This window comes from Sorex araneus, chromosome 2 (assembly GCF_027595985.1).
Source record: "Sorex araneus isolate mSorAra2 chromosome 2, mSorAra2.pri, whole genome shotgun sequence".
NCBI classification, from domain to species: domain Eukaryota; kingdom Metazoa; phylum Chordata; class Mammalia; order Eulipotyphla; family Soricidae; genus Sorex; species Sorex araneus.
In genome coordinates, this window is record NC_073303.1 from 41,001,338 (window position 1) to 41,578,053 (window position 576,716).

Below are 576,716 nucleotides of genomic sequence, written 5' to 3' on the forward strand. Positions count from 1 at the left end.
CCGGCACGTGGCTGTTGGGCTGTCAGAGCTGCTGATAGGACAAGACGTGGGGGAAAGGTAAAGGAATTAAAAAGAAAAACAAGTAATTCCAGGGGGATATGTCTTGTTTTTCCTGAAAACTGGGGAAAGCACATGAACTGGGATCTTCTCAGGATGCTAAAGTGATCTTTCTCCACAAGGGTTTCACTGGACTGGCTTTGCCCCCTGCAGGAAGGAGGGTAATTGTTAGTGGCTTAGTGTCAGGTGTGGTCCAGCCACTCCAAAGGGCAGGTTTGCAGACTTGCATTTTTCTTCAGTGCTTGAAACACCTCATCAGATGAAGAAATAAAATAAAGATATGAGACTAGCTGACTCGGGCTTGACTCTGGCACCACACTTGGTCCCCCAAGCACCACCAGGCATAATCTCTAAGCGCAGAGTCAGGTGTGGCCCAAAAAACAAATAAAAATATGGCATTAGCAATCACATTCAGTGCTCCAGCCATGTGGCAGGCTGTTTGCGGAGAATTAGGGATGATGAAGGGTGGTGGGACCTGACCTGGGGAGGGCTCATAGTCTGATGGGGGAGGCCCACAAGCCTGTCCTTGATCCCAATCCAGACTCACCTGTGTTCAGTGTGGAGTGCCAAGGTTGGAGATGTACATGACAACAGAGTGGAGATTGGGAGTCAGTGGCATATGGCAAGATCGTCACAACGATCTAGAAGAAGATGAATATGAGAACAGGGTATAAAGCTGGAAACAGACAACTTTGATTTGTTATAATGATGGCGAGCTAGTCTGTCTTTTTCTCTTTGTTTGGGATCACACCTGGCAGTACTGCTAGTGATCCTAGGGGCTACCTGCATCGTCCCAGTGGTGCCAGGGCCCCCAGGGCTGTCCCTGACAATGCTTGAAGGGGAATCTTATGTGGTGCCAGGGATCAAACCAGGGTCGGCTGCGTGCAAGGCAAGTGTCTTGACCCTTGAACTCTCTCTCTGACCTTTGTCTTCTTTTTTTTTTTCTTTTCTTCCTTTGCTTTTTGAGTTACACCTGGCAATGCACAGGGGTTTCTTCTGGCTTTACACACAGGAATTACTCCTGGTGGTAGTCGGGGGACCATATGGGATGCTGGGAATCAAACCTGGGTGATCCGCGTGCAAAGGCTATACCAGCTGTACTATTGCTCCACCCCCTCCTTGTCTCCTTTTGATAACTACTCAGAAGCCCTTTCAGAAATTTTTACCCTCCTAATAAAAAGGGTAACACCCAAACACCCCAATTCTTCATACTTTTCTGATTCCATGTGGCGCTTAGTATGGAGTAAGTAGGGACATTTGATATGTAAATTAATATGTAAGCAGTTATTGTGGGAAGTGTCTTTTATACATAAGCATTTATTATGGGAACTTAGTCTAGGTTAAATTAGATAATTGATTATTTCTCTTAGGAGAAAAGGCAAATAATTAATATAAACTGCTTGCAGTTGAGAATACTTAATAGAGGACCAATTATAGAACCGCTGATAATTCAGGTCAGCATGGAGAAAAATGTGAAAAACCATCTTCTATCAAAGGATGCAAAGAGATTAAGGCAATTGTATCTGTGAAAGTAGTTTTTAATAATTTGAGTTTTTACAGTTTTTAGAAATAAAAGGTAGACCTGGAAGCTATACATGATCAGGCACTGCGATCATTGTCTCAAAAATAATTATTTCGTGAAAGAAGATGGACTGGGAATAATTATAAATTTGTATTTTTTTAACATTTAACTCAAAGGTTTGTTTCTGTAGTAATTTTAATTATGTTCTTTTTCTCTTTTAATAAATAAAGTAGCAATCATTTATTGACAAAATATATATCGGCCATAACCCAGAATAAAGTGGAAACCCTTTAACATAAATAAATGTGAAAATCATCTCTTTTAACCACCTCCCATTACATTAGTTCATATTATATCAATTTAAAAATCTATTTATGGGGCCAAAGTGATAGTACAGCAGGTAGGGTACTAGCCTTGCACACCACAGACCCTGGTTTGATCCATGAACCCCATAAAGTCCCCAGAACCTGCCAAGAGTGAACCCTGAGTGTACCTCCAGTTTTGATCCCCAAACCAGTCAAAAGCAAAACTATTCAGCATTTGCTTAAAGGACAGGCGTTTACTGGAATTAATATATATATATATGTATATATATATGTATATAGTTGCACTGCAGCACTGTAGTCCCATTGTTCATTGATTTGCTCAAGCGGGCACCAGTAACATCTCCATTGTGAGACTTATTACTGTTTTTGGCCTATCGAATATGCCACGGGGAGCTTGCCAGGCTCTGCGTGTGGGCGGGATACTCTCGATAATTTGCTGGGCTCTCTGAGAGAGATGGAGGAATCGACCCCGGGTCAGCCATGTGCAAGGCAAACACCCTACCCATGTGCTATCGCTTCGTTCCTGGCCAACATGCTACCACTTGAAAACACCCAACCAGTGCATTCTTGACTACAAGAAAAACTGCAGGGGGCAGTTTCAGAAACACAATTTCAAATCCAGAGTATGGGGCAAGAGGGGTAGTATAGTAGGTTGGGCATTTGCCTTGCATAGGTTCAATCTGGGCTCAATTCTCAGAATTCCAAATGGTCCCCTGAGCACCATTGAAGTGCAATATATATATATATATATGTATATATATATATAGTATCTATTCATATTAGGATTGTTTATAATTAAAATCTCTCAAATTTACTTATATTTATTTTTTTGTTATAGTTAAGGTACTATGGCTACAATAGTGTTAAACTATAATATTGATTACAAAGTTTCTGCATCCCTATTACCAAAGTGCCCATGACCCTTCATCACTGTCTCTGTGTCACCTCTGGTCCCATCTTCATTCCCCTGACTCCTGTCTTCTCTGTTTGATCATCAGTTTTGTAATCCAAGGCCAAGGATTATCACTGTTGTTCCAAATTGTCTTTTCCTTTTTTTCCTTTTTATTTTTCTCCACACTTGTCTCTCTTCAGGGCTTACTCCTGCTCTGAGCTCAGGAATCACTCCTGGCAGAGCTCATATGGATGCAGGGACCACACGGGATGCTGGGATCCAATGCAGTTTGGCTGCGTGCAACACCCGACCCACTGTACTATCTCTCCTCTTTTCCTTTGCTTAATCCCTCTTTGTTCCACAGATGAGTGAGATCATTGTATATTTATCCTTCTTCTGCTAACTTAATTTATCTCAAGTTTATTGCAGAGCAACATTTAATTCATTATGGCATTCAACTTTGGCTGTTTTATACTATAATATTGTTGAAGTAATATAATTTCAATAATTAAAAAGTAATCTCTTTAGAAATAGCTCAATATTGTGATTTTTAACGAAAAACACTTTAGAAACGAACCTACAGGTGAATTACATACAGGCCATAAGAACAATTCCACCAACTTGGCAATAGGCCATTGTTCTGAAATTTGGTGATGCCAACAGAGCAGTAAGGCCTGCTGATACAGCTGTCTTAAGTAGACACATTGAAAATACTACCTAGCAAAAATGTAAAAGTATGGTGCTTTGGCAGAAAAATGAAAATTCTGTGGAAACAGCAACATTCAAACCCTTGAGCATTTTGGTAGTTTGGGCGCTTTTATAAATACCCGTTGAACCTCATAAGGAACTCAGGTTCTGAGCTGCTTTGAAGCAAGTCAAATACTATGTGCCTACCATTTCTCACATGAGTGTAAGGTCCAAATATGTCCTCTGCTAGATTGCTTAGTAATTATTTTGAATGTGCACCGAGTTTGCATTGTATTATTCTGAATTCTAAATTCTAATTTTTTTTTTCTTTTTGGGTCATAGCCGGTGATGCTCAGGAGTTACTCTTGGCTCTACACTCAGGAATTATTCCTGGCAGTGTTGGGGGACCATAATGGGATACAGGCCCCGTGCAAGGCAAACGCCCTACCCACTGTACTATTGCTCCAGCCCCCAAATTCTAAACTATTTTAATCCCAGTGTTTTGCTTCTAATGGACTTAAGTCACATCATACTTATTTAGTTATCTCATTGTATAGATGGAGAAATTACGGAAACAGCAGAGTTCATGAGGTATATAATAGTACTTACATAGTGCTTGCAATATTAGAGGGGTTAGGAGAGAATTGTATGTTGTAACACATTGAACTATTTAAGGACTCATAAATGTGTAAATTAAAGCAAGTTTGAGTACTATTAGTTGCCTTAACTTTAAGCCTTCTTCAGCAGTGTCGTCTCTCTTTAAGCTGAGTATGAAACACTGACTCCATCTTTTGAAGAACTTCAATGGAGAAAACATACTAGAACTATGACTGAGAATTGCTACTGCTCTCCTGTGCTATTTTACCAAGTAAAAGTTAAATGATGTGGCTAGAGTGATAGTACAGCAGGTAGGGCACTTTCCTTGCACATGACCAACTCGTGTTTAACCACATCAGAGTTATTGCAGTCTCTTGGGGGACTGTTGGAAAATTCTTTGGACCCATAAGACTGATTCCTTCTCTAGTGCCTTCCCCTACAAACAATTGTGGAGTCCTTTTTTTTTTAATTTTTGGGTCACACCCAGAAATGATCAGGGGTTGCTCCTGGCTTTGCACTCAGGAATTACTCCTGGCAGTGCTGGGGGACCATATGGGATGCTGGGGATTGAACCTGGGTTGGCCGAGTGCAAGGCAAATGCCCTATCCGCTGTGCTATCACTCCAGCCCCTACTGTGGAGTTCTTAAGCAGGTAACTGGGTGCCCTGGAATGAGTGTGTCTGAATACTGGCTTCAGTTGTAACTCAGCATGTCTGGAAGAACAAGCAGGGACCAAACATTGAGTTGCCCCTTTGTTGTGGGGGACCTTGTTTCCTTCCCCTGATTATCATCAGACCAGATCACTGCTTTTCCATCATACTCAGTGACATGTCCCATAATCCTTGAAGAGAAAGAGCAGCTTCTTGTCTAGGACTCTTTGAATCAAATTATTTATATGAAGGGCAACTAAAATGTTTAGCTTCTGTTTGTGTGGTGGTTAGTTTTGTGTACTCATTTGACTGGGTCTAGAGCTTCCCTGATGAAGCCTAATTTCTGGGTGTGTCTATGATGATATTTCCAGAAAAGATTAACAATTGAGTTTGATAGATGCTTCTGAAATAGGTAGTAATCAACAAAGTGGTAAACGTCATTCAATCTTTCTAGTGCCAGAAGAGAATGGAAGACTGGAGAGGAAGGAAGTAGCCTTTTTTTTTTGCTTCATAACTGAGCTAACTTGAACTAGGACATGGGCCTTCTGCATTTGGTCTGGGATTTACACCATCTACATGCTTGGGTCTGAGACCTTTGAATGTGGGCTAAGATTACAGCACCAGCTTTTCTGGGTCTAGGGTTTATTCAGTGCAGTTTGTAGAACCTCCCAGATTCCATAATCATATGAACCAATTCTTCACAACCAATCTCTCTCTCATCTCTTCCATCTCTTCACTCCTCTGCCTTTTCCCTCTCTCTCCTTTCCCCTCTTTTTTCTTTCTTCTCTCTCCCCTCTCCTATCTTCCCTGCCCTCCACTGAGTTTGTTTCTCTGGAGTGCCAATTAATATAGTTTAAGAATTTATGGAATTTATGGTATTTGGGGATCAGAATGGTAGTACAGCAGTTAGGATTTTTGCCTTGTACACAGCGGACCAGGGTTTGATCCCCAGCATCCCATATGGTCCCCGAGCACTGCCAGGAGTAATTCCTGAGTGCAGGAGCCAGGAGCATCACCAAAATGTTTTTGGTGTGTCTCCAAAAATAAATTATGGGATTGGCCGCTTCATTAGTATGATTTTATCTGCGATTTAATAACTTCCTACCATCTAAACAGACAGGTCTTTGTGTATCTAACTTATTTGGCATAAAAGGAATCATTAGAGTATACACCAATATTTGCTTAGCCAGAAGAACTGATAGCTGTTAAGATTTTCATTTATTTGCTTTCTTTGGTTTTCTTGTTTACTTTATTAAGTCTTCAGGTAGATATTCTGTAACCCCCTTCACCCCAAAAGCAGATTATATAGATACTATTTACATAATGTACATATTAATCCTTACTCTTGATGGTGTACATGTTATCTTTTTTCCTAAGAAACAAAGTCAGAGACTCTTGAAACTTTTAGTGTCTGTTGTTAGATGCGTGACTTACTTGTAAGCAATAGCAAACATTGAGACATGTGAGACCAGAGAGATATTCCAGTGGCTGGTGTGTTTGCCTTGCACGTGGCCAACCCACATTTGATTCCTGGATCCCCAGATGGTTCCAGGAGCCCCTTCTGGACTGATCTCTGAGTGCAGAGCCAGGGGTAAGCTTGTGAGCACAGCTGGGTATAAAGCAAGACAAAACAAAACACAAACCAAAAAATCCTATTGAAATATACAACTAAACCAGAAGTCAAAGTGTGTACAGATTCTAAGAAGGTATAATATACAGAAAAAAGAAAAGTCTTTTACTCTTACATCTAAACTATAGCTGAACCAAACTGCCGCTTCACAGTGTAGGCCTACCTATAAAAATATGAGAGGAGGCCTGGGAGATAGTATAGTTGGTAAGGCACTTGCCTTGCACGCAGCTGATCCTGGTCTGATCCCGGGTACCACATTTGGTCTCCTGAGCACCACCGGGGGTTACTCCTGAGCACAGATCCAGTAATAGCTCTAGTGTACTGCAGGGTATAGCCCTCAAACCAAATCCCCCCTCCTGCACCATCTATATCTATATCTATATCTATATCTATATCTATATCTATATCTATATCTCTCTAATCTATAGATACATGTATATGTGTACACACACACATATATATGAATGAGAGGAGTCTGCACTGCATAACGACCACCATTGTTGGCACCAGTGAGCATAACTGGAAGGTCTGTGTGACTCCACAGCTTCCTGAGAGAAAGCCAGCCCTCACAGGGTAGAGCTGGAGCTGTGTGACACATGGGGCTTTCATTTCCTGAGAATGAGTAAATGCTGAGGTATTTTCTCAGTTCACAGGCAATAAAACCTTAAATGAAACTAACATGAGTGTCTATTTAGACTAGATGGAGTTTGGGTTTCTGAGTCACAGCAAAGTAGCCCCTAGAGAGAGTGTCTGAATAGTGTGTCCATTGCCACGGGACTCTGCCTCACCCCTCACCCGGCCCTGGTTTGCTGACGTCTCTCTGCCTCTCCGACCGAGGTCCAATCTGTTGTGCTCCAGAAACAAAATGATGAATGAGATCATCAACATTAGAGCCTTTACTGCCACCGAGAGGGGAATTGGAAGGCAACATCATTCATTTTATACTTTCATTCATTCATTCAATTGTTGAATGAATGCATTCAATAATTACTGAGTACTGGTTGATTGAAACAGGCAATATTCATGTTGGAAAAAGCCTTTTGCACATTGAGTTGTATATTTGGAGAAGCTGAGTTCCAGACAGTGGCTAGAACTTGCTGGTGGTTTCGGAGTGTGTAAATGGAGTTGCCTGGACCTGACTCAGGTCTCTGGGTGCCTGGTGAGTCTGTCATCTCATCATGGGTGCCATGGGTGCAGCCTTCATCTTCTCTCAGGACACTCTGTAGATTGTTCTGTCTCAACCACAGCTGCTTTATTCTGAGCCTTAGCAATCTGATTCTTTTATATATATATTCATGCATATATATACAAATGTGGTTTATCTTTAAGAACTGAATTGCAACAAAGAGGTATTTCTGAGGAATACAAATATGCTATTTTATGAACATATAATTTGGGGGGAAATTGTACTTTTTCTGCCTGAGATTAACTGATGTCCCAAGCAGAGGCCACAGCACAGAGAATTTCCTGTTTACCAGGGAAATAGTGCCCTGAAATCTGTTGGGTTAGCTGATTAGGTTACTTTTTGAGCCAATTAGATGGAATTTTGGAAAATATCCCAGTAAAACAAAATTTTCCCTTTTAGGCTACCAAAAATAAATGCTGGATAAGGGTTGTGTTTTAGTTTAGCCCCTCCCTGTGTGTCTTGTGCCATCCCAGGGCCAAGCAGGTGACTGGAAGCCTGTAGGACTCAGGCGTTTCCTGACTACAAGGAGCTTTGTGCTTGCCATGTGAAGAATGGAGTGTGTGGAAATAATTATAAAGTATTAAAGACACTGTTTAATTATAAAGTATTAAAGACACTGTTTTTATTGGTTCATTAATGCTTTCAAAGTGTTGATACACAATACCAATACAATAACCACAACAATGTTAAGGGCCCCATGATGTGGTAATCTGTGAGTAGGCCGCTGACATCATTCCCATGTGTGTTTATGTGCATATTTGTGATTCTGTGGCCTATGTTCTGTTCCTGTGGCTTTCATCCACTAGTTCAGGTGATCATGTGGTTTGTGATAACTGTAAGTCACAGAAACTTGAGTTCTCGAATCTGTGTAGCATCAACATTAGCTATACTCTAGTTTATAGACTTTGGGAAGCATTTCACAATATCAAGGGAATTATTGCCCGTACAATTTTTCTGTTGTTGTTGTGTGTGTGGGGGGTGAAGCACACCTGGTAGTGCTCAGTGCAGGGCTCTCTGTGTAAGCATTCCTAGCAGTGCTAGAGGGACCACATGTGATGCCGGGATCCAATCCAGGGTGACAAGGCAAATGCCTTCATCCTGTACTATCTCTCTGCCCCCTCATACATTTTAAAAAAGGAGAGAGGTTCATTTTGTGTAAGTTTTCTTATGCTCAGTTCTGTTACAAGATGTGTAACGGAAATGTTAAACACCTTTAAAAATCATTACTTAAGGTGAAGAAATTGGGACATAAAAGAACCACACAATTGATCGTCTCTCATGAAGTGTGGAAGGTGGAAATGTTTTGGTTTTGTTTTCTTCACTTGATTTAACAGCACATTGTTCTTGGGTTATTACATGGAGGATTTATTTCACAATAAATGAGGCAGTAATAATCTGACTTCTACTTTGTTGGGAAATCAATAGTCCTGGTACAAGTTTTTTTATTTGCTACTTCTTTATTAGTTCTTTGATAATTTGGGGGTACAGAAGACACTAGAGACAGACATGGGCCCCTCAGATTGGGGTGTCACTTAGCAGTCGGATGATGACTTCGGCTGTATAGTTTAAGAATCAGTGAGAAAATTTTTGAGGGCGGTATGTTTGATTCTGGGGCTTGGAGCCCCAACATAAAAATACTGTGACATTAACTGAAAGTGGGCAAATCAGGAACACATAAACTTAAAATCCCTGGTTTAGATTTTGGCAACAGTTCTGAATTGTTGACAGTTGATGAAGTATGGGAGCGCAAATTGTCATTCCTTGTAATTTAGTTTTATAGTCTTCCTGCAGCCTCTGTAGTATTATCTTGATTACATTTTATGGAAAATCTTTCTGTGAGCATATTAATATAGTGGAGGACGAGGTAAAGGGAAAGGAGATATTATATCTGGATTGTTACTGAGACATTTTTGCCATCTTGACAAACGATAAACCAATCTCATGTTAGTAAGTGCACTTATGTATTTTCTTTACATTAGCCATAGTTTGATGATGGTTATTTAATGACTTCTGTTTCCTTTTGGCCATCTCTCAACAAATACTGAAATTACTAAAAAAAAATTACTACTAAAGAGAACTCCTACTCGTGTAGAAGCAATGCATTTCAAGCAATTTATATCCAAATGAGTTGGCTTGACTGGACTAGAATATTATATTAAAGCAGCTCTTCATTGCCATGGCAGAGAAGAAATATGGGAATATAGTTGTCTGTGGGTTCCCTTTTAGAGAATTTGTAACTTCTTTTTTTTTAAAGTTATTTATTTTATTGAATCACCATGTGGAAACTTACAAAGTTCTCAGCTTATGTCTCAGTTATACAATACTCAAACACCCATCCCTTCACCAGTGTCCATATTCCACCACCAAAAACCCCAGTATACCTCCCACCCCCCAGCCCCCCCAACCCCCGCCTGCGTAACTGATAAATTTCACTTCATTTTCTCTTTACCTTGATTACATTCCATATTTCAACACAAAACTCACTATTGTTGTTGGAGTTTCCCCCCCAAAAAGACAGCCCTACTGCCAAGGAAGCATTTGATAATTAGCTTTCCGTTGCTGAGAATGAAGAGATATGAAGTCCCGCTGTTCCAAGTACATAACTTTTTTTTTCTCCTTCCTGCGGCACCAAGTTTGTGCCTGCTTAATAGTCCTCATAATATGGCAGACGCCACGCCGCTTCTCCCCGAAAAGGGAAAAAAAACCGAGAAAGAAGGATATTTTCCCTCCTCAGCTGACATGGGGCTATGGCTTAGTTCACAGTCTAGAGACATGGCTACAAGTAGTTTCTGGGACCAAAAGTAGTCTAGTTGGCCTCTGGATCCTGGTCGATCAGCAGCAAAGCGGCCACACAAAAGTGTGGCCACCCGGGTCGAATCTCAGTGGAGCATGCGCCGGTATTGGCCCCGGCCCAAGACTGCCCAAGCGTCCCGCTGTTCCAAGTACATATTTTTTTTCTTTTTTTTTTCTCCTTCCCGTGCCACCAAGTTCGTACCTGCTTAATAGACCTCATAATATGGCGGACGCCATGCTGCTTCTCCCCAAAAAGGGATAAAAAAATGAGAAAGAAGGATATTTCTTTTCCTCGGCCGGCGTGGGGCTATGGCTTAGTTCACAGTCTAGAGACATGGCTGATACTTAGATTACCCTCAATATTTCAACAAAAAACTGAACTCACTATTATTGTTTGGAGTTTTCCCCCAAAGTCAGACCTGCTAAAAAGGAACCGTTTCACATTGCTGACAGTTAAGAGATATTAGGTCGCGTGGCTGCTGTCGCGGTTTTGGATTTCTGTATAAAGTCCAGGGAAAATTCTGCCAGAAATTGCATCACTGCAAGCTTTTTCTTCCCTTTTGTGGTGCTCATAAGATGGAAAAGCCTGGAGAGAGAAACCCTTCCCCCCTGGCGCCGCATGGGGTAGTGGCTCAGTTCAGAGTCTAGAGGCATTTCTGCGAGATGCTGGTGTCCAAAGTAGTTTAGTTGGCCTCCGGGATCATGCTCGTGCAGCAGTGGAAAGGCCACACACGTGTGGCCACTGCGCTTAAATCTCGACAGAGGGCAAGGCCGGTATCCCCTGCCCCTCGGGATCTCCCGCGCGCCTTGCAGCAGCCGGCTGGTACCTCCATTTTGTGCTCAAAAAGCAGTGATCGCCATGCTGTGCCCGGAAAGGAAGGGTTGAGAGAGAGAAAAACCCTTTCCCACTGGCGCTGCATGGGGCAGTGGCTCAGTCTAGAGACATTTCTGTGAGCTGCTGGTGTCCAAAGTAGTTCAGTTGGCCTCCAGGATCATACTCGTGCAGCAGCGGAAAAAAGCGAGAATTTGTAATTTCAGTATACCTTTACTTTCAAGAATTCTACTCCACTAGGTCAGTCTTGGGTGAGCACCATCCTGCTCTTGTTTTACCACATTGTATGTGACTCTCCATCTGTCAATATTGCTTCTTTTGTCATCCTCATCTTCCTGTTCATCTTTTTTTGAAGCAGCTTTCAAAAAAATTTTTTTTGGTTCTTTATTTTTGGTTCACAACCAGATTGTGCTGAGGGCTTACTTCTGACTCTGCACTCAGGGATCACTTCTGATGGTACTTGGGGGATGTATGGGGTGCCCGAGATCAAATCCAAGTTGGGCACATTCAAGGAAAACACCCTACATGTTGTACTGTCTCTACAGTCCCTAAATCTATTTTTTTTTGGTTTAAATTATATTTACCTTGTTTTAAGATTGAGGAAACCATGGTGTGTGTGTGTGTGTGTGTGTGTGTGTGTGTGTATTTTAATTACAATTTACCTTGTCTTAAGTTCCAGGAAATCATGTTGATGGTACCATCTGGAGCTCAGTCTGTCCTCTCAGAGATCTCCTAGGAGTCAGGCTCAAAGGCTTGTGTGGGCTAGAGGAGCCTGTTGGTGCAAGGACAGTGCTGGCTCGCTCCCCATTGATGCTGAATTATTTTTGAGGTTGGAATGACAGATTTGTCTCCTTTTAACCTTTGGCTATTTAAGTTCAATTCTGTAAGGCAAATTGAAAAATACACATGATAAAGACTAGTTTCTGCCCCTGATGATGGCCAAGGTGACTGTCACTTTTCAGGCTGGAAGTCACTCATTAGGACCTACCAGTAATGGCTAAAATAGGTCATTGTGATAAATCATCTCTTCTTAGAAAGTCTTAGTCACTCAACTGAATTTTTTGGTTATAAAAAAGATGAAATCTATGATAATTAAAGCTTTCATTTATCTATTTATTTATTTTTATTGAATCACCGTGAGATGCATTTGCAAAGCTTTCATGTTTGAGTTTCAGTCAGACAATGATCGAACACCCATCCCTCCACCAGTGCACATTTTCCACCACCAATGTCCCCCCATCCCTCTTCCCATTCCAACCCTCCTGCTGCCTCTTTGCAGACAGTTTCCCCTCTCTACTTTTGGGCATTATGGTTTGCAATATACTGAGAGGTTATCACGTTTGGTACTTTATCTACTTTCAGCACACATCTTCCATCCCGAGCGATCCCTCCAACCATCATTGACTTAGTGATCTCTTCTCTATTCCAGCTGCCTTCTCCCCCAGTTCATGAGGCAGGCTTCCAACTGTGGAGCAATCTTCCTTGCCCTGTCTCTACTTTCCTTGGTTGTCAGTCTCATATTATGTTATTTTATGTTCCACAAATGAGTGCAATCATTCTATGTTTGTCCCTCTCTTTCTGACTCATTTCACTTAGCATGATACACTCCATGTCCATCAACTTATACGCAAGTTTCATGACTTCATCTTTCCTAATAGGTGCATAGTATTCCATTGTGTAGATGTACCAAAATTTCTTTAACCAGTTGTCTGTTCTCAGGCACTCAGGTTGTTTTCAGACTCTAGCTATTGTGAACAGTGTTGCAATGAACAGACAGGTGCAGATGTCATTTCTACTGTGCTTGTTTTGCACCCTTGGGATATATTTCCAGAAGTGGTATTGCAGGGTCATATGGAAGCTGAATTTCTAGTTTTTGAGGAATGCCCATGTTGTTTTCCAAAAAGGTTGGACCAGTTAGCATTCCCACCAACAGTGAAGGAGCGTCTTTTTCGCCCCACATCAGTGCCAGCACTGATTGTTCTTGTTGTTTTTGACATGTACCAGTCTCTGTGGTGTGAGATGGTATCTCATTGTTGTTTTTATTTGCATCTCCCTCATGATTAGCAGTGTAGAGCATTTTTTCATGTGCCTTTTTGCCATTTGTATCTCTTTTTTGAGGAGCTTCTGTTCATTTCTTCCCCCATTTTTTGTTTAGGTTGGAGGTTTTTTCTTGTACAATTTTACTAGTGTCTTGTACATCCTGAGTATTAACCCCTTATCAGATGGGTATTGGGTAAATATTCTTTTCCATTCTTCCCATTCTCTGTGTTTTGGTCACTTTCTTTTGTGGTGCTGAAGCTTCTTAGTTTAATGTAGTCCCATTTGTTTATGTTTGTTTCCACTTGCTTGGTCAGTGGTTAAAGCATTTATTAAAAGGAGAGAAAATTATGTCTTTTACTTTAGAACTGAAAAGAACTATAACTGTCATACACATGTGTATATATATGTATATACACATATGTATTAAAAAACCTTAATTGCAAGTGAGAAATTAAGGAATTTTCCTCAGACATTAGTTAGTGGGGCATGATTTTGAAGTAAGAACTCCAATATAATGTCTGTGCCCTTCTGGACCTTATTCTGTACCAGTGAATGAGGGATTTATGAGGCTGGTTGGAAATGGTTGTTTTCATGATTTCCGGGGAAACTCAGATTGCACATGTTTCACATCATAACTGGATATTAGAATTAACTTCCCTTGCTGAGTGCAATTCCATTGCACAGACTAGTAACAAATGTTTATCTTTTTAGTTAGATTCTAAAAAATAGCTGATTTTATTGATAGAAGAGCAAAAAAACTATCAGTATTCTCAATGGATAGAAAAATAAGTTTTATTCCATCAGTCACTGGAGTCTGCTCAGGAACTAAGGCCACTGTCGAGTCAGATTTTAGGGTATTACAGAAATGTCTTTCAATAGTCAAGCATAATGAAAGGCAGGTTGGTTTCATATGCCTTGAAAGAAATATTATGAGATCTTTGTTTGAGCCCAAGGAATTAGATCAATAATTTTTTCAAGAGCGGTTGCTTAAGCATAAACATCCGTACTCGTGAGGCCTCCTTTTGGCATCTGGAGTTTGTAGACGCTTGAGATGTTTTCTTATTTTCATGCCTGAAATTTTCCCTCACACAAGGGCTTGCCCAGACACACAAATGTAACACACAAATACATATGTGACCTCAGATCAAGTGTCCAACATCCCTGAAGGCTGTAATGAACCTTGAGGTGCTGAAACCCGGAAGTTGACTCTTCTATAGGATTCATCCCATATAGTTATTCCGCTACCAAGCCACACTCGTGGACCTCAGGCTGTACTCAAGCCAGGAAAAACCCAAGGCCCCTGCAATTAAATGTGGCACAGATTCCCCTGTATAGCCCTCTTCCCAAGCCTTTATTGTGTTATCGTCCAGGGCTGCTTCTAACATTGAAGATACCTTCAGATATCCACATGGCTTATACACAAACACTAAAAGTTGAATGGGTTTTATAGCATCAGCTGGCTCCTTGATATACTTACCATCATATACTTAGATATATGACTGAAGCTATAGCATAGCGGGTAGGGCTTTTGCCTTGAATGAGGCCGACCCAGGTTTGATTCCTCCGTCTCTCTAGGAGAGCCCGGCAAGCTACCGAGAGTATCCCGCCCGCATGGCAGAGCCTGGCAAGCTACCCGTGGCGTATTCAATATACCAAAAATGGTAACAAGTCTCACAATGGAGACATTACGAGTGCCCGCTCGAGCAAATCAATGAACAACAGGACGACAGTGCTACAGACTTAGATATGGTTGTGGTGTTTTTCTAACTTTCAAGATACTAAACAGCTAGGGATCATTCAGACCCTCTAATTTCAGCTCTTGAAGCCATTGGGAGGAATTAGCCTTGCACGTGGTCAGCCCAGGTTCCATCTGCAGCACCACATATGGTTCCTTGAGTCCTGCCATGAGCACAGAGACAGGAGTAAGTCCTGAGCACCACAGGATGTCCCCTCACCCACTTCCCTCCACAAAATTGTGGCGGGTGGGGGAAGAGTTCTGTTAAAGACAGTGGAAATGCCTGGCGTTTGTCAACAGGATGTTGACAGACTGTAGAACCTGGTAGACATTTACTGACTGAAGGAGGCCTTGTAGCCAGGGAATCTGGATTCAAATGGCACATTGATTAGAACGGGTCTAGGTGGGCTTCTGGGCTCTGGTTGCAGTGATAGTACTTGTTGCCTTGGTCTGGTTAAATTTGTCTGCCTCAGCTTGAGATTGTTCAGAGGCCTAATCAGGTGGATACCAATGGACCTGGTTATTATACACTGGGAAAGCTGAAGTTGGTGAGTCACGTATACTTTGAACATAGGAGCTGGCTGCAAATTATCCCCTTTTTTGAAATTTCAAGGGGAAACATCCATGGCTACCTCTACTATTCCCTCTGAAATTTTAAGTGAAGAAATTATTTTTATGCATTGGTCTGGGTTCTGTAGTAAACAAAGCCTAGTATTGTTTAACCCAGAATTTCTTTTTTTTTTTTTTGCTTTTGTTTTGGGTCACACCCAGCGGTGCACAGGGGTTACTCCTGGCTCTGGACTCAGGAATTACTCCTGGCGGTGTTCAGGGGACCATATGGGATGCTGGGAATCGAACCAGGGTTGGCCTTGTGCAAGGCAAATGCCCTACCCGCTGTGCTATCACTCCAGCCCCCAGACCCAGAATTTCTTAGACTTCTCTGACCCACGATCACTTTTCCTACAGCTCCATTTAGCCGGGGGGGGGGGGGGGGTGGGGATGGAGGGATCTTTGGCTGAAACCATTGACCTTGAAGGAGATCTCCTGCCAGGATATTCTACAATTTTGTTTTTGTTTTCTTGTTTGTGGAGCCACCCCCAATGGTGCATAGGGGCTATTCCTGGCTTGTTTGGTACTTGAGGATCAGTATTGGTTGTGCTTGGGGGGACATACAGGGCTGGGGATTGGACCTCCTGCATGCAAAGAATATGCTCTTGATGCTCTCCCCCCCCCGCTCTCTCTTTGTCTCTGTCTCTGTTTCTCTCTGTCTCTCTCTCTCCCCACCCCCCCCCCCCCAAGCCCCAGAACAGTCTAGAATTTGTGAGCAGGGAGGAGAGGGTGGGGCATATTTGAGAGTTTACTAACTAAAGATTAGGGTCTGGAGTATAGGGCTTAGGTCTCAAACAGGACACAGATGCTGTTTTGTTCTGACATTGTTCCTTGTAGGTCACAGTCAAGAGCATTAGGTGAAGTTATTTCTATGGGTTTGAATATGCACTTGCAGAAAGGTGCTTATCTTCCTGCAGGGACCGACGGCAGGGGTCCCTGATGGCTTGTGTTTCTGTAGTGTTCATGAACTTTTATTTTATTTCTCTCTTTAGACTGTAAGTTTCCTGCAGACAGGATTCTAAATGCTATCCACCACTCTGTGACTGGGTGTCCACCTCGTGGAGGGGCTTGTTTTCTTTGTCCCTTTCTTTGGAGGGTCTCAGTTGGGCACTTTTGAGAGGGCAGGGAGGAGAGGCCTCTTGCATGAGTCACATTTGCCTTGAGTTGGTGAGCCAGTGGACATGCCCAGCCACAGATCGTCCACTCTCCCAGACCACCCACGACCCATGCCCGTCCCCAGTTTTTCTGTCCACCCGCTCCCCTTCCCAGATAAGTACATATCCATGTGATTATGTTTAGAAGCTGAAGCATTTGAATAAATCAGATGCTTTTGCCCAGCCCTAGAATAAAGACTGCAGTTATTTTAACAACAACAACCACAAAAATCCTGCCTTCTTCAGCTATTTCTGGATGGGGACTGGTAATTAGCATGCCATTTGTAATTCATTGCTGTCTCAGGCTGTTTGCTTCCTTGTTCCGAGCAGAGTCGGTGGGCGAGACGGGGGTTTATTTCCCTTGGAAATGTAATTTTGGGGGGAGACCTCTAAACTGGCATTGTGAGATTAATGGTTTTCCATATATGAAGTTTGCCCAACCTGGTATTTGCGGCTCCATTTATTAGTTTTCCGTGGCTCGGTGGAGAGGAGTCACAGCTTGCCGGGATGGAATTCGGTTTCCAGAAAACTGTTCAGAACAATTGCTTCTAGAAGGATCGAGGGAACCCGAGGAAAGCCTTCTGCAGGACAAGAACAGGTAATCTGGGGGGGGGGTCGGGTCAAGGAGACCCCCGTTGTTTTACCTGTTTGTGACTTACTCATGGGAAAGGTTTTGCGTTTCCGGTTTCTACATTGACGGAGGTGCAGGGGGGCTGAGTGCAGATCTTGAACACCTTTCAGGAATGTATACTTTGGAATGGGAGGTGAGTTTGGTGCAGGGCTTCCCAGGAAGAGGCACTGGGGCAGGGGGCTTCCTGGAGGCTCCTGGGGGCCCTGCTCAGCCTTCAAGCTCACTCTCCAGCTGCAGAGGGAAGAAGGAAAATATGCAGCGACTGTTTCTGTTTTGGAGTGCTGAGACTTGCTGCTGACTGGAAAACGAGAGCTTGGCCGTGGTCCAAAAGGAAAGCCTTTGGTTCCTTCTTTTTAGAAAGATTTATGGGGGTGCTGGGGGTGGGACAGTCTTTAGTGAAAAGACTAATTCTCTAGATTCCTCCAGCATGAGGGGCTGTTGCACCCTGGCTGCCGAGTTCCCCCTAAAGTCCTAAGTAGCACAGGCGTGTGGCCTGAGAGAGTGTGCCAGACGCCGGCCCGGCCTCAGGCTCTGGCGGACTGACTGGGGCTTACCCTTCTGTCTTCTGGTATCCACCGAGGGGGGAGAGGATTAACGTTGCCCTCTGAGGATTGAGCTCATGATGAATGAAATAGGGAGTTATTTTATGTCTGAACTAAATCTTCCTCAACTAATCCTGCAGCCCTTCACTTCCTGAGAGGCTCTAGAAGAGGAAGGAAGGTAAACACACACACACACACACACACACACACACACACACACACACACACACAAAGCTCTAAGTGGGAAGCATATGCATTGTACTTGACAAAAGGATGGCTGAATGCAAGGCCCTGAGAGTCCAACAGTGCATGTGGTCTTCATTACTCCGCGAGATATGGTGAGTGAAGGGCAGGCTTAGTTGGTAAAGAGGGTGGTGCCAACATTTGGATTCGAGTGTTGTTCCACATGCGAGTTTGTCATCCGAGAAAGTCATTTCTGGAAAGTGTTTAGGCGAAAGGAAACAGCTGGAAGGATTGAGTAAAGTCTGGTTCTGCTCAGGGGTGGACTCAGGGCCTCTCTCCTGGTGGATCATTGGCACAGAGGCTCATTCCAACACCTGTAGGTGGCTTGGAGGCTTCCATGCTCAGCTGTGGTCTTGGTTGATGTTGTTCAAGGCACTGGACAGGGGTTATGCCAGCGAGGCTGGCACAGGGCAGGCTGTGGGAGGGTGCTAGAGGGCGAAGGAGCTGGAGAAGGTGAGTGTCTTTCTGATTCACTCCGAGCAAGGAGAGCAGCTAGATGTCACTCTTTTTTCATTCTCTCAAGGGAGTTTGGCCCTTTCAGATTTAACTATTGTAGTTTTAGGCACATGGGTATCCTCTGTCTTAGTTTCAAATGGTGTAGTCAAGAGTAATTTCCTTTTTTTATGTAATTATTGGCCATCAAAACGGACTTGGTTATAGAACCAGGAGACAGGTAGGCTGAGTACTGTGAGGAAGGTTAAGGCTCCTTTAAGACTGGGGAGCGATAAATAGTGAAAGTGAGGAATCATTTGAGGAAGGTGGCCACATTGGCTTACTTTTTTGTGTGTGTTTGTTTTGTTTTATCGAGCCACACCCAGCGATGCTCAGGGATTTCTCCTGGCTCTGCACTCAGAAATTACTCCTGGTGGTGCTCAGAGGACCATATGGGAGGAATGCTGGGAATCGAACCTGTGTCAGCCATGTGTGAGGCAATCATCCTCCCTGCTCTGTTATGGATCCAGCCTTCAAGTCATTGGCTTCTTATGCCTCAGCTGGCTGAAAAGGAGACCTCTGTGCAAGCTAACTATTATTGTATTGTACTTTAAAAAAGATTGCTATTATTCCAATTGTTGGATAAAAAATACAATCAATTATCAAAAAATTTCATTCAAAGGTCTGTTCATTCTGTCCCTACCCATTCCACATTCACTCTTAGTAATTTCTTACACATCTTTCTACAGTTTCCGTATGCATTCAAACACTAATTAAAAATATATTATATTGGTCAACCCAAAAGTTGTCACACCCATTTTTCTCCACATTTCCTTTTATCCTTGTCTTGAGATCCTTCTATATCAGCAAATGGAAGGGTTCCTTACTCTTCCTTCTCCTCCTATTTGCAGTAACCTGGGGTCCCCTATATTAGATGCAATCTGCTTTAGAAGCACTCCTCTACCGACGAACTTTTCACTTATTTTGAAATTTTATATAAACAAATGAATGACAATTTCAGTTTATTTAATTTCAACAAACATACAAGTGTTAACTCCAGGATAAAAATCCCAGAATTAGGATTTCATTTCAATGAGTATTTGAATTTGTCTTTGGGTGGTTGTCCAGTTGCCCATCCTAGGGTTGTATTTGTAGATGCCCTGTCCACAAGGTGAGGGTGCGTGTTTGATTAGCAACAGGCCTTATTGCCATGTTTTTGGAGTTTACCAACCTGCTAGAGGGCAAATGAAATTTGAATTCACATTTCTGTTGTGAGTGAGGTTGTGCGTCTTTTGTGGAATTACAGGGGCATTTGTTTATTATTTTTCCTCTTGTGAATTCTTAGGAGTATTTTTATATTAGGGAAGTAGATTTAGTGATCAAACCTGGCAATGTGAAGTCCAAGACTTTGTCATTTGTCTTTTCACTTTGTTTTTTCATCAGCCTGAAAAAAAAAATCTGACGTTTATATTTACCAGTATATATTTTTTTTTGTGGCTTCTGGGTTTTGAGTCATAGGAATACAATTCCTACACGGCAATAGTTTCACACTGCTGTTTGGAAGACCTGGTTTTGGAGATTCCTGTTGGTTTCTGTTTCCTAGCTATGGGATCCCACTAAAGGAGGAAAGCTCTGAAGGACACAGATCGTTTGAACTCTACGTGCTTCTTGTTTCATAATCCTTTGCTTTTGTTCTCTCTTCTTGACTTTATGAATAAAATGCACTTAGTAAGTACATTTTTCCATTTCCCATCATTGGAGAGAGAGTGTAATTGCCACCCAAAGTGGAAAAACTCAGCCGTCTCTCAGTGGGGCAGCCGAGGCTTGTTAGAAGGCTGTGTTTCGCCCTGGGGCCTGTGACTCAGCCCTGCAGCACAGCCTGGCCTAGTCTGCGGATCGTCCTTAAGGAGTTAGTTGGCAGTTTTAGGAGGTCAGGGTATGGCTCATAGTGTCGCTCCTGAAGACCTCAGCCGTATACTGATAAAAGGACCCACCAAGTGATCTGGGGAGCTCATCAGATGGGAGAGGAAAACGAAGCCAATAAGCATCAAATTCCATTTGGGTGGTTTTCTAAGTCTTCCTTTTTTTTTTTTATTTTTTGCAGATCAATTATTAGATGTGCCTAACCTTTTCAGAGTATTGCTTTCAGTTCTACTTTTCTCTGGGTAAGTGTCCCAGGGGCTGAAAGAGTCCCATGGGACACAGTAACCTGTCTCCTATGGACTTGACAATACCCTTAATAATAATGGTGAAAGCATGTGAAAGACCTTAAAAGAAATAGCCCTTGGGGACAGAGCTATAGTACAGCGGGTGGGCTGTTTGCCTTGCAGGAGCCAACCTGGGTTTGATCCCTGGCATCCCATATGGTCCCGTGAGCACCACCAGAAGGGAAGTCCTGAGTGTAGAGCCAGGAGTAAGCCCTGAGCACTGCCGGGTGTGGCCCAAAAACCAAAAAGGAAAGAAAAAAAGAACCTCCTAGGGCCTGAGTGATAGTATAGCAGGTAGGGTACTTGCCTTGCAGATGGTTGGCCAGGTTTGATCTCTGCCACCCCATATGGCCCCCCAAGCCCTACCAGGAGTGAGCCCTGAGTGCAGAGCCAGAAGCCACTGGGTGTAGCTCCAAGACAAAAAAACCCAAAAAATAAATAACCTTTCAAAAATAAATAACAAATTAAGATGAGTCAGAATACTGTTTGCTTAGCTCTTGATCATTTAAAATAAGGTATTACTTATGGTGCATTTTTGTGGAGTTAGTGTTTTCTAGGGGGAGGAATTTTGGGATGACCAAGAAACACTGGTGGTTCATGCCCATTTTTCTAAGAAAATGATTTGCTAAGGACTCAGCCTATTCTTGAAGTAGCTATTATCTGCTTCTGGCTGGGCATTGTGTTTGTCATCTGCAGTAAAGCTCCCTTTACTACGGTGTACTTGTCTGCTAGCAGGCAGCTATTTTAATGGTATGTCATTGAAGCAAATGTAATGACAAAGCAAATGAATGTGATTTTTTTAGAGTTTGGCCTAGAATTCCTGCCTTAAGATGGCTGAAGTTAAGTTTGGTGCAAAGTTGAGACATGACTATTGCATTGTCACTCATACAGGTGTAGATGAACTAGCCAAAATGTATCTTCTCCTCCTTCTCCTCTTCTATCCATCTTCCTGTTTACAGCCATGGGTGCCACAATTCCCCAGGATCCACCTTTCTTAGCAATTTTCATCACTAAACTTGAAACTGTTGATTGAACGAGCATTTGATCACTTTTAAGCTGGTTATATGATATAATACAATAGATTATATAAAATTATAACATATAATATGATGCGTGATATATGATATATGATGTGATATATAATATATAATAGAGGAAGATAATGCCACAGTGACAATATCTTTAATCTTCAGATCTGTGCTGCCCACTTTTGCTGGTAGTAGAACCAAAAAGGGACGTGTTGGTAGGATGGCATGGTCAGGTCAAAGGAAAGAGTCTAATAACACCCCACTGAAGCTGAAGCCCTTTCATTGCTAGGAAACATTTTACTTTGTTGTTATTACTTTATTTGATTTGCTTACACAGTTCATCGTTCATTTGTTTCTTCATTATTGAATTAATGTTATCTACAATGTAGTGATAGATGTTATTGTAGAAAAGAAAAAAAAAATTCTAGGTCGAAAGCACAGCCCTTGCCTTGAAAGATTTTAAAGCCTGGTCTGATCAGAGAGGCCCCCAGGACTGGTGTGGGTGCCGGGTAAATTGCCCCCGCGGGGCTGGGTGGAGGAGCAGTCGCTGCTGGCCTCCACTCCTTTCCTGTCAGACCTGACCTGAGTTACTCTCCACTGGGTCTGAGCTTTCTGGGCTTTATGGGATGTTTCCATTTGAGTAACATCTTCCAGATGGGTTTTGATCTGAGTTTTGTGTTTTGGTATGTTTGGTTTCTATTATCTAACAGCAGACCGCCTGAGAAATATTTTTTAATACTCAAACTGAGATTTTTTTGCTATTGCGTCTATTAAAAAAATGTCACTGGGAAACAGTGCAGAGTCAAACTTCTTAAGAAATTAAGAAGATGATTCAGTGTATTGGAAAGATGCAGGTTTTAGAAGAAGAGTGATATGAGTTCCTGTTTCATCGCCTTGGATTGACCGTGGGCTTTGGCAAGTCACGTAAGCCACTTCTACTCAGTCATGTGAGCTCCCTGGTTTGGCAATGGGGTGGAGGGAATAGTATCTACCTGCAAAACCCTTGTCACTGTCACTGTCATCCTGTTATCGATATGCTCGAACGGTACCAGTAGCATCTCCATTGTGAGACTTGTTACTGTTTTTGGCATATCGAATATGCCACTCTTGGTAGCTTGCCAGGCTCTCTGAGAGGGATGGAGGAATTGAACCTGGGTCGGCTGCATGCAAGGCAAACTCCCTCTCACTGTGCTATTGCTCTAGTCCAGGACTCTTGTAGGGAGGAACAAATGAAAAGCCACTGTTGTTATTGATTAAGGCAGAATGAGAGATTCACATGACTTTTCCTTTTTGTTTGTTTGTTTCTTTTGGGCGCTACACTTTACTCAGGGCTTGCTCTTGGCTTTGTGCTCAGAGGTCAGTCCTAAGGGTGCTCAAGATTAACCCAGGATTGGTTGCAGGACAGGCAAGCACTGTAACCCCTGGACTGTCTATTCAATCCCAAACTTTTACTATTTTATATTTCAAATTCCTGCGTCTATCCATCCATGTACTGTTCATTTATCCATTTATTATTGTTAATTAGAGTTTATTAGATGCTTCCTCTATGTCAGGACATGTTTTTCGGTGTCCTGATTCTAAGATATCACACCGCAGGAGCCACTCATGGGAGGAATTTCATGTTCGAATGGAGCAACAGCCCCCACCTCCCGCCTCCTGACACTCTGCCTCTAGTTCCACTTTTCCTGTGAAAGCTCTCATGTGCGCTGGTGGTGGGGCCAGGGGTGGGATGACAGAAAGCTCTGATGACCACCAAGTCCCAGCTTTCACTGGATCATCAGGGATGGTCACTGCTGACACTGCCCAATGGAGGTTACTTCTCCTGTGTATCTTCAGGGATGCAAATCTCACTTAGTGACATTTTTAGTAAGTTCTCAGGGAGATTTCAGTGTGACCTTATGAAGGTGTTCACAAGGTGAACACTGGATGGGGTGGGGCTGGGGGTGACTTCATGTTTTTTAGTCGTTATCTTTGAGGAAGGTGGTAGAGGAGGCTGGATGGACAGCAATTGTTCATGGGTGTGTTCAGAAGGAATCCTACATTTTCAGGTGGCTTTGGGCAAATCCTCTGAAGTGAAAGGAGCCTTAGGAAAGCAAAGAACCAGAGATAATACAGTATAACTTTCCTCTTTCGGTTATATGAATGAAATGCCTTCAAGAATCATAATTGATGACTGGGAGATAGCTCAGAGGGTTGGAGCATTTTTCTCAACTGCAGGGGTTCTGGGTTCAATCCCAGCCACCACATGGTCCCCGAAGCACTGATGAGAGCACCCCTTGAGCAGAGAGCTAGAAGGGAGGGCCTCACTAGGTGTAGTCCAAAATCCACTCCCAGGGGCTGGAGTGATAGCACAGCAGGTAGGGTGTTTGCCTTGCACGCGGCCGACCCGGGTTCGATTCCCAGCATCCCATATGGTCCCCTGAGCACCGCCAGGGAGTGATTCCTGAGTGCAGAGCCAGGAGTAACCCCTGTGCACCGCCAGGTGTGACCCAAAAAGCAAAAAAACAAAACAAAACAAAATCCACTCCCAGTATAAGAAATAAAAAATAATCATAACTGAAGCTCTTTTTAAGTCTCATTCTATTATATGTCTTAGCAGATATATTCTGGCTATTTCATTCTAGAGCTTTAGAAAGATGAATAAAATAATATCAAATTAACATGAGGTCCTACTTGCATGTATTTTTTAAATGCATATTTTATAAATGTGATTTATCCATTTTTCCCCCTTACCTTGAATTGTTATATTGATTTCATCAACAACAGGAGGGTTTTGGTCTGCTTCGGATTTAGCTGTGGGACATGATGCGTGAACGGATTTCTGGGGATCAAGTGCCACATGCTACCTAGAACCTGGGACTCCAGAACATCTGACACTTACATTTCCCACTATCTGTTCCTTGGCTTCTGAGATTAGATGAGATCGGGTATGTTCAGGGTGGCATGGCCGTAGTTTGCTCTCTGGAAAGAAGAACGCCCTTGCAAGACTTGTGTCCCAGAGAGCTGTGTGAGCTGACACCCAACTCTTTTGGGTCAGGACACTATTCTCGCTCTTCCTGTCTGCCCTCCCTCCAGAATCTGGAGCCAGTTATCTCTCAGCTGAGCCTTTGCCACAGAAGGGCTCCAGCCCACAGCACGCCAGCAGCCAGCTATCGGTGGGGCACCAGAATGCGCTGCAAGTGCTGTCCAGCCGGGCTCTGGAACCAGTTTTCCTTCAACAACAAAAGTGTGCAAATTCAGGTTGTTTTTATTTCTGTACTGAACCCTATTTCCCCATGGTAAATAGTTGTTTCAAAGGCTCCTTCCCCGACCGACAGCTTTCCCCACAACGAGAACATGAAGCTGGTCTCCTTGGCACCTGTGTGCATGGCAGTTGAGCGAGAACATTCTACACCTGTTGATGTACCGCTTTTTAATTGTTCACAACTCTTTTATTTATTTGTTTGTTATTTCTACTAGTGGGCTGGAGCAATAGCACAGCGGATAGGGCGTTTGCATTGTACGCAGCCAACTGGGGTTCGATTCCTCTGCCCCTCTCGGAGAGCCCGGCAAGTTACCGAGAGTATCCTGCCTGCATGGCAGAGCCTTGCAAGCTACCCGTGGCATATTCGATATGCCAAAAACAGTAACAACAAGTCTCACAATGGAGATGTTACTGGTGCCCGCTCGAGCAAATCGACGAGCAACAGGATGACAGTGATACAGTGATACCACCTAATTATTTCTATTGTACATCTTTTTTTTTGGCTTTTTGGGTCACACCTGGCAATGCACAGGGGTTACTCCTGGCTCTGTACTCAGGAACCACTCCTGGTGGTGCTCAGGGGACCATATGGGATGCTGGAAATTGAACCCGGGTTGGCCGCGTGCAAGGCAAATGCCGTACCCGCTGTGCTATAGCTCCAGCCCCTATTGTACATCTTAAGGACTTTGAGGACAAGGGCTTTTTGGGGGAAGGTGCAGATCTGTGATGCCTTTGTTCCCTTTTGCTCCATCAGGCTCACCCATGTCGGTGTTTCCAGTTCAGCCATGTGCCAGGGGCAGGAGGGTGGGGCCTCACAGTTCATCCCTGAGTGGTGTGTTTTAATGTTGGAATTAGGGAAATATTTTCTATTTTGAAGTTTTCATGTTTTGAAGTCGAAGAAGGAGGGGAGCAGGAGAAAACACTATGCTTTTTTTCTTGTGAAGCTGATGCGACCAGAAATTACCTTTCCTTCCCACTGATCTCAACTCATGTTAGGCAGTCAGTGTTTGATGCCAGTTTTTACATGGTTTTAGGATCAGATGAGAAGATATCTTCAAGTCATCCTGGTTGGGAATCAAAGGGACCTGAAGGAAAATGTCTTTGTGAAATTTATTGGATGTACTTCCTTGTGGCTTGGGATTTCTCAGTACCAAATGGTAAATCAGAAAGGAGACTTTAGGAGGTTGTTTTCACCAGACTTAGGGGAGCTTCTTTCTCCTCCCACATCTGGCAGTGCTCAGGACTTACTCCTGGCTCCGCATTCAGGGATCACTTCTTGTGGGCTTGAACAACCATCAGTGCTGCTAGGGATCGAACCTCCTCAGCCACGGGCAAGACAAGTGCCCAGCCTGCTATACTACCAGTATGACCCATCAATGGAATTTTGTTTTGTTTTGTTTTGTTTTTTGCTTTTTGGGTCACACCTGGCAATGCACAGGGGTTACTCCTGGCTCTGCACTCAGGAATCACTCCTGGCAGTGCTCAGGGGACCATATGGGATGCTGGGATTTGAACCCGGGTCGGCTGCGTGCAAGGCAAATGCCCTACCCGCTGTGCTATTGCTCCAGCCCCAATGGAATATTTTTTGAATTAGGGATAGCCAAGTGATAGGAGTTCTGTTCTGAAAAAATTATAAATAATGTCAGGTAACTTATTTTTAATTTATTTCTTGGTGGGGGGTTTTGGGTCACAGCTGGTGGTGCAAGGGGGCTTGCTCTGTGCTCAGGAGTGCCCCTTGCAGTGCTCAGAGGATCCTGTGTGGTCCTAGGGATCGAATCAGGGTTAGCTACATTCAAGGCAAAAGCTTTACTTTCTGTGCTGTCTTTCTGGCATTTCCTATTTTATTTGTTTATTATTTGGTTTTCTGGTTCACACCAGAAGCTCAGGATGAAATGGGATTGGCTTTAGGCATGACAAGCATTTTAGCCCATGTACTATTCTCTAAACCCTCAAGTAGGTGGCCTCTGAATTTTAACACTTTTTGTGACATGACTTTTTTTTTTGGCCTGCAAGACTCAGGGCGTACTCTTGGCTCTGTAGTCAGGGTTGCTTTGAGGACCACACAGAATGCTGAGGATTGAACTAGAATCTGTTGCACGCAAGGCAAGCACCTAAGTCCCTGTCTCATCTCCCTTTCTCTCCGGCCCATGGCTTTCACTCCTAAAAGTGAAGAAAGAACTTAACCGTTAATAGTTATTATTTAAAAAAAAGACTACATTTGTTGACAAGATGTCATCTACTAGAGTTAGATGGTAGTGTCTGCCACCTAAGGAATATGAGAACTGCCCTAGTGATAGCTCAGCATGGCAGGTGAGTTCTCCATGTGTGGAGGCGAACAGGAAATCAGTTGTTGAACTACCTGTTGGCAGATTTTGGCCTCTGTATTGATACACTTCAGAGAGAACATCGGTTTGATTCCAACCCCCCACAATAAGCAAGTATCATAATAAAAAGATGTCCCATGCACCTTATGATGTTCTAGCGCATGCTCATTATGTTGACCTTTAGCTGTAGTCTGCTACCTTTACAGGAACTTTATTTTGGGCCAGGGACATAAGCTCAAGGGGCTGGAGTACATGCTTTACATGTGGAGGCTCAGAGCTCAATGTTCAGTACTCTAGAGTCCCCTGGGAATGAGCACTGAGCTCTGAGTATCCTCCACGCACTGGGTTGGGGGTGGTACCAAAAAAAAAAAGCATTTTGACAAATCTGTCCCTATGTCCTTTAATTCAAACCATTATCAGTTTGCTAAAAAAGTTCTAACTACCTTTTGAATTTTCAGTGAATCAGGTTTCTTTCTTGTGGAGGGTTTGCATGACTGCTGATATGGATGGTGACTGCTGAAGGTTGGGGTTACTGTAGCAACTTTTACATATAAGATGGTAGGGGTCAAAGACATAGGACATGGGTTAAGGGGCTGGTTTGATCCCTGTCACTGCACATGGTCCCTGAGCTCTATTGGGTATGGCCCAAACCACAAACAAAATGAGAATAAAGATGTTCACTACATTGATGGAGTCTTCCCTTTTGCAGGGGATGCTGTGTGGTAACGTTTGACCCACAGTAGTGCTTCTTCATGATGGTCTTTACAGTGACACCTGCAGAGCATCTTCATCAGCTGCAGATCGAATCTCAGGAATCACAGGAAATCTCAGGAAATCAGATCGTATCTCAGAGGAAGAATCAGGCCAGAGAGATAGTGCAGGAAGTAAGGCACTTGTCTGGCTTGTGTCTGCAATGGCTGTGACCTTGGTTCAAATCTTCCCCAGCAACAGATATGGCCCCCTGAGTACAGAGAGAGAGTAGTCTCTGAGCTTTGAAGGGTATGGGTCACTGCTTCCAAGACAGGAGTCTTAACCCTTGTACTGTCTCACTAGTCCTTAGCATAACTCTTAAGGGCCCTAGGATTCACAAAATGGTAAGAGAGCATTGGTTTTTACTTAAAATCTTCAGCTATCCTTGCCACTTATGAGAGAACAAGCTTGTCCTTTGAAGCTTTGAGGCCAGGTATTGATTTCTCTCTGGCTATGGAAGTTCTAGACAGCAACTTATTCCAATAGCAGGCTGTTTTGTCTGCATTAAAGCTATGTCGTTTCATGTACCACCTACCCCGATGATCTTGGCTAGGTCTTCTGCATACTTGGCTGCAATTTCTACCTCAGCACCTGCTGCGTCACCTTGCACTCTGATGCTGTGGAGACACTGTCTGCCCTTGAATCTCACAGATTGACATCTGCTAGCTTTGAACGTTTCTTTCTTATTTTTTAACATTTCTTTTGTTGCTTCTTCTCTTCTCTCAACCTTCACACAGCAGAAGAGAGTTTGCACCTTGTTCTGGTTTAGACTTTGGCTTCAGGGAATGTTGTGGCTGGGTTGATCTGTTCTGATCATGAAAACTTTGTCCCTATCAGCAGTGTGGCCATTTCACTTTCTTATCATGTGTGTTCACCAGAGAAGCACTTTTCATTTCCTTTAAGAATGTTTCCTTTGCATTCGCAGCTTGGTTAACTATCAACAGAGACCTAGCTACAAGTGTTGTTGACTTTTGACATGTCTTCTTCTTTTTTTATTTTCTCTTTGGGTCACACCCCACAATGCTCAGGGGGTACTCATGGCTCTGTACTTAGGAATTACTCCTGGCAGTGCTTGGGGGACCATAATGGATGCTGGGGATCAAAACTGGTTGGCGGCATGCAAGGCAAATCCCCTACCCGCTGTACTGTCTCTCCAGCCCCTTGACATGTCTTCTTCTCTAGCTTAATCTGTTGCTTCTGATTTAAAGTCAGAGACATGCTACTCTCCTTTCTCTTGAACACTCAGAGACTAGGGTAGTATAGTTAGTTAATTGCTATCACTTCGATGTCCTGGTGTCTTAGAAAGTAGGGAGACTCAAGGAGAGGGAGAGAGACAGAGAGAACTGTTCAGAACATATGCATTTACTGATTAAGCTAGCTGTCTCAGATGGACTTGGTTTCTTGGACTCCAAAACAATTATGACAGCAGCATCAGAGACCACTGATTACAAATCAGAGGTAATAATAATGGAAATGTTTGAAAGTTGGTGGGAATTATCCTGAATGTGACACAGAGATAGGATGCGACCATGTGGGATTGGAATAATGCCACAAGTAGACTTGCTTGAGGCAGTGTTGCCACAAGCCTGCAATTTGTAAGAAATATAATATTTGTAAGAAATGCTATAAGGGCTGCAGTTATGTTCACTAATTTATAGAACAGAAATCTGGATAGTCCAGTGAAGCAGAGTGCACTGAAGTGAGGTGTGGCCATTTCTATCCAGCTGGTCCCTCTGCGGGCTGATGGGCACAGGCTGATTGTCTCCCTTGGTTTTCTCAGTGGGGTTCAGGTCTCATTACCTGGGCTTGGAGACATGAAGCTCCTTCTATTCCCTTTCTCTCTTTCTCTCTCTCTCTCTACATATATATATGTAGAGAGAGAGAGTGTATATATATATATATACATATATATATATATGTATACCCAGCTTTGTGTCAGGCACATGCATGTACAGCAATTTATTTCCAGGAAAATGAGCATTAAAAAAATTCAGACTACAGTCCATCAGTGTGCACCCTGAGCTTATGGGGAAGAGGCACATGAACAGTGCACTTGTGACTCTAATGTTCTGTACACACGAACATGCTTGCTCTTGCCTTAGGGTGGATAAGATGCAGGTAGCTGGAGTCCAGGCTCACCAGATTTCTCACAGTGACAGAAGGGACTTGAGTTCATATTTCGTTTAATCCCTTTCCATTTATTCCCTTTGTCATATGTTAAATAAGAATTGGGAGCAGAGGAATACATTTAGAAAGCTCATACGTCCCACAGATCTTCCTTTAGGACTCTAATCAGTCACTTCTTTAAGAACTTCAGGACTGGGGCTGGAGACATAGTACAGTGGGTCGGGCACTTGCCTTGCTCACGGCTGACACAAGTTCAATTCCTGGCACCCAATATGGTCCCCTGAGCCTGCCAGGAGTGATCCCAGAGTGCAGAGCTGAGTGTAAGCCCTGAACACCTGTGGGTGTGGTCCCAAAACGAAATGAAACAAAACAAACAAAAAAAGGAACTTCAGGATTGGGGCTATTGTCCTCTTTCCTGCCATGTCTTTGGGGTTGATATTAATTTAATGATACAATGGTTATGAGGCTTTAAAGAACTGTGAGCCTATGTTTATGTGACTTTCCAATTTAGCCTCAAATGATCTGGGCCTTATATTTGCCCAAGAACTTCCTCCTTCTAATTTTTATCCTACATCTTAACCCATCAATAGGAGATTCTGCTTTTCTGCTGAATCCAATGTACACTTCCCACTTTGATGGAGAGCAATTGACACCAACCACATACTCGGTTACTTCAAGGCTATAAGGGCTGCAGTTATGTTCACTAATTTATAGAATGAAAGTTGTTAAGGTCTTAGTGATAATTTTGTTTGTTTCTTTTTGCACGACACCTGGTGATGCTCAGGAGTTGCTCCTGGCTCTGCACTCAGGAGTCACTCCTTGAGGTGCTTGGGGGACCATATGGGGTGCTGAGTATTAAACCTGGTCTGCTGTGTGCAAGGCAAGTGCCCTATCTTCTATATTATTTTTCTGGTCTCAATATAACTCTTTAAAACTATGATTTTGCTGATGAATAGTGTGCTTATGTGACAAGAATGGTGGCAACTGCTGAGTTTGGATGTTAAGTAAGACATATTCTTTATAATATTCTTTAGAACATTCTATATAATATGATATAGAATAATATAATATAATGATGTTAATAATAATAATATTCTATACGATATGATATAGAAAGATACCTTTCAAGGTATCTTCTGGGATCTGAGTTATACTGCGGTGGGTAGGGTGCTGGTCTTGCACACAATTGAACACAGTGTGATCCTTGGCACCACATATGGTCCTCTGAGCCTGTTAGGAGTGAGATCACTGAGCACAGAGCCAGGAGTAAGTCCTGAGCACTGCTAGGTGTGGCCCCTCAAAAACAAAGTGAGAGAGTGTGTGTAAGGGAAAGAAAGAGGAAGGAAGGAAGGAAGGGAGGAAGGGAGGAAGGAAGGAAAGAAGGAAGGAAGGAAGGAAGGAAGGAAGGAAGGAAGGAAGGAAGAGAAAGAAGGAAGGAAGAGAAAGAAGGAAAGGAAGGAAAGAAAGAAAGAAAGAAAGAAAGAAAGAAAGAAAGAAAGAAAGAAAGAAAGAAAGAAAGAAAGAAAGAAAGAAAGAGGCAGGCATATGTTGGAACTTTCTGAATTCAGATGCATTTCTTCCCATTTCATTGACTAAATCTTTTCAGCATATGTCTGACCATCAGTTGCCATTGTGTTAGGAAGGGAAATAGGACATATCACAGTGTATTGTTTGTCATGGTCTTTCTTATAACTCCAGAGAGTATAGTCTTTGGAGAAAGATAATCACATTTTCTCTTATTTTACCTAAACTTCAACTTAGAGAGGTAGACTAAATAAGCTTGGGAGCCTCTGTCCGAAAAAAGAGTCTTGGGAGTGGCCGGGAATGGGTAGATTCTAGGAATCTGCACCTAAGATGGGCCACAGAGAGCTTATTTCACCCTATTTCCTTTGACCTCTACTGGCACATCTAGTAATCCTAGAAGGACTTTTGCTTGATGGTCTTCTTGGCTTATTGGGTCTCAGGTCCCGGGCATCCAGCTCTGTTAACCCAAGATAGCCTTCCCCGAGCTGCCCTAGGGACGAAGTGCCCTGTGGACCTGCAGTCAGTATTGTCTTGTTGCTAGTGTGTAGGGAGGAAGAGACAGACTTTGAGAACTCAATAGCAACTTGAACTCCTGGACCTTAGGGATGAAAAGCACCCTATCATATTCCTGTGTCTGTGTGGGTCTTTCTGTCAGAGCTGAGGAAGGATAGGATTCAAAGGACATCATTAATAAGACCTCCACTGCCTCAACTCCCTGAATCATTTATGAGAAGAGCCCTGGGTGGAATGTATTAGAAAAGTCTGTCACTGTCACTGTCATCCTGTTGCTCATTGATTTGCTTGAGTGGGCACCAGTAACATCTCCATTGTGAGACTTGTTACTGGTTTTGGCATATCAAATATGACACGGGTAGCTTGCCAGGCTCTGCTATGTGGGCTAGATACTCTCAGTAGCTTGCCGGGCTCTTTGAGAGGGACAGAGGAATCAAACCCGGGTCGGCCACATGCAAGGCAAATACCCTACCCACTGTGCTATCGCTCCAGCCCTAGAAAAGTCTAGTCTTGGAAAACCAAAGAAAATAGGAGTTAACTTTCTGCATTTGTTAGAACATGGCATAATGCCTGCTAGATATAAATGGAGAAAATTTGGCAAATCTTAGGTCCCAGTTGCTATATAATATGTGGATTAACTATTTTTGTGTGTTAAATGAAAATGGTGTTAAAATATTATTTAATAAGCATTAACTATATGCCATGAAATCACATTTTATGGGATTTTTAAAGATGAAACATAAATATATTTTTATATTACATATAATGAAGGGACATATAAGATAATCTTATCTGATTTTGGAATACATTATGATTTTTTTGAAGGGTAAGATTTAATGATTTTTTTCATTTTAAAATTAGTATAAAATTATTTTTTTAATACTCTAGTTATTTGAATTTTTTTCCCTTGGGGAGTGACAGATAAGAAGCACAATAAACCCAAACTGAAAGGGGTCCAGAGAAATCATTTATAAAATAAGCACTGTCTGTAGCACTGTCGTCCCGTTGTTCATCGATTTGCTCGAGTGGGCACCAGTAACACCTCCATTGTGAGACTTGTTACTGTTTTTGGCATATCGAATACGCCACGTGTAGCTTGCCAGACTCTGCCGTGAGGGTGGGATACTCTCGGTAGCTTGCTGGGCTCTCTAAGAGGGATGGAGGAATCAAGGCAAGGGCCCTACCTTCTGTGCTGTCGCTCCAGTTCGTAAAATAAAGCCTTAATTTGGAAATTCTGAAAAATCTTAATTTGGAAAAAACCCACATCGTTTTGCAGAGAACAGTCTATTTTGTTATATCTTCCCAAAAGCTTAACCGCTTAGCTACTGAGAGACACTGGTTTATTTGTAGGAGTTGAGCTTGTTAAGTGCTTAACACTTTTTGTTTGCTGAGGCATCCTTTTCATGTTGCCCAACTTTGAATATGCCACCCTCCCCTTTTGTTTTTGTTTTTGTGCTACACCTGGCAGTGCTCAAGGCTTACCCCTGGCTCTATGCTCAGAGATCACGCCTGGTGGACTCAGGGGACCATGTGGGCTTCCAGGGATTGAACTCAGGTCAACTGTGTGCCAGGCAAGCACCAACCTACTGTAGTGTTGCTCCCTCCAAAAGTGTGTGCTCCTCTGATCACACACATGCTGGCACAGGCAAGAACCAGGCCCTGAGATGCATTTCTGAAATTGCTTGCTCCCCATTCCCAGCACGTCTGGTGACCCCAACACCCTGGTGGACCTCGGATCTATTGGGCAGATCAACAACTGGACAATCAGGCCCCTTGTGGCTGGGAGGGTGCCCTTTCTGTCCCCCTCTGCACTATCTTGTTAACTGAGGCAATTGATCCTTGAATAATGTGCTTTTCCTTTTTATGCATTCATTCTCATCCTATAATTTTATTTATTTATTATTATTATTATTGTTATTATTATTATTATTATTGTTATTGGGCTGGAGTGATAGCACAGCGGTGGGCGTTTGCCTTTCATGCGGCTGACCTGTGTTCGATTCTTCCACCCCTCTTGGAGAGCCTGGCAAGCTAACGAGAGTATCGTGCTTGCACGGAAGAGCCTGGCAAGCTACCCGTGTATGCCAGAAACAGTAACAATAAGTCTCACAATGAGAAACGTTACTGGTGCCCGCTCAAACAAATTGATGAGCAATGGGATGACAGTGACAGTGATTATTATTATTATTATTATTATAATTATTATTATTATTTTGCTATTTGGGTCACATCCAGTATTGCATAGGGGTCACTCCTGGCTCTGCACTCAGGAATTACTCCTGGCGGTGCTCAGGGGACCATATGGGATTCTGGGAATTGAACCCGGGTCGGCCACATGCAAGGCAAATGCCCTACCCACTGTGCTATCGCTCCAGCCCCTCATTCTATAATGTCAGTTCACTGCTCATAAACCCACAAAATTGTAGACATCCCGAGTCTTGACCCTAGTAAACGCGAAACCCCAAATTCTTGCTTTCTCCCTCTCTCTACCCGTAACCTCCCTGTGTGGTTCTAGGTATGCTAGCTACTCCCTTGTCATCTTTTATTCTGTGGTATTTATTGTTAAGGTGCCTCTTGTCATCATAATAGCCACCATGCAAGGTTGACCCACAACCTTCACTGAGGTTGGGGGACAGTCTGTGGGGCTAGCCACAGGAAGTATGAGTTCTGGAAAGTGCCTCAGGTGTTCGTGGTAAGTAGAGTCACAGTGAGTAGGCTGCGAGCACCATCCCTGAGCTCTGAGGTGAAAGGCCTGCTTGCTAGGAGAGTTCACAGATGGGACTGGATAAGCCGGAGGGGCTTGACTCAGAACACAAACCCTGAATGCAGCTTGGCCTGGCTGGAGAAATACAGGCAGATTTGTAGAAGCACTGAAACTGAATTTCAGTCTGAGAACTTGGTAGAGTGGGTGGGACTATGGAACAGATGGTCTCGGAAGAAAGAAGTCTCCTGTCAGACAAACTAGGTTGGACCAGGTGTTGGTTTCATGCGTAGGTATGGATCCAGCGCTGGGGGTTGGCGAATACAAGTTGGCCGAAGCCCAGGACATGTTCAGAATTTTAACAGGACTTGGGGAATGTGTCTATGGACACCAGAAGTCTGATGGATATTTGGGATGATTGGATTTGGCTTATAAATCAGCTGCTTTTTAGCTAAATACCTCTAGGGGCTTTTAGAGCAGCTTCCCAAAGAGGAGAGAATTTATCTGGGCAGGGCCTAAGCTCCGATGATGAACACAGTAGTTAAGTTTACCATAGAAAGATTTCTTCTTTTAGTGGAAGTAAGTAAGATCAACTTACCTGCAGAAAAGCTAGACCAAGTACAAAGAGGATGACCAGGACTTGAGGGACTGGGTGCTGAAAAGAGGTACACTTGTCCCTTTCTTTTTGAGGTATTTACTGGTTGACAAGGGGTCAGGTAGAAACCAAATAGATCTTTTTCTGCTATAAATAAGAAAGTTGGATGAAGAGACCAGGATTTCAGGGAGAAAGGAAGGATATTAAAATGAGCCCAACAATCTATACTGTTATTTTCTTCCAAGTATTTGCTGATGTGTTAGCAGCTGTGAGGCAAAGCAACGAAGGAAAAGCTATTCTGAAAGGCTGGGAGGCTAAGATTATAGTGTCTGAGTCTGGGGGAAAATTGATGTTGAGGATTTGCCAAGAAGGAAGGTGAACTCTGGTCAGCACCCAGCACTTTCTGTTTGGGCTGTCCCACCAGTAAGAGTAAGCCTGGAGTACAACAGGCTTCACAGAATGCTGGAACTCAGCTTTGGACTACTCTAACAGTGGATTACAGTGATTTACCCTTACTCTGCCAGAAAACACAAATAGCCCCTTTTTGGAGGATGATGATACCAGCCAGAACATCAGATTATCTTGTTAGATTTTTTATATACGGCATTTAGAAGTCAATGAAAAATGGATATATGCTTGGAATTAGGGCCAACAGATTAAAAGAAAACAAAGTGTGAAGTAAAAAAGTTGATGTTGAAATAGCAATAGGGTATTAGAATTATTGGATAGAGGTTTTAAAAGAACTGTCATCAATATTTTCAAGAAAATATATAAGAACTTCCCAAGTAAAATGGAATATATATGTATATATAAATATTTCATCAGCATTTCAAATGGAAATACAAATAATGAAACCTGTTCTTAATGAAATGAAGAATTAAATAGACAAAATTTTATTGGACACTAGACGCAGAAGATTAGTGAACTTTGCTCTATGGTTGAATGAAAACTATCAAGACTAAAATGTAAAGAAATAAAAGAATGTTGAGAAAAGAACCGAAGAATCATATGAGACATTGTTGAAATGACCCAATATGTGTATAGTAAGTAAAGGGAAATATGAGAAGAGAGAGAGTAGGCGAGGTAATATTTGCTATTACCAGTGATGTGGATTAAGAATGATCCCAAACTGAAGATGTTAAGTCAGAGATTCAAGATCTACAAACAAGGTAAATATAAGGGGGATAAAAAAAAAATCTGATGTGTAGTAAAACAAAAATACAAAGGGGTTACAAAATAAAAACAGAGGGAAGGCCAGGATGTGGTTTAGTGGTAGAACATTTACCCCACTTGGGTGTAGCCCCAAATTTAGTCTCCGGCACTGAAAAACAGACACACAGGTATACAGAGGAGGAAAGCGCGTTTCTTTAAGACTGATAGCTGATTTTCAAAAAAATAATGGAAATCAGAAGGTAATGAAATGACTGATCTTTATTTTTTATTTATTTATTTATTTATTTATTTTTTTTTGCTTTTTGGGTCACACCTGGCGATGCACAGGGGTTACTCCTGGCTCTGCACTCAGGAACCACCCCTGGCGGTGCTCAGCGGACCATATGGGATGCTGGGATTTGAACCCGGGTCGGCCGCGTGCAAGGCAAACGCCCTACCCGCTGTGCTATCACTCCAGCCCCAAAATGACTGATCTTTAAAGTGATGAAGAAAGAAGTTGTAAACTTAGAATTCACGCTGTGGTGAAAAATATGTCAAAATTAAGTTAAAGGACATTTTCAAATAATAAAAGCAGAAAGAATTTGTCATAAGAAGATCTATGGTCAAAGTAACACCAAAAATCATTTCAGGCAAAATGAAAAGCTATTCCAGTTGGAAGCAAGGAAATGCCGGAAGAGAGGAACAGAATCCAAGTATGTGGATAATTCTACATGAAAGTTGTCTATAGAATAACAATAGCAACAATATTTTGTGAGTGTATTACATCTTTTATTTTGAAATCAAAATTTTTGATAACAGAGCATAAGATGTGTAAGTAGATTAAAGTTACTTTCACTGGTAGCTGAACAGTTGAAGTACTAATTTTCGTTACTCTCTAATAAGAGTATGTTATGTTTCAGGGGTGTGGCTCGGTGATAGAGCATGTGCTGCACAAAAAAACAAAGTAAAGTAAAAGCAAGAGTGTATGTCATAAAGTCTTATTGTCTATTAAAATAATAAGAATAATGTATAATAAAAGGTGAGTAACAAAGTATTTGGTGAATCCAATGAAAGTAAGAAGAGAGAGAAACAACAGAAAACAGATAGCAATATGTTAAAATTTCACAAAATAAGTAAAATAAAACTAAACTAGATATTAATTTGTAAAGATTGTTCATCTAGATATTAAAACAGTCATTACTTATACTTGATGTTCCTCTAGGGGCTAAAGGAGAGTTGAAAGGAAAATGTTAGAAAATACTTGGGTAAAATACTAGTTGGAAGTAAAATACTAGGGTAACATGCAAACCAAAGTAAAGCTGATGAAGCTATACAGAAGTATCAGATAAAGTGAAACTTAAGTCTCGGAGTATTGTTCAAGATAATGACATAATGATAAAGGGTCCATTCTCAAGGATGATAACATACCATTAATCTAAATATTTTTTTTGGCTTTTTGGGTCACACCTGGTAAAGCTCAGGCTTCGTACTCAGGAATCACTCCTGGCAGTGCTTGGGGGGGGGAACCATATGGGATGCTGGGGATCGAACCAGTCACGTGCAAGGCAAACGCCCTACTTGCTGCACTATCACTCTGGCCCAACTGTTAATCTAGAGGCTGGTTCTGCAGCCAAAATAGGATAGTCCTTAGATTATCCCAGATGCACCCCAAAGCTTGCAGGGACAGTAGACTTGCACCTTCTTCAGTCTGCAAGCATAATGCACACATTTCTCCTCAGAAATAGGATTTTGCTGCCTTCCCATGTTCTCATTTCTCTGATACTGGAAGAGTTCAAGCTACAGGTCCACTTGTCGAGAGCATGAATGTGTCCTCAGGAAACGAATTGACTCTAGCAGGGCCCGGGGTGCAGGGGCTGCTGTCTGCTGTACTGGTGGACTGGCCATGCGGTTGCCACTGGCCCGGAAAGTCCTCTTACTTCACACTACACGGTGTTTCCTCCCCACCACTGACAGACGCATCCGCACTGCTCTTTCTACTTAGCCTCCCTGCACTTTCCATGGGGTCAGGCAAGCTAGCTCTTCTGGGCTCTGGCTGGCTTTGGGTTCAGCTCTGGAACTGCATCTCCTGGGACAGCCTTCTTTTTCCCTTTAGAGCTCTGCTTTGCATGCAGATAGCACAGGTATCCTCTGGGCCGAGACAGGAATAAGTCCTGAGCACCGCTGGGTGTGTTCCCTCACCCCAACCCCCAAATGAAAAAATAAATAGTCACTACCGTCCCCTGCTTTATTGTTTTCCCAGTGTAGTCAGGTCCTGTCCCACCTGGCTTAGAGATGGAGAACTTGTCTATTGCACAAAAGCATTCAGACTTTAAAATGATGAAAGCCCAAGAATTCATAGGGAAAAATCAATACTTACAGTAGTGGCTTGTGAAGTCTGGGCGTGCTGAGTCTGTAGCAGGTTATACTGTGTCGTGTATGAGGCCATTCTCTGATGAGGCTGCCGATGTCCTTATTCTTCCTAAACACTTCATATTGGTTAAATACATGTATTGATTAATTGGCTGATATTCCTCTCTGTGGTGCCGTCTTTTATTTGCATGGACTTTACCATTTATAGAAGCACAGATTGATCCTTGTCCTGGTCAGTGGTCCTGTGAAATCAGTCCCAGTGTACTGACTGGACACAGTTGCTGAGATGTGCAATGGCTCACCCACTGTCTTGCCCTGCAGCTGTCACTTTCCCCATGTCTGCCCTGATAGCCACCACTTTACAGACCCCATGCAAAGGGCAGGAGGAGCCCTGACATGTTCTCCTGGTTCTCCTGATATTTGTTTCCTGGTATCAGTCTAACCTCAGATAGAGCAAGAAAGCTATAATCTTAGAAGCTGGTGGAAGCAGGATTTGAACTCTCCCTGTGGATCAGTGAATTTGTTATTCATTTGAGACACGTGTAGCATTCATTTTCTGTGTTTCTTCCTCATACTATTACTGATTATTATTCTCACTGGTGTTTGGGTTTAGATTTGCTTTTCATTTATGATCAGAGAAACTTTTTTATTTATGACATTGATTAAAAAGTCCCCTTTTGAATAAACTTAATTTTCAGCACCACTACTACTTGACTAACAGAAGAATAATAAATCTCCAGAGTTGGTCTGGAGATGACAGAAGCAGAGAAGAAAGCAGAGTGACTGAAATTTTAGGAACCTTGAATGAGATACCTCGAAATATGTGCATCAGGTCAGAGACAAATAACTAGACTGACTTCTAGCTCTAAAACTGGAGAAATTATTCAAGAAGTTATTCTAGGGGCTGGAGCAATAGCACAGCGGGTAGGGCGTTTGCCTTGCATGTGGCTGACCTGAGTTCGATTCCCAGCATCCCGTATGGTTCCCTGAGCACCGCCAGGAATAATTCCTGAGTGCAGAGCCAGGAGTAATTCTTGAGCATCGCTGGGTGTCACCCAAAAAGAAAAAAAATATTCCAAGTGGGTTAGTGTTTCAGGTGAAGTTGTTTTACTCAGGATCAGTCTGTTGACATTTTATTATTCCCAGCAATAATTTCATAATTTTTAATAAAATTTCATAAATTGAAATATTTAAAAAATTAACAATACTTTTAATTAATGGAAGAAAGGATTAAAAAAGAAAAAAGAGAACTGCAAACTATGTTAGGCTGGTTCATAAGCCATAATAACATTTTCTCTTTGCCTTGGAAATAATGGTGTCCAGATATTATAGAATCATAGTTTTCTCTTATTTAGCCTGAAATTTCAACTTTCTGATGAGAGAATGAATTATATTGCCTATTCATTAGAAACTAGTCAGTAGTTTTTCATTTTTAAGTCTCAGCTGCAATTCTTATTCTTTCTAACTTCCTGTTCTTTCAAATTTGTGTTAATCTATTTGGGTGGAAAATTTTATGTGGGCATAATTTGTTAACTCTTTATTTTTCTCACCTCTAGCTTAGGAGGGAGAATTTCAAATGAAAAGACTTAAACAGCTTCCTCTAACCTAGGCAAGTGACAGTAGTTTTAGGGTCAGGAACGGAAAACAATTGAGGGAATAAATAAAGATGAGATAAATCCAAACTACCGGTCAACAACACTAAAAACGTGAGATCCAGACTACAAACCACCAAACTTTAAAATGTGCGTGTCAAAATGCCAGGTTCGGGGTCGGGGGAGGGAGGGCGGTGGGCGAGAGGGCCCCTGGTGGAGGGAAGTTGACACTGGTGGTGGGATTTGTGCTAGAATATTATATATCAGTAACTTTAAAAAAGTCACAGTTCTTTAATAAATAACAAAACAAAACAAATAAACAGAAATATCACCTGGGTCTGCTGCCTTTTTTCTGGACGTTAGTGGAGTCTCTAGAATGTAGGTAGTTTCCTGTGGACAAGTGAATTCCCTCCCACAGTGGATCCTGCCATGCTTGAGCTCTTCCAATCCCAGAGAAGGTGCCACTTGAGGAGGTGCTCTTAGGTGGCCGAGATCTGTTTCCTGGGCAGATCTCCTTTCGGAAACCTCTTTTTCTTAGGGAGGTGAAAAATTTGTCCTTGTCCATTGTTCTCACCAGTTCATTTTGGTGAGGGTTTGAGGAAGAGCACTGCCATTTGGCAAGGTAGCCTGGAGAGGATTGCGGGTTGGCCCTGGTGACCCAGGGTGAAAAGCACAGTCATTTTGAGATGGAGGATGTTTCTTGACCTCAGGATTTCCGTTTCTGAGCGGTGAAAGCTTAGCCGGAAGTGGATGAAACTCAAGGAATTCAATGAAAAATTATATGGAAAATGGAAAAAAAAACTCAGGAATACAGTGGAAAACCCTATGAGAAAGGTTCTGGGTTCCTACTTTTACAGGATTCTCCAGGAAAGGAACCATCTCTGTTGGGTTTTCTTTTCTTTTCCTTCTCTCTCTTTTTTTTTTTTTTTTTTTTGATTTTGGGATCACATCAAGTGCTTTGGAGTTACTCCTGGCTCGGTGCTGTGGGTTGCCTGGGGTGATACTTGGGGTACCATGCAGTGCAGGGATTGAACCTCAGCCTCCTGAGTGCAAAGCATTTGCTATTCAGAGCATTTACAGCCCAGGCCCTCTCTGCTCGTGGACAAGTCATGTCTGTCAGTGGGTGAAATGATTTCTAACAAATTAGCAGAAATGAGTAAATTGGAGGTCGTGAACACGGAGTATTTTAGTGAGTCAAAAGGAACATTGTAAAGAAAGCATCATTGGAGCTATTTGATTTTTTAGCTTTTTTCTCTAGCATATTTTTCCTAGCAATCTTTTGTCCCCTGCTCTCCTTTATGTTTATAAAGTCAGCAGCAAAGGGTAGTAGTTAATGTTCTTCCAGAGCATCCTTAGGGTTGAAAGAGATTTAGCTCCTTCTTTCTTATCTGGCACAGCAGACAGGCTGTTCATTCAAGAACAGGTTTATTTTCTACCACATGCACCTCTGAGCCTGTGTACTTAGGAACTGCTTCTCACTGCAGAGATCTGCTCATTATTTCCTCCCTTTCTTGCTTCCTTTGGAAAATTATTACTCTGTGATTTTCGATACAGAAGCAGACATTTCCAAAACATGTTTCTAGGCTTATGACCGGGGGATTTTTAGAAACCATAGTTTGTTTGGCTTTTAGTAGCTATTTAATTATTCTCTTTTGTATTCTATTAATCTTTCTCAAATTCTAAGCAGTTGCTAACAGCTCTAAATTAGTTTCTTTATTTCTTCTGTTTTCTAGTCTTTTGCATGCAATTTTTACAGCTGTCAGAGTTGGATAATTTCAATGGTGGCTCTTCTTCCAAAAATAATGTATTAAGAATAAACAGAAAAACTTAAAATCTTCATATGTGAGGAAGGCAGTGAAAGCCAGTATAATTATATTTAGAAATTAAAAAAAAATCTCGCTGTGCTTGTTCTTTTTAGTGAAACACAGACGATATTAATTTACATAGAAAATTGTATCCTAATACAACTCAGCCTTGAGAAAAGATGAAATCATGTAGTTCACTGCAGCTTGGATGGAATGGGGATTATCATACTAAGTGAAGTAAGCCACAGAGTAAAAGACAAACACCAGATGATCTTACTCACATGTGGAGTATAAAGAAATGTAGCAAGGGATTAGATAGTCCCTACTGGAAACAAACCCTGATACATGATCAATAAAACTGGGAACTGAGACTGATAAATGGAAAGGTGGAGAAAGGATTAGGGGTTAGGGTAGGGTTAGGGTTAGAAGGTTAGGGCTTATGCCCTCTCTTGGGATAATGGTGGGGATTTTGACACTGGTGGTCAGCATGGTGTAATAACACTGCAGATCACTGTCACTGTCATCCCGTTACTCATCGATTTGTTCCAGTGGGCACCAGTAACATCTCTCACTGTGAGACTTATTGTTACTGTTTTTGGCATATCCAATACGCCACGGGTAGCTTGCCAGGCTCTGCCGTGCGGGCTCGATACTCTTGGTAGCTTGCTGGGCTCTCCGAGAGGGGCCGAGGAATCGAACACGGGTTGGTCACGTGAAAGGTGAATGCCCTACCGCTGTGCTATAGCTCCAGCCCAACACTGCAAATATAAAACAATAATATAAGTACTACTGTAAAAAAAACTGATGAAATAAAAAGCAATTAAAAAGAAAAGAGAAAACATTATCCTATGAAGAAAATTGAGGCTCTGGTGAGATTCTGTCTTGTATTGTTACACATTACCATCACTTGTATCACTTGTACCACTTGTCATCCCGTTGTTCATCGATTTGCTCAAGTGGGCACCAGTAACATCTCCATTCGTCCCTGTCTCGTGCTAGTGTTGCCCAATGGTGTCTGCTTGCTCCAGGAACATGAAGAGCCTAAAACCGTTCATTGAGGATCTTGACAAAGAAGTCTGACCATCTCATAGGTGGGCGGCCACATGTTCTTTTGATGTCCTATGGAATCCACATTACCACAATCTGACAATTTCTCTCCATGAAAAAAAATTATTCTCTTTGATCTTTTTTCCATAAAGGCCATTTTACTTTTACCCTCTTTTCAAAGATGGCTCTCATTATCTTTTAATCTTTTTTCTCTTTTTGTGTTTTATACTTTTCAGATTGGTTTACGGAGAAGGTCAGTTTGTAAAGATTCCAACTCAGAGTTTTTTTTTTCCTTTACAAATAGTAAAGAAATCAACACTGATTGTTCTGGGCTAGTTTTTCTGGGAAGCTTGGTCAAAGGGAAGTAGTTGGAAATTTCAGGGAAGAGTAGGAAGAGAACTGCTTTTCTTCAGACTACTCAGAAAAAGCTCTGCTTTTGTTCTTTAGGAAGTGTTCTTCTCAAAACATATCTTAGTACATTTAATTCTTCTGCCTACAAGTTCTTTTTGTGTTTGCTTTCACCAGTGATGTTTCCTTTTTTATCATAAGCTCCTAAAAGTGAGAACTTGTGCTATGTAAATGGTAGGATTAGCATTAGAAGAGGAGTGGTTTTAAAGGAATGATCATTTAATGCAAGGGCTGTATAAGCTAGCCGATTTGCACATCTTAAGAAGATAGAGAGTAAATATGTTTGCACTCTTCCCACATCACTTTTCATAGCTGGAACAAGAGGGAGCAGCCAAATTTTAGTAGACACACCCAAATCTCTCAATCATCAAACTACAGTATATTTTGCAGATCAAGATTATGACTAAAGTCTATGATGAATAGAAGGTTATATTTAAAAATAAAGACAGAATCAGCATTGCTGATTTCCTTTTACTTTCGACTTTAATATGACTTACTAATCAAATACCTTGTTTGTTGTGGTGCCTTTGATAAGTTGGCTTCATCACAGTCTTCTGTCCCTCCTCAGTGTTGTATAATTGGTGGATGCTTTCTAAAGGGCCTGAATTGCATGTCTTTGCTTTTATTTGGGTTGGAGAAATAATATGGTGAGGTGATTTTACCATTGACTTAAGCTTCCTTGGTATGTTATAATAAAACTTCATAAAATGATCATAATATGTCACCATCAGCATAAGCTTCTGGTAATGAACATTCTATTATGTAATTGTGGCATATTTATACATTAATGGGCATATTAAAATGAATATGTGATTTTTATTTTAGTTGTATGAATGTAGTTCATTCTTGATTGTATATAAGCAAAAAAGGAGGATCTTGTTTCTGAGGAAATGTGAATATTCAGTACTTGGGATCATGTTTCTTGGGGATGTCAAACACACATAGGGCATAGGAGTTTCCAGTGACTATTTTGGAAAACTTTATCCTTATTCCTTGAAGAATAATCATATCGGTATTTTATTCCTTAGTGAATTGTCATATAAAAAAGGAAAACAGAATCAAGGTCCTTTAATAAGGTAGTTTTTTTTTTTTCTTTTTGGGTCACACCCAGGGGTTACTTCTGGCTCTGCACTCAGGAATTACTCCTGGCACTGCTGGGGGACCATGTAGGGTGCTGGGGATTGAACCTGGGTCTGCTGTATGCAACAAATGCCCTACCACCTGTACTATTGCTCGGGCCCCTCATGAGGAAGTTTTGTAAACATCATCAGCATTAGTATACTGGAGCTGTATCTTTTCTGGAGCGTGAGGGGTGTTTGGGTCACAGTTGAGTGTGCTTGGGACTACTGCAACCTCTGTGTTCTGGGTTGTTCCAGCGGTCCCGGGTTTACCACATGCAAGGCCGTGACTCTGTACTCTCTGGCCCAGTACACCAGATCTTCAAATAGAATCATATACACAGAGCTCTGTGAACCACATTGAATACAAATGTCTGTATTTTTGAATAAAATTCTGGTATGGTGGTAAATAATTGTCGAGTATCTACTACATGTAAATGACAGTCACAGAAATGGGGAAGAGGGACAAAGAGCAGACTTTAAGCTCCAGGGTTGATGTTTGAGTTTTGAGGTGATGCTGGGACAGTCAGTTGGACATCCCTTTCTAGGCCAGGGGTGGGACAGCTTCTTCCTGACAGGGTTATTTGGATATTTTTAACATCATTCACAGGCCATACAATACAGGCAGACAGACTGCAGGCAGGTGGTGAGAGGCGTTAATTGTGTGACCCGTCACGTACAGGACCAGACCGCACATTTTGTGGACCAACCATTCCCTACCAGTTCTTTGCATGGAAGGATTGTCCTGGAACATATCCATGAGTCTAAAACCTTTTCTGTGAAGTGAGATTTGAAGTCATGGGTAGGGATAGGGATGTTAGTGGGAGTTAATGGCAGAGCTTTAAGCCAGCAAAGAGTGAACCTCAATTTCCTCATCTGTAGAGTGGACTTCTATAATTTCAGGAGAGTAGATGAGTTACAAGAGACAGCTTGTTCAACTGACAAATAGCAAGTGAATTAGATAGAAAAAGAAAGTACTATTATCATTATAATTAATAAATAATTCCTTTGCTGTTTCTTCCTTTATTTAAGTATCCTCTTGTAAGTATTTATTTATTAAAGTTTTATTTGTTAAATAAAAAATATTTATTTGTAAAAATAAATTCCCAGAGTTGAATTGCTGGGTTAAGTGTATATACATTTAGAATTTTCAGTGTTTTTTGTCAGTTTTTTCTCTTAGATTTGCACTAACTTGCATCACTATCTGCAATATAATAGATCTTCTAATGGAATAGAATCTAATGGAATAATAGAGTCCTGTTTTTTCTCCACATCTTGCCAGTAGAGTATGTTATCAAAATTTTTTTTTTCTTTTTGGGTCACACCCAGTGATGCTCAGGGGTTACTTCTGGCTCTGCATTCAGGAATTATTCCTGGTAGTGCTTGAGGGACCATATGGAATGTTGGGGATTGAACTCAGGTCGGCCGCGTGCTAGGCAAATGCCCTACCCGCTGTGCTATCGCTCCAGCCTGGTTATCAAGTTTTAAAGAAGTTTTGTCACTTCTTAAAATTGAAAATGATCATTTGTACTTTGTATTTTGAGTGCATGTCTTTTCATGTGCTTAGTATCATTTGTGTTTCATTTCCATGGACTGTTTGTCCTTTTCTTGTTGGGTCATCTTTCTCATTAATCTCTAGAAATTATTTAATAGGATGATTACCTTTTTCTATGTTTTGATTTTTTTTGTTTGTTTGTTTGTGTTGGGGCCACACCCAAGGATGTTCAGTGGTTACTTCTGGCTTGTCACTCCGGAATTACTTCTGGCAGTGCTCAGGGCACTAAATGGGAGGCCGGGATCAAACCTAGGTCAGCTGCACTCAGGACAAATGCTCTATCTGCTGAACTATTGCTCTGTCCCTTACTTTTGTCTGTGTTTTTTAATTTTACTTTTACTAAATTCTGTTTTTTTCCATACTTTAAGTTTTGTATTTCATGTGTTGATATCTTACCAAATCTTTCCTTTTGTGACTTTTGCATTTAGATTCAGTTAGAATTCTAAAGTCATAAAATTTTTTTCCTTTGTGTTCTGTTACTTCTATTACTTTTAGGGCTTCCTTTTTGTTTTTGACATCTAAATCTTTTACCCATTTTAACTTTATACTGTCGTAGTATGTTATTGACTCAGGGTTTTTGTCTAGATATTTATGCAATTTCAATATAATTTATTGCCTTTTTTTATTTTTACCCACTCATTTCATGCACCACCCTTATCAGTTGATCTACTCTCATTAGTATTTGTGCCCAATTTTGAATGCCCTATTATATTTCACTGGTCCATTTCTATTGTTTAAATTATTCATTTAATTAATATATTAAAGTTTTAAAATAGCATATTAATATTTAAATTGATCCCTGGATCTAATGCTAATGTTATTAAGTGTGGTGCCTTTCCCACACTGACAAGCAATTTTTAGACACCAGCAGGGAATCCAAGAGTTCAACTTTATTCACTTCATTCCTGACACTGTCTACTGGTCACATCTTAAGATTCTACAGATAAGGGACTCAGACTTCCAAGGAGGCTGCCCACCTTAGATGCCAGTCACAGGCCCAGGCTGTTCCATGTGCTTTAGACCAACTGGCCGGCAGATCCTCCTCACACTGATTAGTTCTCTGGCTCATCTCACAGAACTCAGAAACACATTTGACTCAATAGGTGTGGTTTTATTATTGAAGAATAAGTCCTCTGAAACAGCCAGACATTGAGCGAAACCTACAGTAAAAGTGCAGGTGTGGCCTCTTCAGATGGCCCATTCTCCCAAACCTTATGCTTACTAAGGCAGAAGTTCTCAGAACCCTAACCTTTGGAGTTTTCTTAAAGACGTTTATTCACTCAACCATTTGCCATTGAACTCAATGTACTTTTTTCTTCTTTCCCTGATGTCTAGTTGTGGGTCTGGAAATTCCAACTCTCTAATCCCATGGTTGATTTTTCTGGTCACTGACCTCCATGTTTAGGTGTAACAATTACCTCGTAGATATAATAAAAAGCAGTTCCGCCTTCCATCACTTAGTGAATTCCATGGGTATTAGGAACCATGAATAAGGTACTATGGACACATTGAACATATGTAGGCCATATATTTTGATTATATGATGAGTAAATAGATATAGTTTTCTTATAAGTGACATTATCACCATATCTTGACTTCAGTTTCTTCAGTTATGTGTTTCTGTTAGTTTTTATTATGTGAGTTTTAGAATTCTAGTTTATATAATTTTAAAAAGGTACAGTTTGGGGTTATTAAATTGAATTGTTAGATTCAATTTAATAGTTCAATTATTAAAATGAATATTAACAAATTATTAAATAATTATTAAAGTGAATGTTAACATATTGTTGGCATTGAATCTTCTGTCCTAAATAATGATATATTTTTTACATTTGTTAGGTCTTCTTTTGTGACTATTTGTTGTGTCTTAAAGTTTTCTTTATAAAATTTTATTGATGTTTAATCTTCTAAATGCAATCTTTTTCTATTGTTACTGTAATGGTCACTAATATTTTTCAGCATATTTTTAAATGATATACTTGGAAGTTGCAATTATGCTGGTATTATTGTAAAATGTCATCTTTTATCTCCTTGTTTCCATTCAAAAATATTCAACTCCTTTATAGAGAATATTTTTGTTTGTTTGTTTTTCTTTTTGGGGGGGGGAAGGTGCCACACCCGGTGATGCAAGGAATTACTCCTGGCTCATGCACTCAGGAATTACTCCTGGCAGTGCTCAGGGGACCATATGGGATGCTGGGAATCAAACCCGGGTCGGCCATGTGCAAGGCAAATGCCCTACCTGCTGTGCTATCGCTCCAGCCCCTTTGGTTATTGGTTTTTGGGCAACAGCCCCAGTGTTGCTTCATGCTTACTCTTGGCTCTCCATTCAGGAATCATTCCTGTTGGGGCTTGGAGGGCCATATGGGGTTCTGGGGATTGAACCAAGGTCATCCATGTGCAAGGCAAATGCCCTACCTGCTGTACTATTGTTCCAGATCCTCTAGAGAATTATCATAAAATCACATTAACTAGTATCTCTAACACAGTGTTAAATTGCGTTGGTAGAAAATATTCTTGTTTCATTCCTAGTCTCAATCTGGTGTTTCTCTGTTAAGCATGACCATTATAATAAACTATAATAATATATCTGTGATATTGGATATGCCAAAAACAGTAACAATAAGTTTCACAATGAGAGACGTTACTGGTGCCCAATCGAACAAATCGATGAGCAACGGGATGACAGTGACAGTGACAGTGATATTGAACAATATTTTTGTTTCCTGAATAAACTATATTGGGTCATAATATACTCTTCCTGATGCTGGAAATACTTCATGATTTTTTCATTAAGTGGTCAAGAAAAGAGCTTTTTACTTGGTTGTCAAGCTTTGGTATCAAATGCTATCTTTGCTTCTTTTGTGGGTATCAGGTGTTTTTCCCACAATGCCTGGGGCAACTTCTAACAATACTCAGAGACCAGGCTGGATGGTTTCAGTACTGGTGTTCTATATTGTGATAGTGATTGGGCCTAGTACTTCCAAGGTATATTGCTTCTTAAAAATACAAAAAATTTCATCTTTTTTTCTTTTGAAACAGTATAAATAGTGTTGAAATTATATGGAGTAATTGACTACTCTAGTGAAACTAACCTAGTAGCCTTGGGGTAACTTTTTGACAATGTCTATTTTTAAATGTGAAAGCCAGTCAATTTATATAGATTTGGTATGATGAATTTTGGTCAGTTATATTCGCCTAGAAACTTTTCATTTAATCCATCTGTTTCTATCAAGTTGAATAAAAGTCATGAATTTTTGAGTTGAATTTTTTCTTCTTTTAAATATATTTTCATCTTTTTGGCTTGTTCTTCAAGTCCATGTTCTCCCTTGAACATGCATCCTGCTTGTGTGTCTCTGTGTCTCTTGGCTTTTTCTACTCTGGAGAAGCTCGTGTTCTCTCTCTTGAACACGTGCTTTCTCTCTCCTTACGTTTTTTTCCTAAGGAAATTTTAATAAAAGCTATCTTGCTTCATAAAAAAGTAAATGAATATACTTTATCTTTTTTTAAAAAGAATTGTCTTAGGTCCACAGCTGAATTGAATGGAAGGTACAGAGATTTCATATCTGCCTCTTGCCCTCAGATAGCACAGCTTCGTGGTTAACATCCCACACGGGAGTGATATACTTATTACCAACTGTTAACTTACATTGATACATAGTTCTCAAAGCCCATAGTCTGCATTGTAGGCTTGCTTTAATTTTGCAGGTTCTTTGGGCTTTAACAAATGGCTAAGGACTTGTATCCACTTCTACAGGATTATATAGAACCGTTTCACTGTCCTAACGGTTCTTTGTGCTCTGCCCAGCCATCTCTCCCCCTATTCCCCAACACTTTGCCAACTCTGATCTTTTACTGTCTCTGTAGCTTTATCTTTTCCTAAAAGTCATAGCATTAGAATTATAGAATATGTGGCTTCTGCAGATTCATTTCTTTTGCTTAGTCCAATAACATTTATTTGAGTTCTTTCACGCATGTTAGCTCATTTCTTCTTAGTGCTGAATTATCTGCATGTATCGCAGTTTTGTTTTCCCTCTTCTAGTCACCCTTTGATAGTCATCTTGGCTTTTTTCATGTTAGTAGCATTGGAAGCTGCTACAAATCCCCATATGCAGGTTTTTGTGTGGACATAGTGCCACATCCTCAAGTTCTAGCATTGAATGTGGGGCTACTCAGGGCCTGTGGTACCAGGGATCACCGGGCTGTTTTGGGTGCCACTTGGTTCTTCTTGCACTCTGTCTGATGATTTTCTGGCAACCAGGTGGTACTGGGGATTCAGCCAGCATGGATCAGCCACATGCAAGGGATGTACCTTAACCCTAATTCTCTCTCTCTCTCTGGCCCCTTCCATTTTATCTTTCTATTAGTAAATTTTGAAAAATGATCCCAAATAAGCAAGATTATTTATGTATTGCTCAGGAAGCCTGGGATTTCTTGATCAACTGGGCCAGTGGCTCAATGTGAGTACCCAAATATGTGGTGCTGTTTGGGCCCTGAATGCTGGAGATGATCCGGGTCACCGTAGCAGTGCTCAGGGGTGCCAAGGTTGCACCTCTAGGGATGCTCAGGAAATCATATGGTCCAGGGAGTTAATTGACCTGGGCTTGACTCCATACAAGGTATGTGCCTTTACCCCTGGATTTGCTCTCTGCCCCTCTCTCTCCCATCTTGTACTTGAGGATTGTTCGTTATTATCTTGTTAGTGTTTATCTGCATACAGTTATATATACTTGATATGTTTAGGACTTTTCCTCACATTTGAATGATCTGATTCTTAGTCACTAGGCAACCAGCGGGCTTCTCTGCCATCTTTTCCTGCCAAAAATGTTGCATGTCATATCATTTTTACATGGTCCTCATTATATAATTTACATGGGATTTATCGTAATTATTTTATTTTTCAAAATCTTAGTTCTGTAGTTATAGGAACCAAATTGTGATTTCTTTTGTTTCCCTACTTATTGCTTGGATTAACAGGGTGAGAAGGCCCTACATTCCAGTATATTTAAAACCATTATTCTGTGTTCTTTCTACTTGGAAGAATGCCTGACAATATGAAGCCCTTAGCTTCTTTTTAGATACTTTTTTGCCTAAGCAGTTTCAGGATCTGGAAGGTGTACACAGCTGATTTGTGGCATTGGTTATTGCTGTGATGAAATATAAGGTCAGCTTAATGTGTTTACCGCTGATAGGTGACTTGATTTTTTTTTTCCTGTTTGTCCAGCTACTTAAAGGAGTGGTTCTCCACTTTACAAGTTGAAATTTATTAAGCTCAAATTTGGTTGGATAGTCACTGTCATTGATTGTTCAGAATTGGTTTTCTTCCTTTGTGTATCCTTCCATTATATAGAAGTAAACAGCAAAAACGTTTGTATTATCTTTAAATATATTTCACTGTATTGTTTTTCAATTTTAGAGATTCTGGTGATAAATATGTTGAGGCTTATTTATTACTCTTCAAAATTGGTCGTCCTGTCCCCCACACTCCTAAATCCTTTCTAGGTCTTTATTTTTTTTTTCTTTCATGTTCTTGCCTTTATGCCTCTTCCTTTATTTTCTGAGTATTTTATTTCATACTCATATTTTTTTCCTGCAACTTTCCTATCCTCTAGGATTATATATTTTAATTTTGGAAGCATATATGTTATTTATAGCTTCTAGTTTTTTTTTTTACTTTTACCTTGGGCTCTTAATTTTGAAGTTGTATTCTGCGTTCCCTCCATCTTTCCTTAGAGGTGATGGCCTCTTTAAATTTCAAAAATTTGTGGCAGAGTATTTGGTCAAACTCTCATCTGTCCAAAAACAACATTCTAGAATACTGTTTTCAACTCTTTTCCAACTGTGATCTTCTGACCTTGATTCCTTCCTGTGTTCTCCTGTCTTACTGGTTGGCTCCTGCCATGACCCCTGATATATGTGATTTTTTTCACTTGTTACATCTTTTATAATATCCCAGGGACCAATAGGGGTGCATAATAGCATTGAGAAATGCTATTCTAGGGAGCATTCTGTCTCTTGGTGATTTTTGTTCTTTTTCTTCCATTTCTCTATAGAGTGACATTTTACTGTTTGTTTTTTTTTCAGAAGTGTGCAAGGCAAGTCCCTACCTGCTGTACTATCTTTCCCTTCTCAGTTCTTATTTTACTACTCATTGTTGAATGAATTTTCCAAGAGCAGCTTTTTGCAAAGGCCTGAGGCATGGGAAAACTTCAAGATAGTTGTCCAGACTTCACAACCCAGAGCTTCCCTCCACCTTAGCTATGATATTTTGGAGGGAATCATTTTTAATCTCTTTGGGTCTGTGTGTATAGGTCTGTGGAGTGTTTGGTCTTGGGCTTAGGACACGCTTTGCCTAAGTCCCTTTGTGAAGCCATTGTTGCAATCGTAGACAGTGGACGTGTCCTTAAAGATATTTGCATCTTCAATGATGCTTTAGCTTATGATATTTGAGCTCTTCCAACACTCAATCCTTTCAGTCTCTCTACTTTTCTTCTTCCTGCCTAGGGACTTTCTGCCCAATCTCAGCTGTCTTTGGCAGGACTTAAAGGAATTTAAAAGTCTGTAGATTGTGTCAGACTTCTTGTTTCATAGAAAATGCAGTTTGGCTGTTTCATTCATTTTTTTTTCATTGTATTTTTGTGTTTGTGGACTATCCAAGGAGAAGAGGAAAATTATACTGTTTTCATTATGCAGATAAAGATAATAGTTTCACAAAAGTTTAAATACCTTGATCACTGCTCTCTGCAATAGGCCTGGTGAGGATTCAAACAAGAATTTAAAAGTTTAAAAGTTTAAGCTCTGTCACTCTATTGTTTTATTTTTCAGCAGTGGAAATACAGTCTCAGCAGAGAATCAAAGAAATCTAAGATTTGTTGGATATTTGTCACCAGTAGATATACCTAAACATCAAATGGTGGGCTAAGAAATTTGTTAGTTTGGATTGGTTTTTGGGCCACACCTGGTGGTGCTTAGGACTCGTTCTAGCTCTGTAGTCAAGGATCATTCCCAGCAGTGCTCAGAAACCAGAAGAGGTACTGGGGAACAAACCTGGGTTAGCCACATGCTAGGCAAGCGTCTTACCTGCTATACTATCTCTCTGGTCCCCAAACCTGGATGTTTTTTTTAAAATTTTGCTTTAATTTTTGGGGGCTAGAGCGATAGCACAGCGGGTAGGGCATTTGCCTTACGTGCAGCCGACCCGGGTTTGAATCCTAGCATCCCATATGGTCCCCTGAGCACTGCCAGGAGTAATTCCTGAGTGCAGAGCCAGGAGTAACCCCTGTGCATTGCCGGGTATGATCCAAAAAGCAAAAAAAAAATCTTTTGTATTTATAAAGCAGTTCACAAAATTTTATTACATTCAATATTTGAACACCATTCCCACCACCATATTTTAGATGTTTCCATCCTGAATCCCAACCCAAAGCAGAACCAAAATAATTCATTTTGTATTGTTTGTTATGAATAAACTGCTGAACATGGTCCAAAAAAGTTTCCTTAGAGGAAAGAGTGTGAAGATCATTGTATTTCACCCAGGGGCCATTAAGCCCTTCTATAAGAGATCACTAACATGTTGTTAAAGGTTGAGCCATGTGTGTGTGTGTGTGTGTGTGTGTGTGTGTGTGTGTGTGTGTGTGTGTGTGTATCTGTAAAAATATATTTCCCTCTAAGATTGGTTGCCTTCTACTTTAAACGCCACTAAATGTGGTGCTCTATGCTTGGAATTTTAGTAGTGTAAGGTATGAGATGATTCGGGGCCAGCCACGTGGGTCAGGAACAGGTGAGATTCACTCATGGGTGAGGCTTGGCTGAGCATGTGGAGAGTGACTATGAGGATGGTGGCAGTTGAGTTCTGGAGGTTTTCGGCTGCCAGGGCTGGCTCCGTTGTGGGGTGAGGAGAGGGGCCTCACCAGTGCCTCCTCTGGGGTTCCCCAAATGAAACAGCCCGGCGTGGGGTCTGGCGGCATGGCTATGGCAAGTCATTTCTCTTCCGAGAGATTTATAATGAGTCTCTGGATCATGGCCTTTGATGAGATTATCTGGCACCAGCCAGAGCAGGCTTGTGGACATGACTGCCAAATTGCCAGAACCAGGGAGAGGAGGAAAGGTCACCCATTCCCAGTTGCATTGGACCTGGAATTTTCAGCCTGAACATTTTTTAACCTAATTCACTGATAGACCAAGAACTTCATAATCTGCATTAGCTTGCAATTTCCCCTCACACTTTCATCTTCAATTCTTTCCTCTCTTCTGTGACCCAGACAAATGGGTATGGGTGGAATCATATCTGTTGTGTTTCCTGCCTTTCTCTAAGTGCAGTGGTGTTTCTTCCACCCCTCTTCCCCTTTCCCCCCATTTTTGGTTATTCTCCATCACTTTTCATTTTGAGAGTTAAACTTACTGGTAGAACATGTGTCCTTCCTTTGTTTAAGGAGCTCTGGAGGCAGACTTCCGGGGAGGTCATGGATGAGTAAGTGAAATCAGTTTTCTTTTGCTTTTTTAAAAAAATCGTGTCTCGTTTCACATGCATAGAGTGTGTCTTTGCTTCCTGAAACAGATCTAAAAACAGTAACTGCTGCTATTGACTCTGACAGGCTCCTCAGCCCTGAACATTGCTGCGTCCTTCTCAAACTCAGCGTTGGTGGATTTGTTTGTGGATGTTGCTGAGAGTGTAAAGGTTGCTCTCACACATATGTTTACTCTTTAAAGATAAGGTTCTGGTGAAAATAGAATTGAACTGTGCCATGTTCTCCTTCTTTGCATTTTTCTGTAGAACACAGTCTAGTTACCAGAGATTTTTTGTGGTGTTCTGCAAGAAAAAAAGTAATAAGGCTCAATTACTAGTACTTCAGATCATTTGAGGATCAAATAAAATTGATCATTGATGTTTATATACACATGATGGTCTGTGGTGTGCATGCGTGTGTGTGTGTGTGTGTGTGTGTGTGTGTGTGTATGTGTGCACGTGCACATGTGTGCTGGGCAGGTTTGTGAGAAACTAAGGTAGAGACAAGACAGGGAGATGATGGTGTTTATAAAATGATACTTCCAGTTGCTAGAGAGACACAACAGCAGGTAGGCATGCAGCCAACTAGGGTTTGATCCCTAGCATGATATATGAGCCCCCAAGCCTCGCCAGGAGTGCTCCCTGAGCACAGAGCCAGGAGTAAGCAGTGAGCACACACAGAGTCATAATTCCTGTGAACATTAGTGTACACATATCTATTCAAGTCCTTGCTTTCAGTTCTTTAACATTTATGTCTAGAAGTTAAATTTCTGATCTCTCTGTTAATTCTCTTTTTTATGTTGTTTTTTTTTGGGGGGGGGGAGCCACCATTCTGTTTTTGCATAGTATCTGTACTTTAGTTCTTTCCACCAGCAATGCATAGGGTTTCTGGTTTTCCATGACCTTGCCAACATTTGTTATTTCTATTTTCTTTTCCACTTTTTCCTTCTTTACAAAAAAATGGCTTAGTGTATGTAAATTGATATCTTAAAAAAAAACTTGTTTGTTTGCGTTCTGATGACACCAGGCAGTGCTCAAAGCTTACTGGATCTGTGCTCAGCTGTCACTCTTGGTGGAGCTTGGGGACAATATGGTGTGCAGGGATTGAGCCTAGGTCAGTGTGTGCAAGGCAAGTGCCCTACTTGCTCTACTGTCTCTCTGGCCTGGTGAAGTGATATTTTACTTGTTCTTTTGTTACCTTATTTTGGTGTCATACCTAAGAAGTTGTTTCCGGTTATAGTGTTACAAGGTTTTCCCTCTAAGAGTTTCATAGTTTTAGCTCCTATGTTTAGGCTTCATCCATTTTGAGCTACTTTTTGTGTATTGAATGAATAGTTAACTTTACTGTTGTGTATGTGGCTATTTAACCATTTTTTCATTGAACGGATCTGGGATAACTGATTCATCAGTCTATTTATCTGTTTTTATACCATACCATACTACTGTGGCTTTCCAGAAAATTTGAAATTAGGATGTATGAGACTTCTAAGTTTGTTCTTTCTCAAGATTGTTATATTTTTTCAGGCTATATTCATATTTCATAGGAATTTCAGGATCGATTTTCCTACCTTTGTAGAAAACAGTATGATTTAAGACAAAATTTATTTTTATTATTCTAATATGGTTAATAACTCTGTTCATGTTTATGCTTTGGGCGTGCAAATTTACTGCATCTTCACCATCTCTGAAGTGCCAAAAACTCTCCACCCCTACCCTTGGGTCTAGCCATTCCCTCCTCTTTAGCCCTTCTCACTTGGTGACCTCAGTTCTGTTGTCAGAATTCAAAAGATGCTTTTTTTTTCTTTTTGGGTCACACCCAGCGATGCTCAGGGGTTACTCCTGGCTCTGTGCTCAGGAATTACTCCTGGCAGAGCTCGGGGGACCATATGGGATGCTGGGAATCGAACCCCAGGTCAGCCGAGTGCAAGGCAAACGCCCTCCCCGCTGTGCTTTCACTCTACCCCCAAAGATGCTTTTTATAGGCCATTTGTACATTCTCTTTTTGTTTCTTGCCTTACGTATAAGTAAGTATGATCATCCAGCACTTGTCCTCCTTCTGACTTCTTTCGCTTAGCATGACAGCCCTCTAGTTCCATCCAAGTTGAAACAAAGGGCAAGATTTCATCTTTTCTTATACCCAAATAGTTTATTTATATATGTATATGCATATATATAAGCAGTTTTTATCTACTCATCTCTTGTTGGTTGTTTCCAGGTCCTCAGTATTGTGAATAGTGCTAAAATAGACATAGGAACACATGCACACATGTATCTTTTCAGAGTAATGTTATTGTATTCTTTGGGACAGATGCCAAGGAGTGAAATCATTGGGTCATAATAGTAGTTATTTTTCAGAGTCTTTACACTGTTTTCAATAGAGGTTGAACCAGACAACATCCCACAAACAAAGAATGAGGGTTCCTTTTTCACTGTATCCCCACCCAAACTGGTTGTTTTGGGAATTTTAAACACTAGAAAAACATTTATATTATAGTTTAGGTGTTGGGGTTACAATAGTGTGCAAGTTTCTGTTATTGATGTACAAATATAAATAGGCCATTCTCACTAGTGTGAGACAATGGCTCAATGTCGGTTTGTTTTGCATTTTCATGATAAGCAGTGATGATGAACCCTTTCTCATATATGTCTGTTGGCTAACTCTGTGTCTTTTTGAACAAGTATCTGTTCAGCTCTTTGTTTTCTGATGAGACTGTTTTTATGTTGTTGGGTTCTGTGAGCACTTTATCTATCTTGGATATTAGCCTTGTGTGCGTGGTGTGCATATATTTTTTCCCATTTAGTAGAGTGGAAACTTTTATTTTAGCCATTGTTTCTTTCATAGTTCTGAATTTTTTAAATATAGTCACATTTATATTTGTTTTCTTTACCAATGAACTTGAATCATTAAAGACACATCTGAAGTCAGTATTATGGATGATTTTTTGTTTTCATTAATTTTTCTGTGTGTGTGAATTTGAGTTTAACTTCAATATCTTTAAACCATCTTGAATTGATTTTCATGTATGTTGTGACATATGGATCTAATTTTATTTTCATCTCTTTTATTTTGCATGCGGTCTTTCCATTTTCCAGCACCATTTGTTGAAAAGACGTTTCTGGGCAGGATCGATAGTACAACGGGTAGTGCATTTGCCTTGCACACGACCAACCCAGATTTGATCCCGGTCATCCCATATGGTCCCCCAAGCACTTCCAAGAGTATTCCTGAGTACAGAGCAAGGAGTAACTCCTGAGCATTTCTGGGTGTGACCCAAAAAGCAAAAAAAAAAAAAAGCGCTTCTTCTTCCTTCCTTTACTGTGACTAGTTTACTTTCCATAAATTAACTGTCCATCCATCTAAGGTTATACTTGTTGGCCTCTCAGTTCTATTCCATTGTCTACTTTTATTCCAGTATCATACTGTTTTGTATAATACAGCTTTTTAACATAATTTAAACTTGGCAAATACAATGTCTACCTCCTCCCACCCCCCTTTCCCTCCACCTCAAAATTGCTTTGACTATTTGGGGGATGGGGTGGTCACACATGCACATATGCTGCTGCAGTAAGGCTCTTGGGTAGTGGTGGCCCAAGTTTGCTACCGAAGCTCTATCTTTAATCAGACAGACCAATGCTATGTCCCACAGTTCACAGTTGCTGCTGAGTGACAGTTACACATGGTTTTAATGGCCACCAACCTTGCAGTAATTGGGGGCTCCTGGTCAGGAGCACCAATAGCATTGGAAACACAAAGCCCTGTGGTATTGATTAGTTAGGGAATTTGCATTTTCTGGCACCTGGCAGTTTGTGCTCCGTAGTTCCTGGGAATATACTATAATGTAACTTCAGATATGCAGTTGTTCAGACCTGAGCACTGCAGGCAAAAGTGGCTTAGTCTACAGGTTTCAAAGTTTATGCAGAAAGTTTTCATTTTTGACTCCAGACAAGCATTTCTCAAAGTGGGTGATGCACCGCCTAGGGGATGCTCGAAGAATCCACGGGAGTGGTAGCAACCTTGGATGCAGGGTGGGGGAGGGAATTCTTTGTTGGATTGGAGAAGGTAGGTTTCTAGGGATTTTAGAATTTGGAAGAGGAACTAAGGAATTTTAGAATTTGGAAAGAGGTCAGTGTGCCAGATAAATTTGGGAAGTTCAGCTTTAGGCTTTTATCCCACTGCTTACAGTCAGAGGTGCATCAGGGCGGGCTGGTGTTGCTGGCCTGGTCAACGCAGGTGTCACTCAGCCCGCAGCTGCCGTGCCCACACGGCATGGGGTGGTGGGATTTGCTCTTAGGGTTTCCCTGTGGGCAGGCGGGCCCTGCTGTGAAAGGTGGGTAGTTTGTACTTCTTGAAATCTTGCCTTTCACTCAGGTTTTGTAAAGGTGGAATTTTAAGAGTGGGGTGCTGCTGTTTGTATCATCTGTCATTTTTTTGGGGGGGGTCAAAGTTCCCAGCCTTCACTATCTCTACTGTCTCTGACCCCCCCACCTTCACCCCACTCTGTGCTCAGGCCTCTCCTGGGTTTGATGGCAGCCACAGCCAGTGCCGCACACGGTGACTCCTCTTTCGTGGTCTGCTTCCCCAGTGACTGTTCTCAGTGGAGCCCACGCAGATTTTTTTTTTTTTTTTTTGCTTTTTGGGTCACACCTGGCGATGCACAAGGGTCACTCCTGGCTCTGCACTCAGGAATTACCCCTGGCGGTGCTCAGGGGACCATATGGGATGCTGGGAATCGAACCCGGGTCGGCCGCGTGCAAGGCAAACGCCCTACCCGCTGTGCTATCACTCCAGCCCCCCACGCAGATTTTGTGTTTGATTCAGATCTGATGCCTTTTCTGTTTTTGTGTCATGGGAGTGCTCAGATTGTTCCCATTTTGGTCACCTTGTCTCTCTTCTCCCAACAGTAAGATTTTGATAAGGGATTATATTGGATTGATAGGCCATTTGGGTATTATTGACATTTTAGCAATATCAGGTTTCCCTAATCATATTAAATCCTCTATGGACATATAATATTTTTTTCACTCACTGTTTTTTTTTCCATTCCTCTCTGCATTTTGGTTGGGACTCTCAAAAGATGCTCAGAAGGTCTGGGGGCCCCACTGACAAGTCTTGCCCAGCTGAGCTTGCGGTTCAATGCAAGGACCCAAGGATGTGATGCTGGGGATACGTAGGCCAACTTGGTGGTTCTGGTGACCTCCAGGGCACACCCAAGTATGATCAGAAACTTTAGGGCTGCATGCAGCAATGCTGGTGTGGGGGGTGTCATCTGGTGCCAAGAACTGAACCTGGGCTGGGCATGTGCTAGATATGTGCTATAATCACTGTGCTATATCCTAACCCAGTTGTGTGTTCATAATCACTGTCACTGTCATCTTGTTGCTCATCGATTTGTTCGAGCGGGCACCTGTAACGTCTTTCATTGTGAGACTTGTTATTACTGTTTTTAGCATATCGAATACGCCACAAGTATTGCTTGCCAGGCTCTGCCGTGCGGGCAAGATACTCTTAGTAGCTTGCCGGGCTCTCTGAGAGGGGTGGAGGAATTGAACACGGGTCGGCTGCGTGAAAGGCGAATGCTCTACTGCTGTGCTATTGCTCCAACCATAATAATAACTGTTATTGTTATTTTGGTTTTGGGGCCATACCTGGCAGTTCACAAGGCTCTACACTTAGGGATTATTCCTGGTAGTCTCAGGGTGCTAGAGATTGAACCCAGGTCAGTCGAATGCAAGGGAAGTGCCCTACCTGCTGTACTCTCTCTGGTCCCTTGGATGTTTACATTTTTTTTTTTTTTTTTGCTTTTTGGGTCACACCTGGCTCTGCACTCAGGAATTACCCCTGGCGGTGCTCAGGGGATCATATGGGATGCTGGGATTCGAACCCGGGTCGGCCGCGTGCAAGGCAAACGCCCTACCCGCCCTACTCCAGCCCCAAGGATGTTTACATTTTAGTGTGAACAGTTTTCATCTGCTTGGTAAATTTTACTTCTAATTATGTTTATTATTTCAGATGCTATTGTAAGTGGAGTTTACTACTTTCCACTTCATATCTCCCATTGTTATGTATAGCAACTGATTTTTGCATGCTGATTTTGCATCCTACAACTTTCCTGTATTTGTTTTAACTGTTTTTTCCCCTGTTTTTTTTATATGTGCAAAGTTTAGAATTTTTTATGTATAGGATTATATCCTTTATGAAGAGAGATAATTTTGCTTCTTCCTTTCCAATTTGGATGTCTTTCATTTCTTTTCGTTGATGAACTGCTCTACAAGAACCTCTGCTACTGTGGGGAAGTACAAATGGAGAAAGCAGGCGTCCTTGTCTGGTCGGCAATGTTAGAGAAAAAGCATTCTGGGGGCTGGAGTGATAGCACAGCGGGTAGGGCATCTGCCTTGCACGCGGTCGACCCGGGTTCGATTCCCAGCATCCGATATGGTCCCCTGAGCACTGCCAGGGGTGGTTCCTGAGTGCAAAGCCAGGAGTAAGCCCTGTGCATTGCCGGGTGTGACCCAAAAAGCAAAAAAAAAAAAAAAAAAAAAGCATTCTGTCTTTCACTGTTGGTTATGGTGTTAGCGGAGAGTTTGTTTTAATTGGCCTTTATAACATTGCAGTAATTTCCTTCTTTTTCTGCTGTAAGTGTTGTTTGCTGTTTATTTTAAATCATGAACAGGTGTTGAATTTTGTCACATGCTTTTTCCTGCATCAATTGAGATGACCTTGTGGTCTTAAAAAAATTAATTTTGTTAATGAGATGCATTACATTATTCCTATGTGTTAAATTATCCTCGTGTTTAAGAAATGAACCCTGCTTCATTCTTAATGAATGTTCATTCAAATATAATCTTTCTAATATGCTGTTGAATTCATTGAGGATTTTTGCATTAGTGTTTATGCTCTAATTATATATATTTGATATATTATAAATATTTATATTGATATATATTGAGCTCTATTTTTATATTTTTATATTCATTTATTTAATATTTGTTTTCATCATATGGAGCTCTAATATTATTTTCTTATAGTTTCTCTGTCAGGTTTTGGAGTCAGCCATATGAGTTAGGGCGTTCTCACCTCTTGGAAAGTACTTGGAAAGTGTTTAAGAGAAGTTGGTGTTCTTTAAACACTTGCTAGGTTTTACCAGTGAAGAGATCTGTTTCTGGAATTTTCTTTCACATTCAAAAAATTTTATAATTATTGCCATGGGACAGTTCTATTCAGAGTTTATATTTTTTAAATAATTTGTCTTGGGTAAGTTGTATGTTTGTAGAAATTTTTCTACTCATTCTATGTATCAAGTTTGTTGAGTAGAATAGTTCACATAACTTTTATAATTTTTTAATTTCTGTAAATTTAGTAATTCTGTTCCTGCTTGCCTTTTCTTCAAATTTTGGTTATTTGATGTTATTTTTTTGGCTAGTGTAGGTAAACAAATATTTAACAATTTTGTTCATCTTTTCAAAGAACAGTTGTTTGCTCATTGTTTGCTCATTGATTTTTTTTTTTTTGGTGGAGGGTCATACTGGCGATGCTCAGGGTTTACTCCTGTCTCTGCACTCAGGAATTACTCTGGTGGTGCTGGGGGGGACCATATAGAATATTGGGGATTGAACCCGAGTTAGTTGCATGCAAGGCAAACCTGCTGTAATATCGCTCTGACCCCTCTCACTGATTTTTAAATTTTTTTAAATTCTATATTTTATTCTTCTCTAATTTTTTACTGTTTCCTCTGGCCCTTAGGTCTGAGTTTGTTTTTGTTGAAACCAAATGGGAATTACATATAATATCCCAAAGCTATAATAATATATTTTAATTTATATCAATTTGGCATCAATTACATGTGAATATTCTATCCCTTTATATCTCCACTCCCCAATTTGTTACAGATGACACAAATTACATCTATGGATAAAATGTACCTATTTTTCTTTTAAGCCTCCATAGAAAAGTAAACATGGAGCTAAGAAAACAAAATTTCAGTCTTATTGTGTTTTTATACTTGTTCATGTATTTAACAGAGACATAATTTCTTTTGTGTGGCTTCGAGATATTGAGTGTCTTTCGTTTCAGTTCAGTATTTTCTGTTGTTGTTTATTGTAGAGTGTGTCTAGTAATAAATACTTTAGCTTTAATTTATCTGGAAATGTCTTAATTTTAATTAATTTTTAAATTAATTGATTTAATTAAAATAAACCTGATTTTAATAAGCCAGTTTTGCCAAAACTAAGATTCTTAGTTGCTAACCCACTCCCTACCCCTTCACTCTTATTGTTGCACTCTCTTATGGAGTGCCAGGTTTTTGCTGAGAAATTCAAGATAATCTCATTGAGGGCTTGTTGTTTCATATGCATTGCTCTCTTCTTTATGCTTATACGACTTTCTTCTTGTACTTTAATAATTTTGATTATAATATATCTTATTGAAGATCTCTTTGTTCCTATCATAATTTAAACTTGATTTTGTAAATCAAATTTTCCTCTAATTTGGAAGCATTTGGAATTATTTGAACTCAAGTAATAATTATCCTTTCTTAACTTCTGGGGCTTCCTTCTATAATACATTGGTTGGTCTACTTACTTGTGTCACTTAGTCTGTAAGCTCTATTCACTGTCTTTCTTCTCTTTCTCCTTTTCCTTCTTTCCCCTCCTAAACCTCCTGCTCTCTCAGATCCAATAATTTTAGATGATTTGTCTTTGAGCTTCTCTCTGTTGGAGTTGGCTATTAAATCCTTCTAGTAAATTTTTCTATCTTGTATTTACAGCTCCAATTTTCTATTTTTAGTTTCCATTTTATAATGTTTGCATTTTTTGTTTTTATTTTATTTTTTGTTTTCATTTTGTTGGTGTATTATTTTCCTGGTTTTCTTGATTTCTTTTATATCTTTGGTCATATGTAATATATTACGTAAAATTCTTTGTCTAGTATGTCTACTTGTTTCTTCAGTAATAATTCTTATTACTTTAGCTTTTTCTTTTGGATGAACCACGATTTTCTACTTTTAGTGTGTGTGCCTTGTATGTATATGTTTGTATGTATGTTTAATTAAGAAAGAAAACACAGTTACTTCTTCCGGTCTTTTCAGAGGTAATACTTGCTAGGAAGACTGTCATTGAGGTAGGAGCACGTGAATGTTTAGTAGAAAAATTGAAAATGTTTAATATGTTGTTGAGTTTCATGAGTCTTCTGGTGAGCCTTCTGCCCTGAAACCATTTCCAATGCTACCAGTATCCATCTTCATGGAGGCTTTTCTTTGGAACCAACTGTTAACACGCACAAGTTTTCTATTTAACCAGACACCTGAAAGGAAATGAATAGGCAGACATCTTTGTTTCCACCTCACTTTCACATCTTTCTGACATGTTGATAATAAATATAATCGATGAGTAGATTAGAGTTGTCAGATTGTCACATGGTGGCAAAGAGCATTTGGCACAGAGTCACAAGGGACCTTCCAGAGGCTGTGGATGCTCCTTCTCCTCGATCTACATTGAGGATATTTAAACATTTTATTTAATCAAACCTTATCTATTCTTTTAATCTAAAGTTGTATAGAAAATTATGCACTCAACTTTGCTTAAAACTTAGGAAGATTTGATCACTGTGGAGAGTTACTGAGATGCCATGCTGATCTTTCCATCTGCAGAAGCCGGGTGATTGAGATGCTGTTGAGCAGAAGCTTTGATAATCTACTTGCCAGAGAGATTAGGATCCCTGCTCTTCGTTCTTCCTTAGGAGTTGTTATTAAAAGTAAATTAGAGATTTAAATCTTAAGAGGGAGTTTCTGGCTCATACATGTAAACTAATAAAATTTGTTAGACCTGAATGATGATGGCATTTACGTTTCCATGATGGTAAAATACTTTCCTGTTATAACTTTCCGATACCTTTGGTTTTTATCAATATTTTGCTTCTCTTATGCAGATGTCATTTTGGTCACTAGCAAAGAAATTTTAATAATTCTTTGTTGGTTTTCTAGAATCAGAGCCCAACACAACAATATGATGGCAAATAATTTAGGGTACGAGATTTTGAAGAGCAGGGTGACTGGTTAGTTTTATAAATATTTTTAATTTAGGGACTTAAAAATAGGTTTTCATCTGTTAAATTTTTAATTGTTATTATAGTCCAAGTAATCTCTTTTGTGACTAATAAAGACTCTCAGTTGCTTTTTTGGATTTCTTTGACATGCCTCTTGTCATTATTGATGGTTTCCTTGCTATCTGATGTGACAGGATATTCTAAGTTCATCCTGTTCATTTTCTGAATGACATGTGGAAACAATCATTTATCACCAAAGTCCCGATTTCTTACAGTGGGAAATTATATTCTCAGACCATAGTGTGAGTCCTAGGGTTGTTTACTGATACTAAGTTATTTTTTTAGAACTTTGCATTGGGCAGAGCTGGGCATACTAGAAGCAATGGCTCTTGTGAGCTCATCAATATATTCAATTTTAAAAGTAGGATTTAGGATTAATGAATTTTTATCTAAAGTTTTCTGTATTATATTTATTTCTTCCTGCCTAGACTAATAGTACTGCTTCTCAAAGGGTGAAATTAGAATAGCACATGATTACTCATTTGACTTTTTTTCTTTCTCATATGCAACAGAGTTAGAAAAAGTATTGGTGCTATCACCATCAATTATGAGCATTGAAAACAGTTTGTTGCAGACAAAGGAGAATTCTAACGCTGTCATCTTTGGAGCTTACTGTAATTTAAGTTTAAAATGATGGTGTAGGACTCAAGAGATAGTACATCTGGTAAGGTCTTGTACTGGGTTCAACCCCCAGCACCACGTACAGCCCCCTGAGCACTGCCAGGAGTGAACCTTGATCAGGGAGCCTCAAGCATCACTGGATGTGGCCCCTAACACAAAATAAAAACAAAATGATGATCTGAATCTTTGCAAACTCATTTACTGAAGTCCAAACTCCCAAGGTGATAGTAATAGGAAGCAGAATTTGGGGAATTTATTAGATTTTGAGAGCAGAGTAACCATTAAGTACCCTCATAAAAGTATTCCCCAGAGAATTGACTTTCCTTTTCTAGTATGTAAAGCTGTATTGGTTACATGGTTGTTAGTAAGGAAGCAGACTCTCAACAGATCCCAAACACTTTATCTGCCAGCACCATGATCTTCAACTTTCCAGTCTTCAGAACTGTGAGGCATATAATCTGTGTCTTTTATTTATTTTTTTTTTTAAAGAAATATTTTATTGAACCACCGTGAAAACAAAAAAAAATACAAAGCTTTCAGGTTTAAGTCACAGTCAAATACTGATTAAACTACCATCCCTTCACCAGTGCACCCGTTCCACCACCAAGAACCCCAATACACCCCCCTCCCACCCCACCCCCATCTAAGTAGTTGATGATATTCCCATTATTCTCTCTATATATTGAGTACATTTCATATTTCCATACAGAACTCACTATTGTTGATTGGAAATTTTCCCCAACAATCAGGCCTGCTGAATAAGCATCATCTAATAATTTCTCTTCCTTGGTAAAAGTGAAGACTTTGAGCCCGCGCGGCCGCAATAGCGGCCGCGCGGTTTTGGGTTTCTAATACTTTAGCTCAGTTCACAGTCAAAATGGATGGCTGCAAGAATCTGCTCTGGTGCCAAAATGGGTTAGGAGACCTCAGGATCACAGTCAGTAGGCGGGAGGCTCTGCTTCTCGTGCCGCGGCTCTTGGTTCATCTCTGGGCGGAAGGCGCGCCGGGAACACCTCCCCTCCCAGGATCACCTACAGGCTACGTCACTAAAGAAAGTCCTACCTCCTGGTGGAGGGGTCTTAGAGGGTGGCTCTCACCGCGTGGCTGCTGCCGCTGCCGCCATTTTCGCTCAGAAAAATGGGGTGGAGAGGAAAAAAATCCCTCCCCGGGCTTCACGAGGTTGTAGTTCAATCTGTGTCTTTTATAGAATAACCAGTTCATGATTTTTTTTCCTTTGGTTATGGTAACCTGGATGAACTAAGACATGAGAATTATCATGTTTCCAGCCAGAAAAATACGTATTAAAGATTCATACATTATTAAAGAATCATATTAAAGAGCAGGGGATCCTAATCTCTCTGGCAAGTAGATTATCAAAACTTCTGTTCAACAGCATCTCAATCACTCACTAGAAAAATCATCTAAAATATGATAAAATTTAACAGGGGTGAAAAGTAAAGCTCAATTATATCATTTTAGGATAAGAAAATAAGACTAGATGGGAAAAGGGTAAGTGATAAAGAAAAATTCCATAAAATAAAAGGCTGTGATGGACATGCAGAATTGAAGTAGCTGAAAATGAAATTTCAACCTTGTCATCTCAGGTTTTATTCATACATTTATCCAATATATTCAATGTCTATATTGGTTCATGAAAATGGAAGACTCACAGTGGGAAGATCCCTTCTGGGTTTTAGTTTCAGGCTTTGTCTTAAAGCATGAACAGTGATACACTAGAGGTAATTCAAGACCAGGGCTCTGGTGGCCCAGAATTTGGGCATCATGTTATACAAAAAGCAACTGAAGAGTCCAAGGGTGAAGAGGACCCTATAGCTGTATGAGGAAGGACTTCAGATCAGTGAAGTGGCATTTCAGTAGAGAAAGGAGTGGAGTGTGGGCACTGTTTGAGATGGTCAGCCTAGGGTCTGTGGTACTGAGTGTGGAAGTTCTTCATATTTGAAAGTCATGTCTCACAGTTGGAAATGTTTAGCCCTGGAATGGATTTGGTCTTTTTGGAAGAGGGCATCTCTTTTGCTCAGGGGGCTGCACATCACTCACAGCAATACTCAACCCTGTGTCGTGAGGCCCAGCAATGTTAGGGGCCACTAGGGTCACTCTGGGTGATGCTAGGGTGACTATGGAAAGGGACTTCTTGTCCACTATTATCCTTACAATTTTTAAGTTAGCCGAAACCAGTCATATTTTAACAGCCAACTCTAATACTCTGGTGTTCCATTTACTATGTGATAATAGCAAGGGAGGGATTGAATTTTTTTTGGCAATAAACATAATGATCAACTAACTGGAGGGAATTTCATTACCTGGAAATAACTTATGGGCACCTAGTCAGGAGGCATTGTCAGTTGAATTCCATTTTATAATCACATAGATGATGAGTGTTTGTACTGTCTCAGACATCTAGCCTCTAAGAGTTTAAATGTATCATAATAACTATATTAAACTTACCTTGGTGCAACAGCTGCAGAGGGTTTGGGGTCCTCCAGCCTCTTTCCCTCTCAGACCACACTGTTATTGACATAGCTTTATATGTTTTAAAGATTTCCTTCCAGCTGTCGGGTATATGACTAAGTCAGCGTTGGAAATGAATTCTTTTTATTGCTGATTGGTTTTGACCTTTGATATCAATGTGACCAAGACGTTGTTTTTACTTCTGATGGAGTGAGAGTAGGTGTGCTATAGGTAGGTTGTGGTGTGTCTTGTAGTATTTTTTTAATTAAATGTTTTTTGAGTGATTGGTGAGAATTGGATAACCAGGATCTCAGCCAAACTTGTCTTCCTCATGAGCTAGCCTTTTGTTTTTCTAACTTAATCATTTTTCTTTTTGGTGGAGAAAAGAATTGCATCTTTGAGCCAATTTGGAAACAGGTTCATTTTAGGGTTACAGTAAGGTAGAATACTTTGTAGAGTTTTCTACTCAGAAAGCTGTGATTTCTGCTCACAGTAAGGTTGTAATTGTATTGGATATGTTGTCAAGTAAATACATGTAAAGTGTGTGTGTGTGTGTGTGTGTGTGTGTATAAGGGAATATATAACATTGGACCATGCACAGAGATGTCAGCTCCTAATATTTATCAATGATAACATTGCTCCCAATTTATCATGGGTTTTGTCTGCTTAGACTTTGGGTTTCTAAGTCTGATAAATGTCAGTATGATAAAAGATCTCTGCACTTTAAGTCATGAAATTCATACATATAAAATAGCACTGTAGCACTGTAGCACTGTTGTCCTGTTGTTCATTGATTTGCTCGAGTGGCCACCAGTAACGTCTCCATTGTGAGACTTGTTGTTACTGGTTTTGGCATATCGAATATGCCACGGGTAGCTTACCAGGCTCTGCCCTGTGGGCAGGATACTCTTGGAAGCTTGCTGGGCTCTCTGATAGGGACAGAGGAATCGAACCCAGTTGGCCGAGAGGGACAGAGGAACCGAACTCAGATGGGCAATGTGCAAGGCAAACACCCTACCCACTGGGCTATCGCTCCAGCCCCTGGTGTGTACTTTGTTCACTATGCAAGTTAAAGGGGACATGAAAGTGTTTATTCCTGGCTGCAGTCAGAGTTTCTGCCATCTTTCTGTTCTACCTGTTTCTCTCCTTTCTCCCCAGTGAATTTGATCTTTTTCTCTGGAGGTGGAGGTAAATGGGTAGAAGATGAGTGCCACAACCCCACCAAGCATTTAGCATGGGATTGCCTTTAGTTGCCAGATATTTGAATGAGCTTTGCAGACATTGGTTCATAGAGGAACGACATGGATATAGCAGCACAGGCTTGAAATTCTGACCACCAGAGCATCTACCACAAAAGAAACTTATAGTTCATTAAGATCTTCAGCTGAGCACAAGACTTCCTTACCAAGTTGTCCACTCTAAACATGCTTGTGAATGGAAATCCCCCCTTTTGAAGTCAATTTTGCGCACCCAACATACCAACTTTCCCGATGATGATTTCTGGTGGTGGGATGAGACTGAACTTGCAAGACAATGCATACGCTTCTTATGTTCTTCATGCTATTGCACTGTACTTCAGGGTACTGGTTATACAGCAAGCTATAGCACACAGATGAGTTTGTCAGCTTTGTCATGGCCTCAAGTTGGATTTATGTTGTTTCATCTGCTAGACGATGAGGCCCTCACTTTACTGGGTTTCTCCGTGTGGGTTCTTCTCATTGGCACCTGTGTGTGCAGTCTCATCGGTTGTCAGCCTGACATCATCAATGCCTTCATCCATGTCAGTTTTATCACTGTAGTAAAAACCAGGCTGACAGCTGAGAAGGGCCTGTTACGACAGTATGATGGGCGAGAAATAATGAGCTGTGCATTTCTCAGTCAGGACCTTTCTTCTAGCATGATGTCAACTACTCACGGTGTTGCCTGTTGTGGGGATTTGGCTCCTGGCTGTTGGAAGAAGGTCATGGCAGCGCCGGGCCTGCCTTCTCTGATTTTTGTCAGCAAGGCTTTGGCCTCGTCAGTGCAGCTTGACTCTCCTTGAATGGGAAGGAAAGCATATACCATCTGGGAATGTTACCCACAGAGGGAGGTCGATGGGCAAGTGTGTGTGTGTGTGTATTGGGGGGTACATTGGGAGCAGACATGTAAGAGAGGAGAGACATGTTGTTGCACCATATTGTTTGACATTTCGTTTTTTGTTGTTTGGGGCACACCTGGTGGTGCTCAGGGATTACTCCTGGCTCTGTGCTCAGGGATCACTCTTGATGGGCTTGGGAGACTGTATGGAGTTCTGGAGATAGAACCTGGGTCAGCTATGTGTAAGGCAAATGCCCTACGCGCTGTACTATCGCTACAGCCCCAAGGACACTTTCTGTCCAGGTTGTTTGTGTATTGCTGTTCTGTAGGATGGGCAGGCGAGGTTCTAGCCTGATTATCACCAGGTCTAACAGGGATTTTTCTTGTTGTTGTTCAGCCTGTGAGTCACAGTTGCCCATTCATACATACATTTTCACATATATGTGTTCATTTAGTGTTCTGGTGACCTTTTCACTTGAATATCTTCATAGTCCAAATCAACCTGGTGTGTAGGGCTCTGGATTCTGCCTCTCTGTGGGGAGAGAGGACAGATGCTTAGGAGGTCAATGCAGGAGCTGAAGCAGCTCTTTATGAATATGGACTCTCCAGGTTACTCTGAGACTTGTGCTCTGTTCTAACATTTCTACCCAGCATACAGCCCAAGTGACCTCCAGAGCTTAATCGGCTTCCTTCAGGTACACATCCAGATGTTTCCAGCTGGACTTCAGGAGAAAGAGAAATGCAGCTTAAAAAGGAAATTGAGTTGAAAATGAAAAGGATAGAAATAAAAATCAAAAGCTGCAAGTGGTAGAAATATCTTGAAAGCGCTAACGGTATGGAAACCAATTTACTAGAAATGAAAGAGGGGATGCAAAGATGATAAACATCATAAATTATTCTTGAGTGAGAGTATTTATTTGTGTTAAGGGCAGGGTGGTTTTTCTCGCTCCCATTATGAAAATTACATGAGCAGTAGGTGAATCACTGGTCTGAACCTGTTGGTTACTTTTATGTCTTCAGAGAAGAGGGTAATTGGAAAACTACTATTTTTTCCCCCCTCTTCTTGAGATTTGAGAGTCTGACTCATCTTTGGGGGAAAAACTAATCATGTTTCCAGCCAGTTCTCTATGCTGTAGTTATCAGGTTCATCATAAAAATGCCAACTGGCAGAAGGGCTTGTGAATAGTAACAGTAGAGAATGGGGGCGTGGAGGGAAGACAGACTGCAGGTTGCTTCTTTTAATGAAAGTCTTTAGCACTGCACCAGAGGAAAATGATACAGAAATTAAAATGCAGACTTCTCAAGTGCGCCCATGTGGTTTAATTATTCCAGCACCAAAAAGAGCTTTGTCTAAACAGAACAAAACCTGTTATGCATCATGTCAGAGGAGTCTAGGAGTCAGCTGTGAGGACAGTTTTGCATTTTTAACGATCATGTTGTCTTTGAATTAGTGTTGGCTTATGACCTGGGCTTTAAGGAAGTGTTTTGACAGCTGACAATGATAATTGTAGTTCTCATTTCCATGATAAAATATGTAGTGTCAGGAGAGGTACTGTAATAAAAATAAAATAAATATTGGTTGTGGTCTCATATATGCCTTAAGTCTTTATAATTATAATTAGGTCTCATTTTTTTAAATGTGAAACATTTTAATTGCTAAATTAACAACACTAGAGCACTCTTTTAAGGTGGAATCATGATATGCCTTGACACTTTCTTTTTTGCAATGCCAGTTAGTATTAAATTTCTCCAAATAATTTGATGTACTGTGCATGTTCTTTGCTGCCTTGTCTTACCAGACTATAATCAGTAAGGAGTGAAGATGAGCTTTACTTTGAATTTTAAAAGATCAGCTTCAAATGTACTGAGATCATACAAACATCCTGTTAAAAAGAGTTTTGTATATATTCAATGGAAACATTATACAGGAGTCTCAGAATATTATACTATTTTTGTTTGCACACACATCTCTTGTTTTGAGGGGAGGGTGGGAAGTTGTGGCACACCTGGTGATGCTTAAGGGTTATTCCTGGCTCTGTCTGTACTCAGGAGTTATTCTTGGTGGTACTCGACGACATGGGGTCCCAAGGATTGAACAGGGGTCAGCTGCATACAAAGCAAGAGCCTTAGTCTCTGTACTCTCTCTGGGCCCCACACACAATTATCTGAAGTTTACATGCAAATTTTTAAAACTTGTTTGATCTGGTGATGTAATTATAGGTAGTTAAAAGTTTACTTACATCTCTGTTTTTTTATTCTTTTATATGGTGAATAGTATTGCTTTCTTTTTAAGGGCTTTAATGAGTGATAGATTTTTCTTTTGGGTGCAAGGGCAAGGGCTATGCAAATAACAATCTAAAATTCTCAGGGAAGCCAGTTTATTTTTTTTCTTGCATATCCAATGTTAAGGATGCTTTGGAGAGTCTTACATGCTCAGGCGTCCCTTACTAATCCCTTGTTGAAGAAAGTAAGCAAGCAGGCAGCCTCGCAGGCAGTTAGTCTTAAGTGGGTGTTTGCTATTGTGCCAGCCGGATGTCTGAGAAGTGCCCCAAGCTCTGTGGGAGGGAGTGTGTGTTGCTTATGACAGGGCCTTTGTCCATAAGCAGCTTACAGTGCTTGACGCGAACAAGGCGCTCACGTGAAGCTTGAGTGAATGGCACAGGGTGTCATGTGCTGCTGTGAGGCTGGGTTGAGTTGTGCATCGGAGGAGAAGCCCTGCTCTTGGGTGACGCAGACAGTGGGTAAAAGGGAGCCAAGAAGGGAAAGGTGATGGAGAGAGGAAACGGTGGGAACTAACTATCTTAGTGTTGTTTTATTTGTTCTTCTGGAAGAGCAGTCTCCTGTGGAGCTGCACTTTTTTTTTTCCTTTGGGTCACACCCAGCTATGCTCAGGGGTTACTCCTGGCTCTGCACTTAGGAATTACCTCTGGCAGTGCTTGGGGGACCATATGGGATGCCGGGCTTTGAACCCGGGTTAGCCGCATTTAAGGCAAATGCCCTGACCACTGTGCTGTCGCTCCAGAGCTGCATTCTTGACTACAGTGTCAGTCACTTCATCTTTCCCTCACGTGTTGCCTCTACAAGAGTCACTAACACAGAACCTTCTAAATCTAGGTGCCTTCTTTTTGTAGGTAAACTTCGTATCCCTCACTCATCTTTATTAATTCCACCTGGGAATGCAAGGTGGCCAGTAGGACTCCAATTTGAACTCAAAGTCAGACTGCTTTTAGTTTTGTAATCATGGTTCTGGAAATGATATTTCTCAGTATTCATATGCTCTGTGGAGAGTGGGGAAATTCATTATGAAGAATCTTCTCCACCTTTTGCTCACGAGAAAAAAATTAGCTATATGTACTTATGAAGCCTCTCCCCTGACAGTGACCCTTTCAGACGAGACCCATCATGTCAGAGAGATGTGGGGAAATGCAAGTAACTTGATTTAATACGGAGATGGACTTCTGGTAAAATCCCAGTAGATTGAAATGTTTTCATTCAGAGAACTACCTGGCTCATAGTCACAAAGATTTTCTTACTGAAATTTATTATCATTTTGACTAGAAGGACAAATGGATTATTTGAAATCCAAAGTGAATATGTATTTCTGTAAGTCCTGAACTCACTGAAATTAAATGCTTATCTCAAAGCCAATGAGTATTCTATAAAAAAGACTCTTGAAAAGAAAGAAACCTTGAAAAGGTTACTTGTCAAGAGAAGGGAAGACTAATTCAGAGAATAGTTTTTTTTTCCTCACATTGTCTCTCAAAAGACAATTTGAAGTTATTTACAAATTTTCACACGGAAATCTCAGGCTTGTTGGGCATTAAGCTAAAGTTAAATACATAATGCACTCAGGAATTACTCCTGGCGGTGCTTGGGGGACCATATGGGATGCTGGGAATCAAAACCCGGTCGACCACATGCAAGGCAAACACCCTACCCACTGTGCTATCACTCCAGCCCCTAAATACATGAGTTTTGAAGCTGGATGGCTATTTTATTTTATTTTATTTATTTATTTATTTTTTGCTTTTTGGGTCACACCCAGCAATGCTCAGGGGCTACTCCTGGCTGTGCACCCAGGAATCACTCCTGGCAGTGCTTGGGGGACCACATGGGATGCCGGGGATCGAACCCAGGTCGGCCGCGTGCAAGGCAAACGCCCTACCCGCTGTGCTATCGCTCCGGCCCCTGGATGCCTATTTTATTTACTATTTATTGTATTTTAGAATATACTCCTTTAGAAATTTGAGTCTGTAATCTAGTTGTTTGCAGTTGAAAAAGTTACATGTGTATATATGGATTACTAGGCAAGGAAGAATTGAATGGTGTCAGACTCAGGCCTTAGAGGAGAAAGGAGCTTGGTGAGTTTAGTGTAGACAGAAAGTTTGGCGTGTCTGACTATAGGGGCCCAGGTCAAGGGCAGCCCAAATAGCGTGGAAAGTTCAGGCTCCCTTGGTCACACTCAGCAATTATGGGTTACACCACAGACATTGAAGAACCACTATAAGTTTCCATCCCAAAGAGCCCAGAGTAAGCTTCCTCTTCAAGCCTGTGTTCCCCCTTGAGTACATATCTCATGTGCTTACCCGTCTCCATCCTGGAGAAGCCTATGATCTCTCTAGAACATGTCCTTCTCCGTCTCTCCCCTCTCGTCTTTCTAAATAAGTTTCAGTTAAAAGCTACTTTGGTGCAAAAACTCTAGCACAGGGTGATGTTCTTGAGAGATGCTGAGGCAGGGCAGAGTGGGGGAAAGAGTGCCAGTCCTGTGAGTGACTGGGAGTCCTTAAGGAGCAGAGAGGGTCCGGAAATGACAGAGCATCGTGAATCATTGAGCATAGGAAGGGTAGGAATAGGTTTGGGAGGAATCTTTTGTTTTAGTGTGTTAGAATTGGGTTGGTGTACAGGGAAAGGCAGCTCAGGAAATGCTTTCTGTTCCAAAGCTGTAGATTTGAGGTTTACATAGATGATTTATTGCACAGAGATGGTTGTGGAAATGATTCTCCAGGCTTTTTGCACCTGTGGACCAGTGTATCTCTGCAGGCCTGTTCATGACCTGGCTGTTATAACAAAGGTAGCCAGGCAGTGGCTTTCCTGTATAATTGAAGAACACTGCTCTCTGAAGTGGCCATTCCAAAAAATATCAGTCATCACCCTCCAGAAATTATTTCTTCTTCTCCTTCTTCTTTCTTCCTTCTTTCTCCTCTTCCTCCTCCTCCTTTCCCTCCTCTTCTCCTTCTCCTCATTCTCTTCCTCCTCTTTCTCCTCCTTCTCCTCCTCCACCTCCCCTCCATATTTGGAAGGTTCTGGTAATTGAGGGGCTTGGGGGTAGAAACTCATAATAAGTGGTTTCTTTGCATTATCTATGAGTTTCTTCTTTCAGAAATTTTGGGGTGGGAAATGGACTCTACTGGACATTTAGTTTTGTCTCTCCCTTTAACTCTGATGGAAGTTGAGACTAGAGAAGTTGCATTTGTCATTCAGGATCATGAGGAGAAGGCCAAGGGTGGAAGCCTTGGCTTCATGAGTGGAGTCATCTGTGCCGCTAATGTGCCAGGGTTCTCATGGGAAGGCTTGGTGTAGGGGCCATATCCAGCAAAGCTCAAGGGGCTATTCCTGACTGAACAAGAGTGTTTGGGAACATGTGTGGCGCCAAAGATCAAACTAGGGTCAGTAGTATGCAAGGCCAGTGCCTTAACTCCTGTTTTTAAAACGTACACCTGTTTCCTAGTGAAGTGTTTGGACACAGTTGTGTGCGTGCATGTGTGTGTATGTTTGTGTGTGTGTATGTGTGTGTGGTGTGTTCCTACCTATGCTCTCAATCTTTCTGAACCTCTTTCTTTGGGAAAGGGAGAGAACTCTCTAGCTTTTCTTGGGTTTTCTTTTTCTGGAGGATGGGAGAGGTTGGAGGACACCCAGTGGTGTTCAGAGTTCATGTCTGGCTCTGTCATCAGGGGATCACTCTTGGTGGGGATGGGGGGGGGTCCGTCTGGAATGCCAGGATCAAACTAATGTCCATAGAGTGCAAGGCAAGTACAATCTCTCCAGCCCAGTTTTTCCTCTTTTCACTTGTTATCAGAGTCTGGGTCCTGCTGCACAGTTTCTGGGTAGACATGGTCATGTGGAGCATGAACGATCATATACCATGTCTTCTGTAAGAGGTTTTTGCTACTTGAAGTTCTGATTTTCAGAATCCAAGGTGAAAATGCCTGAAGGTTGATGGCAAGAGGTACCACTGGAAGACAGGGCTGGACAGGAGTTCGAGTGGAGCATTTCCTGGGGCAGGTGTATGCTATGGGGTTATGGGGTCCTCTTGTACCTCCATCAGGAGGCAGAGATTCACTTGCCAGCAAGTTTGGCAGGATGTCAGCTGTGCCAGGGCACAGGTGTGGGCTCAGTTGGGTGGGTGGACACTCTGAGAAGCCACTGATCCTGCTGATGTGTGTCACTGGGGGTGTGTGAAATGAAACAGGTGTTCCTTGGGGGATAGTACATGTTTGGTTCCAGACCACTGAAATAAAGCAGATATGACAACAAAGTGAGTCTCATGATTTAAATTTTTTTCAGTGCATTTAAAAATTATGTTTTGGCCGAGAGAGAAGTACTAAAGGTTTTAAAGCACTTGCCTTGCTTGCAGCCAACTCTGATGAGGTCCCCAGTATTACATAGAGTCCTTAAGCCCCACCAAGAGTGATTCCTGAGCACAGAGCCAGGTACAGAGCCTGAGTACCTCTGAGTATGGCCCCCAGACAAGCAAACAAGTTAGGTTTCTATAACGAAATAGTCTATTAAGTATCAATAGCACTATGTACAAGGCTTAATTGAATTGCAGTCTTTTTTTTATAGCTGGTGGTGGGTGGTAATGAGGTAGGTGGGGGTACCTTAGTCCATGTTGGTGACTGCTGACAGATCAGGGTGGCGTTTGCTGAATGCTGGAGTGACTCTGGTTTTCTCCCTCCCTCCCTCCCTCCCTCCCTCCCTCCCTCCCTCCCTCCCTCCCTCCCTCCCTCCTTCCTTCCTTCCTTCCTTCCTTCCTTCCTTCCTTCCTTCCTTCCTTCCTTCCTTCCTTCCTTCCTTCCTTCCTTCCTTCCTTCCTTCCTTCCTCTTATACTCAGTGGTGCTCAGGGCTCATTCCTGGCTCTGGTCTCAGGAATCATTACCAACAGTGCTCATTCTGGGGGCCAGCCATGTGGAAATCAAGTGCCTTAAACTCTCTGCTCTCTGTCTCTGGCCTAGGAATTTGTTAGAATAAGAAAGCAATGAAGTCTGCAGCTTCCTTAGACCCTTGCAGCTTCATGGACTCTTGCATACTACAAGGAAATTGGAAAACCCATTGGAAAACCAAGCTGGCTATGGCAGCATTTTATCCATTGTAGAAATTCTTACAAAATTGAGTCAAAATCTCTCAAACCCGGCTTCTGCCTTCTTAGTTAAGCTTATGTCATTTTGTCTGTTTCTAGGTCCATTTTTTTCAGTTCAAAACGGGTCCACAGACTCTTTTCGAGGAGTAGATTGCATCTCAAGAGATCGCTTGCTTTACTCACTCATGAGAAACAACCCCTTGACCATTCCAAGGGAATCATGAGATCTCCAGTAATGCCTTCACAACTTCAGGCTCCACTTTTTGTTTTATTTCCATTGTGTTTGTAGTTATTTTCCCCATTTTCAGTCTTGGAAAGTTTGTAATTTCCAAGTTATCCATGAGGGTTTGAGTTAGCTTCTTCCAAGCTCCTCTTCATGCCAATCTGTGACCTCCTTCCGTGAACCACTGATGTTCTTACATGTACGAAGAATCAAGAACCCATTCCTCAAGGGTTGCAAGATCTACATAGGAATCAATGTGTGGCAGCAATAGACTTAGACAACTTTTGAGGGGTGGTGGTTCCCCAGGGGTGTTCAGAGGGCCTAGGGGAAACCTCCTGGTGATTCTTGGCCAATCAGGATGATAGTTCAGTGTAAGGACTTGAGAATGTGGTGCTGTTTAGGGCCCCTGCAATGTCAGAATTTACACGGGTCACCCTGATGGTGCTCAGGGGTGATACTTGGGGAACTATGGGATAGGGAGAATCAGTCAGGGTCAGCTGCATGTAAGGCATGTGCCTATTCATTGTACTATTTCTCAGGCCTCCTAGATGTGTTTCTTACATACTAAGACTTGGCAGCTGAAATGACTCCTTAATCCATGAATGGATATGGACTGGATGTCGTGTTAATAGGCATGAAAGCATTCATCCTGTAGATCTTCTTGAGCTCTTGAGTAGCCAGGTGCATTGTCAATGAGCAGCAACATTTTTGAAAGGAAAAAAAAATAACTAGTCGGTCTCAACAATGGGCTTAAAATAGTCACCAGACCATGCTTTCAAGGCTATTCCATAGGCTTGATTGTTCCATTTACAAAGCACAGGCAGAATGTATTTAGCATAATTGAAATGGCATGTGAATTTTCCATATGGTAAATGAGCGCTGGCTTCAACGTTAAGTCATCCACTGTCTGCGTTCCTTTTAAGGGAATCAGCCTGTGCTTTTAAGGTTTGATCCTGGACATTGACTTCAGTTATGAAAATCCTTGATGACATCTTCCAGAAGAAGGTGGCTTCATCTTCATTGAAAATCCACAGCCACCTTCATCCATGATTTCAGCTAGATCCACGGGATCTTTTGTTGCAGTACCTACCTTAGCACTTGTGGCTTCACTTTGCAACTTAGTGTTATGAAAACAGTTCCATCCTTAAACCTGATCAATTCTTCTTGCTTTAAGCTTTTCTTCTATAGAGAGTTTGCCCCTTGCTCTGGATTAGACTTTGGCTTCAGGGAATGTTGTGGCTGGCTTGAACTATAAGTTCCAATCATAAAAACTTTGTCCCTATCAGTCTGAGACAGTTTCACTTTCTTATCATTTGTGTGTTCACTGGAGAAGCACTTTTCACTTCCTTTTTTTTAAAAAAAAATTAATATTTTACTAGTGCGAACTTCAAGACTTTTTTTCTTTTTGGGTCACACCTGGCAATGCTCAGGGGTTACTCCTGGCTCTGCACTCAGGAATTACTCCTGGCGGTGCTCAGTGGACCATGAGATGCTGGGAATTGAACCCGGGTCATCCTCGTGCAAGGCAAATGCCCTACCGCTGTGCTATCACTCCAGCCCCTCATTTTCTTTAAGAACATATCTTTTACATTTGTAGCTTGGTTAACTCTCTAGAAGACCCAGATGTTAGCTTGTCTTGGCTTTTGACATGTCTTCTCTGACTTAATCATCTCTTGCTTCTGATTTAAAGTTAGATGCATGCTACTCCTCTCTCTTGGACGCTCAGAGTCCAGAGTAGGGTTTTTAATTGGTCTCATCTCAATGTTTTTGTGTCTCACAGGAAGGCCTGAGGAATGGGTGAGAGACAGGTGTAGAGTAGCAAGAGCACATTCAACATTCATTGATCAAGTTTGCTATTTTCTATGGGTTTGCTGTTTCTACGGCACCCTGCAATAATCTGAACAGCAACTGAGATTACTGTGCACAGTTAACCATAGCGGATCTAACAGGAATGACAAAGTTTGAAGTGTTATACAGAGACATGAAATAACCACATGTGGGTATATAAATGGCACCAATAGACTTGTCTGAAGCAGAGTTGCCATGAACCTTGAATTTGTAGAAAAAAATCATATCTGTGAAGTAAAATAAAATGAAGCACAATAATAAAGTGAGTCATGCCTGTGTGTGACCTATGCTATCTTTGCTCACCCCCTCTTTCTTCTCACCTGAAGTACTGTGACTCATGAAAGCTGGCTAATGTTCATCAGTTTTCCTAAGTGCTGTGTATCTCAGTGGGTAGATCTGTTAACACTTGACACTGATTCCAGGAGAATTTATGCATACAGTTAGGAACTTTGGAAGTTTTACCTGTTCTACGAGTGTGAGTATCAACTACTCAGGCAGCATGCATTCTGTCTTATCTACTTAGGTGGAAGAGCGTATCCCCTTGGTCCTTAGAAATTAAGAGGTGGGATTTCCTCTGTGTGGGGGAACTGGGACGGTAGGACAGGCAAGTCTTATCATGGGCTGAGGTGAGATTTATTCTCTTGCTCAAAAGTTCTTCAGTATCAGAGGCAAGGGCCAAGGGGCAGGATTTTCTCTCTTGTATCTCCATCGAATCACTTCAAAAACAACATCCCCTTCACCATCTTGTCAAGGACCCATGCAAGTGAGTGAAAACCATTGTCAAACAGGTGATGAGTTTCTGTTACTCCACAGATACGCGCATAGTACAGACATAAGCAGGCCCAGCCTGGGAAGAAAATACTGCAGGTGTGATGGCCGGGCAGTCACTGCATTGATATTAGTTGCTTATCTAACCAGAACGGGACTTTAGAAAATAATAATAATGTTTTGTTTTGTTTGATTTGTTTTTGGTCTTTGGGCTATACTCAGTTGTGTTCAGGCTTACTCTTGGCTCTGTGCTCAGAGATCATTTCTCGTGGTATTTAGAGGACACATACAGTGCCAGGAATCTGACCAGGGTTGGCTGCATGTAAGGCAATCACCTAACCTGCTGTACTATTGCTGTGGTTTTGTGATTTGAAATAGCTGCTATTCCCAGCATTTATTATAATTTGTATGCAGAGTGATATGTCTGTTGGATTTGATGAGGGGTTGTCTGTCATCTTACTGAAATGAACCTAACCTGGTGTGTGACCGGACATCACCCTAATGCCACGTGTCAATTTATCTTTCCTTGTAGTTATAAGCTGTATATTTACACACATATCACATAAGTAACATATACATGACATATACAATTAATATCATTTGTATATAAATGTTCCATTTGTATTTGTCTCGATGATGCCTGCTCTTTGTAACAATTGTTATCAGCTCAGACTCATCATCTCTTAGTAGTTCTCTTTTTCCCATCCTGCTGGATATTGTTACTTTCTATTCATATGACATGGGGGCCGATGGAAAAGGAGGGAAATGTGATAAACAAAAGTTATTTTTGCTACAGGAATCTCAGTCAGCGATTATCCAAAGTTGACTGTTGAGATGAAGAAGGGAGAGCCAAGGCTAACTGTGGTAGACAGTGTGGTTTAAGCAGATAGAGCTGAGACCAGGCTCTCGCGGGCAGGGAATGTGCTGGCCAAAGAACAGTGGTCACTCCTCCTTATTCTAGGGCTAGGGTTATTTTCCTTTGATGGATCATCTTTTTTTTTTTCTGAGACCCTTTGCTTGATGGTGCAAGTTCAGGAATGAGTTTCATTTTGGTCCTAGGGAGCTAATCGAATTGGTAGAGATAGAAAGCGAAAACTGTGTTGGTAGACCTGGTTGCTTGGAGGTGGGGGTGTTTGTGATGGAACTTCTAAGGAACCTGAGACTATCTGATTGTACAGTAGTAGAGGCCAACATTCTGGAGAGGGCGTTGTGGAGGGGGCACTGCAGGCATATGCCTGACTGAGATGCTGTGTGGGCATCCTTTGGAAGGCTGGAGCAGGGGGTTTGCTCTGGGAGTTGAAAGATAGGGATGTGAAGGGAGGCAGTGACAGGACCACCAAATGCCACAGATACTTCTGCTTAGCAGGAAAGCGATTTATATTTTGGAGGGCTGCTACCATGCTTCCAAACCTTAGATCATGTGCTCTGGTGACCTCTTAGTAAAGATTGAAAATGCAGGTCACATTCTATGTGTCCTTTCTTTGAGTTGTGTTTTCCTCTGATGCCAAGCATCTTTTCACACTGACTGGCTTATGCAGTCAGATGATCTCCTTCTGTGTTTTTGGCCGCTGCTTTTAATCAGGCAACCTTTCCATCTAGCTTTGGGGGTCTGACCACCTGAGAGCAGAGCTCAGACTCGGAACTCTGGGCGTTTCTGGGATGTTTCTGAGCTCTTATCACAACACTATGTTTCCATTACTTGGAAATAGTGCTTGGACATACTTCATACTCAGCCAACACACTGATTGAATTTCTGATTACAAGTGGCCCTTCACAGAGGAAGCTGTGCTGATAATCTGTGTTAATAGTATAGTGTTTCTCAGTTAGATGGGATTTTTTTTTATCCTGACTATGATCTACTGTAGGAGATAAATGTTACATTGTGACACAGTGCATGTTTACATACCAGTGTCTGCAGACATATATCCATATATAGAATTTTGTTGAGCAAAGTACTGTCCTCTCTACTAAAAGAAATGCTGGCTATGATATACTATACATTAATTCCACAGGCAATTAGTGGGTCACAACCCAGAGTTTGAAAAACTGACCTGAAGAAACTTAAGAGTCCAGGTTTCAGAGGTGTGGTGTATGGGCTTTACTGAACTGCTGGTGAGCCCAAGGGGAAAAACAAAGAGTGTATAGGTAGAACTGTGTTCTGTGTCACAGACACACTTGGTAGGTTTTAAATGCTGTCATCATTGAGTTCCTGTGGATTTGTTTTGGAAAGTTGCTTTGCACATAGTCTTTATTTACTCAAGTTGACTATACTGATATTTTCTTAGTGGTTCTTTCGACAGTGCTTACATCTAATACAAAATACAGTGGACCATGGGTGTTTGATCATTGCGAGATTGTAACCTAAACAAAACATGAAAGCTTGTAACTATCTCATGGTAGTTCAATAAAATTAAAAACAAAACAAAACAAAAAACAGCAACAAAACCCCAAATAGAAATAAATGAAAGTGACAAATATAAGCCATGTGTGCAATTTAAAATATTTTTGTTGTCACATTAATATAATAAAACAATAGGGATACTTAAAATACAGTGGACCAGGCCACTTTCCTTGGTCCCTGTGTAGTTTAGTACTCAGATGATTATTAAGGTAAATTTCATTATTTAAAAAAATAAAGATTCAAGAGATTATGCTCTTTCCACTTCCTGTTCTGCTAGGGTGACTGAGAGGGACGACTGGGAATGGTTCTTTTCTGTGACCTCCCTCGGGCTTGTTTGTAGGTGGGGGCAGTGTTTCCTTCACAGTTTGGGGTCGGCTACATTTTCTCTGAAGGGAGAAAATGCTGCTAAAAGTTTTAAATTTAGCTCATGGTCCAGGAAGATCTTCCTGTCTCTGAGAGAGCCGGTGATAGACACGGAAGGTGCTTCAGGCTGGGCTCCTGTCCGCTGGTCTGAGACAGATCTCAGTGCTCCTCTGACGCTTCATGGGCAGGGGTGTGTGCAGAGAAGGTGGGCTGGGCCCGTGACCCCTGCAGAGACTCAGACAGTCTCTGTTGTAGGGCTGGAGCTGCCCCAGAGGCATGATTTTGCACATCCGACTCTTGGGTACCAGATGCCACAACTTTGCACCATCTCTGCTGCTCTGCTCCAGGCGCTCCTAATCTTCAGGAAGGCCACTGAGAAGTTACCGGAGCACTTTCCATAATGAATCCATCTGAATCCGGAACCCAAGAAACTGCTCAGTCAGAGAACAAACTTCCCCTCACTAATGCATAGGATTTAAGATTTTGTGAGTTTTTTTTTTTAAATTCATTGTACTCACAGCTGATTCTCCCGGAAGAGAGCATAAAATGAGGCCCCCATAACCATGCCACCAGACTCCATGCCAGGGACACCCCAGATAGGGGGCCGGTAAGAGCCCTCACTGCCCCAAGGGACCCAGCCCCAGCAGCCGACCTCCACTACCCAATCTCTGCCATGCTCCAGGTCACACTCTTGGGCCAAGCCTCACACATGAGTGAACATATTTCTGGACTGGGTGACCACGAAGCGGCTGTGTGACACATCATCATGAAGAAAAGGAAAAATATATATATTTTATCTATATAAAATAAATATATGTGCCTCTTGGAGAGCCTGGCAAACTACCAAGAGTATCCAGCCCACACAAAAGAGCCTGGCAAGCTCCCCATGGCGTATTCGATATGCCAAATAAAGTAATGATAACAGTCTCATTTCCCTGGCCCTGAAAAGAGCCTCCAGTTGTTGGGAAAGATGAGTAAGAAGAGGCTGCTAAAATCTCAGGGCTAGGACTGAGACATTACTGGGGCCCGCTCAAGTAAATTGATGAACAACGGGATGACAGTGATACAGTGATACAGAATTCATTGTAAAAGTCCTAAAAATAACAATTCCTATTTCCTCTTTTAAGAGCATTAATTTAGCTCAATTTTATGCTCTGTTTTAAGTCTAGCTCTTCTTACCTTGTGATGTCCAGGCTACAATTCCTCTCTCTATGGGACAGGTTACAATTCCTCTCTGTGTGGGACAGTGAGCTGAACTAGATGATATCTGAAAAGTACTTATTTCCAAATTTCACAATCTTGTTGCAGTGTGAAAAATATAGTTTGCCACACTTCCACGTATTCTTTTAGTTGTTGTTGTTTTTGCTTTTTGGGGGGTCACACCAGCGATGCACAGGAATCACTCCTGGCTCTGCACTCAGGAATTATCCCTGGCAGTGCTCAGGGGACCATATGGGGTGCTGGGAACTGAACCCAGGTCGGCCGTGTGTAAGGCAAACGCCCTACCCACTGTGCTGTCGCTCCAGACCCAACACTTCCACATATTCTTGAGTTCACTATTGCCCTGTGTGGCCAGTCTCTAGGGACATGATTGGGGGATGTCAAACCCTAGCCCTTAAGAACTTCTAGAACATATAAGGATATGTTCAAAGACCACATACTTGGTCTTTGTGGGGTTGACTCGTATGTCATCAGCTAGTGTGTATTGGGGAGATAAGAAAAAGATGGCAAGAGACATAAGTCAGCCAGAAGTGAGAAGGTGGAGAAGAGATATCCTGAAAAGAGATCAGAAGTGAAGGTGACTGCCATGGTCCTCTGCCACAGCCAGTGGGCTGAGAAACTAGAGCTGGGAGTGCAGCTCTCATTCCTGTTCCTCAAACTCCTTCTCTCCTCAGTGTTTATCTCCCAGGTCCTTGCCTCTGCCATCTCCCCTGGCACGTTCAGCTCTTTCCCCAGAGTACAAGGAAAATGTCCTCTGGCGGATGATTCAAAGAAAAAAAAAGATGGCTATATCTACCCCTCACCCCCATTTACACACACACACAGAGTTATTGGGTCACACCTGGCAAGGCTCAGGGGTAGCCTGAGTTGGGTGCTCTAGGGTTGCTCCTGCCCAGGGAAACATATGGTGCCAAGTATAGAACCCAGGGCTTCCCCATGCAAAGTATGGGTTTCAGCACTTCAAGTTATCTACACCCCCAGCTATCAGCCATATATTTAAAATTTTTTTTATATTTAATATTTTAAAAAAATTTATCTTAATGCCAAAAAAATGCTATGATTGTTGATACAATTCTAGAATTAAAATTGATTGGATGGCAAAGCTCCAATATAAAATCAATAAGTATTAAAAATCAATTATTAACCTTTCAGTATTAATATTGTAAATCACAATGCCCAAAAGGAATGTCTGTGTGTGTGTGTGTGTGTGTGTGTGTGTGTGAGAGAGAGAGAGAGAGAGAGGATAAAAGCGCCTGCCATGGAATGGGTGGGGGGTGATGGGAGGGAACCTGGGGACACTGGTGCTGGGAAATGTACACTGGTGGAGGGATGGGTGTTGGAATACCCTGTGACTGAAATCCAATCATGGACAGCTTTGTAGTCCTTTAAAAAATAACAAAAATTTAAAGAAATCAATTGTTGTAAAAATGGTTATAACAGATTGTGGGGTTGTTAAGTTCTTGTCTAAGAATTTACTAACCTGTTTGTTGCTTGTTGATCCTTCTGTGTTATTGTTTTTGTTTGTTGCGTCTAGTTGGCTTCATAGTTACTTTCCCATCTAATTTGGTGTGCTCCTACCGGGATGTCAGTAGAGAGGAATGGGAAGGTATTGCACAGTCCGCAGACTTCAGAATCAGGGTCTGGACGTCAGTGAGTTGACATGGCGGTGGCTTTGGGAAATGGGCTTACCTTGTGAAAAGAAGCAAATTTGTTAGTAGTATCCTTTGCAGAACTATAGAAAAAATACAAGCAAGTTTTTTGTTTATTTAGTTGTTTGTTTTGGGGGCCAACCCCATAATGCTCTTGGCTTACTCCTGCCCCTGCACTCAGGGATCACTCCTGGCAGGGTTGGGGATACCAAGGATCAAATCTAGGTTGGTTGCCTGCAAGGCAAGTGCCCCACCCACTGTACTGTCGCTCCACAAATACAAACATTTTGCCCTTAAGACTATTAGAATATAATGAAGGCAAAATAAATGCAAGAAAAATACATAAAACATGAAAAGCATATATAAATAATTGCTTTATATTAATTGGAGCAACTGTACAGAATAGTATATTAGTGTTGGGAAATGGAGGAACTTTGGAAGCCTGGAGAGTTTCCGGATTCATTAGATGAGGCTGAACAATATGAGACAGATCCTGCTGTCTCCTCTTTCTCCCGCCCCGAACACCTTTCCCTAAAGATAGAGAGGAAGTTGAGTAAAATGGAGAATTTATAGTCTAGTCCGGTCATTGTTAAATCATGGCTCAGAGGCCACATCCTGGGCAGTGTTTGTTTGTATAAATATAGTTGTTATTGGAACGTATCATATTCATTCATTCATTCATGTTGTTTGTGGTGGCTGTTTCATTCTACCGTGACAGTTGAGGAGCAGACTTGTAAAGCCATTTGCCATCTGGCCTGTTGTGGAAGTTTGCTGACCCCATTCAGCTTGCTTCTCCATGTAAATACAGAGTAAATACATGTAGATAATAAATATTCACAACTGCATCCCTGACTTGGGTCTCCCAGACTAACACATTTTAGTGGAGCTGGCTGTAAGCATATCTCTGTATTTATTCCCAATTATTTTTATCCCATTAAAGGCACACTTAACAGTTCACACCCCTTTGGCATCCCCTATCACAGCTGTTTAATTTGTGTATGTGTGGACCTCTGTGTGTGTGTGTGTGTGTGTGTGTGTGTGTGTGTGTGTTTGGTGTCTTGAGCAAAGACAAACAGCCTTCGTTTTGACACTAGTTTCTTGTTGTAGCACTCTGGGTTTTTGTGCCTTGGAAACCTAAAATGGGACCAAGTCTCAAAATGAACTCATGACAGTTTTTTGGTAAGTTTGTATGTGACATTACCCACATGTATAAATAAATACATGTATTTTTTTGCTTCGTTGCAATGAAAATATCTGCTGCAGACTCTATGTGCGAAGTTTTCTTTGGATGCCTGCAGTTATGGGACTGTAAACGCAGAGCTTTCTTTGTTCGTGTGCTGACTAACCAAAGAATCAATTTTTCCCCCTTTCACGTTTTTGAAATCAGAGATTTTTTTTTATTTGCAAGTATGCTTATTACACAATTCAGTGGTTTGTAGTTGAGGTTTTTGCTTATTTTTTAAGTTTTCAAGATACGTTACACTTTTTGAAGGAGATCTAAGATGTACTGAATAAAACAAACTGAAATAGTTTGCATTTTCTATATAAGCAAAATAGAGATTTCTTAAATAGGAAAACCAGTGACTGGCTCTTGAATAACGCACTGGCATTTCATGGGGTTTGCAACTATTTTGTGGTTCAGTACAATAAACATTGCTTTCATTTACTCTGCATAGTTGCAGCTGAAACATGCAACTATTTTAACCTTGTAGGCTATCCTTAGAGTAGGGATGCAAGGTTAGCTAACTTACCTGTTTATAATAATTGTGGAGTTTTGCAAAATTCTCTAACTGGGCCAGGGAGATGATACAGGGGTTAGCACATGCACCCAATCCGGTTTCTAGCCCTGGTACCACATGACTTCCAGGGCCCCTCCAGATGTAGCTCAAGTGGTTCCCAGCATCGGAGTCCGAGCAGAACCACATCCTCGGGCCCTGCACTAGCCCACTGTCCTGGCTGGCTGAGTGTGACTGGAAAAGTGGTCCCCAAGCCTCCTAAACACTGCTGGGGAAAACCCCTCCCAACAAAAACATAATTCCAATTTCTTTTAAAATGACTGTAGGCTGTTTTCACTCTTCTTTGATAATACATCTATATATTTTCTAAATATTTCATGTATTTCCCAAGTAGAAACTAGATTTTTCCTCATTTAGGTAGGATTTGCTCTTATCTTTCCTAGATAGGTCAGTGAGAATCAGTCAGTATTTGTGATGATTATATAAAATTTGGCTATTGTTTTGGCAGTATTTGTGCAGGGTGGGACCAGAGTTGGCCATACCTGGCGGTGCTCAGGCTTACACCTGGCTATATGCTCAGGGGTCACTCTGGTAGTAATTAGAGAATCAGAGTCAGCCATATACTAAGCAAGTTCCTTAACCCCAGTACTATCTCCTGGCCCCTCTGTTACCTTCTTATCCACATGGACTTGTCTCTGGAGGCAGAGAAAATGGTAGAGTTAAGAGAGAGAAGCTGCAGGTAGGGCATTTGCCTTGCATGCGGCCGAACCAGGTTCGATTTCTCTATCCCTCCCGGAGAGCCCAGCAAGCTACCGAAAGTATCCCGCCCGCACAGCAGAGCCTGGCAAGCTCCCGGTGGTGTATTCGGTATGCCAAAAACAGTAACAAGTCTCACAATGGAGACGTTATTGGTGCCTGCTCAAGCAAATCGATGAGCAATAGGATGGCAGTGATACAGTGATACAGAAGAGAGAGAGGCTAACAGGAAGGGCTTGATTCCTTCAGCCCACGCCCCGTTGGCTTCTCAGACCCGGTCCTTGTGTCGCCTAATGACTGAAAATAGGTTTAAGTTAATGCAGCAGGAATGGCTGAATCTCTTTGTGGAGTCAAATGCACTAGCCTTTAGATCCCTACTGTTCAGAAATGGTCCAAGTTCAGCAATATTAGCAGCCCCGAGGAGTTAGTTCCAAGTGCAGACTTTGAGGGCCCCACTCCAGCCTCGCTGAGTGTGGACCTGTATTTCACCAGGCTCTCACTGATTAACTTAAACTTTAGAAAGTGAAAGATTCTTTGTTCAAGATCAGGGCTTCTAAAACTTTTCTACTCCTTTCATCCCAGAAATTTTTACATGACCCCAGGACTATACAATAGGCATATAAATCAAACATTCACTGATAATAAGTCATAAACCTGTTTTAAAACCATTTTTTTATGAACCGCAACCCCCCACATGCACTCACATGAGACTCCATATGGAGTCATGACCCAGAGCTTGAGGAAATGGGGTCTCGAGCAGTGGCCTTCAACCATGGTCCCTCAGACCCGTAATGGTCCACAGGTGTAGAAAGGTTGAAAGCAATTGGCCTACCACCTCAGTTGTAACTGCTGGTCCATGAACCAATATTCAGGTCCATGGCTGGCCTGCAGGTATATAAAAGTTGGAGACTGCTGGTCTAGAGTATTGGCTTCCCCAAATGGCTATTTGTCAGAAGAATCAATCAATCACCGTTGGAATTGATTAATATGTAGAGTCTAGTCCCAGTCCCCTAGTAGGTCTAGGATGATGCTGCTGTCCATCTAGGTATGGAAACCACCGAGCTTCCATAGATCACCCTTGGTCGATGCAGGAACCTTTGAGAAGGTAAGCCACCACGGGCCTAGAGGTGACCGTGAGCTGGGAGGTCCATAGTTGGCGTTGCTCCTGCAGGCTGGCCTGCTCTGAGCTTCCTTGGCTGAGATTTCTTCCCTGAGTACACATGCCATTTCTTTAAGAGCCCGTGGAGATTTGCAGGCTATTGGACCAGTGTGCCAGCGCCGGCTGCATCTTCAGCTGACAAGAACAGAGATTTGCAGGCAGTCTAGCTCCCCAACCTCCATTTCCTCCTCTTCCAGTTCCCATGGAAACAGATTGCAGGAATACTGGGCATGGTGCTATCTTTACCCTGTTTTTGGCGATCTGAGGTCTGTTTCCATGGGAACTAGAAAGGAAAGGGATGGTAGTAGAGTAGCTAGACTGCTTTTAATGTTCAATGGCAGCCTCCGTCTTCATTATAAAATCCTCTTTGCCCAAGTTTACCTCTAGACCAGGGGCCTGTGCAGCTCTGAACAAGGCCGTGACTCATCTGTCGGGAGGTGGGGGTGGGGGGGAGCAGGAGAAAAGGAGACTCTTAAAATATTCTTCAAAATGCCAATCATCTCCTTTTCCTTCAGGAAGCCATTTTTAGGTGTTGGTATAAGTTATTTAAATGTCATCTTTAGCTATTATTTCTTGTATGGTTTTATTGAACATAATAACATGTTTTTATTCAAAGGAAGTGAAGAGATGAATCATTTCAATAGGAGTGATTTCTCTAATGTGGAGAATCCCTATGGTTGGTGGGTGTGCGATAAATATTGACTGGCTCTGTGTGTTTGGGTGGGAATGAGGGCCTGGTGGGAGTGGTGCGGGGTGGGGTGGGGGGAGCAAATGAATAAGGGCAGGGTGGATGAGTTAGATGGGGAACTTTTGGCTTGTGGTAAGGAAAAAGTGAAACTAACCTGATATTGACCTATTTAAGTAATTATTTGCAGATGAGAACATAAAAATCTAATTTTAACAGGTCCTAGATTTTAACTCTTTGAGTGTCAACCAGAGTGAAGTCTAGTATATCACATTGCAATGCACTATTTTCCCTCCCTTCTTTTTGCCAACTTGCCTAGAGCTTTGGCGTCTGGGCAGATGACTGCCACCTCCCCCTCTGTTCTCATCACCACACACAGTCTCGTTCCTGCACCTCCCTTGTTGCTTCAATGGTTTTATTTCAATATTTTTGCTGAATTATAATTGGTGTATACCATTGCATTATTTCAGGTGTACAACATAATGATTCAACATTTATGTAAATGGCAAAATAGTCATCACTAGAAGTCTACTTATCATACTTTTTTTTAACCACACAAGAAAATTTTTCCTTGTAATGATAAATATGAAAATTTAATCTGTTGGCAACTGTAGAAGATGCAATAGAGAACTATTTGCTTTTGTCAGTATACTGTGCAAGACATACCGAAGACATTTTGTCCATACCTCCTGCCCCCTTCCACACAGCTCTTGCCGCTGGCAAACATCAGTCTGATCTCTCTGTCTATCAATCTCAGTTGTTTTGCGTTTGTTTCTGTTTTGGATCCCATCTCTGAAGAGGGTCATATGGTATTTGGTTTTCCCTGTCTGACTTATTTCATTTCACATAATGCCCTCACATCCCATCAATGGAGCAAATGGCAAAATTACCTTTTTTTATTTGGCTGAGTAATATTCCATTGTATGCAAATATTTTACCACATAGGGCTGGAGCGATAGCACAGCAGGTAGGGTGTTTGCCTTTCACTCGGCACCCCATATGGTCCCCCACGTATTGCCAGGAGTAATCCCTGAGTGCAGAGCCAGGAGTAGCCCCTGAGCATTGCTGGGTGTGACCCAAAAAGCAAAAAAAAAAACAACACCAACTTACCACATATATTATCATTCTCAGTCCAGTCAGTTGGACCCTGAATCCACACTTGTTCCTCTGAATATGGGCTTCTAGGGAGTGAGGGGCTATGTGAGGGTCATAGGGGATACCAGAGCCCTTGACTGCAAGAATTTGTCACCCGGTTACAACTGTTCTTAGTACCACCCTGATCCTCTCTTTGTTATTTCCTCCAGCCAACTCACTCAAGTAGGTCACCTCTTGCTCTTTGGCATGAGTGTTGTAAATTTACAGATGGGAATACTATTTTGGAGTCCTTATATATTAAACAATTCAACATGAACAAAATTTTATTGGGACGATTGCATTCTTCCTCCTGGAATATTTGGGGAATGACACGCAGTATTTGGTTGAAAGGCAGCACCAACTTGTTTTCTGATAAGGAGCAAAATGAAATTCTCATTCTTGCTATCTGATGCACCGAGGTGGCTTTGGGCAGGTTGGGAAATGGGGTAATGTTATATGCTGTGGTGAGGTCTCCTCCTGTCTTCCCTTTCTTCCTGCCTGGCCTCCAGCCTGTCCCAGCTGCCTGCAGGCAGAGGAATAAGCTTTTCCTGTGAAGAATTGCTCAGGGGCTCCTACAGGGCAGAGGTTAGAATGAGTCAGTCCCAGGGCTGGAGAGGTAGTACAGCTGGGAGGGCACTTGCTTTGCATGCAGCTGTCTTGGGTTTGATTCCTGGCATCCCATATATTTCCCCCAAGCACTACTAGGAGTAATTCCTGAGTGCAGAGCCAGGAGGAAACCCTGAGCATTGCTGGGTATGGCCCACAAAGCAAGCAAGCAAACAAAAATGTCAGTCCCTCTTGTACGTGAGACTTAAAGATACACAGTGATATAGCAACAAAGATCCAAGGCTACATAATGGGGCAACTGGTCCACACAATTGAGTTGGTGGGGTGGTGAGAGGAAGGGGGACTGGGCTTCTTGGCAAACAGAGATCCGTACACGGGTGACAGGTGTAGTGTTGGAATTCTGTCCATTAGAAACCATGATTAAAAGTAGCACTGTGGCACTGTCATCTCATTGTTCATCGATTTGCTCGAGCGGGCACCAGTAACGTCTCCATTGTGATATTTGTTGTTACTATTTTTGGCATATCGACTACACCACTGGTAGCTTGCCAAAGTATTCTAAACCAAAAACTAGAAAATAAAAAGAATGAGTCTGTCTCTGCTTGTCAATTCCAGAGGGAAGGGGATAGATGAGGCCTCAATTCTGAGAGGCAGAACAAGAGAAGAACTGAAAGAAGATGCTATTTGAAATGCAGAGAAAGTCTCCTGTCAGGCTGGCAAGGGCTGTAGCATACTGAAATCATGGAAGGCTCCCTGGCAGACACCATCACTAGCTCTGGCAAGTGATGAGGACGTGAATAGTAATGCAGGTTCTGAATTTGATGCTTAGTTCCCTCAGCTGCCAGGAGCCTGAAGTTTTCTTTGGTGGCATCCCAGGAATTCTCTCATCCACGTCTGCTGATGGACATGGGAGACAGACAACCTCACTCAGCATCATATGCATGAATGCTGGGTTGGGCACATTATTCTGAATGAGATTGTTTCTATAGCTGCTGATTAGTGTTTCAGAAGCCCAGCAAACTCAGCAAACTTGCAGTCACGTGTCCCCAGGTGCTGTACAAGATGACTCCAACCACAGTGAGTTCCTGGAGGGGCCAGTTCTATGACAAAAGGCATATCTGCACTGCCCCCTTCTCTCCAGGCTGCTTGGCTGGGCCCACAGTACCTGTCTGAGTGCTTTCTGCCATGAATAACACTCATTTACTTACTGTGTAAGTGCACACGCATAGGCCTTTGTTACCACGGCAGCGGAAATTGGTCTAATGAACTCTTTCTGCTTGGCTGGCGGCCTCCAGAACACAGAGGGATATAGTTGTGTAGTCCCATTAGTTAAATACCAGGCAGCCTTTTCCCTGAATTCTCTGCCCCCTCCAGCAGCTGCTCTGTAGGACAGATGTACTTTCATGGCCCTGCCTCATGCGGCCTTTCAGGAAGACGTGAAATTCTATCAGTGTTTCCTTAATATATGTGGAGTCAGGCACTGCTCGTCAAATGGCTTGGTGTGCTGGAACCTCTCACAGATGTAGCGTTCATTACTATGTGTAACTGTACCACCGAGAGCTTGTTTGTCATACTCTGACCCTTCGCTGCTGGTGACATCAGCTCCAGGGGCCAACCTCAGACAGTGCTATTTTGTGTTACATCCTTCAGACATCTGCTGAAATATTCATCTCCTTGGATTTCGTCAATCAGACTTAGTTGTTGCACCGACACTCATGCGTTGGGCTAAGTGATGCCTCAAGTGACCGCTTTCCCGGTTTAATTCCAAGTCTTCCTGGAGAGGCTGATCTAGCGATGACCTTTTAGCTTTTCCATGAGACCTTTTCCTAAGGTCATTGTAAAGAATTAGATATCCCAGGATGGTATGGGAAACCTTGCACAGTCTGATGATTGTTTGTTGTAAGATCTTTAGATTCCCTTAAATGAGAGAAACAGCACGGTGGTTGAGTGAATGGAATGTTTTAAGTTCTTAGAGGATATGGGTTGCATCTGTATCTGTATGGGCAGACAGTCTGAACCTCCTTCTATCACTGCGGATAAGAAATTTGTTCTAAGGACTCTTTCTGCAGGGGCACCAATATCTGAAACAAGTTCCAGAGTTGTGTATATATATGTGACCGTGGTTGCACCTACATAAAATTGAGTGCCTGGCCACTGGCCAGAGCCACACAGACCCCTGGTGTTTGTTGGAAGGTGCCACGATGAGGCTCTCACTGCACCTCCTCTGTCTGTTCCAGACCATTCGAACTTTTCCTTGGCAGTAGCTAAGGAAAACGTTATCAGATTGTTTCTGACCACCAGTTTTGGCCTGCTATAGAGTTGTGAAAATTATAAAGTGCAAGTTGTTGTTTTTCCTGAAGGAATGCATTTTTGAGAATATTGAGTTGGACAAACAAGACAAAACAATGTAATGAGAGTTTAGGCATTCCTTGTGTGTTTTGATTAAAGAATTACTGTGGAGCCAGTCTGGAGTTTTGTAATCAGGCAACATTTTGGAAACCTTTGCTCATGCACATGACTGAAATTATGCAAATCCTTTATTTCTGTAGGAAACATCGGCTGTGTTATTATTGATAAATTTTTATTAGCTTTGAGAGTGTTGGTTGTTCTGTTCTAACATCTGTTGTGGAGAGGAGTGCTAGATTTATTGAACTGCTGGGAGAAGATGGTAGTAGTTCTTTCTGTACAGAATTTTGTTCTTGTGGTCTTGTGAAAATGTGAGAAGTTACATAAAGATACTTAAACAGCCAGCACCCTTCCAGAGGAATAAAGCAAACACGAAAGAATGGTCGATGCTTTTTATTTTGGTTTATTTTTGGGCCACACCTAGCAGTGCTCAGGGGTACTCCCTACTCTTCATTCAGGAATCATTCCTGACAAGCTTAGGGGACCATATGGGATGCTGGGGATGGAACCCAGGCCAACTCTGTGCAAGGCAAACAACTTACACACCTTACTGTCACTCTGGCCCCACGGGTGGATACATTTTTGCATCTTTATTTTCTGACAGTATGGTGTAAAACTTTCATTCAATTTATTTATTACACTCTTGCTGTTTTTAAAATTTGACATTTCAATACAAAGCATAAAAAGGAATATCTAGAGGCTCGTTTTCCTTTTAAAGGCAAATGTCTTTTTTGTCATTTTCTTCTTCTACCGTTCTGCCACATTTTATAACAAATATCTCACCCACACATTTTCTCTAATTTTGTATCCTTTCCTCTGTTTCTGTTATTAATTTTAGTTGACAGAGAATGATTTTGAACTTAGATTTTTTTCTATCAAGAATTGTAAAATAATCAAGACAAATCAAGGCACTATGACATAAAATGCCATTTGGTGTCCAATTAGTCGGATTAGAGCTGGAAGCATGTGGGTTAGGGCATTTTCTCGTTGACATCATAGAGTTGTTATCATTGTGTCAGCTGTTATATATTTGACATTTATCAGAGACCAATGTTTTGTAGATGTTTTCTCATTTACGTACGACTGAGGTAGATGGCATCATTACTTCCATGAGACAGATATAGACTCAAGAGGTTAAGTAATTACCAAAATCACACAGAGCCTAGAAAATCGTGGCCCCTAGAGAGTCTGACTCAGAGTTTGGCCGTTTTTGCTCTGCCCTGTTCATGTGTAAAGCTCTCCTTTGGGTTTCTTTTCTTTTCTTTTTTAAAAAATTTAGGAGTACTTCTATTTATTCAACCATTGATTAGCACTGTAGCACTGTAGTCCCGTTATTCATTGATTTGCTCGAGCGGGCACCAGTATTGTCTCCATTGTGAGACTTGTTACTGTTTTTTTTTTTTGTTACTGTTTTTGGCATATCGAATATGTCATGGATAGCTTGCCAGGCTTTGCCGTGCGGGTGGGATACTCTCAGTAGCTTGCCAGGCTCTCCGAGAGGGATGGAGGAACCAAACCCGGGTAGGCCACATGCAAGGCAAACGCCCTATCTGCTGTGCTATCTCCAATAGCTCCAATCATTGATTAAGCTGATTGAATTGGGCATGAACTCCACATTATTTAAGATTTTTTAAAAATTTAATATCCATGAGCTAAACCATTACAAAGCTGTTCATCATTGGGTTTCAGTCATACAATGATTCAGCACCTATCCCTCCACCAGTGTACATTTTCCACCACAAATGTCTCCTGTTTCCCTACCACCATCCCCCAAAACTCCACCCCCAGGCGCCAGCCTCCCTCTATGGGAGGCACTTTCCTTCTTGTTCTCTCTCTCTCTCTCTCCTTTTCTTTTTATGTGTTATGGTTTGCAATACAGGTGCTAAGAGGTCATGGTGTTGTTCAGTATTTTTATTGGGACAGTAGGGCTGGAGTAGCTTTTCAATTGGGTGGCCGCTTTTGAGGTGTGGATGTGACTGCCAAGGCTTCCAGAAGTACAGGGAAGTGGGGGGACGTAGCCCATCCTGACCCAAGAAAGCCTAGAGATTTCGGTCACAAAACCCACATACCAGAATTGTCAGCAGATTATGACTCAGTGAGATCCATCCTGCAGTGGCAGAGTCAGGCCAGGGCCATGGTGGCGATTTTAGGTTGTGGAAGCAAGCAGCTGCTGGGGACTCTGCTTGGGCAGGCACCAGCTGACCTGCCCTTCTCCAATTTACCCTCGTTTGCTCAGCCTTGTGCAGGTCCGAGATGAACTGAGGCTTTTGATTTCTTTCGAGATTTATTTGTGAGTCTCTGAAACAAGGCTGATAGTAGAGCTTACATAGTGGCACTGGAGTTGGTTCCTGGGGGTGACTGCCAGTGCTTCCAGGAGTATTGGGAAGTGAGGGGACGTTTAGTTGGCGGCAGGATTAATAGCATCTGTGCTTTAGACCCCCAGTAGCAATTCCAGGTGTGGAGTACCCCTTGACCAGCTGCTTCCTTGACATTTTGCATAGCGGAATGGGACGGAGCTAGGAGGTTGGAGAGTGAAAAGGAGACATTCTAGCTGAGCCTTATCCATGATTCTGTGCAGTTTAACTGGCCTTAACTGGGCACGTATTGTAATTCCTTTGGGCACAGCTAAGGATACAAAGATCAGTAAGAAAGTTTCACTGGTCAGGAAACACCTTCTTAAGAATATAGACCTAAGACTTGACCTTATAAATATAAAGCCAGAGATATAGCCCAGGGGTTCAGGTACATGCCCTGCCTGTGGTTGATCCCAGTCCAATCCCTGGTCCCCTGAGCATTGCCAGATGAAACCCTAGAGGTCTCCAAGTACTCTTAATGTGGTCTCAGAGGCTCTGGGACCATTCTCTCCTAGAATGGCCCAGGTAGCCCCTAGAATGATATCATACCCTAAAGTCCTCACATTGAGTCACTAGCCTGGTTGTCCAAACCAAGTGGTTGCTTCTCCTGAAACACATTTGTCCCGAGGGTTCTACAACCCTCTCCTCATTCTAATTAGGAGTAGAGGAAACAAGGAGGACCCATCTTTCTCATTCCTTTGGGTTATGGAGGAGACTATAGCTCAACGAAAAGGAGTGCATTGAAGGTGACTGTGGGATGATTTCAAATAAGACTGCAGCATGAAGGCCAGCACTCAGAATTAAGGTGATTGGGGTTTGTTCAGATTACATGACAATACCTTGAATGGCTCTGGACCCAAGGACCTCTCTGACCTGCTGGCAGTTCCCTGCCCCTTCCTTGCCCTTTGGACATGTGGCATTATGGACATGGCCCAATTTGAACTTGGGAAAGTGAAAATGCTCTCAGTATTCCCTCGTACCCATTGGCAGCTGTTAAGACTGTGTACTAGTCCAGTTTTCAGGTATGGCAGACCTTAAGGCTTGGGCCTGGCCTTCCTGCTGCAGTCTTATTTGAAATCATCCCACAGTCACCTTCAGTGCACTCCTTCTTTTCGCTGAGCTGTAGTCTCCTCCATAACCCGCAGGAATGAGAGAGACGGGTCCTCCTTGCTTCCTCTGCTCCTAACTAGAAAGAGGAGAGGGTTGTAGAACTCCGCTTCATGGAGGACAGTTACTCAACTTCATCACGATGGGAGAAATATCATCAAACTTGGCTTGAGTAGAGCCTCAACTACAGAAGGAACCTCCAGTCTTTAGCAAGTATTGTGGTTGTCAAGGTGGCAGTTAAACGTATGTTCTAATATAGTTGCCACTTCGCCTGTTGGGACCGTGTGTGGGTGTTGGGATGAACTGTAGATTTCATCCTTGTTCCTGAAAGGGTGACCTGCAGAATCAGGGCCCCGGGGGAAGCTCATGACTCACGATGGCTTTGGGGTTGGAGGTGCCTAGACATGAAGGTTCTGGAATGCTCAGCTCTGCCGGCGCTTGCTGAAGGCAGCCTGTTCTCATGAGCTGCTCTCGAATCTTTGAATTTATGTGCAGTTTTTCTCTACTCTCTCCCTGGTGTCTTTTTTCATGCACACTCATCCTTCCTGTCGGAGACTGGGGCATATTCCTATGTGAAGAAACCTCCAGCTCCTCTTCCTCCCTTTACAGATGAGGGGAGCCTGCTGTGCTGAGGAACTGAAGAAATTCTTTGAAGTGAGCCCAGAATTTGGGGTGTCTGTCCAGTGCCCTCTGCCCCATTGTTACCTGAGGGCAAAGGAGTCAGGTTTTCTCCAAAGGACTCAAGTTTTCCTTCTTTTAATTTTTTTTTTCAGGGATGGCTGTTATACAATTTTGGGAACCAAGGCTGGAGTGATAGCACAGCGGGTAGGGCGTTTGCCTTGCATGCGGCCGACCTGGGTTTGATTCCCAGCATCCCATATGGTCTCCCAGCACTGCCAGGAGTAATCCCTGAGTGTATGAGCCAGAAGTAACCCCTGTACATCACTGGGTGTGGCCCAAAAAGAAAAAAAAATTTTTTTTTTTGAGAACCACATCACCCTTGCCAAGGTCTAAACTGTCTGTTCCTGAGTTAGCTAATGTGGAGAAGTGTGACCTTCTTTCCCAAGTGATGCCTGATTCAAGGCTGAGTCAGAAATAGACCCTCAGGTTTCTTTTCCCCACTGTTTCTTGTCTCTCTGTCTTGCCAACATCCACTGCCACTATCACTAGGAACTTAGGCGAGCCAGTCAGCAGTTGTGATTAGTTGGTAAGTTTGTATTTTTATTAAAATGTTTGTATTTTTATTAAAAATGTTTGTATTTTTATTATTAAAAACTTTCTGTTTAAAAACTGCCTTCGTTTGTAAGGTTAGAACCTCCCAGCGTTCCCCTTGCCGGGGATGGCTCTGGTGGACAGGCTGTGACAGCCGCCAGGCGCAGGCTCCGGCGTCTGCTACTGGAGTCCTGGTGGCTGGAGCTTGTGGCTGCCCAGTCTAGCCATCGCCTAGGTAACCGCCGCTCAGCCGGGCAGCAGCGGAAGCACAAAGGGAAAGTACAGCAGTTCTTAGTGCACCACCATTGGGAACGTTCCTGAGCTGTGAAAAAACGGTTGCTCCATGTCTCGGGTGTCTTTTGACCTCTGTGTCCCATGGGTGTTCCTCCTTCTTTCTTTTTGGATTGCGTCTCTTTGTCAGGTACAACAGCATTTTCCTGAATGCTGTGAGCTGCTGGAGGCAGTTTTATGCCCATTCTCTTGTGAGTCCTAAGAGAACAGTTCTTAAGAACAAGTGGTAACACACACACACACACACACACACACACAAACACACAGAGTATTCCACAACTGATTTGGTTAGTTTTGTGGAGTTCGTGTTTTTTAAGAAATGTCCCTTCTTGAGGGGGTGTTTTTCCGTTTGGTGTGTTGTTCTATTTCCTTAGTAACTGTTGCTCTGTTATGGGAGGGACTTCGTGACATTTTTTCAAGTGCATTATTGAATTAATTTATTTCCTGGTTAGTCCTGCCCATCTTCCCAGAATAATAAGCACATCTGTGAGTGTGTGTGTGTGTGTGTGTGTGTTTGTGTGTGTGTGTGTGTGTGTGTGTGTGTGTGTGTGTGTGTGTGTAGATGGCAGGGTAGTGGTCATGTGTGTGCTGTGGAAAGGGATCTGAGCTGTCTGATACTCTGTGACCTTACGTCCTGGGTAAGTGGCTTCTCTTTTTCCTGCCTCTCTCAGCTTTTTCTGAGTCGAGTCCTACTGGCCTCTAGGCCTGCTAGGAGCTTTCTGCCACCCAGAAGCAGCACAGGAAGAGCAACGGCTGGAGTGGTGAGGGACCCAGAAGCCGGTCCTGCCTCTCCTGCCCACAGGACTTGGGGAGCTCAATCATTTCACCTCTTGGGGGCCTTGGAGTTTTACTATGTGATTTGAGGGAATTTAAGGTAGGGACCTCCAAGGCCTGACTGCCCAGGACATCCTGTGTTGTGAGTGCGGGAGGAATCAGCCCGTCTTGACAAGGGTGGTGGTAGGAAGAGGCCTGGGCTTTAGCGCCTTAGAGTGGGGTGTGGGGACTGTCCCTCAGCCAGGAAATGCCTGTCAGGTGCTTAGCCGGAGTCTGCGGAGCTCTGCCTTCTGCTGCTCTCGGAACGTGCCTCCCTTCACTCCGTGAACAGGCTGCTGGGCTTCGGTGCTGAGGGAAGGGAGAGGGCGCTGACCCATCATGCTCCTTCCCCCAACCCTCCTCACCACACACACACACACACACACACACACACACACACACTCACGCACACACACACACACACACACACACACGACCATGACAGGTGCCAGGAAGCTGGGTGTCTGGGCTCTGAACTTAGTTTGGGACCCTTAAGGAGGCAACTCTGAGGGGGGTTGTGGGAACTGAGGCAAGAAGGTCAAGGGCTCAGCACCATCAGGAACCTGTCACGTGTGAGTGGAAGAAGCTAGCAGTGGCCCACCTCTGTGTGTCCAGCTTTACTCACTGATTCTTGGTTGGTTGTTAAGCTGAGGAGGCAGCGGGGCTGGGCCTCCACTGATCAGGTCCTGATACACCCCCCTGACCTCTGTTCCCCAGCCCATGCCCGAGTCTGACACTTTCTAGCTGACCCCTACTGTTCCCAGCCCTGTTTGGAGTGGTTGGGACCTCTCATTGAGCAGAACAGACTCCAGCTTCTGAGAACTGTTCTCTCTTGCTTGGATGTTTCTAGAAAGGGGACCTGAGGAGGGTAGTGAGTGATTAGGGGGAGAAAAAAGTTTAGGGAAGTTTCGGCTTAATTTTCACATGAAAATGCCACTGAAGGAGACTGGGTGTGTGGAGGAATGTGCAAGTCATTGAGACAGCACAATTGGGAAATGCTCAGATGTTCACAGACACAACATTTTGGAAAAGTCCTGGCTTTTCCCGAGACCTCCCGTGGAGCTATGATACACCCATAGTCTTAGCTGCACCTCTCTTTTATTTATTTATTTATTATTATTTTTAATGAAAATAAAAAATTTTAAACGATTTTTACACATTTTATTTTCATAAAGTAGTTCACAGTAGCTCATTACAGATAATATTCAAACACCCACCCAACCAGTGAGCATCTTCCCACCACAATAAGAGGGAAGTGTGTCAAGGTTGCTGTATTTCATTCCGGGGGCATTTAAGCCCGTATATACAAGAATACAAACAAGTATGTTAAAACCAAACACAGTTGTGCTACTTTAGGTACATCAATAGGCTAGAGTATAAGAGGCCACTCCAGGAAATACTGCAAAGCTCTTTTCCAGGAGCTTTATTTTATAGTCTCTGGATTTTAGCCATTGATGAGATTACATGGCGCTGGGGGCAGTTTGTGGGTGTGGCTGCCGAGCTACTGAAAAACTGGGGACCAGGGTGGAGGAGGCCCAGACTTGATCTGAGCAGGCTTGGAGACCTCAGCCACAGGTCCCGCATACCTGGGTTCCTCTGTCGGTTCCTTCATGGGTGAGACTCATCCAAGCATGTGAAGAATGGCCTTGAGCATGGCTGTGGCTATGTTCTGGAGGTTTTGGGCTGCTGGGGCTCTGCTTGGGGTGGGGAGGGAAACTTAACCCACCCCCCTCCTAGGGCTGCAACTCTCTTTTAGAGGAATAAAATAAGGAACTGGTGGGAGAGATAAAGATAATTAAAAGAAATTATAACTTGGATGCCTCCTATAATTTCTCTCCTCTGCCTCAGTCTCTCCCATCTTTACTTGCAATGTGAGAAACAGAGTAACTGGTTTTTGCAAAAAGTAAGGTTGCATCCTTCTGCAATGACTTGAAATAACGAACTTCAATAAAACAACAAAAATCCTACTACAGGGGCCGGAGCGATAGCACAGTGGGTAGGGCGTTTGCCTTGCACGCGGCCAACCTGGGTTCGATCCCCCCCGGCATCCCATATGGTCCCCCAAGCACTGCCAGGAGCAATTCCTGAGTGCAAAGCCAGAAGTAACCCCTGAGCATTGCTGGGTGTGACCCAAAAAGCAAAAAAAAAAAAAAAAATCCTACTACACTGTAGTTTGTCTAAGTTCAGAGACAGAAGAAAAATAAAATCTAGCATTTCTGTATTTAAAAACGTCATTGAACAGGTCAAATAAAATCAAGGTTTTAGGGGAAAGTAGCCTTTTGAGGGTATTTTTCATAACAATTTTTTATTGACATGACATTGTGTTGGAACTTTTTTTTCTGAGTGTACTATTGAAAACCAACATGCTTATATATGACATTTAGAGTGGACTTTCATTTTTTTTTAATCAGACTGTTTCCAAAAATGTATCATCATAGTGCATGTGCTTAATTTATTAGTTGGTATGCAACTTTGGGATGCTGATATTGTGTATACTGGTCATTTTAAATAGAATATTTAAAGTCAGAAAAATGGTTTCTCATACTTTCAAGCATTTCCAAACCACCATTTACATAAGATACTTCAAAAACACATTTAAATATTTATTTATTTATTATTTTGGTCTCAGACTCAGTGGTGCTCAGGGGACTATTTGTGATATCCAGGAATCAAATTCAGGTCAGCCACATGCAAGGCAAGTGTCCTACCTGCTGTACCTAAAATGCTGTAACGCCAGTCCCTAAAATGCATTTTATCCTATGCATTAAACTAAGGATTCTGATCCATTTATGGCTTGATTAAGATAGCTATCTCAGGAATGTGAAGACAATGCAGTTGAATTTCTTGCTATAACTAAAGTGCTTCATTACTGCATAAAGTCTGCCATGCAGTTTGTATTTGTACTATTCTGCATCAAAATATTTGTACTTACAGTAACAAGAGGACATCTTCTGTTTTGTTGTTCTCTGAAGTCTCCATTTTGGTGGTTAGAAAGAGGAGTAAAATGTTCATTTTTATAGCTGGTGACCAATTAAGATGAAGTGATAATAATGGAGAATAACAGTTTCTTTGCTCCGGTAGTGGATTCCTTTTTTTTTTTTTTGAAGGGGGAACATACCTGAAGATGCTCAGGGCTTACTCCTGGCTCTGTGCTCAGGTATCACACCCCAGTGATGTTCTGTAGACCATATGGTTGCTGGGGATTGAGCCTAGGTTGGCTATGTGCAAGGCAAGTGCTTGCTGGACTATTTCTCCAGCTCCAAGATTCTTATTTTGTTCTTTAAATCTCATGCGTTGAGCTTCTAATTGTTACTGTTATTATTGCCTCTTTATGATATAATATTAAAGTATTGAAATACCTGTTTTAAAATGCTTTTATTATTATGTGATGTATATGAAGAGTTTATAGGTTATACTGGCGGTGGGAGGGCACTCCTAGCTGTGCTTAGGGTTTACTCCTGGCTCTGTGCTCAGTGATCAGTCCTGAGAGGGCTCAGGGGACCATAAGGGGTGCTGGGGGTCAAACTGGGTTAGCTACATGAAAAGCACTGCATTACTTTTCAGTCTCCACAGGTTAATTTTTTTTTTTTAATTCACAGGAGCCTTTGTTTACTCCCCAGAAATATTACTCTGTAAAACTTCTCAGTCCCTCAGGAATCTATTTGGGAATGTATTTTTTTTCTTTCTCTTTTTTTTTTGTTTTTGTTTGGGGGCCACACTCGGTGATGCTCAGGGGTTACTCTTGGCTCTGCACTCAGGGATCCCTTACAGTGGTGATCAGGACACCGTGTGGGATGCCTGGGGGGCCATAGAGGGTGCCACAAGCAAGGAAATGCTCTACCCACTGAACTATTGCTCTGATCCCATGAGAATGCATTTCTCCTTGTGTGTCTGTGAATGACCTGGGGAAGGGAAGATAACTGGACCTTGTGTGACCTTTGTGCCTGGTCATCAAGAGGCTGGGCACAATAAATTGTCTTCTTCTGGGGTACAGATTCTCCCCACTGCCCGTTCTCCGAGTCACCCAGAAGAAGACACTTTCACGGCCCCTCCTCCAGAGCACTCCCGTTGTCCACAGCGGGGACCCGAGCACAGCGTTGAGTGACCTTTCCTTTTCCTTTTGGAGGCCTCGGTGGGTTTGCTAGCTAGAATGTTCCTGCAAGTCGTCAGGACACTGATCTCTTTCTTTCTCATTTCAGCGAGGGCTGAGAGGAAGCACAGCGCACCACAAACCAAACCTCGCTGACACCCCTGGAGTGGCAGAGACAGGAGGATGCCAGCGGCCGGGAGGCTGAGGAGGCTCTAAGCGTGCAGTGGTCTCAGCGGGACAGGCTCCTCCGACCCGGGATCACCATGGCCTCCTCTCTCTGGCTGGACGGCTGACGTGCCTCCGTGCTCCCAGTGTGCAGGTTCCCGGACTGGGCGCTATCCCGGCTACCCCCTGCTCGCAGGGACTGGGAGCAGGGCAGGTGGGCATCAGATGCTACCCCAAGCCGGACGGGGCAGTGCAATGGACTCCGAGCAGCTAAGATGGAAGTGACCTGAGGCCTCGCCCAGGCGGTTTCCTCTTGGCAGGACAGCTTAAGCGTTGGCGCACAGACTAGTCTGGGGAGCAGTATGCCGGAAGCTGGTTTCCAGGCCACAAATGCTTTCACAGGTGAGAATCTGATGACTTAAATGGAAATTCCGTTTCCGCTCTTCATGGGGAGGTGCTAAGAAGCCAAACGCTGCATCAAATAAATGATCATTTGCATTTACAGCACGGCAGAGCCAAGGGACTCCGACCCCACGCTGACGGAGCCTGAGCAAATGCTAGTCTCTTTCCCAGCTCTCTCCAGTGGGAGCTTGAGAAAACGTGTGGCGGATTATCATTCTGTTTCTGTTGCACGGTGGGTTGTGCCTTAGTACTCTTGCAGGCCCCTTCTCTCTGGAGGAAAGGCGGCACGGCAAAGTAAGGGCTGGCAACAGGCTTGTTGTGATTTTCTTTGCAGAGCTGGGAAGACGCCAGGGAATCAAGTTATTGCTAGGAGTACCCTCTCCCTCTCTGTCTTGGCTTCCCCCCCACCCAGATTTATTTGTTTGAATGTGGTGGCGGGGCACCTAACAGCACTGCTCTTAGGAGTCTTCTCTTAGAAATGTGCCCATGGAGAAGCTGGGTGTCCCTGAGGTGGTGTGGATTTGTCCCCCGGAGGCCAGTTTGCACATTTTGGAGGGAACCATTCCAGCCTGGCTGGGGCCCAGCGCGGCAGCCTGAGACACAGGGCCACTGAATTTGATTCCTGCCTCTCTGTCTGATTCCCTTAACAGCGTGTGGAGCCTCTTCTTCCTTCTGAGGCTCTCCCCTTCAGAGAAAGGCAGCCCCAAAGCTGGAGAATCTTATGGAGTCTGGGGGAAACATTCTCACTTCAAAAGACATTTAACCCATCAGGTCCACACTCCTGGTCAGAGTATCTCCAGGAATGGCCCCCATCTCTTCCCCCACAGATTAAGGGTGCCAGAGAGATAGTACAGCAGGAAAGGCACTTGCTTTGCACACAGTTGACTTGGGTCGACCCTCGGGTTTGATCCCTGGGTTCAGTCCTATCGGGAGTAATTCCTGAGCACAGAGTCAGGAACTCTGACTCCGCCAGGTATGACCCAAAAATTAACACACACACACACACACACAAAGAAATACTGTTTTTTTTTCTTTTTGGGTCACCCCCAGCGATGCACAGGGGTTATTCTTGGTTCATGCACTCAGGAATTACTCCTGGAGGTGCTCAGGGGACCATATGGGATGCTGGGAATCAAACCCGGGTTGGCCGCGTGCAAGGCAAACCCGCTGTGCTGTCACTCCAGCCCCAACATGAAAAGAAATTTAAGAAAGAAAAAAGAAACGTGGTGAAACAGTCTCTGATGTCTAGTAATGGTTATGTCGTCTGTTCTGGTGAGTCTTACGAGCTTGAAGCATTTTGCATCGTGTGGGTATCGGGGAGTGAGCAGGGCAGGTGGGCAGGGGTCTGGACTGACGTGTGTGTGAGTGACACTGGCTGGGACGTCCCTCAGGTATGGATGGGACCCCATCTTCCCAGTGGCTAGAGCTGTCACCACACGCTCCCAGGGCTCCTCTGGAGTCTCTGAGCAGTCGTGGGCTCGAAGGTGCCCGGGCCAGCTCTCCCACTGCAGGGAGCTGTTGTGAGGGAACAGGAGACTGTGTGGGAGACACCTGAAACAGAGCCCCACGCTCCGTCAGCCCTGGCCGAGTTCCTCTCGAGGTGTTTCATCAAGGGGCCTGGTGTGGGCAGCCTTGTCGCTCCGTGCTCTGGAACCTCTAAGCAAACTATAGATCTCTTAGCCTCAGTGTTAGCAATGGTGGGAAGGGATGTTTTGTGGGTGCTGTACTGGGTACGTTCTTCCTAGGCTGTTCATGGACCCTAAAAATGAGCCCCATGGCAGTTTTTGATGTGGGTTCAGAAGAAGACCCATGAGGTTGAGCTCTCTAGAATCTTCTTCAGGCTTTTCCCCTGAGTGGCCAGATACCCTGCCCACCGAGTACCGCCCTGCAGTGGTGTGGGGTTAGCCCCCTTCCAACTCTCATTCCACAGCTGGCCAGGAGAGGCATCAAGGAGGTGCTTGGAGAGAGGCTCCAAAAGCAGCCGCGAGAGAAAGATGAGAGGAGGGCATAAAGAGACCGTGGGAGTCTGGCCCTACTTCCAGGTGCAGGGTGGCCGAACCCCAGCTCCCTGGCTGCCGTTGTCTCCCCACCGCCTAGCGTACAAAGCCCCTGCCTGGTCCCCTCCCCTGCCTGAATCCTGCTCTCCTGTCTCATTCACGCTGACCTCTCGAGATGTCACCTTTTTGGAAGCTTCTGAACTTACAGTGTCCAGGGAGATGTGGGACCCCACCTGAATGCGGTTTTGCCATCTCTGACCTCTCCCAAGCCTGATACCTGGTGTGGCTGACACCTGGACAGTCTGTTGAGGCTACGTGTAGGTCTCTGATGCTCCTCTGAGTAAGACAAGTTCCTAGATTCTGGCTGGAGCATCCATGAGTGGGAGGAGAGTGCCTGGGGCATCACTGAAGGTGCCAGGGAAGGGCAGCTGTTAGGATGCTGGTACCTATATGTTACAGACTGTGCAGGCCCCATGCCACCTCTCACACTGCTCTCATCCACCCTCTTGGCTGCCTCTCTCAGTCCACTTCTTTTATCTTCGGTTAACTTAGAGGCTTATCCAGAACTCCATTTTCTTATAAACTTGGCTTCCTTCCAGCCGCATGCACCAACCTGAAGAAGAATCCACAGTTGTATGATCCGATGTCTCAGGGACCTTAGCAGATACTTTGCCTAGGTAGCTTCTATTTTTGTTTTGTTTTTAAATTTTTTATTTATTTCAGATTTGGGGCCTTACTCCTTGTGCTCAGGGGCTATTCCTGGCTCTGTGCTCAGGGGACTATGTGCAGGGATTTGAACCAGGATTGCAGCTACAGGGTCTGTACGCAAGGCAAGTGTCTTACCCCCTGTACCATCTCTCTGTTTGTTTTTTTGCTTTTTGGGTCACACCCAGCAATGCTCAGGGGTTACTCCTGGCTTTGCACTCAGGAATTGCTCCAGGCAGTGCTTGGGGGACCATATGGGATGCCGGGGATTGAACCCGTGTTGGCCGCGTGCAAGGCAAACGCCCTACCCGCTGTGCTATCGCTCCAGCTCCTGTACCATCTCTCTGACCCCAGCAAGAATGAGTTATTCTAGTGCATCTAGCCTTGGCTCACCCAGGGCTGCCTTCGTATTATCTTGTTTCCCATGGCTCAGCTAAGTGAGGAGCGAGGGAGGTGGACTCGAGGAAAGAGTGCTTCCACCCTCTGCTCGACCCACCTTGGTCACCAGTTCTCGGGGAAATGCCTGCCTTGCATCAGGGCTGGGCAAGTCTGCTGTGAGCACCTGTGGGTCCTGGATGTTCATGCCCTGTCCGCGCAAGGCAGCCAATCTGAGCCTGGAATCCACTTGTTCCACATGACATGGGAGATGATCCCGACTCCCAGTTTTTTCCAGGGAGCTGTGGACTCAGGCTGGAGCGAGGAATCGCTCTTTGCAGGGAAGGAAAGTCAGTCCTCACCTTGGCATAGCTGTCCTGGTCCCTCACCTTTCCCTTATGGAAGAAAAGAATTGCAGGAGGAAGCAAAACGGTAAAGCAGGATTGTTTTTATTGAACAAAATTTGCTTCGAAAGATGTGAGGGAAGGGAAAGAGAGAATTACGCGAGAGAGAATGCAGGCTGTCCAGAGTGAAAGGAGCAAAGATACACAGAGACAAGCAGGTGAGTTAGTATTCATAGGAGCAGAGCAAGCGCCTCGGTAGCCTCTGATGGTCTTCACAGCTCTGAAGTCAGTGTGTGTGCACGTGTACATGTGTCTGTACATGTGTTCAGTGTATGCATGTGTGTGCATTCAAGTGTGTGTGTGCATTTCCTGCTGATACAGTGGGCAGAATGAAGCTGCCAGGAGTGCCAGGAGTTAGGTCAATCTGGGGCCTTTCTGCATTTCGCATCTTCTAGCCGTAGGTGTGACCTTGGCTCTAGAAGGAGGTCACTTGCGGAGCTCTACAGTTGCTGCTTGGGCCTCCTCATCAGAGCTTGGGGTTCAGTTGGTCTTTGCACGGTCCCGCCCTGCTCCATCAGGATGTGTGTCCTCACAGGATACATGGGTTTGTGTGGGAGTCTGGGCAGCCCTGAAAGCCAAGTTAGGACAGAAGAGTTAGGAAAGCAGATACTGGGGACTCTATAGGTAATGTTCCAGCCATTATGGAGCTGGCTGGAGTGATAGCACATCAGGTAGGGCGTTTGCCTTGCATACAGCCCACCCAGGTTCGATTCCTTCATTCCTCTCAGAGAGCCTGGCAAGCTACCGAGAGTATCTCGCCCACATGGCAGAGCCTGGCAAGCTCCTCGTGGCATATTCTATATGCCAAAAACAGTAACAAGTCTCACAATGGAGACATTGCGGGTACCTACTCAAGCAAATTGATGAGCAACAGGATGACAGTGCTACAGTGATAGAGGTAGTGCAGGGGGAAAGGAACTTGGCTTGCATGCAGATGATTGGTTCAGTGTTGGCATACATGTAGCCCCCTGAGCTCTGTGGGTGTGAGCCCTGAGTGTAGAGCCAGGATTAAACCCTTAGCACTGGGGCTGGAGTGATAGCACAGTGGGTAGGGTATTTGTCTTGCACTCGGCCGACCTGGGTTCTATTCCCAGCATCCCATATGGTCCTCCAAGCACCTCAGGAGTAATTCCTGAGTGCAGAGCCAGGAGTAACCCCTGAGCACTGCCGGGTGTGACCCCCAAAACAAAACAAAACAAAAAACAAACCGGAAAAAAAAAACAAAACAGAAAACTAAATAAACCCTGAGCACCACTCAAAAGAAAAACACCCCCAAACAAGAAAGTTGTGGTTAGAGGTAACTGGTGATCTGGAAGAGTCAGCTTTTAAATACGAACACTGATGTCGTCCATTTCTGGGGCAGGCATGATTGAATGAACTAGTTTGCATTCTCTTTTCATCTTCGGGGATTCAGAGTAGACCCATCCAGCAGTGCTCAGAAGGCCCTGGGGATGCTCCTGGTGACATGGGGCCAGTCGGGCCAGATAGTTTAATGCTAGGCACTCTGATGAGGCAGAGTGTTGTGGGCCACTAGGGATATCCTTGGGATTGGGGAGGAACTGTGTGGCACTAGGAATGGAAACTGAGGCATGTGTCCCTGCTCTCCTGAACTGTCTTCTGGGTCCTTAATTTGCCATTCTTCAGCTGTCTAGAGTTGAATAGTATTTATCACCACTGGGCTTATGATTCCTTGCAGGACAATTATCTTGAATCATTTTCTAAATCTAGACAATGTGGGGTTTTTCTTTTTGTAAAATAAAGGAGATTTAAGTGTCTGGTCTTTTTTTTTTTCTTTTTTTTTTTGGGTCACACCTGGCGATGCACAGGGGTTACTCCTGGCTCTGCACTCAGGAATTACCCCTGGCCATGCTCAGGGAACCATATGGGATGCTGGGATTTGAACCCGGGTTGGCCGCGTGCAAGGCAAACGCCCTACCCGCTGTGCTATCTCTCCAGCCCCTGTCTGGTCTTATCTTGAGTTGGCTCCCTGGAGATTCAGCCCTTGGAACCCAGGACAGCTACTTGCCAGTGCAGTGCCTCACTTGCTATACCAGCTCTCCGCCACATCAGCTCAGCATTTCCGTTCTTTCCCTGTTGCTCTACTCTTTCTTAGTCCACATGCTTGGTCAGTTACTTAGGATGTGAGATCAAAGAGCTGCTCCTTTGCCTCTGCCCAAGCTGGGTAAAAGCCTGCGTATTTGAAGGAAGGGCCAGCGCCTGTATGTGTGTTGTTTGGCTTTCATCTTTTATCCGCAGGCAGCTAAAGAAGCTAAGGTGAATTTTCTGGAACTGGACATGCACTGACTTTTGCTGCATTTCTAGGCTCATGGAAAGGAGTCTTGTTTCAGATGGAGAAGGGACTTGGGCATTTCCTCCGGACTTTAAATCTTAGGACACAAGCAAAGTCATAATGCAGTGAACCATGTCTTTTCTTAGGAAAGTGTGTGGGTTGATGTTTCAGGTGTCCCGGTGGTGCTGGGGCGGTGGCAGGCTCATGTTTCCCAGTTCAGGAAGGCTCAGGCTGTAGCCTGGCTGGGAAGCTGTGCTTGCGGCAGGGAAATGACCATGACAGGTGGCGGAAACATGGCACACCCCTCCCTGTGTCACTGCTGGCCCCTCTGGGGAGTTAAAAACTCTCTCTGATCTTGACTTCCTGATTGTATGAAGATATTCTTACATGGATTTACGTTACAAGTTAAACACCCTAATTGTGGTTTTTAAATAATTGTATTGGTGGGCGTGGGGTCTGGGGCGTATACCCAGTGGTGCTCAGGAACTACTCCTGGCTCTGTTTTAAGGGTTACTCCTCTTGGGACTGGGCATCGAACCTGGGTTGACTCCAAACAAGACAAGCACCTTAACCCCTCTGCCGTCACTCTTGGTCCACTAAATGATGAGTTTCTTAGAACAATTCTTGTATTATATAGCAGTTGGTGTGGTGCTTTTCATTTTCTCAGCATACATAGCTTAGAAATGATTTTAACCAGATTTAGATACTCATTTATAACCTCTAGTTTTTTCTTTCTTTTTTTAACTAATACCTACTCATTGTAAGATAATTTGAAAAGCACAGAAAAGTCAGAAGAAGGACAGTATTTACTCCGTTGCCTCACTACGTGTAGCATCCCCCTGCTTGCATTCCTCTTGGATTCTTTCCATCTTTCTCCTTTGCAAATTTATTCTGGCAGAACTATGTTCCTAATAGAAATTCAATTTTTATAACCTTCTCATCCCCTTTTAACATTGCATTGTGAGCATTTTCTGTATAAATATGATTTCAAATGGCTGTGTAATATCCTTTGGTGTGTGTTCTTAAGTTTTGAAGTGTGCTTTTATCCTTTGGGATTTTTTTTTCTTGTGTGTGTCGGGGAGGGGGAGTACTTCCCAGGCAGTGTGCAGGAACTTAGGGGCCTCTCTGGGTGACACTTGGACAATTGTCCAGAAGCCTCAGTGTGAGGTTTGTCCCAGTCATGCAGTGCTGTTGGTGCTTGGGGGCCTGCAGAACCACCCTTGGCAGTGTTGTACGGTAAGTGTGGTGCCAGCATAGAACTGGAGTCCTGGGGCAGGTCCTCTGATACCCAGTGCTATCCCCCCAACCCTCAGTATTCCATTTGTGACAGTTTTTTATCCTTACATATAAAGGATATGCTTCGATGGGTATCTTCATGTGCAGAGCTCTTCTGTCTAGTGAGTTACTTCCTTAGGGCAAAATTCTTGGGCCCAAAGATGTGATTAAGGTTGAATGGACTTTCCAGGGGGGTTCACTGGAGCTAACTTACAATTGCCTTCCCATTTGCTGTGGCTGGCACTGCGTGTCAGCTGGGAGAGCAGCCCTGCTGGGCCTGCAGGCTGGAGAGATGGTCACGCATGTTTGTGGAGCTCTTGGCAGCCTCGGGGTCTCCCAGAGTCCCACATGTTTGATGGCAATGCGCCTGTTGCACTCAGATGAGTGAAAACTGCAACCTGGAAGTTGATTTTGTGTGAGAGAAACTTTCCTTTTCGAGGTCTACAGGAGCTGAGACACTGGCTTTGCCTGTGACACCACGTGTGTCCTAACAGCACATATGGTCCCTTGAGCACTTCCAGGAGTCACTCCTGAGCACGGAGCCAGAGCTAGGCCCAACCACAAACAAAGAAAAATGAAAGAAAAAGAAACCTTTCTTATCCCAATTCCTCATGTATAAGCAAAATGCCCCCAAATGCAGTTTGGCGTGACAATGGCTATTCAGCGCTGGGTTGGAGGAAATAGACACAAAAGTCACTGGCTTGTAACGATGGTTCACGTTAATAAATCAGCATTGGTTTCAGATGCAATTTGAACCAACAACATTGAACATGGTGTTGTGGACATTTTTCCCTACCTGCAGACTTTGGTGTTTGTGGATGGCTTCCAGAGCTTTGTAAAGGTAAACATCCCTTAGTTTCAGGTGTAGGCTGCTGGGAACTAGTTTCACATGCTCATAGTTAGTACCTGTACTCATTACTCCTTCATATTTGGAGTAAGATGGGAAACCATGCTAAATTCATTTTTTTAATATGTGATAAAAGTCTCAGAAAATCAGTGTTTTCTTTACCCAGTTGGAATTGTGCTACCATTGATCTCACATACAGTATTTTGCAGAATGACATAAGGAATGGTGGTTTCCTCTGCCAGGTCCTTTCACCTGTGTGACCTTCATCAGTTTGTTGCCACCATCTTGAAGGTGTGTATGTTGCCGTAGGTTTATCCACAAGGGAACAATGCCAGCCCAGAGGAGATCTGGTCACGTTGAACAGCAGACTTCGACGTGAGGCCTGAAACATGGACATGTATGCAGAGAACCCAGGATCTTAGGATCTCTCACTGTGCCATGCAGAGTCCTCTGAGCACTTTGGAGATGGAGAAAAATATTTTGAAGATTGCAATTCAGAGAGAGAGAGAGGGAGAGGGAGGGAAGGAGGGAGCGAGAAAGGGAGAGACAGAGGGAGAGAGAGAGACAGAGAGAGAGGCTTTTAAATTAAACTGGAATATCAAGCTATTACGCATTTGCCAGGTAGAGTTGAGTGTGTTGGAAAATATAAACTTTTGTAAGTTTGTCTCCTAAACAGCCAGTTTTCAGGTCACTCTGCTTTTGGAGTGTTCAGAAGTAAGAGCAAAATGAATTGTAAGTATGGTTATGCAGACCTATAGATATATTTAATTCCACAGGTGTAATTGCATAGCTGACATGGTGCAAACGGTACATTTTATATTCATCCTATTTGCTGCAGTGAAAGCAGCCTGCTTTCTGAAACACTCACAGGAAATAAAAACAAATTCCCAGAGCTGCTACACTTACCCAGAGAGCTCAGATTTGAGCATGGAATTTGATAGAAGGTGGAGAAGACACAAAGGTGTGCGGGAAGGAGAGCGTGGTCATTTGTATTTGGTCAGGGATCATTTCTTGCTTGGTGTGAGGCTGGGCCGGGCTGCCCCCTCAGTCTGAATTACAGGTGGCCGAATGTTCCTTTCCCACAGGCTGGCTGATACACGAAGAGAGATGGGACTGATGTGCACGGCCGGCTTCCCCACACAGCTCAGTGTGGATCCTGGTCTGCAAAGCAGAAGCCCCAGGACATTGCTTGTTGCCCCGTCTTCTTACGTGGAAGACGGTGTTAGCTGTGGCTGCTGCTTGGGACTCACTTCCTGTGCAGGTTGCTGTGAGGGATATTGCTTCCAGCTTTAGGCTCGTGCAGACATAGACTCAATGCACTCCGACCGCACTCTGGCTACTGGCAAAGGTGTTTGGAGGCCCCAGGGCTGAGCTGATGCTCCAAATAGATTCATACACCAGCTTGCTCTGGAATCAGCTGTCCTTGGGGGGGGGGGGGTTAGTGGTAAGGTCGGACAGCTGGAAGAAGTAAGCTGTGTCATTCTGAAAATGGATGTGCCGGAAGTGGGAGGTAGAACTCTGATTTCCTGCACCTTCTTTTGTCTCTGTAAGGTCTGAGGTGACATGAGCTCAGGCCCAGGTGTGTGATCCGGTAAGAAGACAAGGAACTGAGAGAAGAGAAAGTGCAGGTGTGAGCAATCATATACTGTGGCAGCCAGCTCCGGAGCACCCAGCCTGACCTGCCACAGTAGCCAGAGCTCTACAAATGTCCCTGCCAGAAAAGGGTTGGCACAGAGGTCCCCTCTGAGTTCTTGGTTCCCAGACCCCACTGTTCTACCAGATTCATCTTCCTAATATTGAATTCGCTCCTCTCCTCTTCTTCCTCACACCCCCTTCTGGCAGCAGCGGCAAATCTCTGAGGTTCCTGAGCTGTCTTTGGTCTGGGACTCTGAGATCCAATTTCTTGGCTGGTGAGTTGAACAGATCGTGGCTCCAGCTATGACCTGCAGCTTCCCTCTGAGCTCATCTTTGCAGAGATGATCAGGTTCAGGGAACTGGAGAGTTAGTAGGAATCTAATATTAGAAAAGGTGCAAAGCTGTGTTTGGAGCACTTTATGTGTAGAAGCAATTGACATGTAATAAACTTACACAAGCCTCAAAGTAATATGGGTTGCGCACTTGCTCTGCATGTTGCTGACCCAGGTTTGATCCCTGGCACCCCATATAGTCCCCCAAGCTCCACTAGACGTAATCCTCGAGTGCAGTGCCAGGAGTAAGCCCTGAGCACAGCCACGTGTGTCCCTTGAAAACAAAAACAATTCTGCCAAGTAAGTGCTACTATTGAAGCCTTCTAGGACAGCAGTGGATGCCAAGGCAAGAAACTCAATCGAGGTCCCCCAGGTAAGATGAGCAGCTGCAGCCTCTGGAGTGTGGACTCAGTGCACATGACTGAGGTTGGTCAAGGCCAACCTTGGACATCAGCACTTCCCTTCTTGCTGGTCAAGGCCCCTGAGCCAAGCAATGCTCTTCGAGAAGTGGCTTCATCCTTGAGAAAGTGCACATTGCAGTTTCACCGAAAGGAAAACTGGCCCTTGCCAGCACATTTTGGGGGTCATTCAATGGGAAAGTCATAGCCTGGATGCAAGTGCAGATTTCTGATATGTAAACTTACCGCCCTGCCTTCTTTCCCTCTTTCTAGGCTGCTACGGCTGCACAGAGCATGCCTGGCCACTGTGTTGACCTTTCAGACACTTGGGAGTAAGCAGGGGCTGGAACACGTGTGTTTTCCCATGCGGGTATTGATGCTGTGGGCATGAGCCAGTCCACTCACTTGCTAGCATATTTTTCCATACAAATATTTTTTTCTCAGAAAGTCTTCCTTCCTTCCTTCCTTCCTTCCTTCCTTCCTTCCTTCCTTCCTTCCTTCCTTCCTTCCTTCCTTCCTTCCTTCCTTCCTTCCTTCTTTCTTTCTTTCTTTCTTTCTTTCTTTCTTTCTTTCTTTCTTTCTTTCTTTCTTTCTTTCTTTCTTTCTTTCTTTCTTCTTCCTTTCTCTCTTCCTCCCTGTTTCTTTCTCCTACCTTTTTTCCTTCCTCCTTCCTTCCCCTCCCTCCCTCCCTCCCTCCCTCCCTCCCTCCCTCCCTCCCTCCCTCCCTCCCTTCCTTCCTTCCTTCCTTCCTTCCTTCCTTCCTTCCTTCCTTCCTTCCTTCCTTCCTTCCTTCCTTCCTTCCTTCCTTCCTTCCTTCCTTCCTTCCTAAAAACCAGAAAAGGAGCAATGAGCAGAATCCCCCTGTGGCGGCATAGGTGCGTCTCTGGAGTAAAGGCTGAGCTGTCTTGCTCATGTGGGCCTCGTGGTGCTCCATTCACTGCCTGAGCATGGTGGCAGCGATTCGCAGCTGAAGCCCCATTTCTATGCCAAGGAATCCCTCTCGTGCTCGGCAGGCATCATCCCCATGTTCTGGGGAGGCAGCAAGGTTGGGTGGGAGAGGGCAGGCTGGGGCTCCTAACATCTGGATTTTGATTGAAATCCTGCCGTGGCTTTGTTCGCTGCTCCTGACCAGGCATGACGTGCCTCCAGCTGGGAAGACCTGGGAGCAGGAGCCCCCCAATCTGACACGCCTTAATGTGGAGGCAGCTTCCAAAATCAGCTTATCCTGATGAGAGGCTCCAGCTGCCCCTCTTCCCCCCACCTGCCTTTAGCCCTCAGTTCACTCTTCCAGTGCACATCTCTAGAGTGTGGTTTGAGCATGGGGGGTAAAGGACACCCTAAAACTCACTGTGTGGCCACCTGTGTGTGGTGCTGGCCTGTTTGGGGTCCAGGTGCTGGGACTTACAGGGAAAACGGTGTGTGGGGGGATGCTTGGACTGCGGGTTAATTCTGGCTCTGCTCCAAGCTGCCGTGGATTGTGGCCGTGAAGCCCCAGAGCGTGTGCACAGTCTCCATCTCTCCTGTCTCTCTGCCCAGTTCGCACCCAGTTCTGAGTGACTTTAACCTTTGTTGTTGTTGTTGTTGCAGGGGAGGAAGGGAGGAGCATTATTATTTGGTCAAAGCTATGTCTTAGTGGGATGAGATTATGACAATATTAGGCTGATATTAACAGTTGGTCTAAAATATTAGGCTAATGCAGGGAAAAACAACAGTGGAAATATTCAACCAAGTTGCATTTTTAAAAAAATTTTTATTAGTGAATCACCGTGAGGTACAGTTACAAACTTATGAACTTTTGTGTTTGCATTTCAGTCATACGGTGACCGTTTACATCCCTCCACCAGTGCCCATTCTCCTCCACCAATGTTCCCAGTATCCCTCCCACCACCCCGACCCCAACCCCCACCACCCCACCCTGCCTCTGCGGCAGGGCATTCCCTTTTGTTCTCTCTCCTGTTGGATATTGTAGTTTGCAATAGAGGTACTGAGTGGCCATCATGTTTGACTGAGTTGCATTTTTAAAAAAAAAAAATTTATTAGTGAATCACCATGAGGTACAGTTACAGACTTACAAATTTTCGTGCTTGTGTTTCAGTCATACAATGGTCGAGTGCCCATCCCTCCACCAGTGCCCATTTTCCACCAGCGATGGTCCCAGCATCCCTCCCACCACCCTCATCCTGTCCTCCCCCCACCCCACCCTGTCTCTGTGGCAGAGCATTCCCTTTTGCTCTCTCTCTCTCTCCTTTTGGGTGTTGTGGTTTGTAGTAGAGGTATTAAGTGGCCATTGTGTTCGGGCTACAGTCTACTTTCAGCCCACATCTCCCATCCCGAAGGGCCCTCCTTGCACCCTGTACTTGGTGGTCCCTTCTCTATCTGAGCTGCCTTTTTCCTCAGAATACGAGGCTGGCTTCTAAGCTATGGAGTAATCCTCCTGATACTTATTTCTACCGAGTTGCATTTTTTTGTTTTTTAATTTTATCCCCAAGCAATACTCAGGGGGCACGGGGGGAGCCCAGTGGCCATTCTGAGCCAAATGGGCCGCTGTTTCACCACAAGAGCTGGAGAATATGTGGCTGCGTGGACTGTCTTTGCTCTGCACCGTCTCTGCAGCTGCTGTGTCTAAAGGTTCCTTTGGGGACAGGGAGATAGGGTAGTGGTTAGGGTGTGTACCTAGCATGCCCCTGACCCAGCTTCAGTCCCTGGCACTGCACAGTCTTCCAGGCCTCGGCAGGGCAGGTCCAGGGGCCCCCAGTACTGCCAGGGAGGCCCGATTACTCAGGAGTACTGCAGCCTGTGGCCCTGTATTGACACAGTGGCCTAACTGGTAATTTTTTTTCAGCTAGTGCCCCCCAGAACCCATGAACACTGCGTAGGAGTCTCCCCTTCCCCAAATAAATGAATATAAAAATAATATCATAAAAAAGAGGTGCTTTTCACAGTGTAGGGGGTTTCTGTGCAGTAAAGCCTTTGTGATTGGGATGTAAACCAGAGCTACGATGAATTGGAGCAGGCGCCAAAATTCCCAGATTGGATCAGCCCTGGCTCCCCAGGGCCTGAGTATGTGCCCCTGAGTGGGGACATCACCTCTGTCTGCAGTTTGCCGTCCCTCCCCCACTGGGGGTGGTGCGAGGGTTTACTGAAGGCCTGTCTGAGTTTCCAGCAGTGGGCCTGGCACCAGCTCATCGGCATGCCAGTAAATCCTAATGGAAATGACAGCTTACTGGGGTTTGAGTTTTAGATGTAGCCACAAAATGATTCCCTCAAGAAGTCTAATGTTCCTGCTGTGGACTGCCCTGCCTCTGCGGGGGCGGGGGGGGGCGCGGAGCACGAGCCCTCTGGGAGACAATTTGGGGGAGGCTTCAAAAGTGTTGATGAATGGTAGAGAATTGTCGCTTGGGTTTTTGTTCTTGACTCCATGGTGGTCTGGATCTTCAGTTGCACCTCAGTGAATTCCTGGGCGTCAGTGAAACAGCCTTGGTGGCAGTGTTCTTTCCTTCAGTGTCCTGCTCTTACCCGTCTCTCTAGGGACTCCTAGGGATTCCTTCACTGTCCGGCTGTCTTCCCGAGGGATGGAGGAGCCATCCAGGCTGGTCTGGCATCTCCCCTGACCGCAGTGTGCTCTGTTACCTGGAGAGATCACACTTGTGCATGCGACAGCTGCAGCCCGAAGGAGGAAACTCCCTGCAGTGGAGCTCAGCCTGCCAATGAATGAGGGCTGGGGAGGAGAGTGGGAAGTTCTAGGTAGAGAACTGGGGAACGGAAGTACCAGTGAGTGGGCAGAAAGACCTAGTGAGCAGAGGGAGCTGGAGGTGTTCAGGTAGCACGAGGGTCATTGGGGAGTGCCAGGAGTCCTCAAATCTTTCGAGCCACTGCTGTGAGGAGAGTTCCTGGGACATTCCAGAAATAACAGAGGCTGGATGCCCAGCAGAAGGAAGCCAGTGCTCCGGTGGAAGATTCTGCCTTGCTCTGGGGCATTGTTTTGTATTTCCTTTCCCCTTCCCCATTGAGGGACCTGGGCCAGGCTCTCACTGACTTTTTCTGTTGGTCTGCTTCAAGGGCATCCACTCTTCTTTGGAGTATAAAGAACCTGTTCCCTATTGCTCAAAGCCAGAGTAGGGCTGAGAGATTTATGAACCCCTGTCAACACTCAAAGAGTAGAGAAAGCGCCGTGTTGGGTGGAACAAGAACAAAAGAGAAGTAAAATATGTGCATGGGAAATGAAGCTTTTCCTGGAAAGTGGAATAACCTGTAAATAATAAGCTGCATAAGTTGAACTGATGGGATATTATTTTCTTGCCTTGTTTTCACAGCCTTTGTGTGTTTTCTATCTAGTGGAGAGTTCATTCCACTGTAGTGAGAGACGCAGTCTGTGAGACTCTCCTAGCAACTTGGTGTTTTGGAAGAAGGAATAAGTTGAGCTGCAGAGATGGTATAGGGGTTAAGGTGCTTGTTCTGCATACGGCTGGCCCTAATTTGATCCCCACAGATGGTCCCCTAAGGACAGCCAGGAGTGATTCCTGAACATAGAGCCAGGAGTAGGTCCTGCGCACCACCAGTGTGCCCCCAAATCTAAAGGAAAAAGAAAGAATAAGGATGATCAGGTTCTCATGGGTATTCATGTCTTTGTGTATGTGTGTGTGTGTGAACTATATTTCTTAAACATAAGTCAATTGCCTTATCAAATTGCCAAAAATATTAGAATCTTAGCCCAGGGAAGAATTTTTTTTTTCAATTTTGGGGCCACACTTGGTGATGCTAAGGGCTTACTCCTGGCTTTGCACTCAGGGAAAATTCCTGGCGAGCTTGGGGAACCTCATAGGGTACTGGGGAATCAAACTTGAGTCAGTTGCATGCAAGTCACACACTCTATTCACTGTATTGTCACTCCAATCTCCCAGCAAAGAATCATATATTGAAGAATTAGGTTGTATTATTTTGTGTCATTTCATGTTAAACACTGCACCTAAAAATAACTGCTGTGTAAAAGTTTGGTTACGAGGTGGTACTGACGAGTCAAGAGTGGCCATATTCATTCCAGCCATGTTATTTGTCAAACTTGAAGATGTGCAGGTACTTTTTGAGATCGACCCGCAGGGAACATAAAGCCCAAGAGAGGCTCCGAACTAGGGAATCAACTGCCACAGTCAGTGTGCCCATTTCCAGGGTGCCACTGGCTTATATTATAGAATTCCTAGTTTGGGGGCATGAGGAAAGGACGTCTCCTAGGCACATCCTAAGCAATGACTCATAAATGAATCACAAATAAGAATTGACCACATGAAGGCTGCAGGAATAAAAGAGAGTCCCAGGATGAGCGGTAGCCTAGCCAGTGGGAGAGTTTGCCTGGAGGAAATTGATGTAGGAATTCGGGGTTTCCGGCGGGGAGGGAAGGGCAAGTGAGTAGGGCCTGACACACAGAGGGAGCTATGGAGAGAGGGATGGGAGTGGAGAGGTGACTTAGTAATGTGGTAGAAGGCGCAAGTAATCTCTTGAATGGAAGAGTGGCTGAAAAGAGGGCTTGGGAAGAGGGAATGTCAGGACCCATGATGCTAAGCTACCCAGCAGGACTGGTTGTGTGAGCTCCTAAGCCAGGTAATGCAGGATAAAGAGGGGATTCTGTGTAGAAGATCTTAGGTTTAGTCTTGGATGTATTGGATTTGAGGTCTTTGGGGGAAATTATGGTGGCAGTGTTGGTTGAATAGAATCCTGAGTATCTAGGGTTTATTGGGCTGGGCCTGGGGTTAAATTGGGGAATGGGCTTTCCCACATGTGTCACTGCAGGTGATGCAGATACCCGTCTCCAATCTCTGCAGCAAACTTTGGGGGCAGGGAGCCCATTTCATAACCTTGTGACGTCTGTGCACACACTAACGCTTCCCTCTGCTGTTTCCCATCTGTCCTGTTCCTGTTGACCTTCCCACCTGTGTCTGACACTGGGAGAAGCCACTTAAGCTGTCCTTGGGGTGCCCATTGCGTTCCACAGCCTAACACAAGACACTCCTAGTGGCAGCTTCATTGGAGGCTGCAGGTTTCTGGGAAAGAAGGAAGATTCTGAAAGTGGACACTTAAAGCATCCACAAATTTGAGAGGACAGTCAGGGTGACGTTTCTCACAGATGGGGGCAGCGAGGGAGTGCATGTGCTCTCGCCCGTCTTTTCTGGGTCACACGGTCCCTGTCACTGCCTCTTCAGAGAGAGAAACTCTTCCTCTTTTCTGGAGTCCTTTTCTCTAAACATCTGCCTCCTTCTGTTTAGGGAACCTCTACTTCTGACTCTCACATGTCTTTAGGGGGTTCTTCCCCTTCCCTCACAGAGTAGGATGCAGGACAGAGGAGCCTTATATCCCATGACATGTGGCTATGGTCCACAGAGACCAGTGGGAACCAAAGCTTGCCCTATGTACCGTGACTTCAGTTCTCTGTGTGAGTCATATATGCACAAGCACACATAATAGCTTGCACACACACACACACACGCCTCCTGAGGAACCCACATTTTCTTTCCTGCACACAGATCTCCGCCCACAAGTTTCTGTTGCTGCACGTTATCACCCACTTCTCCCTGTCCCATCATGCTGCTTCCAGCCCATGGCCAGATCCCAGTGGCGTGGAAGAGATGGCACTTGCCATTGGCCTTTTCTCTGCCAGCCTGCAAGACCTGTGGGAGCTTCAGGATTAAAGCTTGTTGTTCTCTTCTCTTCACTTCTCTTCACTTTTTATTTCCCAGTGTTGTTCCATGGAAGCACCTGGGGTAGGAAATGCAGTGATCAGTAACCTGGAGCCCAAGGCGGAGACTGGAGATGCACCTCTGTGGAACCCCAGCATTCAAGTCTGTGCAGGGGCCGAAGTGATAGTACAGCAGATACGGTGCTTGCCTTGTAGGTGACTGACCTGGGTTTGATCTCCAGCATCCCATATGGTTCCCCCGAGCACCGCCAGGAGTAATTCTTGAGTGCCGAGCCAGGAGTCACACCAAACAGAACAGGAAAAAAAAGGCCAGGGTGATTGGGGCCGGAGTGACAGTACAACAGTTGGCCATTTGCCTTGTACTTGACTGACCCAGATTCAATCCCCAGTAACCCCTATGGTCCCCTGAGCCTGCCAGAAGTGATCCCTTGAGCACCAGTGGGTGTGACCACCCCCCTGCCACACACACACACACACACACACACACACACACACACACACACACCACAAACAGACAAACAAAAAAGACTGCAGATGTGAAAGTCACCACAGAGGACTGTCCAGAAGATGGTGTCAGGATGTGGGCTGAGAAGTCAGGGATGAACACACGGGCAGCAGGGGACCGAGAGGGGAGGGTGAGAATCTCTGCAGATGTGCGGAATAGGAGAAGTTGCTAAAGGCACTGTGGAAGGTGAATGAGGAAACAGGAGCTGGAGAATATATGTTTGAGTCCAGTAAAGAGCTGGGGAAATGGGTCTCAGTTTCTGGGATGGTCAAGGGCAGAGCCATTGTTGTCATGGCGAGGTGAGGTGACAGTCATGGTGCCAGGGCAGAGGCCCTGATCCCCGAGAAGGTTCTGCTTCCTTCCTCAGCCCGGAGGAGGAGCTGCAGGGAGGAAGAGTGGCCAAGGGATGGGAATGAATCCCATCTCTTGGCCAGAGAGAGAGGAAGGAGAGATCTTGACAGAAAGTAGATTTTGGAAGGAACTAAAGACTCTGAAAGTAGAAGTTATATTCCACAGCATTCACAGGAAGTCTGGGCTCTTGATTTTTATCTTTTTTTTTCCTGGGGGTAGAGGTTGGTGGGCCATGCCTGGCAATGCTCAAGGTTCACTTCTGGATTACTAAGAAAGCGATGACTGGAGGAATCAGTCGGGATGGGAGATGTGAGCCAAAAGTAGATAATGGACCAAACATGATGACCTCTCAGTGTCTGTGTTGCAAGCCATAATGCCCAAAAGTAGAGAGAGAATATGAGGAATATTGTCTTCCATAGAGGGTGGGAAAGGGGGGGTATACCGGAGATATTGGTGGTGGGGTCTGTGCACTGGTGGTGGGATGGGTGTTTGATCATTATGTGATTGTAACGCAAACATGAAAGCTTGTAACTATCTCACAGTGATTCAATAAAATTTTTTTTAAATGGGGAAAAAAAGCAATGTATCTACTAAAATACTGTAAGTACAGATGGACTTTATAATTTATAAATAAATAAATTTATAACTCAAAAAAAAGTTCACTTCTGACTCTGTGCTCAGAGATCACTGCTGGCAGTGCTCAGGGGACCAAGTGCAGTGCTGGGGATTGATCTGGGGTCAGCTACGTGCAAGGCAAGTGCCTTACCTGCTGTGCCATCTCTCCAGCCCAGGGCTCTGGATTATTTTGTTTTGTTTTACAGCTAGGCAGTGGGGCTGGAACATGGGCTGCAATTCAATGTTGAAATCCTGGTCTTATGTATCTTTGGCTAGTCTCAAAAGTGAGCAGCCTGGTGCCACCTTTGCAAACCTCTTCACATGCTTCCCTTATACCTGGGCCTTTCCTCCCTCCCTCGCCCACTCCCCCTCCACCTCTGTCTCATTGCAAACTACTAAAACACTCAGCGAAAATCTGATGACTAAGCCCAAAGTCTGGGGCTTCTACAGTCTCCTGCGCTCCTGCATGGCTTAGGGCAGATAAGAAGGTGAACTGTGCTGACACCACAAGCCTTGTTTGGGTGTGAAGGGAGAGCTGTGATTGGACCAGCCTTGCCATTCCGGACCTCTCTCCTCTCCCATCTCAGCCCACAGTGAGGAGGGGGCCTGCAGGGCAATTGTATTGTTTACCATATGGAGTTGAGGCCTCTCTTGTGGGCTGACGCTTGCAGGCCTCTCCCGACCACGCTGGACACTCTTGTATGGTCCGGGACTGACTGTTAGTGCTCAGGCCTAACAGTGTTGCCCTTGTCCCCAGAGTGAGCCCCAAGTGGTGGTGAGTCCTGAGTGTCAGGAATGAAACTTGGGGCCTCGGGCATGCAGGCTGTGGTGCCACCCCTCTGATTATCTCCCGGGTCCTTGGAGTAGATTTGTTCTAGTAGGTTTTGTGCCAGTTGTCATCACTGGAAATTCAGTGATGTGACACCACAGAATGGCGTTCAGGCAGCATGTGACTGGGGTGGGGGTGGGGGCAGAATAATTTGTTTGTTTACTGTTTAATACCCACTTAAAAGACAGATCCTAGAAATTCACGTCTGACAGAGAGGTAAAGCTCTCCAAAGTGATGGAAGCTAGATTGTCCAGAGGGATCAATCTTAATTATTTCCCTCTCCCCTGGAAGAAAATTCTTTTTACCCACTCCTCAACCCTAATACACACATGTGCATGCATGTATGCACACATACACGCACACACACAAATATGCACACACATACATATATTCTATTGTTGACTTTTTTTCAAAGAGCCATTTAAAACTTTAATGTACAAGTCAGGGGAAATCTTTCTTAGTTCTTTTTTTTTTATTAGCGAATCACTATGAGGGTACAGTTACAGCTTTACACATTTTCGTGCTTGTGTTTCCATCATAACCCATCCCTCCACCAGTGCCCATTCTCCACCTCCAATGAACCCAGTATCCCTTTCACCCCCCAATCCCATCCCCTCCACCCCACCCCGCCTCTGTGGCAGGGCATTCCCTTTTGTTCTCTCTCTCCTTTTGGGTGTTGTGGTTTGCAATAGAGGTATTGAGTGGCCATCTTGTTCAGTCTATAGTCTACATTCAGCTCGCATCTCCCATCCCAAGCAGGTCCTCGAAATGCCCTTTACTTGGTTCCCTTCTCTATCCAAGCTGCCTTTTCCCCCAGCATGTGAGGCCAGCTTCCAAGCCATGGAGCCAACCTCCTGGTACTTATTTCTACTATTCTTGGGTGTTAGTCTCCTATTCTGTTATCTTATTCTTTTAAGATGATACATAATTTTTTGTTGTACTTTTGGGGCCCTGGACTGGAGCAATAGCACAGTGGATAGGGCATTTGCCTTGCACGTGGCCAACCTGGGTTTGATTCCTCTGTCCCTCTCGGACAGCCCGATAAGCTACTGAGAGTATCCTATCTGCATGGCAGAGCCTGGCAAGCTACCCATGGCATATTCAATATGCCAAAAACAGTAACAACAAGTTTCACAACAGAGACATTACTGGTGCTCGCTCGAGCAAATTGATGGACAACAGGACGACAGTGTGACAGACAGACTTATGGCGCCCACACCCAGTTGATGCTCAGGGCTTACTCCTGGCTCTGCACTCAGGTTTCACTCCTGGCAGGGCTCGGGGGACTATATGGGATGAGAGGGATTGAATACGGGTCAGCCATATGCAAGGCAAGTGCCTTACCCACTGTCTCTCTGGACCCAAGATGGTATGTCATTTTTGCTATGAACAGATAGGGCAGTGGTCTGCTTACACACATGTGGCCCCTGAATCAAGACCTGGACTCAAATCCTGTTTCTGCCACTGTGTTATCTGGGTAGTTTGGGTTATATTGAAGTTCTCTTTGGAATTTTTTGAGAAGTCTCCAGACTGTTTTCGAAGGCGAGTGATTGAACCGTGCAGCAGTCCCACCATCAGCGACTGAGAGCTCCTTTTCACAGCATCTCTGTCAACACTTACTGTTTCTGCTCTTCTGTTTGATTTTTGTGTGGGAGCCACACCCTGAGGTGCTCAGGCCTTACTCCTGACTCTGCATTCAGGGGTCACTCCTGGTGGGCTCTGGAGATCATATAGAATGCGGGGATTGAACCCAGGTTGGCTGTGTGCAAGACGACCGCCCCTCTCCCTGTACTCGCTATCACTCAGGCCCATCTCTGGTCATTTCAGCATAGACCCATTTCATTGGTGTGAGGTGATCTCTCATCACAGTTTTTGATTTGCACTCATGATCATCAGTGATGATAAGGCATTTTTCATATGCCTATCGGCCATATTTGTCTTTTTAAAGAAAGTCTCTGTTCAGTTCTTTCCATTTTTTTCATGGGGTTGTTTGTTGAGCTTAGCTTTGAGAGGACTCGATATATTTTGGCTGTTAGCTTTTTGATGCATGATGTGCAGGTACTTGTCCTCCATTGTAGGGTGCTCTTCATTTTAGACCTCATTTCATTTGCAGTGCATGAGCTTTTTAATTTGGTATAGTCCCATGTGTTTATTTTTGCCTTTTTTTTGTATGTGTGTCTTATCATTGAAGACTCCTGTGAGGTCAAGATCTTGGAGAGTCCTACCTGTTAAACTCGTTGTACTTTACAGAAACAGGTTTGATAACAAGAATTTTAATCCATCTTGAATTAACCTTTGAGTACGGTTTGAGAAAGCGCTCTAACTTTAATTTTCTGCCTGTGACTATTCAGTTATCTCAGCATTATTTACTGGAGGCTCTCGTTGCTCCACTTCATGCATCTAACCCCTTTCTCTTAAGTGAACTGCCCTTGCATGTGAGGGTTTACCTGGGTGATCTCAATTATTTCCCATTGATATGAGAGTCTTTGTTCCAATACCATGCCATTTTGTTTACTATAACTCTATACAGTGCTTCCTGTCTATTTTTCCTCGGAACTGTTTTAAATACTCAGGGCATGTTAGGGTTGCATATGAATACTATTTTATATTTTGTTATTTTCTGGTTTTAGTTTTTGTGCCACACGTGGTGGTGCTCAGGGATTGCTCCTGCCTCAGTGCTTCAGGGATCACTCCTGACAGTGTTCAGGAGACCAAATGGGGTGCTGGGGAGACAACCTGATTTGGCTACATACAAAGCAAATGCCTTACCTGCTGCACTATCTCTCCATATGAAGTTTAAAAGTATTTTTTCTATGTCCTTAAAGAATACAATGGGAATTTTCATGGGGATTGCATCGCATCTTTTAATTACTTAGGTACAATGATCATTTTAATCATGTTGATCCTTTCAATCCATAAAATAGGAATGTGTTTCTAATTCTGTGTGTTTTCTTGTATTTCTTTCAGTAGTGAATTATGATTTTCACTAGATAGATCTTTCGCCTGCTTTGTTAGTTTGTTACCTTGATACTTGAGTAAGAATATGATCATAAATGCTTTTTAAAATTGTTCCTAATTACTCTACACCATTCTTTTTTATTGAATCACCATGAGATACAGTTACAAAGCTTTCATGTTTGAGTTTCAGCCATACAATGATCAAACACCCATCCTTCCACCAGTGCACATTTCCACCACCAATGTCCCTAGTATTCCCTCCCACTTCCTCTCCCCCTGCCTCTGTGGAAATTTCCCCCATACTCTCGACTTTTGGGCATTATCTACATCACACTTGAGTATAAGAATGCAGTAGATTTTTTTAAAAAATTATTTTATTGAATCACCATGTGGAAAGTTACAAAATTCTCAGGCTTATGTCTCTGTTATACAATGCTCAAACACCCGTCCTTTCACCAGTGCCCATATTCCACCATCAACAAACCCCAGTATGTCTCCCACCCCCCACCCCCTCCCCCGCCTGCATAACTGATAAATTTCACTTCATTTTCTCTTTACCTTGATTACATTCCATATTTCAACACAAAACTCACTATTGTTGTTGGAGTTTCAACACACAACTCACTATTATTGTTGGAGTTTTCCCCCAAAAAATACGACCCTATTGACAAGGAAGCATTTGATAATTAGTTTTCCATTAATGAGAATGAAGAGATATGAAGTCCGAGGCCACGCGGTTTAGGATTTCTGTATTTTAGTAATTAAGTCCAGGGAGCTTTATGTTGAAAATTGCATCATTTCCCTTCCTGGGGCAGCATGGGACTGAGGCTTAGTTCACAGTCTAGAGACATGGCTGCAAGCACTTGCTGGGACCAGAAGTAGTGTAGCTGGCCTTTGGATCTTGGTCATTCAGCAGCAAAGCAGCTGTGCAAAGGCATGGCCACCTGGGTCGAATCTCGGTGGAGCGTGAGCCGGTATCAGCCCCGGCCCGAGACTGCCCAAGCGTCCCGCTGTTTCAAGTTCAAAACACATTTTTTTTCCTCCTTCCCATGCCACCAAGTTCATACCTGCTTAAAAGTCCCATAATATGGTGGATTCCACGCCACTTCTTCCCACAAAGGGAAGAAAAACCGAGGAAGAAGGATATTTCCCCTCCTCGGCCGGCATGGGGCAAAGGCTTAGTTCACAGTCTAGAGACGTGGCTGCAAGCACTTGCTGGAACCAGAAGTAATGTAGCTGGCTCTGGATCTTGGTCATTCAGCAGCAAAGTGGCCGTGCAAAAGCATGGCCACCCGGGTCGAATCTCAGCGGAGCGTGAGCCGGTATCGGCCCCGGCCCAAGACTGCCCAAGCATCCCTTGCAGTAGATTTTTATGCAATGATTTTTGGACCCTGCTATTTCACTGTCTGGTTTTGTAGTTTTCAGGGGTTTGGGGATGGAATATTTAGGGTTTTGGTTTTCTATGTACAATATCATTTTATCTGCAATCATATGTGCTTTTTATAAGTTTATCAGAACCGAGAGCATGTCTGTAGGAACAGATCTTCTCTACAGTAGTCTCTAAAAATGCTTTGAGCAGGAGGAAGATGGCTGTAAAATGATGGAGGGATGGATATGGTTTATTTATAGGTGCATAATGTGATATGACTGATTTATTCATTTGTTACATTTATTGAGTGCTTGCTGTGTACCAGGCATTATAGATAATGGAGAAACGAAACAGAGACAGACCCCCTGCAGTAAAGGAATTTACTCACAGGCCTAGATGTCAGATTATAAAGAAGCAAATAAACGTGTCACATCATTTTATATAGTAATCAAGTGTTCTACAAAATTATGTGAGGCCAGCTTTGGGAGTGTGTGCTTTGCCTGCACAAAGACCCAAGATCTATCTCTGGCCCTGAATGGTCTCTAAGCATCACTTGGCTGGGCTGTACTATTGAACTGTCTAGTCCAGTCAGTTGAATCTAGTTTGAAGGTGCCCCCTAAATACTGTTTGGGACCAGTATTTAAGGTCATAGTTGTAGTTGAATGTTGGTGCGTAGATGACGAAGATAGAAAATGCCAGCAGTGAGCCACATCTATTCAAGCCACACTCTCTCCACTCTATGAAATTGGAAATAAAGTGGGGGAAGGATATAAAGAGAGTGACAGAGAATGACTCTTACTGAGAGGATGTTCAGGGCAGTTTTTCTAAGATAAAGGGAAAAAGAGAACATGTGAAGATATGGGAAAAGCATTCTGGGCTGAGGGCCCAGCAAACACAGAGGCTGTGGGATGAGAAGAGTGTTGTTATTTAAGAAACAGCAAGATGGTTGCCCCCAGGGGTGCAGTGGGCAGATGGCTGGTCACTGTGCATTTGTTTGACATTGTTTTGATTTTTCACTATTCTATCCAAAAGGAGGGAGAAACTGTGGAAGTATCAGTAAACTTTAGCTAGCACTGTTTGCTATATATTTAGTACATTTAAATGATGTCTTCTTTTGAGTCACTGCTTTAAAAAATACTGTTCCTCTCACAAATACCGAGTCCACTGAGTTATACATTCAAGGTCAGTTCTTGGACTTCAGTTGCTATATTTCCTAACACCATTGATCCCGAGAAAAACAACTTCAGGTGGTGGCTAAGCAAGTTCTCAGGGCTTGTCCCTGACAAATAGGAAACTGTCGGGCAGATCTACGGCTGTGTGATGAATTCCCCGGGTCTGAGGAGAGCCTTTGCTCCTTCCCAGCAGACTTATCAGATGCAGGCTACAGCCAGGTGGGGACCAGACGTGTGGGGAATGGGAGCTGCTCTCAGCCCTCCCTGCCTTTTCCCAAACCAACTCAGGTCTACCAACACTGAGGCCATTTCTCATTCTGCAGTTTTTCAGGATACCATCCTTTTGGCAGGTGACAGCAACATGCTGGAATTTCTCTTCGGCTCACAGACTTCATGAACGTAGTTTCCAGGGGGTAGTTCTTCTTTATCCGGGACAACTACATAATGCAATAGCAGTGGGAACCAGCCCCAGTGGCACGGGGCCAAATCAGTTTTTAATCTAGCCATATTTTGTCTCTTCTCACTTAAAATGAGAACATCTGATGCACTTTTCATGATATTTTCAGCATTAAATACCGTCTTTTAAAAGATAGGAACCAAAAATATCCATTATGCTTCTCTTCCAGCTCTTCCCTTGTGGCTTTTGATTCTTGGTGCCTCTTACTTATAACCACACGAGTTTCCTTGTTTGTGCACAGAATTCAGTTACAGCCCGTGGCTCTTTCTTCAGAACCAAAGCTGCTTCTCTGGTTGCAGAACCCTGTTACTGTGACCTGAATTTACACTTTCAAAGTAAACATCCCATTTTCAGAAACTCTTTGCTTGGTAGTTGTAGATGCCCAATAGCTAAATATTTAGTTATGAGAATTTAATCTCTGATAACTCAGACAATTTTTATAATTTAGATACATTTCCAAAGTATATTTTTATTGCAAGATTTTTTTAATCAAAAGGATATGTGTGAGTAATATGAAGACTCTTAGATTTTCTTTTAGTGCAAATCATTATAGATTTTGAGACCCCAAATCAAGGTGTACTTTTGTAAGCAAGGTATTTTTTTTATTGAATCACTGTGAGATCAGTTACAAAACTATCATGTTTGACTTTCAGTCATACAATGATCAAACACCCATTCCTCCACCAGTGCACATTTTCCACCATCAATGTCCCCAGTATCCCCCCATCTCAATCCTCACCCTGCTTCTATGGCAGACAATTTCCCGGATACCCTCTCTCTACTTTTGGGCATTGTGCTGAGTAAGGTATTTCTAAAATAAATATTTCAAACACTTCGCAGATATTTTTACAGCTCCTAGGTCAGTACTAATTATTGACAATAGTTAAACATTTCTTGAATGAATGAATGAAGCAGCACCAAATATTTGTGATGACTAGATACCTTGACAATAGTTTGAATTACTAAAAAAATTGATGCATGAGTAACCATGTGAGAATTGCATTGCACTGCATAATTGTTCCAGACTTTCTGATTTTTTTTTTTTGCAAACGTACAGTGTACCCTATGTTCCTTGTAGTACTATTCACAATAACAAAAATATGGGAACAGCCCTGTATTCAAGAATAGATGACTTGAAATTTACTTAGGATAGACATGGAGAGTATCATGCTAAGTGAAATGAGTTAGAAAGAGAGGGACAGACATAGAAGGACTACATTCATTTGTGGAGTATAGGATAACATAACAGGAGGCTGACTCCCAAGGACAGTAGATACAGGGGCCAGGAGGATTGCCCAATAGCTGGAAGCCTGCTTCATGAGTGGAGGGGAGAAGGCAGATGGAATAGAGAAGGGATTACTGAGAAAATGATGGCTGGAGGAATCAGTCGGTATGGAAGATATGTGCTAAAAGTAGATAATAGACCAAATATGATGACCTCTCAGTGTCTGTGTTGCAAGCCATAATGCCCAAAAGTAGAGAGAGAATATGGGGAATATTGTCTGCCTTAGAGGCAGGGGGAGGGTGGGAAAGGGGGGTATACCTGGGATATTGGTGGTGGGGAATGTGCACTGGTGGAGGGATGGGTGTTTGATCATTGTGTGATTGTAACCCAAACATGAAAGCTTGAACTATCTCACAGTGATTCAATAAAATTTAAAAGAAAAAAACCAGAATAGATGACTGGATAAAGCAACTATGGTCCACATACACTATGGAATATTACTTGGCCACAAGAAAAGATAAAGTCATGAAATTTTCTGCTACATTGAGGGATCTGGAGATTATCATGCTGAGTGAAATTAGTCAGAGGGAGAGATCCACACAGAGTGATCTCCCAGGTTTCTCAAATAAAAATAGTGGTGGAATAATGAATACAGAGAAACAATGGAAAACAAAGACCATGAGAACTTGTATTTGGTAGGAAACATGCCACTTGAGGGGCCTCGGGGATAAGATGGGGTATGTGTCATCTGTGGAATATAAAGTAACAGAATAAGAGACTAACACCCAAGAATAGTAGAGATAAGGACCAGGAGGTTTGCCCCATGGCTTGGAAGCCGGCCTCACATGCTGGGGGAAAAGACAGCTCATACAGAGAAGGGAACACCAAGCAAAGGGTGTTTGCAGGACCAGCTAGGGGTGGGAGATGCATGCGAATGTAGACTATAGATCGAACACAATGGCCACTCAGTGCCTCTATTGAAAACCACAACACCTAAAAGGAGAGAAAGAACAAAAGAGAATGCCTTGCCACAGAGGCCAGGTGGGGTGGAGGAGTTGGTCTGGGGATGGGGGTAGTGGGAGGGATGCTGGGACCATTGGTGGTGGAAAATGAGCACTGGTGGCTCGATGGGTACTCGATCATTGTATAACTGAAACGCAAACACAAAAGTTTGTAAGTCTATTCCTGTAGCTCATGGTGATTCACTAATAAAAATTAAAAAAGAAAGATGGGGTGTGTATATGCGGGGGGTGGTTAACATCTATGGTAGAGGGAAGTGTTCACCTGGGAGGAGGAGGTAGAACTAAAAGGTGTTAAAGTTTTATTTACAAACCTCTATAAGCCACAGTACTGTAAACCACAGTGCAGAAGTTTATTAAAAAAATGAAAAAGTCCCTCTCGAGGAAGCAGACTCTGGTGGGTGGGAGACAAATGGGGTGGGGGTGGCCCTGGCTGGGGGAATTGGTCGCTGGTGAAGGGATTGGTGTTGAAACATTCTAGGCCTGAAACCCCATCATGAACAACTTTGTAATTTCTCAGTGACTAAAAAAAGAAGTGGTGTGCAACCACTTTTAAAAAGTTGCAATGATATTGCTTAAACACAGGATTTGATAATTATATACTGGCGATGATTATGCAGTATAATATGGAACTTTTAAATTGTTGTGTCTTAAGTCTGTGTTATGAACTTGGGAGGTGTCTAAAAACATCTCTATCAGATTTTTGAGACTAGAAAGAATTGTGTGGCCATTGAGAGCTGGGGTGAAAATTTAGAAAGACTGGGGTTGGGAAGATATTACAGATATAAGCTGTAGGATAACTACCTGAGGCTATTTTATCCTACAATAAGCTTCTTGCCTTGCATGTGGATGGCCTTAGTTTGATTCCCAGCACTGCATATGGTCCCCATGCACCACCAGGACTAACCCCAGAACACACAGCCAGAAGTAAACCCTGAGCACAGTCAGGTGTGGCCCACCACCTCCTCCCCAAATTTAGAAAGTTGTCAGTTTTAAAATATGAACAAATCCTAAAATAACACATGGTTAATGATAATGTTAATGCCTCATCCTCAGTGCAATAGCATGCAGCTATTATAAAGGATGTTTGAGAAGAGTGTTTCATGTTCTACAGAAATGCTTGTAATTTATTTCAAGTAAAAATATTCGAAATCATTGAAGATGATTATCCTTTTTTGGTACTTGAAGAACAAAGACAATTTGGCAGAAATGCGGCAAGACATTTCTGGTGACTACCTCAGAAAAGTAACTCTAGATGGTGATTTTTTGTTTCCTTGTATTTATTCATATCTTCACAATGTTCTTGGGGACAGGATCCATATCAGGTGGTGCTTGTGAGGCTATTCTTGGCTCTGTCCCTAGAAATGACCCCTGGAGGTACTTACAGGGACTCTATATGGTCCTAGGAATTCAAACCAGTTGAGCAGAATGCAAGGCAAGAGTCAACTCCTTGTTATCTCTCTGGTCCCCAAATGTTCTTTTGTAAAGTAAAAATATTTTAAGTAGATAATGGACCAGTAATAATTTCTTACCTTTGTGAAGCCCCCCGCTCCCGAATCAATTTTTGATATACTAGGACTAGAACTCATTTTTGCTCAGTAATGGTATTCAAAGAGAGTACCATCCATGGTCTGTGGATGGAGACTGGAGGTTTCCACTCTGGCCTCCTGATGAAATTGGAATTAAAATGACCTTTGTGATCTCGCTTCTGAGAGGGGAAGTTCAAATGATTTGCTGACTCTATACACCTGCTGACCTACTCTGTTCCATTGTCTTTCACAGGGAGCTAGCTTCCTGCTTTGCATAAACCTCACAGGACTCTGTGTTTTTATGAGATCTGGAGTATAAATAAATGTTTCCCCAAGTGGGAGTCATTGGCTCCCCCACCCCAGGTGTTGTAATAGTCTAGATGGGGTGATAGTAGCCCCAGGTGCAGTTTTAGGGTGCTGTTTGCTTAAAGAGATAGAGCGCCTGGTTTGTAGGCTGGGGTGCTGATTGACTTATTTTTTCTGAAAAGGGAGCAGTGGGTCAGCTAAGTTTGGGAACCTCTGATGTGAAGGGACACAATTCAGATTGGTCCTGATTTATATTTTTTGAATTAAAAAAAGTTAATTAAAATCAAATGCTTCCTTTTCAGCAGGTCCGACTTTAGGGGGGAGAAACTCCAAACCATAATAGTGAGTTTTTTGTTGAGATATTGAATGTAATCAAAGTAAAGTGAAAGTAAAGTGAAATTTATCAGTTACACAGGTGGGGTGGGGGGCTGGGGAAGTGGGGGGGCGGGGTGGAGCTATACTGTGATTCTTGGTGGTGAAATATGTGCACTGGTGAAGGGATGGGTGTTCGAGCATTGTATAACTGAGACTTAAACCTGAAAACTGTAACTTTCCACATGGTGATTCAATAAAAAAAAGTTAAAGAACTGTGATTTACAGTATCATTGATAATTGAGTTTTAGGCATATGATATTTCAACACCAATCCCACAGCCAGTGTCAACTTCCCTCCACCAGTGTGTGGTCTTGATATAATTTACTTCTAAAGAAAGTGTGGGAATTTATGGTGGTCTGGGAATGGAGGACAGTGGTTGGGTGCAAGAACGTGAGAGTCTGTGTGCTCCCAGCAAGGCACACTCAGGTGTGGAGGGAGGAGTCTCTGTTGACACGAGCAAGCAGTGGAGCTGAGTGGAGATTGCAGAGAGAGATTGTTGATCTTGGTTATTTTGTTTATCACCGTCAAGGAGAACGTTCTGCTCTTCTCCTATTCATACACTGCATTGGTGTGCCAGGCTACCAAGTGTATAGGTTTCCACACACCAGGCAGACCTGCCACGTCAGCTGGATTGCCTGAAGCATAATCCAACTTGGATATGGTGTACTGAGAGTAAGTGGGAGATCCCAGAGATTTCAGGGCTCATAACCACAAGCCCATCTTCCCTCTCAAGGTCAACCCCAAGTCTAGGTTGTCCCTTTTGCTTTTGACTAACTGGCCCTAACTTGGAGGTTTCCCTGACCCCTCTTCTAGTTTGACTAAGTAGCTAACTGTGGAAATCAATGTGCTTAACTCAGTTACCAGTTGGTCTTACAGACATACCTCAGGAACAGTCAGATGGAAGAGGTCCCCAGGGCAGAATTTATGGCAAGGGGTGCACAGCTTCATTCTCTTTGGGGTGTCTTCCAGCACCCCCACTTGTTCACCAATCGGGAAGCTCTCAGAATTATGCCCTTTGAGGGTTTTATGGAGGCTTCATTACAGAGGCATGATTGATAAAATGATCGGCCTTTGATATCATCTCCAGCCCTTTTCCTCTCCCCAGAGGTGGGGTTGAAGTGGGGAGTGCTGGGTGTAGACTGAATGTTCCCTTTGCAAGCAGCTGCTGTCCCTAGGGACTTTCTGGAAATTGCCTTGTGAATATATGGTCAAAAGGGGCTTGTTATGAATAATGAAAGATACCTTTATGCCTCTTATCACCTAGGGAATTCCAAGTGTTTTAGAACTCTGACAGAAAAGGAGATGAAGACCAAATACTCATTCCTTATCATAAATGATACCATCACATCCCCAGCATTAAATGTCGGCCTGGGAAATAGCTTTTACTTATCTAAGTGTAGTTTACTAAAAATGCAATTGACATCAAATGCTGTTGGTTCCAAGTGCCTTGAACATGTCTGATGAGTGGTTTTCCACCCTGGGTGTCGCCTCTACTCAGGGCTGTTTATTGTGTCACTGAACACACTTTGTTCTTGCTGCTGCATCCACACTGGTGCTGGGACCTCCTCAGGCGGGTGTGCAGATGTGCACAGGATTGGCCTGAGTCCCTGAGTCTAAGTGTGGAGTGTCATGGTCCAGTCCAGGCTCTCTGCTTTATAACACAGCCTGAACTTGTGTTCATATTCTTGCCACCTTCCACCAGGCAGGGTCTCCTAACTGCGCCCCCTCAGGACTAGATTTGTCACAAATGGGACCAATGGATACATAATTTTCAGAAACAAAGACCCCTCAATCTTTGCATGGGAACTTCCACTAAGCCAGATTTTTTCTTCCCTAATAGCACTTTTTAAATTTTAAATGTAGATTTTTAATAGAATAATTATACAAATTCAGGATCTATTTTCATATCCATTCCAGTTGTCCCTGATGTTTCAGACATGCATGCAAAGAATATAAATCACAAATATAATGCAGATGATCCCAAAATAAGAGTGGTTCCATTTAAAGATTTTTTTCCTGTTACACACATGCAGAAGCAACTATCATTTGAATTTGGGGTTTCTCATGGGTACACATGCTCTGTCCTGAGGTAGGAGGGCTGTACCTGTGAGGCTGTATGAGCAGAAATGGCCACTCTGTATTTCACATGCAATGCAGGATTCAATAAACGACATGTGCTGGGCTGCACGTTATTATTTAGGTTTTGTATAAGATGATTTTACTTACCTGAAGTTCAGTGGAAGTATTAAATAGACTCCATGATATTAAATGGGTTAGGTGGTTTTAGTGCACTTTTGATTTAAAATGGATTTATTGGGGAATAACCCCACTGTAAGGGGTTATCTTGAGGAGGGTCTTATAAAGGGGACTTTATAGGTAGTGAAAAAGAATTATTGAGAGAAACCTAATATGATAGCTGCGAGAGAAGCAGAGATGGCTTTGCTGCAACTTCTCTCCTGAGGCTGGTCCTGCCTGGTGGAATTATTACCCTTGGGGAAATAGTACTGACAGCTTAGCTGTAGTTTCAGGCTTGTGTTTTGATAAGCATGGTCATACCAATGATGATACCCATAACAAGTATATTATTGTTAGCAGTCAGTTCATTATGTGTGTACCATGGATTAGACACTATTCTAAGTATATAACATTTCCATATCTGTAATATTCTATATATTATTTATGTAGTCTTCACAACAACCCAAAGAAGTAGCTGTTGAACATATTTTATATGCAGGAATAAAGAACCCTAAGGCTTAAGGAGATCATGAAACAGATCTTATTGATAACTGCATTAGAATTTTTTCCCAAACCCATTTCCATAAGAAGTCTGCACATTCTAAAAGAACCATGTTCAGGCTAGACTGGAGGCTCTAAACTAAGTCCATCATCACCTTTTTAAGGACAACAATTTTATCTCAGCCACAAATCACGTGCACGTGCGCACACACATACACACGCACACACACACACCATAATGGCAATTCTGTGGGCACAAAAGTTATCTTGAATGAAAAAAATTAAATGTATGGGTATGTGAGCCTTTTTTGCCATTTGCCAGTGTGAGCTGCATAACTGTTGAGTTTCTGGAACACAGATGCTTTGATTCTCAGTGGTCTGGAAGCTGCGGAATGATTATGGGGACATGCAGAAGCCTTTGGACCTTTTGCTGTGGGTCCTTTATTTTCCTCTTTGGCAGGTGGTTCATTCCATGGTGTGAGGTGGTTGCTCCGTAAGCCCTTTTCTTTAGTGTGAGTAAATGTTCATGATTATTCTTACTATGCAACTTTCAGAACCTTGATTTCTCCTCTCTTTGTGGCAGATAAAGTCACTGCTAATTTTACCGTGTATTTCACCCTGTGCTCTAACAGAGCACCTGGCCAGCTGCCCTTCATCAGCCTGGTGTGCCAGGAACTTCCAGACAGATCCACCCTGGAGTTTTACTAACTGATGACACCTGGCAAATCTCCAACCCTCAGCTGACCTCTGTGATTTCCTACTGATAAGGATCATGTGTCTTGATCAGAAGAGTTCCACTGAATCCTTGGGGCTGGTTTTTGCAAGTCCCTTGGCTTCCTGAAGTGACAGTGACCCTTGACCAAGAGACTGCGGCCCTCTATTTATGAAAAAGTGCCCTGAGAAATGTCATCCAAGCATTTCCTTTGTTATAGAGAAGTTGGAGAGACTGACATGGTGCAGGATTGAGGCAGGATGTTACCGTGAGGAGGGCAACTTGTTCTCTACGTCCAGTCCAGACCATGTTGTACCGTGAGGGTTTTGCGACCTGAGAAAAATTGCCTCCTCCTTATGCTGAACTGCTCCAGCATTCTCAGACATGCTTAGTCACTCTTCTTTGTCAAGGAAAACCAGAGTGAGTGAGCCTGAAGGTCCCAGAGCAGAGGCTAGAGCCAGCTCCTGGCACAGTTTCTCATGGTGCTAGACCTGCTCACTCCTGGCAGCATCTGGTTCTAGATTTCTACAGAGACTCCAGCATAGTGTCTGCACTGGCTCCAGACAAGAGGACACTGAGGGGGATGGTGAGGGGCCTCCACAGGCTTCCAGGGTGAGGCCTGTGTCATCAAAGGACAGACTGACCATGAGGTGAATTGTAATTGTCAGAGTGTTAAGGATCGGGTGATGTGGCAATTGGAGGTAGATTTGCGTTCTTAACCTTTGGAACCCAGACACTGATTCAGCAATAAAGTGAAATGACTGTTTATTAATGGCAATTTAAGGCCAAACTGTTGGCCTCTGTTCTTTCAGATGTCTCATAAATTTAATATGGTCTGACATACCGTGGCAACAGTATAATAAAGAAGGCACATGCTGGTATGGATTTTAAGATTTTCTTCCGATTGCTTTTTTCTTTGAAGAATGTTTCAGATAATCTGAAGTAAGTGAGAGAGAGGGAGGAGAATTTGGACTTTCCTTACTTTTTTTCTACATACATTTATTATTCTGTGTCACTGCTTAAAGTTACCAGCTTAATTTAGGGTGTTTTATTTCTAAGGCCAATATGGGTATCATCCCATAAGTGTCGTCTAATTTTATTTCTTTTAAGAGACACACAAAATATAGAAAAACATGTTTCCTCTCAGAGATATCAAATTGGAATGCCCCGCCACAGAGGCGGGGTGGGGTGGGGGGATGGGATTGGGGGTGGGAGGGATACTGGGTTCATTGGTGGTGGAGAATGGACACTGGTGGAGGGATGGGCTCTTAAACATTGCATGAGGGAAAAACAAGCAAGAAAATGTGTGAATCTGTAACTGTACCCTCACTGTGACTCACTAATTAAAAAATAAATAAATTTAAATTTAAAAAAAAAACATGTTTCCTCTCATCACCACAATGGATTTATTGAAGGTCTTTTGAGTATCTTGAGTGATTGTTATACAGTATTTATAGAACACCTACACACATTGCATAAACACTAGAAGTGAATGTAAAGATGAGAGATAATCTGTGTCATTCTAGTCAAAGTACTACAGTTGAGAGGCTAGTTGATGCAATTTCTATATTTTTAATTTTATAGAGATGTATTTAGTGTCCCAGGATGCAGTCTATCTTGGAGACTGTCCCATTTGCATGGAAAAAGAATGTGTACTCAACTTTTTTGTCGATGAAGGGCCCTGCATATATCTGCCAGGCCTATCTCCCATCAGAGCAATATTTCCTTGTTAAGATTTTGCCTAATTGATCTATTCAGCAATTACAGAGGAGCTTAAATTTCCTACTATTACTGTATTGCTGCCACCATCTTCCTCCGAGTCTATGAACAGTTGTTTTACATATTTTTGTGGTCAATTGATAGATGCAAATGTTTTAGGAGTGTGAATTCTTCCTTATGTGTTGATCCATTGGTCATTATGAAATGACCATCCTTGTCCTGTGTAGATTTTTTTTTTTTTTTGCTTTTTGTATCACACCTGGCGATGCACAGGAGTTACTCCTGGCTCTGCACTCAGGAATTACTCCTGGCGGTGCTCAGGTGTCCTGTGTAGATTTTTTCAAGCTTGAAGTTTATGTTGCCTGATATAATTATGGCTATCTCAACCTTGTAAGGGGAATTTGGGGTGTGTAGGATTGTTTTCCATCCTTGCTGTAAGCTTGTGTTTGTCATGTCTGTTCACATGTGTCTCTTATAAGCAGTATAAAGCTGTGCTCAGTTTTCTGATCCATCCTATCACTTTGTGTTTCTTTTAAAAATTTTTTTTTATTTTATAAAGTAGTTCACAATATTTGATTGCGTTTAATATTAAACACTAATCATTACACCTTCCCACCACCATATTTCGGATGTTTCCAAACTGAACCTCAATCCCTGCCCCAAAGCAGAACCAAAATAATGTATTTTGTATTGTTTACTATGAAAAATTACGAAAAACCGCTGAAAATGCTACAAAAAAATGTATCCTTAGAGGAAAGAGTGTGAAGATTGTTGTATTTCACCCAGGGGCCATTAAACCCTTCTATAAGAGATCACTAATACGTTGTTAAAGATTGAGCCTCCTGGGGCTGGAGCAACAGCACAGCAGATAGGTTGTTTGCCTTGCACACAGCCAACCCGGGTTTGATTCCCAGCATCCCATATGGTCCTCTGAGCACCGCCAGGGGTGATTCCTGAGTGCAGAGCCAGGAGTAACCCCTGTGCATTGCCAGGTGTGACCCCAAAAAAAAGATTGAGCCTCGTGTGCTTATATATATATATGTATATATATCTGTAAAAATAAAATATTTCCCTCTAAGATTGGTTGACTCCTACTTTGAACCCCATCAAATGTGGTGCAGTGCTCTTGGAGTATGGGTAGGGTGTGTCATATGAAGTGGTGCACGGCCCCGAATGTGGCCGTGCAGTCCAGGAATAGGTTCACTCCTGAGTGAGGCTCGGCCTGAACATGTGGAGAGTAGCCCAGTTTGTGTGTCAGAATTGGTGAGTTCAGGTCATTGGTGTTGAGGGAGTTATTGAGATGAAGGAATTTATTGCCATTATGGAATAATGATGGCAACAAAATTTTGTGGAAGTTCTGTGTGTTTGTAAACTTTTCTTGTCTTTTAAAGAACCTCCTTTAAAGCTTCTTGTAAAGTTGCATGTCTATGAAACTTGTATTATTCTTCAAATTTGAATGACAATCTAACTAGATAGAGTGTTCTTGGTGAGGTGTCCATTTCATTGAGGTTTATGTTTTTCTCTTTGTCCCACTCTTTTCTGCTGGCCCATCAATTCTCATTTGGTAGAGCTGCTGTGAACCTTAAGTGAGTTTCTTTGTATGTAACCTTTTTCTTTGATCTTGCTGCTCTCTATATGCTTTCTTTATCTTTGGCTTTTGTCACTATGATTATAATATATCCTGGAGCAATTCTATTTGGATCTATTTTCTTGGGGGCCTTTGGGCCTCTGGAATCTGGATGCATGTACTTTTCAATTCTGGGAAATTCTTGTCTATGGTTTCTTTGATTAGTGGTTCTTCATTGAATTCACCTTCCTGTTCTTCAGGGACTCTGGTGATTATTATATTGTTCCTCAAACTCATCCCACAGTTCTCTGCCATGCTTTTGTTTTGTTTTGTTTTCAGATTTCCCCCATCTTCTGTTGTTTTCTATAGATTTCATACATTTTGTCTTGTAGCTCAGCATTCCCCCGCCACCTCAGTTGTTATTACTCTTGGGCCTTCTATTGAGTTTTATATTTCACCTTCCAATTCTATAGATGAGATATATTGAGTTTTATATTTCAGTCTTCAGTTCTGTCTGTCACTTGATTGTGGTCTTCTCATTTCTACTCTTATACTTTCTTGTACTTTATTTCTTTATTTCTTTATTTATTTATCTTTTTGGGTCACACCTAGCGATGCTCAGGGGTTACTCCTGGCTTTGCACTCAGGAATTACTCCTGGCGGTGCTTGGGGGACCATATGGGATACCGAGGATCGAACCCGGGTCAGCCGCGTGCAAGGCGACGCCCTACCTGCTCTTCTATCGCTCCGGCCCCACTTTCTTGTACTTTAAATGATTGCATGCACCATCATTTCCTTGAGCTCATTAAGCACCTTCCTCATGGTGCCTCTCTAGCCATTATCCGAGAGACTACAGAGCCTTGTGCTATTATCTTCACTTCTCGAGATTGGTGGGCATCTGTGGCTTCTCCATTGTGTCTGCTATGCTCTGAGGGCGAGTTCTTGTAGTTCGCCCGTTGGGGAGCTCTCTGAGGGATTATGTCCCGTGTTGCTCTTTTCCTTCCATGGTGGTCCTCACCCAGTGACAGGAGCTACAAGTGAGTGCAGTGTGAGATGTGATGAGTATAGCTGGTGCCTGATTGCAAGGATGACATAAGTGACACTGAGGCTCGGGGGACAAGCAGCAGCAAAGGAGGGAACCTAATTCTCTTCCGGTTTCTAAAAGGTCCCGGAGGAATCTGCCAGGAGGTTAAACTCATCTGGGAATGGATAGGCAGGTCTGAGTTTTGAATATGGGCCTAGGGAGATGGCAGAGGTTGAGCATGGAGGGCAAACACATTTAGAAAAATATTGAACGATGTGCATAGCCAGCAAGTGGCCATGGGTCTAGAGAGGAAGTAGAGTAGATATGGCTCTTGCCTTTCATGCAGCTGACTGGGGCTTGATCCCAGGCACCACATACATTCTAGGAGTCGTCTTTGAGAACAGCGCCAGGAGTAAGCCCTGAGCCCTTCAGGTTGTACCCCCAAAAAATAAAAAGTGGTCAGTAAAACGTAAAGAGCGCTGATAGTGAGTTTCCCCTTCTATTTTTAGTTTGTCTAGAGTTTCCAAATTCTACATTGTGAATGTGAATTGCTAGTTTGAAGCAATAAAAATTGCCTTTCAAATCATATAATGGGCCCAAGAGATAAAGCTCAGCATGCACCGTTACCCGAGTTCAAGTCCCAACAACACCTGGCACCCCTCCTACACCCAATACCATCTAGTATAGCTCTGGAGCCCCCCAGCATGCCTGGGATCACCCTGGTTGTACCAGGCACAGCAGGATCTGAGCAGCTATGCGCTCTCAGGCCCTAGCATTGGCCTGGTTGGCCGGCTATAGCAGGAACAGGTCTTTGGGACCTTGAGCACTCCTTGAGAGGCCCCCCTGCCCCGCCTAGACCTTCACCCCGCATTACCAAATCACTGCCCTCACTACCAAATCACTTACAGACAGAAAAGGATTATTACATTTGTGTTTGTGTCTGCATACATTCAGAGTAATAGGATATTCTACCTCTGTACCTCATCCTTTCCTAATTCCTCACATATATTTGCCCACGATGAGCCCTCGCATGCCTGCTGCAGCCATCTCTTTAGCATGAAACAAGTATATACTTCCCTTCCACTAGGGAGGTAACAGGTCGCTTTCATAATGCAGAGCAGACGTGCCCCTGGGGTAGGGAGTGATTGGCTAGAGCCCAGGCAGGGAAGGCCATCACCTCCTCTCCCGCCATGAAGGGGGAGGCATGGGGCACCCCCTGGGATTCTGTATAAAATGTTTAATTGCCCATTAGGGGAATCTGTTTTTGACTATAGATGATTCTACACCATACCATTTGTGGTTACCCTGCCGATGGATTATTAAATAACCTTTCCTCTTATTTATTGCTAGTACACATAGGAAGACTTTAAGTTACTGCAAGATCAGACTGTTGATCTGATAAATCTTGTGTAGTACTTATGTTCTGGAAACTCTCTGCAATCTGTATTTCATCGATACTAGAACACATGCAAGTTTTGCATTACATATTGCACCATGAGCATTCCCTAGATTAATTCTAATGATTCATTTTATTCTTGATTAGCAACCATACACAAGAATAGGAAGCATTATGGCCAGGAGAGAGAAGGGACAATTCTCTTTTACAGAAGAATTCCCATTAATACATGCAGAAGAAACAAGGAAAATTATAGATTACCATAATTGCTGTAGGTAAGATCTGTGAACTGGTGCTAAAATTAGCTAGTCAAAGTTAAGGAGTAACAGGATACTTTTTAGTCTCAAAGTATCTCCCCCAAGATAAATATTAGTTAGCTACTATATTATTAGTTAAATGTTAACTCATTAAGGTTGAAAATATCAGTTCCCTTTTCTCTTAGTAGTTAACTACAAAGATAAAAATAGTGACTCTATACTGAAGGAAATAGAGGTGCTTCCCAGCTTTGTGACTGGGGGAGGTGGTATTGTTAACAGTGTTTGGGGAACTGTACGCATTGCCAGTGGAAGGACATGCCTTCTAGTCCACTGAGCTCTCTCTCTCTCACACACACATTTAATTTGGGGCTGGGGTGGGGGGCACACCTGGCAGTGCAGGGCTTACTTGTGCCTTTTTGCTCAGGGATTGCTTCTGGTGGGTTTAGGGGAACCATGTGTGGTGTGGGGTTTGAATCCAGGTCAGCTTGTGCAAGGCAGGTGCCTTACCTGCTTTACTGTCTCTCCAGGCCAAATTCTTTTAAAAAATTTTTTTTAATTGAATCACTGTGAGATTGGCCCTTACAATGCTGTTCACGATTAGGTTTCAGTCATACGCTGTTCCAGCACCCATCCCTCCACCAGTGTACATTTCCCAACACCGGTGTCCCCAGCTTCCCTCCATTCACCCCCCACCCCACCTCCAGCCTAGTGGAAGGTGCTTTCCTTCTCTCTCTCTCTCTCTCCCTTCCTCCCTTCCCACTTCCCTCCCTCCCGCTGCCCCCACTCTTCTTTTGGGCATTATGCTTTGCAATACCGATACTGAAAGGCGATCGGGAACATCCTTCTATTACTTTCAACACTCAGTTCTTGTCCAGCATAATCATTCCCAACTATCATTGTCATACCGGTCTCTTCTCTATCCTACTATCATCTGCCCCTCATCCAGGCCAAATCCCTAAGTAAGCATTTGATTAGTGTAGCTCCCTAACTGTGAGCTTTGCAACATCACCTTTGCCTTTGTTCCTTTATTGTCACTCTCCCGTGCACATTTGCCATGCCGGCCCCAGTGCCCTGCTTGCTCTTCAGTGGGCTTTGCTGTGTCCTATAGGCTCAGCCTCTGCTCAGTTATTTCCTGTCCTTCAAACACCTCTTTGACAAAATCCTATTCACCTTTTGGATTTAAGCGAACAAGGATTCCTAAGTAAACTTTTTCTGACGGTTAAGACTCTTTGATTCTCTATTATAGCATTTGCCATATTGTTTCTGTTGATTTGAGTTCACTGATTCATTAATCAATTTATTCATCTATTCATCTCAATATTGATGGGTCTGTTATGAGCTGTAAACCTAAGCAGCTAGAGAGACAAAGAATACGCAGAGTTCCTAATTTTATGTTCTTCCATTTTACAAAAGTAACTAATCAAATATGGCTGTGAGACCATTTATTTACATGTTTCTGCCTCCAGGTTAAGAGTTCTTTGAGGAATTGGATTCTGTTCTTCCTCATTTTTGCAGCCAAGTAGATGCTCAGATACACACATGAGTTAAGCACTTTATAAACTGATTTTCAGGTATAGTTGGTCTCAGCAATCCCTTGTAAAACAATATTGTATATGAACTGAGTTCAAACGAAGACCATTGCTGATTGCTTGCCTATCTTGATGTCTTAAAAGTGCTGCTTCCTTCTTCTGACACATGGTTAGGGTAACATATGTTATGGGACTGGATGCAGGAACTCAAAACTGCTTGGAGGAAGGGCTCCTCTTGGTCCTTATATCACATCACTAGCCTAGGTCCAGCTTAGTTCACGAGACCCAGTTCCCCCGTCCTCTGCCCCCACCACCACTGCTGCAAGTGAGACTAGAATTAACTTGTATGTGCATTTGTATTTTCTGTTGCAAAGGAAGCTTCACTTCCTAAAGGACTTAGAAATAAAGTCAAGAATTTCCTATCAAATGTTTCAGATCTGAGAAGAAAATGAGAATTGTTCACCACTCATCGAAAGGCAATGGGTTGACTGTTGGTAAATTCCAACTACTTAGAATTGTTGGACCAACATAAATGAATGCTTCTGTGGGAGCTTAAATCGACTTTTATTTTATTTTATCTTTTTGTGTTGAATCATCACGTGATACACAGCTACAAAGCTGTTCATGGTTGGGTTTCAGTTATTCCAACACCCGTCCCTCCACCTGTGTACATTTCCTACCACCAATGTCCCCAGTTTCCCTCCTGCCATCCTTCCACCCCTCCAGCCTGCCTCTATGGCAGCTCCTCCTCCTCCTCCTCCTCCTCCTCCTCCTCCTCCTCTTCCTCCTCCTCCTCCTCCTCCTCCTCCTCCTCCTCTTCCTCCTCCTCCTCCTCCTCCTCCTCTTCTTCTTCTTCTTCTTCTTCTTCTTCTTCTTCTTCTTCTTCTTCTTCTTGTTCTTCTTCTTCTTCTTCTTCTTCTTCTTCTTCTTCTTCTTCTCCTTCCTCTTCTTCTTCTCCTTCCTCTTCTTCTTCTTCTTCTTCCTCTCTCTCTCTCTATCTCCCCCCTTCTCCTTTTGTCCATTATGGTTTATAATACAGGTACTAAGAGGTTATCATGTTTGGTCCTTTACCTACTTTTAGCCCACAGTTTTTATCCAGAGTGATGATTTCCAACTATCATTATCATCATGGTACTTTCTCCCCAACTTCTTGAGTTCTCCTCCCAGCACTTGAGGCAGGCTTCCAACTGTGGACCAGTCCCCCTGGCTCTTGTTTCTATTGTCTTTGGGAATTAGTCTCGTGCCACGTTTTTTATATCCCACAAATGAGTGCAGTCACTCTGTCTGTCCCTCTTTTTACTCAGCATGATACTTTCCATGTCCATCACTTATAAGTGAATTTCATGACTTCATTTTTCCTGATAGCTGTGTAGTATTCCATTGTATAGATGTAGCATGATTTCTTTAACCAGTCATCTATTCTCAGGCACTAGGGTAGTTTCTAGACTCTGGCTATGGTCAATAGTGCTGCAATGAACATAAAAGTGCAGATGCTGTTTCTGCTATGTGTTTTTGGATACCCGGGGTATATTCCTGGAAATGGTATTGTTGGATCAAATGGGAGATCAATTTCTAGTTTGTTTGTTTTTATTTTTTTTAGGAATGCCCGTATTGTTTTCCAAAAAGGCTGGACCAGTTGGTGTTTCCACCAACATTAAATAAGAGTCCCTTTCTCCCTGCATCTGCACCAGCACTGGTTGTTCTGTTTTTTGTTTTTTTTTTTTGGATGTGTGCCAGTCTCTGAATCAGTCTCTGAATTCTTTATAAACAGAGTAGCTCCTCTTTGGCAGTCATTGTAGTGGTCATGGTGTCAGGGGTCTTGCTTCCTGCAGTATTGGGTTCATGTGCCACGTGTAGCAGTGCTGTGTTATGCTTTGATATAGGGCAGTGCTGGAGGTTGAACTCACCACCTACTGAAGGCAATGCAGACTCTTTGTCATCAAGCCACATTCTTGGTCCTTTTAGCATGGTATTTCATAGGATCATTTGAGGTCTTTGGTCTATGATTAGGGACCTGTGGAAATTTCCTTAGAACAATATATTTTACAGAAAAAATCATGGTGGGATGTAATTTTGCAAAAGGGAGAGTGCCTCTAATTGAGTACAGAAATTACATCTTTAGAAATCATGGAATTCATGGAATTATATTTAATCATTCTGTTAGTCAACAAAATTTACCAGATGGCCAGTGTTCACAGAGGTTTCTATGTGATAATCTGCATGACTTTGAAAGTTTTCCCAAGAAATTTCATATCTTCTTTCTATGAAAGGCACATGAAGTGATTGGGAAATGCACTACTTATCTTTTTTAAAAGTCTTAGTATTTCTAGCCAAATCCATGGTCTCCTTGTTTGTGGTTATTAAAAAGATGATATTTATTCTGGTTCTAATCTGGATGTCCTTTCTCAAAACTACAGATTAGTTTTTATTATAATCAGCCACTTGGTTCAACATATCCGTATTAGAGGTCTGTATTGTGCCTACTTTTGTGCCAAGCATGAAAGTACAAAGATGAATTGAGGTGAAGTGCCTTCCCTTACAAAGTAGCAGGAAGGCTTTGGGGCTAAGGAAACTTGAAAACTTGTTGTTTCTTATTAGTCAGATGCTGTTTCATCTTTGTAGGATGCTGTTATTCATGGGTGCTTCATTGGATTGAATGGGGCAGTGAATATACAGTGCCTAGTTTAGTTCCTTCCTTTTATTGTTTTTTGGTTTTTGTTTTGAGGCAACACCTGGTGATGCTCAGAGTTTACTTCTAACTCTGCACAACTCAAGACTTCTCCCGGTGGTGCTTGTGGGATCACATGGGATGTGGAAGATCAAACCCGGGTTGGCTGCATGCAAGACAAGCACCCCACCTGTTGTACTGTCACTCTAGTTTCCTAGTTCAGTTCCTTTTGTAGTTAATATCACTATTGCTATTGCCACTTAAAGTCCAGTGGGCTAGACTCATGTCCTGGAGAGATTTCAGTACTGAGCAGTGAAATTTAGATTTTAGAGACAAATCTTAAGTTTTATAATTAAATAATTGGGCTGGAGTGATAGCACAGTGGGTAGGGTGTTTGCCTTGCAGGAGATGTTACTGATGCCCACTCCAGCAAATTGATGAACAACCAGCGGGATGGCAGTGCAACAGTGCTACACTTAAATAATTATCTGGTAAAATATTTAAAAAATTCACCATCAACACTGTTTGCCACTTTTGCCTGTTTTTTGGGGGTGGGGGCACACCCGGCAGTGCTAAGGGATTGCTGCTGACCTTGTGCTCAGGGATTGCTCCCAGCAGGGCTAGGGAGCCCGATGCAGTCTCAGGGATTGAGCCTGGGTTGAGCACGTGCCCCGCAGTCTGCCTTACTTACTTTTTGCATTTCTGTGTTTGCTGCAGCCCAGCAGGAAATCCATTCAACTCAAAGATCTCATTTTCTTCTCAGGCCATGGATATATGGAACTGGAAATTTGCTTTCAGGTGCCCACCTGCACTGTCTTCCACTTTAGGTGTTGGAATGCTCAGGGCAGTAAGGAAACCAGGTAACCTTCAGCCTTCCAGCCACTTAGCTAAGGGTGTCTTCATTATTCACTATAAAAACTTCCTGATACTTTATATTCCACAAATGAGTGCAGTCATTCTATGTCTGCCCCTCTCTCCCTCTGACTCAATTCACTTAGCATGATACTCTCTGTGTTGATCCACCATAACACCCAAAAGGAGAGAGAGAGAGTGAAAGGGAATGTGCCTGCCATTCAGAGGCGGGGGGGATAGAGTGGGGGTAGTAGGAGAGATACTGGGGACACTGGTGGTAGAGAATGTCACTGGTGGAGGGGTGAGTACTTGATTATTGTATCGCTAAAACATAATCATGATAGTTATAAGTCTATAACTGTATCTCAAGGTGATTCACTAAAGAATATTAAAGAAAAAAAACTCCCTGAATACCAGGCTCATCGTAAAACTAAAAGAAGCACAGAGGCTATTTGTGAAGCCCATGCACAGCACTCTTTGGAAGACTCACCTTGGCTACTATGTCCCCCATGATCCTGGATATTGGAAGATGACTTTTGATTCAAACCAGAAATGAGATGCTTGCATTGAAGTCTCTTAATGTGCAACAACTTAGGACCCTTGTACCCAGATAAGTGGATTTGCTCCTCAACTAAGAGTTATTCACATTTCTGAAACACACATGATCTCTTATGAATTGAAAAACCATTGCATTTGCATTTGTTCAGTTGAGGAGTAGAATAGAGGAATGGTCTTCCACCAGATGGACGTCCTTTCTAACAAATGGTGTGTCTCTATGGAGCATGAGGTGTGCAAGGCTTATTAAGACTATTCTGAAAGTAGCTGTGGAGGACCAAGCTCCCAGGTTTTGAGGCTGTGTTCCACTGAGGAGGGGGTGTGGGTACTTTCTGGATGAAGGAGAGGTGGGGGTGGGCACATGTGTCTTCCCATGGTCAGGAGTGCCTTGGGAGTCAGCCATGGTCCGGGGAATGAGGGGGTACATAGAGAACTAAGAGTATCTGAGCTGCTTTTCAAGTAGCTCCGTGGGGGGTAGTATATGAAGCAAACAATACCTGTGTCTATCAGAGGGGCAGAATTCACTTCTATCGCCTCCCCAGTAAGAGTCTTTGCAAACCAGTGGGTCTGTTGGACGTCTCCCACTGGATTCTGCTTCTCCAAGGCCATGGCCCAAGATTAGGGCAGTGTGTTGCTTCATCTGCTACCAGGTTGGCTCTTGGAGTAGGTGGCTGTCTGGAAGGGGGACCTAGCACCCCAAATAACCCTTTCTGAAGCTGAGGTTTCGTCTCAGCAGAAAGGTATTTAACTCCTGGCCACGTCTCCACAGTGGGGAGAGCTTTGCCCATTCCACTGTGGGAAGAGGCTTTGGTGTTGAGTCCTTCCATTGGCTACTTAGCGACTTCCAGCTCAGGGTCTGACCAGGGCTTCATTACAGCCATGGGTACTGATGGAGGACTGGGGGCAGGGTGGAGGCCTTGATTCTCCATGACAGTGGAAGCTGGTGGGTAGAGGGAAAGGGTTAGGAGCAGGAAGGCTTACAAAAGGCAGTCACCACCTAAGTCATGCAACCATGTTAGTCCAGTAAGACTTAAAAAGGAGTTTGACACAGAGGTTGGAGGGGTAGGGGTCATGTTTTGTTTATTTGTTTGGGGGCCACACTCAGGGCTTACTCCTAGTTCAGCACAGAGATGGTGCTCGGTGCAGAGGGTGGCGCTTAGGAAACCCTCTGGAATGCCAAGGATGGTACCTGGTTGGCCTTGTGCAAAGGCAAGCATACTTTCCACTATACGATTTTTCGGACCCTGCTGGGGTGGCTTAATATTAAGTAAGCTTACTATTAATAAAGCCTTCAATCATTTTTTATATTGAATTTCCATATTTATGTGTTCAGGTATGAAAACTAAAGCCTCAAATGTTTAAAGTCACCCAGTCAGTCACCTTTTAATAAAGCTCGTTTAGGAGACTGGAGTCCTGTCTCTGGGTGTGAGTCTGGGCTTCCCTCATGAAACCTGGCTCATCCTCCTCCTCAGTTTACCCATGGGAAAGTGGAGCCGGTTGTACCCAGTAACCCTCTGGGGGGTTGTGGTGAAGCTTCAGCAGGAGAATGCGTACAAAACCCTTTGCCCCTTGTAAATGTGAGAGATCATGATGACCATGTTCACCAGCCCATACATGGGCAGCTCTGGGCTTCTTTAACACACCCCTTTTTCTCAAGTGGTGCCAATGAGGTCATCCCAGCACCATTGTATTTAGAGATTTTGGTTGTGTTTCCAGTTTTCTTTCCAGCAATAACAGTAACTTTCTCTTTGGTGGTTTGTGGTTCCTCTTCACTCCCAAGTCCATTATCTTATTTGATTTATGAGGTCAGCAGGCTCATTATCACACCCAGCTGCAGCGATAAATAATGAAAACAGACCTCATCAAAGAACTGTGGTGTTAATTATAGAGCCGCTCAGGGGAAGTCTGTGCCTACTTCACACGTCTCTGTTCCTCGGTATAATGCTGGCACCTTGAAACATTTGCGTTGATCTAATGAAATAGGAATTCATTAACTCAGCTTTCACTCCAAACTCAACAAAATCCTATTTTCTATTTCCAAAATGTGTTTTAACCACAGTAAAAAACAAAAGAAAACTTTGCTGATGCTATTGATGAGAATATATGAGTGACACAGGCTCTATTACTAATACAATGTAATAATAATAAAGGGAAGAAAACAAACTTGTTCTAATAGAATGTGTCATGATAACCATAGCACAGATTTAATCTGGTGTTCTATATGCTACTCTTTATTCTTTGTGCTATTTTGGTTACTTAAGTTAATTCTCATAGCAACCTTATAGGACAGGTACTATTTCTGTCTCCTTTTTATCACTAAGGAATCTGAAGCACAGAGAGGTTAAGTAAATTGTCCAAGGTTGAACAGGCAGTAAGAACCAGTGTCCAGGTACTTTAGACACTATATTCATTATGCTATACTGTCTCTGAAATCAATTGCTACAATAGAAAAATGAGAGCAGATCAATCTGAGTCGGGAGAAATTTGTCAGTCCTAATCCATAGATGACATCTCAGTGTGATAGGTGTAGTTCAGGGAAATATCTGAGAATTAGAAAAAAGCATTTTAAGAAACATAAACATTACAAAAGTAAGGTGTTAAAGAAACTCATTTTTTTCATATTTTGGTGTGATAACCTAAGCATCTTTTTATTCAAGAATTTTAATGATATGGGGCTGGAGCAGTAGCACAGCGGGTAGGGCTTTTGCCTTGCACATGGCCGACCCGGGTTCGATTCCCAGCATCCCATATGGTCCCCTGAGCACCGCCGGGGTGATTCCTTAGTGCAGAGCCAGGAGTAACCCCTGTGCATCGCCAGGTGTGACCCAAAAAGAAAAAAAAAGAATTTTAATGATATGGTGGCTTAATATATTTCAAACTACATGAATCTTGTGCCCCCATTACAGTGATCTGGAGACACCAGGACTCCTTTTTGCTCAATTGTGTTGTGGGTGATTTCTAGTTAGTTTCCTTTCATCTCCTATTTTTATTATATATACAGCATGCCGAATCCTGACACATGGTCTATAACATTGAATGCTCATCCACGGAAGAATTCTGTGGCTTCTCAATTGTCTGGCTCACTATCTGTGTCTAAATATTGATAGTTCTGAAGGCTTGACCTCTCCAGGTTCAGGAGTCCTGTACCTGTCCTGAGTCCACTAGAGAGAGCCTCATCGGTGATTCTCTCTCCGAAGTTTCTTCCCCAGCAATCTGCCTCCCACCTCTCAGCCCAGCTCTCTGATGAGATTTGTGTGTGTGGAGTTGGGGAGGTGGCAGGGGAGATCACTTACGGTGCTGGGAGCAGGCTTCCTTGTGTTCCCACTCCTCTGTGCACTGGGTCTGCGCCATTCTTGCCTGAACACTGGTTCTCGGGGGCCCTTCCACTGCAGTCTTTGTTGGAAGCTTCTCTTGGTTCTAAGAACTTACAATTCTCTCTTCCTGTCTGATTTCCCATTAGACGCAGAGGTGCATGCCATGGGACCTGATTTGTCAGCCTTCTTCCAGGCTTTCTGACCTAAAGGTTCCTGAAAACTACACCTCTCATTTGTGATGTGAAAGATTTATCTCATGGGTTCTGAGTCTTTATTATTTTTATATATTCCACTGTAAACATTTGTTGCTATATACAGTGTCATATACAAACTATATACACACATATACAGTTTTATATACAAACTATGCATACAGTTTTATATACATATCAAATCTAATATGGTCAGCTTTTCAATTATCTGTATTTTTGTACATTGCATATTGAGACACTGAGACAAACAGCAGTTAGTGAGCAAGCATGTTGAGCTGTGGTTTGCTGGCACTGCCTGGTAACTGATAGTTTGGTTTCAGAACCATTTATTCATGGGCAGACATTGTGCCTGTGTGTATGTGTGTGTTTGTGTGTGTGTGTGTGTGTGTGTGAGAGAGAGAGAGAGAGAGAGAGAGAGAGAGATAGAAGAAGAGAGAGAAATGGAACTACCAATTTGCCTACTCAGGAAGCAAGCCTTTTTATCCTTAGTCTTTTTACAGTTGGATTTTAAAACTAGAAAATTTGTTCAGTAACAGCATGGATTACTAAATACAGTGGTGGCTTGATTGTGACATAAAAAATTTCTTTGTGTACTTTTGTCACCATCAAAAGAAAACTTGCAGTAGATGCTTTATTTGAAATGCATTTTATTAGCTTTATAAAAGTCATTATATAAATAAAACCAGGACTTTTTATTTGGGGCTATAGTTATAGAATCATTAAGAGTCTAAAGGAGTACTTTAAAATTTTTATTGTACTTGGCTACATTTTATTGAGAGGAATCCTATGTTATATTGGTTTCCCCAGAAGCTTTGAGATGAGAACATCTCTAGCCACACACAATTTGAATTAGAAGATATAAGATTGATGTCCAATCTTAATAGCATCTTACAACATATTCTACAGTATAACTAATGATCCAAATAGAAAAGTACTTGCATCAGGGTTAAAATTTTGGTTAGGCCCAAATTGAGTTTCATGTCTAATCTTATTTTTCTGGAAGCTCTTTAAGTTTATACACATTATATCATCTTATTATTTGAAATACCCCTTAAGGTATATTCTGGTATTTGTATTATATAAAAGTGCAAAATTGTAATCCAGAATTTAGCAGCTAGTTTAAGATAGCACACAAAATAAGACTTAGATGTGGTACAAGGATTTGATCCCCTTCACCCTGATTCCAATCCCACCATATTTCCGCTTATTCCTTCTTGGGCACAAAATTTTTCTGCTTTGAAGTGAGGGAATTGGATTACATGATGGGTCTCTTCCAGGCCTAGCATTGTGTGTTCTCGGCTGGTAGAAGACTGGACATGTAGTTCTGAGCACATGTTCACACAAGCCCCAGGCGTCAGCTGGATCGTCCTGTTGAAAGGCTGGCAAAGTCGTGAATCCTAGTGCTGTGAACGAGGACAGAATCTCTGTTCACTGTGCATTGGAGGATCCATCAGAGGAGAGACAACTATTTGTCCCTTGTTAATTGACTGCCACACTTGGTGATTGATAATGAGAAAAATGACACCTACGATATTGAGGAAAAATTTCAAGGCAGGGAAGGGGGTGGTGCTCTTGCAACTGAGCCTAACAAGGCATAGAATGTCTTTTTAGGCAGCAAAGAACACAGACTCTCATTGAAAATAATGTTCCTGAAAACGTCTTGGAGCTCTGATTCCTTTCCTGTTTGGGAGTTCAAATCTATTGTCAGAATTTGGAGTCAGTGAGAAGTTTTCTTGCTTGTCTAATGGACCCAAGTCAGCCCTGACTCATTCCCAGGCTTAACAAAGGGTAATGGAACGGTGGAACCCAGACACCACAGGAAATATGAGTGAGGCCCTTCAGCCCTGCCGGATAGACAGCAGCCACGGTGCTGCCTGGCAGACGCAGTCATTCAGCAGGATGTGTCCTTCTGAGCGGCTTGTGCAGGTGCAGACGTGACATGGAGATGCTTCTTTTAGTCTTCCTCCACATTGTACAAAGAAAATCATAACAGGGTCACTGAGAACCAGAGTGTACAGGAAATATCTTTCTGCATTTAGCACCAAGAGCTGCTTTTAATTAATTAATTTATTTAAAATATGTATTGTATGGGGGGATCAAAGAGTGATTTCTGGTGATATGTTGCCAACTGGGCCAGTAGTTCAATGTTAGGAACTGGGGATGCAGTTTTCCTTGAACCCTGTTATACTGGTATACCCTGAGATCTACCCTGGTTGTGTTTCGGGGCCCCCTGGCTACAGCCAGCCATGCTTGATAGCCATGGGGTACCAGGCTGGGTTTCTAGGCGTGCACTCTAAGGAGCTATCTCCTCACCTCCAACTTTTTAACGTCTCATAGTTGTACAGGATGGAATATTCAAGCATTCAAGTCGTCTTCAAGGCCTCTTGTACCCCAATACAAGGAAAGGGATAGTTATGGGCCTGTTTGTAGACTTTTTCAGGTCATGACACTCATTTCCAGATCATTCCTATCGTGGCTTCAGACATGGAAGTGGTGTTTAATTTAGGAAGCTGGTCTGTGCTTGGTCTTCTTTCACCTTCCCCTGCTGCAGCTCAGCTTGTCGCCAGGGGGTCATTGATGAGCCCTTTCTTCTGCTTTCCCAACTCCCTCCTAGGCATCATTACCCATCAAGTGGCCCAATGCCCAGAACAAGGGAGAGCTGGGTGGGAAGATTCATCTCCTGATTCTTCCTCAGCTGACCAAGTGCTCTGTGAAGACTTCTGATCCACCAGCTCTTCAGCTAAGCGTCTGTGCAAATAGATCCCACTGAAGGAATTGGCGTAGGGGCTGGAAAGATAGTTCAGTGGATAGGGTATTTGCCTTGCATGCAACCAACCTGGGTTCCATCCCTGGCACCCCATATAGTCCCCAAGCACCACAAGGAGTGATCCCTGAGTTCAGAGCCAGGAGTCAGACCTGAGCTCAGACCTGAGCACTCCTGGGTGTGGTCTAAAAGAAAACTAAAAGGGGGAGGGGGAAATTGGCTCATCTGTTATAGTTGTTCACCGAATGCTAGATCATTGAATAGATAAAAGACTGCAGAAGAAAATGTAAAAGTGAAGACATCTGCTTTTTGGTGAGAAAAAAGTTGGAAGGGTGATTGCTTTAACTCAGACTACTCTGAGAAGAAATCAAAGACTAGGAAAGCTGTGGTATGTCCATGACCGTTCAGAACCAGTAATAGGCCACTCATGCCCCAGGGTGAGTGCTGTCCATTTGGGAAAGTCAAGCATTCCACCCAACCCAAGCCTTCTTCTGACACAGGTGTTCTTGGAATTCTTCTCCTGGGTGTCAGTCACTTGGGAGAGAGCTCTAGCCTTTGGGAAAGGACACGCAGCCTGGCATTGCCTGCTCTCACCTCTGCCTCTGTGTTTTCAGCGGCTTTCTTCTGAAAACCTGTGCCCGCCATCCTTATTGTTGGCAGCACTGTTAGAGAAGTGGTTCTGCGAGGAACCATGGATGCTGGGAGAGAAGTGCCGAGATGCTGAAGCAGAAGCACCGAGTGGTGCTCAGAGCAGGCCTGGGCTGGGGGCAGTGGGAAGGAGGCACGGGGGAGCCAGACTGTGCCACACCTGCAGCCTGAGGTGTGTCCATGTGACACCTGCACCAGAGTCCCCCAAGCCCATGAACATCTGGAGACATCTATGACCTAGGGTTCAGGCATTAAGGAAACCATTCTGTTCCCACTGAGTGGCTGCCCCGCGTATGCCAAAGAGCATCCTTCTGGTGCGCTTTGTAGACCAAATTCATACTTGCCTATCTTTGGAGCAATTATTTCTTATATATAAGAATTGTTTCTTATATATACGAACAAACTCTATTTGTACTCAAGCCTTACTGAGCTATGACAACTTTTCCCAAGATGCATATTTTCCATCTACTCATTTATCATTCTTTTATTATTATTATCAAAGGCCACTTCAGTGGCTCCCTGGGGTTCTGCTCATGAAAAGTGAGTGGAGAAGAACCACAGTTAGAAAAAGGGACCAGGAAGACCTTGCTGGCCACTTGCAAATAAGACAGTGAATGCCACTGAAAATGTTTATTAAAAGCATTTACAAAAGCTTTTAATGAAGACAAAAAGGGAAAATGGTGCTTGCTGGTTTGTTTCTGGAAACACATCTATGTTTTCCTCATCTCCTATCCTCACAGGTCACAAACCAGAAGAGTATGTTGCTAGGTACAATGCCTGGAGGTAACAGATCCAAATGCTCTGTTAATTGGCTTGTGCAGGTCTATGGGCCATAGGGCTGGCAGCTCAGTCTTGGCAACAGCATCTATACTCACCAGAAGCTTGAAGATGTATTTGGGCTCAGGAGTTAACAGTGGCCATCTGGGCAGTTAAGCAACCCCCCAGTGTTAATCCTACCAGTTTTAACTAGGGAGGCATAATGTACCCTGCTTTTGAGCATTGACAAGCATCTAATGTTGGGAAGTCTTTATCTCATTAATATTCGTGTGATCATGGTGATTCACCACATGTATAGAACTCTGAAAAGGCTTGGCCTTCAGGGAAAGAGGCTATGATTTTAAGCAGAATTAGGCAAGGTCCTATTTATTACCTTTCCCACTGAGCCGCGACTTCACAGACTACCTGAGACCAGGAGGGCTGAATTGATAAGAACTCATTCTTATTTGTCTGCATTCTCATTGCTTTATTTTCATGTCTCTGTAGAAGTCCTGAGGAGAGTTGTAGAAGGTCCTCCCCAAATGTCCTTTGTTTCACAGGAAACATGTGACCTTTGAAGTTTATCACTTGCATTTAATTTTCTCTCATAAAAATAGAGATATTTAAATCATGGTTAATTGACTCCTTACATGAACGGGCAGAGGAGGTGAATAGATTAGCTTGTATGATTTACACAGCTTGAATGAACAAAGTCAAATGGGCTCTTCGGATTCAGTGGGAAACCAGTGGAGTGGAGCATGGCTTCCTTTATGTCTTTTAATATGACTGGGTTTGTCTTTAGCTTGCATGTCTGTGTAGATAGTCAGTGGTGAATCCATAGATTTCTGGTTCAAGTGAAAGAAACAGAACTGAATTTTGAAAAGTACAAGACGTACTTCCCTCCCCATTCAGTACTTTATACTTCATTTAAAGTTGAAGCAATTACTAATCATCTACTGTGCTAGACACTGGAGATGCAAAGATGCGGCTGTGTCCAGGACTTGAGAGGTCTTGCCAATGGGTGAGACAGCCAGACATACAGTGGCAGCTACTTGACGGGCACTGCACTGGGGGATGCTCAGGTTGCCATGGGAATGTAGAGACAGCAATATTAATTGGGGGATCGAAAGGGAGAGGTTGAAGAAGGCTTTGCAGTCATGGCACTTTTAAAAAAAATTTGCTGAAGTCAGTAGGCATTTGTCAGGTAAGATCAGCACAAGTCATTCTAGGTAGAAGGAATTGTGAGCGTCAAAACACAGTGAGGAGACACCAGGATATGCTGAAGGATATTAGTGTGTTGGGGTGTGTCAACTTCCAGAGTGCTGTATTGCATAGTTGGGAAATGGGGTTGGAAATATGGCCCGTACTGTGATAGAAGAAAAAGACTTAGATGTAGCTAACATGAGCTATATTTCTAGAGGAATCGGAATTTAAGTAGAAGAGTGACATGATTTTATGACTTAGAAATAATAATTTACTTGCTAAAATAAACCTTCAGTCAAAAATTATTTGAATGAAAAGAAATTTTATTCATGCTCAGACATTATTCTTAATGTTGACCACAGAATCAGTGTTGTCAAGGATATGGGTCCAGGGAGGAGGCTAAGGGAAAGAAGTGGCCTAGACCTCTAGTAAATGACAGAAGAATGATGACAGGGGATCTTTGGTGTGGTGGAGGTTTGCTAATATTGTATACCCAAAGCATCAGCATTGATACAATTATAGCATGTTATCACAATAAAAATATTTTTAATTTTTTGATTTTTATTTTCATAAAGTTGTTCACAATAGTTCATTACAAATAATGTTTAGACACCAATTCCATCAGCATGCACCTTCCACCACTTGTATTTCACCCTTGAGCTATCTAAACCCTTATATAAGAGATTCCAAGCATGTATATTAAAACAAAACAAATGTGTGCTACTTTCGGTATACATCAGTGGGCTAGAGTGTATAAGGATGAGCATTTTGTGGCCACACATTGCAGGATGTTCTGTGTTACTCTCTTCTGGGAACCTCTGAGTCTTGGCCATTGATGAGATTATATGGTGCCAGAGGCAGTTTGTGGGTGTGACTCCAAGCTACTGGAAAACTGGGGAGCTGTGGGGAGGAGTCCCATTCAGATTGGGTTTGGAGATCTCAGTCATGGGTCCCGCATACCTGGGTTTTTCTGCAGGTTCCCCTTAGGTGAGGCTCATCCAAGCTGGTGGAGAGCGGCCTTGAGCATGGCTGTGGTTAGGGTTCTGGGGGCTTTCAACTGCCGGGGACAATAAAAATATTTTTAAGTGAGATATTTCAGCCAATGATGGAACACATAGCAATGGGGCTTCTGTAGGCTATACCATAGAGTTTGGGTGTTTAATGTGTTATATCATCTAGATTTGTGTAATGGTACTCTCTGCAGGTTGCAGGACAGAATTACCCAATGGCCTAATGACTTATTTCTCTGAATGTATCCCCATGGTGTAGTGATACATGGCTATTTGCATCAACTATAAAAAAATTCAGGCAAACTATTAGTGATTGAGACTAGTAAGTTAATTCCAATTACTTTTTGAGGAACATAAACAAAAAAAATACAATTAATTATATGATTTTCTCAAAGGTGTTAAGGGTGATAGAAAAAAAATAAAGGTAAGAATGTAGATTTGGTTGGTTGGAGTGGGTGGGGAGGGCCACACTTAAAAATACATAGGTCGACAACCTTTCCGTATCTGTATTGCAACCCACAATGCACTTGTTTATTTCTTTCCTTGGTGCCAGAGCAGGACACTTTGTGAATGATGTATGGAACAGATGAATGGCTTTAGAGGAAAAGATCCCTGAGGCCAGTGTTTGCAATACCTATAGGAGCTACTACTCCTTTGGTGCCTCTGTGGGTCCCGGGTTATTCTGTGAAATACCTGAATATCCCTCCTGTGGACCCATAGTGTAGATGTCTCAGATGCATAGGCGAAGGACATGTGTGAGTGGATAACTTGGAGCTTTTATTGAGTTTTATGACTTATGCTATTCTTATTCAGTGGAGCAAAGTGAAGAGAGGGTCATGCAAGATTTCTCTTGCTGAATGACAGTAGTATTAAAGTCTCCATACTATTTAGTTACCATTACTTCCAACACCTCCTCAGTCTTATTTCCCCCCTCATAGATATGGATCATGTTTATGGGAGAATAATCCCAGGAGCCCTTCCTGTGTGCCTTCTGTAGTTTGATCAGTATGCTAGTTACATGAGTGTTTTCTTTCCTTTGTGTAAATCCATTCACATGACTTTACTTTCTCTCTCTCTCTCCCTTCCTCCCTGCCTCCCTCCCTCCCCCTCTCTCACATACACATACACACAGAGTTCTAAAACAAAACATATTTGTTCAAATGTCATCATTCCTTAGTCTTTAATGCAATAGGCCTCAGTGAGAGCAAAGACCACTTCCTATCCAGTGACCTACAAAGGCCCCACACAACTCACATGACCTCATGTCAGGCTTCCTCTCCCCACACTCACCCCTGAGGCAAGTACTTATTCATGCAGCCCCTGCTGCACCTGCTTCAGCCCCACACACTCTCCATCCATGCTTTGTACTTCACAGAGTGAAATGAAATGTAACTGAAATGGTGTTTATCTTTCTGGGGCTGGAACTGTTTGTTTGGATGATGGGAATTGGGTATTATACTAGTGCTTTTAGAATTACAATTGGGTTGGATTTAGAACTGTACAAACTTTGGATCATCACAGAATTTTCACAGAGATTTTTTTTCCCCCCTACAATAGATATTGGGAGGGGCTAGAGCAACAGGACAGCGGGTAGGGCATTTGCCTTGCACGCGGCCAACCTAGGTTCAATTCCCAGCATCCCATATGGTGCCCTGAGCACCACCAGGAGTAATTCCTGAATGCAGAGCCAGGAGTAACCCCTGTGCGTTGCCGGGTGTGACCCAAAAAGAAAAAAAAAAGTAGATGATGGGAAACATCCCCCCACCTCTGATTTCTTCTCACGCTGAGTAATGAGAATAGCATCAAATGGATTAGCGGGGGGTGGAAATCAAGTTCACAAGAACTTTGCTGGGGAGCTACAGTGATTTTCCAGGTCACACTTTCAGATAAGGAGAAAGGGGTCTTTTTCCTAAACCAAGGTGTAAGGTAAGAGGTTCCGGGGAAGCCTAGAACAGAGAGGGAGGAGGACTTCACATGACAAGGGACGATGCCCTCTTGATTCTTAAAGGAAAGTTGTTTTTCATGTAGTAAGTCCAAGCTTACTGGTAGACTTATACCCACTTGGTCCCCAGCTGTATTCTTCTAGGTCATTCGAGGGAACAGTGATCACTTCTTCCAGGAGGGGTAGGGCAAACAGTCTAGGAAAAATCTTGGCATTCTCCTTGATTTTCAGGGTCTTCATTGTTTCTAGCTCAGAATAATCTATACACCAGAACAGGCCATCTTGAAGAGACCAACTTTGAGAATCTTCAGCTCTGATTTCTGATTTGAGCATATTTAGAGTCTGAGTATTGTTCCCTGATTGTAAAATCATATACAAAACTTGTAAGAAAATTGCAAATTACTAATGAGTCAGACTAAAGAAGTAGCCACAGCTTATGTTTTAGTTAGCATTTTTTCAAACTTTTGTTCTAAAGTGCAGCAAATAGTTTTTTCTTAAGAATTTCCCTTAGAGGGGCTGGAGCGATAGCACAGCGGGTAGGGCGTTTGCCTTGCACCGGGCAGACCCAGGTTCGATCCCCAGCATCCCGTATGGTCCCTTGAGCACCGCCAGCGGTGATTCCTGAGTGCAGAGCCATGAGTAACCCTTGTGCATCGCCAGGTGTGACCCAAAAAGGAAAAAAAAATAATAAGAAGAATTTCCCTTAGAGAAATATGAGAGGGAAGAAAAAGAGAGATCTGTGTTTGAGAAAGAGCACAGCTTCTCAGGAGTCAAAAAAAACCTCAAAATCTTTTCCCATGTCCATTACATATATTGATAAACCACTTTTGTTTCTCAGTTGTTTTCAGGTGATGCTCACTTGTTTACTTTCAGGAATATTCTAATAAGCTAGTAGGTTACAGGATTTATACAAGGTTTTGACAAGATTTATATGAGATATTTTTATTTTACAGACAAGAAAATTCATTTATTAGTCTTAAACATACAATTGTTATACTGCTGCTTGCCAAGTCAAATTCTAGGGGATTTTGATGATTTTTTAAATGCCTGATATGGAGCTTTAAAATTTTTATTGTTGGGCTAGAGTGATAGTACAGTGTGTAGGGCACTTGCATGCAGCTGACCTAGGTTCTATCCCCAGCATTCCATACGGTTCCCCAGGTACTGCCAGGAGTAACTCCTGAATGCAGAGCAGGAGTAACCCCTGAGCATCAAAAAGCAAAAAAAAAAAAATATTGTTGTTGTTGTTTTTGTTTTAGGGCTACACCTGGTGGTTCTGAGGCATTACTCCCAGTTGTGTGATCAGGGGTCACTCCTAGCAGTTTTCAGTGGATTGTATGTGATGCTGGGAATCAAACCAAGTCAGTGGCATACTAGGCAAGCGACTTACCCCTGGTACACTATCTCCAGCCTCCTCTACCTGATTGTATTTTGATGGAAATCTGGGGTCATTTTCACTGTTCTAAAAGGCAAATGTAACTTGGTCATTTGAGAGTGTGGTTTTTACTGCAGTTCTTAGACAATTTAAGACACATTAAAATAAGTTTTCCATAATATACTACTATGCACTCTAAGTCAGAATTACTCAAGTTTTAAAATTTTATTAATATCTTAGATGGTTGTCTATTCTATGTTAATCTTATTGGATGGGCAAATACCCTTTTATCATGTCCTATTTGTCTTTCTAGAGGACAACTGTGGTTTCAGCAGCACCACTTAGGATAGGACTTTTATTAAATGCTTGTGGAGTAACTTAATTCATTACACAGAATATAAACTTCAAATTAAATTCCTCTTTGTTCCAAATTTATGAGCAGGAAAGTCAGCCCTGTCTTTGGGTGAGGGCAGAGTATCATTCATTAGTGATGCAGTGTTGGTCTCTCAGCCTGCTGTGTCGATTGCCTTGTGCTATATTCCATGAGCCGCGCGCAGCGTCTGCAGCCTCTTCCCTCAGGTTTCCAAAGAGACCAATGTTGATCATATGCAAGATATTATGTCCCTTACAGGTTACTCAAAATGTACTCATGACATTGGACAGTTTTATGGGAGAATGCGCACATATCAGCCTTCTGCCATTCACATACTGTTAGAAGCTAGCATTTGAGAAGAATAGCCTTGAGGATTAACTTTTCATTTCTGAAGATGCTTAAAGCTTTATCTTTGTAATTTGCTAAATCACTCCTTTCTGGGTTCTGTCATTCTTCACTGCCTTACAGAAACTACTCAAAATTCCTCCCTCCGTGAAGACCAAACTGGGATGAAATAACAAGAGGGGCGAGACTTTTTCCTCTTTTGATAAAATTGGCCTCTAAGCTGCCTCCATAATGTTGTACAATGCCCTTAGTGAAAAGAATGACATACCATCTCAAGTTTTAGAAGCAAGAAAAAAAGCTGTTCTGTGACAGCTGTGGTCCAGCAAAAGTGCCACCCTATGGCCGATTGCCTTATCTCTGCTTGGTCTCGTTTGCCTGGAGTTTAGCTCAGTGACAGTCACTAGAGCTCTTTTCAGCCACACGGGTGGTCTTTCTCCTTTCTTCCCATGTGTTTATTGGCCCATTGTCTTTCTCTTCTATCATTGCTTTTCATTTTTGAATTTCATTTTCATGACAGGTAATCTTGTACCTTTCAATAAAGAAGGCAGAGTATGCATCGATCAATGAAAACATCATTGTCTCTATATTAATAAATGTAAAACTTATGTTGGCCGTGCTAAAAGTGGTTCTACGAATTTTAGAATCTATTAATTCTTCACTTATAGTTTATTCTCAGCAAAGCTTAATTCGTTTGTCTTTCACAAAGTAAGTCTATTGAAAGGCTCTATGACTGAGAGCAAATTCTGGTTTTTAATGTCAGAAATGTTGGAGCCATAATCACTCTCCATTTTCAGGTTTGTGAATGATAGAAGTGTGAACTGAATGAGTTGATGTTGCTATGAATTTTAACAGAAATAGCTAACGTAGACTACTTTGCCAATTCACAAAAAAAGCTTCTTTTACAGCTGTGATGTAATACTGTATATAGGGCTTTATTTTGTTACTGAGATCATATCTGTGAAAAGTAAGGTTTTAAAAAGAGTGTGGGAAAAAATTGAGAATAACTTTTTTACCTCCCCCCAGCTTTATTGAAATATAATTGACACATAAAATAATCTAAGTGTTAAGTGTACAACATTTTGATTTGATAGATTTGCATATTGCAATATTGCAAAATTGTAGTGTTTGCTTACACTTGTATCAGGTCATTTAATTACTTTTTAAAAGTAGAACGTTTAAGATATATTTTTAGCAACCTTCAAGTACTTTCTGTTGCCTTTTTGTAGGATATTGTCTCTACCAAGTAGATCAACTTGGGTCTCAGTGATGCAGAAATTAAGATTAAACATTTATCTTTGAATCCTACCCAAGTTTAGGTTTACGATATTTAAATTGTTAAACTACTGACCCTTAAAATATTTTTGAGTGAAAAAAATTTTAGATTTAGATTTACAGAGAAAACTAGGATATTCTGTTTCTTTACTGATTTCAGAGCTTTGAAAATTTCTTGTTTTATTCAAAGGTAACAAAATATCAGGAAATTCTCTTACCCTTAATAATCCTTTTTTCTGCCATTTTATAAGAAGTATTTCACCTCATGTTGACATTACTTGTATCTAATTAGATTGAGATTTAGGACAAACAGGTTTTTCCTACCAGTGTAATAGAAATCTTGGTTTTTATGGCACATTTCAGGGAACCTGTTCTCTGATGTTGAATAAGTTAGGAATTCCTTAGCGATGGTTCCTTCTTTTGTGACATGAAAGGTTGGACTGCTATGACTCTAGGACCCTCTTAACATTAGAATTTCATGTATATATAAAAATTCAGTCACTGGACTTGATCAGAAGCTTGTGGAGAAGTGCATTGAAGGAAATCAATACTAAAGAAGACCACATAGTAGAAGAAAAGCTTTTATTACTAAGAATATGTAGTGTTTGTTCAATCACTTGCTGAAGTAGAATATTTTACATAAGAAATCAAATCAAGAACTCTGTCAGAAAAGAAGTGCCAGTTTCTTTTTTTTGCGATTTTTATACATTTTATTTTCATAAAGTAGTTCACAATAGTTCATTACAGGTAATATTCAAACACCCACCCGACCAGCAAGCATCTTCCCACCACAGTATGAGGGAAGTATGTGAAGGTTGTTGTTTTTCCTTCAGGAGCTATTTAAGCCCATATATAAGAGAATACAAGCAAGTATGTAAAAATCAAACAAATGTCTGCTACTTTAGGCACATCAGTGGGCTAGAGTACAAGAGGTCGCATGACTGCAAATGCTGCCACATGCTCCAGGGAATGCTGCAACACTCTCTTCCAGGAGCTTTATTTTGTAGTTTCTGGATCTTGGTGGTTGATGAGTTTACATGGCACCGGGGGCAGTTTGTAGGTGTGACTGCCAAGCTAATAGAAAACTGGGGAGCTGGGTGGAGGAGGCCCAGTCCCAATCTGAGCAGGCTTGGAGAGCTCAGCCATGAGTCCCACATACCTGTTGGCTCCCTCATGGGTGAGGATCATCAGGGTGTGGAAAGTGGCCTTGGGCATGGCTGCAGCTGGATTCTGGAGGTTTTTGACTGCTGGGGTTCTGCTTGGGGAGGGGAGGGAAACTCAACCTGGCCCCTCCTAGGGGCCCCGGTAAAGACAGCCTGGTGTGGGGTCAGGAGATTCTGCATCGCTCTTTCTGAGAACTTTATTTTATGGTCTCTGGATCTTAGAAGTGCCAGTTTCTTCATTTAAAATATTCTGACTTTGGGGCTGGAGCGATAGCATAGCGGGTAGGGCGTTTGCCTTGCATGCAGCCAACCCGGGTTCAAATCCCAGCATCCCATATGGTTCCCTGAGCACCGCCAGGAGTAATTCCTGAGTGCAAAGCCAGGAGTAACCCCTGTGCATCGCCAGGTGTGACCCAAAAAACAACAACAAAAAAAACCAAAACAAATAAAATATTCTGACTTTGGTGGTGAACTATTGAATATCTGTCACAGTATTTATATAAAGTATATGGAGAAAACAAAATTTAAAAATAAATAAATAATAAAATTTTAAAATATCCTTACTTGAGCTGGAGTAATAGTGCAGTAATCAGAGTGTTTGCCCTGCATAACCCAAGTTCAATCCCCAATACCTCATATGGTACCCTGAGCCTGCCAGGATACCAGCAGTAATCCTTGAACACAGAGTCAGGAGTCAGTTCTGAGTATTGCCAGGATACTGAGTATTGCACCCCCCCAAAAAAATTAAATATCCAGATTTTCTTTAAAAAAGAGCAGGAATATTGATTTTGTAGCCTGCCACTTTACTATACAAACTTACTGTTTCTTGGAGCCTTTTTGTAGAGTCTTTAGGATTTTCTAAATATAGTATCATATTGTCCGAAACTATGATACGATAGCTTTACCTCTTCCTTTCCTACCTGTATGCCCTTGATATCTTTTTCTTGCCTAACTGCTATTGCCAAAACTTCCAGTATTATATTGAATAGGAGTGGCGAGAGTGAACAACCTTGTCTTGTCCCCGATCTTAGAGGGAAGGCTTTTAGTTGCTCCCCATTGAGAATGATGCTTGCCGTGGGCTTGTGGTAGATGGCTTTGACTATATTGAGGAAAGTTCCTTCAATGCCCATTTTGCTGAGAGTTTTCACCATTAACTTGTGCTGAATTTCGTCAAATGCCTTCTCTGCGTTTATTGATATGATGGGTTATGTTGATTGACTTGTGAATGTTAAACTATACTTGCGTCCCCAAGATGAATCCTAGTTAGTCATGGTGTATGACCTTTTTGACAAATTGTTGGATTCTGTTTGCTAGGATTTTGTTGAGGAACTTTGTGTCTGTGTTCATCAGGGATATTGGCCTGTAATTCTCTTTCTTTGTGGTATCTCTGTTTGCTTTTGGTATCAGGGTGATATTTGCTTGATATAAACTGTTTGTAAGTGTTTTTATTCTTCGATTTTCTGGAAAAGCTTAATGAGTATTGGGAGTAGGTCCTCTTTAAAGATTTGGAAGAATTCACTAGTGAATCCATCTGGGCCAGGACTTTTGTTTTGTGGGACTTTTTATTACCATTTCAATTTCCTTGATTGTGATAGCTCTGTTCAGATATTCCAGGTCTTCTTAGTTCAGCCTTGGGAGGCTATAGGAATTTTGGACTTTATGCATTTTCTTGTTTTGTGGCATAAAGATTCTCAAGGTAATCTCTGAGGATCCTTTGAATTTCTGTAGTTTCTGTTGTGATGTTGTGGAATTTTCCATTAATTCTAAATCATACATAAATAAAGTAGTCGAAAAATGATGAAACATTGGGAACATCTTGATGACGATATCATAAGATTTTAGATGTATATTAGAATGGATGGTAAAATTTTTCATTTCTGATTCTGTTTACTAGGGTTTTCTCTCTCCCTTTCTTTGTGAGTCTTGCTAGAGGTTTATTGATCTTGTTTCTTTTCTTTTTTTTTCTTGTTTATTTTCTCAAAGAACCAGTTTCCATATGACCCCACAATACCACTTCTGGGAATATATCCCGGGGGGTGCAAAAAAGCACAGTAGAAATGACATCTGCACCTGTGTGTTCATTGCAGCACTGCTCACAATAGCCAGAATCTGGAACCAACCCGAGTTCCCGAGAACAGACGACTGGTTAAAGAAACTTTGGTATATCTATCTACACAATGGAATACTATGCAACTGTTAGGAAGGATGAAGTCATGAAGCTTGCTTAGAAGTAGATGGTCATGTGTTGGATATCATTGGTTTATCCTGCTCCCCTTGCCACTAGAAGCTTAAGTTTATCAGTCACACCCATCAAAGTGCTCCCGAGTCACTCCCATTCCTTTGTCTGTCTGTAACCATTTCTACCAGTTTATCTGCTCTTCCCCTAATCAGACTCTGTTAATTTGTAAGGTCAGACCTTGCTAGGACAGTGTAAGTTAATATTGTCTTTAAGTTAATATTGTCTTTCTCCTCTCTTATGTCTTTTGAATAGTTTACTTTAAAACAATATCCTTTTTGTATGGACAAAGAAAGACATTTATTAATATGCTTTGGTAACATGGGATTTAATTGGCTTCAAATATTATTCATTCCTGGGCATCTGCTTTCTCGACTTAAGCCTCAGCTGCCTTTGCTTCCTAGCACCCCCAAAAGCAGGGTCCCGACGAGGGACGCGGGACAGACCCAGGGCAAGCGGTGAGTTGGGTGCTACCCTGGCATCGAGATGGGCCTGGCCAAAGCGTCTAATGCTTAACTATATGTTAAGAGCTTGGTCAAGGGCATATGTCATGTCATGATCCAAAAGCAACAACGAGACTAAGGCCCTGCTAGGGCTAGGAAAGACTAATCTGGCCTGAGCGCTGTCGTCTGAGATTGAGGTGACCCCTTTAGAGCAATTCTATAAGCTTAATGCGTCTCTTGCTATGTCCTTACAAAATGATTTATAATATGAATACTTATACGTTAGTCGGACAAAGAGAGGAGAAACACACCCATGGGCAGATGTCCCACTGAGATTCTGTCCTAGTGAAAGCATTCCCTAAGGGATAGAACTTTACTCCCTATTGATTGTAACCACACCTTTGCATAAGTCCCGGGTTTTAAGGTAGCTGGATGAGGGGGCAGGGGGCGAGAGCGGAGAGCTGGAGAGTTCCAGGGGAGATGCAAAGAGAGAGAGAATGAAGTAGGATGGGGGAGGAAGAAGCAGGAGGAGAATCAGAGGAGAATGGAGAAAGAAGTTTGGAATAAAACTGCGGTGAGACCAACCATCTGGGCTCCGTTCCTTCCTTCACCTGCCTCGTCCTCGCCATTCAACCTCCCTGGTGTGGCGCCCCTTTCTTTTCTTTTTTGTGTTTTTACACAATCATGGAGATGATCATGCTAAGTGAAATAGTCAGAAAAAGAGGGATAGACATAGAATGACTGCACTCATTTGTGGAACATAAAATAACATAATTTGAGGGGCTGGAGCGATAGCATAGTGGGTAGGGTGTTTGTCTTGCATGCGGCGGACCGGGTTCGATTCCCAGCATCCCATATGGTCCCCCAGAACTGCCAAGAGTAATTCCTGAGTGCAGAGCCAGGAGTAATCCCTGTGCATCGCTGGGTGTGACCCAAAAAGCAAACAAACAAACAACAACAACAACAAAAAACCCACCATAATATGAGACTGACACCCAAGGACACTAGACATAAGGGCCAGGAATATTGCTCCATAGTTGGAAGCCTACCTGATGAGCTGGAGGAGAAGGCAGCTGGAATAGAAAAGGGATTACTAAGTCAATGATGGTTGGAGGGATCGTTCGGGATGGGAGATGTGTGCTGAAAGTAGATAAAGGACCAAACATGATAACCTCTCACTACATTGCAAACAATAATGCCCAAAAGTGTAAAGGGGAAATTGTCTGCCATAGATGCAGGGGGAGGTTTGCGATGGGGAGAGGGATACTGGGGACATTGGTGGTGGAAAATGTGCACTAGTGAGGGATGGGTGTTCGATTATTGTGTGAATGAAATTCAAGAATGAAAGTTTGTAACTGTATCTCATAGTGATTCAATTAAAAAAATACAGTGAAATAAAAAAAACTCAAATTCCTAAAAAAAAGAGTAGGAATGACAATATTATAAATATTATTGGCAAATCGGTGCCTTCTCATCTCAGTCAATCCAATGATGTCGTACTTGATCTTCTGTGCTGACCGAGATGAGAAGGTATTGATCACATCACACCATTTCTGACACTAGACAAGAACTGTTCCTCAGAATATGAAACAGTAGAGGTGTCGATGGTGCTGATATTCTCATCAACACGAACTTGGTCATGAGCATTAATTCATTCGAATGCCTAACAACCTGAATTGGACACTTAGGTTTGACTAGATGTGGTTCATTGCCGGCAGTTTCTATCTTCGTCATCTATGCACTAACATCCAACTACTACAAAGAAGAAATTGAGAAGTTCTACATAGAGCTGGAGAAGTTCTATAAAGTGATCACACCTTCTACAAGGTCATTTTCGGTGATTTTAATGCCAATATAGGACTGAGAAGATTGCCCAAAGAACTCCACATTGGGAACGCAAGGCCTAGAATGGAATGAACAGGGTGAGAGACTGTCTGAGTTCATCATGTTGACCAAGACCATCCATGGTAACTCACAATTCTAGAAGGCCGAATCTAAATGTTGGATATGGGAGTTTCCCGATGGGCAGTTCCACAACGAAATTGACCACATCATATTCAATCAACTGTTTTCCCTGACCAATGTTGCTATTGTCCCAAAATCCCAAACGACTGGAATTCCAAAATTCCAATTCAGACCACTGTCTCTTCATGCGAAATTCTACTTCACGGAGCGGGGAGAGAGGGCTGCAAAGTTTAAGAAGAGAACTCTCAGAACAACCACCAACTGGGAGCTCTTTGGCACTATTGTGGCAATATGGGAAGATGCCGTTGTAGACAACATTGACAAAGAATACAATCGACTGGTTCAGCACCTCCATGATTGTGCAAGGAACGCTGAGAGAGAGAGAAAGCCACAAAAAGATGCCTGTCTTTGGAAACTCTCGAGCTCATTTGCCAATGTGGTTCTGGTGTGAGCCTCAGGCAATCACAAACTAACGTCCGAGCTTGCTAAGCTGTGCAGAGAACCGATAAAGGAAGACCTCAAAGAGAGAAGAGCAGTAGTGTTGGCCGATATGGCAGAAATTGGGAAAAGTATTTGCAACGCCTGCCTGTCCTTCGCCAACTATAAGACCAAGATGACTGCCCTTCGACATCCTGATGAATCTATCACATCTTCCAGAAGGGCAACGGAAAAGGTTACCCACTACTTCTACTCAGATCTCTTCGATAGCCACTTCCATCTGCCCACTTACCAAATTCCGCAGGATGGATATGTCGTTCCCAGAGTTCTTCCAAAATCCGACATGCCATTTCATCGGTAAAGCACCCAGTCCAGACAAGGTCAGACCTGGACACCTGAAGAATCTGCCTCCAGTACTCGTCAATACACTGGCTCGGCTCTTCACACGCTACCTGTCTGAATGCAAGGTTCCGTCCCAATGGAAAACCAGCAGGACCGTCCTGTTGTACAAGAAGGAAGACATCCATGACACTGGCAACTATTGCCTGATCTGCCTGTTGTCCGTCATCTACAAGTTGTTCACTCGAGTCATCCTGAATAGGATTGGCAGAACACTAGATAAAGGACAACCATGCAAGTAAGCCGGGTTCTGAAAAGGACTCAGCATGATCGACCATATCCGCACGGTGACCAAGCTCATTGAGGTTTTTCGAGAGTTCAAGATGCCACTATGTCTAACATTCACTGATTTAAAGAAGGCCTTTGACAGCAGAAAACCTCCAGAACCTAATTGCTGCTACTCACAGATAATCTTCAAAGGCTCATCCCTCAGCCCCCGCGCCCCCCACCCACACACACACACCATGCAAGAGAATAAATCCTCTGAAAAAATCCAGGATTGCTGGACCAGTGACTGAAAATGCAGCCTTCAAGGGGTTGGAACTAGGAAACCCCTTCCCATCTTCCTGCCCTTCTGGGGTCCTGGCTGTCACGCCCACAAACTGCCTCCGGGTGCCATTTAAGCACGCTGATATCCATAATCCAGAGACTCACAAATGAATCTCAGAACCAAGTCATCTCGCTGCAGAGATGACTCTGGACCCTACCAATTTAAAATTTTAGAATTCCAAGAGCACATGGCTGCTATTTATTTTTCACTTTTTTGTTGGATCACTGTGAGATAGACCCTCACATACTGTTCATAACAAGCAATACAAAATAAAATTTCTAGCATCTGCCTGTGGGACAGGCTATCAACTATTGTGAACAACTTTATCAAAATAAAATTTTAAAAATAAAAAAAATAAAGAAAGAAGGCCTTTGATTCTGTTGAGACTCAAGCAGGGCATTCAAACTCAGTACGTCAGGATCCTTCGTGAGCTGTATTATGGATTCACCACCAGGATCTCACCATTCTATAAGGAAGTGATCATGGACTTAAAGAGAAGGGCGATACCATTTCACCGAAACTCTCAGTGCCACCCTTGAGAATGTCATGCAGTGACTAGAATGGGAAGGAATGGGAGTGAAGATAGATGGTCGGCAACTACACCACCTCCGCTTTGCTGATGACATCGTTCTGATAACACTAAACATTAGCCAAAAGGCATGAATGATGGCCGACTTCGACTGTGAGTTTGGAAAGGTCGGACTGCAGCTGAATCTCACGAAGACAGTGTTCATGAGATATGGACTAGTTTCTGATGGTCCATTTGCTCTCAATGGAACGAACATCTCCGAATGCAGCAGTTATGTGTACCTAGGTTGAGAACTCAACATGACCTGGCACCTGAGCTGCACAGGAGGAAGAGAGCAGCGTGAACGCCTCCAATAGTGTCGAAGAAGTTAAGTGGATGAAAAAACCTCTGGTTCTGGACACATCTTTTCGACTTCACTGTTCTTCCTGAACTAACATATGCCTCAGAGACCTGGGCCCTTCGAAAACAGGATAAGAACGCTCTTCAGGTCTCTCAAAGAGGAGTTGAAAGAGCTATGCTTGGAATATCACATTTCACTCAAGTGAGAGAAGTAATCCAGAGTTCTGACCTCCATTGACGATCGAGAATCAGGGACACTGTCTTATTTGCCAAGTCGTCAAAAATCAGATGGGCCAGACACGTAATGCGACTTGGAGATGACTGCTGGACTAGAACTCTTATTGGCTGGATTCCACAGGACGTCAAATGAATGCCTGGCTGCCTACCTACAAGATAGCTAGACTTCATCAAGACCCTAAGTGAATGGTTTGAGGTTTTTTGTGTTCCTGGAGCGAGCAGATGCCATTGGGCTACACTAGCATGTGACAGGGACAAATGGAGACATTACTGAAGCTTGCTCAAGCAAATCGATGAGCAGCGGAATGACAAGTGATACAGGTGATTGGTAAATCAATAACTTCTGAGGGAAAAACTGTTTCTTGAGTTGTTCACTCTAGATTTCATTCTAATATACATCTAAAATCTTATGAAATTGTCACCAAAATGTTCCCAATGTTTCATCATTTTTTGATTCCTTTATATATGGTTTAGAATTAATGGAAAATTCCACAAACACTGAGCAGAATTTAATAACAAAACAGTTTAAAATTCGGTTTTATTTCTCTGATTTGATTTTTATTTTACTGAAGTATTTTTCTGACCCTTATGTGTCAGCATTCAGGGATCATACCTATCATCCCAAATTTTCTGAAATATCCCACGTAGAATAGACATATAATAAAAGAACTGTAACTATAACAAAATGCCTACACAGTTTAGGAGATTTTTTTGGAAGGTTTTTTATTTTAAGTTAACACATCCCAGCGATTATATACTCCAATATGATGATGTTGGATCTAGAAAGGGCTTCATATAAGTGAACTATCTACTTACCCACCAGTGGTTTTTCATCTTGGCTGCCAATTAGAATTAAGATAGCAAGGAAGCTCCATTGCTTAGGTTACACCTCAGGCCAGTGAGAGAAGACATTAGGGCTTGTGATACCCAGATGATTTCAGTATGCATCCAAGATCAGAGCCTCTCATCCAGGGTTTGATGTTTGTTTGATATATCACCATATAACCTAGGTATTGTAGAAGTACCTATTAATGTCTGAGTGCACCTAAGTATTGTATAGTGGAGGTAGCTTTGCAGGATGAGTTAGGATCAAATTAGAAGCTTGCTTCTATTGATACCAATTAGATTAATATGAACAGATACTTTACTACCATCTGCAATTTCATCCCAGCTTTAGCATTAATCTTTAACACATACTACATTATAATAATTTTCAGGTATTTTCTCTATCACATCAAGAAGTTTTTAGACTCAACATTTCAGTGCACTTATTTGTATTCAAGTGATCGCGTGATGGAGAGACCTTTTAAAAGCTTGACAGACAGCTAATGACTCTCCCTTGAGAAGATGTCAATATTATGAATTGAAATTCAATTGGGCTGATGTTGATATTTCTATGATCTACATAATAACTTTTAGTAGAACAAGCCTTGTTAATATATCCTGGGTAATTTAAGCCTACTTAAGGAAAATATTTTGATTTATTGTTGGATTTGGTTCACTAAAATTTCGTTGAGCTGAAACTTTGCATCAGTGTTCATTGGGGATATATAGTCTATAATTTTCTGTTTAGAAATATTCCTTGTCTGCTTTTAGTATTTCCGTTGGCTTCATAGACGCTGTTAGGAAGTATTTCTATTTGATACTTTGGAAGAGATTGAGGAGTATAGGTGGTAAGTTTTCTTTGAAGATTTTATAGACTTCACTAGAGAGCCCATATCTGCTTAGGAGGTTTAAGGGCTCCACTGGCAATTCTTGGCCAACCGAGCCTGTGGTTCAATTCAGGGACCTGAAGATGTGGTGTTGCTGGACCTTGTGATACTGGGGACTACCCAGACCATGCCTGTGGAGCCCAGGGGCCTTAACGGTTGCATCTGATGTTGCTCGGGGATGAGTATGTACCAGAGATTGAATCTGGGTCAGCTACATGTACCTTAACCACTGTGCTATATCTCTCCAGTCCCTGAGATTTTATTCATGGAGAGATTTTTAGTTACTGTTTCAATTTCCTTACTTGTTATCAGTCTACCCAGTTTTCAATTTTTTTTCCTGATTCAGTCTTGGAAAGTTGTATATTTCTAAGAATTTGTCAATTTTTTTCCTATGTTCTCCAGCTTAGTGGTATCTGTTTTAATTTCTCTTTTATCTCTTATCTAATTGGAGTTTTCCTTTTTCTTTCTTTTTATTTGTGAGTCTAGCTAAAGGCTTGTCAATTGTGTGTGTGTGTGTATGTTTAATTTTGAAGTATCAGATTCTGCCTTCATTTACTCTTTGTATTGCTTTCTTGATTCTTATACCATTGCTTTCTTGATCTAATTTTTAATATTTCCATACTTCTATTACGCTGGGATTCATTTGCTGTTCTTTTCCTAGTTTCTCACACTTTGAGATTAGGATATTTATTTAAGGTTTTTTTTTTCTGTTTCCTGATGTAAACCTGCATTGATATGAACTCTTTATACTGCTTTTGCTCTGTGCCTTATAATCTAATATTTTGTTTCTCATTCTTGTTCATATTTTATTTCTTCTTTGATTTCTTCTTTGGCCTAATAGTTACTTCACAGTAAGCTGTTAAGTTTCTAAATCTTGGAGCTTTCCCTAACCTTGATATGATTATTTCTACTTTCTGCCCAAGAGATAGTTTAACAGGATGAACACATGCTTTTCATATAGGAGACTCATAATTTTGATTCCTGACACCACATGGTCCCCTGAACACTGCCAGGAATATCATCTGAGCACAAAACTAGGAGTAGTCCCTGAGCACCACAGGATGTCACCCCAGAAACCAATTCTACCTTCATGACCTTGTGCTCTGAAAATATACTTGATATGTATTCTATTTTTGTGACTTTATGGACATTCCAATTGTGCCCCAGCATGTGGTCTGTCCTGGAGAATGTTTTGTGTGCATTGGAAAAGAATGTGTATTTGGCATTTTAGGGGTGAAAGGTTGAGTACATGTCTCTAAGTCCCTATTCTTTGAATTTCTCACTTAGGCTTTGTTTCCTTATTGCTGTTTTATCTGATTGATTTGTCCAGTGATGAGAGTAGGTGGTAAAGTCTCCCACTATTACCATGTGGCCCTCAGTATATCTCCTCTAGTCACATCTCTTAGCAATTGCTGTGTAAACTTTGCTCCCCCTCCATTCTTCCTTGTCATTTCCTTTCTCTTTAATTATTCAAACTGGTACAAATATTTTGTTTGCAAATGTCCTTAAAATGTTGTAAAAGTAAGTTCTATTTCAAATACTAATTCACAGATTCCTCAGGTTCCATATTCCATATTTCTTACAGGGATGTGGCTTTGGTCTACATCTTATTGTTACCCTCATGCTCCTTGGCTACCTGCTAAGCTTCCTAGAGCAGAGAGTGCACTTTCTTTTCTTACAGCTTATAACATAAAGTTGGTTTTACCCCTGACTGGTATTAAGCCAGCCATTTTTTAAATTTAAATTTTCAACTTCTAAGCCATGGTTTTTTTCTTAGGTGTGAGACACGTATGAGCATCAGCTATATTAGATATTTTACCCAGAATTTTGCAATACCCAGTGACACATTGGAGATGTATGCATCTCCTTTTGTTAAGGCAGAACTTCTGAGTTCTATTGGAGTCTCTGCTATTACTGCTTCCACTATCCCTGTGTGTGGAAAATAGCCCAGGATCATTTCATGAAAAATAAGAGCCCTACAGCTATGACTCTCTCTGAGCAAGTTGAGGAAATAGAACACCCTTGTTACTCATTCTTGGGATTAGTGATGTGTTAGTAAAACATGTCCTGGAGTGCCCCTTTGATGCTATTCTGTGGATTTTAGGGTTATTAAAAAGCAGGCTCTTCTCTGAGTTTCTGGGGTCTCGGATAGACTGAGTTATCAAATTAGCAAAGTGGAAGTTGGAAAAAAATGTAAAGAATGTCAACATAGTCTTACCTGTTTCATGCTTTATACTTTTTTTCAGAGTGCAAATTCACCTGCACCAGCGGTAAATGCTTGTATCTTGGTTCACTGGTCTGTAACCAACAGAATGACTGTGGGGACAACAGTGATGAAGAAAACTGTCTCCTGGTGACTGAACATCCACCTCCGGGCATCTTCAACTGTAAGTGCTTCCTTCTTTTTATAAGGTTAGAAGGAAAGGGAAAAGAAGGAAAGGGAAATGGAAGGATATTATTTTGATTAGGAAAAAAGATTTGATGGCCTGGAGAGGTAGTGCAGGGGTTGAAGTGGCTGCCATGCGTGCAGTTGACCCCTGGTTAATCCCAGGCACCTCATTTGTTCTCTCCAGGCTTGCCCAGGGTCACTCCTGAACAAAGAGCCGGGAACAACCCCTGGATACCAAAAATCAAAAGGAAAAAGATTTGCATTTTCAAAAAGGCAATGTTTTCCTTCCTCTAGGGAAAAAAAAGATGATATGTTTATAAGTGATAAATCCATTTCATTTTCAGAACTGTGTTTTGGACTCGATAAATAGAACTTTTCTGATTATCTTGTACATACTAAATAGATTCTGAGAAATAGTCACTGAGTATTCTTCATATTAGCCTTATGGAATTTTTAGAGTAACTGGGAGTAATTCAGGAAGGCTTGGGGGCTAAACCCCAGAGACTTTTACCTGCAAAGCATCCCCAGTCTTAAGTTAAAAAAAAAATTCTTAAGTAACCAAAGAAATGTACATAGAGAGTCCATAACTAATCATGTAATTTAAATAAGAAAATTAAAAGTATATATGGGACTGTTAGAAAATGTTCAGCTCATGTGCTCTTCTGTTTGATTCTGGTTGTAAGCAGCTTTCGTATTTACATTCATAAATATCCAAGACTGAGGTTTTGAACATTTCTTGAACTTGACAAAGGTGAAATCATAAATTGGAATTCATTTGATCTTTAATCTCGTGGTTTTTATGAAGAGAAAGGAGAAAAAAAGATAGCTATAAACCTTGCTAAGTTCTCTTAGGAAATGGCTTTTGTTTGTTACTTCCCAGACGTGGGTTGAGGTGAAAGCTTTTCTGTGTAACATGTCCTGGAGGGATATTTGCAGAACTAATCCTCTTTATGGATGCTTCCTGCTGAGGTCATTTCATGAAACATTCCATTTCTCTCCCTAATTTTGCTGACATTATTTTGAGAAATAACACTTGTCTTAATTTAAAGATTATGCAATAATACATGGAAACCAGTCTGTTCTATATTATACTGATATTATTTTGTGAAATACAAGATTTTGGGATGGAGAGTGGGGCTAGTCTGGCCGTGTACAGGGCTTATGTCAGTCTCTGCACTCTGGGATCACTCTTAGCACTATCTCAGAGACCATATGTAGTTCCAAGTTTGAACCTCTGTTGGCCGTGTGCAAGGCAAGTCCCTTGTTCCTTGTGCTATCTCTCTGGCCCCATAAAAGAGGAGATTTCTTTAAAAACAACAATTATTTTACCTATTCCTACTGTAGTTTTTATACTGGAGGCAAGCTCTGAAAATGACTGTACTTAGAGAATTTTAAGCCTGCTCTTTTTGCTTCCTAAATTCAGGACCCTAACACTGCAATAATTTTACCTGTTATGTAAGTTTCCATCTTCTTATACTGAGTGTTCTTAGAGTTCCATCTCTATTTGAGAAGAAAATTGCAGACTAGGTGTATGTGCTTTCTTGGTATGTGCTTCCTCTGGTGCTATTTTGTGCAAATAGCCTTTGCAGTTGTCAAGGCTGTGATTTGTCAATGCAGTTTGCCTTGGTGCAGAGAGGTTGGTTGGAGGCTAACGTGACTAGTGCACTGGGCTGCCAGCATGACCTGTGGGGTGGGCTTCTGCCCCTGCCACTTTATTTACCCAGTAGTCTGCTCGGGAAGCTCAATGTTCTCATCCTGAGACTGGGTGAGGAAGGGTTACACGTGAAAGTCCGTGTGAAGCACTCATGAAAGACTCTGAATCTTTTTTTTTTTTTAATTTTTGGTGGAGGGTACATATCCTAAGCAATGTTCGGGATGGGATTTTTGGGTCCACTCTTGATAACGCCTATTCAACTGAACTGGACAGTTCGATGCTTGGCCTGGTGATGCAGCGATGCTCATACCAGCACTGTTTTGTTCTGTTTAAATCAGTACCTTAAGTACTGCTCCCAGATGGAGTGTAATGTCCCTAGGAATTTCTTGTTCATAGATTCTCCTCTGCCCCTACAATTGTACTTTTGGGTGGAAGGATCTGGATTGTTTCTTGTAGATTTTGACACTCTGCATTTTGCTGAGTGCTTTTCTTTGCAGTCACTAAATGTGTATTTGTGTTCCTTGTAATTCTTGTCAGTTGAGAATTCTATCTAGAGGTTCGGAGATTCTGGTTTAAACTTGATATCTGTGAAGCAATTTCATTGGTGCTTTGTTTTAGGAGGAATAGCCTCTGTGCTTAGGTGCTATAAAAATAAGTTTAACCCAATTCTCTCCTGGTTTTTCCTCCATTAATTAGTGTTAGTGAGTATACTTCGATAAAGAGAAATTCCCCATCAGCAGTGTAGTTATCATGAAGTTTCTGTCATATAGAATCAGTCTCCTTAGTAATCGGAAAGTCGCCCTTCAGACGTAACCAGTGACATTTTCTTACCACTATGAATAAATGCGCATGGCAGAGCCTGGCAAGTTCCCCATGGCATATTCAATATGCCAAGAACAGTAACAATGATGGGTCTCATTCCCCTGACCCTGAAAGAGCCTCCAGTGCTGCACCATTGGGAAACATGAGTAAAGAGCCGCTGCTAAAATCTCAGGGCTAGGACGAATGGAGACCTTAATGGCACCCGCTCAAGGAAATCAATGAACAATGGGATGACAGTGATACAGTGACGCAGTGATGAACAAATGAATTGCTGTGCATTTGATGTATATATAGAATATCTACATGGAAATCCCCTGTGCTGCCCTTGAGTTACCTTCTCCAGTTCTCCTTCCGTGTGTAATCACAAAATTAAAAGGATGTCGCGGTCTCTCTCTCTATCTACATTTGGTGGTTAGGCCGTTTTCCCACCCCGGATGGCAATGGATGAAAGGAGGATAAAATGGTAGCCAGGCTGGTTGGTGATCAGTTGCTGTTTATTCCATTCACCCCATGTGCCTGTTCCCGTCTCACGAGGCTCCCCATCCCATGCTAGACTCTCCATGCACCATATCACAGCCTTCTCCTCCAAGAATTCAGGGAAGCAGCTACACCCAGGTCCAGTAGCACAATCAACATATGAAAGTCCTTCCTTCTGATCTCCTGCAGCCAGGAGGTCCGCTCAAGGGGGAAATACCACCTGGGGTGTGTTTCTCCTTTCCCTAGTCCAGTAACCATTTAAACATTCATCTTAATTCTACTTCTTAATTTTAGTCATTTTGTATGGTCACAGTAAAAGATGCATTAAGCTTGTAGGGTGGCTCTCCTGGGGACATCTCGCTATAGATCCCAGACTACAGGCTCAGGCCAGATTAGTCTTTCCTAAACCTAGCAGGCTCTTAATCCAGTTGTTACTCTTTGGATCATGACAGAATTTGTCTATGATCATGCTCTTAACTTATAGTTAGGTATTATGGTGCTTGGCCAGGCCCATTTCAATGCCATGGTAACTCACAGCTTGCCCTGGGTTCATCCAGTCCTTCGTCGGGACCCTGCTTTTGGGGTACTAGGAACTAAAGGCAACTGAGGCTTAAGTTGAGAAAACAGATGCCCAGGAATGAATATTATTCAGAGCCAATTAACTCCCAAATTACAAAAGCATAACATTAACTGTCTTCCTGTGACTATACAAAAAGGACATTGCTCTGAATTAACTATGCAAATGGACATATGAGAAGGAGAAAAGCAATTATTTCACTTACAAATACAAAATCAGATATTCCTGAGGAATTTGACTTTGCAAGTCACAGGTTCTGCTTAGGGGGAACCGGTGACTAACTGGTTGGGGAAGCAGAGCACAGAGAAGTTAAAGATGAATACTGAGGAGTATAAAATAACATAACATGAGGCTTACACCCAAGGACAGTAGATGCAAGGGCCAGGAGGATTGCTCCATAGCTGGAAGCCTGCTTTGTGAGCGAAGGGGAGAAGGCAGATGGAATAGGGAAGGGATCACTAAATGATGCCTGGAGAATCAGTCAGGATGGGAGATGTGTGCCGAAAGTAGATAATGGACCAAACATGATGACCTGTTAGTGTCTGTGTTGCAAGCCACAATGCCCAAAAGTAGAGAGAGAGTATGGGGAATGTTGTCTGCCATGGAGGCAGGGGGAGGGTGGGAAAGGGGGGTGGTATATCGGGGATATTGGTGGTGGGGAATGTGCACTGGTGGAGGGATGGGTGTTTGATCATTGTGTGATTGTAACCCAAACATGAAAGCTTGTAACTATCTCACGGTGATTCAATAAAATAATAATAATAAAAAGATGAATACCGAGAAAATGGAAGTGCTTCAGGAGCGTCGTGATGAGTATTATACCCAGTAAATCTTAGCTCCTTGTGGCAGAGGAGAAAGCACAAACCAATGTTATCCTACACTCCAGGATTCTGAGATTCCCATTGCCTCGGCAGGTGGAACTCCAGGGGTGCAGGACCTGATCTCACCTGCCAATGCCAGGGAGTCTCGTGAATGTACTTATCAGTCAACCCTCTTCATAACTTCTCCTGGTTGCTCCTTCCTTTCTCGTTTATGCGCTTTCTACGTCATCCTTCCCCAAGGCTTCACCTCTGTCCCTCCAGCTTCCTGACGTGCTTTTGTACAGCCCCATGCTTCTGTGTCCTCTACAGAGCGAGATTCATAGCCACAGCTGCACTCTATGCCCCAGCCTCTCCAGAGAAGCCGTCAGCCCCTGCTCGGAAGGCATCAAGGCCGGGGTGACGGCATCTCACAGAACTCCTGCAGGTTCCTAGCCAGACCCTTCCCTGGACACTTGTCCAGTCTTGTTCTGCTCACCTCAACCCTCCATTCCTTCCTGATCACTTTTCCTCCTGAGGGCCAGTTTCTTTCCTCCTTTAAAAGATTAAATCACAAAACTTGCCTGCTCCTTCTTACTGCCCCCCCCCCCCCGACTCTCTCTTCTTTCCTTTGGTTGGTCAGGGGTGAGGGGCCTACAAGGGGTGCTCAGAATGCCCAGGGGCACCCCATATATTTCATGGCCAACTGAGCCAGCAACTCAGTGCAAGGGCCCAGGGTTTGATGCTGCTCAGGCTCTGCAATGCTGGAGGCACCCTGGCAGCCTTCGGGCACTTGCAGGCCACACACAGTGGTGCATGGAGGCTTCCAGAGGGATCCATCTAGTGATGCTTAAGGACCGCGTGGTGCTGGGAGTTGAACGCTGTCCAGCCTCTTCTAGCTGCTTTTGCTGCATCACTTATTCACTGCCAAATCCAATGGGCATTTGCCCTCCATTTCCTTTGTTATTTTCTCTGCAGCTGGGAAAGCTGGTTGTCCCTTTTTTTGAGATTCTCTGTTCCCTTAGTTGTGGGATTTGCAGTTACTGTTCTTCATCTCAACCAGCAGTTTCTCCTCTTTGGCAGCCCTCAGTGTCAGCCTAGGCTCACGGCTCTCACTCTCCCCCCCTCCTTGCCTGGGTTATTCCCAGCATCCCATGGCACACAAATTACACCCATAGTCTTTTTCTATTCTTGATTGGGATCCCTTGATTTACAATATTGTTCACGATGGCTTCTCATGCACATAATTCCAACACCACACTCCTCATCAGCATCATCAGTATACCCACTTCCCTCCCCCAAGGACCTCAACGCCCTTGCCTTTTAGCCCCTCCCCCACCGATTTAATTATGTGGATCAGCCCTCCATTGTGTCGCCTTTGGCCCTTTATATTGCTACCTTGCTGTATCTCTTTATGTCCCACTGTGAGAGAGATCACTCTATCTTTCTAATTGACTTACTTCAGCCTGAAATCCTCTATTTCCCTCCATGTTGCTGAAAATTGCTTGATTTTGTTTTCCACATCCATATTCTTTTTTTTTCTTTTTGGGTCACACCTGGCAATGCACAGGAGTTACTCCTGGCTCTGCACTCAGGAATTATCCCTGGTGGTGCTCAGGGGACCATATGGGATGCTGGGAATCGAACCCGGGTCGGCCGCGTGCAAGGCAAACGCCTTACCCGCTATGTTATCACTCCAGACCCCCACATCCATATTCTTATCTCTAATCAGACCACTGTCTCTCCAGCAGCTTGTAAGCTCTTTTCCAAACCTCTCAAGTTCTGGGCACCCGATGCTGAACCAATTATTTCTCTGTCCACCCTCAAACTGGTTCCTCTTTTGGTAGATTGTCTTTTATGCTCTGGCCCTCTGTCAGTTACATTAAGTTGACCACTCTTCCTGCCCACCTCCCTATAGACAGAAATAATTTCCCTGCTAGGAACTGTGTTGAAAGTTGTGCGCTCTTATTTTGTTGCCTGTTCTCCTTAATCATTGCCTGTATCCAAGTATAATTCCCACTAGATATTAAACTCTTTGAAGTCAGGGATTATGCTTACATCTTTGTAAGCCTTGATACTTCAAACATGGCATAAACTATGTGTATGGAAACTTGAAGCGTTCATTGAATTAAAAATCATGTCTTCTTCCTCTGTAACTTCCTAGCTTTTCCTACATCATCCTTACCAGTACAGTGTATATAAAGCTTTCTTTATATACCCCAGTGCATTCATTACATGAGGAATACAGTGCAGGACATAGAAAATAGTATATGATACAGTGCATGGCATATGTAGCATGAAATACATAGTATATAGTGAATGGCATAAATAGCAAATGATGTATTCATACATCTTGGGATATCTTTTCAGGCAGTACTCAGTGGCCAAATGCAGTATCCTGGATAATAACTTGGGGTACTCGCATGCAAAGCATATACCCCAGTCCTTCTTCTAGCCCTATAAATATTTTCTGAGTGAATAGATGACTGTGATTATTTTAAATAGTTGCCCAATGATGAGAGAGGGTGCAAATGTAGCTTGGTGGGATTTAGTGAACAGAGGAGGCATGTCTGCTGTTACTCCCCCACTTCAGACCTTCTGTGACCCCAAAAGTCCTTGAGCACTAATTTTCCCCTGCGTCTGTGCAAACACCGTGACTTCTTCAGACTCCTTCCACGGTGCCAATTGTCGGATCCTCCAGACTCTTAAATCCTCAGTGGATTGGACTTGATATTGCTGAGTGCAGTGAAGGTGGGGCATGTCTCCAGAGTGTTGCGTGTCCCAGAGCAGGGTAGGGTGGTGTGATGCGGGATCTGAAATGACCCCTAGACCTGACTCTGACTTTGTCAGTAGTATGTTCTGCATGAATTAAGCTAATAGTATGTAGGGTATTTTTTTTTTTTTGGCCAAACCTGACAGGACTCAGGGTTTTACTCCTGGCTCAATAGATGATTCTGGCAGGGTTTTAATGGGGGTTGGGGACCCTATGGGGTACCAGGGACCAACCCAGGGTTAACTGCTTCCAAGGTCAGCGCCTTATGCTATCTCTCTGAGCTTCCTCCCCGCTTCCAGCTGGAAAAATGGAAAAAAAGTTCACAGCAGAAAACAATTATTGACTGGCAGGAAAATGATCCAAGATGGTACTGAGAACAAGGTGAGGAGGGTGATACTCATCGCTCAGGTTGTGGGTTGTCACTGGCAACAAGCTTGCACCTGGGTGTTTTGTGGGGTGAGCCAGGGGAGAGGGTTGGATGGGGGGGGGAGCACCCTCCTTCTTTGTTGCTAAAGAGGACTGCCCCGCCCCCGCCCGCCCCTTTGCTTTGCTGCCTTTGTTTCTCTAATAGGTTTTTCTGATCAATTAAAATCTTGTAGGGTCTTGAAAGGCAGCTCTGCCTTTTCAAATAAACAAAAGGCAGAGAACAAATGGGAGGGAAAGTTTCAATAAACCTTCAGCATCATTTCCTCCTGCTGTGACACTAAATTTACTCAGATAAAAACAACCTCTTAGATTTACATTTTGATTCTGTTACTGCTTTCATGTGTGCGGGGCTGTCCCACTTCAGATGAAATTTATCCACTTCTTTAAATATTTAGTAGTCTAGCGTGGATGTTAATGAAAGTCTGGCAGTGCTATTTTGAGAATTGCAACAATGATAGTAATTTTCAGTGTCAAATTCCTGCTTTGCAAAGGGAGAGAGGGATGGGAGGAGGTGGAGGGAAAAAATGGTTTCAGTTCTAATAGAGTTTGCCATCCGCTGGGCCGTGCCAGACAGATGGGTCATGAATACTGTCTAGACGCTTTCTGCCTGAGTGAAGCCCTGGTCTCTAAGGACACGCAATGAGACGCCGGCTAAAGTAACCGGGGAAAGTCAGGGCAAGCTCTCCTGTAATCAGATAGAAATCAATGCCAATCTTGCTTCCTGGGGGAGGCTGAGGGGCGAGGGGGGGCTGGATGCAGGGAGGGGGGTGTGAAGAGAAAACACCCTCTGTTACTGATCAATTTTAGTGCAAACTTGGCTAATATTAGGCAGCACGCGATTGATTTATGCGCATTCTGTACTCAGCCGCAGAATGCAGAATGATTTCATTCAGACACGGTCCTTGCCGAGGCAGAAAAGAGCCGAAAAGGAGGATGTCTCCTTGTGTCATTATAACAAGAACACAGACACACTGGATGAACTGGATTAATTGTGTGTATTGATGAGCTGCAAACAGCTCCCTTGACTGCCAGTCCAGACTGTTCATTTTCCAGGGTTTAGCTCTTAATTAGGAAGGGTTTTAGAGACTTACCTGGCTTGTTTTCCTGTCTGATGAATCTCCGAGAACTTTGCAAACCTGGTTCTCATCTCAAGCAGCCGTGCTCAGGGCAGTGTGGGGAGAGGGAAGAGTCTCCCAGGGGTCAGCCCGACTGTGCTCACGTGCACCACTCCTGTGTGAGGGTCACTTCACTCAGTGTTTTCTGGGTTCCCCAAATGGGGATAAACCCACATTAGTGTGGGTTTCTATTGAAGACACCTCACAGACTAAGGGTGTTGGTAGTGGGGAAGGTGGCATCAGGATGAAACCGTGGGGTGTAGGCCAGGGACCACCAACAGGGATTCACTGGGCTCCGCTGCAGGGATTTGTCTGTGAGCTGGTTCTTCATTGGTCACAATTGCTTTCAAAAAATTACCTGGAAATTTTTCTACAAATTACAGTCAAGGTTGCAGGGGATTACATGTGATCATTACCAAAAATAAAAATAAATATGAAAATGAAAAAAATAGTTATCATAAAAGTTGGCATTCAACTGCGATGTGATTTTCCCAGTGATGGAGAGGTGGGGTAACCCACATAAGGAGGGGGCCTCCAAATTTACCAACAAGGCTGGAAGATTTTTTATTTTTTTAACTTTTATTAGTGAATCACCATGAGGGTACAGTTACAGATTTACATATTTTCATGCTCGTGTTTCGGTCATACAATGCTCAAGAACTCATCCCTCCACCAGTGCCCATTCTCCACCACAGATGACCCCAGTATCCCTCCCTCAACCCACCCCCCCACCCCACTCCCCCTCTGTGGTAGGGCATTTCCTTTTGTTCCCTCTCTCCTTTTGGGTGTTGTAGTTTGCAATAGGGGTATTGAGTGGCCATCGTGTTCAATCTATAGTCTACTCTCGGCACGCATCTCCCATCCTGAGCGGGTCCTAAGGCTGGAAGCTTTTTTAATTTGATCTTGGTAGACACACAAGCACAGTCTTGGAATTTGGAATCAAGGACAACAGCAACTAAATTTAGCAATAATCCTTCTCCCCACCACTTCTTCATATAGTCTTATTGTGCTCTAAGGGCTAAGAACAGAAGGAAAAGTGTATGGGGTCTTGCTTCTTCCTTTCCCAGAAGAAAACAAAACCATAAACAACAGGAAAATAAAAAAAAATTAACAAAACAACTCCTTCAATGATTCAGTTCCTCCAGTGGAAAGAAAACTACAGCACCAAGCAGTGAGTGTGTCTGCTGGTTCCAGAATGGCTCTTCTTGAGGACGTGGCTGGAGCTGGGCACAGTCTCTGAGAAAGGCATCTTAATTCGCTAAATCCTTGCTTACTGCCTCCATCAAACTTAGGACCTAAACCTCTCGCCAACCCACGGGACCCTGATGAAGAATGCCCATTTGTGTCAACAAGACCCAGTAGTAACTTACACCTCTTGGATCTGATTTCTGAATAGCAAACCACAACACTAGGCAGGACCCCAACACCTCTGGGTACTATTCACTTCTTATTAGAGAAACAAAACCTGCATCTGCCCATTTCAAAGACTGGAGATTTTGTGGAGTGGCTCATGGGTTTGTAGAGGTGCCTTGGTTAGGACACTCTAGAAAGACACTCTTCTCAAGGGTCTTTGAGAAGGACCCTGGCCCTCAGTCGGCACACCCTGATGCAGAAAAGGTTGTCCTGGGTGGGTGGTGTGTGTGTGTCTGTGTGTCTGTGTGTGTCTGTCTGTGTGTGTGTCTATGTGTGTGTGTGTGTTTGTGGCTTCTTTGCAGGCAAAGCATCCTTACCATCATCTCTTTCATCCTTAGTGGGGATTCTGAATTGCTTTTATTCATTTGATTCTAAAATCAGGAGCAAAAGGAACTGGAGCTGAAGCTCTGGTGCCTTTAGATTGAGGCAGGGGGCAGTAGTTCCTGGTAAGAATCTGCACTGGGGGTGTGTGCATGGGTTGGCAGCATCTCCAGACAGCCAGGATCTGAAGCAAGTGTGAGTCCAGCTGTCTGGGAGTGCAGGGAGGTCACTGAGTCACACAAGAGCCATCGCTTACCGCAATGACTTGATTCTGGTCTACATCATCTTCTATGATGACACAATTTTCCACAGAAACAGCCCAGGGGATGCACCTTCCAGGCTGATCTGCACCCCACCCCCTTCCTGTTATGTATGTTTATATGAAAGAAATGGTAAATGTCACCTATTCCATGGACAGACACTTGGCATGAAACCAAATATTTAGATGGCAGTCTGACCTTCAAAGCTGAAAAGAGCCTCTCCCTTTCTCAACTGACCTCCCAGTTCATCTAACTAACCCGCCCTCAAGGCTGTCCTGAGCCAGTCATCACTGTCTCCTCAGGCTCCTTATTATCATGTTGGGATATTTTCATCTGGTAATGACAGGAACTTATGGCCAGTGCAATTAGCTTCTCTCAGAAAACAAGATCTCAGGCCTGAGTAGTTTTTAGAGGGTGTTGGAAAATAACGTATGGGCAGGAGGCTAGAGAGTCCCGGAGGGGGAGTACATATGTGAGCTTAGAGACTTGTGAGAACTGATATCCTAAATTAGAGTAACAAGTCCTTTGGAGGGCGTAGTTTATGGGGGGGTATTTTTTTCCTATGTCTGAGTGTGTAAGAGGCACAGTTCTGGGTGATGGGGTGCAGTGGAATAGAACATGAAATGGGTAAGGGTATACGGAGGTGAATGTGAGGTAGATGTAGGTATACAGGGCTGGTGGGTAATGGGGTGGCTATACAGGTGCACCAAGAGTTGGGGTGTCTGGAGTTACACATAAGATACTGGGGGCAACTGCAGGTATGCAAGGAGATGGGGGTGGTATGGGTGCGTTGTGTTTAGCTTGGATGAGGTGGGTCAGCATGTATAAGATGTGGTCTCAATCTTCTAGCTGTTTCCATCTGATAACAAGCAATGCCCTTAAGAAGAACCATCAAAATTTAGAACAGAGGAGTCTGGTGTGTGTGTGTGTGTGTGTGTGTGTGTGTGTGTGTGTGTGTGTGTGTGTGTAACAAGGAGCAAGGAGAATTTTTCTGACCTTGGGTGCTCAGTACAGGGTTCTTCAGGGTGCAGGCAGAGCAGCCTGGCTGGAAGGGGTGGGAGTTGGGGTGGGGGCAGGGCAGGAATGAGTGAACAGACATGTCATGTGACAATTGTCATGAGAAGCCAACTTGCTCGGAGATAAGGGTTGATTGTGAGAAACATTACAAGAAAGGTAAGGGGTGTGGGGGATCAGATTCTAAAAAGCCAGTATGTCAGGCCAGACTTTTCGTTCTCTAGCCTGAAGTGAGTCACTGAAGATTAGAGGGGAAAGGGAGAAGGGGGAGGAGGGGAAACGAAGAGAGAGGGAGAGAGAGGGAGAGGGAGAGAGGAGAGGGAGAGAGAGAGACAGAGAGAGAGAGCCTATAATGTGAAACTATTATAGCTGTGAGGGGCTTGGAGATCACCTAACTCAGACCAAGAACTGACACCCGGAGAGCGTAGGTGACTTTCTCATGCTTGCAAACCTGGCCGTCGGTAGAGTCTGTTATATGAATTCTTCTGATCTCATAGGCCAGTTCTTTGTCTCCTGTCTGGAGTCCTCACATGAACCTGTCAGACAGCCCCTCGACAGGAGTTTCAGCGCTTACAGAGTCTGTGCCTGCAGGTAGACAGCCTTTAGGTGAATTCGGTGTGTGGTTTAGAAGAACAGCACCTCAGCCAGGCCCACGGCCACCTCTTTGTACACCCACCACCAACGGTGCCCTTTCAACGGGGTTGGCTGTGATACTGGTTAAGGTGATAAGTTTTGGGGGATCCATGTGAGAGCTGAGTGGGGCTGAGTAGATCAGTGGTCAGACTGGGCCCTGCTGTGGAGGTGCCCCTGGGTGGGCTCAGTATTTCTGCCTGCTGCCTCTCACTGCTGTGATCTCAGGGCCCAGGGCGCCCCTGGCAGTCCCCAGAGGTTCTCTGTGCTGTGAAGGAAAGAAGGAAGGAGGCCCAAGAGGAAAGAGAAAAGGATGGGTGAGGAAGAAGAAGGTCCAAAGGAAAGGAAAGGAGGGAGGAAGGAGGCCCAAGAGGAAAGAGAAAGAGGATGGGGATATTTTCCAGGCAGAGGAATGTCTCGGAGTGGGAAGTGTTTCTCAACCAGGGCCCATATGGTCTCTCATGGGCCCCCAAATAGGCCACGACGAAGACCACATAAATAGGGGCCACAGCACCATACTAGGGGCCCACAGAGGGACAGGAGAAGCAAATAAAACTGAGAAGTGACTGGAGCAATTGGACGAGGTCTGAGAAGCTGCCCCAGGGAAGGAAGGGCCCAGCGAGCGTGAGGCTGAGAGGGACGGACTCCAGGGAAAAGCAGGGGAGAAAGGCAGGAGCATAAACTGAGGCCAGAGCGGAGAATCCCTGAGCAAAGCAGAGGAGGGAAGGATTCCAGTATGGACCAGAGTTTCTCGGTAATGGGAAGTTGGGGTCTTCTGCCACACGTCAGCTTGGGACTGGCAAGTTGGAATAAAAATGATTGTCACAATGATGGAAGGAAGTGAACACAATGGTGGATGGTGAGGGATTGGAACCCTACTAATGACAGTACGGTAAATCAGATGCCTAAAATGAAAAAAAATTTCAAAAAGGAAAAAAAATGAATGTAGGAAGGCCCTACAATCAAGTTAACATCTTGGTTGTAACATGTTTTTAAATTTCAGCTTTACTGAGGTGTGATTGAATAATAAAATTGCATAGTATTTAAAGTGGTTGATATATATATATAAATATATACATAGTGAGAAGCTCCCCTATTAGTTAATTAATACATTCATTAATTCACGTAGTCTTCTTTTTTTAATTTGAGAACATTTCTGTTGTACTCTCTTAGCAAATTTTCTTATATAAAGCGGTGTATATATATAATTATACAGCAGTGAACTGTATTCACTGTTTTTTATGTTGAAGTCTCAGATCTTATGCATCTCCTAACTGAAAGCTTTTCCCTTTCTATGAGTGTCTTCCTGTTTCTCCCCCAGCACAGAGACCTGGAAAATACTCTCTGTTTTTTTTTTTTTTTTTGCACTAATGAGTTTGACTTTAAAAAAAATTTAGAGTCACAACACCTAGGGACAGTTAAAATAAGGGTCAGGAGGACCGCCCCACGGCTTGATAGCTGATCTCATACACTGGGGGAAAAAGGTAGCTGGGATGGAGAGAGGAGCACTAAATAAATGATAGTTGGATATCAAATAAATGATAGTTCAGGACAGTAGATGCATGCTGAAAATAGACTATGGACCAAACATGATGGCTGCTCGCTACCTGTATTATAGACCATAACACCCAAGAGGACAGAGAGAGTAAGAGAGATTGTACCTGCCAGGCAGGAGGTGGGAAGGGGTGGTGGTGGGGGAGGGACACTGGGAGCATTGGGGTGGGGATGGGCACAGGTGGAGGGATGGGTACTTGAACATTGTTTGACTGAAACGCAACCATGAAAGTCTGTAAGTCTGTAAATGTATCTCACGATGATTCATTAAAATAAAAAAAAATTAGAGTCACTATACTAGTGATACTCCACAATGTATTTATTTGACTTATTTCATTAGAATAACACCTCCAAGGTACATTGATATCATTGCAAAGGGAAAGATTTGCTTCTTTTATCTTGTGTTTTTTTTTTTTGTGGTCACATCCGGTAGTACTCAGGACCTAGTGCTGGCTCTGAGCTCAGGGATCACTTCTGATAGGATCTGGGGATTGAATCCAGGCTGGGTGCATGTGAGGTAAGTGCCTTACTTACTGTACTGCCCTCTGGCCCAGGATTTACTTCTTTTTGTATACTTACACAACTGTATAACTGAATAATACTCCATTATAGATATATCCCACATTCTCTTTATCTAATTTTCCATTAATGTACTTTTTGGTGATTATTTCCATATATTTACAATTGTGAAAAATACTGCAAGTGGATTTGGATTTACAAATGATTCTGTTTTTATTTCCTTTAGATATATACATATACCTAGATACGTATATATCTAGATATGTTTCTGGGATTGCTAGATCATGTGGTAGTTCTCTTCTTCATTTTTTGAGGAGCTGTCATACTGTTTTGACAATGTAAACATCAATTTAAATTCCTAGCAATGGTTTCCCTTTTTCACATTCTTGGCAAAACTATTGTATCTTGCCTGCTTCATCATCTTTCTTTTTTAAAATTAATTTTTATTAAAAACACTGTGATTTACAAAGTTGTTCATTATATAGTTATTTTAAGCATTTAGTGTTCCAGCACCATCAGTGTAACTTTCCCTCTACAAATGTTCCCAGTTTCCCTCCCAATCCCAAGCTGCCCCCTTTGGCACATAAAAAAATTTACTTCATATTGTTTATTCCAACAAAACGTTAAGAAAAGGCAAATAGAATAATCCTAAAATAAACCAGAAAGGGTCAACTAATGATTCCTATATGATTTTGACCTATGTAAATAAGAATATCATGGAGGCAGGGGGAGGGTGGGAAAGGGATATTGGTGGTGGGGAATGTGCACTGGTGGAGGGATGGGTGTTTGATCATTGTGAGATTGTAATCCGAACATGAAAGCTTGTAACTATCTCACTGTGATTCAATAAAATAAAAAAATCATAAAATAACTAAAAAAGATTAAGACTAAAAAAAAAAGAATATAAAAACCATTAAATACAATATAAAAATGCCTATTCTCATTTACCATATAAACATTTTTCAACTCTGGAATCGAAAGTATAATACATTAAATTTTATTTATACTTGGATCTTGTTATAGTAATAATCATGTCTCACCTGCCATTAATTTCCACTCAGAGTGGAAAGTGTTTTTTAAAAATAAAATAAAATAAAAATTAGAAAATAACACTTTTAAATCAATTCTGTGTTAATATATTTTAGAGTTTACATGGAATAGATAAGGCCTCGTATCACTTGCCACTTGTCATCTCGTTGATCTTCTATTTACTCGAGCGGAAACCAGTAAGGTCTCCATTCGTCCCTTTCTCGTGCTAGTGTAGTCCAATGGTATCTGCTCGTTCCAGGAATAGGAAGAGCCTCAGACCATTCATTCAGGGTTTTGACGAAGAAGTCTGACCATCTCGTAGGTGGGCGGCCATGCCGTCTTTTGATATCCTGTGGAGTCCAGTCTGTAACAGCTCTAGTCCAGCGGTCGTCTCTGAATCGCATTTTGTGTCCAGCCCATTTGATTTTTGAGGCCTATATATATAAATTTTCCCCTTGCACTTTATATAAACACTGTGGTTTTCAAAGTTTTTTGTGATGATTTGTTACAGGCATTCAACATTACAAATCAATCCAGCACCATATACTTTCCCTCCACCATTATCTTCGATTTTCCCAATCACCCCTTATGCCTGTCCCAATAGCAGACACTTAATAATTTATTTTATATTGCTTGTTATCAACTATTTGCTAACAAAATGGTCCAAAAATGTTTCATTAGAAGGAAGTTAATGAAAATTGTTGCATCTCACCAAGAAACTATTAAGTCCTTGTATAGGAGATACTAAGATGTTTCAAGTTTAGCCCTTTGTGTCCATGTTTTGTTCATCAAGATTGGTTGCCTTCTATGTTCCGTCTAATCCAATCTGGTATGCTACTACAGATTTATCAGTGTTGTAGAGCTTAAGATGTTGCTCCAGAAAGTCTGGAATTTTTAACGGAGTGATACCCGCTGAAATTAAATTTTTAACTGAGTGTGTGAGTGAATGCCAGGGCTTCCAGAAGTACAGGAAGGTAAGTGGAGGTAGCCCATCCTGAATTCGTGAAAGCCTGGAGATTTTATTCACAAAACCTGCATACCTGAATTTTTCAGCAGATTAATTTCTGGGTGAGGCTCGTCCTGAGGCAGGGGAGTCTGGCAACGGGGGAGCATGGTGGCAATTGTGGAGTGTGGGAGCAATTGGGCTGCTGGGGCTCTGTTTGGATGGGCACGGGACTGATTCCCCACACCACACCCCCAGATCCAGGGTGCCCTGCATGACTCAGCTTGGTGCTGGTGTCAGCACAAATTTTATGCATATTGTTGTTCTCTTTTGGAATTTATTTATGAGTCTCTGGATCATGGCCGGTAAAAATCTTGGTCATCTTTCTAACAGCAGTGAGATCATTTGGTTGTTTTGATCTACATTTTCTTGATTACTTACCATCTTTTCATGCACCTGATTTTTTCTTTCGGGAAAAATGACAGTTCAATTACTTTGCCTGCTTTGTTTTGTTTTATAACAAATTTTCCCCCTCACTAATAATAGAGTGGTTTCTATTTTGTTGGTATATTTTTTAATCAATAGATAAAAATAGTTTAAAGATAAAGCATTTATCTTTACAGTGTAGAAGCTCTTTCTGTTTGGTATAGCACTCTTTTTTTGGTTTTGCTTTTGTTACCTTTGCTTTTTGGTGTAAAATTCAAAAAGCCATAGCAAATTTGATGTCAGGAAGCTTACCTCCTATTTTTTCTTTTAGGAATTTTATGGTTTTTAGTTCATAAGTTGAATATTATTCCATTTTTAATCAATATCTGTGTGCAATGGAAGAAAGTGGTCTAGTTTGATTCATTTGCATGCAACTGTCCTGTTTTCTAAATTCCATTTATTGAAGGGGTTCTCTTTTTCTTTTGTTCATTACTGGTGCCTTTGTCATGTTAATTGACTATTTATGTGCATGTCTATTCTGGGCTATTTCCATGTGTTTTCTGGCAAATAATATTATATTTTGGTTACTGTAACTTTGTAATATAGTTTGAAATATCATACCCCAAACTTTGGTCTTTCTCAAGATTGTTCTGTCTCTTCAGAGCCCTTTGGGGTCCCATATGAATTTTAGCATAGTTATTTCCTGTTTCTGTGGGAAATGTCATTGGAATGTTGATAAGAATTGCATAGATTCTGTTGCTGCGTTTAAGATGGAAATTTTAACAGTATTTCTAGTTCGTGAGCATAGAAGAGCTTCCATTTTATGTGGGTCTTATTCATGAAGTATGATTTTCAGTGGACAGGTCTTCTACCTCCTCTGTTAAATTTATTTCTGTATGCTTTTTTCTTTTTGATGCAAGTGAGAAACGATATATTTTTCTAATAGCACTTTATAACAGTTGATTGTTAGATCTAGAAATGCAGCTGATTTTTGTGTCCTGCGGTACTACTGAAGTTGTTTCTCGTATTAACAGTTTTTGGTGTACACTAAAGTATTTTCTGTATATAATACCATACCATGTAATCTTCAGACTATAGTTCTGCTTTCTTTTATATTTCTCTTTATTTATTTGTCACATATTTCTGACTTTTTCATTTTTCTTGTAATTGATTTCTGGTTTTATGCAATTGTGATTCACAAAGATGTTTGTTATGATTTCAATCTTTTAAAAATGTTTTGGGCCTAACATATGATTTATCCTGGAAAAAATGTTACATGTGTGGCTTGAAAAAACTGTATATTGTGCCACTTATTGGATATAATGTTCTATAAATGCCTATCAAGTCCAGGAGGTCTAACAAGTAGTTGGAGTACAGTGTTTTCATATTGATTTTCTGCTTGGATGATCTATTCATTGTTAAAAGAGGGGTACTGAACACTAATAGTGTATTTCTTTTTATCCCTTAGATCTATTAATACTTGCTTTAATTTAGATGTTCCTGTGTGAGGTGCATAATTATTTATAAATATTATATCTTCTTTTAAGTTTATTCCTTTACCATTAAACAATGATTATTTGTGTTTTATTACATCTATTTTTTTCTGTTAAATTTATAGCTACCCCTACTTTCTTTTGATTTCAATTTTTCCACTTCTTCATGTATATCTTTAAAACTAAAGAGAATGTTTTGTAAATAGCACATAGTTGGGTCTTTTTTATTTGTTGTAGTTAAGGCAACATATTTATAATAGTGCTGATGTTTATGGTCTGTGTGCAATTATTGCACCTCACCACCACCAAAGTGTTCAATACCGCCCAGCAATGTTCTTCCATTTTTCTACTCCACCTCTTTATTTGCCTTCCCCCATCAGATTTGGGTCTTATTACTTTTTATCCATTCAGCTACTGTATGCCTTTAGATGGGAAAATTTGATCTATTCACACTTAAAGACTTATTGATGAGTATTGTATTTGCCATTGCTTTTTTGTTCATTGTTAACCGATAATATATATGTCTTCTCTGTCTTACAGTCCTTTTCCTCCTCCTCCTCCTCCTCCTCCTCCTCCTCCTCTCCTCCTCCTGCTCCCCCTTCTCCCCCTTTTTTTCTCCCTCCCTATTTCTTCTTTCTTCTTCATTTTTGAACCACATCAATTATACTTAAGTCTTACTCCTTGCTCTGGCTCAGTGATTATTCCTGACAGGGCTCCAAGGGTTGTTGTGGCAGGGATTGAGTCAAGGTATACTGCATGCAAGACAAGTGCCTAAGGCCCTGTACTATCTGGGTGTGATTTTCTTCTTTTCTTCCTATAGAGGAAGTCTGGACTTTGATGATTTTATATAATCATGAGTACATTATCACTGTCACTATCACTATCATCCCATTGATTTTCGATTTGCTCGAGCAGGCCCAGTAATGTCTCCATTCATCCTAGCCCTGAGATTTTTGCAGTCTCTCTTTACTCGTCCTTCCCAACGATGCCGCATTAGAGGCTCTTTCAGGGTTAGGAGAATGAGACCCATCATTGTTATTGTATTTGGCATATGAATACGCCATGAGGAGCTTGCCAGGCTCTCCTACGCATGCAGGAACCTCTCGGTAGCTTGCCAGTTTCACCGACAGGGAGAACTAGGCTATAAGAAGTTGCAAGATGATTACATTATAGATTTTATATATCTATTGTAGATATTTTACTTTGTGGTTACCAAGAAGACTGCATAAATGCATTTTGTTTTATAATCTGCTTTAAGATGACAACAGTGTTTTTTAAAATACGACAACAGTTTGACTTTGAGCACATACTAATCACTGTCACTGTCATCCTGTTGCTCATCAATTTGCTTGAGCGGGCACCAGTAACATCTCCATTGTGAAAGTTGTTGTTACTGTTTTTGGCATATCGAATACGCCATGGGTAGCTTGCCAGGTTCTGCTGTGTGGGCGAAATACTCTATCTAGCTTGCTGGGCTCTCCAAGAGGGGCAGAGGAATCGAACCCTGGTTGGCCAAGTGCAAGGCAAACACCCTACCCACTGTGCTATCGCTTCAGACAGCACATACTAAAGCACAAACAACATATTCATTCTTCCCAGTTTGTGGTTTGTTTTTTCTTTGAGGAGGTAAAAAATCAATCTTATTGTCTATAATTATACAAAAATATCAAAAAATATTTGTAAAGAAGCAACAAATGAGTAGTATATATATGAGAGCAACAAGATAATTTAAATTTGAAGTACTTTCCAGCTATTAAAATGAAAACCATTTAAAAGTCCATGTTTACTAGCCAAAGCCTGTCATAAAATTGAGTTGTTCAATATATTTGCTCTGAGGTCTCTGAGAAAAGGGATGTACTCTTGATACCTTGACAGTGTTGAGCTCCACCAACTTATCTGCAAAAGTGTTATACACCACTCAGTGGGTGGAGAGCAATTATTTTAAAGCAAGGAAATACATTAAGTGACCATACAATTATTTACACGCAAGGACATATATGAAGTGTGCATACAGCTAATCAACGAATTCAATGAAAGGAAATACACGAGATAGTCATGCAAGATCCAGTTCAGGGAATCTGTGTTCGTATGTAATCTGTATCTTTGTCTTCAGAATCATTGGTGGACTGAAAACTCACTTCTCTGATGGAGAAGACATCACTTCCATCTTCTCTTGAATAGCATCATCCTCTGGATAACGACTTTCCAGCACATGCTTGCTTTCTTTTTTTTTTTTTTTTGCTTTTTTTGTCACTCCCAGCAATGCACAGGGGTTACTCCTGACTCTGAACCCAGGAATTACTCCTCACAGTGCTGGGGGACCATATAGGATGCTGGGAATCGAACCTGGGTCAGCCGTGTGCAAGGCAAGCGCCCTACCCGCTGTGCTATCGCTCCAGCCCCAGCAGCACATGCTTTCTTGCCATCATTCTTGGTAACTTCCGCAGCAAAATTGGGAGTCAAGGTCAATGTAGACTTCTTTCTTCCACCTTCTGCCCCTGAGAGGGCTCCTTCTCTCCAGCCAGGGCTGGTGGGATGCTAGCCTCAGTGTTGATAGCGACAGTGACCTTTACTCAGCAGTTTCTGTTCTAGTCACTTCAGCTCTTGCCTTCCAGTTATCTTGGGAGGAACTCATGCTTCTGTATCTCCTTCACCTTCAAATTTCATCATTCAGAGATTTCTCTCTTCAAAGAGGCACAGACACAGGGCCCTTGAGACCATCGGAGGCTGTTCACAGAGCAGAGCAGCTGAAAGGGCTGGACATATGACTGGGGTGCGGGCAGGCATAACAACACAGCAGCCACAGCAAGAGTCAGTTTTATGTTTTTGATGTCACATTTATGTCTTTTTTGCCCGAGCATCCATTGACAAATTATGACTGTATTTTTTTATACTTTTTTATTGAATCACTGTGAGATAGACCCTTACAAAGCTGTTCATGATTAGATTTCAGTCATACAGTATTCCAACATCCATCCCTCCACCAGTGTACATTTCCAAGCACCAGTGTCCCTTCCATCATCCCCCACCCTCCACCCCCTGCCTGCCTCTATGACAGGCACTTTTCTTCTCTCTCTCTCTCTGTCTCCTTTTAGGCACTGTGATTTGCAATATTGATACTGAAAAGTTATCGAGAATATCATTTACCTATTTTTAATGCTCAGATCTTATCCAGCATGATCATGATCATTTTCTGCCATTATTGTCATACTGGTCTCTTCTCTATCTTATTATGACTGTATTTTTTTAAAAAAATTGAATTGCAGTGAGATACACAGTAACAAAGTTGTTCCTGATTGGATTTCAGTCTTTCCCTCCCTCCCTCCCTCCCTCCCTCTCTCCCTCCTCTCTCTCTCTCTCTCTCTCTCTCTCTCTCTCTCTCTCTCTCTCTCTCTCTCCTCTACCCCTCTCTCTTTCCTTTTGGGCATTATGGTTTGCAATGCAGATACTGAAAGGTTATTATGTTAGCTACTTTCAACACTCATTTCTTGTCCAGAGTGATCATTTCTAACTACTGTGTCATACTGGTCCCTTCTCTATCATAACTACCCTTCGTCCTCACCCCCCTCCCGCTCCCTGACTTGTGGCAAGCTTCCAACCATTGACCAGTCCTTCTGGTCCCTGATTTTTTTAGCCTTGAGTATTAGTCTCATACTATTTTTAAATATCCCACAAACAAGTGCAGTCATTCTATATCTGTTCCTATCCTCTGACTCATTTCACTCAGCATGATACTCTTCATGTCCATCAATTTATAAGCAAATTTCATGAATTCTGACTATTGTGAATAGTACTGCCATGAACATAGAAGTGCAGATGCTTTTTCTGCTGTGTGTTTTGGGGCCCACAGGGTATATTTCCAGAAGTGGTATTGCTGGATCAAATGGAAGCTCAATTTCTAGTGTTTTGAGGAATGTCCATATTGTTTTCCAAAAAGGCTGGGCCAGTCAACATTCCCACCAACATTGAAGTTCCTTTCTCACCACATCCATGCCAGCACTGGTTGTTCTTGTTCATTTGGATGTGTGTCAGTCTCTGTGGTGTAATATGATATCTCACTGTTGTTTTGGTTTGCATATTTCTGTTAGTGATGTAGAATAATTTTTCATTCACCTTTTGACCACTTGAAGTTTTTTTAAGAGTTTTATTATGTATTTTTTATTTTAAAAAAAATTTATTAGAGAATCACTGTGATGTACAAACTTATGAACTTTTGTGTTTGCATTTCACTCATACAGTGATCATTTACCCATCCCTCCACCAGTGTCCATTCACCTCCACCAATGATCCCAGTATTCCTCTCGCTCCCCCACCCCCCCCCCCCCGCCACCTCTGCAGCAGGGCATTCCCTTTTGTTCTCTCACCTTTTGGGTGTTGTAGTTTGCAATAGAGGTATTGAGTGGCCTTCATGTTTGGTCTATAAACTGGAGTGCCCAAAAACAGATGACTGGTTAAAGAAACTTTAGTACATCTACACAATGGAATACTATGCAGTTAGGAAAGATGAAGCCAAGAAATTTGCATATAAGTGGATCAAAATGGAAAGTATCATGTTAAGTAAAATGAGTCAGAAAGAGAGAGACAGACATAGAAAGTTCTGTGGAATAAAAATAACAGAGTGGGAGACTAACAGCCAAGAGTAGTAGAGATAAGGACCAGGAGGTCTGCCCCACGGCTTGGAAACTGGCCTTACATGCTGGGGGGAAAGGCAGCTCATATCGAGAAGGGAACACGAAGTCGAGGATGTTGGGAGGAACCATTCAGGTTGGAAGATTCGAACTGAAGTTCTCTTTTGATGAAATTTCTGTTCCTTTTTTCTCCTCATTTTTTTATGGGGTTGGATGTTTTGTTTTGTTTTTGAAAAGTTCTACCAGTGCCTTATATGTCTTTGATATTAACCCCTTATCAGTTGGGTATTGGGTAAATTTTTCTATTCCATGGGATGTCTTTGTATCTTGGTCACTGTTTCTTTTGAGGTGCAGAAACTTCTTAGATTAATGTAGTCCCATTTGTTTATCTTTGCTTCCACTTGTTTGGTTAGTGGTGTTTTATCTTTGAAGATGCCTTTAGTTTCAATGTCACAGAGGGTTTTGCCTATGTTTTCCTCCATGTACTTTATGGATTCAGGTCTGATATTGAGGTCTTAAATCCATTTTGATCTGACTTTCGTGGATGGTGTTAAGCAGAGGTCTGAGTTCATTTTTTTTTACATGTAACTGCCCAGTTTTCCAGTGCCACTTATTGAAGAGGCTTTCCTTCCTCCACTTCATATTTCTTTGTTCCTTTTATCAAAGATTAAATGATCACATAATCACATTTGAGGGTCTGTATCAGGATATTCAACTCTATTCCATTGATCTGCCGTTCTGTCTTTACTCCAGCACCATGCTGTTTAATTACCGCTGCCTTATAGTGCAGTTTGAAGTTGGGGAAGGTAATGCCTCCCATCTTCTCTGCCTCCTTCCCCAACCCAGGATTGCTTTAGCTATTTGTGGGTATTTGTTTCATATGAATTTCAGGAGTGTTTGATCAATATATTTGAAAAATGTCACCGATATCCTTATAGGGTCTGCATTGAATCTTTATAATACTTTAGAGAGTATTGCCATTTTGACGATATTAATCCTCCCAATCCATGAGCAGGAAGTATGTTTTCCACTTCCTTATGTCCTTTTTTCTTTCTTTCTTTCTTTCTTTCTTTCTTTCTTTCTTTCTTTCTTTCTTTCTTTCTTTCTTTCTTTCTTTCTTTCTTTCTTTCTTTCTTTCTTTCTTTCTTTTTTGCCTTTTTGGGTCACCTTGTAATGCTCAGGGGCTACTCCTAGCTCTGCACTCAGGAATCACTCCTGGAAGTGCTCAGGTGACCACATGGAATGCCAGAGATCGAACCTGGTTTAGCCACATGCAAGGCAAATGTCCTACCCACTGTACTATCACTCTGCCCCCCCCCTTTATTCCTTGAAGTCGTGTTTTGTAGTTTTCTTTGTATAGGTCTTTAACTTCTTTAGTTAAACTGATTCCAAGGTATTAAATTTTTTGAGGCACAATTGTGGATGGAATTTTTAAAAATATCTCTTTCTTCTCTTTTATTATTAGTTTAAATGAAAGCCATGGACTTTGGGGTATTGATTTTGTAACCTGCCACTTTACTATATAAATCTATTTTTTCTAAGAGCTTTTTTTGTAGAGTCTTTAGGATTTTCTGAGTATAGTTTCACATCATCTGCAAATAGTGAACGCTTGACTTCTTCCTTTCCTATCTGGATGACCTTAATATATTTTTCTTCCCTAACTACTATGGCAAATACTTCCAGTACTATATTAATTGAAGAGGCAAGAGATGCGGGGGGCAGGGGTGGGCAACCTTGTTTTGTGCCTGATCTTAGAGGGAAGTCTTTTTAGATTTTCCCAATTGAGAATAATGCTTTCTGTGGGCTTGTGGTAGATGGCTTTGACTATAATGAGGAAAGTTACTTCAATTCCTATTTTGTTGAGAGTTTTTATCATGAATGGGTACTAGAGCTTGTCAAATGCTTTCTCTACATCTATTAATATGATCATATGGTATTATCTTTTCTTTTATTTATATGGTGTATTATATAGATTGACTTGCAAATGTTAAACCATCTTTTCATCCCTAGGATGAATCCTACTTGGTCATGGTGTATGATCTTTGTGATGAGTTGTTGGATTATATTTGCCAGAGGATCTTTGCATCTGTATTCATCAGGAATATTGACCTGTCATTCTCTCTTTTGTTGTGTCTCTGCTTTTGGTATCAGGGTGATATTTGCCTCATAGAAACTATTTAGAAGTGTTTCTGTTTCTTCAATTTCCTGGAAAAGCTTGAAAAGGATTGGCAGTAGGTCCTCTTTAAAGATTTGAAAGAATTCACTAGTGAATCCATCTGAGCCTGGGTTTTTGTTTTGGGGAAGAACTTTGGTTATTATTCAAATTTTCTTGATAGTTATAGGTCTTCGGGTATCACAAATCTTCTTTATTCATCCTTGGGCAGTTATATGAATCCAGGAATTTATTCATTTCTTCTAGGCTCACTTGTTTTGTGGCATAAAAATTCTCGAAGTAATCTCTGATGATCCTATGAATTTCTGTGGTGTCTATTGTGATGCCCCTCTTTCATTTCTGATTCAGTTTGTTAGGGTTCTCTCTCTCTCTTTCATTGTGAGTCTTCCTAGTGGTTTATTGATCTTGCTTACTTTTTCATAGAACCAGCTCTTGGTTTCATTGATCTTTTGGATTGCATTTTTAGATTCCAACTCATTAATTTCTGCTCCAAGTTTTATTATTTCCTTCCTTCTTTCTGGTCTGGGCTCCTTTTGTTGGTATGACCATAATTTTTAACATTTCTTTTTATCTTTTAGCTTTCATACGAAAGCAGTATTATTATCTTTACTGCTATTGGAGCATTATCAAAATCAGAATCTAGATATATTTTCCCCTTAGCAGTAAGACCTATATCCCTATGTTTTCCTAATGAGTATACCAGTTTTAAACTAATGAATCACCATGAGATACAGTTACAAAGATTTCATGTTTGAGTTTCAGTCATACAGTGATTGAACACTCATCCCTCCATCACTGTACATTTTCCACCACCAATGTCCCCAGTGTATCTTACCACTCCCCCTGCCCCACCCCTCTCCCTGCCTCTATGACAAACAATTTCCTTCTCTACTTTTGGGTATTGTGGTTTGCAATATAGATACTGGGAGGCTATCACGTTTAGTCCTTTCTAAACTACTTTCAACACACATCTCCCATCCCGAGCGATTCCCCCAGCCATCATTGACTTAGTTATCCCTTCTGTATTCCAACTGCCTTCTCCCTCAGCTCATGAGACAGGCTTCCAGCTGTGGAGCAATCTTCCTGGCCCTTGTCTCTACTGTCCTTGGGTGTTAGTCTCATATTATGCTATTTCATATTCCACAAATGAGTGCAGTCATTCTCTGTCTGTCCCTCTCTTTCTGACTCATTTCACTTAGCATGATACTCTCCGTGTCCATCCACTTATAGGCAAATTTTATGACTTTATCTCTCCCAACAGTAGTATACTTTTTGTTTCCGTTTGAAACAGTCCCTTGTAAAACTTTTCATCTCTTAATTTCTGAAGGACAGCTTTGCCATGCAGAGTATTCTTGGCTAGCAGTTCTCTTTTTCTGCAGCACTTTGAATATATTATGCCACTTCCTTCTGGCCTGCAAAGTTTGTGCTGAATAATATGCTGATAGTGTTTTGTGGGGTCCCTTGTATGCAGTAAGTTGGTTTTATTTTTTCTTTCTGTTTAAAAAGTTTTTCTTTAATTTTGGACAGTTTAGATATAACATATATCATATGGATCTCTTTGAAGTTTTTGTTTTGTTTGGGGGCCACATCTGACTTTGTTTAGGGCTCCAAACTCAGGGATCATTCCCAGTGGGCTCAGGGAACCATACGGATGCCAGGGACCTAACTTACTTCAGCATCATGTAAGGCAAAAGTATCTTCTTACCTCTGTGTTATCCCTCTGCCCCTAGATTCATCTCGTTTGACTCTAAGGATATCTCAGATCTGGATGGCTGTTACTTTGCACATTTTCAGTCATTCATCTTATGTAAAGGTATCTGCATTTCTTTATCTTCTTCTTCTCCCTCCTGGGACTCCTCTAATCTGAATATTGGTACTCTTGATGGTGTTCAGTAAGAGCCTTAAGCAACTTCATTCTTTTTTTTTTCTTTTTGGGTCACACCTGGCATTGCACAGGGGTTATTCCTGGCTCATGCACTGAGGAATTACTCCTGGAGGTGCTCAGGGGACTATATGGGATGCTGGGAATCGAAACCAGGTCGGCCACATGCAAGGCAAACACCCTATCTGTTGTGCTATTGCTCCAGCCCCCACAACTTCATTCTTTATTTTAATTCTTTTTTTTCTTTTGTAATTCTGAGTAGCTGAATTACCTGTCTTTGAATTGCTGATTCTTTCTCATACTTGATCTCTTTTATTGACATTTCCAGTTGAGTTATGTTGAGCTGAATGATTTGTTTGGTACTTTCTTATACATTTTGTCTGAGATTAAATTCTCTTTTATAAAATATGAAATTGCCATGGGTTTCTAACAAATTCTCATTTTTTTGATTTTATAGCTCCTCTCCTCCCTTCTCTTCCTCTCCTCTCCTCTCCAAGACCACTGGTTTATAATAGTGTTCATGTTTACTGCACCTCCACCACCCCTGACATCATTGTCTTTATGTCATTTCCAGTCCATTTCATCCCTTCTCCCCAATTTTCCCTACTTAGGAACCTCAGTTCAGTTTTGTTTGACACAAATAAAAAGAGATTTGTTTACATTATTCATTGTCTATTTCCCTTCCTTGTTTCTTTTTATATCACATATGAGTGAAATGAGCTGGCATTGGTCCTCCTTCTGATTTATTTTGCTGACTATGAGACCCAGTCCCATCCAAGTTGTAGCACACGACAAGATTTCACCTTTTCTTAAGCTGAGAAATGTTCCATTATTTATAGATAGCATGGCTACTGGGTTGTGTGCAGAACTTGGTTAGTGTAAAGAACACTGCAATGAGCATAGGTGTGCATTTTTCACATTAATTTTTTTGTGTTCTTGAGATAGAAACCAAGGAGTGGAATTTCTGAGTTATAAGGTAATTCTGTTTCATCCATTCTCAGGTAAACTCTTCATCTCCATTTCACTAAGGCCAATTTCTTACTTCCTTTATTATTTTGTTTAGAACATATTCTTCCATCCTCCCATTTGAGTCTCTTGGTTTCTGTACATAAACCATCCACCTCTCCCGGTCATGATGGAGTGATCTTGTATAAGAAACAAAACTTACTCATCAGCCCAACCAACCTCTTGTTTGTCTCAAACCTCTGTGATTGTTCAAGTTGTGTTTGTTACTGACTCTCACTGGTTGAGGAAGTGCCAAACCTGTATCAATGTATTTTCTCAATTGTCCAACGTGGAGATATTGCTCAGTTTCTCAGATTTCTTGAAAGTGAATTTCTTGTGAAATTAATTTTTTATAGAGCTTTTGGTCCCTGGCACTGTTGGAAATAATATTCAAGCACCAAGCTGGGAATAACACCTTGAGCACCATCAGGTGTGGCTCCCAAACAAAAGTAAACAAGAATCACAGAAGGTTAAGTAATTTCTACATAATATGCTTTACCTGATTCATTTCAGCGCTCCCAACAACCTGACACAGTCAGAACTCACAATGCCCTTCCCTGGCTTGAGATGCTAGAACAAAGTCTCATCAACTGGCTTGTAAACAACAGAAATGTCTCTGATATTCTAGAGGCTGACACGGGAGTGCCAACATGATTAAGCTCTGGTGAGATCTCAGACAGGTTGCAGACTACTAACTTCTAGTCATATGTGAAGAGAAGAGAGCTTCTTTTATAGGGGAACTAACCCTATGCCTGAGGACACTACTGTCATAACTTAATTACCTCCCAGAGACCCCCCCCCCCCTATTCTAGCAGCATCACATTGAGGGATAGTTTCAACACATGGGTTGGGTTGAGGGGCGGAGAATGAGCCCATAACACTTTCCTTAGGGTTAAGACAGGCAGCAGGGCAGGACTGAGTTTGAATAACATTTGAATAACAGTGGGAATTATATTTGAGGAAAGATCCAAGACCCAGTTGTTTTGCCCTTTGAAAATAGATGATGATGGTATGATAGGCCGGCTCTGTGCTCAGAGATCACTCCTGGCGAGACCTGGGGAACCACACGGGCGCCAGAGATGGAACCCCAGTTGGCTCTGTGCAAGGCAAGTGCCCTACCTGCTGACTATCCATCCAGCCGTGGTTTAGCTTTGTTACTCGTGTGTTTATGGTCGGTGTGACTGTGCAGGCATTTTATGACAATCCATAGTTCTGCAGATTGTTGTAAAGTTAAAGTAGAAACGCTGTCACATTCAAAATGGGTTAAGGGGCCTTCATGATTTTTATTTTTTTTGAGACCCAGGCTTAAAACTTATTTTTATCATCAATGAAGATAAGTGTGTTCATCTTCTGTGTCGCAGGAATGAATTCAAATCAAGAATCAACATTTGGGGCTGGAGTGATAGCACAGCGGGTAGGGCGCTTGCCTTGCAAGCGGCCGACCTGGGTTCAAATCCCAGCATCCCACATGGTCCCCTGAGCACCGCCAGGGGTGATTCCTGAGTGCATGAGCCAGGAGTGACCCCTGTGCATTGCTAGGTATGACCCAAAAAGCAAAAAAAAAAAAAAAAGAATCAACATCTCTGCTACACTCTGCGGTGACTGGGTGTGTGAGCTCCTTGAGCCTCCACTTTCTCAGTCGGCTGATGAGGATGACAGTTTGATTTCTAGAGTCCCCTGTGGCATAAGATTAAAACAGAAAGAAAGAAAGAAATAATAATCATCTGAATATGCCACTCTACTTCTGGACGTCATTAACTTGAAAGGGCTACATAAATGGACACAACATTTATCCAAGAGAGGTGTTTCTTTGTAAATAACATAATTATTTTCAAGTTTTGAGAGAGGCAGAAAATTCCTACTGCTAAAATTAGAACCTCCCCCTGCGTGATGGACCTGTGGGTTCATTACCAAGTGTCAGGTGCTCCATCTGCCTTTCCTACTGCTACCCCTTCTCATTACCTTTCCACCCGGTCCCCAATATTGCTGTGTAATCTGTTCACTGGGGACAGTAATGATGCAATGTGTGAATCCAGAGTCTGGCACCTAGTAGCACCTTGATAGAAATAGAAAGCTGTGATCACAGCATTAAAATATGCTAACAAGCTGCAGGAGCTAATGGGCACCGCTTTTGCACTGCAGATGTTCATTCCGGCGCAGCTGCTGAACGCAGGGATGGAATAGGAGGGTGTGCGGCGCAGATCCCCAGGTTTGGTGCTGGCTGGTTTCGTGATTGCAGTGCTGTTCTCTGGAAGGGGTTTCTGGTCTCCTTTATAAGGGGTGCTGCCTTTTGAGGGTCACACTGTGAGAACCCCCTTTTAGCCTGGCTCCTAGAGAGAGAGAGCCAGAGAGAAGACTCCATTTGGAGGAAAAGTGTGAGAGATGGGGCTGAACTGCAGGGGTATGGTGAAGATAAGTTAGAATTCATCTTGTTTGTTGCTTGTGTTTATCTGTATGGAGTTTCTGAGCTCCAGAGAGAAGTTCTAAATGTGTTCTGTGTATGTCTAAAAGAATACCTGCTAACTCCTTTTAAAGGAATGATTTCATTTCAAATCTCTCAACATTTGAATCTCTGCCTTCAGTTTGGTTCTACCTTTGCTTCCTGGAGCATAGTAACAAATGACTTCCTTCTCTCCATAATTTTAGTTCTTATGAATACTGAGGCTTGTCTTCTTCCTGCCCCGCATGTGATTACTCTCACTTTGCAGATGTCAGTTTGGCAAAAAATTTGCTCAGAACAAATGGACAAGACAAGTTGATGTGATCAGCTGCTCAGGGCTGGGGGTGTTTGTCCGGCCTGCAGGCTGCCTGTCTGTGTCAGGAGCACGGCAGGAGGATATGACTGACCCACACTGGGAGTTCACTTGACCTGTGCCGCTGGCAAGGGTGGGGCAGGCAGGTTGCTGAATGCTAAGGCTCTCAGGGCTCAGCCAGCATGCAGCGGACTTCATCGAGAGGGTCCCGGTGGGCAGGGAGGCACCGTGTTCCTATGATGGATGCCAGCTGAGAGACTTGGTATCATATGCTTCAGATGCTGTGTTGCCTGGGAGATCTGAGCTCACAGAGAAGGGCATGATAACTTTTCTGTTCATCTCTGCAGCACTTATCCAATTTGCAGAAAAGCTTTGCCACATCCCCTGAAGCAAAAGTTCCCAAATTTATTTGCTGCCTATTCAGAAAAAAAAAAAAAAAAAAGAAAGAAATCACTCAGCAACCTTCTCACCTCCGAGGTACCACAGAAATCTACTTTTACAAGCACACAGAAAATGCCCTCCAACTGCACCCAAGGCTGCTACTGCCCCTGTGGATCATTTCTGCACCCCTTAAAGGGCAGTGTGACCCCTTTGGGAAACATGATCTTAATGCAAGAGCAAGGCCTGGAACCTGGCAGGTGGTCAATGAGGAGTTGGGAAGTGGATGAACAAAACATCCAGGTGACAGGGGCTGGAGTGATAGCACAGCCGGTAGGGCGTTTGCCTTGCATGCGGCCGACCCGGGTTCGATTCCCAGCATTCCATATGGTCCCCTGAGCACGGCCAGGAGTGATTCCTGAGTGCATGAGCCAGGAGTAACCCCTGTGCATCACCAGGTGTGACCCAAAAAAGGAAAAAAAAAAAAGACATCCAGGTGACAGTCAGTGTACGAGGCAGTAGGATATATGTTAAGGCTTGGTGGTCATAATTTACAAATTTACATGATTTGCTGCTCACTGGACTGGGGTTCTCTGGATGCATATGAGCTGGAGGCCCAGGAAGGATGGCACTGCCAGAAAGGTGCCCAGAGCAGCTCTGCAGAGGACCGAGGGTGCCAAAGCACATCCCAGTACCCTACAGCCCTGTGTTTCCAGGCTCAGCAGGCAGACAGTTCTATTCTGCAGCCCTGAGACACGGCATATGAAGTCCCCTCCGGGCTTTTCAAGGGCCCACTCCAAACTTGGAAACCTGGCAAAATGGATGCTTCCCTAAGATAGGAGAAGAAATGGCAGAACTGCAAGGAACATGTGGGATTCCGTGTCAGCAAAACAGGAGCAAGTCATTGGGCCCTGTGGGCTGTCGGTGCCCTTCTGTGGGGCGGAGTCCCTGGGCAGCCTGGGGTGGGAAGAGTGGGGAGTCTGCAGTGGCAGTTGCTCCTGGCTGAGCAGGTTGGGAGATGTCAGATGCTTCTCTGTGTCACCCCGGCGCCCAGGCCTGGGGCAGAGTCCTTGCTATGGCTGTGTCCTCACTCTCCGTGCAGGACTCAGGCTTGGGGTTTTTTTGTGCTCACATTTAAAGCAGGGCTGGAGCGATAGCACAGCGGTTGGGCGGTCGCCTTTCACGAGGCCGACCCGAGTTCGATTCCTCCGCCCCTCTCGGAGAGCCCGGCAAGCTACCGAGAGTATGGAGCCCACGTCGCAGAGCCTGGCAAGCTACCCGTATGTATTGGATATACCAAAAACAGTAACAATAAGTCTCTCAATGAGAGACGTTACTGGTGCCCACTCGAACAAATCGATGAGCCACGGGATGACAGTGAACAGTGAACATTTAAAGCAAAAATAAATAAATAAATAAATAAATAAAAGGGACAGACATAGATTGTATATGGCCGTGCGTTCCTGCTTTGCGGCAGCCCCCAGAGGAGCTGCTGAGAACGGGGTTGCCCGAGCACCCATCCCCAGTGTCCAGTGCCACCCCAGGCCCCAGGCAGATGTGAACCTCACAATCAGTGGATGGAGATGAGAACCTGCTCTGTGGAGGCCAGCGGGAGCCCCTGCTCTGCAGCCAGGCCGAGGCGGTGAGATGCCTCTGATGGTAAATGGTAAAACAAAGGACCTTTATACCGAGGCCTCTCCAGGACCTGCCACACCTTTCGCCTGGGCCTTCTCCTGCTTCCTTCAGTGCCCTCCGCACCAGAAGCTTTGCCCTGCTTTTAGAACCAACCTGTCTGCACCCACCAGGACCCTCTTCCTAAGGCAGCTCCCCCTTCCCGTCAGCCGGAGGACAGAGCACAGGCGAACCGCCCAGGGGCCTGTGACCCGGGAAGGACTCAACTGTGTGAGTGATGCTGTGCAGGCAAACTGCCTCTTCATTCCAGGAGCACCTTCTTCTGGAATATTCCTCCTTGGGATAATATTTGCATTTGACACTCCCCACCTGTGGCTATTATCTCTAATCCATGGTGGCGGAAACTGCATAAACTTATGTGGAAACACATAAACTTTACTCTGTAGTAAGCAGATCATCATAGAGTCTAATAAAAAAGCCTTGCCACCACGTCTCCAGATTTTTCTGAATACATTGCAGCAGTAATTTTGGCAGGATATTTGGCTCAACCGCATTTTTCTTTCCTGCTTCCTACCTTCCCACACAGAAGTTAAACTTTGGAACACATGTACACTCCCTCATCTTTTGCCTCTTTCCTTCCTCCACCCCCACCCTCTGATTCCTGACTCCCTCCTTCACTTCTCTCCCTTTGTTCTTCTTTTCTCCCCCCTCCCCCCACCTCTTTTCACTGGTAAGATATCTGCTGTTGGTTCTTTGGACGCTAAAGGAAATGCAGAACAAAGATTTCAGCAGAGGTGTTGGTGTGCAGGGAATAAAGAGTGGATGTGGGGGCAGACGGATTTCCGGAGGATGCACAGCCTTATCTAGGTAGTTGCCTCATTATCAGCCAAAGGAAGTTCCCGCTGGAAGGCAGCTGCACCCGGCCTGCACGTGTGGGTTGTGCCCTTTGTCTCTGGGGGTCTTTTCAGACGCTGGAAGCAGCTGCCACACGGGTTGAACAAGCACTGAGAAATGTCTGCAATGAACATGGCCACACGCAGATGTGTGTGCGCACGCATGCACTCGCGTCTATGTGTGTGTGCCTCTGTACAATAGGCACATACACGCTCACACCCGTTAGTTTTGTTTTTGTTTATTTAAAAATAGTCTGAGGCCAGGGATGTCATTCAGTGGTGGGAGAAAACGTGCTTCACTCTCATGAGGCCCTCAGTCTGATTCTCCAGCACAAAAAAGAAATAAATTAAATTAAAAAGTAAGAATCTGTCCTTCTGAACTGCAGGATTGAAGGACTGCTTAGAATCCCAAGATGGCTTTTTTTTTTTTCAGTGACAGAATTTTCTTAGAACATCTAGCAACCATCCCTGTCTGACTGCAACTCTACATCATTTTAATCAGAAGTTCTGCCTTGAATAATATTTTGGGGAAACACTTTACCAGGTGGCAATGAGAGACAACTAGTTGGTTTTTACCCTCCTTTCTCAAGGTTACGCAACACTACTGAGCACGTATAAAGCATCCGGTCATTATCCTTGCCGTTGGAAAGAACTGGAGATGAAATTACCCACTTTCTTGCCCTAAGAAATATCATCAGTGAAGAGACTTTTTATGATGTTATGGACTTCCTAGAGTAGTAATAGGAGCCCATCAAAGAAATCAGTGTTGGGTGCTGGAGCGATAGTACAGCGGGTAGGGCATTTGCCTTGCACCCAGCCAACCCGGGTTCGATTCCCAGCATCCCATATGGTCCCCCGAGCACTGCCAGAAGTATTTCCTGAATGCAGAGCTAGGAGTAACCCCTGTGCGTCGCAGGGTGTGATTAAAAAAAAAAAAGCAAAATAAATAAATAAAAGAAATTAGTGGTGAGAACTTCATGAAGATCCCTCCCTGTTCCTCACTCCCTCTCAGTCTTTCTCTCCCCTTCCCTTTTCTGCTGTCCCTATCTCTCTCTCCTTCCTCTCCTTTTCCCTTTTTTCCAATGTCCTCTGCCTACTCTATGGCGTGGATCTTCTTAGAAATTCTGTCTCAACAAATCCTGTGAACTCAATTCTTGCACATTAATAAACTGTTTGCATTTTTTTCTAGCTGGTGTTGGATATGGTAAGGTCAGGAAAAGGAAAGAAAAGGAAGTTTTAGAAAACAAGGCAAAGAAAAGGAGACTTTGAAAGAGAAAGATTGTTAGACTCAATTCCCAGAGAGGGAATATCAGAAATCCATCAGTAAGGAGGTAGAGGACTGGAGTGAGGGAAGGGTGGGCCACAGCCTTTATTGGGGTTTCTCACAGAAAGGCAAGGCGGGGCAGAGTTTACTGGCAAGTCTGAATGAATTTCAGAATCTTTGGGATTTAGGGGCTTGTGGTTGGTGTGTGGTGCTGGGATGGTTATGGCAGAGGAGTGGATTGTCCTATAGGAAAAACTGGACAGGATAGCCGCCCTGTTTGTTGTATATTAGAAGCCAGGGTCCCTTGCTACCTCAAAGAATTGGTTAGCCCTGGAAAAGGTCAAACTCTGCAGTGAAAATTGTCTTTTCAGCATGCCAAAATATAGTAAAGAGAAAATATAAAATTATGTAGAGCATGCTGGTATGTATAGAGAAAAGGACTTAGGTACAGTATCAGACAAGCCACAGCTTTAAAAACATGAGTTGGAGTGTATTCACTTGAGACAAAATAAATATGGTTGTTAACACAGAGAGATTTATTTATCATTATTTAACAAAATACTTTTTCTTGCATTGGTATTGGGCATTTATTAATTGAGGGATAGAAAACCTGAAACTGTAATTCATTCAAGGATGTTTCCTGAGTTAAGATTCAATCTCAGATTCTCAAAATGCAATCACTGGTCTTGTGAAGACTGCAGTGCTTTGGGGGGTCCTTCTTAGTAAATTTGAGCAAATACTGGTGTTATTAAATGAATGGATGGTAAATTGTAAAAAACTAATGCACACCGAGGGGCGTGTGCACTCGCGGGCTCTCTGGGCGGCTCTGTCTCACCGCCCGAGTTCGGTGCTCTGGAACTGCTGTGTATGGGCTGGATTGGGACGGCTGATGGTCAAGGACAAGCGAAGGAAGAACGAGGACCAAGCTGGTTTCTGATTAGTTACCGTTTATTCAATCTTCCACCTTTCTCGTCTCCCACACTCCCAGCTCCATCCTCTCTCTGGATCTGCTACAGCCTCTCTCCCATCTCTCTCCTCCCCTTTTCCTCTCCCCCTTGCCCCTAGGTTACACCCAGCCAGGTAGCAAAGTCAACAGAAGAAAGCCCTTCCTGAGGGCAGCCAGGTTCAAAGGGAACACTACCTAGGGGCATTCCAAAGTCCTTCCTGACTGCCAGTAGGCAAAATACCTCTTAAGGGTTTTTTCTCCTCTCCTTATTCCAAACACTCATTAACATATTAATACTAGTTATTTTTGTATGGACATAGCAAGAGATACATTGAGGCTTGCAAGGCAGCTCTCCTGGCAACATTTTGCCACAGACTCAGAACACAGCATTCAGGCCAGATTAATCATTCCTCACTCTAGCAGGGTCCAAAGCTAGTTATCACTGTTTGGATCATGACAACATTTGTCCATGATCAAGCTCTTAACTTATAGTTAAGCATTAGGCACCTTGGCCAGGCCCATCTCGATGCCAGGGTAGCACACAACTCACCGCTTGCCCTGGGTCCGTCTCGTCCCTCGTCGGGACCCTGCTTTTGGGGGTGCTAGGAAGTAAGGGCAGCTGAGGCTTAGGATGAGAAAACAGATGCCCAGGAGGAAAATACCATGTAGAGTCAAATGACTCCCAGGTTACAAAAGCATGGCATTTGCTAAGTCTTACTGTGTCCATACAAAAAGGACATTGCTCTGAATAAACTATGCAAAGGACTCTAGGAGAAGAGAAAAACAATATTTACAAGTCAACAGAACACTAAGAAAGATGTTACAAATAAACACAGAGGAATGGGAGCACTGTGATGGGAGTAACCCAATAAACCTAAACTACCCGAGGCTATGTTATCCTACAGTAAATGACACTTGTCTTTTTTGTTTGTTTGTTTGTATGTTTTTAGTTTTTGGGTTACACCTGGCCATGCTCAAGGATTACTCCTGGCTCTCTGCTTAGGAACCACTCCTGGCAGTGCTCAGTGGGCCATATGGGATGCTGGAAATCCAACCAGGGTCGGTCGCATGCAAGGCAAACACACTACCCACTGTACTATGGCTCCAGCTCTGATATTTGTCTTTTTAAGAATTAAGAAGAAAGAAAAAAAAAGCTGTGAAATAGGCCTATTTGCTAGTCTATATTTGTCCAGAGCCTTAGCAAACCACTGCTTCCGATCTTCGGTTCTCTTGTTTTCTGACAAGAGTAGAAGCCGGCTCCTAAGTACTTCCCATTGCTAGAACAAGGTGTGGGAAGGACTCAGTCGGCCATTTGAAGGCAGAGGAAGAGACTTCAAGCCGAGGAAAGTAGGCAGCTTCTAGAAGATGGAAAAGGAAAAAACTTTCTACTGTTTGTTTGCTGATGAAGAATACCTCTCTTGAACCGTGAGTTTAGTTCATTGAAGACTCATTTCAGACTTTTGAACTCCAGAACTGTAGGCTAATCCTCCCTCTCCCTCCCTCCCTCCCTCCCTCCCTCCCTCCCTCCCTCCCTCCCTCCTTCCTTCCTTCCTTCCTTCCTTCCTTCCTTCCTTCCTTCCTTCCTTCCTTCCTTCCTTCCTTCCTTCCTTCATTCCTTCCTGCCTCCCTGCCTTCCTTCCCCTCCCTTCCCCTCTCTTCCCCTCTCTCCCCCTCCCTCTGTCCCTCCTGCCCTTCCTTTTCTTTTTTCTTTTCTTTTTGGGTCACACCTGGCGATGCATAGGAGTTACTCCTGGTTCTGCACTCAGGAATTATTCCTGGCAGTGCTCAGGGAACTATATGGGATGCTGGCAATCGAACTAGGGTCGGCCTCGTGCAAGGCAAATGCCCTACCTGCTGTGCTATTGCTCCAGCCCCTCCCTTCCTTTCCTTCTTTCTTTTCTGTTTGGTTTTTGGGCCACACCTGACTATGGTTTACTCCTGAGTCTGTACTCAGAGTCTGGTGGGGCTCATGGGACCATATAGTGTGCTAGAAAGTAAACCAAGGTCAGCTGTAGTGAAGCAATTGCCCTACCCTCTGTACTGTTTTTCTGGTCCTAAACAGCAAATATACTCCAGATGTCTATGGAGTATATGCTTTTCCCCAGTTCTGTACTTGATGATGACATGAAGCTACATAGTGACATAAATCAGCTGTTCTCTTTCTTGCTTGCTTTCTTTCTTGCTTTTTTTCTCTCTTCCTTCCCTTCCTTCCTTGCTTCTTTCTTGCTTGCTTGCTTGCTTGCTTTTTTCTTGCTTGCTTTCTTTTTCTCTCTCCCTTCCTTCCTTCCTTCCTTCTTTCTCTCTCTCTTTCTTTCTTTCTTTCTTTCTTTCTTTCTTTCTTTCTTTCTTTCTTTCTTTCTTTCTTTCTTTCTTTCTTTCTTTCTCTCTTTCTTTCTCTCTTTCTTTCTCTCTCTCTTTCTTTCTCTCTTTCTTTCTCTCTTTCTTTCTCTCTTTCTTTCTCTCTCTCTTTCTTTCTTTCTTTCTTTCTCTCTTTCTTTCTCTCTCTTTCTTTCTTTTCTTTCTTTCTTTCTTTCTTTCTTTCTTTCTTTCTTTCTTTCTTTCTTTCTTTCTTTCTTTCTTTCTTTCTTTCTTTCTTTCTTTCTTTCTTTCTTTCTTTCTTTCTTCCCCATAGCCAGTGCTTATTCCTAGGTCTGTTCCCCAGGATCATTCCTGGCAGTGGTCAGGGGACCATATGTGGTGCCACAGAACCTTGGTCAGAGTCATGCAAGGCAAGCGACTTACCCATTGTCTCTCTGGCCCTAAATTCATGTTTTGGAATTTTCTGCAAATTCTCATAGCACCAATTGGGAACTAACACATACGGTTTTATAAAGATGTTATTTCAATAAAAAAAAAAAACACCTTTTCTCTGTTTAGGATCCAGGAGAAATATGGAAACTTGCATCAGCTGTAAGACTACACATTTTGTTTTGTTTTGGTTTTGGGCCACACCCATTGATGCCCAGTGGTTACTCCTTACTCTGCACTCAGGAATTACTCCTGGCGGTACTTATGGGACTATATAAGATGCTGAGGATTGAGACTAGGTTGGCTGTGTGCAAGGTGAAGGACCTACCATCAGTCCTACAGTTTCAACCCCAAGACTACACATTTTAGCCAGGCTTTTCATCTGAGTAAGCATTTCCTAAGTCTCTCTTTCAGGCCCGACACTTGGTTCAGCTCTGTTACATAACAAGTAACATCATCACAGTGAAGTGAATCTAGAGCCAAGGTTTCCTGAGTCCTTATCTAGGTGTATTATCATTTTGCTACACAATTTCTCAACATTTCTTTTGGGGAGGAATACCAAACAGAGGCCCTTTGCAGAGATGCAATACCTAGAGGGATAATGATATCCTCAAATGTATTAGTTGACATTATTATCCTAAATTATAGTTTAGAGGAGTCCATTAGATTGTACTGTTATCATGTGGCCAGTGCCATATATGTCCTGGATTGTCTCTCTTTTTTAATGGAAGCACAGTGAGATACACAGTTACAAAGGTGTTCAGCACTGGGTTTCAGCCATTTAATGTTCCACAGTGTCCTGGGCTCTTCAATTTGTATTTTATAACAAATCTGTTAAAGATGATTCTGTCTTTCTGGTTAAAGAGATGCTGCTTTTGAAAATGAAGAAAAAGGGGGACAGTTAATAACGAGGACAGCTAATGTAGAAAAATTATGGCACCTGATTTTTGATCATTGACCACTTTTTAAAGGTTGAGGTAATCACTAATATATCATCATCATCATCATCATCATCATCATCATCCCATTGATCGTCGATTTTCTCGAGCAGTTTTAGTACCGTCTCCATTCATCCTACCCCTGAGATTTTAGAAGCCTCTTTTTACTCTTCCTTCCCAACAGTGCCACATGGAGGTTCTTTCAGGGTCAGGGAATGGGACCCATCATTGTTCCTGGTTTTGGCATATGAATACACCATGGGGAGCTTGCCAGGCTCACCCATGCTGGCAGGAAACTCTCAGTAGCTTGTCAGGTTCTCCAAAGGGGAGAATCAGGCTATAAGATGTCCAGAAGCTTGGTCTTATAATCTCTGGATGGCCGTTGGTGGGATTACACAGTGCCGGGGACAGTTTCTGGGTGTGACCACCAAGCTATTGGAAAATGGGGGATCTGGGCGGAAGAGGCCCAGTCCTGATCCGAGCAGGCTTGGAGATCTCGGCCCTGGGTCCCACACACCTGGGTTCCTCTGCCAGTTTCTTCATGTGTGAGGCTCATCCGAACGTGAGGAGAGGGGCCTTGAGCATGGCTGTGGCTGAGTTCTGGAGGTCCTCGGCTGCAGGGGCTATGCTCGGGGCAGGGAGGGAAACTCAAACCACCCCCTCCAAGGGGCCCTGGTGAAGATAGCCAGGCACGGGGGGCAAGAGACTCTGCCACTATTATATGTACACTTTATTTATTACATTACATATGTATGTATGTAGGTATGTATTAAAATTGCATGCACATACTATTCTACATTTTATAAGGTAAACACAAAGGCATTAATTTTAACAAGGAGTGAGATAAAAAGAAAATTTTTCTGTTATTTCTCCCTATAGTGAAGGAGTCACCCTACTAGGGAGGGTTTCCTTCCTCTCACAGCAGATAATTCTACTCTAGAAACTTGCCTTGGTGTGACCTAGAGAACGTTTATTCAACCTCCACTGGTGGCATCAACCTGTTAATCTATCAGAGTGGGTGACTCATTCGTAACATGTAATGAGTGATCAAGCTGTGTCATATTGGAAAGGTCTGACTTATTTTCTTTGCACGTCCTGTATGAGTAGGAAGCTGATTTCTCTTGTTCCCCTGGATTTCACAGTGCCTGCCCACAGGAGGCAGTCTGTGGGCAGTTGTCAGGCAAGTGCATGTTTTCATGAATGCCAGACAACAAAAGCCAGAGCTAGGAGCCTGAGGAGAGACAACCTTGAGGAATATTTTAAAGATGTTTCAATATCTGAAAACATTTTTATCTTAGGCACCATGATTTACTATACTGTTCATGATAGGATTTCAGACCAACAAATGTCCCAACATCGTATCCTTCATCAGAGAGACACCTCTCTTTCTAGGTAACAACAGGCAAAGTGAGACCGTCTAAAAAAAGGCAGTGAACAGCTAGGAAGACTTGGGGGAGTCGACACTAATGTAACTGAAAAGGAGAGGATGATTCCTGTAGGAAGGGAAATTGGGCTGAAAAAGGAACTTGGAGTCAGTGTTCAGTCCATTAATATTGTCGAACTTCATTCTGTGGAAACCATAGGAAGCTTTTCAATGGTGGGTGACATCATATGCCACATCATATGGCAACAACTACAGCAACTGAGCAAGTAATGCTTGTGGAATTCTTTGCTTTGTGGAATTCCTTTTTTTTTAATTTCTAAATTTTATTTTCATAAGGTTGTTCACATTAATTGATTACATTCAATATTTCAACACCAATCCCACCACCATTACACCTTCCAACCACCATTACACCTTTCCGCCACCATTATTTCGAATTTTCCCACCCCCATTCAAGCCTGCCTGCCATGGGCAGGTGCTAAATCATTTCTTTTCTATTGCTTATTATGAATATCATGAGAGGTCAAGTGGCTCCTGGAATCCTAAATATGTAGCTGATTGGAGTCCAGAGACATCACTGTAGGGAGCGAATCCATTTGGAGATTCATTTGTGATTCTCTGGGATCCAGGCCAGTGGCATGCTTAAATATGGCCCAGAGGTAGTTTGTGGGTGTGACATCCAGGACCCAGAAGGAGTGGTCCGGGATACGGGAAGGGAGGCGTGATCTCTGCTATGTGGCCTGGCGTCTTTAGACCCTATTCCCTCATACCTTGGTTTTTCCTCTGAAAGTTTGTAGCCACCGGGGGTTCATCTGGAGTGGGCGGAGAGGGGACACCCGCTCCATCTGAGGAGCCCCAGTGAAATTGACTCAGCACGGGGTCTGGAGAGTTCTCTGGCAAGCTGCTGTCTTCCGGGATTTACTGCTGCATCTCCGCCTTGTGGAATTCTTTACACACATTATCACCTGTGCAGGTTTCCCTTGATATCTTCACTTATTTCAGAGATCTAGAATGGGACTGCTATTAATTTTCTGGAAAAAATTGGGCATTCCTAGTTCTGAAAAATAATCCGAGGAATCCTTCCAAATAGGCACGTTCTAATCTTGGAAGGTCTAGAGGAAACATCCAGGAGAAATCTACCCTGGAAATAAAGCATGCCATTGGTAGATTTGGTCTGAATGAATAGTAGCATTAAGACCCAGAACCAAGAACCTAAGAAAGGGCTGAAGCAAAATACTCTGAAAAATTAAGTACAGACAGGATGACCAGTGGATTGCAGATCTGCAGGACTGCAGGGTGAGATGTTAGGGAAAGCTTTCAGGCCTTAGTATTGAGTGAATGAAGATAGGTACTCCAGACCAGAGAGGAAGGGAGGGGAATGCTTATGAGGACCAGATGCCTAGTTTGATGTAAGATAAACTGAATTTTAGATAGGACACTTAGACATTCCATATCTATAAGTAGTTAGATCTTGGAACAGTTGGATGGTTTATAAAAGAAATCTGGGAAGTGCATAATTTGGATTAGTCTTCTTCATTTAACCAATGCAAGATATTTCTCTGCCGAAGCCTTGCAGAGCTCTGAGAGGGGGAAGTATGCTACTGCAGTAGGCAAACTGCTCCAGAAGATGGCACAGGCATAGCTGGATGTCTGTCTCTAAGAGAAGGGGCAGGGCCAGCAGGTCCTAGACTAGAAACACAAAGCCCATCTCGGAGACGTTCCATGGTGACGGCATCAGAGGTATCCAGTCTCCTGGTGAACAGCTAGCTGCCTAGACTCAACTAGTGTAATAGAACTCTCATGAGGCAGTGTTTATGGGAGACCCCGAACTGGGTCAGGGGTGCCTTGGGAGCCTTTCCTGGACCCTTACAGCATAGCTGACAGTCACTTTCAGTGGCAGCAACTGAGAATGACTTTAAGGATAGTAGAATGTTTTGCCTACTTGCTGCTCTAGTGACCCACAATGGTAAGAATCTCTGTAAGGCAATTGTTGATTCTCTGAAGACACCTCATGGCATTTCAGGAATCAGGGGTAATGCTGAATTCTACCCAAGGAAGAGCTAACACATGAGCACTGACTTCCTTCTGGAAGTGAACCCTCAGTCTTCTGCTCTGTTTCTGAGAGCCTGCTCTTCCTCCTTCGTGTCTTTGAAAATCTGTTCCTTGCTGGATCCGATTTTCCTATCTTTTGTATCCCTCCGCTATGGAAAAGTACCCCCAAGGATCCGGGAGATGAGAGTCATTAACATAAACTGATGAAGGGGAAAAAAATGAATGTTTTAAATCTTGCTTATTAATGCTGTAGCCTTGTTATTTCTATATTCAAACAGACTTTAAAACTTCTTAGCAGATTCTCATCTCCCAAATTGTCTTATTTTTTGAGATTGTGATTTGAGCTGTGTGCATTATGTAGAGGCACTGATTTACATCATAGAGTGTCCCTTTCACCTGTGCAATTCTGGATATTTCTTTTGAATTTCAAGTGAACCGGAAGTCATATTTCACTCACCCCACAATGTTCTAGTGTGTTTCTGGTGCTCCAGAAAAGATACACTTGCATGCAGCTCACTGTATTTCGAACCGGTTTAGTTACCACCCTCCCATCTTGGGGGAAATATAACCACTGGGAAACGTGTGCTGTAGAGTAAGAGAACAGGACCCAGGATTCAAAGAAGTATATCTGTTTAACTTGTTCTCCAGTATAATTTCTGCATTTATGGATATTTCTTCTCAGCCTTTCATGAAATTTCTGCCTCCTCTATGTGGTAAAAAAAAAAGAGGTTATTTTAAGTTAAAAAGACAAGCTTTAATCTAGTCCAAGAAAGTGGGGGAAATAGACTTCTTTTCTTGCTTTCAGCCCCATTTCTCTACCTAATGTTAAATATGGCTATTTCTCCCAATTTAGAGGGTTTTCTTTGTAGAATATGAATGAGCTATTTACTGGGTAACAAAAAGACAAGCCTTTCAAGTACAAATGGAGCTTTGGAGATCTCTCAATCTGAAAGACTAATCTCTGCATAAACACAACTGTTTCTCCATATTGCTGGGAACACTCCATCTAGCTGTTTGGCCACATTTTCTATTATGGTTTTTATAAAATGAAACTGTGGCTAATAGTTCAGCAGAGAAGTATTTGGGCACTGCAGCAATAGGAATATGTTTACATTGCCTTAATCTCTGTTTATGCACAGCGACTGACAATCTTCTATAGAAATTGCTCTAATCTGATCATTAAAATTAGACATTTCTTCTTTCCATTCCCCTCCATTTTTATCTGCTCTTATCAATCAATCATCTCATTTTGGTATTTTGGTTTTCCTTATTAAATATATATTTCCTTATTAAATATACAGTAATACCTGTTGCCTTTAGAGTCAGAGTCCTACATGATGTCTTCCTTTTTCTCATGTAAGTGAATGATATACTGCAAGAGTGGGTGCGATAAGGGACAAATTAAGACCCCCTCCCTAGTCCCCGTGTCTCTAACACCTTCTTCCCAGAAAGCACACATCTGCTGCCATTGCATTCAGAGACACCTTTGGTGTCTGACAGAGCCTGACTTGTCTGGAGCTCGTATCCCTGTAGATGAGGATGTGAAACCTCCCTCCCTTTACTCCCCACCCCCACAGTTTTAGGACAAAACTGGATGAGTGAATTCATGGCTTGATAGACTGGAGAGGAAAATGAGGCTCTGTGCTCCATATTCATGTACATCTGCCCCTCGTGGTGACATGCTAATTGGTTGGCCTGGGCACAAGACTAAGGAAGCACAGGTTTCCTGTTGCTCACACAGTGCATCTTGTCTGCTGTGACAGGAGAAAGCAAGTGAGGTGAAGGGGCTGAAAAAAACATGGCTCCATCCAGGGTGACAGCCCCTTGAATACAAGGTCAAATGATTGTCTTCTCTAGGAAACCCCCTCTTACAAATATGTATAGCTGTAAATAAGTATATCGCTATTTTATCATGTAAATTTGGTCATATTAAGCCTGAATCAATGTCTGGTTTCAAAAGTCTTTGAATTAGTTGAATAGTGCCCAAGTCTTGCTTCTGGTTAAAGTCCACTTGCATGTATAAAGTCATCAAGAGGAGACCTGATCTTCATTTACATGCTTCATTTTAAAAAATTTATTCTGAAGTTCCAATGAAACTGTTCAAATTCTGTTAGCATGTTGAGTCAGAAATGAATAAACCATATAACCTTTTATAACTTTTTAGAAAATCATTAAATTAGCCAACAGAACTTGGGACAAATACACAGTCATGAATGTTTTCAGCTATCAATGAATAACAGGGGTGAAAATTGGAAAGGGTAGGTTTTGAAACATTTAACTTTAAAATACTACTCATTCATCATTTGATATATTCCACAATGTTGGACTGGTTCAAGAGGGCAATAGTTTATGCATTCATGTTCTCATTGGTTTACAGTACCTAAAAACTGCATTATATTTAACCCCAGGAGCAGTATCTGTTGGTGAAGGAAATGGAGCCAAAAAGAAATGCTGTTTCCTTGTCAGAGCTGTGACTTAGTAAAGAATAGTCGTGAGAAAGATGCTAAATCTGTTGAGATGCTTTTTTCTTCATTGAAAGTGATTTCAGTGGGCTGGAGGGGTAGTACAGTAGATAAGATGCTTGTTTTGTATGCTATTGGCCTGGGTTTGAACCTCAGAAACCCATTTGGTATCCTGAGCACGCCAGGAGTGATCCTTGAGTACTGATCCCTGAGCACCACTGGGTGTGGCTCAAAATTTTTTTAAAAGTTATTTTTATTTCTAAAGCAATGCTTTGATGGACATGTGTGTAAAGTGTAATGCTGTAAACTAAAGAGATCTACACTCTCAAGTTCTTCATGTTCTCAGTCCCCTTTGTTGTTTCTTTTTCCTGTACCACCTGTCATAACTTAACATGCTACATCATTTATCTGTCTTGCTAACTGGCTCTCTCCTCCCAGTCATTACTCCAGAAAGGGAGAGATTACTATCTCTTTAGGTTAGTGTTTAGGTTTCTCTTAATAGTTAAAACACTGTGTTGGAGGAAAGTTTACATAGGTTGAATAAAATGGTAAACCAATCTTTAAATCATTCTCAGTTCTCAGTGTGGTCCCCCTCCTTGCAACCCCTCCCCCCCAAACACCATCAATAATGACCCTGAGCACAAGGCCAGGTGTAGCCCCTAGGCACTTCTAGTGTGACCCCCAAACCCCAACATAAAATAATGTTCAGTACATAGTTTTTGTAGAATAATGCATATTCTTAATAATCTTTTAAAAATGAAAAATTTGACAAAATGAATTCAGTCACTGTGACAGCCACATTAACAGGAAGAAGAAGAAAAACACATGGTCAACTCAGTAGATGTTCAGTAAATGTAGAAGAGGCATTTAACAAAATCCAACATCATTTCTTGGCTAAAAAAATTAATAAACTAGGTTGGAGAGATGTACAGCAAGCAGGGTGCTTACATGCAACTAGGGTTCGATCACCTGCACTTTATGATGGTCCCCCAAATCCACCAGGAGTGATCCCTGAGTGCAGAGCCAGGAGTATACTCTGAGCACAGACAGTTTGGCTCCCTAAAAAAAGAAATAAGACAAACTAAGAAAACAAGAATAGGAGGGAACTCATTCAATAAGTTTAAAGGCAATTATGAAAACGGCGTGATAATACTTTAGTTACTGGTGAAAGTTTTCCTAGTAAGAAAAGGAAACAACCAAGAATGGCTGCTTTCAGCATCTTTATTCAATATTGTACTGAAAATTCCATCCAAAGCAATTAAATAAGAAAAATATTATTCTTATATTGCAAAAATTTATCCCTATTCTTACAAGACATGAGCCTGAATATTTAAAAAATCCCTAAGACTCCCAAGAAAACTGCTAGAATAATCTTTTAAGTATTGTAAGAAATTTGCCAGTGTACTTTAATCTTGTATTATTTTATAGAAAATATTAAGGCAAAATAATTTAAAAGCATGTAAGATTTTTTAAAAAGAAAATTACTGCAACCAATAAAGTTTCAGCCAGATAACAGGGAAGAATAAATCAATTGTGTTTCTCTACATGTAACTTAACACTATGAAATAGAAATCAATAAAGTGATTCCATTTAAAATAGTGTCTAAGACTGAATAAAGAAACTATGGTACACAGTGGGTAGGGCCTTTGCTTTGCATGCGGCTGATCTGGCTTTGATTCTTCCATCCCTCTTGGAGAGCCTGGCAAGCTACCAAGAGTATCCCACCTGCACAGCAGAGCCTGGCAAGCTACCTGTGGTATATTTGATATGCCAAAAACGTAACAAGTCTCACAATGGAGACATGACTGGTGCCCACTCGAGCAAATCGATGAACAATGGGATAACAGTGCTACAGTGCTACATATACACAATATAATACTATTCAACTTTATGAAAAGATGATATGCAATATTCTGCTACATGGATTGATCTGGAGAATATGATGCTGAGTGAAGATAATAGTCAGTAGAACAGACACAGAACAATCTCTCTCGTGTGCAAATATAAAGAAGCATAGTAGGGGAATAACAGATGCCCAAAGGCAACGGAAACTGAGAACTGGTCTTTAGCAGAAAGCTTACCACAGGGCAAGGTGAGGTGACATTGGGGCAATGGTGGAGGGAAGTTGACACACTGGTGGAGGGTGTGGTGCTAGAATATTTAATTCACAAAATACTACCATTCACGGTTTTGTAAGCCATTCTATCTAAAATCAAATTTAAAGTAAGATAGCAACTAAGAGGAAAAAAAGCTTTAAATACATTAAACCAAGCAAGATGATCTTGCACACAACCTGCAAGTTCAGAGACCTCAATAAATAAATGGAAAGAACATATGTACATGGGTATCACTATTACTAGAATTGGGGGGTTCACCTCTTGATGAGTGCCAGGCCAGTAGACATAACCAAACTTAGTTAAGTAGGAAAAAATGTTATTCTTCGTGACAAGTAGCAGAAACAGGGAAACTTGTATTTCAGAGTACTGCCTTTCTTATCCTTGTGCGTGGATAACATTATTAGGAACTTTAGGAAAGTGAGTACAAAAAGGCACACTGCTGATTGATGTGAAACAGTTTTGATTACTCCTTGATTGCCTGTAGGACTGTCGTTTCTGCACCTGTGTCAAGTCATAAACATACTAAGACATACATCACATCTTTAGAAAGTGGCAGGAAATTCCTCCTTGAAGTAGACGATTCGATTTGAGGGCTCTAATAAGGTGGAGATTACCTGCTGATCACTTGAAGCTAGTGCTGTCTCTGGCCAGTGTTTTCAGAGTAGCTGCTGAGGTCAGGTTGACACCCCAATCAAAACTTAAAATCAGTTTCAATTGGGTTCATGAAAATGAAGAAAAGTGACAATATTCAAAAAATCTTGACTGGCATCTCTCTGATTTGAGTATATGCATTACTATCAAGTATGACTAGCTCCCGTATTGTTAACTCCTCAAGTCTCTCAAGGGCCCTGAGACTAGGTTCTGCTTAACAGAAAATTCATTGTTGCTAAGGTATTAATACACAAACAAATATACAAATTCAATTTAATCCTTATCAAAATCCCAACAGCCTCCCCCCACCCCTGGAAATTCAATAACTGACCCTTAAAATTAGTCAAGAAGATAATTTTGAAAAAGAATAAAGATAGATGACTTATACCTCCACATTTCAAAACATGGAAAGGAATTGTAATCAAAACAGCATGCTAACGGCATGAGAAGGACATATGGACCAATGGAATAGAAATGAGAGTTCAGAAATACCCAGGAGAGGGTGGGGGGAGAAAAAGAGAGGAAGAAAAAGAAATCTGATTTTAATTTTTGATTGGGGTGTCAAGTCCATTTAAGGGGAAAAATTTAAGTCTTTCCAATAAGTGATGCTGGGAAAACTATTATTATATGTCAAACAATAAAGTTGGACCCCTACCTCACAACATAAAAATTAATTCAAAATTGATCTGTGGTTTAACTAAGAGTTAGAAGAAAATATAGGGAAAAATCTTCATGACCTTGGATTCAGCAGTGGATTGTAAGATTTGATACTAAAACCATGAACAGCAAATAAAATCATAGATTGGTCTTCAACAAAATTAAAAGCTTATGTATTCAAAGCATAAAGAAAGTTAAAATTATACTTCACAATGGAAGAAATGTTTGAAAATCATATATGCTAAGGGAAGAATATGCGAACTCAAATAACTCACCAAAAATGACAACTCAATTCAAAGATTGGCAAAAGACTTGAACAGACATTTCTCCAAAGAGGATATTGAGCTAGCCAGATAGCACATGGAAAGATTCTCAACATACTTAGTCATTAGGGAAACATACACCCAAGCCACATTGAGATGTTATTTTAACACCTGACTTGGTGGAAGGGCTATAATTGGAGACTTACAAGCTTTAGGAAGGATGTGGAGAAATTGAATCCGTTTGCATTCTTAATGATGTAAAGTAGTACAGTTGCTGTGGAAAGAGTGTGATAGTTCCTCAAAAGCCAAATGTAGAATTGCCATATGACCAGGCAACTGTACCTCCTAGGTAAATACCACAAATAATTGAAGAGAGGAACTCAAATTTATATTTATACACCAGTGTTCACTGTAGTATTATTTGCTAGTCAGAAAATAAAAACAATCAAATTATATAACAACTGATAAATGAATACATAGGATGTATATCAGATGGAATTTTGCTCAGCCACAGAAAGGAATAAAATTCAGATACAAACCAAAGTGTGGACGCTTCTTGAACTATATGGTTGAAATAAGCCTGGCTTTAAAAAAAAGTTACTGCATAGCTTCACTTATTTGTGATGTCTAATAAGCCAATTCACAGAGAATGATCAGAGGTTACCAGGAATGGGAGGTGGGAGAGAATGAGAGCTTACTGCTTGAAGTTTACAGTCTCTTTTTCAGTAATGGAAAAGATTTATATGCTCAGAGTGGTGATGGTTGCTTGATGGTGTGAATTTAACTAATACCACTGAATGGTATATTTAAAATGGGAAAAAATTCTTATATATAGTTCCCCCACATAAATTAGGGAAAGAACAGAATTATTGGGATGGAGTGCGTAATGTTGAATTTTGTTTCTGCTTCTCTGGGCCTGGGAAGCAGGAACGATTGAGTTGGAGGCCCTTTTGAGCTGACTATATGTCATGGGAAAATATTTAGTAGCCCCTTGACACCCAGAGGAATGTGCTTGAAAACATTTACAAATCTTCAAACACAAAGCCACAGATATGTTTGTAGAATTCCCTTACTTTTTCTAGAACCCTATTTTCGTGGGGAAATAAGTATTTCTTGTGTATTTTTATTGCCTCCCTCTTGAGTTTAACGGTCTTGTTTCAGGAAGACAACGTTTTCAGCATTTTGTAGTTGTTTTTATGGGTGGTAAAAAAACAAACTTCTCAGGTGCTGTTCCTTGAGCTGGTTTGCTCATCAGTCGGGTGTTTGTCACAGTCCTCACAATGCATCAGTCCCAAGTTTCATGAGACCTTTATAAAGCCACTGTGTATTCTGCCTGGCACATAGTATGAACTCTAGAATATAAGTTAATGAACATGCAGGTCACTCTCCAGTAGTTGAAACCCCAATCTTAAACCTATCAAAGCTCATGATTGTTCAGTACCATGTTGTTTAAAGAAGACTGTTTGAGATTAGGATTGCATTCATAGGAATAATGTTTTATCTACAGTAATGGTACTGAAATTACAGCCACTTGGTCTCTCATCCTTGTATGTAGAATGTTGGGAGTCTGGGATGTAAGGAGATTGTTTCTGACTTCACCAAACTGATGCCTCATTGCTTAGCTGTGCATAGCACACTTGCCAGTGTTTTGTCCTGCCCTCAACTACTACCTCTTCCAATGTTCACGCAGCCAACCAGAGACCACGCCAGTGGCCTGAGAGGAACCATAATCATCTACCCCTTCCTCTTGCTACTGACTACATCTACATTAACGTCCCTTTGCCAAGATTATTTTTGTCAAAGTAAGTTTATCTGCAGGCAGTGTGTTACAATACCCTTACTATGAGTGAAATCACAGACTACGTCTATTTTGCAAAGTTCTTTAGATATCATTTAAATGGCATAAGTATGTCACAATTTCAGTGTGTCTTTAGGAAACCTTTCTTTTCCTTTTGTTTTTAAATCAATCACCATTAATTACAAAGTTACAAAAGTATTTGCGATTGAGTTTCAGTTGTATATCGTTCCAACACCAATCCCTTCAACAGTGTCCACGACCATCCACTAATGTCCCCAGTGTCCCGCCCAGCCCGCAGCCTGCCTCTGATTGGTTTGTTCTAATGGGATTCCACGCTTGCCTGTTAGGAGCAGAATCATCTCAAACTGAGGCCATTTGTAGTAACCTTGGAGTGCCACAGCGTAAACAGAAGTCTGTGTGAATCAGACTCCTAATTCTGATTTGGCTCACACTGTATGGAAACAATTCTAGTGGACACTGATACGGGTTCTCTGTTGTAGTAGCCTGTCATTGTTTATTGGCCATAGAGGGACAGCAAATGAAGCAGTGGTGAGAAGCACCTGGCCCCAGTTTCCCTTGTGATAAATCACATCATCACCAATAGATGGGTTGAAGCACTCGACTGATGAGCAAACCAGCTCAAGGAACAGCACCTGAGTCTTGTAGTAGGGAGAAAAGGTATCAGTGGCTTCATAACCTTTGATTGCATCTTTTGTCTCTCTTGAGATGCAGAACACTTTGATATTCTTAGGAGCTTGCATTTCACACAAGCTTGTAGGTTATGCTGATGCAGCCACCATCTGAAAAGGTCTGAACTTTGAGAATCACTCATCCAAGTATGTGCCAGCAAGGTACCACTGAGAAGCCACGGAAAGAAGAGGAAGTCAGGCCAGAGCAATTGTATTGCAGGTGAAGTGTTTGCCTTGCACATTACTCACCTAGGTTCAGTCCCTGGCACCCCATGTGGTCCCCTAAGCCCCTCTAGGAGTGATCTCTGAGCATCGAGCCAGGAGTAAGCACTGAGCATTTGCTGAGTATGCCGCTCCCCCCACCCCCCCAAAAAAAGGAAGTCATGAGGAAGGAAAGTCTAATCGTGAAAGAATTGATTTCTGACCTATCAGAGGAACAGGACTATTGGTTTTAGACAAAAGGACTTGAGTAAATTCCTTTCAGCTACTGAAACCAGAGTAACCCACTGACAAGTCCACTAGGATAGACAGAGGACAAGAAAGTCACGATGAACGTAGTTCTAGCACCACCGCCAACGTTAGTCTGTCTGTAGCGGTGCTTTCTCCCCACCCTCCACACTCTCAAGAATGATCATCCCTCTGGGATGCATTCAAGCCACTGAAGCAAAGGGAATGGACAGCAATGGCCTTCCTGTTGTCATGCCTGCACTTCGAGGGCGTGGACAGCAAGCCAGGCTCGTTTAAGTTTCAGTTTCGGAGAAAAGGCTTGAGTTGGTGGAACTTTCCAGTGGGGCAGTCTTAGCTCTGGCCTGTGAAACCCATTAGGATGTGAACAGAAGAACAGCTCTGAGGAGACCTGCAGGTTGGAGCCCCGAGGAGGCTCTGAGCCAAGTCTGAGGATTTGTTTGGGCTTCAGTTGAACTAAGGAGAAAGCCTTAGTTTCTTGTCAGGTGCCTCCTTTCCATTCATCCTCCTGCCCCCAAACTCTGTCTTCTCCCTAAATTCTTCCTTATCTGACCTTACCGGTGGCCACAAGGTCATGGAGAGAGCGTTTAAAGTCAAGCACAATGAAATGATTTTATTGATGAATCATGTATGTCCCTGGTTAATTCACTTCAGAATTTTATCTTATGAATAATTTTGCTCCCCAAACGTACTGCCTATCTGTTCTCGAGATGAGAAAGACAAGTTTCATAGTTGTAGTGGGCACCTGTAAGCAATGCCTCCCTTTCCTTTGGTGATACGCTGAAAAGACATCCTGGGCAGGTAATTATCTGTATCTTTTACAGACTTTCAAAGACCCTGTTCATTTTTAATTTAATCATCATCCCAGAATGCCATTATTATTCTGTGAACAGAATCTGTAGAAGTCAACATTAATTAAGCTTCTGCAGTGAAATGAAAATACTTCGTGGGAATATAGTGAGTGCTCTACTCCGTTCTCCAGCACCCCAGTCGGGCTTAGCTCTTGAAAGCGATTTCATTCTCAGATAAGAAGCAAATCTAATTACAGCCAAACAATTGTGTGCCAGGTGAATTGTTTTTACTTCAAAACGGACACATTCAAAAGTGCCTTCTTCTCACCCAAACTACAGCCCTAAACAGCAGCAGGAATGGAGAGCACGCATGCTGCCTTCCTACTTCCTGCCGGGCCTCGATTCTCTAGCTGTTGGCATTTTGTCCACAGTCAGGTGTTTCTAAATGAATACAAGATCCCAGCCAGCCCAAATCAAACAAGTTGGTGAGTGTTGAATTCCTGAAGTCCAGCTGGGTATGCCTGGCGCCAAGTTTTCTGGTGGCAGCTGTGGACAAGTTTAGGCTGACCCAGAGAAGCAGAACACCGGGGCGTTCAGAATTCCCCTGGAATCCAGTAATTGGCAAGAGCCTGGGTTCTGTTTGGTCTGGGCTAAGGTGGTTTATGGAATAGATACAAATGCCACAGTCAGTCTCCTGGGAACGGTCTGGGACGCGGGTCTGCTGAGGCCCCTTCATGTTGCCAGAAAGCCCCCGAGTAAGGTTTATACCAGTGAAGTTCTGACTTGACTCCAAAGGAAAAAGCAGCAGCCAGGCGGATTCCAGGACGTGAACACTGGTCTGCTGTTTTCAGCTGTGGGCTGCGCATTCTTCCTTAACTGGACCCTTTTCATTTAAGCTAGGTGGCTCTTCCCCTTCCCACTGCTAGGAATGCCAAGTTAGTAGCAGTTGGTTTTGTTTCTTATTAACTAATAGAGCATGTTTCGTGGCCAGTGTCCCAGTGGCCTTTATTTCTTATGGCATTTGTGGACCCTATTTCCCTACTTAAAATACATGTGAACTTGGGAAAGGCCCACAGGCCTTGCTCCTTATCCTCAGAACTCACAGCCTCATCTGAAAACAATGAATGCATATGAAATTTTAGTTCTCTAATGATAAAAAATTGATACTTAAATCTGTTTTCATCAGAATGTTTGGATTTGATCTCACTGTGGACTAAAAGACTGAAGACCAATAATAAATACTTGAATTATTTTGGTGAATTTTTTTTTTTGAGCTAAAGAATAAAATAAGGAATACCACAAGAAAGAAACCCAGATGGTGCCCTGATTTTCCCCAAGAGAACTTGTTTTATGACTCATTCTGTCTCTAGCACGACAGTGATGGCCTTAGGTATCCTTCCCTCTGTCTGTGAAGGTGAAGCCTCACTGTCTCAGCATCAGGCATTGGCAGGCTCCGCTCCCAGAAGAAACTGGATAGCCTGCCTGCCTTCCTTCCTTCCTTCCTTCCTTCCTTCCTTCCTTCCTTCCTTCCTTCCTTCCTTCCTTCCTTCCTTCCTTCCTTCCTTCCTTCCTTCCCTCCTTCCTTCCTTCCTTCCTTCCTCCCTCCCTCCCTCCCTCCCTTCCTTCCTTCTTTCCTTCCTCTTTCTTTTACTCTTTTTCTCACTTCTCATTTTCTTCTTTCTTTATTCATTCCTTTTTCTTTCTTTCTTTCTTTCTTTCTTTCTTTCTTTCTTTCTTTCTTTCTTTCTTTCTTTCTTTCTTTCTTTCTTTCTTTCTTTCTTTCTTCTTTCTTTCTGTCTCTTTCTCTCTTGCTCACTTTCTTTCTTTCTTCCCCATTTTCTCTTTCTTTCTTTCTTTCTTTCTTTCTTTCTTTCTTTCTCTTTCTTTCTTTCTTTCTTTCTTCTTTCTTTCTGTCTCTTTCTCTCTTGCTCACTTTCTTTCTTTCTTCCCCATTTTCTTTTTCTTTCTTTCTTTCTTTCTTTCTTTCTTTCTTTCTTTCTTTCTTTCTTTCTTTCTTTCTTTCTTTCTTTCTTTCTTTCTTTCTTTCTTCTTTCTTTCTGTCTCTTTCTCTCTTGCTCACTTTCTTTCTTTCTTCCCCATTTTCTTTTTCTTTCTTTCTTTCTTTCTTTCTTTCTTTCTTTCTTTCTTTCTTTCTTTCTTTCTTTCTTTCTTTCTTTCTTTCTTTCTTTCTTTCTTTCTTTCTTTCTTTCTTTCTTTCTCTCTCTTTTTGTGGAAAGGTATTTGGGGCCACCCTGAAAGTACTCAGAACTTACTCCTGCTTCCGTACTTAGGGATCACTTCTCATGGTGTTTGGGAGGACTCTGTGAAGCACCAGTTTTCAAAACAGGGTCAGCCTCATGAAAGGAAGGAGCCTGAACCCCTGTATTATCTCCTGGGCACCACAGAACTCCAACTTTGAGAGTCAGCAAAGGGGTTCTTGAGGAAATTATGTTTAAGTTGGGCATGAATGATCTGTCATATTTGCCAGCCCGGCAACCGCTATCACAGACAAGGGAGCATGGAGCACGAGACAGTTTAGGAAGGAATTGGGGTTGGACGAGAGAGAGTGACAGGGGCAAGGCCAGGTGGGAGGGTTGCAGCTGTACTTTGAGAAGCCCAGGAAAGTGGGTGGAGGTATCTCGAGCTGCAGAGGGGAGTGTCTGAGTGGAGTTTCATGCTCCAGAGAAGCAGCTGGGAGATGTGACAGAAAAGAGTTGGAGACAGGTGCCTCTCTCTTCCTCCAAGTGTCCCTTCTGTCCCTTACTTCCTGTGAGGTAAAGAGAAGCTTTGTGGTAGAGTTTGTCCTGTCTTATAAATCCCATTCTACCATCTTCCTCAAACATAGATTCCTGTTAGCCACATGACAAAAAATCAACACACTTTCAGAATAATTAGACAAGAGACTGTTTACAAATACATATATCTTAGTCACTGCTGTGTCCCGCCCTGTGCCCCCCTCCCCCCACCCCATACACACACATTCAACCCTTCAAAGGCAAAGGAAACTCGAGTGCAGGCTGTACAAAGGAAAACCAGAGATGGTGGGGGGGTGCTGGCTGGACGTGCCCTGTGGGGCCTGGGGTTTGTGGCAACGGTGAGGCAGTGACCTTCCCACACCAGTCAATTCGCACCACGTGGAAATCATCCTGAGAGTCCATTGACGGCTCCCGGAGGTGATTGGTGACAGGTCACACCGGGAGTTGCTCCACATCTGCCAGGCTTGCTGGCTAGCTGGAGGTGACGAAGTGCTTGCCACAGACTCCCGTGGGGGCTGTGATAATTAGCCTGGGCCCAGGCTGCTGGTATCGACCCTGGCTCCCAGTGGAAGGGTCCATCTGCGCCCCACAGGCTCTGAGAGATGAGTTGCAACATCCAGGGTCTCGGTGGGATGGGAAGTTGGGCCCCAGAACCCCATGAGTAAACATGCAGCCTAATGAGACGGGGAGTCAGCTATAGAAAGGGGGGATGGAGAGAAAATGGGGTGGAAAGGATAACATCTCTTGACTAGGATATAGGAATTGAAAATCGGAGCGAGTGAGCAGGGGTTGGAGGGAAGATGTTTTTTTCCTGCCCCATGGAGGAGGACCTCTGGGCACTGAGGTGTGTTTATAGCAAATAATTGCAACACTGGGAAATCGAGGGAAGGAAGAATTGGATTGTAGTTTGGACGTGCGTGTTTCAGAGATGTGGTTCAGAAATTTGTCTCTGCCAAAGGCCAAATTGCCCCCACCCCGCCACCCCCCAATCGAAAGGCTTTGAGGGGGTTTGTTAAACAATTCAAAAACAATTGCAACTGTTATTTCTAATTCGGGTAAATAAAATGACCTGTTCCTTAAGTTAATAAATGTGCTTCTGCTTTTCAAACCACTAGATGGAAATTTATTATCAAGCCTGAAGGAGTTCTAGGAACTTTCTAATGGTTCCAATTCTAGTTTCTTTTCCAATAAGACCCAGGATAGTTAAAGTTACTATAAACAATGGGTTATTTTATAACTGAAATGGTTTCCACAGTTGAACTTCTTTCTTTCTCATATACACATGTGGTTCTGTTTATATATGTTTCTTTTTGGGTCACACCCGGCAATGCACAGGGGTTACTCCTGGCTCATGCACTCAGGAATTATTCCTGGTGGTGCTTGGGGGACCATATGGAATGCTGGGAATCAAACCCGGTCAGCCGAGTGCAAAGCAAACACCCTACCTGCTGTGCTATCACTCGAGCCCCTACATATATATTTTTTTAAATCACAGCAATGATGAATGCTTTTAAAGTACTATACTAAGTCTCCTTAACCATCTTCTAAAATAGTTGTAGGTGCGCCTATGAAAATAGAATGCTCACATATTAGAGAGCTAACTGATAAAGTGGGTTAACTGAGAGACCAGGCAATAAACAAGCCCAGAGAAAAGCAAGTGTGTGAAATTTTTCTTAAAAAAAATAAGGAGGGAGGGAGATTATTGGAAATAAAGGCCATTATTTATTAGTTTTATGATAATGGTAAAGGGAGTTGGGGTGGTATCTAGAAGTTGTCACCCCATATGGGACCCTGTATGGAGATTCCAGGTGTGAGTGTTTTTCACAGTTTCACTCAACAGATATTGAGCATCTTTTGTGTGCCACACACTGTGGATAAAGCCTGCCTCGGGGAGCTTATATTCTGGATAGAGAAAGATGCAGCAAGCAATATATTAATTTCGTGGTGTAATAGATGGTATTGAGTGCTTCCATGTTATTGGAAATAATGGAGACAACTCATTACTGAAGAAAGTAAAGAGAGAATGAAGATCAGAATGTCAGAGGATTCTGATATTTAATAGTTGCTTGTGAAGACCTCTCTGAGCATGGGATCTCATTTGTTTGAGGACCTGGAAGAGAGACAGCACTACTATATTTCACCACATAATTATTGCGGTCATAGAACTGTTACCCTTCTTTTATTTTTTGTTTTGGGGCCCTGCCTAGAAGTACTCAGGGCTTACTCTTGGCTCTTTGCTCAGGAATCATTCCTGGCCATTCTCAAGGAACCATACGGGGTCCTAGGGATCAAACCCCAGTTGGTTGCATGCAAGGCAAGTGTCCTGCCTCCTGTACTATCAGTTTGGCTCCCTCAAGCTGTTTTTAAAGAACTGGTGCAATTTAAAAAAAAAAAGGCATCACATCATGATCACATCGCACTTTTCTGCAAAAAAAAAAAAAGAGAGAGAGAAAAGTTATAAAGTCAGCAACAATTATGTAATGGAATGCAATAAGTCCAACAGCTCTAGAGGAAAAGACCATGCAGGGCAAAGACCTTGGGATAGGACCTGCTGATGTAGCTGAGGGAAGGGGTCCTGTCATGGATATGAGTAAAGGAAAGATCCTGTTAGGCTTCGCAGGTCCCTGAAAGAAAGAATTTTGCCACAAGGTGGTTTTGAACTGAGAAGTGACAGACAATGATCTGCCTCAAAAGACTTGTCTGGCTGTTCTGCTAAGTAAGAGTAGACTGTCCGAGGGCAAGAGGTAGAGAGGGCTGAGAGGCAGGAGCAATACAAGCAAGAGATCATGGCAGTGTTGTGCACTGATGGAGTCGCACCCATGAATGGGGTCAGAAGGAGGGGGTTCTACTTGGAATGCTTAGTCAGTATGATTTGCTGATGGTCATCTGTGGCTGTGAGAATTGGGCTGTTGGGCGATAGTACGGGGTGGGGGGTAGGACATTTGCCTTGCATGTGGCCAACCCAGGTTTGGTCTCCGACTTCCTGTATAACCCCCTGAGCCTCAAGAAGTGATCCCTGAATATAGAGCCTGGAGTAATCCGTGAGCATCACCAGGCATGACCCAAAAACGAAAAAGAAAAAGAAAGAGACTAGAAGGCTCTATGATGACCACAGAGCCTGTAGCCATGGCGGATGCAGTCGGCGTTGGCTGAGGCATGGGCAGTGTGCAGTAAGTAGTCTGTTTTCCAAAAGGCTAAGTTTGTGACATCAGATGAACAGTACTGTGGCTCAGATGGACTACTGGACAGAGCACTGTGTGCATCTGGCATTGAGTACCTGAAAGAACCAGGGGGAAGAAGCAGAACAAGCAGAACAGTGGTGCTCTGGCTCCAGGGCAGAGCTGGCAAACTATCATGCGTGGCTCTGATGTTATCAATGATTTCTTTTGATATAGCATCCAGAGTTTATTTTTAAGTTGCTCAGAATTTTTATCCAGAATATCTTGTATTTTCTTCCATAAACTTTCTATCTCCATAACTGATCTCCAGTTGAAGGCTGGAAAAGTATTCCACAAAGCCCTACACACCTCCCTCCGGTTAATTCCCTTCCACCCACAGTTGGAGGAGCACAGGAGAAATGTCCTTCTCAAGCGAAGATGCCCTTTTATTTATACGGGTCCTTTGCCGCTCTGCTAATGATTTAGCCTCATTCATATTAATGGCTATTCTGTGCCTTCAGCCCTGTTCTCAGGATCGAATAAATCCCCCAAATGCCAGAGACGCGCCATCCAGATATCTAAGGAGACAGGCACAAAGTGCCCTGAGCTACCAGCAATTTTATTCTGAATGTTTAGCCCTCACATCAAGAGCACTTTCCCTTTCATGATATCATGTAGCTTTTCTGCTGCAGGAAATGATCAGGCTGATGAAGACTGGTACAAGAGAGGCAAGGTGGCGTTCCCGGAAGTTGACCTGCCAGTCCCTCTCGGGGACTGGTTCCTTCCTCAGGGACGATACAGGAAGGAAGGCATTGGGCTGGGAGAGGGCGTGTGCAGAGCTTCCTGGGCTGAAGCAAGCTGTCAGCAGTTTGCAGCTGGTTGGTGTGAGAGCCAGGCTCCAGTGAGTCTCCTTTCTGTTTCTTTCCTCTGCCATGCTGAGGCGGGCTTCAGCTAGACGGGAGGAGCGAGAAATGCCTGATTGGACAGGACTCACCGAGGTTGAGTTCTTTCCTTACTCCTGGCTCTGTGCTCAGCAGTCACTCCTGATGGGACTCAGGAGACTCTGTGGAGCACTGAGGGTGCGATCTGGGTTGAGCTCATGCAAGCGAGCACCCTACCTTCTGTCCTAGTTCTTTCAGGGTCTGAGTCCGGAGCAGGAGAGTAGAGAGACAAGAGAGGAGTAGCACACACTCAGCACCTGGGCCGGGGACCCTCACAGTTTGGAAATGCCCAAAGATTTGGGGGCAGGGGTGCTGGTTTCCTACTTATGCCTCTTTTAACCACTGGTGCCCGCTTGTCCTTATTTCAGCAGAGGGTTCTCGGGACTCTGGGCTTCGAGGTTCAGCCTCTAACCACACCCAGGGCCACAGTTTCCGGGTCTCCCCCGGCCGCTCAGGCTCTGAGCTCTGCATGCTAGAATCTCCCTGTTCTAAGTCCAGGCTTCCCTGTTTCCTGCTGAAACATTGATAGCACTGAAAGCAGCAAAACTGATAAAATACCTATCCTGGGTCTGCCCAGGGGATCGTTTTATTTTATTTTTAAATTTTGTGTTGAATCATCCTGAGATTTCAGTTTCAAAGTTGTTCATGGTTGGGTCTCAGTCATGCGGTGTCCCAACACATGTCCCTTCACCAGCGGACTTTTCCCACCGCCAATGTCCCCAGTTTCCCTCCTGTCACCCCCTCTACCCAGCCTACCTTCCTAACAGGCACTTTCTCTCTCTCTCTCTCTCTCTCTCTCTCTCTCTCTCTCTCTCTCTCTCTCTCTCTCTCTCTCTCTCTCTCTCTCTCTCTCTCTCTCTCTCTCTCTCTCTCTCTCTCTCACAGCAATTGTAGTGTGGCCAGAAGGGGAGTGATCTACTTATGGTTTTGTCCTGGGCTCCTAACTGGGAGATGCTGGCTTCTGTGGGTGTCTTCAGGCAAAAGGTTAGAGCAGGCAAAATGTATTTTTTAAGTCATTTAAGAAAACAGGGTTTTTTTTGTATATGAACGGTGGTTTTTTGGGTTTTTTTTGTTTGTTTGGTTTGGTTTATTTTTTTGTTTCTGTTTTAGGGCTATACAACCACATATATTTTTGAAGTCATTTAAGGAAACAGGGGTTTTTGTTTGGTTTGGTTTGGTCAACTTTGGAGTCACACTTGGGTTACTTCTGACTCTGTGCTCTTGGATCAGTCCTGGCCATGCTTAGGGGACCATTTGGGGTGTCAGGGCTCAAACCAGGTCGCCAGACATGCACCCTACCCACCATACTATCCCTCCCCTCCAGCCCCAAGAAAACATGTTTTAAACTATAATTTCTGTTAGTTTTGGAATGTAGCAAACATACTATCTCAAGACAGACTATGAGCATCCTCAAGAAGTGTTTTCTCTCCTAATTACCAGGATTAAAGAGATTAAAACTTTTCCCCCCTTAGGAGAAAGCTATTTTTTAAAAGAAAAATAGAAGTAAAACATAATTTCTATGATTTCTTTTCAAGCCAGTGTCAGGGAATCTGACATTGGTCAGGAAGTTTTGGTGGCTTTGAACTTTGATGCCTTTAAACTATTCTTGATAATTACACAAAGATGTCTGAGCTCAGCCTTGGCTGAAGACATGTTATCAGACATGTCTTAACACTCCTGGTAAAGGGTTATCCTAAAAAATTGGAATATAATCTCTACTTCAGCAGCTCGTCTGAGGATTTTGATAAGACACATTATCTGACAAGTGTAATCTATGATACTGCCAACTACATGTTTGGGGAAATATTCAATGACACATATTCAGCCAATTTTTACTGAACACCTTCCATTAGCTAAATATTGGGGTAAAGATGACACGATAAACCCAGTCTGAAGGGAGCTGATAGCCTGGTGTCATGAGAAGGGACAAAGAGACACCTGCCCGGTGCACGTCTCCTTTCAGTGCTTGAGCCTGCATGCAGAGTCAGGAAGACTTTCTGTAGGAGGTGACAGAGCACCACAGAGGGTAGGAGCCAAGTGATAGGACAGAGGATAAGATGTTTGCCTTGCACATGGCCTACTGGGTTTAATTCCTGGCATTCCATATGGTTCCCCAGCATCACCAGGACTAATTCTTTAGTGCAGATCCAGGAGTTACCCCTGAGCCTCACCAGGTATGCCCCTCACCTCAAAAAAGAAAAAAAAAAAAGAGGGTGGCAGACCGCTTGGCTTGGAAGCCAGGCCTTGCCAGCTCTTAAATAGACAAAACTTGATCTCTTGGAAGAGCTACCCCGACGCCAGGCCCTGGACCTGTTTCCTGGTCTGGACTCACTCATCCCTCATCTCCAGTGGCCCTGCGTTTGCTCTCTGCTTGTCTTTTGTTTTGTTTGGTTTGGTTTGGTGGCCACACCCAGCAGTGCTCAGAGCTTACTCTTGGCACTCTGCTCAAGGATCATTCTTAGCAGGCTCAGGGAACCAGATGGGATGCTGGGGATCCAATCAGGGTGGACTGCATTCTAAGCAAGCCCCCTCTCCGCTGAACTATCGCTGTGCTTGGCCCCTGTGCTTGTCTTTTGACTCCAACACCTGCTGACTCAGCCTTCCCAGAACATGGACCGACACTCTCACTGAGTACCGAGAGTGGTTGGTGATGCTCCCCTTTTCTTGCCTGACCTTGGCGCAGGACATGCGTTCTCTTGTTGTGAGGCATGTGCCACAGTGGGAGGCAGTGTAGTTGCACAGAAAAAAATGCAGATGTGAGAGTCCGAGGTCTGAGTTTGCATCTTGGCCCAGCACCCCGGTGAGGAAAACTTGGACACATACATGAGACCCCTCCTGGCTCCCCATCTCAGAGGTGTGTGAATGTCTTCAGCACCCCCAAATGACAGTACTAGCTGCTCCCATCTTGGTGTTGGCCTGGTCCAGTGTATGGCCCCCGAGTTCCTTGGTGGATTCTCATGAGGGATGTATGTAAGTGCTTCCTTTGTAGTCATTTAATCAATGCTAATAGGTCAATAATTAATAAATTAAAATCATTAATAAATAGGTTATGGGCTCCTAGGTTGAGAGTGCTGTCATTTTTATAATAAGCCACCAGAATAAATAAGTAATATCACAAAAATTAAGAGTAGGAAACATTAGCTGTGGTCAGAAACTTAAGAGGTAAAACTTATTAATTGCTTTTAAAGGTCATTTCCCTTCTCCAGTCTTGTGGTTCAGTTTTTCAGCAATTCAGAAGTTTCCTCTGCTGAAGTGTTTATGGATTATTGATGATTACCATGGTTCTGGGATGCACTCATTACTTGGAAATAGCAAGAGCTAAGACACATTCCTAGAAATTAATTTTTAACCCCATTATCTGCTCTCCAACACCAATCAAATGGGGCTTCAGAAAACCACTTTAATATGGGAATTGTTACTAAATACACCAGTGCACCAGTGTTTCTCCGACTACTGTTAGCCAGGCAGATGCCACATATGAGAAGCCCTTGCATGTGGCCAACATAGTTCCCTGGGACATGTGACACTGTAGGTGATTTTCTTCTCTCTCTCTTTCTCTCCTTTACTTAATGTAGGAGTACTGCTATTTATTCAGCCATCGATTAAGCGGATTGAATTGGGCATGACTCTACATCACCTTTTAAAAATTTTTTTAATTGAATATCCGTGAGACAGACCATCACAAAGCTGTTCATAATTGGGTTTCAGTCATACAATGATCCAGCACCCATCCCTCCACCAGTTTACATTTCCCACCACCAATGCCCCCTGTTTCCCTACCACAATCCCCCAACACCCCATTCCCCCACCCCCAGGTTCCCTCTGTGGGAGGCACTTTCCTTCGGCTCTCTCTCTCCTTTTCCTTTTGTGCATTATGATTTGGAATACAGGTGCTAAGAGGTCATGGTGTATGATCAGGGCATTCAGTATTTTTATTGGGACGGTAAGGCTGGCATAGCTTTTCAATTGGGTGGCCACTTGGGTTTTTGGATGTGACTGCTGAGGCTTCTGGAAGTACAGGGAGGTGGGGAGAGCTAGCCCATCTCGACTCCAAGAAAGCCTGGAGATTCCTATCACAAAACCAGAATTACTGAATGTTCATCAGATTATATCTTGGTGAGGTCTGTCCTGAGATTGTGGAATCAAGCCAAGGGTATGGCAGCGATTTTGGATTGTGGAAGCAAGTTACAGCCAGGGCCTCTGCTTGGGCAGACACCAGAATAACCGACCTCCCTCTGATTTACCCTGGTCTGTTCAGCCATGTGCGGGTCTGAGATTAACTGCGGCTTTTGATTTCTTTCAAGTTTTAGTTATGGATTTCTGAAATAAGACCAATAAATGAGCTTCTATAGCTGAGCTGAAGGTGGTTTGTGGTCATGGCTCTCACATACCTAACTTTTGGCAGTTTAATTTCTTGGTAAACTTGGCCCCAAGTTTTGGGGTCCAGCCAAAGGGCACAGGGAAATTTTGGGATATCAGGAAGCCTGAAGACAACGTCAGGCTGCTGATGCACTCACCCTGCAGGTATAGGTTGACCTGTTGGCGGCACCATACCCCCTTGTAGGTGATTTTCATGTGCAAATGATTTTGCTATGCTTTTTTTTTTTGGTTTTTGGTTTTTATGTTTCCTTTCTAACTTTTCCCTAGCCAAAGTAGAACAGTTTCTTTTTGCCAACAATTACTACTGCAGGGGCTTTGCTAATTGTGAAAACAAATAGCAAATTATGATTTAAAACCATCTGGAAAGGTTACTGATGGAATTTGTCACAAGCATAGAGAACACATAAATCATCCGGGAGAAAGAATCTCATGATATATAACCAGGAGCAACCAAAACTCATTCTAGCAAGGCGAAAGAAGGATGACAGAGATGGTGAGAGAGAAAATGCTTCAGAAAACATGGCAGCAATTCTGTTCAAAAGGAGTGAAAGCAAGGAAAGAGACATCATGGTTATTTCATCATTCCATTAAAAAATTTATGAAAAAATGTATGAAAGCAAAATGCACATATCAAAATCCCATGGTATTTTTTTAGTATATTGGACACATGATGCTCAGTGCTGCTGACTTGTCCCCTTAAAAATGTTTTATTTTCTACTAATAAAAATTTCACATAAAAATAAAACACCCAAAGGCGCTGTCACTCAGAGTTTGAATTGCAGTTTTTTTGCACATGAAGTGAATTGCTAGAGCCTGGTGTTTTTTCGTTTCCCCTGACCGACAGGTTAGGTACTCCCCCTCCATCCTGTGCACCCCCTTATCCCCCTGCTTCTCACCCCTGCTCATGTGTTGTCTAGAAAAGCGCCATTTCTGGTGGGTGCCTAGGATGCTCTGCGGCTTCCATTTGCATTTCTTAGATGACTGTGACCTTTTCATGCTTCATCAGTCATCTGAATTCTGGTCATTCTCTTTTTCATGGAGGTCGTTTTTGCAAGCGAGAACCATCACTTCTTTTCCATCCCCCCAGCCACCGTCCAGATAAGAAAACCTGGCCCCATCAGCTCTCAGTGGGGGCCTGGGGTCCTTCCAGCTAAGTCCCTGCCTTTCCCTCCGGTGGAATGCCTGCAGGTGGGCATCTAAGCTGATGCCCCTGCAGGTGGGCATCTAAGCTGCAGAAATCCCCAGGTGCCGGTGCAGGCAGAAAGAAGCACAAAGCCATGTGCGTGGGTTCAGGGCTTCAGAGTTTCCTGGCAGTGCCCCATGGCAAGATCAAGGGGAGAATGCCCCCCAGGGGCACAGGGGTGAGCCCGCCTGATGCGGAGAGAGATGCCAAAACCTTCATTATGAGGTGGAAATTTTCTTTTCTTGATGCTGTTGTTTCTGTGTTTCTTCTACTGCTGTTTCTGTTGCTGGGCGGGGGGCAAGGAAACATTGCCAGGTGCACCCAGGGAATCAAGCCCAGTACTTGGGGTCCCCACAGCAAAGCATAAAGTTCAGCTCTTTGAGCAATTTCCCCTCCTTATTGTTGGGGTGTTTCATACCGTGTCACTAGTTTGTTCATGTCTTCTTTAATTGATCTGATAAGTAGCCATGAGTTCCTGCTATATTTTCACCAAATAGAGGGGCTGGAGCGATAGACAGCGAGTAGGGTGTTTGCCTTGCACGTGGCTGACCTGGGTTCGATCTCCAGCATCCCATATGGTCCCCCAAGTACCGCCAGGAGTAATTCCCGAATGCAGAGCCAAGAGTAACCCCTGTGCATTGCTGGATGTGACCCAAAAAGAAAAAGAAAAAGAAAAACAAAACAAAACAAAACCTCACCAGATAGAGCCCCTGTGTCCTAGAGACAAAAATTAAACAGTTACAAGAGAAAGGTAAAGTCAGGGCAATCACAGGCCCCCTGGAGGAGGAGAAGGAGAGTGAGGCAGCTGGCTGAGGGAAAGGTCTTTGAAATTGTGACATCTGAACCCAGGGGAGGAGTTGCACAGTGGCCTCTGGAGCCATGCAGCCTCAGGAGCAAGTTGGAGGCCGGGCCAGGAGTCTGAAGCTAAACCAGCTAAGGAGCCTGCCCTTGGTGAGAAGGAAGCTCAGAGGTCTGAGGCCTGGCTGAGGGCCTGGCGAGACATTTGAATTTGATTCGAGTGATAGGAAGGGCAGTGTAGAGCACTGGTCAGGGACTGAGTAGGGTTTAATTTTTTATTGAGGTGGCGTAGCTTCCAGGACTGTTGGAGTCCTCATCTGACAGTGGCAGGACTATTGCACCAGCCCTGCCACCCATGTTTTAAGATCCCTGTCCATGGTATGCACCCCCAAGACACACATACACACACACACACACACACACACACACACACACACACACACACACAAAGATGCCAGGTTCTGTTGATCCTGTCTCAGGGTTGGTTTGGGGACTCTCTAATCTCCGTCTTTGTTCTTTAGACTCCAGGATAAACCCTGGCTACCTGGGAAAATACCCCGCCTTCACTCTTTGGGTACTGCCCTCCCTTCCTGCTCAGTGCAGCCTACCCTCAGACCATCAAGGAAGTGCAGAGACAGTCTCCACTCTGTCCCCGCGCTTGCTTCCCCATCTGTCCCCGGGCCTCGCCTGTTCCAGTTTGCATGTTGGTGACCCCTGTCCTCTGCCCCCATGCTCTGGTGGTGAGAGTATTTCCAGGGCAGAACTGGGGCAGGACCCAGACTCCTGAAAGACATCGACACCTCCGTTAGTGCCCACCTGAACCCTCCACACCCTCCTGCCTCCAAGTGAGAGCAAGAAAGTCAGAGGCACTAAGTATTGTCTTGTAGAGCCTAACATGGGGCAGTCCTGCTCCCTGCCGCCCTCCAGTGCTCTCAGCTGCCCTTCCAAGGTGCCCAGGTGTGGGGGCCTGCACTGCACTGCTCAGCTGTCTAGGGCTCATTGTCCATGGCCGCCTCCTGAGGCCTTTTGGGGTGTGAATTCTCCGGGGACCCTGGACAGTGCTCTCCACTCTCTGCGTTTTCAGTGGGACCAGAATTGTCTAGTTCCCTGAACTCAGGGATGTTCCTGATCTGATGTCCTGTGTCTCTGCCTCTGTCCGAGTGCTCAGCACTGGTCCCTGCCTACCCTCCATAGCAGATACACACAGCAGAAGCACTTGTTGGAAGCCACACGTCAGTGTGTTTCCGCTTCCAGAGCTCCAGGGCAGGATTGCCAGCTCCCCATCCCTTGCACAAATAGGCACACTCCTTATACAAACAGGCGTGTAATTGTGTCAGAGCAGCCGCCCTTTCTTCTCCTTGGACTGTATTGATCTGATTCATTGAGGTAACATGGTTTACAATAGCATCAGTGTTTGTGCCTTTGACTTGCAAAATTACTGCACACAAACCCACCCCCAAAGAGCCAAAGACCCTGCACCTCTCCAGGGCCTTTCACAACCAGTGGCCTCTTCAAAGTGTGGATCAAAGTCATGTCTCTGCATTGGAAGGCCCTGGGAGAGCCGGAGATACACAGGGGGCAGGGCACCGAGTGTTCCACTGACCTTGGCCTGACTTCCCAGACCACCTAGGCTTCCCCAAGCACTGCCAAAGGCCACTTTTGAGCACAGAACCAGAAATCCCCCCTGAGTTTCTCCATGTATAGCCCCCAAAATAAAGAAATAAAAGGCCCTCAGCTCTGTCTGTTTCTCTTAATATGAGTGACTTCTAAGAATCTGGACAAGAAGAGGAAGGGAGGGGACTATGTACCACGCATGGTGGAAAATGACTGAAAGTGAATACTAGTTACACATATGTCATTTCCTTCTGTAAGTCATGAGAAAAGGGAATAAAAGCCAGATCTCCAATCAGGAGACAAGTGGCCAAGTGGTGTGACTGCTTTTCCCCCCTGACGCTCAGAATGAAAATTGCGACTAGCTTGTTAGAAATCCGGAAACTTCTGTCTTAGATATATTGTTTATCTTTGGTGCCAATGGCCAGTAACTCGCCAATAGGGGATAGGTGTTAATATGGCCAAAATGACTTACTGGGGCCTGGTGACCCATATTCACTTCACTTTTGTTTATAACTCTGCTAACATGTATTATGAAATTATTACAAGTAAATTTCCTCAACATCGGATATTTTCCATTTCCTAGATCCATTTCCTTTGTGAGTTTTGTATTTCAAAGTATTACAGTCCAAGTTTTTAAAAAATGTATACATGGGTATGTTCCATTTCTGAATATTATAGCGATGATCGGTACCTTTCTATGTGTATATTACACCTCATTGAAATGTTTTTAAAGTATAGGACCAAGCCTTCTTAAGCCTTACTTCATCGTTTGACTTATAGGAATTTTCAGGGAAGTTTCTTTACAATGCTAAACAGGAAGGGACAGAAGAGGGATGTTTCAAGGTGAAAGTTTGAGCCCTCTTCCTGATGAATGTGGCCCCTGAGGACTACAGTCTTGCTGTCTAGCTGGGCACAGTTGACCTGGAAAGCCCCAGTGTGTGCCACTGAGGGTCAGTTCGTGGGGTCCCAGGAGCCTGCAGAAAGGAGAGGATTGGAATTCCAGGCTGGACGCAGACTCTCAGGAATGTGACTTGTCTTGTCTGAGAGGGAGGGGCCACCCCTTCCAGAACTGAAATAGAAAAGTCTGGAGGAGCTTTTCTCCTCCGAGGCTGTGAAATAGAGGAGTTTGCTTCTTTTTTAAGTCCAAGGAAATTTCCAGAGGTTGGCTGTGCCTGACAGCAGTTCTTGGCCATCAGAGAGAGACAAGCAGCAGCCTCATTCACACCTGGGCAGGGCACGTCCAGAATCCTGAGCCCGAAGACACGATTATGGCACCTCCTGTTTGCAGACGGCCAAGTCACTGGCTGAATCAGAGGAACCTGGACCCTGTGGGAGTATCTGGTCAGCTAAGAGCCTGCCTCATGCCTCTACCACCCTACACACACACACACACACACACACACACACACACACACACACACACGCACTTGATTCCTCTCCTCTTGCTGACTGGATGTCGTTCTAGAGCAGACGTGCAGGAAATAGAGGGGAATCCCTTCTTGACTCGTGGCCATTACCTCTGAAGGCCTGTTTTATGTTTTCAAACAAAACTATTTTCTGCAAATCCACCTATGCTGGGAATAAATACACGCTGTATGTGAAGGCCAGGCCCAGCTCCTGGGTTTTCCTTTCCCTTCCTGCAGTCTGTCTTTTTTCCATAAAAATGTTTTACTTCTGTGTAAAACGCCACGAGGTTTCCTTTTGCATTTCTGTTAGACCACAGAGTCAACTTTTAGGGCTAGGAAGAAAAGAAGCAAGACAGTGCAAAGGAAGCATTCATATTACAAGCAACCTACTCGACAGCAAATAGCATTTTCTGTTTTTCCGGCACTATCTGCCCCTGATGGTTCCTGTCTTTGGGTTCCCTGTTGAGACAATCAGGTCGTCTTCCTTGGGAAGGGCTTTGAGTGCTTTGCAGATATTCTCCAGTATTTGAAGAGCATCCCTTCACTGGGTGGTAAAACACTCTGTCTGACTTGGAACAAGAGCTTATCCTCCCCCTCCCCAATTTTAAGCCTGAAAGTTCATGGTTTTCTGTGCGCTGCCCCAGGAATTCCCAGTGCCTGGCTCAGAAAAGAACAGTTTCTTGACTTTTTCTACCCCTGTGTCAGAGAATCTCAGCACAGGGGTGAGGCCGCAGGAAGCAGAGGTAAAAGCCAGCATGCTGCCTGCCTGTCTCTACCGCAGGGCTTAGTTAGGAAGAAGAATGCCTGCACTTTGGATCCCGCTCCCTGCCTCTCTTGCTCCCACCCCTGTGCGGGTCTGCCTGAGCTATCCTCTCTTCCTGGGAAGGTGCTGGCAGAGCCGGCAGTGCTGGCCAGACACAGCAGCTGCTGTCTGCCCTCCCCAGGTGCAGAGCCCTCTGCAGCGGTTACCAGGAGGCCCTCCCTGCAGTGGGGAGGAACAGCTGACTGCAAACATTACCCGCAACAAAAGGAGCTGAAGGGAGGCAGAGAAGAGGTGGGATGGGGATTATTCATCACACTGCCATGTGCGTTGTGGCTTACAAAATAATGGCAAAGGAAGGGACTGATTACATCCTGGTTTTTATTTCCTTGGTTCCAATTGTGGCCTTTTGGCTTCTCCGACATAAAAGCATATATTTGCTGAAGGGAGAAATAAAATCTTCATCCAACTTCTGTTTCCCGGGAGTTCAATTACCAAAAGAGAGAAAGCTTAATATGACTCATTTCCAGTCAATTAAAAAACTTTAGCGACTGAAGCGTTAGTGATGGTTCCCATTGCAGTGGACCCATGCAAATGAATTCTGTCTTACAGGACTTCTGTCAAGTGTATGTCCGCATTTAGGAAACAAGCAAAATCTATTTTCTTTTATAATACAGTAAGTCATCTAATAAAGGTACTTCTGGTTATTTCATTCACTGTGGTTTTGTTATGATGTTGATGAGAGGAAAAAACAATCATGAACCAAACATGGTTATTGTAGGACCACATTTTGTAGTCAGTTTCCAAGAGCCTTTATACATCCTCAAGGGAACCTTAATGTCCATATGGACAATAGGTATTATGTAAGTGACATTTATTGTGGGAAATTGAAAAATTATGAACCTGTAAGAATGTTTCCTCACTGCCTTCCAGGGTTCATACAGCTTCATTCTTAAATGAATGTTAAAGAAGTTTTAGAAATGACCCTTTGTGGTCTGGTGTCTTCTTTTTGTAGACATTACTCTTCAATGCCACCTTTATTATGGTTAACAATAGTGCAAATGAATGCATTAAGTTTCAGTTTGAGCAACAGCTGAATCCTATTTAATTGGCCTCCAGTGCCCCAGTCAACCTGTTTGGGGGTTAGGGTAATTTCTAAGGTCTTACTTGGATTGAGGAGAGATTTCCAATCACAGATTTTCACAGTGAATAAATCATTGTCTGAGAAAAATGACTTCTGAATATAAATTACAGGGCTAATCAGAAAGGTTTCTATGGTGAGATTCTCAGGAAAGACTGAAAATTCCATTCTATGGTCACTAATATAGAATTTCATCATAGAAGTGAAATTAGAAATCATTTGGTCTGATGACTTGTTTGTAAGGGGAGCAACTTCAATTATATTTCTAAAAAACGAATATACAGACAGGGAAAGGAGGGAATAGATTTATGAAAGGAAACCCTCGAATTTCATTGTTATTTAGTTGACAAATCTGAGTTTAAAATTCTACTGACAAGTGAAATTCTAAAAGTATCTCATCTGCTTCTTTAGTTCGGCCTTCAGTTAATAAGTGTTTTCTATTCATCAGCCTGAGAAACAACTTTGGTGTTGTCATTTGCAGTGATTCTACATATCTACCTTATAGAAGAAATACATGAGCATATTTTTTCCTACTTTCCTGAAGTATGAAAAAGGATTGTTACTGGTAATGTAGCTTAGTAAAAAGAAAAGGAAAGTATCAAGGATTGTTAGAGCTTTCCTTAACTATGATTCAGAATTGGGTCAATGAACTTTAGAGAGATGGTTGAGGTACTCATATAAATTCTAGAACAGGAAGAGACCTTTAAAGCTAAAAGGCCCAGCTCCCTGGGTTTAGGTAAGTACTCTATTAATTTCCTACCAAACTCACAGTTTACAGAAGCAGGGACCATACACCCCACCTATATATATCATTTAGCAAAATCATAAACCGTATTATTTTACAAAATTAAGTGAGCTCGTAGATCTCCCTGTATCTTCTGAGACTGCTTTTGCTCCGTCTCTCTTGGACAGCATCTGTGGATTTTTCTTTATTGAGTCTCTCTTCTCTCTCCCCCACCTTAAAGGTCCTTCTTTTCATTCCACGACAAACCCCAGGATCTCTTGGCTCTCCTGCCACCCCTTTGGTCTCCCCTTCTTGGCCTGGAGGAGACTTGGCTGTGTCCGAGGGACAGGAAGAGTTATGGTACAGAGGACAGACACCAGCTGTTCTTCCTCACTCCCCGTGAAAAGGCAGGAGGAAATGAGCACCAGCGGCAGCTTTGAAGATTGAGGTTTGGCATAAGCAAATGAATCCTGTAGTCCTGAGGACTGTCAGGAACTAGAGTAGATTGTTAAGAAAGATTGCGAAATCTGTTCCCCTGGAAACACACACACACACACACACACACACACACACACACACACACACACTAAAAGCAAGACAGCTTTGATGCTCAGAGTGATTTTAGTAAGGTTTTGCTGGAAGTCAGGTGGGACACTAGATCATCACCAGCCCATCCTCCCTCTTGATTCTATTAAAAGATTTTCAGGGTACGAGGTCTCTGCAGTCAGTAGCACAGACTAATGCATAACAAGTCTTTTGTTGGAGATATTAATACCATCTTTTCATCTGACCTAAATCTTTCCTGTGGAAGTTAAGCCAAGTTCCCAGTGGGCATAAAGAGCCAAAGAGATCAGAATACAACCTTTAACGTGTCCTGTTAAATGTAAGGGTATTTTCAGTTAGGAAAACTCAAGAATTTGCCCTAAACTGGGTTGCATCTTCCACTGGTCTCAAAGAGAATCAGTAGAGCACAGAAATGTGACTCTTGGCTTTGGTAGTAGGTCAGAGTCTCTTTAGTTGAGGTTAATAAAGGGATTGAGAAGCGGGAGGATAGGGGTGTGATTTCCAGGTTTGTGGCAATTACCACCAAACCACCGCATTAACGTTAAGTCAAAATCAAAACCACATAGTATAACATGTCATGCTCACATTATTTTGCTCCAGCAAATCTGGCAGTCGGACTTGCATTTGGCACCTAAAGGACCTGAAGATGCATAAGCAAGTAGTACAAGAATTAGAATTTCCTCATTAATAATCTTTTAACATTATATTTTTATTAATTTAACAAACATAAGCCATTGCATGCATTCAAGAAGTGCAGCAAGATGAATCAATGCATTTTGAAGCTAGAATACTCAATTAATGATTTCCATTCAGCCTATTGTTTGACTCATAACAAGCCTTTTCTAGTCTAAGAGAGCTTAGCTCTTGGGAATTTAGCTTCATTTTATTATATACTTAAAACAGGATTCTCATAGCATTTTTAAACAAATGGCTACTATACATTTTCAAACTTTCTTAATTATTATCACTTTTCCAAAAAAAGTTTACTAAGTCCTATAATAAAGAGGCGAAGGTAGCTTTTGTGCCCTAATACTAGATCAGAATACATTCTGGGAGCCTTAATTTTTTTCATGTTATAAAAGTTCCCACTCTTTTGAGAAAGAAAAATGACTTTTAGGGATGACATTTAAAGACAAAGATTCCTTTGGGCCTGAGGGATAGTACAATGGGTAGGGTGCTTGCTTTGCACAGGGCCAACGTGGGTTCAATCTCTGACACCCTAAGTCCACAGGGAGTAATTCCTGATTTACCTGCCAGGAGTAATCCTTGAGTACCATCCCCCACACACATACACACAAATAACTAAATACAGATAAAGCTACTGTGAGAAGAGATATTTTGTCAACTGGGGGTATGGGCAGGCAAAGTCCTTTCAGCTGTCACCCTGGGAGGAAGCTCAGGTGAAGACAGTAACATTGAAGAAATGACATTGAAGAAATCCTGATCGCACACCATCCCCAGCTGTTTCAGTCTCAGCCTTCCTGCCAACATTATTCTTGGAGCAAGCAGCCAAGTCTCCACTCTGCTAACAACAAAAGACATCACCAACATCCCTCTCTTTTCATACTCTCTCCAATTCCCATGTGCAGTGAATTTCCAGACCCACTCATAGGGAATTTTCTTTTCCCACATAGAAACACGTCTCTAGTGTAGTTTTGTTGTCCAAGAACCAGCTGAGGGGCACCGCTATCTTTTACGGGGTTCCAGATGTTCCTTCCTGGGGTTCATCACATAAATAATGCCTGTAAAATACCATAGATAGAAGACTTTGCCTTAGCACCATGCTTTCTGGCGCCTTCTTGGAATAATTCCCGTGGGAGGAGGGCGTCATTTCCAATTCTTTGGTAAGAGGATATGAGATTGGTGAAACTTTTATTGTCTCTTGCAGGTGGTCCTTCACGAGCCTTTAAGAAGTTTGACATTGATTTTATAGTTCAACAAAAAAAAAAGTCTTGTCTTTTAATGAAATTAAAGCTGATGTCAGATGCCTCTTCCAGTAACAATAGGAGAAATTTAAATTAATGAACTCTTCTTCTGCAAAATGATATGCGTATTACAGCATAAAATGTGTATTGTGACAGTAACGCAGAGACAGGTCATCGGGGGAACAAGATATGAGACCTGCTGTGTGTTGGCAGCAGGAGGCCAGATTGTGGTAAGGCTGTAAAGCGGGTCATCAAAAATAGATGGTGTAGCAGAGTTAGAACTGTGCTTGAGTGGGTGAAGAAACCCTTGCCAGTCTACTGCATTCCCAAGTATTCCCACTATTCAGACTTGCAGCTTGAAGTGGCCTCCACACTCCGTCTGCTCCCCACCCCTCAGCCCTTTCTCCTTGACAGGATGAAATGAGGGGAAACCTGAGCACATACAGATTTACAGGCTCTGGGACAAGAGGTTGCAGGGCGTCTCCGAGTGGCTCAGACCTGCTCACATAATTTTAGCCGCACCCCCCCACCAACAAAAAGCACCCCCCTTTCCCGTCTCCAATCTTAAACAGGTATGATGGTTAAGTATTAATATTAATGAACATAATAATGATAATAAAACTGGCAGCAGCATCAAATAAATGTGGTCTCTTGCAGTAGAAATATTTACCCGATGTGTCCTGCCAGTTAGAGAGATTTTGGCATTAAACCTAGACATTACCTCATCCTCCTGGGCAGACAGCCGATTTCGATGCTAAGCAAGTCTGCAGAAGTGAAGAGCTGAATACCTACCTGCCTGATTAACTCTATAGCCCCAGCCTCTGGTTGCAAGTGATTTCCTTGAGTGTGTCTGTCTGGGGTCTTTCCTTTAGTGCCTTTCTTTCTTTCTTTTCTTTCTTTCCCCAGCCATCTATATGGTTGTCATTGTCTATTTTCCAACTGTGCTGATTTGTTTATCTTGAAGGGCACATTGTGGAAAGGTCTGCGAGCCAGGTGGGTGGGCATGAATACACATAGAGTTCTGAAAGGTCAGAGACTGGAGGAGGAGAAGCGGAGGGAGTTCATGTGTTTGTATGTCTGTGTATGCAGACATCCCTAGGACCCTGGGCACACAGGTCCCTCTCTTTGCAAGAATCACGGACAGGTGAAAGAAACAAGTTTTTTCTTTTGTTTAAAAATCTGATGGACACAAGGGGAATTTTGCAATGAGGAAATCTTAGAGATTTTTTTTTACAAAAGGAATCGTCTTTTAGCCCAGGATGTGACTCAGTGTTGAAGTGCATACTTCTAGCATGTCAAGCCCCTGTGCTCAACCCCCAGACTGTGAGGGTGGGGGAGGGGCAGTATGGGGGCGAGGCTCTCCAAACAGTTTATACAAAAAACACAGGACCAACTAAGGTTTTGAAACTTAGTGCTGAATAGGTTTTAAAAACTTAGATAAGATGCTGAACTTATATAATATGGTATCAGCCCATTTTTCATTCTTTGTGCATCTCTACGGGAGAGAGAATTTATGGAGATAAAGAGAGAGTAGCCTTTTGCTGGTGATGGGTTCTGTAGATAATGCTCAGCCACCGTGGATTTACTACCCAGCATCCCTAGGTTTGACACCAAAAAGGAATGGTCCCTTGGGAGGATTGCTTGCACTAAAAGGTTTTCACACAGCTTCATGGTGAAATTTCACTTTTCCCCAGAATCATGTGAAAGTTCAGGTTGTATGGTCATTCAAGGAGGAACCTAGAAACCAGTGTTTCTTCTTCTCAAGCAACTCCCTGTGGACTCTGTGAGAGAATGGATTCTCTGTGGTCATATAGGACTATATGTCCAGGCAGTTCTTGTAGGTCAGTGGATGGAGCAAATGTCTGCTGTAACGGAATTTGGAGGAGGAAATGACTGGAAATGAAGGGTGACAGAGAACGGAGTTTGTCACAATGAACATGAGCTGCTAAAATGATTGCATGGAATTTTAACTTTTTACTGTGCATGATTTCTGTCTCTTGTGATGTATCTGTGGCCTCAGTTGACTCATGAGATGTGCTAAAATTATCTAAAATTTATATACCTGGAAGTAGAAATTGATAGTAAGGGTATTTACATATTTGTTTTACTTATTTTTACTCCATGGTTTTTACCCCTTCATTAATAGAAGATGCCCCTAAATACTCATATAAATAGCATCATTGAAAAATGAAGCACTTTGTATTCTAGCAATATTTCTACTCTGTGCAGCCTTTGAAAATCCTTTTCTACAGATAGTTGGCAGTCTGCCACTGTTTCCAACAGGCAACATGTTTCTCCACCACCACGTAGCAGAACAAATGGTGAAATGTATGAGATTTCCTCTCCCAAGTAAAAATACCTTAAGGACTCTAAATGGGAATTGAGACTATTTTTAATCTTCTGCATTTTTCTACTTTAAATATCAGATAAGACAAACAGAGATGAAAGGGAAAGAGAAAAAATGATCAAAAGGGGGCTTCCTTGTTAAGTAAAAGACCTAGGGATTCAGTTGAGAGCAGTTCAGTGTAATGGAAGAATTTCAAGTGGGAAATATGAACATAGGTGAGCTTGTGATATCGTGGTAAGCAGAGCATATGTGCATTTCGAGTGCGATCCATCCTGAAGAATCTCATTTTGTTTTATTCTAGAAGGGTGTTCTAGGGTACATGTTAGGTAAAGGTGAAACAGGAAAGACAACTGAACAACTTCACATTAAAACGTGGTGAGCATATGCTTTGCTTTTAGGAGGCCTGAATTCAATCCCTGGCACCACTTGGTTCCTCAAAGCACCACCAGGATTGACATCCCATAGTATAGAACCTGGAGCAGCCTCTGAACACCACCATGCGTGACCCCATCCTCACCCTCCAAAACACAAAAAAAAACAAGGGTAGTACAATTACAAGGCACTTGCCTTGCATGCAACCAACCCCGGGTCAATCTCCAGCACCCCATTTGGTTTCCCCAAGCCCATCAAGAGTAATCCCTGAGTGCAGAGCTACAAGTGAGTCCTGAGCACTGCTAGGTGTGGCCCAAAAATCAATCAAACCAGAAAAACAAAAAATAAAACCAACAGTAAATGTGAGATAGACTTTTTCTTCAATAAAAGTCCAGTGGATGTGTTATGATTACCCTGGGCATTGTTTTATTACCCCAGAAAGTTGCCACTTCCCACAGAGATGGTACTTTTGTTTGTGGTGGGTTCTGATGTGGAAGTAGCGACATATTCTACATACTTTGCTATATGCTATGAGAGGTGACCCACCCCACCAAAGGACAACTAAGGAAGGGTGGGGAGTAGAGAGTGGCTTGAAGTTGGGGGAATCAAATCAGCTTTCAACTCTTCTCTGCTGATGGCTTGGACAAGTCACGTACTTCCTGTTTTATAGGATCATAGTCATAGCCATAAGGATTGTTATAATCCCTGTGGGGCCTAAAATAAAGGGATTAGAGACTGTGGGGACTCAAGAGATAGGGACTGCTTGTGAATAAAGAAACATCATCAAATCTCTTAATTCTCTTAGGTGATAGGAGTTAGTCATCCATAAAATAAATCTTCTTACGGGTGATTTTTCAGATGAATCCCACTAGGAACAAAACTGAGCAAATGAAATTTGTGCTATGTTCTTTGATACCACAGAATATTCTGAATATATAGTTTGGGTGTTTCTCATTTTGCACAGCACTGTGGGATCATAAAGCTGGTCATGTGAATTGGAACCACGCAAAAGGCCTTAATAAACCATAGGGGAAATTATTATATTATTTCCTGACTTATAAATATTTTTGTCAACATTAAAACTTTTATGATCATATATATGGAATATATATGGAAAAGAAAATAATAGTAAAACTAATATTTATGTGGCACAACATACTTTTAAACACTAGAAGCAGCCGAGAGAATTTAAACATTTTATTTTTATTAATCCAGAATAGTTTGAACAGCGTTCATTAGTCCTCTCACAGTGTTTGGTAGTCCTACAAAAATGCTCACTCTGACATGAGCATCTATACTGAGCCCTGCTGAACTTCATTGTCCTTTCTCAGTTTGGGTCATCTTCCAACATTTCATCCCTTGTGCATTTAATGTTGTGAAATATCTCTGAATATTCCTTTAATGAACATTTTTCAAGAGGCATTATTTATTCCCTGTGGAGCAGTTTTATCCTATTCAGCAGGACTGTTTTCCTCCTTTCTGTTGATAGACTCATGAATTCTTTGTTTCTGGGTGCACATCAGGAGTCTCAGACAGCACCAGGTTACCTGTCTATATTTATGCATCATGTGTACACGCACACCCCCCCCCATGCATGTGCATGCACACACACTCACAATTCTACCTAGAACTCTTTTTTGTTTTGTTTTGTTTTGTTTTTGTCAAAGGTATTTCTTTTCATTTGGGGGTTTTTGTTTGTTTGTTTTTGACTCTTACAACTCCTTTTACTATAGATTAAATTGCACTTCCAACATTATCACATGTTCTTGGTTTTCATGTTTGATCGATTCCTCCTTCTGATTGCCCATCAGCATAATGGCCTATTTGCTGCCTATATGTGAATAACAGCTGTGTGATAACCAGTCACCAGCAGATATTGGAAGAAGTGACAGTTATTGGTCATTGGTGTTGCCACTCACCTGTTATCAACACAATCATCTGTGGACTGAAAAGTACTGTTTGTAATTGATGCAGTTATTCACAGTTAATATATTCATAACTAGTGTTTTAATATGTTGTTTAAGAATAGTGTTATTTTAATTTTTTTTTCTCCTTGTGGAAAAGTCCATATTTAGGGAATGGTCAGGATCCACTAGACTCATGTGTGATTTTCCAGGTCATTTTTTTTCTGACTGGGGATCCCTAATAGCAGAACTGTCAGGATTGCCTCAGTGGGTGGCACTGGGGTTTCAACTCATGGTATTGCTCTTGCCAGGCAATTGCTTTCAATCACTAAGGCAGAGAGATGCCTCCACATGCCTTCAGGCTGAACCTCATTTCCGGGGCAACTTGGAGGCAGGTGGGTGAGTCCGGCACCAGCCCCAATAGAGCCCAGGCAGTTCGAAACCTCCAGAACCCAATCACCACCATGCTCATAGCCAGTATCCGGAATGAGGCCCATCCATGAGAATGAATCTGCTGAAAAACTCAGGTATGCAACTTGTGACCAAAATCTCTAGGCTCTTACAGAGTTGGGAGTGGGTAACTTTCGCCCTTTCCCTGTCTTCCAGGAGTCTGGTGGCCACAAACTGCCTTTGGTTCCATATAAGCTCATTAACGGCCATGATCCATGATTACAAATAAATCTCAGAAGAGAGTCACAGGCTGCAGAGATGCCTTCAGACCCCAAAGTCACTTCCAGTTGTATCACTCGATTTAAAATTTTAGAATTCCTGGAGTATGCAGCCATGAGGTTTCATGTTCTACTCTACTGATGTACCAAGAGTAGTATGCCATATTTGATGGGTTGTAAGGTAGAAGACCATTGATCTTGATCAAAAAATAAATAGATAATTATTAGCACACAAGGCTCAACATGTAACAACATGTTAGTGTTCTCTTTACACAAGGGCTTAATGATACCCGGGTGAGATACAACAATCTTCACACATTTTCCTCTAAGGAGACTTTTTGGATCATTTTTAATGGATTATTCATAAGAAGCAATACAAAAAAATTTATTTGGGACCTGCTTTGGGGACAGGCTTGGTGGTGGTGGGAAAATTTTAAGTCATGGTGGTGGGAAGGTATAATGGTGGTTAGATTGGTGCTGGAATAATAAATTTTTGTGAACAACTTTATAAAATAAATTGAGGGGGAAGAAAATAAAGAAATAACACTTTAAAATAATGAACGAGAATCAATGGGCTTAAAATAAACATGTATAGGACACTTCACTTCCACTAAAGCAGAATTTACTTTTCAGTTTCAAGGGCATAGAGTATGGGTTGTCATCCCCCTAACAAAACCCAACGCCAACGTCAGTATCCTGGGCAAAACAGTGTCAGTCTTAGAATATAAAGTGAGAGCAGAAATGCACTCGGGAAAGAACAGAATAGATTATAGACAAGCAGAAATGAGGCCACGAAAGAAAAGAATAAAAACAGTTTAGGGTCTTCTAGATGTAGAGAACAACATTAGCAAAAATAGAAGAGAAAATTGTCATGACTTTATACTTTAAAGGTGCCTGTTGATTGACTATGTGAAATATCCCAGTCTCTGCTCTTAATGTACCCATTGAATTTTGATATGCTTACTAACTGTTCTTATGTCTTTGTTAACTTAAACAATAACACACCTAGGAACTAGGGCAGGGGACTGATACTGTTTTGAATAAACAGCCTGTGCACTCACCAATGGCTGCCCATGTGACACACACACAAATCACTAAATCATCTCCTGACACTTCTCACCAACAATGACATACTGATCACCTCAGCATGTGTGACAGGACCTGGGGTTGAGCTCCTGAGTGTTTTAAGTCATTGAGCCAACTTCTGACTCAAGAATGCTCTTATTTAACTAGACTTTAATAACTGGATTGTTCTCATATCAAAGGTGTATAAAACAAGGACAGTCTGTGTACAGATTGAACTAGGACAGAATGGGCAATGTGTTTTAATAAGAACTGACACCCATGATTTCCACTTAACATTCCATTAATAATCTTCAGAGATTTTCTGTGTGTCACTTGGCTTCTCTGGGGCTCAGTTTTTTTCATCTGTAAAAGGTTGGCTGACCTTTACAAAGTCTCCTCCAACTCCAAAACTAATTGATTGTATGATGTGGGGCCCCTTTGGGAAGAGTTCCAAAGAAAGTTGCAGGGAAGATTAAAGGGTTGAAAAGTCAGACATCTTTGAAAGGGCTAAAACAACAGGTTTGGCTTAACATGTAATCACTGGTGTTTGCACCTTGCGAGGTTCATAGTCAGATGCTCGCCAGCAACTCTTCACCTCTATCTGAGGGTAGGAGCAGAGACCTAGCCCCAAAGGACGGGGGAGACACAGAATAAAGTGAATATAAAATTGATTTTTATAGTAAGAGGAAAACTTCCTAGAGAAAACAAAGGAGATAAAAAGAGCTATAGTGCTGAAATGTTTTATTTTCATTTAGCAATGGGGGTGGGGGGTGGGGGTGATGATGCGAAGGGAAATGCAATCAAATTCAAGTCTCTTAGTAGAAGCAAACACTAGGTTAGGGAAATAGAAATAACTTCTGGGACCAAGGTTCTTTGGCTTACTCATGGGAATGGTCAAACTTCATTTTTATGAGCAGCATCTGTGTGGGGTGTTTACGCCTCGCCTAGGGAGTGGAGGAAAGTGAGTCAGCTCAGAAGCCTCTTCACCAGGATTTTTCATCCTGTTTCTGAAAAGAGAAAGTAAAATATTTTCAAAATAACATCAGGTATAAATTCACAAGATGGACATGGTCTTAGAAAATTAGAGGTAAAAGTATTCATAGATCATGAATCCTATGACCTCCTGGTGGGAAAAAATGTGCCTTGAGTGCTGATTTGGAAGTTCGGGGATGAACCAAAGAATTATTCTTCTCACCCTTCCGTTTAAAAGGCTTATAGCACTGGTGTATCTGCCATAACATCCTCCATCAGCATTTCTTTTTATGACATACTGGCTAATGAATTATTGGCTCTGCGAAGAAAATTTATAATCCCTGAATATAGGAAAAAGCCTTACTTTTGTTTGCTTCAGCTTCCAATCAGACTATACCATGAACCCCAGCACCGTCCCCAAGAAATCTGTTTTTACATCATTAGTACCAGAGAAAGATGCTCTAAGGATGACAAAGATGTAAAACATCTGGAGTGTCCATTATTATAGCTGCTTATGTGCTTAGTTGAAAACATTTTGAACACAGAAATTACATTTATAACATGCATACTTGTACTACTTATCACCAGAGTTCTTTGGGATTTTATTTTAGCAGTCATTGTGTTTAGTAAGACTGGTTGGAAGGCAAATTATAACGTTTTGTTTTTTTAATGTAATTTTCCTTCTGTTTCTTGTGATGACTGTCTCTTGCATTGGACTCCAGAATGGATATATATATTCTTAATAAGGAAATGTGAATAGATTTTAGCTAAACTATTTTGAATCTCCGCACTTATGTGTGTGTGTGTTTCTGTGTGATGTAAGTAACAAAGAGTCACAATATATGGCTCAACATTTTTGATTTCTGTGCAGTCAATGGTCACTTATCCATGGACTTTTTCCTATGAACAGTTTGATAAGAAATATTTGAAACAGGGACATCTTGTGTATAGTTTGTAAGGTACTTAACCATGAGCTTCTGAAATGGAAAAGATTGGGTGTTCACAATTTTGATTTAGGGTTCCTTTCAAATACTGATGTCTATGATGATATCCCTAATGAATCTGTTGCCTTAATATTTTACATGCTAAATTTATACTTCCTCCGATTCATTGACTAATTTATGTGCTACATAATTCCTTTATTAAATCGCCTTGATTGAGTCTTGACTATCCTTAAGAAACTAAAGACAACAACATTTAACTTGAGAAAATATCGAAGATTGAGTTTTCTGAGTATGCCACCTTCTCCCACTTGTAGTTAACCATAACTGCACTCAACTTTCATTTTAAATTCTTATCTATTGGGGCTGGAGAGATAGTAAAACAAGTTGGGCACTTGCCTTGCACCCTGCCAACTTGGGTTTGATCCCCAGCATCCCATATGGTCCCCCACACACCACCAGCAGTTATTTCTGAGTGTGAGCCAGGAATAATTCCTGAGCATTGCCAGGTATGTCCCCAAAACCAAAAGAGAAATTCCCATCTTTTTTGGGGGGGTGGGGATGGGGCAGAGGGGGAGAATGGGCAGGTTGGTTTGAAGAGTGAAGATGGCAATTAGGTTCAAATATCTTCCTGGGTCTTATTAGTCCCAGTCCCTGGTTTTTGGATGGATTGTTTTGGAGTGTCAAATTTTGCTTAAATACCAATTCGATAATATTGGTCAGTAGAAAGTGAAATGTTTTGGCTTATTTTATGCATCACTCTAGGCAAAGTAGCTCTTTCTTCTCTCCATGACATTTATACTTTAGGGATTGTATTCTGAATGATCAGTCATAAGGGCAGACGGTCCCATTTGATGCCAGATATGTTCTCAGAGACAGCTCCTTTAATAAGGACCCAAACTTCCCAGGGAGGTACTGCTGAACACCAGGACAGAATCTTGCACGTGTTACAAGCTTGATCAATATTTCTGGTTGGAATAACAAGTCATCCCAGTCTGCCCTCTGCCACATTTGGTTGCTCTTGGTTTTTTCTGGAGAGCCTTGTACCCTGGCTACAGAGTGGATCTGAGGGTGGTGTTGTGCCTAGATAGTCCTCACTCTTATTCCCACACTGTTTCTGCTCTGGGGTCACAGTCTGGCTAGTAGCGTGTTCTGGAGTCAGACTTGTCTAATGCTTTAGAGCGCATTTAGACAGCAGCAGAGTCACATTTTCCACATTAGCACTGTGAGCTAAATACAAGATTTTTTGTGGGTGGGTAATTTTTTTCCTCCAAGAACAATTTTTTACTATATTTAAATAGTTAAGGAGTAATTGAGCATATATTTCTTTCCTTCCTTTCATTAAGGAAAATGCAAACTTCAGGAGTTTCCAGTATTCCTTGAGGGTCAGTGCGGGGGTGGGGAAGAGGAAGAGAGAGAGAGAGAGAGAGAGAGAGAGAGAGAGAGAGAGAGAGAGAGAGAGAGAGAGAGAGAGCCAAGGTAGGGGGAGGGAGGGAATATTGTTTGGGAGTACATCATCACAGGCTTCCAGCACCTTCCTTGCTCATCAGTTCATGGTACCTCCGTTTTCCGTGAGTTTCACCTGCTTTTGCTGCGTTTTCTTATCACTTAAGCAATGTCAGGGCTCTAAGCCTTAGAGATATGTTGGGCTTTGGAGCCTGTTATAAATTATTTATAGAACACCTGTCAGACGAAAGTAAAAGGTGGAGCCTAACATGAAGCACATTAACCTAGCCTGTTAAGTTTGCAACACTGATAGCCTTTGGATGTCTTGTTCATGAAGACTTTGATTCAAAGTCAGAACCTGCAGAAATTGCAGACAGACAGATTGGGAATTCTTGGCAGAAAGTGAGAAAGGCTGCTTCAGCTGTGAGTCTCATAGCATCTCATTATGCTACAAGGCAACTGGGGTGAAGGGAAAAGCATGATTCAGTGTCAGATGCTTATGTCTCTTACCTGAACGCATTTTGAGATTCTACCACTCTCTAGGGGAAGGTAGAAAGATTGAAAATTAATATTGTATCTTATTTTTTGTTGTACCACATACATTAACTCTTACTTCTAGCAAACTGTATTTGATTTTTTTTCCCATGCTGAGAAACAGTTCTACACTAAGAATTCATTATACTGAAGTCCTAGATTGCAACCTGACCTCCATGACTGACTGTGTAACTTGAAAGTGTTTAGTTTTTTCAACCTCAGTTTTCTAATCTGTTGTACATTGAGATAGTAAACCCATTTCTTGGGATTGCTATTGGAGTTAAGTGAATGCAAATAAATGATCTAGCACCGTGTCTCATGGATAAAACTCAGCAAATAATAATTTCATTCCCTCTCTTTCTTTATATAAAGTTCTAAGTTAAATAACCCATTCTTGTATAATTAAACAGAAATAGCTCTATCAGGTGTGCCTTACTGACAGATGAACTCAGATTCTGGGGCCAAAAATAGAGATTGACCAAGCAACAATCTGGCTGTGTTATTCCTAACTGGGGTGATACTTAGTACACAGAGTCTTAAGACTCTTTTAGATTCAGTGTTTGTTTTCTGTGTATGCACTTATTAGAAGAAACTGGATCCACTTAGTATATAAATTCTACCTTGTAGAGCTGCATCTTTGATATTCTTCCAGAATCAGATTTAAGGACCAGACAGATAGTGCAGTGGGTAAATTGCTTGTCTTGCATGTGACTGACCCAGATTTGATCCCTGGTATCCCATATGGTCCCCAAAGAACTTCCAGCAGCAATTCTCAGTGCAGAGCTAGTAGTAGCCCCTGAGCATCACTTGGTTCGAGGGAGGGGGGGGTCCCCAAACAAACAACCGAAAGTTGCACTATAGCACTGTGGTCCTGTTGTTCATTGATTTGCTCGAGCAGGCACCAGTAACATCTCCACTGTGAGACTTGTTGTTACTGTTTTTGGCATATGGAGTACACTATGGGTAGCTTGCCAGGCTCTGCCGTGTGGGCGGGATACTCTTGGTAGCTTGCTCGGCTCTCCGAGAGGGACAAAGAAATCGAACCCGGGTCGGCCTCATGAAAGGCAAATGCCCTACCCACTGTGCTATGGCTTCCAGCCCAACCAAAAGCTAAGAATAAATAAACAGAATCAGATTTAATCAGTCCAGAAAAGCCTCAAGGTGTAACCCAAGTCTTCTTTGCTGCCAAACACTCTGTGCCTCCAGTGAGTAGGGGAGAACTAGGATTAGTGTCTCTGTCAAATCGATCCTATGTCCCTTTTTTAAACCAACATGATGATATGACTTGCAGGTAGCAGCCTATAGCATTGCTCTGTGCTATATAACTGAATGATGTATTAGCAAAAGGCCCCGCCATCTGTGAGCCCTTCTTCCCTCCTCTGTCACCTTTGTGAGCTAAGCACTGAAGATGTTTAGTGGGTGAGCAACTTTTTCTTCAAGAACATTTTTGTTATACTTAGATAGGAAGTTAGTGAATTATACAAATGCTCAAGGACCAGTGTTATTAGAGAACGGATGTTACTGGTGAAACAATGTGGAAAGCTGCCATTGTCGAGACAGCTCAGAGAGTACCAGCCTTATGCAGATCATTGGACTGTTCTTCTAACTCATGAGCTTTTGCTCTGTAATTATATCTGCTTTAAATAAACAAAGATCCGTGTTGAGCTGTTTGTGGGTGTGAGGGAAGGAAAGATGAGTAGTTCTGATTTTACCTTCTATAAAGTTTCCAAATATCTAGCAAAGAACTGGAAATAACAAGGTTCTGATGCTAGAATATTTCAGTTTGAATATAACGGTATAACAGTAAAAGCTGACTTTGTCTTACAGACCTTGTTATATGAGAGCCATCCTTGCACAAAACTAAAAGCACATAGAATGAAAGATAAATAAAATGGACAGAAAAATCAAGTTGTTGATCAGACCTGTAGCAACCTTTCAGATAAGCACAGATGCCTATATTGCTAATATGCAGCGTTCATAGATGGACCCCTCAAGTTTAACCAATGGCTTGAAGAAATCTCAATAGACTTTCAGTTATAAATGTTTAATTCCCATAACTTGATTGTGTTTCCTCTTTGGTTTATCTTTTCAGAAACAAAGATAAATCAATGACACAAGATTGAGAGGAGTAGCAATATTTCTAAATCACATTTAGATTATTGTTGGGTAAGGTATTTATTTACACTTTATGGATGAATTTTTGTAGTCATGCCAGGGATAGTACTTGGCAGTGTAGGTCGAGATTAAATCCAAGGCTACAAGACATTTACTCTACCTCTGAATCACATCCCTAGAATCTTTCCTCAGAAAGCTAAAAAATTTGACTTCTAAAAGACTCCATATGTGAAAAAAAACAGAATTGAGGTCTATGGACGTACATTAAGATCTGTTTACCTCTCTTCCTTCTTCTCTGCCCCTTAAAGGTAGAAAAACTGAGGGTGTTGCAAATATATGTTACCTTAACAAATTATTCATAGATGATAATCTATCTTTATAACTACCCATAGCTCCCAAATCATGGACCATATGAAAATGAAACATCACTTTTAAGGATGTTCTGAAGATTTCACTCTGTATAGAAAAACTTCTAGACTTCTATAGAAACATATTCCCATCTTGTTTTCTGTTATCTCTTTGAATCATAAGCAGAAGGAAACATAATGCTGACGTAATGGAAAGCACCCCCTCTTTCTATGAGGCTGTGATGGGTGCAGAAACTTGAGGATGTGCACAAGGGGTCGTCTGCAATAAAGCGAGATTCTTCCCCGACATGTGCTTTCAGAGTTGTTGCCTTTCCGTGTTCTGAACCCCACTTGTTCCCTCAAACCAATGGAGCAGCACTTCAACTTGATGCTGCTTTTAATTCAGTGGTCAGAGTCTCGAGGTATCAATGTATTTCAGTGCTAAGAACGGTTGAGAGTCTGGAGTGAAGTATGTCAGATGAGTTGGTTATGTAAGTGATGTAAAATGAGTGTTTTTGACTTGGCAACTTGGTTGGAGAAAAGAACACTTGGTGATGCTTTCTGAATGAAAGCCGACTGGCATCACTTTAGGTACAGAGATTAGGAAACATACATTCAGTCTCTACCACCACACAGTCCCCTGAGCATCACTGGGTATAGCCCTGAAGATTCCCGAATACTATTGGGTAGACTTGAGGATCCTCAGCACTGCAGGGCCCAAACAATACCACATCCTTGGGCCCTCTCATTGAACCTGGTTATCTGAGAATCACTGGGAATGGACCTTGGGTATCTTAGTAGCACTTGGGGGATCCCCACAAGCCCCCCAAAATTTTAAGCTAAAAAATATGGCTTCTTTCAAGCAACTATTCATCATAAAGCTGTGAAGAATTAAGGAACATTATAGTTCCCTTCATGTTTGTCTTCCAAACTCCACCTAGTTTAAGCAAACATACATCACCTTTCACATGACTCCTCTGAGCTTACCCATTTCCCCTCTCTTGGGTTTGTAGTTAGAATTTCTTTCCTTTTCTTTATAGATATCCACATAAGTGTGTGTTCCTACACACACTTTATTTGTTTTTTCAAACTGTGTTTGATGAATTATAACAGGTGTATTTTTATAGCTGGCTTTCTCTTAACATGTTTCTAACCTCCATTCATATTTTGGGCTATGTATTATTATTCTGTAGTAAAAATATTCCACGAAGTGAATATATATATATTTTTATGGGCTATTAGATTGCTTTAAATATATTTTACTACTTCCCCAAGGGTTCAAAAGACTATTTTAAAAACGTTTTTGTACTCCTATGTTCATTGTAGCATTATTGACAATAGCTAAGACGTGAAGACAACCCAAGTGTTGAAGAACAAATGAGAGGATACACTGTGATATATGTCCACAATGGAATACTACTGAGTTGTACAAAAAGATGAAATCATGTAATTTGCTGCACTATGGATGAACCTAGAAGATACATGCTAGGTAAAGTCAGAAGGAAGGGGACAAATAAAGAAACAAGGTGGGATATAAAGAAACATAGCAAGGGTGCAAAACGGCCAGTGGTAACAGACCCTGAGAATCAGTCTATAGAACTAAGTTTTTCAAGGAGGTGTGGTAGGGGCTGAGGAACACCTTGAGTCATTGGTGGTGGGTATGATCTTGGAGTGTTTCATGCCTGAAACTCTGTTATTAGCAATATTGAAAATTATGGTGCCAAAATAAGAATTGGAAAGAAGACTTTAAAAATAGTTTGTTCCTGAAAACTGAATCAGCGTGGAATATTTTTGTTCAGATATTTTGGTGATATCACCAGGTCATTGGGTACATGCATCTTCAATGTTTCTAAAAGGACAAATTGATTTCCAAAGTAGTTGAGACCATTTATAGTCACATCATCCAGTATCTCAGTTTCTCAGTGTTGGCCTTCTTTCTTCATTTTCACTTGAAGTTGTTTGACTCTATTTTTTTAATCAGATTTTGTGCATAATGTATCACTGGAGCCCTAACTTATACCGACTTGAAAGTTTATAGTCTAGTCTAAGTTCTCTTCTGTGAATTGTCTTTTCAAGATTTAGTTTTTGCCCATGGGATGGGGGTCAGGGTTGTTTGTATCAAGATATGTATATGGGGCTGGAACAATAGAACAGTGGGTACCGCTCTTGCCTGGCCAACCTGGGTTTAATCCCCTGCACCCTATATTGCCCCCAGTGCACTGCCAGAAGTGATCTCTGAGCACAGAGCCATGGACAAGCCTGGTGTGGCTCGGAGGGGGGAAAAACAGCTGTTGGCCTGAGGATCTACTGCACTTGCAAGCTAACAATTTAGTCTGCCAATTCTATGGATGCTGACAAAACATCTGAGACTCCTCCCTGGTTTACAGACAGTTTAAGTACTCACAGAATAACAAGCAGCATGCGTTTAAGAATACTGAGTTGATTCTTCATGCCACACGACCCAGTGGGTGCAGATGGGCTCACATGGATACCCGTATATGCAGTGGGTTGAATTAGAGAAGATAAGCTCTGAGCTTAGGGAACCCAGACTTTTTATTTTTCTTATTTTAGGTATTGTGGTTTGCAAAGCTGTTTATTTCTTTTCTTTCTTTTTTCTCTCTTTTCTTTCTTTCTTTTAAAAAAAATAATTTGGGTTATACCTGGTGGTCTTCAAGGATTGCTCTTGACTCTATGCTCAGGGATCACTCCTGGCAGGCCCCGGGGAACCATAAGAGGTGCTGGGGATCTAGCTCAGGGTGACCACGTGCAAGGCAAGCACTCTACCCACTGTACTAGCCTTTTCACGCCTATAAAACTGTTAATGGCATGGTTTCATGCATATAGCTTTCCAGCACCACACTCCCCACCAGAGTGTCTGTATTCCTCTCCTGTTGTCCCAGTGTCCCCTCCCTATCTTATTATATGCCCTCTCCCAAACCTTCCCTTTGGTAAGTTTTCTACTGAAGACCTGTTTAGCAGCAAATTATATGACCTCATCTTTTCTAAAAGCCGAGTAGTATTCCATTGTGTATATATACCACAGTTATTTTTGTTTTATCCAGCCATCTCTTCTTGAACACTTGGAAATCTAGATCTTTTATAATGAGATGTAAGTATTTCAATTCTTAGGTCTGATGGAGATACTATCTGTATTATAATGAAGTAAACAAGCTTGTCGTTTGCCCCAGAGAGAGACTATCTTACAAGACTGTTTACAGATCTCTTTTAAAAGATGACCAAAAGACTCAGGGCTTTGAAGTCTTCTGATATTTCCAAATATGTAGACAGGTAGGTCTTTCAGCAACTCAGAAATTTCTGAACCTTTGCCTCTTCAAATATCATCTCAGCCTTTTCTTGTTCTTTGTTCTTTATGATTAGCTGTTCGGTCTTTTCATACTGTCCTCTCTACTTCTTATCTCTTTTGTATTTCCCATGTCTTTACTTTTCTCTGCTACCTTCTGGATCATTCCTATGAGTCATTTATTCATTCTTAATTGTCTCATTATTAAAGCCATCTAATAGGTTTGCATTCACTATGTATATATATATATGTATATATATATATATATATATATATATTTGCTTTTTGGGTCACACCTGGCGATGCACAGGGGTCATTCCTGGCTCATGCACTCAGGAATTACCCCTGGCAGTGCTCAGGGGACCATATGGGATGCTGGGATTCGAACCCGGGTCAGCCGAGTGCAAGGCAAACGCCCTACCCACTGTGCTATCACTCCAGCCCCTCACTATGTATTTTTTATTACCCATGGCATATTCGATATGTCAAACACAGTAACAACTAGTCTCACAATGGAGATGTTACTGGTGCCTGCTTGAGCAAGTCGATGAACAACAGGACAATAGTGCTACAGTGCACTGCTAAAGTTTTATTTGGTTCTTTTTCAAATTGGATTAGTCACATGTAAAATTTGTCTTGGTCCTCATACAAAGTTTAAAGTCTTTTTCCCTTTTGTTTGTTTGTTTTGGGGCCACACTTAGTGATGCTCAGGGGTAACTTTTGGCTCTGCATTCAGGAATTACTCCTGGCTGTGCTCAGGGAACCACATGGATGCAGGGACTGAACCTAGTTTGACGATGTGCAAGGCAAGCATCCCACTGCTATATGTCTGGCTACTCTTTTTTTTAATGTCTCAGTAGGCTTAATCTTATCTTCTGTGTCTGATATTTTCCATATCTAAAGTCTATGTACACACATTCAGCTTTCTATGCTTATGCTGGTTTTCACTCCTGGTACTTTGTTTTGTGACACATATATTATTATGTAGGCACTTAGATATGAGTTTATATTTCTTAGAATTATATTTGTAGGCATTCCTGAGTCCTAAATAAGCTGGGCTGGAGACATAATACAGAGAATGAAGTACTTACCTTGTAAACGGCAGCCCAGGTTTGATCCCTGGTATCCCACATAGTCCTCTGAGACGTACCAGAAGTAACTCCTGAGTGCAGAGCCAGGAATAAGCCCTGATCCCAGCCGGCCGGGGGGGGGGGGGGTTCCAAAATTTAAAAAAATAATAATAATTAATCAGATAATTTAAAATAAGAGAGGCCACTTTCATTTTAACCCATTGGATACCTTGAAGTACTTACTCTCTACATTTGATCATTTTCTATTTTTGGTATGAGTCTTTTTAACTCACCCAGAAAGTATAATTGTAGGTTATACACCTACCCGAAGGGCAGGTGTAGGGTTATAAATTGTCATGGGAGATTGTTTTCCAATCTTCTCAAGATTAGTAATTTTCCTCAAAGGCCAGTGTGAGAAGATAGGCCCAGGGGGTAGGTTTATTTCTGGCTTCCCATTACACCAAGGATACAATTCTTCAGAAACCAGCTTTATTCAGCATCAGTGTTTAGTACTGGCCTCCTACAGTGAAAATGCCCTGGGTTGTGTTTGTTTCCTATGCTACAAGAGAGCCATTTAAGTGGGAATTCAGATTCACTTAGCCTTGGCAAGACCTTTGGAGGTGAAAGTCTTTAGTGTTTATTCACTAAGTACCACCTACCACCTTTTATGTACTATTTGCCTTCCAGGTACTGTTTGCTTTGTTACTTCTGCTTAAAAGATTATGTGTTAGAGTTATTTTCCAGAACTTTAATTGATTATATATTGATATATAGTTGATCAATATATAATCAACTATATATTGATTATATAGTTCCAAGCATTTTAGACTTAACATTGGGTTGTCCTTTTTCCTCCTGCAGAGAGCTTAGGTTAATTGAATTATACCCACTCTAGTGCTCCTGGGGGCACACTCAACTCCACTGGGTCACTCCCAATACTCCATGTTTATCTTTAAGTTCTCCTTTGTTTTCTATTCCCCCTATCTGTTAGTCACAAATATTTCCAAATCCGACTTGGTAACTTGTAAAGTCAAACCTTCTGATGGCTCTGGATTTGGTATATGTAAATGAAATATTGCTCTTCTTCGTTTCCGCCAGGCCCCCCGTGCGGGGGCCCGGCGTTTCTCTCTCTCTCTTTTTTTTTAATCTCTCTCTCTCTCCTTCAACCTCTCCTGGGCACAGCACAGCCTCCACCCCACTTCTCTGAGCACAAAATGGAGAGACGCACCCAAATGCGCGGCGAGGCTGGCGGGAGATCGAGGGCGGGGAAGTACCAGTCTCCACCCACATCGGACACTTAAAGAGAGTGCAGCCACGTGGGCTTTCCCACTTCGCCGCGCCCGCAGCCCCAGTATGACTGAGGAAGACAAGGGAGCTTTCCCACTTCCGCCCGTGCGGGGGGGGCCCGGTATTTCTCTAGCTTTTCCCATCTTATGAGCACCATAAAAGGGTAAAAGATTGTAGTGATAGAATTTCAGGCAGAATTTTCCCTGGACTTTATACAGAAACCCAAAACCGCGCGTAATGTCATCTTAGTATCAGCAATATGTAATGGTTCCTTCTTAATGGGTCGGACTTTTGTGGGAGATCCTAACAAGAATAGTAAGTCTTTTGCTGAAATATTGAAGGCAATCAAAGTGGTAGCCATCTCTCTAGACTGAACTAAGCTATATCCCCACGCCGGTTGAGAAGAAATTTTCTTCTTTCTCGGGAAGAAACGCGGCGTGTCGTCAACTACAGTGTGATGTCCATTAAGCAAACAGACCTGGTGGCGTGGGAATGGGATATAAGGGGAAAAATTATGTACATGGAACAGCGGGACGCTGGTGGAATCTCGAGCCGGAGCCAATACCAGCGCAAGACCTTTGGTTCCAGAAACTGCTTGCAGACACTCTACTAGACTATCAACTAAGCCAGAGCCCCACGCCGGCTGATGACAGGAAATAACCATCCTCTTCAGTTTTTTTTTTTCTCCCTTTGTCAGACAGTGTGGCGATTACTAAACAGGCGTGAACTCGGTGGCTCGGGGCAAGGGGGAAAAAGAAAAGTTATGTAACAAACAGCGGGACTTAATATCTCTATATTCTTAGCAATGGAGAACTATCAAATGCCTCCTTGGCAATAGGACTGTCTTTTTCTTTTTGGGGGGAAACCCCAGCAACGGTAGTGAGTTGTGTGTTGAAACATGGAATGTAATCGAGATAAAGCGTAAACAAAGTGAAACTTATCACGTACAAGGGTGGGGACTGGGGAGGTGGGAGGGGGCAGCAGATATACTGGGGGGGTTGGTGATGGAAGATGGACACTGGTGAAGGGAAGGGTGTTTGAGTATTGTATAACTGACATAATCCTGAGAACTATGTAACCCTCCACTTGGTGACTCAATAAAAAATTTTTTAAAAAGGGGGGGGGAAGAAATATTGCTCTTCTTTTTCCTTTATGTCCTTTGCATATTTTTATTTTAGAGTAATGTCCTTTTTGTATAGACACAGGAAGACAGTTAATGCTATGCTTTTGCAACATGGGAGTTAATTGACTCCAGATAATATTTACTCCTGGGCATCCATCATATTTACTTGACTTAAGCCTCAGTTGCCCTTAGACTGACCTTAATTCCTTACATCTCAAAAGGTGGGTTTGAGTGAGGGACTTGGATGGATCCACAGCAAGCTATAAGCTACCCTGGCTTTCCTAACTACCCAAGCTACCCTAACATGGTGCAGCCTAAGCACCATTAGAAGGATAATGATCATGGTCATGAAACAAACTCTGATATGACCCCAAAGAAGTAACTGAATAAGGGCCCTATTGGGATTAGGAAAAAACTAACCTGGTCTGAGGACTGTAGTCTGGGAAATGTAGTGAGATGTCCCCAGGAAAAGCCACCCTTAGAGTGAATTCAAAGAGACCATTTAAAGCTTAGTCTAGAGTATAGATAAAAGTCTGTCTCTTTCTGTGTTTATACAGCATGACTAGAAATATTATTAAGAAGTTAATTTAATATGATTGTTTAAATGGATCACCTATAAAGGAAAGAAGAAAGCAATATGTCCCTCGATAGAATTCCACCACTTGACAGATCTCCGAAAAAGAATCTAAGGAGCTCCATCCTTGGGTTGATCTCCCAGCAGAATTTCCCCTGAAGGAGGGACTTTACATCTGTTCATTTTTTATGTTCAACCACACCTACATGTAATTGCTGCCCCCAAACCCTTCATGAATTCTCTATAATAATCCCGATTGATTTGAATAAACTGCCACAGGTCACCAGCCTGTGGACCCGTTCCTTTGTCCATCAGCCAGGGGGAAGGTCATTGGCCTCCTGAATGCACCAAGGGACTCTAGTCACCACAGGATGGGTGACTCAGACATCTCACCCAGTGGAGCACTATTGATACAGTTGGCAGATGGCAAAAGATTGCACACCAGTATTACTGTGTGAAGGCAAACTTGGCCTTACTATTCTCCATTCTCACTGTCCTCCAAGTCTCCGAGTCTCCCTTTCTTGCACGACTTCACCTGCCTTGAGTGGATCAGCATTCTGCTTGCAGACATGAACCCATTTCCCTGAGTTTGGCCCTCTTAGATACCAGAGTATCTGCGTTCTGAAGCAAAGCCTGTGTTCTCTGAACCACCTAAAGTAGATTGTTTTGTACCTAACTATAAATTGGGGTTTCGTTTGTTTGGTTTGGGGCCCACACCCAGCAGTGATTTTAGCTCTGTCATTAGAAGTGTCATTAGAAGTGACACTCAGGGATCACTTCTAGTGGGACTCAGGGGACCATACATAGTGTCAGGAATGGAACTTGAGTTGGCCATGTGCAAGGCAAGCACCCTACTCACTGTTCTATCTCTCCAGCTCCTAACTATAAATATTTATCTGGAAGTCCAGTTGATAAGATTAATTAACTTCTAGCTAAGCACACTTATATGATCAGCTTATATTATAAGTCATGGTGCATGTAAGAATCAAAATGCTGTGGGACATATTCTCTGACCATGAAGATCTTTTTTTTGTCTCCCCCCCCCCGCCTGTGTAGCTGATAAATTTCACTTTACTTTCTCTTTACTTTGATTACATTCAATATTTCAACAAAAACCTCACAATTATTGTTTGGAGTTCCCCCCCCCCCAAAGTCAGACCTGCTGAAAAGGAAGCATTTGATAATTTGTTTGGCCATGAAGATCTTTTGACTTTCGCGTCTCCTAAAGAGTTTCCTTTACCCTCTCTGATTTAACTGGGGCATTTTCCTGACTTTTCATTTTGGGCAATACAAAGCACCTGGCCACAACTGAGTAAGTAAAAATTCTAGTTCCAAGGTTAGTCCTGGGAGTCCATGAAGCAGCATGTGGCTGTTCTTGGCCCACCTCAACTTCCTCCTCTGCCCCTCTAGCATTTGATCCAGGAGTTAGCAAACAGGGGAGCAGGAAAGTCCTGTCTACCTGGTAAGGCCAGAGGATGTTTTTTTTTTCAACATTTAGATCTCCATATATCTATAGCTAACATTTTGGGGGAGTACTTTTTATGGACTGTGAGGCAAATTCTGAGATGGTCCCCAACATTTATGCCCACTGGTGTACTCACCCTAGATCAGAGATCTTCAAGCTCCTGTCCTGCATATTAGTCCGCAGCCTGGCAGTTATAACCGAGGCAGCTGGCCAGGGCTTTTCAGCCTTTCCACACCTGCAGACCAGTACTAATCTGTGATCAGTGGGTGAAGACCACAGCCCTAGACAACCCAAGGGAAATGGGACCTGTGATGCAATGGGATAATTACTCCATAATGAGGTTACCTTACATGACCAGGGTGAAGGGATTTGACAAACATCATTAAGGCCTCCCATAAGTTAGTAGAAAGGAAGGTTATCTCAGACAGTCTCCTCTAATCAGATGAGTTCTTTAGAGAGACAGGGAAGCACGCTTGGAATTGGGAAAGTGGCCACTGAAGGAAATGGGGTCATCAGGCCACAACAGCTAGGGGCTGCATTCTGCCATGAGCGCTGATAACTATGAAAGGGGATCCGCGGCTCCCGAGGAGGACAGTCATATGAGATCTGAGCAGGGAACCCAGCGCGACCTTGCTGGATTTCTCACCTCCAGAATTGGGAGCAAATTGGAGAGTGTTGCTTTTTCCATTGTTTTTACTTGTTTGTCTGTTTGTTCAGTTGGTTGGTTGGTTTGGGGGCCACACCCATTGATGCACAGGTGTTGTTTCTAGTTCTGCACTCAGGAATCACTTCTGGCAGTGCTCAAGGGACCGTATAGGGTGCCAGGGATCCAACACAAGTTCAGCAGGCCTCATAGATATCAGTGAGTAGTGTGTCTCATGATCTTTTGATTTTCCTGGCTGGGAGTTAGGCCAGTGAACCTTCATGACTTGTTTGAGTCATATTGGATGGTCCTGTAAACTCTCTCTGCAGCTGCCAGGAAGAAGAAGGATGCACCATCCACCCTACACCCTGGCTAGTGAAATGCAAAAAATAGACTGTCATTGCAGCAAAAGCATTCATAGAATTGTCTCCATCTTGGATGGGAATGGAGATCATGTTAAGCAAAGTGAGTAAGAACAGCAAAAACAAATAAATACCACATGGTCTGACTTATCTATGATTTATAGAATAACAGGACAAGGGAACACAAAATATCAAAGAAAGCCAAATGCTTAGCTTACCCTGGACTCAAAATGGGAAGGACAGGAAGTGAAAGAAATTGAGGGGGAAGAAGAGGTGGAGGGAAGGTAATAGAGGCAGGGCTCAGGGGCCTTGGGCACATCTGTGGTATAGAGATGAGATAATGTTTATAGATCTAAACTAGAGATCCAGTAACACTATCAGCAGGAGACCCAAACTACAACAACCAAACTGAAAAGTGTACCTGTCAAGGGGGGCAGGGAACCTAGGAACACTGGTGAGGGGAAGTTGACATTGGTGGTGGGATCCGTGCTGGTATGCCTGAAACTATTATAAGAAACTTTGTAAATCATGGTGCCTTCACTGTATCACTGTCGTCTCATTGCTCATCAATTTGCTTGAGCGGGCACCAGTAATATTACCATTCGTCCCTGTTGCATTCAGGGTCAGGGCAATGAGGCCCATTATTGTTACTGTTTGGGGCATATTGAATACACCACGGGTAGCTTGCCAGCTCTGCCGTGCAAGATTCTGCATCACTCTTTTCCGGGAGCTTTGTTTTATAGTTTCTGGATCATGGCCGTTGATGAGATTACATGGCTCTGGTGGCAGTTTGTGGGTGTGACTGCCAAACTACTGGAAAACTGGGGATTTGGGTAGAGGAAGTGCAGCCCCAATTCAAGCAGGCTTGGAGATCTCAGCCATGGGTCCCGCATACCTGGGTTCCTCTGCCAGTTCCTTCATGCATGAGGCTCATCCGATTATGTGGAGAGTGGTCTTGACATGGCTGTGGCTGGATTCTAGAGGTTTTCAGCTGCCAGGACTCTGCCTGAGACAGGGAGGGAGACTCAACCCACCCCCCCCTGAGGGGCCCCAGCGAAGACAGCATGGCATGGGGAGGAGGGGGAGGAGATGGTGCCTTAATAACAAATAATTTTAAAAGAAATTTTCTCTAGTGTTGTAGCACCTAAATTAGTCTAGATCAGGGGGCTGGAGGGATAGCACAGCAGGGAGGGCATTTGCCTTGCACACGGCCAACCCAGGTTTGATCCCCAGCATCCCATATGGTCCCCTGAACACCACCAGAAGTAATTCCTGAGTGCAAAGCCAGGAGTAATCCCTATGTAATGCCAGGTGTGACCACAAAGAAAAAAAAAATTAAGTCTAGATCAGCTCTTCTTTCCTCTGTCTCGTGGTTTTAGGAGTGTGCCTCGAAGCACCAAAGAAAGATCTTAAGCACTCCTATGACACTTCTGTACTTCAGTTTGGGTAAATATTGAAGGGATTAACTCAGTGTTTCTCAACTTTTTCACCCAGTGTTCCCCTTTTCTGTTTCCTTCTTGTACTTCGTCTGGCCCCCTAGTCTGGTGGGATAGGCCTCCTTGCAATATCCTGGGTATCTATCTCATCCCCAGGTTCTAACCGGTCCTGATTGTTGCTTTCATGATATGACGTCCTTTGGAAATGCATGCTTTATCTGTCCCCTTGCTTTGATATGTTTATCACATCTTGATGCTTTATTAAAAACTTCCCATTAGGGGCCAGAGTGATAGCACAGCGGGTAGGGAGTTTGCCTTGCCCACGGCCGACCTGGGTTCAATTTCCGGCATCCCATATGGTCCTCCAAGCACTGCCAAGAGTAATTTCTGAGTGCAGAGCCAGGAGTAACCCCTGAGCATCACCAGGTGTGACCCAAAAAGCAAAACAACAACAACAACAAAAAAAAACTTCCCATTAATTTTATAATCTCTAACATTTGTTTTAATCTTTTTCTAAAGAAAAATACACAAGTTTTGTTTCAGAAGTAAAACCATGCCATGCCTTTTAGTCTGGGATTTTCAGGGAAAGGAAATTCGGCAGAAAATGCTGCTTCTATTGTGTGGCAACAGTTTGAGGAAGGCTCAACCATCCTAGACATTTCAAAGTTACTGGGAAAATCCCCATAGCTGGTAGACTCTGCTCTCTGACAAGAAAGAATTATGTAGCAGAGCTGGGACTCATGAAAAGCCCATTTGATTCTTTAGACCTATAGGGAAATAGACACTGGAGCAGAAGAACCTGGATGAAATGTGAAGGTAGTAAGGTGAGTTTATCAGAATGGCCATGCTGCAGTGGATTTTTATGGAGTTGGTCCAGGCTGCAGCGTAGGTTCCATTGTGGTTCCTGATAAGGTAAACTATCTAGAGAAACATTAGAACTCAGAAAACCTTTCTTTGGCTTACCACCACCACCCCACATGTCACACCTGACCTACAAAACCAAGCACTGTGACTAGTGGCAGGAACCACACCCAACCCAAAACAGACCCCTGCACTGTCCAGAAATGAAAAGAGATTATTGAAAAATAATAGTAATGCCAACACAATTAGGAAAAGAATGTTACTGACTCCGTGTAAGAAACTGCTCTGAGGGGACTGGAGCGATAGCACAGCGGGGAGGGCGTTTGCCTTGCATGCGGCTGACCCAGGTTCTATTCCCAGCATCCCAATGTGGTCCCCTGAGCACTACCAGGGGTAATTCCTGAGTGCAGAGCCAGGAGTAACCCCTGTGCATCGCCGGGTGTGACCCAAAAAGCCAAAAAAAAAAAAACAAAAAAAAAAAAGAAACTGCTCTAAAATCTCAGTGGTTTCCAGCACAACCTGTTTATAATTAATTATTCATCATTCTCCCCAAACCCCCCTCCGCACACTGACCTGTCTTCATCCCAAAACCTGCTCGTGGTGGCAACATCCCTGGCAATGAGGCCAGGTGGGATGAATTGCCTGGGTGACAGCACCCAGCAGAGTTGATATTGCCTGATCTTCTCCAGGTCAGACTCAGTCCCTGCTTTTATGCTCAGATTCTGAAGCTTGAAATGTGACTTGATCTCCTTGATCTTAAAGAGAATTAAAGTGCCAATTAATTTGGCTTGTGTCACTATCCATCTCGCCCCAGTTCTAAATTAAGGTTGCCCTAGTTAAAGCTGCTTATCCTCACTCTGCCTGCACATTGGAGGCACTTAATGACAATCCCTGCTCCTGGTGTGTGAGAGACTGTGTGTACCTTTGTATGAGTACACATTCACAAACAAGCATAGACACACTTTTGTTGAGGCACACAGAAGTGCGCCTCACAGACAGGCATGGACACACTTATATTGCATGACACTGGTAACTCGAGTTGATCCATTTTGAAAACTGTTGCATGATGAGAAGATTGAACCCATGTTGGCAGACATGTGTTGTGAGTCTTATTATTTTTGAGCAGGGCTTCCCAGTGGTTGCCTGGGTAGGGCCAAGAGCCACTCCTAGCAATACTCAGCCAGAAAGGCTGGAGGATCTAATACTAGGCCTGAAGATACAGGGCTGCTTGAGTCTAGCAGTGCAGGGAGCCACCCCAGAGGCCCTTGGGGGTGGGTACGTGGTACTGGGGAAGCAGACTCAGGACCTTGTCCTTGCAAGGCATCCACCTCTGAACCTTGAGTACTAATTTGGGAGTAAAAATAAGTTATTCCCAGGTTAGCTTATTTTTATAACTATCAGCTAATGACTCAGTATCCAAGAATTTTAGCAGTGCCATCTACAAAAAAAAGAGATCAATTTTGGGTTTTGCTACAAGACTGAGGAGCATATTTGACATCTGGCATAGGGAAATGTTCTGCAAGCATTAGTTCCACGTGCCCTCTCGATCAACTAGTCACAGATACAGCTATTATTTTAATTTCTTTTTATGAATTTTTTCCATACCCAATGGTACACAGGGGCTTCTTCCAGTTCTGTATATCATGGTCACACCTGGTGATCCTCAGGGTACCATGAGGTGCTGGAGATTGAATCTAAGCCTTCTGCACAAAAAAGTCTGTGCTCAACCCATTGAGTTCTGTCCCACATGATATATCCTAAATGACAGCCATTTAGGGTCCACTTTAAAAAACAAGTAAACAAAACCCTTTTTTATTCAAAACTTGGCTGAAAGCAATTTTTAACACTAGTGTTGGGACTGGAGTGATAGCACAGCGGGTAGGGTGCTATGTTTGCCTTGCACGTAGCCAACCCAGGTTCGGTTCCTCCATCCCTCCATCCCTCTCAGAGAACCTCTCAGCAAGCTACCAAGAGTATCCCGCCTGCATGGCAGAGCCTGGAAGCTTCCCGTGGTGTATTAGATATGCCAAAAACAGTAACAAAAAGTCTCACAATGAAGATGTTACTGGTGCCCGCTCGAGCAAATCGATGAACAACAGGATGACAGTGCTACAGTGCTACAGTGCTGGGACAGTCTTGAAGTCTGGCAGGATTGATCCACCAACAAGTAGTGCTAAAGGTAACCTCAGGGAAGGGTCACAGCACTACTAGAGATAACCTCAGGTAAGGGTCACTAGAAGGTCACCAATCATCTTCAGAAAAAAACAAGGGAGAGTAGAACTTATTCAATCCTGCTTTAGGCTCATGAATCACAGAGCTGATGACCACCATAACTGATGACCAATAGAGTCAATGGCCATCATAAGATCTGTCTGGACCCAACACGGATACCAGGTGTGGTGGACTGATTACAGCCATAGTACCTGAGCCACCAGAGGAGAGCAGGAAACCTTAGTACAGGGTAGACCAAGTCTGATTGAACTAGAACCAGGTCCTTGGAGAATAGTGCCTGCAAATGAAACTGTGTAGATCTGTTTTACCAAATGGTGTAAGACACTGCTGTGGGCACTCTGAAGGAGAGTAACAAAAAGAAGGAGCTTCCATCCCTCCTTCCTTTCTGCTGTGCCACAGAAGATGATTAAGGGTATCCGTGTGACAGGAAGACAGAACTCAAGTGGCCACTAGGACTTGGCAGAAACTCAAACACTGAGTGACTTTTAGAGGGCCTGAAAGTCCGGTTTCAACAGGAGACCTAAATTCCTGGAAATTTCTATTAATGTGTTTTCATTAGTCTTTAGAGTGCCATTTGGTACTCTAAAATAGTTAGGCAGTGCTTGTTGGGTACTTTCTCCAAACACCCACAAACAAGTTTATTCTGCACTTCCACTCCTCCTTGAGCAGGGCAGCCTGGCTCCTAGCCCTGAGCACTGCAATCTCCTGTGACATGAGCACCACCTCCAGGAACAGTTTCCCACCCAAGCACTGGGCTACCTCTCCCCATGGTTGTGACCAGTGAGGGACAGCCAGGACCCCAGGCCAAGATTAGAATGCTGGGGCTGGAGTGATAGCCAGCGGGTAGGGTGTTTGCCTTGCACGCGGCCGACCCAGGTTCGATTCCCAGCATCCCATATGGTCCCCTGAGCACTGCCAGGAGTAGAGAGCCAGGAGTGCAGAGCCAGGAGTAACCCCTGTGCGTGGCCAGGTGTGACCCAAAAATTAAAAAAAAAAATGCTTACAGTGCTTTTATGATTCCTACCCAACCTCATAGTGCTATTTCTCTACAGAGTAACTTGCCTGCATCTATTTATGTGTTTATTTTCTCTGTGCCTGCAAATTCTAGCAGCTTTTTCCATTTCAGAACACTTTTTAAGTATTAAACATGCTTGAGATTTTATTAGTTGACTCTATTTCGACTTGGGAGTGTTTTTTTTTATTTGATAGGGGGAGAGAGCTAATTTCCTATGGGATTTTTTATGGTACTATTATAAGCAAACACTCCCATTGGAAATGTATGAAATATATTCTCTGTGCGTGTTCATTTCCCTTCCTAATTTAGATGAATGGTTCCTCCGGAGCTTTCAGAAATTCAGTAGGAGCCTATTAGGCCCCTTCTAGTCAATGGCCCTGTAGTGACTCCTTGATCTGTTCATGGCAGGAAAAGCATCCCCAGATAACCTGGAGCAGATCTTAAGTGTGTGTAGGGTTTTAGTAATATTGAAAAACATGTCATGTGCCCTGAAAAGTTCTATATATGTGAGAAGAGAAAAACACAAATGCATCTGTGCAAGGGGAATTGAAGTTAGCTGCAATAATAAAGAAGGTATGGAAGCAAAAAAATTTTTTAAATTTCACATTTTTCTTTCTGTCCCCAGATCATTTGCACTTGAACCTTACTTTAAAAATAATGGGCAATTTGTGTCTGGTGGAGTAGCCAAAAATAAATGAATAAATGATGATAATAATGGGAAAATCTTTTTTTTAAGTTGTGTTGAGCATTAACCACCATTTCTCTGTCTCTGTTTCTGTCTCTCTCTTTGTGTCTCTGTCTCTGTGTCTCTCTAAGCTTCTTCCTCATTTGTTCCTTGATATATATGGAGGGATAAAAGATACAGCAGGTAGTGCTAAGGGGTGATACTCGGCTCAGCAGTGATATGCTAGAGGCAGTGCTGTGGTGGGGAGGGGATGTGCAGTGCAGGGATTATACCCAGAGTCTCATTGATGCTGCATCCTTTCAAACCATAGCCCAGCCCCATCTAGTTATTTTTTTTAATCCCCACCTGGTGTCCTACCTTTCCTGAGTGGTCTCTTGATCTCTTTCTTCTTTAATTACCAACTGTCTCATTTTCAAGTTGAAGATCATCTGGGTGGGATTTACATGCAAGTTGGTTTGTGTTGGTTGCAGTTATGTTGAGTTGCATAATTGTGCTGCACAAATTAGGTTTGTGTTGCAGAATGAAAAGTATCTGTCATTTACAGTAGGCCTTCACAAAAAGAAGCAAGTCTGAAGGTAATGCTGATTAGGTTAGACCCAGCACAGAAAACGATGACCTGTGTAACCTGAGACGGGTTCCTTTGCTAACACGCCACTCAGTTTGAGGGTGCTGACCTGACTCAGCTCCGTGAAGAAAGCTCTGAGACACAGAAGCCAAATAAGTGAATTAATGGTGCTCAGAAAGTGCCAGTTCTACAGACATTTCATATCAACCTATACAAATCAGCCTGAGAAAGCAATGCCTGGGAAGTCTTTATTACTGACAAGGTTATAATTTTTCACACCAGTTTGTGATTAACTATGGCTTACCTATTGCCTTTAACACGTTAGCAATCTCTAAAATGAGGAATGGGTTTGTGTGCGCTTCCTCAAGCTCTGCCTTAGAAGATTGGTCTAGACACAGAACTAGGCCACATACAGAGGGAAGACTGTGCCTGGAAAAAGTCTCATCTTTCACCCCACCCCACCCAAAAGCATGTTTCCAAAACCTATTCCCAGGTTGACCAGATGTGCACTTCTCTCTGGGTTGCAGTCTTTCTCCCATTGGTATTTCTGGTTTTTGACCTTATTCCAGTCCCTTCTACCTACCCTCAGGGAATCTGTGCTGATGCAGTTGCCCATCCTCATGTGATTACCCATCCTCATGGCCCATTCTCATGAGTAAGACTCAGAAGGTCACAGAGGAAGAAGAAAGTCAGAGTTACAGCAGTGCCCAGGAGGGAAGTTAGCCAGTTTTGCGTGGGTCAGTCTCATGAATCACAAGAACAGAACCAGAGACCTACCTGAACCCATCTGTGACCTTTACAAGAGTCAGGTCTGAAGCTGGAGCACCAACCCCCGCTTCTCCTACACCTCTTCCTACCCCCCACCCACATGGGCACTGTCACCTTGTTTTATCCTTCAGCTTTTTCTTCCACAAGCATCTCTGTCCATCCCCTAGTTCAAGTGGACACTAAAGTTAATCCCAACCTTCCCCACTCCTAATGACCAGCTGTCTTCCTTTCTACCCAAAGATAACCTCTCTACACTGACCCCCTGATTCATGGTCTGACTGCTGCCCTGGCTTTTACTGAGATTTCCTGCTGTCACCTGGTAGCAGCTGCCTAAGATTTTGTGTTCTCCTGCATCCCATGTCAAAAACCACAGCTGCAAAGACATAGACTAATTTACAGAAAATGTCTCTGAGGCACCTTACACAGCCAGGCACTGAGTTAAATCATCTTTGCGCATATTACCCAACTTAGAGTCACACTCTGAGTGAAACTTTAAGATACTATTATTGCCTTAAGAACTCTCTGGTTGAAGAAGTCAACATAACTCACCCAAGGCTGCACGGCTAGTTTATTCTAGATTTGAAAGACTAGTTGCCTGAAAGTGACATTGGTAGTGAATCTACAGTGAAGATTGAGCCATCCATTGGTCACCCAGCTGGCTGTGGTTTAACAACTTCCTCACCTTTAAGATACTTCAGTCCCTTGACGATGCAGATTCTGACTTTGAGATTGGGGTGAAGCCTGAGGTTCTGCCTGCCTAAACACATTTCCTAGTGATGCTCTGGTTACTGGTTTGTGGGCCATGCTTTGAACTGCAGAGGTTTAGTTCTTTGGCCATAGTTTTCACTTGACATACTCTGCATTCCAAAAGGGCAAAAGAGACATGAAAGTCAAAGCGATCTGTAGTTGAGGTCTCACTGGCTACTTGAAACTCTTAATTGAAAAATATAGATATCAGTGATGTGTAGGACTATGTCAAAGAGGGCACTGTCTGGTTCTGGCCCTGAGCAGACCAGGGCTTGCACCCATCTCCTGCCTCAGTGGTACCCTGCCGCTGCCAGATGCCCATTGTACAGTGGTGGTGGCCTTTCAGGAAAAACTAGCAGCTGGAGGAGACCTCAGGATGCTCTCTGACTTATTTCTCCCACATTTCAAACAGAAACATGCCTCAGAAAGGCTTCCCAAGAGTGGCCTTTGACAATACAAATGACTGGTGATTAACGCATTCTACCGGAGAAGCCGACTTCTTTTATAAGGAAGCCGCGCGTATGTGGCAGATGAGAAGAAGCATATCTATTGAGTCTTTGGCATCCTCAAAGGCTGGCTCTCGCTGTGCAGATCTTTGAGAAAGCACTGTAGGGAGCCAGGCGACTGTGGAGTTCAGAGCACAAGGCACAAGTAAATAATACATGCATGTATGATGGAATCTACCAAGTTGACTTGTGAAGTATGTTTTTTCATATTCAGAGTGGACTTGTCAAGAAACAGGAATTGAATTGCCAGCTCTTCCAATATATATATATATATATTACCATATATATATTATATATATACACATATATATAAAACACTGAGTAAGAAAAACTAATCTTCAGATCAATAGAGTCTTTCTCTATTGGCAGGACTGTGGAATATGCGTGTGTATGGAGCATAGCTTGCTGGTGTGATTAGCTTTTACTTCATCCACATCTGTGGTCCACACACATGCATCCTACTGCATTGTATTGTCATTGTTCTTTAGAGACAGACTGTGGGATGGTCCCTCTGAACACAGAAGAGATTTCAATTTGAATCATTGTCATTAACAATATTGTAAATCTTAGTACTTTAAACAATTTTTTAAAAGCATTATACTTTTTCAAAAGGTAGCAAGAGGAAGGAAGAAAATGTTTTACTCTCAAAAGAAAAGTAGACACCATCTGCCCAGGTCCAGGTCCCCAGGACTGAGGATAGCCCTCCCAAATCTCTTGAACCCAGGGCATGCCCCCAAGGACCCAGAAAGTTGATATTGACCTCTTTCATCACACAGAAATATTAAACATTGAACTGCATGACCCTCCTAAGGGTGCAAATACTGTTAGATTAATAGATTAGAAATAGTACTGCATAGAGAAGAAAAAAATAATACTTGGGCCTAAACATATATTACCCATAAATAATTTTCTAGTGAATTCCAGACCCATTTCATGCACAATCTGAGAGTAGATTAGGAAATAAACAGATAGGAAAGAGCATGACTCTCGCACTCTTTGACATTTTTAGACAAAGAATCTTTCTAGTACAATTCCAAAAATATTAGGCTGAATAAAAGTTCTGGCAATATCTACAGTATGAGCAAATTGACCCAAGAGTCATCATTATATGAAACCGTAGAGAGAAGTAGGCCAAGTCTATACTAACTTGGGTGCAGCTTGAGGACCTCTGACCTCTGTGCTGCTCTGCCATCAAGCATCATTCCTGTGGCACAAAAAACACAGGACAGGGTGTGTTATAGGCAGGGATTCTGTAGAGTCCCTAGTGAAGACTAAGAGACAATGTTAAGTCCTGCCCTCCAGAAGCTTATTGTTGACTTGGGAAGAAAGACCAGCTCATCAGATACATTAGCTAGAGCTGGGTATTTGGAGAATGATACAGAACTCACAGATTGAGAGCATGTGGGAGTAGGTGACCCCAGCAAGAGCGCTTTCTTTTTTTTTTCTTTTTGGGTCACACCTGGCGATGCACAGGGGTTAATCCTGGTTCTGCACTCAGGAACCACTCCTGCGGTGCTCAGGAGACCATATTGGATGCTGAGAATCGAACTCGGGTCTGCGGCATGCAAGGCAAACGCCCTACCCGCTGTGCTATCACTCCAGCCCCAAGAGCGCTTTATTGTAAAGGAAATCCATCAAAAAAATTTCCATGCTAGGAGTTTGGATTTCCAGTAGTTAAGCTACTCCTAGAGTAGCTTACACAGTATTTCTCACTTACTTTATTATCAACCCATTGCCACCTTAGTTCTAGCTCACCTTTGTATCCCCAGGTTCTGTACAAGGAAACAAATGGTGACTTTTTTATTTGTTAGTTTATTTGGTTTGGAGGCAACACCTAGCGGTGCTCAGGGGTTACTCCTGGCTCTGTGCTCAGGGATCAGTCTTGGCAGGGCTTGCAGAATCATATGTGGCATCAAAACTGGGTCAGCCGCAGGCAAGGCTGACCTACCCACTGCATTACCACTCCAGTCCCATAAATAACATTTTTTAAAATTTTATTTTAATGAAGTTGTCCACGATATTTGATTACATTTAATATTTGAACGCCAATCCCACCACCATTACACCTTCCCACCACCATATTTCCATCCTGAACCCCAAGCCCCGCCCCCCAAGTAGAACCAAAATAATTTATTTTGTATTGCTTGTTATGAATAATCCACTGAAAATGAGACAGAAAGGTTTCTTAGAGGGAAGTGTGTGAAGATTGTTGTATTTCACACAGGAGCCATTATACTCATCTATGAGATTAGTAGCACTGCATTGTAACCCTGTCGTCCCGTTGCTCATCGATTTGCTCGAGTGGGCATATGTAATGTCTCCATTGTGATACTTGTTACTGGTTTTTTTTTTTTTGCATATCGAATACGCCACGGGTAGCTTGCCAGGCTCTGCCATGCAAAGAGATTAGTAACATATCATTAAAGGTTAAGCCGTGTGTGCATATATATATATACATATATACATATATATGTATGTATGTATCACTCCCTAAATTGGTTGCCTTCACAATAAAATGTGGTGTGCTACTCTTGGTATATTGGTGGTGGAAAGTATGAGATGTTGCACGGCTGCAAATGTGGCCACTGGTCCAGGAATAGATTCAGTCATGGATGAGGCTCTCCACATCCACATGTTCTCCACATGAGCACGTGGAGAGCAGCCATGAGCCTGGTGACAGTTGAGTTCTGGAGGTTTTTGGCTGCCGAGGCTGGCTCTGTTTGGGCAGGGAGGGGCCTCACCTGCCTCCCTCCAGGTTACCCCAAATGAAACAACCAGGCCCCAAGTCTGGCAGCATGGCTAAGGCATATCATTCATTCTGTGCTCTCTTCCAAAAGATTTATTCACAAATAACAATGTTTAAGTTTCAGCACCCACCTTTGAGCTCTGAAACAACCCAACCCTGGGGACAGTAAAAAGTTTGAGAAGGGACAGAACCCTTTAAAGGCAGGGTCTGGCCTTGTATTTTAATGTCTCTTTAATGCAAACTGTAGGTACTGAGGGAGAGCTGTGAGGACCCCGCCTGTGGAGTGAGTCTGATGACTTAATTGTCACTCCTTGTAGCAGTATAGTAGAGAAAAGTGATGTAGAGGGAAGAAAAAAAGTGACTTTGGCTGTCTGTCACTTGAAGGGAGAGAAGGCACAATACCTAGTTAACAAAAACCTGCTCTTCCTGCTCTTCCTTTCCATGCCTTTGGGGAAGGTTAGGGAATGTTTTTGCTTCCTCTCACCCTTGTTTGTAATCTGAAAATACAGTAAGAGCTGGATTTCTCTCTTTAGAGCAGCTTGAAGTTATTTTGGTAGACAGAGTCAGGGAATAGATGGAGGGAGAGAGTGGAGGTAAGATGTGGTCATATGCAGAAGCCAACTCGGAAGAGGAAGAGAGAGTGATCAGTGGTCTCTGATAGTGGGATTTCCTGGAGGGCTTTCCTGTTTGGACTGCATCAGTGATGTTGACACTGATTCATCCTTCCTACCTTCTCACTTATTTAATCCAATTATTTGTGCCATATTTAGTTTTATCCTTAAATTTGAATTTTATAGTCATTTATTGGAGAAGGAATCATGTAGCATCCAAAAATTTGCTTCTTTCTTTCCCTATATCCTCCCCTCCCTCCTCCCTCCCTCCTTCCCTCCCTCCTCCCTCCTTCCCTCTCTCCCTCCCTCCCTCCCTCCCTCCCTCCCTTCCTTCCTTCCTTTTTCCTTTCCTTCCATTTAGATGTCTAGTAGCCTGTGTTTTGATTGGTCTTGCTTGGAGAGTAGAGAACAAGGGCCATGTCCAGTGCCTGGATAGTGAGGAAGGTGTGAACAGGCAGGTTCTGGGTGATACAGTATCATATCCTAAGGGCAAAATACCTGGAGATTCTTGAACTCTTGGAACACATACTAACTTTGCACCAAATTTGTGCCATGGAAGAGCTTGTTCTATTCATTCAAATTTCAAAGAATGAAAGGAGTGTTGTCAAGGCAGCAGATTTTTAGATTCTAAATGATTCCTTCTCCAATAAGTGACTATAAAATTCAAACTTAAGGATAAAACTAATTATGGCATAAATAATTATAAAACAGACTTGCAAGTTAATATCATTTGGTGATCTGAGTTTGCTTCAAATAGGTCAGGTTTACTACTCCATGGTTCTGCAGTTGAGTAAAAGAAATTTGTCACTATTCGAATCTTGATTCCAATATTCTCTTTTTTTTTTGTTTTTGTTTTTTGGGTCACACCCAGCGATGCTCAGGGGTTACTCCTGGCTTTGCACTCAGGAATTACTCCTGGCAGTGCTTGGGGGACCATATCAGATGCCGGGGATCGAACCCGGGTCAGCCGCATGCAAGGCAAACGCCCTACCCGCTGTGCTATTGCTCCGGCCCCCAATATTCTCTAAAGAAATATGCAAGTGTGGATTGCGGGGGTGGAAGGTTGTGGTCGATGGATGGCATCGAGTAAGGGCATTTGTTTAAGGAAATAAACAATTTAGGCAATCAGATGACCTCAGTAACCAGTCAAATCTCACCCCCAACCTTTTGGTGTTTATTGGCTTGTTTGTGGTTTTAGAAGCATGGAGCAGAATCAGCCATCATCAGACTTGGCAGAACAGAACAGAAGCATGTTCATCAGTGTAATGATTTTAATCTCAGTGGTGCTTATAAAATAATTCATATTCCTTGCCCTGGGGCAGAAGCCCTCTTTGTTTTTTTGTTTTTGTTTTGTGTAATGCCACAACTTGGCTCAGGGTCCGTCTGGTCCTCCAGATTTCAGGGTCAGGGCCCAGGTGCTGCCATCCTGGAGAGGGTGGTAGAAACTAAGAACTCAGAGACTCCTGTCAAGGGTACAGACTAGCAGTAGAACCACACCTGTGCTTTTCTCATTTTTGTGTTAATAACAGCTATTAATTCATCCAGTGTTTTCCTTCAATCCTCTGTCACTTTGTTCTGAACACCTACTGCATGTCAGAGTAAGGGACAATAAACCAGAAAACAAAACCAACTGTCCCACTCTGTCATAGCACCCATTGTTTTAAATATCAGTTTACATTTTCTGCTTACTTGAAGTAAGGCTTCAAGATGAATAAACTTGCATGTATTTATATACATAGGGAGTTGTTTGTCTTATCACAACTGACTTTCAGATTGATAGTCTATTTGGGGTCTAGAGCGATAGTGCAGCGGGTAGTGCATTCACCTTGCAGGAGGCCAACCCAGGTTCAATTCCTCCGCCCCTCTCGGAGAAGCCTGGCAAGCAACTGAGAGTATCTCGCCCGCACGGCAGAGCCTGGCAAGCTACCCGTGGTGTATTCGATATGCCAAGAACAGTAACAATAAGTCTCACATGGAGACGTTACTGGTGGCCGCTCCAGCAAATCAATGAGCAAAAAGATGATAGTGACAGTGACAGTCTATTTGACATCTAATTCAATATGTTCTTGCTCCCAAAATGTAACCAAACATTTGACATTTTAACTTTCATAGTTAAAGAAAATAGCGTTAGTGGGCTGTCTCATATTAGCAACATTTTTAAAAAATGGACTTTTTGCTAAGAGTAAGGCTTTAGTATTGTCACTGTGAAAATGGGAATAGTTACTAAGTGATAAAGGTATTGGCTAATAGTGTCATGGTAATTGTATTAAATCATCTTCTGTAGTACACCTTAAACTCACAATAATTGGAAAAATAAATAAAATGTAAAAAAAGAGAAAAGAACATTGAAATTGATAAATGCTGGGATTGTTGAATATCTTTTGGAGATGTATGAAGGCAGAATTAGGGATCTATGTTTAGTTCATGAACACAATTTTCAAACATTTGCATACAACATAGAATATTTTGCACTTTGTCTATCTAGAGTTTGGTTTTAACCATCTGGGTTTAATTTAAATAGTTGAATGACTTAATCACTTGAATTATTTACTTATTCTTTTAATTTGTTTATGAATAGTACCAGAACTGCTCATTACATTTGCTGCTTTGGAAGTGATTGTTTTCCAATGCTTGCCAGAAGGTAGCATTCCATATATGTGACTATAGAAATTTTTTTCTTTGGGGGTCACACCTGGCAATGCACAGGGGTTACTCCTGGCTCTGCACTCAGGAATTACTCTTGGCAGTGCTGGGGGACTATATGGGATGCTGGGAATCGAACCCGGGTCGGCCACGTGCAAGGCAAACGCCCTACCCACTGTGCTATCGCTCCAGCCCCTAGAAATATTTTTTTAAATAATTATTATATATATATGTGTGTGTGTGTGAATGGGTGTGGGTGTGTGTGTTGTGTGTGTGTCTATAGTTGGAAGAATAAATGAATGAGTGAATGGAAAACTTTTTTGAATTGAGTTTAATGACTCACCTCAACAGGTTAATAATGTTCAATTTGGGGTGTTAACAAGATTTATAAGTTTCTCTCCTGAACACAATGTGTCTTTCACTAAACTATAAATGTCTGAGGAATCTAGTATAATTCTCTTACTTGACAAAAGACAAAATGGAATGATGCTGTGAAAGCGGTATGAAATGCTTTAATTTAAAATGCGATTTTAAAGTACATTTGATTTGAATGGGCAATGAGGCTGCTGCCTTCCTGTTTGTATTTACACTATCATCCCTGGAATTACTGCAGGTATGTCTCTAGGCTCTCTAAGCTGCCTTTCTCCTTGTGCTTCCTGTGGATCGTTAAAAGCAGTCATTTCATTTTCATTTTTGTCCCTGAAACTCCTGGTGGTTTTATACCTACTGCCTTCTTCAGATTTTACAGACTATTATTTCAAGGCCATTCTTATCTGCACTTTACTATACCTCTCTTATTCTTTAATGTAGCACTACATGAATAGATCGAGACTTTTAAAATTAGAGGGTAATTAAGTCACTATGCAGTCTGGGTACGTTTGGTATTTGAGCTTCTTGGTGATACTCCACATGTGTCAAATTTTATTTGACAGAAAGCTGGTTAATTTTTAATGGGGCTTGTAGTTAAATCATGCTATAAACAGAACACTCCCCATCCCAGTATTTATAAAGAAGAACGTTTCCATTTTTAACCAAAATAAATGCTTATATTTCTCTGCAGTTTGGAGGAACATACATTAGAACAGGAGGGCTTCCAGAAAGATGCCTAATAGATTTTCTCTCTCTGAACAATTGGGGAAGTATTCTGGTGGCATTTTCACATGATTTAGTCTAGGGTCTTGTTTCTAGCTTTATCCAGGATCAAGAGGAAACAAGGCAGATGAGGCATTGCCTGATGAGGCCCTTTGGGAATTTTAATTCTGAGCGTCTGATCTCAGTGGGGAGCTGTGAGGACTCCTGGGCTCTGACTCCTTTTAGTTAACTATAAGTTGACTCTTTCAAAGAGAAGAAAGATAGAGATAGACATAGAGCACAAGATGAGAGTATAAGGCAATCTCTCCACTGGAACACTCTGGAAGACTCCTCCAAATTGCCATTGCATTGACCAAAGAACATGTCACTGACTGTACGATCTGGTTTGTAGCCACAGCTGTAATATTCCAGTCAACATTTGAGTATTTTGTATTTGATCCCTTGCACCGACGCAGGCCACTTCTCTTCTACTCTTATAGTCAGTTCTGTTTTTTCATTGTCTAGAATAAGTATTAATAGGAACACACCATGTCTGATATTTACCATGTGGTAGTATAGAAGGATTTGTGTCCTTGTTAACAAGGATAATGTTCCATAATAAATACAGCTGTAACATCATTTATTCATTCATTAGTTATTCATTCAAGTTGTTTGCAGTTTGGAATTCTTATGAATCATGCTCCTAAAAATCTACATACATTCTCTCTATTTTTGTCAAAATATATTTTGAAAATATTTTAAGTCTGTGCCTAATTTTTTTGTTTCCTTTTTGTGTGTTTGAAAGAGCAGTTTTACATTTTTACAAATTCATTTTATAATGTTATCTTATAAAGATAGTGGGTTTTGTGCTCTGCATATGAAATCTTTGGTATCCTAATGTCACAAAGATTTCTTGTTTTCTTTAATAAGTGCAAGAATTTTCACTTTTCATTGACGTGTTTTCTTTTTCTCATAGTAGAATGGTTGCTTTCATAAGCTCATTTTTGTAGTGGAAATCTTTTGGGAAACCACCTTCGTGCCTTTCCATCGGCATTCAATCTGCGTACAGCTAGCATTCAGCCATGAGAGTAGAGGTGCTGACTGAGTATCGTGATCTACACTACAGAGCAGGTGGTGCTTATTGGAAGACTAGCTAAAGAGAAAATTTTGTAGAGTAGCTTTTATTAGTCACTAAATGTAGTTCAGTTTCATTTTTGTTTTATTTGTATACAAACAGAGTTATTCAAGGAAGGAACTGAACCTTGGCCAACAGGAAAAGTAGACCCCAGATCTTTTTAACTTTGTTTCCTTCAATATAGAACACTTTGATCTTAGCGGCCCCCTTTTCACTTCTTTGGTCTAAACTTTCCCTCCTATTCCCTGCCTATTTCAGTATCCATCAACTGTTGTGATATTTGTATTTTCTTCTTTCCTGAATTAGAGTAATAAATGAGTTAAGTACCATGATTGATTCATTTTGGAGGGAGAAAAGAAGCTAAGTCAGAAATGTATGGAATTAACATGAGGATTGATAGTTGTATATTTGCACAGTTGTATTCCAGATTAAGTACATGTCATCAGTAAAGAATATGCTCTCCAAATATTATTCTTATTTCCAAATGAAAAGACCCAGTGCATTAAAAAAAAAAGAAGAAGAACAGTCATAGTAAAAAGGAACAGGTGTCTCGCTGGCACAGATGTCCGGATCTGGAGCCAGGTGTCTGCTCCCTGGACAGCTCACTATGGGCTCCTGGCCCTTGAAAAGCACTGTTCAGCCCACTGGGATAGTTGTGGAGGCCTTGAAATTCCTGGGATTGTGGGCAGACTGAATGGGAAGCACCGACATGCAGGAGCTGCAAGGAAATGAGGAATACATCCTACTGAAAATTACCTATTCATTGCCATCTAGGGAACAGAGGGTGAAGGTTTGGTTTGGTTTGGTTTAAGTGCCAAGCCTTCTGATTAATTTGTATTTGTTAAAAATCAAGAAAACAAAAACCTAAAAATAAATAAATAAATAAATAAAACCTGTAAGAAATATGGGCCAAAGAAATAAGAACTCTGTAACTCATTGCTTAGTCTCTAAGGCAAAATAGATTTGCATCTGAAATTAAAGGGACATTAAACAAATTCAATGTGTGTTAAATAAACACTAATGTTTGCAGATGTCTGTATTTCTTAAGGGCAGGGGTAAGGAAAACAGGAAGAGCCAGAACTTGTATTTTATCATTTGGGGACGGGTGTTAGAAAATGCATTCCAAATGTGTCCCCCCCCCCTTACATTCGTTCATAACCAATTGGGTTTCTAAAACGTATCCAATCCTGGTTGGGATCTGGAAATGTGTTTGTGCTCTGGGTTGTTAAATATATTTACAGCCTTTCCTGAAATTTCAGTGGGGCTTCTACAGTGGATATTTATTAATCTGCTTTGCTAGCTAGAATTAAAGAAAAGTGTCTATCCATTGTAATTGGTAGCAACATTAAATCTCTTCCAAGTATAATGAGCACGAGGAACTATACTCTGAAGGAAACTCCACACCTGTTGCTATTTACCAAGTGTCAGAAGAAGGATCTGGGGTGAAATACACAGGTCATCAGTGTCTGCTGAGAGTTGTTTTTAAAATAAAGACTCTTTTAGTGTCTGAACAGCATTTCTCCCCATTTACTCATTGTTTTGGGGATGCTTTTGGACAGTTGCCCACTCTTGATCTGTCAAGTCTATTAACAAAGCGGAGTCTTTCACCTGTCCCATGAGTACAACCAACTGTCTGTGAGAATGTAGGGGAACTTGAATGCTTTAGTCTCAAAATCTTCACATTTCATTCCCTGTGACAAGGGCAGGTAACAGAGACCCACCCCTGACCTCCAAGCCCAGTCTGACCCAACAAGACATTCCCACAAGCTTTAAATTGGGACTGCTGTTTTAGAAAGTTTTAGGGCGAACATAACAAAATACAAAATGTGCATTCTACTTAGCTCTTTCAACTAGTACACAAAGGTAAATATTCCAGGATGTTTACAACCAGTTAAAAATGGTGTTTTCAATTGTTTCTTGTCATAGATTTATTTGAATTCACAATAACCAATGCCAATGATGGCAATTTGCTTTCAGTAACCACAGGGGAAGTTTTTCTAGGAGATGTACTCAAGGACAACAGCTCATCTGGGGCTCAGTACTCTAGACCCCTCCTAGGAGATCCTCCCAAGGGCAGAATTCCATCTAAGGGTACATTGCTTTTTCCATTCCTTAACAAGTAATCCATTAAATAGTCATCTTAAATTTACTTCTTAATAATATTTCTAGTCATTTTGTATGGACACAGTAAAAGATATATTAAGCTTAAAGGGAAAGGGTGGCTCTTCCTGGGAACATCTCGCTATATATCCCAGACTCGCTATTTATCTCAGGCCAGGTTAGTCTTTCTTAATCCCAGCAGGGTCCTTATTCAGTCATTTCCTTTTGGGGTCAGGTCAGTTTGTTCCATGACCGTGCTCTTAGCTTAGTATACTTCTTATGGTGCTTAGCCTGTGCCCTTTCGATGCCAAGGTAGCTTACAGCTTGCCCTGTGTCCATCCAAGACCTTCGCCGGGACTTTCTTTTGGGGAGTGTTAGGAAGTAAGGGCAACCGAGGCTTAATTCAAGTAAATGTGACAGATGCTCAGCAGTAAATATTATTCAGAGTCAATTAACTCCTACGTTACAAAAGCATAGCTTTAACTGTCTTCCTGTGTCGATACAGAAAGGACATTACTCTAAAATAAACTATGCAAAGGACATACAGGGAAGAGAAAAACCGTATTTCACATACATATATAAAATCTGGAGCCCTCTGAAAAATCTGACTTTACAAGTTACAGGGTCTGATTTAAGATATATGTGCTCAACAGATAGGGGAAGAAGAGCACAAAGGAGAGGTTAAAGATAAACACAGAGAATTAGGAGTGCCTAATGGAATTGGGTGTGTGTCAGGAGCACTGTGGTTGGTAACTCAATAAACCTAAGCTTCCTGTGGGGAAACAAAGAACAAACCAATGGGGCTGGAGTGATAGCACAGCGGGTAGAGCATTTGCCTTGCATGCGGCTGACCCGGGTTCGATCCCCAGCGTCCCATATGGTCCCCTGAGCACCGCCAGGAGTAATTCCTGAGTGCAAAGCCAGGAGTGACCCCTGTGCATCGCCAGGTGTGACCCAAAAAGCAAAAAAAAAATACAAAGAACAAACCAAAGTTACTTCTTTAAATGCTTATAATTATAATCCAATAGCAGTGGACATGAGAAGAACCAATTGGAGTTGGGGCTTAGGAATAGGCTTGCACACATGCAGACATACACGCTGAGTATTGCTTGTGGAGCTGAGTCTTATGTTCATGAAGTAGTCCTGACACTGATGTCTGATATTGCTGAGTATGCTATGATATCATGCTGCTTTGAGAGAGAGAGAGAGAGAGAGAGAGAAGAGAGAGAGAGAAAGAGAGAGAGAGAGAGAGAGAGAGAGAGAGAGAGAGAGAGAGAGAGAGAGAGGAGAGAGAGGATTGGGAAATTTAGTGAAAATATGATTATTGCCCTAGGCACTGCTCTGCCTCAGGGCTGTTTTCCTGAAGTGTCATTTCCCAATTAGTGTGTTGCAAGAGGCCAGGGACAGTTTTAGGGTGCCATGGAGTCACAACTGTTGATTTTGTTAATAGGGTAAACAAACCTTCTTGGACACCATAAATAGCAGAAGCTGTGCTTCCCGTCTCACCTCCTAAGCAAGGAAAGTATTTGAGGCTGGAAGGAACTGAGCCCTGAGCTTCATACAGTCACAGACCCAGAAAGAAAACTGTACAAAGAAGTGTTTTCAGAAGACAGAAAATTGTGAAATCAGCCCAGCAGGCAACCTAGAGATTGGTTTGCCTTGAGTGGCTTCTGGAAATAATTGATTGTTGATGGTGGAAGCTTGTATGATAGATTGTGAAAGTAAACTCTGGGTGTAGTTCAAAACCAATCTTCTGGAAACATATTGTTTCCCCTCAGGTAGATGAGAAGAAGGGCGGTCAGAGCTTATAGGCTGAGCTAACTAGGAACTTAAAAAAAATTAGCATTCAAGCTAAAGTCTGAAGACATCAGAAAATTTCCAGGATAAAAAAGATAAGTCATCTCTATAATAGTGATTTTTTTTTGACCAACAGTGGCTTTAGCTCAATCAAGTTTTCGATGTTACCTAAGACAAAGTATCCTACTCCAGAATCCATGAAACACTTCAGCATGCTAGAAGTAATGGTTGGTGATGTTTTGTGGATCTTTTCCTTACATGCTTCTTTGTATTTTCTGAGTCTTCTATAACCGGTAGTTCTTACTGTTGTGCTAGAAGGAGTTATTAAAGTATAAATTAATCTTAGAGTGCAACATCATTGAATTGTCAACCTTGAGGCTGAATGGTTTCTGTATTCCCTTTGATAAAGGCATCCCCTTCTCTTGCATCCATGTCATTCAAAAGATAACACTCAAAATTTTCCTGGTGAGGTAAGGCTGGGCAGTTTCCTTTGTGGGTGTGTCATCCTGAAATTTATTAATGTTAGATAAGATTACAGTGGTCCCAGATGTTGGTGGTCCCAGATGTTGGCCTTTATATTTCTGGTGCTTAGGAGAACTGTTTCCCTTTGTTAATCTTTTATGTTACTGACCTTATTTTAATTAAACCATCATTTGACATAAAAAAATGAATGAGTTATGTAGCATATCATCACTACTCGAATAGCACACATTCCAAGCACATGGTTCTTTATGTCTTGAAATTGGAATGGCAGGTTCTCATCTTCTTTAAAAACTAGAACTATCGGGGCTAGAGCAATAGCACAGCGGGTATGGCATTTGACTTGCATGCAGCCGACCAGGGTTCAATTCCCAGCATCCCATATGGTCCACTGAGCACTGCCAGGAGTAATCCCTTCCTGAGTGCATAAGCCAGGAGTAACCCCTGTGCATTTCCAGGTGTGACCCAAAAAGAAAAAAAACTAGAACTATCAAAAAAATAACTTACACGCAAGCTATTTAAAAATAAGGCTTTGTTTTAAACTTGTTGGAAAATCCATCAGCATCAAACCATGTGGATCCACTTTATAAGTCACCTGATAAATGCTACATGGCATTAGATAAGTGGGTTGCTTCTATTTTGCCACATCCAGGTGGGGGATATCTAAATTACTTCATGAGTCCTATAGCAACTTCTTGAATTTCCATAGCTGGAATTTCAAAAGCAAGTAGCGACTTCATTGGGTTTCACTTACTTCATACACTGATGCTGGTGTGCCTGTGACAAAGACACAATCACACCAGGGGACAGGGAGTGCCTGGCTGGGATGGCACTGTGATGTTTCAGAAAAACTGTATAAAGATGAGAAATATTTGCATCTAGGCACAGAGGGAGGCACCAGGCAAGCATCTAATTTGCTCAGCTCCCTGCTGGCAGTTTTTAACGCCCTGTTGATTTTATTAAACATTCTTAATAAGAAGTTGGAATTTTGTTTGGGCTAAAACCATAATGAAAACAGCTGTCTTCACTTCTTGGAAGCAGAGAAAGTCACATGATTGAGGAATAGTAGTTGGAAGAGCTGGTCCACGTCCCGGTCTGAGGTGCATCTTCTGGAAGGAAGGTCCTGGGAAAATAAATGTCTGTTCAGCGGCTAAAGGGCCACGGGCATTGTATGTAAGATGCAAAGAACATCAAATGGTTCTGTTTAATTCCTTTTACTTGCAGAAACACTTAAATTGAACAAGTACTGATTGTGTTTTAACATATCTCAAGAAAGGAGATTGAATCGGAGTATTTTGAGCTACAAGTATGTAACATAGAAAAGGTGTGAGCTGAGATTCAGGATTCTGATTTAGCATTCTGTTAGGTTAGAGGGAAGAGGCAGGAAGAAGAAAGAAAAAAAGTGGAAATAGCTCTGGACCTTCGTTATTCCCAACAGTGTCCTGGGAAAAATGGAGCTGTCTTGTTTTAGCAATTTCTAGCTTAAAAAAAATTATTCTTGGTTTTCTGGTTTGTGTTTTGTTATTGTTTGGTTACTTTTCTGGAGAAGTCAGCAGCATAGTCGAGACGACAGTTTTGCTGTCAAGCAAAACTTGGTTCAAATTCAAGTGCTGCCACTGAATTTTTTTAATTTAAATTTGTTTATTATTGGGAGTCTGTAGTTTACAATACTGTGGATAATGGTTTCTCATGTACATAATTCCAACACTACACCCATCATCAGTGTTCTCCTTCCCTCCCGAACATCCCAATGCACTCCCCCTCCCTGCCAGCCCCCACTCCCAGCTCAGCTGTGTGGATCAGTTCTCCCCCTTATGAAGCCTTTGGCCCTTTGCTGCTTCCTTGCTATGTGTCTTGCTATGTGTCTAAGTCCCAAATATGTAAGAGACCATTCTGTATCCATCTCCTTCTTTCTGACTGACTTCACTTAGCATGATATCCTCTAGTTCCATCCATGTTACTGCAAATTGCATGATTTTGTACTTTCTTAGAGCTGCATAATATTCCATATATATATATATATATACATACATACATACATATATGTCACAGCTTTTTGATCTGTTTATTCATAGTTGGGCATTTGGGGTTGTTTCTATATCTTGACTATCTTGTTTTCTTTTTTTGGGGGGGAGGGTTTTGGGTCACACCCAGTGATGCACAGAGGTTACTCCTGGCTCATGCACTCAGGAATCACTCCTGGCGGTGCTCGGGGGACCATATGGGATTCTGGGAATCGAACCTGGGTCAGCCACGTGCAAGGCAAACGCCCTACCCGCTGTACTGTTGCTCCCGACCCTATATCTTGGCTATGTTGGCTATTGTACTAAATACAGCTATGAATGTAGGTGCCCCATTTCAGAACAGGTGGAATGTGGACAAGTTTCTTAAATGTTCTTAACTGCATTTATTCTATAAAGTATCTCCACAAAACTTACTGTTGGATTAAAAAGCAGATTTCTACACATAAAATGTGAAAACTAACACAAAAAAGTTCCCATGAAATGTTTTAACATTTCTACAAAAATATTAAGACTGACAAACTAATACCAGAAATAAGGCACTTGCCTTACACATATCCATCCCTGGTTCAATCTCCAGCACCACATATGGTCCCCCAGATCCTGTCAGAGTAATCCCTGAGTGCAGGCCAAGAGTAAGCCCTGAGTAGAACTAGATATAACTCCAAACTCCCCTCCTGGAGGGAAAAATGGTGGCTTGTGAGCATAGAATTATGTCAAAACCCACTTAAAAACAATAGAAAAATGACTTTAATAACAGAATTGTTTAGTGAATTTAATAGGGGGAAGGCTTTTTTGGGGGGTCACACCCAGCATTGCACAGGGGTTACTCCTGGATCTGCACTCAGGTATTAACCCTGGTGCTCGGGGGACCATAGGGGAGGCTGGGAATTGAACCCGGGTCAACCACGTGCAAGGCCAATGGGCTTTTTTTTCTTATTTGGGTTGTTTGGGGTTGTTTGGGCCAGACTGGTAGTACTTGCCTTATATGCGATCAAGCCAGGTTTGATCTCCAGCACTCCATATGGTCTCTCGAGCCTGCCAGGAATGATTTCTGAGGGCAAGTCCAGGAGTTAGCCCTGAGCACTGTGGGGTGTCCTCCCTCTCCAAAGAATAATTTTTTTTAATAGCTTAAGAGAAAAATCTCATGTTTTCAGTGTTATGCAAATTGAAACTGATGAAATTTGCTGAAAACTGATAAATTTGATGAAAACCAAATCTTAGATCTGTATGGCCCTACTGAGGCATTTAATATTGAGAATTGCAAAGGACTTGGAATAAACCAAAGCTCTTGTGTATAGAAAGGAACTGGATACAGTGGTTTTGAAATGTCATGATGATTAGAAAGGAAATGTCCCTGATAGCCATGATACAGAAGGTGACAGCTGTGTTTGGGTGCTTGTAAAGATTGAGTAACTGCTGAGCAATATTCAGTAATCCAATACCATAAGGGCTCATATCACCATTTGATTCTGAAAAATTGAGAAAACCAAAAGCTGGCCACTATCTAAATCAGTCCCAAAAGAATTGAGGTAATCTGCCCAGGTCTCCAGGGACTGAGGGAATTTTCTGGAGAGCTAGACCATGAGTTCATTGAATGTCATCTCTGGTGCTGGCTTCTGAGACACAGGCCGGCCTCTGTTCCTCCTCAGTGTCCAGCCAGTGCTCAGCCCCAATATGGCATAACCTGTTCTTCACCTGCATTTGGCCTTCTCATGTACACAGATGCTGCCACCCTTGGCAAAGACCTTCTGGGTATACCCCTGGTCACCCACCTACCCAACCATCAACACCCTCCCTGCAACAGGGTAAGTGTAGACAACTGTTCTAATCCAGGGACTCGATCTCTCGATTGTAAGATAGTGGAGAGCTCCCAGCACTAAACTTCCAGAAAGTTTCTATGTGTCTCGGAATAACAGCACTAACAGCACCACCAACTACCACCATCCTAAAACTCATAGCAGAACCCAATTTTTGCCTTCACGCCCAGCAGTAGTAATCAAAATAGTATTTCTCATTCCCTATAAAATGCATTCCCCAATGTCAGACGAAATGACAGTGAGATTTCCTTTCGCTGCCGAAGCAACCCCAGACCTTCCCTTCAGGGTTAACGAGGCATTCCTACTGGGTCCCTTCCACCAAGATTCCCATCCACATTTCATCTGTGCACAAACCCCTGTGTGTCACACTACTGAATCAGAACTGAGTATTGACCATGGGAAGTGAGTCCTGGTAAGTGACTAAAGCCTCAGCTGTCATGGAACATAGATTGGGGCTAAAAGTCAGAAAGTGACGTGAGTTTTCTGGTTGACAGGGAGTCAAGAAGAAAGATGGGAAGGTTCAAGACAATAGAAATTCTCTGGAATTGGGGAAAATGTTCAGTGAAAGGACAGAGCAGGCCCACAGAATACCAACAAAAGAGAAAACCCCCAGCTGAGGGGAAAAGTGAGGAGGAGATAGGTCCCCTTTGAAAGGACTGGCCCTGCGCTACAACTGGGCCTGTGGAGTGGACGAAAGCAGACAGATGCACAGAGAAGGGAGCCCTGGCGGCCAGCACTCCGAAGTCAGCCAGCGCTCAGACCTCTTCATTGTCCCCAGTCATTCTCCATCCTGTCTCTTGGACCCCAGCTGGTTCTACTCCCCCAGCCCCATATCATTCCTCTCCCTCGCCTCTCTGTGCTCTTTGGGCAGTCTAGTGTGTGCTTGTGATTGGTGTCCTCTTTCTTAACTGGGTGCTGACTGTCAATATGACGTCTGGGTGACACTGCTCTCTGTTCTTCCTTTCTTGCTTTTTTTTCCTTTTTTTACGTTTCCACTGTCATTGTAACTTTGCCTTTCATTTTACAGAAGGTTGTGAACCATTTTTTTAAACAGCATCCACTTACCCCATCAAGATTCACTGTATGGCCTAATTTTAGATGAAATCAGTCTTCAAGAAGTATAGGGAAGAAGACAAACTAAAATCAAGAGCTTGACTCTTCATTGGCTTCCCTAATGGCTAATGTGTATGCAGTTATTTATTGTTTGCTTTGGGATTGCCTCTTTTTTTTTTAATAATTTATTTATTTTTAATTAGAGAATCACCGTGAGGGTACAGTTACAGATTTATACACTTTTGTGCTTATACTTCCCTCATACAAAGTTCGGGAACCCATTCCTTCACCAGTGCCCATTCTCCACCACCCGTAAACCCAGCGTCCCTCCCACCCTCCCCAATCCCATCTCCCCCCCAACCCACCCTGCCACTGTGGCAGGGCATTCCCTTCTGTTCTCTCTCTCTAATTAGCTGTTGTGGTTTGCAATAAAGGTGTTGAGTGGCCGCCGTGCTCAGTCTCTAGCCCTCATTCAGCCCACAACTCCCTTCCCCCACATGGCCTTCGACTACAATGTAGTTGGTGATCGCTTCTCTGAGTTGCCCTTTCCCTGGAACGTGAGGCCAGCCTCGAAGCCATGGGGTCAACCTCCTGGTACTTATTTCTACAGTTCTTGGGTATTAGTCTCCCACTCTGATATTCTATATACCATAGATGAATGCAGTCTTTCTATGTCTGTCTCTCTCTTTCTGACTCATTTCACTCAGCATGAAACTTTTCATGCCCATCCACTTAACTACAAAATTCTTGACTTCCTTTTTTCTAACAGCTGCATAGTATTCCATTGTATAGATGTACCAAAGTTTCCTCAACCAGTCATCCGTTTTGGGGCATTCGGGTTTTTTCCAGATTCTGGCTATTGTAAACAGTGCTGCAATGAAAATACATGTGCAGATGTTGTTTCGATTGTACTTTTTTGCCTCTCTGGGATATATTCCCAGCAGTGGTATTGCTGGGTCAAATGGGAATTCAATATCTAATTTTTTGAGAGTCGTCCAAATTGTTTTCCAGAAGGGCTGAACCAGTCGGCATTCCCACCAGCAGTGAAGAAGGGTCCCTTTCTCCCCACATCCTCTCCAACAGCGGTTGCTTTTGTTCTTTTGGATGTGTGCTAATCTCTGTGGTGTGAGGTGGTATCTCATGGTTGTTTTGATCTGCATCTCTCTGATGATTAGTGATGCAGAGCACTTTTTCATGTGCCTTTTGGCCATTCGTATTTCTTCCTTGGTAAAGTTTCTGTTCATTTCTTCGCCCCATGCCTCTTTTTTTTTTAAACTTGACTTTTTCTTTCTCCTGGTCAAAACAAACTTGAGTGTCAGAGTCAGAGAGATGGTACAATTGGTATGGCATGTAGCCAACTCAGGTTCAATCCCCAACATCCCATTTGGTCCACTAAGACCCACCAAGAGTGATCCCTGTGCTTAGAACCAAGAGTCAGCCCTGAACACTGCCAAGTGTGGACCCCCAAAACAACAAGAAAAATTTTGAGAATTCACTAAGCAAAAATTTGGAACCTAGAGTCCAGTTGAAACTTATCTGGAGTGTCAGAGCCACAGTATAGCAGGTAAGTAATTTGCCTTGCATACGGCCTACCCATGTTTGATCTCTAACACCCCAGATGGCCCCCTGAGCCCTGCTAAGAGTCATCTCTGAGCTTAGAACTAGGACTTATCCCTGGGCACTTCTGGGGTGTGGTCACCCCACCCACAAAAAGAAACTAATATTTTGTCTATTTACTTTCTCATTTTATTTGATATGTTTACTTTCTCTTTCCACACCCACCATGATCATGGGCTATTGCAGATTCTGTGCTCAGGTGTGACACTTGGCAGTGCTTCATGTGTGGTGCTAACGATTTGAACTAGGGTCAGCCATGTGCAAAGATCAGCCACGTATAGGGTCAGCTGCATGCAAACTTGACCTCCTGGTTTATTTGTTTTCTTTAAATGTAGCTTAGTCAAGAATTTACCCACCCTAGATTAGGGAGAGAGTACAGGGGTTAAGGCACTTCATGTTGCTTGCAGTGATCTCTCTAGTTTGATCCCCAGTGCTACAGAGGCTCCTTTAAGCACCTTCAGGGACAATCCTTAAGCATAGAGCCAGAAACACAAGAGCAGGCCCTAGGCATTGCCAGGTGTGACCCAAAAAACATAATGAAAAAGTAAAAAGAATCTACACATCTCAGTAACATTTCTAAGGAAGAACTTGAAAATAGGTAAACATTCTGTTCTTATTCAGTAAATGTGATATTCTACTTGAATCTAAATATATATGGACCTGGGATACTGTTTAGATTGTTTCTGCGTGGGAAATAGATGGAAATAATTAAAGACTCAGCATCACTTAGCAACATCAATATTTTTGTCTACAAATAAAGTTCTCCTATTTGGTGCATGTTGAAAATATTTGTAAGCCGATGTGTCTGTGACCTTGTGTACACATTTATCTAAAAAACAAGGATCAGTTTTGGTTGTTGCTGGGTTTACAGTATTTAATTTGGGTGTCTAGACACTGGTTATGGTGACAGAAAAATGTCTGAAGATGTAAGATGAGATTTTTTAAAAAACAGCATTCTTAAAATATGTCTGCAGACTGCCTTTTAACATGAAAATAAAATACAGAGTTAGCAAAATCTTAAATTTAGAGGAGTTAGTCCCTCTAAAATAATTGTTTACTTAATTTGAACATCAGTTTTTCCTTTTCAAAAGTTGAAACATGATGTTCCTTGAACTGAGCTGACATGGAATGATTTCCCATTAATAGCTCTGAAACTTAATGTTTTTAATTGAGGCAGCAGTAGTTTATACCAGTGTATGTTTTAGGAATCCTTTGTCTCACCTCTTAAAAATTAAGCTGTCATCCATGCCCACTGCGATAGTTCCAGAAACCCCTTCCCTGCCATCGATGGGACCCCCTCTTTTGTGTCCTCCCTATTCTGGCAGCCTCTACTCTGTTGTCCAAATTTAAGAGTTAGTTTAGGACTGATTTTTCCTGGAATTTAATTCATCTTTAGCTTTCTGCTATCATCTTCTAGGTCTGATTCTGTTAATAGTTCTCCATTTCTATGGTCAGATCTAACTGGGAAGGGCAGTTTATAGATGCCAAATATTCACATGAATGTCGAGACACCAAAGGTTCAGGCTCCACAGATACTTTCAAGTTAATTTTATTTACTTAACTTTTGCCTACACTGAATTATTGCCTTTATTTTTATTGTTATTTTAGGAAAACATATTCAGAAAAATTGTTGAAGAATTTAAAACTTGATTCCATGGTCATTAAAGACATTTAAATAGTCTCCACTTGTGCACATTTTCTAAAGGTAATCAGTAATTTTTGTAAATGTTCTACCCTCAAGCGAGAGGAGCATAACTCTCATTCCTTAGGTGTAGACTTTGCACCAAACTCCTAATTATGAGTTGACCTAATTTGACTGTTTCCCAAATGTATAGTATAAAAACGAGGAGATAGTAACTCTATAGAGAAGAAACCTGACAAAAACTCACAGCCTTATCTTCAAAGTTAACATACCGGGGAATGAGTTGGGCTAACACTATGCTCGATGCAACATGACAAAAATGACACTTTGCTTTTGCAGTCTTTACTCCCACATGCATGATCTTAATCTAGCCCTAGGGTGGTGTGGATTAGACCAATTCCAATTAACGGGACTTCTATAAATTCTTCGACCGATTGTCCTCAAAACTTCCAAGGTCATACAAAATAAGAAAAGTCTGAGAAACCCACCACCAAGAGGACCCTAAGGAATCAAGTTGATTAAATGCAGTGTGGTAACTTGAGTGGATTTCTGGTACCAAAAGAGGATACAATGGGGGAACAAAAACACAAAAACTATAAAACAAACTGGAATCTTTAATGAATTTTTACAATTCTAACTCATAAAAGGAAACAATGACATACAAGAGTCATAATACTTGAACATTACTATTCTGAATTAATTTGGGATATAAAATTTTATTTACAACTGTAATAAAATAGCCAGAGCTTTCTTTGCCACCCCTTTCTCTTCTCTTTCTATTTTAGGAAATTATTTAGTAGATTATTTCTGACAATGCACATTGAGGTGCTTTTCCTTCTGGAATGCAATGTTGGATACATTGTTGATTTTAAGATTTCTATTTTTATATGAGGTGGGCTAAAAGATAAAACTGTATCAAAATTATGCTGTACAGCTTTACAGAGTACATAGTTTTTACGTTAGTGTACAAAGAAACGTGCATCAGTTGGTGTCTCAGATGAAAAATTATGTGGCCTCTCCTAATAAGTTAGCCAGGTATGCCTCAAGAAACTTGCTGCAATTAGATAGAATTACAGATTGAAAAAAGTTTATAGAACGTGTAATTATTTTATGGATGGAATAAAAATTGGGCTTCGATTATTTCTTGGAACTTTCTTAGGAGTTATATGATTTTGTTAGATAGTGGGTATGTAACTTTTTGTGAATGAATTATTCTCTTTCATTCTGTTTTAATAGCTTTGTCAGTGTCTTCCTTGTGGTTTTATTATTACAGAGAGAATGCCAGTCTTTGTTAAGCACTAGATTTACTATCCATCTAGCATGAGGCAAATGATAGTTTTGGAGTGCATTCCTGCCCTATCTAGTCAGACACAGAGATCTGTAATTTGCATGCTCATAAATTGGATAAATAAGGGCTGTCTTCTTTAGCACTGTTGCATATTGTTTTGCAGAATTCATCATGTCTGGAATTTGATTTAAATCAAACTTATTCATTGTCATTTTGAACTTATGAGACTATTTCTTGTTGTTCCCAGGTGATCACTGAGCAGTTTTAGTGAACTTCTTGTGATAAGTTATCATCATTTCTATTTGTTATTCAGAGACCACAGGAATTTATTGAAATGAGTACATTTGAGTGGACCAAAATTAGAAAAGTCTAAATTTTGCTTTCGAGAATTTTACAATCCAGTAAACACATGAGGAGGCAGAGCAAAGTACAGTGGCTAGGGCCCTTGCTTGTACACAGCCCACCCAGGTTTGATCCCCAGCATCCCGTATGGTCCCCCAAGCACTGCCAGGAGTACTTGTCAAGCGAGTACAAATCCAAGAGTAAATTCTGAGCATCGCTGAGTGTGGCCCAAAAAACTTAAAAATTACATATATATATGCATATATAATAAACACATACTTCCCTACAATATATTTGTTTTTTAATCATATGAAATATGTAGGCGAAGATGAAAGTGGATGTTTGCCTCTTTTTCAACCCAGATATACATTTTCTTTCTTAAAGGTTATTTTATGAGTCTAGATAAAATATTCATGTATACAAAGAAGAGAAAAGCAACTTTTGTGTTAGACAACAAGGAATACTTCAGGGAGACAGGGTAGTTTTTTAAGCCCCCAGTGTTTTAAGTATAAGGAGGTTTCCAAAGGTAGCACATTTAATAATAAAAGAAGTTCAAGGGCTCAAGAGATAGTACAGCAGGTAGGGTGTTTGTCTTACATGCAGACAACCTAGGTTTGATCCCTGGCACTGCATATGGTACCCCTCAGTACTCAGAAAGAGTGATCCCTGAGCACAGAGTCCAGAGTAATCCCTGAGCTCTGTCAAAACCCAAAAATCAAAACAGAAACAAACAAAATAAGTAAAGTAAGTTCAGCTAGAAAAAAATAAAATTATAGCCAGTAAGGCAGGATATGCCAGTTATAAAAGTGGGGCTGAATTTAGGAAATTGTTGAAATATTCCAGGATCACTTGACAGAGGTAATGTGTCAGGCTTCCCCACTGTCAAGTTACTCTTCCCTGATTCTAACAGGTCTTATAAAATAGAGGCATTATTAATGTACCGTCATGGAAATCATAGAAAATCCAGATAGTCCATCAAACTTAAAAGAAAGCAAATACTAGACTTAACCTATAAAGTTTGCCTTTCAAAATTATCCTAATTTACACTTGACCTTCTCAAAAACTAGTAGTTTCCTGTGCAATGTTTCCCAAAGTGAACAGTACCCAATTCTCGCAGCCCCCCACCTCAGCTCAACAGTGCTGTAAGACCCTGGGAAAAGGTGGGGGGCATCAATACAATTGGAGGAAGAAGCCTCTGTTTGCTTAAAGAAAACTATCCGAATGTAGAGCGATTTATCTGAAAAGGAGGCAAGGCCTTAGGCTAAATATGTTCGGGAACCTCTGTTTTAGGATAAAGTTTAGGATAGCAAAGAGACCAGACGCTAAAAAATTATTAAGGGGTCTGAGGGATAGTACAGCAGGTAGGGCTCTAAGTAGGGTGCTTGCCTCGCATGCGGCCGACCCGAGTTCAATCCCTGGTATTCTGTATGGGCCCCCAGCACTGCCAGGAGTAATTCCTGAGTGCAGAGCCAGGAGTAATCCCTGAGCATCTATAGGTGTGAGCCAAAAATGGAAAAAAAAAAGAAATTATTAAGCTTGACAGTTGGCATCATAAGTTTTAGCCATCTTTTTTTTTTATCATCCTCATCATTGTAATCATCATTGCAATCCCCCTTATCGCTATTACTATTTTCATTGAGGCACTGAAGCATGCAGATACCCAAAATCTAGTGTATACAAAATCATGATAGTCAATCTCATTATTCATACGTTGTATTTGAATTCAAACAATTTAAAAATAAAACCAAATATAAGCATATTGTCAAGGCCAAGAAAATTTCACTGATAGGATCTATATTGAAATCCAAAGAATAGTTTTGCAAACTGTGATTAATACTCTAAAAGGTGTTGGAGAAGGGTGCTCTGGAAAAGTATTGATACCACCTTTGTCAGTTACTAAGCAACTACTGCCAACCATATCTTCAAGTCACACAATTGGTGTATTTATTCAAGGTGGTTGAATTCTGGGCCATGTACACAAGCAGCCCAGGGAGAATGATGTGTAAGACTAGTCCCGGGCCTCATTCACACATTCTTTCCAGTGGGTTTCAGTCTGGCAGAAGGAAGCCAGGACTTCATAATGAGTTTGTTGTTATTATTGTTTTTACTTTATTTAAACACCATGGCTTATAAAGTTACCCAACACCAATCCCACCACCTGAGTGACCTTTCCACCACATTCCAAGTTACCCAACCACCCCCCAAGCCTGCCCCTTTAGCAGGCACACAATAATTTGTCTTATATTGCTTGTTACCATGAAACAGCTAAAGGAATATTTTATAAAATACTTCAGGAGAAGAAAATTTGTGAAAATTGTTATATCTCACCGCAGGGTTATTAAATCTGTGTCTAAGGATTTACTAAGATGTTTGTTGCTGGTTGAGCCTTCTGTGTTATTGTTTTTGTTTGTTGAGTTTCGTCGTGGGTTACCTAGTGAGTGTTAAGGAGCAGAAAGACATCCTTGAGACACTACCCAGGAGGTACATTGGGGCACACAGAGGTCCCTTGTTCTGGTCCTTCTTTCTTCATCCTCACCGGGCTTCTCTCCTGAGCGGGGACTTTTTAGTTAAGTAACTTCTCTTTTCCTGGCCTCCAAGTAACGCCTGCTAAGTAGAAGGCTCACCTCCTCCTTGTGTTTTTGCTAATTGATAAACTGGTGGAAGAAACTGTAGGCTGGAAAGCAGGATCCTGCCGAGCACAGTCCTGGTAGGGGGGCAGAGACACAGGAGAAGACCAGAAGGGGGAACTAACAGATGATCACTCAGTGCGCCCTCAGGGTGCCCTGACTGGGATTAATTGTTGCTGTGCTTTTTGAGACTGAAGGCTTTGTGCCCACATCAGAGACTGGTATTTGGGGACGGCCTGGGGAAGGGGAGCAGGCCCCGGCAGGTGTGGAAGATGGAGAGGTTTCCCCCTGGAGAGAACGCCAAGGGGTAGTGGTGGGGAGCAGAGAGCTGGTGAAAGCAAGTGAGTGCAGTGCAGTGAGAAACACTTCCCACCCCTGCTCCCAGGGTTGCCTGAGGCCACCAGAAGTTCTGGGGGTTGCTAGTACAGTGATTGTCCAGTGGGGGCTAAGCCTGTAGTTGGAGCCTGGGGGGAGCAGAGAGCAATTGAGGAGCTTGTTGGGAAATGAACAGTGCTCCTCCTGTCACCACTGCTGTTCGCTGCATCTGGCTGTGGCTCACAAGGGCCCCAAAGCCCTTGCTGGAACCGTGTTCCCCCAGGGTGCATCCTCTCTCTGGCCAAGACCTAAAGCTCTGGTTTTAAACTCCTGATGACCAGTGCCTCTCTGCAGGTGTCAAATGCTAGAAAACCACTGGCCTAGAGCACCTGAACTAAAAAGTGCTTATGAAGGAGGCAGCCTTTTGCTTAGGCTACCTGCAAACCTTAAGAAGCATCTTCACTGTGCCTGCCTGTGACTGGGGAACTGTGGTTTAACCACAGACAGAACTTGCCCACCAGATCACTCTCCTCCCAGATCACCGTCACTGTCACTGTCACTTGTCATCCCGTTGTTCATCGATTTGCTCGAGCAGGCACCAGTAACATCTCCATTGTGGAGACTTGTTACTGCTTTTAGCATACCGAATATGCCATGATTAGCTTGCCAGGATCTGCCGTGCAGGTGGGATACTCTCGGTAGCTTGCCGGGCTCTCCGAGAGGGACGGAGGAATTGAACCTGGGTCGGCCACGTGCAAGGCAAACACCCTACCCGCTGTGCTATCGCTCCTCCCAGCTCAGGCCTATGAAAGATCTGGGCAGAGCCTGCATATCAGGGATGAGTGATAACCTGAAGGGTTGAGAAAGCCAGAGTGTGGACCAGCCTGGAGGAGAGGGTGTTTGCAGACCGCACCCCTGCAGCTCAGACATTAGCAGCAACTCCAGTCTCAGCTGCTTCAGCACTTACCTTGCATTGGCGCTAGACCTCCACTCAGCCGAACCAGTCATCGCCACTTTTGTACATCTGCGGGCCAGCAGTGGTCCTATGACCTGGCAGTTGAAGAGCACTGGTCTAAAATAGTTAACAGAAGTCTCAGTGACTAAAGCAGTCAACCCCACAGTATCCTGGGGAAATACTCTGAGATTATCTTCTCTAGCCTATAATCCAGAGACGAGGCTTACACAGAGATGAGTAAACTCAGACCACTGTTTATCTCAACTCACAGAAGTTAACATACAATTGTAAAATAGTAATTTGCCATAAATGATGAAGCAAAAACCTGGAAAAGTTCAACTGTAATGGAATCTGGTGGCTTGTCTGAAGAATGTTTTTGTTTGTTTTGGGGCCACACACGATGGTGCTCGGGGCTTACTCCTGACTCTGCACTCAGGAGTCATTCCTGGTGGTGCTCAAGGAGGCCATATGTGGTGCCCCAGGTAAAACTGAGTCAGTTGTGTGCAAGGCAAGAACCCTGTCCACTGTTATAAGATTTTCAAATACAAAAAACAATTCTTAGATAAAATGAGATGTATATGAAGGACAGCAGGCCAGAGTGAGGCCAGACGGCAGGTAAGTCACTTGCCTTTCGTGCAGCTGACTGGCATTTGATCTCCAGCATCCCCTGTCGTCCCTTGAGCCCACCTGTAGTGATCCCTGAGTGCAGAGCGAGGAGTAAACCCTGAGCATTGCTGGAATATCCCCCATATAAAAAAGAAAAAGAGAAAATGTTTTGTTTTTCGGGGGGTTTTTTTGGTTTTTTTTGCTTTTTGGGTCACACTCAGCAATGCACAGGGGTTACTCCTGGCTCTGCACTCAGGAATTACCCCTAGCATGCTCAGGGGACCATATGGGATGCTGGGAATCGAACCCTGGTTGGCCGCGTGCAAGGCAAGCGCCCTACCCGTTGTGCTATCGCTCCAGCCCCTAAGAGAAAAAATGTTTTTAAAATCTTCAAAGATAAATAAAGAATTTGAAAGTAAAATAGCCAACATAAAGAATATAATAGAAGTGTTTAATATCAAAGAAAAAGAAACTTGAGGGGCCCAAGAGATAGTACAGTGCGTAAGGCATGTCTTGCACACAGCCAACCTAGGTTTAATTCCATGCATCTCAGATGGTCAACCCAAACATCACCAGGAAATTGAGCCAGGAATAATCCCTAAGCACTATGGATGTGGGCAAAAACCTAAGGAAAAGGAAGAGGAGAAGAAGGAAAAAAAAGAAATAATTCAATAGTGAGATGGAAAGTTGGAAAGTGGAATACACAGAGACACAACAGCAAATGGAAAAGGAAACAGTCAAGTGTGAAGAAATGGTGTCTAGGAGTCTCATTGGACACAGGAGGAACAGTATATATATACATATATATGTATTATATATGGGGTATATATATACATATATATATTGGGGTTTCAGAAGAAGAAAGAACAAAAAGTGTAGAGGTGACTTTTGAATAAGTGATAATCAAGATTCCCCAAATTTGGAGAAGGAAATAGATGTAAAAATACAAAAAACTCAGAGCCCAAACAAAATAAATCCAAACTACACACCCTTAAAACATGTTATAAATAAAATGTTAAAAATTACCAATCGAAACCAAATATACAGGTGTCTAGGGAAAATACATTTTTACATACAAGTGAACCCCATTAGGATTATTCATAGACTTTTTAGCAGAAACTATACAGAAAATAAAAGGAGTTGAAAGATCTTTTCAAAGTTCTGAAAGAATAGGATTTTCATCCGAGAATATGTGTCAGATTATCATTTAGAATCTGAGGAGAGAAGGATTTTACAGATAACAAAAAAAGAAAGTAATTCATCACTACCAAATCAGCACTGCAAGGAATATAAAAGAGCCTCTTACAAAATGAAAAGCAATCTCACCTCCATGTAGTAAGAAATCAAAATTATACAACTAAAGGATGAGGGTCAGGTGGGGCACAAAAAAATGTATCTCGCAGCAGTGAGTGTAAGATTCATCCAACCACAGACTACAGTAGAAAACCTTTTCTGTACGTCTCAGTTGGATGTTGAAATCTGAGAACAAGGAATTCCCAATCCAATGCTTTGGTCTGATAGTGTATTAGTATACCAGGTATTTTTTGGCTTTTAGGTTGTTATTGCTAGCAGAAGAAAAAGTGGAACACCTTCATTCCTATTTTGCTTTTATTTTTTCTTTCTAAATTCATATTATCTAAAACAGTGGTTTTTCACTCTTCTTATACCTATAGACTAGCAGTTGACAATCATTATCAGTAACTAACAATAACTTTTTCACCAACCTGCAATTGAAAACTACTGCTTTATAAGAAACCAGGGAATTGTTTTCAGGGAATTGAAGCCATGAAAGCTGACTGCCCCTTTATTTTGTGTCTGTTGGCCTGAACCAGCTACCACTTCCCAAAAATTACAGATGAAACTGCTGAAGAAAGGTATAGAACCTAGGTCACCAAAATCTCATCTGGCAGCTGACTTTTTCTCTGTGGCACCTGAGCAGATATTTGGAAATGATGGCAACTTCAGACTCCAAGGAATTCCTCTGGAATTCCTGGGTTCTTCCAGGCTGCAATTCTTGGCATGGCTTTGCTAGAAATCCATGTATGATCTCCAGATTCTCGACGCCAACAGGTGGAAGGGGAGATAACACCTCTTGCAAGAATTCCCCAAGCTGCGGCTTCTTCAGTATTTTCTACTAGCAACCCCTTTTTGCCCTTAAAATGCAAACTGGGTGAGTGCTGCCAGAAACATGTTGTATTCATTAGGCATTTGGTTTTGAATTGATTTTTGGTCACTAGACTAATCAGGAAACTTATACTGCTGTCAAATTTTTCATGACCCCCACATTCAGTTGCAAGACTCCGTGTGCGGTGGAGACACACCGTTTATAAAACTAGGGCTTCAGGAACTTGTATTTCACATAATCCAGTAGGATTTTTTGAGTGAATCATTTAAAAAAATCTTTACATCACTTAAGTGACAAGACTTTAAAAGCAAAAATTGTTCTTTTTATCTGTGGTTTTGTTTGTTTGTGGAACACACCTCTCGGTACTCAGGACCAACTTTTGTCATTTCTGGCAAGTGCTCAGGGGTAATGTGGGAACATGAATTGAACCCGGGTCTTATGCATGCACTTCAGCCCTTTGCATTATCTCCAAGCTCATATCCATTTTATTTTTAAATATAAAAGGCATCATGACTTACAAAGTTTTTATAGTTAGGTGTTAGACATACTGTGTTTCACCCACCACCAGAGTCTTCTCCCTTCCTCCTGGGTTCCCATGTTCCCTCCCACTCCACCCTACCCCCATCCCTTACCTGCCACCTTGGTAGGCACTTTTTAAGCTTGGTTGTTGAAGTTTGCATCTCTTGTTTTCAGTGTTGTTGACTCAGCGGTTTGGATATTTAGCTGTACAGCTTCTTTATACCACCCGTGTACTCAGATTCCCTTAACCCCTACTCCCTCTTCTTTCCCATCTCTTCTCCCCACCTATATCTCTCCCCTTCTCTGCCCTTTTCCTTCCTCCCTGTGCTCAGGGACCAAAGGTGATCTCAGCACCCCCGCTTTCACATCCATGATTTTTAATTTGACCATTTTCTACATGACAATAAAATAGTTTATTTTCTTCTCTTGTTGCGAAAGGATTTTACTGAGATCAAATCTCCTCTTTAAACCTTTGATGTTGAGAGTCATTAGAACATTTTTGTTTTCAACATCATTGTTGAGAATGCAGTAGCCGTGGTGGTGTGGTTGATAAAAACTGGGAAATAGAATGCCAAGATGTGGTATAGAATGCTCATGGAAATGTGTTCAAGAAAACTGTGTCATTATCTATGTCTCTCTCCACAGAAACACCTCAAGTTTGTGCAGAATAAGGAAAACACTGAACTTAGTCCTGAGTTATCCTCCTGAAGCCTGTGTAATCTTAAGACAGAGTCCTGAGAACCCTGTTTCTCAGTTTTCTTTCTTGTGAAATAGCTGATGATGGTATCGTGGCCTTAGGAGTACGTAGAACTGTTCTAGAGTATCTAGAAACTGTTCTAGATTTTGTTGTCCCAGGAAATACCTTGAGTAGATAGTAAGGATATCTAAGTAGATTTTAGAAAACAATAGCTGTTCTTCAGATTTTGTATTTCATTTCTTTCTTTCTCTTTTTTTCTTTTAGCAAAACAAAATAGGTTTTATTGAATGGAATATACTTAGAAAGATGTAAAGGAGGAAGAAGGAAAGGAATATGTGTTTATGTGTTCAAGAGAAACACAGGCTTGAAGACCAAGCAAAGATACTTAGAGACAAGCAAGAGAGAGACATGTTCTAGGGATAACATATACTTGAAGAACAAACCAAGGTTCTGATGTTATTTTATTTTTTGTGAAACAAGATAGACTTTATTGAAACCTATTTAGAAAAACGTGAAGGAAGAGAGAGGGAGAAGTGTGTGTTCACAAAAGAACAAAGGCCTCTCCAGAGTGGAAATAAGCAAAGAAACATTGAGACAAGCCAGTGAGACACATGTTCAAGGAAGAATTCAGGCATGAAGCACAAGCCGAAGGCAGGAAGAGCAAATACAAGTTCTGTACTTTAAGTGCTAAAGGATTGTAAGACTTTTGAGAAATGGTCGGGTGAAAAAAAAAATTAAGAACATTTCCTGTGGTTCTTGGACCAGGTGGCCTTGGGACCAGGTAGTGCCAGGGATCTAACTTGAGCATTGGAGCCATATCTTCAGCTCCAAGCAGTTAAAATTATTTGCAGGAACAATATGTACATAATTAGTTTTGTCTGTTCCTTTTCAAGATGAGCTTTAATACTATATCTCATTGTCCTCTACCTTTTCTTAGGGCATTGTGTCATTTTTCTCCAAGTTATATAATGTGAAGTTTTGAAATTTCTCAATGAGTAATAGAGACATGGTTTAAAACTCCTTAAGATTTTTGCACTTGTAATTAAATTTTTGAGCACCATTTTTTCTATTGGAGTAAATGAGATAATTAAGAGATTTCTCAAGAAAGAGAAGTATATGAGAAAATAAATGGTTTCTGCCATGTGATTAAACACTGCAGCTGAGATACTTGATGAGCAGAGAAGTCATTTATTGGAAGTGTACTTCATCATCATGAGTGGGTATCCTGATTATAGTTCAAAAAACATGTTCTGAGAAATTGTGAGCATGATGACACCCATTCACAAACATACATTCAAACTTACCTTGATTTGATATAGTAGTTCTGCTATTTCCGGGACTTTGTGGGCTTTCAAGCTTTGAAATATACATTTATTTACTGACATCACATGAGAAGGATTATGAATTATGAATCTGAAATTAGTTTCTAAAGAGCAGAAAGTAAAATTTTCCTGATTGGTAAATCCTCCTGTGGTTATAAATAATTATTATTTTATTTAGACTTGAGAAAACTTTAGAAACAAAGATATATAACAAAGATTAATAGAAAGGGGGGGAAGGGTAGAAAGTCGAAAATCCCCTTGTATAGCTCCTGCATTTACTCACCCATCTTATATCAGATGGTATCATCCTCAACATCCAGAATTGCAAAGCAATTGAAATCTTTGCAGTTAAGTAGATTTGGGCACCCAAAACATGGCTTTGTTAATTTCTGAGATGTGTGCTCTTGGACGAGTTACTATCACTAAACTCCTTTCCTTCATCTTAAAAACAAAGTGATGCTCATATCTGCTTTATAGGTAGATGTCAATTGTTGGCTGGTAAATGACAGTGCACATGGTAAGGGACTATTGTGAACATCATAGCATCATCCTTGGGTCCCAGGTTGGCTGTCTTGAGACCTTGTAACTCTCAGTTCACTCTGCTGACTCAAACCAGTGAAATCTGAACCTGTCCCACTTCCCTGCTTCTTAACAAGGTCATTTCCTTTTCAAAGTAATTTTCAATGAATTTTCCGTTTAAAATGCTCAGTAAAGCCTATTGATGGGGAATTAGTGGGGGCGGCAGACTGGGAAGGTTGCTCAAAAGGCTGGAGTGATTGCTTTGCATGATGGAACCCCAGTTCAGTTGTTAGCATCACATGTTCCCCTGAGTACAGAGTGGGGAATAGCCTCTGAGTCCCACCAGGGGTTGCCCTTAACCAAATTTAAAAACCTATTGATTGAACATTGATAAACTTGGGAGACATGAGTTCTGAGCTAGTCCTGTTCTGCTCCCACCCCAGAAATCTCTGTGCTTCCCAGGCTGTGCCCTCCCTCATATGTGATCTGAAATATGGAAGTGGCATGCTAACTTCTGGAAACATTCAGCTGCCAAGTTTCCTCTGATGCAGACTTAAAATAGATCAGGCTGAGAAAGGAAGGTAGAACTTGAACCAACTGTTACCCTCTATCTTGAGAGTGTTTTTGCTTGATTAACTCGTAGAGTTCTTTGTTGGGAGAGGAAAAAACTCAACTCTTCCCCACCCCATTTACAACTCCTATTTGTAGACCTACCTGATGTTTACATGAATATACCTGAGTGCTGACTGTATATTTTTCACTCTCTCTTTTTCAGGAAAATATAATTTTATTTGGGGGGGAACAACTGGCATTTTTATTTCAGTGATAACCTATTTTTAGTAACATAGGTTTATTCACACCTACTAACTAATCTTTAAACTAAATTTCACAGAGCATTTTTTAGGGTAATCATAGATATTTTCTAGGCCCCCCTGTTTGTGCTTGGGACTCCTAGTAGGAAGAGCAAGTGGGTTTGGATGATTGGGCCCAACATAAAGGCTCATTTGTAAGTGAAAATTGAGTATCTTGATTACTCAAATCTGTTCAGGAAAAAAATGTCTTTCTAAATATGGTATCACAGGAAGTAAGTGCTTCTCCCCTTCCTCTCACAGAAAGAAAGAAACCATCTTTCATTACAGTGTCAGCCCTCCAACCCTCCCTTGGATATTTCTGATCATCTGTGGGGGTTATTCAAATATTCCATTTTATCTATTTTTTTAGGTTTGAAACAGTTTTGAATTTCCTGGGTTCTCTAAAGAATCCTATTTTCTATACATTTACCCCCAAAACAAACAAAAGCACACATTAAAAAGTAAAGCTCAGGCTGCGGAATTAGTTCAAAATCCAACAGTCACTCATAATAAAAAACCCTGAACAAAATAGGGATAAAAGGCACCTTCCAAGATTGTAATGGCCATCTATAACAAACCCCCAGCCAATATCATTCTCAATGGTAAAAAGCATTCCTTATGAGGTCAGGCACAAGGCAAAGATGTCCATTGTCTCCACTTTCGTTCAACACAGTGTTAGAAATCTTAGAAACAGCCATCAGGCAAGAAAAAGAAATTAAAGGAATCCAAATTGGAAAAGATGAAGTCAAACTATCACTATTTGCAGATGACATGATAATATACATAAAAAGCCCTAACAAGTCCACTAAAAAGCTCCTAGAACCAACAAACCAATGCAGCAAAGTAGCAGGCTACAACATTAATACACAAAAATCTATTCCATTCCTGTGTGCAATAATAAACTAGAAGAGAAAGAGATTTAAAAAATAGAGAGACTACTTAATTCAAAATAGCACCTGAAAACTTCATTTATCAGGAATCATCTTAACAAAAGATGAAAGACTTTTATTATGAAAACTATGTCACTTGTTAAAGAATTAAAAGGGTACCTCAGGACATGTAAAATTGTTCCATGTTATGGATTGGAAAAAATCAATATTGTCAAAAGGATAATCCTACCTAATTTTTATATATAAGATATATATACATATATATATACATATATATAAGGATATATATATAAGGTATATATCCTTGGAGGGGATGGGCTCCAGCTTCCCTCCCCATCCCAAGCAGAGCTCCTGGTGGCTAAAGACCACCAGAACCTAGCTGCAGCCATGCTGGAGGCTCCTCTCTACACATTCGGACAGGCCTCATGCATGAAGGTACCGGCAGAGGAACCCAGGTGTGTGTAATCCCATCAACGGTCAACATCCAGAGACTTAAAAGCAAGCTCTCAGAAGCACGTGGCCGCTTAGCCTACCTCTCCCTCTGGGAGAAACTGTCAATCTTCTGAGAGTTTCCTGCCCCCATGGGACAGCCTTGCAAGTTCCCTATGGTGTATTCATATGCAAAATCCAGTAACAAGCTGGATCTCATTCCCCTGACCCTAAAGAGCCCCCAGTGCAACAACGTTAGGAGGGCCAAGTCGAAATAGACTCCTAAGATCTCAGGGAAAGGACAAAATGAGATGTTACTGAGCCCACCCAAGAAATCGGTGATAAACGGGATATTGTGATTGTTGTATTGTGATATAAGGTATATATAATAATAGCTGACTACATATATTATTGTAATTGTATAGAGTCAGTGTGATCCCCATAAAAATTGTGGTGACATTCTTCAGGCACTAAGAACTGTCACTAATAAGATTTGTATGAAATCATAAAACATCCTGAATAGCCAAACCACACTGAGAAATAAGAAATTTGAAGGTAGTGCTTCAAACTACCTATACTATACTGTAAAGTTTAAACTATACTATACTATATTTAAACTATACTATAAAGCTAAAGTATACTATACTATACTATACTATACTATACTATACTATACTATACTATGCTATACTATACTATAAAGCTAAAGTAGTCAAAACAGAGGTGATACTGGAACAAGGATAACCTATCTGACCAGTGAATTTAGAATTGAGAATCCAAAGACAAAATCCAAGATCTATAGTCAACTGATTTTCAACAAAGGAGCTAGATACTAGAAGTGGAGTACTGTGCAATTTCTGCAACTTGGATGGAACTGGAAGATATCAAGTTAAGGTGAAATAAATCAGATGAAGTCAAATGCCACCTGATCTCAGTTATCTGTGATGTGTAGCACAGCATGGCAAGGGACCGAAAGGGACCAAAGTGGGGTCAAACCCTTGGCCGTAGATTATAGTAAAGAAAAATCCAAGGAAGGAGAGAAATGTAGGTGGAAGAAAGAGGCAGGCAGGAGGTAATGGGGCAAGGATCAGGGACCTTCGACAGTTTGGTTTAGTAAAAGTTAATTATATGTAATATCTGAACTATGGAGCCATCATACTGAAGCATGAAACCCAAACTACAATAATTAAAATCTATTAAGGAGATGGGCTGAGTTGGGGAAAGGAACCTAGGGATATTGGTGGAGTTAATTTGATGTTGAGATGGGTGTTGGAACATTGTATGCCTGAAAATTTAGTGTGGACACACTGTAAATCATGGTGCCTATATATGTACATATATAATGTTAATAGAAATTTCAGAATGATTTGAACACTAACATAAAACACTAACATAAAACAAAGCCATATCAACAATGAAATAGACCTTCTTCACTATAACTCCCCATAAAACATAGTATTCCCAGATAGTATGTTCTAGTGGGATTTTTACAGTAATAATTTCTCATTTTTCAGGTCTACCAGTTGTCTATGAGTATAATGAAGAGGGAGGAAAGGAAGATCCTCCTTCCTTCAGGGATGTGACCGAAGTCATGGTTAAAGAGTGCCTTTATGATCCTAGACAGCTTCTCTGACAGGTTTTTTGTGATGAGGGCTCAAAGAGTAGAACGGAACAGAACTGTCACCAATACCAAGCTGCACTAAGGCCATTAGTGTTGTTCAGAAAGAGCTGGGCAGCCTTCCAGGGAGTCGGACAGAGAGACTGCAGATCCTCAGTCACACCACCAGGGTTAGTTAGTTCCATCCACCAGTGGCAGGAACTAAGTATTTTGTAGTAATGGTGTTGTGACATTGGTATAAGGGCCCCATCACAGCTAAGCTGTCCTGGCATCTAGCCTTGGACCTATGGAGGGAACTAGCCCAGCTGTACTGAATATTTGTTCTTTTCTCTCCTCTCACAACCCCCACTCAACACACAAATAAACAAAAGTGATGACATTGTGGTTCATATAGCGAACAGTTGAGGGGGGGAAATGATGTACTCACTCATTGTAGGACTTTCTACCTATACCTCACTTTCATGTGTGTGTGGCGGAGGCTGGGGTATTTTAGTATTTTATATTTATATAACTTCTGGGACTGAGCTCCTTGTGGGGTGGTATTTTATTACTTCCTTGTCATTTCTGGGAGGGTCACATCTTCATGATTCTCCAAGAGCCATGTGGTGCTGACGGTTGAACCTGAGGCCCCCTTTAAGATTTGTGCACTAGGACTCAAGTCATATCCCCAGCCCCCTGGATCACTTTTGGAATGGACTCTAAAGGATTTTAGTTTGTTATAAGGAAAAATTTCATCATTGCCAATAAGTTGTGGCTCTGAAGAAAATAATTAATGATATTCTATGCCACATTTGTTTAAAAGTCTTAGAAGCTGCACTCTGACATGTCAATCATCATCTCACTCATTCAGCATGTATGAGTTATGAACTTCCTCTAGTACAGGCACTGTGTCCTTGTGGTGACACCGAAATATGCTGTACAGCTCCCATGCTAGGGAGTATGGCATCTGGTGGAAAGAAACAGGTGTCCTTATGGGGCACTCAACAGGCACATCCGTTTGGTGGGAATTAATATACAGAAGGGTGTCAGGCAATGAGCAAGGTGACAAAGTCGTTTGGGGCTATTTTCTTTCCTGTCCCTTCAAAGTCAGTAATAGGATAATCCAACGTTAGTTCTCTTCTGATTTCAATAGAATAGTGTGCCTATGATGCTTATTATGTTTGAAATGATCACAGATGTCTTGACCCAGTGTAAATTTTAGAAGTAGTATGAGATTAAGGTTTTATGACGTTGTCATCATGATGTTGTTGAAATTACATGTTTTACAGTAGTTTTAGCATTCATGTTGTAGTTGTACAGTGTTACTATACCACCTACACTATGTCCTGAGTTCTCTCTCTCCCTTCCCCCATCTCTGTGATCTGTCTGGTCTGTTGGCAATATCTAAAATTTTATTTCCATTTCTTTAGTTTTGTTTCTTTTTTTTCTTTTTGGGTCACACCTGGCGATGCACAGGGGCCACTCCTGGCTCTGCACTCAGGAACCACCCCTGGCCATGTTAAGGGCCATATGGGATGCTGGGAATTGAACCCGGGTCGGCCGCGTGCAAGGCAAATGCCCTATACCCGCTGTGCTATTGCCCCAGCCCCTAGTTTTGTTTCTTTATATTCCTCATATGAGTCCTTATTCATCAGATTTAATTCCCTTAACATGATATGCTCTGGTTTATCCATGTTTATAAATTGCAAATTTCTTATTTCTTCTTAGATCAATACTATTGCATTGTGTATATATACTACCATTTTTTCATGACCTTATACTATCCTAGACACATACATGTTTTCCACCCCTCAAAAAGTAGAGTGGATAAACTAGAGAGAGGAAGAGAGATATAGACAGACAGAGGTTGGTTTGGCTTATAAATATTTGTTCGAAGAAGTATTCAGGGTATAAGGAAAGTGGAAAATAATGTAGAATTATTGAACATATGGTATGTGCTGAGGGAGCACTATGCTGGGAATTTAGTCAATTCACTCTCCCTCTAAAAAGTATTCTGTCCCCATTGAACTTCTGGAAATACTGAAGCCAAAAAGATGGTTGACAACTTAGCCCAAAGTTCCACAGCTAATACTGAGCCAGGCAGAATTCAAGCCCAGGTCTAATCCATACTTTACAAGAGAAGGATGCTGCAAATGCCTCTGAGTTGTCTCTGTTTCAGGTTGACTTACCTTTTCCCTATCTTCCATTGTTTTAGTCATCCATCACCAGCCAGCCTGACTGTTATAGCTACGGTATGTCCTTTTGTGGGTATAATGAACCATCATGGATACTGCGGAGACTTGGAGAAAACATGTATTATGACTTTAACTTTCTGAATTAGGTAGATTAAAGGCAGAGATAGGACCTTTTAACCTGTGGGGTCTATTGGAATAGAAGCTAATTTTACTCAGAGTTTTACCTGAGAATTGGTACAGTGGACTTGGAAATCCCCCTAATGCCTATCTGCAGAAACATTGTCTCATTTGGTTGTAGCAACCCTGGGGAAGTTATATTTTTGCAAAAGACTAAATTGCCTAAATAAAAATTTAAAATATCAAACTGTAGCTTTTATTTTTTAATTGTAGCTTTTAAAGGCATATTTTGTTAATACTGAACTTCTCCAAAGATTTGAAACTACCCTAGCTTCAAACCAATAGTTTTCTTTTTTTCTCCTTTCACTCTTTTTCTTTGAATGCAAATGACTTTCCTCTTTGTTCTTCTTAATTGTAATAATTGTTATGTTTGTAGAATAAAAATTTATTTCTATTTTTAATAACTTTTTTTCCATTTCTCTTGACCATTACAAAGCTGTTCGTGGTTGGGTTTCAGTCATACAATGATCCAACACCGTTTCCTTCATCGGTGTACATTTCCCAACACAACAATGTCCCCATTTCCCTCCTGTCATCCCCTCTCACTCCTTCCCAGAGTCTGCCTCTGTGGCAGGCACTTTTCTGCTTTCTCTCTCTCCTTTTGTATATTATGGTTTGCAATGTAGGTAATAAGAAGTTATCATTTTTGTTCAGGGTGTTCAATATTTTTATCAGGAAGGTAAGACCAGAATAGCTATCTTTTTTTTTAACTGCATGGCAGCTTGGGGTGTGGACATGACTGCCAAGGCTTCCAGAAGAACAGGGAGGTGGGGGCATGTAGCCCATCCCAACCAGGAGAAAACCTGGAGATTTCAGTCACAAAACCCACATATCTGAATTTTCAGCAGATTATACATCGGTGAGGTTCATCCTGAGACAGTGTAGTCCCCTCAGGGGAGTGGTGGCGATTTTGGGTTGTGGGAGAAAGCAGCTGTTAAAGTCTCTGCTTCCTGGGGGTTGGGGGGTGAGGGTTAGTGGGGAGGCTAACCCACCCCTCCAACTTACCCCATTCTGTTCAGTCTTGCGTGGGTCCGAGATTAATTGCGGCTTTTGATTCCTTTTGAGATTTATTTGTGGGTCTCTGAAGCAAGGCCAGTAGAAGAGTTTACATGGTGATGCTAGAGTTGGTCCATGGGGGCAATTGCCAGTGCTTCCAGGAGTATAGGGAAGTGGGGGGAAGTAATCCATCCCAACTCGGAGAAAGCCTGAAGATTTCAGTCACTAAACCCACATATCTAAGCCACTCTGGGTTTGATTCCTCCATTCCTCTCGGAACACCTGGCAAGCTACCAAGAGTACCCTGCCCAAACGGCAGAGCCTGGCAAGGTACCCGTGGCATATTGGAGATGCCAAAAACAGTAACAACAAGTCTCACAATAGAGATTTTACTGGTGCCCGCTCGAGCAAATCAATGAACAGCAGGACGCTAACATCGCTATGAGGTCCATACTGAGATAGTGGAGTCTGGCCAGGGGCATGGCAGCGATTTTGGATTATGGAGCAAGCAGATGCCAGGGTTCTGCTTGGGTAGATACCAGGCTGACCCTCCAGTTTACCCTGTTCTATTAAGCCTTGCTCAGGTGCTCAGGTGTGAGAGTAATTGCAGCTTTTGATCTCTTTCGAGGTTTATTTTTGGGTCTCTGAAGCAAGGCTGATAAATGAGCTTGTATAGTTGAGCTAGAGGTGGTTTGTGGGCGTGGTTCCCACATACCTAACTTTTGTTCATTTAATTTCTCAGGAAACTTGGTTCTGAGTTGTTGGGGTATGGCCAAAGGCACAGCAACAACTTTGGAGTATCAGGAAACCTGGAGGCGCCATCAGGCTGCTGATGTACACTCCCTGTGGGTGCCCACCTGCTGGCAGCAACACACCTCCTAAAAAATTCTCTTTTTAAAGGCAGCCCTGAGAACTTTTTTGCCAAGAGTGTTAGAATATTTGCTTATTTTTAAATGAGAACAAAAAAATAGTAACTACTTTCAAACTCTGGATTGAAAGACATCTTGGTTTGTTGAAAATAATGTAGTTGTTTAATGCAGCTATAATGTGGATTTGCTACCATGTTTGTATGGCTGTTGGGAACTATAGCGGGCAGCTGCTGTAGTACCTTAAAACCACAGCGTTTCCCCCTCATTTCCAAAGTGAGTATACAAGACTGATGGAGCAGCTCCACTAAATCCTCGGAAACTTGGGATTTCCGAGTGTTGGAATCCTCTTCCAACACTGAAGAAAGTGTTCTGGAATGGCTGTTGGTACTATATACTCATGAGAACTTTGTAGAATGGACTGTAGAGTGGACTGGGCTGAGGTTCCAAATGATGCACACCTTCTTTATTTAAAGGTCCTTCCTTGAAGTTCCACACAACATATCCACAAATACCTTATGACAAACTTATCAGGAGGCCACACGTAGCTGGAAGTGAGGCCAAACAGTGGCCCACTCTTGCTTATCAGAGAGAGAGAGAGAGGCTGGTTGGAATTAAAGCCAGTGACATTTCTGCACTCTAATATTGTTCATGGGTACTTGGAACAGAAACATTTTACACATGTGTTGGCTTCAGTGGATCAACAAAAGCAAATACATCTTTGGGAAAGTGGTGTGTGAGATGTTGCGACAGTAATTAGTGGTAGAGCTATATTGTTTTGAAGTGCGTCCCATAGATGGTGCCTTACATAAAGTTTAGTGTTTAACTTAAAACCAAGTTAGGAGTCTATTCCCTCCTCCATGTCATTAAAATTGTCATCTTGTCCTGCTCACCCACAAGCTTCTTTCCCAGGTCATTGCCTTCTTATGGGCACCTTGTTTTCTTACAGACATTGAGGCTCTGAATAGAAATATTATCTCAGTAGTAGAGCCGAGAAATCCAGGGAATCATTGAACTCTCATTTACATAGAAAAAAATTCTTGTCAGTTTTAGAATAAGTCAATTATAACTAAATTTAGGGAACCAATCTAATTCATAACTTAGATTCTGCTGATAGTCACCTTATTTTAAATGAAATCCAATGTCTTTTGAGGAAGAAATAATTCTAAGAAATATTATTTTAAAATCTGCTGTAATGATTAACATTACTTTGAGTTAATTTCCCTTTTGATGTTAACTGATAATTGTACCAACAATTTGGGTGAATTGCATTAAGTGGAAGAATAAGGTACAATTTTTGTTTACTTGTTTTCTTTGCTACTCAAGAATGAAGCAAGACTGCTAATCTCCGTCAGAATTATGCTGAAGTGTCTTGGAGGTGAGGAACTTGTATTTTATTTTTGCAGTTTTTCCCCCAAAGAAGGTTCGTGAAGAAATTACTTCATCTAAATTTTTAAGGCTTTTTTTTTTCAATTGAATCACTGTGAGACAGACTATTAGAAAGCTGCTCATTATTGGGTTTCAGTCATGCAATGTTCCAACACCCCTTTCCCCACCAGTGTACTTTCCCACACCAGTGCCCTTCGTTTCCTATCACCACCACCCAAGCCCCCTCCCCCGCCTGTCTCTATGACAGGCACATTTTTCTCCTTCTCCCTCCCCTCCCTCTCCCTCCCTCCCTCCAACCGCCACCCCCCCACACATCCCCCACACACCCCACATTACGGTTTGCAATACAGGTGCTAATTTTTTGTTTGTTCAGGGCATTCAGTACTTTTATTGGGAAGGTACAGCTAGAATAGCTTTTTTTTTTAAACTTGGTGGTAGCTTTGTGGTGTGGACCTGACTGCCAGGGCTTCCAGAAGTATGGGGAAGTGGGGGTAGGTAGCCCATCCTGACTTCAAAAGAGCCTGGAGATTTCAGTCACAAACTCCACATACCGAATTTTCAGCAGATTAATATCTCAGTGAGGTCTGTCCCAAGATGTGGAGTCAGGCGGGGGGCATGGCGTTGGTTCTGGATTGTGGAAGCAAGCAGCTGCTAGAGGCTCTGTTTGGGCGGGCACCAGGCAAACAGTCAGGCTCTCTGGAGCAAGACTGATAAATGAGCTTCTGTTTGAGCCGGTGGTGGTTTGTGGGCGTAACCCCCCCCCATACTTTTGACAATTTAATTTCTCTGAAAAGTTGCTCCTGAGTTGTTAGAGTCTAGCCAGGGGCATAGCGGTGATTTGGGGGTGTCACATAGCCTGAAGGCACGATCAGGCTGCTGATGCCTTCACCCGTCATGTCCAGGTTGACCTGTTGGTGGCGCTGCGCCTTCTGGACCCCAGAAGTAAGAGCAGCTGTGGCCCCAGCAGGGATCAGGGCAGAGGTCAGGACTCCTACTGTTTGTGGCTTGGTGCTCTGGGTGGGCTATAGCTACCAGTCTGACAGAACCTGACCAGGGGTTACGCCCCACTCCATCCTTGGTCTCCAGACAGTTGGACTCAGGAAGATTTCCCTCCATAACATATTGCGGGTGGCACTGGCGGCTCGGGCTCGCTTGAAGACTACATGGTGGTGGGGATGCCCTGCTGGCAGTGAGTATCCTGAGCTGGCCTCACATGGTGAGAACCTGGGTGCCCCCTCAACGCCAGGACCTATGCTCTGCAGTAGTGTCAAGTTGAACCCAAAGAGCCCTATTCATTCACTCCAAACTGCTGCTTGGCGACCAGCTGTCGCCGCGCCATGAGCTGCAGTAGCTCTGTCAGCTTTGGAGCCCGTCCATGCGCCACCACCATCTTCACGAGTCCCACTCCGGATGGCGCTCCACCGTGGGCACCAGTTTGGTTCCACTTAAAGCCTCTCTTTTTGGGAAAAAATATTTAAAGGGCACTTCGAGTCATTCACGCAGAAATTTTATAACCCCATCAGCCCCACTCTTCAGAGTGCTGAGAATTGCTGCCACTCTGTCAGCTCTCACACCTGCCGCCTTCTTCTCTACCCTATTTCATCTAACTGAAGGAAAAATAGAAAATAAATAGATGACATTTTAATGCTCATCATTAAATTGACCCTCATTAATACCTTGTCTTATGCAATAAGGAATTATAGACATGTAACTGTCCAGGAGAGACTGGGCATTAGGAGGTGGGAAGTCTCTGTGTGTGTGTGTGTGTGTGTGAGTGTGTGTGAGCTTTGCAGTCCTATGGGTCTTCTGAAAACATCAGACTCAGATTATAGTGACCTTGTCCTGCAGCGTGTTGCCTAGACTACTGCCGTCATCGGATCGAGGCAAAGACTCCAGTGAGACCCAGTGCCAGTGCTCTGCCGGGCACCTTCCAGTCCACAGGTGATGGAGACAGGCAGGAGGAGCTTGCCAGAAGGGAGCAGCATAACGATGGCCAGAAAACTCCTTAGTTGGGCACTTAATGAGAGGAGAAGCAACAGGAACCATCACATCTCTAGGTGCATGGAAAGAGCATGCTCTTGACTTTGCACTGGGAGAGGGAAACAGGAAGCCCTTGACTGGCCACATGTTTGAGGTCCCTCACAGCATCCTGTGATGAGAATCAACAGGTGAGATCCAGCAAGCCCTCACCTGAGTGCTGTCTCCTGTATCCAGATGACCCAGTGACTGTAGGGTATCGTTATAAGCTATCTTTCTGGAATGTCAAGTTAATAAACATGACTACATAAAATAGTCAAAAGCCAAGAGCCACTGAATGTGAGCAGTTTTCTCTAAAATACTCTCTAAAAATCCTTGGGCCGACATGGATCCTATGACAAAACAGTGATGCTCTTTCTGCCTGATGATTCGGAAGCTCTGCCTCTCCCAGGACCAGGAGTGTCTCTGGTAGCCAGTGAGAGTAAGACCTGGATTCATTTTCCTCAGAGTCAGAAAAGAACACTTTCTCTTAAAACTGTTAATGATGGGGCCGGAGCGATAGCACAGCGGGTAGGGCGTTTGCCTTGCACGCGGCCGACCTGGGTTCGATCCCCGGCATCCCATATGGTCCCCCAAGCACTGCCAGGAGCAATTCCTGAGTGCAAAGCCAGGAGTAACCCCTGAGCATCGCTGGGTGTGACCCAAAAAGCAAAAAAAAAAAAAAACTGTTAATGATTTGGGGTTGCTCAGAGTGGGATGTGCTATTGTTGCCCGGAACTTTGCAGAGAGTGCCTCTCCCGCCTCTCCCTAAACTGCCCATTGCTCGGCAGTCACTGCTCATGTGAATGGAGCATATGCAGAATCCATTCGTGTGTGTGTGTGTGTGTGTGTGTGTGTGTGTGTGTTGAGACACCTGGCGATGCACAGGGATTGCTCCTGGTTTGTGCACTCAGGAATTACTCCTGGTGGTGCTTGGGGGGGTCCATATGGGATGCTGAGAATTGAACCCGGGTTGGCCGCGTGCAAGGCAAATGCCCGACCCACTGTGCTATAGCTCCAGCCCCAGAATCCTTTCTTTAGAACAAGTCAGCATTTTAACTGTTTAGGGAGCTATTGAAATAGATTTATTTAGGGATTCCTTGATGGGAACCACATCCACCCTTGGTGTTGTCGTTGTGTGGGTGCTGAAGGTGAGCTGTGAAAGCTCAGTTCCCCAGTGGGTGATGGGAAGGTACCTTACAGTGCTTGCAGAGCTGAAGCCTGAGAGCACCTGGGCTTGGAACAGAAGGAAATTCTGAAAACCCTTCAGCCTTCTTAAATTCCTTTTCTTGTATTTGCCTCAGAAGATAGGAGGATTTGTCTGTCCTTGTCGAGAGACCTAAACCTTTCGTTGTATTTTGGTGCCCATCGAGTAGGAAACCCCCAAAGGAAAGCAAAGAAGGGAACCAGCAGTGGGAGCCCAGTGGAGCTGCCTTTGATTTCTCAGCTGATGTTTCCCAATGCCCAAAGTTCATCATCGTTTTAGTTAAACGACGGCTCCTGAATTTTGGTAACTACAACTACTAAAATTTGCAAAGCACTGGGCTGGAGCGATAGTACAGTGAGTAGGGCATTTGCCTTGCACGTGGCCAACCGTGGGTTTGATCCTTGGCATCCCATATGGCCACCCAGCACCAGTAGGAGTAATTCCTGAGTGCAGAGCCAGGAGTAACCCTGAGCATTGCTGTGTGACCCAAAAAGCAAATAAAAAAGAAAAAAATGCAAAGCACATTTAGAAATACCCTCAGACCATAGAGAATTTTCTTTTTGCTACAATTGGCAGTGTTGAGGGTTTCCTCCTTGACTGTGCTCAGGGCTTACTCCTTGCAGGATTGGGTAATCATACAGGATTACGGGAGATCAAAATTGGGTCAGCTGCATGCAGAGCAAGTGCCCTACCCACTTTGCTATCTCTCAGCCCTTTTGTGTTTAATTTCTTGGTGGCATTTTTTTCAAATATTACTTTGTGATTTAACTTTGCAGGAGGGGTGGCAATCTTAATTTACATAAATTTCATATTTCTGTGAATTTCAGCCACCATGATTTGAAGCAGATGTGAGTGTAAACACAAACAAGATTCATAATGGAAAAGTAAACTCTTGGGCATGATGTTCCATGCCTGCATTGACTGGGAAAAAATTTTATTACTTTGGGAAATGAGACCAATATTTCAGCAGTTGTATAATGGGACCAAAAAAGGCATCACCAGCCTTGGAGATCTGAGGCTTAGCTACTCTGCAGTCACAGGATCGAGAGTCTCCAAAGGGGGCTTGTTTGAAATTGGTTGGCAGACTGCTGGGGAATACGTGGAAATGCCAAAGGCAAACCATTGCTCATCTGAGACGAATCTTTTCAATGTGGTAGGTAGAAATGAGGGCAACAAGATTAAGATTCTGCTGATTGTAATTGGGGGGCGGGGGGAGGGGAAAGACCTTTGGAAAAAATTCTAAGAGAAAACATCAGAAATAGAGATGTTCTTGTTCACAAAAGATAATGTGTGAACTCATGCTTAGTGATCATGGCAGTACAGGAAAGAGGAAAGGTGACAGGGCAGGGGGACTCTTGTGTATTCTCTGGAGTATCACATACATCCTCCCTCACAAATAAGTGGAGCCTTAATTAGGAAAACTACTGGTTGCATTGTCAGCTGCAAATTGACTTGCTGTGGGTTAATTCTAATAGAGTCTGGTTCCATGCGGTTTACCTCTTACGATATGACAACCAGGTTACCTGACAATGGACTCTTTTCATTTTGGGTTCATTTTAAGCAGATGACTGAAGCACTAATTATATAGCACGGTTTATCCTGAACTTTTCACTGGCTCCTGAGTCACATGCAGAATTTTCTGTTGCTGTCTCTAAAAGTGAGCTACAACTTCATTCTATTTGTGTTTGTGATTTTGCAGCACTTGATGGTGCTTGGTAGGCACTCCTGACTTGGTGTTTGGGGTTCACTCCTGGAAATACTCAGGGTACTAGGACTCTACAGGCAAAGAATGCACTCAGCCCATTGCAACACCCCCTCTATTCCATATTTGATATTTAACTTTAAATAGAAACTTAAATTTTTTAACTTTAAGTGAATAGTTTCCACACCAAATGAGACTGGAGTGGGAATAGGAGAGGGAAGTTGATGCTTTCATATATCATATATATTTAGTTAGGGAGAATCATTCTCTAATAAGCCATATTTCTTAAACTTTGAGCCTGTGATGCAGGCCCGTGACCCTCTTCTTAGATACTATTATGCCAAGTGTAGCTCTGTGTCTTGTAGAACCTTAAAACCCAACCATGGATTTTATATTAAAGGACCTGGCTGCAACACAAGAAGTGCCTTAAAAAAATAAATGCACCATCTTTCTGCTGAATTTTCACCTCACTAATTCATTTTCTAATTTTCAAGCTATTTATATTTATGGGAACCACTTCAAAATTTCCTTCAAACTAGATTGACTCCTTTGAGACTCTGCTTGTTTCAGGAGATAAGAATGGTCTCCTGGTCCCACCTTGGAACCTACAGGCTGGTATATCATCATTATTGTCCTCCTCCCAATAGCATCTCTGAATATGGAGCTCAGTATCAGAAAATTAACTGACAGAGATATCTCGGGAAGAAGAAAAACATACATCTTTTTTCTTTTTCGGTCACACCCGGCAATGCACAGGGGTGACTCCTGCCTCTGCACTCAGGAATCACTCCTGGCGATGCTCAGGGGACCATATGGGATGCTGGGATTTAAACCCGAGTTGGCTGCGTGCAAGGCAAATGCCCTACCTGCTGTGCTATCGCTCCAGCCCCAGAAAAACATATATTTATTAGTCTTCAAAGTATGAAATCGTAGTCCCGCTTCACAGAAGAGAGAGTGACATAGAATTATGGGTATGTATTTCAGACCAGTAAAGCTGCTGAATAAGATGCTAATTGCTGGACTATTAACTAACTAATATATTTAGCTTTGAGCAACTTCACTTTTTTGATGGATTGAAAGTAAGCTGAAATTCAATTTAGATGATAAATACAAGTGATCAATAAAGCATTAAATAACTCAATAAATGTATCAACAAATATGATGGAACCTATGAAAATACAGTCACCAATTATTAAAATGTTGTATTATTTTTTAGTCAGCAGTTATAGTGGAATGGTAATTACTATAAGTTCATAATACAATATGGGCTATTTTTTATAGAATTGCTAATTTATGAGAAATGTCCAGAAAACAGTCACCAAAAATTATCAGCATAATCATTTGATGTTTAAGTGTTGCCATATGGAAATGGAAATGCTTAAATAGGCCCATTTCTTTTTATTCAGAAATCACTTCATCCCTACTTACTATGCCCAGAGCTCGCTAACTTACCCCAAGTTAAGGGATCTCGTCTTCTATGGATGCCTAACATGGCTCAGAGGATGAGAAGTTGCATCCCAACGTGGCAGCTGAAGGGTATTCTCTTGGCTGATGTCTCTGGGAGGTACAGATATCATTCAAGTATTCCTAGGATCCTATCCTAAATTTAAGCTTCAGACTGGTCAGATTACAATATTGCTAGATTTGACTTTTCAGACAGGGTCACCAAAGAATCTTTATATATATTTCACTTACACATGGACTTGTGTGGTATCCCGGATACCAACCACCCATGATTGTGGTGTTTGTATGTGTGTGTCTGTGTGTGAGGCTGTGTCTGTGTGTGTGAATGTGCACAGATATGTAAGTTAGTTACCAATTCCAAATAGCTAACTTGTAGCAAATAGTCTTACCTTTTTGGGATGCAACTTGTCCAGATGCCACCTGGAGCCATATATACTAAGTCCCAGAAAAGTCAGCTTTTTCTCTCGATATCACATCCTTCTCAGCAGAGCTGGTGCTGGATACCGTGAACTGTACAGTCCCCGAAGCTTTCCATCTGAGACCTATCCTAGCTGTCCTCCTGTCCCCCTGGTCTGCCACACATTAACAGAGGAGTATACCTTGTTAGTGATGGTCCTCTCACATTTCCTGCTCACTTCTCCAAGTACTTCACAAAATGATTCAGGGGCCTGATGATCCGTTCCCCTTTTCCAGCCTCTGCTGCATAAGTCCTCATCCCTGCTCCCAAACCTATCCCACCCTTTCTCTGCCAACAGGATAGCATTCCATAGAAAGACCCCAACTTTCTCTGTATCAGACCTCTTGGCCCTGGGTTCCTTGCTGCTCCAGGGAGCCAGCCCAGTGCTGGGGCCAGCTGGAATATCCCTGCCACGACTCCTTTGCTTGCCCCCTGCAACCTCTGCATCCTCCTGGACCTCAATGGTCACTGCCAGCCCTGTCTCCTTTTTTGTTGCAACATTTTCAAGAGAGGCGAATCTGACTTCAGCTAGACTCCAGAGGTTTCAGGATTGGGTCAGGGATTGCGTCTCAGTCTAGTTCCCCAACGCCTCCTAGTGACTTGATAGATGGGGATGCAAGGTAAATGTTGGCTGCTGTTGCTAACAGCAGTAACTTAATTAACAGTGAGATTGCCTCAGGACTGGAGCAAAGGTACGGTGGGGAAGGCTCTGGCCTTGCATGGGGCCAGGTAGGTTTGATCCGCAGCACCACAGGGTCCCCTGAGCACCGCCAAACGTGATCCCTGAGCCAGGGCCAGGAGTTAGCCCTGAGCACTGCCAAAAATACCCCACAACACTTCAGTGGCTGAAAGGACTCTTCTAGAACCCTGTGTTAATGAATGCGACTGCTAACAGAAGTACAAAGTGATACTCCCCATCATGAATTCTCCTGGGACTGACAACCAATCGCTTTGTCACCTGATTGACTGGGTCATGAGCCTCTCCAGGTACAGGCTCTGGATCTCATGATAGGCACTAAGGATTTGGGGATTTTCCTGTCTATAAAACAATTTAGGTCTTGATAGCTTTCTTTTTTAAGAAAGACTGATATGAGCAACTTCAGGAAAGTGAAAAACAGCATCACTTAATTATTACAAATTCACCTTTTTTTCAGTAAACAGCTCATAAATCTTAGTTCTGAAATTGGGTAATTACAGTGTTGCCAATTGGCTGATACCTGGATTTGTGCCTTGTATAATACATTTCTGCTGGTTTGTTTTTCTTGTGCTGCAGTTTTTACAGAGGCTTGCCTCTCATTTTCTGTCTCCCGAGTAAACTGTCTGGAGACAGTCTAGCATATTTTAAACAGCTGAGCTGCTTGTGTGCTGCTTTCTCTGGATAGACTCTCCTAAATTCTTTGGCGCCTTCTCTCTGAGAACATGAAAAAGGGACTCAGGCAGTTATAAAAAGAAACTAGAGATCATCCAGCTATAAAATTGCATCTTAGCATTAGCTTCTGTTTTGTCTACCATTCATTTTCTATTCATCCTTTTCTAAAGTTTGTCCAGTAATTTGAACCTGGTAATTTTAGTTCTGTGGTTTCTATTGGCTCCTTCTTCTTACTCGTGGTTAAAAATATAAATTACAAACCTGTCTTGATAGGTTTGTAGGCAGGGGTTGAAGACTTAGCACTCCTGGCATCTGAAAACTCTAAGCTCGACAGCTGGGTTTACCAGGGTTGTGCATATAAGTATGTATACTGTGTGCACATGTATGCATGGAAACAGAGTATGTGTGTCCACTGTGTGCACATGAACATATGGGAACATATAACTTTGTGTTCACTGTGTATACATGTATACATGGAGCATGTATATACATACCCACTTGTGTATAGGAGCATGTATCTAAGTGTCCACTGTGTGCACATGTATGCATGGCAGCATGTGTCTGTGTTCACTGTATGCACACACATGCATGGGAACATATGTGTGTGTTCACCATGTGCACATGTATGCATGGAACATGTGTATATGTGCCAACTGTGTGTACGGGAGCATGTGCCTATGTGCCCACTGTGTGCACATGTATACACAGGAACATGTGTCTGTATGTTCACCACGCACACATGTATAAACAGAGCATGCGTCTGTGTGTTTACTGTGTGCACAGGAGCACATATACAGGAGCGATAGCACAGCGGGTAGAGCGTTCACCTTGCAAACAGCCAACCCAGGTTCGATTACTCCACCCCTCTCAGAGAGCCCAGCAAGCTACCGAGAGTATCTCGCCCACACTGCAGAGCCTGGCAAGCTACCCATGGCATATTTGATATGCCAAAAACAGTAACAAGAAGTCTCACAATGGAGACGTTACTGGTGGCCGCCTGAGCAAATTGATGAGCAATGGGATGACAGTGACAGGAACAGTGACGTGTATATGTATCCATTTTGTGCATATGTATGCAGAATATGTTTATGTGTGTGCACACATATGCCTGGGAGCATCATATGTATGTCTGTTGTGTGTATGTGTATGCATGGGAGCACATATATATATACATACACACACACATCTCCACTTGTGTGTGATGGGTGTTAGAAGAGGAAAGAATAGTATTTGACAGTTTAGAGCTGTTTACAAAAAAAAAAATGCATGTTCATGGCCTATTCCACACTGACATGAGCATAACATCTGAGATCTGGAGTTACTGGTACTTGCAACCAGGCATCTTTAGCCAAGTAACATTATCCCCACTCAACATCTTCCTCTGTAAAAGCAGTCATTTTGACTCCTGCTGAGTGCAAGGGGTGGGTCGGGGTTATGGAGAGTGCTGCGTGTAGTGCCATGTGCAGAAGCACTCAAGAGCTGTCATTTCCTTTCCCTTTGTGCTCCTACAGGATAAGAGTGCCCCAGGGAGATGAAAAGGGATGAGTAGGGTCCATACCAGTTCTGTGCTGGGCACCAGGCTGAGCCCAGAGTGTGTATCCTGAGCAGTCTAATGGTAGTGGTACCATCAACCAAAGAATTCCACCTCAACCTCCCTCTGAATGAATTAACTGCACCAGAATGTTCAGTTTCTGAGCACATGCAGTTTTCTCACTGGTGGCCATCTGAAGGCCTAGTGGTCATGCTTAGTTGAGCTACAGAATGACTAACACTCTGAGGCAGCAGTATGCAACTTTTCGACTGTGTTCACTGGTTCCTGTGAGTGGGTGTGATGAGTTTTGACCACACAGGGGTTTCAACAGCATGGCGACAGCAGGGACCAGCCTGCGTCTTTGTGGCCTCACCAGCCCTGCCACTGTGCTCCATCCCTGGGTGGTCCACCTTCCACCTGACCTCACGTCATCACAACATCCATCAAAAGCAAACCTTGATGACTTATCTCCTCTTACTCTGATCCATCTTTTAGATTGTTTCATCTGAATTAAAGACTAATGTTCTCCTTTTTTTTCTTTGCTTTTTGGGTCACACCCAGCGATGCTCAGGGGTTACTCCTGGCTTTGCACTCAGTAATTACTCCTGGCGGTGCTGGGGGGACCATATGGGATGCCGGGGATCGAACCTGGGTTGGCCACATGCAAGGCAAACACCCTACCCACTGTGCTATCACTCTGGCCCCCTAACGTTCTCCTTTTAAGGTTTATTAACTAGCTGGAGATGGGCTTGGTCCTAGCACAAAACTGCTTGCCTTTGTAGTATTATCATTTAAATCATAGAAATATACATAATCTACTATTTCGGAGTTTTACTTTGGAGTATTTTTTTCTGAAATGACATTATGAAGCAGGAATAAGTTTGCAGATCTGAAAAATATACATTGCAGATGGCAGTGGGGTGGGGGCTGACTGGATGGCTGACAGATTTAAGAGTACCCAGTTCTTGGGACAGACTGTGCGGGGTAGGAGAGGGAACCTGGGAACGTTGGTGGAGGGAAGTTGACACTGGTAGGGGGATCAGTGATGGAACATAGTATGTCAAAAACCCAACTATGAATAACTTTGTGACTCACGATGCTTTAATAAAATAAAATTGTTGGGGAGTGGGGGGAGCAAACAGCTGATGGAGATAAAAGTGCAAAAAAAATTGTTAAGGTGTTATATATGGTTGTATTGTGGAAAGGGTCTTTGTTGAGAGAGAAACTGGATCTGAATCCTGGGAAATGGCCCAGCCTTAGGAAAAATAAGCCTTTCTTCATGCTGTTATGAGGCTAAATAAAAGGATACTTACAAATAATTCTTCACAGATCTTTAAAAGTTCAGTAAGTGATCTGGGACTATATCCCGAGGATGCAAAAAAGCACAGTAGAAATGACATCTGTACCTATATGTTCATTGCAGCACTGTTCACAATAGCCAAAATCTGGAAACAACCCAAGTGCCCTAGAACAGTGACTGGTTAAAGAAAGTTTGGTACATCTACACAATGGAATACTATGTAGCTGTTGGGAAAGATGAAGTCATGAAATTTATTATAAATGGATAGACATGGAGAGTTTCATGCTAAGTGAAATGAGTCAGAAAGAGAGGGACAGACATAGAAGGACTGCACTCATTTGTGGAGTATAGAATAACATCACATGAGGCTGACACCCAAGGACAGCAGATACAAAGGAGGATTGCCCCATGGCTGGAAGACGGCTTCATGAGCAGAGGGTAGAAGGCAGCTGGAATAGAGAAGGGATCACTAAGAAAATGATAGCTGGAGGAATCAGTCGAGATGGGAGATGTGTGCCGAAAGTAGATAACGGACCAAACATGATGACCTCTCAGTGTCTGTGTTGCAAGCTATAATGCGACAGAGTAGAGAGAGAGTATGGGGAACATTGTCTGCCACGGAGGCAGGGGGAGGGTGGGAAAGGGGGGTAGTATACCGGGGATATTGGTGGTGGGAATGTGCACTGGTGGAGGGATGGGTGTTGATCATTGTGTGATTGTAACCCAAACATGAAATTTTGTAACTATCTCATGGTGATTCAATAATTTTTTTAAATGTTCAATATATGAGAGAACTAGATGTACATTAATATGTTTGTGTGTATGTACGTATATATATATATGTATAGTATCTAGTAGAAAAAAATTTTTTAATTCAAAAAAAATTTCCATCTCTTTGGGGCAGGGCAGGAGCTGGCCTCCTCGTCTTGTGTTTGGTGGGTACCTTTTGATACTGAGGGTTTTAGAAAAAGCATGGACCATACAGAACTATTCAGTTGCTTATAATCTAGTTTACTCTAAAAAAAAGTAGGTTTAGAATTGAAATACATTGTAAAGATATTAAGTTTTTATTAGAATTACAAAAGAGAAAGAGGGAAAAAAGAAAGTAGTTTGACACCTGAGATATTTAGGATCTTATATTATTACCATGACTTTCTCTCCCAGACATGACTTTCTACTGAGAAACTAGATTTTAAGAGAGGGTGCTACTTTGTCGAAGATACATGAATAAAGGCTGGATGACTTCGTGTGGCTTTCCTCATTAATTCACTTTACAAGTGATGTGTCAAGGGCTACATGAGTGACTCTATTGTCTGTGCTAGCACAAAAGTCCTAAGTAGGTCACACCTGAAGTCAGGAAGCCCACCCACTATCCCCTCATGTTGGCGTTGCCCGCACAGTGTTCGCCTCATTTCCTGCCTTTAGCTTCCTTTGGCAATTCCTTTCAGTTGCGCCTTCCTATACTGGGCTGAATAAAAGTACAACTCAGAGTGAAGTGCATTGAACTTATAACCCCTTTTTGTCATTCTCTGAAAACGGGGGTCCTTGACACCTGTTTCTTCCTCTTCCCCTAGTCCTATTGTCGATTCCATGACAGGACCACTCTGCCTACCAGTGCGAGCGGGTCAAGTAGCTGACCCGGCTCCTAGCTTCCTCTCATCTTCCCTCCTTTACGTCGACAAACAGTTAGCCAGCTTTCTATCCTTCTCGCTTTCGTTTCCTACAGAGCTTATTTGTCATGGCGCTTGCTTGATCTGACGCCCAAACTGACCCACCGCTCACCCCACCCTTCAGCACCTTCTCATAGTCCCCTGGAGCCCAGTCTCGTCTGCCTTCTTGCCGTGTCTCCTTGGCAGAACTCCTTGGCATGTCATTCTATTACAGTTGCCCCAGACAGAAAATGTACTTGTTATGGCGCCTCTTCATGGAATCCTGTCCATTTTATCTGACTAGTTCTTCCTTGATCCCAAAGTCTCCAATTAGTGGCCACTTCTTTCAGGAAGCCTGTAATGTCTATATTCCACTCCTATGTTATAATCCTTACCAGTTGCTTTGCAACTGTCGGGGTCTGCTCTGTCCTTCCTCCAGCAACTGCAGACTTCCCTGAGAACAGAAACTTAGCCATCTTGCTCTCATTGGTCCTTAGCACCGTTTTTAGTATTCAGGAAGCATTAATAAATGAGTTGATCACTATAGAGGGGCACTCTCTTCGTTCTCACTCCTTGTTCCTGTTGGGCCAATAGTTTTATATCTCTGCCTCTTTTAATTGTTTAACTGAGCTTAATTTAAGATTCGGTAATGGGGGAAGAAAATGAAGAACTGGTCTGAGGGTAGTTCTGCAGCGGGTGCCTTAATCTCTGTCTCCTGTTTCATTATCTGACCAGGATAAATCATAATTGTTTGCCCGGATCTCTCCAAGCTTCTCCTTCCAAATGAAGTGATTAACTTCTACTCTAAACTTCCTCGTGTTCAGGCTTCAGGCTTTGTGCTGTGCCTGGCGGCTCTCAAGCTGTCCTGCCCACGTGTACACTTAGATTATTCTTATCCCTTGGTTCCTCTGCCTGGTGAAATATTAGATAACAAGAACAGAGCTTATCTTGCACACGTCTGGGCTGACAAATACGGCATCCTTTCAGCAAAAGGTAAATGCAGACGAAGCCCCTTCCCTGGCTAGAATATGAATGAGCCTCCTGCTTGTCTGGCTCTGTTGCCGGTGGTCAAATGCACTCAGCATGATTTCCATAGCGCCCAGACAGCCCGAGTTCCTAATATCCACCTGTCTAGTCAATACATCAGCTTCACTGGAGAGAGAGCAGGAGTTTGTCACGGGGCCTCATTTCTAATGCATCAGGAACAATCATTTACCAGCTCTCTTTATTCAGGCATAAATGCTATAAGCTGAATTAATTTATTATCTCCCATGGTAAATAACAGTGCCTCGTGGGTTTTGAGTTTTAAAAGGGTCCTTTCTAAGCCTTTAAGATGGAGGTGGGAGAGGAGCGAGGCTGAGTGTGCCTCACCATGGAATTAGCTGCTTGCTTCAGGTGAAGGGTACTCACAGACGGACTCGGGAACAAGAAGGGTCATTTTCATGATTAGTAATTTTGGCAACATAACTTCTGCCCTAGATTTGATTAAGCCTCTGTACAGACTTCCTCTTCCAGGAGATTATCTTTCAAAAGCACATTTGCTCTCCCTCCCCCTCTGAAGCCCATTAGGAAAATTAAAACATTTCATTTTAGTGATGAATTTTACTGATGCAGACAACTGTTCCCCCAGATTCTCTCCAAATGTAAGCACAATTGCTGCATCAACCAAAATATCTGTTACTTAACACAGACTGGTGCTATGTGGAGATTGTAGACTCCTGGTGATACATACAGAATAAGAGCTCAGGGTTAGAAGGAAAATGCTGAGTGTTGAGTGTTGAGCCAAATGAAGGAGACATGTTAAATAAGAGGACTGGCAGCTAATATCTCTGAACTTACTTCCTCCTACACAAACTTGCCCACCAAACCTGGGCTTTTCCGTTTTCTTCCTTTAAAGCCCCTCATCAAATATATGTTGTAGTGCATAAGCTATTACATGAATGGCCAAATGAAAGTTAAACCTGTGGCAAATGCCTTGGAGCTAAAATTACTGTCATCTCAGATTTGAAAAAGCATATTTAGCACAGAATAGAAGCTCAGAAGGAGTCTAGTCACAGCATTTTGTCTTTCTCCTTCTAGCCAAATGAGTCAGATTATTGTAGCAATTATTCTGTTATAAAAGAAGACGCAACCCTGAAATACACACACCACACACACACGCGCACACACAACACATACACACACACACACACACACGCACACAGAGCTTCTCTCCCTCCCACCCCGCTCTCTCCCTCACCTATTCACCTATTCTCTCTGGTTTTTCCTTCTCCCCTAGCCAGATAAAAAGCAGTATCTCATTTCTTATGGATTTGCTTGACTTCTACTATTAAAGAAAAAGGATCACTTTAGGTCAGGCAAAACAGACAATGCAAAGTAAAACAGAGAAACTAACATCTGCTGAGGATAATTAATTTTCAGACTTAGCATAGAGTGAAAGTGCTATTTCATTTCATTTGAACGGTCTAAAATCTTAAGATTTTAACTAGGAAGTTTGTGGTGTGACTTCACTCAGGAAAGGTTGACCTTCTCAAAATGTCAGTTGCACATTGTTCATTTGTCTGCAGGCGTTGGAAGCCAGAGTAGGGAGTTTGTGGGATTTATCTGCCAGGGTTTAAATAGATAGATGCTTTTTATACCCTTCAGAGATGACAGAATGAAATGCGTGGAACAGACATGGTCTCATGAAAATATCTTAAATTGTATGAGTCATGACTTAAGATCTTGCTAGTTGCCTTAACTGAAACACAGGTAGTAGAAATAAAAGTAGAACAACACCCCCCAGCATTATTTATTTTTATTATGTATTTATTATTATTTCATTATTTTTTATTATTTACCTTCTATAATCCCTAAAAGGCCTCAGTTTCCTGTGACTTTAATGCTGGTTTTGAAATTATATTAACAGATGTAAAGGGGAAGTTAATTCCCTCAATCAAAATAGCATGTAGCAGAGGAGATTTGGGAGAGGTAGAGTATGATCAAGGTAATCTTTGGATATATTGATTCTGTATTTTTTTAAATATTATCATTGGGGCTGGAGCAGTAGTATAGAGGGTAGGGCATTTGCCTTGCACACAGCCAACACGGGTTCGATTTCCAGCATCCCAGATGGTCCCCCAAGCACCACAAGGAGTAATTCCTGAGTGCAAAGCCAGGAGCAACCCCTGTACATCGCCGGGTGTGACCCAAAAAGATATATATATATATATATATATATATATTTGTGTATATACATATATATAGTCATTAATATGGTTCTACTTTGTTGTAGAAAATGATAAATGCTGGGCTGAATAGAAACTGAGGAAACTTGGAGCCAGAGAGATAGAGATAGTACAGCACAAGTAAGGTGCTTGTTTTCATGTGGCTGACCAGGGTTCAATTCCCAGCATCCCATATGGTCTCTTAAGCATTGCCAGGAGTGATTCCCAAAATAGAGCCAGGAGTAACTCCTGAGCATCACTGAGTATGACCCTCCCAAAAAAGAAAGAAAGAAATCAAGAAAGCTTAAAATGCAGAGTGGTCTACATATTCAGCAGTCAGATTTCTTTTCTTTTCTCGGGGGGGGGCTATTTTGCAGTACTCAGGGCTTATTCCTGGTTCTGCACTCAGGAATCATTCCTGGCGGAGACCTGAGGACCAGATGGGTACTGGGGATCAAACTCAGGTCATTAGCATGCAAGGGAAGCTTCCACCCATTCTATTCTTGCTCCAGCCAAGGATCTGTAGAATTATTGAAAAAATATTAGATCTTCATGTGAAATGAGCAGAAATGAGAGATGCTTAGAGAGAAGCAATTGATTTAATGATGATATTAATTTTAAATAATGGACCACAAAAAAAAAATAAATCAATCAAGGAAAGTCCACCAGAAGAAAGCTCTAGTTTCGAAAATAGGTAATTTGGAAAATAGATCATTTGTCCCTGAGGCTCAATGTCCAGACAGATTTTTCTCTGTTTTTGTTGGAAACCAGGGTGTATATGACAAAGATATGAAGTTTTTACGAGAAATTTCAGAAAATGTTTTCCATTGTGCTGTTTGTTTTTTAAGATCCTCTATACTTTTTTTTTTTTTTTTGCTTTTTGGGTCACACCCAGTGATGCTCAGGGGTTACTCCTGGCTTTGCACTCAGGAATTACTCCTGGTGGTGCTTGGGGGAACCATATGGGATGCCGGGGATTGAACCCGGGTCGGCCACGTGCAAGGCAAACGCCCTACCCGCTGTGCTATCGCTCCGGCCCTCCTCTATACTTTCTTGATCTGTGTTTATTGACAACACAAGGACACACTCATACACATGCGCTCTCACTAATACACAACACACTAATAATCCAGTCACTCTTCAAAGAATATGGATGTTTGGAAAATAAGAGCAGGACTGGATCAATCTTTCTCCAGGCAGGGTACTTTCCTGGCACACAACCAACACAGGTTCAGTCCTCAGCACTCCACGTAGTCCCCCCAAGTATCATCAGGAGTGCTCCCTGAGTACCAAACCCGAAGTAAGTTCTGAGCACCAGCAGATGTGGCCAAAAGTCAAAAACAAAACAAACGTAGTCGGAGCTTGATAGCTGAGCACCTGGTTTGCATTGATCGAGGAGAACTAGGGTTTGACCCGCCAGTTCTGCAGGGTTGTCTGTGCACCGCCAGGAGACTGCTGAGCACAGCGGTGAGAACAAAATGGCAAGTGTAGACTCCAAAGAAACAAAAATTAGAGTATAATTTTATATGTGTGTTTGTGTGCCTTTAAGTGCATCTACTCAGACAAAAAACAGAGGTGGGTGATACTCGCATTATTATGTGGAGTGACAAATCTCAGGCAGGAAAGACCCAGAGAAATTTGATTGCTTAGGAAGCTGTGTTATAAATAAATACAGATCAAGAAAGTATAGAGAATCTTAAAAAAAAAAAAAAAAACCAGCACGATGGAAAAACCCAAGACCCTTGCCAGGTAAAGTCCAATTGTCACAGAAGTCATTTTCCTTTCCCTCCATCCTAATGAAATTTGAAGAAACCATATGAAAATATTGTGAAAAGACAGACTCATTCCTGCAAAAAGTTGAAACTTTGGTGACATTTTTACTAGAAATGCTGTCACTGTTATTGGGGACACACTTCTCACACGCACAGACTTCCTTTTACTTCCCTTGTGAATAATTTTATTTTGAACTTTTATCTGCACTAAGTACACCAAGTGAAATTGTATGTATCTGATCCAGGAATCCTACACATAAAATAATTTTTGGAGGCTGAGAAACAAGTGTTTTTATTAACTTGTTCACTTTCTGAATATGTGTGGATTTCTAGTCTTTTTAAGTTCAATATGAAAATTAAATTAACAAATGGACTTTCAATAAGGAACACATTTTCAAACATATCAAAAAATATATCCATAGAAATTTTTTAATTTCTTCCCTTGTCTTGGAATTATCTTTGAAGAGCTATAATATATCTCGGTTGTTTCCTTACCATGTAAAGGAGTAAAAGACACCTTTTCACCTCCTTGTTTGGTTTGCAAAAAAATCATTTGTTTTTCTGGAAGCAGCTTCAATTTCAGACTTTTTAAAAAAGTCCTATTGCTTTTGTGTTTGTAGGTAGTCACCACAATCTCCTTACAATGAATGTGCGATTCCCACTGGTTCCTTGGGACAATACTGAACCTGTTTTAGAGGGAAAGCCTCCCTAAACCCAGAGTCCAGCAACATCGATTTTCTGTTTAATGACACTTCATTCAGCTGTTTGTAAACTCTCGAAGCTCAGCCAAGTCATCCATCACTCCTGTCATCTTTCTTCTTTTATTGCCAGTTCCTGCCTCCAGCATCGTTTATTTATATTTATTTTTTTCTGGGTTTTTTACTATGTTGATTGAGGTCCCAGGTTTTACAGTATTGTTAATTATACTGTCCGTGCATCCATCATCCCAGTGCTGTCCTTGTCACCAGATTGTGCATTTCCCGATTAAGGCCCATGGCCCTCTTCCAGCCAGCCTACTCCATGTAAGTTCATTTTTATAGACAAAAAATATCTATTTTGACTACTGTGGCCTTTGTTATTCCCTTACATGTTTCTTTATATTTTTATATATGAGAGGTTTTTTTTAATTTATTGTGGAGGTGATAATATCTCCACAAACTCCTGAAATTCCACAAAATTATAAATCAATAATTTGACAAAAAAGATTTCAAAAGCTGTGTCTTTCTCTTTTTTTACAGGTATAATTTTTAAAAAATAATACTATGAAAAATTCTACACTAATACATTTTCAATATGCATTTTAGTAAGAATGAGGAGAGAAGAATTGGAAACCTTCAGGGGAAAATCTGAATAGGTCTTTAAAAGTATAAAACTGTGATTTATCCTAAATAGGGAATCCTGGATTTCTGTTATAAAATATTATAATGCTTAAGTATCTGCATTGATAATGAAAAGATTGTATAAAAACTGTATGTAGCTGTAAAAAAGTCACCTGAATACACATGTAACACTCAAAATAAATGAAACATTAATTTATTATTGAAAAAGTATAAAACCCCTAGTGAATTAGGAATAAATAGGGACATTCTTTAATCTGTTTAAAATAGTCTATGTAGGAGAAGACAAGGAAAGATTAGTTTGATACTTCCCTGCTTACATGTCTGTCCAAATATATAATAGTTTCATGAGAAGTGGAAAAGAAGCTAGTGGGACGACTAGAAAGACAGTACCATGGGAGGGCACTTGCCTTGCTCACAGCTGACCCAGGTTAGATTCCAGACACTGCATTTGGTCCCCTGAGCACTGCCTCTGTGATCCCTGAGCACAGAGATAAGAGTAAGTCCTGACCAGGTGTAGCCAAAGCCCCTTTAGTCCCCCCCCAAAAAAAGGAAAGAAGCTTGGGTTCCCATGACACACTCAGCTTTATCTAGTAAGGGTTGAGTTGTATTGTTTGTTTAATTTGTTGTTGTTTGCAGATCCATAGAGGAGATCCAAAATGTTTACAAGAACTACATTTCTGATTTTCTTTCCCTTTTTTTAATCCACATCCTGCGGTGCTCAGGACTTACTCCTGTCTCTGTGCTCAGGGGTCACTCCTGGTGATGCTTCGGGGGTTCCATCTGTGCTGCTGGGGATCAAACCTGGGTTGATCACTTGCACGACAAATACCCTACCAGCTAGCTGTACTGCTCTCCAGCCCCCATTTCTGATTTTCTAATCAGAGATTCGCCTGTTGTTCCCATTGACTTTTCTGACAACCTCACTGGTTTTTCTGTATTATCTCGCCATGAAATCCAGCCGTGCCCCCTCACACCACCTGAGAAGTCAAGCAGTCAAGGGAAGTGCAGTGGGAAGAGGTTGTCTCTGACTCTAGAGCCAGTTCTATTACCTGGACTCCTGCAGCTGCTTCTAACTTGACCTTGATCTGTCTTTGCCCTGGCAAGTTTGCTACATAACCCCAAGTATAACCTGATTTTGCTGGCAGTATTGATCAGACGTCACTGAGCTGAAAAGAAGCAAAAAGACAAAAGGGAGAGAGCATCAAGGGAGAAGAGGAGACATAGGAGGGAAAGAAACATACCTTGAGACAAAAGAAAGCCCAAGTGAGGTGAAACGGGGTGGGGGGGTGGGGGGGGTGGGGGGAGGGGGGGAAGTATGGCAAAGTTATGGTGGAGGGGATTGAAGGAACAAAGGAGTAAAAGACAAAGGAGGCATTCCTTACTACCTGGGCAACCATAATTTCTCAGAGTTAATAAAGTAATGCAAATGAAGAAAGGTGCAAGACTGGAAACATCACAAAGGTGGATCTGCAACCTCATAGATAACCTGAATGTCCACTTAGAGTTGTATGTCTTGGTTTAGCCACTCTTCCCAGAAGGTTACCTCTGCCACCAACACCTCCTCAAGCCCCACAGACCTCCTATGATCTGTCATCTGGAGCCTCTACAGATGACAGATGGAGTCCTGGCTGACATTGCTCTGACTAGGTTCGAAATTCTTCTCACTAGTTCTTTCTGTAGCCCCCAGAACTGCAAACACTTTGAAAGCTCAGGGAAAAAATGGCTGATCCATTGCACTGGGCACTGAGTTTTTCTTTGTGACTTTAAATGTCTAAAGCTTCTTACATTTTAAAGTATTTTGAGGGCCAGAAAACTAGTACAGGAGTTAAGACACTTGTCTTTCTTGCACCTGGCCCCTGGTTCAGTTCCCCAGCAGCATAAATGGAGTCCTAAGCACTGCCAGAAGTGAGACCTGAGCACAGAGCCAAGAGCGACACTTGAGCACCACCATGTGTGTGGTCCAACCAACACCACCCCCCCATCCCAAATACATCAATTATTTTGAAACACCAATTTGCTGTTTTCAATCCAGGGGTAATACCTGGACTGGAGTGACAGCACAACAGATAGGGCGCTTGCCTAGCACGCGGCAGACCCGGGTTCAATTTCTTCATCCCTCTCAGAGAGCCCAGCAAGCTACCGAGAGTATCCTACCCCCATGGCAGAGCCTGGCAAGCTATCTGTGGCGTATTCGATATGCCAAAAACAGTAACAACAAGTCTCACAATGGAGACTTTACTTGTGCCCGCTCAAGCAAATTGATGAGCAAAGGGACACGACAGTGCTATGACAATGCAGTGCAATCCAGGGGTCTCATTATTACCAAATTAAGAGACAAAACAGAACAGTGTCTGCTGGTAGCCTTGAGAATCATGCTCCTCCTCATAATGGGCTTTCCAGACTTTTCTCTATGAGTAAAAAAGTAGCAGAGGGGCTGGAGCAATAGCACAGTGGGGAGAGCGTTTGCCTTGCACACAGCTGACCCAGGTTTGATTCCCAGCATCCCATGAGGTCCCCTGAGCACCGCCAGGAGTAATTCCTGAGTGCTGAGCCAGGAGTAACCCCTGTGCATCACCGGATGTGACCCAAAAGGCAAAAAAAAAAAAGTAGCAGATGGCCTCAATCCTTCAGACATACCTGCGTGTTAGCTGCCTTTGATGATGAAGTTGTATTATCACCTTTATTTTCTTCGGCTAAGCTAATACCCACAAGGATAGAGAACTCCAATATTTTACCCTTTATTTTCTACCATAGAACCTAATGTCCTCTCTATTTTTAATTTAAAATAATATATAAATGAAATCTGAGGATTTCCTTGAAACTTTCCAAGGTAATTTGTCTAAACACTTTTAATGTAGAAACTGGTTTGATGTGAGAGATTTTGAGTTTCATATCATTTAATAATGAAATTATTAAATAATGCAATAATCATTCTAATCACTGAGTAATTAGAATATGAATGAAGAAGATAAGCCTCACTTCTTGCTTCTTGAAATCAGCTGCAATACAAAAGAATATATTCCAAAAGGGTGCTTCTATTTGTTTATCTATGTAGATTGGGAGAGAGTAGGCAGAATTAAAGAGAAAGAAAGGGGGAGAGGAAGGAAAGAATAGTGATAATCCATTCTAGGACAGATGTGTTTTCAATGCTGAAAATTTGAACCAATACCTCACAGATGCAAGAAAACTTCAAACCATGAACAGAGATTCTTAGAGCTAAAGAGATAGGCACATATGAAAGATTCTACCAGTGACTCTTTAGTTGCTCCTGCATTTTGTGGGATAACTAAGACTGTAGCACTGTAACACTGTCGTCCCATTGTTCATCGATTTGCTTGAGCGGGCACCAGTAATGTCTCTATTGTGAGACTTGTTGTTAGCTGTTTTTGGCATATCAAATACACCACAGAACCTGGGTAGCTTGCCAGGTTCTGCTGTGCAGGCGGGATACTCTTGGTAGCTTGCTGGGCTCTTCAAGAGGGACCGAGGAATCAAGCCTGGGTCGGCCATGTGCAAGTCAAACACCCTACCCGCTATCTATCACTTCAGAACTTCACCTAATTAAAGGACATACATATTTTTTTCTATGCTTTTTTAAAAGAATTTTATAGTTTTCATTCTCACATTTAGGATTCACAAAATTTTTTGCAGAAGGTTTTCAGTTGTCCCGTTATCATTTGTTGAGAGGACCCTTCTCACTTATTGGTCAGGGCACTTTTGTCAAGAAAGAACTAACTATAAATGTAAGGATTTATTTCTGGATTTTCAATTCTGTGCTTTGGTATTACTTAGCTTATGGCAGTCTCATTTTTCTATCAATTTTATGATCAACTTGGCTTTTTCTATAAAAAGTGAGGGGGACAGGAAAGATTTTGATAAAAGTCATATTAAATTGTGTGAGTCACTGTATAAAGTGTCGACATTTTAGCAACAGTATCTTCCCCATAAAAATGGTGATATTATTTGAGTCTTTAGTTTCTTTCAATGTTTTACAATTAATAGAGAAGTTTTCTACTCCTGTCTACTTTGAGTATTTTCTTTCCCCCCTCCTTTTTTTGAGGGGGGCACCCAGCAGTGGTGCTCAGACCTTAGTTCTGACTCTGTACTCAAGGTTCACTACTGGTGGGGTTCTGGGAACCATGTGTGGTGCCAGGGATTGAACCCAGACCAGCCACATGCAAGACAAGCACCATATCCACTGTACTGTTGCTCAGGCCCCAAATGTAATCCTTATGCTATTTTTATAATACACTTATCCAAAGAAAATATTTTACTTTGCATCCTTAGTATTTCAGATGTTATTACATGGATAGTATTAATATTGAGGAGGGGTAAAAAAATCTTGTAAATGAATTTTTAAGTCAAGTTTGCCTTGTTTACAGCCAACCCAGATTTTATCCCTGACACTAGATATGGTCCCCGATCACCATCAGAAGTGAGAAGTGATTCCTGAGCACAAAGATAGGAGTATACCTGGATAACTACCAGTAGGCTCCCCTCTCCCACCTCTCCAAATCATTATTATAAGTATTTACTTATTATGTGAAATGCAGATATTTGAAGAATACTAAGGGTGAGATTCAAAGGATTAAAGTGTGCAGAAAAGTGGGATTTGGTCCCAGATGTTAAGTGAGAAATATCTGCAGGCTGAGCAGTGGCAGGGATTACTATTGTCATTCTCAGGGAACCCACTGGAACTGGGTTTCTGCATCAGAGTTAGACTTGAGAAGCTAAAAACTGAAATGTTCCAGGCATGACAACTATAGAGAGAGTCTGTAGCCTAAGACTTGTAAGTCATGAAATTTGCACTCATTTGTGGAATATAAAATAGCATAATATGAGACTGACGCCCAGGGACAGTAGACACAAGGGCCAGGAATATTGCCCTATAGTTGGAAGCCTGCCCCCATGAGCTGGGGAGAAGGCAGCTGGAATAGAGAAGGGATCACTAAGCAATGATGGGTGGAGAAATTGTTCGGGATAGGAGATGTGTGCTGAAAGTAAAGGACCAAACATGATAACCTCTCTTTATCTGTATTGCAAACCATAATGCTCCAAAATAGAGAGAAAGTATGGGGAAATTATCTGCCATGGAGCCAGGGGGAGGGTTGGGAAGGGGGAGTATACTGGGGACATTGGTGGTGGAGAATGTGCACGGGTGGAGGGATGGGTGTTTGATCATTGTATGATTGAAACTCAAACATGAAAGCTTGTAACTGTATCTCACGGTGATTCAATAAAAAAATAATAATAAAATAAAAATTAAATTAAAAAGACTTGTAAGTCACTTATCTGGAATCTGATCAAGTTTCTCTATTTGCTTGATGACATGTTTGAACTTAAAATCACCAAAGAGTATGAGTGGCTAAATTGTCAGCAGACTTAGCCAAGACCTGTCCTCTAAAAGCATTCAGGTAATAAATAGCTTTGAATGTTTTTCTGTGAAGGTACCTGACAGGGAAAAAAAACTGCAGAGTCATTGGCAGGATTACCATTTCTGGCCCTTTAAGTTGTTTTAAAATTCAGCTGTATTTGTATCACCAAGCTTAAGTGCATTGCTGCCAGAAACTCTGAACATTTCTGTTATTGCTGTTCTGTTTTCCTGTTGTCTACACTTTGCTAACTTGGGTGTTTATTGTTGAGGATAAAAGACTTGATTAAAGTCACTTGTAATCAAAACAGGACCACATTGTCTCCTTCAGCCTTTTGAGTGAGTGAGTGTCTGCTCTCCTCTCTCCGTTTTGGCTTCAGTTTTATGGTGGCAAGATGTCCCCATAAATCCCAGTTGGTCTTCATTATCTGGTTGATCAGGAACTTCATATGTACACTGAAATTCTTTGTTTCCATGTGGTGATTTCACTTCTGCAGGAAGATCTCTCATTTTATTTTTCATTCATTTATTGCTCGGGGCTTACTCCTCAGGGCTCTGTGCTCAGGGATCACTTCTGGTAGGTTCAAGGGGTCACATAGGGTGCAAGGAATCAAACCCAGGTCAGTTGCATGTCAGGTAAGCACCCTACACACTGAACTTTCACTCCAGCCCCCATATTCCTCATTTTAAGGAAACAAATAAAATCCATTATATAGTGGGCTTAAAAATCACTTCGAATTTCGGTACTTTTTCAATTCACAAAAAGGACAGTAAGATAAAAAGTTCCTTCAGCTATTTTATGACTTTTCAGTATTGGATCAGGTGCCTGTGAGCCACTAAATGAAGAGAAGAGTCAGCAAAGCTGGGGATTCAGGTCAAAGGTTCGGGTGGCTTTGTGTGAAGTGGCTCAGACTCCTGCTCCAAGTACCACATGGTCCCCTGAGCACCACTGGGGGTGACCCCTAAGCACCCATATAATAAATTAGAAATAAGAGAAAGGAAAAGGTGCTTTATCCTAGAAGACTTTAAAATTTTTTTTAGTTTACAAAATGCCTTTATTTTTATTTTAATTGAATCACATGAGTTACAAAGATATTTGATTGAGTTTTAAGTGTACAATGTTCCAACACCAGTCCCTCGCCAATGTCCACTTCCCTCCACCAGTGTGCCCAGTTTTCATCCTGCTTCCTTTCTTTGTAAAGCCCAAATAGTATTTTGATCTTGTACAGTATGTATATCTAGCACATTTTCTTTTATCCATTCCATGGATATTTTGGTTGTTTCCACCATTTTGGCTGGTTATTATAGATAATACTGCAGTGAACATAGGAGAGCAGTTTTTTTTTAATATCCTGATTTTAGGACTTATGAGGAGTGGGTTTGAGCTACATATTACAGAGCTCTTTGCTCATAATCACTCCTGGACAGTGCTCAGGGGACCACATGTGGTCTCAGAATCAAAGTGGAGTCAGCCACATGAAACAGTCTCTCTGGTACCCTCCCCACTTTTCACCAACAGAAAACTTTAATTTCTATCTCTTAAATTATTGTTATTTACCTTTTATAGGCCTATTGTAGAAACAACTGCTTCATCATTCGGTGCTCAAGAAAAGGAGAGAGATAAAACACAACAGTCTTAATTCACCAGAATTTAGTTTGAGTTCAAATAAAATGAAGTTACTTGAATGTACATTTGTGAATTTTGCTTCCAACAGTGTCTTTTTTTGAGGTGGAAGAATTGCCATTAAGGGTATTGTAAAAAACTAAAGAACGCCGAGGGGGCGCGAGCACTCGCGGGCTCTCCGGGCGGCTCTGTCTCACCGCCCGCGTTCGGTGCCCAGGAACCGCTGTGTGTGCCGTCAGTCGAGGGCAGGCGACGGAAGGAAGAAGGAAGAAGGCCAAACTGGTTGCTCGATCCGTTTATTTCATTCTCTCCCTCCGCTTCTCTCCCGCTCTCCTGGGTCTCTCCCCGTGGATCTGCCCCATGGATCTGGCTCGTGGATCTGGCCCGTGGATCTGGCCCGTGGATCTGGCCCCCCAACCCACTCTCACAGCCTAGTTAAATCTCCACAGCATGAGGGGGTTGGGGCGTACACATAGGTGTGGTCACCATCAATAGGGTAAGGTCCTTTCCCCTAGGGGATGCTTCTCCTAGGACTTAATTCTCTTTCAGCAGGAGGATCCACCCAAGGGCGGAGTCCCATGAATGTGTTTCTCTTCTCCTCAGCCAGCAAACATATAAGAATTCATAATATTAATTATTTTGTATGGACACAATAAGAGATGCATTAAAGCTTATAGAATTGCTCTCCTGGGGCCATCTCAATCTCAGACTACAGTGCTCAGGCCAGATCAGTCTTTCCTATCCCGGGCAGGGTCCCAGTCTCATAATTACTATTGGATCATGACAGCATTTGTCTATGATCAAGCTCTTAACTTATAGTTAAGAATTAGGCACTCTGGCCAGGCCCATCTCGATGCCAGGGTAGCACATAACTCACCGCTTGCCCTGGATCCTTCCCGTCCCACGTCGGGGACCCTACTTTGGGGTGCTAGGAACTGAGGGCAACTGAGGCTTAAGTGGAGAAAGCAGAGGCCCGGGAGGGAATATTCGAGGCCAATTAATTCCCAAGTTATAAAAACATAATATTGTCTTCTTGTGTCTATACAAAACAGTCATAGCTTTAAAGTAAATTATTCAAAAGGCACAAGAAGAAGAGAAAGGCAATATTAACTTATATAATATAAATTCAGTATCCTAGGAAGGTCTGACCTTGCAAATTAGCAGAGTCAGATTAAGGGAAAGCCTCGGCTTAGCTCTTTTGGGGAAGAGAGCATGGAGAAGTGATTATAGCTAAACAAAGGGGTGGGAGAGATTCGGGAACACCTTGATGGGTGAGACTGGGGTAAGCCTAAACTCTGGGTAAAACCGGGACAAGCTACTTGTGGCAAGGAGGGAAAGGACAAAGTAATGTCATCCTACAGGGTATAATGCAATATGGGGCTGGAGCAGATATGGGTATAGCAGAGAGGGCACTTGCCTTACATGCAGCCGACCAGGGTTCCACCTCTGGCATCCCATCCTCCAAGCACCACCAGGAGTAATGAGTATAGAGCTAGGAATAAGCTCTGAGCATCCCCGAGTGTGTCCCTAAAACAAACCAAAAAGGGATAAAATTAAATATAATTAAATTAAATAGAATAATCTCTGTGCATGTCCAGCCCTTCAAAGAGCTTTGGTTTGAATTAAAGAAAAACAAGTCGTTCCTTTGCTTTTTTTTAATTTAGGAGACCACAACCAGAAGTGCTCAGGGCTTGCTCCAGGTTCTGTGCTTAGGGTTATTCCTGGTGGCGTTTGCACTATAGCACTGTTGTTTCATTGTTCATTGATTTGCTCGAGAAGGTACCAGTAACATCTCCATTGTGAGACTTGTCACTGTTTTTGGCATATTGAATATGCCACAGGGAGCTTGCCAGGCTCTGCCATGCGCACAGGATACTCATGGTAGCTTGCTGAGCTCTCCGAGATGAACAGAGGAATTGAACCCGGATCGGCCACGTGCAAGGCAAACGCCCTACCTGCTGTGCCATAGCTCCAGCCAAACAACAATGTTAAGTCTTTTTTTTTTTTTTGCTTTTGCTGTTTGGGTCACACCCTGCGATGCTCAGGGTTATTCCTGGCTCTTCACTCAGGAATTACCCCTGGCAGTGCTTAGGGGACCATATGGGATGCTGGGAATCGAACCCCGGTTGGCTGTGTGCAAGGCAAACACCCTACCCGCTGTGCTATGGCTCCAGCCCCAGGTGGTGTTTGAGATACAATATATAGAGCCAGGGATCAAACTGGGGTCAGTGGTGTACAAAGCAAGCAACTTAACCCCTGTGGTGTCTCTCTACCCCTCCCTTATTTTCCTTTTCTCCCCTCCCCCACCAACCCCTTCTTTAATCTATTAAATGCACCTTTGAAAGAGAACCTTTTCAAAATAGGATTTGACTCAGGAATCACCCTTGAACCTGTTACATTTTAGAGTTAAGTCTGAGCAGTGTGGTTCAACATAGATGTGGAGCCAGACTTTCCGGTTTAAGTCCTGACTCTGCCATCACTTACTAGCTATGTGATACTGGCAAGCCAAGTAACCTCTGTGCCTCAGTTTGCTCACCTGTGAGATTGGGATAATAGTTTGTACCCATCTCATGTGAAAGCCCTAAGGATTAAATGGCCTAATTAAATGAAATAAGTGCATTGGAATACTGTTTGGCACATAGTAAGTACCATGTAAGTATTGGATATTACTATCAGTATTCCTACTATGATCATCATTATCTGGACCAACATCTCTCCTGTTCCTTCAGGACACCCTAGCTTTCCTTCCCTCCTCACTCACTCCCTTCCTCCTTCCTCAGATATTTTTTTTTTAGTCACACCCAGCAGTTCTCAGGGGTTACTCCTGGCTCTGCACTCAGAAATTACTCCTGGAAGTGCTCGGGGGACCATATGGGATGCCGGGGATTGAACCCAGATTGGCCACATGCAAGGCAAATGCCCTAGCCACTGTACTATCACTCAGGCCCTCCATGGATCTGTACTATCACTCAGGCCCTCCATGGATCTCCAAACTTCTCTCAGTGCTTCATTGAATCTTATTGGTCTCAGTGCTTCACTCTCTTTGCTCAGGCATGAACAAGAAATGGTATGGGCAGAGACAATTCTGGGCTTTCCTGGTTTCCCCTCAGCATGACTAGCATGTCATAAGTGTTCAGTGTTGGCCTAACATCAGGACTGCCTGGAGGACTGGCCTCCTGTTTTCAAAAGCCAGAGAGCACTGATTCCTGTTTTTGAAAGTATTATATGCACTAGACTGGTTTTTAAGTGGCCCAAGTTAGAACAGATCTCTGATGTGACTGTGGATGAACTTGGGTTTTTACCTGTGGTTTTCTAGTATTTGATTGCACATATGCCCTATTATTGTAATTAAACCCTTAGATTGTGCTATGACTTCATCTCAACCTTTGAAGAAGTTAATGCTTTCTTAGGAATGAACAGAAAGGCCTCGGAACTACCTGGATATGGCCTGGAATTTATAAGGAGGATTCCGGGGACTATGGTATACACTTCCATCCACATTCAGATCATCCCCCAAAGGCTTGTGATTGCAAAAGGACCACTGTCTTAGATTCTTCAAATATAATTACCACACCATTGTTCAGTAATTTAGCAACACACATAAAAAATGAGCACCACGTATGTGTGCCATATACTATAAATGTACAGAAATGCACGATGTTTGCTTGGAGCATAGTGCTAATTAGAGTTTCCATCTCTCAAGGGAAAGTTAAAGTTTTTATGGGATTCAGAGCTGGGAACTATAACAACAGTATCTAGGACCTGAGTCATAAACATCTCGAGTCTCTTTTATGCAGTCTATCCAGAAATAGGATGGCTCATGAAGGTAATTCAAGCTCACAGCTTTGGGATACAATTGACAAATGTAACATAACATATATAAAGAGCAAAATGATTTTTCTAGTAAGTAGCATTGAATATTTTAAATATCAAAGTATGCAGCATGCTTTTACTAGAATATGTTTTTCATCTAAAATACAAAGGAGCTAGAGTAGGTCATTGTAAACTCGCGGGGTGGTGGGGGGACAGCAGGGGTACTCATACTTGTGGTGTCATGGGTCAGACTTGTGATATCGCGCAAAGGTGGGAATCAAACCCAGGTCTTCACACATTCCATGCTAATGCTCTACCACTGAGCACATCTCAGGCCTTCTTCTTCCTCTTGATGACATATCACTTTTATGAAGGCAATCTGAATAGACCTTGTTGGTAGGGAAAACAGTTGCGGGGGGGAGTACTAGAAGTTTCCTGGCAGAATATGTGCAACACAAGTGCACAGCAAAACTGTTTCTGGAATTTTCCCATGACAAAACTCTCCTTTCCTGCAGTCTGGCTTTCTCTGAGAATAAGGAGACCTTGGCAGGTTCATAGAGGTATGTTTATAATTCCACCTTTAAGAAGAATCTGTTTATGTCACTTAAATTTTTCAGAAGACATAATTAGATTTTTTTCATTTCCCTTTTAAATTTTATTTCTATTAATTTATAATACTACAAATATGTTCAGGGCAGAGCTTAACACTTCTGTATGTGAGTGAATAAGATTTACCTCACCTGCCACCATCTCACCACCAAAAATATACCTGTTCTCATATCTCTCACCCACCTATGCCGTCATAACCAGAATAGTATTTTCTTTCTATCTTTTTTTGGGGGGTTGGTATATAATGAATGGATATAGGGCATAAGGAAATAATACTCTTAGTTAGGACTTGAGCGATAGCAAAGCGGGTAGGGCATTTGCCTTGCACGTGGGCCAACACAGGTTTGATTTCTTCGTCCTTCTTGGAGATCCCGGCAAGCTACTGAGAGTGTCCCATCCACACAGCAGAGCCTGGCAAGCTCCCCGTGGTGTATTTGATATGCCAAAAACAGTAACCACAAGTCTCACAGTGGAGACGCTACTAGTGCCCTCTCGAGCAAATCGATGAACAACGGAAAGACAGTGCTACAGACAGTTTTGTTTGTCTTGGGGACACACCCAGTGGCACTCAGAGGTTACTCCTGGCTCTGTATTCAGGAAGCACTCCTGGCAATGCTCAGTGGACCTTACGGGGTGCCAGGGATTGAACCTGGATCAGCCGTGTGCAAGACCAGCACCTTACCTGCTCTACTTTTTCTCTGGCCCCAATGTGAAATGTTTTTTGATGTGCCCGTGGCTGTCTGTGTGTTGTTAAGGGGCCTCCCAAGGGGTGCTCAGGTGCTGGAGAGCCAGTCCCAGGGATCCTTGGCCAGCATGGCGGGCAGTTCAATGCTAAGGCCTGAATTGTGTCGCTGTTTTTCAGGCCCTTGATGCCCGAGACCACCAGGACCACTGTGGCAGTGCTTGGGGTCTTCCAGGGCTATATCTGGCAATGATGTGGGGACTTGATGGTGTCAGAGATTGAAGCTGTATTGTATGCATGCCAGGCACACCCCTAACTCTGTACTATCTCTCCAGCTTCTATTATGGTTGTTTTGATTGTTTGGAGGTTGTTTTTTTGCGGGGGAGGGATGGTGGATTGGTTTTTGTTTGGGGGAAATGGCTATTCAGTCTTTTAGACATTTTTTCTAATTGGGTTATTTGCTTTCTGTTGTTGTTGAGCTGTATGAATTATTTATTGAGTATCAAGCTCTCATCCAATGTGTGATGTACAGATATCTTCTTCCTGTTTATCTATTGCCTTTTGCCTTTTGTGTAGTTTTGCTATGTAAAAGCTCTTTAACTTGATGTATTTTGATTTTTTTCTTGCCTTTGTTTCCCCTGCCATTGGAGTTAGGTTTCCATAGATGTCTCTTATATTGAGGTATGAAATATAACATTACATTTGTTTTGGTGTGTGTGTGTGTGTGTGTATGTGTATTTGGGGGCTACACCCAGCAGTGCCGAAGGCATACTCTTGGCTCTGCACTCAGGGATTCCTCCGGGCAGGGCTTGGGGGACCACATGGTGTGCCAGGGATTGAACACAGGTCTGCTGCATGCAAGGCAAGTACTATTCAGTCCCTCATTAGGTTTTTTAATAGGTTTTCTGGATTAGAATTTAATATATAAATCTTTAATGAATTTTGAGTTAATTTTTGTGCATGATGTTATCTATCTAATTTTTCCCCCATATGGCTGTCCAGTCTTCAAAATGCTATTTATTGGGCCAGAGAGATAGTAAAGAGATTAAGGTACTTGCCTTACACACAGTTGATCCAAACTTATATGGTCTCCTGAGAACTGCCAGGCGTGATCCCTGAGCAAAGAGCCAGGAGTAAGTCTTGAGCACACTAGGTATGTTCCCTAAGCCCCAAGAAAACAAAAGCCCCACCATTTGTTAATGAGGTTTTTCTTTCTCCAAAATGTGGACTTGTTTTCTTTGTCTGGATTGGATTCCATATGTGCATGGATTCATTCCAGTCTCTCTAGACCATTGATCTGTGTGCCTGTTTTTGTTCAGCACCATACTGTTTCAATTATTATTGCTTTGTAATGTAGCTTGGAGTCAGGGACAAAATTAGAATTCTTTCCTAATGTGGGATCCAGAAGTCTGGAGGAATTTCCAGATTCTGTGAAGGATGCCAAATAGTCTAAAAATTATATTCCATCCCCAAAGCCACCATTCTGTGAGGTTTGACAGTCAGTCCCTCCTGCTTTTCTGGGAATGTGGCTGGGTCAGCTGGGAAGACAGCGGGGAAACACCTGCCCAGTGGTCCTTAGCCCAGAAGGGAGCATGCTCACTTTATGTACAAACTCTCACATATGAATGCCATTTTTAAAAAAGTCACTGCTGAGAATCACATGGGGGAAAAAAAGACAAGAATTCTCTTCTTCCTTTCTCTGCATGGTATGCACTAGACAGATGTTCTCTGAGCCCAAGGTTTTCTTATTTCATCCAAATATGGAGTTTAGATTAGGCCAATATTTCAGGAAGTATTTTGATGTGCAGATGAATCACCTGAGGATTCTGTTCAAATGCAGGATCTGGGTCAACAGAAAGGGGGCCAGAGCCTAAGGTCCTGTTTTTCTTTTTTCTTTTCTTTTTCCATTTTTTAGGCTACACTAGTGGTGCTCAGGGCTTACTCCTGGCTCTGGACTCAGGAATTATTCCTGGGGGGCTCAGGAGAACATATGAGTTGCCATGGATTGAACTCCAGTCGGCTGTGTGCAAGGCAAACGCCTGGCCCACTGTATTATTTCTCCAGCCCCAGGCCCTCCACCCCAGTCCTGTTTTTCTAACCAGTTTCCGTTGCTGCTGCTGCTGCTGCTTCTTGAACCATGCTTTGTGTAGCAATATGTGATATTTTATTTTATTTTTCCAGTCACCTAGTGATTTCCTCAGTTTGCAGATGAGGAAACGCTATAGCTCAGCTATCTTAGTAATATGACAGAACTGAAACCCAAACATGGGTTTAACTGGCTTCTGAACTTAGGCACTATAAAACCACGTGGGGCCAAAGGGCAAGGGCGTGCTTTGCATGCAGCCAACCCAGGTTCAATCCCCAGCATCCCAGATGGTCCCCCAAGCTTGCCTGGAATAATTCCTGAATGGAATGCCAAGAATAACCCTTGAGCATGACCTGGTGTGGCCCAAAAACAATACCTTACCCCCCAAAAAAGAAAAAAAACACACCTCTTGGGGCCAAAATGATAGTATAGTGGGCAAGGTATTTGCCTTGCACAGGGCTGACCCAAGTGCGATCCCCAGCACCCCAAGTGCAGCAGAAGTGATCCCTGAGTGCAGAGCCAGGAGTAAGCCCTGAGTACCATTGGGTGTGGTGCCAAACGCAAAATATTTTTAAAATCACCTCTTAGTTTCTTCTGGGACTTATATAGTTTTCAAGATATGTAATCCACATCACAAAAATCTATCACTGTCATCTTGTTGCTCATCGATTTGCTCAAGCGGGCACCAGTAATATCTCCATTGTGAGACTTGTTACAGTTTTTAGCATATCGAATATGCCATGGGTAGCTTGCCAGGCTCTGCCATGTGGATGAGAGACTCTCGGTAGCTTGCCGGGTTCTCCGAGAGGGACAGATGAATCGAATCCGGGTCATCCACGTGCAAGGCAAATGCCCTACTCACTGTGCTATTGCTCCAGCTCCACAGAAATCTATACTGCTGTAAATAAAAAATATTCTATTATTTTTCCTCATTAGAGAAAAAGTTTTACAATAGCATAATATAAAGGGTAAATGCTAATGTCTCCTAATGCATAGAATATTATTGCATTTTTTTGGAAATATTGTTGGAATATTGTTCCGATATTGTTGGAAACTACGTGAAGTCTCTTTAATTTAGATGAGTTCATGTGATAAGACATTAATATGTTCATTAATATGAACATATTAATGTGAATTATGTCCCAGAATAAAATTTTTTATAGTTGCTGATATTTCTGCTGAACCATGGGATATGAAACACTGTGGTTGGAGCATATGCAAAACATTTCTGTTTCCACATAAAATTCTTTGCTGTAAAACTTTAAGCAATAAGAATACTGTAGTAAGTTCTTCCATGCTATAGAGTAAAGTCACAAATACCAAACTATTCCCTGGCTTGAGTCTATAGGATCGTAAAGTCTGTGTTCTTTGAAAACCCTCATTCATGACTTTAAGCATAGCAAACTTACCTAAATACACAGTTTTATTTTCTAAGGGTCAAATGGCAGGACTTAATTTTTATACGGAAATTTTTCTCTGAGAGCAGAATTTTACAGCACAGTCATAAACCTCAGGGAGTGGGAATTTGTAATGACTCCCACCTCTTCACTGAGCAGAATGAGGGGAGGTAGGCAGGAGATCGAATCGGATTGCCCAGGGTTTCAGCTCCTAGCCTGTCTCTTAGAAGCTGTTGGATCCAAATAAAATATTCCCCCTCTCTGGCCCCAGCTCCCTTCTCTATAAAGGGGAAATAAGAAAACATACCTCAGGGGATTGGTATGAAGGCGGAAGTACTTAAAAGTGCTTCAGAGCATAGCAGTAGATCTTTATAAATTTTTTTAACATTCCTTATCTACAAAGTGACCTTTATAAAGGTATTCCGAACTCCTCCAAGGACCTTTATCAGTGAAAATTTCTCTTGTGAGTTGAGGGCCATGAACATGTTGGGAAGAGACGCTAAGGTCTGAGGGAGTCGCCACGTTGATTCCATTGGAGGGTTGGATCAGGCTAGAGAGGAACCCGGGTCTTATGTGACAGAAAAAAATTCTGGAAAAACAGAGTACAATGCCCTTTACCACCCAAAGACGACAACAGCGACAAGGCTGGTGACGGTGATGGTGAGGCTAAGGAGCTCCGAGTAAGCAGCCCCTGAGCTAAACTCTCTGCCCTGCCGTTGCTTCTTTTGGCTTTTCTGGCCACTGACGCTCCCAATTGCCTGCGCCTGTCATATTCAGATCTTGGCTAGCAGCCATTCTTCGAGCGTGTTCAGTTCCTTAAATAAACAGCGGACTCCAGATGGAATCTAAGATGAGGCAGGCCTGCAGTTACTGCTCATCTGTTGGATTACGCTGAAGGTCCAGCATATTTCATCCGAAGGACTGTAACCACTTGGTAAATATTTGTTAGACGAACTCATGCAATGAAGATCTTGATGGAGAAAGCTTTGAAGATGTGGGTAGAGTGAAAGGCGGAGTCTCTGCAGGACCTTAAGTTCTCGGGAGCCTTCTGGGGGGAAAAAAATCTGTCTTTGGGGCATCCCTTGTCCACCCCATTTCCAAAGTCTCTGCTCTCCATGGGGACTGCTCAGACCACGTTGAGCTGTTTGATTAACGACAGACAGAAGCATGTTCTAAAATTGGCTATCCGTTCAGAGTACTCCGTTTTGAAGATACATAATTACAGACACGAGGGAGGCGAGTTCTTGAATGCAAATGTTTTTTACACTTTCCTCCTTGTGTTTTTGCTCGTCAGACTTGTCTCTTCCCACGCCCTTCTGGTGTGTGTGCTGCCATTTTCTCTGAAGGAAGGGAAGTGAAATGCTGGCACCCGTCAGTTCAAAAGCCCCCGAGCCAGCTAGTGTGAGATGTTTATCAGAGGGTACACCTCCATGTTACCTTCAGACCTCTCTCTTCCTTGGTACAGCCTCCTCGATCCAGCGAATCTTTCAAAGAGAGCAAAGGGAATAAGCATTTCCTTGTGACAAGGCCTCCTCTACCATCCAGGGAGCGCTGAGGAGTGGGTAGACCCTGCTGCTATCCCCACAGGATGAGAACACATGTCAGACCTGGAGCGAGGGGGTCAGGGGCTCTGAAGGGCATGCCCTCCACCTGGAGCACAGTGCAAAGAGCACATCCTCATGAATGCACCACAGCCAGCGTGTGCCTGTGAGATGTCAGCAATGTTTTTGTTTGGGGGGTTATAACTGACAGTGCTCAGGGCTAACTCCTGGCACTGCACTCCGGGATCATTCCTGGTAGGCTGGGGGACCATATGAGGTTCTGGGGATTGAACCTTGGTTGACCACATGCAAGGCAAGGGTCCTGCCCACTCACTGTATGATCTCTCTGGCCCCATCAACATCTTGAAAACAAACCAGCATCCATGAAGTCAAAGGCTCATAAGATAATTTGTGTAGGATATTGGTTTTGGGGTCATATCTGCAGTGCTGAGGGGCTACTCCCAGCTCTGTATTCAGGAGTATTCAAGAGACCGTGTGGTGCTGGGCTCAAACCCTGGCTTCCCATGTGCAAAGCATTGAGCTTTTTCTCTGCTCCCATATATTTATTTTTATTTTTATTTTTTATTAAAGTTTCAGAAAGTTGTTAACACTAATTGATTACATTCAATATTCCAACACTGGGGGCTGGAGTGATAGCACAGCGGGTAGGGCGTTTGCCTTGCACGCGGCCGACCCGGGTTCGAATCCCAGCATCCCATATGGTCCCCCGAGCACCGCCAGGAGTAATTCCTGAGTGCATGAGCCAGGAGTGACCCCTGTGCATCGCTGGGTGTGACCCAAAAAAGCAAAAAAAAAAAAAAAAATATTCCAACACTGGACTGGAGCAATAGCACAGCAGGTAGGGCGTTTGCCTTGCATGCAGCCAACCCAGGTTTGATTCCTCTGTCCCTCTCGGAGAGCCCAGCAAGCTACCAAGAGTATACCGCCCGCACGGCACAGCCTGGCAAGCTACCTGTGGCATTCTTGATATGCAAAAAAAAATAACAACAAATCTCACAATGGAGGCATTACTGGTGCCTGCTCAAGCAAATCGATGAACAACGAGACGACAGTGCTATAGTGCTATTCCAACACCAATCTTACCACCATTATACCTTCCCACCACCATATTTCGAATTATTCCACCCTGATCCTCAAAGCCTGCCCCCAAAGCAGAACATAATAATATATTTTGTATTGCTTGTTAAAAAAAACAACAAATATCCTTATAAGAAAGTGTGTGAAGATTGTTGTATCATCCAGGAGCCATTAAGCCCTTGTATAGAATACGAGATGTCATGGAGCCACAAATGTGGCTTGTACACCAGGAATTCTAAGATTTTAAATAGGGTGATACAGCTAGAATTAAATTTTTAACTGGATGGTGACTTTGGGGTCAGGAGGTATCTCTGTGGTGTGTTGCCCTCTTCCTCTTCCGAGGTTTATATGAGAGTCTGAGTCATCTCTGTTAATGAGCTTAAATGACACCAGAGGCAGTTCGTGGGCATGACTGCCAGCCTACCGGAAGCACAGGGAGATGGGGGGAGGTTACTCATTCCTGACTCCCTGTGCGCCTGGAGATTTCGGTCACAAGTCCCACATACCTGAATTTTTCAGCAGATTCAGTCATGGATGACGCTCATCTGAGCCTGTGGAGATGGGCCATGAGCATGGCAGCAATTGAGTTCTGGAGGTTTGGGGCTGCCAGGGCTCTTTTGGGGGCAGGTGCAGGGACTCACCTATCCCACCTTCCCTCCTTTGTTACCCTGGATGAGACAGCCTGGCATGGGGTCTGGTGGCATCTCCGCAGCATGTTCATATGATGATTTTTTTAAATTTTAGAATCATCTGTTTGAGTGAAAACAGGAGAGCAGAACAAACAGGAACTTAAATTAAGACAGGCACTCAGGACCAAGGGGCCCAGTGATAAAGAAGCCAGCTAAGCTAAATAAATGCATTAAAGCAGCATGGAATATTCTGCAGACATATAAAAGAAAATAGGGGGGAAAGGGAGGGCTGGGGGAATAGCCCAAGTGGTAGAACACAGACCCAACATGCAGCAAGGCCTGGGTTTGATCCTTGGCCTCTGTACTAATACTGTTGGATGCAGCCCCTATAAGAAAAACATCAAAATGGGATTGGGGGGAGGCACATGAAATATGTATCTTGAATAACATTAAATCCCAAAGTGGACCATTTGCTACCATCTCAAAATGCAACTCTATTTGACACAACAGATTTTCAGGTTCCTTATTGATGACTAAATCCCTAATTTTCCAAGACAGTTTTGCATAAGACTCATATGTGATCTTCTGAGTTCCTCTTCCAAGCCTCAGTGCTGGAGATATCCATTCCCCTCCCCAGCCTGACTAAATGGAGCACAAGTACCACCCCCCAGATGGCAAAGACCTCAGAGGATCAGGCAGGGAGAGCAGGAGATCAGCTTGGACAGGCTGGAAGTCCCCACTGCTTGCTCTCTGCTTGGTGCTCTGCCCAGCCAGCGTGGCCCAAGCCTCCCCTTTAACGTGCAGTCTTAGCACTTGGAAAAGGATAGCAAAAGAGGGGCCAGAACAATAGTCAATAGTACAGGAGATAAAGTGCTTGCCTTAAACGGCCACCCCAGGCATGAAGGACCCCAGAGCACTGCCAGGAACAATCCCGGAGCACAGAGCCAGAAGTAAGCCCCGAGTACCACCAAATATGCCACCCAAACCAAAAAAAAAAAAAAAGCCAACAGAGAAAAATAAGTCTCACACAAGCAAGGGAAGGGAAGTTATGTTTTAAATATTGCAATTACTGAAGAAAAGTCAGGCAGTCTTGATTGGCACATGCAAATGTACACAACTGTCAATTTTCCTGCTGAAATTCCTATTTCATTTCACCACATGAAATCTGGGTGGGGGGGGGGTGCGGAAATCTTGGTGATTCTTTTGTTCCTTTCCTGTTCCCACCCTTAATAATTAGAACGCTGGGCAGTGGGACCCTGACCCAAGCCCAGGACCTGGTGATGACATCCAGCCTAGACACTGCGCTGGACCCAAGGTGACGCACGGACCAGCAGCAGGGACTGGCTGCTGATGTCACTGTCCCCGTTTCTAAGGCTGGTCGTCACCAGCGGAGTTTTGTTTTGCTTTGACAACTCCTCCTACAGCCAAAACTATTGTTATGGCCCACATGTCATCGCTGTTTACCGGCAATAAGGGAAAACAAAGGCTCTTCTGGGCACCGGAGCGGCCCGCGGCTGGCGTTCTTCGCCACCCATCGTGGCACAGTGCCCCTTTCTCTCTGCGGCCACGCGGTGATTTTTGTCTGCGAAGTGCCGCGACAGACACGCAGCCTGCTCCCCGTCTCCTCGCACAGCCCCAGGGCACCCGGATCCTGGCGGTGTTTCACGCACGTAGGAAACAAACTGTTTAGACCTCGGGGGAGAGGGATCTGCGCGTGTGCCCCACGAGGGGGAAGCGCCTCCGGGGAGCCCCCTCTGCTTTAACGTTTGAATAATCGCCTTTCCTCCGCCCCGGGAGCTGCTTCGCTCCTTTCTTCGCCCACCTTCCACTAACTGCCGAGTGAGACGGAGAGACCCCTCCCCCACCCCTCGCTGGACCAGATTCTGGAGTCTCGGGTCCGGCCGGCCGGGGTGCTGGCTCCCCGCAGGGAGGATTAATGAGCGAGGAGGGGCGGAGAGCAGGAGGGAGGCGGGCGGGGCAGGGGGAAGAGCGGAGGGCGGGGAGGGAGAGCCGCCGGCTGCGAAGTGGGACTAGTTCCTGCTGATTTTCGCCACTTGCCGGTGCGGTTCGGCTGGGAGCGATGGGAGCGTGTCCCCTCGGCTGGCGGCGCGTCCTCTAGCCCCGGCCTGCAGGACGCAGCGGGAGCTGCAGCCCGACGTGCCCTCGGACCCACCCGCCGGCCCGCGCGCGGGTGCAGTGCCTGGGGTAAGCGCCTTCCCCCTGCCTGCAGCCCCGCGCAGACTCCCCCGCCCGCGCCGCCCCCTCCCGGGTCTCGTCTGGTTTGGTCGTTGCCTGCGAAGAGCTGATGGACCCCCTAGGGCAGCCGGTCCGTCTGGCTGCCCCCACCGGGAGCCCAGCGTGTCCCGCGCGAGGCCACGCAGGGGGCACGCAGATGACCCGCACGTCTGTGCTGCTGCGGACAGGCGGGCTGCAGGGCGGCCGGCGGGGCGCTCGGGTCCGCGACCCTCCACTTATTAACTGCGCGGTGCCACCAGCCGCGTCCCGGGGGCTGGGCCGCCGCAGTCTGCGGATGGCAGTCGATAATTGGGAGCCAAGTCTGTGGTCAGAACCACAGCGCTGAGTCTAGCACCTATGCTGGGTCCTGCTGACACCGTGGAGACAGAAACACACACACACACACACACACACACACACACAGAAACAGACGCATGCACACATATACACACATACACACACACAGACACACACAGAAACATACGCATGCACACAGACACACTCAGACACAGAGACAAACACACAGAAACATACGCATACACACATACACACACTCACACAAACACAGAGACACACACACAGAAACATACGCATGCACACATACACTCACACACAGAAACATACCATACGCGTGCGCACTCACACTCTCACACACAGACACACACAGACAGAAACATACGTGCACACACACAGAGACAGACACACACAGATAGACACGCACACAATTACGCACTCACACTCACTCCCCAGCAGCTGCCTGCAGACATTGTCTGCAGCCCTGAGCTTCATGCTCTGAGCCCCCTCCATGGGGGAGATGGCGGGGGCTGCCTCAGGTCAGACACCCGGCCTTGAGAGACTTGATTATGTCCAGGGACCACCTGGACAGTACATACTGCGGGACACCCCCTTTAAAGACCTATTCTTGGGGAAAAAGGCACACTGGCCAGTGCCAGCTGCCCGCCCAGCTCTCTGGGCTTTACTCGTAGGTGGTTCTTGGTGGTTAAGTTGAGGACAGAGTTGAGAGAGGAAAACCTCTTTTCCAGTTTTTCTCAGAAGTCTGTGTCTGCCTCGGAGGGCTCCGTCAGCTCGAGAATACATCAGGGCTGGACTCCTCAGGAGAATAGAGTTTAGACGGTTCAGCTTCTTGCCTGCTCTCTGCCTACTCCTGTGGGGGATGTTGTGGATAGTGTTGTGGATACATGTGCAGGTTTGTGGTTTTGGGTCAGATTTTTTTTTTTTAATGCTGTGTCGGTGAAGTGAAAATCTTCCACCCCCACCCCCGCCCCCTCACCCCTACCCTCATGTCCCCTGGAAATTCTTTTACCCAAGCTAAGAGTCATGGCTACTTTTGATTCCCCCCATCCCCCTGGATGATTGAAAACAGAATGTTAAAGAAAAGAAAAGGTGTGTTTCTTGGGATGTGGGGGGCTTCCTGGGCATTCCTTAGCTCACCACTGCAATTCCTACAGGATGTGAGGAAAGAGTTGTGACTCTGAGAGGGCAGCAGAAAGAGTGTGTGTGTGTGTGTGTGTGTGTGTGTGTGTGTGTGTGTGTGTGTAAGAGAGAGAGAGGAGAGAGAAGACTCAGAAAACACTGCTCCAAACTGCTAAACTGTGAATCAGTTCCTTGTGCAGCTTTATTTTTTTCTGATACAGTTTCCTAAATTAATAACGTGGGGGTGGGGGATGAGGGTGGATTTTAAATGAATCCTATAGAGAGAATTATGGTTTTTATGTATGCATTTTTTCCATTTATAGCCTGGCAGAGGGATTGACTTTTAAAAGGTTTATAATTGCTCTTATTCCTCTGCTGTATTTTCAGAAAATCCTGTCAATCATCTCTGATGGGAACATATTTAGCTGCATTTCTTTCTGCAGAGATCATGAAATGCTAGGTTTTGAAAAGGCCCATTGCAGGGTTGAATTGGGTGAATGCTTGGACCTTGACAGATGAAAGAAATGCCACTTTAGTGGATGGACTCCCCGTGTTTACCTCCTAGGGATCCCGTAGGCCAACTCATTGTCGCCAGCTGTGCCCTGCCTTCCAGGGCTACGGAGAGCACCTGGCATTGCCCTTGGTCAGCGCCTGTGCCCAGCCTACACCTTGCCCTGGAAGGGACTGTCATTGACTGTTCACTACTGCTGTCTCCTCCCACACCTCAGAGATCTCATCTCCTTATATTGCCACAAAGAATCTTATCTCTAGTCAATAGAAGATCAGAGATGCACTGTAGCACTGTAGCACTGTCGTCCCATTGTTCATCGATTTGCTCGAGCAGGCACCAGTAATGTCTCCATTGTGAGACTTGTTGCTACTGTTTTTGGCATATCGAATATGCCATGGGTAGCTTGCCGGGCTCTCCGAGAGAGACAGAGGGATTGAACCCAGGTTGGCTGCATGCAAGGCAAACGCCTTACCCGCTGTGCTATCGCTCCAGTCCAAGATCAGAGATAGGATGATATAAGCGTAGAACTTGGGGAGGCCAGGAAGCTCTTTGGCCAGCACCTCTTCTCATTGCCCTGGCCTAGTAATTGTTGACTACTTCTTAGAGAATATGAGAGCTTCAAGCAAAACCTCAGAGCTGGGTTCTTTGCTAGAGGCTGTTCCATGCAGAGAGGTCACTGAATCCCCTTCTTGAGACTTGATCATTTTATAGAGAAGGACACTGTTGGGCACATAGTGCCTGCCAGGGAGGCCACCGCAGAAGCAGCTGTGGTCCCAGGGCTTAGCCCAAGGAGAAAGGAGACCAGGAAATGAACACTACAAATGAGGATCAGAGGTCTGCAAAGGAGCCCCAATTCCCAGGGCATCCAAGGGATCTACTTCTGAAGGAAGGTGAAGTGGGCAGGTGGGATGCCAAATCTAGCACACCTGGGTATTTCTGTGAAAGGGCTCTTTTTCCTGCTGTCACCTAGGCTAGAGTAGTCAACACACCCCCCAAAGAAAATTCAAAGTACAAATATAATCATCACGATGAAAGCTTGTTGCTGTGCCTTCTTGTGAACTTCAAGCTGTGAAGTTATTCTTGTGACAGACTGAATCCCCCCCCCTTCACCATGCTGCTTACTGAGTGTAACTCTTCATTCAACCATTAATGTTCCCCAGAGTACTTCTATATTAACAGTTCACAAACTTTTGAGGCTAATACAATCTTTCTAGATTCTAGCTCTTGCCCTCTTCCGCTCTTTTGGTCACCACCCCACCACCACCCCCAACCTGGTCTAGTCTCAGTAGGATTGGGAAATAATTGGCCAGCCTTTCACGAACACTTAACACTTTAAAAGTGTCACAAAGCCATAAGCAAAAAGTGTTTTTTTTTTTAATTTTTATTTTTTGCTTTTTGGGTCACACCCTGCGATGCACAGGGGTTACTCCTGGCTCATGCACTCAGGAATTACTCCTGGCGGTGCTCAAGAGACCATATGGGATGCTGGGAATCGAATCCGGGTCAGCCGCGTGCAAGGCAAACGCCCTACCCACTGTGCTGTCACTCCAGCCCCAAAAAGTGTTTTATTTTATTTATTTTATTTTAATTGTTTTTTCCAGGGCTAGGAAGAATGTAGACGTTACTGAGACCATTCGAGAAATTTGACAATCAATGGGATGATGATGATGATGATATTTTAATTGCTTATTATATATGTTAGTATAATAGCACTGTCATCCCGTTGCTCATCGATTTGTTCAAGTGGGCACCAGTAACGTCTCCATTGTGAGACTTGTTGTTACTGTTTTTGGCATATCAAATACGCCACAAGTAGCTTGCCAGGCTCTGCCGTGCGGGCAAAATTCTCTTGGTAGCTTGCCAGGCTGTCCAAGAGGGACAGAGGAATCGAATTCAGGTTGGCCGCATGCAAGATAAACACCCTATCCACTGTGCTATCACTGTGCTATCACTCCAGTCCATATATATATAAAATTTATATATAATATATTATACATTATTTATATATTATAAATATAACAAATATATAAGTGATATGTTTATATGCTATTTATATAATATTTATATTATTTAATATTTTATTATTTATTTTTATTTCATTTTATTTATTTGGGTGAGAGGGCATACCTGGCAATGCTCTGCACTCAAGAATCACTCCTGGCTGTGCATGGTGGACCATATGAGAGGCCAGAGATTGAACTTGAGGCAGCTGCTTACAAAGCAAGTACTCTCCCCACTGTACTATCCTGTTTCTCCAGCCCCATGGTAATGCTGTCATCTTTCCCACACCCATCTGTGTCCAGGAGGACGGGGGCAGAAACGCAAACCCTAGTTCACTATGTCTACCCATAGGAGGAAGAGAGGAAAGCTCCCTGGTAGGGGGACTCTGCAAGCTTCTGGGATAGCTCTCCCTCGTCGCAATATCCCAGTACCTTCTAGCATAGGGGAGTATGCGGTGGAGATGCTGCCGCTAGAGACGATGAATGGCAGAAGAGCCTTCTGGGGACTGTGCATGAATTTGTGGACAACATTCCTTGTAACATCAGGATGCTATAGATGGAGCTTTTCCCAATGCTGCCAAAGTGTTTGCAAGGCCTGGTGTCAGGAGGAGCCCAGGAGAGGCCCAGACTTTAACAGATACACCTCAATGGGAAGCCTACAGGGCTGTGGATTATACACAGCTGGAACTGAAAACTAATTCGGCGTTCAGAAACGAAGATTTCTGTGAAGGCTGATATATGAATGGAGGAAAGACCAAATGGGAGACAGTGTTAACCATCCCGCAATAGAAATGAGTGTTATATTAGGAATCTAAGGTGGGAACCACACTTCCCCAGAGTTTGTTCGATAAAAATAGTACAGACACTCATGCCTCTCGTATGAGTCAGACCAGCTCTTCATTGAACCAGAGAACAGACCACCAGGCCACACACTTTCTGCGCTTCCTGTAATTCTCCACTGTGCTGCGTGGAATTTCTTGGAGATGTTTCCATAAAAAATAGATACTGTCATCTCAGTCATCACTCTGGTTCACAGTGATAAACCGAGGTGTTGTGAAGCCTTCCTGTAAATTTTAGACTCAATGTATCATAAAAAAAATTTTGGTGTCAGCATTATAATGACTCATCCATGAGACTGTCATAAAATATCGCCCCTCACAAAAGGAGTGGGCATCTGAAAATTGGAATTTGGCCTAAAGTTCTTTTCTTGGGCATCTGCTTTGTGGGTATTCTGTGTTATTGGAATCAGGAGAAATGCCCCCATGGATTTTGCTGAGAATACTGGGCACATGAAATTTTGGAGACCCTGGAACATCCTGGTATTTCCCCAAACTCTACTAGTCCACCAGGATTTTTTTTGTTTGTTTTCTCAGGGTTATAAAGATGATACAGAGGGCAGGGCACTTGCCTTGCACACAGCCAACCAAGTTCAATCCCTGGCATCCCATTGGGTCCCCCACGCCTCCAGGAGTGATACCTGAGCACAGAGCCAGAAGTAAGTCCTGAACATCCCTAGGTGTGGTCCGAAAAATTTTAAAAATATTAAAATATTTCTGTTTTCTCTCTTCCAAAACTCATTCTCAGTCTGCTCTTCCCGTGCCTTCTCCCAAATCAAAACTTCTGACATTTTCCCTTTCAGTGTACCCCAAGGTACCATTGTGCATCCTTTTTCCCCTACCCCATGAAAACAGGCATCTTGTTGAGCCATCTGTGGGAAGGCCAGAGGAAATTGGAAGGGTCCACAAAGGCCCAGGTCACTGTCATGTCTTAGCTATCACCTGTCTCACTCTCAGACACAGACCACTGCTCCCAGGCCAAAGAGTTGGGGCCCCATTGATTGTCAAGAAATGGTTGTGTGCTGTGTGCTTGTGTCTCTCGGGTGAATCTCCCTCTTCACATTCTTGACTCTCCTGTCAAGAGTTCTTTGGGATCACAAGGCCTTACTGTGTCTCCGGCTGACCACAGCCCCTTGCCCTTGTCCTCTTGGGCCTGGGGCCTTCCATATTTGGAGCAAGTGAAGAGAAACCCCCAGTGATGTCAAGGCAGGAAGAGGCATGTATGTGTTTGTGTGAGTGTCCATCTGTCTCTCTGTCTGTGTGTCTATGTGTCGGTGTGGGAAGGCATGGGACAGGAGCCTTGAAGGGATGCTAGTGATAGCAGGTGTTGGGACCCTCTGCCTGGGCAGGTGTCCTACAGCTCAGAGACATTTGCTGGTGATCAGGCGTGGTCAAGTCTTGAAGCTGGAGACCTTGAAGCTCAGGAATCTTGAATCTCTGAAATTGGCCATTCGGCATGGAAACAAAGGCTTTGCATGAAGGGGAATGCTGCTGACTTGTCTGATGACGATGCTTTCTTGAGAGGTACAAAGTCAGGCCAGCAGCAACAGAGCCCATCTGAGGTCTGAGCAAACACTTTGGGGATCCTTTCTGCCTCTGAGCAATGGCCAGGAGTTGGGGGGGGGGTGTATTGGAGAAGGTTCAGGAAGAACAAAGATGGCTGTTGTGTGAAAAGAGTTATGGGGAGGGTAACCCTGGATTAGGGGCTCCCAGCCGGGCTGCGGGTAGCCGCTTTCTGCCTGTGCCTTGCTGTTATGTTGGCCCCTCAGGAGGCATTTTTAAAGACAATTTTCTCTTGCAAGTGAAGGAGATATGTGTGAGAGGACACAAACCTGCCCTCTGAGCTCAAAGGCGTGATCTTAACAGGAAGGGTTAATTGGGAGCAGAGGACTCTGGGGTCTTGGAAGGCATCTGGCTGGTCCCCAGAACCTTCTCTCTCTGTTTACTGCTGTTCTCCCACTGAGAAAGTCTGTCCCAGTTTTGGAAGAGGATCCATAGTTCACAGGAGAAAGAGAACTTCCTGCTTCCCAGTGGTGAGCATGGAAGGAAACGGCGTGTGTCCTTGGGCTGGTGTTGAGCTGAGCTGAGGCCTGCATGTCCAACGGGCTGTTCAGTTTGGCTGGCTTCATGCTGGCACTGGGCCTGGACTTCCTGGGGCTTCACAGAGCATCACAGACGACCCTGACACGCCTCCGGAGCCACCTGATGGCTGCCGCACATGCCATTACTCTAGCATCTGTTTGGGATTGGGCCGCCAGGATGGCTTTCTTTGGGATCTAATCAGTCCATTCAGGAAGCGGCCTCTATTTCTGGGGTCTCTACACAGTAGTCACTCAGATTCCCACTGACCTTCTACCGCCGGCCTCAGCTTCAGTTAGGCTGCTCATCTCAGTGAGTGGGACCCTGGGGAACATTTCTTTCCCCAGCTGTGTTCTCAGCCCTCTTTGCATGAGTTCCATGCTTCCTCAGGGGTCCAGGACTCTGGGGCCCCATAAGCCATAGATATGGGTTTGCTTCTCTACCCTTTTCCACTGGCAACCCCTTTTCACCTGAGACATTTTTTTTTGCTTTTTTGGGTCACACCTGGCGATGCACAGGGGTTACTCCTGGCTCTGCACTCAGGAATTACCCCTGGCCGTGCTCAGGGGACCATATGGGATGCTGGGATTTGAACCCGGGTTGGCCGCGTGCAAGGCAAACACCCTACCCGCTGTGCTATCTCTCCAGCCCCCTCACCTGAGACATTTTGAAGTGTCCCCAGGTCTATAGGTATATAGAATTAAAACCAAGCACTTACTGGTAATAAACCAGAAAGAGGGACCAGAGAGGTATTACAGGGGCCAAAGCACTTGCCCATACCCATTGGACCTTGATTCAAATCCCACCACCAAACATGGTCCCCCTGAGCCCTATCCAGAGTGACCCCTGAGAGCAGGAACCAGGAGTAAGCCCTGAGCATCACCGGGTGTGGCCCCCAAGTCAAAACGGAAAATAAAAATTATAAATGAGTTGTACAGCAATTTGGATAAAGTTAATGCAGCCCCCTATGGACTGGACCCACCGTTCTGGAAATGAGGCTCAGACACATACTCCTAGGACTGTTCTTGCACATGAAGCCCCAGGACTTCGCCCAGAGCTGCCCCTTCAAACCTGGTCTCAGTGTCCAGGCTGTTGGAGTTTATACCAAGTAGCCTGGTGTCGGTCAGTCTAGACCCACTAAGTAGTCAGTGTTCTCGAGAGTCCCCCAGTGGCCGGTGAGGCCTCACTCCTCCATATGCTTCTGCAAAGCAGCATGTGACAAGAGCTTGAAGGCAAAGTCAAGGAGAACGATGCCGTCTTCTGTTCCGGCTGATATTCAAGAGATGTGGCAAGTGGCTGTGCTTATCAGAAGTAAGCCTGGAGCACCATCAGGTTTGGCCCCAAAAACCAAAAAAGAAAAGAAAAATCATAAATGAGTTGCGCAACAATTTTATGCAGTTATGCAGCCCCATGTGGGACTGAACCCACAGTTTAGGAAATGAGGCCCAGGTACACCCAAGAAGTGGTGCAGAGTATGAAGTGCCCAGGTGCACCTTAGTGAAACGTAGGAGGCCGTGTTTGGGCGAGGATTTGAACAGGGTCCAATGGGTATGGGCAAGTGCCTTAATCCTGAATTATTTCTCCAGCCCCTCTCTCTAGTTTTTTTACCAGTAAATATTTGGTTTGTATTTTAAATACCTATAGACCTGAGGTCACATAAAAATGTCTCCTCTGTGCCAGTCTCCTCACTGAATCTCTTGTTGTGACAAATGGTCTTTATTGGGTGTCACATATGTTCACATATAATGGTTAGATATTTAAGATGTGCAGTTTTGATTTCAAATGTGTTAAAACACAAGACATATGTGCACTCACACGAAGTGCTTGGGGCTGATTCTGAGCTTTTAAGAATCTAGACTGTCCTGAGACTAAGACACTGAGAGCTTCTGATCTAGGCATACCAGGAGCATGGAGCTGAGCTGGACGTGTGGTCACCAGGATACTGGGCAGGTCTGGAATCCTGCGTGTATGGCATATAGCTGCTAGAACACAGCCTCCGACCAGAAAAATGATGGCACTTTTCTCTTAAAAAGTTATTTCAGGGGGATGAGTGATAGTACAGCAGGTAAGGCACTGTCCTTGCAAGTGGTTGACCCCATTCAATCTCCAGCATCCAAAATCATTCCCAAGCATTGCCAGAAGTGATTCCTGAGTGGAGAGCCAGGGGTAACACCCTGGAGTGTCCTCCTCAAGCAAAGTCATTCTAGGGGCCACAGAGATAGTTCAATGGGTTGGACACAGGTTTTACATGCTGGGATCCTGATTTCTGTCCCCAGCACCACATGATTCCCAGATGATGCCAGGAGCAACCTCTGAGCGCAGAGCTAAGAGTAGCCCCTGAGCTACTGGAACAGGCCGTACCCCATCCTCCCATTCAACCTCTAAATATTCTTGGAGTTGAGGCGTGGCTCTGAGGCTGAGGCTCTGAGGCTGAATATGTACTTGCAATTTATGAGGCCCTGTACTCAATCCCTGGCACCACAAACAAAACCAAGCAACAACAAAGAATCATTCTACACTATTTCACAACTGAGAACTTCTTGCTTGCAATGGGCATTGTCATGTGATTTTTAGATCAAAAGATTTGTGCCTCTACGACAATATAAAATGTTCTCTGTGCTGACTCAGACTATAAGAAATGAAATCCGTAGGAAATAGATCTCTAAGCATAAAAATTCTAATTATGAAAAGGAACAGAAAAGAAAGTACTTGGTGGCATAAAAATTTTTATCTTCTTCGAGCCAAAAGTGCAAGGGTTAAGATACTTCACTGAAACATGACCGATCCCAATGCAGTCCTTGGCATAGCATACAGTCCTCTAAGCACCACCAGGAGTGATCCCTGAGCACAGAACCAGGAGTAAAGTCCTGAGCACTGCCAGGTATGGCCCAAGATCCTCACCCCATATTATGTCTTCTAGGACCTGGGAGATGGTGCAACAGTTAAGACACATCCCTAGCATGCCCCTAACATGGATTCAATCCTTGGTGTTATATAGCTTCTTGAGCATCACTGGAGGCCCCCAGAACTGCTGGGGTGGTCTTGGTGGTCCCCAGAATCACAGAACAAGAGAAGGACTGCATTCTTGGGCCCTTGCATTGAGCCACCAGCTGGTGGTTGGCCAACTCTCACTGGAAGTAACACCCATACTCCCCACACAGCACTTGGGAGACTGCCCACCCACCAAATTATATCTTCTATAGAGAAACACTCAACAAAGTTTAAATAATTTACATATTAGGAGAAAATATTTGCAGTTCATGTAACAGACAAATACTTGTATTCCTATAAAGACTATTTACAAGTAAATGAGAAAACAACGAACTTGTTTGAATAAATTTTATTTGCAAAATAAAGTCAACTTGCTAAATCATAAGAAAATATCTAAAATTAAAGAAAATATCTAAAATTAGTAGTACTCAGGGAATACTTGAGTATTAAATTAAAACAGAATATCTATTTGTGTCCATCATTTTGGTAGAGGTGAAAGAAGAGTATCTGTTGACAAAGGTTTAGATTGGGTTTTCTTTTTCTCCTTGGAAAGAGCCTTTTCCTAAGGCATATTCTCAGTAGCCTTCAGCATTTAAACGAGTATGTCCTTGACCCAGAAATTTCCATTTTTGGCACTCTTTCCTATAGGGATAACTATGAATGTGGGTCAACGTGTACAGTCACACACATACACACATATGCATATAAAACATTTTTATTATAACTCAGAAAAGAAGACCAATATCTAATATCTATCATGTGGAGAATGTAAGTTCCAATAAAGCCATAATCTAGGATAGATAACTACCATAAAGAATGGTTTACGTATATACATCTATATTCTTGTTTAAAATGTTTGATTTACTACATGAGAAAAAGAGCAATGTCTTTGTACAATGAACTTATTCATTTAGAAGAAAACCCTTATTCAATAGGCAAATGCACTGATATCCATGAGGAATGAACCGGTGCCCTCTTCCCCAAGGCATTCTGGGATTAGAAGTGAGAGGGGGTCAGGCTGTGCTATAAGCCTCAAAAGGGACATTTTTGCCTTGGACACTCTTTCCTTCTGTATTGCTCACATTTTCAAGAAGTCTTCATTACTTCCTCCATGCAAAACCCAAACAACTTCCGTCACCCACCTCTAATTGCCAATTCCGTGTGCTGTGATTCTGAATTAGCTCCATGGCTCTGAACTCGTGTGCGAAGCATGTGTTAATGGCATTTAGAAAATCCTTTGTTGCAACAGTGTGAAAAACCCAGTGGTGACCGACTGCTCCTGAAATATGGTGCCTGCACTGAGCTGGAACAATGGAGATGTGTTCCCTAAATTATTTCCCAGAGACCAAGTCTCTGGATAGAAGTGTAGCGTGATTATTTTTTTAATCTGCGTATTTTCCTTTGGCTGTACTATGTAGTTCTTATGCAGATGTGCTTTCTAAACTTACCCATAAATATGGGTTTAACTTCCTAGTGAAATTATACTGGGAAATGCAGAGAGAGTTTCTTTCTTTTTTAAAATTGAATCATCATGAAATACACAGTTACAAAGTTGTTCATGATTAGGTTTCAGTCATACAATGTTCCAACACAATGACTGTTCCCTTCACCAGTGTAAATTTCCCACCACCTCCCCCCATATAGGCAGACACTTCTCTCTCTCTTTCACTCTCTCGCTCTCCCCCCACTCTCTCTTGTTTTGGGTATTGTGGTTGCAATGCAGGTACTGAAAGGTTATCATTTTATCCCTTTACCTCCTTTCAACACTCAGTTCTTGTCCAGAGTGATCATTTCCAACTGTCATTGTCATAGTGGTCCCTTCTCTATCCTAACTGCCCTCCCACCACCACCACTTGTGCTGAGCTTCCAACCAAGGGCCAGTCCTCACAGTCCTTGTTTCTGCTGTCCTTGGGTATTAGTCTCATACTATGATTTTTGTATCCCACAAATGAGTGCAGTCATTCTATGTCTGTCCCTCTCCTTCTGACTCATTTCATTCTGCATGGGACTCTCCATGCCCATCCATTTATAACCAAATTTCATGGATTTATTTTTCCTGGTGACTGCAGAGTATTCCATTGTGTAGATATACCACAGTTTTTTTTTTGTTTTTTTTTTTATCCAGTTGTCTGTTAAGCAGAGAGTTTCTTAATTCCCCTGGAGGTAGCATGTGGAGGATGTAATATGACTGGAGTATAGGGGATGGAGAACATTGAGCTGTTCACCCCAAAGATGACCAAACTTAAGGGTCTAACTGCCCAGTGGGAAGGTTTAGTGAGCAGACACCAGCCCATGGTGTGCACGCTGGGCTGGACTTGGAGTTACACAAAAGAAATAGGATCAGTGGCAGCACAGCCCCTCCCCGTCATAGAACCGATGGAACCTTCTCATTGTCAAACTACAGAGGGAAGATCTGAGCACCCGGGGAAGGCAAAGCCCAGCAGTCTGCTGTATGGGATGCTTTCTTCAAACATCCATTCTTCAAACAATATTAGAATGTCAAAGCCAGTCCGGGGAGTAGTATAGGGGTCAAGGCATGCAGCCAACCCAGGTTCAATACCTAGCACCACATATGGTTCTTCAAGTACTGCCAGGTGAGATCCCTGAACAAAGAGCTAGGAGTAATCCCTGATCACCACCCAGTGTGACCCCCAAAAATTAAAGGACAAAATGCCTAGGTCTAGTGGTAGCTTGAGGCAATAGATCTGCAGGGAAGTAACCTCTCAAGAGATCTCTGTGAGGTCCGGCTCTGTAAGAGGCCTTCGGGATCTGGGGTTGGAATGAGAAGAGCATCTCAGAAGATGGGTGTCTGGAGAAGTGGGTGGTGGTGCAGAGGGACACATGGCTCACCGCCTTCCATCTTCCCTTGCAGCGGAACTGGAGTTTGCCCAGATCATCATCATCGTCGTGGTGGTCACGGTGATGGTCGTGGTCATTGTCTGCCTGCTGAATCACTACAAAGTCTCTACCCGGTCTTTCATCAACCGCCCAAGCCAGAGCAGGCGGCAGGAGGACGGGCTGCAGCCGGTGAGTGTGGGTCAAAGCCCCTTGGGCCCTACAAGAACCTGGACCTCAAGCTCCAAATGTGAGGTGGGAACCGACAAGAGCCATGAATCCAGTCTGTGGCTCAGAGGAGCTGCAAACTCTAGGATGGCTAACATCTATCATAAATCCTCTCAAACTTAAATTCCATGCAGTGCCCAATCTGAAACATTGCCCAGTCCACCACTGGGCTTCCAGAAAGGACACCACTGCCTCCCAGAGGCGCTCTCTCATGTCTGGCTCTGTCACTAACATTCCATTGGTGAGAACCCCCCGGGATGGGCTGCAGAGACCTGTGAGCTCAGCAACTTAAGGGTCTGGATGAGCTGGACCATCGGCCGCTGGATGCCCACAGCCCGGTCTCCTCTGCTGCACGGAGCTGATTTGTTTGTTAGAGAGTCTCACAGGACAAGCCATAATGAGGTTCATTAGGTGTAATTGGGGGCGGGGGGGGAGAGTCACATCAGGGCTTGCTCCTGATTCTTGCATGAATGTCACTCCTATGTGATCAGGGGACCATATGTCATACTGGACTAGGGTTAGCCATATGCAAAACTAGTGCGTTAAACCCTGTGCTTTCTCCCTAGACCAGAGTTTGGTAGGTATTTTTGTTTGTTTGTATTATTTTTTTTAGGGGGTTTGTTCGGTTTGTTTTGGGTTGGGTTTTGGACCAACCCAAATGCTCAGAGCTTACTCCTGGCTTTGTATTCAGGAATCACTTCTGGTGGGCTCAGGGGACCATATGGGGTGCCAGGGATTGAGGCCAGGTCTGCTGGTGCAAGGTAAAGGTCCAACCTGCTATAATATTGCTCTGGTCCCAGGTTATATTCTTTTTTTAAAGAAAGTTTGCTCCTGTCCTTGCCCTGAATCACCCTTCTCCAGAGAAGGGGATTCCACTGAACTCTCTACTATTTGTACCTGGAAGGCCAGACCCACTGGAACTTCTGGTTCCCAGCTGGTTTGACCATCATTGATCATTTTGGTAGCTTTCTGTGAAAAACTTGGCAATGATGAGTTTGGGCTGTTACACATTCTGGGCTTCAGCCAATAGTAGAGGAGGCAGAAGCCCATGTGATGGTCAGTCCTTGAACACAAAATTCATGGAATTCTCTTCGACTTGGAGAAGGGAGAGAAAAATCTTGTCACCTTAACAACCCAAGAACCACAAATGAATTGGCCGGCATTGCTTTGCCCTTGTGGAAGGACAATGAATATTAAACCCCTAGTCTTGGAGGAACTGGGTAAAAATTATCCTGCTCAGCATCAACAACAAGAAGTTCTAAGTCATCATCATCATCATCATCATCATCATCATCATCATCATCATCATCATCATCCCTTTGATTGTTGAATTTCTCAAGCAATCTCAGTAACGTCTCCATTCATCCTAGCCCTGAGATTTTAGAAGCCTCTCTTTACTCTTCCTTCTCAATGGTGCTGCATTGGAGGCTCTTTCAGAGTCAGGGGAATGAGATCCATCATTGTTACTGGTTTTGGCATATGAATACACCATGGGAAGTTTGCAAGACTCTCCCATGTGGACAGGAAACTCTTGGTAGCTTGCCAGGTTCTCCCAGAAAGAGAACTAGGCTATAAGGTGTCTCGAGGCCATGAAAAGACCGCACACTTCCGGGAGCTTGGTTTTATAGTTCTGGATGTTGGCTATTGGTGGGATTATACGGTACCGGGGGTCAGTCCCTGGGTGTGACCACCTAGCTACTGGAAAATGGGGAATCTGGGTGGAAGAGGCCCAGTCCCGATCCGAGCAGGCTTGAAGGTCTCAGCCCCGGGTCCCACACACCTGGGTTCCTCTGCTGGTTCCTTCATGCATGAGGCTCATCCAAACATTTGGAGAAGGGCCTTGAGCATGGCTGTGGCTAGGCTCCGGAGGTCTTCAGCTGTGGGAGCTCTGCTCGGGGTGGGGAGGGAAACTGAAGCCCACCCCCTCCGAGGGGCCCCGGGGAAGACAGCCAGGTGTGGGAGAAGAGACTCTAAATACCTGCATAAATTGACCAAGTAGCCCAAATTGAACTTTCTGCTTCAAGCCCCAAATTGCTCTGAGTTCTTGCAAATAGGGAACTCAGGCTGCTTCCTCAGGGCCTGTCCTGGACCCTCCCTGCCCAAATATGCCCTTTAGATTTCCCTCAAGGCTCATATTTCTTTTCCCCCATTTACCGTGCCTTCCTCTGCGTCTGCTCTCTTTACACTCCATTGTCGCCTTAACACAAGGCATGGGAACACAGTCATGCCCTTCCCAGCAAACTGGCACAGTGGGAAAATTAGCAAGATAGAAAGCAGAGAGATAGAGCAGTAGTTAAGGCATTTGCCTTGCATGCTGCTGATCTAGATTCAATTCCTAGCACAGCCTAGGCTACCCTGAGCATCACTGGGAGTGACCCCTAAGTGCATAGCCAGAAGTAAACCCTGAGCAACACCTGGGTTGAAAGAACAAAAAAAAAAAAATAAATGTGTCCTTCAAACTGATAAAAGGAAGAAAGATAAAACCTATCAGGGATATCCTTGAGTAGGTTTTCTTCCATTTGAAAGCTGGCCCTTGGGGAGCCCCTTCGTTGGGGGCAGCTGTTTGGTGGGTGCTGGGGTCTCCCTTTCTTGAAATTCAGAAGGCACTGGAGTGACTTCAGAGGTTGTTTCAGTGTGGCTTATGAGCACAGGTCGGGAGCGTATCTGCTGAGATCCTTGTCACTCGCAGTGCATAAACTTGTGAGTGATACTCGGAGTTTCTCCAAGAGTTTGGGCCCCGCCCCGTGGGCCGTGGGGGCTGCACAGAGGAAGTAGCTTGAGCCCAGACTTAATCTCTGTGCTGCTCTTCCTTTGCTTTCCTTGGAGTGGCCTAGTCTGGGCCCAGTATGGGTCTGGGATATTTCGCTTCAAAACATGGGGACTTCCCCTCTTCTGTGAACTAGAAATGTGTGTGCCACACTGCTGAGCCACAGGCCATCTGGGCCATTTACCCACAAATCCAAGATGCATTTTTTCACATGACCGGCAACAAATGTGGGGCCCAGATTTCAGGTCTACTTCTAACACGGCTGGTTGGCCTGTTTGTAGTCCCACAGGAAAAGGGAGGAAGTGAGGAAGAAACCGAACTTCTCAGAACTTTACACAAGGCCCAGATACCCCGTGGTACCCCCTAGGCGTCCCTTGCGTTGTGACCCCACTCCCGCCGAGTGTCCTCTCCCCAGGAGTTTCCTTTCTACCAGGCTTCCTGCTGCCTCGTGACCCACTTTCGTCCCCAACCTCCTTTTAAGAAATCCAGTTCCCAGCAAAAGGGATGGGTGTTCAGCACATTGTGTCACTGAAATCATGAACAGCTTTGTAACTGTGTATCACACAGTAATTCAATTATTTTAAATCCAGTTTCCTTCATACAACACTGCAAGAGTATTCGTACCATACTCCCATGCTTCATACAGTACTTGCAAATCTGCAATACTATCCTCAGCCTGACTGATCGATTTGCACTGGAAGTTCCCAACTCGAGACAATTTTGCCTTCTGGGATCAGGGCCAGGAATGGGGGCTGGGGGGGACGGCATTTGTCTGTGTTTGGAGATATTTCTATTGGCTGTTACAGCTCAGGGAGGGGTGCGAGTGAATGCAGAATATCCTAAGCATCCTGCAATGCACAAGTCAGCCCCAAGGCCAAGAGTGTTGTGATGCTAAAGGTCAGTAATAAATAGGCAAAAGGTGAAAACTTCAGGCCTCAGGAGGCACTAAGGGCCCTGCCCGCAGAGATGCTTCACTCCTGCTGCCCTGAGAGGATGCTTGCTAGCAGCACAGGAAACATGGGGGCACACAGGAATGGGACTCTGTCTGGGAAACAGTCACCTCCTCCCCCAGGCGCGAGACTTCCCAGAGGGTCTCAAGAATGGTCAACCCCTGAGGCCTGCCCTCTTGGCGACCCATGTCTCATGGTTCTAAACCTCACTTTGCTGGGTCCCCTTCATTTCTGAGGGACTTAGGGCTGATTTGTCATAGAGCAATGTAAAGGTCTCCACGAGTTGTTAGAAAAGGTGGATTTGGGGGCCGGAGCGATAGCACAGCGGGTAGGGCGTTTGCCTTGCACGCGGCCGACCCGGGTTCGATCCCCGGCATCCCATATGGTCCCCCAAGCACTGCCAGGAGTAATTCCTGAGTGCAAAAGCCAGGAGTAACCCCTGAGCATCGCTGGGTGTGACCCAAAAAGCAAAAAAAAAAAAGGTGGATTTGAGTTTAATTGTTGTGAGGAGGATGGATTATCGATCTCTGGGTGACCTTGTTTAACCCTTTGGTTAAATACCATTTTATATATTTCTTCATAGGCATCATAGTGAAGATGAAAAACATGAAATAATTTACAACTCTCTCTCCACATTGATCAGTTTGAGAATATATATTTGATTGTAATTGCTCTCAATGTAGCTATATAAAATCCAAAACCCTGTGTTGCCAATTTTAGAAAGCCCCTATTCATGCTTTAAAAAGCTAGAGAGGGGGCTGGAGCGATAGCACAGCAGGTAGGGCGTTTGCCTTGCATGCGGCCAACCTGGGTTCGAATCCCAGCATCCCATATGGTCCCCTGAGCACCGCCAGGAGTAATTCCTGAGTGTAGAACCAGGAGTAACCCCTGCGCATCGCCAGGTGTGACCCAAAAAAGCAAAAAAATGAAAATAAATAAAAGGCTAGAGAGGCTGGAGCAATATTCCATACACTAAGCAGAGTGTTTGCCTTGCATGTGGCCAGTCTGGATTCAATCTCCAGAATCCCATGTGGTCCCCTGAAGACCAAGAGTGATCCCTGAGTGCAAAGCCAGGAGTAAACCCTGAGCACTTCTGAGTGTGACCTAAAACAACAATAAAGTTAGAGAAATGAAGGACAAAAGTTGGATTTTCTTTTCTAAATAGAGGCTAAGTATGGGAATATTCTGATTTGAGGAAACATTTTGAGGGAACATCACTATGTAGTATAACTTTTCCACACTGGTGGATTGTCCTATCAACCAAGAGGTAACAGCAAAGTCAGGCTAACAGGAATTTGGAGGGACAGTACAGTGGATAGGGCTTGCTTGTTGGCAGCCAACCTGGGTTCAATCTCCATCACCCCAGATGGTTCCCTAAGCATGGGCAAGAATTATCCCAAGCACAGAGTGAGGAGTAAGCCCTAAGCATAGCCAGGTATGATAAAAAAAAACCCTAAATTTAAATATAAATATAATACAGGATATTATGGACTGGGGGAAGAGCCATGCAGTGTATGTAGAGCCCTGGTCTCAATCACAGTACTGCAAAGTCCCCCACTACCACAGGACCCCAAGCACTGAGCTGTGAGTCCCCTCAGCACTGCCAATATGCCCTAGATACACACACTTGCTCCCAAAATAACTAAGAATATTTAGAGCTCTGATAACCATGGTCTTCTAGAAAATGGCTAGTTGAACCGGTCACTCTTTGGCCTGAGCACCAAGCTCACCCTGATGCTGGTAGGTCTGATGTGTACAATGAGTAGCCCTTTCCACAGTTAAGGTGTTATTGTCACTCCCAACTACATCAATGGCACCCTCCCCTCCGGTCTCCAGCCTTCAGATCTGATAGTGTACATGGGAGGGCAAACTTCCTGTGCCTGCTAGCCCCTGGCCAAGAGAGCAGTCGATGAGGTCCCTGGAGGAGGCACCAATGGGCAGAGTACCTGAACGGGAGCAGTGGACAAGATCTCTGGGTGAAGGAACAGTGGATGAGGTTCCTGGACAGGGAACGGTGGGAAAGGTCCCTGTACGGGGAGCAGTGGACAAGGTCCCTGAACAGGCAACACTAGGCAAGTGGACAGGGAGCAGTGGATGGGGTTCCCGGACAGGGAGCAGTTCACAGGATCCCTGGATCCAGGGCAGAGCAGCTCAGCACAGCTGCATTGATTCTGAGACACAATCCCGGAGAAGCTGGTGGGGGACAGGGAATGTTACTGGCTCTCAACTTGGGCAGCATCTCTGGGTGAAAATGCGAGGGAATAAAAGCAACCCAGGCCTACTGCAAGAAAAGGAGATACTTAAATAATGGCAAGGCACAATGAAGGTGTGTGTGAAATAAATCCTCTATGTGTTCTTTCTGGACCGGAGAGATAGCACAGCGGGTAGGGCCTTTGCCTTGCACACAGCCCACCCAGGTTTGATTCCTCCGTCCCTCTCGGAGAGCCCAGCAAGCTACCCAGAGTATCCTGCCCACATGGCAGAGACTGGCAAGCTCCCCATGGCATATTTAATATGCCAAAAACAGTAACAACAAGTCTCACAATGGAGACGTTACTGGTGCCCACTCGAGCAAATCGATGAACTATGGGACGACGGTGCTACAGTGACAGTGAAGTGCTATGTGTTCTTTGTAAAAGTTTTCCTAAGCGTTTGTTAGAGCTGGGTTTATGTGATTCCAGAGCTCTGCGATTTCTTGTTTTTATCTCACACTTCCAAGGAACAGAAAAACAATCAAGGGGCATAAATATTCTATGCTGAGCCCTGAGAGATGTTTGCCCAAGTTGTGGGAATATGAGTCCATCTGTTCTACCCTGAAGTTGGGGAATAACCAGGGAGGCCCTAGTGGCAGGCCTCAGCAGGGACCAGGGACATTTCATTTGGTTTTAATGGTAAGAAGCTGGGTCTTCAGCCATTTGGGTCTATAAAAACAGCAATTTCAGTGTTAACAATAACAAAAGATTACCTGGGCTTTGCCTCATGCCAGCTGTTGTAGGGACTGTGTCAACTATAAAGACATCTAAGGCTCCTGATGGAGCCAGAGCTGGCCAGGGCAGCACAGCTGCTCTGGGGAGGGACAAAAGGCCTGAGCAAGAGGGTCACAGTGTTTCCCCCCAGCTCCAGGGAAAGAGGGCGAGGACTGTGGTTGGGCAGGTATCACTTCACTGTCCCCCAGAGTGTCACTTCACTGTCACATGAGTCCTCCCTGCAGGCCTTCCAGACTCACCCCAGGATATAGCCAGTCTGTGTCACCCCAGGATATAGCCAGTCTGTGTCAGGCTTGCCAGGGGGCTGTTTGGACAAACCTTGATGGAATTTGCACAGCAGAAGGGGAATTGTATTACAATTGAAATTTGCTTTTTTTTTTTCTTGAAAGTATGGTGCCAAGTTGGCCTTTCCTCCCGCCCCACCTCCTGGCCTGGCCACCTCCTCCTGCAGCTGGGAAACATCCCTTACTCACCCACAGTCAGCTCTTGGAATAGTCCTACACTCATCCTTTGTTCATTGTCCAGTCTTTGTGGATCTCTCAAAAGTAGGCTATGCCATTGCTTGCTTTACATCTTGGTGCTTGTTTTATTTTTTTTTAAAGAAAATAGTCTTCTGCATGTGTGAGTCTAACAAAGACATGGTTAGACAGGTTCCTGGGTTCGAAAACCTCCAGCATGGAAGTATTTGTGAAAGGACAGACCATTCCTACAAGATTGTCTGGGACCAGAGCCACAGTATAGCAAGGAGGGTGCTTGCCTTGCATGCAGCCAACTGGGGTTTCACCCCTGGCACCCCATAGCATCTCCTGATCCCCTCCAGGAGTGACCCCTGAATGTAGACCCAGAAGTAAGCTCTGAGCACCACTGGGTGTGGCCGCCAGTTGGGGTGGGATGAAAAGGGGAGATGAATTCACCTGAGTGTGTCTGAGTCCTCCTTGGTCTGGCTTGTTCCTGGCCACTGGTACCCATTTATCCCCTTGGAGCAGGAGCTCCGCCTCTAGAGTGTGGCCCAGAGGGCAGAGGGAACTGTGGGTTCTCCCCTGTGGGCCTTGGGAGGGCCAGAAGGAGGTGGCTGCAGCCTGAGTCCTGAGGAGCAGCTCACAGACCCGCGGATCCAGACTCCGCACATGCTCCATCCGAGTCCCGGGCTCCAGTGAAGGGCACAGGGACCAGAGGCCTCATGCAACTTCTTCCCACTGGGACTGTCATGCCCCAGTGCTGTGTATCTGCTGTTCCCGTTTCTGCCCATTCATCCCTCATTTAGGAAAGCCCTTCAAAAAATAAAGATGTGGGCTGTTTTCAGCGAGGTACAAAGGAGCGATCTAAAAGGCTAAATGATGCAGTTATAGTTGGCATGTTTCGGACCTTCCAGACTCAAGAAACACCAGCTTCCGGCTTCCGTTAGCACCCCACGGTACCTGACTGCAGTGGGAATAGTTCCCTGTGGGAATGGCAGATTCTCACTGCACCATACATTTGATGTCAGCTTTGCCCATGACAGGGCTCCATTATTTCATAAACTGATAAAACTGCATTTCCAAGTGTTAGGGGAGCTCAGATGGAGCAGATATGCACCTCCTGGGAACCCCATGCACGAGTTTCCTGTCAGCAAGCTACTTGTTCCTCTCTCTGGTGCAATGAGGGTAGGTGTACGCTTAATCCAACTGCCAGGCCCATCACTGAGAAGCATTGCCCTTTGGTATATCTAATTGAAGCATTAGAATGTTGATTCTGGGATGTAACTGGGACGTAATCCCTTCAAGTAAGAAACTAGATGCCAAGCTGCTGGGTGCAGATTGCATTAAGGTAGGACCAGAGTGCTAGCCCAGTGGACCGTGTGCATGCTTTGCCTGTCTGAGGCTCGGGCTTGAGAGCTGGCACCACATGATGCCCTGAGCACTGATGGGTACTCCTCCCTTAAACTACTGTGCAGGGGCTAGGCTTGGCTTTTACACAGCAGATTCTCCTCTAAGCCAACATAGACCTTGCTCATAGACAAACTTTATTTTAAAGCAATGTGAGCAGGCTGGAATGGTAGTACAGTGGGTAGGGCATTTGCTTTGCATGCAGCTGATCTGGGTATGAGCAGCCCTTATGGCACCCCTCACCCCTAGACATGCCAGGAGTGATCCCTGAAGGCGTGTCAGGAATAAGCCCAGAACATAGCTGGGTGTGGCCCCAAAACAAGAAAACAGAGAGAAAAGGGGGTAGGGGGATAAAGCAATATATCTCGTTCACAATGTCCTTCTGATGCTGCCATTGCTCAGAACATTTCCAAAATTTCCTTCAAGGACTGGAAAGAGTTCAGTAGGTAAGACATTTGCTTTGAATGCAGTGGATCTGTGTTCAGTCCCCGAGTCCTGCCAGGAGTAGTCCCCAAGCACCACCAGGTGTGGCCCCAAAACAGACAAGCAGGGGGAAAAACAACAATCAAAAATAAAATCACCTTCAGAGTTTGCAGGTCATCTTCAGGGAAATTTCAAGGGAAACTGGGTGGGGGGGATAAACAATAATAGCAATTTTTTTTCCTATTTATTCTCTAGGATGGATTTAATTTTTGGTACCAGCCAAAATCCATTTAGAGTTAAATCTTATTAATGATGTGGATGATCAAGCTAAATGATACAATTTTGGTGCAAAGCCAACTGTGACTCAATTAGTAAGACTGATGTTGTCCAAATTGCAAACTGATGCTGTAGTAAAGGTCAGGAAGAACTCACCCCCATCGCTTTCCCAGGAAAGAGCAGGGAATGGAGGTGAACAAAGGGAATCTGGTCTGTGTTGTTGAAACTTTGACAGCAAGACCATATATCCACGCATTATTTTACCAATGTGAAAAACATCCTCTGCTCAAATGAACTAATGCTGAAGACAATTCCAGGAATGCTGTGAGCGTCTGTAGATTTCCACGGTAACTTATTTGTATAATGGAAAAATCTCAAAGCAGATTTTTCGATTAAAATTCATGAAAAATTTTTTTCAACAGAGTTTGAATCCTTTAAATATATAAGCCATGAATGCTGTAATGATAAAGTTTGCGTGGGGGGTGGGGGGGCTTATTGTTGTTGTTGTTGTTGTTGTTTTTATTTAATCCTTGAAAGTTAATGTGGCTTATTCTGGGAGGGGGGGTGATTTTTCTAGATTGTTCTATTTGGAGTGAAGCTTGTTGGGAAAGCTCCTGGAGAGCCTTCAAAAGATGTAAGGGAGGTGTACTGGAATCTGACTCTGTATTAATCCCTACCAGCTCTCTCACCTTAAAACATTTGGCCCAGGGCCTTGACTTTCCTTCATACATTAAGGGTGCTGGTTGCACCCATATGGGCTGTTTCCCAGTTGCCTGTCACTCCCCAGGGATTAATCCAGAAGTCTGATTGCTCACTGCCCAAGAGAGCCACCCTTGTAACTCCCTCTCTGCACGCACCTCAGGACCTGTGCACCTCCCTTGATCCATTGTATTATAATAAAGAATATTCCGTTCTTCCCTTCCCTGCAGACCTTCCTGGATGATTTACCTTTTTCTTAAGGGATCTGCCCTAGATTGAATAGAGTTGGGAGTGAAATATTGAATCTTGCGATGAGAAGTCTGGTGATAGATTTCCAAGGAGAAATAAAGGGGGGTGGGGGGGTTGCTGGAGTGGCTGACACCACGACAGTGCCTCTATGTCTAGGCTGCTACTGCCATCTAGGGTGCAAAAGACAGAAAGACTGAAGCGTTTGCACGGTGGGGAGGTTACGGGAGGAAAATGGAATTTCTCAGAAGGTTGATGACTATCCAAAGGATTCATCTTGAAATTCTCATCCTGAAAGAGAAAGAGAAATAGATTTTCAAATATTACACAACGCATTTGCTAGGAGGAACGCTGGAGAGAGATGCCAAAATACTTAGCAATGACCCTGACTTAGCACAAATTACACCCTCTTTAGGTCGCAGTTTCTTTCCTTTAAGAAGAGTGAGCACATCTGGTGGTGGTGTGTTCAGAGATCATTCCTGGCTTTGTGTTCAGAGATCACTCCTGGCAGTTCTTGGAGAATTCTTTGTAGCACTTGGGAATCAAATCGGGGGCAGACTGCCTGTATGACAAGCACCTTTACCCCTGAGCTAAGCTCTTCACCCTGGGCTTCAGTTTCATGCACTAAATATGAGGGGAAATTGACTTAGGTCAGAAGTCTTCAGATTGCTATTTTGTGGTTGTTCTGTCATTCTTGCAGTTATTTCTGGACCATAGCCAGCAATGCTGGAGGTTACTGCTACTGATTTAGGGCTTGGAGTTATTCAGCAGCAGTTCTTAGGATGAAACCCAGGCTTCTCACATGCCAAGCATGAACTCTGGCCCTTTTAGTCATCTCCTCTGTCCTTCATATTGTATTTGACCATGAACTACAATGAAAAAAGTTTACATCACAATCCAAAGTATGCACTGTCAAACATTTTATTTCCTCCCTTATTTTTCAGAATAAGGGATGAAATTTCTCCTATGCCCTCTGCATACTTTTCTTTTCTTTCTTTTTTTTTTTTTTTTGCTTTTTGGGTCACACCTGGCGATGCACAGGGGTTACTCCTGGCTCTGCACTCAGGAATTACCCCTGGCCGTGCTCAGGGGACCATATGGGATGCTGGGATTTGAACCCGGGTCGGCCGCATGCAAGGCAAATGCCCTACCCACTGTGCTATCTCTCCAGCCCCAGCCCTCTGCATACTTTTCAAGCCAGTTGAGTGATAAGCAAAAACAAATTTTAAAAGGCTTCCATTGCATGTATAAAGAGAATTTACATAGAAATAAGTATTGATCTCAAGACCAGTGAGGGGAATATATATACACATATACATGTATATATACATATATATGTATATACATATACACATATATACATTATACATATACATATATATACATATACACATATATATTTGTATGGACTGGAGCAATAGCGCAACGGTAGAGCATTTGCCTTGCACGCAGCCGACCTGGGTTTGATTCCTCTGTCCCTCTCGGAGAGCCCGGCAAACTACTGAGAGTATCTTACCCACACGGCAGAGCCTGGCAAGCTCCCCATGGCATATTCGATATGCCAAAAACAGTAACAACAAGTCTCACAATGGAGATGTTACTGGTGCCCACTCGAGCAAATGGATGAACAACGGAATGACAGTGCTATTGACAGTGCTATCTATCTATCTATCTGTCTATCTATCTATCTATCTATCTATCTATCTATCTATCTAAAAAATGAACTAAGAAAGGAATGGCCTAAACCCCCTAGGCTCAAGGAGGGAAGAAGGGAACTCACAGTATGAGGCATGGAGGACTCATAAAATAATGCCAGATGCTCTTTAATCAGATATTTACCCTACTATTTAATAACTTTCTGCAACAGAAAGATTATTTCTGGTTGCAGCTGTAATTTAGAATAATGCCCCTAATTTCCACTCTTCCTGGCAGTTACAATAGTGGTGAATGATTCCTGAGAGTCAACATCTCATTTGACCTCTGCCCAAAATAATCTACTTGACAAAGTGATATAGCTTGAAAACATCTGTTTTAAATGTTTTGGGGAGGCCCAAGGGAAAATAATCTGTTTACAGATGATGTGCTTTTATATGTAGAAAAAAAAACCCTCAAAATTTCACCAAAAAGCAAATAAGAGACTGCTAGAACTAATAAACAAGGTCAGCAAAGTTGCAGGATATAAGTATAAAATCAACCTGAAAATTCCATTCATTTTACATCTTTTTTTTTTGGACCTGAGTTAAAATTAGTTGTAAGAGTGTTTGTTTTAGGAGTACAATGTTCCCAGTTTTATTCTTTGAAGAATGAACAATCTGAGAGCCAGAGAGATAGTACAGAGGCTAAAGCACTTAATTTGCATGCTGCTAATCCATATTCAGTCCCCAGAACCCCATCTGATCCCCAAACCGTCCAAGAGTGATCCCTAAATGCAGAGCCAGGAGTAATCCCTGAGCACTGCCAGATGTGGCCCAATTTTTTTTTTTAGAAAAAAGAATTAACAGTCTGAGAAGGAAACTAAGAAAACAATTCAACTCATAATAACATCACAATAAAATCTTTAGCAATAAATCTATCCAGAAGATGAAAAAGTTGTACACTGGAAACTATACAATGATGCTGTGTAATTCTTTCAAATTTAAGTAGAACTAATGAATAGGAAGTCATCTTGCATCCATACCTGAAGACTTTATATTATTAATATGTCAACACTACTACCAAAAGCCATATACAATAACAGGGTAACTTCTATGAAAATCCCAATGATGTATTTTTTCAGAAATTGGAAAAATCCATATTAAAATTCATATGCTGTATCATCTTAAGGAACCCACAATAGTCAAAAAGCATACTGAAAAAGAAGGGCTAGCACAATAGTACAGCAGATAAAGTATTTCCCTTGAACACCACCAACCCAGGTTTGGTCCCCAAAGTCCTCTATGGTCCCCCGAGCACCCTCACAAGTAATTCCTGAGTTGGAGTAACACAGAGCCAGGAGTAACCCCTTGAGCATTGCTGGGTGTAACCCTCAAATCAAAATAAATAAAATTGGAAAATATTCTTTAAAAGAATCCTGAAAAAGTAATAACAGAGCAAAAGCTTTCATTTCCTGGTTTCAGAATTTACTATAAAGCAACATAACAATGTGGTGTTCACACAAAGACAGACATATAAGCCAGTGGAATAGAACAGGGAACCAGAAATAAATCCCCCTAAATGTAGTTAAGTGATTGGTCATCATGCCAAACCCACTCAAGAGGAAAGCATCACTTCCTGAAAGTGATGCTGAGAAAACAGCCACTTGCAAAATAACAACATTGAACCCTTTAATTATGTCACGACATATGAAAAAATAAAATCAAAAGAGAGTTTCCAAAGAAAACAATTAAATATACATGCTAAAATTGTAAAAAAAAAAAAAAACAATGAAGAGGAAGCTTCATTACTTTGGATTTAGTAGTAATTTCTTTGGTGGTGGTGTGGCACCAAAGGCACAAGTAACAAATCACAACAAAAAATTAAAAAATTGAACATTACTTTTTTTTAACGTATTTATCAAAAGATACCATCAATCCCTGAGAGCTCAGAGTCAGTAGTAAGCCCTGAGCAACACCAAGTGTGGCCCAAAAACAAAAACCAAAGACACCATCAAGAGAATAAAAACATGCACAGTGAAAGATATTTACAAATCATAAGTATAATAGTGATTAATATCCAGAGTAGATAAGATTTCCATAACTCGCAGTTCAGATAATAGCACTGTAGCACTGTCATCCCATTGTTCATCGATTTACTCGAGCGGGCACCAGTAACATCTCCATTGTGAGACTTCTTGTTACTGTTTTTGGCATATCGAATACAACACGGATAGCTTGCCAGGCTCTGCCGTGCAGGCGGGATACTCTTGGTAGCTTGCTGGGCTCTCCGAGAGGGGCGGAGGAATCAGCCGCATGCAAGGCAAATGCCCTACCCACTGTGCTATCGCTCCAGTCCAGACAATAAATAACCAAATTTTAAAATGGGCAAAGGACCTGAGCAGACACATCTACAGGTATAGATATACAGATGGTTTCTATGCACTGAGAAGAGGTTGGTATCACCAATTTGTAATGGTTAATTTTTTTGTCTCAGTTTGACTTGGCTATTAAGGTACCCAGCTTGCTGAGAAAACAGAATTTCTGGAGATTCTGTTAGACTAATTCCAGAAGAAATTAGTATTTGACATGATAGATTAAGTAAAGAAAACATTCTCTTGCCAATGTGGAAGTTAATTTTCTAAGACCCAAATAACACAGACCCTATTGCTTCTTTTCTCTAGAGAATTCTGACTTAATATAGTAATCGTTAGGGAAATGCAAATCCAAACCATAATGAGATAACCATGCCACACACATTGGCTATTACCGAAGGAAAACAAAACAGAAAATGGCAAGTGTGGTGAAGTTACACAGAAGTTGAAACTTGTGCATTGCTGCTGGGAACGTAAAACGGTAAAGCCAGTAGCTCAGCTTCTCCACAAATGATCCGTGAAATTTCCATATGAGCCAACAATTCCATTTCTGAGTATATGCCCCAAAGAATTAAAAGTTGAGACTGAAAGAGTTGGCAGTGTATACCCCTGTTCGTAGGAGCATTATTCATAGTAGCCAAAAGGCAGAAACAATCATGCCACCCATTAAGAGATGATTGAATAAAGAAATGTGGTACAACTGACTATCACTTGGCCTTGAAACATACTGAAATGCTGCCACATGCCTCAGCAGGAATGAACTTCAAAGGCCAAGATCCTGAGTAGAATACAGACATATTACAATGTGTGTCCACAGAATGACAAATACTGATTCCATTTATATTAGATACCTGCTATGGTCAGATTTATAGGGGCAGAAAGTAGGATGCTTACCAGCAGCAGAGAAGAGGAGGGGATCAGGGAGTTTCCTAGCTATGACATTTCAGTTTGGGAAAATGAGTAAGTTCTTTAAGTGACAGTTGCGTGACAAGGTAAATACCCTTAATGCCATAGAACTGAACATTTGTACAAATAACTACAATTAAAAAATTGGGGCCGGAGCGATAGCACAGTGGGTAGGGCGTTCGCCTTGCACGCGGCTGACCCGGGTTCGATCCCCGGCATCCCATATGGTCCCCCAAGCACTGCCAGGAGCAATTCCTGAGTGCAAAGCCAGGAGTAACCCCTGAGCATCGCTGGGTGTGACCCAAAAAGAAAAAAAAATTGTTATACAGGACTGGAGCGATAGTACAGTGGGTAGGGCGTTTACTTTGCACATGGTCAACCCGGGTTTGATCCCCAGCGTCCCATATGGTCCCACACACACTGCCAGGAGTAGTAATTTCTGAGTACAGAGCCAGGAGTAGCCACAGAGCATTGTCAGGTATGAATCATTTCTCCCCCTCCAAAATTTTTTGTTACGTGTGTTTTAGCATGATTTTCTAAAAAGCAGACAAGGCAATTTTTGTTTCACACTCACCTCCAAAAATATTCCAATGGTTAGAATTTAATGAGAAACTAATTTAGTCATTGTGTTCCAGGTTCAAAAATTAGACATCATAACCATTGGCATCATAAAGACAGTCATTTGAAGCTCGAGTGATTTGTTTTTGTTTGAGGGTCACACTCCCAGGAGAGTTCAGGGCTTACTCCTGGCTCTGTGCAGTGGGACCATGTGGTATACTAGGGATCAAACCCCGATTGCCCAGGTGAAAGGCAAGCTCCCTTCCCACTGACCCTCTAGTGAGTTTTTAAAAATTCTTTAATGACAATGTTTTTGTGTCAAGAAAATTCAATTATGGGAATATTGGTCAAAATGGTTCTCCACTGACCATGCAGAAGAGAAAACTGTGAAGCAAATTTTCATCATGCATGACCTGCAAGATTTGGAGTTGTCCTGTGTTCCTTTGTCTAAAGATTCACTGTTGACAGTGATCCTGATCTAGCCCCTTGATAATGAACCAGCGCATCCACGGGGTGGCTAAGAGATCAGTAGATCTGTGTCTCGGTGGGTTCCTAGGAGGCTGGAGGACCAGACTATGATTCCAAGTACTTGCATCAAAGGCAACTTCTGAACATGTGATAGTGCGTGTGTACGTCTGTGACTGTATTGTCCGTGGATCTAGAGGGAGGACACTGTCAGGGGAAAAGCGGACCCCCCATCAGCTTATCTTTGTAACCCACGCTGTTCCCAGCCTTACAGATTCTGAAGAAGAATCTCAACTTCTCAAGAAATGGTCCTTGATCAGCCTGTCTGTGAGGCTCTCATTAGCAGGAGAAGGACAAAAATTCATTATTTGTTCACAATAAAGATCTCACCTTAAGGAGAAAAAAATTCCAAAATAAAGTAGAAACTCATGACAACAGGGAATACTATCGAGTTGGGTTTTTTCACCTCTCCCCATGACAGCCAGAGGACCTGGGTATCACCATGATATACAGAGTTACAAAGCTGTTCATGGTTAGGGTTCAGTCAGATGGTGTTCCAGCACCTGTTCCTTCACCAGTATACATTTCCCACCACCAACGTCCCCCAGTTTCCCTCCCGCCCGCCTCCCCACAGCCCATCTCTATGGCAGGCATTTTCCTTCTTTCTCTCTCTCTGGCCCCATCTCTCTCTCCTCTGTCTCTGTCTCTCTTTGGTCACTGTGGCTTGCAATACAGAGACTGAGAGCAAATCATTGTGTAACTGTGGGCCTTTTTTACTGTGGAGCATCTGGGGGTTTGTTGAAAGCCAACAGTATGAAGCCAAGGAATAGAGCCTGTTGTGAGGGGCACTGTGGTCATGCTGGGCTAGGAGACAGCTCCCAAGCTTCTGAGAAAATCCCTGAAGAAATCTGGGACAGTTGCAACTTTTCTTAAACTTCTCTTGGACTTCTAGATTTTACTTTGTCCTTGCTATTGTTGTTGTTGAATCACCATGAGATACACAGTTGCAAAATTGTTCATGATTGGGTTTCAGTCATACAATGTTTCAACACTCCTCCCTTCACCCCTGCACAATTCCCACCACCATGTCCCTAGTTTCCCTCAGGTCACCCCTCCACCCTGCCTCTATGGCAGACACCTCTCTGTCTGTTTCTCTGTCTCTGTCTCTGTCTCTGTCTCTGTCTCTGTCTCTCTCCCCTTTTGGCCATTATGGTTTTCAGTACTCTATATGCCAACAACAGTAACAACAATGGGCCTCATTTGCCTGACACCAAAAGAGCCCCCAATACGGCAGCGTTAAGAAGGATAAGCAAGGAGAGGCTGATAAAATCTCAGGGACTAACTAGACTGCCAAAACGAGGAAAGACTAAAATGACTGTACTTTCAACGCATGTACGCTGGCATCAGAAGCATCCATCGAGGACCTGATGGTGCAAGCCCAGAAGATCAAGTACAGCATCATTGGTCTGACCAAAACGAGAAGGCATCAATCACATTATGCCATTTTCGACACTGGAGAACTCTTACTTGGAACATGTAACAACAGAGGTGTCGGTGGTGTCGGTGTCCTCGTCAACATGAACTTGGCCATGAGCATTGATTCATTTGAATGCCTAACAACCTGAATCAGATGATTACACTTGAATAGATGTGGCTCACTGCCGGCAGTTTTATCTTCGTCATCTGCGCACCAGCATCCAGCTACGATGAAGAAGAAATTGAGAAGTTCTACATGGAGCTGGAGAAGTTCTATAAAGAAGACCACAGCTCCTACAAGATCATTGTTGGTGATTTTAATGCCAAGATAGGACCAAGAAGGTTGCCCGAAGAACTCCACTTTGGGTCCCATAGACTAGAATGGAACGAACAGGGTGAGAGACTGTCTGAGTTCATCATGTAGACCAAGACCATCCAAAGTAATTCGCAGTTCCAGAAGGCCGAATCTAAATGTTGGACATGGGAGTCTCCTGGTGGACAGTTCCACAAGAAAATTGACCACATCATATTCAATTGAAGGTTTTGCCTGACTGATGTCGCTGTTGTTCCAAAATTCCAAATGGGATCGGACCACTGTCTCCTTCGTGCAAGATTCTACTTCACAGAGCGGGGAGAAAGGACTGCAAAGTTTGAGTTTAAGAAGAGAACTCCCAGAATGACCACCAACTGGGGGCTCTTTGGCACTATTGCAGCAATGTGGGAAGATGCCTTCATTGACAACATCGACGAGGAATACAATCGACTGGTTCAGCACCTCCATGATTGCGCAAAAAATGCCAAGAGTGGGAAAGCCACAGATGCTTGTCTTCGGAAACTCTCGAGCTCATTCACCAATGAGCTCACAACCAATGTGGTTTGGCACGAGCCTCAGGCAACCACATGCTAACGTCCAAGTTCACAAAGCTGTGCAGAGAAGCGATAAAGAAAGACCTCAAAGAGAGAAGAGCAGCAGTGTTGGCTGATGCAGCAGAAATGGGGAAAAGTATTTGCAATGCTTGCCTCTCCTTTGCCATCTACAAGATCAAGATGACTGCCCTCCAACGTCCTGATGGATCTATCACATCTCCCAGAAAGGCAATGGAGAGGATTAGTCACAACTTCTATTTGGATCTCTTCGACAGCCACATCCAACTGCCCACATACCAAATTCTGCAGGATGGATATGTCATTCCCAACGTCCTCCCTTCCAAAATCCGGCATGCCATTTCATTAGTAAAGACGCATACAGCACCCAGTCCAGAGAAGGTCAGACCAGAACACCTGAAGAATCTGCCACCAGTACTCATCAATACACTGGCTCGGCTCTTCACACGCTACCTGTCTGAATGCAAGGTTTCATCCCAATGGAAAACCAGCAGGAACATTCTGTTGTACAAGGGAGACATCCACGACATCGGCAACTATTGCCCAATCTTCCTGTTATCCGTCGTCTACAAGTTGTTCACTCAAGTCAACCTGAATAGAATAGGCAGAAAACTAGACGAAGGAAAACCATGCGAGCAAGACGTGTTCCGAAAAGGATTCAGCACGATCGACCATATTCACACAGTGACCAAACTCATCGAAGTTCCGTGAGAGTTCAAGATGCCGCTCTGTCTAACATTCATCCATTTAAAGAAGGCCTTCGATTCTGTTGAGACTGAAGCAGTCATCGAAGCCCTAGCTAAATGGGGCGTTCAAAGTCAGTACATCAAGATCCTCCATGAGCTGTATTACGGGTTCACCACCAGGATCTCACCTTTCTACAAGGAAGTGATCATTGACATAAAGAGAGGGGTTTGGCAGGGTGATACCATTTCACCGAAACTCTTCAGTGCTACCCTCAAGAACATCATGCAACAACTGGAATGAAAAAGAATGGGAGTGAAGATAGATGGTCAACTACAGCACCTCCGCTTCACTAATGACATCGTTCTCATAATACCAAACGTTAGCCAAGAGGCACAAATTCTGTCCGACTTCAACCATGAGTGTGGAAATGTCAGACTGCAGCTGAATCTCACAAAGACAATGTTGATGAAAAATGAATTAGTCCCTGACGTTCCATTTGCTCTCAATGGAATGAACATCTCCAAATGCAGCAGCTATGTGTACCTGGGTTGAGAAATCAACATGAGGAATGACTTGACGCCAGAACTTCACAGGAGGAAGAGAGCAGCGTGGAATCTCTTTATGAGCATCGAAGAAGTGGTTAAGAGGATGAAGAACCTCTGGCTCTGGGCACATCTTTTCGACTCCACTGTTCTTCCTGTACTAACATAGGCCTCAAAGACCTGGGCCCTACACAAACAGGATGGGAACGCTATTTGGGTATCCCAAAGGGGAGTCGAAAGAGCTATGTTAGGAGTATCACGTTTCACTCAAGTGAGAGAAGGAACCCAGAATTCCAACCTCCGTCGACGGTCAAGAATCAGGGATGCTGTCTCGTTTGCCAAGGTGTCAAAAATCAGATGAACCAGACACGTTATGCAATTCAGAGATGACTGCTGGGCTAGAGCTGTTACTGACTGGATTCCACCGGACGTCAAAAGACCGTGTGGCCGTCCACCAGTGAGATGGTCAGACTTCTTCATCAAAAACCTGAAAGAATGATTTGAGGCTCTTCCTGTTCCTGGAGCGAGCAGATATCATTGGGCTACACTAGCACACGACAGGGACAAATGGAGACGTTACTGGTGCCCACTCGAGCAAATCAAGGATCAACGAGATGACAAGTGATATAAGTGATATTACTAAAAGGTTATGATGTATATCCCTTTACCTCCTCTCAGCACTCAGTTCTTGTCCAGAGTGATCATTTCCAACCATCATTGTCATTGTGGTCCTAACTGTCCTTTCCCCAACTTTTGGCAAGCTTCCAACTATGGACCAGTCCTCCTGGCCCTCATTCCCACTGTCCTTGGGCATTAGCCTCATCCTGTGTTTTTTATATCCCACAAATGAGTGCAATCAGTCTATGTCTGTTCCTCTCCCTCTGATTCATTTCAGTCAGCATTATACTCTCCACGTCCATCCATCTATAAGCAAATTTTATGACTTCATTTTACCTGGTGGCTGCATAGCATCCCATTGTGTAGATGTAGCATAGTTTTTTTTAAATCCAGTTATCTGTTTATGAGCACTCAGGTTATAAATAAACAAAAATTTTAAATAAGTAGTATTTAAATAAATTTAAGGAACTTTTTTTTTAAATTGGGAGGTGGGGGCAGGGCACAACCAGCAGTGCTCAGGGGTTATTCCTGACTTTGTGCTCAGGAGTGACCCCTGCTGGTTCTCGGGGACTATATGCATTATCGGGGATCAAGACAGGGTCACTTGCATGAAAGGCAAGGATGTGATGTCCCATACTATTCCTTTGGCTTCTGAACTAATTAAAAATAAATAACTGGAGTTATATTTAGCTGCGTATTAAAGAAGTTAGTGTTACCTATAATGTTAAGAGTTGTCACTTACTGAATACTTCTATATGTGGTACTGCTAAGGAATGTACAATGTGGTTGTAGCTGAGCCTCAACTCATAAAAACTGCCTCCTTTTGTGGACTTGGAGAAACTAAGTTAGTGGCTTTTGGTCAAAGATTGAAAACCAGGGGTCTAGGATTCTGCCAAGGGCTTTCCCAGTTAAGAGTTGACTTGTCTTGACAGATTCATGCCGTGTCATCTATCCAGTTAATATTCCATTATCATTAGACAATTGATTGTCACCTGCCATGCAGGGAGAATGCTAGAAAGTGAGAAGCATGCATGCGAGGCAGTGTTTACGGGGTGGGGGGGCACCTCCCACACCCCTCACTCCTTCCCAAGTTTGGATGCCCTTCTTGCAAGCATCTTGGAGTGATATGTGATCCTACTCAGTTTTTATGTAACTTGAATCAGTGGTACTAATTAGAGATATAACAGGAGTGACTTGAGAATAATATGCCTTTTTAAAAAGCCTGCATTCTCTGCCATTCGGGTTGTTTCCAGATTCTGGCTATTATGAACAGTGCTGCAATGAACATAAAAATGCAGTATTTCTGTGGTGTGTTTTTGGGTCCCCAGGTGTGGTATTTCCCAGAAGTGATATTTCTGGGTCAAATGGGAGCTCAATTTTCAGTTTTTTGAGAAATGTCCATTCCTCAAAAAGTCTGGACTACTCAACATACACACCAATAATGAATAAGTGTAAGAAGAGGAACAGATATAGAATAACTGCACTCAGTTGTGGGATATAAAAAGTTAATATGAGACTAATATCCAAGACAGGTAGAACAGGAGCAGGAGGACTGATCAATGGTTGGAAGCTTGCCACAATGGGGGGGAAGGCAGTGAGGGGCCAAAGAGCAGGTAGGATAGAGAAGGGACCAGTATGATAACAATACTTAGCAATGATAACTCTGGACAAGAACTGAGTATTGAAAGTAGGTAAAGGAATATATATGATAACTTTTCAGTGTCTTTTTTGTGAACCATAATACACAAAAGGAAAGAAAGAGAGAGAGGGAGAGAGAGGAAGAAATAGAGAGAAAGAGGAAACAGAGAAGAAAAGTGCCTGCCACAAAGACAGGCAGGGGGAACGGGGATGTAGGGAAGCTGGAGACATTAATGGTAGGAAATACGCACTGGTGAAGGGAAGGTGTTGGAACATTATATAACTGAAACCCAATCATGAACAACTTTCTAACTGTGTATCTCACTGTGATTCAGTTAAAAAAAAAATTAAGCCTTCATTCATTGACATGACCCCTAGAATAATGTTTCACTAGTTTATTTCCTTGTGTGCATTTTTAAGTGGAACAAGGGAACTTTAGCTTTGTCCAGGGTTCCTGCATTAGCTCCAAGGCCTCATGAAAAGGTGTTGCAGTACGTGGTGTAAATTGTGTGTGATCTGTGGTCGGATCTATTCAGTATGTGTATAAAGAGGGAAGGAAAAAAGGACCAGAGAGATAGGACAGCCGGTAGAGTGCTTACCTTGCACATAGCCAACCTCCTTTTGATCCCCGGCACCGTATATGGTTTCTGAGCCCCACTAGGAGTGATCCCTGAGCACAGAGTTAAGAGTAAGCTCTGAGCACAGCCTGCTGTGGCCCAAACCACCACCCCAAAGGAGGTTCCAGGAATACTGCTACTTTAATTGCTGCTTGCGATGCCACGGCTCGGCAAGTTCCTTCTCTCAATGTATGCCCTTGCTAGTGTTCGGCCATGAGAACTGAGGGGCCTAGACAAGAGGGTCTGTGTCTTTGTGCTCAGCCATCCCCGTCATCCAGTTGTCAGAAAAGCCTCAGATGTTGTGGTTCCACAGTCAGATCCTGGCCAGAGGATTTCCCATCCCCATGGTGGACCACCTGATGGGGACAGCTCAGAGGGGGTAGTCAGAGCGACAAGACTAACTGCTACAGACCCTGACTCCGGGTCTGGTCCAAATCCTGCCCTTCTGCCAGCTCTGGATTCATCACATATCCGCACGGGGCACAGAGCTGGAATGAGTTTTCTGGGCTGCGGACTATCCCTTCTCCTGTTATTATTGCATCTCCGAGACCTCAGAGCTCTACTGACTCCTGTGTACCTTGTGAGGGAAGAGTTTGAAAAATGTATTCTGTAAGAGTGAAGGAATTGAGGCAGGGGCAGTGGCCAGTGACATGGATCTCCTTGTTATTAAAAGAGCATGAGTGGCACTCAAGGGAGTGGTGCGGGGTGAGGGAGAATGGGGGCCACAGACACACAGTGGGGGAGAGATGTGGGGACAGAAGTCAGTGCTCCGTGTTAGATGCTTTTAGAAGTTAGTTTTTAGAAGACTATCATTGCCCCCAGACACCCAAACCCAGAAGAATGTTTGTAAAAGCCAGGAGGGAATCGAGTGGTCTGAACTCTGGGAAATCCCAACACGTAACCCAAGGAAAAGCTAGCACACCTCCCACAATTGCACACCAGAACCGAGCAGTGTGATCAGAAGAGAGTCAGGGTGTGAAGAAGGAGAGGGTAAGCAAAAGAGAAAATTGTTGCCACAAGGACAGGACAAAAAGCACCAATAGATTGAGCAGCAAGGAGGTGGCGGAGAGCGGTGAAATGTTAAGACTGAGTGTGCGCAAGACTTGACATGGATCTCTTACTCAGCATCTCTTTCCCCAGTGCTCCTAATCTTAGAGGAAATCAAGTCATGGGGAGCAGTCATTGGCGTTCTCAGAAAACGGCAGGCCCTACTTCGGGTTCTCTGTCCCCCTTCCTCTGCTTGTGATATTTCCAGCCACTCCCCAGCGCACTGGGTTGTCACGTGGTATTTTTCTTGTGTTCTGGTGCTGTTGTCAGGATGGAAGGGTCCCGTATGCAATGGTGAGGTGGCCAGTGGGCAGGCCCCATACAGAATGACCCACTTAGAAGTACAGCGTGAGCTGCTGAGGCCAGGGAAGGGTGGCCCTGGGGGCTTGGACAGCTACTTCATCATATTCAACTTTAGTTACCTGTTTAGTCAATGGTGTCATGGTCCATTCCAGAACGTTATGGTCAAGACCTTAAACCCAAAGTTCCTCTAAATTCTGCAGGCTTCACTTATCACCTTGCTGCTAGTCCTGTGGTCATTCCAGAGTTGGTTGAATGTGTAGGCCCAGCTCTACATCCCATGAACAACTCTGTGTTTAGCAGTGAGTCAGGAATTGAACTGGAATGCCACCTACCAAAGAGCCAAGATGACTGACCTTTGTGTCTAGACTTAGGGGTGTCTGTACTTGTGGGTGACACTCTGGAAGGCCACAGATCACACAAAGTCATGTAAATTAATCCCTGGGAACAAAAAGAAAGTGTGGGAAAGGTAAGAGCAAAGAAATAGTACAGTGTCTAGCTAGCTAGGGTGCTTGCTTTGCACACAGCTGGCCCAGATTTAATCCGTAGCACCACATACGGTCTCCGGAGCCTGACTAGGAGTGATCCCTGAGTCGGGTATACCCTCAACCCCTTTCAAAAAAGGCATATCCATTCCCCTAGCATGTTAGTTCCCCCACTTCTCTTTATTATAGCAGCAGGCCTTTAGTTAAACACCCAACCAACATGTGCAAATCTTTGTTGACAAATTTAAGCTATTAAAAAATGGCCTTTCATAATGCCTACTGGCTACTTGTCACCTTGTCAGTCAGACCAAACTTTTTTTCTGGTTGTTTTTGTTTTGGAGCCACAACCAGTGATGCTCAGGGGTTACTCCTGGCCCTGCACTCAGGAATTACTCCTGGCAGTGCTCAAGGGACCATATGGGATGCCGGGGATTGAACCCAGGTTGGCTGCAAGCAAGGCAAGCACCCTACTCGCTGTGCTAGCTCTCCAGCCCCCAGTCCAAATATTTTTTTTTAAAGAAAGTTAAGCAAATAGATGTCAGATACTGGGGGAAAAAACACCCCCAGAAAATGCTGGTAAAACATTCAAGCTTTGGAACTTCAGTTTTCAAGTTGGGTGCCAATCTGTGGGCTTAGGTACATTGTGGTGGACATAGGGGGAAAAAGTCATCCACACCAGACCTTAGGTATCCTTAACTCTACTCAAATCCTGGCATGACTCAATGTACCTTGTTGACCATCTTGAATAATGAAAACCGAAAGATATTTTTCTTCAGATCTCTCTAATATCAGTTTGCTTCACATGTCTTATAGCCAGGTCTTACCTTTCCTGCTCTTTCTTTAGTCCAAGTCCCCATAGTCCCCATTTTGATGTTAAATGTGGAAGGGGAGCCCTTCCTTTGTTCTCTGTCTTAAAATAGGTCTGCTACTCTCAGAGAGGGAAGGATCCCATAACTTGGGATGCTGCTTTATGAATCTAAAGATTTTCTTGTGATCTTTTTCTTCCCTGCTGCCCCACACATCCCACCAGGAAGGACGCCTGTGGCCATCAGACAGTTCTGGGCCTGGACCAGGTGCTTCAGAGGTAAGGGGTGGACAGAGGTGGAGGTGCATGTGGCAGAAGGTGGTTGCTGACCCCATGTGTATATGGGAGGGAGGAGAGAATTAAACCATTGCAACAAAATTTGGAAGGGCTCAGTGTATTACAACAGAGACTGAGAATATTAAATTAAAACATATGCCTCCAATTTGGGCTAAAAAGGTAAGGAAAGGATTTCCTAAGAATATCCTATGAATTATTTGTGCTAAAGGCCCTTAAAGCAAAGAGGCTAAGAATCACTCATCTTTACATGATCTCATAATATGCTAATAAATGTGAGAGAAGCAAATGGATAGAGATACACATGTTTTGTATTATGTTTGTGTGTATAACATATTGTTCATCTCAAAGAAAATGGATTGTAAAATAGATGAGAAAGTTATGTAAGACATATAGTACCTGAATACATTTTTTTGTTTGGTTGGTTCTGGTTTGCGGACTACATCTGGAGATGCACAAGGGTTAGTCCTAACTCTACTCAGGAATTACTCCTGGCTGGCCTGGATGGAACATTGGTGAGCCATGTTCAAGGCAAGCACCCTACTTGTGCTGCATTCATTTTTGGTAACAAATGAATAATCATGTTTTCTTTGAGGCATAGTTCCATCAGCTTTTAAAAATGAAATTCCAGGAAACTTTTTTTTAATGAGTTTTGTTTGATTTAGGAGGTAATCTGTTTTTTTTTTAAATTTTTTTATTAGTGAATCACTGTGAGGTACACTTACAAACTTAGGAACTTTAGTGTGTTTTTTAAAAAATTTTTTATTAGTGCCCAGGAAAATTTTATCCAGAAAGAATAACTAAAGAAGTCTAGACATGAGAAAGAATAGTCACATAGACCATATTTTGTTTGTTTGCTTGCTTGCTTGCTCTTATTTTGGGGCCAGCAGTGTTCAGAGCTTACTCTTGATTTTGTGCTCAAGGATCACTCCTGGAGGGGCTTGGGAACGTGCGGGATGCCAGGGATGAAACCTGGGTCTGCTACATGCAAGACAAGCGCCCTCCCCGCCTTACTGTTGCTCAGACCCCTATTTAACCCTTTTGTTGGGGGTTTGTTCTTTTGGGGGACACACCTGGGATGCTTAGGGCTTACTCCTAACTCAAGAATCACTTCTAGCAAGGTTCAGGGGACCATGTGGTATGCCGGGGTTTGAAACCTGGTCGGCCACGTGCAAGGCAAGCACCCTACACGCTGCACTCTCTCTCCGGGCCCCCTGAACCGTTTGTTTATTTATTTTTAAGTAATTGATGGGACAACGTTCTCCTTTCCCGTGCAGATCATGTACGCCCCTCGATCCCGGGACAGATTCACTGCCCCGTCCTTTATCCAGAGGGACCGCTTCAGCCGCTTCCAGCCCACCTACCCCTACGTGCAGCACGAGATTGACCTGCCCCCCACCATCTCGCTGTCCGACGGGGAGGAGCCGCCTCCGTACCAGGGGCCCTGCACGCTCCAGCTGCGGGACCCCGAACAGCAGATGGAACTCAACCGAGAATCTGTGAGGGCCCCGCCCAACCGAACCATATTCGACAGCGATTTGATCGACATTTCCGTGTACCACGGGGGCCCGTGCCCGCCAAGCAGCAATTCGGGCATCAGCGCCAGCACCTGCAGCAGTAACGGGAGGATGGAGGGGCCACCCCCCACGTACAGCGAGGTGATGGGGCACTACCCGGGCTCCTCCTTCTTCCATCACCAGCACAGCCACGGCCCCCGCGGCAGCAGACTGCCCTTCCAGCCCGACGGCTCCGGGAGCACCGTGGTGACCATCCAGGGCAAGGACCGGAAGCCCGGGAACCTCGTCTGAGCCCCGCTCCTGCGTGCACTTGGGCTGAGGCGAGAAAGCACGGCCCGGGGCCCCTCCGCACCGTGTTGCTCAGTTTTACCAAGTAAAACCAAATGTGCAAATGTGGTCTTTGTTTCTGATTCCTTTCAGGGGAATTGCATGCAGTCTAAAGTGAAAACCTACAAACTTCAATCGGGTCTGACCGCAAACAGTGTTTCTTTGGGAACAGGCGTTGGGAAGGGGGGGTGGGGAGGGGAGGGAGGAGAGGGGAGGATTTTGACAAAGGGTGGGCGTGGGTACAACAGAGAAAGGGATGCTTTAAGATATCATGAAACAGAACCCCAAGAGGTATTTGATTTATTTAATTATGAAAGGAGACTTTGTAGAGAAAGCGGCCAGAATGGCCTGTTTTATAATTAACTGAATAAAGAAGGAAGCATTATTATATATTATCATGGGGAAGAATTGGCCAGTTTGCTTTTTCTCCCAAGGTGTGGAACTTTTATTTTGTTTTAAAAATATGATTCAAAAATTCCTGTTTTGTGTGCCAAGGTATCAAGTGGAGAAGTTAGATGAATGCAAGGAGTTACTTTGTGTTGTGATGTGTTTTTCAAAGTTGCACTACTAAATGTTTAAAATATGTATGAGGGAACTGTTTTATGTGAAGTTCTGTATGTCGTCTTTTCACCTGTGGATTATTATTAGGCCCAAGGAATACTCTGGAGTATTCCCCATACGCACGCCAGATAAAGATAATGTAGGGCTATAAAGCATAGCATATGCCAACTTAACATAAATCAAGAAAGTCACTTTGGTTGCAAGGATTTGTAGCAAACAGCAGTGCCTCGCCGAAGCATTCTGAGACTTTGGGGTAAAGATAGGAAATACTAAACTCCAGCACTTCTGATTTACTGAGTTCTCCTGCTCGCCTTGGGCTGCGTATTTTACCAACATGCACCTCTGTCTCCAGCATCATGCAGCACTGCCCTCAGCCCCCACAGTGCAGCTTCTAGCGTAATTTAGGTGTTTGTTTTCTTTTCATTTTCATTGTAGCATGAAGCATACTCAGATACATATATTATTTTATGCAATAAATTGTTTGAAATGCAAGGTGGTTACTTGGAATACTGTTGAACTATGTGACTTCTCAGCGTAGCTCCTGGTGTCCCCCCTCCCACCGTGGTCAGTTCGGTCCTGGAGACCACTCTGTCCTGGAGGGTCCCAGACACTCCCCTCCTGCCCATGGGTGAGCAACTTAGGAGCGGCTCTTCCTGCTGGGGAAACCCCAGGAGCCGAGGGAGGAACACTGTGTTGCTGGCATAATAAAAGCCATCACACTTCACTAGTGCCAGCGCCTCATTCCTGGAGGAATGCAGTGCCCAAACCCACCTAAACTTGTGGGGGTCGTTCTAAGCCTTGGCCATTGGCCAGAAGCAGACCAGTGCCAAGCTCTGCAGGGTGAGAAGTGACTTTAAGAGCACAGGAAAAAAATAAATAAATAAAAAGCACAACCCAGAGTTCAAAAGCAACTAGGACATTTCTATAGGGTTCGTTTTAGTACTCCTGATATTTACAAACACGTGTTCTTATGGACAATAAATAAGTTTCTTCTGTGGACACAGCATCTGTTTATGTAGCAGCAGCTGGCAGTCGGCCGGCCAGTGCTCCCCAGAGCAGGACCTCTTGGAGTCTGCTCTGTGCTGAGGTCCTGATGGTCTTGACACAGTGGGTAGAACAATGCAGTGACGTGGAGCACTGTGCTGAGCACGAGGGTGAGGGCTCCTGCAGGTCTCCTGAGGTGATGGAGCCGTGGACTGGGCGCTGGAGGGATAGTTCTACACCACAGCCTTGGCCCTGGCCCTCTGCTCCTTCCTCCAACTTCTCTTGGTCATGGGGTCTTCTTTTCTGCTCTTCTTTGGAGGAGTCGGGTTTCCATTCTACTCATCTGTTTCACGTGCTCACCTTAGCGCTAGGTCAGCTGCAGTGGTCACTCATGCTGCCAACCATGTAGAGGTGAGTGTGCTGGTGTGCAGAGGGTAGAGGAACCTTGACTTGGAAGCCGAGGGTACCTTCCTGCTGCTTCGGCAGCCTCCTGAGGCCTCGCTGATGCCTCACTGATGCTTTCCAGCTGCTGCTATAAAACACGTGGGGGTCCTCCCCTGCAGCGTGGAACCGAGATCTGCCTTGTGGGGTGCAGTCAGGAAGCACTTGTCCCAGCTGAGTACTTGGGTGGATTATGAGTCAGGTGGCTGCTCTGAAGCAGTGTGAGCTTAGAGGATGACATCATCCTCCCAGCCTACCCGTGATTTGCCTCACGTAGTGGGCCCAATCCAGCTCAAGCTCAAAATAGTTTTAACAATACTTACTTTTCTACTTGCCCTCAGATGAGGAACTGGTAAATGCCTTCATCCCTTTCCACCTTAAACAATTTTTTGAAGTACTTAAATATTTTGCAAGTGTCCACAGTATTGGAAAAACAACATATCAAATCACTTTCCAAGGCCCTGTGAAAGAAAGTTTCCTCCTCCTCCCCCACGCCATAGAATTGCTCTGGGAGTTCATTTTTTAAAGATTCATGCACATCAAGGTCAGACTCTGAGGCTGGACCTCTGTAATGATTTTATTTGAGAGCCAAGGTTGAAAGTTGAATCCATTTTCCTGCCCTAGGGAAAGGGAAGGGACAAAGGGAAAGGTGATGGAGAGCGGCAGCTTTTTGGGAAGTTGTGGCTGACCTGTCCGTGTTCTGTCGCCACTTGCTGACAGGGTGTAGAAGGAGGCTGAGAGTGAAGATGTGCAGACTCCTCTGGAGGCCAGTAGTCCAGAAACCCCTGTGCTGCGGATGGACCCTGGGGGTCCACCCGAGAGATCGGGATTAAAGCAATCAGTGACAGGTTGATTGTCACAGTGTCACACTGAAGAGCGATTACGTGTGAGCTTTTCCACTGTCTCAAGTAGGTCTGGGTTGATAGAGCCCCAAGGCTGTTGGAGTCTAACTTCGAGGAACATAGTCTTCTTCAGGTCACCTATTTGCTTTCCCAGAAATCATCTATTTGCTTTTCTGATACTCTTCACATACGGAAGCCGTCGAAGTCAAGTGAGTTTGCTAAACAAATCATTCTAACAACTGGTCTATTCTTCACTTGCTGCCAAACTGGGTTCAAACAACTGACAAAGCACACATTCTGCCCATTCTCGCCACTTGAACACGTGGCGTCCCAGCCACAAACATTCCAAGGTACCAGAGAACATAGCAGAAGTCAAAAACCTCAAACACCAGCATAGGCGGGCGGCACCCATTGAGCACTTCAGAGCTGCTACCAATCTTCCTTCCCTCTTCAGCACTTTCCTTTCCTCTAGAAGCATGAGAAGGGCTCAAAAGCACTTTTAGAAAGCATCTCTGTTTCAGGCAAAACCAGATTCCTGCCTTCCTGCCAGGCCAGTAGTTGCATCGAGTTTCTTCCATCCAATTTTTCATTTTCCCCTGGGGTCGAGAACTTCAGTCTGGAGCACCCTTCAGGGCCATCCTCCAGCCGAGTGGGGTTCAGACCTGCGATCAGGCATACCTGTTCCTATCCCGCAGCCCCCAGGCCTGCACCTAAAGCTTTGCGAGTCCCTGGCACCCAGCTTGTGAGCCAGAATATGGGGTGGGAGGTGGTCTCAGGTCTTGTTTGTTGCTTCAGGTTTGTTTCCTAGAGTGCCAGCATCAGCTCCAGGTTAACTGGTATTCTGTTCACCGTCTCAAAATCCCCAGAACTCAGCAGTGTCTGAAAGGGGGAAGCAAGAGAACCTGGGAAGGATCCCAGCCCTTGGTATTAATTTGGTGGTGTGCATGACAAACACCAGAAATAGGCCAGCACCTGGCATTCGACTTTTGTGTGGTGACATACTCAGCCCGTGTCCCCAGCTCTCTCTGGGAAGCAGGAATGCCTTCTGCTCTCCTGGGTGGCCACACCCTGGTGGATTCAGATGTAGACCGAGCCGGTAGCTGGCGCAAGGAAGTCCATGTCTATGCACCAAGGTCACAGATTTAGAAATGGCTTTTGCCCCAAGTCACAGAAAAAACTCACCAGCGCTGGGGCTCTCTCCAGGTTCCCTCTGGGCCTTGTGGCCTAACCCCTCCACACTGAGGGGCAGGACTCAGTGTGGCCTGCTGGGGGAGCACCGCCAGGGCGTAGGAATAAGGCTTTCTGCCTCAGTTTCTATACTATCCAAAGTGACTTAGTTCCCGTGGATCAGATGCCAGGGTTGGTCCTGTGCTGCTGCTGCTGGGTGCCACCTCCTGCTTCAGGAAGCTGATGTCTGTGTGTAGGAAGACCTTGCTTAGAACGCCTTGCCCGCCCCTCCTCCTCCTCCTCTCTCTCTGCGCAGTGTGTCTGTGTGCTGTGGTAGGGAGTTAGCGCTAGACAAAGATGACTACACTCTAGCCATGCTTAGCACTTCGATGTCAGTTATTTCCAAGCATGCCAGTAGTTTTTCAGCAACAAGGCATCTCGCTCCTGGCTGGAGAGCCCAGATCCAGGAAGGTGCCTCTCCCTACCGCCACGTCCCATGCCCCACCTTGGTTGTGCCTCACTTACAATGGTGCTTTTTCAGTTGTCTGTCTTTTCCTGTTTTTATTTGTAAGGTGCTGTATATAACTTGAATATATTATGCACATATCCTACCCAATGGGTAGAACGACAAATTGTTAATACTGTAATATAATGTATAGATACCAATTTTAACAGAAATGGCATAGAATTTGTGAATGCCTATGTGCTTTGTCCTCTTTTGTAAGGAAATTTGCAAATGGATGCATACAGATAAGAGTCTATGTAGTTTATTTTCCTATTAAATATCAATATTATAACACAAGGGAAAGAAGTCTGAACAAGCAAGCCACAGTTTATGACCAGCGTATGTATAGCAATTGAGAGTTGCATTTTTGCTGTGAAAACTTTTTTAAAAATTATTAAAAGAATCCCACAGCTTTTTGGTTGGCACTAGATGATTCTTAATTTAATAACTGCTTAATTAGTGCTTGGTTGAAACAGTGTTGGTTAGTCAGGGGGAAAAAAAGGATTAATTTTTCAACTTGCTTTTTATGAAAAGACATTATCTCATATGGTAGGAACGAAAACATCAGACCACCAGTGAAAAGTGCACATTTTGTTGAAATTCCAAAAATTATGTCAGATGAAGTCAACTGGCCTGCAGCAGAGAATTTAGTTCAGTACAGAGGCTTTTATGGCCATCTGTGCCCCCAAGTCTCTCTGGGCCTTTTTCTTTACAATTTAAAGCTGTGGTGTCGATGAACTAGCAGTAGAGTTTATAGGGAAAGAATAAATACCTCAGGAAAAACAAATCCACTTCAGACCCCATTCTTAGGAAAAACGTTTTGTTCTGGGATATCATTCAAAGATAATTGGCTGTCAGTCATCCGAGTGAAGAATCTTATATCCATTCCTGTTGGTGTCGGAGGGTGACCTTGACACGGAAGGAGAACCAGGTTTTGCCATTAAGATTCATTTTTGGTTGCACGTTACGTCACACCTCTCTTGACGCAGCATCTTCCAGCTCAGTTTTTCCCATGTCTGATTGTGACCTCTGCACTTAGCTTCAGATATTCTAATACTAGAAAGAAAAAGCCGTTCATATGTTCACTAAAATCAGTTTGTGAAGGTGGGCATTCGCGCCAGAGTTATCGTCCATACAGGCATTTGGTGACATTCTTGCCCATCTGATCTGTATTTCCAGTTTATTGTCACCAGAGGATTTAAATTTGAATAAATTCCACGGTTTATTTTAATTTGCTGTGTGGTGTATTTTCTGATAGAACCATACCCCTATCCTCCGGAAAATAAATTACCGATTATCCTTAAACTGAAAAACGCCTCCACAATGCAACTTTTAATGCTGAATGGACTAAGAGCTAGCCCACCTTTTACTTTTGAAAGGGCCATGAAGAGAATTCTCTCGTGTTCTCTGTCCCAGCTGCCCATGGAATCTGCCTGCCTGTGTGTTGTAGGGGCTTCCTTGCAATTCAGCATTAAGAACTGAGGTTCATTACTGTTAGAAACAACCTCCAAGGTCCATCTTTTGGGAGAACTGTTGGGCATGATGTCATCAGAGAATGTTCTAGACTCAGAGGTACTAAAATTTGTTACCACACCTTTGCTTCCTTTCTACAGAACTAATTGAGGCTTACATTAGTTATTGATACTGGTTCATTTGAATGCGCTTGTTGGTATTTTGCTATTTTTTTTTCCATTTCATGCTTTCAAAAATGACACTTTCTATTTGTGTATTTGTCTAGTTTAAGGCTTTTAAAAGTATTTACAATACTAGTCACAGCATTTAGTTCATTTAAGTTTTATTATAAAGCAGTCTACTGAAAAAGTAAAACTGTATTTGAACTTTTTAATAGTTGTTCATGTGAGCTACAATTATCACAAGTCATTAAAGTCTTTTTAAACAGCTACTTGTGCTTACTTTTTAATGTAATTCCCAATTACAGAAAAAGATTTTCAACTGTTGTGTATCTGCCTCTTTTAACTGAGCAATGGTGATGTAGTTCTTAGACCCAAGGTCTGTCATTGCAATACTTTAAAGGAAAGATGTTGCTCTAAGTGCTGTTTGTTAGTTATGAAATCAGCTTTTTCTGCTTGTTCTTAATGCTGTGGTCAAACCATAGCACAAAAATCATTAAAAATAATCAATGGCATAGATGTGTCTCTCGTTATTTTTCTAAAACAATGTTTATGGGGAAAAGTGCATGTTTAAAACACTTGTCAATGAAACACAGCTCATGGTTAACTTTCCCCCCGTTTTTCATCTCTTCAAAAAGCATTATATTTTGCTTTAAACATCTGCTCAGAGCAGAGTACTGAATTCCTTTCTCAATTCTTGGTTCTCTATGAAGAACTTTCAGTGCTCGTCATCCGATCTTACCATGTGTGGGAGAAGCATCTCACCTGCAGCCACTGGAGTTGTCTTCACTTCTGAATGGCTGTAACCAAAACTCTAAGACCCAGCCCACACCATGAACAGTCAGTAATATTACCCAGACGTCCCTAGGGGACAGTTATCTTCAGAGGTTCTTGGCACTGTAGATTTTCCTCCGACTCCAGGGCACCTCTTTTGATTGGTTGCATTTAGAATGCAACGCCAAGTTTGTTTCTTGCTCCACATAACTGTTTTCCTGCGGTACAGTCTACCTTGCCCACAACTCCTCCCACCAGGGCTTCGACTTAGTGCAGCAAAAGGTGGGTTGGGGGAGGGGGAGGCTAGGAAGAGTGCTGCCCCTTCCTGCCTGCATTCCCATGCAGAGGCAGCATCCAGAAGAGACAGATGACTTTTTTTTTTTTTGCTTTTTTGGTGGCTCACACCCGGTGATGCACAAGGGTTACTCCTGGCTCTGCACTTAGGAATTACCACTGGCGGTGCTCAGAGGACCATATGAGATGCTGGGAATTGAACCCGGGTCGGCCGCATGCAAGGCAAATGCTCTACCTGCTGTGCTACCGCTCCAGCCCCCAGATGACTTCTTGTGAGCGAAACTACCCACCTAGGAGGTAAAGGGCACAGGCATTTCGGCAAGTTTTAGCCTATGGGGTCTATCAGAGACAGTGCCTCGACACAGAACACAGGAAATGGGACACTGAAGGATTTTGCTTTTTTGGACACCCCAGGTACTGCAGAATTGCTCACATCATGTGTGAGGTGCACAGTTCCATGATGCTCATTTTCAGTTTCAGACATCAACTTTTGTCCTTTGATGAAACAACATAGTTATTCATCGGGGATACACTGAACTTGGTGCTCAAGTTTGTCACAGATGCCACCTTCTGATGGCTTCAGATGTGCCAGTATTGGCTCCAAGTAAAAGGAAAATTCCATCTGACTGGTTGGTTCCAAGTATGTCACAACCAAGCTCAGACTTTGTGACCTTAACTTGAGCCTCTACATTGGGCAATGGGAAAAAATAACTCACTTTACCATGGGGACAATGTCAAAAAGTCAAATACATTTTTAAGCAACAAATTTATGTATTAAGGTAGAAAGAGTTAACACATTGAAAAAACTTGCCCCCAACTAAGAATTTAAGTGTCTGAAAATAGCTGCTTTCTGTTTCGCCAAGGTCAACCCCGTTGGTAACGAGACGCCAGCACTGGACGGGAACATGGTAAGCTTCTTCAACACTGGAGCATGGGAAATGGAGGTGCTTTCTATAACCATAAATGAGCTGGCAAGGTAGCTGCTCCCTCCCCTTCACTCTAAGAAAAAAGACTCAAGGGAAAAACATGGAGTAAAAATCCTTTCTTTTGAAGGAAAGTACCAGTAAAAGGAGCTAAAGATTATTATTAAATTGGGATTTAGCTGAAAAAAAAAAAAAGCATTTCAAAACTGTCCTAGAATATGAACTTACTTGATTTGAATACCTGGAATGAGATGAGAAAGACTAAACTGGAAGATCTAGCTGGCTTGTGGCTCTATTTCTATCTAAATTCCCTCTAAACCTAGGGTTTATGAGGGCTCTCCAGGGAGCCAAAAATGCTTCCAGAATAATTCTTTTAATAGTCTTGGCTTCTCAACAAAAGTCACACTAGAGATTGATGACAAGAGCATTTGATATTTTCAACTTGTTGTTGTTCCTTATTTCTGAACCAAAAGATGTAAGTCATGACACACCATATTCTGCATCCATTTGTTTCAGAAAAAGAAAAAATGTTGATGTTGTTGGGGCACCATGGTGACAGAGCCCTGTAATTCCACTGCCAGACATAACGGAAGGGCAGCAGGAGTTGGTACTTGAGGACTTTCTCAGACCTCCCTTGGGCAGCCTTGACATGGCAACCAGTCATCTCTATTCTCAGAGATACAAAGCAACAGCCACAAAGAACTCACCAGATTATCACTAACCCCAAAAATACAGACCTGCATTCAATATGTCAGTCAAAATATACTCCAATTATTACAGAATCTCAAATGCATACAAAATAAAAACTCAGTGTATTTGTGTATATAAAGAATGCAATATTACTTTCCTTAAAATTTCCATGTGGGGGCGGGGGTAGGTGGGAGAATGGATATAGCAATGACTGAACTGAGGGTCTCCCACAGATGAAGCATGCACTCTATATCCCCGACTACCCTAACTTAAGGAGTGAAGCATCTAAGGAGCGTGAGAGAAGAGAGAACATTGCCAATATTTCTTGTGTCACAGGCTTAGAGTAATCTTTATGGAATTATCAAAATACACAAATGGAGGCTGCGTTCCAATATGCATTGCATGATTCAGAGTAAAAATCACTTTATCAAAATATTATGAAGACTAGGCTTTAATATTAAACAATCATATGTAACAGCCATCATCTCAATAGCAAATGTTGTCTCACTCATGTTAAGGAACTGGCCGTGTGACACTGCCAGAGGGACAGGATGGTTTACGGCATGGATAATCAGGCTCATGCGCAAACTTGGCTTCTTCTTTCTCACTTCAAAGAATTTTGTAACTCTCTTGGTTTGAACTGCATCACAATTCAAAGCAGAAAAAAGTGAAGCAAAGGTTCTTTGTGACCCTCACATACCAAAAGAATGAGATGGGAACATCTTTCAGCTATGGCTTCTGCTCTCCTAGACCATCTTTAAAGGAGGCAACATGGGGCCAGAAAACTAGTACAGCAGGTGGGGCACGTGCCTTGCACAGTCAACGGAGGTTCGATCCCCGGCACCTTAGAGGGTCCCCTGCACCCCTCCAGGAGTGACCACCAAGCACAGTCAGGAGTAAGCCCTAGCACCACCACTGGATGTGGTCTAAAAAGAAGAGTGAGGAAGAGAAGAGGATACGTGCTTTCTAGTTCCTTATTCTCCAGAGCACTCTCGTCTGTAAAGAGAACCACATAGTCTTCGAATGTGTGGGGCTTCCTGGAAAACCATTCAGGTAATCAAGACAGAGAACAAGTGAACTGGAAGCACTGGAAATCAAGTTGTATTCTTTCAACTAAATCATTCTCATCAAAATAGCCAGATACTACCACAAGATAATTATGGTCTATTATTATTTGTGACTCTCAAGAATAAACAGTGAAGAATGCAGCTTGATTTTTTAAGTCCTAATCCTGAAGAAGACAATCAAAAATCTTGTTTTGACTAGTTAAAGTGAACTAACTTGACATAGAGGTCACAGAGAAAAAACTCTCAGAGAGAAAAGATTTTTCTATCCAATTGGTCTGACGCAACAGTTCTAAAGTATAAATTATAAGCTCATAGTTCAGGACAAAGGTTTTTCAAGAAGCAGGTCAGGTCAAAGTTCCTGGTCAAGATGAATTCTCAAAAAGAGAGGTTTCCCAAGTTTCAAAGGAAAGACTGAACTCTTAAATCTACTATACACCAGTATACAATAAGCAAAATCTTTTGAAATCCCAGTTAGCATTAATTTGGGACAATATAGTATCAGATGAGTCAATAGAGAGAAAACCAAGTTCATACTTGCTGAAAAAATAAGTACATCTCTAGGTCTTATAATTTTGAAGGAATCTGTTCTTTTTTAAAAAAATTTTTTTAGTCACCATGAAATTATTCATGATTTTCAGGTACACAATGTTTTAACATTGCTCCCTTCACCAGTGTTCACCTCACCTCCCTCAACAATCCTACCCTCACTGCCTCCGACCATGCCAGTCTACTTCTATAAGGTGCTCGCTCTCTCTCTCTCTTTCACACACACACACACACACACACACACACACACACACACACACACACACACTGTGTTTTGCAGTACTATTGCTGATAGGGTTCCCACCCACCACACTTACTTTATTTAAACTGTGGTTTACAAAGTTGTTCGTGGTGATTTGTCGTTACAGGCATTCAATATTCCAACACCAATTCCACCACCACCGTCACCTTCCCTCCATCACCATCTTCAATTCTCCAATTTTCCCTCAAGGCTGCACCCATAACAGGCCCACAATAATGTATTTTATATTGCTTGTTACCACTAACTGGCTAATGGAATGACTGTTGGGACAATTTTCTCACCATGGAGACATTAAGTCCTTGTCTGAAGGTTTACTAAGCTGTTGTTGCAAATTAACCTTCTTTGTTAGTTGAGATTGATTGGTTTCTACATCCCATCCAATCTGGTATGCCACTACTAGGATGTTAGTACTGTAGTTTGGAGATTTTGCCCAGAAAAATCCAGACTATTTAACTAAGCAGTCCGCCAGAGGCATGGTGGCAACTTTGGGGTGTGGGAATGGCTGTCTGGGTTTTGGGGGTGGGGGGAGAGCAGGCTGGCCCTTCTACGCCCTAGGAGATTGCCTCAGAGTTCTCAGCAGGAATAAGCATCTGAGAGATTTTTGCAGCTAGTAGGTCTCTTGCAATTCAGCTCTGGAGTCTCTGGAACAGGGCTAGTAGATGAGCTTACAAGGTGGCAGGGTGTGACATGGGTGTGCCTGCTGGGTCTTCCACAGGGAGGTGGTGGGTGGTCACCCATTCAGACTCAAGAAGGACGGGTTTCATCAATTTTGATTTGGGTGGTCAAACTCCAAGATAGTAAAGACACTTCACTAGTTTTGGGGGTGATAGTCTCACCGCAGGGTGAGGACTTAGGGACAGTCCTCATGCTGTGCGTAGCAGTGATCCCTGATTGTCGCCGGAGACCAAGCTGTGGTGCCAGGGCTCGAGCTGAGATCAGCCCCCGCAAGGTGAGCCTCGTACCCCTTGTTTAACTGTGCCACTATCTGAATGCTGTTGTTCAATATGGCACCTAGGCCACTATGGTTACTTCAAACTAATTTTAGCAACATTTGTTCTATTTCAGTTTAGATTTGAGTTAATTATGAAAATCTAAAATAAGGTGCCAATTTTAGTTCTCTATAGCCGACTGAATATTAACATTAGTTTTCCAAAAGAATCTTCCAGTAATTCAGAAATGTGTATACACTAATACTTTATAAAATCACTGTATCACTGTCATCCCGTTGCTCATCGATTTGCTCAAGCAGGCACCAGTAACAACTTGTTCTTACTGTTTTTAGCATATCGAATACGCCACAGGTAGCTTGCCAGGTTCTGCTGTGTGGACAATATACTCTCGGTAGCTTGCCGGGCTCTCCAAGAGGGATGGAGGAATTGAACCTGGGTTGGCCGCATGCAAGGCAAATGCCCTACCCGCTGTGCTATAGCTCCAGCCCTATTATTTCATATGAATACTTTCAAATATAAAGTATTAAATTTATAAAATGTTTCAGAAAGTATTAGAATGATGCCCTTTCAGTGCCACTTTTTGGTAAATTAACCTTCTGTCCATTTCGCTGCTGCTACTAGAGATTCTGTTTACCATGTGTGAATTAAGAGCTACTAAAATGACCTCGACCCAGGAAGAACATAGGAAAAAGATACATGACTCTAATGTGTAACTTGCTTCTTTCCTTTAAAACACCCACTGTGCCCAAATTATTAAGACCTTAATTCACAGGATTATTTTTTCCAAGTTTGCTAAAAGTAGACAGCAAATAGTATTTAAACTTCTATTTAAACTTCAACAAAAGACTATAGTGGAGTAGCTTTCATTTGTAAAAAGATGGAGGAAGATTATACTAACAACAAATTATTTATTTGGAGGTCTAATTTTATTATTTTCACCATTGGGAAAATGTACTTCCCTATGGCTATGTTCTTTCTCTTCTTTACGGAAATCTGTAAACAGTATCCTGTTGTACGCAAAAAAAAAAAAAAAAGGAAAAAAGAAAATATTAGAGACTTTTCTTTCATCTCTTTCTTTTTCACCAGGGGCCATACATGTGAGGCTCAAGGATCACTCTTCGTTCCAAGTTCTGCACTCAGGAATCACTCCTGTCAGTGCTCAGGGGACCATATGGGATGCCAGGGATCAAAACTTGGTCGGTTGTGTACAAAGCAAGTACCTTACCTGTTGTACTTTCACTCCGGCCAGATGGGGTTGGACTAGTTAATTTTGAATAAACTGAAAGTATTTTTATGTAATCTAATTTTCATTTGAGTTAATTTGTTGAATATTCTTTTCTTCATTTTATATAAGCTGAATCTGAGTCACAGCTCATCTATACAACATATTCACATCCTACTTAAATAAGGATGAAATGAAGTGATTGAGTAGGGCACTTGCCTTACACATAGCCAAGAGGAGTTCAATCTCTGGCATCCCACTTAGTCCCCTGACCACCAGCAGGTAGAGTGATTTCTGAGTGCAGAGCAAGTAGTAACCACACTGCCAAGTGTGGCCCCCAAATAAAACAAAAAATACAGACAAGCACTTCAGGTAAAAGGCTGCTCTGTACCACACAGGTCACATAGTAGTAGGCAAATTAATTAAAAGTATAAAGTTTACTTTAATTGAAGTATAATTTATTATACATAGCAAACTATGTATATTTATGGTCTTGATAACAAATTTGAAACAATTATTATACTGTTAGCTGCTATTCCAAATTCCACACATTATAAGGCCTCCTTTTAAAAGCTTTTTGTAGTCAGCAATGTGGTACATTCGACAGGTGTCATTCCTGATGCCAACTAATAACACAATCTCTCACAACTTAAGAGATTTTTTTTCCCCCTACAGAATTTAAAGTCCTCATCAGTGTCTCACTTTCTATAACTGGCTTAAAAACAACAACATTTGAGACTCAATGCTAACAACTCAAATGAACTGTATAAAAGGTAGATTACTCAAGAAAAGCAAATTTAAGTATCAGGATTATTAGTGACTTCTAGGAACCCACACTGGCAAATATACCCTGTGCAATATAAAAAAAAGTAAAAGGAAATTCTCTTAGAGTTTTCAAAAAAGATTTTTAAGCACAGATATAGTCTCAGTGGCAAAATAGTAATAATAAAAAGCCCCAAGGAAAAAGTATCATTACATTTAAATTCTTCAAAGCTGCAAATGACGTCATCAGATAAATCATACTGTGTTTTGATTTAAAGTGTGCTGTCAGTTGTGAAACTAGCTGCCTCACCTGCAACAGAAACTCATCTCGCCCATGGCAGACCGGCAGCTCGCCTGCTCTCACTATTCTACTCGGTCACCCAAAAAGATTCCAGTTGAGAGTATTCCAATGTAATGATTACATATAATAAGTGTAAACATTTTTTCCTTTAGCTATTATCTAAGTTTGGACATACTGTGAATTTATACAAAAATCCTTCCAAACTGTCGTGATCTCTGCAGGACTCTTAGCGGAGGCTCTCTAGACACCCGCTAGCCTTATGACGGGTTCACTCAAGCTCGTGGCTCCTCAGGGGTTAGAACCAAGTTAAAACAGAGTAAACAGACATACCAGCTAAAACACCTGTGTGATCTTAGCGACTTTCATACATGACTATGGCTGAATTTTATTCCACGTAGATAATTTAATGATAGATTTTCTATTTTAGTATTTTAAATAAAATGCTCTGGGCAAGAATACTCCAATGTGTGTGTGTGTGTGTGGCGGGGAAGTGGCAGGAACAATTTTTAAATTGACTTGATAATGAAATTAATAAGTCTGAAAGAAAGAAGCTGGGAAGAGGCTGGCTCATGGAGCTGATCCCATACGTCTCCAGCCCAATGTTATTTTCCATCTTCTAACTCTGTACCTGTTGGAGAACTACAAATTTAAAATACTACTTAATAATATCTGATTTCTAACAATGAACTTAAGGTTTTCACTTTCCCTGAAAGATTAGCTGAAGAAGATACAAACAATTCACAGCACAGTTTTATGTCCCAGGAGAAAAACTGGCAATATATATTTGCTTTGAAAAATATGATTATGACAAACCAGATAAAAATTGAGCCAATTTCCTCATTTACATATAATCAATACATCTTATTTACATAACTCAATTTTTATTCAACATTCTTCATAAAAAGTCTGTATTTTAACTGGCATATAACCATTAAGTACTGTTTTGTATTATTTTAGTCATAGGTAGGCAGTATTTATAAAAGTTTGTCTCCGCACTGTGAACTGAATACAGTTAAACTTCAACAAGTAAGACAAAGAGACATTAGACAAAGTCTAGTGTTAACATCCTGCCTAAATAAGGCTGAGTGGGTTATTCAAGGAATCCACTGCCTAGTATGCATAATTCTAGCTGTAACGAAACATAATGCAACAAGTATGATTTTGAAGAACCTGAAAGAGTGTCAGTGTATAAGAAACTGAATACTGCTTAATTACTACTGACAGGAATTTCTTATACTGGGTTCATTTAAGTTCAAGAAACACTGATTTTTTTCCCTCTAGTAATATTTAATTTTTAAAAGGTATCAGTTCCATAACTCTCAGAGAACTGGTATATTTAGGTAACTAACCAAAAAAGATAATCAGGAACATGTATCTTTGTCCATAGTCTCCAAAGGGATAAAATGCAGGCATTTCCTATGACCTGTTATATAAGGCACCCTATTCCACTTTTTTCTTTAAAGAAACTTTTCCTTTGGTTTCGTGTAATTTTTCAGTGAGTCTATCCTTAGTTTCTTCCATTTTCTCTGTGAGAAGCTCCTTCGTCACCTCCATCCTGTCTTGGAGATACTCTTTAACAGGAGGAGGTGTTGATATGTAACCATGCTTCCTCAAGTACTTCACAGTGAAGGAGGTTCCTCCCAGAGTCACCGTGTAGCGGGCAGGTGTTGCAATCTGAAGGAAAAGGCAAACAGATCAATACCTGGTTGAGGAAAAAAAAAACTTTCAAAGCTCTTCAATTATCCCCAAACAATATAAATTAATTTCTTCACTAGGTTAAGCAGTCACATTCCTTATGGTTTTCTCTCCAAACGAGGACCATTTTCTCTGCAAGCTTTTTTTGAGCATCTGTCACTTAAGATACTAGCCCAGATAGAAAGAGATCACAGTGGCAGGCAGACTCAGGTTTGTGAGGGTGCACTGGTTAGCCATGGTAGATTTACCCCGAGAAGAAAAGAGCACCATGGCCACATCCAGTTCAAACCAACAAATGGTGTAGCTACTATGAAACCAGAATGAGATTATTTGAAATGCTGAGATACAGGCACGGCCAAATATTTATTCTTTACTATGTTTGGCATAGTTTCACGTCCCATTCTTTCCCTTATGCTGCCTCTTTCCACCATCCATCCTTGGGACTAGATTCCCAATCAGGAGGTTCAGTGAAGCAAGACAGTGATAAATGACGCAGATGTTGCGGATGTGGCCAGTCTGACCAGAAGGTCAAAAACTAAGAAACAGAGGAACTGGCCAAAGAGAATCATAAAAGCAAAAAGATTCCGCGTCATATTCTTTTGTTTTGAAATTTGCAGTTGTAAAAGGAGGTTTGAAAGAGCTGTCTGTGGGCCTGTCTAACTTCCTACTTCATTTCTGTCTAAACTTGCTCTTACCCAAGCAGCTCGCCTCAACCACGGGAGTCGGAGGTCCCTAACACACATAGTTCTGATGAGAACTATAAGCCAGCTTTTCCCACTTGGAAGGTAATACCACTTTCCTGATCCTTCCACGTCAGACACTCCTCTTCCAGGCCTCCTTGCTGACTCTTCTTCATGTCACCTACCACGACGGCGGGACAGCATTTGGGCGGTCCCTGAAACCGTTCTTTTGGTCACCCCGCTCACTCCCCTAGCAGTTTTGTTCAGTCTTGTCTTCTCTGCCATCAATATGTTGTTTCTTAAACTTCACATTCAGACTGAGAAGCTTTCAGCTTAAATAACAACCTATTCATTCCAACACCTGTCTAGAAGGATCTAAGATGTCCACCTCTTTCAAACTGACCTCCTGTTTGTAAACCTCCTTTCAAAGTTATCTGCATTCAGGAAATGGCAACTTTATTCTTCAGTTGCTCAAGCCAACAATCTGTAAAAAGCTTCCATCCCTCCTTTTTTCCTTAAATGATTTATTTTCAATACATTTTGAAATCCCATCAGCAACCCCATCAACATATATCCAGTACCCAAGCCACTCCCTTTGCTCTCACAGCTATCATCACTCAACAGTAGTTAGCCTCCAGCCAGGTCTTTAAAGTTCTGCCCGTGCCCTAAAATGCATCCCCATTCACAATAGAGCACACCAGTCATTTTGGTTAAATTAAGACAGTTGTTGGGGCTGGAGTGATAGCACAGCGGGTAGGGCATTGGCCTTGCACGTGGCCGACCCGGGTTCGATTCCCAGCATCTCATATAGTCCCCTGAGCACCGCCAGGAGTGATTCCTGAGTGCAGAGCCAGGAGTAACCCCTGTGCATTGCCGGGTGTGACCCAAAAATTAAAAAAAAAAAAAAAAATTAAGACAGTTGTTCAAGAACTACCACCTCAGTCACTTTCCACTCTGCCCTTATGTCAAGACGCGCCAGTTGGAATGCTGTCTCCCAAACAACTTTCTGACGAACATCCACACCTTCTCACCTGACCTGTCCTCTAAAACTGCAGAGTGGGCCGACCCGGGTTCGAATCCCAGCATCCCATATGGTCCCCTGAGCACCGCCAGGAGTAATTCCTGAGTGTAGAACCAGGAGTAACCCCTGTGCATCGCCGGGTGTGACCCAAAAAGCAAAAAACTGCAGAGTGTGTGTGTGTGTGTTTGTGTGTGTGTTGTAGGGGTGTATGTGTGAGAGTGTGTATGTGTGTGAACCCAATCCACAATGAAGACAAATTAAATACTAAATGTGTTTTCTTACTTATTATTTTCACTTGACCTTCATTTTCTCTCCAACTGCCTCCGACTACTGGAATAAATACGAACTCCATGAGAGCAGCCTGTTTGTGGTTTGATGTAATCACAGTATTCCCAGTTACCAGAATGACGGATGGCACACAGCAGGGGCACCACAAATTTTTGTCAACTCAAAAATTGGTGCATATCAAGGACAGTATATGGAGGTTAATGATTATATCTGAGCTAGTGCCACGAGGTCATACTCACAGGTTATTTTGTTTTCATCTTTGCCACACCACACCTCACTTGGGAACTTTGCCTTATCGAAGCAATAAATCTCAATTTGTTGCTCTACTAGAGAAACTGTGGATTACAGAAAATACTCAGGACAATCCCCTCCACATTTCCCACTGCACAGATGGGCGGGGAGCAGGAAGAACACTGCCAATGCTAATCTATTTTCATGGTTCAGTTCCAACTCGACAGTGCATATTTATAAACTGATCACTGCCTACAGAGCACCACAGCAGCATGATGAAAACAGAGACAAAGACATGATTCTGAATTCCTAGGTGCTCATCACCAAATAAAAAATAAAAAACTTTCAATGAGTCAAGGATATTGTGACATACAGAAGCTACACATAAATAATGCGAACATGGGGTAAGGAATAATTATAGTTAGGGAAATTATTTAAACCATTATTTTGATTAAAATCAAATAACTCACAATAACTATAAATGGTAATCTATTCATTAGTCAATTTTAATGTTAAAAAAAGTTACTTAAATAAGCTTAAGCCTACTAGTCAAAATTAAAATACAAGAGGAGGGGCTGGAGTGATAGCACAGCGGGTAGGGCGTTTGCCTTGCACTCGGCCAACCCAGGTTCGATTCCCAGCATCCCATATGGTCCCCCAAACACTGCCAGGAGTAATTCCTGAGTGCAAAGCCAGGAGTAACCCCTGAGCATTGCCGGGTGTGACCCAAAAAGCAGAAAAAAAAAAAAAAAGAAAGAAAATGAAACATCTAGCTTCCGAATACTTTCTATTTTCTTTCTTGGAATGACGCTTAGTCAACTGAGAATAATGTGATTAAAATCACTAAATCACACAATTTATGAGTTATTTCCTCAAAAATAACGATCCAGAAGTAACTACCTATAAAAGCATCATAGTCTGAGTCCAGAAGACAGTTATAAGGACTAGAAGCTTCAATAATAATCTCTATTTTCCAAATATATGAGGATTTATCACACAAAACAATTTGAATCAAACTAAATCTGAGTCAGCTGTGTGCAAGGGAAGTACCTTACCTGCTATACTATCTCCCCAACCCTAAAAAGATGACTCTACCTTAGAAATTCAGAAGTGTAACGTTTGTCCAATCACATCTATTTTCAAGGTTCTGTTCCTAAATCATTTTATTTGCACTGAGATGTGCTAACATGGAATTTTATGGGGGAAAGAGTAGATCACATATCATGAATGCAGAGAAAACTCTAAATCACGCCTACCTTAAACAAAGCATACGCAGTTAGTGCATTTCCACTCTGGGAATTTTTGAGAATGTTCACCACATTGTCAGGTAACCCAAGATGTTCAAGGAAAGGAACAACATTCATTCCTCTAAGGAAGAAACAGAAAACAAAATTTAAATATACACACAAAAATATCTTGGGATAAATATTTTTAAAAGATTATCTGAAAACACTGAAACCAAAATTTTTAGAAAGTTAGTTCTGTACTAAAAGCACATAGATTTCACTCTTAGACAACATATGCGTATAAACACTTGGATAGCCCCAATTAGTACCGTAACACTGTCATCCCATTGTTCGATTTGCTCGAGTGGGCACCAGTAACGTCTCCATTGTGAGACTTGTTACTGTTTTTGGCATATCCAACACACCACGGGTAGCTTGCCAAGGCTCTGCCGTGACCCAATTAGCATATTGATAAAAATAGCATATAACAAAATTAACAGTTAAGAGAAAACAATGTAAGAGCAAAGGATCAGAATAATTTACCAAATCTTAAAATTGTTCCACAAGAGCCTAATTCCTTAGATCACTGCAATTCATATTTCAAGACCTAAGATTTTTAATTCTAAAATTACACATTATGTCTGAATAGTACAGTGCCATTTGCCTTGCAGGCAGCTGACCCAGGTTCCATCTCTGGCATCACTCAAGCACAACCAGAAATAATTCCTGAGTACAGAGCCAGGAGTAACACCTGAGTATCACTGGGTGTGGGCACTAAATCAATCAATCAATCAATAAGTACACGTTTAGCTATTTTCTCATTATAAAAGTAAGAACATCACCTACTATATCATTATGAAAGTAATAAATTAGTGGAGGGATGGGTGTTGGAATACTGTATGACTGAAATCCAATCATGAACAACTCTGTAATGTTCTGAAAAAAATTTTTTTAATAAAAAAAGTATTAAATTATTCTACATGTTTGGAGAAAACCTCAATTATCTAAGAACCAATATAAAAGACAGCTAAAGAATTATAATTTTAATTATTTATAGTTATTAATAATACTCATAATTATGATAGCACTGCACTGTCATCACACTGTTCATCGATTTGCTCGAGCGGGCACCAGTGACGTCTCCATTGTGATTGAACACGCCATGGGTAGCTTGCCAGGCTCTGCCGTGCGGGCAGGATACTCTTGGTAGCTTGCCAGGCTCTCCGAGAGGGATGAAGGAATAGAACCCGGGTCGGCCGCGTGCAAGGCAAACGCCCTACCTGCTGTGCTCACTCCAGCCCATACTCATAATTATACTATTAAAAATAATTTTGTTAACTGGAAAAAGCTATCTTTCCCTGATTTCACTATATTAAGAATTCAGTCACTCCTCTTAGTAGTTATGGCTGATCATTATGAAGGAAAAGTACCCATCATTGAAAACAAAAAGAAACGATAACTAAAGGACTCTTTATTAAGGATAAGCTAATACAAAAAAACCACTAATTGCATGGCCAATTTGGCTTTTTCTATAGACTCTACCTTTCTTTTTAAAATCTCTTTTCCAGAGAACAGAAAAAAATACTTTAATGAGTTAGGATTAATGAAGGTCTGATTCAAATAATACTACCTATTTTGTATCACTTTTTACTCTCAGGCAGTTTCCAAAAGCTGTGTTTCACAAACTGCTAACTTTATAGGGCTTTTTTTTTTTTTTAATTTTGCTCACATCAGCAATGCTCAGGGGTTACTCTGCACTCAGGAATTACTCCTGGTGGTGCCTGAGGGACCATAGGGGATGCCATGGATCAAACTCAGGTCAGTCACAAGCAAGGCAAAAGCCCTACTCACTGTACTATAGCTCTGGACCCTTTATGGGGTCTTTCAACTAATGTGGAAACATATAAGGGCAAATACACACTCAGAATTTGGAGATTTCCTTGAAATAAAAAGTTTTGAAAACTTGAAGTCATTAATCCTGAGTTAACTAAATACAGAATGGCAATTCATTCTGTGGTGTCTACAAAGGCAACAATGCTAGTTGTCAGAGACAAAAATACTGTGACAACAAATGTCCACCCTCCAGGTCTCAAACTATTTCTCCTCTTTCTTTTAATAGTAAGTAGACAACAAAAATAACAATTTATTCTAGCTACAACTAAAGTCAGTCTCTTGTCAGTTCAAGTAAAAATCTGCATTTATTATAATCAATTCTAATTTTACAAAATAAAATCATCTAGTGAAATACACAATGCTATTAGGAAAGACTAAAAATTTTTACTTTCTAATAACCTTTGATAAGATCTTCGCTTAAAACAAATCAACATCAATTTAGGAAGTACTGGGGATTTAGTAAAAGTATTCAGAGGGACTGTTTTGGAAGAAACCCAAACCACATACTATAAAGAAACCATGAGGTATTAAAACAGAACTGCATCAGCAGTGATGGCAAGAAATGAGCTTGGATCTGATAACCAAATTCTCAAGCCAAAAGTCAAGTTGTGATGGATAAAGGATATGATCTTATTCTTTTTTTTAGGGAAATGATTTTAAAGTGTCTAGTTGTACACTATGTTCACACAGACACAAAAGAGGGGGCAGGATGAAACTAAGGAGGCACGTCTACAGAGGATGTGGCAGAACTCTGCCCGAGCAGCCCCAGGTGCCAGACAGTACTGAGACTACCTCAAGGATAATTAATCACACTAGGTTATTTGGGGTTCTGCTTTTTTAGTTATGTAACTTTCAATAAAGAAAAAAAAATATGAAACAACAAAACTCACTCTAAGAGTCCATTTGATAGTCTCATATTCACTTAATAATAATGTAGACTTCTTTAAGGTCAGGAGATTGAAAATTTAAAAGGGTACGTACTTAAGGAGAACAGAATAAGCAAATATTACCCATGTCATCACCAGTAATATTCAATCAGAAAAATCTTTAAAGACTCATAAGAGAAAATTTCACATGTAGGAAGTCATAAACAAACAGGAGAAGTAATGGCCCAAATAATTTTGAAGCACGCGGAAACCAAAAGATGATTCCGTCAATGACTTGAACTTGCCTGGCTTACACCAGGCCCCCAAGTGCAAGTCCAGGTGCGGTCCTCACACACTTATTTGACTCTGACAACTCTGGTGTTAAAAATCCCAAGGACAGAAGGGCAGGAAAATGGCTCAATAGCTTAAGAAATGCCCCAGGCAAGTCTTGCATTTAATCTCTGGTTGCTGGATATGGGCCAAGGTGACCCCACTGCCAAAGGTCTGGGTTCCCCAGTGAGAAAACGTAAAAAGAAAAGAACATAAAGGGTACATGACCTTATGCTAATAAATCTAAGGGCAGCTTGGAGACTTTCCATGAGTAATATACATACGAGAAAATTTTATTAATAAGACAAATGATAATTTCATTAGATATCCATGCAAAGACCTTATGGACCGAACACCTCACAGAACCTAATGATACACAATAAAGAGTGAGGTAACTGAAAACAGGAGGATAGTGGAGAACAAAACAGTATTCGTTAAATGAGGCAAAATTTTTAAAAACCCTCTTAGAATTTTTGTAAAAAAAACATTCTGTTTCCCAAGAAGAAATGCAGTCTCACTTTATTATATTTCAATTCAGTATAATAACCTTTTTCCTAGAAGCCAAATTTATATGCGAAATGACTACATTTTATTATCCTTAATATCAAGCTATTAACTACAACCAAATAGTGATAATTAGTGGGCTCCTAGGAAGTATACAATAACCCCATCATCAAGGGAGTTTATTAAGAACCTCAAAGTGCTATGCATTGTTGCCCCAAGGACAAGGGACTCACTGAGCTCATCTTCCTCAGGTCACCAAAGACCACAAAGCACTTTGAAAGGGAGGCACCGGCATCACCGGGCCGGCTAGGGGCAGAGACAGTCGTAGACCACTAGGAAGCTGTGTCTGTTCAGTCATGCTCTGAAAGCTGTATTTTATGATTCATGCTATATTTTTATAGTACTCGACGAGGCCCACCAAGTTAACTTCTTACAAAGTTTATCTTGTTGTGATACATATCTAACACGAACTTGATCCTCTTAAACTTCTAAGTATACGGCAAATTACTTCCTGACCAGAACAAAAGACCCGTGACACTTATCAGATGTAGTAACTGTGAAAGCAGAAACCTGCAACCTTGTTTTTCTATAGCTACAAGTATGGAAAAACACTGGCCAAGTGTCTTATCAATTTCCTACCCAAATCACATATATGGCAAAAAAATCTCTTTTCACGAAATTCATGAACATTCTAAGTGCAGAAATCATGGTACTGCCAAACTTCTGAAATCTAATACTTCTGTACTATGCTAAATGTAAGTAAGAGACGAATGCTGTGATTAAAAGCCTGGGACTTCAAAAGAACACAAACCTAACAGGACTTCAGTTTAGCCTCCACCTCTAACATGCTGAATTTTGGGAGGGAAAGCTAAATTATTTTTATTTATTCTTACCTAATCTATTTTCTCATTAATAATGTGGAAACAATTTCACTACCTGCTTCATATAGTTGCTGTGAGGATAAAACAGTAAAATAATATAAAAAATGTTTGCTGCACATGATAATTAAACACCAGCTATTACTAAAATGTGAAAAACAGCTACAAAAAGTAGCCCTCTTTGGAGTGACTTACAGCTTATGAAAGATTAAACCACTTACATATTAATGCACTGGAAAAGCAATTTAAGGCTTTAAGAAAATAAACATCTGATAATAAGAAAGGAACTCAAGCAAAAACTTACTTTATGGCTGCATAATAAAATGCCCCAAACCAAACTCCAGAGGTTATTAGATGCACAGGAATCAAAACTTTGCCATATTGTCTAAATGTCTTCTTAAATCGTTGATAAAGACTAATAGACGTGTCTTGTAAAGGATCAAGTTCTTCCTTTTTTTCCGAAGTTTCTGAGGATGTGGATTTGGATGATATAACCCTCCGGGATAAAATATCTTGCTTCCGAGCCTTCCGGTGAAGGACTCCGGGCTGCGGTGCATGACTGAATGTCTTCCTTTCCGTTCCAGCAAACTGGGCAGTAGAAACATGCAACCACTGTTTCTGAGGGCCTGCAATCAAAACTACTCTACATTCAGTATTATGTGCAATTATCTCTCCTTTTAAGGTTTGACAATGTCCAAAAAGACCAGCTTTAAGTGGTTCCAGGCATGTCCTGTGTGCCAGCCGGAATACAGTCCTTGGGACATTCCATTGCATTTTGAAGAATGATTGATGGATTTCAGCTTCTACAGAGACTAGATTGAAAAAAAAAAATAGATTATACCTAGATCTCCATTTCAAGCTACTCTACTAAAATATAAATACTTAAGAAGGTAAGAGGAAAAACCGTGCTATCAGAACCATAGAAATTAAATCTTAATGAATATATACATATTTATAATATACAATTTAAAATGTTATAAATAGGAAACAGACATAACGAAAAATATTTTGAAACTATTTAATTACTATAAAGAAAATATATAGAGCTTATAAAGAAGAAATGCATTGTAATGAAAAAAATCATAAGACTTATAATCAAAAGACCTAGACCCCAATGTTTTGGGAACAACTCATCCCCTGTAAGACTCCAAGCTCAGGTCCAATAATAAAACGAGGATTATGTCACACGGTTGTTAGAGGAATTGTGTGAAGTTTCACAGTGAAATAATAGACTGGTAAATAGTGCCTCAACAAGAAGAAAAGATTCTACAGGGTAAACAGTCATACGGGATGGGTTGAAACTTAAAATATCAATACTGGGGGCTGGAGCAATAGCACAGCGGGTAGGGCGTTTGCCTTGCACGCAGCCAACCCGGGTTCGATTCCCAGCATCCCACATGGTCCTCTGAGCTCTGCCAGGGGTGATTCCTGAGTGCAGGGTCAGGAGTAACCCCTGTGCATCGCCGGGTGTGACCAAGAAAGAAAAAAAAAGTCAATACTGAGGCAGGAGCAATAGTACAGAAGGTGCGACGTCTGCCTTGTATACGGTAGGCCTGAGCTCAAATTCCTGACACCCCATTTGGTCCCCTGAGACCCATCAGTAGTGATCCCTTGTAGGATAACATTGGCTTGTCCTTTCAGCCTTGCCACAGGGAGCTTAGGTTTACTGGGTTACTCCCTTCACAGTGCTCCCATTCCTGTGTTTACTCTGTAACTTCTTTATTTGTGCTCTGTTAACTTGTAAATATCGCTTTTCTCTTCTCCCTAAGTTCTCTGCATAGTTAATTCAGAGCAATGTCTTTTTTGTACAGACACAGGAAGACAGTTAATGCTTTGCTTTTGTAACTTGGGAGTTAACTGACTCCGAATGATATTCATCCCTGGGGATCTGTTCCCTTGACTTAAGCCTCAGTCGGCCTTACTTCCTAGCACCCCAAAAACAGGGTCTTGACAAGGGACTGGATGGATCCAGGGCAAGCAGTTAGCTACCCTGGCATCGAAATGGGCCTGGCCAAAGAGCCATAATACTTAACTATAAGAGCATGGTCCAGACAAATTCTGCCATGATCCAAAAAGTGACAACTAGAGTAGGACCGTGTTAAGGTTAGGAAAGATTAATCTGGTCTGAGCACTTTAGTCTGAGATTTATAGCAAGATGTCCCCAGGAGAGGCACCCTACAAGCTCAATGTTTACTGTGTCCATATGAAATAACTAATATTAAGAAGTAGAATTAGGATACTAATTAAGATAATAATTAAGTTGTTGGACTAAGGAGAGGAGAAACACCCCTAAGTGGTGTTTCAGCCCTTGAGCCTGATCAGCGATCAAGAAAGGCTTTTGATCTGTTGGCTGTGCTATCGGATGGGGTGTGGGGTGTACCCCCAATGAGGGGAGAGACAGGAGAGAGACCAGGGCAGCAAGATGGAGCGCGCAGAGACTAGCAAGGGGGCCAGAGGGAGAGAATGTCGGGGAAGAATGCAGGAGCAGGCTCGTGGAGAGATGAGCGGGAGAGACAGGAGGAGACGAGAATGAGGGGTAGTCTCAGACCAGCCTGGTGGCCCTCGTGTCCTCCTCCGTCCACCGAACGCTGGTGGCGGGCGAGAGCCGCCAGGAGATTACACAGTCCTGAACACAGAGCCAGTAAACACTGAGCGCCACTGAGGAGGCCAAAATTAAATTAAAAAAGAAAGAAAAAAGTCAATGCAAAATTTTAACTAATCAAGGCAGTAATACAAAGTCTCTTAGAGACCAAGATCTAAGTGTGAGGAAGCTGTAATGGACATAGGTAGCAGTCCTGACGAAGCAGAGTAATTAGCAGGAAAGAAATAAGGGCTAGATAGACAGTACCGCAGGGAGGGTGCTGCCCTTGCATGTGTGTGTGGCAGACCTGGATTCAATCCCTGGCCACAGAGCCCTCCAAACACTGCCAGGCTACTCCCTGAGCGCAGAGTCAGGAGTCAATTCATCTGACGCCTTAACATAATTTCTGTTATAAACTCCATCTCCTCCAACATAGTCTCCTACGGGGTTTTCTAACATGAGAACTGAGCTAAAGAAACAAGTTGTGGTAATGATGGAGCAGTTGCTAAATTCTTAATTTTCAGAAAAGGTTAAATTATGCTCTCTAGTGGGTTTTTTTTTTTTTTTTTTTTTTTTGCTTTTTGGGTCACACCTGGCAATGCTCAGGGGTTACTCCTGGCTTTGCACTCAGGAATTATTCCTGGCCGTGCTCAGGGGACCATATGGGATGGTGGGATTCGAACCCGGGTCGGCCGCATGCAAGGCAGACGCCCTACCCGCTGTGCTATCGCTCCAGCCCCTCTAGCGTATTCTTAAGGAATTCCATTCACCCACTGATTTCCAGAGCAGTCATAAATGACAAGTGTATCATTTGTACAGAAAAGCAGTCATTTTTCCTAAAGTACCACATGGCGGGGCTGGAGAGACAGTATAATGGCTAGGACACTTGCCCTGTAGGCAGCTGACCTGGGTTCAATCTTGCCCCATGCGGTTCCCTGAGCCACACCAGGAATAATCCCTGAGCAGAGCTGGAAATAAGCAAACCCTGACTACTGCATGGGAGGGTCTCCAAACAAACAAACAAACAGAAAAGCAAAAACAAAACATATTTACAGAAAACGTTGGTATCTTTTCTGAGGAACTGCATTTCAAGACCGTATTTTTGATCTTGAAATAATCTGACACTGCTCCACAACTGAATACCTGAAATTCTATTTTTCATTCTCTGCATCCGGTTCTATTTCTAATTTCTACTCTCTTACTCTCTCTAGTTTCTAGCTCCAGGGTCTTGCTTCACCTTTACTACCTTTGCTCCCTCCAACATAACAGCCCTCACTGACTTGACTGTTGGGTTTGGTTTTGTTTTGGAGCCAAACCTGCAATGCTCAGGGACCACTTCTAGTGGGCTCAGGGGACAACCTGGGGTGCCGGGGATCGAACCTGGGCCAGGTACATGCAAGGCAAACCCTGGACCTGTTGTACTAACTCTCCAGCACAGCCCTACACTCAGGAGTCTTTAAATAGAGGCTGGAGCAACAGTACCGTGGGTAGAGCTCTTGCCTTGTATGCAGCCAACCCAGATTTGATCCCTGCCCCCCATATAGTCCCCTGAGCCCGCCAGCAGTGATCCCTGACCACAGTGACTGAAGTAAGTCCAGATACCACTGGGTGTGGCCTAACCCTCCCCCCCTCCAAAAAAAAACCCCAAAGCCAGGGAACTGAATGAAGCAGAATAGTAATATCTCAAACAGAAGAGTCAAGTGAAAAAATAATTCTAAACAATAAATAAACCCCGAGCCAAAGGATGTGGTTTGTTGGAAGAGTCCCTTCCTGGCACGGGGGAGGCCGTGAGTTTGATTCAGGGCACCGCCCCACACTGTGAAGTGCATCCATCACGACAATCAAATGTGCGCCCAGCCTGTAATGCCCAGGGAAATGCAACCAAGTATGTAAGCACAACAACCAAGGGTTTGAGCTCCCAACAGAATGCAAGGATGACAGCAATAACAGAGGGGAGGGAAGAGCAAAGATTATGATGATGATTGAAGGATGAAAATATATACATTGCCACCCAAAAACTAGACTCCCAAGGGAAATCACTGGAAATAGAGAAGTTCAGCACCTTTGTTTATTACAGTCCAAGTATGTAAAGCACTGAGAACTGGAAAACACCCAAAATGACACCAAGTGCCAAATGCATCTCTGGTGACATTATCTTGAATGAGGGTCATGCTACAAGGGATGCAGAAAAAGGCAGGCGGTCAAGAGTAAAGAATGCCCACGGCCAATTAGAAAAGGTTCTTTTGGGTTTGGGAAGTTTGATCCTTTTGGGAAAAAGAATGTTGCTTTATCTAAGCATCTCTCTCTCTCATGCATGCACACACACAGCTTGCTAAATTTAGTTGATCTGCCACAATGATTAAAAAAATCTTTCCTCTGACCACCAAAAAAATGATTATGATTATGATAGTAACAACTATCATAATCAGACAGTGTCAGAGAGATAGGTACTTGCCTTGAATGCAGTCAGCTTGGGTTTCATCCCTGGTACACCTCACAGGCAGTCAATTTAGGTTTGCACCAAGTCAGGATTACGGAAGCCCTGAGCACCACTGCTTATGGCTCAAGCCTCTCCCTCAAATAATAAAAATAAAGCAAATACACCTTAAAGACCCTCTGGGACAATATCAGGAGAAACAATATTTGAATTAAAGGTTGGTATATAAAGCACTGGTTGAACTCTACAAGAAGAAAACATCCAACCCCATCAGAAAATGGGGTGAGGAAATGAACAGAAACTTTCCCAAGGAAGAGATACGAATGGCCAAAAGGCACATGAAAAAGTGCTCTACATCACTAATCATCAGGGAGATGCAGATCAAAACAACCATGAGATACCACCTCACACCACAGAGACTAGCACACATCCAAAAGAACAAAAGCAACCGCTGTTGGAGAGGATGTGGGGAGAAAGGGACCCTTCTACAATGCTGGTGGGAATGCCAACTGGTTCAGCCCTTTTGGAAAACAATATGGACTCTTCTCAAAAAATTAGAAATCGAGCTCCCATTTGACCCAGCAATACCACTGCTGGAAATATATCCCAGAGAAGCAAAAAAGTATAGTCGAAATGACATCTGCACTTATATATTCATTGCAGCACTGTTTACAATAGTCAAAATCTGGAAAAAACCCGAGTGCCCTAGAACAGATGACTGGTTAAAGAAACTTTGGTACATCTATACAATGGACCACTATGCAGCTGTTAGAAAAAAGGAGGTCATGAATTTTGCATATAAGTGGATCGGCATGGACCGTATCATGCTAAGTGAAATGAGTCAGAGAGAGACAGACATAGAAAGATTGCACTCATCTGTGGAATATAGAATAACAGAGTAGGAGACTAACACCCAAGAATAGTAGAAATAAGTACCAGGAGGCTGACTCCATGGCTTGGAGGCTGGCCTCACATTCTGGGGAGAGGACAACTCAGAGAAGGGATCACCGAGTATAATGTGGTCAGAGGCCATGTGGGGGAAGGGTGATGTGGGCTGAATGTGGGCTAGAGACTGAACACAGTGGCCACTCAACACCTTTATTGCGAACCACAACACCTAATTAGAGAGAGAGAACAAAAGTGAATACCCTGCCACAGTGGCGGGGTGGGGTGTGGGGAGATGGGATTGGGGAGGTTAGGAGGGATGCTGGGTTTACTGGTGGTGGAGAATGGGCACTGGTGAAGGGACGGGTTCTTGAACTTTGTATGAGGGAAACAAGAGCACAAAGATGAGTAAATCTGTAACAGTACCCTCATGGTGATTCACTAATTAAAAATAAAGGGAAAAAAATTTAAAAAAATATTTGAATTAAAGGACTTAGAAGAGTCTGGGTCGGGGCTGGAGCAATAGTATAGTGGGTAGGGCGTTTGCCTTGCACGCGGCCGACCCAGGTTCAGTTCCCAGCATCCCATATGGTCCTCTGAGCACCACCAGGGGTGATTCCTGAGTGCAGAGCCAGGAGAAACCCCTGTGCATTGCCAGGTGTGACCCAAAAAGCAAAAAAAAAAAAAAAAAAAAAGAAGAGTCTGGATCAGGAAAATTTTGGAAAATTACTGACTGAAAATACCTACGTTCTGGGGAAGAGAAAAAGACATCCATGTACAGGAAACCCAGGGGTTTCAAATAAGAGAAAACAAAAAATATGCACACCAAGGTATGTTAAAAGAGGACGCTAAAAGTAAGAGAAGAGCCATGTGATGGTACAGTGCGTAAGTGCTGGTCTTGCATGCTGCTGACCCAGGTTCAATTCCCAGCATCACATATGGTCCTCCAAGCTCACCAGAAGTGACCTGAGTGTAGAGCCAGGGGTAAGCCCTGATTACCACTCGGTGGGGCAGAAAAACAAACCAAAATAAGTTAGTAAAAGCGAGAGAAAAGCAGCTTGTCACAAACAAAAGAAATTCTTAAAGCTATAAGCAGAATTTAACAGAAACTCTAGAGACCAGCAGAAAATGGCATGGCACACTGAAAGCGCTGAAAGAAAAAATTTTTCACAAGCATAGATTAAAACCAGTAATTAAGTAATTATGAATTTCCTGGTAAGCAAAAGCTAAAAGAGTTCCCTGCTACTAACATTGCCTTAAAGAAATGTTAACACCTTCTTTAAACTGAAAGTAACTGGTGTTAACAAGAAAACATAGAAAATGGGGGGAAAACCTTACTATAAATGGCAATTAAAAGATAAAACTAGCATATTAATCAAATAAAGCATGAAGATTAAGAAAACAAAAGTAGGATTCCACCCACATATCTTCCACATAAAAGGGTCCGGCTCCACAACTGATCTTGTAGCACTGTAGCACTGTCGTCCCATTCATCGATTTGCTCGAGTGGGCACCAGTAACGTCTCCATTGTGAGACTTATTGTTACTGTTTTTGGCATATGGAATTCGCCACCGGGAGGTAGCTTGCCAGGGTCTCCGAGAGGGATGGAAGAATCGAACCCGGGTCGGCCATGTGCAAGGCAAACGCCCTATCCGATGTGCTCTCGCTCCAGTCCAACTGATCTTGAAATGAACATTTGAAATGATACCACTAAATCTCCCCAGGTAAACAAACTAAAACCTCTGAGGTCGTTTTGGAATGGGGCGGGCAGGTTCCCTTTCATGCCCGCAGGCTCTGCGGCTCCCAGCCACACCAACACCCTGACACCCTTTGACATAGAACTAGCCCCGCTCCAGTACTGACCCTCACCAAGCCATCCAGCCACCAGAGCGTTCTAGCTCCACAGCTCCTGGAGCACAAGAACACACAGTACTGTTAGCCCAGTTGGAACACAGCAAATCCAATGGGAAAACTGCGGAGAAGGCCACCAAGCTCACTGAGCACAAACGGTAATGCAGAAGACTCAACTAGCACCTGCCAGCCCAGTAAACTCTAAGATAAATGATATTAATAACACCAATGTGAAATATAACAATCATCACAAATTGACTTTTATTGATCTATTTTTTGACAATTTCATTTGCTTCTGAGTTAACAAGCAATATGAAGTAAACTTGTTTGTGACTGCGAAGTGGGTAGGCTGGGGTGGTGAGTAGGAACAGGACAATGGTGAAGGGAAGGTCACACTGGTGGTGGGATTGGTGTTGAACATGGAATACCTAAAACAACTCTATTTTGAATAACTTGGCAAAATACAGTGCTATTAAAAAGCAAACAAACATAGGGTCATTTAGATAATACAGCTGTCAGGGTGTTTGCCTTGCACATGTCCAACCCAGATTCGACCCCTGACACCACAAACAGTCCCCAAAGCCCAGCCAGGAATGATTCCTGAACCGGGATCTAGGAGGAAGCCCTGTGTGCAGCTAGGAGTACCTCCCTCCCCCCAATCCCACAAAAGTAGTAAAACAATTATTAAAAACATAAATCCATTAGAAAGATGTGAAAAGAAACACAAAATTATATACTGGGATTAGGAGTCAAAATGATTTACAATTTAAATAAAACTAGAGATCTACCTGTACATCTCCCATTCCAATTTGAAGACCCCTTTCCTTTCCAACCAAAGCCCCATTTTAACATCATACAACCTGTTGGGCTAGAGCAACAGTGCAAACAGGCCAGGCACGCCTGGCAGGAGGCCAACACATTCCCTGGCTTCACATCTGGTGCCCTAAGCCCCATCAGGAGTGCAGAGCCAAGAATTAAGCCCTAACTAGGCACTGCCTGGTGTAGCCCCCAAACTAAAACATGTCAGTAAACATCCTGTAGATTAGAAAATCATCTTGCATTACAACTATCTTCAGGCTAAGGCTCTGGTTTTAATTTCAATTTTATCTCTGCAGCTAGAGGAAAGTAAGAGTTTCTTTAAAGTAGATAAAATAAATAAATAAATAAATAAATAAATAAAAACTTACGCAAGTCACTTAGGCAGATATTAGCAAGGAATCTGAAGACCTGAGAAATGTGGAATCCTTTCTCTTACCCTACTTTATCCTGCTGGAGCAAGAGAATATCGGGTAGGGCTGGAGTGATAGCACAGCAGGTAGGGCATTTGCCTTGCACGCGGCAGACCCGGGTTTGATTCCTCCTTTCCACTCGGAGAGCCCGGCAAGCTATCGAGAGTATCCCGCCCACACAGCAGAGCCTGGCATGCTCCCCGAGGTGTATTCAATATGCCAAAAGCAGTAACAAGTCTCACAAGGGAGACGTTACTGGTGCCCGCTCGAGCAAATCGATGAACAACAGGATGACAGTGACAGTGATCATAATTAGAAGCAAAAAAGCTACCCTCACTATAGTCGTTAATTTGATACAAAACATATTACAGCAAATACATTATCATCCAGAAAGCTCTTTTGTAAGTAAACAGAAATATCCAATGATGATATTTTGCACGTCTATTGCCACGTCACACATGGAGTATCACTAGTTACTGATTGTGAAACAGCCATTAGCTCTTTTCAATATAAAATTAGGGATTTAGAACCTCATCATCAACTCAAAAATCATCCATAAGATTATCCTCTAAAAGATATATATATGTATATATATATATACACATTAGTGTTACAGAGATTCAGAACTAGTAGGAAAATTATAAATATCTTTATATTTATCTACATCTAAGTACTCTGATTAAAAATCTGCTAGATTTTTTTCCAATAGAGAGGCCGGAGAGATAGTACTGACAGTAAGCCACCTGACTTGCACAAGGCTGACCCCGTTTGACCCTGGCACCAGACGGTCCCCCACGCCTGACAGGAGCAATCCCTGAGCACAGAGCCAGGTGCTCCCTTCCTCCCTCACCCAACCTAGCACATGATTTTTTTTTCCTAAAAAGACAGGCAGGTGTCTATTAAGAAACTGACTCATGTAATTGTGGAAACTAGCCACTCCAAAATATGTAGGACAGATATGAAGGCTGGAAAACTCGGGACAGAAACTGGTGCAAGAGTGTTGAAGAATTTCTGTCTGCCTGAGATACCTCAATTCGAAATATAGATCATCAATCGTCTGATGAGGCCACCCACATCACTTATAACATTCCTCTTTATTTAAAATCAATTGACTGTAAATATAATCACATCATTAAAATACCATCATGGCAACACTTTAAATATTTAATAACTCTGGGCTGGAGAGATAGCACAGCGGGTAGGGCGTTTGCCTTACCCGGGCAAACCCGGGTTCGATTCTTTTGTCCCTCTCAGAGAGCCCAGCAAGCTACCGAGAGTATCCTGCCGGCAAGGATGAGCCTGGCAAGCTACCCGTGGTGTACTGGAGATGCCAAAAACAGTAACAACAAGTCAACAACAAGTCTCACAATGGAGATGCTACTAATGCCCAACTGAGCAAACCCATGAACAACCAGACAACAGTGCTACAGTGCAGTATATACCCTAGTCAAATTGGCTGTCAGACTAACCATTACACATAACAATGTAGATTTCTTAAATCTGCTGTCCTATAAGAAAAACCTTTACAAAGATTAACTCCAAGTTCAGAAAAGGTAAAATTTCAGTAGGAACACCAAGGCGAATGGTCTAAAGAAAGTCAGTTCTTCCTTCAAATTCGGTAAAAACGATTTTTCCATCAACAAGCCCTTCTTGACTACCTTCAAGAACAACACCACGCCCTAAAACTTCGTATGTACTGTTAAAGAAAAAAAACTATGTGCCAAAATTGTGATTTTCCTATTTTCTACGGAAATCAGACATTAAGAAACAATTATACCCGAGTACTGGAAAAGCGTGGGTTGCTGGAGGAAAGAATTAAGACAAGGGGATGCATCCGGACGTGCGGTACAAATCCTGAGTCCCACCTGCAGAGAAATTCTGAGTCGCACCTGCATCTTTTCTCGGTGGCAAAAGGAATCTAACCAGAAGAGTGGGTGACTCGGGGCCACATAAGAATAATCATATATAGAGAGACATGTATATATATGCGATATATGCGTACATACATACATATATAGAGAGGGGGGGAGATTTACAGAGGGCTGAAATACCCCCTTAGGGAGGAACCATCTGGGTGATTCATCTGGTGGCCCCTAAGAGGCGCCCCTGACACTTTACAGCACCTGACACTGAATCCTGGACAGACCCACGGGGTGGCCCCTCCACCCAGCAGCACTGCGACTCCGCCGGGTCCCCCCGCCCCCCGCACAGAGGCGCGGGTCACCAAGGGGTCTCTGAACGCTTCGAGGACCACCCGAGCGCCCACCTGGGCCTTCTCGTGCGGCCGGATGCCGCTCTGGGCTAGTAACGGGCAGGGGCGCGGCCTGGGGCCGGGGGTTCTGCACGGCGGGGTGGGGGGCGCCGCGGCGGAGACCTGGGGGAGCCGCCGCGGGGCGCGACCTGCAGTCGCCCCGACGGCCCGGGCCACCCACCCGAGACCGCCCGGCGGCGCCCGCCCAGAAGGGCAGAGTCCCCAGGATCTGACAGGTTGCGAGCGGCCTCCGCGGACCGGGCGGAGAGCAGGGACTTCCTTGCCGCACGCCGCGACCGGGCCCACCCCCGCGGGCCCCCCGGAGCCCCGAGAGTACTCTTGGGGGGCCCCAGGCCCGGGAGGCCTCCCGGCCGGGGAAGCGCCAAGGGCGCAGGGTTACAATGCAAAACGTCGAAAAGTAGTCCCCGAGGACGACGCGCCCCAGGGGCGAGGCGGGGGTGACCTCTTTCCGCCTCGGGGATGCAGCCGGGCAAGCAGTGGCGGACCCCAAAGCGCGGGCGGACCCTTGCCGCGAGAGGGGGAGTCGGCGAGGGGCGCGGTTCGCGCTCGGGGCTGAAGGTGCCCTCTGCACCCTCCGCGCCCCCCCCCCCCCCCACCGAGGTCCTGGGCCCGGGCTACCTCTTCGGACGCCGCCGCTTCCCGCCGCACACGCCAGGCGACAGCTCCTCGGAGGCCGCGCACGGTCACGCAGCTGAGGGGCCTGGCCCGAGGGTGGCTCCGGGTGCCGGAATTTGCGGGGTGCAGGCGGAAGCTCGTCCCCCCCACCCCCTCCGCCCCGCCACCCTCGGGGCTGGCCAGCCGCGCCCACTAACAACGTGCTCACGACCTCTGCGGCCCGCTCGGCGCGCGGTCCTCCGACACGCCGCCACCGCCGGCGCCGCGCGCTGCCTCACGGGACTCGTAGTTTCTCCGGCTCGCCGCCGCCGGCGCCGCGCGCTGCCTCACGGGACCCGTAGTTCGAGCGCGAAAATCGCGCGACGGCTCCACGCGCTGCCCGAGAGCGCCGAGTGTGGGCGTGAGCGCGTCTGCGCACGCGCCGGAAGTGGCGTCACAACGCCGGCGTGAGCGGGCGCGCCGCTTCCGCACACAGAGCCGTGGAGAGTTGTATGGGTGAGTGTGGCGGCTGGAACCGCGGCCCTTCCTTTCTCCTTTGTCTCTAGCCCCTCGGGCGCCGCCGGGCCGGAGGGAGGGGTCCGGCCCCCGTCATGGGGTCGCCTCGCCGGGGACCCGTGCCGGCGCCGGGTCTCGCTGGTGGTCCCCGCGGCGGGCCGTGTGCGGGCGGTGGGGAGAAAGCGCCGTGGCCCTCGGACCCGCGAGGCGGGGGGTTCGGAGCAGCCGGGGCCGCTGCGGGCGGGCGCGGGGGAGGGCCGGGGAGCGGGGGTCGCCCCCGAAGACGCGAGTGGAGGATCGGAAATCCCTGATCCGGAGGTTTGCGCAGAGGTAGGCCGCGCCCGGACCGCGGTGTGAGCTTGGGGGGGACTCCCCGCGCCCCTCTCGGTTCTCCTCGCCTGCCAGCCCCCTCGCCCCCAATCCCGCGCGGGGTCGAGCTCCTGGGGTCTGAGCCTCAGCCAGGGGGGTCGCTATCTGAGCAATTGCAGCCCCCTCCGGTGAAAATCCTGTGGCTCCTTGGCACGTGCGTCTCGGAGACGGCCGCGGCGGGGGCTCCGCGAGGCGCCCCCCCCCCCGCTGGGCCCGGGCCCGCCTTCCTTGGGCCCCCCACGCCCCCGCCCCACTCGGGGGTCACTTGTGGCGGTGCTCCCGCAGACCTGCGGCGTGCCGGGCTCGAAATGCGGCGGCCGCGTGCGAGGTGGCGCCCTGCGCGCCGCGCGCTCGCTGGGCCCCGGGACCCCGCACTTTCCTGGGGCAGTTTGCGCTGTCCTGCAGCCTTAGGTCTGTGCTTCTGGCCCGGGGTCGGCCCCGGGTTTGTTCCGTCTCCCTCGTTGGAGTGGAGTTGCCGTGGGACCACCTTCCTCCCGGCTTCCAGACTTACTGGGGGCGAAAGTTGGTCACTGATGTTTGTTAAAGGCGATCACTCGTATTTGTTTCTTGGAATTCCAAAACGATTTGTATTCCCCTATCAGAGAATAAATGGTGGGCTGATTGTGATTTGATCATTCACTGGCCGTTTTTCTAGATAACCATTTGAAGTCGTTTTCTGAAAATTACCGTTTTTGAGTGATTTTTTTTTCTTTTACAGAGTTCGGTTTTTTTTTTTTATCAAGAATTAGTATTTTATTATCCTTTGGATAGCGAAAGGTAAATCTGTCTCTTTTGGTGTTTTTTTGGAAAGAGTGAAAGGGCTGGTTTGGGGGTCACACTCGGCGATGCTCAGGCTTACACCTGGCCCTGTGCTCGGGGATCACTCCTGGTGGGTGTGGGGGAGACCATTAGGGTGCCAGGGATCGAGCCCAAGTTTATCACGCTCAAGGCAAGCGCCCTACCTGCTGTACTACAGTCGCCTGCCTCAATGAAAGCTCTTGAAATTCTTGGTGGTTTACAATGAGTTATTTTTATTCCCTCTCATTATGTAGCTCTGTTTTCATTTTCTGCTTTTTGGTCGTTTTCACAATTTTCAGTTCCGAATTTGGTAAATTCATTGAGTTTTGAACTTTTGCTCACCCTTCACCACTTTATTTGAATAATAAATATGGGGACCTGAGCGATTGTACCGTGGCTCTTTGATCTGCACGCTGCTTTAGTCGAGTTCTGTCCTGGGTACCCCAAGATCCACTAGGAGTGATTCCTGAGAACCACCAGGTATGGCCCTCCCAAATAAAAATGATCTTAGAAAGAAACAGCTTGACATTCTAATAGTGGCATATTAAAAATAAAAAACACGAAGCTTCTTGGAAACTGATTCACAGCATACTCAATCAGCTCTTCTGTAGTTGGAGTTAAGAGATTGGGTGAATCAATAAATGTATCACCACTTCTATTTCTGTCCTTTGGATAGTTCAGTTCTGTCTCTTCTCTTCTTACTTTACATTTATTCCCGAGGATATTTGACACTTTATGGTCATTAAGATGCAGACTAGGGGGCAGGGCAGGGAGAAAAAAGAAAAGGGGAAAAAGCTGTGCAGACTGGGTCTTAGAACTTCCTGTCCATTGTTTCTAAGCTCTTCACTTTGCTACCTAATTTTGACATCCATTATAAAATAAGACTTTTAAGAAATCAGCTGTGGATGAATATTCAGACTACCTGTTTTGGATACCCTTTTGATTTCATTCAGTGTCCCCTAGGCTGAAATAACCGACAGGTTCACATATTGAGTAGTTTAGTCAAATATTTCAATAGACACGTATGTCTTAATTTGCTCCAGAAGTACAAGCTTAAAAAAATTGTGCTTAATTCTTGATTAATCACAACTGAATAGTAATAGGCTCTCTAAACCTTTTGGGTGTTAATGTAACTTTTCAAGACTTGAAACTACATTGAACCTTTGAACCTCATTAACCGTGGCACCACCAAAATTTCAGCTGCACAAAACTCTTGGTATCATTGAGAGAGATTCTAGTGCAGTCTGTTTGGTTGAAATTGCTCTGCTTAAAGTGTATCTCTGTTTTTTTCCAGGTCGCTGATCTTATGATCTTTTAACATATTTAGAATCCTGCTAACCTACCATGCCTATACATGGTTTTTTTTTAGTGCCCTGAACACAATTTGGAAAGCAAGACGCTGAAGTCAGGATCACAATTGAAATGGAGCTAATACATTTGTGCTCCTCTTCTCCCCGCCCCATACTTCTTTACTTTTTAGTTTTAATAACAGTAGTCACACTTTTCTGGATAAGATTGTAGCTTGGGCTATGGTTGTGTATCAGTGGGAAAGCGCTTGCTTTACTTGAATGAGGTCTGAGTTTCGTTTCCAGCACCACATACATACATACATAATCAAGCTCGTATGTAAGATGTACCAGTTAATACTACTTTAAATACTGTCTCTATAATGAGACTTCTTAAAAAAAAAAAACCTTGATTATTGAAATTACATCGCTTCCTTTGGGTTAAAATTAAAGTCTTAGCATTAGAGCATACAAGTAATGTCAAATCTTTGCCATTCCAGAATTAGTTCATGAAGTTTTGCCATCTGTTAAAATAATCAAAATGGAAAATGCTACAAATGAAGAGGAACGTGAAAGCTTCTCCCTTGAAGAGGCCACAGCATTGTTAGATTCAGAAGCAGACCCTTCAGTGTGTATTAATGAAAACACAATAAGTGTTACCGTGCAAAGCACTCCTGTGCGTGTGGGCACAGCAGTAAAAAGGAAAATTGATTCTAAAGGTGACCTTGTACTCGAAAGTTCTAGCTGTGGGGAAAACACTCAATCCAAGAAAATAAAATTAGATCCTGAAGTTATCCCAGAGGAAAAAGGTTCTGGTGATGATGAAGGTATTTCGAGGAAAAGAAAACTGGAACCTGATAATTTCCCAGAAGAGAAACCTACTGGAGATGGAACTCAGAAAAAGAGAAAAAGAGAAGTTGAGGACATTCCTGAGAAGCAAAAAGTATGTTGAACATATTTACAGTGAGTTGTATTCAACCGAAATGGAACAGCTGTGAAATAATAACTGGTTTTCTCCTAATCTTAAGAATGTCCCGTTCTGGGGGGCTGAAGAGATAGTACATTGTGGGTAAGGTGCTTGCCTTGGAGTACATGGACTGGGGTTTGCCCACCCCGAACACAGGAGCAAGCCCCGAGTATTACCAAGGTGTGTGGCACAAAAGCAAAAGTCACGTTCAGCTAGTGTGGTTTTTAACTCTTTCTCACTTGGTTTGGTTTATTTAGATGGAACTTGTCATGTTTAGTGTGGAGGAACCTTTATTCTGTTAAGAGCCATTTGGATATTTATCGTATCGTTTCATGTGCATGTATTGCAGTAGGCAGAAGGCCATTGGCAGCCAACAAGAAATGGGAACAGACTACATGCTTCTTATTTGGCTGTTTAGGAGTGGGTCAGGTGTTCCCTATCCCTGTGCTAACGAGATAATTTTTAAAAATATATATATATTTCCCCCCTAAACTGACTATATGTCTGAAAGCTAGCTCTCAGTCTTGGGGTTTTGTTGTTGTTCTTGTTGTTCTTGTTCTTGTTTTTAAGGCATATAAGGTCCAGATGATTTACACTTTCCGTTATCCCATTCATTTTTATTCAGCTGAGGTAGCCAAGATTATCACTTAATAAGCTTCTAGGGCTGGAGACATAGTATAGGTAAGGCATTATCCTTGCACGCAGGTGACCCATGTTCAATTCCGGCACCCTACATGGTCCCCTGAGCCTCTCCAGAGTTAACCCTGAGTACTGAGCATGTGGCCCCAAAATAAAGCAATAGACTTCAAAATCCTGTCTTTTTACCTTTATTGGTATTATTCCTTAAGCTGTATTGTTTTCAGCAACTTTACTGGGGCAATTTATACAGATTTAACCAAGTGAGTATGGAACATGATACTTAGCAGGGATAGTTTAGAGCAGCTCATTTTCATCTGTGAATTAACCTGAAACAGTCTAAGTTTGGAGGGCAGGAGTTCTCCAGTGAACAAGTAAAATTCAACAAGGCTGCTGTTTGTTATGAATGGAAAGGGAATCAAGGTGACGGGGAGGAGCTTGATTTATAAAGTTTACTAGCGGCAGTATTCTTTCCACGTGAAAGTATTAATATAAAGGTCATAAAAGATGAGGCATTTGGGGGCCAGAGCAGTAGTACAGCGGGTAGGACATTTGCCTTGCATGTGGCCAACCTGGGTTCGATCCCTGGCATTCCATGTGGTCCCCAAAGCACCGCCAGGAATAATTCCTGAGTGCAAAGCCAGGAGTAACCCCTAAGCGTCACTGGGTGTGACCCAAAAAGAAAAAAAGAATGAGGCATTTGAATTGAACACAGAAGTGATTTTTGAAGCACTTTTACCTATCGTGTTTTTTTTATACATATGATACACACGGCTGGAGAGTGGGGAGATGGCACAGTGGGAGGGCAGATGTCTTGCACGTGGCCGACCCAGACCGTTTGGCACCACAAACGGTCCCCTGAGCACTTGCTCAGGGTGTTCTGACTGTTCAGGGTTTACTCCTGGCCATGCTAAGGACCATATTGGATGCTGGGGATTGAACATGGATCAACCATATGTATGTAAGGCAAGTGCCCTACCCACTGTACTCTCTCCAGCCCCTCCATTAGAATTCTGAGAGTATTAGTTTTCTGTAAGACATTGACACTGAGGGGACTGGAGCTATATATAGCACAGCGGGTAGGGCGTTTGCCTTGCACTCGGCCAACCCGGGTTCGATTCCCAGCATCTCATATGGTCCCCTGAGCATTGCCAGGGTAATTCCTGAGTGACCAGGAGTGACCCCTGTGCATCGCTGGGTGTGACACCAAAAAAAAAAGTTAAAAAAAAAAAGATACTGGCCTTGAAATAATACAGGAGACTGAGGACACTGGCGAAGAGAAATGGACAGTGGTGAAGGGGTTGGTGTTGGAGCATTGTGTGCCTGAAACCAAACCATGAATAACTTTGTAAAGCCTACCAATTTGGATAGTGTGGATAGTGTTTTATTCTCCTGTATATTACATGCCCTTTTAGGTTTATTTTTGCCATGTTCTGATCCTTAATTTTGTTCCGTTCCCTATCTCCAGAATGTGGAAGTAGGTCACAGCTCAGCAGTTGCTACCCACTACAATGAACTGCCCGAAGTTGGTTTGGAGAAACGTAGTGAAAGTCGTATTTTTTATATGAGAAACTTTAATAACTGGATAAAAAGTGCCCTCATTGGTATGTTGCCTCTTTTTAATTGTAGTTTATAATTTTAAGTTTTAGCTTGTCTTATTCCTCCTCCCTTGCACCAATAGTTGTTAAGTATATACCAAGCTCCTATGTCTTTAATTATCAATTTTTGATCTTCACATAACTGGAGCCAAAACTAAAGCTGGGCCTTTGAGATAATTCTTTTAACTTTTAGTTGACTACAGAGATAATGGATGTTTCATTCATATTAATAAGTTATTCAGGCTTTCAGGGTACTATTTTATACTTATATTTAGATTCCAAAGTACTGTTTTAGCTTTTATTTTATGCTAATAATGTAAATGACGTTGGAGTAAATGTTTGGTTCTAGCAAGTTGAGAAAATGGTGCTCTCAGGCTTTTAGTCAGCTGGTATGATCATGTGTTGATTGTCTGTGGAACTTGTTTTCTTACATGGTAGCTAGGGAGGGCTAAAACACACTTTGAGGATTGCCAAAGACATTCAACTTTCTGAAATAGCATTTTTATGTGAAATCTCATCTTTGAAATTAAATTGGAGTTAGTGCAGGAAGTAGGATTCAGTATATTTATTGTTTTGTATACCTAATACTCTTACGTGAGTTAGACTGTTGATAGTTTTTTTTTTTTCCACAGTGAGGTTATTTCTTCTCTGCTTTCCCTTCAGTGCTCCCGCTCCTCCTTACTTTCCCCTTTACCTGCTGCGAATTTTTTCTTGTATATTGGAAATAGCAAGGTTCTAGTTGGTTAATTTTTATTGGTTTTGAGGGCAGTTTACTAATTTGTAAAAATAAATAAATTCATTTAAACAATATGATTTAACATTTTAATGTTTCTGTCTTTAATTTTTAATGTTTTTAAAACATGATCTATTTGATTTCATAGTTGTCAGGGTAATTGAGTGGCAGTCCCCTCTTAAGCCCCCACCTTTTTTTTTTTTTTTAACTGGGTTAATTTGACAGCGTTTTTTAGACACTATTTAGAAGGTAATCTTAGAACCCTAATCCTTTATTTTCTTAAGCTCTTCGTTTCATGATCCTCATGAGTGATACACGTAACTTACTCTTGCATTTTTGTTTGGGGTTTTGGGGTTTGTTTGGTTGTTTTGATACCTGGGATTATACCTAAAATCTCAAATACTCTGTTTTATGAAGTGCCATCTGTTGCATGTATTTATTAAATTAATCAGTATTTTTTTAAGTTTAGCTGCATTGTATTTTTATCATTTGGAAAGCAGGAAGTTTTTCAAAAGACTTGTCGGACTTACTAAAAAATTCTCAGCATATTCATGGTGTTCTTTCCTTCAGCTATCTCAGCAACTCTATCAATGAGAGCTTTGCTCTCTGCACCTGTCGCTTTATCTTGATGTAATCCATGTCATCTGTGCCAAGTTCCCTCCTGACTTTTCCCTGATTATTCTCACATCCAGTTTGGGGTCATTCATTTTCTCTTTATCTTAATAGCTGAGTACTATTCTTACATGTGATATAGATGTCCTTTTCCCTCCCTTTCCTTTTGTTTTTCATTGCAGTGCTTACCCATGTTGTATGTTTTAGTTGTGGTCCAAAGCACTTAAAGTGGCCACGGTGTACACACTTTGTTGTGGCCCTGATTATCATACATTGGTGCTCCTTCCTGGGTCACACTCAGATACATGGAGTGGTGCCAGGGAGCAACTGCACAACTCGTGCATGCTGTACACTGAGCCTTCCTCAGGGCCCCATCATGATGGTCTTTCCTCTGAAAGAGGATCAAGTTATGTAATTCCTAGTCACATTTTGAAATATCCACAAAGCATTATTACTTACATAGATAGAAGAGAGTTTGTGTTATTTTCATTTTGTATGTCCATAAGAAATATAAATGGAATAACGGAAGATGGTAATGATTAAAAAATAGAAAAGAAATAATTTACTATGATTGTTTCTCTTTTTTTCTTTTTTTAGGGGAATTTCTAGAAAAAGTGCGACAGAAAAAAAAGCGTGACATTACTGTTTTGGACCTGGGATGTGGTAAAGGTGGAGATTTGCTCAAATGGAAGAAGGGAAGAATTAGCAAGCTAGTTTGTGCTGGTAAGATAAAGAGTGAATGGCGCCTGGGAAAGTGATACATGGTCAGGGCAAAGGAGACAATAAGGACCTTATAATTGACATAATATTCTACAACAGCAGAAAACAGTTGGTTTTATAACTGGTTTGGAATTTTAATGATACTGTTATACAGTTGATGAGCCTGAATAACTCGTCCCTCTTAAAGGAAGCTGTTGGACTATCTGAATCATGCCTTAATCAGCTAGAGGGCCTGAGAGATTTCTCAGCAGGCGGAGAGCACAGGGAGACTGGGTTTGCTTCCCGGGCACTGCCTGGGCCCCTGAGCACTGCCAGATGTGGCCGAAAGAATTTTTAAAACAGACTTGGAAAAGGCCTCCACTGGCCCAGGATAGAATAATTTCATTATCCAAAGAACAGGGTTATGGTGGATTGACGCGCCTAAGATAGGAGGGAATCTTTGATAGTTGATAGGAAATGTAAACATTCCGAAATTCGTGACTCGGGGTGTGAGTCCTTGAGTTTCTTTCCTACTCGTTTTGAACAGCAAAGTAATCAGATGGATAAAAAGGGAAATTCCTCCTTACTTAAAAATTACGATAAAAAAAAAATAAAGGGAATGATGGGGGGGGGGGAATCATTATTTTCACCCTTAACGAAATAATAGATACACTCAACAGTCATTAAAATGTCGAAGCTGCAGCCAGAGTGATCATATGCTGGTAAGGCCTTGCTTGCATGCGGCAGACCTGGGTTCAGTCCCCAGTGCCCCTTATGGTCCCCTGAGCACCACCAGGCATGGCCTGACCCCCTTTGCTCCCAACCTTCCCCAATAAAGGATGTCAAAACTGAACTATTCCGCAAGCGTTGGTAAGATGTTAGCTGGATGGATCAAGCACCTTGAACAAACTAGTCTTGCACAGGGGCAGTTCCTGTTCTCTCCAGTGTGCTGTGCCATGGTGCATATGTGCCACCACCTGTATAATGGCACCTCAGTTGTCACTTCATAAATATCTGGGCTATATAACCATTGTACACTGACAAAAGACTGAGAATCCCAAAAGCTTTTGTATGTAGTTTGATTAATTTATTATAGGAATTAAAAATGAGAATTGGAACTTTTAAAATTGACCTTCAAAAAATCACAGAATTTTCCTCTTTGATGAGGATCCCAAGATAGGGATTGGAGACCTTGGAGCTGTCAGGTTCCCCTTGGCAAATGCAGTGGCACTGGATTTGGACCTAATGCCTGCACTTACTAGCAAATACTTGAAGTCACTGTGTCATCTTCCTTGCTGCCAGAAAAGTTCTTTGGATTCTGTAATATCACTGTATCACTGTCATCCCGTTGCTCATTGATTTGCTCGAGCAGGCACCAGTAACGTCTCCATTGTGAGACTTGTTGTTACTGTTCTTGGCATATCAAATACGCCACGGGGAGCTTGCCAGGCTCTGCTGTGGGGGCGAGATATTCTCTGTAGCTTGCCGGGCTCTCTGAGAGGGGCAGAGGAATCAACCCAGGTCGGCTGCATGCAAGGCAAACGCCCTACCCGCTGTGCTATGGGAGAAAATGATTCTTTCAACTCTGCTTTTAGTATGTTTTATTTGGTTCATCATTGGGCATTTAACATCTTACTCTGAAGGGATATTTTATAGCTAGGTATCTGAGTATAATTATCTTCAGTGCTCAATCAAAATTCAGTAGATAGTATTTCCTTAAGATTACTTAGAGTGTGAAATCTGCAGCCATCTTGATAAGCTTTTTTACTTCATTAATATTTAAATGCATTGGTCCGTCCGTCCTGACCTTTCAACGGACCTTTGCTAGGCCAGATTTTGTGAATAAAAGTATGGGGAGATGCCTAGCCTTGGATTTTTAGAATTGTAATTTTCTGCTTGAAAGCTTAAATTTTTAATTGGCAACAGATACTATTTGTTACTTTCCAGAAGTCGGGTTCCCTTTGTTCATTCTCATTCTCATTTGTTCACCATATTACCAAATCTGAGTAACCAGTTTGTGTTTCTTTTATCAGAGAGTCGCTTATGTACCTCATCATAGAAAACAGTCACAGCAGTCTTGTTCCTTGCATTAACTGTTGAACCTGATTGTGCAGCAGAAATATTTTCCTTCCCATTTATTTCTCAAAATAGTAAAATTACAGTCAAAAAGAATATGTAATAAAATTTTACTGCTTTATTATTATATGACTATAGGTCATTCTTAAATGATATGACTCTATTTTCATTGTAGTGGTGAAGAATATATGAGTAGCATCAGTACCATCATCCTAATGTTTTTCCTTCAGAAGTGCAAATCTCATCGTAGGGGAAAAGTCATTTAAGATCTTTGAGAATTAACCCAAATCTCATCGTAGGGGAAAAGTCATTTAAGATCTTTGAGAATTAACCTTGGTGTTTCCAAGATAGGATATAATGTTAAGTTTTATAATTCAAATTGGAGTCTAAACTCTACTTTTTACTGGTCATAAGCATTTAAAAATAGTACAGAAACTTTTCTTTGATTGCTGCCTGTTGATGAGAAAGCTTTTAATGCCTTTTGGAAAGTGATAGGGCATTTGCATTGACTTTATTATATTTTGAAGGAACTTTTTTGTTTGTGCTAAGGATATATTTCATACCAGAAATTACAAGTCAATATTTTTCATGTCAATTAATGTCAATGATTGGGTCATTTTTTTGCATCTGCTTTTTGTTTCTGTGGGTCTTTTGACAATAACTAATACCTGTCTCTTTTCTAGATATTGCTGATGTCTCCATTAAACAGTGTCAACAGAGATATGAGGAAATGAAGAGTCGTTGTCGTGATAATGAATACATGTTCAGTACAGAATTTATAACTGCTGATTGTTCAAAGGTACATATTTTTGGTAAAATTTTCTCAATTTTTATATTTTTGAGTAAATGATATAAAAATAGCTAATTAAAAATGTGCTAAGACATAAAATCTTACAGCACACATTTTAGTTTTCAACTAGGAAGTCTCAGAATCAGTTTCCTAAATTTACAGTTGGGGATTCCTTGGTTTGTAATAATTTGAATATAAAGCATTTACCCCTTTTTTGGTTTATTTTCCAGTATTTTGATACTAGAATTGAACTCCCAGTATGTTCTCTCTGCTTTACAATTCATTAGTTTTTTTCTCATATCAGAATACATTGTTTCCCACCTTGCACCTCATTCTGAATCTCTTTCACAACTATGAAGTTTAAGAACTATAGAAGCACTTGTTTGGTGAAAGTGTCACCTTGAATTTTGTGTTCTTTTTCAGAATTATTCTGAAATACTATTAGCTATTATTATTCCAACGTCTTTAATCCTACATCTTTTTTTATGTAATTTTGAAAGTGAGAAGAAAAAGTTACAGGATACTGCTAGAAAGTTGGGAACCTTTAAAAACAATGATTCTTTAAAGAGCTGGAGCCATAGCACAGCGGTAGGGCGTTCGCCTTCACACCGCTGACCCATGTTCGATTCCTCCACCCCTCTCGGAGAGCTCAGCAAGCTACCGAGAGTATTGAGCCCGCACGGCAGAGCCTGGCAAGCTACTCGTGGCGTATTGGATATGCCAAAAACAGTAACAATAAGTCTCTCAATGAGAGACATTACTGGTGCCCACTTGAATAAATCTATGAGCAACGGGATGACAGTGACAGTAACAGATTCTTTAAAACTGGAATTGAAAACAAAATTGTTTTGGTTTGGAGCTACACCTGGCAGTGCTCAGGGGTTTCTCCTGGCTCCCCATCAGGAATCACTCCTGGCGGGCTCAGGGGACCATGTGGGATGCCTGGGACCAAACCCGGGTCGGCTATATGCAAGGCAAGTACCTTACCCACTATACTATCAGTCTAGCCCCGTGTTTAAAAAATTTTTTTTCTGGAGTTGGGAGTTATGATTGCTGCAGTGCACAGTCATGCTTGTGTCACAAACTAAGCGCCACACTCGGTGATAGGGAGCAGTGCTGGGTAGTGAATGATGAGTTCTAGGCATGCCAGGCAGACAGTTGCCATCAAAGCTACGTCCTTGGGCCTTCAACACCATGGCCTTATAGCCAAGGTTGTTACACAAAATTTATTGTAGCTTTCAAGTACTCAAGCCTTTCAAGTTTATAAAAAGGTCAATGCCTTTAAAGCTACTTGATATTTTAAAAACCCAATACTTGTGAAGTTACCATCAAGGACTGCAGATACTGTATAGCTAGTAGGGTGCTAGCCTTGTGTGCAGCCAACCCTGGTTGAATCCAGGCACACATGTGGTCCCCTGAGCACCTTCAGGAGTGATCTTTGAGAACACAACTAGGAATAAGCTTTTGTGCACTGCTAGTGTGGCCCCAAAACAAAATTAATATAAAAATAGAAATAAAACTGTTTAACCAAATAAAATGTGATCATATTGTATATAATACGTACATACATTCAGATAATGCATGAGAGAAGGACAGGGTTATGGGAAGACATGTCTAATTTTAGGACACTATCTCTAGAATTGAAGTCATTGAAAAATTGCACTTTGCTTTTATCTTCAAAACCTTAACTCATTTTGTTTCAGAAACTTTTGATGGATGACTTTTGTGACCCAGAAATGTCCTTTGACATCTGCAGTTGTCAGTTTGCCTTTCATTACTCATTTGAATCATATGAACAGGCTGACCTGATGCTCAGAAACGCTTGTGAAAGGCTTAATCCTGGAGGTTATTTTATTGGTACTACTCCCAATAGCTTTGAACTGATGTAAGTATTTTTTATAAGTAGTTGTTTAAAACTTAGTTTTAAACTTAATTTGAATTAGCAATTTTTTCCCAGAAATAGAATTTATATAAAGTGTGTCACACTGCTCTTACAAAGGCTGAAAACTTTGATAACATACTTGAGCAGGTACTCAATTCAAAAGACAGGTTTACAGGTAAGCCTGTTAAATAGCAAAACCAAAGAATGGACGATCCCCAGTGGAGACACACCCTGAGATTTTGCCAGCAAATGGCACCCTGAGGCCACAAGGACTTAAGTGGGGAGAAGGTGCCTCTTAGAAGTAATTCAATACAATTATTAAAAAGTTCATTGGGGGGCTGGAGCAATAGTACAGCGGGTAGGGCGTTTGCCTTGCACGCGGCTGACCCGGGTTTGATTCCCAGCATCCCATACGGTCCCCTGAGCACCCCCAGGAGTAATTCCTGAGTGCAGAGCCAGGAGTAACCCCTGTGCATAGCCGGTGTGACCCAAAAAGCAAAAACAAAAGTTCATTGGGAATATATCAGAAATTATACTTGTAATATTTTTAATGTGTGGTTTGATCAGATTAAGTCTAAGCTAATAACAGTTTTTATTTTTTCTTTTGATTGGAAATAACCCTCAAGAAAACGTCTTGAAGCTTCAGAAACAGAGTCATTTGGAAATGAAATATATACTGTGAAATTTCAAAAGAAAGGAGATTATCCTTTATTTGGCTGCAAATATGACTTCCACTTACATGGTGTTGTTGACGTTCCTGAGTTCCTGGTCTATTTTCCACTATTAATTGAGTAAGAATACCTTTAAACGGTTAACTGTTGTCTGTTTTGCCTTATGAAGGAAAAGGAGTGTTTGAAAATTTCTAGTGATTTCTTAATTAGGATTTGCCCAACTGTATGGTCAGAGAGAGGAGGAGGGAATGCTCTTATTGTATTTGGGTGGGGTTTAGTTAACAAAGTTAGTGGCTTATCTTTCAGTATAACCAAAAAAATAAGAGTAAAATGAATTTATTTTTTTTAAATGGGTCTTATTCCCCTGACCCTGAAAGAGCCTCCGCAGGGAAGAACAAGTAAAGAGAGGCTGCTAAAATCTCCAGGCTAGGACAGATGGAGATGTTACTGGCGCCCGCTTGAGCAAATTGATGATAAGCGGGATGACTGGTCCAGTGAATGCTAGGCTATCATGAAGTCTTTTCTACTTAAATTGCCAACTGATGTATAAAGTCAAGAGACACTGCTTCATTTTTATTTATTTGTTTTTGCTTTTAAACCACACATGGCAATGTTCAGGAATTACTCCTGGCTCACTCAGGACTCACTCCTGGCAGGCCCAGGGCACGATGTTGGGTGCCTGGATCACGCCCAGGTTGGCCCACATTGCATGGCAGGCGCCCTGTCTGCTGTTGTTTGCTACCCTGGCTTCATTAGTTTCAAGAAGTAGGTTTTAAATATTAAAGCATATATTCAGTCATTGAAATAGAATCTAAAAAATGCCAGGCAGACATTTTTTGGTATAGGGGTTATTATTTTCTTTTTCTACCGAGAACTTGAAAAGATAGTTAACTTTTGTATGACAAACCTATTCAAATTGGTCACAAAGAGCCAGAGTTAGTTCTTTTAGTTCTATGTTAAATGTAAGGATTTTTGCCTTTTCTTTGTTTTTGTTTTTTTGTTTTGAAGCCTCACCCTCTGCACTTTTGGCTCCCTATAAAGACTTATTTTTAGGATTTGTGATAGAAAATTAAGTGCTTGGAATAGAAGGTACTTTATAAATATCTTCTTTTTTTTTTTTTCTTTTTGGGTCACACCCAGCGAGGCTCAGGGGTTACTCCTGGCTTTGCACTCAGGAACCGCTTCTGGCGGTGCTTGGGGGGACCATATGGGATGCCGGGGATCGAACCCGGGTCGGCCACATGCAAGGCAAACGCCCTACCTGCTGTGCTATCGCTCTGGCCCCTATAAATATCTTCTAAGAAGGATTTGTTGAAATTCGGGAAGACCTGCCTTTTATATAGAAATTCTGGCCCACAAATATTTCATCTCACCTTGTTCCTTTCGTTATTACCTCAGAAGACTTCCCTGATACTCTCTCGGGAGCGGAGGTGAGGGATAGGGGTGGGATGTCCTTTAGTTTCTCTCCCTATTACTGCTGTCTGAAATCATGCCCAGGGTTTCTCATGTTCACAAATACACGGTAACTGGCCGACCAAGTGGATGGGGAATGGGGTTTGGGAAGGAAGAAGAGCCATCAGAGGAGCCCTAACGTTACTAGACATTTAACGTATTTACTACCTATAAAGAAGTAAATAATGAGTATCGGGGGCTGGCGAGATAGGACAGTGGGTAAGGTGCTTGCCTTGCATGTTGCTCACTGGGCTGAATCTCTGGCATCCCATAAGTGGTCCACCAAGTAACACAGGAGTGATCCCTGAGCGCAGCAGATGTGGTCCAAAAAGAAAAAGAATGGGTAGGATTTGACTAAGTGAAGACAGGAAGGAGGGTCGTTCAGGAGTAAAGCACAGTCTGGCCCTAGAGTGGGAAAGAACTAAACGAAGGGAAACTACTGGGACTGTGGCTTAGAAAAAAAATAGGGTACAAGTGATCAAGATGAGGCCTGGGAAAGACATAAGACTTATTTCCTAAGAGTTCTGGAGAGCCAGTTCAGGGTATAAAGAAGGGAAGTGATAGACAAGGTTTGCAAGCTTGAAATACAAATTGGCTGCACTTAGAAAATTCCTTGAGAGAGTAAGATTGGAAACAAAATAAGTAGTATCAATGAAAAGGGAGAATGATCGAGAACCCAGTGAAGTGGTGACATGTTGAACAAAGGCAGACAACAGTGAGGGCATGGAAAACCTTAGGGTTTGGGGCATGAATCCATTAAATGGATTTGCTGAAATAGCAAGAATTATTAGAGGCGGATCAAACCTCCATTGTTGGGAGGGATCTTCAGATAAGGGACTTTAGAGAATGTCCATGACATCCTGGTGATTTCTAGTAGTCAGTGGATAAGTGATTGACAAAAGGGAAAACTGAGACGGGGTTAGATGCTGGCATGCTATTTAAATGTACCCTGGAGAATGAAAATTGGTAAAGCTCCGAGCATCCAAAAAAGTAGGACAAAAGTAGTCTGTCTTCTCAAATACTGAAAAAATGCAGAAGATCAGCACGTAGAGGGCACTCCCAGCAATGCTCAGGGCTTACTCCTGGCTCTGAGTTCAGTGATAACTTTTCGTGGTGTGCAGGGGTTTCATCCCTGAAAAAGATTATTTTGAGAAGGACATTGACTGTTGTTTTCATTGCCACCATTAAGGATCAGGTTAGATGGAAATCAGTAGAAGTGTTCTCATAGTTCTTCCTCTGCATCTTAGAGCTTTTCATGATAACTTCCTGCTTTCACATATCATATCTGTGGCCTGTGGAGACTGGTTGCATGTTCCCTTACAGACATGGCTATTGCTGTATTGCTCCTTATTCATTAGCACCATCCTACTGGGAGTTTATAAAGGAGATAACTTTTTTAGTGAACCCCAGAAGATGTCATTGTTGTATGACAGGAAACTGTTGGGGAATGAGGATGATTTTGGAAGCCTTTTTATTAAGTAATCTTTTTCTTGAGACAGAATGGCAAAGAAGTATAATATGAAAGTAGTCTATAAGAAGACGTTTCTGGAATTCTATGAAGAAAAGATTAAGAACAACGAAAACAAAATGCTTTTGAAACGTATGCAGGCCCTGGAGGTAAGTATTTTTAAAAGGTTTAAACATTCCAGATTACCCTGTTTAGCTCTTTTCTGAAATTTTTCAAAGCCTCATAGACACTGTGTTTATGTAAATTACATGGACTATTTATCAGTACTCTAGAATCAAGTATCTAGGACAGAATTTTTCGGTGGTGGATACCAAGTAAAATATGAAATTGAAGATGAGGGGATTAATGTGGTCATCAAATTCTATTTTCTCTATCACCCTTCTTTACAGTGGGGTTTCTCAAACTCGGGGCAATAGACCTTTCCAGCAACTAGGGTGGGGGGGGGTCATGGTCAGTAATGTCCTCAACCTACCCACTGCGTACTAGGAACTCCCCAGCTCTCAACTGTGACAACCAAAAATGCCTCTAGATATCTACTGGAGTGCAGATCCACCTCCAGTTGTGAACCACTTCTTTACAATCTATCCTCTTTGCTATAGTAATAATTTAGAACCATCTTGACCAGAATCCAGACCAAGTTCATGACATGTAATTTGTTTCATAATTGTCAAGACTCTAGACTTTTAGAATATATTGATGCTGGAAACGGCTTAAACCTAGACTTTTCTCTCCTCCGTGTAGTGCAACGTTCACGGTAGTTTATATAAGGTTCGATTCAGTATATAGCTATAGAGTCGTTTTCCTTATGTTCTTTTTTTATTGGACAGATCTAAAAGTCACTGAACATTTTATTGTAGTTTGTTAATCAGATCATTAAATTACATAATCTGTTTAGAGTATTTCTAAAGTATTTAAGCATTTTCGCTACCTGTGATCACCCCATGAAATAAGCAAAGCAGCCACTTTTCTTATGGGGGTCGTGCTGGGGATCAAACCGAGGACCTCCTGTATGAAAGGAATGCACTCTACCTCTGACCTTTCATATTTTAAGATGGTAATCTGAGACTTGGAGGATAAATTACTTTTCCAAAGTTATGTGGTTATTAAGTTTCAGATTTTCTTCAGTCTTTGGGGGGGGGGATTGGCTTTTGTTTTCAAACTTTTTGTAGATGGTATTCAAGCAGTAGTTTATTGGATCCATACAATCAGTTTTGATTGGAAGATTTAACTAATGAATTTTCTTTTGAGCAAGTGGTCACAGAAATTTTTTCTCTGGTTTTATTATGTATTTGAATAGAACATTTGTTTTTGCTTTCTTTTGTATGAGGAAAGGCTTATTTTTATTTCAAGGGAAAGGATAAAACTAGGGAAAGTGTATGCATAAATCACTGCACATATGTATGCCTTTAATACATCGTCCTTGGATTTTTTTTTGTGTCCAATTATAGTTACTTATATTTTCACTTAGTATGTAGGTGGTGAATTGAGTTTTGTAATCTATTTAAAAGTATTTGTAGATAGTGTGATAATGGTCTCTTTCCAGGCTTCACATGATTCATTGAGTTGATAACAGAATAAATTATTGAGTAGAACATGCTCAAATAAAGAGTTTCGTATGTTTTTTGATATTACCTCTCTTCAGAGCTTTGTAGGAAAAAAACTTTGGACTCAAGAAGATGCAAATACTTCTTGCTGAGTGGTCTTTGGTGTGATTAAATAATGATGAGTGCAGACCTTGCTGTCAATACTGCTCCTATTTTGGCCATACCTGTTTGAGCTTGGGGGTTACACCTCCCTCCAGCCTAGGGCGTCATTCCCTCTGGTGGCAGAGGGAGCACGTGGTGCTGACTATGAGACCCAGACCTCTCGCGTGTAAAGCGCACACTCAGCCCACCGCAGAGTGTAATGACCAAAGTTCTCTTTCATACTGACTGTACTTTGAGGAGGATTTCCTCCACACGTTCTCTTTTGCATATTAAGTATGTATAGATTCCTGTGCCATTGCGTAGGGATATTTGTCTTGATACCTACCAGTAATTTAGTATGCTTCCATTTCCTTCCTTCCCATCCTCCCTCCCCTTCATTGTTGGCAGGACGGGTCCCCACCCCTGCGAGGCTGTGGTGTTAGCTGGAGGCTGCATACCTGGCTGCAGTGCTCGCACACTGGCTCATGTGCTTGGCCTTGGGCTGAGACTTGTGGTTGCATTGCCTGCGTCCATGCTGGGAGTTGTGGTGTTCACACACGTTCTGGTTATCATGCTCACTGTGGTGCTTGCACACATTCTCGCCAGAGGTCACGTTCCAGACCTCAGCACTTGCCAGGGTTCACGCATCCCAGTTGTGATAGCCACACATGGCTGTGGCACACCAGAGACCACATATTTGTTGCAGCACTGGGGGCCTCAGGCAGCAACCGCCAGGACCATGCTCAGCACACATGGGTGGGTGACCCTGGGTGGGAATCAGACTTGGCCTCAGGCCTCGAGCCTGTGCTGCCGGTGTTCTTTGCACTGAATTCCCCTGAATTCAGTGCATATAATATAATGTCTTTTGAAATTTCTCTCAATTTCCTAGCCATTTTCTGCAAATGAAAATTCAAGACAGATCTCTGAGAAGGTAGATGACTATCGACATGCAACAGAATACTTGAAGAATGGTCAAGTAAGGTTACCTCTGGTAAGTTTTCATTCGTATGTTTCATTTAAAAGGGACTGGGGAAGCATGTGTTACATAGAAACTTAGGGTATTACTTCACTGACTTATGGTCCTGAGGGTTACCAAGTTCCATATCACATACACATTAGTGTGTTTCCCTAACTGAAGACCTTTAGGACATAGAAGAAACTTCTTTCAGTAAGCAACATGGACTGCTATATTTGAGACAGAGGGATGGAGAAAAGTTTATAGGCTTCATTTGAAAGTTTCTTATATTTTGACCAGGGACTGTTGACTTAACAGTGCCCCATAAATATGTTGAGGTGATCATAAAATCAGATGGGAGAAAATCACTTTTTTTGTTTGGGGGGGGGAATGGGCCATACTTGGCAATGCTCAGGGGCCACTCCTAGCAGAGTTGGGAGGAACTTGTGTTTTCAGGGATCAAACCAGGCAGGGCAAGTGCCTTCATCTCTGTACCATCGCTCCAACTCCTTATTTTTTTACTTTGATATGGAAGTTCATACTTGGAATCTAACTATAACAAAATCACATTGGTATGGAAATACGATTTTGTCATCAATAGAAATGACACACATTTGCTTTCCACATTCTGACGGTGTAGAATGTTTATACGTTATCAGTTTTCCAAAATTAAATGGTAGCATTGCTGCTCTTTTAGTGTATTCATAAATAGCATATCTATGTCAGAATGTTTTTTTTTATTACTTGGTATAGTAATTATTTCTTTAGTGTGATTATAATTTTGTGACTCCTTTGTAAAGCCCAATAATCTTTCTCTTTCCTGCAAATCTATTTAATGTTTTAAGACAGGCTTTTAATTTTTATTTTCCTATTCCAAGTTACACAAATACCCTCTGTTCCAATTCACCCTTTGAGAAAATGTGAGACGAGGATGGAAATGTTGAGAATTGACCCCTAAGGGCCAGTCTTGTGTAAGAGGCTAATTTCTTTCATGTTCAGGCCCTAGAATAGCAGTAAGTTATATTTTAGGGAAGTTAGGATTATATAGGGACATGTTCTCATTCCAATGTAAAATTTTCTCTTTCTTTTTTTTAATTAGGGAACATTAAGTAAATCAGAATGGGACGCTACAAGTGAGTATATTATCATTATAGGTTTACTGGTGTTTCCAGTGATTTTTTTCATAGTGATCATTAAAATTGAAAATTTGTGAATTTTTCTAATGCATGAAACTGTATGTCTTTATACTTACATTTCCACAAAGATCCTGTGTCTGATTTCTCCCATTTTGCCTAAGTGCTTAGTTCCAGTAAATAGTATGTGAAGGGCATTGCTTAAAGTTTGTATTAAAAAATTTTTCATTGCTTGTTACTACATTGCCATCTTCAGTAGGTATCTACTTCAGACTTCTATTAGAAATTTTCTTTTGAAACTTTTTTTTTAATGTTACTGTTATACACAAAATACTCTCAAAGGACACTGGGAAATAAAGTAAATTATAATTGCCTCAAAAATTCCTTCAGGTAAAAAGTTGCTTTAATATTAAAAATAGGAGGAATGGTTTATGAAAGCTATTGATTGGAAAATGGTTATTATTGAGTATTCATTTGTTGTTCATTGATTTGTTGGAGCGGGCACCAGTAATGTCTCCATCGTGAGACTTCTAATTACTGTTTTTTGGCATATCGAATACTCCATGGGTAGCTTGCCAGGCTCTGCTGTGCGGGGGGATACTCTAGGTAGCTTGCCAGGCTCTCCCAAGAGGGACAGAGGAATTGAACCCAGGTCGACTGCATGCAAGGCAAACACCCCACCTGCTGTGCTATTCCTCCAGTCCCATTCATTTGTTATAGCTCGTTTAATCCTACTTTAAGAAAAGATTAACATTCTCTCCCCTTTCACAGATGAGAATTCAATTAAATAAGTTGATGTTACAAAGCTAATTTGGGTGGCCCAATACTCTAAACATGATCTCACAGAAAAGTTCTTGAGAAATGAAAGCTTTCTTAGGATTTGCAGAATTAGAGGGAAAACGATTAATAAAGCCCTCGTTTTGCACTTTTTTGTCTCAGAATAGTGTAAGCCTCACTAGAAATGGAACTGAAGTATTTTTAAAGATGATCTTTGACAAACCGAAATAAGTTAACTGGAAAAAATAAAGCTATGTGTTTCACTGTTACCTTGGAGTGAAAATTGGCTCTCACCTTCCTGCCTGTCTCGTGGGTGGGATAGACAACTCTGGTGAAACACGGTGACGGAGACACTGGCTATACCAAAGGCATGCGAGAACATTACTGTTGGGGACAGACCAATGCCCTACTCATGGATAGCCTGTGACTTCTGGCTCATTCTTCTCACCAGGCCTACCAACACAGTTGGTAACTCACTGAATTTTTAATATGCATGTTGACATACATTCTTACTAGTTTTAAAAAATTTACTGTCTAAATAAACTAGTAACATTACCATTACTACATTGTAGTGCATTTATATGACCTATCTACTTCATTCCAGGTTAAAAAAGAATCAAATAATATGGTTTGGGGTTTTTTGTTTTTTTGCTTGCTTGTTTTCAATTTTAATTTTTTGGTAGTTTTTAATTTTTCTCAGCTCAAACTATTCCATACATAGAGATTTTAGTTAACTAAAGATATGGGATCTGATATTCCCTTAAAATGAGATGAAGTAATTGAGAAATTTGAGTATAACGGAATTTTTCCTTTTGAAAAGCTGTTTAAGAAATGAGTCCCCAGATTACAAACAAAAGTGGTTTTATTTACATTGAGGATATATGAAACCAAACCCTTAACCTGCGTTTATTTTCTTTCTAGGTATTTACTTGGTTTTTGCGTTTGAGAAGCAGCAGTGATCACATGTTCAGTAGCATCAGAACAGCTATTCCATTTTTTCCAGATTTAAATGATTCATCTGAAGTAGACTTGACAACTTTTCTGTTGGTGTTAATTATTCTAAATCTACAGGATGCTGCCGGGAAAACCTAGTGTATAAATTCAACATTTGCTGTGAGAGATGAACTTTGGTGTGTGGTAGTGAGTTGGGACCTTCATTGTTAAAAGTTTTTTTTTTTTTTTTAAGTATTGTGTAAGGATCCATTTGCCGATACTTTTCTTATTAGCTCATAAAATTTATGACGTGAAAGCTGCTGAACTCTTTCTGCAGTGCTCTGATTTGTTCAGTTTTTTTTTTGAGTCAAATTTATTGCTGTAGTTAAATTGATGGAGCATAGTGGTTTTTGGGTGTGTTTGCTCACTTTATGGTGTTTGTTACAGTGTTTTTTAAGATTAAGTCAACTGTATTCTGTATAATTTGGTGCAAGTCTTCATTCAATGTGGATTGCTAAAATTTGAAACTAAACTGTATATGTCATGAGTTATTTGCCTTGATTCTAGCCGATTTTTAACATTTCATTACAAATAACTCCTTTTGTTTGCTAATATGATGCAGTTCTGGAACTGGATAAAAGGTTTAGATGCAAACGTGGAATTGTTTTAAATGATGACCATTTTCTCTTAAGAACTTTTTATCGCAGTTATTAATAATTCTGGTTAACAAAAATGTATAGTTGCCCTTCTTCATTGAACAAAAATGCCATAGTTGTTTTGCGCAATATTTAGTGAGAACCTCTGTAAATTTATTACATACATTGATCTGATTGATCTGATTCATGGAACAGCTCAGGAGGGTCTCACTGTGCAGGAAGCTGACAGATAAACCACAGGTTACTTCTCTCAAACGTTAGAAGTAGGTTCCTGGTACTTCATGCTGTTGGATCTGTTGCTCTAGATCTTTTATTGCCTTTAACCAAAATGTAGCCATATCTGTACCTCTTGATCCAAACACAACCCAGAAGTAGCTTGAGTAATTGGAGCCAGAATCTCAACACCATTTAGAATTTGTATTTACCGTTTCAGAACTTTTAAGAATTTGAGCCCTCACTTGTCAACTCTTCAAACCAGACAGCTGGGTAAACGGTTGTCTTTCATTTACATCACCATGTAGTATGTGTGCCAGGCTTTAGATGTAGTGAAAAAGGCAGAGCAATTATTGCGTATTCTTTCAAAATTGTTTTCATTATTTAATGCATGGTTTTAAAAGACTTTCTATAACTAATGTACTGTTTAAAAACTACAGTCTATTTATGTTAACTGTTCATGGTGTTAGTTACAAATGTTAAGTAAGAGAACACTGGTCGCCTAATTTCTATTCCTTTGCTGCAATTAAGCTGGTAAACAGTTCGTAAGAAGTATTTTTTGCTTTTGTGGTAGTTTGACATAGGAATTTGGGGAAATAATTGATAGCTTTGAATTTCACATTTTAGTACAAGTTAACAACTAGACCTTTACCAGAATCAATTTAGTCGATGATTGGTTGTGGTAGTGGTGTGTGTGTGTGTGTGTGTGTGTGTGTGTGTGTGTGTGTGTGTGTGTGTGTGTGTGAGAGAGAGAGAGAGAGAGAGAGAGAGAGAGTTTGGGGGGACAGGGGACACCTCACTATGCAGCAGATACTAGAGTTGAAAGTATAGGTGTGAAAGTAGCTAAGAAGGGAGCCTATAGAGAGTTTAAAAAAGGAATTGTTTCTCTAGTCAGAACTGACTAGCAAGGCAGAGGCAACTCATTTTGTTTAACTTTTTGTTGGCGTGTACATATATATGCATATATATATACACACATGTATATACACGTATGTATGTATAAACAGTTCAGTGATTTTTTTTTCAGAAATGGAAAATAATGTGTAAAGTCAAATTCAGTTAAGCAAACATTTCCAGCACCCAGAAAATGCCTTTCTGCTGCTCCCTTCTAGTTACTACCTCCCTCTGGTAACCACTATGCTGGCTTCTAAGCATTTATTAGTTTTGTTTATTTTTTGCACATTAGTATTAATGGGATCGAACAATATGTTTTCGGTATGTCTTTTGCCCAACATAATGTTTGTGAGATTTTTTTTTAATGCATGTGTATGTACAAGGTTCTTAATGACTGTATAGTATTCCGTTATGTAAATAAACCACATATTTGCCCAATGGATGTTTGCTTCATTTCTTCTTTGGGAACTACTGTTTGTCATGCTTCAAATGTTCTGTACTTGAATTTTCATGCATGCAGTCAGGTAGGTAGGTACACATTTCTGCCTAAGAGTGGCATCAAAGTGTCCCAATGCATATGTTTGACCCTACTGGATAATGACTGTTTCTAAAGTTTCTAATTGCCCCATGTTTTTGCCAACACTCAGTCATGTCAGTCTTTCCGGTTTATTCTTGCTGCCATGGCATGGTATTACTGTAACTTTGGTTTACTTGTCACATGCTTCTTTGCTTGTGTTCTCTTGTGAAATATCCACATTTCCCCCATTTGTCTGCTAAGTAGGCTTTTTTATTTGCTGGCTTTTGAAAACATTCTGTATTTTTCTTGATTGTATTGTAGGAATATATTTGATTAAAAAAAGACAAAACACTAGTTGGAGTCAAGATGGCCAAGAAGAAATAGTTCTGTTACCTCTTGGGTTAGCAGCACAAAGAGTATACAAAACTACGCAGCACAGAAGCTTGTGGGGAAAATTACTCCAAAACCCATTTGGAAAACAGAGTTCCTGGAATTATTATAGATACACACTATAAGGAGATTTTCAAATGATCACAAACCCTTGGCTCTGGGTTATAGAACTGAAAATGCCATTTAGGTGGGACAGTTGAGGTGGATTGGGGTATGATATTAGATCATTGGTGAAGCATTTGGGACACTTTACTGGGATGAGGTGAGGTGGATATATCAAAACTATAAGCATTAGCACAGTTGCAAATCTTTGTAGTTTGACCCAAACTACAAAGATTTTTAATTTAAATGAATTTTCCATTCAGGTGTATAGGAGGGCCCTTGAATCTGGCAGAGGGACCCTGATGGTGGTGGGTGTAGAACTGGAACATGAAACTTTATTAGCAATATTTAAATCATGGTTCACAAATAGAAAAAAGAGGTGGGGAGAGAAGTTGAACAGATATTTTGCCAAGAGGATATATGGATGCCCAGTAGGTTTTTGATGGAAAATTATTTTTATTACAAAAATGAAAACCTGCAAGAATATAGTTCACATCTGTGAGAATAGCGTACATCAACAAGAATAGAAACCATTGGTGGGGATGTCAAAGAGGATGTTTTCATTCAGTATGCAACGTCTGGTTCAGCAACTCTGGACAAGTGTCATTTCTCAAAAGAAGTGAGCTTCCACATGATCCAACAATTCATGGCATCAACCCCAAACACAAAAACAATTCAGAAATATAAGTAAACCTATATTCATTGCAGCACTGGATACAGTAGCCAAAATAGGAAAACAAAATATCCAGCAACAGGAGTGGAAAAAGAAGTTGTGGATATAGACAGAATGGAATGCAACTGTGAGAAAAGGTAAGATCTTGTAGCTGGAGGTGATGTGAATGCAAACAGGATATCATGTTAAGTGAAATAAATTCAAGGTAGAACAAATACTGAATGTTCTCATCTGGTATAGAGTGAAAACAGTGAGTCTGTTTTATTATGAACAATGGTAAGTGCTTGACCTTGGATTACAAAGCTTAGACTCACACAATGGGAGAAAGGAGATGGAGGTGATGAAGAAATAACAGTGGGAGAGTGTCTTGGTCACTTTGGTGGTGGGAAGTGCAGTAACTACATCAAGACTGTAAACGTTAACAATATCCTACCTAAGCCATATCAACAAATAAAAAATTCAGATTCTAAGAAAAAATAAGCTTTTCTGCGGGCCTTATGGTACTGGGGATTATCTAGGTCACCCTGGCACTTTGCTGCACCAGTGAAGCACGAGGGAATGTGGCACGGAGAATCAAAGTGGGCATGGAAGACCTGCACCCTAACTTCATTGGTGACAAAGTATTTCTGGTCCCAGAAGCCTCTGGATGGTGGAAGGGACTCCAGAAAGAAATAGGAAGTGAGTGGCAAAGACATTTAGAAATGATGTCAGCATTCTTGGTTGGCATAAAAACACATTTCATTTCTCCCCTTTAATCTGCAACTTACAGAACTTATAGATGAACTTATGCCGGGCCATGGAAGCAATCACTGTGTAATGATGAGCGATGTGGGTCTCGTGGAGATGAAACCTAGGGAGAAGCAGAGAGGGCTGGGCTGCAGCTCCGTGCGCGTCGGGATAAGAGGCGGAGGTGGCATTGAGACATGCCCTTTCAGCCCAAGTGAACTCCAAGGTGGTAGAAGTGAGGCTTTTCAGAGGAGGCAGGAGCCCAGCAAGAAGGGCACCAGAGGAGGGTGTGACCCGCCCCTCCTTGCCCCCTGGTGCCAGTGCCCAGGAGCCAGGTGTATCGGCAATGCTGACTCAGATCTGGGACTCCCTGGGGAAAGGCAGCAGTGGTTTGGCATATTCGAACCGAGCCTCAACCTCCTTCTTCTATACTAGGTAAAACCCTTCACATTTTTTATTGCCTACTGACAACAGCAGTGGCTGTAAGTGCCACTTTTGAATGGCAGTTTCTGTACTGAATTCTGCAGTATTGCAACAGCACTGTTGAGCAGTGATTTAAAAACAAGACACAAAACCCACAAAACTTAAGCCATAGCACCATCTACTGACAGAAAGAAACTAATTAAACTATCTAGAACATAAGCAAACAAGTGACCAAATGGCATCAGATATGCCGAATGTCCATAGAGAAAGAAAACTTGGGACTTTAGATAACATGGCTTCACAAAGAATGGCCATTACCCAGAAAACAAACACATGGGAAGCTAATATAGTAGTCATGATGGAAACTTAGAGGTACTAGGAAATTAAAAAGGTAAATTCAATGATAGAATTAATCATTAGAAGTACTTTACTATGGGATTTATTATAAAAGGAATTCTATGGTTGGGGAAATAGATCAACATTCAAGAGCACACACCTTGTTTTTTTTACAGAAGAACCTGAATTTAGTGGTACCACATGGTTCTTCTATGCAGAGCGTATATTAAAACTAATTAAAATTATCCCCAAGAGAAATTGTCTGCCATAGAGGGGGGGTGGGGAAGGGGAGGTTGAAAAAGTGTGGGGGGGTGGCATACTGGGGACGTTGGTGACGGAGAATGTGCACTGGTGGAGGAATGGGTGTTCGATCATTGTATCACTGAAACTGAAACATGAAAGTTTTGTAACTATCTCAGTGATTCAATTAAATAAATAATTCTCCCAAGAACAAAACCCTTGGTTTAGACAGGTTCACTCTGGAGTTTGACCAAACTTTCAAAGAAGATCCATATTCCTTTAAGTTCTAAAATATCAAAGAAACAGATAATTCCACAGCTTCTCTGAAGCCAGCATTACACAAATACTCAAAGCAGATTGAAGTGCTACTAAAAAGATAAGTGTTCAGATTAATTTTATTGATAAACATGGATGCATTGAACATGGATGCAAAAATCCTCAACAAAATCTCAGCAAGACAATGAGCTCAGGCTGTCTGGGTCCAACCCCAACTTCTTTGCAGCATCGGGCCCTGAGTTAGCTGTGTAACCACTCCAAGTGCCACTTGCCACCTCTGTTTCACAAAGGAAGTTAATAGGACCCACTTCCTCGGACTTTAAAGATTAAGAAAGTAATTCTGACACTGTAGCCACAATAGGAAGTGAATGGTCCCTTAGACAGTATCAACAGCAAGCATTCCATTCCACAAGTCGGCTCAATGTCTTTTTTTTTCTTTTTGGGTCACACCCGGTGATGCACAGGGGTTACTCCCGGCTCATGCACTCAGGAATTACTCCTGGCGGTGCTCAGGGGACCATGTGGGATGCTAGGAATTGAACTGGGTTGGCTGCATGCAAGGCAAATGCCCTACCTGCTCCAGCCCCTGCTCAGTGACTTTTTAACAGATGTTTCCACCTTAATCACATGAGAAGCTAAGGTCATCTGCAGAGCTCTCTCTGAACTGGAATCACTATATCACTAATCACTGTAATCCCTTTGCTCATCAATTTGCTCGAGCGGGCACCAGTAACATCTCCATTGTGAGACTTGTTACTGTTTTTGGCATATCAAATATGCCACAGGGAGCTTTCCAGGCTCTGCTGTGGGGGCGAGATACTCTTGGTAGCTTGCCGGGCTCTCTGAGAGGGGTGGAGGAATCAAACCTGGGTTGGGCCTTGTGCAAGGCAAACGCCCTACCCACTGTGCTATCGCTGCAGCCCTGAACTAATATAAGGAGAAAATAGGGAACTCTTGAAACTTCGTGTATTGCCAGCCATCTCCTTTGTGTACTATTCTCAGCATAATGATTCTCTTCACAGAAATCCATCCTGCCCCTTAGCATGACACCAGGATTCTGGCATGATTGGCCTTCCAAGACTGTGGCCTCACTTGCATATGTTAGCAAGGTGGGTTTAAATAGACATAAAGCCCATGCCCTATCTCTGGATAGAAAAGCTTCCCCATATACTTTAGCTGTGTTGCCTTGGAATCACTGTATATCTTTCTTATTTTGCAAAGAAGGGTCTTTTTAGAGGCTTAAGAACAGTGATTTAGGCATCAGAGAAATAGAAGTTCCAGAAATCATTCCCCAAATCAGAATATTAGGTCAAGAAACTTTCTTCTCGCCTTTTTGCTTCAGTAATGGAAGCATCTTTATCATTTTAGACATGGCACGACAGACGTGGTTCTTGTGCAGGAATCAAAGTTGGGCCAACCAAAGGTGTACATCAAGGTGCCAGATGACGACTTCCCAGTCTCTGAGATTTCCTGAGGAAACCCCAAGTTTTCCTGAGATCAGATGTCTGTGTATTCATGACTGGCATCCAGGAAAGAAGGGCTGAGGAGAGATCAGAGCAGCTGAGTGAACAACATTGTCACAGACCATTGGAGGAAGAGAAAAGAAAAAGCCTTAAAAGAGCAAGCTAGAAAACCTGAACGCACTTTAAGAGGATACCCCACCAGCAGAAAAGGCGGGGGTTTGCTTCCATGGAGCTCACTCCCTGTGATAACCTGCACTGAACGCTTCCTTCTGTGTGTCCCCGGAGCAGGGCCAGGTCATGCTTTACTTGGCCACTAGGTGGTACCTGAGACCTGTTTTGGGCAAACAGCAAGCCGAGGAGGGGACAGATTCCCAGTCTGGGAGGTGGAGGCAGTGACTGGGAGGCGAGTTGCAACACCGCATAAAAGCAAAGGAGCGAGGCTGAGGGTCAGTCCGCCTTCGCCTGGGTGTGGAGGAGCCCGGGTCCCAGGGTAATGGCAGTTAGCTCCAGACAGACATGGCAGTCTGTGGATGCCAGGTGCCCCGGCTGAAGCGGCATGCAGCGTGAGGGGCTGCGGGCTGCTGTGTAAGAGAAGAGGCGTGAAGCAGAGCACAGGTAAATAGTGACACTTTTCTTTTTTGCTTGAAATTGCCTTGAAGGGACTTCAGAAATCACAGCTAATGTATTGGGAAGTGAGCTAGTCTTCTACTGGATGTTTAAATAGCAAGAGAGGGGGCTTGCTTAATGTAATTAGAGTTGACCAATGTTCTGAGAGACTAGACATTAATAGCAAATGATTACAACCCACTCAGTCCTTTCTTTTTATTTGGTGATAAGAATGGGAGCAGAAATTCTCTCCAGGTGTGCTCTGAGTGTGGAGAGAAGAGGGAATTCTGGAGTCAAAGTCTTGGGAGAGAAACAGGACAACAGGGAAGTGAAGTATCTGGCTCTGAAACTTGGTAAATGGAAGCTCTTGTTTTTTCGTGCTGTGCGTAAGTGGAACATACAGAACTATTTATCAGATTTGTGGAATTTCAGAAGCCGGAAATTGGGGGAAATATTTATAGAGGGGAAAATAGCTTTCTGTGCGCCTCAGTTTGAACATGGATGTACAATTTCAATCTGCACATTTAGTAGAGTTGCTTTTTTTTCCCCAATAGTAGGCAATTTTCATTCTAAAATACCTCATAAGAGATCATCAATTTGTAACTGAGAGATCTGTAGTTAGATGTATAATGGGGGTGTCTTACTGGTGGAGCTCAAACTTGAGTAGTATCTGTGTTGGAGGGCAGGGATCAGTGGGATTGTCCAAAAACCACGCAAGATACGAAACACTAATTCAGAAACACTTTCACTTCCTCTAAGATTTGTATGCTTGGCAAGATGACAAGATTATTCTTACTTGAAACTAACAGGGTGAGAAGAAATCTTTGCTTGGGGATCACTTTTTATGTGATTATGCCAACTTCAATTACAGTCTCAGTTATAACTGGAGAGACTGAATCCTGGCAGACTTTCCGAGAGAGAGGACCCATGTTGTAAACGCAGTGTCTGACTCCCTGAGGAGAACAGGTTTCTGTAATAGCCTTCAGAAGTCTGAACCCACTTGAGGGAAATGCAGAGCAGGAGTTTAAAGGCATTTTCTGGCTTGTGAGACAGGGACACTTATGACAGGAGACTTGTGGGCCCCAATAATAGCATAAAGTAAAGTTGTTCAGGACACAACAAGATGGCCAGTCCTTCCATTAAGACATATGTGAGAGAATGAGCGCCCCGGAGAAGGTGGTCAAAGAGGCTTGAATACTCAAAACTGCCTATTAGAATGCATGTGGAGGTTCACACAGTTTTGGAGAGATTAGGTGACAGAATGGAGTACAACAACCTCGCACTGATGCACCAAGTCTGTTCGCTGTGCTTAGCGTCTGCTCGCATTTCTCTGTTGGTTTGTTTAGCTCTTCGGATCATAAATTAAAAACCTGTTTTACAGTCCACCGGCTGCCAAGATGAATTCCTCATTTAACCCGCATTTCTTGGATCTCAACCTGAACATGACAGAGGGCAACCTCTCCGGAGCCGGTGTGAAGAACGTGACTTCTCCGTGTGAGGACATGGGCATCGCCGTGGAGGTATTTCTGACTCTGGGTCTCATCAGCCTCTTGGAGAACATCTTGGTCATCGGTGCCATTGTGAAGAACAAGAATTTGCACTCCCCCATGTACTTCTTCGTGTGCAGTCTAGCCGTAGCGGACATGCTGGTGAGCATGTCCAATGCCTGGGAGACCATCACCATATACTTAATCAATAATAAGCACGTGGTGATAGCGGACGCCTTTGTGCGTCACATAGACAACGTCTTCGACTCTATGATCTGCATCTCGGTGGTGGCGTCCATGTGCAGCTTGCTGGCCATTGCAGTGGATCGCTACGTCACCATTTTCTACGCCCTGCGCTACCACCACATCATGACAGTGAAGCGCTCGGGGCTGGTGATCGCATGCATCTGGACCTTCTGCACAGGCTGTGGCATCGTCTTCATTCTTTACTATGACTCCAAATATGTCGTCATTTGCCTCATCTCCATGTTCTTCACCATGCTGTTCCTCATGGTGTCTCTGTATATACACATGTTTCTGCTGGCGCGGGCTCACGTCAAGCGGATCGCCGCCCTGCCGGGGTGCAGTTCTGTGCAGCAAAGGACAAGCATGAAAGGCGCGGTCACCCTCACCATGCTGCTCGGTGTGTTCATCGTGTGCTGGGCTCCCTTCTTCCTGCATCTCATTCTCATGATTTCCTGTCCTCAGAACATCTACTGCTCTTGCTTTATGTCTCACTTCAACATGTACCTCATACTCATCATGTGCAACTCTGTGATTGATCCCCTAATATACGCTTTCCGCAGCCAAGAGATGCGGAAGACTTTTAAGGAGATCATTTGTTGCCATGGCTTCAAGATACCTTGTAGGTTCCCCAGGAGGTATTAAACCCGAACTACTTCTCTTTGCAGGTGTCTTCTTGCCTTTGTTTCCATGATGACAGTGAGGGAGAGTCAAGAGATCAGCAACAAAACTGACCACTAAAACTAGGTGTTCTCCCACTCATTTTTCCACCTCAAGATTGTGTGCAAACAGAACTGCCTCCCCCTTCCCATTTTCCCCACCTTTGTGGAAAGCTGTTGGGTCAGACCATCACTATTGGAAATAGTTTCTGGTGATTTCTTGCTGTGCTGTTTTCATTCTAGCTATCCCCCCTATTCTCACCCATTTCTGGCGGTCCCGTTCATTCTGCATCTAGTACATGTGAGTTCAATCTGGGTGCAGGTTTGAGCATGACCAAAAACTGACTGTAACCCAAAGAAAAACTGTGAATTTCTATATTATGTCTTATGTTTTCCTCACCCTGAAAGCAGTTTCATAACTAAGATGCTTCTGGACATTATGCATAATTCTCGGGATGTGGGTAGAGTTGGTTACATTCTTTCCATTTGTTATGGGATGTTTTAAGCTCTTCTTTTTTAAGAGCTTTGGCGCTAACCTTGCTTCATGTGGCATGAAAGGCTTTGCGCATTTTTTTGTCTTGTTTTGAGTCAGTCCAGGGTTTCTGAATGAGTGCAGTCAAGTTCAAGATCTCAAATGCCCCCTGTGCTAAATACAGAACATGCCTATAGTCAAGCGTTCTTTGACTTCCTGAGACTAGGTCTGCCTTGGAATAAGAACCCACATCCCAATCGAACTTTGGCAGCCAGAGAAGGGTAGGCACCCATCTCTAACCCAGGGACTCCCCTTCTCCAATCTAGAATGCCAAATGCCTCCATCATGAATGGGCTACGTGGTCATAACCATTCCATTTCAGGTTTGCCTCTTCTGTGTCAACTTCAAGGAACCATCATGATAACTAAGTGGAAAGGATGTAACAACACCTTAAAAGCACCCACAAGACTGGAGGTTTCTCTTAAGAAGAGTAGCCGATGCGCTTGCAGACAGTGGTCTAGAAGCCAAGCGGTCGGCCAGTCGGCTGTTTGGCCCCAGCCCCATCTTCAGCCAGCGTTCTGATCTGAAGGACTTGTTGCTTGCTCCTGTTTTGCATTGGAATATTTTTGGTGGTATTAGCATATCGTACTTTGCTATTGGCAATTCACATCTAAACATTTCTCAACGAAGGGGAAGAGATAAAAATTGTACAACAGGAGAGATAAAAATTGTACGCCTAGGGTTGCATCAGGAAGAACTGTCCAAACCTACAAAGCAAAGCGCACGTGAGATCTCTGATTCTGGAAAACAGCAAATTAACAGGTTTCGAACTGCTGAGGTCTGAAGTAGCAGCTAGCCTTTTAGATGCTTCCTGACCCTTGTAGCTGGAGGTGCATGGACGAATTCATAAATGGGAGGAACAGTCCCCATGTAAGGATGGTGGGAAACCGCAGTCTGTGTTTACGTGGGATGTCTCGGGAACCTGAGTCTGTAAAGGTACCTGCTTTGCTGTCCTGCTTATCTTGCTTGCCTCTGTGGCCCTTTTCCCTACAGTTGTTGGTGATACAGCAGAGTGGTCATCTATTTGTCATTGCTTGATGCACAACAGTATGCTTAACTGGCTTTCAAACAATCCTGAGCATTAAATGAGGTCCCTGGGTGCTGATACTATGTATATCTGCCGAAACAGACATTGGCCTTCATGCTTGCTATGGGTTCCATCTGGGCATTCACTTCCCATCCACTTAACTTTGGGCACTTCATGACTTCAGACAAGCTTTGACTTGTTTTCTAAGGATGTTTAAGGAAATGCTCTACTTTCAAAATAGTTCTATACAAGTAGTTCAGAAATAACCCAAGTATTCCTCTCTGTCTTCATTTGGAAGGACTGTGTGCATGTAGTGATTCGGTAAACACCTGTAAATAAGCTAAGCCCTGGAATATCAACACAAAGTCCCCAAACAAAAAATCCCATAAAACTCTCAAATAGTGTATATTGTTGTGCATTGACTCTTTGTGCTCCAATAGGAACTTTATTTTGGTGTAAAATGTGTCTTCATCTTCAAAGAAATAATAAAATGGATGAACCAGACCCTCCCCTCTGATCTGGTTTTTTGAATGCAATATTGAGAGGTTTCTTCGTCTTTCTGACTATGTATCAGCAGATACTGCTGTGATTTATCTACAAAATGAGAAGACACATTCCTTGGTGATTTGAGACTAAGTTTTTCTTAATAGTATTCACTGCCTGTAAAGTTTTCTCAAGTCAAAATGATTTAACTCCTGAAGATCAAATATAATTTCACACTTAAAATTACATGGTACCTTTTAACAAACAAATATTTGGAGAATATATATCACCGATTAGTATTTATTCAGTATGGGAACTAGAAATTCATGTGTGGGTGATGTTTTTCACAGTTTAGCTTCTGCTTATGTTTCCTGTGTGCTCCTGTCCCTTGCCACCATGTTGTTCCTCTGCAGAACCTCGTTCTCTGTCACTTCCAGACCTTTGCCACCTTCTAGGTACCTTGTGTTTCCTTTCCCTCCTCTTCTAATGACTGATTGTTACAAGCAACTAAAGGAACCAGGTTCTGAATGTAGAGTCATGAGCATACCACGAATGATATTCACACTTGTGCCTTTGTTTTGTGATTCTAACTTAGAATAGGTTGCATATATTAAATATTTGATAGTAGTATAGATAATTTTTTTTCTGGTCAAACTGACAAGCTGATTTTGATAAGCTTCTGATATATTCTGTTGCTTTTGGTTTGGAGGTCATACTTGTCAGTGCTCAGAGCTTACTCCTGACTCTGTGCTCAGGGTCACCTCTGACAGTACTCAGGGGACCATATGTAGTGTCGCATTTCAAACCGAGGTCATATGTGTACAAGGCAAATGACTTACCCACTGTACTCTCACTTGCCCCTGCTTCTGATATTTTAATTAAAAAAGACAGTTCTAAATTTAGATTTGTTTCATGAGTTACAAGATTTAAGACTTGCAGCTTTTTTGTCTTCCAAGCCAGTATCTAGTATAGCCGTCAAAATGCATCTCACAAATACCTAGTGTAGATCACTCATGCGAGAAGTACCTGTCTCTCTACCTTGGCGATGTATGGAAGTGACCCTGGTGGCTCTGGAGCACTAAGCCTGAGCACTACAGGGTTATGTGCCCAATTGAATAAAGAAGAGGGGAGAGAGGTAGTACAAAAGGTAAGGAGATTGCTCATAGCCAACTGGATTTGATCCCCAGCACCCCGTATGGTCCTCCAAGCACTGCCAGGAGTGATCCGTGAGCACAGAGCCAAGAGTAAGCCCTGAGCACCCCAGATGTGGTCCAAGAACAAACAAGGTCCGGAGTGATAGTACAGAGGGTAAGGCACTTGCCTTGCAGTTGGCCCACCTTAGTTTAATCCCTGGAACCCTATATGGTCCCCCAAGCCCATGCACGCAGAGCCAGGAGTAAGCCCTGGATACTGCTGCATATGACCCCAAAACAAAACAGACCAAAAAAGCAAGCAAGCAAAAAACAAAAACAAAACAAAAACAAACCACTGCACTGAGTCTCATGCAACATAATTTAACCAACCCACTGACTGCAGTTCTCAATCTTGGAGTAGTTTCTGAGGAATGGAGTGCCACGGAAACATAGAAGCCTCATCTGCAACAACCCCTTACCTCATGTGCTAGGGCAAGGGCAGGTTGTACTGTGCAAGGTGTCTTTCTTGAACTTTCACACAAAACACTCACACATATACACACATGCATGTATGCGCACATGCACGCACAAACTCCTGCTATCAGGAGAATTTATTAGGAAATTGAGATGTTGAAATGCCAAGGAAGTGTGAGTGGGTGGGAGCAGCAGGAAGGCTGCAGGACTGGTGGGCGTCACGCGTGTATGAGTTGTATGACTGCATCTCGGCTACATTTACTTCTGCTTTCCCTCCACTCCCAGCATCACTACCTAAACTCACTGCTTCCCACAGTAACAAGAACCTTTTTATTTTTTTGCTTTTTTGGGGTCACACCTAGCAATGCACAGAGGTTACTCCTGGCTCTGCACTCAGGAATTACTCCTGGAGGTGCTCGGGGGACCATATGAGATGCTGGGAATCGAACCCGGAGTGGCCGAGTGCAAGGCAAATGCCCTACCTGCTGTGTTATTGCTCCAGCCCCTAACAAGAACCTTCGATGTACTGGTATGGACAATTCAATCTAATCATAGAGCTTCAAGTTTTAGTTTGACTCAAGCCCTTTGTACTTATTAATTCCACTCTCTATCTTAACACTGAGTTAAGTGGCATTTTCCCTTCAAAAGAATGAAGATAACAATAAAATGCAGTATAAAATTCATATTCCTGCAGACAACAGTTAAATATAAAATCTCTAGTCAGTTCAAGTGAGCTACATGTAACACCAACTATAGTAATAGCTAAAAAAATAAAAGTCCAGAAAGATATTTAGAGATAAGCCAGAAAGACATTTAGTGGTATGCAGCCCAAAGCCTCCTCCAGAAGACTTTTCTCTCTTATTTTTTCTAGTGCTCAGGGCTTTATCCTAGCTCAGGAATCACTCCTGGAAGGCTCAGGGACCATCTGGGGTGTCGGGGTCAGCCACATGCAAGGCAAATGCCCTACCCGCTGGAGTATTGGTTCAGCCCCTTTTCTTCATTTTTTATCTTTTATTTATTATTTTATCATTAAAAATTTTTATTGTATTTCTAATTTTATTATCTCATAGATTTTTGGGTCATTTTTATCTGCTAAATTTGATCTCTTCCCACTAAAGCTGAAGGGTTCTAGCAAAGCCAGTTGCTATAGTTGTGTGTGTGGGAGGAGGGGAAGTTTCTATTTTCCATGGCGTATTCGATATGCCAAAAACAGTAACAAGTTCTCACAATGGAGACGTTACTGGTGCCCACTCAAGCAAATTTATGAGCAACAGGATGACAGTGATACAGTGATGCAGTTAGACGCAGTCACGTGTCCTGTATGACCAGTGAACTATGGACTGTTACCTAAAAGTGTATCTCTTTCAACCACCTTCTCCTCAGATGTCAGATGCTGAGGACCTTGGGAAATAAGAGGTTCCTGCCCTTTGATAGAATGTGGGTGGAAGTTTCTCAAGAAACTACACAAAACAGAGACCCTAAAAACTCTCCCTCTTGAGAGAACAGAAGGGAATACCCTGCCACAGTGGCAGGGCGGGGTGGGGGGAGATGGGATTGGGGAGGGTAGGAGGGATGCTGGGTTTACTGGTGGTGGAGAATGGGCACTGGTGAAGGGATGGGTTCTCGAACTATGTATGAGGGAAACATGAGCACAAAAATGTATAAATCTGTAACTGTACCCTCACGGTGATTCACTAATTAAAAATAAATAAATTTAAAAAAAAACCTCTCCCTCAGCTCAGGCCTGAATGGTGGCGTGAGGCAGAAGTAAGCCTTTATTGTTGTTTGGTAACCAAGATTCAGCCATTGGTTTATTACATTAGTTAAGTTGCACACACACACACACACACACACATACACATACACGCACACACTACAACAAAATATAAACACTATGCACTATGTATCTGGATTGTGAGATAAGGAATAATCTCACTATAACTTGGAATCATACTTATTAATGTAATTTCCAAATTTATAAAAAATATTTGTTTTAGTTTTTATAAGAGAAACACTTGTGCTGTAGGGATAATACAAGGGTAAGGTGCTTGCTTTGCACACAGCAAGCCAGCACTAGAACCCTGGTACTGAACACCACCAGGTGTGACACCCCCCGCCAAAGAAAAACAGGAATTATTTTACACTATTAAATTTGTGTACTTTTTAATTCAAATTTCCCTCTTGGGGCCAGAGCAACGGCCCAGTGGGTAGAGGTGCTTGACTTGATTGAAATCGACCTGGGTTCCATCCCCAGCACCTCATCTGGTCCTCCAAGCCCTATCAGGAGTGATCCCTGAGCACCATCAAGTGTGGCCCATACAAAACAAAACAAAAACTCCCCCTCACTTCACTGTCTTTAGATGGTCTCAATTATTTGACTTCCAATTCAAGGGAACTTAAATGTCTCGTCTTTACCTGGCATTCTCTCCCTGCAGGAGATAGGTACTTGGGTTAGGCTGAGTGCAGCCAGGCTGTGCTGTCTTGCACACATGGCACCCACCCCACCTTGCACTCATGTGCAGGCAGGGGGAGTCCCCGAGCGAATGTGTTGGGCAGGTTTGAGCAAGCACCTCAGTAGGAGCATGACTAAACAAAGGTGTAGACAGCTGAGCCGATAACCAAAGGCCAGAGGACATGGTAGCTGCTAAATAAACGCTTTTTCTTTCCTTTCTGGAGTACTGTCCCTTTCTTTTTCAATTATTTTGCCTAATATCTGAAGTACTTACTGTGCTTGTTGAAATGGGGCCTTTGTGGCTGGCCCATCTCATAGACCAACTGTTGCCAGCAATGCCACATAGGTGGGTTTCTGCCTCGACTGAATCTGCCCTGCAATGCCCGCACACTTTTGCCTGTTAAGAGAAGTTTCCATGAAGCTCTGATATGAACTTTGGGGAGTCCATGAAGAAAATGGTCCAACAGTGCAGCAAAGGGGTGAAGAACAGTGGAACACATGAGAAGGGGGAGATGATAAATCCCTGGGGTCACCACCTCAGATTGGGACTCTGGTACCAGTAGGTGGAAAGAAGTGAATAAGCCACAATAGCTTCTCCGTGCAGTGATCACCCAGCAGTCTGCAGAGCAGGGCGAGGTGTTCCTCTTGTGGAAAGCAAGTGGCACAATGCGAAACCAATGTGCCCTGGCAGTGTCTGTCTCAAAGAGGAGGAGACTGGAGATGTCACAAACCCATGCCTGAGCCTGGCCTGAACCAGCCACAGAACCGCAGGCAGGCTCGGGAGACCTAAAGTTCATAGCCCCCTTCCCCCCACCATCCACCAGCAGTGCTCTGGGTCTGCAAGAGAGCCCCAGCTGCCTTCCAGATGTGTGTGGCGTGAAAAGGCTGGTACTTCCCACAAGAGAGGAAAGTGTCATTTTCTGCTTATTATGGGAAGTTTAAAATATAAGTCAAAAATGGGGTGTGGGGTGCATCCCCTCCTGCACGTTAGGAATGCCTCGTGGCAGGTCATGGGGTTAGAGTCCCCGTGCCAAAATACATGAGGGTTCACTGAGTAACTTAGTCAGAAGGGACCAAGAATCCATTGAGAGGAAAGAAAAACTAAAGACCAAACAGAATGAGAATGTAAGGGATGGGACACCTGTTCTAATATTTTTCATTTATTTATTGATTGATTTTTATTGAATCACTGTGAGATAGACCCTTACAAAGCTGTTCATGACTAGATTTCAGTCACAGAGTATTCCAACACCCCTCCTTCCATCAGTGTACATTTCCCAGCACCAGTGTCCCCAGGTTCCCTCCCATCACTCCACCCACTACCCTCAGCCTGCCTCTATGGCAGGCGCTTTTCTTCTTCTTCTTCTTCTTCTCTGTCTCTCTGTCTCTCTGTCTCTTTGTCTCTGTCTCTGTCTCTCTCTCTCTCTCTCTCTCTCTTTCTCTCTCCCCTTCTCCTTTTGGACATTGTGGTTTGCAATATTGATACTGAAAGTTTATCAAGAATATCCCTTTACTACCTATTATTGTCATACTGGTCTCTTCTCTATCTTATCTACCCTCTGCCCCACACACACTTGTGGCTGATTCACAGCCACACAAAATCACTAACCAGTCTTCCTCTTAGCCCCTGTTTTTCCTGGCCATGTCTTATAACATGTGTGTGTGTATACATACCACAAAACACTTAGCAGAATCATCATCTGCACTCCTATGTTCATTGCAACACTACAATAGCCAGAATCTGGAAACAGTCTGAGTGCCCAAGAACAGATGAATGGATAAAGAAACTGTGGCACATCTACTCAATGAAATACTATGCAGCTGTCAGGAAAAATGAAGTCATGGAATTTGCCTATAAATGGATGGGACATGGAGAGTATCATGCTGAGTGAGATGAGTCAGGAGAGGGAAATACATAGAATGACCACATTCATTTGTGGTAACTAATATTTTTCTTGCCTTAGTTTGCTGCTAGTCAGGATGCAGAAGTATAGACAGCTCAGCCTCTCCTAAATAATCCTTTCAAGAATGTTTGGGGATTATTTAGGCCTCAGGCCCAAGCCCTTGAAAGCTCCATTTTAGCAAGAGTTCTAAACCCTCCAGGAGAAAGCAATCAGCCCAGGAAATTTGTTTATTAATGAAGCTGCTGGAACAAACAAAAGAAAAAGAAAGAAAAATATGGGTTACTTTAAATTGCAAGTGGCTAAAAAATGTCCTTTGACTTTAAGAAAAAAAATTGGAGCAAAATGTGGGAAATGATTGTGATCAGCTTTTTCAGCCTACACTGCTATTCTGCTGAATATGCGATATGAAAATCACTTTATTTCATGTCAGGTTTGTGACTAGGTCTCTTAAAGAGAGCTGACTCTCATCCATAAGTGTGAAATCCACGTTTATTTCATGGAAATCTATGTGATTCTGGAGAATTGGTGTTTTGTTTTGATTTTTGTTTTGGATCACACCTGGCAATGTTTAGGGATTACTTCTAGCTTTGCACTCAAGAATTACTCCAGGAGGTGCTTGGCGGGGTGGGGGTGGGGGAAAGGAGAGGTTATGGGGGTGGGAGTGGGGATCATTGAACCCAGGTCAACCACATGCAAGGCAAATGCCCTACTTGCTCCAACCCCTAGTTCCAGAGAATTGTTAATCTGGGATAAGATCTGTTATAGCAGTGAGGAGCATCCTTAGCAATCCTGGGCACCTTGAGATTTTGCCTACAGAACCATGTCTGCCAGTCATAGGGTGGCAGAGGATGAGGAGGGACCTAGGGACAGAGTGGAGGTATATTGGCATGCTGGTGGTGAGTGTAGTACAGTAAGATTGTACGCCTAAGTTATTAACAGTGATACTATCATAAATCAAGACACATCAACAACAACTGTCACTGTCACTGTCATCCCATTGCTCATTGATTTGCTCAAGTAGGCACCAGTAACGTCTGCATTGTGAAACTTGTTACTGTTTTTGGCATATTGAATACTCCACGGGTAGCTTGCCAGGCTCTGCCATGCGGGCGAGATACTCTCGGTAGCTTGCAGGGCTCTCCAAGAGGGGCGGAGGAATTGAATCTGGGTCAGCTCTGTGCAAGGCAAATGCCCTACCGCTGTGCTATCGCTCCAGCCCATCAACAATAACAATAACAATTATGTTACATACAATTATGTAATATAGTAATGATAAGAATTCCAAGTACTCTTTCCACCCATTTAAATTATTTCAGCTTTTCATAATCAGAGTGTCACAGTCAGGGAGATGGTGAAAATCCAGGTGATAGTCATCCGATTTCTCCACAGGGAAGGGCTATATGGCTTGCTGTCAGTCCCTTCAGGAGACAAAAAGCTCTAAGGTAAAAATCGCATAAAGAAGGAGGTTAAGGGGCTGGAGTGATAGCATAGCGGGTAGGGTGTTTGCCTTGCACGAGGCCGACCCGGGTTCAAATCCCAACATCCCATATGGTCCCCTGAGCACCGCCAGGGGTGATTCCTGAGTACAGAGCCAGGAGTAACCCCTATGCATCACCAGGTGTGACCCCCCCAAAAAAGAAGGAGGTTAAGGCATGAGATTAGGGGGGCTAACCAGTAGAACAGGGGCCCCACAGGAAGAAAACTTGGAAGGGCATGAAGGATAGGTTGAGAAAAGTTAAGCTAGAAGACTCCTAGTGAATCCAGTATGATGGGTTGATGGGAAGAAGTTGCAGGAGGAACTTGCCTTGTTCCCCAGGGAGCTGGCTGGGGTGGAGTCCAGAGCATCTCACAGAGAAACCAGGAATAAATGCAACCTTCATCCCAGGGGTGAGTTCTGGGTGGCTTGGAGATGTCAAGGTATTGAAACAGCTTGCTCACATGATAACCTTTGCTGTAAATGTGGGTCAGAATGCAGTGTTCGGGGCAGAGCAATAGCACAGCGGGTAGGGCATTTGCCTTGCATGCAGCCGACCCGGGTTTGATTCCCAGCATCCCATATGGTCCCTCGAGCACCTCCAGGAGTAATTCCTGAGTGCAGAGCCAGGAATAACCCCTGTGCATTTCTGGGTGTGACCCAAAAAGGAAAAAAAAAGAATGCAGTGTTCATTCAATAATGGTGGAATTACAAGTGTTTGGAGATTTATTTGCCAGATATGGCTTGCCTTGTCACAGCCCTTTGGAGTTTGAATGGGACGCCTTGGGACCAGAAGGAGACAAGGAGGGGAGCAGTAGTTTCTGATGAGCTTGGAGGAGAAGTCTGTGCCAGCTTGTGGGCTCTTAGGGTCAAAAGAGACAGGGGCTGGTGCCTGGAGGCAGATGGGGATGGTGGAGGTTCCCTGGGGGACAAGGGAACCTAGATACACTCTGTAGACACATGAGGAAAATGAGCTGTAGGAAGAGCAGGGAACAGGAGTGGATTCGGCCTTTGGGCCTGGCAAGTTACTCAGGGTTGCAGGGAAAGCAACAGGGACACTGGCAGCAACCAAAGATCTGAGTGACCTGGGGTGTCAGTCATGCCCATGCCAGCTGGATAAGCAGAACTCTCAGTATTGTCATCATAACCATTATTATTGCTGTGCTACTCCTTGACATTCACGGAGAGTTAACGCAGATGTTCTTTGCAGGGAGAGAGTGGCAAAACCCTCTGTCACTCTGGGCTATATGAGCCAGGTGAGGGCTGCGAGATGAATGAACTGATGAAAAACTTTTCAGACACTAGCATTTCCCCCACATTCTGTGCGGGGCTGGGGAAACAGGGGCTTTCTGCACTCTTAACACATCTCTCCCCAGTTTCCCTTGTAAGATGAAGGCACCAAGCTGAGACCTCTACATCATAGCTGGGACCTGCCCAACAGCAGAAAACTATTTAAAAATCACTGTAGAATGGTTATTGGAGAGGCTGTCTTGCCAATCTCGACGCCTGAGTGTCTCCACTGGAATGTTTCCCTCTTTGATGAGAGAAATAAGCCGGTGTTGGTGCCTCAGCCCTGCGTCTTTGTTCTTCCTGCGTTGAAGGGAAAGAGTCCTCCAACTTGGGGATTTTACCCCTAGCAAAACCTCCTTGACACTTCCTTCAGATGCTATTTTAGGAGAGATCAGTGTGGGGATAAGGCCAGACTGAACCATAGACCCAAAGAGTTTAATGCTAAAATGACCACCATCCCCCCCCCCTCCGCCAAAAGAGAAAAAGTGGTCCTGTGATCTGCTTTACACACATACATACTGAATACAGATCACATATTCATATCTGGTCGCCCAGATGACCAAAACATTAATTTTTAAAAAATGTTTCTAGTGGGCTAACATTAGTTTACAAGAGTCTAAAAGTTTGCTGCTTACATGTTTTAGGGGCATAATGTTATCACATCAAAATCACCACAAAAATATCAATATCCCTCTCCCCCACACACACACCTTTAGTGAGTGTTAGGAATACAATGTTCCAGAACCAGTCCCACCATCAGTGTCAACTTTCTTCCACCCCTGTCCCTCGGATCCTTCCCATTGGACCTCACCCCCTGCTTGGCCATCCTCCCAGAAAGACACATCTTTATGTTGGTGGCTGTACTTTTAATCTCATGGTGTCAGTGTTGCTGACTCTGTGATTTGAATATACAGCAATTCCACTTCTGGGTACCTACCCCCAGGACACAAAAACATTTGTTCAAATGGATGTAGGTATACCATTATTCACTGCAGCACACAGTATAATAGTGAAGAGATAGGATCAGCCACGGGACCCTGTAAGCCCACTCCACCCTGCTTCGTTCCCTGGCTTTGTTTCTTTCTATTACACTCATGAAGGACATAATTTGCTATTTGTCTTTCTTCTGATTATTTCACTTAGTATCACACCTTCTAGTTCTATTCATGTTGTAGCAAAAGAAAAGATTTCCTCTTTTCTAATAGCCCTGTAATATTCTATGATATACGTATATATACACATATATACCATGATATATATCATGATACATAATTTTGGAAATCACTATCACTGTATCACTATCATCCTGTTGTTTATTGATTTGCTAGAGCGGGCACCAGTAACGTCTCCATTGTGAGACTTGTTACTGTTTTTGGCATATCGAATACGCCACGGGTAGCTTGCCAGGCTTCGCCGTGCGGGCGAGATAAATCTCAGTAGCTTGCCGGGCTCTCCAAGAGGGGCAGAGGAATCTAACCTGGATTGGCCATATGCAAGGCAAATACTCTACCCTCTGTGCTATCGCTCCAGCCCGGAAATCACTAAATATAAATATAACTATATATATATATAACATAAACATATATGTTACCTTATCCACTCGTTGTTTCTATCTCTTAGCTAATATAGATAGCACAGCGATTGAGAAAGGTGTGCAAATAGCTTTTCAAATTAGTGTTTTGTGCTCTTTAGTTAGGAATGGAAATACTTGACCAGTTTGAAGCAGGCTGTGGAAAGTCTCGCCTCTACCTCTCCCGCTACCCCAACCTAGGCAATGAATTGTTGGGCAGTAATAAAACCAATAGCCCCAAGGCTGCTAAAACCCCACCTTATGGACACAGAAATGAAGGCCTGATAAGACCTTAACCTGGTGCCAGCACAGACCCAGGGCAGGCTGCACCCCACTCTGAGAGAAGCTCCAGTAGGAACTAAAGGCCAGGAAAGGGATTTCAGAGACCAACAACTACTCGCAACTCTACCCCTTGGCAACCACATTGGAACTCTTACCTAGGTAGAAAAACTCCCCATGGGGCAGCTTGGGTGAGACCCTAAAAAAGCCAACTTGAACAAAGGAAGCGTGCGCATTTGCTGCCCGGTTCCACATGCTGTCTGTGCCCGTGTGTTGTGTCCAAGCATCTGCATCTTCCCTCTGTACTTTCATACTTTAACGCCGGGATGTGTGTAAGGCTTCCTCCCCACTCTTGGAATGCTTGTATTCTCTACTCAGCATAGCTCTCTCTCTCTCCTCTCTCTCTCTTTCACTCTCTCTCTTTCTCTTCTCCCTAACCTGCTTCCTCAAAACTTGCAAATATATCATGTTTTTACTTCACTGCAGGAATTCACTGTCTTCTCTTGCATTCTTTTCCTTGAGGGAAAGGCGAGAAGCTGAAAGGTCTGGGTCATGTCTAAGACTTACTTCTCCTCCCTGCAGTGAGACAGGCTCCCGGCAGACTCCCACACCTCTAGATTCCTGCAGTTGTTCCAGGTGACTGAGGTGGATAGAGAGAAAATGGCACATTCCCTTCTCAAAGCTGCCGCCTCTCTCCTCCCCACTTCACTTAAGTCACCTGAGGATCCCACCGGCATCAAGATGGTATTTCCCCCCCCCCCCGCTTATTTCCAGAGATCTACATATTATTTTCTATAGAAGCTGGACTAATTTACATTCCCCAAACAGGGAGCTGAGTGTTCCTGTTTCTCTGCATCCCTGCGAGCATTTATTGTTTGCAGCTTTTCTGCGGTAGGCCATTCTCACAGCTGTGAGGGATTATGTCATGGTCTTTTGATTTGTATTTCCCCAGTGATAAGTAATAAGGAGCATTTGGTCATCTATCTGTATGTCTTCCTTGGTGAAGTGTCTGTGCCACTCTTCTCTATTTTTTCATGGGGTTGTTTCATTATTGTTCTCCAGTTTTCTAAATTATGTATTTTGGCTACTAACCCTCTGTAGGATGTATTGTGAGCAAGTATCAAATATATTTCTTTTTTGGGGGGTGCATGGATCACACCCAGATGTTCTCAGGGGTTAATCCCGATGTGCTCAGTCACTCCTGGCAGGTTTGTGGGACCATATGGGATGCCGGGGATCAAAGCCAGATCAGTCATGTGCAAAGCAAAGCCTTACCTGCTGTACTATTGCTCTGGCCCTAAATACATTTCTTACAGATATTTGTTCTGTATCCACAGATCTTCCTTCGTAGTTTCTGTTAGAACTTTAGAATTTTCTAAGTGTGGAAAGTGTCTTGGTTATGTTAATGGAGTAAGTTCTGATAAGCACTTGAAGATGGGGGTGGGGAAGGGGTGGCAGGGAGGTAATGCTGGTTGCCAGGGAAACCAAAATGAATAAAGAGTGGAACTTTCAGTCCTACTCTAAGACCAGAGAGTCCTGCTATTTTTCTGGGTTTTTTTGTTTGTTTGTTTTTGGTTTTGGTTTCTTTTTTTTGCTTTTTGGGGTCACACCCGGCGATGCACAGGGGTTACTGCTGGCTCTGCATTCAGGAATTACTCCTGGCGGTGCTCAGGGGACCATATGGGATGCTGGGAATTGAACCTGGGTCAGCCGCATGCAAGTCTAATGCCCTACCCGCTGTGCTATCGCCCCAGCCCCCTATCTTTCTGGAGGGGAGAGGGACTGGAGTTCGAATTCAATTGACAATGGCCAGTGAACTAATCACGTAATGCAGTCTCCATTAAAACTGAAGAGGAGGACGTGAGAGAGAGAGAGAGAGAGAGAGAGAGAGAGAGAGAGAGAGAGAGAGTACAGAGCTAAGGCATTTACCTTGCACACTGCCAGCCCTAGTTCCACCCTCTGCTACTGCATATGTTCCCCTGAGCAAAACCCACCTACCTAAAGTAGAAAACTGATGAGGAGGGATTTCAGAGAGCTTTCTGGTTGGTGGACATGCAAATATTTAGGGGAGAATAGAGCCCAGAAAAGGTATGGAAACTTCATGCCTTTCCCCACACCATGCTCTAGGCATCCCTCTCATGTGACTATTTCTGAACATCTTTTGGTGATCTAGTGAGTAAATAGTATTCCTTGGTTCTGTGTATTATTTTAGCAGATGAATCCAAGCCAGTGCAAGTGTTCTGGGAAGCTCTGATTTATAGCCAATGGATCAGAATCACAGAAAAAGATTAATAGTAGTAGTTAATGATAAACCAACTAAACTTTCAGGGCAGGGGTGGGGAGCATGTTTCACCTGTGTGAGCTTGGATTTGATCCCTGGCATGGAAAGAAAGGAAAAAATAAAAGAAAGAGAAGGGTTTGAAAAGGAGAAATTTGGTGAGGGAAATGGAAGGAAAAGTAGAGCAGGGGTGAAAGGGGTGAGACGGGGGTGTGGGGGGGAGAGAGGAAGTGAATGGAGGGCAGGAATAGGGAGGGGAAAGGAAGTTGAAGAAAAGGGGAGGAGAAAGGAGAGAAAACAAAAGGGAGAAAAGAAGGGAATAGAAAGGGAGGGAAGGGAAAGAAAAAGGCAAGGAAAGAAAAAAAATGTAGGCTTTTATTTGTTTTAGGGGGCCACACCCAGTGATGCTCAGGGCTTCGTTCTGGCTCTGCACAGAGGAATTACTCTTAGTGGTGCTTGGGGAGCCATACAGGATGCCAGGGATTGAATCAGTCAGCCTCGTCCAAGGCAAATACCCTACCCATTGTACTATCGCTCTGCACCCCCAAATGGACACCTAGAGTCTAAGGAGGAGGTTGGGAAACTGCAGTCTGTAGTTTATGTGTTGGACAGAGGTAATCTGGAGCTTTTGATCAGACTCTCAAGTAGAGATTTGGGCCTTAACCTGTGGCATTGGATGTTCTCTTCAGGTAACACTGTCGTCCTGTTGTTCATCGATTTGCTCGAGCGGGCACCACTAACGTCTCCATTGTGAGAATTGTTGTTACTGTTTTTGGCATATTGAATATGCCACAGGTAGCTTGCCAGCCTCTGCCGTGAGGGCGAGATACTCTTGGTAGCTTGCTGGGCTCTCTGAGAGGGACGGAGGAATCGAACCCGGGTCGGGTCTCATGCAAGGCAAATGCCCTACCTGCTGTGCTATTGCTCTAGTCCCTCTTCAGGTAGATACTGTGAAAGTTGAGCTGAACTGAGTTAAATTGTTAGATACCACCGGGTTCTGAGAATTGCTTTTTGGTGCGGGAGCGGAGAGCAGGGGTTGCTGGGTGTGGGGGCGGGGGAGTGGTCTCCAGACACTTACTGCTTGAAAATGAGATGCAGGACTCTAAGACAGCAGTGAATAGACAAATTTTCTCTACTAAGAGCTTGCAATTAGACGCTAACTTTAGTTGAAAAAAAAAATTTTTTTTTTTGCATATTTGAGTGGCATGAAGTATACCTGCAAATGGCTGGGTTCATTAGACAGTTAATGAATTATTCAACTCAAACAGTGAAATAATTATCTATAAAATGCCAGAAAAATATAGGAGGATTGAGACAACTTGGTAGAGAAGAAGCAAGGAAAAAACAGTTTGCATTCTGGGGAAGTGGGAAGCTCTCTTTGATTGTGCAGGAGAGAGAGGAATATCTAAAGGACATTGGCTTGGCTAACCATGAACATGATTTAGAGCCAGGTTTCTGTCTTGGAACCAAACCTTTTCTAAGAACCCCGGGATATAGCTCAGTGGTTAAAAGTGTCTGTCGCATAAGTGTGAGATCTTGCGTTCATCTCCATAAGCACTGAGCACAGGACAGCAGCTCTGCTGGCTGGAACTCTCTGAAAAAGTGATTTCTGGCACATAGGTAGATGCATGTGAGCACCACGGCAAAGATGTGTAAGCATGGCAGCCAGAAGTGTCGTCTCCAGAAAGCAGGTGTGGGATCACTGTAGTGACTGTGTGTAATCACTGTGTATAATTGCACCACAATTAAAGTGTGACACAGTGGCCGAGGGGAAGAGGAGGGGAAGGGGAGGGAAACAACCTCTGATGTTCCAGTTCCTGTTTGGAATTCTATGGTCTGCTCATTTCTGGCATATTTTCAGAATAACGCTTTCATCTAAACTAAGGATGAGCATATGTATATATAGGTTGGAGTGATAGCCTAGCAGCTAGGGCATTTGCCTTGCATGCAGCCCACCCAGGTTCGATTGCTCCGCCCCTTTTGGAGAGCTCAGCAAGCTACCGAGAGTATCCCGCCCGCACCACAGAGCTTGACAAACTACTCGTGGTGTATTCGATATGCCAAAAACAGTAACAACTCTCACAATGGAGACATGATACACACACACACACACACACACACACACACATATGCAATCTTCAACTCATCAATGCAGACACTTAAGTAGTATCTGTAAAAACCAATATTTCCTTTCTTAGGATAAAACACTTTGAAATTCTATAGACTTATTTAAACTTTTTCCCATTTACATTTTCTTAATTCTCTTTATGCTTTCTAAATTTTACGTCTTTGTGTTCCATGCGGGGCTGAAGCGATAGCACAGCGGTTGGGTGTTCGCCTTTCACGTGGCCAACCAGAGTTCGATTCCTCTGCCCCTTTCGGAGAGCCCGGCAAGCTACCGAGAGTATCGAGCCCTCGAGGCAGAGCCTGGCAAGCTCCCTGTATGTATTGGATATGCCAAAAACAGTAACAATAAGTCTCTCAATGAGAGACGTTACTGGTGCCCGCTTGAACAAATCAATGAGCAATGGGATGACAGTGACAGTGTTCTATGCAGGAGGGATATTATAGGATGTCCCAGGCCCTCTTGTATCATAATACCTCTCTCATTCATTTTTTCTCAAACAAATTTAGACTTTATTCTTTTTCCAGGAAGGTTTGTTACACATGTACCAAAAAGTTCCCAAATACCCTCATACACCACCATGAGAAAACACCATCTTTGGTAAAGATTCTAAAACCAAAACAAAACCTCCATGTTTTTAAAACCAACATGAGGCTTCCCTAAGTAATTAAATATGTGATAAAACTGACAGAAATTACATAACATAACATAACATTATATCAATATATAACAGATATGTACTTATCTCTCCTTTTCTATTATTATATTAGCATTAATGCAATTATCTCCATTTTGTCTTCATAGTAGTCAAAAATCATGTAACATCAAGTTATTTCCCCGTTTAGACCCCATAAGTTACCTACTTAACTCTGATAGATAAATACCAGTAGGGGATGGATGTTACAAAAGATTTTATAATGTTGGAGAAATGCATATTTTAAACTACATTCTTAAAATCCAGGCTAGTTTTCCATTTACCAAAACTTCAGATCAAATTTAAAAGTATCTACATTACCTAAGACACCATACAGCACATCAGTGTTTATGCCACCTGGGGGCTACAATGAAATGAAAATGGGAGACACAAACCACACACACACACACACACACACACACACACACACAAAGTCTCTTAGCCTAAACTTTGAAACCTCTTATTCAGGTTTGTTTGTTTATATTTTGTTTGGTTTTGGGGCCACACCTGGATGTGCTCAAGGCTGACCCCTGACTGCATAAAAATGGGGCTCCCTGTTGTAGTCAGAAGTTCTGTATTTGCTTTAGAGGAAATAATCCAGTATTTATTAATTTGGTATTTATAGCTGTTAGCAGGATTCGAACCTGCACAGGGAAACCCCATTGGATTTCAAGTCCAATGCCTTAACCACTTGGCCATCACCGCCACGCTATTTTATAAAACATAACTAAGTAGCAAAATATTATGAACAATAATGAGCTCAATTATTATTGTCTAGATAAGTCACAAGTTGTTTATCCATTCACTTATTAAAGGGCATCTGGTTAGATTTTAGATTTGGACAATTTTAATTTGTTTAAGTATCTAGAACTATAGATAGGCTGGAGCGATAGCACAGCGGTTGGGCATTTGCCTTTCACGCAACCGACCTGTGTTCGATTCCTCCGAGCCTCTCAGAGAGCCCAGCAAGCTACCGAGACTATGGAGCCTGCACGACAGAGCCTGGCAAGCTACCTGTGCGTATTGGATATGCCAAAAACAGTAACAATAAGTCTCTCAATGAGAGACGTTACTGGTGTCCGCTCGAACAAATGGATGAGCAACGGGATGACAGTGACAATGATCTAGAACTATAAAAATTTTGTACATTGACCTGGAGTACTGCAGATTATTTTTGCTAAAATAAAAATAGTTCTAGTAACTGTAAAAAAAAAAATGGGACTCCCGGGGCTGGAGCAATAGCACAGCAGGTAGGGCATTTGCCTTACACACAGCCAACCTGAGTTCAATTCCCAGCATCCCATATGGTCCCCTGAGCACCGCCAGGAGTGATTCCTGAGTGCAGAGCCAGCAGTAATCCCTGTACATCACTGAGTGTGCCCCAAAAAGAAAAAAATGGGGCTCTGAGGACCTTACGTGGTGCCAGGGAGCAAACCCGAATGGACCGTGTGCAAGACAAGCACCCACGCCCCCAGCTGTACAGCTGAACAGCTCTGGCCCCTGTAGTTTTTTTTCCCATACGCATTTCATTCCCTATGCTTAATAAATAGTGCCTTGACTTTGCTCTTCAGGGAGGGGATCTCCGGGTTTGACGGAGGAGCAGACGATACCGCGCAGAGAGCAGAGCAGCATGGCCTGACGTGAGACGCCGAGCTGAGGTGGCGGAGCGAGAGCTTAGCCTGTGTCAGGACACTGTGCTCAAAGATCCAGCCTGAGGGAGGGACTCCACCTGCTCTCCAACGGCTCCAAACCCAAAGCATCCTGTAATTTCCCCCCTTGGCTTATAGGAGTTTTGTTTGTTCCTTGTTTGGGAAGGCGGATCAGGCAGTGCTTAGGAGTCACTCCTGGCTCTGCGTTCAGGAATCACTCCTGGCAGTGCTCAAGGGACCATATCTGTTCAAAACCTATGCCAAGATTTGAACCGGGGCCGACTCTGTGAAAAGCAAGTGCCCCAATTGTTGTGATTACCTAAGACACCATAAAACTTAATCCTTATGATTAAGATCCTTATTTTTGCTCATGGTTTTGAGTTTAGAGGATAAATGGCTTAAAAATGTAGGCGGTCTCAGATGGAGTAGGTGTGCCAGCTCTGCTGGCCCCAGATGAACCCCTGTGGCCATGAGCTTCCAGAAGAAAAACCAAGGTACATGGGTTCAGGGACTAAGACTCCAGGCCACATGGTGGCAGCGGAGATGGACCGTCCCTTCCTGTCTTCTTGCCCACTTGGGTCCTGGCTGTCATGCCCGTGAACTGCCTCCGGGCGCCATCTCAGCACCTCAACGGCCTTGGCCCAGAGACTCCCACATGGATCTCAAAATGGATTAGCTCCCTACAGAGATGTCTCTGGACCCCAACCATTTACAATTTTAGAATTCCAGAAGCACATGGCCACTTTTGCGGCCATGTAATCTCTCTGGTGTTCATAATAAGCAGTAGAAAATAAATGATATAGCATCTGCTCCTGGCAGGCAGGCTTGAACGGTGGTGGGAAGGTGTAATGGTGGTGGGATTGGTGTTGAAATATTGAATGTAATCAATTACTGTGGACAACCTTATGAAGATTAATTTATTTTTAAACGTAGGTGATTTTAATGTCCATACCCCGTGGAAATGTGTGATTTTGGTTTCATTCTTTGAACAACAGAAAAGACAAATCTACATACCAAAACACATAAAGCTATGAGACAAACTTTCCCAAACCTGAAAGTAACATCAGACTTTCCTTATTAGTACAGCAGGTATTAGAAAAGGTATTATAACCTTTTCCTAACACAAGAGCCTAAATACAGAGTCAAGATTGCAAAGGGCTGGAGCACATGTTTTGCACATGGGAGGTCTGTGTTTGTTTCTTAGCACCACATGGTCCCCCAAGCACTGCTGGGAGTGGCCCCCAAACATTGAGTTGGGAAGTCGTCCCTGACCACTATTGGATAGGGCCCAAAATTCAGTAGGAAAAAAGAAATCCAAAATACTAAACACCAAACGATCAGAGCTAAAGGCAAATACCAGGGAAATTCACACCTTAGGGTTGGCTAGTGCACAATGGGTTGCCCCAAGACCAGAAGATGCACCTCGGTTACTGAGCATTGCGCCCAAACCATATTGGGGATATGAAAATTAGCAGGCCAAAGGAGAAAAGTGAGAAAAGAGACAGACATGCAGAGCTGGAGCGATAGCACAGTGGGTAGGGCTTTTGCCTTGCACGTGGCCAGCCCGGGTTTGATTCCCAGCATCCCATATGGTCCCCTGGCATCGCCAGGGGTGATTCCTGAGTGCAGAGTCAGGAGTGACCCCTGTGCATCGCTGGGTGTGACCCAAAAAGAAAAAAAAAGGGAGAGAGAGAGACATGCATAGAGACAAACAGAGAACACAATTGTCTTGGAGAAACACAAGAAGAATTTACTGACTACGGTCCTGCTGAGGAACCAGTCCTCGGAGGCAAAGAAATCTCGAGGTGCAGTTCACTTAGGGTGGAGTTTCTGCACTCTCCAGCAGCCAGAGATGGTTCCCTGGGCTCTTCCCTGTTCTCAGAAAATTGCCAGTGGGAAAATTCCCCAGCTAATGGACTCTAGTTCTGCAATATGCAGCTGAGCTGGACTTGTAAATGACCAGTTTTATTTCTCCAAGCCAAGGAGTTCATGACTGAAGAGGCGAAAACCACCATCTCCTCAAATGGTCTGTGCCAAATTCTCAAAAGTGGCCTCAGCCATCTGACGTTGATCATTTCTCAGCTCAGAGTCTTTCCAAGCAGTGACTTCAGCTTGCTGCCTGGTCCTATGGGATGAACTGAGGAGACAGCCATTAAGATTCAAAGGTCCTCGTTCAGTTTCCCATGCTGAGTTGGGGAAAGAACTGGCCATGGTTTTAAAGGGACTCTTCCTTCTCACCCTGTAGTTGAGGTAGTGACAGCAAAAGCTGAGCTTCCTGCTGAAAAAAATTATTAGCACTGACTCTCAGTAAATAACTGGGGTAACAAAAAAAATTTTTTTTTGCAGGGTACACTAGCAATGCTCAGGGGTTACTCCTGGCTCTGCACTCAGGAATTACTCCTGGAGGTGCTCAGCAGACTGAATGGGATGCCAGGGATCAAACCCCAGATAGTCACATGCAAGGCAAGCTTTTTCATCCCTCCAGGTCCAAGAACAAAACACATTAGAAGTTACATGATCATCAAGCAGCTGTAAGCAAATCAACACTCAAAATAGAGGCAAGGCCAGTGGGGAAGGTGAATTCTGCCGTGGCAAGTCAGTGCATGAAAGTGAGAAGTACTGATGGATCTCCTAAGTGGTGTTTCTCTGAGCTAGGACAGGAAAGGTACCAGTGAGAGGAAACTGCGTTTTAGTGAACATGTATTTTCAGTGAATAACACAGCCATGGCCTACTAGAAAGGAAAAACATGATAGATCAAAGAAACGTGCAGTTAGTTTCAGGTTAAAGTGCTTTCTGAAGGCCACTCAATACCTCTATTGCAAACTACAACACCCAAAAGGAGAGAGAACAAAGGGGAATGCCCTGCCGCAGAGGCAGGGTGGGGTGGTAGGGGATGGGGTGGGGGTGGTGAGAGGGATACTGGGATCATTTGGTGGAGGAGAATGGGCACTGGTGGGGGGATGGGTAAACAATCACTGTATGACTGAAATGCAAACACAAAAGTTCATAAGTCTGTAACTGTATATCACAGTGATTCTCTAATAAAAAATTAAAAAATAAAACTCTAATTAAAAATTAAAAAAAAATAAAGTTCTTTCTGAGCTTGAAGGGCAGGAAAAGAGAGAATGTGGAAGCAGATTCAGTATTCACAACCATAGTTGCTCTTTAAAACCATCCCAGGAGCTAAGTAAAACTCAGAGACAAACAAAATAATGTCTGGACTCCACCCTGTGACTCTGCTCTGTTTGGTTCGAGTTGACCCTAGGCATTGGTATTTGTTTTGTTTTGGGCTTTATTTAGTCTGTCCAGTATTTTAATTATTAATGGACCTTATTTTTAGAAGAGCTTTAGATTGATATCACACTTCCATGTAAAATGCAGAAAGTTTCTATGTGCCTGCACCACCTCACCTCCATCCCTGACAATATTAGTACCCTACACCACGTGCGAAAGGAAAAAAGTTTCTTTTCTCTGTTCTCCCTGAGGCTATGCAGATTAAACTGACAACATTAAGGGGGGGATACATAATTTGTGTGTATAATGTGTATACACATGGGAGATTTTATCAATGAATAACTCAAATGGTTAGAATTGATCTTATGGGGCAAGAGCAATACTACAGTGAGTAGGGCATTGGTAGGACATTGTGAGTGGCCAACCTGGGATCGATCCCTGGCATCCCATATGGTCCCCTGAGCACCGCCAGGAGTAATTTCTGAGTGCAGAGTGAGGAGTACGCCTGAGCATCGCTGGGTGTGACCCAAAAAATAGTCCCAAAAAATGATCTGATGAACCATCTGAACAAAGAAAGATCAATTGGGAAGGGGGAAGTGAATAAAGAAAGGGAGTTGGGTTTCTAGAATCTCCAAGTTGTGGAATGTGAAATACATAGTCTAAGCTTAATGGAATAGTAAGTTAATTTTGGTAAGATTTGTGGTTCAGAGTCAATCTCTTCAGTCTCTGTTTATTCTTTTTTATTTATTTTATTTTATTTTTATAAAGTTGTTCACAATAATTTATTGCATTCAATATTCCAACATCAATCCCATCACCATTATACTTTCCCACCACCATAATTTCCAATTTTCCTGACCACCAACCAGTAGTAGGCCCCAAATGATTTATTTTGTATTGCTTGTTATGAATAATTCACTAAAAATGATCAAAAATGTTTGCTTAGCAGAAAGTGTGTGAGTCTCTCATATAAGATATTAGTAATATGTTGTTAAGGGTTGAATCTTGTGTACTAGTAATTTTTAAATCGAAATGGGTTGCCTTCTCCCTTACACCCCACCCAATGTGGTGTGCTATTCCTGGCATATCAGTGGTGTAGAGTATGAGATATTGCTTCAGGAATTCTAAAATTTTAAATAGGTTGATAGAGCTGGAGTTAAATTTTCAACTGAATGGTGATTTTGAGGTCCGGAGGCGTCTCTGCAGCTTGTTGCTCTCTTCCAAGATTTATTTGTGAGTCTCTGGATTACGGCTGGTAATGAGCTTAGATGGCACCAGAGACAGTTCATGGGAGTTACCACTGGTTAGTTTCTTCCTGGAAAGAGGAGGGAACCCTTCCCCAGTGTGATATTTATACCCTACCCTTGAGCAGAGAGAAGGATAGAGAGGTTTTTCAGTGTCTATTTCTCAGTGACAATTCGGCTGAAAATAATCTCTATGTAACCGTGATATACATTTGGTGGAATATATTCTGATCCATCTCCTTCATGATTCATGAGTTTTCATTAATGACTCATTATCATTAAAAGTGCATAGTTGGAAGTAGGCTTCACTCTTGGTGTTGGACATTCTATTCATTTTGACAAGAATATAATATTTGTATCTGCATTATTGCATTCTATTATAATTTCATTGTCTTAAAAATCTTCTGTGTTCTGATTATTCCCTCCTTTTCAGCTCCTGGCAACTAGCATTTCTTTTTATATTTTTAGTGTACCTTTCCCAGAGTGATATATAGTTGGAATTAAAAAAGGATGTAGCTTTCAGACTGGCTTCTTTAATGTGGTAACATACACATCTAAAGTTCGTCCTTTTATTTCCATGGTTTGATAGTGGAATTTTTCTTTCTTTTTCCTTTCTTTTCCTTTCTTATCTTTTCTTTCTCTCATCTTTTTTTTTTTGGTGGGGGACCTCTGAAACAGTGCTCAAAGGTCCTGAGGCCATGCCCAGCAAAACTTGACTGAGCTGGGAGGTGCTATTTTGATTGCTGAACTCTTTTAATCACTGGATAATTCTATACTGTTTGAATATACTGCAATTGATCGATTCTCTTACTGAAGGAGATCTTAGTGTTTTCAAGTGCTGGCAATTCTGAACAAGCTGCTTTAAACATCCATGTACAAGTTTTTGTGTGGACATAAGGTCTCGACTCATTTGGGTAATAGCAAGAGGCATGGTTGCTGGATCATGCAGTAAGAGCATGCTGAGTTTTGTAAGTGTATGTGAGTGTTGTAACCCAGCGGCCAAACTGCCCTCCAAAGTGGCTATACCATTTAACATTCCCATCATCAGTGAAGAAGAGTGATTTTTGTTCCACATCATAACAGTTATTTGATTTTAGCTTTGGTATTTTCAAGATAATTTCCAGGCAATAATGTACAGGAAGATTTGAGAGCCACTGAATGCAGCAGGAATTAGGAGTAAATCACTCAGAGAGCAGTAAATTATACCCAGGGACCAAATGGGTCTAATAAGGCTATAAAAGCAGGGTCTGAGAGGCTGCAATAACTTTGGAAAATTATCTGTTGAGACTTGTAACAGGGTGGATGTGCTAACCAAATAATAAATAAATAAACAAACCTGTTAAGTCCTTTGGCAAAGAAAACCATCATAAACTCTGTGTGAATGGCCTCGGGCTGTACCTTTTGGGCATTAGCCTGGTTGAGTCCACATATGATGTAAACTAGCTGGTTCTTCTTATGCTTTGAGTGCAAGTCTAATTTCTCGGTCTGTATTTCATAATATATAATGATGGAGAAAAGAGAAAGAAAAGACAAAAAAGAAGCTATGCTCTCTTGGGAATGGAATAATCTTTTTTTTGAGTCGGAACAGACATGAATATATCTTGAGAGTTTATATCATTGAGAATCACTGGAATGTTTTTCTTTGGAGTGGGTAAGCAGGAAGTTTCAGGGATTGAATCCTGATCTCCCGCATGCAAAGCAGGCACATGGGCCCTCTGCGCTATTCCCCTAGCCAAGTCGTCAAAATTCTTAGTAAACTAGTTTCTTGGAGTTTATTTACCCTGTATTCTTATACTTCTGGAAAGCTACAACAAAACTTACCTTTATTTTTTTTCTTGTCTTTGGGGGCTGGAGCGATAGCACAGCGGTTGGGCCTTTCACGCGGTCTACCCGTGTTGGATTCCTCCACCCCTCTCGGAGAGCCCGGCAAGCTACTGAGAGTATGGAGCCCGCTCGGTGGGTATTGGATATGCCAAAAACAGTAACAATAAGTCTCTCAATGAGAGACGTTACTGGTGCCCACTCGAACAAATTGGGACACACGACTGTTTTTAGGGCTTATCCCTGGTTCTGAGCTTCGGGAAGACTCCTTGTAGGCCATCTGTAATACCAAGTGTTAAATCTGGGTGGACTGCATGCTTACCTGCTGTGCTAACTCTCCAACACGGAAATTTAATAATTTACTGATGGTTCTATACATTCATTGTTAAATATTCCTGTTTGGTTGGTTTTGGGCCATACCTGGCTATGTTTGACGCTTACTCCTGGCTCTGTGTTCAGGGATCACTCCTGGTGGAGCTCAGAGGACCATATGGGGTGGTGGGGACTGAACCCAGACTGGGCATGTGCAGGACAAGCCTATTTGACCTTATCATGTATTGGGTACAGGCCCATATTTGACAACATTGATATTACAATAAGTGGTACTTGTGTGGAGTGAAAGTCACGTTAATTATCATTGTATTAGACATTCCTCTTTATATCCACATATCAAATCATCATATTCTAAGCCTTAAACTTTCACAGTGTTATATATGTTACATCTCAAGCTGGAAGAGAAATGCAAATTTAAATATAAATCAAATTAATTTTTCCAATCCAAGTCAGTCACTATTTAAGAATAGTGAGAAAAACTTGACAATGATCAAGTTGAAACTTCAATTATTAGATCTGTATGTTGGGGATAAAAATGACACAAGATATAGGTGACTTCCTAATAATAGCTGTGATTTCTTGAATATTCTTGCTTATGTCTAGTTAATTACTAAATCATGATACATAAGAGATGGTATAAATAGTGACCTGTGCTATACATATAAGTGGAGTAAAAGTCAAAATGAATGAATATAAACATAAGGGCATCATCACTCAAAAGTTTTAAGAAACAAAGTATGAAATGTAAATGACTGTGCTAGTGTGGTCCAAAACCAAATTTTTTTTTAAAAAAAAGAGACAAAGAATATGACACACTTATTCCCCCAACCTTTTAATTTAGTCACCTTATTAGCATCCCTGTACCATGATATTTGTGTCCCCTCTTCTTCCTTCCCCACCACTTAACAGCCATAGAGTTTGTTGTCATGGGCTATTGTTTATTCCCTTGTATTTGTCTTTGAATCCCATATATGTGTGAGATCATTTGACACACTTTTTTTTATAATAAGTGAGAGAATTTTGTTATTGTTTTGTTTTAGGGCCACATCTGGTAGTGTTCAATGCTTACTCCTGGCTCTGTGCTCAGAGATCTCTCCTGATAGTGCTCAGAGAACCATATGAGGTGCTGGGAATCTCACTGCGGTTGCCACATGTAAGGCATGCCCTTTAACTCCTGTATTATCTTTGGCCCAAGAAAGGGAAGTTTGAATGCAGCCTGGCTGTCAGGGGATAATCTCAAATCTATCCCTTCCCTGACTCTATTTGGGAAGACAGGATTGTGGGCTGAAATTGGACTGATTAAACAGAAAGGGGTATCAGGAGTCTGAAGGATATCTTTATGTTTGTTCATGGGTCACATTTGTGTTTTTAGGGATATTTAGTGTGTGAACCCGGCAAGATTTTCAGCTTGGGAAACCAAGGTGTAACTCTCTATCTTTCAGTTTCTTCTCTGTGCATCTATGGATTGGGGGGTTCCATATAGTAATTTTGTGGGGTGCAGAGGGTGGTCACACCTGGTGGTGTTCAAGGCTTACTGAAGCACCTAGTTCTGCACTCAGGAATCACTCCTGACAATACTCGGCTGTGCTGGTGATTAAACAAAAGTCAGCTGTATATAAGGCAAGAGCCTTACCCTCTGTATTATCTCTCTATTTTGTCATTATCTCCAAAAAGAACATTTGAAAAGTATTTATTGTTTCCAGAAAGAAATAGCTATCTTTTGCACAAACTGATTCTACCCTGCTACAGATTGAGTCTCACTTCTTTTCATTTACTTTTTGATCGCACAAGGTGTGGGGCAATGACCATACTGGTTGCTTTCTACTGAGCAGAGGTCTTGTGTAGGAATGTGATATATTTAGAATTTTGTTTAAAATAGTCACTAGAACCTTTGTATTTTGCATCACTCATCATGATAGTATCTGGGACAGCAGTTTTTAGGATGCAAGGCTGATAACAAAAGGGAATTAATAGGTAGGAATGTTAAGCTCAAAATGCAAATACTTATAATTATTTTATTATCAAATATTATCTTACAATTATTCATTTGAATATGACTTCACAATAAATATGATCTCTTTCAGAATCCAGGAGATCAGTTTTCCTGGTAAATTAAACTTACAATCCTAGTGAGATATCTGATGAAGTTTCATTAAATTTGTTGCATCATTTCATATGGGTATTTATTCAGTATATATATATATATATTATCATATGTAACAAAAAGTATTGGCCACAGGACAAACACTGCCTTGTTAAACCAAAATGTAGTGTAGAGTAATTTTACAAAACCATTATTATTTTAGTCAATAAATCTCAGGTTGATATGTTATTGTTTTAGCTACTATGACTAGTGCAGTTTCCAAGCAAGTGTCCCTTGGGTAAGAGAGAGGTTTCTAATCATGTGTGTGTGGGCAGCAGCAGGCCATTAAGGCAATAATACCAGTCCAGATTAGTGTTCTAGGGCCTGGAGGAATAGGAGAGTGGCTTAGAGTTCCTGTCCAACAAACATATGGACGTAAGTTCACATCCCTAATGTTTTACATGCCTGGGGCATAATGATGGTGACTTTGCTGTATGCACGAAGTATTCGCCATAAGACAAAGACTCCCTAGTTTGGTCAAAATATAGTCTAAGGTAATTTTGTCAACTAGGCAGTGAATTGATTTCTGGCTGCACCACAGCTAGATGTGTGTAAGCACCACAAAAAGAAACGTAGCCCAGCAAATTGCACCTAAATGCATCTAAAAATATGTGTGACTCCCACAGCCAGGAAGTGTAACCCTGGAGTGTCTGTGTGTGCACACCACAGTGGACTCAGGTGAGCACCATAACTATGACTTGTGTGCTTCAAAAGTGTGACCCTTAGCAAGCATTTGTGCAAACATAGCAGCTAAAGGAGTGCAAACCTGCTGAGCATTGTGGCCAAGTATGTAAGCACCAAAATCTGATGTGGGACCCCTAGTACATACTATAGTGTTGATTTTTAAGTTTTGTTGCTGTTGTTGTTGTTGTTTTGGGGCCATACCAAGTGATGTCCAGGGGTTACTCCTGACTGCACTCAAGACTTACTCTTGGTGGTTCTTGGTGGACCAGTCAGATGCCAAATATCGAACTGGATTAGCTGTGTGCAAGGCAAACAAACACCCTACCCTCTGTACTATCACTGTGGCCCCTGAAGGTTTTTATTTATTTATTTTGCTTTTTGGGTCACACCCGGCGATGCACAGGAGTTACTCCTGGCTCATGCACTCAGGAATTACTCCTGACGGTGCTCAGGGGACCATATGGGATGCTGGGAATCAATCTCAGATCAGCTGTGTGCAAGGAAAACACTCTACTCACTGTGCTATTGCTCCAGCCCCGTTCTTTTTTTTGTTTTGTTTTAAGTGCAAGCACCATATCCAGACATGTGTGCAATCTTTGATCACTACAAAAGCAACATCAACAACTATAGGAAAAGAGAGGGGAATGGAGAAAGCAATAAGACAATCATTTTTGGAAAGCAAATAAGCAATTATATCTGTCTTCCTGAACTCTAGCTTAAGGGAAGCACTGAACACAGAGTCTGTTATATATTATTTATTTTACATATCTGAAGGAGAGTTTTAATGAGTTAGTTGAATATCAAGTATCACTGAGATGGTAGGTAGGTATTTCATTATTTCAAAAATAATTTGAAATCTTAGTAGAATTAAAACACCTATGTACCAACTATCAAGGCACCTGTAAGTCCAAAAATGAGTACCTATTTCACAGACAGAGATATATCCTGTTAATCAACAAAGAGAACCAAATGTGTTGTTGAAATTTAGAAATCTCCTTTGGGGAATTTCAGGTAGGGTTCAGTTTAGTCAGGATTCAGCAGAAGATAGTGCCAAGTTGGGATAACTTAATCTACAGGTTTGTATGGAAGCTGTTCCTGGAGCTGGAGAGATAGTACAGTGGGTAGGGCCTTTGCCTTGCAAGCAGCCAACCCAGGTTTGATCCCTGGAATCCCTTATGGTCCCCTGAGCCCAGCAGGAATAATCCCTAAGTGCAGAACCAGGAGTAACCCCTGAGCATGGAGGCAAGAGTAAGCCCAGGCACCACTAGGTATGGCTCAACCCACCCTTGTACCCCCAAAGAAGAAGTTCCATGGAAATATATTTGATAATTCTCATTTAAGCTTTGACTAAGTAATGTGGATCTATAAGTTGAATTAATGGAAGATGTCTTTCCTAAATAAGAAGTTAAGAAATAAAAAGAGGAGAAGGTGCCATTGAGTAAAGAGGTAAGTTTAAATTATTTGTTTGTCAATAGCTGGTTCTTATCAGATATCTTTATACTTTCTACATATTTTATTGGAATGTAGTGGACTGTAGCACAGAGGTTACATTTTCGGATTCCAGGAGATCAGGTTTCATGGTAAATTAAATTCTCAGTCTTAGTGAGATATCTGTTGAAGTCACATTAAATAAAAAAAAAAGTCAAGGGGTGGCAAATTCTTCACTGGATAATATAATCTAATGGGATACAATTAGAAAGCTTTACATCATAAGTTCTGTATAAATTGAACATCCTTGAGACATCCAGTTAGCTATTGGTATTACCATAGAGTCTCCATGATCAACTACTGAATTAGGCTTTGAATGCCATATTTAGCACTCAAGTCAGATTTCTTGTATAACCTGGCCAATTCTTATGAAGGTTATTTTTTTCTAAGTCTGAGAGGGCCTTAGGGACTTGAGGCCAAAAATAAAAAATATGGTTACAGGGACAACTAAGAGGTTGTTGTATATTTTGACAAAGCTAATTTTAGCACATGATAAACTCTAAAGATGACATGAAATATGACTTTGTACTTTAAGTAAAAAGTACTACAAGAAACATGATGTAGTTCTTCAGGTAGCTCATAAAGAAGCATACAAAAGTAGAAAACTACTATAAGGCAGGTTTAAGAGAGAACATCAAAATTGAAGGTAAAGGGTGTCTCATCATTTCTCTTGGTGATCTAATTTCTTCTGGAAAAGCAGTTTTAGGCCCACCAGAGGCCACAGGAATATGCTGTGAAGTCAGTGGATATGTAGATGTGTAGGAATCTAGACTGGACACATCCGGACTAGATGTGTAGGAGTGTTGCAATATTTTTTGATGGCTGACGCTGTGTTTTCTATGGGTATTTGGGATTTGGGATTTGTTTCACCTGAGAGATGAATCCAGGGCTTGATTTCATTAAACTTCACAGAAGACTGTGTTGTCAGGAACACCTCACAAGGGCTTTTCCAGCTTCAGGTGAAGCTGGTTCTCCGGGTGGCATTTTCCCCAATATTGAAATAATTAGCTGTTCCAGGTCTGATGTGGAGGGGAACCCGTCTGTAGAAAAGGAGCAAACTGCTAAAAGAAAATTTACAAATAATTGTTAATGGTCCACATAAGGATTCTATATATTTAACATCAAGTGTGAGTTTCAAAGAAGCATGGGTGAGCGGGACACGTTTGGTGGCCGGGAACTGTCCTCCTGCCTGGCCCATGGCAATGGATGGAAGAAGGACGGGGGAACAGGGAACCGGAGGAACAGGGCCCCAGGCTGGCTGGTAGTCAGTTTATTTCTCCCTCTTCCCCAGCATAGTTCAATCTCTACCCTTACAGCATAATAATTTCTCTTCTTTCCCCATTGTAGTTTGATCTCTCACATTACAGCATAGAAATTTCCCCTCCTGTCTCCCTCCTTACAGAGTAGCTATATAGAAATCATGAAGGGTGCGGGTACACAGAGATGGGGTTGAAAGTTGTCATAACAACAAACAGATGTCAAGCCACATATTTCAGGGGAAGTTCTAGGAGATTAACTGAAGGACAAGATCTCATCCCAGGGTTCAGCACTCTAGATTACTAGGAGATCTGCTCAAGGACAGGATTCCATCCAGGGAGTATTGCTTTCTCCTTTCCTCAGCTAGTAATCCATTAAAGCAAACATAGTAAATTTACTTCTTACTAATATTTCTAGTCATTTTGTATGAGCACAGTAAGATATATATTAATCTTAAAGGTTGGCTCTTCCTGAGAACATCTCACTATATATCCCAGACCACAGTCCTCAGACCAGGTCAGTCTTTCCTAAAGTCAGCAGGGTCCATATTCACTTACTTCTTTATGGGTCATGACAGTTTGTTCCATGATCGTGCTATTAACTTATTATACTTATGGTGCTTAGCTTGTGCCCTTTCGATGCCAGGGTAGCTTACACCTTGCCCCGAGTCCATCCTTGTCCCTCACTTGGACCCTCCTTTTGGGGGTGTTAGTAAGTAAAGGCAACTGAAGCTTAACTCAGGTAAATATGAATGACAGATGCCCAGGCGTAAATATTATTTTGGAGTCAATTAACTCCCAAGATACAAAAGCATAGCATCAACTGTCTTCCTGTATTTATACAAAAAAGAAAATTGATAAACCATTCAAATAACATAAAGGAAAGAGAAAAGCAATATAGGATTATTAGTGCCTGATGGAATTGGGTGTACCTCAGGAGCACTGTTGTGGGAGTAACTCAAAAAACCTAAGCTCCTTGCGGGAGGAGCAAGGATAAGCCAATGTTATGCAACATTCAAGGTCTATAACAATATTTTTAATTTATAAACTACAGTCAAATTCAGGTTCCAAAGAGATTCCAAAAGGATTCAGGGGCTGAAGAGATAGTACAGCTGGTAGGGTGTTTGCCTAGCAACCTGAGTTTCATCCCTGACATCCTATATGGTCCTTCTAGCTCCACCAGGAATGATCCCTGAGTGCAGAACCAAGAGTGACCCTTGAGAGTTGCTGGAATGTGACAAAAAAAAAAATCAAAGGGACTCACTAGAACCCTGCTTCTCAGAATCCTCTCTTAATTTTAAACAAGGCAACTGGCAGTGCTCGGCACTAAATCAGTGCTCAGAGATTCCTCCTGGTGGTGCTCAGGGGACCAAATGTGGTACCAGAGATGGAACCAAGGTCAGCCACATTCAAGGCAAGTGCCCTACCCACCGTATATCTCTCTGGCCTCCCAACTATCTTTACAACCCAGAGAATGGCAATATAAAGCTCAAATTCTCTAAAAACCTTTGCATTGAACATCCCCCTTTCTTAGGGTGACAGTTTATGATTAGTACAAGTTAGATTTCCCTTTTATATTTCAATTTTTGCTTCTCCTTCCCCTGTCCAGGGCAGTCCCCTTAATTCTGAATTTCCTTTTCAGCCTTAGGCCCAATCCCCTTCCTGAGCTTTTCTTTTTATCCATCTGGCCACCTCTGACTTTCAATTGTGTGGATGACCCCTTAACAAAAATAGTTGTCAACATATTTGTAACCAATATTGTAACCAAAAAATAAAAATTTTTTATTTTTACTTCTTATCTGCCATTCCTCCTATACCTTTTTTATGACTGTTGAGTATTTTTAAAAGAACGCCACCATTTCCATTTATCTGCTCACTTTTTAGCCCTTCGCTTTTTTATTTCTTCTTGGCTTTTGGGATATTCCAGGTGGTGTTCAGGGCTTATGCCTGGCTTTGCACCCAGGGATCACTCCTTGTGGGACTCGGGGGACCATATGGGTGTCAGTGATCCAACCCAGGCTCGCCACATGCCAGGCAAGTAAGTGCCTTACCCTTTGTACTATTGCTCAGGTCCTTTGTCTACAATTACACAGTTACAGAGTTCATGATTGGGTTTCAGTCATACAACGTTCCAACACCCATCCTTCCACCAGTGTGTACAATTCCCACCAGCAATGTCCCCAGATTCCATCCTGCCACCCCCTCCCCAAGTCTACTCTGTGGCAGACACTTATTTTCTTTTTCTCTTGCTTTAGCTCTTTCCTTTGGGGCATTATGGTTTGCAATACAGCTACTGAAAGGCTATCGTATTGGTTCCTTTGCATACTTTCAGCATTCAGTTCTTATCCAGAGTGATTCTTTTGAATTACTGTCATAGTCAAACTTTCTCGATCCCAGCTGCCTTCTCCCCCCAGCAGGCTTCCAACAATGGAACAATCCCCTTGGTCCTTGTGCATTCACAAAATAAAATGTGGGTGCCACAATGCTGCATGTGCATTGAGTGGCCATGAGATCTGCAGGTCAGTCCCCACCTGACCTGCTGCCACCGCCAACAGATGCATGAAAGAAGGAACAGGGCCGCCAGGCTGGTTGGTGATCAGTTGCAGTTCATTCCAATCCTGTCTCCCTCTGCCTCCTTCCAGTCTCACCCACTCCCGTGTTCCTCCTATACCCCATGCTAGTCTACCTGTGTCCAGTCTTGCAGCCTTCATCTAGACCCCAATCTCCAAGCACTGGGGGTAGCAACTACACCTAGGTGTGGCGAAATGATCAACAAATGTAAAGCCCTTCCCTCAGGGGAAGCTTCTTCTAGGATAAAATGTCATTCAGCAAGGTAACCCGCTTAAGGGCAAAGTACCACCTAGGATTGTGTTTCTCCTTTCTTTAGTCCAATAACCATTTAAACATTCATATTAATTCTACTTCTTAATAATATAATCATTTTGTAGGGACACATTAAGCTTACAGGGTAATTCTCCTGGGGACATCTCGCTATAGATCCCAGACTACAGTTCTCAGGCCAGAGAGTCCTTCCTAACCCTAGCAGGGTCCTTGTTGAGTTGTTTCTCTTCAGATCATGACAGAATTTGTCCATGGCCGTGCTCTTAACTTATAGTTAAGTGTTATGGCTCTTGGCCTGTCCTGTTACAATGCCAGGGTAGTTCACACCTTGCCCTGGATCCATCCAGTCTCTTCCTCAGGACCCTGCTTTTGGGGTGCTAAGAACTAAGGGCAACTGAGGCTTAAGTCAAGTAAATATGACAGATGGCCAGGAGTAAATATTATTCGGAGTCAGTTAACTCCAAAATTATAAAAGCATAGCATTAACTGTCTTCCTGTGTCTATACAGAAAGGACATTGCTCTGAAGTAAACTATGCAAAGGACATAAGGGAAGGAGAAAAGCAATATTTCAGTTACAAATACAGAATTCAGAGTCCTTAGAAGAATCTGACCTTAGAAGTTACAGGGTCTGATTTGGGGATAAAGGTGATTCACAGGTAGGGGAATCGGAGCACAGAGAAGAGGTTAAAGATAAACACAGAGGAATGGGAGTGCCTTGGGAACACAATGATGGATGTAACCCAATAAACCTAAACTCCTTGCAGCAAAGGAGAAAGGGCAAACCAATGTTAAACCTAAAATGTTTAGAGCTATATTCCAACAGAGCTATAGTCCTTGTTTCTAATGTCCTTGGGTATTAGTCTCATACTATGTATTTTTATATCACACACACACACACACACACACAACTGCAGTCATTCCATGTCTGTCCATCTCCTTTTGACTCTCACACACAACATCTTAGAGTCTTAGCCTTTCTGGTTTACTCCTAATAGCTCCTTCCTTTCCTTCCTTGAGTCTGTGATTGCTCTGTTTCCTCAGCTTAGAAAGATGAGATAATACAGCAGCTAAGGTGCATGCCTTGCACACAGTTGACTCAGGTTTGATCCCCAGCACACTATCATGATCCCTGGGCCTATTAGAAATGATCCCTGAGCACAGAGCCAGGAGTCAACCCTGAGCATTTCCAGGTGTAGACCCTCTCACCTCAACCTCTCCCAAAAGATGGGACTTTTTATAACCAATTCTGATCACCACCACAAGAAGATAGTTCTCCCTTAATCAAAACCAAAGAAATGAACACTCCTCCATGTTAGTCCCTCCTGCTAAAAAACAGCTCTCCTACATCTGTTCACTGTACACAGCTTGGGTACTCAAAAATTGTCATGAATTTATAATTATCTCCTAGGGAATTGTTTCTAGAAGCTTGCTTCAGCATTCCTAAAGCAAAACTCAGACTTTGTTTTAAGATTTCTAGAAGGTCCTCTGTAGTCAATTTGACCAAAACCAATTGGTAGTTCAATCTCTGTTTTCTAACTGAAATGTTATAAATATTATCAATAAATGTTGATACTACCATTGAACTTTTTAATGGTCAAATGTATTCTATTTTATACTCTCCTTCCAATGTGTTATCTCATCAAATCTTCACCAATCACTGTAAAGGCATGACAAACATTTTTTAGAGAGGTGGAGTCATTATTTCAATTTTATAGGTAGGAAAAAATAAGGTTTTTAAAGAGTTTGGATTATTTTGCAAGCTCTTCTGAATGTGAATTGAGCCTTTACTGACTCTGAAATTTTGAACTTTTAAGCACAAATGAATGTGCCTGTTAGGACTATTTTTAGGAGTAAAAAGTAGTGAAGACCATGGCAACATCATCTGTAAATATAGGTTGGTAGTGAAGATGTACCGTAGAAATACTCAGGGAGATGTAAATGGTTTTTAGGAAAGCACTCAGAATTCTGAGAATTGGACTTTTTCATAACTATGGTTATTCATCATGGCTAGACTAAAATTTTAGATCTAAATTTCTGCTAATTATGATAATCATTTTAGAGTTGGTCTCTGGATTATTTTGGTTGTTTGGGGGCTACATACAACTGTTTTCAGGGCTCATTCCTGGCTCTGCAGGAAGGGATCAATGGTAGTGAGGCTTAGAGCATCATACAGGATGCTGGGGATCAAACAGGGGTTGGCTATGTGCAAAGCAAGGGTCCAATTCACTGTCTCTAGCCAGGGGGTTGGACTTTTAAAAGAAGAATAATTCTGAAATTCTGGAGTTAGAGACTAAGAGAGAATGGTAGGCAAAGAAGTGAATCTTTGTTGTGAGAAGATCAGAAGAAGGAGCATCAGCTTAAGCAACAGCATTTTAATGCTGTGAGCAGATACTCCAGCATCATACACTTTTCTGATACTGGAGTAATAAACATTACAATAAACCCTGACCATTACTAATGTTTATCATGCTCCTAGCACTGTCTCATTTATTTTTTTTAGAACTCCTCCTTAAAGGTAGGATTGTCTGTATATACCTCACTGACATAAAATATCTTGTCCAGGGTTTTAGATAAACCCTAGGCATGGTGGTTGAATATGAAACCCATAACCTGGATTCTAAGTCACTCTATGTCCTCTCATGGCACTATTTTCAAGTCTATAAATAGACGTTTTCTTCACTTCTACACATATTTCATGAAGTAATTTTGTATCTTGGCTTTATTGATATTAAGACAGTTTTTGTGTTCTAGGTGTCTTGGATTGAATGCCTTCTAAGAGACATGTTGCACAAGATAAGTGTTAGCAGACTCCAGCAAGGAAGGGGCAATTCAAGTCTATATAATATACCTTCACTGTTCACTAAATCCTAGATGGCTAGATTCTCTACAAAATGGGAAAGGTTAAACTGTGGATAATTAAAATGAAAAACTTTAAACAGGATATAAGGTCTTAATAAGTTAAATGTATGACTGAGACTTAAACCTGAAAGCTTTGTAACTTTTCTCATGGTGATTCAATAAAGAAAAAACTTAACTAAGGATATTGCATAGCTTCTACTAATGTAAGATTTTTTTCCCCAAATAACCAAATTTGGTATATTGATTATTAACCCAAATAAGGCAAGAGACATTACTGTTCTGGAGATTGTTTGTGGATCCTCCTGATCCTGTTCTCCGTGTATTGGCAGAATTCTGGGGAACCTGACCAAGTATGAACCTTGAAACACTGGGGATGTAGGAAAAAAAGTTGTATTTTTTGTTGTTGTTCTTTTGGCTACAATCAGCTATACTTTTATTGTTAAGGCTCTTAAGACTTAACACACCATCAAAGATGTTAATGATAATAACAATACGTTTATATTAAGCAGAGAGCATATGTGTAGATATGAAAAGAAAACAGGACTGTTTTCTTAGCAATGGTTTGAAAATATTTGATAAATCTTAAATATTCAAATCATTCTGGCAAAATGCAGAATTACTTCTTTTTTTGTTTTTGGGTCACACCGAGCAGTGCTCAGAACTTAGTCCTGGTCCTGCACTCAGAGATCACTCCTGGTGGAGATCAAGGCACACTTTAGGGTGCCAGGGATCAAACCTGGTCATGTATGTGCAAGACAAACACCTGACCTTGTGTACCACGTGCCTGCTGTGCTGGGCTCTGGGAGATTAGGAACTGAACTTAACCTTAAAGAATGACACATACTGTACATATGAGACCACACAGAACCTATATAAACTATCATGAAATATAAGTGATTTTTTTACTTTCTTTGTCTTTATTCTGAATGTAATATTTATGGAAACTATACATCTCATAAAATTCATTAAAGGTAATGCTCTCAATATATATCAAATTATATTGATAGAAATGATTTATGTACATAGAATATAATTCAGAATATATGCTTTGTCAAACAACACATTTTTACTTTATAAATATTACCATAGTGCATGTAATCATGTTAATTTTCACTGGAAGTTTGCAAAGATATGAAAAAATCTGTTTCTTGCTCTTCAAATACCATGAAAAGTGGCAAGTAAAGGTCCTCTTAAACACAACCAGAAATCCACTATGTATCTCGTGAAACTTGCATCAGCTAAATACCAAAGGATTTCTGGTCGATTCAAACATCTACATTTTGAAGGCGTGTGGACAGAAGTCCATGATGGTCTTGGCCAAATGGAGAGGGAGAGTGGAGCTCCAGCCACAACTACCAGCAAAGCAGACAAACCATGGCAGCACAAACTGCAGGCCAAACATGAAGTCAGTGACATGGAACAAATCAATCTCTAGTATTTCAGTGAGCTCTCTTGTAAAAGAGAAAATAATCTGTGTGGCCAACTGAGTATTTTGCCCAAAGTTTCATACGATAGGTGGAACCCCTTCTTCCTAGCCTACAGAGCTGTCACCTTCAAGATTTTGAAGACACACTAGTCTTCAGAATTCTGTGGACCTCATTCATGTGGAAGAGAAGTTTCACACAGCTGCCTGGTTGTAGCTGGGTGGTGTTGCAGCAGACATTGAATTCAAGCAATGGTAGCAGGCACACTGCCACAGAGGCAGGGGGTGGGATAGGGTGGGGGTGGCAGGAGGGATACTGGGAAGGTTGATGGTGGGAAATGCACACTGGTGGAGGGAGGGGTGTTCGATCATTGTATGACTGAAACTCAATCATGAAAGCTTTGTAAGTGTATCTCACAGTGATACACTGTGTGGTATGGTAGCACATACGTAAGCTAAGCATTAAAAGTGGGAACAGGCAATGTAGATGAGTTCAGAAAGATAATGAGTTTTGGTCACAAGTGGAAAGTAGACAGCAAGGTACTATTTTTTTGTTTTGTTTTGGGGACAGCTGGTAATAATCAGCGTGACTCCTGGCTCTGCATTCAAGAATTTCTCCTGGCAGAGGCCAGAGCAATAGCACGGTGGGGAAGGCATTTGCCTTGCATGCAGCTCACCTGGGTTTGATCCCTGGTATCCCATATGGTCCCCTGAGTACCATCAAGAGTATTTCCTGAGTACAGAGCATCGTCGGGTATCCTCTCATCCACCCAACCTCCACCTTCAAAAAAACCCCAATTACTCCTAGCAGTGCTCGGGGGACCTTATGGGATGCATATCGAATATGCTTCACAAATCACAAATCATGAAACCCCGTTAATCACCGATTTCTGGGGTGGGCTCAGTAACATCTCATTTCATCCTTTCCCTGAGATCTTAGAAGTCTATCTCGACTCGGCCCTCCTAAAGATGTTGCACTGGGGGCTCTTCAGGGTCAGGGGAATGAGATCCAGCTTGTTACTGGATTTTCCATATGAATACACCATGGGAAGCTTGCAAGGCTGTCCCATGTGGGCAGGAAACTCTCAGAAGATTGCCAGTTTCTCCCAGAGGGAGAAGTAGGCTAAAGATATTGAGCGGCCTCGTGCTCCTGAGAGCTTGCTTTTAAGTTTCTCTCTGGATGTTGGCCGGTGATGGGATTACACACACCTGGGTTCCTCTGCCGGTACCTTCATGCATGAGGCAAGTTCGAACGTGTGGAGAGGGGCCTCCAGCATGGCTGTAGCTAGGTTCCGGTGGTCTTCAGCCGCCAGGAGCTCTGCTTGGGGTGGGGAGGGAAGCGGGAGCCCATCCCCTCCAAGGGGCCCTGGGGAAGACAGCCAGGTGTGCGGGCAAGAGACTCTCTGAATATGCTTACATACATAAAATAACACTAACATAGTACAGAATGTCAAAGAAGTGAGAAAAAAAATGAAGACACAGAAGTTTTTCATGATACAGATAAACAGTATATAGAAAGTAGTGAATGAAATGAAAATTTCCATAGAAAGCATATCAGTCTAAATTTCACAGAAAAAGAATAATTGAAGCTAAAGATAAAATTCTAGTAATGACCCAAATGAGGAAAGAGAGAAATAGACCTGGAACAAATGAAGATAGCCTTCAAAAAATATACTTTACTAAAAGAGAAAACAAAGATAAAGCATATACTGTAAGGAAAAGAGAGATAAGAGAACAGAAAGCCTATTAAAATAAAGTGTAGTATAAAACTTCCCAAACCCAAGGAAATCAGAAGGCATAGAAGTTCAGGAAACTTGCAAAACAAGCACATTTCTTATTTTTCTTTTTTCCTTTTTGAGTCACACCTGGCGATGCTCAGGGGCTACTCCTGGCTCTGCACTCAGGAATCACTCCTGGTGGTGCTCAGGGGACCATATGGGATGCTGGGGATTTATTCTGGGTCAGCCATGTGCAAGGCAAACACCCTACCCACTGTACTGCCGCCCCAGTCCAACAACCAAATTTCTAAATGAAAAATGACCCACACTAAGACACTTGTTTGTTAAATGCTTCTAGGGAAAAATAGGATAACACAACCAGCCTATCATCAAATTTCTCTATAGAAACTCTACAGACTAAAAGGGAGTGGAATGATGTATTTATAGATACAAAAGATAAAATCTTCAAATCAAGAATTATCCTTCAGGGCTTTCCTCCCAGACGAGACCCTGAGCGGCCCCACATGAACAGCTCCTGTTCCTGAATGACCATGATCCCAGAGGCCCACTGACTAATTTCAGAACCCAGCAGCTACTTACAGAAATGCCTCTAGACTGTGAACTAAGCTATGGCCCCATGCTGCCTCGGGAGGGGAAAGGTTTTTCTCTCTCAGCCTTTCCTTTCAGCGGCAGTGGTGTGGCAACCGCCGTCTTCTAGAGTCCACTAAACAGAGGTACGAGCTTGCAGTGACATGACTTCTGGCAGAAATTTCTCGGACTTAATTACTAAAATACCAGAAATCCAAACCCGCACAGCCGCGACCTCATATGCTCTTTATTCTCAGCAATGGAAAGCAAATTATCAAATGATGTCTTTTCTGTAGGTCTGATTGTTGAGGGAAAATTCCAAATAATAATAGTGAGTTTTCTGTCGAAATATTGAATGTAATCAAAGTAAAGAGTAAAGTGAAAATCATCAGCCACACAGATGGGGGGTGGGTGGGACATGAGGCATACTGGGGTTCTTGGTGGTGGAACATGTGCACTGGTGAAGGAATGGGTATTTGATCATTGTATGACTGAGACTTCAACCTGAAAGCTTTGTAACTTTTCTCATGGTGATTCAATAAAAAAAAAAATTATCTTTCAGGAACCAAAACTATGGTAGGGCATTTGCCTTGTATGCAGCCAATCTGAGTTCTATTCCATCCCATATGATCTTCTGAGCCTGACAGGAGTGGCCCCAAATCCACCACAAGCATCAATAAACTACAACAAAAGAATTATCATTAAAATATGATGAAGAAATAAAGGTTTTGCCAGATTAAAGAAATGATAATCGGGGCTGGAGAGATAGCACAGCGGGTAGGGCGTTTGCCTTGCACGCGGCTGACCCGGGTTCAAATCCCTGCATCCCATATGGTCCCCTGAGCATGGCCAGGGGTAATTCCTGAGTGCAGAGCCAGGAGTAACCCTTGTGCATCGCCAGGTGTGACCCAAAAAGAAAAAAAAAAAGAAATGATAATAGAGTTTAGCACCACCAGTCCCAAAATATAAGAGCTGTTAAAAGAGGGACAGGAGTGATAATACAGTGTGGAAGGGCACTTGCTTTGTACATGGCCAACCTAGGTTCGATCCCTGGCATCCCATATGGTTCTCTGAGCACATCCAGGAAAAATTTCTTGATTCAGACTCAGGAGTAATCCCTGATGGTCTTTAGGTATGGTCAGAACTGTTGAAAAGATTCTTTTCTAGAAAAAGAAAGAAACCCCACAAAAACCTTGAGCATGGTAATAATAAAAAAAACACAAACAAATTAAAATTAGACAAGAACAAAACATGGGAGGAACAATGAAATAGAATCTATTTATTTTTAAGACAATGAGTCAACACCAGCTCTAAAAAAGACTATGTCATATATAGAAACAGAGAGACAATTTTCATGGTAACCACAAAATAAAAATTTCAACAGACGAAAGCAAAACTGAGGCAATTAAGAGATTTACCAGGAAAAACCGTACAAATGAAAAGGTACATAGAAAATCATAAAAAAGAAACACAGAAATATAAAAACAACCCCCCCAAACCCAAAACTAATTAACCTACACATAAATAACTACTCTGCTTTTAATTTAAATTTTTAATTTAATTTTTTTAGTATTTTATTGAATATCCTTGAGATTTACCATTACAAAGCTGTTTATGGTTGGGTTTCATTCATACAATGACTCAACACCCATCTCTCTACTAGTGCACAGTTCCAACCACCAATGTGCCCTGGCCCCCAATACCTTCTCACTATCCCCAACACATCCCACTCCCCAGGCTGCCTCTATGGCAGGCACTTTTCTTCTTTCTCTCTCTCCTTTTCTGGATTATAATTTGCAATACATCATGTTTGTTGGGGTGGTCAGAGTATTTTTATCAGGAAGATAAGGCTGGAGTAGCTTTTTAAACTGGGTGATGCAATTGAGGTGTGTGTGTGTTGGTGTGTGTGTGACTGTTGGGGCTTCTGGAAGTACAGGGAGGTGTGTGGGGGGGGTGGGGCGAGTAGCCCATCCCAAGCCTGAAAAAGCCTGGAGATTTCAGTCACAAAACCTGCACACACAAATTTTCAGCAGATTGTAGTTCAGTGAGGTCTGTCCTGAGATGGTGGCAGTGATTTTGGATTATGGAAGCAAGCGGCTGCCAGGGATCTGCTTGGGTTGGCACCAGGCTGACTCACATCCCTCCAATTTACCCCCATCTGTTCAGCCTTGTGTGGGCTCGAGATTAACTGAGGCTTTTGATCTCTTTCAAGATTTATTTATGGTTTTCTGAAGCAATATCAGTATAAGAGCTTACATGGTGGTGCTAGAGTTGGTTCATGGGGGTGACTGCCAGGGCTTCCAGGAGTATAGTAATGTGAGGGGAGGTAGCCCATCCGAACTCCAAGAAGGCCTGGAGATTTCAGTCACAAGACCTACATATCCAAATTTTCAACAGGTTAATATCTCAGTGAGGTTCGTCCTAAGACAGAGCCCGGGGCATGCTCGTGATTTTGGATTGTGGGGGCGAGCAGCTGCCAGGGGCTCTGCTTGGGTGGGCACCAGGCTGACCCATCCCCCTCTAGTTTACCCTGATCTGTTCACCCCTTCGCAGGTCTGAGATTAACCATGGCTTTTGATCTCTTATGAAATTTATTTGTGGATCTTGAAGCAAGACCAATAAATGAGCTTGTGTAGCTGAGCTGAAGGTGGTTTGTGGGTGTGGCTTCCACATACCTAACTTTTGTCCACTGAATTTCTCAGGAAATTTGGTCCCAAGTTGTTAAAGTCCAGCCAGAGGCACAGAGGCACAGTGGCAATGTGAAGGTATCAGGAAGCCTGCAGGCACTATCAGGCTGCTGATGCACTCGCCCAGTGGGTACGGGTTGACCTGCTGGAGGTACCGCACCCTCTCATTTTTTAGAAAGTACTTCAAATAATCCCAGACAGCATACATGATCTCCATGCAAAAGACCTATTAGGGAGTCAGAGAGAGAGAGTTTGAGGATAATGGCACCAGATTTGCACTCAGCCACCCCGGTTTGATCCATGTGTCTTATAAATCCCAGGAGTACTGCAAGGAGTAAGCCCTCAGCACTACTGGGGGTGATCCCCAAACAAACAAATGAAGCAGTCACAAAAGCAAAGGAGTCCTCTGTGATCTTTCATGGGCACAATGAATAGAAGTAAGTCGACGAGGACCAGGCACAGACAGGAAGATGGAGATGGAAGGAGGACAATGGTATGCCACATTCTCCCTAGGCTTTCACCTAGGGAGAATGTGGCATACCATACAGATCATGAAGGCTGGACACAAAATCTGCCCAGGTGGGTAGCTATTATTTGAAATGTGGCACATATATGATAGAAGGAATATTGGGCATTAGGAATGCTTATAAAGGAATGAACGAGGAAAACACAGGTGTGAGAGGAAGATGCATTCATTAAATTCCCAGTGTCTCAATGGGATGAAGAACATACGAGTATATTCTACAAATAATGCTTGAATATGTCTGTTTTGCTTGGAATACTCCAGAATATTTGCACAAATGATTTTATTTTATATATGTTTTCTTATAACTATAGGCACACAAGCACTAAGGCATAAAGCACTAGCATTCATTAAGATTTCAAATGCACTTTCATTACATTCAGAATATTTTCATGAAGAGGGGAATAAGCAATGTTTTGCTGAAATGAATTTAATTGAGCTAACTTAGTGGGTTTGCTCTAAGATTATGAAAATTAACACATATTAATTTGTGGTAATTATTATTTTAATGTCTGCCCGATTTCACACATGATTGATCTAATACACCATTTCTATTGGTTGGACCATATTTTCCCATTTCTTTGCATATCTTGTAAACTTGTTCAGAATTGGACACTTTAGATAAAACATTGTAGTACTTCTGGGTACTGGAACCTATGCCTCCTTCCAGGGCTTGTTATTATTATTATTTTAATTAATATTTTTATTAAATCAGTATGTGGAACATTACAAAGCTTTCAGGCTTAAGTCTCAGTTTTACAATGCTCAAATAACCATCCCTTCACCAGTGCACATATTCCACCACCAAAAAAAAACCCAGTATACCACCCGCCACCCCAATCCCCCTCAGCGCCCCGACCCCCGCCTGTGTAACTGATAATTTTCACTTTACTTTCTCTTTACTTTGGTTATATTCAATATTTCAACAAAAAGCTCACTGTTATTGTTTGGAGTTTCCCCCCTAGAATCAGACCTGAAGAGATATGAGGCCGCACGGTTTTGAATTTCTGTATTTTAGTAACTAAGTTCAGGGAAATTTCTGGCAGAAATTGGATCATTGCAAGCTTGTACCTCTCATTAGTGGTCCTCATAAACTGGTGGTCGCCACGCCCTCCCCCTCCCCCACCCCCAGCAAGGAAAAGGCGAGAGAGAAAAACCTTTCCCCTCCTGGGCAGGCATGGAGCTGCCTGCGGCTTAGTTCACAGTCTAGAGATATTTCTGCAAGAAGCTGCCGGCACCAAAAGTAGTTTAGCTGGCCTCTGGAATCATGCTCGTGTAGCTGCGGAGACCGCACACGTGCAGCACTGGGGTCACATCTCAGCGGAGAGCGGGGCTGGTACCGCCCCCTTCCTGAGAGCACCCGCGTGTCCCATTGCTGCAAGCCTGTACCTCTTATTAATGGTCCTCGTAAGCTGGTGGTCACCAGGCCCTCCCCCCCACCAGCAAGGAAAAGGCAAGAGAGAAAAGAGGGCTTGTTATTATTGTTCATTCATTAGTTAATTTATTTGTTTGGGGACTGACTGGATTGTTTTAGTGATATTTACCACACCCCTCATTTTATTCTTTGGTCTTGCATGGCTCATGTTTTCCTTAGGAATGACACTATAGATTTACTTACCTTCATCTTGCCAAGACAGGATTTTTGACAAGACTTTGATGTAGTTTTTCCAGGACTAAAGATATGCTATGAATCAACAATTGTTGACGTATTGTTTATTGTTTTCAACAATATTCAGGTATTCATTCCTCTGAAGACTATTCTAATCAAATGTGGGTTTCACATAAGGAATAATTCTGAGATAAATGACTGTGACTTGTTCTGACCCTAGAAGTGTTCCCCATTTATCTCTAATTTCTCTCAGACAACTGCCTATTAATGTTGCTTTGTCATATCTCCATGGATCTATCACGTGCCTCCCACTTGTCCTTTCTGGCCACCTCAGGTGTCCTTGAGAATGCTTGGACCTTTCTATGCTTTGGTGACAGTGAAGTTAGTTACTTCAAGAAGAGATTAAAAACTATTTGTTTTATCTTTCTTTTCCTGTTAAATAAACTACTAAACCAGGTGTTAGGTTTCAATGTTAGGTGGGCACAAAGGTGTTTTTCCTCAGAGTATATTATAGGAGCCAAGAGTTCAGTGAAAGGGCAAATGGAAGCATTGGGTATCCTGTTTACTGTTTCTGACAAGGAAGGAGAGAAAGCAAATGGTCTTTCTGATATGTGTAGTTATTTGTTTGAAAGTCAACTCTGAGGCCCGGTGACATCCTGTGTTACATGAACGTTCGTTCAGTAGGAGGCTCTGAGACAAGGAACACAAAAGAATTTATGTCATAGAGGGTCCAGGTTCTCTCAGACCTGTGACAAAGGTAGAGAACCCCAAAATCTCCTTTTTATTACCATCCTACTGTTCATACTCTAAATGGCTAAATACAGTGGTGTCATCAAAAGAAATTACAGAAAGAACATTGAGGCAGGCAAAGCATGTATGGTCTCCTTGGTGTTTTGTTTGTTTGTTTGTTTGTTTTGCTTTTTGGGTCACACCTGGCGATGCACAGGGGTTACTCCTGGTTCTACACTCAGGAATTACTCCTGGTGGTGCTCAGGGGACCATATGGGATGCTGGGATTCGAACCCAGGTTAGCCGCATGCAAGGCAAACGCCCTACCCGCTGTACTATCGCTCCAGCCCCCAGCATATATGGTCTCCTTGTATCTACAGGCCAGTGCATTTTGGCCTACAGAAAGAGATACACAACTGAAACTGAAACCTTTCTTGGGCTACAAATATTTGGGTTTGCATCCCAATGACAACTGGGCCAGCACCTGAAATCTACATCCCAAAGACAAACTGGGCCAGCATTTGAAATTTGCATCCCAAAGACTAGACTGGGCCATAGCCTAGAATCTACATGTCAAAGATCAGGCTGGGCTTCTGTGAGAAAAGGAAAAACTGACTCTTTCAATATGCTGGAACTCATGAAATTATTTACTGAAGGCAGCTTAAAGGAAAAAAGATGTTCAGCTTCATCCAAACCAATCAGGACACATGAGAAATCTCGCCTATTTTCACGGGTCCCTATGTTGCTGCCCATTGTATGATACAGTCTACATGGGCCCTTCCTGATAGCTCAGTCCAGCCCCCACAACAACCCTGACTCTCATAGATGAGTTTGGTAAGTGTTGAAAATGCTCAAAAACACATTACCTCAAGATCCACAAAATTGGTCTCTTCAAGTCTCAGTCTAGCATGAGATAATTTAGAGTGAGAATAATTGAGGCCCTCCAGGCTAAGTAATATCCCATTGTCTGTGTATGTCTCATTTTTATCCACTCATCTGTCACTGACTTCCAGCCCTGCTGCTAAGGGCAACAGATTCTGCACATGCTGGGTTTTGCCATGGAGCTCTTCTTTCTGTCTCTGTCGGAGAGTTCTTTTCCTAGACAGTTCCCTGTTTCACCCCTGGGCTGCCCCTTTGGTGAGTCTCATGCTTCTCAGCTGCCAGTGCTCTGCAGCTTCCCGGGCTGCTCTTCCCATCTCTCTGCTGTTAGCACTCACACCAGCTGACGCCCCTCCAGCAGGGCCCAGGTCCACTGGGTCACCCTGCAGAGACTCAGGTAGGGTTGGTACTCTTTCTTTTGCTACATGAAAGTTTTACTGTGCCAGAATGTTTAAGGAGTTCCTCTTCATTGGGCCATCGTGGTCTCTTCCCCTAGTTTAACCTTTTTTCAGTTTCTGAAAGTTTTTGACAACTGAGACGAATTTGTAAAAAAATCTACTCATATTTCTTAGACTATTTTCTACATGGGTTTTGTAGTCTTCATTTTTGCTATATCAAGTTCTTTCCTTCCCTGTTTTAAGTAAATTTCCATATAAAATGAGAAGATTCCATTTTTTTAACCACTGTTTTTGAGGTGCACGGCAGAGTCTGGCAAGCTCCCCGTGGAGTATTTGATATGCCAAAAACAGTAACAATGATGGGTCTCATTCCTCTGACCCTGAAAGAGCCTCTAATATGACACCATTGGGAAGGATGAGTAAAGAGAGGCTTCTAAAATCTCAGGGTTGGGACGAATGGAGACATTACTGGTTCCCACTTGAGCAAATCTATGAACAACAGGATGACAGTGATACAGTGAAGACTAAGGAGAAACTCTTGCCTTTCCTCTAAGCTCTTTCATTTTATTCCTAAATGAAAGAAGATGTTTCAGTTCCTGTAGAGGATGAAAATTCAGCGATGGGCTCTCTGCCGAGATGCGACCCGGGTGGCCACATGTTTGTGCGGCTGCTCTGCTGCTGATCGACCACGATCTAGAGGCCAACTAGACTACTTTTGGTACCAGCAGCTTGCAGCAATGTCTCTAGACTGTGAACTAAGCCATAGCCCCATGCTGCCCCAGGAAGGAAAATGATGCAATTTCTAACATAAATCTCCCTTGACTTAGAACTGCTATCGAGGCTGCACAACTTCATATCTCTTCATTCTCAGCAACGGAAAACTAAATATCAAATGTTTCCTTGTCAGCAGGGCTGTTTTGGGGAGGGAAACTCCAAAAACAATAGTGAGTTTTGTGTTGAAATATGGAATGTAATCAAGGTAAAGAGAAAGTGAAGTGAAATTTATCAGCTACTCGGGGGGGAGGGGCATGGCAGGTATATTGGGGTTTTTGGTGTTGGAATATGTGCACTGGTGAAGGGATGGGTGTTTGAACATTGTATAACTGAGACATAAGCCTGAAAGCGTTGTAACTTTCCACATGGTGATTCAATAAAATAAATTAAAAAAAAAAAAAAGAAAGTCAGTGTATCCTCACTGGAGACCATCTTGGTTATTAAGTAAATTAATTCTCTTAGAGCGAATTTTCCTCCTGTGCCATTTTTATTCAGTGGTTAAAGTATATTTTCTAGGGGGAAAATAGTCACAGGCACTTTTCCATGGACCATCCTTCAAATATTTGTAGGTTCCTCTTACAATATTGTTCTCTCCAGGATAATATTTCATAATACCACCCATTAGCTGTAATAAAGTTATCAGACCCCCGGGTATTTTGTTTGTCCCCTAGAAACTCTTTGCATTCACCCTGTGGAAAAATATGGGGCTTGACAGAAAAATGCTGCACATCAGCTATAATGATGCAGAAATCTGAAAGTATTAACCCCTCTGGTCTGGGTAATGTTTAACTTAGTCTAACAGGGAATTGGCATGAAACAACCTCATCAAATGGTAGGAAATTTGTGTGCCCTAACACTTATGCCTACATCTTTAAAATAAACATCTTTAAACTCTTAAAAAAAAAGAAAATTCAGGGATGGGGTATCATACATGCTCAGCTGATCTCTAGAAATGTCTTCTCTATTAGAGAAGCTCATCTTCCAGAGTAAACATGAAGTTCACTTCCCCTCTTCTAGCCTCCCAGACCTCTTACCTCATTCTTTAGAATTTAAGCCCTGGAAAACAGGACCTGCAAATTCACTGTAACTCTTCTGTGTGCACATTATTAAATTCAACCCTCCCACCCCACTTCCCAGTAATCTGCCTAATGTTATTTTGATCAGACGACTAGCCTAAAAGAAACCAAAAGTGTGGGGAGTTTCCCCCCACACCTAACAATATATTCATATTTCATAGCTGCATAAAGAATCTCCCAAACATAACAACTTGAAACAGCATGCATTTGTTATCTCAAAGTTTCTATGGCTCACAACTGGGCGTTGCTTCACAGACTCCTCTGCCCCAAATCTCAGAAGGCTGAAATCAAAGTGTGGAGTGGACTAAATACTTCACTGTCTGCTTGGAGACTTATTATTTTTCAAGTTAAAAATTATTTTTATTTCTTTTACTAAAGAGACTTTATTTTTAATTTTTTTTAATTAAGATACCATGACTTACAAAGTTATTCCAACACAATCCACCATGAGTGTCCACTTCCCCCCATTAGTCTTCCCAGGCTCCCTCCTATGCCCCAGTTGGCCTCCTTGGCAGGCACATTTTTAAGTTTGGCTATTTGATTTAAATCTCCTGCTTTCAGTGCTATTGGCTCTGTGGTGCTTCAAGAGACTGTCACTAGCATTCAGAGCTGAGAGTTTTATTCCTCTCCCATAGCCCTTATCCCTCCCACAACCCCCAAGCTAGAGGTTGCTCATAGCTTCTGGAGGATGCCTATTGGTCTTCATCACACGATGGACAGAGGCAGGAGGAGTATAAAATTACTATTTAATTTGTTGATCCCTGACTCCAGCATTCACTATCAGACTGGGCAACTGTTGAAGGTAGGCAAAAGAGATCACCCCAAAGTTCTCAGATCCCACTCTCCTCAAGCCTCAGCCTGGCATGAGATTATGTAGGGTTAAGAGCAGTGGAGATCCTGGAGATAAAAGAGAAGCTCTCAGGAAGCAGTCTAACAAGTCTGTGTAGAGGATGGTGTTTTCGATAATGTAATATAATCAGGAGTGGGGTATCACATCACAGTTGCCGTTTTGTATGGATTAGAAGCAAGTCACAGTGCTGCCCTGCTCAGGTGCAGGAGCAACACACAGATGTAAAATAGCAGGATGCCAAGGTCAGAGTTCATCTTTCAACTTCAGTTTATCTAAAAAAAATAGATAGTTCTGATACTTCTCTTAGGTCTATTATGTAATCAATGGAGGTAAAAATAATATCTGATTTATAACAACTGTTTAATAATTGTTAAGTACTGCAATCATGGTTATTATGTTACAACGCCTAGAAAGCATCCACTCTGTTCATTTATCAGGATTCACTTATTAATTTGCTCATCTTTCTGAGAAATCTCACTCAGAAAATATTGGGTGCCCCCAATCTCTGGAGGAGACAAACATTCAAAACACTCAGACCACAACAATGGGGAGAGGCAAGCTAGAATAACAGAAGACTTTCTTTTCCTGTATTTTTTTTTTAGTTAAAGAGGACTCAGAAGGAGTACTCTCTGATATTTAGAGAAAGCATCAAATCAGCTACACACTTCGTCCTTTACAAGCCTTATCTAACATCGTCAGCTGGCTGATCCAAGGCTCGATAATGCACAGTCAAAAACATGCTATGGCATCAGCACACTGAAGACAGTATGTTTTATTAGAATCCCAGTTTCATCACTGAAAAATACACCACACCACCACTCATTTATTTTTGTTTGTTTGTTTAGGTACCACACACAGTGGTGCTCAGGGCTTACTCCTGGCTCTGTGATCATTCTTGGTGGGGTCAGGGAACTATATAAGGGTGCTGAGGATAGAACCTGCGTTGGCCTTATGCAAGGCAAATGCCCTATCCACTGTACTATCACTTTGGCCCTACATTATTATTTTTTTTTTTTGCTTTTTGGGTCACACCCGGCAATGCTCAGGGGTTACTCCTGGCTCTGCATTCTGGAATTAACCCTGGTGGTGTTCAGGGTACCATATGGGATCCTGGGAATCGAACCTAGGTTGGCTGCATACAAGGCAAACGCCCTACCCACTGTACTATTGCTCCAGCCCCACGTTATTCTTTTAATGGTAGAAATAACATTAAAATCATGATGGAGCTTAAGATTTCTTTCTTTTTTTTTCAATGTAGGAGTACTGCTATTTATTCAGCCATTGTTTACTCTGATGGAATTGGGCATGAACCCCACAAGATTTCTTTTTTTTTAAATTTTTTAATTTTATTGAATCACCATGTGGAAAATTACAATGCTTTCAGGTTTAAGTCTCAGTTATGCAATGCTGAAACAACCATCCCTTCACCAGTGCCCATATTCCACCACCAAAAAAAAAAAAAAAACACCAAAAACCCAGTATACCTCCCATCCCACCCCACCCAACTGATAAATTTCACTTCACTTTCTCTCTACTTTGGTTACATTCAATATTTCAACAAAAACCTCACTATTATTGTTAGGAGTTCTCCACTAGAGTCAGGCCTGTTGTGAAGAGATATGAGGTTGCGCGGCCGCGATACTGTGCGGTTTTGGATTTCTGTATTTTAGCAACTAAGTCCAGGGAAATTTCTTCCAGATATCGGATCATTGCAAGCTTGTAACTCTCATCTGTGGTCCTCATAATATGGCAGTCGTCACGCCCTTCACCCCCGGCAAGGAAAAAGGTGAGAGAGAGAAATACTTTTCCCCTCCTGGGTGGGCATGGGGCCGAGGCTTAGTTCTCAGTCTGGAGACATTCTGCAAGGAGCTTCCCATACCAAAAGTAGTTTAGCTGGCCTCTGGAGTCATGCTCCTGCAGCTGCGGAGAGGCTGCACACGTGTGGCCCCCAGGATCACATCTCGGCAGCGAGCCATTAAGATAAAACTTAAGAAATCTAAATCAGGGGCTAGAGCGATAGTACAGTGGGTAGGGCATTTGCCTTAAATGCAGCCAATCCGGGTTCAATTCTTAGCATCCCAGATGGTCCCCTGTTCACTGCCAGGGGTAATTCCTGAGTGAATGGGCCAGGAGTAACCCCTGTGCATCACCGGGTGTGACTCAAAAAGCAAAAAAAAGAAAGAAAAGAAAAGAAAAAAATCTAAATTGGTTGTTTCAGATTATATGGAAAATAAACTTAGATAGGGTATATATTTATTTATGTAGATTATATTTGAATTAATTCAGGATAAAGTCCACTACTAAAATGGACTATTTGGTGAGACAGAAGGACTGAAATAAGGATTTCTACATAACAAGGAACAAAAAGACAATATGGTTATTTGCTCTGTCACAAGGACCACCTGGAACTGTGCCTGCAGTTGTCCTTCACTTAACTTTGAGCTTTCTTCCCAGTTCCTTGGCTTCCTGTCCCTCCCCACACCTACTAACAGCCCCATCGTTAGACCTTCAGCTGGTGCTGATCTGACATCTCCTCTCAGAGTCTCAGGGAGAGTTGTACTGAGGACGCAGCTTGGCCTCTTCCAGAAAACAGTCACTCTCCAGAGATCCTGACCACCCGGCCCAGCACAAATGAGAATCTCCACTCTGTCCTCTCCGAGTACCTTTAAATTACTCTCCAACTTCCCAAGCTTCATCTTAAACTATTAAAATAGATGAATTTACAAAGAATTTATTTGAATCCCATTGGGGATAGCATGGCTTTCTACATCTAGCATGGTTCCTGAGGCTGATGGTAGGACAAAATTTTTCAATGGCTAACTCTGTCTCATAGATTCACCTGTGGAAGGAAGTGAGATGTTTTTCAAAAGGTCTCAAGTTTGCATCTATAATCACTGTATCACTATATCATTGATTTGCTTGAGCGGCCACCAGTAATGTCTCCATTTGTCCCAGCCCTGAGATTTTAGCAGCCTCTCTTACTCGTCCTTCTAAACGGTGCCATATTGGAGCTCTTTCAGGGTCAGGGAAATGAGACCCGTTATTGTTACTTTATTTGGCATATCGAATACACCACAGGGAGCTTTCCAGGTTCTGCCATGCGAGTGGATACTCTCGGTAGCTTGCGGGGCTCTCCAAGAGGGATGGAGAATGTATAGAACTGAATACAAACAAGTATGTTAAAACCAAACACATATGTGCTGCTTCAGGTATATCAGTGGGCTAGAGTATAGCTCTTACATTCTAGCCCACTTGGATCTATAATAATAGCATTATTTTCTGAAGTGGTATTTTGGTCTTATTTCCCCCAATAGTACAAAGGCATGGTGAACACATACACATATACTAAACACACACACACACATATACTACTTACTTCACAAAAGCATACTGGGTTTAAGGCTTATTTTTACTTTTTTCTTCTACACTTGGAACATATACAAAGACAGGGTACAGTTTCTTCAAAATAGTTATAGGTTTCTTCTAGTGTTTATTCCCACACGAAAACAAATGGATTAGACTATTTTTTTTTCTTTTGATATTCGTGTTTCTAAAGGCTAGGGAATTTTTATTGGGAAAGGCTTTCCAAGGTCTGGGGATACTGAGCAATCAAAAATGAGCTATGAAGTTCTTTTAATTATTGGAAATTCAAGTTGGCTATTTGATGTTCATAATTTATCCCCTGCCTACTTCTAAAAAGATTTGAGATGATCTAAAATAAAACAGAGAGCAGTCTGGAGATTGGAAAGGAAAATGAGAGAATGGGAATTTTATAAGGAAAAATGCTAGAGACGAATTCAACTACAGCAATTAGTTGGCATCTTTGGCTTCTAAACATCATATAATTTTTTCCTTGAGCATTTGCCCTGGTGCTCTGGGTAGTGTCTAGAAACTGGTTATAATGAACTCTAGCCTGGAAAGGATACCCCAGGGAAAGGCTCACTAGTGTCTAGAAGAACAAGTTTCTTAATGTTAATTCAAGATTCTCAAATTTGTATTGCTAAATGTACTTTTTATGCTCTTTTTTTTAATACAGGGGACTCTGTCATAGTGATTTGACTTGTGGTTTTTTTTTTCACTTTACAATGTTTTGTAAAGTGAAAAAAATACAATAAATAGACATTCTGTAAAAACCAGTAATATACATCTTTTTTCAGCAATTTCCATTTATAACAATTAATGATGGATTTACTGTGGCATAATCTCATATAAATCAAAGATCTGTAGATTATTTTATTTTCGACTCATGAATCGCGTACTTACAATAAGACAGAACCTGGTTAGTGGGAGAATCCTTACATCTACTGGAAAAGGAGAGGACCATCAGGAGCATTAGCATGTGTCACTTTGCCACCCTGCTCCGTCTTGATGATATTATCCTTGTGGCTCTGAAACTCAGGGAACACTGATTCTAGGTGTGCCCGCTACAGAGGATCATCTTTCTGAATGCTCCCCTGAGCTCTGGGCTCCGGAAGGCATAGATGAAGGGATCCACGACAGCATTGCACATGATTAACATGCCGTTCACCTGGAAGAGGGACATGTAGCAGGCACAGTAAGGATTGTTTGGGCAGAAAGTCATTAGGAGAATATGAAGGACAAAGGGGGCCCAACAGAAAATGAAGATGCCCAGGAGGATGGTGAGAGTGATGGCCCCTTTCATATTGGTGCCGGGGAGAGCGGAGATCTTCCGGGCGTGGGAACGGGCCAGCAGGAACATGTGCACATAGAGACACAGGATGAAGACCAGCATCAGAGGGAACAGGGACGTGAACGTGATCACCGTGGGGACGTGGTGGGAGAAGACGACCATGACGATGCCGGTGCCCGTGCAGCCTGCCCAGATGATCACCAGGGTGACGATGGCGCGGCGCGTGGTCACGATGTTGTGGTACTGCAGGGCGTGGAAGATGGTGATGTACCGGTCAGCAGCGATCACAGACAGGCTGCAGATGGAGCCCAGCAGGGAGAGGATGAACAGGGAGTCAATGATGTCATCGGCCGTGGTTTCGAAACTGCCGCGCGGCTTGAGATAACCCATGTTTCTGACCATGATCAGGATGTTTTCTAAGATCTTATACAGGCTGCCCAGCATGTCGGAAATGGCCAAACTGCAAATGAAGAAGTACATGGGGGACTGGAGATTCTTATTCTTGATCACTGCCAGAAGGACGAGCAGATTCTCCAAAACCCCAATGATGGAGATTGTGAAAAAGATCTCTTCTGGCAAAACCACGGGAGGACAGTCCGAATTGTTTCTGACAGTATCATTGGTATTTTCATAGAGATTGATGATGTGCTTCATTTCTTCAACTGTGGCTCAGACTGAAATAGTACTTGGACGTGGCAGAAAATTTACTTGATTGTTTAGAATGTTTTCTATCTTTTCTTTTTCTTTTTATGATACTTGCTGGACATCTGAAGTCAAAAAAATTCACAACCACCTAAAAAAGAGTGAAAGTAACAATAGTTGTATGAAAGACTACAAAATAAAAACAAGTTATGTTACCTTTAAGAAAACTCTTATGTAAATGAAAATAAGTATTTTACTGTCACTGTATCACTGTACTGTCATCCCGTTATTCGTTGATTTTCTCGAGCGGACACCAGTAATGTCTCTATTCCTCCCAGCCCTGAGATTTCAGCAGCCTCTCCTTACTTGTCTTTCCCAACAATTGGAGGCTCTTTCAGTGTCAGGGGAATGAGACCTATCGTTACTGTTTTTGGCATATCGAATACACCACGGGTAGCTTGCCTGGCTCTGCCCGTGTGGGCAGGATATTCTTGGTAGCTTGCTGGGCTCTCTAAGAGGTGTGTGTATGTATATATATATATATATGCATATATATGTATATATATATTACTTGTATCACTTGTCATCCCGTTGGTCTTTGATTTTTCTACTATATAGTATTAAATGGTTTTAATTTACTTATTTATATGGCTTAAAATCATATAGCAACCACAAATTGTTTTTTACTGTTTTATTTTCTAACCATTCTATTTGCCATTTCTTTAAGGTTTGTTGGAGCAAGCAATATGAAGTAATTTTGTTATGTGCCTAAGGGGGAAGGCTGGGGTTGGGAGGGAAACTGGGGACAGTGGTGAAGGGAAGGTCACACTGGTGATGTTGGAACACTGTATGCCTGAAACAACTGCATTATGAACAATTTTGTCAATCACAGGGTTTTAACAAAAATAAGTTTCAAAAAAGAGTTGACCACTTATCCCCGCCCCCTCCCCAAAATCTTCACTTCCTTGACAAAATGTAAGAGTAATTTACATACAACAATTTATTGAACCTACATTTTACTGTCCCCCTGAAAAACATCTTTAGTGGAATTTTGAGCTCAGAGATTACATAATGTTTCTCCTTTGTCCTTCCTTTTCCTCCCCATCCTCATAAGCACATTTGCCTGTGAGATAAATAAAAATGAGAAGAAGTGAAGGAATTGAAAGTAGGTGCAGAAATAAGAAAGCATGTCACAAGCTGTCTTTGACTTGGAGCCAGCAGCTGGCTTCAGTGGGTCTAGGAACTGTTGAAGCCCTCTTGCACGCACTGCCCATCTTCCTGAGCCACCACCTGACGTCTGCTGTTTGTCTCTCTCCAAATCAACTCTGCTGCTGCTCTCCTTTCTGCCCTTCTGTATGCCTTAATTTGTTTATTTCAAGTGATATGATTCTACAACAATTTTGACCCATTTTCAGAGCGTGCAATTTGTTGGGCAATGTCTATTTCTCAAACCCTTACTACTTTTCTACTTTAATATTCCATGGAAACTTGCCTCTGGCTAAACAAAAGGGGTCAGCACCCCAGCCTCTACTTACTTCCTCCTCCCTTCCACTCTGGTTTCTATGATATTAGCAGTCTGATTTCATATCCTAGGAAATAGAAGTTATATATAATTTGGGAACACTGTATACAGTGTTTTCTTTCAATTTGGCAAATCCAATTACTTATTGCTGCTCAAATACTGATAAGAAACAACCCCACTTTAACACTTTTTCAATGTACAAAGCAAAATTAAATATAATCCATTATATTCTACAATAGAGTGGTTGAGATGACGGGGGAGGGGGGAGCTATGATAATATAGAAGGGTTTTCCCCCAATTTGTCGGTAACAAGCAAAAAATAATCCCTTTGTGGAAAAAAATTCTTAGCAGCATATCTAATGAGTTCAGGTACCTCCAAGGCCCTTTCTGTAATTCAATGGGCTGGTTTATATGAATATTAATAGGGCTATAAAGTAAAGTAAACAAATCAGTGGGCTTTGAATTGGAAGTTCTCTGTACTTCAGCTGATCGTAAGGGAACCAAAAGTATAGTGGTATAGAATTTCTTCTTTGGCTTTAGTATCAATACTAGCATCATTCCAAGTTGTAGTGTACCTCACCAACCACAAAGGGTAACAATATACAGGGTTGACTTTGGGCTGTCTGTCAATAATGCAAAAATAGTAATTCCAGAAAGTCATGTGAAAATAAATTCAGTAAGAAATCAAGTGGTAGCTTTCATAACTCATTCCACAACAATCCATAAGGTTGGTGTCTAAAGAGGCCAATTCAGTGCCAACAGCAGATTTCCAAAATGGGAGGTACCAGGTGTGAGGGTGGGACGTCATAGAAATAGTTCACTAAGTGGATGGAAGATTATAATGTGAAGTCATTTACTATAAACCTGGAAGCTTTTTAATGTGCTTGATTATTTTTGAAGTCTTTCACAGTATCTGTCTGAGCCAAACATCTATGCTACATAAGTCAAACATCTGGAAGTGAAGATATGAACTGGCTAGAGCTGAGATTCTCTAGCTGTGAGATGATAAAACCCTAATCAAAACAGATGAGTAGACACGCACAGAACCACAGAGATCTTCCAGGAGCTCCCAGTGTTGAGTGGCACTGCGTGATGGGCAGGAAGCAAGACTGGCGTGTACAAACATGGAAACCAGCAAGTTCCCAGGTCAACCTACACTCTCCATCTCCTACCCTGGCCCACTTCCATTCTCTACCTTCTGTTTATTAAGCTTTCATTCTGCAGAAAGTCTAAAGAACTCAGGGCTGGAGCGATAGCACAGCGGGGAGGGCATTTGCCTTGCATGCAGTTGACCTGGGTTCGATTCCCAGCATCCCATATGGCCTCCTGAGCACCGCCAGGAGTAATTCCTGAGTGCGAAACCAGTAGTAACCCCTGTGCACCACCAGGTGTGACCCAAAAAGCAAAAAGAATAATTATAAGCCCAATGTTATTGATGCCAGAAAATTAGAATGTTTACTGCTTTCATACATGTTAGAGAATGGGAGTGAGAGTACAACTAGTGCCTTACATGTGACCAATCTAGGTTGGACACCCCCACACTCCCTATGGTCCCCTGAGCACCTGTAGGAGTGATCTCTGAGCACAGAGCCCTGAGCACTGCAGGATACAGCCCCATTTTTTTTAAAAAAAATTTATTTTAGAAGAGTTTTGATTTATGGAAGAAAAATATAGAAAACTCCCATATGGGGCTGGAGTGATAGCACAGTGGGTAGGGCATTGGCCTTGCATGCAGTCAACCCGGGTTCAATTCCCAGCATCCCATATTGTCCCCCGAGCACCACCAGGTTCCTGAGTGCAGAGCCAGGAGTGACCCTTGTGCAATGCCAGGAGTGACCCAAAAAGAAAAGAAAAAAAAAGAAAACTCCCATATACTTTATACTTGATTTTTCATATTGACATCTTATATTAGTATCATACACTTACCACAATTAACAATCAAATACTTGCATTTTATTATTATCTTAAATACATACTTAATTCATGAACTGGAGTGATAGCACAGCAGGTAGGGCATTTGCCTTGCACACGGCCGACCGGGTTTGATTTCTCTGTCCCTCTCGGAGAGCCTGGCAAGCTACCGAGAATATCTCGCCCTCATGGCAGAGCCTGGCAAGCTACCCGTGGTGTATTCAATATGCTAAAAACAGTAACAACAAGTCTCACAATGGAGAAATTACTGGTGTCCGCTCAAGCAAATTGATGAACAATGGGACGACAGTGCAGTGCTATATACTTAATTCATATCTTCTTAGTTTACCTAATATCTTTTTTCTGTGTCAAATGCCATGCAGGATTCCACATGATATTCACTGTTGTACCATTTATCAGGTCCCCTCTTGACAGTTTCTCATACTCACTGTTTCTGATGACCCTGACCATTTTTGTTTGTAGTTTTGGGGGGTTCTAGGGGCTTGGGGAACACCCAGCACTACTCATGACTAACTCCTGGTTTGTGCTCAAAGATCACTTCTGGCAGGCTTAGAGGACTATGTGGGGTACTAGAGAACCCAGGTTAACTGTGTGCAAGACAAATGCCCTGCCTGTTGTATTATTGCTCTGGTCCTGTGACATCAGCTGTTTTAAGGGACCATTGTCAGTTATTCTAGAAAATGTACTATAATGGTCATTGTCTGATTAGACTGTGTCTATGGATCTGGAAGGAGGAAGATTACAAGAGGTAAAAATCACATCCCAGGGGTCAGAGAAAAAGTAAGATAGGAAGGCGTTTGCCTTGCATGCAGTTGTTTCATCCTGCCCGAGTTTCATCCTCAGCATCCTATATGGTCCCATGAGTCCAGCAGAAGTGATTTTGAGCACAGATCCTGAAATAATACCTGAGCACCACTAGGTGTTACCCCCAAACAAACAATAACGAACCCAGGAGAAATCACAACCCATTGATATCAGGGGACATACTTTCAATGTGACTTATCACAGCTGACATTGAGTTCGATCTTTTTAAATTTTTCTTGAATAGAAACATTTATAACTCTAAAGAGTGATTGTTTGCATGACTGTGCTGTTAATAATAAATATTGGTTCAACTAAATGCATCCAGAACTTTACTTTGAATTCTTTCTAGACTAAATTCTTCAAGTAGAAACACTCTTATTATTTTCACCTAAGTCATGGTAAGGGCAGAAGTGAACATCTGTGTGAGCATGCAACTCTAAGGCTCCAGTTTTACAAATTCCACACCAGTTTACAGAGCCCCAAAGTCAAGTTCAATTGTGTATGGCTGGAATTAGGCAGGAATGATGACATTATCCTATCTTGCGGAGAAAATGAAGTTACCCCAAAGATGGTTTCGACTACACTTGCATGTCAGGAGGTTCACTCCACACAAAGTTTATCTCCCTGACCATCCTTGACCTTCTGACCTATTTCATTGTTCCTCTCTTTGAAGCACTGCTACTCCTCTGGTAAGCAGTTTCTCCAAGACCTCTTCAGCACGTATGTCCACATTAACACTTCTGGTCAGTCTCTGGAGCAGTTTCAGAAATGCTTGTTGGAGGGCTGGGATATCCTTGTTATCATAAATTACTAGCTTCACAGAAAGGAAGAAAGAAAGTGAAGAAAGAAAGAAAAAAGAAGGAAGGAAGGAAGGAAGGAAGGAAGGAAGGAAGGAAGGAAGGAAGGAAGGAAGGAAGGAAGGAAGGAAGGAAGGAAGGAAGGAAGGGAGGGAGGGAGGGATGGAGGAAGGGAGGAAGGGAAGGAGGGACGGTGGGAGGGAGGGAGGGAGGGAGCAAGGAGAAATGTTTACTGACTTCTGTGTTTGATCTTTTAAAAAATATTTTAAGTCTCCACTGTATATGTTTTATTTTCTCACCCGGTCAGGTCCTTGTCTATCTTGCGTTGCTAACAGCACAGTGCTTGGGTTTTTTGTTATGAAGTTTTGACAACTCACTTTTCTTTTTGTAATGTAATGTTTGGCCTTTTTCCCCCCCAAGATGTCTTTCTAAAGAGTCCTACATTCAAACAAACTGTAGCTAATGTAAACACGCAGACAGTCACAGGGCGAGATGAAGAGCCAGAACAATTCCTAACCCCTACTCTGTGAGACAGTTTTGTTTTACAGACCCTATTAACTTAGATAGCTGGTCCTTTAGGACGCTTGCATGCAGTTTTCTCTTTTCTTTCATTCTCTTCCTTTGCTTTTGAGTTCCACTCTATGCCTTAACTTCATCCACAGTTAGCATGTAAAACACTAGATCCGCTCCTCAATTCTCTCTCTTCTCCCCCCTACCTGCTACTTCTCCGTGACTTCCTGGCATGGCTCATAACTTCAAGGCCTGAAAGTCATAAACTTTTTCTTTTTCTCTTTACAAAATTTCCTGATGGCTCTTGCTGTCAACTATCTTGCCATCCTCATAAGATGCACAGTATGAGCACTGGTCACAGCACGTTTAGAAAGGGGCAGCATTTGTAGGAAGTTCCCTGGCCCCAAGTGTGCCCCAGCCCTTTCTAGCCCTTTCTAGCCCTATTAATAGATTAATAGGCTAAGACCAACACAAAACACACAATGCGTATTTGGAGTGGATCACTAACATTAAGGCCATCCTATAAATTTAATACCAAAGCTCTTCATAGACAGAAACAAAGTATAAGCTTCTTAAGATGGCATATATAGTCCTTCCACACCAAAGTTCACCGGGGTTAAATTCACCCTGAAGTATCTATCTGCCAGCACATCCTTTCACTGAGAACCTGTGTGCTTGGCAAGATTTTCATGTGGCAAGCCTTCTTTGTCACTTTTATGCTCTGCACAACAAACTTTCCAAAATTCCTTCCCTCCCCCGAAGGAATAAAGAAGAGCTTCCCATCAACAGACTTAGAAGTTTGTTCTTATTTCCCTGATGATTTCACTCAACTTAAAACATACAGCTTTTCAGCCGTGGCGCCAAACACCAGGCCTCACGGGACAGGGGAGGAGCGGGCACTCCTCCTGTCCCCAACCCCGATGAGACTCTGAGATGATGCCACACTCGGCTCCCACACAGCTAGGATCCAGAGACACAGAACAAACCTCACACCCAAGCAACTTGCTGCAACAATATCTTCAGACACTAATAATTAAAATTTTAGAATTCCTAGAGCAGCCACGTGACGCTATATTGCATCCAAATCAAACAATACAGAACACATTGCTAGCAGGTATGAGTGGTGGTGGATCTGGTCTCGAAATATCAAAGGTAACTAAAGTAAAGAGAGAGAGTACTATGCAAATTGTCTGCCATACAGGCAAGGGGGAGGTGTGGAGTGGGGGAGGGGGGATACTGGGGATTTTGGGGGTGGATAATGTGCACTGGTGAAGGAATGGGTGTTGGATGACTGTTTGATCAAAACTTAAATATGAACGCTTTGTTACTGTACCTCATGGTGAGTCAATAAAAATTTTAAAATTAAAAAAAATATAGCTTTCCAGTACGGTATCAAAAAAATAATTCAGGGTACTGGCTCCACTCTCTGCTGAGGTGTGATCCCAGCAGCCGCACGTGTGCAGCCTCACCGCAGCTGCACGAGCATGATTCCAGAGGCCAGCTAAACTACTTTTGGTACCAGCAGCTCCTTGCAGAACGTCTCCAGACTGAAAACTAAGCCACGGCCCCATGCCTGCCCAGGAGGGGAAAGGTTATTCTCTCTCGCCTTTTCCTTGCTGGGGGGGAAGGGCGTGGTGACCGCCATATTATAAGGACCACTAATGAGAGATACAAGCTTGCAGTGATCCAATTTCTGGAAGAAATTTCCCTGGACTTAGCTACTAAAATACAGAAATCCAAAACCACGCAGCCGTGATAGTGGCTGTGCGACCTCATATCTCTTCACAGCAGGTCTGACTCTAGTGGGGAACTCCTAACAATAATTGTGAGTTTTTTGTTGAAATATTGAATGTAACCAAAGTAAAGAGAAAGTAAAGTGAAATTTATCAGTTACACAGGCAGGGGTGGGTGGGTGGGAGGGATGGGAGGTATACTGGGGGGTTTTTTGGTGGTGGAATATGTGCACGGGTGAAGGGATGGTTGCTTCAGCATTGTATAACTGAGACTTAAGCCTTAAAGCATTGCAATTTTCCGCATGGTGATTCAATAAAATAAAAAAAGAAATAATTCATGTGAAATAAGATAGAATGGAATTTTGTACTTAGATCTTACAGTAATAAAGGAATTGCTTGTTTTCATAGAGCTAAAAGAAAAGAAAAGAAAGAAAACATACAGCTTCAGGGTCCCAAGAGAGAGTAGTAGGGTTAAGATGCACGCTTTGCATGCAGCTGGCCCTGCATGTCTCTGCATGGTCCCCTGAGCTGACTGACAGTGGCCCTGCAAATACCTGCATACTGCTGAGCATACCTGGGTAATTCTGGGCACTGCATGGATGGCCCAGGCAGCATTTTCTAGTCCTTGCATTGATCTATTGGCTGAGAATCACCAAGAGGGGCTCCTGCTCCCCTTGAGCAACAATTGGGTGCCCTCCTCCCCCCAAAACAAACAAAAACCAGACATCTTTCCATCATAGATGAATTCTGAGTTTTGTTGAGTAAGACCTGTCCCTGCTACTCACCAATCCAGTCCCTACCAGAGAACTTGTCCACTGCAACATATGTACAATGATGAAAGATGAACGGGGCTTACACAGGGTGGAAAGAACTCATTAAACGTTAACCATTAAGTACTCAGATGGATGGGACATACTCATGAAATAAATAATAGCATGGCTTCTAACACTTACAAGGAACCACCTGAAGTTGCTCTGAAACAGTGCAAGGAAATTACTACTGCAATGCAACTTCAGTTTGTAGGAGATCCATTGAAAAATTAAGCTGTTTTATAGCTGCTGATCCCACCGTGCATCAGAAAATCTCTCCTCTCTTTTCTAACATGGTCTGAGGGTCTCAAAAGGCAGAATTGGGGTCTCCTTCCCTGTAATCCTGCAGTCCTGCTAGGGTCTATGTTTTCATCTTGGGGTTAGTGTGGGTGTCTTTCACCACTGGAGATCCCAGAGCTAATCGTGGGTTGGCAGAGCCTGGCTCCAAAGTCTGCAGTGTACATCTGAGCAGTCTAGGAGTAAGTCAAGCGTATATTCATCCCGTCTCTACCCATGCACTGACTGGAGCACTCCTCCTCCTCGTCGTGCTCAAGGTTGCACCTTCTCTCATCTCTTTGGACCTGGTGCATGTGTGTTTATAAACATGTTTGTATGCCTGTGTATTTGCATGTATGAGTGTGTATTGTTTGTAGTTGGGAAGTGGAGGAATATTGGTGGTAGGGTTAGCCACGAGACCTAGGGAAAGACAATTCCGAATCACAGCCAACTTTACAAATACCTGGTCCGCCATGTTGGACGAAGCTCGTCCTCCTGGGCAGCGCCCAGCAAGCAAGCAGCGCCCATGGCTGTCCCAGTGCTAATTACTCTGACGGTGCAACACGGAGTGTGTTTTCAACTTTCGTTTCTCGTACATCCTGTACTGCTTCCAAGGAAGTCAAGTGTGTCACTCCGGAGCCACAGAAAACCCACAAGCATATATCGATGGCAACATTGCTGAGACTCCCTGCCAGAGATGTAGGACGTCAACCACACGCCAGCCAGCATCCTAATCTCTATGACAGCAAAACTCTTGTGCTCATAAACATTAAGACATGAACATTAATCAGGTAAAAGTGTACTCTTATGAAGCAGTAATAGAACCATGATTTTGTTTTCTCAACCTAAATCTTTCAGGAACTGCCCTGGTCCTTAAGCAGAGCTTGAAGATAATTAAAATACCAATAAATAAATAAAAATAGAAAAAATAATGCATTTGTTAACAGGGGAGGTTAAATAAGTGAATAAGAGATTTTTGTTGTAATATATGACTTAATTAAAAAATTTCTCTCAAGGTAAAAGACCATAGTTAAAAGAAGAACTACTAGGAGAAATTCTGAATATAACTTTTTCTTATATTTGTTCAAAATTGCTCTATTGATGAGCCTGAGGCTGTTGAGAACCTGAGGAATTAGTTGGAAATGTACTCACCCTTAGCTCTGAAGCAGGAACTCTCTGGCTGGGATGACCAAGAAGAAATGAGGGTTAAAAGAAAAACAAGTAAATGGACCTTGGTTTGGAAAGGGCCGGAACACATGCATCACTGGAGACAGTTCGCTTGTTGTCATGACCTTGAATAAATGTCATGTGAAATTAGCCGCATAATTCTGGTAATGTGAAGTTAGAAGATTGGAGAGAAACAGATAAAAGCATTATTCCTATGAACTCATCTGGACCAGGACATCTTCAAATTTCCCTACTGCAGCCCCTTTTCACCGGAGTCATTTTCCCTTTACCCATGTATATTGGTATGTGAACTTGATATACACATCAAACATTTAGTGATACTACATCATAAATTTATTTTTTAAATGTGAAGCGTTTTCATGACCCCTCCCCTCCACATTCATTTATGTGCTGAACCTAGGATCTAGACCCGAGTGATAGTACAGTAGGGATTATCAGGGCATTTGCCTTGCACTTGGTTAACTCAGATTTGATCCCTGGCACTACATCTGGTCCCCAGAACTCTGCCAGGAACAATCCCTGAGCACAAATCCAAACCCTGAGCAACTGCTGGATGTAGCCAGGCCCCTAGCCCTTCAAAATAAAAAGGAATCTAAGATCTAGACAAAGTTGATGACAAATGTTTATGACAAACTATGGAATTGTGAACTTGCTCTTTTTAAACATCATTTTAGGGTTTTATTTAGCTTTAGAATTAAGGAATCAAATAAATTGCTTTTACGGAGCTGGTTTTGTTTTAAAATTTCAAGTAGACTCCTCAAGACATTTTGCAAATGTCTGGTTCAGATGATTTCACTGAAAAGGGAATCACTCCATTATCCCTGTTGCACAAGACTAAACAATGAGACGGGGAGCTGTGTGCGCTAGGGCCCCTGTGGCGTAGAGGACTGACCTCTATGGCTGTCAGTCTCTTTGGCACAACCTCAAAGAAGAAAACTCATGTTCTGTCAATTCTCTGTCACAGAACTTCCCAGAAGCTATCACTTATATTCTATCACTCCAGTCAAAATGGCTTCATTCGAAGGGACAATATTGTTTCTCTGTGTTACCTTCAGGAAAGGGCTTCCGTCGGTGTCAGGCATAATCAGAATGTGTAATGCGGCACGAGGCCAGGTTTAGAGAAAGATCTTGGGACTGACTCCAAATCAGTGGCCATCTCTGAAAATATGAGCTCCAGCCCCTCGCTGACAAAGGCTCCTGTGGGTGATCTGGATGGGGTGGAGAAGAGAGGTCTGAGTTCTGGTGGAAAAAACAGAACTTTGAAAGCCTTTCTTCTGGCCAGTTCCTGAGAAAAAGCCACTGCTGGACCCAGGATTTTGTGTGTGAGTGATTCTGAGCCCCAAAGCACGCTCATTGGGTCAGAATCTATCTGTCATGTATGTAGGACACACATGTAAAATGTGGCGGTTGGGGACCAGAGAGATACAGTGGATAGAGTCCTTGTCTTCATGTGGCTGACACAGGTTCAATTTCTGGTACCCACTATGGTCCCCTAGCACTGCTAGGAGGGATTCTGAGCACAGAGATAGGAGTAAGCTCTAAGCACCTCTGGGTGTGGCCTCAAAAACAACAACCCCAAAATATGGGGAGTTGGGAGGAAACTCTTTCCCACTACCCATGCGGATGGCTTTCCACACATCAGGAAACGATCTCACACCAGCTCTGTATCCATCAATTCAATTTGGTTCTGGAACAGTCTGCTGAAAGATGCCACTGGAACACCCATAAACAATATAAACAATAATTACCCACATAGTATCTCCATTGTGATTGTCAGTCTCTGGCACAATCTCAAGTGTCTTACTTAAGCACTGATATTTAATTTTCAGAATAAATATGGGAAATAGTCTTACTGTGACTTACCTAATTTTCTGGTATGTAGTCGCTTCTCATACTTTCTCTCCCTCCCTCCCTTCACACCCTTCTCATCAGGCAACCTTAGTTCTACTTATCTATGCCCAGTGGCTTGCATTTTTGCTTTGTCTATTCATTGATTTTTATGTTCTTATATTGTACACAACATAATGAGGTAATCCAAATTTGAAAAATTATTTTCTTTGTCATAGTTGACTTACACTTCCTCCATTTTGTGGTAAACGATAAACTTTCATATTCTTTAGAAATAGCTATTATCATACTCCATTGCATAACTGTAATACATCATTAGAGGGATCCACACCTGCCAGTGCTCAGAGCTTACTCCTGGCTCAGAGCTCAGGGATCACTCTTAGCAGGAGCATAGGAGACCAAATAGAGTGCTGGGGATTGAATTTAGGTCAGCTGCTTGTAAGGCGGACATGCCACTGTACTGTCACTCTGGCCCCCATACATAATTTTTAACCAACCATCCACTGATAGGCACTTCTGGTGCTTCCATATTTTAGCTATTGTTAGCACAGCAGGTAGGGCATTTGCCTTGTACACCGCCAACTTGAGTTCAATTCCTCCTTCCCTCTCAGAGAGCCCCACAAGCTACCAAGAGTATTTCGCCCGCACGGCAGAGCCTGGCAAGCTACCCATGGTATATTCGATATGCCAAAAACAGTAACAACAAGTCTCACAATGGAGACATTACTGGTGCCCACTCGAGCAAATAGATGAGCAACGGGATGGGATTACAGTGCTACAGATAGTGCTACAGTGCTACAGTGCAATAAAACTTAGGGAGAGATTGTGTAGCTCTGAAGTAGCCAAGAGGCAAGAAGACCACATCCCTTTGACTCACAAATCCTGAGCTCTTTGGAAAGGATAAATCCTATGAGACAGAGGGGAAATTTTATTGAAGTGGGGCAGCATGACAAGACAGCATGTGTGTGGGGGGCGGGGGTGGGGGGGAGAAGGAGCAGGCAGGGGAGGGGTGTGTGGATGACCTGGCGATAGAAATATGCAGAGTGAGTCCTCATGTTTAAGTGTTGTTTTTGCTCAGAAATATTGAAATGATGCTATTTTGTCTGCTCTAACATTTGGGTAGTTTCACCAATATCTAAGCTACTTGCTGAATGGGAACATAAATATATGTATAAATATGTATAAATATATGACATAAGTATATGACAAAGTAGACTCAGGGTTTTGCCATCCAGAATGATAAAGCATCAGTGAGAGACACAAACTTTACTTTCACTCAGAAAATGAAAGAAGCAGAGGCCAGAGTGATAGGACAGGGGGTAGGGTGTTTATCTTGCATGTGGCTGACTGGAGTTCTATCCCCAATACCCCATATGGTGCCTCAAGCCTGCCAGAACCAGGGGTCAGTCCTGAGCACCACAGTCCCCCAGAATGAAAACAGCAAATTCTTTCTGTTTAGATTTCCTGTCCGACCCTACTTTCAGTTCAAGAAATTTACTGAAACCCATTTGTAAAACATCCTTACCTGCTCGAATAGTCCTGCAATAATGGTTGGCTCGGCATTAGTACTCAGTGAAAGATTCTTATCCATTCCTGAATGTCTTTCTAAATTGGGTTCATTAGCAATTTCACATACGTTAGCTTCTTTGACCTTCACAACCACCTGATATGATACTGAAGGCAAAGATTTTTTCAACGATCACTTAATCATATGTCCCATTTGCCTCGTTCCCTGCAGGTGCAGAGAGGCAGATTTAAGTCTCTGACATGTCAGGAAGAGGGGTCGTAAAGGAAGTTGGCTTGTCACATTCAGATGTTAAATATCTGCAGGAAGAAGCTGGGCAAAATCTCTGTCCTTTCTCTCCCATTTCTGATCTCTTGCTGAGGCTGATGAATTTCATTTAACCAAAAGCCCAAGGACAAGGTCGTTTTTGTTAATGCTGTGTCCAGAATCCAGATCTATTTGGGAGTGGAAAGGGGTGATCTGGTGGAGCTTGGGGAAGGTTTTACGCACAGACACATGCAACTGTGTGTGTTTGTGCAGAAGCTGGCTTCGAGGAGTTTGCAAAGGTCAACACATGTTGGTCACCTTGTGCCTTCAGCCAGTGGCCTCCCAATACTGCACTCAGTTTAGTCAGTGTACAAAACATTGACTCAAGCTGCATTCTGTGCTCCTGTGTTCCTGCTCCCGCACAATGTCACTAAACAGCACTAATGGCTCTAAGCTTGGCTTCCATCCCAGGAATAAAGATGCTTCTGTAAGACTATTCTTATAGCCTAACTTCTCAGGCAGGGCAAGAGTGCTCTGGAGTAGGGGAGAGGGGACTGATGGTTTGGGACTTTATTTTGTGCTTAAATTATGTAACCCTCCAGAATGCTTCTTTGTAATCGGTCAAGTTGCCTAAAATGCTTCTCTTAGCCCTCCCTGTCTTAGAACTTCATTATCACTGATCAGAGAGCACAATCTCTCTGGGCGGATTTAAATGAAACAATTCTAAAGCTCCCCAAATTCAGAGCAGAAGGACCTGTCAGTGAAGTGTCTGGTTTGGGTTCAGGCACGTACTCATTTACTTTTTGATTTTGGAGATTTTCCTGTAGAAAAATAAAAAATAAAGCATTTACTCTGGTCTCAGAACAATTCTTTATAAATAGACCCAGTCACTCTTACATCTAATGAAAACTCCTAGTAAGCTTCAGATTCAGAACTGGAAGGGCACCTAAGTCCATTCCTTAGAAAAATGATTTGCAGCGAAAGAAAACAAAACAAGGGGCTGGAACAATAGCACAGTGAGTAGGGCGTTTGCCTTGCATGCAGCCGACCTGGGTTTGATTCCCAGCATCCCATATGGTCCCCTCAGCAGCACCAGGGGTAATTCCTGAGTGCAGAGCCAGGAGTAACCCCTGTGCATTGCCGGGTGTGACCCAAAAAGCAAACAAACAAAAACAAAAAACCAAGTCTGGGGAGATGACATATTTCTTTCAGAGACATCTTTATTTTATTTTATGTTTTGGTTTGGGGGTCACACCCATTTGTGCTTAGGGCCCACTCCTGGCTCTGTACTCGGATAACACTGCTGGCAGGGCTCAGGGGACCATAAAGGGTGCCAGGGAATGAACCTGGCAAACGCCTTCTCCACTGTTCTACAGTTCTGCCCCTCCCATAACATCTTATAGGATCAAGTAACTGCTTTGGAGGCATAGCACATATTTCAGTGGGGCTCAATTTCTTTTGTTTTCTCTCTGTCATAAAAACTAAATTATTCAGGCTGACATTTTATGACAGTGCTGGATGTTTGTCTCCTGCTCCTAATGACTGCAGAGATTTCATAGCCGGTAGTCCTCGTGCTTCAGGTTCTGAGCAACTTCCCCTGGCATCTCACCTTCGCTTCAGTTTACCTGTTGAGCCCAACGACACAGATTGTTCACAAGCTTCTCCAAGCAGACTCTTTGCACACTCAGCTCAGGCTCCCAGAATGCACGCATGGGTAGAACAGAATCAGAGCTTGCAAACTCAGTTTGCCTGCCAGCCTGTTTAGTCACTCCACATTTCTTAAGAACTTCCTCTATGCCTGACAGTGTTTGAGATGGGAGCAACTTCGCAATGCATAGAACAAATTCACCACCCCCAAGAGCTTACATTTCAGGGTCAGTTTCTTTCGTCCATTTGGCACTTTCCCTTTCTTCCCTTTCCTGACACCACTGCACAGGGGTTTCTCTCATAGTGATATTCTTTTTGCTGATTTTTGATCTTTTTACACCAATGGATCTATATTAGCTGCAGTAGAAAACCACTGTTTTGTATTCTATGTCCTGCAGCTCGAATCCTTCGTCCGCCTTCCCTTTCTTATCATTGTGTCACAGAGAAATAGGAAGTCTCCTCAAACAATTCAGAACCCTCTGTCCAAGAGAAATTTTCATCTCTTTCCCTGACTGTGGAGCTGTGGCTGTGAAGGTGAGTTTTGCAGACCGGCAGCCTAGAAGCCAGCAGGGAGGAATGCAGGAAAATTTGCCAGGTCAGGGGCCCAGAAGGGGGTGGGGGCACCAGCCCTCTGTCCTAACAAGCCCTCCAGTTGATCCTGGTGCCCCAAGGCTGGCACAGTGACAGACCTACTCCGTCCCTGCCTGTTTCAACCTTCTCACCCTCTAGGTCTGAGAATGTGTGTGTGTGTATGTGTGTGTGTGTGTGTGTGTGTGTGTGTGAGAGAGAGAGAGAGAGACAGAGACAGAGACAGAGACAAAGAGAGACAGAGAGAGACAGAGAGAGAGAGTTTGTTAAGGGAAACAAAGTGTTTCTCCCAAGACAAGAAATTTTCTCTTGGTAAGTTCAAGGACTACATTTCAAAGACGTATAACTTCTGACTTTCGGGAATGCATTGTTCATGTATCTAGAAAATTGTTCTAGAGAAGGTATCAAGTTGTATAGTAGTAGATTTCCCTGAATATAAGTGATGGAAAAGTTTCTAAGTGTCAATATTCATAATATGCCAAGAATTATGTATTTTTGCAGTTACTTAACTTTAGGTTAAAAGTGCTGGCATTCTATAGGGAATGTTCATAGACATGTTAAATTTTCAAAAGCTTGTTAGTGAATGCTAGAGCAAAAATGTTGGAAGACTACTGGTCTTTATATATCTGTGGACTAACAACAGCGTGAATACCAGTCCATGGCCCAGCAATAGAAAATCACTGGATAGCATAGGAACTCTTGTTTATTATTATTATATTATTATTATTATCATTATTTTGGAAATAGAAGGGTTTATTAGAAAGTAAAAGGGAAAGGAAGAGAAACTCCCTAGCTATGGAGGAACTTAGTGTAGGACTAAGTTCAGGGCCTCTGCTTTTTAGGAAAATAACTTCTAGATATGGTTCCCTTGTTTTATTTTTGGGTTGCAGGGGGTATAGTAGGGCCACACCTGACAGTGCTCAGGGACCAATCCTGGTGGAGTTCAGGAGACCATAGAGGGTGCTAGGGATCAAACCCAGGTCAGCTTCAAGTCAGGAAATTGCCTTACCTGCTGTACGGTCTCTCCCACCCCTAATATAGTTTTTTTTCTTGCATCTCTAACTCCCTAGGGATTGAAACTGCCACATTTCCCCTATCCCCATGGCCCTGAGTTTGTGATGCTCTGAATAGACCACACTGGCTCACCTGTCCATGTGTGCCTTGTTGCTGAGCCTGAAACATCTTCTCAAGCTGTGTGGTATCTCCCCCCTTCTGCTTCCCCTGTAAGCTCCAGGCCCACACCCTTCCTTCCAGAGAAGAGAATGATCTCTGTCTCATCCTGCTGGGTGGCATAAGCATTGCACCTACCTTATGGATGGGGGGGAAATTGGCCTGACATTGTTTCACCTACTAGGTCCTGAGCTCCTGTGGCTACCAGTGATTTCATTTTAATTATATAGCTAATTTGCATTTGGAAAAATACGTGGAAGAACTTTATGAATGATAGAAAGATAAATATTGAGAAATGGAAGAAATTGTGAATAGAATGAAAAATTATAGAGACTCCAAATTAAGATAAGGTTAAAAAATGAGGCCAAATCATTTAAAACAATCAATAAATATAAGAAAACAAAAAAAGAGAGATGCTGAGAAATTAAAGTGAGTTGTATACTTAAAATAATAAGAAAGAAGCCAAGTGCTTAGTGGAGCCAGTTTACTCCCTAGATGCATCCTGGCAATCATAGGGATAGGAAGTTTGGGTTGAAAAATAAAACCTATATACACATTGCATGAAGTCCATCAAGGGGGAATGAATGCTAGCAAACAGCTCAAAGTGAAATGCTGGCAAAATGCCTGGATTTGCATGTAAATTAAAAAAAAATTGGTGGTGATGGACCAGAGCTATCCAGTGGGAGGCTTTGCAAGCACCCAACCTGGGTTTGATCACCAACATCCCATATAGTCCCCAAGCAATGCCGAGAGTGATCCCTGAGCACAGAGCCAGGAGTCAGCCTTGTGCATTGCTGGGTGTGATCCAAAAAATAAAGAAGAAAAATAAAGAAAGTGATTATGATCATGTTGGCATAAAACAATGAAGAATTGGTGAAAATTAGGAGAGAGCTGAGAAGGATATTGTCATCCAGTGGAAATGACAGCGGTGAAGAGAGAGCAATTCTCAAAATTTGTATATAAAAAGTAAAATCTATGTTAAATATATATAGAAAGGATATTAAGATTACAGAAAAAACTTTAAAATAGTAAAAATGTTATGAAAAACTGATCTTTTTAGACTTCAAACAGCTCTATGAAGCAAAAACCTAGGAATTGATTAATATAAATTTGACCCGTGGTACAGTCTTAGTGGTTATATGATGACCAGGAAGACAGATTGAGGCCCCAAATGATGCCCAACTGAGCTTCCTACAGAAAGCACACACCCCTCCCCGCCAGCCAACTAAACAATTTGTGTTGGAATTGGCCTACAATGCCAGAAGAACAACTCTAACACTGTTAGAAAAACAAAAATCAAAGTAATTCCCCACCAATCCTATGAATATTGCAAACCAGGAGCAAAGAAGTGTTTTGTTTATAATAAAATGTTAATCTCATCCTCTGAGAATTTCACTCTCAACAATGAATACAAAATCTTGATCTAAATTTAGATTAAAAAAAGAGATGGAGGGGCTGGAGCGATAGCATGGTGGGTGGGGCGTTTGCTTTGCACGAGGCCGACCCGGGTTCGATTCCCAGCATCCCATATGGTCCCCTGAGCAGCGCCAGGGGTAATTCCTGAGTGCAGAGCCAGGAGTTACCCCTGTGCATCGCGGGGTGTGACCCAAAAAGAAAAAAAAAGAGATGGAACAGGTTGAGAAATATTTGAATTTTTTATATAAAAGATTGTATTTAGAATTAGGCAGATGGACTGTTCGGATAGTCCCAATTTCGTTGGCAACACCTAAGGCATCACAGTCAGAAGCCAGCTGAACACATGCCTTCTTCTCTACATTAGGCTCATCAGAGTGTTGACCTTGGCTACTTCAATGTCACTGAGCTTCTTCTCGACCAGTGTGATCTGGTGCTAGTTGGCCTTGACATCCGCTGTGAACATCAGCATGTTATCTTCTCTCTCCTTCATGGCTGACTCAGTGACCAGAGGGAACCTGATGATGGCACAGTGGTCAAGCTGGTTTCTCCTCTGGGATATTTGTGCTATCTCCTCAATCGCAGCACGTTGGGTCATCAGAAGGTGAATGACCTGTGGACCTTCTATTTGTGGCTGGGGATGCTTTTCAACGGTACTTTCTTGGCCTTCAAAACTTTACCTCTGATTTTTGCTTTGGGGAGGCCAGGAGTTTCCTTCTTAAATATCGGCACCATCTTCATGAAAATATTTTAATATTGGTGGAAGCATAATAATGATGTTTGGAGCTTTTATAAGGGTCACATAGATTTGTGATATCTTAGTTTAATTAACTTGGGGTGTAGGATAACATTGGGTTTGTCCTTTCAGCCTTGCTGCAGGGAACTTAGTTTACTTTAAAGCAATGTCCTTTATGTATGGAGACAGGAAGACAGTTAATATTATGCTTTGTAACTTGGGAGCTGATTGACTCCAATAGTATTTACTCCTGAGCATCTGCTCAGTTGCCCTTAGTACCTAGCACCCCAAAAACAGGGTCCCGACAAGGGACAGAATGGACACAGGGCAAACTGTGAAAGAAGGAAAAAGAATGCTTTGCTTTGCATTTTGTTCTGAGCTACTTAAAAATTGAATATTAGGGGCTGGAGTGATAGCACAGTGGGTAGGGTGTTTGCCCTGCACGTGGCCGACTCGGGTTTGATTCCCAGCATCCCATCATCCCATATGGTCCCCTGAGCTGCCAGGGGTAATTCCTTAGTGCAGAGTCACGAGTAACCCCTGTGCATTGCTGGGTGTGACCCAAAAAGCAAAAAGATAATAATAATAATAATGAATATTAGTAAAACATGTTCATTTTGGTTATGTTCATGCTTAATCCTGAGGATAGGCTAAACAATGAAATATTGAATTATTAGAAAGGATAAAGATAGTCTAGTAGTTTCATGTACCTATTTATGTGTGTATAAGTGTATATATATACATATATGTATGTATATATGAATGTGGTGAAAGCAAAACATCAGCAAGCTTACCAGATGCAAAGATTTATGGGTTAATTTTACTGCTTCTACACTCAAGCCAGTACTAAGAGCATATGAACACTTTGGCAAAAAGGCAGACATTTTCATGTCAGGAGATAGCAGTTTTAATTTATCACTTAATCCCACCCACCTCTACTCTGAGCTCCTCAAAACTTCGATCCAAGAAAATTACAAAGCAGTTATTGCTTCGTGTGAGTGAAATTTTCTGGATGAAATGCTTGGAATTTTAACCGCAGACTAACTCTGAAGTAACTGGCTTCCTTCTTGTCAAAACCTCCCCAGACCCTCTAAATCTTTTCAGAGAGTAGAACATACTTTGACTTTGCAATGAACCTAACTTGATGTATATATAAGTTAGGATCATTTGGAACCTATTTGTTTTGGAAGCAGTTCTTTGGAAGCGTTTGCTTTCTGTGGGTCTGATCTTTGCTCTTGATTTCACAAGCAGGACTCCTGCTGCCTTGGAGAGGAGAGGCGGCTGGGGCTGCCCACTGAACAGAGCGTGGGTTGCCGAGCGCTTTCCTAAGGCATCAGATGCTTTTATCCTCACTTAGCCTGCTTAGTGTTTTGATTAAACAATGTCTTTCCTCCAATCTGTGGACTCTGCGATAAAGATATAGAATGTAGGTCTTGGCAGGAGCAATGCTTATCTATAAATGTGCCCCTCTGAGTCTTTCAGTTATGAAATTGTCAATGAGGTGAGTTTTGATTTTTGTTAGTAGGAGAAATGGGTGAGTGTGGACATTCTATAAACCTCAAACATTAATTAAACAAAGATAGGGATTTTCAATCTGATGTTAGAGGGAACGCTGGCCTTAGTGTTGGGTGGGTAACAGCCACAATAATGACTAGTGCTTTTTATACATGGGAAAGTTCTGAGGGTCTGAATATCAGGAATTAGAAAAGTGCTTCAGAAGTTATAGATATGAGCAATCTCCATGTTAACAGCTTGGAAGCAATATTAAGAAGTCGTTGATTTTAAAAAAATTCAATGGGAATCAATTATTAACCAGGTATTGTGCTTGCTGACAGTATAGTACATATATCAGTTCTCTAGTGGTTTATTAGATATATAATTTTTTCCAATGTAGAAAAAGAATGATTAATGCTATATAAATATTTGATAAAACAAAGCAAAGACCAAGGGGTAAAATTAACAGTCTCAGCACCCAAGAATAGTAGAGATAAGTACCAGGAGGTTGGCTCCATGGCTTGGAAGCTGGCCTCACAAGAAGGAGGAAAAGGCAGCTCAGATAGAGAAGGGAACAACAGGTAAAGTGTGGTTCAAGGACCCGCTGGGGATGGGAGATGTGTGCTGAAAGTGGACTGTGGATCAAACACGATGGCCACTCAATACCTCTATTGCGAACCACAACACCCCAAAGGAGAGAGAGAACAAAGGGAATGCCCTGCCACAGAGGCGAGGTGAGGTAGTGGGGATAGGATGGGGGGTGGGAGGGATACTGGAATCATCAGTGGTGGAGAATGGACACTGGTGGAGGAATGAGTACTTTATCATTGTAGGACTGAAACACAAGCATGAAAAGTTGTAAGTCAGAAACTGTACCTCACGGTGATTCACTAATTAAAAAAAAATTAACAGTCTTCATTTCTAACTATATTATTGCATGACATATATATATATATACACACACATTCATTATTTTCTGTCCAGAATGTTTCGTTTACTCACCCTCTCTCCTATAAGATAACTGACAAATAGTTCCTTGATGCACAGCCTGCATGCTTATGGGGTGGCATGGTAGGGCAGTATAGTGGGTAAGTAAGCAAACCACAATGTTTTGGGGTCTCAAATAATGCTTAGTGGTTTAAAGCAGATTTGTGCAGTTTGGTGTGTGTGTGTGTGTGCAACCCGAGACAGTACTTAGTTCTCTAAGCCTCATTTTCCTCACCTGTCACATAGAGATAAGATTGATAGTATTGATCTCCTTGGGATGTTGTGCAGACTACAGAAATAGACTTTTGCAGTAAGTGCATAGAATAATATCCATCACAGACAGAGGCTGGCCCTTTTCATTTGGGCAAGAGGAGGACAGGAGGCAACAAAGGTGACTTCTGTGCAATAGAGACCTTTAGTAGCTAATTGAAATTTTTAAAAGGAAAATTTTAAATTGAGAATTAAATTTACAAACTATAGACTATTAAAACAGAATAAAACCTCTGGATGTGTTCAAATTGGATCATTCTATTTATAACATTCTCAGAACTTCAAGTAACAAGGCCAATATTATACAGCCAGGTGGGAACAGAAGTAAAATTATTATTAGGGTATCTGAACTTTGGCTATTCTTTGTCTTGCCAAGTCTATTGCTCTCCATTCCTATAGTGATGTAGACATAGAACTGCAATATCAGGTGCACTGCTGCCATAAACTAGTCTTCAATATGAAAGGTTGGGTGATGTCATTTGATAACTTTTTTGTTGCTGTTGACTAACTTCTGATGGTAGAACTGGGGAAGGACAAAGCACTAGGATATGAACTTTTGAAAGTTATAGAACTATACCATATTACTTATAAGACAACCAAACTTTAGATGGAATTTTAGAAAGCATTGCCAGAGTTGTCAGAATCATTAATGATTCTTTCTTTTCTTTCTTTCTTTCCTTCTTTCTTTCTTGCTTTCTTTCTTTCTCTTTCTTTCCTCCTTCCTTCTTTTCTCTCTCTCTTTCTTTCTCTTTCTTTCTCTCTTTCTTTCTTTCTTTCTCTCTTTCTTTCTTTCTTTCTTTCTTTCTTTCTTTCTTTCTTTCTTTCTTTCTTTCTTTCTTTCTCTCTTTCTTTCTCTCTTTCTTTCCTCCTTCCTTCTTTTCTCTCTCTCTCTCTCTCTTTCTTTCTTTCTTTCTTTCTTTCTTTCTTTCTTTCTTTCTTTCTTTCTTTCTTTCTTTCTTTCTCTCTTTCTTTCTTTCCTTCCTTCTTTCCTTCTTTCTTTGGCCACCCATCCTAGTGATAAATTAACATTCTGTACTTAACGTTAATTGCTCTCACAACTATATCATAAATGTCTAGAGATAGGGGTATTGCAATTATTAGATTATATTTCATCATAACATAGATGAAAGTTACCAGATTAAGCAATCTCCTGCAATATTTGGGAAGTAGAATTCCACAAAAGATAAATTGAGTATCAGTTAGCTACTGGTGCAAGACAAACCAGTCACAAATGAAGTATCTTAAAGCAATAAGCAAGTATCACTGTGTAGTGCCCCCGATTTTTTTCATCCCTTGTGTTGCTTAGGATTTACTCCTAGGCCTGTGGTCAGGGATTACTCCTTGCAGTGCTCGGGGGACCATTATGTGGTGCCAAGAATCTAACCCATATTGGCAGTATGCAAAGCAAGTTCTCTACCTACTATACTATCTCTTCAGCACTGTACTCCTGATCTTGACTAGAATCTTTCATGAGCTTGCAGTCAATTACAGGTCAAATATATCTATAGACTAAACATTCTTACACGTTGGGACTTAGCTGACTAGTGGCTGGTCTGGAATGGCTTTGGCTAGTGTAATTATCTGTCTCATCTACTTCGAGTTTTACATTTCAGCAGTCTGACTCAGGTTTCTTTCCATGGCAGTGTTGGGGATCTGGTATAAAGTAAAAATACAAATTTATAAGAACTTCTTTAGTTCTTATACAAATACAAAATACAAATTTATAAGAACTTGAAACTGGCACTCTATCACTTCTTCCATATTCTTGTTACCAAGACAAATCTGATGACTTGGGGGAATAGTCTCCCCTTTATGATAAGACAAATTTCAATGTCATATTGAAAAAGACAGAAGAAGTTCCCCTAATTTTATGAGAATCTATCCTAGTTTATGTAGCATAAAGTGATATAGATTTTGGAGTCATATTTATATTTGGTCACTAGTTTTCTACCTGCTGATTTTATCACCTCAGACCAGTTGACTCTAATTAAGTCTGTCTTATAGGTGGGATGTGCTGATGCTAATTTTATTTCCATGGGTTCTATAATGAATAGACTATGTATTTCTTTATATTAGATTGTATTACAGACTAAATTCAAATCCCCAAATTCAAGTGTTAATTACCTAATACTCAATGTGATTTTATTTGGAGATAGAGTCTTTAGCAAGACAATAAAGGTTAATGAGTTCATTAGGATGGAGCCTTGAGTCAATAAGAGTTATAATAGGAAGAAGAGACATAGGCTGTGTCTTTCTTCTCCTTCATTTGGGGGAAAAGTCCATATGAGGATTCAGTGAGAAACAGTCTATGAGGCAGGAAGAGACATTCACCCAAAACCAACCTTGGCAATATCTTGATCAGCTGCCTAAAAAAATTAATTTATTCTGTTTAAGCCACTAAATAAATAGTAATTTGTTAAGGAAACCTAAGCATAATGACATGTAATGGCTGTTAAGCATTAAAATGCAATGTATTCTATATTTCACTGATGAATTTGAAGTACAATTAGATTTAGCATGTTACCGTATCATGAGATCATTATTCACAAATCACGAAATCCCTGTTAATCATCGATTTCTCGAGCGGGCTCAGTAATCTCTCCATTCGTCCTTTCCCTGAGATCTTAGAAGTCTCTCTTGGCTCTGCCTTCTCAACGATGTCCCATTGAAGGCTCTTTCAGAGTCAGGGGAATAATATCCAGCTTGTTACTGGATTTAGCATATGAATATACCATGGGAAGCTTGCAAGGCTGTCCCATGTGGGCAGGAAACTCTCAGAAGCTTGCCAGTTTCTCCCAGAGGGAGAAGTAGGCTACAAGATATCACACAGCTGCTTTGCGGCCGCGTGCTACTGGAAGCTTACTTTTAAGTCTCTGGATGTTGGCCAGTAATGGGATTACACACACCTGGATTCCTCTGCTGGTATCTTCATGTGTGAGGCCTGTCTGAACGTGTGGAGAGGGGCCTCGAGCATGGCTGTAGCTAGGTTCCGGTGGTCTTCGGCCACTGGGAGCTCTCTGCTCGGGGTGGGGAGGGAAGCTGGAGCCCATCCCCTCCGAGGGGCCCCGGGTAAAACAGCCAGGCATGTGGACAAGAGACTCTCAGAAAGATCAATATTATGAAGAGTATTATTATTGCATCATAAGAACATGAAAGAATGTGTCAATGCATACAGTTATTCAGCAAAATTACTAAAAAAATTTAGTGCAAAGTGTTTATAGTCCATAACTAATTATTTACATATTTACTCAACACTCCATATGTTTAGATTTAATAATATCACTTATATTGAATAGTATCTAGACTCAGTGTGCAACAAATAGTAGCTACTGTTAAATGAAAAATGAATAAATCCGTAGTGAGATAAAAAGGAAAGTATATTTTTCTAATTTTGAGGACCACCAACATTGTGTTTTCTGTAAAAGTAAGAAGAATTCTAACCAATTGTATTTTGCAGCTTTTCCCAATGCTTCGACAGGCTCACAGGACTCACGTGCAAGCAAACTGCCCTTGCTCTTTCCTGACTCTCACTGGTCTCTGTGACATTCCCTGAACTCTACCCACAGCATCTTGGAAATACTTAGGTAGACTATCGCACCCTTATTCTGGCTTGACCTAATTTCTATTTATAAAGTCTCTCCTTTGGAAAAGACCACTTGGAGAAAATTGAAACTTGCATTGTAGTTCTCCTGGGTTTGAGTAGAACTGGGTGGCATGCCACCAGCACCACAGCAGTTATGCCCCTGCTGAAGGTTTTTTTTTTTTATGACCTTATCCCAGGGTTCAAGCCTTCTTTGACAAGCTCTCTTTAGCACCAGCAATTTTAATTGACTTTTACAATAAACCAAGGCCTGTGGCATCATGCTTCACCTTTATCTGGAAGTATAACATTTTGGGGGTTCTGGTGTATCATGTCTTAGCCTGGAGGCAAAAAGAATGAACCTGTGGAAACTGGAAAGATACAGCCTACTGCCCAGTGGGGGTGAGTGGTCTGGCAGCAACAGGGCATGAATGCGTCATGACTAGAAAAAGGGAATTACTGATAAGAATGAGTAAGGGCCAGGTTCCAAGTGAGTGTTGTAGCTGGAACTGCAGCCCCAGTCACTCGCAGGGGTCCCAAATGTGAAAGGACTTAGTCTTGGTTGATGCAGATAAGCCAAGGCCACAGCGACTGCAAAACAGAGTTTGGGTTTGGATTTGAAACCACTCCAGAGACAGCTGCTGTTGTATCCTGCTGTTATATAGGACTGTGGGACCTACCTAGCTGACTGTGTACTAGTTTTATATCCTTTTCTGCAGCCCATTCTAGGTCATTTTAATTGAGTTGGTTTTATCTCTTAGTAGATCAAACAAGGCAATATTCCAGTGCAGGAGTACAATCCTCCAGCACCATTCCATCTGAGGGTCAAGTTCAATATTGTGTCTGAACGCTTACATGTTGTGCTTTGGCATTCAGCTAAGTGCACTGCTCTGTTTGTCTTCTTTCATTTGGTACTCATTATAGCCCTGTGAGGTAGTTGTTATTGATATATTTGCTGTATAGAAAGAAAGTCATGGTTTTAAAAGGTTCAATAATCTCCCCCAAAGTCACACAGCAGGCAAGTCACAGAAATGAAACTTAAATTTAGATTTGTCTCATTCCAAAAGCCCAATTCTCTGTCCATCTCTTTATGTGACCTTTTCCAGAGTGTTAAATATTGTGCCAAGGCTCCCTCAAGTTTGGAGACACACTGACTCTTATTTTCACCTTTACTTTACCTGCAGGCTCTTGCAGGTAGGAGATTCAAGTTCTTAACAAATGCTTGGATGTCTCCTGATCCCTAATCTGAATGAAGCTGGCCAGAGTAAAATAGCAACAACCTCATGTTTATCAAATGTTCTTTTCCTGTTGCCAAGGAAACTTTCCTGCCTTTAACCTACTGAAAAATCATTACAACACATTCATCTTCTTTCTGACATGTCTTCCTCCCTGGTGAGCCATCCTTGATTCCTTAACAGTGATGATACGATCCCACAGATTAACACACCTTTGCTTCCCGTTCGCATTTGACTTTACATCCTGTTGGTCAATAACACTGCCTTCTTATCTGGTGATTTATGTCACCTAGGTAGATACTTTCTTCTTGTCATATATTTAGATCTTTAGTACTAAAGTAACTGTCCCTTTTTTTTGTTTTCATATTAAGAAAATCTTTTCTTCTTCTTCCTTTCATTTTGTTGTTGTTGTTGTTGTTTTGGGTTCACACCCAGCAGTGCTCAGGACTTACTCCTGCCTTTGTGCTCAGGACTTACTCCTGCCTTTGCACTCAGTCATCATTCTTAGTGGACTCAGCAGACCATGTGAGATGCCAGGGATTGAACCCGGGTTGGCCCAGTGCAAGGCAAATGCACTACTCACTGGACTATCGCTCTAGCCCCAATATTAAGGAGATCTTTTCCTAGGCATTACAGTCCACTTCTTGCATTTGACGTTTTGTGCCTTCTTTCTTAGTAGCACTTTAGATTCTAGAAACTCTGAACATGTCACAGGTGCCTACTCTTGCCAGATTTGGCTTCAAACATCTAGCTTCACAGATGTGTTATAGTGATAAAGAAAAGTACTTGTGTGCCTCAATTTCTCTATTTGTATGTAGAAAGAAAAAATACAAGAGAAATAGAATACATGGCAATTAAATATAGTGCTTGCCGCTACTCTACTTAAGAGATGTCACTCTCGGAGTCCAGTGATTTTAATTTTTCTCCTGAAGGCTGTTCTTATGACAAGTCTCAAGCACATTTCCTCAGAAGGATCAAAGCTGGTACAGATGAAATGTCATTTAAATAAAAGCAACTTTGGAGAAAGCAAGCTGGCATAGTAGAGATTATTGGTTGAACAAGGATATAAAAAGAATAATATATATGAGTTTTCTGGGAGATTAAGTCAAGTAACATTGACAAATTACCAAGTTAAGAGTCTATATGCACAACCTGTGCTCTGGAGACTGAAGAGTTTGCTGGGGACAGAATGGAAATAGTAACATTCCCAGAATCAAAGATCACCCTGTCTCCAGCACAGAAGACAGGACTTTTGGCCCACTGGGTGCCAGGAAGTTACCAGGTTGCATTCCATACTTCCTCAAATTGACCCCCCACCTGAAGCTAACAGGGAACAGACCAAGGACACCAATTCCACTAGTCTCTGTTCCCTTTTTCCCACCCAAGACAACTTAAAAATTCTGCTAAGTCTCTCCCAGCATGCAGCTCTACCCCAGCCTCACCAAGGGTTATACAATTCTGTCCCAATAAACTTCTCCTATTTCCTTCACTTCTTCTCTCTGTCTCTGGTCTGTGCCAGCTGAGGTCAGCAATCTACAAAAACAATATTAAACCCTCCACAAGGTGAGAATGGTATAGCAGCATTACACATATAAAACCATAACATTGAGTTTGTTGTTAAAACAAAACTTTAAAAATCATTAAAAGTAAGTATATCCAAGGGCCAAGGAGGATTGCCCCATAGCTGGAAGCCTGCTTCACGAGCGGAGGGGAGAAGGCAGATGGAATAGAGAAGGGATCACTGAGAAAACGATGGCTGGAGGAACCAGTCGGGATGGGAGATGCATGCTGAAAATAGATAATGGACCAAACATGATGACCTCTCAGTGTCTGTGTTGCAAGCCATAATGCCCCAAAGTAGAGAGAGAGTATGGGAAATATTGTCTGCCATGGAGGCAGGGGGAGGGTGGGAAAGGGGGGGTATGCCCGGGATATTGGTGATGGGGAATGTGCACTGGTGGTGGGATGGGTGTTTGATCATTGTGAGATTGTAACCCAAACATGAAAGCTTGTAACTATCTCACGGTGATTCAATAAAATTTAAAAAAACAGTAAGTATGTTAAATTGAGGGAAAAAAAGACATCAGTATTCTAATACAAGAATCACTCCTGGCTGGGCTCGGGGAACCGTCTGTTCTCTCATCGCTGGTCACCTGCTTGTCCACAGCACACGGCCACAGCCGGACTTCATCCCGCCCAGGCTTCTCGAGAAACCAGAGACCAGAGCCAGCAGCAGTGGCAGCAGAAGATGATGACGGGTGAGTCCCGGGTGCCGAGTCCCTCCTGGCTGAGAGCGAGCGAGGGCCCGGGCCTGGGTGGTGGCTAAGGGCCCCTGCAGACCTGGCCCAAGCCTTCATGTGGCAGCGGCTTCTGTGTGCCCCAGATTGACCCTGGTGGACCCAGACTTGGTGGCCTCCGTCCCGGAAGAGAAGAAAGGGGTCCTGGCGGCCTGGCAGCAGCTCTCCCCCGAGATGGACGGGCAGAGCCTTTTCTGGTGGGGGCTGCTGGGGTCGACCAGCACCTCAGGCCCGCGCTCTCCCACCCAACCGTGTCCCACCTTCAGTTGTAGGAATAATTGTGCACACACTTTGTAGTGCTTACCCACACCTGGCTGCAGTGGGGCCAGATTTTGCTTGTGACTCTGGATCTCAAAGACAGCAGAGTTGCTAGGCTCAAGCAGCAGAGCTGCCAGAGGCAAGCTCGGCACATAGAGTAACCCCGGAGAATTGGACTCATGACCGTATGTTTACAAGGCAGATGCCCTAAATCACTGCATTGTTTCTCAGGCCAAACTTGATGATTCCTATACATCTGGCATTTGAACATCTTTCCATTTTGGAGCATATAAGCAAATTTATTTCACAGTATTCTATTGTCTTTGCACTGAAAATGCAAGGAATGATGAATGCCTATTTAAAATTGTTTCAAATTTCTGACGTTGTAAGCTAATACAAGTTTTTGAGAAATATTTTTGAATATTATTTCACATAATATTAGCCCGGCAAGCTACCGAGAGTATCCCGCCCACACGGAAGAGCCTGGCAAGCACCCCGTGTCATATTCGATATGCCAAATACAGTAACAATAACAGGTCTCATTTCCCTGACCCTGAAAAGAGCCTCCAATCATTGGGAAAGATGAGTAAGGAGAGGCTGCTAAAATCTCAGGGCTGGGATGAATGGAGATGTTGCTAGCACCCACTCAAGTAAATAGATGAACAATGGGATGACAGTGATACCGTGATACATATTGTACTAATAAAGGATTTGAGAGAATGGCAGGTCAGTGAAGGGTGGGACTGATTGAAAGACTTAGATGTGGGCTGAAAATAGACTATAGATTGAACATGATGGCCACTTAATAACTCTATTACAAACCACAACACCCAAGAGAGAGAGCAAAAGGGAATGCCCTGCCACAGAGGCAGGGTGGGGTGGAGGGGATGGGGTGGGGGTGGTGGGAGGGATGCTGGGACCATTGGTGGTGGAGAATGGCCACTGGTGGAGGGATGGGTACTCGATCATTGTATAACTGAAACGCAAGCACGAAAGTTTGTAAGTCTGTAATTGTATCTCATGGTGATTCACTAATAAAAAATTTTTTAAAAAAAGACTTAGAGAAAGATTGGGAAAGACATGGACTTTAAGGGGAAAGGTAGAGGTGCAGATCGATGAAAAGTATGGTCAAAATTTTGGAAAGATTATAGCCAAAGAGCTCCTTAGAATTGGGGCTTCATACTGGTCACCTGGGGTCTCATTACAGTCTTGAGAAACTTTCAAGGGCTTCAGGAAGCACGGGAAGTTGGTTGAAAAACTCTGTGTGTCGGGGGGAGGGGGTGTATTCCTGGAACAGGAGTCACAGCTTTCTTCATGTCTTTGGTGATGTGTGATTAAAAACAGTTAAGGAACATTATTGAAAATCTTTGTGAAAATGTTTATATTGCATAGTAATGCAAATCTTCCCCTACAGAGTTAGTATGATATAGGACTCCTGAAGTCCTTGTTTTCAGAGGCGGTGCATTTCATCAATACCTGTGATAATTTGACCATGAAATGCAGGTGCTTCTTCTGGTATAGTCAATAAATAGGTAAGGTCTTATTTAGTTGGGTTTAGTTAATAAACAACCAACAATTCCTTGGGTTAATGTTGCAAGAGAATAGTTAATTTTGTAGATTTTCCTGAGGAAGCAGCTATGAAATTTGTTGTTTCTCTTTATATATATATATATATATTATTTCTTTCCATTGGATTCGTATTATTCTAAGTGTTGCATATAGTTCACATTAGTTCAACAACCTCCTAGAGTTTCCTGTCTCAAGTCTTCTATTCTAATCCACTTCAGCCACATTGCCCTGGTGATGAGTTCAGCTCAACATTTTAGTCATTTGTTGGATCCCCTGCTGGCACTGCTCCCAAACCATCTGGGTGATGTTGCCCTGTTGATTATACATCCGGGGTTCTCCTTGAGGCAAGAGCTTTGAAGACATTGCTTCAGAGGCAAAGGAGGCAAAGGACAGTGCCAAAGGGGTGCTGGTCCCCCCTAATTTGCTATAATTGCTCCTCTACTATGAGCAGGTCAGCCTGGCTCAGGTGTGTAATTCCTGCAGAGGTATCTGATTCTTTTCCGGGGGGTTATGTTAATTGAGTTATCTGCCACCCTTTTGTCTTGCCCCTTGCAGAGCTTCCCAGGCTCATAACTCCCCCAGAAATACTCACAATCCCCTGTGCCTGTGTTACACCTCTGCTTTGTGCTGTGCTTCAGCTGTATTGTTTCCCAGGCTATCAGCATCCCCAAACTCTCTGGCACTTGCTCTCCCCTGGATCTGATCTGTGGAATTGGGAATAAAGGTTGTTGATTATTGTCTGGTGATCTCTCTGCAACCCGTTCCTTTGTCTATGGCCAGCTAGGGAACGTCTGTGGGCCCTGAACACATCAGGCCCACCCCAGGGACCTCTGTCACTGTGGGAAGGTGACTGAGTTTAGACATCTCAAAGACCTTGTGAATAAGACATTAATAACTTCACTCTACCTCTCCACGAGAATGCGGTGTTTAGTTCACAGTGTCCCTGATAGGGGAAGTATACGAAGTGCATTGTTATTTCTCCCTCCAATCGGAGCCAGTCTTGCAGACTACTATACTCTTGTCTGGTAGTTTTTATCTTTGAGTATTTTGAATATTTCCTTACAATCCTTGCCTATAGTTTCTGCCAAGAAGCCAGATAGAAGTAACTTATGACTTCACTGCTTTTCCTTTTATTTCCGTGGCTGTTTTTATTAGTTTTTATTTGGCTTGAACTCTTGATCATTTAACTAATGATCTTATTAGTTGTGTCTTTACATATGTGTCTTTACAGTCAAGTATTCTGTTAGTTTCATGGGATTGTATACTCAGTATTTCACACAGATTTGGGGAAATTTTCTGCAAAATTTTTCCTGGAATAGGTTCTCTGTTCTCTTTGTCTTTCCATTTTCCTAAATGTTGCCTTTCTTAATAGAGTCAGATAGTTTTTATAGTATTTCTTTATTTATTTTCTTCATATCCTATTTATCTTTCTGCTTCTACCTGAATCATTTTATTAAACATTGTTATCTGTGAACTCATTGATTCATTCCTCCAATTAATTTGGTGTTTTTATATTTGCTTTAGTAGTTTTGATCTCATTTACTGTTCTTTTTATTTTGAGACATATCTTCTCATTTACAATTTTAATTTCTACCTCCTTTTCACTGATTTTATTTATGAATCCATTGATTTATTTTGCCTAGCTTTCTCACATATCTTTGATTAACTTTTCTAAGTTCTCATATCACTTTGACTTGCCTTTTTTTCTCTACTACTTTTATTTTGGCAGAACCTGGCAAGCTACCTGTGTCCTATTTGATATGCCAAGGACAGTAACAACAAGTCTCGAAATGGAGACTTTACTGGTGCCTGCTCAAGCAAATTGATGAGCAATGGGATGACAGTGATACAGTGATACTTTTATTGAGGCACCATCACATAAAATACTGTTAATGACAATTTCATACACGTTGTTCTAACACCATGCCCACCACCAGAGTTCCTGTTTCCTTCCACCAATGTCCCAGCGTTCCCCCCATTCCATCTCCCCACACCAGCCCCCAAAGTAAGCTCAAATCTGAGTGAAATAGGTGGCCTCCAGAAATGACCAACCAACCCATGGATGATTTATGTAAGGCAGAGAGGAGAGACGATCACTTTCTCCCCATCTGCCTCTGCTACCCTGAGGCCATCTGGAAAGACTAGGACTGATAAAGTCTACAATGAGCCCCGATGTGCCATGGGTCAGAGCCCCACCAGCCCCAGGAGGTGGCCATCAATTCACACCTGATGTCTGCTTGGTCTTCTCGGCACAGCAGTTGATCTCCACCACTCAAATTCTCAGGGAGCCACAAACTCAGGTTGGAGAGAGGAATTGATCTTCGCAGGAAAGTAAATTCAGTCCTAGGCTTTACCTAGGTTTACTGGGTTCTTGTTTTGCCTCACAGGAAAGGATTTTGGTAGTAGATAAGCAGTGAAGTAAAACAGATTTTATTTGGAGGGTTTTAGGAAGGGGAAAGAGGGGGAGAAAGTGAGACAGAAAGTAACACACTCAAGAGAGAAGACAGGCTTCTCCAAAGGCAGAGAGCCCTTACACACATCCCAGCATTAGACATGAAAGCATGAAAGTCCACATCTCAAGAGAGCAGGTGTGGGTGTCACATGTGCTTGGCCACAAGGACATAAGGTTGATATTGCACATCTTGATTGCTCCTCGAATTTGGTTTTCTCACCTTAAAATGAGAAGAATGAAGAAAACCCTTTCAACTGTCAATAAAAGACAGCCCCACATTTGCCTGCATGAGTGGCGTTTTCAGTCTCATCAGAAGGTAAGACAGGTGTGTAGGAGCACACACTGTTTGTCTGAAGTTTTCTTATTTTCCCATCCTGCCTCACTTGGGGTACAAAATTATGGTGAAAATTTTTTTTTAATTTATTTATTTTTAATTAGAGAATCACCGTGAGGGTACAGTTACAGATTTATACACTTTTGTGCTTATACTTCCCTCATACAAAGTTTGGGAACCCATCCCTTCACCAGTGCCCATTCTCCACCACCCGTAAACCCAGTGTCCCTCCCACCCTCCCCAATCCCATCTCCCCCCCACCCCACCCTGCCACTGTGGCAAGGCATTCCCTTCTGTTTTCTCTCTCTAATTAGCTGTTGTGGTTTGCAATAAAGGTGTTGAGTGGCCGCTGTGCTCAGTCTCTAGCCCTCATTCAGCCCGCAACTCCCTTCCCCCACATGGCCTTCGACTACAATGTAGTTGGTGATCGCTTCTCTGAGTTGCCCTTTCCCCGGAACGTGAGGCCAGCCTCCAAGCCATGGAGTCAACCTCCTGGTACTTATTTCTACAGTTCTTGGGTGTTAGTCTCCCACTCTGTTATTCTATATACCATAGATGAGTGCAATCTTTCTATGTCTGTCTCTCTCTTTCTGACTCATTGCACTCAGCATGAAACTTTTCATGCCCATAATTATGGTGAAAATTTTGTCCAACATTTTTAACAAATAGTTTTGTACACAGTGCTTGATTTTCTTCGTCACATGAATAGGCTAACTATACCAAGATCATTTCAAAATGGAGACACTTGAATATGGAAGAGTTAAGAAGTTACACAGTGATCTTTCATAGAGTCCTGGTAAATGTGTGGAATGAAATGGAGAACTGAGAAATTTACTGGAGAAAAGAAATGAGATAACCCTCCTATGGTTTTTTTCTTTGTAAAGGCATCTTCTTCCCTTCCTTACCTAAGCAAAATCTTCTCAATTTATTAAAGAGGATCTATATGTGAAAAAAATGATGATTAATTCCTCACTACGATTTTATGAATTATCAAGGATTGTTATATAGTATAGATCATTAACAATACTTAGATACTGAAGAGAACTTGAAAACTAGGGTGCTCCATGAACATACCTAGTGATCTTATCTTCAATTACTTTGAAACAAGTGACACTGTTTTGAGTTGAGAAATTAAATAAGAATTTTTTTCTTAGATACTGACAATAATCTATGTAGAATAAAGGTTGTTCTGATTATGCCAGGAACAGGACAAGAAAAGACAATGTTTATTGGATAGGACTCAAAGCATTTTAAAGGCTTTTATTAGCATTATAATATTTTAACATGATAAATCTCTTGTGAAGTGAAATGTATTTCTAAAAGTCCTTAAGCATGTGCTGATTGATGATAATTGACACTTATATATCTTTTTTAAAAAAATTTAACTATATTCTCCTCAGTCAACATTCAGAGTGGAACAGCAGACTGCTGAATAATTTAACCACAATGAATGTTTAAGAATTTGTGGCACTTGAGGGGCTGGAGCAATAGCACAGTGGGTAGGGCTTGCATGCGGCCGGCCCTGGGTTCGATTCCCAGCATCCCATATGGTCCCCTGAGCAGCGCCAGGATTAATTCCTGAGTACAAATCCAGGAGTAACCCCTGTGCATCGCCAGGTGTGACCCAAAAAGCAAAATATATATATATATATATATATATATATATATATATATATACATTTTAAGTAATCCCTATAAGATCTTCCAATTTAATATTTTTCTGTAGAATTTATTTGCTACAATTGTATTTGCTCCAATTGTTGATTTGTGAATTTTTTTTGTCTTTGTTTTTGAGGAGCTTTTTTGTTTGGTTGGTTTTGGATCACACCTGGAAGTGCTCAGGTCTTACGCCTGACTATGCCTCTAAGGGATGGGTCACTCCTTGTCAGGATCAGGGACCATACTGGGTTCTGAGATCAAACCAATGTTGGCTGCATGTAAAATAAGAGCCCTTCCCACCATACTATCTCTCTGGCCCCAGTTGCTGAGGAATTTTAATGAAAGGTTTCAAGTTCATTCTAGATTAATAAAATTTTAATGAAAAAATAAACTAGTATCACTGAGTCCCACCCTCTTCTTACTGATAGGACAAGAGGAGATAAAATTTCTCACCCAGCTTTTATGTAGCAAACCTGTGAAGCAGCAGCCAAGTGCCTACTTCTCCTAACTTCTAGTTCAGCATTTTCGTACTGATTCCACTGCCTCCCGAAGTCATGGATTTCAGGCTGGAAAATCACTGTAAACTTTCCTGAAGATAGTATATTACTAAAGGAATTTATTTCAGGATCTCCCAACCAGAATAATTGTGGGTCTGTATGTCTGATTTTAGGATTCAGTGTCTGTTACTGCACCTCTCTTTCGATGCTTTAAGTTGTCCTAAAACAAAAGAAAAATGATGAATTTCTTTGACATTTTTTGACAAGTGGAATCAATAGCAGTTCAGAGTAAATGTGAAAGGCAGACAAGAGACAGGACTGGTAGGCGTTTCTTACACCAGGCACGCAGTACACAGCTTTTCTCTTCTACCAGGCAACCGAATAATGAGCTCACTGTGTTAGATAGGATCCCAATTGTGGTGAAGGTGTGGGAACAAGTCAACGTCTAGGCTAGACCTAGGCTGATATATCCTGTTCACTCTTTGTTGTTGTTATGCCAAGGATCAAACTTAGGATCTCACACATGCAAGCTAAGCACTCTACCATTAAGTTACATCCTGACCCAAACATGTGCATTTTTTAATTCAGTTTCTTTTTGGTGGGTCACATATGATATTCTCAGGGCTTACCCCTGTTTCTATGTTTGGGGATCACTCTAGCGTGGCTAGAGGACAATATGAAATGCTAGGTTTGGAACTCAGGTAGGCCACATGCAAGGCTAATGCCCTACCCACTGTATTATGCTCCAGCCCTAAACATGTGCATTCAAAGTCTCCCAGAAAGTGTCCGGGAGATAATCCAGGAGTGAGGGCTTTACCTGGATTTGATTGCTGGCACCACAAAGCCCTCTAACCCTCAAAGGTGTAGCCCTGGAGGTCTCAGCCACCGCTGGAATGGTTCTATAGTCCCTAGGACTAGAGGGTACAAGCAAGTGTCGCTCCATCCTTCGGCTCTCTCATGGACCCACTCAACAGTTGGCACATATCATCACCAGAACTGTGGCCTTTGGGTACCCTGAATACCACTGCAGAACCCTCACCCCATTCCTCTGCAAAACAAATAAGTGTCCCACGAAATAGAGCATAGTGCCCCAGCCAATTGCTAGAGTTCAAAGGCTATTTCACCACCCTTGCTCAATATCTCTATCTAGTCTCTTGTCTATTCCAATTTCCAAAGACTTGAGATGTTCTTTAGTTCTATAGCCAACTTAAACTTTGTGTTATCTGTAGCAAGGGTATCAGTAGGAAGAAATCAGTTATTTTAGATCTTCAGTTGTCTGAACTTCCTTAAAGAACCGCACATGTTTCAATTATATTAATGACTCTATATCTTTTTTTTTTTTGCTTTTTGGGTCGCACCCAGCGATGCTCAGGGGTTACTCCTGGCTCCGCACTCAGGAATTACCCCTGGCGGTCTCAGGGGACCATATGGGATGCTGGGAATCAAACCTGGGTCGGCTGCATGCAAGGCAAATGCCCAGCCCCCTCTATATCATTTTTGAAACAAATAATTGCACAGAAAAAAAAGAGAATGTTTAGAAACAAATAGCAAATTTGGTTGCAATTAATGAATTATATCTTTATAGGCTTTAAGTAAGAAATATAAACTTTGCTTAGGCTGTATATTGACAGGTTTACTCTGCTTTTGAGGTGCACTTTTTAAAGACATAGATTCTAAACTCAGGTGTTTAATGTCAGATGAGTAGACAATGAAGGTATGGTGTATATACACAATGGAATACTCAAAGCCACAGCCACAAGAAATGATGAAATAAATCAATTCACTACAACTGAAATATATCAGGTACCAAAGATGGGCAAGCTCTTGGCCCTAGATTATAGAAATGAAAAGGCCAGGAAAAGAAAGAAATGTAGGAGGAAGGAGAATAGGAAGAGACAAATGAGAAATAACAGGAGGAAGGGGAGTTGAGGCCTTGGGCACAGGCACAGGGTAGAGATGCGGTATATGTAAATATCTGAACCATTGAGTTAAGAATACTGTAAGCATCAGACCTTAATTATAATAAATAGACTTTAAAATGTTCTTGTTACCAGCAACGAGATGCACTCGAGATCTCGGGACGGGGGTGTTACCAGCGCCGCTCTCTGCTGAGATGTGACCCACGTGTGCGGTCTCTCCGTTGCTGAATGACCATGATCCAGAGGCCAGCTAAACTACTGTAGACTGTGAACTAAGCCACATCCCCACGCTGCCCCAGGAGGGGAAAGGTTTTTTGTCTTGGCTTTTCCTTTGGGGGGTGGGGTAGGGAGGGCAGGGGGGAAGGTGTGGCGACCGCCCTCTTATAAGGACCACTAAAGAGAAGTACAAGCTTGCAGTGATGCAATTTCTGGCGAAATTTCCCTGGACTTAGTTACTATAATGCTAAAATACAGAAATCCAAAACCAACCTCATATCTCTTCATTCTCAGCAATGGAAAACAAATTATCAAATGCTTCCTTTTCAGCAGGGGGGCAAACTCCAAACAATAATAGTGAGTTTTTTGTGGAAATATTGAATGTAGTCAAATTAAAGAGAAAGTAAAGTAAAAATTATCAGCTACATAGGCGGGGGGGGGGTGAGGGTGGGAAGGGAGGTATACTGGGATTCTTGGTGGTGGAATATGAGCACTGGTGAAGGGATGGGTGTTCAATCATTGTATAACTGAGACTTAAGCCTGAATGCTTTATAACTTTCCACATGGTGATTCAATTAAAAAAATAATGTTCTTGTTAAATGGGGGATGGACACAGAAGGGAACCTGGGGACACTGGTTGAGACAAGTCAACATTGATAGTGGTATTGGTGTTAGAACACTGTATGCCTGAAACTATTATGAACACATTTGTAAGTCACGGTGCTTACATTCTTTAAAATTTTATTTAAAAAATAGAAAAAATAGATTCTACTTAAACTCAAACTTAGTTTTAAGAAGTGTGATTTGCGGCACAATTTGGAAGATACACTGTCAAAATTATACATGCTATCTCATCTGAACATTCTTTATATTCCTGTTTCTCTGTCTTTAATTCTCCATATGAAGCTTAATTTCTACTAATAAGACTTTCAGCAACAAACAGACAAACAAACAAAAGCCCGTTGATTACCTTGGTTATAGCTCAAAAAGCATTCTAGTGTTTGTTAATGGAATAAATAGCTTCATGTTTTGCTAGTACTTGGCAGTAGGGTGAGTTGATAAGTAAGATGAAGAGTGAAAGTTATTTTAAAATTTGGAGTACAGTATTTTCACATTAAGGCCATTTGAGATAAGGCTTCAAAAAGAGAATGGTGGAAACAGTTTTGATGATGACAAAGCTGATGATGAGTGGAAAAACTGTATGGAAAAGTTGCAGTAAAACATAAGGGGAAGAGTAAAGAAGTAAAACTGCCCTAAAGCAAGTGTAGGAATAATAGATCATTTAAGTTATGACAGTAGAAATATAAAAAGTTGATTCAAATTATGTTTGATAGCAAGATAGCAAAAGTTTATATCTTTAGATGTAAAAAGATATTGAAAGTCTAAAAGTACTTCAACTTTGTATTTTGACATCGTTGAAGATTTAATGATAGGTGTAGAAAACAATAGAGAGGGATCCATGTACATAAACTTTCCCTAGAAGTGTGACAGAAGGCGAAGTTGTGCAATATCATGGCAAGATATTGGAATGGATGCAGGCAAAATATGGGAGAATTCCACAACAACTGTGTCCACTGTGTTTCTGGCCACAGCCACCTCCACTTGACTCTCACTCCCCCCCTCCCCGCCTTAAATTACACTGAATTGTTGCTCATTTGCTCCTAATTTGTTGCTAATTTCTATTGTGATGACATTCGGAGAAGTTTACATAAGTAGGATAATATAGTTTGTAATATGTGGTAATTGGTCTTTTTCATTTATTAAAATCTGGATTGTTGTAAAAGAAATTGTTTGTTTCTTTTTATTGTGGAATGGTAGTCTGTGGTATGAATGCTCCACAATGTGTTTTACCATTCACTCATTGAAAAAAATATTTGTTTTCCTCGTGTCATTGGCTACTAGGAATAAGGATGATACAAACATCTGTGTATAGGATTTTGTGTGAATACAAATTTTAATGGTTCTGGAATACTTAGGCTCAGTTGGGTGATTACTAGGTTATATGAGTTGAAAGTTTAGTTTTGGGATTTGTTTGTTTGTTTGTTTTGGGCCACACCAAGTGATGCACAGGGATTACTCCTTGGTCTGTACTCAGAAACACTCCTGGCGGTGCTCAGGGGACCATATAGGATGTGGGGGATGAAATCTGAATTGACAGCATGCAAGGCAAATGCCCAACACACTGCACTATCTCCCTAGCCCCACAAGTTTAGACTTTTAAGCAACTGCCACGCTGTTTACCAGATGGAATATCCCCTTTAGTAGTTCAACATGCAATGTTGAGGTGACTCAGTTTCTTCACATCCTCATCTCACCAGCATTTAGTAGCATCAGTAATTTTTATTTTATATATTCTGATTGTTGTTTGTCAGTATCTAATTGTAATTTGAATTTTCCTATTGGAAAATATTGTTTAGCATCTTTTCTGTAGCTATTTTTCATCAATGTATTTTCTTTGGTGTAATATCTATTGTTTTTTGCCTATTTTATAATTGAGTTATTTCTTTAGTTTATAGTTCTTTATATAAGAGATACTATTTCTTTGTCAGATACATGTGATTTGAAGATATTGTTAAAAAATTGTATGAGGCCCATTTTTATCATTTTCTCCCTTTCTAGATTGTGTTTTGATATCAAGTTAAAGTACTTTGCTTAGCCTTAAATCCCAAATATTTTTATTTATGACTTTTTTCTAGTTACTTTTACACCCAAATTGAAAATGTTGTTTTCCTTCAGTGTTTTAATTCATCAAAATTCAACGACGCATTTTTATGTGCATCTATTTCATGCTTCTTGATTCTGTTCTACATATCTATCACACCACCATACAGTATTTATTACTGTAACTATAAATCTTAAAGTTCAGTAAACTGATTCTTTCTCCTTTTCTTCTTTTTCAGTTTTAAAAGCTATTTTATTTCTTTTTCCTTTACATGTAAATTTTAGTTTATACCTACAATTTACAAAAGTAAATTGTAGTTTATACCTACAAAACATCTTTCTGGATATTGATTAATATTGCATTAAATTTCTATTTTATTGATCTTATAAAAGAGTGAACTTTTTGAGGATTTTACTCGGTTCTCTACTTCAAATGAACTGTTTCCGCTCTTTTCCTTATTTCTTTTGCTTCCATTAGGCTTGGTTTGCTCTTCTTTTTCTACATTCTTGAACTGTAGAAATTATCAATTTATTGTTATAGCACAGTCGTAGCACTGTCGTCCCATTGTTCATAGATCTGCTCGAGCGGGCACCAGTAACATCTCCATTGTGAGACTTGTTACTGTTTTTGCCATATTGAATATGCCACAGGTAGCTTGCCAGGCTCTGCCATGTGGATGGGATACTCTCGGTAGCTTGCCAGACTCTCTGAGAGGGACAAAGACATCAAGCCCAGGTTGGCTGCGTGCAAGGCAAATGCCCTACCCACTGTGCTAACGTTCCAGCCCATCAATTTATTATATTTATTTATTATCATAATATTGATTTGAGACCCTTTTATGCTATAAATTTCCAAGCATTTCTTTAGTTTCCTTTTTATGTATGAAATCAGCATCATATGTGGGATAATATAGTTATAATATTTGGCAATTGGACTTTTTTCCAGGGCTTCAAACTATAGTCATATGGAGGTATTACGTGCAAATATTTTCTTTTATTCAGTAGAGTCTTTCTATTTTACCATGTTTTCTTTGCAGTACTAAAACTTTTTTATTTAGTATCATCATCATCATCATCATCATCATCATCATCATCATCATCATCATCATCCCACTGATCGTTGAATTTCTCAAGCGATCTCAGTAACATCTCCATTTGTCCTAGCCCTGAGATTTTAGAAGACTCTCTTTATTCGTCCTTCCCAACGATTGGAGGCTCTTTGAGGGTCAGGGGAATGAGACCCATCATTGTTACTGGTTTGGGCATATGAATACACCATGGGGAGTTTGCAAGGTTCTCCCATGTAGGCAGAAAACTCTCGGTAGCTTGCCAGGTTCTCCCAGAGGGAGAAGTAGGCTATAAGATGTGGCATAGTCGCAAAGCAGCCGCGCTTCTGGGAGCTTAGCTTTTTTTTTTTAATTTTTTTATTGAGTCACCATGTGGAAAGTTACAAAGTTTTCCGGTTTAAGTCTCAGTTATACAATGCTCGAACACCCATCCCTTCACCAGTGCACATGTTCCACCACCAAGAATCACAGTATAGCTCCACCCCGTCCCCCCACACCCCTAGCCCCCCCACACCCCTAACCCTCCCCACCACCCCTAGCCTCCCCCCTTGCCTGTGTAACTGATAAATTTCACTTTACTTTCACTTTGATTGCATTCAATATTTCAACAAAAGTCACTATTATTGTTTGGAGAGTCTCCCCCCTAAAGTCAGACCTGCTGAAAAGGAAGCATTGGATAATTTGTTTTCCATTGCTGAGAATGAAGAGGTATGAGGTCGAGTGACCGCACCCAGTGGCCTCACGGTTTTGGGTTTCTGTATTTTAGTATTTTAGTAACTAAGTCCAGAGAAATATCTGCCAGGAATTGCATCACTGCAAACTTGCACTTCTCAATTATATTATATTCCACATATGAGTGCAATCTTTCTATGTCTGTCTCTTTCTTTCTGACTCATTTCACTCAACATGATACTTTCCATGTTGATCCATTTATATGCAAATTTCAAGACATCGTGTTTTCTTCTTCTTTTTTTTGGGGGGGGGGACATCGTGTTTTCTGACAGCTACATAGTATTCCATTGTGTATATGTACCAGAGTTTCTTTAACCAGTCATCTGTTTTGGGGCACTCTGGTTTTTTCCAGATTCTGGCTATTGTAAACAGTGCTGCAATAATATAGAAATGCAGATGCCATCTCTACTATACCTTTTTGCCTCTCCGGGATATATTCCCAAGAGTGGTATTGCTGGGTCAAATGGAAGCTCAATTTCTAATTTTTTGAGAATCGTCCATATTGTTTTCCAAAAGGGCTGAACAAGTCGGCATTCTCACCAGCAGTGAAGAAGAGTCCCTTTATCCCCACATCCACGCCAACTCCGGTTGTTCTTGTTTTTTGGGATGTGGGCCAGTCTCTGGATGTTGGCCGTTGGTGGGATTACACATCACTGGGGACAGTTCCTGGGTGTGACCGCCTAGCTACTGGAAAATGGGGGATCTGAGAGGAAGAGGCCCAGTCCCGATCTGAGCAGGCTTGGAGGTCTTAGCCCCGTGTCCCACACACCTGGGTTCCTCTGCTGGTACTTTCATGCATGAGGCTCGCCCGAACATATGGAGAGGGGCCTTGAGCATGGCTGTGGCTAGGCTCCAGAGGTCTTTGATTGCGGGAGCTCTGCTCGGGGCGGGGAGGTAAGCTGGAGCCCCCCGCCCCCTCCAACGCACCCCGGGGAAGACAGCCAGGCGCTCGGCCATGGGACTCTCTGTGTCGATCTCTTCTGAAGACCTCCAGAGCCTAGTCACAGTCATGCTCAAGGGCTCTCTCCACATGTCTGGACGAGCCTCACGAATGAAGGTACCAGCAGAGGAACCCAGGTGTGTGGGACCTGGAGCTGAGCCCTCCAAGCCTGCTAGGATCGGGACTGGGCCTCTTCCGCCCAGATTTCCCATTTTCTAGTAACTAGGTGGTCACACCCAGGGACTGCCCCTGGCACTCTGTAATCCCACCAATGGCCAACATCCTTTATTTAATATAGTTTTATTTATTTATATATATATATATATATTTTATTATCTTTGCCCCTGGAGTCCAATCATTGAAGACAGCTCTAAGGTTCATATTCTGAAGAGCTCTGCCTATGTTTTTCTTAATGTCTTTTATGGATTATGGTCAATTTTTCTGGTCTTGAATCCACTTTGAGCTGACATTTGTAAATAGTGTGAGATATGGTTCCAGTTTCATTTTTCTAACATGTGGCTATCCAGTTGTTGAAGAGACTTTCCTTACTGCACTTCAGATCCTTCATGTGATAGAAATCTTAAGGACTGTGAATAATGCATTATTAACGCATGATTATATGTGGCTAAGCTTGCAAACTTGTCTTTATAAAATATGATTTCCTGTTACTGGATAAGTATATCGATTAAAATGTGGCAATGCAATAGCAGTACCATCTTCAGCTAGCAAGGAAAAATTCAAGTAAATCTATGGCCATAAATGGGTGGCTCAGAGCAGCAAAAAGATATATTGGCTAAAAAAGATATTTTAATATAGGTAGATGTTCAAAACATTAATATGACTGTACATATTTTAATGTAAAAACTTAGAGTTTATAGATCATTAATATATAGAATGTGAGTAATCCTGGGACACATTGATTATAAAATCATAATCAAATTGAAAGGAATTTGTGTAGTTCTTTTTGAATGGTATCTGATAACTATGGAAAAACAAAGAAGGAATAAGTAATAAATCATATTCATTTCACAATATTAAGGTTGAGGTTATGTGTTATATGTTAGAGCATTAACATGAGGGTCAGGTGACTTGGAAAAGTCACAAATGATGTACAAAACTGAGACAAGATTCAAGCCCAAGCTTGTGAGCCCTGGAATGTGGACACATCCAACTGCACCATGCAGCTACTATTTGAAAAGAAATAATGGGAAAAATAATTTTCTGGAGGTATTTAAATATTTCAATATGCAGAAAATTATTTAGTAAAAGAGTCAATGACTTGTTGTGGGTGGACAAGATAAAATAAATATATATTTAAAGGATAATTAAGATAGCAAAGAAACAAATGTGCCAAAATGTCTACATTTTAATCATACGCAGCCTATCTGCTTTTCACTTTTTATTCACTGTTAGGCAAGCTAGTCATTTCACCTTGGTTGACTATGGACTTAATGTTGTAGCTTATTATTTTTTTGAGACTGTGCTTTCTTCCTAGTTTTAGTCAGCATATGGGGATAATTGCTGCTATAGGCTATTATGCCAGAGATAGTAGAAAAACGTAAAATTTTCTCATATTCATAAACACATAAAAATTATAATTTATGATAAAAAGGAGTATTAAGCCTATGTCAAGAAAGCATTTATACTTCTAATATTGGCAAGACCCACATTTGATAACAATTTCACAATGCTATAGTGAAAGAGAAACTTTCATATGTATTTATGAGATGGTTAACTTAATTTTATAAAGTTTATATTAACATAAAGATAATCTCAAAGATTGCAGAAGGTAAAAGTGGCTTCTTTTTTTTTTTTTTTTTTTGCTTTTTTGGGTTACACCCAGCCATGCACAGGGTTTACTCCTGGCTCATGCACTCAGGAATTACCCCTGGCAGGAATTACCCCTGGTGGTGCTCAGGGGACCATATGGGATGCTGGGAATCAACCCTGTCGGCCAAGTGTAAGGCAAACGCCCTACCCACTGTGCTATTACTCCAGCCCCAAAAGTGACTTCTTAAGGAGGCCTGAGGAGATGAGATCAGGGTAGAATTAAGGTACTTTATTATTTCCTTCTGAAGCATGTGGGCAAAACTTAAGTAAATTTTTAAAAGGATTTAAAGGGTTTTTTTCTTCATTATACTTTAGGTAACATGGTCACAATAGTGCTGATGTTTATAGCTTTCTTGTATAGTTACCTACCCTCACCACCATTATTGTGACCAAGATTTTAAAATTTGGACCATAGATATAATTTCAACATGAAGAAATAGAGCTAAATTGATTTGTGAAGCTTAAATGATCTTGAAAAGGTTTTTCCAATTAATGGAAAGCAAAACTATTGAGACCGGAACTTACATCTCTGTACCTTTTATTCTTGATGGCACAAAATTATTATTTGGTGTCTTGTTCTCCTGAATGCTTGATGTCCTTTTACTTTAATAACTAATATTATCCCTTTTCTTTTTATCAAACTTTCAGAAGGATGCCAGCAAAGCTCTCTGATGGTTTCTTGTTGAAAACAAAACAGAACAGAATTCAAGTCCTTAATCATAACCTATTTCTCCTTTTCATTCTCTCTGTCCTTCCTTCCTTGAATCGTCAAGCTCATTCCTGCTGCAGGACATTTGCACTTACTCTCTTATAAGCCATACTTCCTTCAGATATTCTTATCAACGACTCCTTATCATTTGGTCTTGACTTCACTGCCAACTCAAATATGGTTTCCTTGACATCCTCCTTAAAAAACCCATTCTCAGTCTGGTCCAACTCTAACTAAGTCACTCTTGTTAGTCTGTTTAATTTCTTCATAATTTGTTTTGTTAAACAAATTTGACAGTAAATTGTATTTTCTGACAGTTGCACTCCTTTGCAAGGGATAATTTTATCTTGTGGATCTAGTTTTGTTCAAGTAGTTGCACTGTTCTGGCATGATGCTGGCATCAACTATTAAAGAAAACTGCCAGATCCGGTAGTAGAGTTAAATTCTTGGCTAAGACTTTGAGATCCTTTTTAGAAATCACCTTTACACCTTGACAACAAGGAGAAAACAAAAATAAAAGTGAACCTTGTTCATGATGCTCAAAATGAACCAACATTTCACCATACCCTTTCTGGAAATGTGATAGTTATTTTAAGACGCTAGAATTCTATGTGTAATCTTTATTTTTTAAAAGAGGATTTATGGTCTCAAGCCATAGTGCAGCAATCAGGGCACTTGGCTTGCATGCAGCCCCCCGGGTTCCATCTTCCGCACCACGCATGGTCCCCCAATCCTGGCAGGAAAGAACCCTCAGTGCAGAACCAAGAGTAAGCCCTGAGCACCGCTGAACATGGCAAAAAACAAACCAACCAAATAATAATAACAATAATAATATATAATATTATATAACACTGTAGCACTGTCGTCCCGTTGTTCATCGATTTGCTCGAGTGGGCACCAGTAACGTCTCCATGATGAGACTTGTTGTTACTTGGCATAGCAAATACGCTATGGGTATCTTGCCAGGCTGTGCCGTGAGGGCGGGATACTCCCGGTAGCTTGCCGGGCTCTCTGCGAGGGACGGAGGAATCAAATCAGTGTCGGCTGTGTGCAAGGCCAACACCCTACCCGCTGTAGTTATTATAAGTGAATATGATGAAACTGTACTGGCCCTTGGGTAAGTTGGTTATTCATATTACAATCTGAAATGTTAAGAATATAATGCCTTAGCCATAATTTAAAATCAAGTAAATTCTGAATAAATGAAAGTTTGGGACCAGAGAAGAGAAATTAACATGTGTTCTCTACAATGCAGGAGGCAAGGTTGGATCTCTGGCATCACAGAGCACAGAGCAGAAAGTAGCTCCTGAGCACTGACAGGTGTGATCAAAAACAAATAAAAAAATAGAAGACAGGGGCCAGAGCGATAGCACAGTGGGTAGGGCGTTTGCCTTGCACGCGGCCGACCCGGGTTCGATCCCCGGCATCCCATATGGTCCCCCAAGCACTGCCAGGAGTGATTCCTGAGTGCAAAGCCAGGAGTAACTCCTGGGCATCGCTGGCTGTGACCCAAAAAGCAAAAAAAAAAATAGAAGACAGGGGCTGGAGCAATAGCACAGTGGGTAGGGCATTTGCCTTGCACACAGCCGACCCAGGTTCAATTCCCAACATCCCATATAGTTCCCTAGGCATCGCCAGGAGTAATTCCTGAGTGCATGAACCAGGAATAACCCCTGTGCATCGCCAGGTGTGATCCAAAGAGCAAAAAGATCATAATAATAAAATAAAATAAAAGGAAGTTCCTTTTTTCTGTAGTGATGATACTTGAACTGAAGCATCCCAAAATATGTTATTTATGGACATAGTTATCCCACCTAATGTGCGTATTCATATGTTTTCTGGCAGAAATTGCAAGGTGTGTGATTATTGGATATTGTTCAAGATCCGACTGCAGCAGGTCGGAGCGATGGCAAAGCGGATAGGGCGCTGGCCTTGGCACCGCCTTGGGTTCAATCCTCGGTGCCTCATATAGTTCCCTGAGTTCCCCCCAGCACCTCCAGGAGTGATTCCTGAGCACAGAGCCAGAAGTAACCCCTAAGCACTGCTGGGTGTGGTTACCCTCTTCCCCCCAAAAAAGACTCCACTAGGATTGTAACATGATGCATGAATCTGGACACTTCTAAAATCTGAAAACTTTTGGATTTTGGAAAACATTTGTCCTCAAAGGTTTTAGGTATAGGATTGTGGTCTAGTATCAATATATTTTTTAATTGTGGTACTCCTAGTATAAACATAAACATGAATTTTGCCTGTTTATTACTAATAATTGAATGGAGGTTTATTTGATTATGATTGATTCTTTACTGTCAACACTGTTTTAATTTATTTTCAAGTTCTGGATGTAGATACATCTTAATCATGGAAATATTCAATTTTGTATATATATACACACATATATGTGTACATATATATTATGTGTGTATGTTGTCACATTAGAAATAATTATAAGCAGGGCTGGAGCGATAGCACAGTGAGTAGGGTGTTTGGTTTGTACGCAGCTGGCACAGGTTCGATTCCTAGCATCCCATATGGTCCCCTGAGCACTGCCAGGAGTTAATTCCTGAGTGCATGAGCCAGAAGTAACCCCTGTGCATTGCTGGGTATGACCCAAAACGTCAAAAAAAAAAAAGAAAAAGAATTCAAAGAATAAAAATAAATACAGACAATTTGAATAAGTGAACAATAGAATGATTAAAGACATATGTAAAGTCTCGTCATTAATGGCAAAATGGGTAAATTTTGCCCAAAATGCTGGAGGGCATTATCTAACTGAAATATTCAAAAGAAAGATGATTATACTGTGGTCTATGTGAAATCTGAAAAAATCAAACACATGTAGAAAGCAGATTAGTGTTTGACGGGGATGGATCATAAGGAAATATGGAAACGTTGATAAAAGTTACCTACTTCAAATTATAATATGAATGAGGTCTGAGAATATAAAGTAATGAGTTGACAGTAGGTTGAATAGTTCTGCTGAAAGAGTAGAACTTAAATGTTCTCAGCAAGGAAATAAAAATGCAAATATGTGAGTTCATGAATGCTAACATGTTTATGAATATGAATGGGAAAAATTTCACCATGCATATGTATATTAGTACATAATGTACTTTATAATTTTTCTATTTTATTTATTGGTTATATTCAGAAAGACAAAAATGGTTCCTATGTTGTGAACTTAATATGAAAAATCAGCTAATCAAAGACAACTATTCATATTAAACTACTGCATATTAGCTGTAGCAGTGAAATTGGCAATGTTACTTTGTATTGAGCAAAAACACTCAAGTAAGCAGTACCATAGCTTTGACTATTTTAAAACTTTATTTAGCATAACAATAAAAGCTAACTAATATTTTAAAAGTTTGAACCACTTTTTAAATGATCATATTA

At 42.6% G+C, this 576,716-nt stretch overlaps 5 protein-coding genes and 1 non-coding gene across 10 annotated transcripts; 3 read left to right on the top strand and 3 right to left on the bottom strand.

Moving 5' to 3' along the window:
* The first annotated feature begins 17,031 nt into the window (after positions 1-17,031).
* Positions 17,032-404,906, top strand: LDLRAD4 (low density lipoprotein receptor class A domain containing 4). Of its 2 annotated transcripts, XM_055127077.1 has the most exons (6): positions 17,032-17,307; positions 104,639-105,096; positions 177,239-177,379; positions 377,157-377,311; positions 402,821-402,874; positions 404,167-404,906. In XM_055127077.1, the coding sequence occupies exons 2-6, from the start codon at positions 105,057-105,059 to the stop codon at positions 404,695-404,697; spliced, it is 921 nt and encodes a 306-aa protein (XP_054983052.1). In that variant the 5' UTR covers positions 17,032-17,307; positions 104,639-105,056; the 3' UTR covers positions 404,698-404,906. The 2 variants fall into 2 exon arrangements, with proteins under 2 accessions (XP_054983052.1, XP_054983053.1); XM_055127078.1 differs by lacking the exons at positions 17,032-17,307; positions 104,639-105,096; positions 177,239-177,379 and adding an exon at positions 364,203-364,403.
* Positions 404,907-418,028: 13,122 nt separating this feature from the next.
* On the bottom strand, positions 418,029-440,461 carry FAM210A (family with sequence similarity 210 member A). Of its 2 annotated transcripts, none has more exons than XM_004620112.2 (4): positions 440,350-440,461; positions 428,572-429,079; positions 423,827-423,938; positions 418,029-420,329 (listed from the first exon to the last, which is right to left on the bottom strand). In XM_004620112.2, exons 2-4 carry the CDS (start codon positions 429,039-429,041, stop codon positions 420,096-420,098), a joined length of 816 nt encoding a protein of 271 aa, XP_004620169.2. In that variant the 5' UTR covers positions 429,042-429,079; positions 440,350-440,461; the 3' UTR covers positions 418,029-420,095. The 2 variants fall into 2 exon arrangements, with proteins under 2 accessions (XP_004620169.2, XP_054983979.1); XM_055128004.1 differs by lacking the exon at positions 440,350-440,461 and adding an exon at positions 440,142-440,343.
* Positions 440,462-440,565: 104 nt separating this feature from the next.
* On the top strand, positions 440,566-464,358 carry RNMT (RNA guanine-7 methyltransferase). 3 transcript variants are annotated; one of them, XM_055128666.1, is made up of 11 exons: positions 440,566-440,633; positions 443,587-444,029; positions 446,158-446,293; positions 448,230-448,355; positions 451,091-451,206; positions 452,901-453,082; positions 453,706-453,870; positions 456,702-456,819; positions 459,245-459,346; positions 460,410-460,443; positions 462,142-464,358. In XM_055128666.1, exons 1-11 carry the CDS (start codon positions 440,630-440,632, stop codon positions 462,177-462,179), a joined length of 1,464 nt encoding a protein of 487 aa, XP_054984641.1. In that variant the 5' UTR covers positions 440,566-440,629; the 3' UTR covers positions 462,180-464,358. The 3 variants fall into 3 exon arrangements, with proteins under 3 accessions (XP_054984641.1, XP_054984642.1, XP_054984643.1); XM_055128667.1 differs by lacking the exon at positions 440,566-440,633 and adding an exon at positions 440,641-440,963; XM_055128668.1 differs by lacking the exon at positions 440,566-440,633 and adding an exon at positions 441,727-441,779.
* Positions 464,359-469,538: 5,180 nt separating this feature from the next.
* On the top strand, positions 469,539-472,536 carry MC5R (melanocortin 5 receptor). The gene is made up of 2 exons (XM_004620111.2): positions 469,539-469,677; positions 471,050-472,536. The coding sequence occupies exon 2, from the start codon at positions 471,066-471,068 to the stop codon at positions 472,041-472,043; it is 978 nt and encodes a 325-aa protein (XP_004620168.1). The 5' UTR covers positions 469,539-469,677; positions 471,050-471,065; the 3' UTR covers positions 472,044-472,536.
* A 17,859-nt stretch (positions 472,537-490,395) lies between these two features.
* TRNAS-UGA (transfer RNA serine (anticodon UGA)) lies at positions 490,396-490,477 on the bottom strand. Its single transcript has one exon. It is a non-coding gene; the product is annotated as a tRNA-Ser (tRNA).
* A 36,514-nt stretch (positions 490,478-526,991) lies between these two features.
* On the bottom strand, positions 526,992-527,885 carry MC2R (melanocortin 2 receptor). Its single transcript, XM_004620132.2, has one exon. The coding sequence runs from the start codon at positions 527,883-527,885 to the stop codon at positions 526,992-526,994; it is 894 nt and encodes a 297-aa protein (XP_004620189.1).
* Between the last annotated feature and the right edge of the window lie 48,831 nt (positions 527,886-576,716).

Coding starts and splice junctions, on each gene's coding strand:
- LDLRAD4 (XM_055127077.1), top strand. CDS start 105,057: ATGCCGGAAGCTGGTTTCCAGGCCACAAATGCTTTCACAG. Junction 105,097..177,238: donor GGCCACAAATGCTTTCACAG/GTGAGAATCTGA, acceptor ACTTTTTTTCAG/AGTGCAAATTCACCTGCACC. Junction 402,875..404,166: donor CTGGACCAGGTGCTTCAGAG/GTAAGGGGTGGA, acceptor TTTCCCGTGCAG/ATCATGTACGCCCCTCGATC.
- FAM210A (XM_004620112.2), bottom strand. CDS start 429,041: ATGCAATGGAATGTCCCAAGGACTGTATTCCGGCTGGCACACAGGACA. Junction 423,939..428,571: donor TTTTATTATGCAGCCATAAA/GTAAGTTTTTGC, acceptor TTTCTTCCTTAG/AGGAATGAATGTTGTTCCTT. Junction 420,330..423,826: donor CTGCGTATGCTTTGTTTAAG/GTAGGCGTGATT, acceptor CTTTTCCTTCAG/ATTGCAACACCTGCCCGCTA.
- RNMT (XM_055128666.1), top strand. Junction 459,347..460,409: donor GTCAAGTAAGGTTACCTCTG/GTAAGTTTTCAT, acceptor TTTTTTAATTAG/GGAACATTAAGTAAATCAGA. Junction 460,444..462,141: donor ATCAGAATGGGACGCTACAA/GTGAGTATATTA, acceptor TTTTCTTTCTAG/GTATTTACTTGGTTTTTGCG.
- MC5R (XM_004620111.2), top strand. CDS start 471,066: ATGAATTCCTCATTTAACCCGCATTTCTTGGATCTCAACCTGAACATG.
- MC2R (XM_004620132.2), bottom strand. CDS start 527,885: ATGAAGCACATCATCAATCTCTATGAAAATACCAATGATACTGTCAGA.